This window comes from Mustela putorius, unplaced genomic scaffold (assembly GCF_011764305.1).
Source record: "Mustela putorius furo isolate JIRA1106 unplaced genomic scaffold, ASM1176430v1.1 tig00000596_pilon_pilon_pilon, whole genome shotgun sequence".
NCBI classification, from domain to species: Eukaryota; Metazoa; Chordata; class Mammalia; order Carnivora; family Mustelidae; genus Mustela; species Mustela putorius.
Genome location: NW_025421428.1, coordinates 3,281,826 through 3,803,444, shown reverse-complemented (window position 1 = coordinate 3,803,444; position 521,619 = coordinate 3,281,826). Strand labels below are relative to the sequence as shown.

General features: G+C 42.5%; 9 protein-coding genes, 4 long non-coding RNA genes, 1 other non-coding gene and 1 pseudogene across 35 annotated transcripts; 9 read left to right on the top strand and 6 right to left on the bottom strand.

The window, feature by feature from the left end:
- The first annotated feature begins 9,536 nt into the window (after positions 1 to 9,536).
- On the top strand, positions 9,537 to 25,405 carry LOC101677943 (N-acetyllactosaminide alpha-1,3-galactosyltransferase-like). Its single transcript, XM_004775590.3, has 6 exons — positions 9,537 to 9,852; positions 10,788 to 10,873; positions 12,360 to 12,392; positions 14,949 to 15,002; positions 18,961 to 19,095; positions 24,138 to 25,405. The coding sequence occupies exons 2-6, from the start codon at positions 10,794 to 10,796 to the stop codon at positions 24,829 to 24,831; spliced, it is 996 nt and encodes a 331-aa protein (XP_004775647.1). The 5' UTR covers positions 9,537 to 9,852; positions 10,788 to 10,793; the 3' UTR covers positions 24,832 to 25,405.
- On the bottom strand, positions 24,402 to 83,279 carry LOC106004018. The gene is made up of 3 exons (XR_001176852.2): positions 83,073 to 83,279; positions 78,711 to 78,806; positions 24,402 to 24,487 (listed from the first exon to the last, which is right to left on the bottom strand). It is a non-coding gene; the product is annotated as an uncharacterized LOC106004018 (long non-coding RNA).
- On the top strand, positions 36,557 to 54,511 carry GLT6D1 (glycosyltransferase 6 domain containing 1). The gene is given in 6 exon segments (XM_013047365.2): positions 36,557 to 36,672; positions 39,095 to 39,161; positions 40,786 to 40,821; positions 44,739 to 44,786; positions 53,146 to 53,283; positions 53,699 to 54,511. Coding segments are annotated over 5 exon segments (900 nt in total). The 5' UTR covers positions 36,557 to 36,672; positions 39,095 to 39,111; the 3' UTR covers positions 54,327 to 54,511.
- Positions 83,280 to 83,404: 125 nt separating the features above from the next.
- STOM (stomatin) lies at positions 83,405 to 110,994 on the top strand. The gene is made up of 7 exons (XM_004775591.3): positions 83,405 to 83,552; positions 95,788 to 95,891; positions 96,993 to 97,065; positions 98,135 to 98,217; positions 101,665 to 101,868; positions 102,789 to 102,923; positions 108,971 to 110,994. The coding sequence occupies exons 1-7, from the start codon at positions 83,492 to 83,494 to the stop codon at positions 109,163 to 109,165; spliced, it is 855 nt and encodes a 284-aa protein (XP_004775648.1). The 5' UTR covers positions 83,405 to 83,491; the 3' UTR covers positions 109,166 to 110,994.
- Positions 104,804 to 108,983, bottom strand: LOC123392774. The gene is made up of 3 exons (XR_006607420.1): positions 108,899 to 108,983; positions 107,936 to 107,989; positions 104,804 to 105,045 (listed from the first exon to the last, which is right to left on the bottom strand). It is a non-coding gene; the product is annotated as an uncharacterized LOC123392774 (long non-coding RNA).
- A 2,912-nt stretch (positions 110,995 to 113,906) lies between the features above and the next one.
- GSN (gelsolin) lies at positions 113,907 to 168,406 on the bottom strand. Of its 3 annotated transcripts, XM_013047374.2 has the most exons (18): positions 168,297 to 168,406; positions 157,012 to 157,100; positions 138,321 to 138,525; positions 137,484 to 137,638; positions 131,745 to 131,906; positions 130,001 to 130,150; positions 128,802 to 128,891; positions 126,142 to 126,274; positions 124,800 to 124,888; positions 124,390 to 124,605; positions 122,564 to 122,697; positions 120,358 to 120,448; positions 118,933 to 119,103; positions 118,127 to 118,301; positions 116,906 to 117,030; positions 116,595 to 116,672; positions 114,705 to 114,765; positions 113,907 to 114,293 (listed from the first exon to the last, which is right to left on the bottom strand). In XM_013047374.2, exons 3-18 carry the CDS (start codon positions 138,514 to 138,516, stop codon positions 114,124 to 114,126), a joined length of 2,196 nt encoding a protein of 731 aa, XP_012902828.1. In that variant the 5' UTR covers positions 138,517 to 138,525; positions 157,012 to 157,100; positions 168,297 to 168,406; the 3' UTR covers positions 113,907 to 114,123. The 3 variants fall into 3 exon arrangements, with proteins under 3 accessions (XP_012902828.1, XP_004775654.1, XP_004775656.1); XM_004775597.3 differs by lacking the exons at positions 157,012 to 157,100; positions 168,297 to 168,406 and adding an exon at positions 140,659 to 140,867; XM_004775599.3 differs by lacking the exons at positions 157,012 to 157,100; positions 168,297 to 168,406 and adding an exon at positions 140,538 to 140,576.
- Positions 156,520 to 157,026, top strand: LOC106004015 (annotated as a pseudogene).
- Positions 168,407 to 177,941: 9,535 nt separating the features above from the next.
- LOC101680262 (translation initiation factor IF-2-like) lies at positions 177,942 to 220,322 on the bottom strand. 3 transcript variants are annotated; one of them, XM_045082334.1, is made up of 4 exons: positions 218,986 to 220,322; positions 216,273 to 216,409; positions 201,849 to 201,989; positions 177,942 to 178,381 (listed from the first exon to the last, which is right to left on the bottom strand). In XM_045082334.1, the coding sequence occupies exon 1, from the start codon at positions 220,124 to 220,126 to the stop codon at positions 219,014 to 219,016; it is 1,113 nt and encodes a 370-aa protein (XP_044938269.1). In that variant the 5' UTR covers positions 220,127 to 220,322; the 3' UTR covers positions 177,942 to 178,381; positions 201,849 to 201,989; positions 216,273 to 216,409; positions 218,986 to 219,013. The 3 variants fall into 3 exon arrangements, with proteins under 3 accessions (XP_044938269.1, XP_044938271.1, XP_044938270.1); XM_045082336.1 differs by having other exon boundaries at positions 177,942 to 178,374; XM_045082335.1 differs by lacking the exon at positions 177,942 to 178,381 and adding an exon at positions 182,464 to 183,522.
- Positions 186,529 to 186,666, top strand: LOC123392829. Its single transcript, XR_006607513.1, has one exon. It is a non-coding gene; the product is annotated as a U4 spliceosomal RNA (small nuclear RNA).
- On the top strand, positions 219,514 to 244,687 carry RAB14 (RAB14, member RAS oncogene family). Its single transcript, XM_004775600.3, has 8 exons — positions 219,514 to 219,646; positions 229,230 to 229,288; positions 230,597 to 230,650; positions 231,856 to 232,033; positions 235,823 to 235,889; positions 240,604 to 240,691; positions 241,025 to 241,055; positions 242,051 to 244,687. Exons 2-8 carry the CDS (start codon positions 229,237 to 229,239, stop codon positions 242,226 to 242,228), a joined length of 648 nt encoding a protein of 215 aa, XP_004775657.1. The 5' UTR covers positions 219,514 to 219,646; positions 229,230 to 229,236; the 3' UTR covers positions 242,229 to 244,687.
- A 1,349-nt stretch (positions 244,688 to 246,036) lies between these two features.
- CNTRL (centriolin) lies at positions 246,037 to 336,273 on the bottom strand. 8 transcript variants are annotated; one of them, XM_004775605.3, is made up of 45 exons: positions 336,147 to 336,271; positions 328,833 to 329,074; positions 321,697 to 321,827; positions 318,112 to 318,242; positions 316,586 to 316,727; positions 313,856 to 314,042; positions 309,297 to 309,490; positions 304,070 to 304,126; positions 302,086 to 302,205; positions 301,216 to 301,444; positions 299,585 to 299,694; positions 297,257 to 297,451; positions 292,573 to 292,726; positions 290,641 to 290,861; positions 287,440 to 287,616; positions 284,997 to 285,131; positions 281,237 to 281,382; positions 280,437 to 280,644; positions 279,781 to 279,960; positions 277,749 to 277,928; positions 276,882 to 276,998; positions 276,483 to 276,627; positions 275,849 to 275,997; positions 273,935 to 274,124; positions 272,372 to 272,685; positions 270,500 to 270,705; positions 268,030 to 268,222; positions 264,906 to 265,036; positions 264,641 to 264,781; positions 264,410 to 264,536; positions 263,034 to 263,198; positions 262,145 to 262,304; positions 260,398 to 260,513; positions 260,099 to 260,316; positions 257,507 to 257,664; positions 255,722 to 255,795; positions 254,384 to 254,572; positions 253,736 to 253,961; positions 252,065 to 252,270; positions 250,754 to 250,894; positions 249,917 to 250,189; positions 249,691 to 249,753; positions 248,260 to 248,466; positions 246,910 to 246,993; positions 246,037 to 246,455 (listed from the first exon to the last, which is right to left on the bottom strand). In XM_004775605.3, the coding sequence occupies exons 2-44, from the start codon at positions 329,041 to 329,043 to the stop codon at positions 246,937 to 246,939; spliced, it is 7,074 nt and encodes a 2,357-aa protein (XP_004775662.1). In that variant the 5' UTR covers positions 329,044 to 329,074; positions 336,147 to 336,271; the 3' UTR covers positions 246,037 to 246,455; positions 246,910 to 246,936. The 8 variants fall into 8 exon arrangements, with proteins under 8 accessions (XP_004775662.1, XP_004775663.1, XP_012902816.1 ...); XM_004775606.3 differs by lacking the exon at positions 246,910 to 246,993; XM_013047362.2 differs by lacking the exon at positions 304,070 to 304,126.
- An 84-nt stretch (positions 336,274 to 336,357) lies between these two features.
- LOC123392773 lies at positions 336,358 to 347,340 on the top strand. Its single transcript, XR_006607419.1, has 3 exons — positions 336,358 to 337,452; positions 338,121 to 338,179; positions 347,165 to 347,340. It is a non-coding gene; the product is annotated as an uncharacterized LOC123392773 (long non-coding RNA).
- Positions 347,341 to 354,648: 7,308 nt separating this feature from the next.
- On the top strand, positions 354,649 to 463,358 carry C5 (complement C5). 2 transcript variants are annotated; one of them, XM_045082333.1, is made up of 44 exons: positions 354,649 to 354,714; positions 355,935 to 356,006; positions 358,807 to 358,905; positions 362,614 to 362,748; positions 373,361 to 373,553; positions 379,163 to 379,325; positions 382,843 to 382,913; positions 385,846 to 385,937; positions 387,937 to 388,019; positions 394,167 to 394,257; positions 396,440 to 396,554; positions 398,178 to 398,304; positions 400,646 to 400,761; positions 402,789 to 402,974; positions 405,636 to 405,839; positions 407,279 to 407,488; positions 407,610 to 407,759; positions 408,966 to 409,095; positions 410,488 to 410,550; positions 411,646 to 411,843; positions 413,934 to 414,024; positions 415,456 to 415,529; positions 416,253 to 416,392; positions 419,884 to 420,111; positions 421,526 to 421,586; positions 429,686 to 429,775; positions 431,000 to 431,212; positions 431,964 to 432,039; positions 434,899 to 435,058; positions 436,835 to 436,930; positions 438,252 to 438,423; positions 440,663 to 440,865; positions 442,183 to 442,335; positions 445,225 to 445,287; positions 446,388 to 446,469; positions 447,003 to 447,060; positions 451,911 to 452,013; positions 452,471 to 452,545; positions 452,654 to 452,759; positions 453,452 to 453,535; positions 454,430 to 454,519; positions 457,643 to 457,726; positions 462,115 to 462,253; positions 463,053 to 463,358. In XM_045082333.1, the coding sequence occupies exons 5-44, from the start codon at positions 373,383 to 373,385 to the stop codon at positions 463,189 to 463,191; spliced, it is 4,950 nt and encodes a 1,649-aa protein (XP_044938268.1). In that variant the 5' UTR covers positions 354,649 to 354,714; positions 355,935 to 356,006; positions 358,807 to 358,905; positions 362,614 to 362,748; positions 373,361 to 373,382; the 3' UTR covers positions 463,192 to 463,358. The 2 variants fall into 2 exon arrangements, with proteins under 2 accessions (XP_044938268.1, XP_004775658.1); XM_004775601.2 differs by lacking the exons at positions 354,649 to 354,714; positions 355,935 to 356,006; positions 358,807 to 358,905; positions 362,614 to 362,748 and adding an exon at positions 369,761 to 369,911.
- Positions 463,359 to 485,296: 21,938 nt separating this feature from the next.
- On the top strand, positions 485,297 to 507,097 carry TRAF1 (TNF receptor associated factor 1). Of its 10 annotated transcripts, XM_045082328.1 has the most exons (10): positions 487,264 to 487,399; positions 487,564 to 487,679; positions 488,016 to 488,271; positions 488,374 to 488,770; positions 490,732 to 490,816; positions 499,430 to 499,495; positions 499,954 to 500,364; positions 501,856 to 502,033; positions 503,906 to 504,054; positions 505,916 to 507,097. In XM_045082328.1, the coding sequence occupies exons 4-10, from the start codon at positions 488,631 to 488,633 to the stop codon at positions 506,132 to 506,134; spliced, it is 1,248 nt and encodes a 415-aa protein (XP_044938263.1). In that variant the 5' UTR covers positions 487,264 to 487,399; positions 487,564 to 487,679; positions 488,016 to 488,271; positions 488,374 to 488,630; the 3' UTR covers positions 506,135 to 507,097. The 10 variants fall into 10 exon arrangements, with proteins under 10 accessions (XP_004775679.1, XP_004775674.1, XP_004775670.1 ...); XM_004775622.3 differs by lacking the exons at positions 487,264 to 487,399; positions 487,564 to 487,679 and adding an exon at positions 485,297 to 485,351; XM_004775617.3 differs by lacking the exon at positions 487,564 to 487,679 and having other exon boundaries at positions 487,178 to 487,312.
- On the bottom strand, positions 486,279 to 497,559 carry LOC123392772. The gene is made up of 2 exons (XR_006607418.1): positions 497,208 to 497,559; positions 486,279 to 487,422 (listed from the first exon to the last, which is right to left on the bottom strand). It is a non-coding gene; the product is annotated as an uncharacterized LOC123392772 (long non-coding RNA).
- Positions 507,098 to 521,619: the final 14,522 nt, after the last annotated feature.

The following is a 521,619-nucleotide window of genomic DNA, read 5'->3' as shown; positions in this document are numbered from 1 at the left end:
AAAGAAAAGGCTGCCCCTGAAGCCTAGGGCGGGACAGGGCAGAGGGAGAAAACAATGTCATAATACATCTGGGGGTAGTTAGTCTTGACCTCTGGGAATATATATGGCCAAGGGGCTCTGGGAAAAGGCTAGATTTCCAGCAAAGTCAGGGCTGGTGGATTTGTAATAAATAGAAAGATGAAAAGTGACAAGACTGAGGGAGTGAGGTACACTACATTTACAACAGGGCATTGTTCTGTCATTAGAATTATTTTCATTTTATAGATGAGCAAAGTGATGTTCAGAAAGGTTAGGCACCTGGCTAGGAAATAACCAAGTGGAGGCTCAGACCAGAGAAGCCAACAAGGACGGATGTGTCAACACCATACATCTGAAGGACCGTGTTTCATATCAAGGAAAAGACAGCTTTATAGAAGGATCTCATAAAGGGGTATTTTTGCCATAAGAGTTAATATTTTAAAAACTCGTTATGTCTCCAAGCCTGTTATATTATTTCCCACTTTTTGTACTAAACCTGCCCTAAATGCATTAGTTAAAATGGATCATGTAAAAAAAATAAACAAGAGACTATGATCATTTTTATCCTTTTTTCATGCATGCAGGGCTAATTCAAGTCCTGTGGGCACACACTAGCTGTTGTGCCAAGGCAGGTGCCACGGAGGGTACAATTGGGCAAGGCAGGTGGAAGGGACAGCCACACCTCCACCTTCCACTCCACCTCTGATCTGCGGGTCACATGCAGCTGGAAGGGGACACATTTCTTTAAACCCCGAAGGGCCTTACTTCTCTTGTCCTTCTTGAAATGATGCATCATTGATGTCTCCTAGCCAAAGTCACCTTGTGATTTACCAATAAGGGAATCATAGTTACGGCAATACTTGAAGGTATTTATTAAACGCACTATTTGTTATATGTGCCTTGTGTAAGTGAATAACAGGCACAATAGCATAGTAACGGGTGAAAGGTCATAGAAAGCATGATTGCATCATATATAATGCATAATTTTTAAGGCGAGAAAACAGGGTGTAGTGAGGATCCATTGGCCAAAGCCTCAGATCTTTAAGGGTGCCGACTAGAATTCAGACCCAGGATGATCTGTCTGTACATCCTTTGCTCTTTTCAGAGCTCCTGTCTGCTTTCCTCACTCTTTCACATATGTGCAAGCGTGTACAGATGCGCACACACGCATTTTAACCACCTTGTTTTTGAAATTTGAGGACACCGGAGGAACTACTACCAAAAGCTCTCAATTCCTTTATTAGGAATTAGGAATGTAGTAGACCAAAAACTCTCAGAATGCAGGTCTAAAGCCATCATCTAGTGCCATGTTGGAGAAGTGGACAAATGAAACGTGAGCAATACGGGGTCCAGGGACGCATAGAGGAAGGGGGGAAAAGCTGCCTCAGAGGGGCGGACTCTGAGCTTTGAAAGAAGCAGGTGACTGAGGAGTGGAGCTGGAAGGAGATTTCAGAGGGAGGAGCAGATGTAAAGCACAGAGGGCTGCCTTCCCAGATCGTGCTGGGGCCTTGGTACCGGCTGAAATGAGCCGGCAGAGCCTGCGTGGAAAGCAATAAAGACCATGTGAGCACTTTGGCTGGTTGAGGACTCCACATCTGCCTGGCATTTGTGGCTCTCTTTCTCCCCTCTCAGCAATACCTGGGTGCTTTGGTGGAGTCAACGTGATTTCCATGGAAACTGGTGGCATGGTTGGAGCAAGGGATCCAGACTAAGCAAATCAACACTTTCCATCCCCTTGGTGGCAACAATTGATTTGGGGATGGGCAGGTGACCTAAAGTACTCCACTCAAAGTGAATCTCAGGTCCTTTCAGGAAATGAGGAAGCATGTAGTATTAGGTGCTTGACCACAGGAAGGTCAGCCTTAGGATGGAACTGACAATAGGACAGGAGGAGCAGGGAGGCTGAAGGAAACACAGTCCTTGATGACAAGTCTAAGTTGCTGTCTCCAGCCTTACCTGAAGCCTGCACTGCCTGTGGGCTTTTCAAATGTGTATGTGTTCCATTATTAAGTCAGTTGGACTTAAAACTAAAAAATACCCCATTGAACCCTTCTAGATGTGTTAGCTCCTGAAGGGCAGGTCAACAGTCCTAGCCCCCAACTACATCTCAGAGGTGCTGCTTAACTCATACCTACTTAATGAATGGAGGAAGGAATCATCATATCAACGCCCATCATGCTTAATAAGAAGTGGTTGTTTTTCATTTAAAATTTTAAAGTTTTGGTTGTGGACTCTATGTCCTACCACAAAGTGGATGCTTTCGTATCTGGCACCTGGAACATCTCCCCCTGTGTGTAGTACATAACATGAGGACTTAGGAATTGCAGCCTGGGCTTCAGGCTCGAACCTGGGGCCGTAACCTACTGTGTTGCACAGGACAGCCCCCGCAATAATGATCTGGCTCAAAATGTCAGTAGTGATGAGGTTGAGAAATGGTGGTGTAACGTTCCTTTGAACTTCATTAAGGAAGAAACGCTAGGGAGTCGACATGCAGAATACCCAACTCCTGTCCCCTAGGAACAGTCCCTGATGGCTGTCAAGAGCTTTAAACTCGCCTCTTACACCTGTAACATTCACAGCTAAGACAGAAGTATTTCCCTATCCTGGACACCAGACGGCAGGGATTTCCAAAGATTGCACGTCTCCAAAGCAAGTGCAGTGCTTAAACACATTCCTCTCTGGGTCTGCTAAAGACCACACATTTGTAGAAATAGATGTGAATAAACAAAAATACTATAAATATCTAAAGAATGTGGCTGTAAAAGATCAGCCAAAGTTAGAACATATTTTTAGTGAACTGACTGTAACTGTTCAGAATAAGACGTGGTTATGCCAGCTAGGTATTTTAGTTACAAATATTTTTATTGCTGGGGTGCCACGGTGGCTCAGTTGGTTGGGTGTCTGATTTAGGCTCAGCCATGATCTTAGTGTCTTGGAGTCAAGCCCTGCATCAGGCTCTGTGCTCATCAGGGAGTCTGCTGTCCCTCTCCCTCTGCACCCCTCCCTACCATGCACATGCCTGCCTCTCTCTCAAATAAATAAAATCTTAAAAAAAATATATTTTGATTGCAAGGAACAGGCATCCTCCTTGAGCTGTCTAAATCTGAAAGGGAGATTTTTGGGAATCTCTTTTTTGGGAGGGAAAGTTCAACTAAATAAAAGGGAGATTTGATAACCAGACACTAGTATACTGAAGCTGGTTTATTCCCGGCTCCCTGTGCAGTGAGTGACTTTACTGTGATAGTTTGATATGGGCTATACTGAGAATACTGACACCAGGGGAATCAGTACACGCTGGAAATCAGGGCTTTTCCCCACTTCCTTTCTTTTCCATTTTTCTTTTTTAGGACTTGGTGCATAAAAATTTTCCAGGCCATGAGCAAGAGCCAGGGAAGTTCTATCTAAAGGCTTCAACAGCTAAAAATTGTGAACTTTCCCCAGGGGTCTGTCAATATGGCTCAGCCCCAACTATTTCCAGGCTCAGGGTTTCTTCCTTCAAAACTTTTACATTCCTGGAAAAGAAAATGCAAACAGCACAGCATCCACTCCTGCTCCCAGCTGCTGTGCTATGGGGCAGGCTTAACCGGAGGGTTGACTGCACTGTGGGGCAGTTCTCAGAGAAGGACATATCGTGAGCTGGGTAGATGCCTCTCACAGTATCTACCGCACTGTCTAGTTGTCAATCACTGTCTAGTCGTCAATCACTTCTTCCCATGTACCTAAAATATTCCCTGCTACCATGATCCAAAAACATGCTACACTACTGTAGCACATCCCCCTCTCCTAGAGCAGACCACAGAATCCACAGATAACATCAGAAGGCCAAGCTTCTCAGAGTCTACTGTCTCCTTTGGTTCCTTAGAGAACACATCTGACTATTCAGCAATCTGTACAGTAAATGGTAAGCTTAGCTCACACCCAAAACACACTAGAGTCAGTGGTGAGACACAAGGAAAGAAGAGGGAAAAAATTATAGTAACCCCTATTTAAAAGAAGGAAACAGGAGCGCCTGGGTTGTTCAGGGGGTTAAAGCCTCTGCCTTCGGCCCGGTCGTGATCCCAGGGTTCTGGGATTGAGACCCACATCCGGCTCTCTGCTCGGCGGGGAGCCCGCTTCCTCCTCTCTTTCTGCCTGCTTCTCTGCCTCCTTGTGATCTCTGTCTGTCAGATAATTGGATAAAATCTTAAAAAAAGAAGAAGAAGAAGAAGGAAACAATGGTTATCTGCTCAAGAGGCATTTCCTTGAGTCTGCTATAAGTATCCCATCAGGGCTAGGTGCAGTCTATCCATCATTTCATTCTACTGTGGATTCTCTGAACTATGTAAGATAGGATTGGTCATGTGTCAGGGCAACAGGCCTGCAAGCTGAACCAGCTGGAGAGCTTTCTCTTGTCCAGGATCCCACTGAAGCTTTTATATGATCAGGTAAATGGGATCAACGTGTATGGGGCACTGCCTCCAAAATCCAAAGTAGCCCATAGGACTTATACCTCTCTCTTAGTTGTAGGGGGTATACAGCCCTGGTTCTCAAACTTGGGTGCACCCTAGAACTACCTGAAGAGCTAACATTGATGCCTGGTTCTGACCCCACGGATTCTGATTGAACTGGATGGGCATTAGGTCTTCTAAAAGCTTCCCAGGTAGAGAAGGTTCCAGGAACATTGTGGAATTGGAAGCACCAGGCATTTGTCTCCCTGCCTAGACAATGATTGCACTTGCAGAATCTAACAATTTTGGAACTCCAGAGTCTATCAAAGGTGAGAAACTTCCAAGGGAGGGCTTGGATGGTACATTAAGGTTAACTTTGGTCAATTTCAGCTCTTAGCACAGAAGCAGCCACCCATTCTCCACTCCAGCCATGTGGCAGGCAGTTGTGCACATGTTCCTGGCATCTTGGGGGACCCAGAAAGAGCAAAAGGGACCCTGTCCTCCGCATATCAGGGATCTGTGCTCCAATCACAAACTGTAGCTTAAGATCACAGAGATGAGTCAGAGGCAGGCGGCTGTAGCTGTAGCTCTTCCCAAATTGTTACAAGACCCTCCCCCTTCAGCTGAAGAGACCGCCCAGGGATTTAAAGGACCAGCACTCTTTTTCTCTCTTTTCATTTTTCTCTTTTCCTCTTTTGGGAGCCAGAGTGGAAGATTCCATAATGACTACATAAACGGGAACATTAGTAAGTGATCATGCATGCCCAGGGATAGGCTCAGAAAAGACCTCAAAAGACCTTAAATTTGTATCTTATCCTGATTCTTGGCACAGAGACAGCCTACAACAATCAAAAAAAGCAAAAACAATAAATGAAAACAACAACAAAATACAGTTAACCCTGGAGAAAAAAGATAATTGACTTCCAGAGTTATCACAGTATTAGATTTAAATGTCCAGTTTTCAACAACAACAACAACAACAAATCACAAGGCATACAAAGAAACAGAAAAGTATGGCTCATGCAAAGGAAAAATAAATAAACAGAAAACTATTCCTGAAAAAGTCCTGATGGCAGATGTACTAGATAAAGGCAACTGTCAACAGTGCTCAAAGAACCAAAAGAAGACATGGATAAAGTCAAGAAAATGACGTACGAACAAAGTGGAAATAACAATCAAAGAGAAAAACCAAAAGAGAAACCAAAAAGAGATTCTGGAGCTGCAAGCTACAATAACTGAAATGAAAAATTCATTAGAGGGAGTCAAAGGCAGATTTGAGCAGGTGAAAGGAAGAGTTAGCGACCTGGAAGATATATGACAATAAATATGGAGTTTGAGGAACAGAAAGTAAAAAGACTGAAGAAAAGTGAACAGAGCCTAACAGACATGGCGCACCATCAAATTGAGCACATACACATTTGGGGCATCACAGAAGGGGAAGAGAAGGAGAATATATGAAGAAATAATGCTGAAGACATCCCAAGCTTGACGAGAGAGATGAATGTAAACATCCAAGAAGTTCAACCAGCTCCAGGTAAGAGCAACTGAAGATGCACACTGAGACACATTGTTATCAAACTTCTGAAAAATAAAGATAAAGACAAAGAGAATCTTGAGGACAGCAAGAGAGAAATGACTCATCACATATGAGGGATCCACCATAAGATACTGGCAGATTTCTTGTCAGAAACCTTGGAAGTCAGAAAGGGGTCTTCCAGAGTGAAATGAAAGGACACTAGATAGTAACTCAGAGCAGCATGGAAAAATAAAAGTAAATACATGGGGGCACCTGCATGGCTCAGTGGGTTAAAGCCTCTGCCTTCGGCTCAGGTCATGATCCCAGGGTCCTGGGATCAAGCCCCACATCGGGCTCTCTGCTCAGCAGGGAGCTTGCTTCCTCCTCTCTCTCTGCCTGCCTCTCTGCCTACTTGTGATCTCTCTGTGTCAAATAAATAAATAAAATCTTAAAAAAAAAAAGTAAATACATGGGCAATTACAAAAACTAGTATTGTAACAACGGTTTGTAACTCTAGCTTTTGTTTCCTATGTTACTTAAGAGACTAAAACACTTTTTAATTTACTAGTCTAAAAGCTAGTATTATAACTTCAGTTTGTAACTTCAAATTTTGTTTACTACGTATTTAAAGAGGCTAATGCATTTAAAAGAATTGCTAGTTCATGGTTTTGGGGCATACCATGCAATTTCGTGATATCAGCCACCACAAAGGATGGAGACAGAGGTGTAAAGGAACATAGTTTTGGTATGTTATTGAAGTTAAGATGGTATCAATTCTAATTTAAGTGTTACAATTTCAGTATGTTCACTGTAATCCCCATGATAACCACAAAGAAATGAGCTATAGAATATACACAAAAGGAAATGCAAAAAGAATTTAAGTATTTCGCTACAAAGAATAAACTAAACATAAAAGAAGACAGTAATGCAGAAAATGAAAAGCAACAACAATCAAAAAAGTCCCTAAGGCATATAGAAAACAAAAAGCAAAATGACAGAAGTCTCTCCTTACAGTAATTACATAAAGGTTAGACCTTTATTCTTATGGCTAGGATGTCCAAGGTCATGGAAAACACCTACCTAAGTGACTAAATAAATATTTCTTTCTATTCCCCTTTTTTTTTTTTTAAGATTTTATTTATTTATTTGACAGACAAAGAGATCACAAGCAGGCAGAGAGGCAGGAGAGAGGAGGAAGCAGGCTCCCCGCTGAGCAGAGAGCCCGATGTGGGGCTCGATCCCAGGACCCTGAGATCATGACCTGAGCTGAAGTCAGTAGCTTTAACCCACTGAGCCACCCAGGCGCCCCTCTATTCCCTTTTTTAAAAAAAAAATCCTTGTGTTGTTTCCCTATTTACTGTAACCTTACCTTCTTAATAGTAAGCCATCTCAAATACTTCCTGAGGGTAGATGGGCTTTAAAACAGACTTTCAATATTATTATGCCTGTTCATGCCTCGCCATCTTATTTGTCCAACCACAGGATACTGCACCCCCAGGCTTCCCACTCTTTCCCCTCCTCCGGAATGCCCCCAGCTTGGGGACACTATCATAATGACACAGTGTGGAAACTTCAGCATGTCGGTGGCTAAGGTGGCTTCTGATTGTAGTTTAAATGTAAATGGATTTTCATTTCCTCTCTTTTTCACATAAGATGATTTACATTGATCTATCTTTCATTTCACTGAAATGAAATTTCTTCTATAGTATACAGTCTGTTTATAAGCCCATCCACTAACATCCTTACTTCAAATACAGTACTTTCAAAATTCCAGAATGTCCATTTTTAAACAGTTTTCCTCTGTTCATTTGTTTTGACCAAGTTTTCCATTAAATCCTCAGCCATTTTTATAACAGTTGCTTTAAAGTCCTTGTTGACCACTTTCAGCATCTGACTTACATTGAGGTTTCGCTCTCTTCACTATGGGTCACATATTCCTGTTTCTTTGCATGTCTAGGAACTTTTCCAAAATGTATACCTGACATTATAGATAACAGGTAGAGACTGTGGATTCTGTTAGTTTCTCTAAAGAGTGCTGAGTTTTGTTTGGACAGATAGCTAAGTGGGCTGGACTCAAATTCCAAATTCCATTTATCCTGCAGGGGGCATGGGTGGAAATTGCCCAATTTCAGATGTTGTTATTTCCTAGTTTCCCTAGTTTTCCTATGCATGGGCAATTTAGTTGTCATCCAGGTGTTAAGTCAGAGTTTCTGTGCAGATTTTGGGGCACCCCATTCTGTGTTTTCTTTTCTGGGACTTTCTATATTACTTTTCAACCTCCTTTACATCTAGCAATTTCATCCTCCGACCCCTCAAGCCTTTCTCTGTGAGTTCTAGCCACACAACTCTGTGAATTGGGAGGTAACCTCAGATGAAAAGTTGTGTAAATGTAGATTTTACCATATACACTTACCTCCTTTCAAGGATCAATCTGGCTTTGTCCCATCTCTTTTGTCTTCAAATCATTTTATTTCATTTTTATTTTATTTTCCCTTCCAAGACTTACGATTGTCATCTATGGGAGCATTGGTCTGGTATGATCTATTTTCCTATGACTCAAAACATTCTAATTCTGTATTAATTTAATTTCATTATCCTCCTTCACCACCCCCCATTTTTCTCCTAGGAAGAATGGAGATCAACAGAAAACTTCTAACATTAATATAGATTTTATTTCCTGTATGGATCATATATGATGTGTATTATTTAGGTCACTGTAAACCACTGGTGATCAGTAATCGCTTATTTATACATCTCTTAATGTTGTCTTTTGATGAGCCAAAGTTTTCTAATTATAATAAAGTATAATTTATCATTTTTTAGTTGTTGTTTTCTGTCACCCTCTAAGGGACCTTTACCTATCCCCAGGCTAGAAAGATATCCTCCTACATTTTTCTCTAAAAGTTTGTGGCTTTAGCTTTTATGTTTACATCTATAATTCATTTTGAATTAACTTTTGGTATGTATTAGATACACACAACAACATAAGTAAGTTGCAAAACCTTGAGTGAAAAAAAAAAAAGAACACATGCCATACAATTCTACTTACATGAAGTTCTACAGCCGAAACAACTCCACTATGGTACTGAAAATCAGAACACTGGTTTCCTGGACGGGCGAGGGTAGTGACTCAAAGGGACACAAGAAAAAAGATACTGGGGTCATGGAGATGACCTGTATCTAATTAAGGTGGTTTTACACAGACATGTACCTGTGTAAAAAACCCAATGAGCTATACAGTTAAATTGCTTGTGTTTTACTTCATATAAATTGTACTTTAATTAAAAATGTATTATAGGAGCACCTGGGTGGCTCAGTGGGTTAAGCCTCTGCCTTCAGCTCAGCTCATGATCTCAGGGTCCTGGGGTCGAGCCCTGCATCAGGCTCTCTGCTCAGCAGGGAGCCTGCTTTCCCCTCTCTCTCTGCCTGCCTCTCTGCCCACTTGTGATCTCTGTCTGTCAAATAAACAAATAAATTTTTTTTAAAAATGTATTATAAAACAAAACCAAAGTAAGCAAAAGAACTTCAATGATCCTACTTTTTTTTTCTAAATGAGACAAAATCTACTCCCTTGGTAATGACAAAGAGAAGCTATTGGCATACGAATTATTATGATTGCAAGTATCCAATTCTTCCATCATCAAAAGAGAATCTGATGACATCATCATTCTGAGAAGGTTGAAATCATCAACAGGCAAACTGGGGAGTGCCATAGAACCAATACCAAGTTATCTGATTCATGATTTTTCAAAGGTCTTAGAATGTCCTGCTTGAAAACTGTCTGCCCACGTGAGGTTTTCCACATGTCTTCCCAAACCACCATACCCTAAATGTTAAGTCTCTAAGGAAGAAATTATATAAAAGTCCTATGTGATCTTAGGAAAACAGAAGGTAAGAGTTTGTCCTTAATTTCAATCAGACTGAGCCACCTTCAATTTCATTTCTGCACACAATTTCATAAGTGCATAGCCTGAATATTACAAAGGAGCTTCATAAACTTCCTGGCTAAAATTCCTAGGTCAATGAACAAATAATATAAAAATTATAGGTAAGCCTTTAGTCCATTCTTGGACTCAATTTTATATTCAATTAGTTTTAAGAAAGAGCATCTATTTTATGTTATTGGTTCTATCACCTGTCTTGAAATGACCAACTTCATAATATTAATTCATTAAAAATAAGTTCCTTCATAACTATGTGCTGCTTAGCGTCCAAGTATTTTCACAATTATCTCTTTTCTCTGACATCCTACCCTGCGAGGTAGGCTGGCAAGTGGCATCTGTATTTTATTTTCTGTAGGAAAAGCCCTGTGTACTCTAGAAATAAAAAATGAAGGTTATAAAACCTCTTGCATCGGGGCGCCTGGGTGGCTCAGTGGGTTAAGCCTCTGCCTTCGGCTCGGGTCGTGATCCCAGGGTCCTGGGATCGAGCTCCACATCGGGCTCTCTGCTCAGCAGGAAGCCTGCTTCCTCCCTCTCTCTCTGCCTGCTTCTCTGCCTACTTGTGATCTCTGTCTGTTAAAAATAAGTAAACAAAATCTTAAAAAAAAAAACAAAAAAACAAACAAAAAAAAAACTCTTGCATCAAGGTCAGCTTAGACCAGCTAACGTCCCAAGACTTTGGGCAGCTAGCTCCCACAGAAAGTGTCTCCACAGACTCAACTCTATTTTCCTATAGAGAGACATCCAAGGACTGGATGTGCCTCAAACCCTAGCCAATATCTATGAAATTGGCTGGTTTAAGTCATGGAGAATCACAATTCAATACATCTCATTCTGTATACATTGTTCTGTATTTAACCTACTTCTGTTTCTTTTTCCTCTCAGGAAAGGATGAAGTATGGAAGAAAAATAATTCAGTTGTTATTACTTTTATTGTTTCTATGGGCTTTGCACAGATGGTATCATTTCAGGTAATTTTTTAAAAAAATTAATGAATATTTTGGGCACTTGGGTGTCTCAGTTGTTAAATGTCTGCCTTCAGCTCGGGTCATGATCCCAGGGCCTTGGGATCAAGCCCCGAGTCAGGCTCCCTCCTTGGCGGGAGGCCTGCTTCTCTCTCTCTCACTCCCACTGCTTGTGTTCCCTCTCTCACTGTGTTTCTCTCTCTCAAAAAAATAAACAAAATCTTTAAAAATAAATAAATGAAAATTAATGGATATTTTATTCTGGGGTTTGGTAAGGATCTAGTTTGTCAGAAAGATGATAGGCTAACCCCCTGAATAAATCAGCATCCAAATGTATCAATCCAATATATATACCCCAATATACCCCAAAATATCCAAATGGCATTTAAATATATCATCATAAACACACCCTTCAGCATAAAAATTCTTTGCTTCTAATGTGATCAAAGCTAATATAATTTTTGTAGGCTCATATGTGTGAGGAGAAGCAACGTTAAGCTACCAAGATAGTGACCATGTAATTATTAGTTGGCAAGTGTTAGAGAGACTGTCATTTTTAAATAGGTGGCGCCTTTAAGAAATATCCCTAATATTCGTGACTTCAGGCACTATGTATGGTATCTGCCCTCCATATATTTACACAAGTAGAAAGATTTCATGGGTAATTAGCAAATTCCATTGTTTCAATGACATTAAGTTAGCTCTTCTGTCATTTCTAGCTCAAAGAATTAGGTTTCCTTTCTTTAAGATCCAGCATATGAAGTCCTTAACTGCAGTCACTACTGTTTCTCTACAACCAATAATGTACTTGGCACATAGCATGTGTCTTAGTCCATTTGCATTGCTATAATGGAAATACCACACCCTGGGTGGCTTATCAGCAACAGACATTTATTTCTCACAGTTCTGGAGGCTGAGAGGTCCTCCAAGATCAAGGCACTGGAGGACTTGATGTCCTGGTCCATAGACAGACAGCTGCCTTCTCCCTGTGTCTTCACATGGCGGAAGGGACAAGGGAGTCTTCTGGTATCACTTTTGCAAGGCTACTCATCCCATTCATGGGGGCTCCAACCTCATTACCTAATCATGTCCCAAAGGTCCCTCCTCATAATGCCATCATACTGGGGGTTAGGAATTCAACATACAGATCTGAGGGGACAAAAATATCCAATAATATTAGGTGTTCATTGAATATTTGGCAATATTAGGTAACAAAATGCATGGATTGATGGAATATAACTAGTCATCTTAAATGTGGAAACCCGGGGTGCCTGGGTGGCTCAGTCTGTTAAGCATCTGCTTTTGACTCAAGTCATGATCTCAAGATCCTCCAATCAAGCCCCACATTGGGCTCTCTGCTGAGCTTCTTCTTCTCACTCCTCCTCTGCTCTCTCTCTCTCTCAAATAAATAAATAAAATCTTTTAAAAAATTAAATGTGGAAACACTTTATATAAGTTTAAAAGTAATATAATGCTGTTTGTTTATCCTAAGCACAAAGAAACTACAGCAGATATACCAGTGCTGGTAAGTCTTATTTACAAATGCTCTATGACCTCTTCTTTAAGGATAAAACCTTCGAAGGACAGTGGGGTACCTGCAAGTCCTTGGCTCCTGCAGGCAGGGTAAACCAAAATAACTTTGCAAACATATGTTGGAGATACTCATATAAGGCCAGAGGACTAGGAGTACTAGGAGTGAGAACTGGTTAGGGGAAACGTGTGATGGGAGCCAGAACCCAGCTTCCAGGAATTCTGGGTCTTTTAAAGCTCTGGGAAATATCATCGGAGTAAAGTTTTGGTTAGAAGACTTGGGAGATTGTTATTAACCATAGGCCACCTGCAAAATCATACTATCAGAACATGAGCAGAGAGGAAAACTTCCCTAAGAATTGCACAGGACCCCAAATCATAGTATGTTCTTCAGTTTCTCCCTTGAGTCATGGGAACCCACATAGTGAAGTAAAAGAAACTTCCTTTCTGATACTTGCTGTGTCTAAGAGCTTTATTTCTCTGGTGGTTCTATGGTGCACAAAGCTCTCACCAGGACAGTGACTCCATATCTGGGTGAGCTGCTCTGTGCATGAAAATAATACGGTAAGATGGTTTTCATTGGCAGGGTGTTTCCCCTCTATAGAGCCATGGCTAACAGGGGGCAGTAACTCTCAACCACCTGAAAACAAGAGGAAAACCCCTAGACAAAGGTGGGAACATGCAGAAGAGGCTGGGAGAAAGAATGATTTAACATGTTTTCTGGTAAAATATACACAATGTAACAAATCTAATAATCACTCTATCATTAATATCAGCTCTCCTTAGTATCAGACCTTACACATATGGCCTTAACACACTAATGCTTGGTATCCAAAGGCTTTGCTATCAATGAGGCAGGTGCCTATGTAGAAGGCCTTCTCTCAGTCACACCCTGGATACTGTGGTATTCACTCATGACATACAACTCAGCTCCGCAGCTGCCCAATCCCCTCCTGAACTCAGTCCAGGATCAACTCTCCAACAATAGGCTAGCCAGGGTGCCATTAGAGTGTATAGGATGGAGGAAGTAAGGACTCAGGCCCAAATGTTTGTCTTTCCACCTGCTGTGCATCTGGACAAGATAATAAAAGCTCTTTGTGTCTCAGTTTCCTTATCTTGTAAAATGAGGACAATAAAAATGACAACAATACCTATCTCATAGGGGTGGATTAAATTAGATAATACTTAGGAAAGTATTCCATAAGTATTAGCTATTAATGAAGGAAATCTAACTTTATCTAGCAATATCTAGCAATCTCTTAGGTAGGGATATTTAACACAAGACCTAAAGGCTATGTAGGAATTAGCTGGTTTAAGTTGTGGCATATTTAAGGAAATTTAAAGGGGCAAGTGAGTATGGAAAGTTATCATTGTGGGGCTGGGTAGGAGATGTGTCCGGAACAGTGTGAAGGGTCAGATCACTCCAAATGTCATGGCCATTTAAGGAATGTAGATGTGATCCTTAGGAAAATGGGAAGTCAATGAACCCTATTAAATAGAACTGTGGAGCTTCAGAAACATGACAGTGGAAGTACAGTGGACATATGGAGAATGGGTTGAAAAAGCCAGTGCAAGGACAGGTAGAGAAGGAATCACAGTATTAATTACGGGGGATGGGAATATGGGGGTTCATTATATTCTTCTCTTTCAGTTTGTGGACCTTTGACATTTTTCATACTACAAAGTATTTTGGAAAATGTACAAACAGTGAGACCAATTAGAAGGCTACTAATGTAGCCCCGACAGATGATGGTGATATCAAGTCATGTGGTGACAGAGGATGAAGATAGGGGATGGATTTGAGAGATGTTTTGGAGGTACAGCCAGTAGGGGTTAGTGATGGATTTGAGGTCAGGTTTTAGGGAGTGCTCTGAGTGTAGAACATTGCTCATAACTTCTGCTTTGTCAATCTAAGTGATAAGGCAACATATGAAAGGGACCTACTTTGGGGAAGACAGGATGATATTCACATTAAACATCATCTAGTGGCATCAGTGCAAACTCAAGCAGAAGACTCCAAAACACAATTTGATGTCTGGGTCTTCAGTTCCTGGCAGTGGTCAAGATGCACAAACAAATCTGAAGCCATAGGAAAATGCCTGCACACATGTCAACTGATCAAATAGAAAGCTGAGGAGAAACCCTTCAAACCAAGACTCCTGAGCAGATAGGACATTTAAGGCCAGAAAGTAGGGTTATATTTTTATTGCAGTAAAAGGCGGCAGGAACCAGTGCTCAAGATAAATTTGGAGGCAAGGTGGCAGCAGACTGAGGGAGCTTTTATGTGATGATGGGTATTTCTCTATCAGTGAGAAGGAGAATGAGCATTGTGGAAACACATAAAGGTTTCTGGGCAGCCTAGAGACTCAAGTCAAGATAAATCATGATTTTCCCTGCCACTTCCATCAAAGTTGATCATTGCTTTTTGTACTGCTGCACACTTATCTTGCACTTTACATGGGATTATAACATAGTCCATGATTTGGAAGACATTCATTACCACAAACTCAAATAGATACAGTGTGATTCTTTGCATTATTTCTCCTGATAGGTCTGTGGATACTCAGTCAAAAGAATTAAAGCTATCAGACTGGTTTTCTCCCAGGTAAGAATTCCAAATCAAACACATGTGAGATTGATCCATAGATCGTTCAGAAGTTAACAGATGGCAACAATACTACAAATGGCATTCTAACTGTTAGATGGCAGGTGAATCTTTGATTACGTTTAAAAAAAATAAGCAGTGACCAAGATGCATTGGGAACGGACGTTAGTGCCCACATTCTCCATAAATGAGAATGTAGAATGACAGAAAGCCAAAGGCCTTAAAATTATGTCAGGTCAAAGTGTGAAGAGTGTATCTAAGATCTTTTGGTTGATTCTCCTCATTTCACCAAGGAGGGAACCAAAGCCCGAATCAGATAGGTGGGCCATCTGCGCACTTCTCACTTTAATATGGCAGCTTTCCTCTGGCCTCTCTGACTTCCTCTTCTTACTACACCCTCCTGTTTTTCTCCCTGGTGTTGCAGCATTTCTGGACTTATCCTAAATAAAACTTTGCAAGGAGATGTCCAGTTAAGATCATGATTGGATAATGGTCTGTGACTCTCCTCCCGTGATACCTTAACTTTTTTTCAAATCTAATCAGGACACAGAAAGCACCAGAATTATTTTAACTGGGAATTTAATACAAAGAATTGTTAATGAGTATAAAGTTGTTAACTAGGTAACTTGAGCTTAAACTCTTATGCTCTTATACCACTGATGCTGGTATCTCTCAGCTCTTGATAGGCCTCTTGGGACAGGGAATCAGCCTTCTAGGGAAGGGCACCATGAGGCTGGGTTTTTTGTTTTTTTTTGTTTTTGTTTTTGTTTTAATTTGACAGACAGAGATCACAAGTAGGCAGACAGGCAGGCAGAGAGAGAGAGAGAGGAGGAAGCAGGCTCCCTGCTGAGCAGAGAGCCTGATTCGGGACTTGATCCCAGGACCCTGAGATCATGACCTGAGCCAAAGGCAGTGGCTTAACCCACTGAGCCACCCAGGTGCCCCATGAGGCTGGGTTTTTAAGTGTTGGAAAACCTGAAATCTGGATTCAACTGCTGGTCTGGGAAGGAACTGCAGATGTGGGGGTGTGGGATTTGAGGGAACAGGAGGTAGGCAAGGGCTCACTGGAAACAGGAAAGAGTAAGTTCCTTCTTCCTCCAGGTCTGTAATTTTTCCCCAGTGACCTCTGTTAGCAGAGCCGCCCAGGTGCCCGCTGGCAAAGCAGAAATGTGGTTTGCAGAGTCCCAGCTCAGGACAATAAAGCTAAGTATAGTGTGGTGGATTCAGTTATGAAAGATGCTAGCTTAGTAACTGGCACAGGATCCCATTAACAAGACAAGTAAGGCATATCCTTGTACTCAGGATGATGATTCAAACCAACAATTGAACAAAGGAGAAAACCATATATTCATTTACACAGATTCCAAATAACCTGCTAATAAAATTCAACTCCCTCTGTTTCTTTTTCCCCCCATCGGAGTCTCCTTGCTCAGCGGGGAGCCTGCTTCTCCCTCTATCTGCCTCTCCTTCTGCCTGCTGCTCCCCCTGCTTGGGTGTTCTCTCTCTCTGACAAATAAATAAAATCTTAAAAAAAAAAAAAAGATTTGTCAATTTTGTTGATCTTTTCAAAGAACTAACTTTTGGCTTCATTAATTCTATCATTTTTTTCTCTTTTTCTAGGTCAGTTGTCTCTGCTTCAGTCTTTATTATTTCTTCCTTCTGCTTGTTTTGGGTTTAGTTTGCTGTTTTTTTCTAGTTCCTTAAGGTAGAAGGTTAGGTTATTATAGGATATCTTTCTTCTTTTTTAATACAGATGTTTACAGCCATATATTTCCTTCTGAGTATTGCTTTTCACTGCATGTGAAAAGTATGGTATGTCATATTTTCATTTTTATTCATCTCATTGTATTTTTTAATTCCTTTTTGTGTTTTTTTTTTCCCTTTGGCCCATTGGTTATTTAAGAGTGTGTTCAATTTCCACATACTTGTGAACTTTCCAAATTTTCTTGTTATTGATTTCATTCCATTGTCAATGAAAAAGATAGTTTGCATGTTTCCAGCAATCTTAAATTTATTGAGATTTGCTTTACGACTTACCACATAATCACCCTGAAAATGTTCCAAGTGTATTTGAGAAGAATATGTATTCTGTTATTGGTTAAAATGTTCTATGTGTATCTGATTCTTTCTTCTGCCTGTTCAAATCTGCTGCTGAAATCTTATGACAAGTTTGGTGGTTTGTTTTTGTTTTTGTTTTTGCTTTTTAACTATTATACTTCTCAGCTCCAGAGTTTCTATTTGGTTCCCTTTATCATTTCTATCTCTTTATTCACATTCTCTATTTGTTAAGCTGTTGCTTTCCTGGTTTCCTTTAGTTCTTTGTCCGTAGTTTTCTTTGGTTCTTTCAGCACATTTAAAATAGTTGGTTTAAAGTCTGGTTCTAGTAAGTCCAATGTCTGCGCTTCCCTAGTTTTTGTCAATTCCCGTTTTTGTCAATTTTTCCCCCTATGAATGGGCCATACATTCTTGTTTCTTTGCATGCCTCATAATTTTTAGTTGAAAACTAAGCATTTTGTATATTATAATGTGATCACTTTGGAAGTCAGATTCTCTTACCTCCTAGAGCTGTTCTTGCTTACTGTGAATTATAGTTGTTTGTCTTTTTAGTGACTTTTCCAAACTATTTTTAAAGACTGTATTCTTTGTCTTATTTGGTCTGGGAGGTCTCTGTTCCTTTGGTTTGTGGTCAGCTAGTGGTTTGACAGAGATATTTCTTAAATGACTAGAGCCAGAGTGGTGGTGATGGTGGTGGTTGGAGGGCTCTTAGAGAAGAAGAAGAAGATAAAGAGAAGGAGGAAGAGGAGAAGGAGGAAGAAGAAGAAAAGAAAAGAGGAGAAAAAAGAAAAGAAAAGAAGAAGAAGGAAGAAATGAACCCTCTTACACAGTTCTTGAGGATTGGTTCTGTGTTTGGGTCCTCCTTCAACACAGCCCAGCTATTACCTTAGCCTTACTTCCTGTTTTTACTGAGTCTAAATATCATCCAGAGGTGAAAGCTTAGGATCTTCAGAGATCTTTTCTGAGCATGTAACCTGCTCTGAACATGTGCATGAATTTCCTAATTCCTCATTATACATAGGATCTTGTCAAAGGCTTTACTTTTCAAAGAACTCTCTTCCAAACTTTTCTTCCCAGGCTTTCAGCACATCTAGTGTTTATTTCAACTGTAATTTCTTGCCTCAGGTGGCAGGGGCTTGTTCCTTTTTAAAACATTTTCAAGGATTGCCCTCCACTTACCCATTTTTCCATTTTGAGAGAGTTCTGAGCTAAGCAAAACAAAGGAAAGCACTAGAAGTCCAGTCCTTTGAGGAACCCTCGGGTCAAAATGGACAAACACAATTCCTTTGGAATTAGATCCATTCTTCTCCTCCAGAAGCAGTTATTCCACTGAGGACATGGTTTGGTGTTTTCAGTACCACTGCCATACTGGCAGGGAGTTGGTATAAGGCTAAACAAAAATCCCACAAAGCTCTCCTTCTCCTATTGTGTTGTCATTCTTTTCTTAATTTAACCTTTGCTTGATTGCTCTAAAACTCTATCTTCCAGTGTTTTGACAAAGTTGTTTCTGATAGTATGCAGTAATAGTAGCCTGGCAGCATTTTAGGATTATGAAACTGGAAAGGTCATTTTTCAAAATATGATCTCTGAAAATAATTAATGTCAAAAAGCCTCAGACCAGGAGATTTCATCCAAATACAGGAGATATTCTTACTTTAGACTTTGGGTGACATTTTATCTGTGTCCTCAAAGATCTTGGAATCACAGTATAACTAATCTGTAATTACTTTTGTAATGATCTAGTCATTTATGAGAAGCTGTTTCTCTAGTTTATCATAACAATCAGGCTTTGGATTAGGAGTAAGGAAATGCTGCAACCAGATACAGGCTTTATACTTTAGTAACAACTACTGAAGTTTTATCAAAATATATCTTGTTCATAATTCTTATGTCTTTCTTACAGTGAATCCATGAACCTGACTACCACCAACTGGTCAGCTCCAGTTGTGTGGGATGGCACTTTTGATAAAGAAATATTGGAAAAGTATTATGAAAAACATAAAATTACTGTGGGATTGACTGTATTTGCTGTAGGAAGGTAGGTAATGCCAAATGTCCTTTACATTCAAGTTTTTTATTATAGAAAATGGTAGATAATCAATAATCCCACCACAAGAATCTAAGAAAAGTGGGACAAAATAAAGACAAAGTAAACAGAATTAAGGAAATAGTAAAGATGAAAACAGAAATCCATGAAACTGAAAACAGAGAAGCCATAGAGAAAAATCAAAGAATCAAAAAGCTTTTCTTTGAAAAAAAAAATCAGTAAAGTTCACAATCACCCAGGAAGTATGGCAAAGAAAAAAATTTGACAGAAATTACCAATATTAGGAAAGAAACAGGGTATATCACCTCATACGTGGCAGACATCAAAAGAATAATCAGTATACACACATACATTTGAAAACTTAGGTGAAATAGACCTTGACAACACTATCACAACCCACCCAAAATGAAATCAACTGTTTCAATAGCCCTATATCTACTGAGGAAACAGAATTCATAATTTTAAAAACTCCTAAAGTCTCCAGGCCCAGATGTTTTCACTGGAAAATTCTACCAAATATTTAAAGAATTAACATTAGTTCTATATAATCTTCGAAAAATCAAAGAGAAAGGAACACTTTCCAATTCATTTTATGAAGCAAGTGCTGCCCTCATATCAAAATTATACCCCTAAAGATACAAAAAAGTATTAAGTTGAACAACTTACCTATTACCAATTAAAATTATAAATTTTTATAAAGAAGTTCTCAAACTCAATACCCAAAAAAACCAAATAATCCAGTCAAGAAATGGGCAGAAGACATGAACAAACACTTCTCCAATGAAGACATACAAATGGCTAACAGACACATGAAAAAATGTTCAGCATCACTAGCCGTCAGGGAAATACAAATCAAAACCCCAATGAGATACCACTTTACACCAGTTAGAAGGGCAAAAATTAACAAGATAGGAAACAACAAATGTTGGTGAGGATGTGGAGAAAAGGGAACCCTCTTACACTGTTAGTGGGAATACAAGTTGGTACAGCCATTCTGGAAAACAATATGGAGGCTCCTCAAGATGTTAAGAATAGAGCTACCCTATGACCCAGCAATTGCACTACTGGGCTTTTACCACAAAGATAGAGATGTAGTGACAAGAAGGGACACATGCATCCTAATGTTCATAGCAGCAATGTCCACAATAGCCAAACTGTGGAAGGTGTTGAGATGTCCTTCAACAGATGAATGGATAAAGAAGATGTGGTTCATACATACAATGGAATATTACTCAGCCATCGGAAAGGGTGAATATCTATCATTTACATCCACATGGGTGGAACTGGAGGGTATTATGCCAAGAAAAATAAGTTAAGCAGAGAAAGTCAATTATCATATGGTTTCACTTATATATGGAATATAAGAAATAGTGCCGAGGACCATGGGGAAAGGGAGGGAAAACTGAATGGGAAGAAATCAGAGAGGGAGACAAATCATGAGAAACTGAAGGTTACAGAAGGGAGGGAGATGGGGGATGGGTAATCGGGTGATGGGTATCAAGGAGGGCATGTGTTGTGATGAGCACTTGTGTTATATGCAACTTATGAATCATTGTGTTATATGCAACTTATCAAAAACTAATGATGTTTATTTCAGCTAATTGAACATAATAATAAAATAAATAGAAATAAATAAAATAAAATTTCAAATTTTATCAGCTTTATAGTAACTCATTATTAAATATCGATAGTAACTTATTCTTTTTTTTAAATAGACCTATTTTATAAGTTTTTTGTTTTTGTTTTTGTTTTTGTTTGTAATCTCTACACCCAATGTGAAGCTTGAGCTCACAACCCCAAGATCAAGAGTCGCATGCTCTTCTGACTAAGCCAGCCAGGCACCCCTGATAGTAATTTATATTTAAAAAGAAAATAACACAGGGGTTCCTGGATGACTCAGTTGGTTAAGTGGCTGCCTTTGGCTCAGGTCATGATCCTGAAATCTGGTATCAAGCCCCACATCAGTCTCCTTGCTCAGTGGGGAGTCTGCTTCTCCCCCTCCCTCTACTCCTCCCAAATTGTGAACTCTCTCTCTTACTCACTCTCTCTCTTTCAAATAAATAAATAAAATCTTAAAAAAGAAAACAGAAGGAAAGAAGAAGGAAAGGAGGGAAGGAAGGAAGGAGGGAGAGAGGAATCCTTACAGAAGAAGCTCCTGTGCACCTCCTTCCCAGATCTATTCTGATCTGTCTCCAGTGCTGCCCCAGGATCTGTAAGAGGGCACAATGAGTGACCCCATGCCAGGACAATGCTCCTACTTTCAGGACATAAATGGAGCTTCTTCTTCCTTCCCCCCCTCCTTTGGTAGAACACAATGAGTCTTAAAGAGTCCTATGCAAATGAAGGGCCACTGAAACCAAATCCTCATTAACCTTATCATAAAAACTCTTCTGTGTGTGTTAAAGAACCACTGAGAATCTCAGTTATTAATGGCATCAAGTGCCTCTGAAAATAGGAGTATAGGTGGGACTGAAAACAGGATAGATTGAAAGTATCTATATTTGGGCCACCTGAGTGGCTCAGTCATTGGGCATCTGTCTTCAGCTCAGGTCATGATCCTGGAGTCCTGGGATCGAGTCCTGCATCAGGCTCCCTGCTTGGCAGGAGGCCTGCTTCTCCCTCTCCCACTCCCCCTGCTGTTTCCTCTCTCACTCTGTCTCTCTCCATCAAATAAATAAATAAAATCTTTTAAAAAAAAGTATCTATATGGAGCATTTAGACATGAATATTTGTGACAGGGATGAACAAATAAGCCAATATAATAAAACATACACACCCAGGCAGAAGTGAAAGACTCTGGCTATGGCTATGACATTGTGGATCTGTAGGGAAAGACTTCTACAATGAGGCTGGAGAAAGGTGATGTCAGAACAAGAACACCACAATTGTACCTCTATGGTATGTATGTATGGCAAGTGTATACAAACATAATTCCCAGGGAGCTTGACGTCCAAAAGGGAAAACCATAGTGTAGCTTAGTGAAATCAAGACAAGAAAGGAGTTCTTAATCAAGATACAGAAAATACTAATCATAAAGAAAAGGGTTGATAAATGCGACTGTATTAAAAATGAACTTACCTAAGAAAACATCAGAAAGACCCAAACTGGAGAGAAACTGAGACCGCCTGGAGGAGCCTAAGGAGACATCATGATGAAATACAATATGTATTCTGGATTGGAGCCTAGAAACTAGAAAGGCCATTTAGGGGGAAAACTGGTGAAATCAAAATAAAATCTGTGGTTTAGTTATAGTATTTAACCACTGATAATTTCCTAGGTTTGACAAATGTACCACCGTTATAGTCAACATTAACAGTAGGGGAAGGTGGGTAGAGCACATACGGGTACTCTCTATAATATGTTTGCCCCTGTTTTATAAATCTAAGACCATTCCAAAATATAAAGCTTTTTAAAAATTAAAAAAACAAAGTTTGCCATTATAGTGAGAGTGCCTGACAATAAACTTTTTTTCTTGTAAATGCCTGCCATTAAGCTTTTGATCACTGAGACATCCATGTCAAAGATATCTAACTCAGATAAACCTATTGTCAGTCTTAACATGGTCACTAGCTAGACAACTAGTTAAAGAGCCAAGCCACCCCTCCCATGAAATTCCCCTTTTAAAGAGAGGCCTGGGTAACCTACAAAACCGACCACTTGAGTGACCCTGCATTTTCCTTCCTGTGCTTTCATTCTTGCTATTAGGTTTTAAATTGTGAAACCCCAGGCACCCCACCCCCGACCCCAAAAAAGGTGGAACCTCCAAGGTACCCCCTTCTCTCTCCCTACGTAGGACCTCGCTCTGTGACACTGCACTTACCCTGTACCCTCCAGCGCTTGTGAATAATAAATCTCATTTTTTCAAAGTTCTCTGGTAGTTGTTCCTGAGATGCATCTTGCAAGTGTAATAAGAACCACCAGGACTGGTCCAGCCAACATTGGCTCTGTAGGGGAAATGTCTGTGGGGGGTCTTGCCACAAGTAGCAGGGGGCAAATAGGATTACTATTAAAGGCCGAGAACAACAAAAACAACCCTATAGTATGTCATACACAAAAATTCATTCACATGGATAACCAACTTAATATGAAAGTTAAAACAATAAAGCAACTAGAGGAAAACATAGGAGCATATTTTCACTACTTTAGGCAGGAAACAATTTCTGAAACATAACACCAAAGCATGAACCATAAAAAATGTGGATAAAGTGTGGATAAATTGTATTTCTTTGCACTTGAGTTGTTAGTTTCCAACTCAGTAGACTATTTTAAGTGATATTTTTCATAATTTATCTTGCTTTAATTATTTAGATGTTTTAGATAATCCAAACTAGAAAGTTTTCTCCTGACTCCATCCACTATGTTTCTTAAAACTTAGGTCAATATTCAGAACTTATTTTTAAGGATTATATAAATATTATTTGAGGCTGAGGCGTGTATGATCGCCCATCCTTTTCTTAAGTTACCTCAGATCATGTATTGTTCTGATAATTTTCACTGTTTGGAGGGATGAGAAATGAGAAAGTTTTGTTTTCTAATCCTGCAAACTTAGCATTATATTAAAGAGCATGAGGCAAAACAAGAGAGTGCAGATAGCGGTAGCTGACTAGGCTACCTGTGACCTTTTCTATGTAACTGACTCCTCATAAAGCAAGCCGCAGACATCACTCGCTATTCTTGCAATGCCTCAAGACCTTCTTGCCTACAACCTGAAAAGCAAAGTCCCTCTTCTCTGATCACCCTGAAGGCTCTGGCTGTCATCTTGCCCTGGGCTCGATGCTGTTTCCTGACCTCACCAAGTTTCATTCCCCCTCATGAGGAAGTCCTCTTCTTTCCTATAATTCGCAGAACCCCGTCAGGGAGAGGAAAAGCAGATGACTTCACTTGCTTTTACACCACTTAACTATAACTCAAGAAGTACTTCTAATATTTGGTTTGCTTACTAGTATGTTTGGACAAGCCAGGATAATTAAAGTAGTACGTGTTTCACCAAAATGTAAGATAATGAACTCAGTTATTTCTTATTTGCTTCACAGATACATTGACCACTATTTGAAGAAATTTATGTTCTCTGCAGATAAGTTTTTCATGGTTGGCCATAAAGTCATAATTTATGTCCTGATAGATGACTTCTCCAGAATGCCTTGGATACAGCTGAGTCGCCTCCGTTCGATCAAAGTGTTTAAAATCAAGCGAGAGAAGCGATGGCAAGATATCAGTATGATGCGCATGAAGTCTATCAGTGAACACGTTGAAGACCATATCCAATATGAAGTTGATTTTCTCTTCTGCATGGACGTGGATCAAGTTTTCATCAGGAAGTATGGATTGGAGACTCTGGGGCAGTCAGTAGCTCAGCTACATGCTTACTGGTATAAGGAAGACCCTATAGGAGTGCCATATGAAAGAAGTAAGTTATCAGAAGCATATATACCTTTTGGTATGGGAGATTTTTATTACCATGCTGCTGTATTTGGTGGCACGCCCATTCAAGTTCTCAATATTGCCAGGGAGTGCTTAAAAGGAATCATGAACGACAAGAAAAACAGCATTGAAGCAGTTTGGCATGATGAAAGTCACTTAAACAAGTATTTCTTTCTCCACAAACCCACTAAAGTCTTATCACCGGAATATTGCTGGGCTTTTTCTAAAGCGGATGTTCCTTTTATTCACAACATCAAACTCTACTGGGCTAAAAAGGATTATAAAAATCTTAGGGTCACAGTGTAATTATATAGCACTTCCTTCAGGTTGCTGAAGTTAAGAGCATCATCATGTCTTATTCCTGAGGAAATTAGCACTTGACAAATTTTAGCACTAAAAAAAAAAAATTCACTAACAAAAATGGCAAGGCCACCCACACAGTATACTCATACTTTTCCTCATATTCATTTCGGATTGTATAAAAGCGGACATAGCAGTTGCAGAATGGACATACTGACATTGGAAGGAGATACAGTGACTTTGTATCCTGTGTGAGTGTTGAGGAAATACTATTTGTTGGACCACATTGAACAAAAGAGAATCTCTCACCAGAAAATCAAACCTGAAATATTTTTGTTGATCCATGCGGATACACACTTCTCATATTGCTTAAGAAAGGGGATTGTCTAGAGGTGTGGATAAGAAGTGAATGCAAGAATAGTACATTCTTTAAGTACAACATTAAAGATGTTAAAGTCATCACCAGATGGACAGATCATTACTTAGGAAACTCTAAGTCATTCAAAGATTTTTTGAATTTTTAGTTTTAAAACTACAAAGTTGTTTGTTATAAAAACTAACTGAAAATAAACAAGATACAGAGAAAATTGAAAGCCCCCCCCCTTTATTCTCCCTTTGAAAACCTACCCTTCAATAGTCTTTTCATGGGCATTACATACCTACCACATGAATACACACACACACACACACACACACACTCTCACACACTCACATGTTTACATAGTGACAGATGTTATACATAGTTATACAACTTGATTTATACCACACACATGTGCACATACATGCATACACACAGATTTTATCACTAGTCAGGGTCCAGTTAGGAAAACAGATACTACTATTGTTGGTATTTTAAAAAGTGGGGACTTAGCGCAGAGAACTAGACATATAAAAGAGGTAATAACAAACCTGAGGAGTATGCAAGAGAGTGGAGCAACCCATAATTTTTTCTTTTAAATGAAGGCAGTAACAGTTCTAAGGCTGATGGAAAAATTGTAGAATGTCCAGAAAGAGCTAGAACCTAGTATGAGTTCCCAGGCATGAGTGGGGACAATAAAGAGAGGAGTCCCAGTCACTGTTAAAGATGTCACCTAAAGCCAAGAGAGAAACATACAGACTTTTCTCCTTCTCCTATCCTGTCTGCCTGTTTTCCACTGTCCAGTGCTATCCATTAGTCAGATGCAAGGGCGTCTGGGAGATGTAGGTCGCTGCCATAGTGAGCAAAGCACAGAAAAGATGAGAGGAACCTCACAGGAAACAGACAAATGTCTACCACAGTTTACCCATTTTGTCACAAAGCACCCATACTTCTTCCACCCATGTCTAACTCCCGTAAAACAATTTCATGTTTCTACCTTGCAGAATTTAATCAACTTTTGCATAAACAACCATTTTCTTCCCAAAAGGGTGAAACACAAAGTAACACCCAACATTGTTTCCCTCATCGTGTCCAGGAACCCAAGATGACATGAGATCCTCTCCCTTGGGACTATATGTGGTTCTTCAGTTTGGTGAACTCTGATCTAAATTGTAAAGAAAAGAATAACTAACATTCCTCCTTAAGGGAAAAAAAAAACAGGAGAAGGAAAAATAATTAGTTAACATATAAAAAGATATATATATATATACACACACACATACTTACATTTATAATATAAATATACATGCCTGCTATAGTCCTCATTTCTGTAGCCAGTTTTTTTTTTTTTTAAGATTTTATTTATTCATTTGACAGACAGAGATCACAAGTAGGCAGAGAAGCAGGCAGAGAGAAGAGGAAGCAGGCTCCCTGCTGCGCAGACAGCCTGCTGCAGGGCTTCAATCCCTGGACCCTGGGATCATGACCTGAGCTGAAGGCAGAGGCTTTAACCCACTGAGTCACCCAGGCACCCCACTGTAGCAAATTCTAAGGTCAAGTTCATATTGATCACTTCTTTCTTCCACCACCAATTTTATGTTCCTTACCCTCTGCAACAAGCTCAGCTGAATAGGGTTCTTTACTAGTGAGATGACATAAACCTTTATCCTGTGGGATCTGAGTCCTTAGTGGGTCTTTATTCATTGGATTGCCATGGTTTAAGAGGCTCCCAGGGAACACCTTAAATTCTATCTACAGCCCTTATTCCACTATTGTGTAATAACAACCTGCTGTCATCTTGGTAGCTGTGCTTAGTTCCCTGATCCAGGATAGAGACCCCCTTCTTTGGCTGTTGATTCAGCATGATGAGAAGGCAGAATGGCCAAGGGAAGTCTCAGATCCCAATTCAACGGGACCATCACTTTGTTTCCCTGTGCACTAGAACCTCCAAACTCAAGGAGCCCAAGATTGCAGAGAAGGAACTGAAAACTGTCCCATAGATTATTTGGTGTAAAAGAAAGCCTCACATCTCTACTTCCAAGTTTCAGGATCCATGCATTCTGGCTTTGAGGAAGACAATATGATATAGCAACCACTATTTTAAGATATATCCCAAACCTTTAGGACAGAACTCCCAACTTCACCAAATGTTGCCTTATAGCTGATATTATAACTGATTCTTCTTTAGGCCATTTCTTAAAGTTAGCTGCTTCTAGGATAGGAGTTCCATGGTAAGACCAGTGAATTCCACGGACAGGAATCTATCATTGCACTTAACTGACAATAAAATCTACATCCTGGTAGAGGCAGTGAATAAAACATTCTGTAAGTCCGTAAGTGGTGGTACTCGCAGAGACACTATGGAAAAGGAAGTTATATCTGTACACAGAATATATTTACTCGGGGACAAATTTCTTCTCCTTCCCTGATGGAAAAGATCCAAAATAACCAATATGCCACCAGTGGCCAGACAGTCCCTCAAAGAAAGGAGTCATCTGATATAGTCAGGGTGGCCTCTGCTGTTGGGTGGTTGCACAGTTAGCCACAGAGAAAGCCAGATCATCACTGATGAGAGGAAAGTCTATCTTACTGAATCACTGGGTAGCCTCCATCCCTGCCCCCAAGGCCACTTTGTACATGCGTCATCTAGGAAGCACTGTGGTGACTACAAAAAGAGGTTGGCTAACATCATAGAAGTTTTTCTCTACTTGATGACTGAGACCCCCCTCTACTAAGATTGCTCTGTGGTGAGTATTTTCAGGTGACACTCACATCCTTACCCTTTGTATCCATTTCAGAAGCCCATAAAGGACCTCAGACTTTCTTGTCACCAATTTTTTCAATCTGCCTGAGTCCATCTCATAGAAATGAGTTCCAGTGATGATGGATTACTGCTGTATATATCCACGCTTTTAGTTTGTTGGGTCAGAAAGCATTAAATTCATGGTGGGTAGGAGAGGTCATATTCAAAGTAAATTTAGAATCCCCTTGTGTTCAGTATTCATTGTCTACCTGGCTATGCAAAATGCTCTATTTAATGCCTGTATCTGCCACTTTAACCTGCTAAGGGGCACAGATCCTTGCTCTGCAGACTGTTTTACATAGAGACTTCTCTTGCCCTGGGTCTCTCTCAAAATGGGCAGGGTACTGGTTTCTCAATTTTTACGTCAGAGTGGCACTCAAGTACAATATACGTTGCCTCCTATATCCAAAAGATCCCACTGAACTTTATACACACTCTGATTTGCTGGTAAGTGGTGCAAAGTACAAGAACTTGCCTAGAGCCAATAACCCTACATGTTCCATAGAAATGTAACTGATGTGTTGGGCCCCTGAATTCTTCTTCCACTTCCTGGCATCCATTTGTATTAGCATGACATCTGGGATTCTTGCTTCTTTCTGCTCAAAATGCTCAGCATGGTGCTAACAATGGTAGCCTGTAAGATGTCCAGGTGGTTAGGTGGATTGCATTATGAAAACACTTCATGTAACTCTGAGGTTCACTGATGTCTCTGCCAGGTAAAAGCAAACTGCTTTGGATAATCCATACTAACTGGTATAAGGAAAAACATCTGTCACCTGCAGACCAAATACCAGGGAGTGTTTTCATTTGCCCTTGCAAAGATACACCACCAGGAGAAGTAGCTGTCATTGGGGTCACCACTCGATAAACTTTATGATGATTGCCAGGCATTCTATAAATGTATCTGTCTTTTATGCTGGCCCAACAAGCAAGGATATTAACAAATCTCAGGGAGGTGTACCTGTTTCAGTAACTTCAGAAATTCAGCTCAATCCAATATTATATTCCATTCATCTTAATCTAATATCATTAGATATTAAACAAGAGTGTGATATGAATTGACAACATGCAGTGTTTGTTTTTATTGGTTCCACTAATCTTTACAATCGCCACAGGGAGATGGTATTATTATATAACTTGATTTACCACTTTAGTAGGAGAGATTTTCCCATTGACTTCAGTTTGATCCTTCTTACCATGTTTGCCCTTACACCATTAGTCAAAGACTAATATAAGTACTCTACCAGTTGCTAAATACATATATTCCAACCATGAAGTCAGGAATTCAGGAACCACAGAGTGGCTCTGTTATATGATGGGACCACTGTTAGATAAACTCAGGGATAGAATTTAATTTATCCCCTATCCTCCATACACCTCTGTTTAGTAGATCACAATGCTATTTCTGGCCTCTAGAAATTGTCAACTCAGAGCTAGTGTCAATTCTGCATTTTCCTCCAAGGACACAGTTATTGTACTAAATGAAACAGGTCCTTCCTTGAGGTGACATAGACCCCTCTTTAGTCAAAAGACTCCAGATCTATAAACTGGCTTAGCTATGGAAACATAATAAGGTACCATAACTTGTTACTGTGACAATTCAAGTCATGCTTCTGCTCACTAGGACTAGGGTTTCTCCAATAATGGAAATCCCATAATTCTCATTGAAATCCGGGAGTATATTTCAATATCAGTATCTCCCCACACTGACTCATTTCTCAATGACTTAGTGAAAAAGAGAGTCATCAGAGGCCCCCACCATGTCCAGGAGCATAGCTGGGAGAAGGTGTATGGTGTGAACCCGATAAATTCACTTCAACATTTCTGTCTCCCTAAATGTTTGGATTTCTTCTACATCATGCCAAAAAACTTATGACATCTCAGCCTCATTGGTTGTAGGTTACCACTGAATTCAAATTTTAGTTAATATCCAAGAAAATTCTTAGAACCAATTACAGCTGGCTAGGACCACATTAAATCCAGAATAGCAGGTAAATATACCTGTTTCAACAACTTCAGAACTTCAGCTCAATCCAATATCATTAAAATCCATTCTCAGATGTGTTTCCCTACTAACACAAATTAGCAAGAGCTTTAAATTCTTTTAGTGTACCTATCCCCTACTGGAGCAGACCTTGATTTCTGACTCTAGGTATTAGGTCTTCAGGCAATGAAAATAGGCATCACCTTATAAATCAACTATCTTGGGTGAGATCTTTATGGAGTCTTTAAGCAAGAAAAGACTCGTTTTCTCAGAGAGATTAAAAAGGAGGGGTTGTTTCCACTGACAAGGGAAGCTCAGAAGGAGTAGAATTACAAGTTCTCAGATTCATCTGAATCCACCCAAATGCTCTCATTCCAAGTATAGGGTTTCCAGTCTTTCCAAATCCTCTAATTTTAACATGAGGCTTTTAAAAGTTTTTATTTAAATTCCAATTAGTTAACATACAGAGTAACATTAGTTTTAGGTGTAGAACCTAGTGACTTACGACTTACACATAACACCCACTGCTCATCACAAGTGCCCTCCTTAATGCCCATCCCCCAACCACCTCCCTCCAGTAACCCTGTTTGTTCCCTATTGTCAAGAGTCTGTTTCTGGTTTGCCTCTCTCCCCCACCCTTCTCTCTTTTTATCTCCTAAGTTCATCTGTTTTGTTTCTTAAATGCCACATATGAGTGAAATCAGATGGTATTTGTCTTTCTCTGATTGACTTGTATTGCTTAGCGTTTTACTCTCTAGCTCCATCCACAACATGGTAAGATTTCATTCTTTTTTTTTTTTTAAGATTTTATTTATATATTTGACAGAAAGAGAGACAGCAAGAGAGGGAATACAAGCATAGGGAGTGGGAGAGGGAGAAGCAGGCTTTCTGCTGAGTAGGGAACCTGATGCGGGGCTCCATCCCAGGACCTTAGGATCATGATCTTATGAAGGCAGACACTTAACCGACTGAGCCAGCCAGGCATCCCGGTTTGTAAGGCAGTTTTATTTTTAACTTTTTGAGGAACCTCCATACTGTTTTCCACAGTGGCTGTACCAGTTTGCATTCCCACCAACATAAGAGACTTTTAGAAGTTGTATATAAACTTACATTCTAATTATGTATATCACACAATTTGATTTGGGGCCTTATCCTCAGCCATGTATGCCTTATGACTACAAGTACACATGCATATGCATGCACATACACATACACATACACAAATAAACAGGCTCCAAAGGAACCATCTTGGTCTGTGTCCATGCCTCGACCTGAGATTTCCAATTTTTGGAGTTCTCATTTTATTTCTCTAAGTTCTCCAAAACAGTCAGAAGCAGCAATCCCATCTCAAAGACCTTGTACTTATTATGGCCACAATGGTGAGTACAACACCTATATAGTGTCGTGAAGTCTTCTCTTCAATATACACTTCCTACCAAGCAATAATAGTGATAAAATAATTTAAATAATTGTGATGTCACTACATGACACAGTAGTAGCCCACAGTAGGGCAGGAAACCAGAATCCCACTTTGAGAGATTATTTCTTAGGGCCTTTGGTGGATAGTTGACAACAGTGAATATTAGTATCCCTCTCTGTATCCATGCCCATTTTACATTGTCCCAGTTGATGTTCTCCAACAACCAGATATGTGAATTCAGACCCAACCTACTAACTAACCCAACCTACTAACCAGTTGTGTGCTCTCCCAGCTGACATCAGCTAAGCCTACCCCAGAGCAGCAGCAAATGGCCCTAGACCCATAAGCAAAAGTAACACCTCTTTGTTTTCAGCCCTTAAGGTCTGGGTGGGTTGTTATACAGCAAAAATCAATTGATATCAGAGCTCCTAGTCTTAGGAACTATTATCAATCAGAATCCAATCAGGACAATCAGGGTATTTCAAATGAGGGATTTTAATTTGAGAACTGGTTACACAATGATAGAACTGCTAAGGAGCAGATGGGACAGTGAGGAAACTGAGGAGCTGTGACTATCCCGAGACCCAGAGCAGCCCAGAAGGGAGATGGTGGCACTGAAGACAGAAAGCTGGGGCCCATCAGTGGGGCTGGAACCTGCTACAACCGTGAAGGGCAAGGCTATCTGGTGGGAGCTGGAGTCACAAAACAGACTTTAACTTGGGCCTTATGTTTTTTTCTTTAAGCTCCCTAGTGCTGTTAGATACAGCCCCTTCACCTGCCTGTTGGTCCTTGATTTCTTTATGTCCTTCATTTCATTAAGTAAGTTAGCATGTGTGCATAGTACAGTGTCTGGCGCATAAGTAAGTGTTATAGGAGCCATCATTATCATATACTTTGCCTTTGAAGAGCCCCTCAGTCAATCAGAGACGATGTAACTGTTTACTACTACATTTCACAGGCTGCCAGAAACCTGTCTCTGAAAACTAATGTGGTTTTTAAAAAAAATTGACTTTAGACCCAAATAAGGTTTGCAAACCAATTCTAAATTCTAGATTCCTCCTATTTCCCCGCATGTATGTTGCCTACAAACCCCCTCTCTGGTACCAAAACTTGAATTTGTCATGGCATTGATATTGACTCTGATTCATCTAAACAGGGAAAGAATGTATAAATGGCATGTTGGTTAAGAAAACTGAACCCTCAGACCTCAGCAGCCTAACCCCAAAACAAGTTCTCACTCACAAACAAGCAGTGAGGGTTGGAGCCAGGAAGTCTGCTCCATCTTGTCACTTGGGGACCCAGAACAATGGAGGGTCCATTCTCTGTGATAGTCTGTCACAATGTCGGGCAAGAGACACTGGAGAATGATGTAGGACTCTTCAGTGCCTCAGCCTGGACTTATCACATGACCCTGCCAAGTGCAAAAGGGCTAAAAAGTAGAGCTTTCCTTGGAAAGGAAGGGGAACCAGAGAGTGGTGAGTGACGGTAATGCTTACTGCATAAGAGTAGGAAGCCATTCACAGTCCTTAGCAAGTAACCACTGAAAAAGAAATAGAAAAGGACAAAGGGAGGAAATACATGATACGATCCTGTAACAGGTATAATCTGTTGGAATATCCACTCTGATCCCATCACCTATTATCTCCCAGCTGATCTCCGTACCCTTGAAAACATCTTCCCTAAAATTAGCCCTTGACTCTATTACAGATAATTTCAAATTGAACCCCCTTAATGTTTAAAGTCCTGGGTAGGAGAATCTGATTAGCATGCCAGGTAGTTCAGGTCATGTGCCCACGTTTTAGCTGCAAAGGGCAGGGAGAGGAAATTTTTGCCTATTTCAGCTTCCACACTGGATGGAAGGATGCTGTTGCTTCTTGAGTTTAAGAGTTCCTGTAAATGAAGGGTTTCTGGGCACATAAAACATAAAAATGTGTATTATGTAGTTTGAATGTTTTACATATTTAAGAATTTTATATAAACAGAATCACACAGTATGTGCCCTTTTTTGCCTGGCTTCTTTCATAGTATCATCATTATTATTTTTTTAAGATTTTATTTACTTGACAGAGAAAGACACAGGGATACAGGAAACACAAGCAGGGGGAGTGGGAGAGGGAGAAGCAGGCTTCCTGCTGAGCAGGGAGCCCAATGTGGGGCTCAAAGTGGGGCTCGATGTGGGGCTCAATGTGGAGCTTGATGTGGGGCTTGATCCCAGGACCTTGGGATCACAACCTGGGCGGAAGGCAGACGCTTAACAACTGAGCCACCCAGGAGCCCCACACAGTATTATTATTTTAAGGTTCCTTATGTTGTGGCACAAATCAGTGCTGAGTACTATTCCATTGCAAGGACGAGCCACAGCCTGTTTATCCATTCACTTGTTGATAAACATTTCTTGTTTCCACCTTTTGGCTATGTGGGAGGAAAGCTACTACAAGCAGTCACAGACAGCTCTCTTTATAGACATATGCTTCTATTTCTCTTGGGTAAATATCTAGGGAGTGGAATTGCTGGACTGTATGGTAAGTGTGTGCTTAAATCATTAAGAAACTACCAAATTCTTTTCCAAAGAAGTTGTAACATCTTACATTCCCACCAACCATATGTAACATTTCTACTTCTCCTATTCTCATCAATGCTTGGTATGGTCAGTTTTCTTAATTTCAGCCATTCTAATAGGTGTGTGGAGGTATATTATTGTGGTTTTAATTTGCATTTGCCTAAAGACTAATATGATTTTCTCACATACTTATTTGCCTTTTGTTTGTGTTTTGTTTTATAAAATGTTCAAACATTTTACCCACTTTTGACTGTATTTCTCCCAATCTGCAGTTTTCTTTTTATTGTCTTAACTGTTTCTTCTCCTATCTTCGCTACTACACATTTTATTATTTTAGATTTTACATTTAGGTCAGTCTTTCATTTTGAGTTAATTTTTATACGTGGTGCAAAGTACTGATCAGAGTTTGTTTTGTTTAAGGGTTTTTTGCATTTGGATATCCAATTACCCTAGACCCATTTTTTAAAAAGATTTTATTTATTTATTTGGGAGAAAGAGAGCATGAACGTGAGGGAGAGGGAGAAGCAGGCTCCCCACTGAGCCGGAAACCCCATGTGGGGCTCAATCCCAGAACCCTGGGATCATGACCTGAGCCAAAGGCAGATAGTTAACTGACGGAGCCAGCCAGGTGCCCTGAGACCCAGTTTTTTTTTTAAAGAGTATCCTTTCACTAATGAATTGCCTTCTCTTATTTGTCAAAAATCAATTGTCCATAGAGGTACAGATCTATTTCTGGACTTCTGATTCTGTCCCAAAGATCTGTTTGTCTATATTAAAACCATATGGTCTTTTTTTTTTTTAAACATATAATGCATTATTTGCTTCAGCGGTACAGGTCTGTGAATCATCAGTCTTATACAATTCACAGCACTCACCATAGCACATACCAACATCCATAACCCAGCCACCCTATCCCTCCCCCTGAGCCCCCAGCAACCCACAGTTTCCTGAGATTAAGAGTCTCTTATGAAAACCGTATGGTCTTAATAATGGTATCTTTAAATCTAAAATTATGCCAACATAAAAAGTTGATTTAAAAATGCAGAAAAATAGAAATCTAATAGAAAATGAACAAAAGCTATGGACAGTTTACAGAGAAGGAATTACAATGGCTCTTAAACATTCAAGAACACACTCAACATCAACTATAACGAAATAAGTGTAAATTAAAGCTACGCTAAGACAGAATTCAGACACTCAGATTTTCAAATACCCAACTATTTTAACAACACACTTCATATTGATGAGAATGTAAGAAAATGGGTACTTTTACCCATTGATGGTACTAGTTAAACGGGAACAAACCCTATGGAAAACATTGGTAACATTTACTTAAACAAGAAGTGGATATAACCTTTGACCCAACACTAGTTCAGCATATGCTCATAGAGCAGGTTTGCATGTTCAAGTAGAAATGGAAGTGGAAACATTGTGGCATTTCTTATAATGGCAAAGAGAATAAACAACCAAAATGTCTAGCAATAGAGAACTGGTTACATAAATTATGACACATATAATATATATATATTAAGGTTCACTAGCAAAAGAATTGAGTTAGATACATGAAATGGAATGATCTTCAAAATATACTGATATGTGAGATATTCGAAGTACTGAAGGATGTTTTTAGTATGTGTCATGTGTGTGAAAAGGAGACCTATACACTTAAAAACAGATAAATGTCCTTATATTTGCAGAATAGTTATGGAATAAATCCCAAGAAACTGTGAGTGGCTCACTGGGGATAAGATAATGGAACGAGTTGGTGCTGAAGAAGAAGACAAGCATTATGTAATCTTTTCTCTGTTTGAATTTGTGTGTGTGTGTGTGTGTGTGTGTGTGTGTGTATCTTTCTTTTTCAATAAGGAAAACCATTTTAAACCTTTAACAAAGGTACATGCTATCTTAAAATACGAGTGATCATCTCAGGAGAGGGTGATTACATTTGATTATTTCTTATTTTTAAAAAAATATTTTATTTATTTATTTGACACAGAGAGAGAGAGATCACAAGTAGGTAGAGAGGCAGGCAGGTGGAGGGGGGAGCAGGATTCCCATTGAGCAGAGAGCCTGATGCAGGGCTCGACCCCAGGACCCTGAGATCATGACCCGAGCTGAAGGCAGAGGCTCAACCCACCGAGCCACTCAGGCGCCCCTGATTATCATTTCTTGTTTGTGCTTTTATGCACTTGACAAATTTTGTAACGTGAAAATGTGTTACTTCTATAATCAGAAAAATAAGTACTTGTAAGACATTCTAAGAAAGAGTAAGAAAGGATTAGATTTACCTGGGATAATTGGACAATGCCTAAAAGAGGATGAAGAGAAAGACGGAGCATGTTTTTTGTAATTCATCTACACATACATATACACATAGCACACCATTCAAAATACATTTCTGTAAGTAAAATAAGTCAACAGTAAAGGTAAGAAAGTACAACAAAGGAAACTAAAAGCAAACCATTTTTTAAAATCCTTTTTCAAATATGACAAAATTTTACCATCTGGTAGCAAAGAGAACTTGTGACCACATGTATCATTATGACAGTATCATTGTGACTTTCAAATGCTTTCATCATCAAAAGAGTCTGGTGACATCACCACAAGCAAAGGATTCAAACACCAGGACAGTATTTTATAATATCTGGTATTTTTTTATAGATCCAAAAATATAATGATTGAGAAACATACTAGGAGTTCTTTTACATCACCAAAACTAAAGGTAAGGCTCTCGAGAAACTGTTTGAAAAATGGGGTGATCTGGCAAAATCATAGGTAGGGGTCATTCCCAAGCCTTGGCCTTGAAAGTATATTGTACAAAATAGATGACACTTCAACATTACTGGCCTTTAAAACTAATGTCATTGAGGGCACACTGTCAGAAAATAATCTGACTAGATGGACTCTTACCACATTCATAGGGTATTTCTAATGGTTTTTTTTTTAAGATTATTTATTTATTTATTCAAGAGAATTTATTTATTTATTTATTTATTTGAGAGCATGAGCACATGTGGAGAAAGGGGCAGAGGGAGAGAGAGAATCCCCAACAAGACTGTTGACTGAGCACAGAGCCCGACACTGCACTCTGTCCCAAGACCCTTGAGATCTTGACCTGAGCTGAAATCAAGAGCCAGAAGCTTAACCAGCTGAGGCACCCAGGCGCCTCTCTAATGTTTTTGAATTTAAAAGGTACATTCCTGTGCTGGCGAGGATGCAGAGAAAGGGGAACCCTCCTACACTGTTGGTGGGAATGCAAGCTGGTGCAGCCACTCTGGAAAACAGCATGGAGGTTCCTCAAAATGTTGAAAATAGAACTGCCCTATGACCCACCAATTGCACTATTGGGTATTTACCCTAAAGATACAAATGTAGTGATCCAAAGGGGCACGTGCACCCGAATGTTTATAGCAGCAATGTCCACAATAGCCAAACTATGGAAAGAACCTAGATGTCCATCAACAGATGAATGGATCAAGAAGATGTGGTATATATACACAATGGAATACTATGCAGCCATCAAAAGAAATGAAATCTTGCCATTTGTGACAACATGGATGGAACTAGAGCGTATCATGCTTAGCGAAATAAGTCAAGCAGAGAAAGACAACTATCATATGATCTCCCTGATATGAGGAAGTGGCGATGCAACATGGGGGCTTAAGTGGGTACGAGAAGAATCAATGAAACAAGATGGGATTGGGAGGGAGACAAACCATAAGTGACTCTTAATCTCACAAAACAAACTGAGGGTTGCTGGGGGGAGGGGCTTTGGGAGAAGGGGGTGGGATTATGGACATTGGGGAGGGTATGTGCTTTGGTGAGTGCTGTGAAGTGTGTAAACCTGGTGATTCACAGACCTGTACCCCTGGGGATAAAAATATATGTTTATAAAAAATAAAAAATTTAAAAAAATAAATAAATAAAAGGTACATTCCTGGAACACTAAAATTTTGTCAAATTCAAGCCTTCCCAATCTGGCAGTATCTATAGAAGAACTAACCAACAGAAATACAGTGTAAACCACATTTGTAACTTTAAATATTCTAGGAGCCATACTGAAAAAGGTTAAAAAGAAACAGATAAAATTCATTTAAGTGGTCTATTTTATTTAACTCACCATATCCAAAATTTCATTTCAACATTTCATCAATATATGCAACCATTAATGAGATATCATCCATTATTTTTTCCATAATGAGTCTTCACACTCCACTGTTTGCACTAACAACGTTTCAAGTACTCACTAGTTACTAGTTACTACTCACTAGATACAGATCTAAGCATCTTGATCATTAAATAAGTGTTCAAAAACTAAATATCAGAGATCTCCATTTTACTCCAACACATACCCAAAAGCAGGACCTGTTCCTGGATAATGCCTATTGAAAATCAATTTATACTGGTCAATAGAAACCCTTTTTTCCCCCTTAAACTCTACCCTCAAACTGATGACCCCCAGATCAAGAGTCACTAACTGAGCCAGCAGGGTGCCCCATGGGTAAACAGAAATACTATCTAACACTTGCAACACAAGCTCAGCGCATTGGCTGGAGCCAAATATCCCATTTCAGAGTATAATACCTTCAATTTAGGTTTTTAATCACTGTTTACAAGACTATACTTTTGAGAGAGCTCCTATGTTTTTAGGTTCCTAGTCCTATAGTCTTTGAATAAATTATTAGTCTTAATACCTTCGTGAGGAAGAAAAAAAAACATATATAAAAATCTACTTTGGGGGAAGAACATATTCCAGCACATAAAAACACCTTCATAAGGACCTCATTTTCTTTTCTCAGAAGCACAAGTGAAAATGAGAGAGAGTTTTACTGAACTTCCTTTACGTATGCAGGGGGGACTTTGCTAAAATACAATAGGAATCTCCCAGACACTCTGCAGCAGACCTAAAAATTATTAGTCAGCATTCTGAGACTTTTGTAGGCACTTCATACAAAATAGGTGGTTTCCCTTAGTCGGCCTTCTTCCTAAGCTCAAGCATTCTAGAATCAGAAATCAGACACTTTGGTGGCCAAGTTTCCATACGTTGATTCTGTAATTAATTAGTTATTAGAAGATGGTAAGGAAATTGTTTATTACTTTCCAAAAAACTCCTTTCTCTCCCCTACCTTTTTTTTTTCCCCTAGGGGAGAATGAATTCTAAATGAAAAATGCTTCATTTGCTTTAGTCCTGATGATTATGTATCATTCCCGGTAAATATAAAAGATTGATGAATTACCACCTTTAATGATTGGCAGTTGATCTAAAATGCTGAGTTTTGTGTAAAAAAAAAAAGTTAATTGGAGATTTTCTCCTCTTTGAGGAACAAATTAAATTATAGATACATTCTTTCACTTTTCAACATTCAACTAATATTTATTGAACACTTTTTTTGGTGCCTGTTCTAGGTGTTGGGAAAACAGTAATAACTCAAAGAAAGTGACTGCTCTTAGGTAGATTTATATTCTAGGTAGAGAAGAGGGATGATAAGCAAAGACATATATAATATAATGTCGGGAGCTGTGTATTTTATATAATAGTGCTAGGAAGAAAGAAGTAAGGCAAGATAATAGAGAATGGAGAATGTTAGGGGTTATTTTAGGTGGATTTCAGCTTAAAGCTATGTCAGTGCTCCACCTGATAGGAATGAGACTCAAAATAATGTGCTGTAGAAACATAGCTGCACTTGGAATCTGTCAACCTGCTAGAATTCTCTCATAGAAAAATGTAAATTCTTCCCCCCATCCCTGCCTTCCTCTTTATGGTTTCTTTAAATAAGCAATGCTGTTGGGTTCCCAATGTTGGGTCGCCCAATAATGGGTCCATGGTCAAAGGAGCGAGACTGATAGAAAACGAAGATCAAGAAAAGCTTTATTTCGCGCCAATCATCAAGAATCAAACCAACCATCAAACAGACCCGTCAGGGCCGCCCCTTACAGAGAGGGCGACCACCCTCTGTTTCACAGACTAGCTTTTAAGGGCAATGGCCATGTGGTTCGGCCTCGCCATGCTCAGGTGGCCAATGAAATTGTAACACACAGAGAAAGCTGCACAGTCATGTTAGGTCACACATAAGTGACCAATTGAATTACAATTTACCCTAGTAGATATTTGAACCAGCCTATCACCTTGGTCAGAATTGGTGCCCAAAAGGTGCCCAAAGGGCAGGGCCCATACTCCTTGGTAACTAGGGAGACAGTATGCAGGCTTTACTGACTGGTGTCTCCACCTGACTCATCCCTGCATTCAGCCGTTATCTCCACCTGACCTGACCCACCCTTGTATTTGGGCTTTGTTACTTGGGATTGGTTTTCCGCACTTGCTTTTAAGTAAGTTCCCCTGGGGGGCTGAGGCAGGGTCAATTTAAGTTTTACTGCATAAACAACAAAATGGCAGTTCAACCAGGGTGGGGCCGCTCTGGCTCAATAGGCCCTTACAATGCCATGTTACTGACTGCTGTTGGAAAATCAGCTATATTGTGGGAGCTAATGTCTTTTAAAATTAACCTTATTGGTTTGGTATCATGTTTTACATGTTATTTGCTCTCTTAGGGTGTTGTACTCTTAATAGAAAGGACTCGTTGTCACTTGTAATAGTATTATTATAATCATTTTGAAGATAGGGGGCTTAGTCAAAAGGGAAATAAGAGACCATAAGCTCACTGCAGGTCTGGATTCCAGAACTGTAGCATTATTTTGGCCTATGGCAGGTATTTAGTAACTGTTTGGCTAACAATACCAATGAATGGATTTGAGTTCTAGATTTTTTGTTATTCCAACTGTAATAGGCATTTGTTCAAATTGAACACTAAAATATCTTTTTTTCATATATATTAAGAATAAAGAACCACTTACAGAAGATGAATCTCTGCTGGTAAGAATCTTTGTTCTATAAATATTCTAAACTGAGGGCAAAGTGGTTGGAGTCAAGTGAGTTCTAATGATGATGGCAGTCAGAAGGATCAGAAAACTGGACTGAATTCTCTAGAGCAACCACTGAAAAATTTCTTGGGTATCAGTTCAGAAATATTTGATTACATGTATATATGCCTGTATATGAGTTTGTATGGATATGCATATGTGCACATCTCCAAATTTTGCTCCCTCACCACACACACCTGCTTACACCAGACAGATTTTTCACATTTGCTATAGTTTAAGTATCTCTCTGTAGGATGATATTTTTCTGTAGATTGATAGCCCCTGTAGTCCACCATGTTTTCTACCAATGACCCAGGTAGGACCTGAAAAATTAGTGAAACCAACTCTCAAAAAAATCAACTTCTTTTTTTAAAAGTTCTTCATTTGTCACTATATATTTTTAATTAAGTTAGGCATGGTCAAATTGGATTTTGAAAAAGCACAAGTTTTGAGCAATCCTATATTAAAATATTTTTGGTTAAAAACACCTCTGAAATGTCAAAATGAGGTGCACTTTCAAAGTTATTATTTAATATTTGATTTTGAAATAAAGATTCATAGGAAGTTGCAAAGATAGTAAAGAGGTTACATGTACCCTCCACTGTTACATCTTACATAATTGTCATGCAATATCAAAACAGGAAATTGATGCTGGGACAGTGTATGTATAGAATTATATAACACTTTCTCATGTGTGTAGATTTGTAGACCGCCACGGCAATGGATACAGAAAACTATTCCATCGCCACAAAGATCTCCTCTGAGCTACCATTTATACTCAACCCTAACCTCCTCTCCTCAACCCTTTCTAACTCCTAGTATCCACTAACCTATTTTTATCTTTATAATTTTGCCACTTTGAGAACGCTTTATAAATGGAATCATACAATATAGGATCTATTGAAATGAGCTTTTTTTTCACTTAGGATAATGCTCTTGACATCCAGCCACTTTGTTGTGTATTTCAATAGATCCTCCTTTTTTGTTGCTGTGTAGTATTCCATGAAGTGATGTACCAAAGTTTGTTTAACCATTCACCAACTGGGGGACTTAAAAAAAATGTATTTATTTATTTGAGAGAGAGAGAGAGAGAGAGAGAGTGCGCATGCACAAGTGGGAGCAGTAGAGGGAGAGGGGGAGAGAATCCCAAGTGGACTACTCCCTGCTCAGCACAGAGCCTCAATCTCGCAACCCTGAGACCACCACCCAAAACTAAGTCAAATTTCAGGTGCTAAACCACCTGCTCCATCCAGGCACCCCTACTGGGGGACAGTTTGGATGACAGTTCTTTTCTTAAAGCACCGAAAAATACTGTTCTACTTCCTTTTGTTTCCATAGTTTCTAATAAAAAATCCATTTTCATTCAAGTTATTTTTCCCCTATAAGTGAATCATTTTCTTCAGTCTGTTTTCAAGATTCTTTTCAACTTTAGCTTTCTTTTCATCTTTATGTTTCAGAAATTTGGCTATCATGTGCTTTAGCAAGGTTTCGTTTTCCCTTAGGATTATCCTGTTTTGGGGTCATTCAGCTTCTTGAATCTGTATGTTTATCTTTTGCTAAATTGGGGGGGGGGCGTGTTCAGCCATATTTTTAATACTTTTTCAGTACCCTCCTCTCCCTTTCCATTGGGATTCTAATTACATAAGTATTAGATATTTTGTTTTGGTCCTACATGTCCCTGAAGCTTTTTCTTTCTTTTCTTCTCTTTTCTTTTCTCTTTTTCTCCCCCACCCCCTCAGTTTTTTCTCTCTGTTGTTCAGGTTAAGTGATTTGTTAGTCTGTCTTCAAGTTCACTGACTCTTTCCTCCATTATCTTCATTCTGCTGTTAAGCCTATTTCTTGAGTTTTTATTTCAGTTTTATATATATATATATATTTTAAAGATTTTATTTATTTGACAGAAATCACAAGTAGGCAGAGAGGCAGGCAGAGAGAGAGGGGGAAGCAGGCTCCCTGCTGAGCAGAGAGCCCGATGTGGGGCTTGATCCCAGGACCTGGGATCACGACCTGAGCTGAAGGCAGAGGCTTTAACCCACTGAGCCACCCAGGTGCCCCAGTTTTATATTTTTAAGTTCTAAAATTTCCATTTGGTTCTTTTTTATATCTTCCATATCTTTAAATAAGACTTTTTATTTCTTCTTATTTTTTCTTTTTATTTCTTTATTTCTTTGTGACTTCCTATTTTTTTCATGTTTCAAGCATTTGTAATTGCTCATAGAAGCACTTTATTCCCCCTCTGAAGCACTTTTACAAGGGCTACTTTAAAGTCCTTGTCAAATAATTCTAATATCTGTCATCATGGCATCATGGCACCCTTCCTCATTCAAGTTGAGATCTTCCCAATTCTTGGTATGATGAGTGATTTCTTTTTTAATTAAAACTTGAACAGTTTGGGGTATTACAAGGCTCTGGATCTTATTTAAATCTTATGTTTTCATAGGCATCCTCTAACACTGTTCCAGCTGGGAAATAGGGTGGCACCACCTCATTACTGTCAGTTGAGGGGTGAAATTTTGGTTCTTGACTCTGCCTCACTTAAAATCCAGTGGGGAGGGGCTCCTTATTACTAATGAGCAGGGATGGGAGTTTGGAGTCCCCATGTGGTCTCCACTGACACAACCACAGGAGGACTGCCAAAATTGCTGAGCAACAGTGACAGTTTTAACCCCCATTAACCTCTTCTAACTCCATACCAGTGAGGGAGGGAGGAGATCCTTATTATGGTCTGGTGAGGGTAGAAGTCTAAGCTCTCTACTTTGTCTTTGCTGGAGGGATGGATATGGGGCTACAGTTTTTTGGCGGCATTGGGCACAGTGCTTGGGCACAGTGAGTAGTGTCTACAAGTTCTCTGCCTTGCTGGGTTGCCCTTTTCCTGGTCCTTTAGTTATCAGCCTTTCTCAAGGATCTTTTTTTGCCCCCTGTTTGTGCCCATTGTCATCTCTGGGTTGCTGGTTTCTCTGGCACCCAATCTCGGCTATATATGGCAGAAACCCAGGAAACTGATTGCCACGTCGATCCTTGAGTCCCAGTGCACCTACCTGATCTGCTTTCTTCTCTTCATCTTTCAGAGTCTACTTTTTTTTTTTTTTTAATATAATGTCCTGGGTTTTTAGCTATACTTAGTGTCAGGAATGGGGAAAATGAGCACTTAGTCCATCTTTCTGGAAGTACTAGTCCCTTAAAGTTATTCTTATTTTACAAAATATTCCCAGTTTATGAAAAAGAAGTTCGCTCATAGCCTTGTTAATTAAATAATTAACTTAAAAGTAAAACAAAACCTTAGGTGAACCCCAGCTTTAAACGAAAATCAAAGACAAACATCCAGATCCCTGTTGTAACCCCTTTATTTTAACATGTCATTAAGTATCTGTCAAATAATAAGCTACTAATACTTGATAAGTGAATTAAATAAATCTGTATTTTTGTCTGAATATGCATTATTTTTCCTGCTCTGTTAATTTAAAAAATATGTCCCCCACTCAAGAACCATACTATTCCTTGCTTTCCCACCTTTGGTCATGACCCCTTCACCTTACACCTCTTTCCTGAACTAGCCCTTATCCTTCCAGACCCAGTTTACATATTTCATCTACAAATCATTTCCCTTAACCCCACATTTAGGTTGGATGCCCCATTTAAATGCTCCAATGGAGATCTGTTTTTCCCTATTAGTAGTTAACACTCTGTATTCATATTATCTATTTACTGTTTTCTTTCCAGCTAGTCTATTCGCTTCTGGAAAGCAGGAGCTGATCTAAATGTTCATAGTTGCAGAACAAGCACCAAACAGTGCCTTCATATTACAAGGACAGAATAATTACTTATTGAATAAGTGGATTACTCTTAACTTGACTTTTTCTTTCGTATCAGGGATCATGAAGCAGAAGAACCTCAGCTCTCAGATTGGTTTAATCCTAAGTAAGAAAAAATATTCTGCACGCTCATCATCATCATCATCATCATCGTCGTCTCAATTTAAATGGGGGAGATTTTTTTTTCCCCATCATCAAATTGTACCTATACTGGGAGGCTTCTAGGCCTTGGGGTTTTTACTTTCTTTTAATATTTTTATTTTTTTTTAACTTTTTTTTAAAGATTTTTTTTTTTGTTTATTTGACAGATAGGGATAACAAGTAGGCAGAGAGGCAGGCAGAGAGAGAGGTGAGGAAGCAGGCTCCCGGCTGAGCAGAGAGCCTGATGTGGGGCATGATTCCAGGACCCTGAGATCATGACCTGAGCTAAAGGCAGAGGCTTAACCCTCTGAGCTACCCAGGTGCCCCCCTCTTTTGATATTTTTAAAATATTTTATTTATTTATCTGAGAGAGAGAGAGAGCATGAGAGGAGAGGAGAGGGAGATGGCGGCTCCCCACTGAGCAGGGAGGGAGTCTGACACGTGGCTCTATTCCAGGACACTGGGATTATGACCTGAGCCGAAGGCAGATGTCACCCAGATGCCCCCTTGGAGTTTTTATTTTTAAGGCTTTTATACATAAACCTAGTGTCTGTTTATCAAGAACCAGGCAATTAAAGGTCATAATGAGAAAACTGTTATCTAGTTTAATGCTCCTGGTTTCATAAGGGGAAAGAAAAAAAAATCTTTTTAGTAGCAGCCTGAAAATGCCATTAAGGACTTCTTTTGATTTTGGCATTATTCGGGGAAAAATCTCATTCCTTATAATGGCCACCAAGTGTTCTATTTTATGGCTGTATACCATAATTTATATAGTCAATTCACTGTTGGTTTTGAATCATTTGGAGCTTGAGGACTGTTTTAAGTCATGCTTTGTTGAACATCCTTGTACATATATTTTCAGTCCCTCTTGTGTGAACTTAACCATATGATAAATGCATATTGTAGAGTCATTAGTTTAAGAGATGTAGACATTTTACATTTTTATTCAGGTTGCTAAATTGCCTTTTGATAATTATTCCATTTGTTTTCTAATTCACAGTGGATAAATGTGAATAATATTTTATTTGTTTTATAAATTTACATTTTATTCTAGTAGTATCAAATATTATTGGCAAAAACTGCTAGTTAAAATATCTCAATTCAATTTGCACTTCTGTAATTATTATTGAATTTGGACATCTTTTATATGTGTGTTCTTTATTTGTATTTCCTGATCTGTGAATTCTTTTTTTATATTTATGTCTGTTTGTTTTAAAGATTTTATTTATTTATTTGACAGACAGAGATCACAAGTAGGCAGAGAGAGAGGAACAAAAGCAGGCTCCCTACTGAGCAGAGAGCTGGACACGGGGCTCGATCCCAGGAGCCTGAGCTCATGACCTGAGCCAAAGGCAGAGGCCCTAACCCACTGAGCCACCCAGATGCCCCTCATATTTATGTTTTTAAAATAACCTCGAGTGCACAGGATGAGATAATAGTCTTTGCTTCATGACTCACACTCATCATTAGATTATGCAAGATCCACTGTTTACTTGCTTATTTTTAATGAAACAAGAAAGTCAACATTCAATAACTTCAACACCCAGCTCTGCCTTTTCCAGTACCCCCGTTCTGTCTCTTCACCCTCTGCCTTGAAACCACCTCTGTCCTGAATCCTGTGTCATCATCCCCTTGCTTTCTCTTTTTTTTAATATAAATTAGATCTTCCTTATGTGTCCTGGAAATAGAATATTTTTAAATTTTAGTTTTGGTAACTTTATAAAGAGGATATAATGCTGTGTGTAATCTCCAGGGACTTGGTTCAACCCTTAATATTAGAGTGCTTAGATTCATCCAAACTGCGTATCACTATTATTCATTTTGATGGCTGCGTGATAGTGGACTATAGAAATACACCACAGTTTGTTCATCCATTGGCTTAGTAATGGGCACTTGAACTGTTTCTAGGTTTTTGTTATTATGAACATTAAGAAGTAACACTCTTGTAAGAAGTCTTTTTGAAGAGTCCAAAGTACTTAAAATATGAAAAAAAATTAGAGATAAAATGGCTGCCCAATCTGTCTCTGGCCTTATCTTCAACTATTGTTTCCCTCCCTCCACTCCACTCATGCTGGCTCCTTGCTGTTCTTTGGATGCACCAAACATGCCCTCACCTGGGGATCTTTGCACCTGCTGTTCTTTCTGCATCGACTATCCATCCTCCAAATAGCCAAATGACTCATTCTTTCACTTCCCTCAGGACTCCACTCAAATGTAATCAGTAAAGCCTTCTCTAATCACTCCATATAAACGTCATTCCCTTTCTCCCTTATCCAGATTTATTTTTTTTCATTGCTCTTATCAACATCTGACACACTGTATATTTGCCTGCTTATTCATTTATTATCTGCCTCTCCCATGAGAATGTACCTAGAAAAAAAAAAAAAAAGCCCAGCTGTAGTATTTTCAATATTTGTAGAGTAAGATTCAATATTTGTAGAGTAAGTAAATACATGAGACCTTTTGTCTAATTGAAATGATAGCACCTCCATAATGATGTAATAGTAGTGGTGGGAGGCATTGTGTTTTATTATGAAGCATCATATTGGCTTTTAGTTTAAAATGAAATGACCTCTTCAATACTGAGATATCAGGAAGAAGTTCATTTTCCATTCTTATTAAGTAGAAAAAACTATAAGCTTAAAGTAAATAAATATAAAAAACAAATGTCTCAGAACATCCAAGGAAAGTGTGAAAAATAAGAAAGTTAAGAGGATTTTGCCTCAAATATCTGAACATATTCTAACATCATTATGATCAAGTCAACATGGAATGGATCGGAGGAGGAGTAAATCCAGAATTAGATCACAGTATGTATCAAAGTTGATATATAACAAAAACGGTATTTTAAAAAATCAGTGAGGAATGGAAGAGTTATTTCATAAATTATACTGACACTACTAGCAGACTAAGTATGGGGGGAAATGGTGCCTTACTTCTATGTCATAAAGATAAATTCCTGATAGATTACAGACTTGACTGTAAAAAATAAAGCAGTAAAAAAATTTGTTAGAAAATCAGTATGACAACATGTAAAGTCTAGGTAAGAAGGAAATCTTAATTCATGCTGGGAAGTTCCTAGCTATTTACAAAGGCATATTTTACTATATAAAAAAATTAACATTTATTTGGTTTAAAACCAAAAATTTAGTAGACAGAAAGTCAGAAAAAATTAATAGTAATACAGATAATTACTGAAATACAAGGAACTTTTATAAAAGAGAAAAAATTAACAATTCAGTAGAGAAATATGAAACTTGGGGCACCTGGGTTGCTCAGTTAAGCATCCAAGCCTTAATTTCAGCTTGGGTCAAGATCTCAGGGTCAGCCCCACATTGCACTCTGTGCTGTGTGTGGAGCCTGCTTGAGATTCTCTCTCTTCCCACCCCACCAATCCCCTGTTGCTCATGTGCATGCTCTCTCTAAAATATATATAAATATATATATATATGTATATATATATACATATATATATATAAATTCCTTCACATTAGAGCAAATTGAGCTAGCCAATAAATATACAAAAAGATACTCAAATTCACTAAAAATCACAGAATTGTAAAATGATGTAATAATGAGCTACTATTTATACCTATCAAACTGAAATCTTTTTAAAGCTACAGTCTTAAAGTATAGAGGAAATGCTGGTGGGAAGGTAAAGTATTACAGCCTTTCAAAAAGTAATTGGGTAACAACCCAATTTTTAAAAATATTTATTTATTTGTTTATTTGTTTGTTTATTTGAGAGAGAGCGTAAGCACTCCCTCTCAAAGTGGAGGAAAGGGCAGAGGAAGAGAATCTTCAAGCAGACTCTCCACAGAGCATGGAGCCCTATGCAGGGCTCAATCTCAAGACCCAAGAGATCAGGACCTGACCTAAAACCAAGAGCTGGTTGCTTAACCAACTGTGCCACCCAGGTACCCATGTAACAACTATTAAAAAGGAACATGGGTATACAGGAATCCTACTCCTGGGATTAGCCAGTAAAAATAACAGCAACAATACCTAAGGACATAAGATTAAGGTTGTTGTATCACTTTTTATAAAGACAGCAATCCCAGAAATAAAATGAAAATCTTTTTGTAAGGAAATGGCTAAACAAACTGTGCACACCTTGGAATATTATGCAGCCATTACAAAGAGTGAATAAGAACTAGTCCAGATAACCTGAAAGGATGTCCACAAAGGTGTGTTGAGTAGAAAGGCAAGCTGCAGAAAAGTATGCATTATCTCATTAGTATGAAATAAGCAAGGTTTTAAAGCCTGGATATATGTGTGTATTTAATGTATATGTGCATATTATACACATATTATCAATAGAATTCTATGAATATGGTGGGGGGGAAGAAAAGGGTACCAACTAGGCTGCTAGTATGGTAATCTGGCTGGGAAGAAGGGAGGTGGAAGACTGTATACTGTGGAGCAGGAAACATATACCCCGGAAATTCTCTAGTACTACCATGATTCTGTTTGCTCATGGTATATTTATTTATATCTATGACACCACTTCTGCTTCTTACACTTTTTAGACTCCTATTCAGTTTCCTCAAACTAGATATACCACAATATAGCCTGGACTTACAGGAAGAATCCCCGCCCCCTCTCTCCAGAACTACTTTTTGAACAAATTATACCCTCCCTTATTATTGTCATGATCACATCTCGTCAAATCTTATTAATGCCTTTTAGCATTGAAATAATTTCTAATTCATTTTAGCACCTATTCTCTCTCTATTAGGAATGTGGATATCTTAGGCCATATATATGATTTCCCTCCTTCATTATCATACTTCTATGTCAGACCTATGATAGTCTACAGAACTATGACACTTTAGCATTCTCACCTGTGTACCTTCCTTCTGCAAATTTTCATTGTTAGCGATATACTTCATGAGTAAGTCAATTTGTATACTGCCAAATACCACCTGCTCAGCCCTCCTGAGGTATTTTCTAAGCTCTTCAGATACTGAATCTATCAGGGTATGAGAGAAACAGCTCAACTGAGCTTCATCAACTGAGATGAAGTAACTTTAGTGAAGGGGTGGTTGGCAGATATGTGAACAAGGTGAAGAGACCCAGCAAAGGATACAGAGGCATCAAGAGACTTGCAACAGCAAGAAGCTGTGACCATGCTCAGCCTAAAGGGACAAGAGAAGGGATGGTGTTCTTGGAGATTTCCAGGGATTTCTGGAACCAGGAATGGGCTGCCCAACAGAAGTTGTAGTTGCATAAGGACACAGCCACTGTCAAGATCTCGACAGAGCTGGGAGAGAAAGAAAATAGAGAGAGAAAGAAAATAGACAACCTCCTTTCCTGTCCTCTGATCTTATGCTGGTAGAACTCACAGCAAGCCATACAGCTGGGAACTTTGGGTGATCAGTTTGCTCCCAAGGCAGGCCAGGTAGAGAAGGGCTGAGGATGGATAGCGGAACAGTAAATGGAAAATAACTAACATGGGGCGCCTGGGTGGCTCAGTGGGTTAAGCCGCTGCCTTTGGCTCAGGTCATGATCTCAGGGTCCTGGGATCGAGCCCCGCATCAGGCTCTCTGCTCAGCAGGGAGCCTGCTTCCTCCTCTCTCTCTGCCTGCCTCTCTGCCTTTGTGATCTCTCTCTGTCAAATAAATAAATAAAATCTTTAAAAAAAAAAAAAAAGAAAAGAAAATAACTAACACAATCCAACCTTTTTGTCACTAAGAATCATTTCTCAAATTTGACTTAGATTGAGAAGCTCATGTTCCCCAAACAGGAGAAATAGGAAGTCACATCACCTAAGGGGTATCATCAAGATGAAGGCAATCCAGCCATATTCCCAACCTAAAACATAACCTAAATTGTAACATTTGCCATCTCTAGCACTCTTCATATAAGGCGGCGAGGGGGAGAAAATAATTAACATAGCAAATCATGGCTACTATCTCACTTCTGCAGCTGTACAGGTGGTTGGCAATTAAAGGAGGCAGCTAACAATTACCTCCCCATGATTTCTTTACTGTCTGCTAACCCCTCTGATGGCCAGAGTTTCTATCTGATAGGGTGACTCAAACTGCCATTCCTGAAGAGTCTGGTTCTCTTTGTGGTCTGACCTTATGGAGTTGCCAGAACTTCCCACTGACCATTATTACTGGAAATGAGAGTAGCAGGGGCAACTTGCCAGAATCACTTGCATTCTATATGAAGCCCTCCTTGCCACCACTGTATCACCTCATCTTGATATCTTCTTGGTGAGGAAGATCAGTCATGCCAACCAGACGTTTCTGCCTGTTAGCTCTGGAGCATGAGGAACCACAAGTGACCTGCTATCAGGTTCACAGAACTATGACTTACTTTCTAGAGGAAAGACTCCTCCCTTGGCAACTGAGAACACTACACATACTGAGCACAAGGTCACAACAATGGGAAGTAAACGTTCTGTAAGTGAATTAGGAGATGTAATCGTGAGCAGGAACATCCCCACATCCACCTTGTTTTATGAACTGTATGTTAGCTTTGGAAAAAACAATGTTTCATAGTGTTCACTGATTCAAAGCATGAACGGTACTACTACAGAACAGTTCCTCAACATTTTCAGGGGAATTATCTAGGAACTAGCACTGAAATTGAGACTTTCCCTGGCTATTCCACTTTCTATCAGGCTAGCTGCCTCTAGACTGTGAGGCACTGTCAGACCAGAGAACTTTATGGAAGTGGGCCAACCATTATACTACTTTCACCATGAAATAAGTACCTTGGATAGAGGCAATGTTATGTGTGATACAATGGAAATTAACAAGATATTCTGGAAAAAAAAAAAAAGATATTCTGCAAGTCAACAAAGCTAAACTATTTGTAGACAGGAAAAGCAAATCCCTACCCAGAACATAAAACATTCCCCTTGAAGGAAAATCTTATCCCTTTCTTTTATAAAAGTCTGATCTAATCAACCAACCATCTGGCTGGCTGGTCTCCCTGGGAAATGGTGTCATAGTGTGGGCTCCAATTGTCCCCTGTTGACAAGTTCGGTGCTCAGGACTGGACATAGCTTGGTCTTAGCAAAGAGATATCCCATGACATTGAGCCCATGCATAAACTCCACTGGACTCCAAGCCACTTTACACAGAGACACTAAGCCAGCCATGAAGGAAACTGGGCAAGGTGTCTAGTTGCCATCCAGAGGGTAGATCTTCTTGTCTGCCAGACTGTTAAGCAACTCCTTTGCAGAGAATGCCCTCTGGCCAGTATTTACCTTCCAGAGAAGGAGTTCCATACCTGTAGCAGAAATCTAATGACTCTAAGTCTCTCCTACTTCCTCTTTTGTTTTACCAAACAATTTCTTTCCTTTTTTTTTTTTTTTTAAGATTTTATTTATTTATTTATTTGACAGATGGAGATCACAAGTAGGCAGAGAGGCAGGCAGAGAGAGAGGAGGAAGCAGGCTTCCTGCTGAGCTGAGACCCCAATGTAGGGCTTGATCTCGGGATCCTGAGATCATGACCTGAGCCAAAGGCAGAGGCTTAACCCACTAAGCTACCCAGGCGCCCCTACCAAACAATTTCTAAACACAAGTTTTTAAACTGACTTCTGCTTTCAGAGACCCTTTTTGTTCTGTTAGCAAATCTTTAATCTGACCTAATGAAGGAGGAGGGATAATCTTCAAACCCTTTCATCTTCTCAAGTAGATATTGATTTGCATCTGTGATGTGCCTAATTGATAAGCATCATCACTGTGATAAGGGCACATGTGGCCAGTATTAAGGTGGAGTTTGAGACTTGTGAATCAAATAGAAGGGCATGACTACAGACTTTAAGTAGGATTTTAAAATAAATGTATAATAAATAAGTAAATGTGAAAGTTTAAAAAATCCCTATAATAAAATCTTTTGAAGATCTTGAATCTTGACTCTGCCATTTGTTAGCTGTGGAATAGTAAATAATTGACTCAAGGGGCACCTGAGTGGCTCAGTGGGTTAAGCCTCTGCCTTTGGCTCAGGTCATGATCCCAGATCCTGGAATCGAGCCCCGCATCGGGCTTTCTACTCAGCATGGAGCCTGCTTCCCCCTCTCTCTCTGCCTACTTGTGATCTCTCTCTGTGTCAAATAAATAAAAATAAAATCTTAAAAAAAATAATAATTGACTCAATCTGTGCTCATGTTTCCTCATATGAAAAATAGAGATAATGATAGTACTTCTATTATGGGACATTACAAGGATTAAACAAAACCTGTAAAGCACTTAATCACTGTGCCTAGTACATAGTAAGTACTTTATAATCATTAGCTATTATCACTTGGACCAAAACTTCTGTTGTCATGATAAGGTGGTAACTTAATTCGTGTTTGTTCAACAGGAAACGTCCTGATGTAAAAACAACAACTGATTGGTTTGCACCAATCCTATGGGAAGGAACTTACAATAGACAAGTCCTGGAAAAGTACTATAAAAGGCGGAACATTACTGTAGGCTTGGCTGTGTTTGCTACTGGAAAGTAGGTGCTACTAGCATTTATCCTTTTTTATTTTGGAAGAACATGGATAAGTACCATGAACTCTCTACACAGCCAAAGAATTACTCATAATTAACCCTAATCATGATTTCTGGCTGAACTGCATAATTATTTATAGTGGTTATTTTCTCTAGCTATGGCTGAGTCCTTTACATGACTTAGCAATCTTCTTATTAATATCCACTTAGCTCTCTCCTCCTTTCTTCTCAACCAACTTTAAGGCTCTTCTGAGGCTCCCAAGCTCACTATCTCTTCTTTCATTAACCAACAGAGTTAAGCTCTAGACACAACTTCTCTGCTCCTACCTACTGGTAGGTCTTAGCAATAATAATACGTGTGTTAAGTGACATGTAATCTCCTGATAAGTTTTCAAAAATTTTTTTTTCATGTTTCACAGGTTTGTGGATCAGTACCTGCAACAGTTCATCCAGTCTGCTAATAAATACTTCATGAGTGGCTACAATGTTATCTTTTACATCTTGATGGATGACTTCTCCAAACTACCTCCTATAGAGCTAGGTCCCCTTCGAACATTTAAACTATGTATTGTACTCAGACAACATGTGTGGAAAGACCTGAATTACATATACATGAGGAACTTGAATAATTACATCCTAGAACACATCCAACATGAAGCTGACTTTCTCTTCAGTTTGACTGTAAACCAGATCTTCAAGAATGACCTTGGGGTAGAAGCCCTGGGCAAGTCTGTAGAGCAACTCCATGCATAGTGGTATTTTGGACATGACAAAAATTTCCCTTATGAGAGAAGCCCTAACTCAGCAGCTTTCATCCCTTTTGAAAAGGGAGATTTCTATTACCATAGTGCAATTTTTGGTGGCACGCCCTCTGAGGTTTTAGCCTTCATTGAAGAATATAAAAAAGGAGTTCAAAATGATGCTAAAAGTGGATTTAAGAGTGCATATGAATGTTACCTAAACAAATACTTGTTTATCAATAAACCCACTAAGTTGTTATCACCAGAATACAATTGGGATCCAAATTTTAGACACCCCCCGCCCTGAATTAAACATGTGAAGATAGAATGGCAGTCAAAAAGTATTTGATGGTTATAGCATTAAATTTATGAGTTAATAAGTAAATCATCAAAATAATTCCTCAATTATAAAACTTTCCAGTATTTTAGAAACTTACAAAAATGTGCAATCTTTCAAAACTGTTTTTCTCATGTCAATTTTGAACCATCTAAATCTACCTAAACTGGATTAAGAATAAATAAATGTTAATTTAATATTAATGCACAGTGATGTTATAATCTACTAGTATAAATAATGTAGAAATATTTTTAGAGGCATAAATTCAAGAAACGCATACAAACTCTAGTTCAGAAAATAAAGATGGATAGAGAGATGATAGACAGATGATAGAAGGATGGACAGATAGATAGAAAGACAGATATACATATACATGTACACAATGTCAAAGGGATCTATGTAAGGGAAAAAATATTCATCGGATAAAAACTTCATCAAATACCCTTTTTTAGTGTTGGGAGATGTATACTTTTTGTAATTAATTTCAATTAGTATTTAATCTATTATCTGATTGAACTTAGGTGAATTAGAGTCATTCTACCAAAAACATATCTTACCTCTATTGTTACAAAGATTCATTCTTCATAATATTCTTTTGCACTCATTCTTTTTTCTTTGGCAAGGGGGCAGAGGGAGAGGGAAATACTGGAAATAATTGTAGACAACTATAAGAGGACTCTGAAAGGTAGAATAAGGAAAGCAAATGGGCTAGGGACCCTAGGGATCTTAGGGACCTTAGGACTTGAGGAATGATATGGAGGGAGTTCCCTGGAATTCCTTTAGTCTCCCATATATCCCACACTGGGTGGGCACTGCAGAGGCACACAGCTCAGAACCACCAAAAGGCAAAGCCAGGGGGGAAAAAAAAGGCAAATAAACTCTAGGACCAGCCAGGAAAAAGCCCAGGAAAGAGGCAGCTCATCAGAGACCTAATGGGGAACCCCATCTCAATGCTGTATCTGGCAGCCTGCTCTGCCTACACCGACAGCAACTGCAAAGAGAAGACAGAGAATTCCACCCAGAAGCTCAGTGTCTCTTGGCCCTCACTTAGCAGTAGACAGAGACCCATTCTAGCATCTCTTGGGCCTCTACCCAGTGGCAAGAGATGACCTCCACCGCTACCACCAGAGGCAGAAAGGAGGCCCAGGTATTTGCTTTTCTCCCTCAGGGGCACTGGCAGAGATGGGGAAGAAGGCTTCAACACTAAATGACCCAGAGAGATGGCCCTAGAAAGCACTCCATCCTCCACCCACCGCCTAGAGCCCAGGAAAGCATCTTCCATGGCCTCAGACAATACCAGCAGTGATTAGGTAGACACAGGGTAGCCCAGACAACAGGCTCAAGGAAGCCCTCACTGTCTCATAGCCTAGCATCTTCCACACTTCCCCTAGCAGGATCTGCCTAGGAAAGAGCTCTTCACCCCTGTGGGCAGCATCAGCCAAGCAAACAGGAGCCCAGATGGTGCCAGGTGAGTGAAATGGACCAGAATAGCACTATACAGGCTCTGAATCCTATACTATCACTGGAACCACAGCCCAGAAAAGAAACCCAAGGATGATGCCTCAAACATAAACAGGGTGACCACTGGCTGAAATAAAAAAAGAGGATCCAAGGACTCCAACTCTTACTATTCAAAATTTCCAGGATATAATAAAAAAAAAAAAATCATACCAAGGACAAGAAAAGTCACAACCCAAACAAGAAAAGACAATCAACGGACGCCAATAAAGAGATAAATCAGATGCTAGAATTATCTGACAAAGATTAGAACAACCATCATAAAAAACTGCTTCCATGGGCACCTGGCTGGCTCAGTTGGTGGAGCATGTGTCTCTCGATCTCAGGATTGGGAGTTTGAACCCCACATGGGGCATAGAGACTGCTAAAAACAAAACAAAAAAAACTACTCACTAATTCAACAAGCAACTCCAAATTATCTCAAAACAAATTTAAGAATAGAAAACTTCAGGAAGGGGCATCTGGGTCTCAGTCGTTAAGTGTCTACCTTTGGGGCAGTCATGATCCTAGGGTCCTGGGATGGAGCCCCACATCCGGCTCCCTTCTTGGTGGGAAGCCTGCTTCTCCCTTTCCCACTCCCCCGGCTTATGTTCCCCTCTCTCGCTATCTCTGTCAGAATCTTAAAAAAGAAAAAAAAAAAAAGAAGAAAACTTCAGAAAAAAATGTTTTTAACTGAATAATATTTAGCAACAACTATCTGCGGAAGAACACGTGCCATGTACTATCATTTATATATTACTTTAAGGATGCAAAGTAACAGCACATACTGCTTAAGAATATATATGTACAGGCAAAAATATAGATGTAAACGCAAGGATAATCATATTTGTTATTATGGTCAACCTCTGCGATAGGAAATGTAACCAGAAAGGGATATACAATATATTTCATCTGTACGTGAAATGTTTTATTTTCCAAGATTGGTTACTGGTACTAAATTGTTCATCATAGTGCACTCAGGTCATGGTCCCAGGGTCTTGGGATCGAGCCCCACATTGGGCTCCCTGCTTAGCAGGAAGCCTGTTTCTCCTTCTCCCACTCCCCCTGCTTGTATTCCTGCTCTGTCTCTCTCTGTCAAATGAATAAATAAAATCTTTAAAAATAAATAAATAAAAAATAAAAGAATAAAGTGTTCGCTATAATAGTCTTTACATTTTTATGTCTTAACTATAATAAAAAAGGACTTTATTGAACAACTCTACTGAGTGATCTCTGTCTCTTGTTCAAAAATTTTCACTTAGTGCCTTAAGAGCTTAATTTGCTTTAGAGCTTAATTTGCTAATTTTTACTTTAACCTTTAAAGTTTTTAGGTTACAAAATCTATTGCCCCTACCAAAGACTGTAAAAAATGAATGTATTTCAAAGCAGAACAAATATTTACATGTGAAATCACTATCTACAATAAAATCTATAATATGACCATACCTAACAGGAAAGATGGTCAATGTTATAGTTTTTAAATGAGGTAGTGGTTTCTGTGTAAAAAGAGTAATGAAATTGACTAACTACTCTCAAAATTTAATAAGAAAAAAAGAAAGAAAACACAATATCATAAACAGGAGAGATATTGTTACCAATAGCACAGGTACTTCAAATGCAATAAAAAAAATACTTTAAACAAAAATTTTCAATAAGTTTAAATATAGGAAGAAATGGAAATTTTTAAAGAAAAATATAAAATTGCAAATGACACAGGAAGAAATAGAAAAATAAAATATCTTCAAGAAACTGACTCAGAGGAGGAAAACAAGTCTTCCCTCAAAAATTACTAGGTGAAGGGGATTAAGAGTACACTTATGATAAGCACTGAGTAGTATATAGAATTGCCGAATCACCATATTGTACACGTGAAACTAATATAACATTGCAGGTTAATTATGTTGGAATTAGCATGTGTTCTCCGGCAAATTCAAAGAAGAAATAATGCCAAAATTATACAAATTCAAGGATGACAGGAAAGGAAAGATGCATCAACTCATTTTCAGAGGCTGGTTAAACTCTGATACCAAAACCTGACTGTGTTCTCAGGCATCCTTTAACCAACAAAGGCAATGAAAGTTAGAGGCCAATCTCGTTCACAAACATAAATATAAAAAATAATAAAGAAAATGTTGGAACCCAAATTGAGAAATTTATTAAAAAGATAATCAGTCATGATCAAGATGGATTTATCCTAGGAATTTAAGGTCAGTTTAACATTAGGAAATCAAATAGTGAGATCTACCACATTAAAAAATTAAAGCGGGGGGGAAATCACAGTATTTCTAGATGTAAATTTTAAAAAAATTTTTTTTATAAAATTCAACATCCATTCATGATTTTATTTAAAACTTTCCCCCCCCAAAAATATTGGAATTTTCTTAATCCAATCAAGAATATCTACAGAAAACCAAAGTAAACTTACCATTTGCTCAATGTTGAATATTAGAAGCTTTTCCACTGATAAGAACAATTAAAGATTCGCTGGTATCACTACTTCTGTTCTAGGTTGTGCTAGTGATTCCAACCAGTACATGAAGGTCAGGAAAAGTAAATAAAAGGCATAATTATCTACAGATGGTATATTATGTTCATAGAACCCCCAGGAAAGATAAGCCATTAGAATTAATAAGAGCATTTAGCAAAATTGTTAGATGAAGAATCAAAATACCCAAATTAACTGCGTTTCCAACTACTAGCCAAAAACTGTTAGCAAATATATTATGTAAAGATGTCTTTTTACAATGCATAAAAAATCAAGTATCTAGAAATAAACCTATCAAAAAATATGCAAAAACCTCTAAATCTGGGCGCCTGGGTGGCTCAGTGGGTTAAGCTACTGCCTTCGGCTCAGGTCATGATCTCAGGGTCCTGGGATCGAGTCCCGCATCGGGCTCTCTGCTCAGCAGGGAGCCTGCTTCCTCCTCTCTCTCTCTCTCTCTCTCTCTACCTGCCACTCTGCCTACTTGTGATCTCTCTCTTTCAAATAAATAAATAAAATCTTAAAAAAAAAAAAAACAAAAAAAAAAAACAAAAAAAACCTCTAAATCTATTGAAAGTCACTGAAGACTAAAATAAATGGTGAACTGGAAGATTTCACAGGGCTAAACATGCCAATTCACTCAAAAACTATCAGTTCAATTCATTTCTAATTAAAATTCCCAATAGGTTTAGGTTTTTGCTTTTGTTTTTGTTTGTTTTGTTGTTGTTGTTGTTGTTGTTTGAATTTGATAAATTAAAAGAAATTATTTTAGAGAGAGAGAGAGCACACATGTGCATGAGTGGGGCAGGGGAGTATGGGCAGAGAAAGAGGGAGAGAAGGAATCCCAAGCAGGCTCTACGTTCAGTGCAGAGCCAGACAAAGGGCTCAGCCTACAACCTTGAGATTATGACTGAGCAGAAATCAAGAGTCCATTGCTTAACCAACTGAGCCACCCACATGACCCTAGACAAGCTGATTTAAAACTTTATGGAAATTTTAAGGGCCAAGAATATCCAGAACACTCTTTAAAAAATAAGGTGAGAGTTCTTGCTGTACGAAATATTGACTGATTATAAAGTAAAACAACAACAACAACAAAAAAAAACACTAATACTGTCACAGAAATTGACAAATCAGTGGAACATAACCAAGATATGCAATGACTCATACATAAATGGACACTTCATATATGACAGTAATGGTAATGCATGGTTATAATCTTTTCAGTAAACTCTGCTGGGAAAACAGAATATTCCTATAAAAAATGAAGTTGTATTCTTTCTCATCACACACAGAAATCAAATCCAGGTGAATTAAAAACCTACAAGTGGCCCCTTCCTTCCTTTTCCTTACTTTCCCAAATAATTTAGTCCCAAAGCCTTGAGGTAGGGCAGAGCAAAGTAGGCATTAACAATTTCTTACCACTTTACTCCTCCTTCATTGTCATCCATCTGGCTCATGTTGTAACCTCTCACTTGGATTATTAAAATAGCATCTTACTGCTCTCGCTGCTTCTGACCTTGCCTTTCAGTCTGTTCTCAACACAGCAGCCAGGGTGATCCTATTAAATGGTACACAAGGGGCACTTGTATGCCTCAGTTAGTTAACTGTCTGCTTTCGGCTCAGGTCATGATCCTGGGGTCCTTTTTTTTTTTTTTTTTAAGATTTTACTTATTTATTTGACAGAGAGAGAGATCACAAGTAGGCAGAGAGAGAGAGGGAGAGACAGGGAAACAAGTTCCCCACTGAGCAGAGAGCTCAATGCGGGGCTCGATCCCAGGACCCTGGGACCATGACCTGAGCTGAAGGCAGAGGCTTTAACTCACTGAGCCAACCAGGCGCCCCATGATCCTGGGGTCTTAAGATCAAGCCCCACATCGGGCTCCCTGCTCAGCAGGGTCTGCTTCTCCCTCTCCCTCTACTCCTCCTCCCTATTTGAGTGTGTGCTCTCTCTTTTTCTCTTTCTCTCTAAGAAAAAAATAATAAATACACAAGACCATGTCCCTGATCAAAACTCTGTTAGGATTTTCAACCTCTAAATAAATGTGATAGTCCTCACGGTGATTCCAAAGGCTCTTACCTCCTAATGATCTCCCCCTAGTGCAGCCTTTTCCTCCTCACTGTTCCTTGAACTTGGAAGCTTTTCACTTTGGGGTTTTTGCACTATTACCTCTGCCTGAAATGCTCCCTATCTCATTTTTAATCAGAGGCTTCCCTGACCACCTGATTTAAAATTATAGACCCTCTCCCCACAAAACCTTAAATTTAATCCTTCCTTTCTTGATTTATTTTCCTCCCTTCACATGTATAACTATATAGCATAGGTTTCATTTTACTTATGCATTTATCTTTATCCCCTCAAGAATGTAAACTTCCATAAATTCAGGGGTTTTGTTACGGTTTTAATGTCAATACCTAGAAAACTGATTTGCATATAGAAAGTCTTCAGTCAGTATTTGCTGAATGAGAAAAATAACAAATGACTGATGACTTTGGAAACAACAGATTCTTAATTCATGGAACTAGGACAAAAGAAATACATCAAAGCTAACACTAGGTGGCGCAATACTATAAGGAAAGTATCATAATCAACCCAGCCTTTTCTCCTGTGATACTGCTTCCAGAAAAGCCAGGGTCACCAAATTTCCTCTGGCCTCCCCACTCCCCAGCCTGTTGATGTCATGTTTGCAGTAAGAACTTAAAATTCACCAGTGAATGCCCCACCTGCATGAATGTTATTCTGTCCTGCCAAGCACATCAGTTCTACTATAAGTGCTAGTACAGTACATGCCATTGTATGTTACCAAGTTCCTACTCCCCATCCCTTGCAATACCCCCACCCACCTTCAACTGATGTCACCATTGCACCAAAACCTTCAAGTTTCCAGAGCAGTGGGGTGGTCTGTGGTGAGAAAGAATCTGTCTCCCCTGGGTTACACTCTGATTTTACTTCCAACCTCCTATCTCTCTAGAGCCTACACTGACCCATAGCATCCGTGGGTTAAGAATCGACGTGAATGGCAGCTACCATGGAGGACTAAGAATCATTGTTTCCATGCACCACTAAAGGCTCTCTTACTGAAAGTTTAAGACTTCTTGACTGGCCACTCCCTAAGGACCGGTTATCCCAGGTGACTGGACTCCGTGCTTCTGCCAAGAAGTTGCCGTCACTAATCTACCCCACCAGTTCCTACCCAGCCAGGGTAACCTACTTGTCCCAGTTGCCAGGGCATTTCCAGTTTTAGCATAGGAAGTCTCAGGATCCAGGAAATCCCTCTATCCGGGGCAAACAAGGACAGCTGGCAACCCTACATTAAGCCCAGATCCTTCTGTAGTTCACTTAAACTCAGATCAGAACCGTCACATGGGCGCTACAAATATTACACTGTTCTCTCATTCCACTAGTTATCACCAAGCACGTCATTTCTCTCTCCTTTGTGTCACCTATGTTCATTTTCTCCTCAACATGCTAAAAGTTAGTGGAAAACAGTAACCAAGAAAAGACAGGACGATGGAAGACTCAGAGCCTTCAGGAGAGAGGTTTGGATCGTGTCACCTGGGGTAGGCACTGGCTCAGAGCAAAGGGAAGATGAAATGAGTAGGGGAAGAAGGAAGTTAGAAACGTCAACCACAGGCTTACAACCAGACAGAAAAAAAGATTAATATCTAGGCATTATTTTCTTCTTTGCTTAATGTATGTGCACATGTGTGTCTGTTTATGTGTTTTTGTATATATTAAATAATTTTTTCTTCTCCCTTCCCATGGTGCTTTTAAGAATTAATGGCAGTGGTCAGCTTACAATTTCATCTTTAGATTACAGAATATTCAAGAGGGACTCCAACTGAACATGAGTAATTGACACCATCCAGACATGAATGTAATGACATTTGGAAACTTTCCCTCTTGGGGTTAAAGGTGAGAGTGCCTATTTCTACAAAGGGTAGTTGTATCTTGTTAGAGAAATGGCTAGAATTTGGTATTGCTGCACAGGAAGTTGAAACACATGGAGAAAGTTGTGTATGGACATGGAGTAGGCAACATGAGGAGCTGTCCCTGTCATTAAACCATTGCCTCTCAGTCCAAGCGTACTTTCATGCTCTGCTTTGTGATGCCCAGGCTGGGACTATAGGAACTCTGTATCTGCATTGCCAGTTGACTTCCTGTTGAATTCTACAAGGCAGAGGACAGGAGAAGGGAAGAATTGCTTTCCAGACAAGTAGTTAGCAATGGTAACATTCAACTTATGGGAAGCACTTCTAGAACCAGGCTCATCATGCCTAATCAAAGATATCAGCAACAGTTAAGCTATGGTGCTTGCTCCAAGGTCTGAGGGCCCCTCCTTTGAGCTTCCTGCTGTCACCCCAGGCCTGGAGCGGTAGCTTAATCCGGGAGTTCCCTTCTCTAGGTTAGCTTGGTATTATCTTCTCTGCCTTTTCAGTTCTCCAAAACTGCTTAATCAATTCCCTATATTAAATTCTCTCTGTTGAAATTCTGTGTTTTCTATTGTTCTGAGGTATCCTGACTGATCCAGTCACCCTAAAGGAACGTAACCACCTGCAGTGCTGGCTAGAAACAAAGGAAACATGAAATAAGTGGCAGAGGAGGGAAGTGCTCAATATGGACTGTGACTTTTTACAGCGACAAAGATTGCACCATGAATATGTATTTTTGTTATGTACATATTAACCAATGATTTATACTTTTCCCCCTTCCCCTTTACAGTTTTGTATGGAGTGCGGGTAGACCTTAGTTTACAATTTTGTTCATAGGTCACCAGGCCACAAGTTACCTCTAGACCTGCTAGAGAGGAATGAGGATCACCAGCAGGTCCTGAACTTGAAAAGGATACAATGACTAATGGGACTTTGAGTCTGACTTCCTGTTTGGGGAGAAGGAGTGTCTTTGTTTGTATGATGGGCAGAAGTAGGAAAGTATTAAATGTGAGTAGAAGAGTGAACTGAAATGCTAAGTGGTAAAAGGGATGGGCTCTTTAGACTTGAGCCCACTTGTCCTCAGATTCATGTTTGTCCTTCCACTGCTCTGCAATCTACGGGAGGAGATGCTGGCTGCTTTTAACCGTGGTGCCCAGCCTCACTATCAGCTGGTTTCTGAAAGACTGGAGAACGAGAGTAGGAAGGACAAAGCCAGGACATTTCTCTCCCTCTCCCTTCTACCTCAGGGACTGTAGCTCCATAGGGGCCCCAGTGCTCACTAGACAGGTCGTTAGAGGTCTGAGGCTCCAGAAGATGAGCCCCAGCCCTGGGACTCAGAAACACAACTTTCTTAATTTTGTCTCTCCAGGTTACAGACAGTGGCTCTTCCACTGTTACTTACCTCTGAGTTGCTTTCTCTGTTACGCACTCAGTTCTGTCATCTGGCAGTCATGTCCCTGCATGATATGTTCTCTGTTGTAAATACTAAAGACGATTGCTATTTTCCTCGTTGTCCCTGACTATTAAGACAGATGATAGCTGACTATATTATACACTACAAAGTTACGCCAATATTCTGCAATTTTCCCAGTTCTGGGAATTTATCTAAAAATATATCCATATACCTACAAAATGAGATTTGTATGAGTTTATTCCATTTGCAAAGCCAACGATATATTGAGAAACAAACACAAGTCACTTTTTGTAAGGGAACTGGTTAAATAAATATTAGGACATCAACAAAGCTGTAAAAGAAGAACAAGGAAAACCCTATGAACTAATACAAATTCTTCAATGAAGAGAGCACAGAATGGTTATCTTTTGTGTAAGAAGAAGAAGAATATGTTTGTACTGGCATAAAGAAACCCAAAACTCACATAAAAATACTAAGGAAAGAGGTTACTCACAGTGGGTAAGGCAAAGGAGAGCAAGGCAGAGACAAGAGGGAGTACTCTCAATATTCATGGTGTGCTGTTTGGGCTTTTGAGCCATACAGTCCCATTACCAACAGAAAAAGTAACAAAAACTATAAAAATGCATGGGAAAAAATGCAACCTAGTCACTAAATGATAAACAAAATCAATATCAAAACACTTTATATAAAATTGTAGGAAAATAAAAGAGGAAAAAGCGACTACATACTGTATGATTCTAACTCTAGGGCATTCTGGAAAAGACAAAGCTATCAGTGGTCGTCAGGGGATTGGAGTGGGGACGAATAGGCAGAGTGCAGAGGATTTTTAGGGCAGTGGAAATACTCTGTATGATATTACATGATATTACAACAATATATTATATGATGTTATAATGATATATTATATGATGTTATAATGATAGACATATGCTGTCATACACTTGCCCAAACCCATACGAAGTAGAGCACCAAGAGTGAACCCTGAGGTAAATTATGGACTGTGTGGGTGATTATGATACATCATAAGAGATTCATCCTTGGTAATTAATTTATTTATTAAAATAAAAATGTACCATTCTTGTGAATGGAAGAGGCTATGTCTGTGAGGGGGCAGGGAATATGGGGGAACTCTCTGTACCTTCCTCCCCCTTGTACTGTAAACCTAACAATACTCTAGAAACACGAAAATGAGAGACAAGGGGGAGGAAAAGAAAGGCAGCAAGTAGTCAGAGGGCTCCAGGCCTCATTTATATTACTGGTCAGGAAGCCAGTGTGGAGATTTTAACTCCCCTTCTCTACCCATTCAAGTTTTGGTTGTCTTTGGCAAGCATAAGCCGGGTATGGTTCTTTGCCTGATTAACTACCCCACACTTATTCCTGAGGTATCTGAGTCTGCCTTGTTTTTTGTTAGACTTAATAACTGGTATGTAAAAAGAAGCATTCCCTACCCAGCATAAGCCTGGCTTTATAGCAGTAACCCCAATTTACCTTCGATAATGAGGGCCAATCACACCGACCGACACATCTCTAGCTGTGAACTGAGTTTCTTGACTGAACACAATGTGGTTTTTGTTTTGTTTTGTTTTTTTGGTTTTTGTTTTTTTAGATTTTATTTATTTATTTGACAGAGAGAGAGAGAGAGAGATCACAAGTAGGCAGAGCAGCAGCCAGAGACAGAGGGGAAGCAGGCTCCCTGCTGAGCAGAGAGCCAGATGCGGACTCGATCCCAGGACCCTGAGATCATGACCTGAGCCGAAGGCAGAGGTTTTAACCCACTCAGCCACCCAGGTGCCCCTGAACACAATGTTTTATGAAATACAGCAATGACACCCTCCCCCCCCAAAAAAAGCATTCAGTGATTCCATGGATTACATTAATGGTAGAATTATAACAAACAGAAATGGCAAATTCAAACAGATTAAATGTCAATTTTGATGATTAAAAAATGTTTCCCCCAAGGCTTCCAGATAAAGATGGCAGATTGAACATAATAATTCAATTTCATTTCCTCTGAAATCCCACTAAAACTACCATAAAGGGATCTTTCAAAGCCCATAAAACTATAAATACAAAGACAAGGGAGATAATAGGAACAAAATCTTGCTAGCTGGAATGCAGAAAAGCACTTGGGATATAGTGGGAAAAGCCAAGAACTGAATTGATGCATATCACAGAATCTTCCAAAGGCTCAGGAACTGAGTGGACTTTTAGAAGTGGGGGATAAAGGGGCGCCTGGGTGGCTCAGTGGGTTAAGCATCTGCCCTCGGTCATGGTCTCAGGGTCCTGGGATCGAGCCCCGCATCAGGCTCTCTACTCAGTGGGGAGCCTGCTTCTCCCTCTCTCTCTCTGCCTTCCTCTCTGCTTACTTGTGATCTCTCTCTGTCGAATAAATTAATAAAATCCCTAAAAAAAAAAAAAAAAGGAAGAAGAAGTAGTGGGGGATAAAAAGAGATATTAAATAAGCATTGATAGAATGCAGTTTTGAAATACATTCCCCACCCAGAGTGTGGGCTGGATTTAGTGACTATCTTCTAAAGAATAGCGTAGGGAAAGGGAAACAGTAACTAGAGAACCCTGAGACACCAACCTAGCCGAAGTGCTCAAAGGTTAACATCACCGTCCTTAGTCATGTTGATTCCGGGCACCCCTGACATGATGCAGCTCATCCCTGTGGTATTTTCCCCCCAAAATGCATATTCCCAGTCTAATCACGGCAAACCTAATGGAAGGACAGCCTGCAAAACACCTGACTGTGCCCTTCGAGACTGTCAAGGTCATGAAACAAGGAAAGACCAAACAGTCACAGATTGGAGACCAAGGGAACATGATGACCAAAGGCAATCTGATATCCTGCAACAGGAAAAGGACATCATGGAGAAACTGGTGAGATCCAAATAAAGTCTGTGGTTTTGTGAACAGTGTCATCCTCCTCTTAATCAAAAGAGATGTTACCATAGGAGAAGCTTGGGGGAGAATATACAGCAACTCCATAATACCATCACTTTTTTTTTTTTTTTTGTAAATCTAAAATCATTTCAAAATAAAAGGATTTTTAAAAGACAAAAATGAGAAAAGGAGGTAAGAGTTCTCATTCCCAAACAAGACGAAACCAGAGAGGGAGACAAACTGTAAAAGACCCTTAATCTCAGGAAACAAACTGAGGGTTGCTGGATGGGAGTAGAGTATCAGGGATGGGGAGGCTAGGGAATGGACATGGGGGAGGGTATGTGCTATGGTGAGTGCTGTGAATTGGGTAAGACTGATGATTCACAGACCTGTACCCCTGAAACAAATAATACATTATATGTTAATAAAGAAAATTTAAATATAAAAACAGGGGCGCCTGGGTGGCTCAGCGGGTTAAGCCTCTGCCTTCGGCTCAGGTCATGATCTCAGGGTCCTGGGATCGAGTCCCGCATCGGGCTCTCTGCTCAGCAGGGAGACTGCTTCCTCTTCTCTCTCTCTCTGCCTGCCTCTCTGCCTGCTTGTGATCTCTCTCTGTCAAATAAATAAATAAAATCTTAAAAAAAAATAAAAACAAAATCTTAACCTGGGCGTCGGTGAATGGGGGAGTGACCCCCACAAAAACACTACTGTAGGAGGGACCCCTGCATACAAATGCTAAGACAAATAGACCTGGGCGTCGGGAAAAAAGAGGCCCTACAGTCAAATAGATTGACCATTAGGTACACCCAAGACCCAGCACTCGGTGACAGCACAGTGCAGTCTAGAACCTTAGATGTTTCATTCTGTGACGCTATCTTCATTTAGGCTTCAGGGAGACGCTTCTCCACTTCTCTTGTGCTTGTCTTCCTTTCTCCTTGAAGTAAAAGGTGACTGTCCCTGAACGCTCTGTAAGTGTGTGGGTTGTGCCTCTGTTGTCAGAGACAGACTTTGCTAGAGAGAGGATGTGTGGAGTAGGAGCACTTTGGTAAAAGAAAATACAAATTAACTAGAGTAACAAATCCTTCCTCTCTGAGAGCATGAATGAAATAGATACTTGCATTTTAAAGGCTCTGAGTATCGAAAATCTACTTTTTTTAAACCTCATTTTAGATTCCACTTGGAGAATTCAGTGATATTCACTAATTAGCATACTGTTCGACACTGCTACACAGAGCAGATGAGCAACATTTTGTAGGATTAAATAATTCATATTATTCTTAAATCTGTATGTCTAGAAGTAATATGTGTGAAGCAAGCTATGCATATTTTACACTGACAGATGGATACTAATTCTAGAATTGTAATTACTTTCACTTTTATAAAGCATTGATACAATTTAATTAAATTTTCAAAATATATAGCTAAAAATTCCAGCTTTAAATATTTTATTTAAAATTTTTGTTTTTATTGACTATCATCAGTCTCTTACCTTTTAGTTTTAATAGGTTATCTTGAATGTTTTAAAAGAAAAATACATAAAGCCTACAATGACCCAAGAAAGGTCTAATGTGATGTTATTGTCAATAAATCAAATTTTATGTGACATTTCAGGGTAATATTTTTGCTGAAATTAAGAAAAAGAAAAATCATAGCAAAGAACATAATCATTTATTAGTTTGGCAAGCCTTTAGTTTACTATTCAGCCAAACATCACTAACTCTCAGACATATGCAATTAAAAATAAAATTCAGGTGCCTAATAATTCACAGCCTTTCAGTCATATAAAAACCACAGACTAAGATAATTTTCAGTTTTGTTGTGAAGGTATTTATGTCAACTCAAAGGAAGAAAAGAGAGTTTATTTTATAGCTTGATTTATAACTTTTAAATATTTACACATGTGGTGTGTGGGCCTCCGTCAGCATTTATCCTGGGACACATAAAATTATGCTGAAAAGCAATTTAAATCAGTAACTGGTATAAAGAAAAATAAGAAATTTTTAAATAAGCAATTTTAGGGGCACCTGGGTGGCTCAGTGGGTTAAAGCCTCTGCCTTCGGCTCGGGTCATGGTCTCAAGGTCCTGTGATCGCACCCCATACGGGGCTCTCTGCTCAGCAGGGAGCCTGCTTCCCCGTGCCCCTCTCTGCCTGCCTCTCTGCCTACTTGTGATCTCTGTCTGTGAATGGATAAATAAAACCTTTAAAAATAAATAAATAAGCAATTTTAATCTCAGAAAAAAGCACAAAATAAGAAAAGAGATATGCTTGTAATACATTATATTTGACTATGCATAATATTGGCATAGGTATAGTGTAAATACTGAACATTCACTCAACCAAAAATTATGTTGAGAGGATTGAGTCGGGAAGCAGAGAGGATGGCAGGATGAGAGATAAATCCTCCGCTCTCATAAGGAAAGTCATTATTTAAGATCTAAGATTGCTATTCCCCACTCCCCACAGCAGAAGAGATCCACTGTGACATATGTGTCAACAGAGAACTGGCAAAGAACCTACAGGCACAATGTCAAGTGCAGAACCCAGAACGGCCTACTGTTGCTAGTAAACCGAGCCCTCAGCAATGGCACAGACCAGGGCAGCCTTGAAGACAAGAAGTCCATGTTGCTGAAGCCCATGCATAGCCTCTACCACTGACACCGTGGCTACTGTGTTGACAAGTCCATTCAGCAAGCACCGGGCTGGCTGGAGACAAAAGACAACTGGCATCTACAGAGTAAGCCATCTCGAACATCCTAGTGTCAAGAAGTTCTTCTGCAGAGGAGAATTTCTGCTGAGCATTTCATGAAAGCGAGAGGGATTAGAGGAAAGAAATCTAGGGAGTATTTGCTTTTTATCTATTTTTAAAAGATTTTATTTATTTATTTATCAGAGAAAGAGAGAGCACACAGGCAGGGGGAGCAGTGGGGGGAGGGAGAAGCAGGTTCCCTGCTGAGCAGGGAGCCCGACATGGGGGTCCCATCCTAGGACACTTGGGATCATGACCTGAGCCAAAGGCAGGTGTCTAACCGACTGAGCTACACAGGCATCCCAATTTTTAATCTATTTTTTAAATTCTTACTTTATTTATTCCTATTTTAGAATTCTTTTTATCTGTTTTTTAAAAATTCTTAGTAATAAGAAATAGTCACATATCATTCCTATGACCAAAAATAAATTTTCATGAATTAACTATGGTAAAACCTTCCTGAGATGTGATTATCACATTCACCCTGCTACGTGATGACCATGCCTACTATTTATTCATTTCTGTCAAAAGGCTCTGCCACCCCCACAAAGATTATAGCTCTCACTCCATATGAGGCTCTATCCGTCAGCATTCTCAGCCTAGAAAGGGCAGCCAGTGGAGTGCTTTTTAAAGACTCTCATACTTCCTTCACAAACCCATTCCTTGTGGCAAAACTAAACTGAGGGTCTTTTGGAATCTATCACGGGACCAATGAGGGGCTCACAGGCAGTTTGCATGACAGATGGAACCCCGCCCTTCTATACCTAAAATTTTTTATCCTTTCTTTTAGACCAAATTCTTTCTGGCTCTTCAGTGTTATTTGGGACAGGCCAGCTCAGTGCCTCGTTGGAAGTATGGCTGACTGCCCAAGGAACCACAGTGGCTGCAAGCACAATCTTATTACTTTGGCTTAGTCTGAAAATTCCATTTCCATTTTCCTAGTCAAGAACCCTCAAATGCATTCTGCCAATATTCCTCCCAAACAAGCAAATTCCTATCATTCTTGTAGATGTTAACACTCAACTATGGATGTGCCACAACTGAAAACTGTTTCAGATAAATCTAGGAGTTTGGGGTTCTCTAAGGCTTGGTTTCTGTCATATATCGCTATTCAAGTTGTCAAGACCCCTCTCCTCCCTAATCCAGCTTAACCTACCATTCATGAAAAATATATGGCCAGGTATTTGAATTCAAGTACTCAGGTAATTTACCAAACCACAGAATCAATCTTCAAATTTGGTTTTCAGATACCTCAGTACTATGACTATAAGCTAGAAAAGACTTTTTCCAGACCATCCCATAAAGGCTTGAATGTCATTCTACTAGGGCAATATTTTTGCAATTTGTGCATATCATCTGCTTGCTTTAAATCATCCATGCCATTAAAGGCATCCATCAGGGTTGAATCACTCCTCTTCCCCTTTAAATTGGTCTATGGCAATAGTTATCTGGTTCCCCAGAACTTCCTCTTCAGGGAGCACACAGTCTAATACGACCATACACGATAAGTTGATTAGCTATTTTGCCATTTCATAGTACAGAATGCTACCTTATCATCCCAGAATATGAAAGGAAGTCTCCGCCTTTTGCCTGCTCTCTACATTATTACCATTTCCCTGAAGCTGTGTTACCCTCAATCCTCTCTCTGGAACCACTAGACAGTAAACTCCATGGAGGGACTATGTCTGTCTTATTAATCAGTATATCCCCAGCATCTAGGCTGTATCTGACACATAGTAGGCACCTAGTTAATATTTAACAAACTCATTAATAAAACCAAATGTCAATTCCTCTAAGAAATGTTATTATAGTGCTTATTACATGTTTTTCCTTCTGGGTTGAGTCTCTCAATACAGAAACCTATCTTGATCTTGGGATTATAGATTTGAGCCCTATGTTAGGTATAGAGATTATTTTTTAAAAAGAAACAGAGGGGCCTGGGTGGCTCAGTTGGTTAAGTGTCCAACTCTTGATTTCAGCTCAGGTCATGATCTCAGGGTAGTGGGATCAAGCCCAAGTAGGGCTCTGTGCTAAGTGTGGAGCCTGCTTGGGACTCTCTCTCTCACCCTCTGCCACACTCTCTCTCTCAAATAAATAAATAAATCTTTAAAAAAAAGAAAAAAAATAACAGAAACCTAATAACAAAGACATCTAGTAAACTAGTAACAGAGGTACAGGAAAGACTTCAAACTGCATATAATGAAACCACTGTCTCTACTACCACCATCAAAGGAGATACTGTGAAATAACTGAGAGCTTAAAAACTTACAGGCTCATCTGCATAGGAACACGGAAAAGCTGAAACAGCTTAGGTTGCTAACACCTATAGAACTGGTCTCCTAAGAGATAAACAAATTACTTTCATCCCTACCCAAAAAAAAAAAAAAAAAGCCCTTTTGGAAACAGCCTCTATTTCTTTTTATATCATTATAATAAAAGAAATTCCTTCAAATTTAAACTCATTAGATACGAATGGGTATTCTTTATAAACATAACCATTACATCTGAAAATGTTAAGAGGCTGGCTTTTAATAATCCATGTACTTGTTAGGGCAAATCAATTCAATGAAGTTTCTGTTTTTCTAATATCAGAGATTTTCCAGGAGAGGAGTGTAGGTAATTTTGGTGCAAAGAGAGCTTTGATGGGGGAAAAAAAACCATGCTTGGATTGGGGCAATGTGATAATCAGAGTACATTAGCACCACACAGTATGAAGGAGAGGAAAAGCAGGTAAGAACATCAAAAGGATGCTAAGGACAAAATACCCCAATTTACAAACCACCTCCAGTTGCGTCAAGACTTAGAACAAAAAAATCTTCCTCTTGTTTCTGCACCTCACCACTTCCTTTGTCTCCAGTTAGTGCTGCTGTTTATCTGCTTCTAAATGAGGGGTCACAGGAAGGATTCTGAGAGGCTTCTTTTGAACATGAACTCCACTAAATACGACTACTATGCTGTTCAATTTTCTTACAGTCAGAAAACTGTGCATACCCAAGGCTCCGACTGGTACTACTGAGGCAACAATGAACTTTCTGCCACTTTGGAAGGTCTAGAATTCTCAGAAAAGCCTTGTGATGATTTCAACACCTGAATAAATTACCTGACAGAGAGCTAAGAACAGTTCAGTGAGTGCATATGGAGCATAAAACTAATTAGCCTTGCTCAAGGGGAAAAAAAAGTCACTGACACAACCAAACACTTTAATTAATTATCATATTGCCAATCTATAAAAATACGGTAGCTTTTACACTTAAAAAAATAAAAGTTCCACTACACTGAATTAGAACCAGTTTGTTCAATTTGTGACTACTTTAATTTTATCACTTTTTGAGGAAGTTTGTATAAACTTACTCTTTCGTTTTATGATGGGCAGATTATAACACAGACTATTTGCCATGATTTAGTGTACGCTGTCTTTTTTTTTTTCAATATTTTATTCATTTATTTTTCAGAGAGAGAGATAGCACAAGTGGGGGAGCGTCAGGCAGAGGGAGAAGCAGGCTCCTTGCTGAGCAGAGAGCTTAATGTGGGGCTCGATCCCAGGACCCTGGGATCATGACCTGAGCCAAAGGCAGATGTTTAACTGACTGAGCCGCCCAGGCAACCCATCACGTCCTGTCTTTTCTTTTCTTTTCTTTTTTAAAGATTTTATTTATTTGTCAGAGAGAGGGAGAGAGAGCGAGCACAGGCAGACAGAATGGCAGGCAGGGGCAGAGGGAGAAGCAGGCTCCCTGTCGAGCAAGGAGCCTGATGTGGGACTCGATCCCAGGACGCTGGGATCATGACCTGAGCCGAAGGCAGCTGCTTAACCAACTGAGCCATCCAGGCGTCCCACGTCCTGTCTTTTCATTTTCTTTTTAGTCTATGAACAGTTGGTTAATCATAAAAACAGATCTCAACCCAGAAATCATTCTCAACTTCTTTCCTTCTGATAGAAAAAGTTTGCATTTCTCCATCAAGAAACCAATGTTTGGAGGAAATGTGGAGTAGCTAAAAAAGTCACTTTGTTCTTATATTTTTTAAAAAAAGGCTAAAAGTGAAAGGAAAATGGCAATCACTATTTCCTTAATTCCTCTATATGGTTTGACTAACTTTTAGTAACCACAGCTCCTATGTTCAGTACAGATTAAAGGAAACCTTATATGTATATAGACCACTTTAACTTTTCAGGGGATATAAATTCTATCAGGAATAAAATGTGGATTTAATCTTTACTTGAATCTCTGTGTTTCCCATAAAAAGAAATCACCAGGCACTGCATAGAAGAAGACCGGAAGACATGAACATATATATCATATCTGTGATGAGGAAACTGGGCGGGCAACCATTGTGGGTTTCTAGGTTCCCTCAACGAGCCAACTAGTATCTTTAAAGTTCTCTTTCAACCTGAGCTACCTGCCATCACCTCTATACAGCACTTCAAACTCTAGACATCACTTTCTCCTTTGAGCTTCCTTTGCCTAAATAAGACCCTTTCTTTTTTTTTTTTTTTTTTAAATAAGACCCTTTCTTGGACATTTTCTGTTCTTGGTAAGATAGAGCGCTTTTTCTCAGATTACCGCAGACCAAGGGGAAGGTGGGATCACAGTAAGTCTCCCTACACTATAGGTCTCTGACACTGACTCCGCCTCCACAGGCATATGAAGAGGCAGTTTCTCTGCTGAATGGCTCTGAGTGCCCCAACCGCTGGTTCATGGATGCTCTACAGAAGGAGCTGCCTGGTTACCTGTTTGCCGGAGACATTGTACTCTTCTGCTAACGGTTTTCCCTGGTGCTGCTAATGAACCAAACAGGGGCCAGGCTACCATGCCCATTGATGGCTCTACAGCTACTGGGACCCACCAACAGGGACCAGTGCTGATGGAACTGCCAGCATCTGTGCCATGGATCCTGTCCTTTGACCATTCCAAAGCCTGGCCACTAATGCTGCTCATGTTTCTGCTGTTGATGATACAGCCACTGTAATTTGTACACCATTTTTCTCTTTAGCTACCACGTTTTATCATTGTGAGTTGCAAAGCTGTGCCATAGAACTATATGCGGAAGCCTCCGCTATACTCAAACCATTTTTTTGCTACAATGCGAGTTGACCGTCCTTAAATCAAATATGGGCTCCTGAGAAGTCTTCTTTATTTTAAATAATTACATATTTACTCTGCCTTTTTAGGAAAAACTTAATTCTTCTCCAGTTGATTAAAATTTTAAAAAAGCTCTTCTTTATTGAAGAGTGCTAGATAATGATAATAGATGTAGTAGGAATAATAAAATCAGAAAATCACTGTCTGATAACCCCCACCCCCCAATAAAATAATTGATTCAGACAACAATTACCAGTGGGTGACAAAAAAATTAGCAAATGAAACAAATACAGCAAAATGCTAGCACTTACTGAATTAAGTAGTGGGTCAATCCTTTCAATGTTCCATGTGATTGAAATTTTTTCAGTAAAAAGTTGGGGCAGGGGTAAAAGTCTCCCTTGATTTACAGTGAGGTGGGTCTCTTTCACGAGGATTGGTATTGCCTTAGGTACAAAACCCTGGAGTCAGTTAGGCATGCCCAAGATATACTGACTTCCACAGTAAACACACTTTAAGCCTGAGCTAAGAACCAAGCTAGGCTGACTCATAATTTTGGTCCAGATGCCTCTTTCCCATCCTCTCAGTTCTGTTTCAGAGCTGTTTCCACTTCCCATGTGTTTTAAGAGCAACGCCTGAAAACAAATATGAGTCTACAACCGCAGAGTCACAACAGAGGGCACGCTGGAACCATCTGGGAAGCTTTATCAAAGTACACGCATCCAGAGCCTGACCCTTTGATGTTTCAGTTCACTAGTTCTTGGGTGGGGCCCAGGCATATGATTTTGAAAAAGTCTCCAGATAACTCTGCTATGACTATCTGAAACAGAGAGGTGTTTCTTTGAAACTATATGTAGGCTTTTACCTGAAGAATCTATATACAGGAGAAGGGATAAGGGCAGATTTAGAAATGGAAAAGATAAATATCAAATTAGGAAGCCCAGAAAGTTCAAATTATTGGTGTGGTAGTCATTAATGCTGCTCACTGATGTCTAATTCTCCTCTTTCCTGAACCTCCAAAACTGCACTTTCCCCTTCTTACTTAAAGTTGGACCCCGGGGGGCGCCTTGGTGGCTCAGTGGGTTAAAGCCTCTGCCTTCAGTTCAGGTCATGATCCCAGGGTCCTGGGACAGAGCCCTGCATCAGGCTCTCTGCTCAGCAGGGAGCCTGCTTCCTCCTCTCTCTCTGCTTGCCTCTCTGCCTATTTGTGATCTCTGTCAAATAAATAAAATATTTTTTAAAAAATAATTTAAAAAAATAAAGTTGGACCCGGCCATGTTACTGGCTTTGGCCAATGAAATAGAAACAGTAGTGTCACGTGTCACTTCCAAGCAGATGTCTTCAAGACACAGTACACAAGTCACCACATCCCTTTTTCCTGCCTTGGTGATGGTGGAAGTGTGTCGAGATGGATTAAAGGAGATAACTGGGTAAAACAATATGATTTCTGGCATATAACAGGTATTTAAGACACAGTATCTATTATATTTCAGTAGCTAATATGTCACTCCTTGGCCTCTCCTATAAATGGAGACTAAGCAGTATGGGAAAAGATAACAAAAATAAATACTTGTCATGACCTATGTGAATTCAGTACCGTAAAAAGATAGGTAAGACAAATACAATAATCAATCCTACATTACTATGCTTACATTACTTAATAGCCAGTGTTGACTTCTTAAAATGGGTTTTTGAAAATAAAGATACAGTGTATCAGCAAATGACACTTATAAAATTCCCAAGGATGTAATAACTGCATCCAGGAGCTCCAAGGCCATTATGTCTCAAGGTCCAAGAAAAAAAAAGACTTCAAGGGTAGTGAAAGGTATTTTCTGCTCAACTAGTCACAAATGATACACAGGGATTGATATAGTTCAATAAACTGATGTTCATATATTAGTTGATAAACTATATAAGATAATACCATATTTGATGTGAAAGTCTTTGCTCTGGGTCTTCTATGTGTTTATTTAACTTCCCCTTTTCTTCTGCTTCCTTATGTAATAACATAAGAGTACAAGTACAGATTTTCTACATAGACAATATTCTGCAAATGAAGAGTTCTATTTTCTCCCCAATCTGCACACCTTTGACTTCCTTTTCTTGTCTTATTCCATTAGCTAGGGCTTCTAGTATGATGTTGAAAATGAGGGATGATGAGAGTCATCCTTGCCTTGTTCCTGATCTTAGAAGGAAAGCTTCATGTTCTTCACCATTAAGCATACCGTTCGCCTTAGGCTTTTGTACATCTTCCTTACTAAGTTAAGGAAGTTCGCCTCAATTCCTAGTTTACTGAGAGTTCTTATGATGAATGACTATTGGGTTTTGCCAAATCCTTTTTTTGATCTACTGATATAATTTTGTGATTTTTCTTCTTAAGTCTGTTGATGTAAGAGAGTACATTAACTGATTTCCAAATGTTGAACCATTTTACATATAGCTGTGTGTGTGTGTGTGTGTATCTTTTTTTTTTGAGAGAGAGAGAGAGAGCATACATATGGTGGGGGGGCAGGGCAGAAGGAAAGGGAGAGACAAAATCTTAAGCAGGCTCCATGCTCAGCATGGAGAGCAATGCAGAGTTCAATCCCACAACCCTGAGATCATGACCTGAGCTGAAATCAGGAGTTGGATACTCAACTGACTAAGCCACCCAAGCACCCATTCTTTTTATACCTAGGCCTGGTATTTTAGGTCATGCCTTCTATTTTAGGTCATTTATTATCAGTTCAATTTCTTCAGTGGACATAGGTGTATTGAGATTGTCTATTACATGACATTTTGATAGGAAGAGTTCATTCCATCCCTTTTGTTAAGATCTTTCAGGGACTTCATATTTACCTTCTAAGTTTGGCATGTACCTTTTAGTCTGCTGTCATTTCTTTTAACATTCCAACTTTCTGAATATCTTACTACTCTTACTACTTGCATTTTCTGCAAAATATCAAGCTCTGTCATATGCCTACGTATGCATAAGGACTTTTCTGTGTTCCTAAAGTATCCTTTTCTAATTTGTATTTATCCTACTAAACTCAGCTTTCCATAGAAGCCTTTCCTGATATCTCCCGGTAATTTACCTGCCCCATTCATCTTCTACAATAGAAAAATGAAATTGTCCTTTAAAATTATAAGGAAAAAAACAAGAGTTTAAAGTTATTTTAAATTTTCAATGTAATTCAAGATGTACAATGAAATAAAGTATAAAATACTGACCTGGTTGTAGATTGTTTCCTTTATAAATTCAGTATCAAAAACAGATAGACACATTTTGACACAGCATATCAACAATGATATAAACACCGAACAATAAAATATCATTTCAAGATAAACGTTAAGTCTATATCAAGACTGAAGGCAAACTCTAGTACTCATTTAGGTATACTTAGATGCTTAGATATATCACTTTCTTAGAAGTGTTTGTATATGAAACATTTGAGTCTTTTGTTTATTTTTATTTTTCCGAATGGTTAACAGCTTAAACTCTTGAGTTATACAGACTTGGGGTAGACACCAAATTACATTCTGTGAGACCTTGGGCAAGTGATTAAACCATCTCAATTTCCTTATGGGATAAAAATAAATAGTAACTAGTGGCGATGGTAACATTACTTGAATTATTAAAAATAATGTCATTATATAGGCCTCTCTTTCCCTCATGTACGGTGTTTGAAAAAAATTTTGTTTTACCATGAGTCCTAGTACCCTGCAAATAATAACCCATTGAACCCCTCCTCTAACACCATTTTTCCTTACTTTTTTATAATTGCCAAAACAGTAGAATATGGGCTAGATGGAGCAACATTTCAAGTAGAGTAATCATTCTGAGTCAGAAACTTTCCTTTTAGTCATTTTTAAAAATAAATCATGTCTAGAAAAATAATTGCTCATAATTATAGGTCCCCTAGACACACTTTGTAGGGAAACATAAATGGTTTTGAGTATTTCAGAGATGTGGATGTGAGAAGACAGGTAAGACAAAGATTTGGATCACCATCCTCATATGTGATATTATGTGCTAAAATGTGTTCTCCGAAAGTCCATACATTGAAGTCCTAACTCCCACCCCCAGGACCTCAGAATGTAACTGTATTTGAACAGGGTCTTCCCCCCACCCTTCCTACCCTTTTTTTTTCTTTTTCTTTACCTTTTTTTTTTTTTTTTTTTTTGAGACAGGGTCTTTAAAGAGGTAATTAAGGTAACATGACGTCATTAGGGTGGGTCCTAATCCAACATAACAGGTGTCCTTGTAAGAAGAGGAAATCTGGATACAGATGCATACAGAGAGAAGATAATGTAAAAACACAGGAAGAAGATGGTACTTACAAGTCAAGGAGAGAGGCCTGGAACAGATTCTTCCCTCAGGCTCCTTAGAAGAAACCACCTCTGCTGACTCTTGATCTTGGACTTCTCACCTCCAGACTGTAAGAAAAATAAACTCTGTTATTTATTTATTTATTTATTTATTTATTTATTTATTATTTAAAGATTTTATTTATTTATTTGACAGAGAGAGACACAGGAAATACCTGCAGGGGGAGTGGGAGAGGGAGAAGGAGGCTTCCCACCAGGAAGGGAGCCCAATGTGGGACTCAGTCCCAGGACCCAGGGATCATGACCTGAGCTGAAGCCAGCCAGCTCTACCTAACAACTGAGCCACCCAGGTGCCCCTAAACTTCTTTTACTTAAGCCATCCAGCTTGTGGTACCTTGTTGTGTAAGCCCTAGCAAGCTAATACCTGTAGAAAGGATTACTATAGCATATGCTCTACGAGGCAGGGAATTTTTGCCCTTTTTTGTTCATTGATGTATCCTAAGTACCTAAAGCAATGCCTGGCATATAATAGGTGCTCAGCAAATATTTGCTAAGTGAACTTCTTAATAAATAAAAGCAGATTAATAAAATCCTTCCTATAGATGCTCGGTTAAATACCATCAATGTTTCAGTAATACTTTTTGTTCTCATAATACTTGAGAACCTGAACTCAACTCTATGTTTAATTGGTCTGCTGCCACAGCCCAGATATATAAAATCCTCTGGTGAAACTCTTGGTATGATTCAATTCCAGGAATAATTTCTTATAGACAAGAGCTAATAAGATTAAAAAATGCTGCTGCAATACAATACATGTGAATTAGTCCACATAGAGAAACAGACCAAACTTGTTAGTCCTATCCTGGGGAAAATACCACAGACAGACGGAACTTGCTGGTATTTGCTGTTCCCTGAAAAGGATCTGACTAGCCGATTTCACTAAAGGCATCGAGAACAGCCTGGATTCACAATTTAAAGGAAAAAATAAATAAGGATCCTCCTGTTGTTTTCATTAAAGCATGTCTTGTGTGGATACAGGAAAAAGACAGATTAAATTTCCTCTGACTTATTCAATTATATGACTTCATGGTGGATGTAAGTCTTTAAACCAAATCCATGTCTTAATATCATCACTATCACCATCAATCGATACTTAGTATAGTTCCCTGAATATGCTAGGGAAATAACAGCAAAATAAAACATAAAAGAAATATGGCATCTATATTCTCATTCTAACTTATATGCACATATCCTTTAATAACAACTGAAACAAAAAAGTCACCAAAATTATAATAGTTCTTGATGTGGGGAACAAAGGCAAAAGAAAAAAGTTAAATTTCTTTACAATTTACAGTTCACTGACAAGTCCTTTGGATTGGCAGAGTGACCTTCCTCTAGAAACTCAACTGTTTTTATGTTAATACTCTGCAAAAGGCAAAAAACAACCCTCAATTAAAATTATTCCAACCTAGGGGCACCTGGGTGGCTCAGTTGGTTAAGTGACCGCCTTTGGCTCAGGTCATGATCCTGGAATTATGGGACTGAATCCCACATTGAGTCCCACATCCGGCTCCCAGCTCTGCGGGAATCTGCTTCTCCCTTTGACCTTCTCCCCTCTCATGCTCTCTCACACTCACTCTCTCTCTTAAATAAATAAATAAAATCTTAAAAAACAAAACAAACATTATCCCAACCTCCAGGACCCTATAAGTATACTTCAACATATAAAAATTCCTTTGGGAACTTCCTTTTTTTTTTTTTTTTTTTTAAAGATTTTATTTATTTATTTGACAGAGAGACATCACAAGTAGGCAGAGAGGCAGGCAGAGAGAGAGAGAGAGAGAGGAGGAAGCAGGCTGCTCCCTGCTGAGCAGAGAGCCCGATGCGGGACTCGATCCCAGGACCCTGAGATCATGACCTGAGCCGAAGGCAGCGGCTTAACCCACTGAGCCACCCAGGCACCCCTGGGAACTTCCTTTTATCTTAACTCCCCCAAGATAAATGTTAGCAAGCATCCTCCAAGCATATGGCCCATTGATATACATCTGAAGGGTCTCATGACTAAGATTTTACTAGACAGTAATAAGTGACCTTTTCCTAACAAGAGCTAGCCCCTCGAGGTCCTAGAAACCTTGCTTCCAAAATTCCCTAGAGACTTGTACACACACACTATAGAGACTTACACTATCCCTAACCACCTCCTGACTTGAAAGTATATCATCAGTCCCCCATCAGAACCCTAGTGCAGCTCTTTCTGCCCACTGGGTCCTGTCCCTGTTTTTTAATAACACCATCTTTTTGCACCAAAGACAGCTGAAGAATTCTTTCTTGACCATCAACTTCAAATCTCAACATCTTTCCTACATCACATTTATAAAGAATATGCATGAGAAAGCCAGAACACACGAGTTTCATGGGCAGACAAAATTCAGCATTTTAAAATCAAAATGTGGAAACATCATCCAGAAGATAACTTAAAAATCAAGTCAAAACTTTTTCTTAGTTCTCAGTCAGTGCTTGGGCCAGGAATTAGCTCCCCAACTGATGCAATCTGAAACCAAAGCCAAGAAGTGTTTACCTAAGTCTTTGTCCCAAAGGGAGAGAAGCTTCTTTTCTAAGTCTCTAGGAGTGATGCTGCTGGGATTGCTTTGAGACTTGAGCAAATGTAGCAAGTAGGAGTACAAACATCAAAATCACTTTGAAACACTTCCTTTTCCAGCAAAGTGAAAGCCAGATAGCTTTTCATGATATGCAATGTGTAATCAAGCCCTCCTCTACTGAAGGATTTAATTAGCTGGTGGTGCATTTGCTCCTTTTTCCTGGGAACCACAGCATAAACAGGAAGTACATGCCTCTGGGGCTTATTGGTTGCGGAATGGAAAAAATGAAGCTGTGGATTCTCTCAAAGATGATTTAGAGAGGAAGAATCATTAAATTACTGTACTCCTCTCCTTATCTTCTCCAGGAGGCTTATAAACCAAACGAATGCACAAGCTGTACTCCACAGGCAGGAAAATACAAACAGTTCTTTGCCCTTGTGTGACGGGAAGTCAACTTTACAGCTCTGTGTCAGGTTTTTATCACATACTCGGGTCTGCATCCCAGAGCAAAGATGATCAGCCACTGTCTTAACACCTGTGAGAACCGTGTGTGCTCCAGTTTCCATCCTGACAGCCACAAGGCTCTGGAGCTAAAACCAGAAAGTCGATCATTCCATATTAACCAAACACCACAGTGTTAGGTATTAAACAACCAAACGCTGAGCCTATTAAAAAGAAGAACAATGTATTCCCCACAAGGGAGATCCTTGTGTTAACCGACTAGCTCTGCAGCTTGACTGCAGTGGTAGTTTTTCCCATCTACCCATGTGATACAAGGGCACAGAACTACACACAAACCTTGGGCTGCTGTCCATGTCCAGGCTTTGATAACTTACTAGTGAAGTAAGGTTGAACTATTGGGGGAAAGTGGGTTGAGGGTACCTCTCTGCACACTCTTTGCAACTTCTTGTGATATCTGCACTTATTTCGAAATAAAATGTTTTTAAAAGTGGACCTTCCGGGCACCTGGGTGGCTCAGTGGGCAAAAGCCTCTGCCTTCGGCTCAGGTCATGATCCCAGGGTCCTGGGATCGAGCCCCGCATCGGTCTCTCTGCTCAGCAGGGAGCTTGCTTCCTCCTCTCTCTCTGCCTGCCTCTGCCTACTTGTGATCTCTTGCTCTCTGTCAAATAAATAAATAAAATCTAAAATAAGTAAATAAATAAAAGGTGGACCTTCTTGGGTACATCAACATACTTTGAACACTTCGCACTTGGACAAGTCATGGAGAATACAACATAGCCTGCCTGGTTTCAAGTGTAAGGCTTCCGGCCGCCACCCAACAGAGGGCTTGGGGCTGGGAATACCCTTTTGGATGCTTTGCCTGGGACTCCCTTTCTGACCTGCCCTGTCTCAAATTTAGGTCACACCTCAACGCCCACCTCCTCAGGGAGCCCTTCTCTGCGCCCCCTAACTAAAGTCGGTGCCCTCTGCTCTTCTGGGTACCTCGGTCCCTTCACCGTGTTCTTCGTACGTGTAAAGATCTGGTAGTTTGTCGCCTGTCTCGCCCCTCGCCTATGAGCTCCACGAGGGCTGGCCCCGCGTCTGCCCCCGCGCGCGCCGGAGGCTGGTGGCAGGTGCACGGAGGAGTTTGTTGAATAAACGCCCCTCACTGGGATTCACTCCCTCGGGCTCGAGGGCATCGCGTCGCTTCCTCCCCCTCGCACCCACTGTCCCTCTCAGCCCCTGCGGCCCTCAGCCACACACACGTGCCCCTTCGCCTCCTCGCCTTCCCTCGGACCCCACCAGCCCAGGGAGGGCGCCATTTTCCTCTTACTCGTCTGCCCTGAAGCCTGCTCTCCCTCGCGAGCACCTTCTCCTCAGGTCACCTCCTCAGCCCCCTCCTCAATATCTCCCCGCTCCCGGGTGCCCGCCCCTCCCTTCCGGTGCAGCAGCTGGGCCCGGCCCCCAGCCTGGGGCCTTCCAGCCCTTCGGACCACGCCCCTCAGACCAGCGGGGTCGCGCGGGAGGCGCGCACCCCGCGGCCGCTCCGGAGGGGCGGGGGGTGGGCGGGGAAAGGGGGCGTGTTCCTTATAGTCGTGGGCGTCGATTGGCTGGGCCGCGGGCAGGGGGCGGGACTGCAGCCTGGGTCTCTGCCCTGGATCTCCGCCTGGGATCTCCGCGGCTCATTCTTCGCGGAAGCCGCCTCAGCGTTGTTGGTAAGGACCGGAGAGCGACGCCTCAGGCTCGGGCAGCATGGCTGAGAAGCGGCACACAGGAGACGCCGAAGCCCGGCGGCTCCCCGACTCCTTCAGGGGTGAGCCCCGCGCCGTCACCCACCTCCCCTAACCCTCCCCTCGGGAACTAGCCGCAGCCCGGGTGTCCCAGGCTCGCCTCCGTCGCTTTTAAGCCGTGCGACCGCCGCTTTAAGCTTCGGCGACGCTGAAAATCTTGAATCCTGTTCCGCAGGCTGGGGTCCGTTTGAGGGATGTTAGGGTGCAGAGTGCACAGAGGCTTGCCTGGCACACGGGGGACGCACCCGCTGCAGGGCACGTTTCCAATACCAGAGCCATGGCAGGGGCTCGCGTGCTCCAGCGCTTGCCAGATGCCAGGCCCTGTGCCAGGGCTGTGCGTTCCTTATCTCGTAGCATGCGGGCGGGCAAGATGTGTAAGTGACGCAGACCTGTACCTCACACTCAGGACCCTGGGTCTTCCTGTCGCGCGACTCCCCCCCCCCCCCAAATCCCCTTGAGCCAGACTTTGCCCAGAGCGACTACCCCTTCTCCCGAACTGGAAAGAACTCCTGCCCCCCAGCCCCACCCCTGGCCTGTTTCACATTAAGAAGCAAGACTGACCTGGGAGGTTTTGCCCTCCCCCCCCCCCGCCCCTCACACGTAGTAAGCTGTGTTTGTGCAAGAAAAGAAGAAAGTCTCTTTTCGGTATTCTTCCCTCTCTCTTCCCAGCTTCACCTTCTGCCGTTTTCTGCCCCCTCTTTACTCCCTTTGTCCTAGGGACCTCGCCTCTGGGGCTTTTGTTTCTCACTGGGAATTCTTTTAAGTATTCCCACCTTGAGTGGCTCCGTGTTGTTGCCCTGGGAAGGAGCTAGTACCCTTGAGAAGGCTATCATCTTGAACCTGTATTGGCGAACTCCTTGGGGGGTGAGAGTGGGGTTCCAATAGAGAGAGGTGACAATCCTCCCCCGGGGTGCTGAGTCCCTCCCAGGGGCTCTTAGTGATCCAAAGGAATTATTTCTAAGGATGGAATTTCAGACAGGCTGACATAGAGAATGACATTTGGGGGGGGGGGAAGGGTGAGCTTTTCCAGCACCCCCACAAAGAACATGATATTGGACTTAACTATTCTGACTAGTTGTAAAGCCAGCCTTGTCCAGCCATCCAAGTCCCATTTCCGTTGCCCAGCGATCCTTCCCAGGAGCATTCCAAGCATTATCTGTCACTTTTCTCTGCTAAGCACATTGGAGAGTTACTTTCCCAAATCAGTAGTGTAACGGGAAGGATGTATTTGAAGAAACCGAGGAAAAAGAGGTTGAATTACTTCAGAGTCACAGTTTATAACTAATGGAGCCATACTTTTTATTGGGTTTTAGCTGACCCTAAAGCTTGGAGTCCACCTCTTTTGTAGTTGATTGTCATATCCTAGATGGGAAGGGGGGTGGGATACTTTCCTCTGTGCTCTGTCTGACCTTTTGGTGGGAGACAGAGGGACTATGAGGATAGTTACTAGCAGTTTGGTGAAAGCAGTGGGAAATCTGTTTGTAGATGTTCTTTGGGAATATGCATGATCTTTATTTATACTTAATATCCCTTTAGTTGGTTTTTCATGGTTATAGACCAGTTCTCACTTCTAAGTTCTTTTTCTTGGCTCTATGATTACCTTTTTTTTTTTTTAGACAGAATTTTTTTTCAGACTCTAATGAAAACTGCATCTTCCTCAGAAAATTATATATACAAACAAAATTTTGCTTAGTCTAGGTCACCTTTTTTTTTTTTTTTTAATATAAACTTTTGAGATCCAGCACTGGTGGAAAGCCATTACTAGAATTTGTTAAATAGAATTTATTGAGTGCCTGCTATAGGTCAAACACAGCCTAAGTGCTTTACAAACATGATCTAATTGCAGTCTTCTAACAGCTCCACAAGGAAAACATTATCCACCATTTTACAGCTAGGAAACTGGGGCTTGGAATAGAAAAATCACACATGTGTGCCTCGGAGCCAGGTTTCAAACCTGGGCTATGTGATTTTCCATTTTCCCTACCCTAGAGCTATCTTCAAAATGTGTACCCAAGAGAGGACCTTCTCAGACATTGGTACTTCACTGAAGGTGAGAGACCACGAGGAAAGCCCAAAGGAATCTAACTTCAATCCAGACCTCTTGAATAAGACGTCTCCAGAAGGCTGCTTCTGGGGGAGGCAGTGGAATATAAAAGCCCAAACTCTGTCCTTTTATGATTTTGCTGACAATTAGTCTCAGGAATATAAATAGGACCAAACCTAGAGCAAGAGCCAGTGCATTCACTTTGTAATGAAATAGTGCAGGTGGATTGCAAAGAAATGTATTATTATAATTAAGAGACATGTCAACAGAATGTATCCCTTTGGGACAATGCCTGAAAATAAGCAGAATCAAGGGACTGATTTGTTTATTTCAGTTGTTACAGCTGATCAGATTGGGGAGAGCTTTGTAACTTCTTTAATAATTAATCTGAGTTAAACCATCAATGGTCATAAATTAACTCAAACCAATGACCAAGTCTAGTAAAGCTGGTGTGTGTGTGTGTGTGTGTGTGTGTGTGTATCATGACAATACATTGTTAAGTGTGGAAAGAAAGAGGGTAGAGATTACAGTCAGTGGAGAAAAGGAAGTATGTGTCAATTCTCCTTTCTCCATTCTTATTGAATGTCTGTCTATACTCTGAGACCTGTAAAGAAACGTAAAGCCCAGGCATTTAGCCTGACATTTCAGTAGATTAGTCTCTGAAGATGCTGGCAATAAAGTCTATTGTAAAGTATCAGTGAAAATCATACCAACTTTGTCCAGTTATAAACACACTTTTGATAAGATGGTTTAGTGTAGTGAAACAAGAGTGGAATTTAGAATTCAAGGATCTGAATTGAGATCTCAATACCATCCCTTACTACCTGGGTCACCTTGGGTTAAGTCTCAGCCTCGCAAGCCAATTCCTCATCTCTGTCCTGGGTATAATCTTACCGGCGGTAACTGTCTCCCAAGGTTTTAAGAATCAAATGAGAAAATTTACGTAAATGTACTTTTGAAACATTAAAATGTCAACTATTCAATCGGAGAAAGACAGCTATCATATGATCTCCCTGACATGAAGAAGTGGAGATGCAACATGGGGGGGTTGGAGGGTAGGAAAAGAATAAATGAAACAAGATGGGATTGGGAGGAGGACAAACCATAAGAGACTCTTAATCTCAGAAAACAAACTGAGGGTTGCCAGGGGGAGAGGGTGGGGGAGAGGGTGGTGGGGTTATGGACATTGGGGAGGGTATGTGCTATGGTGAGTATTGTGAAGTGTGTAAACCTGGCGATTCATAGACCTGTATCCCTGGGGCTAATAATACATTATATGTTTATTAAAAAAAATTTCTTTTAATTTAAAAAAAAGTCAACTATTGAGGTAATTCATTAATGGGGAAAACAAAGAATGAAGTTAACAATGACTATTGAGAAAATGTAGTAATTATGCAGGTAGTTTAAATTTATGGGCAAAAAGTTATATGAAAGGGGCGCCTGAGTGGCTCAGTGGGTTAAGCTGCTGCCTTCGGCTCAGGTCATGATCCCGGGTCCTGGGATCGAGCCTCGAATCGGGCTCTCGGCTCAGCGGGGAGCCTGCTTCCTCCTTTCTCTCTGCCTGCCTCTCTGCCTGCTTGTGATCTCTCTCTGTCAAATAAATAAATAAAATCTTTAAAAAAAAAAAAAGTTGTATGAAAGATGGTCCAAGGTGGTTTAGAACTTTATTGTCCTGCTCAGATGTAGTCTGTTTCTCCTCTAGAGATAGAGTCCCCAGGCAGATTGTTAGTCTTGATATTTTCTCAGCAGCGTTTGGGTCCCAGAAGGCAATTCGCTTACTAAAAAGTTTATGCGTATAAACTGTATCAATATGATCTTTGAGTTGTAATAAAAAATAACGCTGCTATTTATTGAACACTTTGCTATTTGTTGCCCTCATTGGTTTTTATATGAGACAAGTATTGTTCTTTTCCCTTATATTACTCCTGAGCAAAGTTAGTGGTAGAAATGGAATCTGACCCCAGAGCCCCGAGCTCTTACCTACTGCTTAGCTTCTTGATGTCAGTTGAAGAACTGTACTTTTATCTGCCCCCCCAACACATACACACACTTTTTGTTTGTTTGTTTTTAAGATTTTATTTATTTTTATTTATTTTGACAGAGAGAGATCACAAGCAGGCAGAGAGGCAGACACAGAGAGAGAGAAACAGGCTTCCTCCTGAGCAGAGAGCCCAATGCGGGACTCGATCCCAGGACCCTGAGATCATGACCTGAGCGGAAGGCAGAGGCTCAACCCACTGAGCCACCGAGGCGCCCCCCCCCCAACACACCTTTTTTTTAAAAGGAAGCTCGATGCCCAATGTGGAGCTTGGATTCATGACCCTGAGATCAAGAGTCCCATGTTCTACCAACCAAGCCAGCCAGGCACCCACAATTTTTAGATAAAGTGATGTTGCCCTCCAAAGACTTTAATGAGAAAAACTCAGTTGTAGATACTTTTAAGACGTCCAAGTAAAGGAGCTGGAGGGAAGAAGAAGAAAAAAAAAACCAACGGAAGAAGTAGGAGGGTTTTGCTCTCTTAATATGTTTCAAGTCTAGTCTAAATTTAATTCACTTAATAGCATTATGAAACTGTTTTTCTCCAGTTTTCTGAATATAACTGTTTCTGTCTTTCTGGCTATGGGCGATAGTCAGCCCATACATACTCATTCTGACAACTGCTTTGGGACAGAGAATGATTCTGAACTGTATTCAACAATTATTTACTTGGCAGATGGTTTTTGAGTACCTGTTATGCTCTAGATGTCTACCGTATTAGCTCATCTACTCTTCACATTTAACCCTCTCAGGAGGTACTCCTATTAGCCCTATTTTTAAATGAATAGATTAAGCATAGAATTAAGAAACTTTCACAAGATCATACAGATAACACATGGCAGAGCCAGCTTTGTAGCCATTATGCCATGTTGTATTAAGAAGATCAAAATCAGGGGCACCTGGCTGGCTCCATTAAGAGTCTGCCTTTGGCTCGGGTCATGATCCCGGGGTCCTGGGATAGAGCCTTGCATTGGGCTTTTTGCTCAGCGGGGAGCCTGCTTCTCCCTCTCCCACTCCTCCTGCTTGTGTTCTGTCTCTTTCGGTCAAATAAATAAATAAGATCTTAAAAAAAATCAAAATCTATGAAGAAGACGGACCTTGAATAGGATAATTATAAGTACGATAAATGTTTTTTAGAAATGGTTAAGTGAAAAAAGAAGGAAAGAAAGAAAGGAAGGAAGAGAAAAAGAAAGAGTGAGTTAAATGCTGTAGGCAATTTGGAGAGGGGGCCTCTTTAAGACTCAGGGGGTTCAAATTTAAAATTACTCCCTCACCTCTTTTTCCTCCTGTTTTATGACTAGAACACTCGAATGAAGAAAAGCTACAGAAAATCCCCAAGATACTTGGGAAAGAAAATATTCACACTTACTTAATTTCCTTATAATCTTTTCAAGCTAGGCAAAGGACTCCCTTTATTTCAATTTGCATTGGAACTCTTTCTTGAATGGGTCTGGCCATGCCCTTTTTCTAATATCTCATGGTAAACACATTTTGTGATTGAGATCTGAAAATGCTTTTCCAGTATCAGTCCTTTTGATCCAGTATTTGTAGGCATAGATGGTTTATAATAGAGAGGAAAAGGTACTCTCTCTGGCCATGGTTTTTAACTTGATACCATCTGGCCTTTAGCCACTCCAGCCCAGAGGCTAATTTCTTCCCTAGAGGTTTAAGGATAAGGGCATTCGAAGAATTAGAAACCATGCCTAATTAAAATAATCATTTGAAAGACGGATTATAGTGTGCACTTGTCTGCTTTGAAAGCCTCCGCACAAACGAATGCAAGTTGTAATTCTCCGATAAATGCCAACATTTTTTTTCAACATACACATATTGAGCCCCTACTGTGTGCTAATCTGAACCCCTCTGTCCCTCCATATGTTTTTCTCTCTGTAGTGTGCTGCTTCATTTTTGTTTCTCTCTTCACATTTTCCTCCATTTTTCTTCTTTTCCTTTTCTTCTATTGTTTCCTTCCCTTCCTTGTCTTATTTATTTATTTATTTATTTATTTTTGAATATTTTACTTATCTTAGTGAGAGAGAGAGAACACGAATGGGGCAGGGAGGAGCAGAGGGAGAAGGAAAAATAATCAGAAATATGATATCCTGGGGGCGCCTGAGTGGCTCAGTGGGTTAAGCCTCTGCCTTCGGCTCAGGTCATGATCCCAGGGGCCTGGGATCGAGTCCCGCATAGGGCTCTCTGCTCAGCAGGGAGCAGGGAGCCTGCTTCTCCTCATCTCTCTCTCTGTCTGTCTCTCTGCCTATTTGTGATCTCTCTCTCTGTCAAATAAATAAATAAAATCTTAAAAAAAAAAAAAAGAAATATGATATCCTGAATATTTATGCCTTTCAGAAAAATTCAAAAATTGCCAAGATCTTTCATTTCAACCTACTGTTGTTGATCCTTAAATGGTGCTGTTAGGACCATGCTGTTAGCATGTTTTTGAGACCAAATTCCCAGCCCTCTTATCTCCACCCCAACAGCACTGTTCTTGGCAGTGCATGAAGACGGAAAGTGCTTCACTTGCGTTCCAGGAAAGGGGAAGGAAAAGCTTGTCCTTAAATGTTGCTGTTCAGGCATTGCAACAATCCTTGGGCTCATCTTTTTCTTTTTGTGTGTATTAATGCAAATGAAACTTGAGTTAGATTTTCAGATATGTAAGACCTTTCTGGCCTTTCCCTGAAGAGGAAATCTAATCTTCTGAACTTTAGAACAAAATCTCAATGATAAATAGAATTTATTATTGCACATGATTTCCAGCAGCGTCAAGTTCAGTAGACCTTTAAGTAAGTCAGCTGATACTGTATCATTAACAATGTAGTGCTCTGAAATTATGCCTGTGCTACTCTCTTGAAAAGATTATTTTACTGCTTTTTTGGAAGCTAACCCAACAGAAATTACCATACTACTTGTTTTGTTTCATTTGTTTCATGGTTTTGTTTGTTTTCTTCTGTCTCAGCTCAGGAAGTCTTTTGCTTTATTACTCGGGGACTCCAGGAGGAATATTTCATACCTACTTTACAGATATTTGTGAATATTAGAAAGATAGTATGTAAGGAATCCACTTGTGGCTGACATGTGATAGACATTCAATAAATGGCTATTATTAGTCATAATTAAAGGCACTGCCAGAGTGTAAGAAATAATGTAAGAATTATACAATTTCATCTTTTCAATCAAAATTAGTTTACACAATAAAAATGGATGGAAATTTTACTAAGCATATATGCAATGCAGCAGAATTTCTATTTAAGAAAATTGGACATAACATAAATGTTCACTAGGTTCATGGAACAGTGGACTATTATTCAACCTTTTTTTATTATTAAATTGATTTATTTATTTTCAGAAAAACAGTATTCATTATTTTTTCACCACACCCAGTGCTCCATGCAATCCGTGCCCTCTATAATACCCACCACCTGGTACCCCGACCTCCCATCCCCCCCGCCACTTCAAACCCCTCAGATTGTTTTTCAGAGTCCATAGTCTCTCATGATTCACCTCCCCTTCCAATTTACCCCAACTCCCTTCTCCTCTCTAACACCCCTTGTCCTCCGTGATATTTGTTATGCTCCACAAATAAGTGAAACCATATAATAACTGACTCTCTCTGCTTGACTTATTTCACTCAGCATAATCTCTTCCAGACCCGTCCTTATTCAACCTTTAATAATAAAGAATATGACGTGAAAAGATGTTCACAGTATAAGGGGAAAGCAGATTCAAAATTATTATATATACTATTATTTCATTTTTTTAAAAAAGGATACAAAAGGTTTAGAGGATACATAGCAAGGCAGAAAAGTCATCGCCATCTAGAGATAAGGGAAGTATAGATAATTTTTCTTCTCTAATTTCTTTAGCTATAATTTCTAATTTTTATAGAAACAAGTTTGCTTTTACAATAAGAGGGAAAAAAGCAGTGTTTTTTTAAAAACATTGTCAGTTCCGGAGTGCCTGGGTGGCTCAGTGGGTTAGGTCTCTGCCTTCGCCTCAGGTCATGATCCCAGAGTCCTGGGATCAAGCCCTACATCGGGCTCTGCGCAGCAGGGAGCCTGCTTCCCCGGCTCTCTCTGCCCGCCTCTCTGTGTACTTGTGATCGCTGTCTGTCAAATAAATAAATAAATAATCTTTAAAAACATTGTCAGTTCCCTGGAGATAAGTCCAGTTTGAATATTGAGTTAAAAAGTGTTGATACATACACTCATACCCATTTTCAAAACTTCGCTTTAGTTAGTTAAAAATTTGATGCAGGGGCGGCTGGGTGGCTCAGTGGGTTAAAGCCTCTGCCTTCGGCTCAGGTCATGATCCCAGGGTCCTGGGATCGAGCCCCACATCAGGCTCTCCGCTCCTTGGGGAGCCTGCTTTCTCCTCTCTCTCTCTGCCCACCTCTCTGCCTACTTGTGATCTCTGTCTGTCAAATAAATAAATAAAATCTTAAAAAAAAAATTTGATGCAGTTTTCAGAAGAGTTGGTAGTAAAAGAAAAAAAAATAACTGCAGCCAAGTAGTTTACAACCCAGTGTCATGGGATCCCTTATCTTTCAGAGTGTTCAACCAGAATATCTCAGGAATGCTGGGTCCTCCTTATTGCCTTTTTATCACATCCAACTGGTAGGGTGGATCCAGTCTTCAAGGTAGTGAATGAGAAACTTGGAGGAAATGAACATGAAATTTGGGGAAGTAACTGAGAATTTCTGAAGGGTTCGCTAATATCCTGGTGAAGCTGAAGCCTCACCTCTCAGAGGAATGTGATTTGTGTACCTTTCAGAGTTCTAACCAGATGGGGAAGAATTTCCAGGCTTGAGAAGGGGCTAGTTTAGGCACTAGAATGGTATGAAGTGGTGCCATCCCCAGTGTATGCACTGATTATTTCTAGCTGAGCATTTGAGATGCGAAAGACCAAGCCCAGTTTTTAGGATCTCCACTTCATTTCTTGTTACTCTTTGTTTGTAATCACATGTAATCATGGTGGAAACTGAGGGCGCGTACACGTATGCACATGCAACCCATGAGAAAAGACTGGGCTGGGATAAAAGAAATAAAAGAAACATCACTGCCCTCAGAGAGTTTATAGTCTAATATGTTCAGGACAGAGAGCTGTGAAATTTGCCTGGGAACACGAGGCTTGGGGCAGTATTTTAGAAGGCACCAAATGCTGTGAGAAAAGTATTTGTGGCCAGTCTGTTCCTTGTTTGGAATCTGCTTCACTTTGGAAGCCTAGACCTGAGCCTGGCCACCAGCCTGAGACTGTTTTGCTATAAATAGGCAGAGCTGGAAATAGGAGGCCTTCCTCCGTAGGAATATCAGATTTCATTCTCCAAACTCCTACCATGTTCTCCCAGTTTGGATACTGTATTGGGAAAGTGCTCCACACACGAAATCTTCTTTCATGAGGATTTTTTTATTTTTTTAAATTCAGAGGCAAAGGACAGAAGGAATGACTTGATTTAGAACGTGGGCTCTGGGGTAGGATGACCTGTGTTTGAATCCCGGGTCCTCCTCCAGCCTGTGGTCTTGGGAAAGCTTTGTTGCTTCAGTTACCTCATTTGTAAAATGGAGTTAAAAATACTTGGGGCACCTGGGTGGCTCAGCTGGTTAAATATCTGTCATTGGCTCAGGTCATGATCCCTGGGTCCTGGGATCGAGCCTCGCATCGGGCTTTCTGCTCAGTGGAGAGTCTGCTTCTCTCTCTCCCTCAGCCTCTCCCCCTGCTAGTGTTCTCTCTCCCTGTCTCACAAATAAAATCTTAAAAAAAAAAAAAAAAAACACAACTTAACTTATAAAGAAAGAGTAAATGAGATAGGCTTCTCGAGTAATTGAACACAGTGCCTACGACATATCGTCTACCAGAGGTGCTGGGATTATCATCAGTTGTAATAATGCCTGAGGGAGCCTTCTGCACAGGCTGCTTCTGCACAGGTCCGTGCTTGGAATATCCTCTCAGTAGATACATCGATGACCCCACAAACTATAGTTTAGAAACCTCCGGGAGATTAACTTACAACACTTTTATTCATTTATGCATAGGACCTTTACCTCCCAATGTGACACAGGACCAGAAAACCATTAAGTCATCTGTAGCATTTCTGGTCTTGCATCCTGCATTTCAGAGCCCTTGATCTGGGTGCCACCTTGTGTCCCTCTTCTCCCAGGCTCTCAGCTTCAACTCTGCTTATTTCTTGGCCTTCCATGGATTCAAAGGCCTGGCTCGCTGCCATCCTTGCCCTTCCAAGCCGTAACCGTTGCCCAGCCTGCCTCCTCCCCTCGAGCCCTTCTCCCTCTCATTACCAAGACCGTTCCTGGAAATACTGCAGAAGCTTTCTGTGATTCATAAGGAAAGTGATAGTATCCCTGGGCGTTCTCCGTCCCTCCGCCCTCCACAGACCGGAGACAGACAGACACTGGGTACAGAAAGTGCAAAACACAACCCGGAAGTGAAGGGGGTTTCTCAGGATTGTAGGGAAAGGCAGTCCCTGGACCAACCGCTCACACCACCTAAGAGAGCAAGTCCAGACACACTCCAAGAGATACTGTCTTCGAAGAGGAAGTTGGTAGAACACCTGACCCTTATGAGAGGAGATTTAGACCACTGATAAGACGTCTGAGGTTGAATCAATGCATGCATTAAAAACTAAGCAAAGGGAAAAAGCAAGACGTTGGAGAAAAAAACAAAAAGTTGCATGGGACAGAAACACGAATCAGACATCCCAACCTGGCTCAGCATTGAATTGCATTTACATATTCATGAAGTGTAAAATTTGATAATGATCTAACCAAAATGATGATATAATTAGAAGGATGGGTATATTTATGAGGTGGGGGAGAAGCTAAATCCTCTTCCATCGTGGAAAGTCAATAAGTAATGCTCAAAATGGAGAAAGCAACAAGTGACAAAACGAGCATATTATTTAGAAACAGAGAAGTATAGACCAAAATACTCAGCCAACAGAGCAGTTGCCTTTGAGGAAAGAAAAATTGGAAGAGGTAAGTGGGGGACTGCTCTCTTTTTGTATTAATCTTGGAGAACTTTGGGACTTTTTAAACTTTGTGCACGTGTAGCTGATAAAAAATTAGAACAGAAAAAGTACAGATGCAGGGCACCTGGGGGACTGTTGGTTAAGCATCTGTCCTCAGCTCAGGTCATGATCTCAGGGTCCTGGGATCGAGTGCAACGGTGGGCTCCCTGCTCCGTGGGGAGTCTGCTTCTCCCTCCCTGTGGCCCATCTTGTTCACTCTCTCTCCTCTGTCTCAAATACACAGATGCATAGCAACAAAGGCTAAAAAAATAAGGTGAGAATAATAGAAGGGAGAGAAATAGTTCACAGAATTTATTTATAAAAATGTGTGTGGTTTGGAAGAATATTCATCATCTCTGGATCGACTAATCCCACTCCCACACCCGTCCCGCTGAAATTCTTGTAGTGGGGGTGTGTATTATTACCTTCCTAGTAAGACAAGAGCTATTTCATGTTGCAGGAAAGGAAGCAATTGGAAAAGCCAGACTATGTGTAAAGATGTTTGTGATACATTTCAGAAACAGTGTGTCTAAGCATCCGGGAAAAGGGTAATAAAGTATGGTTGGTGCACATGCCAGAGGAAATCACTCGCAGTTTGCCTTAGTTCATCTGTGCCCTCAGTTTAAATGCTCTTTGCCTTCCGTCCCCACCCTTTTGGTACCTTCCTTAACCGTTATATCCTTCCAGACATGCGTCTGACAACCGCCACGATCCCCTACCCGCCCTACCCCACTATCACCTCTGTCCCAGCTATGTAAGTTACTCCCATTCTGTGTTTCCAAAATGCTCTACAGTCTGTGCCGACACTTACCACCTAATGTTGTAATGATCTGTCTGTCTTGCCTGAGACAGGCAAGACCTTCCTGAGAGCCGGGATTGGGTCTTACTTTTACGATGTCAGTGCAGAGCACAAGGCATAATCAATATTAGGCACCTAATAAACGTTTGCAGGATAAAAAATAATGTGGGAAATTTTTATCATGTTAAGTAGATGAGAAAAAGTAGCCCCTGTTCTTCAGGGTTGTTACAAGGATTAGATGGGGAAATCCAGGGAACACAGTAGAATTCTAGGCATCTGTGAGCTCTGTGGACAGAGGATGAAGGTGGTGGGAGTCTGCTATTAACAATGACAAGAGATGTGTATTTTTTGTTTTCACAGATAGCCCCAGTACAGGCCTTGGACCTTGTGGCTGGATTTTGGTGGCTGTCTCGTTCTTGTTCACTGTTATAACTTTCCCCATCTCGGTATGGATGTGCATAAAGGTAATAAAGAAGACGTCACTTGCATCTGCCAAGGGGTCAGCCCCTCACTACATAAGCCCCCCGTTGTGTGTATCTGTGTAGAAAAGAGAGAGAGAGAGAGAGACCTGCTGGCCTGAATCCCTTTTCCTTCATCTCTCCCTTGGAAATTTCCCTCTAGTCACCTGTTGTAATGGAATCTGGAGACTTCTTTCAGCCATGGTCCAGGCAGCCCATCTCATAGGTTAGAGGAAGGATCCCTATCGGAAATGTTCCAAAGTCGGGGGTTTGGGGTGGTCCTGTCCAGAGTCAAGACACTGAGGACTGGCTGCTGGCCCCATTGTTCACTGTGTGACCTTTGTCTCATTTCCTCCCTGTAAGATGGGAGGAAATAGCGACCCCACTTCACAGGCCCAGGGCGAGGATTAAAGAATGTCTCCAAACATACTTATCCCAATGCCTGGCATATGGCAAGGGCCCCCCAGTTGCTGGTTATTTTTTCCATAAAGTCATTAATACTTCGATAAATGACTATCATTTACATATTCCTAAGAAGGGAAAATATGCTCCAAGAATTTTCGGATAATTTTATGATTATAATTTAAGGAGTCAGGAGATAAACTGGGAAATTTAGTTGTTTTTATTTCTTGTCTTTATTACCAATGCATGAGTAACTGAGTGAGGACGTTAACAGCTGAGGAGTACAGTTATGGATTTGCTCCTGTATACTACTCTATACTTCCCAAATTTTATACAGTGAAATATCTATTGCTTTTATAATCACTTGAAAAAATAGTAAATACATATCCTGCTTGGTAATTCAGCATCGACCATGTTATTTATAGATAGTTTGGATTTTATTTTACTTAAGTTTTATGTGTTTAAGAAATCCCTTACGCCCAACAGGAGGCTCGAACTCATAACCCTGAGATCAAGGGTCGCATGCCCTAAAGACCAAGCCAGGCAGGCACCCTGATACTGTGCAGACTTTAGAGAAAAAAACAACACAGAGGCATCTAATCTGTTTAGAACAGAATATATATTTAACAAGCTGCCTATAAATACATAGCGTATATAAAGATTTGTACTCCTCATGTTTAATTATTATTTGTGTTTTTCATCTAGATCATAAAAGAATATGAACGAGCCATCATCTTTAGACTGGGTCGCATTTTACAAGGAGGAGCCAAAGGACCTGGTCAGTACTAGAATTCTGGGTCGTTGGCCTGGAGACCGAAGTTCTTCCTCTTGTTGATGTGGATTCCCTTACGTGGGTCCCTTCTCTGTTGACGTAGAAGAGAGTGCCTATAACAGAAGCCGTGTGACAATAGCAGTGGGGCTGGCCAGTCTTGCTACAATTGCCCTTTTCCTTCCCTGGGCTCCCCTCCCCTTCCCATCCCCGCCGATAAGATTGTGTTAAGCCAAGAAGAGCCACAACTGTGGAAGTTTGAGCATAGAATTGCTACTCACTAAAGGCTTTCTAGATCTTACTCTCTATGCCTTAGTTCTGGCAAACTTCGCTTCAGCCCCTACTGTATTCCAGGCTCTGGGAATTCAAGGGAGACTAAAACATAGCTCCTGCCCTCAAGGAGCTTGCCGTCTAGTGGACACCAAAAAGGAAGCAGTTAACAATCCCGTGTGATAAGTACCATGACCAAGTCACTGCAGATAGCTGTGGAAACCCAGAGACAGGTGACGGACCCCACCTAGGAGGATGAGACCAGGCTTTGGAGGTGATGACAGCTTGGCTGAGTCTTGAGGCATGGAGAGGTGTTGGCCAGAGGGGCGGTATTCCCAGTAGAAATGGCAACGTGGGCAGCATGATGTCGAGGGGGGTATGGCGGGCCCAGGGAGGGAAAGGGCCTGCAGGGGGCTCGGCCCAGCATGAGCATGGAGCTCGAGGAGAGGGGGGCGGCCAAAGAAGGGCGCCGGGGCAGGCCGTGCAGGACCTTATGTGGCATATTCAGGGGTTCGTGGGATGAGAAAACGGGACAAAGGAGAGAACACGGAAGATGCAGAAAGACATGGGAGGGATCGTGTTGGTCTAAGTAAAGACCAGATGGCCAGTGGTGGCGGAGTCAGGAGATGACGTCACGGGCCTCAGTGGGAGCATTTAGGAGGCACAAGGGAGCAGGAGGCTGGCGTTCCTGGCATCTGGCTCGTGCACTGAGACGACCTGGCTTCTTTCCGTTGATTCCTTTGATTCTGTTAGGGTGAAGGATAGGCACCAGTGTCTCTCGATAATGTTCTGTGTTTCTTTGTTGCAGGTTTGTTTTTTATTCTCCCCTGCACGGACAGCTTCATCAAGGTGGACATGAGGACCATTTCATTTGACATTCCTCCTCAGGAGGTAAGGTGGCCTTATGCCGTTGATAACAGATGTCATGTGTGAAAGTCGCTGGCCATGAGAGCAGCACAGACTAGGGTGGTGAGAGCATGGGTGTAGAGCCTGTCTGCTTGTCACCATTTTCCAGCTGTGTGCCTTTGAGCAAGTTCCTTAACCTCTCTGTGCCTTAGTTTCATCATCTGTAAATTTAGAGGTTAGAATCGTAGGACCTACTTTTGGGGACGGGGGGGGGAGAGAGAGCACACGTGAGCCTGAGCCAGCAATGGGGACAGGTAGAAGGGTTCGATCCCAGGACCCTGAGATCATGACCTGAGCCGAAGGCAGACACTTCACTGACTGGGCCACGCACGCGTCCCTAGTAGAACCTACTTCAGAAGTTCTTGTGAGGACTACCTGAGACCTTACACGTATAGTGCTTAGGCCAGTGGCTAATAAATTGTTAAGTGCCTACGTGTTTATTATTACCAAGTGTAGCCTAGTGTTAGCATTACTGTATCTGTCATCCTTTTTCCTACTGCACTTCTCTGCTGTAGGTTTCTGATACGAAATCCAGCTTAGCGCAACATTCTTAAGGTTCTTCATTTTATTCTAGATACAGAATTAGGAGCTGCTCATTTGGCTTTTTATTTTTATTTTTTTTTTTTAAAGATTTTATTTATTTATTTGACAGAGAGAAATCACAAGTAGACAGAGAGGCAGGCAGAGAGAGAGAGAGAGGGAAGCAGGCTCCCTGGCAAGCAGAGAGCCCGATGCGGGACTCGATCCCAGGACCCTGAGATCATGACCTGAGCCGAAGGCAGCGGCTTAACCCACTGAGCCACCCAGGCGCCCTCATTTGGCTTTTTAGATAAAGCATATAATGTTTTGGAATAGTCATACTCCATGCTCTTTCAAACTACTTCGTGAGGAATATCACAGTTGAAACTCACAGCAGGATCCTTGAAAAGCACGTAACTGCCATGGGGCAAAGGGCTTCCACCAGACCAGAGTGGCAGAGCCAGGAGCGACGCTCAGCCCCATGGGTTCCTCGCCGAATGCGTGTCCCGCAGCTCCGTGCTAAACGCACCCGACGCTCGCGTTCACTCCCTCGTGGCCTTGGACGGTGAGGGCCACCCTGGGCCACGTGTCCGGGGAGGCGTCGTCACCGAGGCCGATAGATAGCCTGGAAACAGGATGAAGGGAGGGACGGAAGAAGAGTGCCAAGTGTTTCCTGGCTAGAAGCCAGGTGCACCGCAGGCTGGTGGAGTCTGGCTCGGTCGCCTTCTCTTGGCCTCGAACCCAGGAACCGGCGTAGGAACTTCCTTGCTGCTGCCAATCCAGACAGGGGCTGAGTCAGACTTCATCATCCACGTGCATGGAGGGATGCCAGCCGTGACGGTTACCCACGAGAACAGGGCTAAGAGCTGCGCTGTGTTCTCTGCACGTTTTCCCGTCTTTCAGAGAAGACGGACCCTCAGAAGGAGCCCCTCGCAGGGTAGCTGGGAGTCCTGAGGCTCCGTCTGTAAATGCTGCAGACATCCGGCGGGCTTGCTGTAAGCTGCTGCCTTCCAGCGGCTCCCTCCTCTCCTGGGAGCCGCTGAGCCTGCAGCCGACTGGAACGTGGCAAGCCGTCCTTCTTCCGACCCCCTTGAACATAATATGAAGGAAGAGAAGTACCCCGCCGATGATTAACCGTAGGCAGAGAGGCTGCAGCTTTAGAAAGCTCTGGCTGTGGCAGTCGCAGGGGCAAGAGGCTGTTCAGAAATGATATGCGTTTCCCGATCATATCGGGGGAAATCGTTAATTTGCACGCCAACGTGGTAATACACTATTAGAAGTATTTTTAGATTATCAGAAAAAAAGAGGTGACTGCTTTCCTTCCTGACAGGACAGAAGAGCAATGCACACCACTGCCGTTACTACCCACCCGTTACACAGCCCTTTACACTCCCAAAAGAGTCTCGTTCGGCTGGATCTTCAACTTCAAAGCAATTTGCCAGCAGTATGTGCAGAATGGGACTGTGTTATTAGCCCCATCTCACAGATGAGGACTCTGTAGGACTGGCAGGCTAAGAGCCTCACTGGAGATGACCAAGCAGGTCCAGGAGGCACGGCTCAGGTCTCCTGACCCTCCTTCGCACACTCTGCCACAATCACTGTGTTCCTAGGATCACGTTTCAGTTCCTCGCTCCTTGATTCACTACCTGCTCTGTCTCCGGCACTCTGCGAGTGCGAGAGACAGCAGAGACAAGGTGCTCTAGAGAAACACATGGTCCATTAGAGAAGCAATGAGGTCGACGGGCAGCACAGTCGCTGCAGTGAGGTGCAGGGGGATCGTGGCTTGCCCTGCTCGTTAGGGGAGTTTCACAGAGGAAAAGAGCTGTGTCTTGGATGATGTGTCATCATGTGCCAATCTGCTGGTGTGAGGGAGAGGAGAGGACATCCAAGTGGGGTGGGGACACTTGCACGAAGGCCTGGGACACAACACAATGCGTGTGGGACCTCCACCTTCTCCAGTGTGGCAGGTGTGCAGCAGGGAGTGGGAAGGAGTGAGACCAGTGGGACCAGTGGCCCGCTGTCAGAGGACCTGAAAACCAAACTAAGAAGCTGCCCAGAAGGGGCTGGGAAGAAGCCCGGACACATGATGTCCTGGAAAGCATTTTTATGTAGCATGCTGTAAAATTTATTTCTACCCTCACCTCTCCCTGTAACAACAGTCCCCATTCCCTTTGTGTTTGACGTCACTGTGCTGCCTTAGAGAGTTAACCCAGCCTAGGTTCTGTCCCAGCACCGGGCTATGTCGTGCGTGATGCGTCCGCCCTTGCACATGCTCATGCCCCCTCGGGAAATGAGTTCTTCTTGTAAGACGTAGTTCAAGTATTGCCCTGCTACCGACAGCTGTCCCTCCTTCTTTCTGCCATGGCTTCCTTGATTTCCCGCCCTCTCGGAAAGCACCGTGCCTGCTGCTGAGTGGTGTCTCAGAATTTGTTGAATGATTGAATTAGCGAATAAGTGAATGTATTTTACTAAAATTCCAAAGGCATAGTTAGCTATCGGATGCTGCGTTGTCTTAGTCCCTTCACGCGACTCTAACCAAATCCCACACACTGGGTGGCTTATAAACCACTGAAAGGTATTGTTCACCCCATCGGAGGCTGGAGTCCAAGGTCAGGGTGCAAGCGGGCTCAGCGCCTGGACGAGGCACTGCTTCCTTATTCATAGATGGCCATGAGGGCTCAACCCTCATGACTCAAGCATGCCCCAAAGGCCCCACCTCCTAATGTCTGATGCCATCATGTGAGTGGTTAGGTTTCAGTGTCCGAACTTGGAGGGCACACTACACTCTGTCAATAACACTTACTACAGAAAATCGGCTGGTATCTTAAGATGTTCTAGAGAACAACACTGCTTACAGTTCTCGTAAAGAATGAGTCGGTGGGCAGGTGTGAAATGGCATCCATCCTGTTACAGATCCTCACCAAGGACTCGGTGACCATCAGTGTGGACGGCGTAGTCTATTACCGCGTGCAGAATGCCACCCTTGCCGTGGCGAATATTACCAATGCCGACTCAGCGACCCGTTTGTTGGCACAAACAACTCTGAGGAACGTCCTGGGCACCAAGAACCTTTCCCAGATCCTCTCCGACAGAGAAGAAATCGCACACAACATGCAGGTAAGGCCGTGAGTCACCAGAAATACCGAGATGTCGCCAGAGGGTTAGCGGTTGTTTGACAACTTTTGACTCATTCCGATCAGGAGAATCACTGACTGGCCTTTTTCTCTTCACTGAAGCTCGCTGGAAGGAGTATTTTTCACACAAAGATCTCATGGCTTAACAGCTCAGTTGCATAATTTTTTTTTATTCCCTTCCACGTAGGGTTCCCCTCAGAATTAGCATTAACCTTTTTCATTTAGCGTAATAGTTCTGAGGCCATTCTGCAAGAAAGTGCGGGTGTCATTAACGCTTTGTTCTCTGCACGAGACCCATGACTTCCCTTGTAATTCATATGCATCCCAAGCTTTCTAGAGTCATAGATTATGAATTAAACCTGGCTGTCCAAAAAAGATAAAGGACTAAAATCCGAGATCTTGTTATTTATCAATGTCATCGTGTATCAAATCTGTGACCTTAACCTGATGCCCACAACCACCACAGCAAACAGAAAGGAAGGTTTCATTCCTCCCGTTGCAAAGGGACCCTGATGAAGCACAAAGATGTACTGTGGCTTAATGACGTTAGATCAGGAGCCAGCGGGCCACCTGTTTTTATTAGTAAAGTGTTGTCAGGATACAGACATACGCACTGGTTTATATATTATCCACGGCTGGTTTTGACCCACAATGGCACAGTGTAAGAGTTGCAGGGAAGACTGAAAATAGACAACCACTGTCTGGCCCTTTGAGGGAAAGCTTGCCAACCCCTGCATGAGCTTCTTTAAGAGAACCAGGATCAGCTCCCCAGTCCCCACAGAGGAGACCTAACCTCTGCCCCAGATCTCCGCCAGCGCCTCGTCCGCTCCCCAGCCCAGTGGTCTGTCCTCGGCCGCTGGGCAGGGCTGAGCCTTCTTTGCTGGCCTTCTCTCTTCCGAACAGTGTACCCTGGATGACGCCACTGATGACTGGGGAATAAAGGTGGAGCGTGTGGAAATTAAGGACGTGAAGCTGCCCGTGCAGCTCCAGAGAGCCATGGCCGCAGAGGCAGAGGCATCCCGGGAGGCCCGCGCCAAGGTAGACTTGCTGTCTGCTCTGGTCTTGTCTCTTTTTTCTTTTTTCTTTTCTTTCTTTTCTTTTCTTTTCTTTTCTTTTCTCTAGTTTTCTCTTTCTTTCTTTATCTCTTTTCCATACTTTGTTTTTCCTATTGAGTTTTCTTCTTAGTTACAAAACAGCAAAACCACAGTTGTTACAAAAATGGAAATAATCCTAAAGTGTATGTCGAGGTGAAAGCCTTCCTCTTGCTTCTGAGTCACATGCCCCCAGGGGCCACAGCTCCTGGCAGCTTAGTGTGTATACTGGCGCTTTCCCTGATGAGGGTGTTTGACTGCTGGCCTGTTTGTTTTACGAAAGTAGGCTCGTACCATACCTGTTCTCTGCTTTGCTTGCTTCACTGCACAACATCCTGTGAGCCCGGTGGTGTGTGCAGAGCCACTCAGTCTTCTGTGACCACGTCTCCCATACCCTATGTTCCCAGACCCCCACTAAGCACAAATTAACAGTTCTGAGTTCAGAGCAACTGGGTATTCCCGCCAGTGTGCTCACCATCTGTTCCTTCCTATTTTGTTTCTTTCAAAGCTTTTATTTTTTTTTCTAAGTTATCTCTACACCCAGCGTGCGGCTCAAACTCGCAACCCTGAGGTCAAGAGTCGTACGCTCTACTGACTGAGCCAGCCAGGCACCCCTCCTTCCCTATTTTTGTCTTCTCTTTCATTCTCTTTCTCAGGCTTTTCTTCCTTCTTACTGTTCCCTCTTCCTCTCTGTCCTTTTAACTTTTTTTCGCTCCTCTTTCTTTGATGTCTGCCTCCCCCCTCTTCCTTGGTCATCCCCATCCCTGCCCACCTCGGCAGCCTGCATGGTGGGGGCCCCCATGAGCGGTGTCGAGGAAATGTCTATTCATCTAATCTGGGAAAGAGGATTTCTGGAGCTAATATAGAAGGACACAGGGATAGCTTGCCAAACCCAAGGCTGGGAAGCAGACTCAAGTCTCCAGAGTTGGAGCCCAGGACCACATTGCGCTCAAGACCAAAGGGAGCTAATCATTCTACCCCTTGGACCCCACCTCACTGCTGACAGCTTGAGAGCAGGGTGTCTGACTCTCAAGTTTCCATACCTCCCTGGTTGAACACTAAAGGGGACAGAGCAGCCTTGATTCCAGATTCACGGCAGGGAGATCTTTGGTCAAAGTTTAGTCAAAAGGGCAAAGTCAGATGTTCATAAGCTCCCACAGCCCCTTGTGCAGATATGAGTGATGGAGGAAGAGGGTCAGTTGACATAAGAGGGCTTGCTGTGGACTTGACAGATCTCCCAAGATGCAAGGAGCAAACCAGTCTGTTGTTATGTTGGAAAATAGTGGCAGCTGGAGAGAACTGGCTAAGCACAGAACCCTAACCTTCTAGTAGGAAGCCTTTAAGATGTAAGTCAGGTGCTATAATTTCTTAGCCAACACCAAATAGAGTAGTAGCTCCTTTGACAGACTATGCCCAGAATTTTCTACTGACCAGGATTGCTAGGTTTTCCCAACGTGATAACTAATACTTCTGAGGACAGCTGGTAATGCTGCGGAAGCCTCAAGGGCTCGCTCTCACAGTCATCACCCTGAGAAGACTAAGTGGTACTTCCGGTAACATTAAAGATGCCCTACTGTGTGCTAATAAGTATTTTGAAAATTAGGAACTGCTTTTATCTAGAATATGTCATTAACCAACAGCCCTGTTTCCAAGCCACATAGACGACTTAGAATGTCAGAGCCTGAAATGTCCTTAGAGGTTATATCTTCTGGAGGCGACAAATAACCTGGCCCCGATGCTGCTTCTCCCACCTCCTATTCCCCTGCTGGTAATTAACTGCAGCACTGTTTTCCACTGAGCTTAGACTTGACCTCAGACTCCTGCTATTGCCCTCCAGGTAACAAGCCTCAACTACTTGGAATGGGCTCTAAAAATGAAATTTATTTGCCATCCCACGGTTCAGATGAAGAAAATTGAAGCTCAGAAAATTTCTGTGGTTTCCTCAAGGTCACAGTGTTGATGAGTGACCACAGAAATGAGAACTCCCCTGTTTCTCACTGCCTCCTTTGGACTTCCCGTGCTGGGTTTGGTTGTCTGCAGGTGTTCTCACGAGCGAGGAAGGAAGTTCCCTAATAACAATGGAAGAGACAGAGGAAGCCCGTTAGAATGTTGAGTAACTGTGCTCCCACTTAGATGAGACTGTAGGGACCATCTAGACTATTCTAGTGGACCTGGGCTATGCCTGTCTTTAAGATTAGAATCACATAGAATCACAAGGAGTCTCTCCTTTCTGTAAAATAAAATAACCCTGCAACCACCATAAGGCCAAAAATTCAAAATCATATATTCATGTTCTCATAGAAAATAGGGAGTCTGTTTCAATATGTAAATATGTATGTAAACTGGGAAAGAAAAGGGTAGGAGAGCATCTAGACTGAGAGACTTCAGAGAGAAATTCCTCAAGTTAATTAGCCATCAGGGAAATGCAAATTCAGATCCCATGCAGACGCTGTGCTAGATATCCACCAGAATGGTTTAAAAAAGAAAGAAAGAAAGAAAGAAAAGAACCGAGTGTGGGGGAGGGAGGACCTGGTGCTCCGATTTTGTTTTGACTGGAAATTTGGAAATTTGGAAACTTACAGTCTCTTTGGAAGAGAGACTTTGGAAAGGCCTCTGGCAGTGTGTACTGTACTCACGTGTTTACCAAAAGTCATGCGCTGGAGTGTTCACAGCAGCATTTTGTAGTACCCCGAACTGGAAACTGCCCATGTGTCCCTTGCCGTTGAATGGATAGAGTTTGCTTAATTCATGCAGAGGAGCACCAGGCAATGAAGAGAGTGAACAGAACATGTTTTGAGAGAAAGGAGCCCGGCACAAAAGAGGAGAGATTGTCCTGCAAGCTTGGCTGTATCTTAGCCAAACCTCTTTGTCAAGTGTGTAGACTAGCTCTGATTGACTTGAATGTAGTACCTTTCCCGCTTGCACCCTTCCTGATTTCCTTTCTCACGCCTCTGAAAAGAATGCCTGGCACGTGCTTTCAGGCTCATATTCCCAGGGCCTCGTCATCCATTAATTGAGAGGGGGGAGTGCAGGAATGCAGAGTCCCCTTTCTCTGCCCTTCCCCGCCTGGCCCACCCCAGCTCTGGAAGGAGAGACCACAGTACCAGCCTCACAGGCCTGAAAATGCCCAACTCTCACATGATGGATCAAGCGATACGGAGTGTTGATCAGCATGGGGCTGCCCCACGAGCAGCTGGCTCTGCTCTCTGAGGTCCCATTCACAGCATCTATGCCGCCAGTGTTTAGACAATACGGCGTGCCCAGCCTGGTAGGTCCGGCTGCCCCGCCAAGAGACTGTGTGTTGGCCGGTAGTGGGAGATGAGGTAGCTTTACAGTTGGTCCATGTCCAGACTGGGGGGGGGGGTGCCTAACTGGTCATCTGAGATGATATGGAAAAACCCATGTCATCTGTCCTCAGGGCCGAGCTCCGTTTTGCATTCTGTACGTACAGTGCCTGCCTTAGAGCACAGTTACCTGAGGCACTTGGCATGTACCTGGCTTCTGCCCCTTCTCACAGACCCAAGTAAGACCTTCTGATAAGCTGAGATTTTTATCCTCTAAACTGAGTGCCTTCTCTTGGTAATACGACATCTGATATCCCCCATCTAACCCAATGGGACCACCCAGGCACCCAAATCTAGAAACCCAGGGCCCTGCCTCAGTTCCTCTCCCTTCCTGTGCCCAGTCAGCCTCCATGCTGCCGACTGTTCTCCTGAAGAGCCCCCCAGCCCCTTCCTCCCTCCATCCCCGCTACCGGCAAATCACCCTGGTCACTCCGAGGCTGTCCCACTGGCCCCTCACCAAGTCTCCCCATCCGTCCCCAGGCATCTGTCAGCCTGTTCTCTCCAGCTAGACCTGGTAAGGTTCCTGCTGGAAACTTCAGCAGCTTCCCACTGCCTACAGCCTGCAGACCAAGCACCCCCGCCTCCCCTCGGCCTCACACCATATTCAGCCACTTACATTTTTCTGGAATACGCCAGCTTTTTTTAAATATACCACAGTATCTCTTCATGTGTGCTGCCTGAAGTATTCTTCAACTTTGTCCAAAGAGCAAAGCTTTCGCCCTGTCCTGTTCAACTTACTTACCTCACCACCTCACCTGCAAAAACTGCTTTCCCCTGAGCGCTGGCACCGAGCCTCGCACCCACCTCTGTCCACATTTGTCACACCGGAACAAAGCAGCCAATTTCCCTGTCTCTGTCCCCTGCTTGACCAGGTGCTGAAGGAGGCGAGGGCATCCACCCTCTACCCCTAGCTCCTGCCCAGGGCTTAACCCCTAACGTGGCCCCCAACAGTAACGGTGTAAGTAATCATAACTCCACTGGTCCTAAGACCATTGCTTTGGATCCTGATTCTCACGGAAGTATTAAGAACCCTGAATATTTTGAGATCCGTGTGCGAATATCCTAGTGGAACTGCCCATTGAAGCTTGAGGATCCCGGTATCTTCAGCCCTCTTCTCAGAGGATCATGAAGTGAAAGGAACTGCCTTGATTTGGCTTCAGCTTTCTGTCTTCCTCACAGTGGCCCGAGGAGGCAGGTGCTCTCGCATTTTAAGAATAAGAAACCAGAGCTCAGGATGTTAAATTATCCCTGTGAGGACACTCAGCTGGTAAGGCTTTTGGTTCGAGATTGGCGTGAAAGCCCATCTCATTCCCAAGCCTCCCCACTGCCCAGTGATGTTCAAGCTCTTATGCTCATTGAACCTCTCGAAGAATCTGGAAAAACTGTGTGGTCCCATCACACATTTTAAATAGACCTGTAAAAATTTTTATTTGAATTGATACACTTGGCTGAGCATAATTATCCCTGGTTATGTTTTAAATATCGACATTTCACACTAAAACTGTGAACATCATTCTTTTAAAGGTACCCAGTGAAATTCAAATGACGTAATTACTCCACCATCTATCTAAAATACGTAAATAAGGTTTTCGTGGTCAGGCATATTTTACTGTACCTTCTTCTCCTTGAACTTCTGGTTCCACTCCGCCTCCTCCACGGATTTCTTTTCCTAATATGATATATTTTGTAATGAGTCATTTTATTACTGTACCGCAACACATTTAGTATTGAAGTTAAAACTATTATAAAAAATTTCCCATGACTACAAGCAAGGCATTTAAATGTTTCAGAATGTCTTCTCAGTAATTTTTTTTTTTTTTAAACTAGAAATGCTTCTCTTAACAAGACAAAGAATTCAAGTCTTCTTAGCCGGCTGTTACTTATTGCCAAAAGACTAAACATCAATTCCAGTCTTAACTTTTCATTTTTATAGATATAAGGAGTCAGAACTTTTGTTTACATAAATAAGTGGGTAGAAATGGAAGTTTTGTTGCAAGTCACGCATGCAATTCTTTGCACTGCCTCTACATTTACGTGCTAAAAAAAAATCATACACCATCTTCATTAAAATATATATATATATTAAAGATTTATTTGAGACAGAGAGAGCCCGTAAGCAGAGGGAGCTAAAGGGAGAGGGAGAAGCAGACTCCCTGCTGGGCAGGGAGGGGGGGGTCTCCAGGCTCCATCCCAGGACCCTGAGATAGGAAGGCAGATGCTCAACTGACTGAGCCACCCAGGAGCCGCTCAAGAAGTATTTTTAATGGTCATCCACTTTCAGTTCTGTAAGGTTCTCTTCCTTTCTTAGCAATCAAAGAACTGGAAATCCATTTTACTTGCAAAAGGATTCGTATCCAGTCATTGGTCACTCTCCCAACCTCTAAACGGTATTTCGAATTGTCTCTTGTCTGGTCCCCTGAAGCGTGCGAGAAAGGTCACAGTAGAAGAGGATGTCTTGACCTCAGGCACGTACTTGGGCAAATCAGATAGAGGATAAAGGACGTATGCAAACTGGGTAACTAGAAATCGATTTCTTAAAACCATTTTTTCTCAGCCCTGCAAGGTTGAGTATACCTACCCAGGTTTGAAGACTGCTGTTTGAACACTGCCTTTTTCTCCATTTTACCCACTCCCCGGTCCTGTCGCGTAGGTCATTGCTGCCGAAGGAGAAATGAACGCATCCAGGGCTCTGAAAGAAGCTTCCATGGTCATCACCGAGTCTCCAGCAGCCCTCCAGCTGCGGTACCTCCAGACGCTGACCACCATCGCTGCTGAGAAAAACTCCACGATCGTCTTCCCCCTGCCCATAGACATGTTGCAAGGCATCATGGGGGCAAAACAGTAAGCCTCGGAGGCCAATGCAAAGATGTGCCCTTCCTTTCCAGGGTAGAGTGGGGACCAAATCAGCCCTTAACCTGTGAGGAGAGAGGAGGGCGGGATCTCGGCTATCCTTCCGCTCTTTCCCTTTCCATATGTTGACTACAAGGTTCTTAGAATGTGTAGTGATCCTAGCAACAGAGGAAGATTGTTAGCTTGTAAATACTGAGAAAGAGGAGTGCGGGGAGGGGACTGGTGATTTAAAGGAGATAATTTCCTATTCTTTAAAATATTTAAAAGTTCATATATTTAAATCATCATGTAATAGGTTAAATCCCTTGTCTTTTGACTTTTCACTGGGTCATTCTGCACCCTCTATCTGAAGCCAGCCCAAAGGCAAGTAAATAGGTTATAACCACCACTGGCTGGACAAATGCTTTGCAGAAAGCAGAGACCTTAGGCTACGACCAGCTTCTCTGGGCCACACGTGCCTTACTTTCGGGGAATCTTAAGGAAACATTCCTGCCATCCGCTCTCTTTCGAATCCCAGGCGGTGCTTCGAAATAACCCTCTGTCTCAAGGAGGCATTTTCTTGCCTGTACCTTTCAACACTGGAGGAGATGGTCAAGATCAGTGAGAAAGATGATCTTAACCCTTGAAAGACTTTTAAAAATCCACTGTCACAAAGGTCTTTTAAGAATAATATGTTTTTTTTCTTTTTTTTGGCTCGAAGCTTCTTTGAGCCTCTCTATGACCAAATGAGTCCTCTGTGCTCTTTCAAACCAGCTACATACTTGTCACAAAAGTGCTTTTTTCTCACTTTTGCCTATTTTCCTATATCAGGTTCTCAACAGTTTCTGATTTTTTAAACGAGACTTTCTCTAAGTTCTATGGGCAACTGTTTATATACCCATTCGAATAGCTTGAGGACTAATACTTTTTAAAAAAATGTCTTCAGAAAGCCATTCTGTTTTACTGTCTGCATGCTATTAACTCTTGTACACTGTGAAATATGTTGGCTACCAGTCCTGTTCATTAAATACTGTAAGGAATTCACAATATATTGGGCACATAATAGCCAATGAGCTTGGCAAGACACTGTCAAACTTAGGACATATATACAGATCTAGGTCTCTTTTCTATTTGCGGAATCCTTTCTCCGTCACCAAGGTCAATGCTGAAAGAGGAAGTGGTCAGCCCCTCTGGACCACGGTTGCTCATTTTGCAGTAATAGGGAGCACCTTCAGTTTCGCAAATGGGGTGAATCTGAGCAACCTGGCATTCTTCCTGTTGGCCCGAAAACCTGGCTGGTGACATTCCTCCTCGAGGCTCTGAATTCACCTAGAGAAATCTTCCCTGCCCAGAGCTCAGCCTGCATGTCCGTCCTTAGCTAGATCACTGTCAGTCCCACACCAGGAGTGTCCCCTCCTCGATCGCCCATGTCCAAGCTTATTTTAGGAAACCTTGAGCCATGTATCCAGGTTCCAAGCTGAGTTTGATTAAGTGTATATGGAGCATTTTGACTTGGAACTCAAGTTACTCATTTTAAATAATGCTCTTCTCTCTTTGGTGAGCTTGCAACCCATGAGGGCCAGGAAACAACTCCATACCCTGGCTGAGAATCTCTTCTCGGGTTCAGGGTAACCGTGCTTTCTGTTCCTGGAGTTTCCCTATTTGCAGAAACCAGTCTTCACCTCTCTGCCTTGTGGATTCATAGCCCAACGGGGTGGGATTAAATTGCTTGAGAGGGAGGGAGCATAAAAGGGGTCTCTAGGCTGAGTGTCGGTGTGAGAGGTTTTTCCACATGGCCTCCCTTTCCAATGCTGTACATAACAATAAAGTGTGCACTTTTACTCATTTTCTTTGGGTGAAAGAGTCTGCCTGCATTTAGTGTGTTGTGGATTTCATTTTACAGAAGTGGCCCGGGAGATCCTCCTGTCCTGGGCCAGCTGCGTTGGCTTCTTGGTGTGCTTTTCATGAGCCAAAAAAGGAAGAGAGCTTACAATTGTCCATCTGTCTTTCTTGTCTAGGCTCCCTCTGGTGCACCTGCCCCCACACTTTCCCTGGGGAGTTTGAGATCCATGGACACCCTCAACCCATCACTAGTTTAATTTCCCTTTGCTTTAATCCAAACAGGACAGGACCTCCTGTCACCCCGTGGTCTGCCCCATCCCCACTGCCTTGCACACTGTCCAGCCCCAAGTGCACAACCAATACCTCCTGACCAGGCCAAGGCTGGACACGGGATTCAAATCCAGGCCAGCCTCTTCGGCGCCTGTCATGGTCCATCACAACGACACACACATTGTAAGTGACAAGACACAAGGTCACTTTTTTTTTTTTTTAAAGATTTATTTATTTATTTATTTGACAGAGATCACAAGTAGGCAGAGAGGCAGGCAGAGAGAGGGAGAAGCAGGCTCCCCGCTGAGCAGAGAGCCCGATGCAGGACTCGATCCCAGGACCCTGAGACCATGACCCGAGCCGAAGGCAGCAGCCCAACCCACTGAGCCACCCAGGCGCCCACAAGGTCACTTTTTTGAGGGCAAAAATTGTTAGGAAGAGAAACTATGTGGTCGATGCGATTGTGTTCTCAATTCATCATTTTGCCTTTGAGAGAGAAATATGAAGTCCAGATGACTCCATTGCCTTAGGCAACTTCCTTTTTCCGAGCACAGTGGAGCTCTGTCAAAAGACCACAGCCAGCAATAAACTCAAATTGGCCAATAAACCACCTTGAATGGCAGTAGAGGAAGTGAATTCAGGGACAGGTCCACTTGCAATTTGTCTTCCCACAAGTATCCAGGATGTGAGCTGGCTTTTCTAGACAGGCCTCCACCTGCCTCTTAGAGAAGGTTCTAGAAGTTCCAGGTAAAAATGCTGCTTTTGTTCCAGGAATCTGCTTTTGTCAAGTTAATCACTTTGTGAAAGTAACCCTTTGGGGTGAGGCAGGAGTTACAAGATCAGGTCCCAACCCCTTAGCATGGCAGTTGAGGTGCCCTGGGCCCTGCCCACCTCTCAGATAGGAGGCCTAACCCTCCCCAGCTGTTCCAGCCCTACGGGCTGCTGTCTGTTTCTGAGCACGATGTTCTCCCTCATATCTCCCACTGTATCTGCTGCAGTCTGCCTGAGAGGCAAGACTTCCCCGCCTGCCTCACCTGGAAAATTCCTTCTCTACTCCCCTTGTCAGTCTGTGTCTGCAATGAATCACAATCTCTGGAGGTAGGGCCCCCAGGGCATCTGTGATTTTAAAAAGCTCCCTGGGCAATCTGAGTGAGCCCCAGCTCTGGAAATGGTAGCGTAAACACACACACCCTTCCTACCACAGAAACCTTCACACTGGTCTCTGTTCCACAGTCCCAGGCATGGGAGTCTCATTCTGGAGGAGCAGGTGGCACAGAACAAAATGGGGGGGAACGTGAGGAGAAAAGACCAGAAGGATAGAAGGGAGGAAAAGGGATCTGTTTCACAGCAGTTTCTTGCTCTGGTTTGGAACACCCACAGAGAATGAGCTCACGGGAAAGTCTAAAAAGGACTTTGTGACACCTTAAGCGGAAGCAGAGATTCAGAGCCCTGGGGGACAAAGTGGGGCACAGAGCAAGTCCCTCTTCTACAGCTTTGGGAGCCTCAGGGGCACCTTCTGTGACAGTAACTTCAGTAGCTGAGATTTCTCCAAATAGCTTTGGGGCAGCAGAATGACTCAAGGAAGGCAGAAGAAGCCAGGAAGATGCAGGCAGATTAGTTACAGGGTCCAACGGCTGGAAGAACGCACCCTGTCTGGGCTCCTAGGCAGTGAATGCAAATGGCTAAGGCCCCAGCTGCTGGCTTTGAACTCTGTCCCCACATGTGCACCAAAGGCACACCTCCCGATGACAGAGTGGAGTGGGGAGATAAGACACCGGCTGCTCCTGGGGGAGCACAGCTCCTACACTGGCTGGGACTGTGGCTCAGGTACACGCCTGTGTCCACAGTGGTCTTCTTCACAACAGCCGGAACATGGAAATGACCTGAGTGCCCATCATGGACGCATGGATAAACCAAACGTGGTATGTACACACAACGGGTTAGCATTCAGCCACAAAAAGGAATGAAGTTGTGATGTTTGCTACAAAACATATGAATCTTGGAAACATGCTGCTAAGTGCGACATGCCAGACACAGAGGGCAAACTTTGTACGGGAAAAGGCAAATTCATGGAGACTGAAAGTCAAATAAAGGTTACCACTAGAGAGGAGGGGGGAACAGGAGTCACTGTGTAACAGGCACGCCATGTACATTGGGGACATGAAAAAGGTTTGGATACAGATTGTGGTGATGACCTCACAACACTGTAAACGTGTTTGATGTCATTGGATGCCGCTTACGAATGGTCGAAATGAGTATTATATGTAGTTTATACCACAGTAAAAAATAACAAAAATGGGACCATATGATTTTAAAAGTTTTTTTTTTAGGGGGGATGGGGGATTGTTTTGGGGATTTTTGTTGGTTTTCCTTGCATTCAGGCATTCCCTGACAGCTCCGGCAGGCTTCCCCGGACTGCTTGGCCATCTGGGATGGGCCCCTTCCAATTCCCTTCCACGCAGGCCAGTCCCCTGGACCCATCTCCACGCACGTTCCACCTCATCCAGGCGTCGGCTTCTCAAAGGTCCAGGATTCACACCCAGGGCGAAAGAAGCTCATTCACCGGAGCCAAAGCGCCGGTGAGGCCCCCTCCCTGGGCACCCCCAGAGGAATCCCAGAACATAGGCAGCCGTAGAAGGCTCATGTACTTCCGAAAACTTTTATTGAATTTTGAATTCAATTTCCCAAAAGCACAGATACTTGAGACAATTTTGCGAGGACCCTGACTTTTTGCGTGGCTGTTTTTGGCTACAGTAAAAACACACTCACACACACCAGAGCGGCCGTGCTCGCTGTAAGGTCTCCGATGATGGACTGTTAGAAAAGGCACTGACGGGGGAGAGGGGTGGGGCCTGTCTTTCCTCAGGCCGCCAGTTCGGCCATGGCCCTGTCCAAGGGGTCCACAGACCAGTAGTTGTCATCCCAGCCGAGGAACCAGCCCACGAAGGACGGAGGCTCGAAGCCTTGCTTCACGACGGTGATGGGGGTCCGCCTGTCGCGATTGGCTGGGTCCGTCTCGATATAACGCTTAGCTGTAGAGAGACACGTGCAGGGAAAGGAAACCCCAGAAATCCTTAGTGCCCCCACAGGGAGAGGGGCTTCAGGGCAGGAGTTGCCTAACGTGGCTTCTGGTCTTCCTGTCCCTGCACTAGATGCCACCATCCCTTAAGGGCAATGACCCCACGTGGCTCCTCCACCACCGTGCCCGTGAGCCCCGGAAGACACGGGGTGACAGTTCAACTTCCTGCTTCACGAAGTTTATATCATGTCTCAGTCTCGCTCTCCTCTTTGGAGAAATACTAATGAACCAGCTTAAGGGCCCCAACTCCCAAATCAGATGTGGTCAGCTAGCAGGGCTCTGGTCAGGAACTCCCCAGCCCCATGCGGGAAGCTGTTCCCACCGCACCACAGGACACAGACCCACAGGCACACTCGGTCCTCACCAGAGCTCAATGCTTCTGTCTTCTCCTCTTCTTGGGAATCCTTTCCAACCCAGACAAAGACCTAGAGAGAGGTGTGAGATGAGAGGGGGTGTGAGGGTCCCAACCACAGGGAGGGACCGGGGTCCGGACACAGGACACGGGCTGCCTCTAACAGAGTCCACAGAGCAGCACTGGGAGGCTTTGGAACCAGGTCTGCCAACTGACGGCCTACCGGCATGCTTTGCTGGCCACCGCCATCACATGCCGGTCGACAGTGTCTCTTCAGACAAGTTTAATTCCCAGCTTACATTAATGTCTGGGCTTCCCAGTTCTCTTGAAAACCTGGAGGATCTGGCAACCAGGGGGCTTCACCTCCGTATGGATGAAGCTGAGGGGCAGCAGTTCCAGGTTGCCTCAGGCTCCAGCAGCCCGTGCCCCCCTCCCATCCCAGCCCCTCCCTCACCAACACCAACACGGAGCAGGAGCCTCGGGCACGAGTCCGAGATCCCGCTCTACAAGTGCACGAATGGTCCCTCTGTGGGCACCGATTTGCTCGGCAAGGGAGCGGCCAAACACATCTCTCCCAGCAAATACGCCTGAGCCTGCTCTGTGCCGTTTCTGTGTGTCTGAGCCGCACAGATTTGAGGCTTAGAAAAATACCAGGTTTGAGCTTGAGTACAAATTTTCTAATACAAACATTTTTATGCCCATCTAACATATTTTATTTTATTATTATTTTTTAAGATTTTATTTATTTATTTGACAGAGAGAAATCACAAGTAGACGGAGAGGCAGGCAGAGAGAGAGAGAGGGAACAGGCTCCCCGCTGAGCAGAGAGCCCGATGCGGGACTCGATCCCAGGACCCCGAGGATCACGACCCGAGCCGAAGGCAGCGGCTTAACCCACTGAGCCACCCCAGCGCCCCACCCATCTAACATATTTTAAAGAGCACCTGTCATTGACACACGGACATTAGGCAACGAAACATGGGGCTTGACTTCTCTCACTCATCTACAAAGGCGTCCCCTGCTCAACCAGAAGCCCCTTCACGGCAGGGAGTGTGTCTGTTTTGCGCCCACATGGGCTTCCAGCATTGTTCCTGGAAGACGGGCGCGCGCAGGAAAGAGGGACTCAGTGAATGAATGAGCAGAGGAGCGGACAGATTACGGAGCCAGTGGAGCCATCGCTCACCACAGCTGGGGGCTCAAGCTGTGAGCACTCCAGCCCTCGCCTTCTAACTGGGCCATCCAGGAAGCACAGGCAGAGGGGAGACACACCTTTAGGGCCGCCTCCTAGAACTTGGATAGCTCTGATGGGAAGGGTTACTCACTGCCATCTCCCATGAGCATGTAAGCCCCACGGGGCAGGGGAATGCCTGCTTTATGTACTGCTGTATCCCCAGCACCTAGAGTAGTGTCGGGCATGAAGCAGGGCTCAGTTAACACCGGCTGACCGAATGAACGGCACCGTCCCCTGCCAGTCTCACCCAACAGTCTTCCCTAGGAGAAGCAGCAGAGAGCTCAGAGCTCTCTAGAACAGGAGATGCACTCCGAAACTTCGGGGTGTCACTCTGTGGACAGCTGATGCCTGCGTCTGATATGCTAACTTCAAACTTCTTGATCAATAGATTTAAAGTAAGCGTTCACACTCCCCTACGGCCTGGGAGACGATGCTGGTCGTCTGACTTGCATTTATAGGGTGCCCTGGAGTTTGGAGATCTTATCTACACCTCATTTTATTGAATTAAGCAGAGTAGGTACCATCACTCCCATTCTGCAGAGGCAGAAATGGAGGCCCAGAAGGGGGAAGGGTGTTTCCAGAAACACCCGGCAAACTGATCGTCGAGCTGGAAGTGTAGCGCCTCCCACCCCCCCAGCCCAGACAGCCTACACCTTCTGTCCTTCACCCACCTGGTCCCAGGTGTCCAGGAGCATGACGTCATCTGTGGCCAGGTCTTCCTGCATGAGCTCGCCAGGAACCTCTTCGATCTGGGAAGGAACAGAAGGATGTCAGGGACCGCGCACCAGGCCCTGGCATTCCCTCCGCTGGCTCGGCGCACTCGGTCTGCGCTCAGGAGGGAGATCTCCAGCCTAGAGGGGATCCTCCCTCCCTGCTGTGCCCTCAAGGGCTGTCCCACCCCAACCCCGCTGCTGGCGCCACACTCCTGGGAAGCCTGACTCCCGACAGGGAAGCAGAGGCAGAGACCCCTGCGGGGGCTCACCACAAAACGGCCGATCTTGTTGGAGCAGGCAAAGAGACGAGGAGGGTGGGCGTCCATCTTCTTGTCCTTCAGTCTCGGGGACGTGCGGTAGGCGGCCTTCCCACCCAGGGCCTCCCAGAAGCTGTCTGTGAAGGGAGGCCGCGGCAGTTGGCCTTCCGGACACCACCTCCCCCCAGTGCCGCTCATCAGACCCCGCGGTAGAAACCCTGCCCTAGAACGACCCACTGGTCTCAACCCTCCTCCACCCTAAACTCCCAGGGGGCCAGAGAGGGATGGGGCCTGAGGGAACCTGAAGGTGATGAAACAGAGACCGGAGAGCCGACCTGGCCCTACGCACACAGCCAGGACTACCTCTGGCTTCCAAATGACGCCAGCACTGCAGGCTGGGGATAATTATCTTTGCTCAACAGCGGGGTGACAGAGGCTCAGAGAAGGTAAGCAACTCGCCCAGCATCACACAGCGACTAAGTGGTAAAGCCAAGGTACAAATCCTATCTGACTCTATCCACCCCCCACCAACCCCGTTCTTTCCACTACACCTGCTCTGTCCACATTTGGCTACTGAAGTTCATTAAAATTAATTATCATTAAACATTAAGTTCCTCATTCTCATTGATTCCCAGCAGCCACATTTCAAGCGCTCAGTAGCCAATGTGACAAGCGGCCACCATATTGGCCCGGGAAGGGGTGAACATGTCCAGCCTCTCAGAAAGTCCCACTGGGCAGTAACAGTTATAGACGGAGCTGCCCCTCCCCATTTCTACTGAGCATCAGGCGGGAAGGAATGGGCTCAGAGCAAGAGAAGAGAGACTGAGGGCCGGCATAAAGATGTTCCCACCTATGTTCTGGAAACAGAGCAGATTTCTGGTAATTCTGTCCTCGGAGATTCTGAGGATTAGAAGAGACTGCTGTCCTCCTCCCGCCATGAGCTTCTACTCCTGCCTGTCTTTCAAGGCTTCCTAGCAAGTGACCACCTCCTCCAGCAGCCTTCCTTGAATGCCCCAGCCCCCACGGAGCTCTCCTTTCTCTTAGCTCCTAAAGGCCTCCCTCTCACTGACCATAGCCCTCATTTGAATTCAACCTGCTTTTCTTGGACACACCTTCGGGGGCAGGCACTAGAAGAGGCGAGGATCTCGAGGGCCCCCCAGGCAGAAAGAAGGGAGGGAACCTAAGAGCTACAGTCCCCAGAGAACACCAGACCCCTCCACCCCCGACTCCTACCTGGCTCACTGCCTTCTGCCACCTGCACAGGTTGGGCCCGCAGTACCCTGAGCAGCTCCTGGGCCCCCGTCTTCTCCGCCTCGCTGGCTCCTGCACCCACCCACAGGTAGGCGGCCGACGGCGTTTTCAGGACAAAGGCATCGTTGGAGTTCAGCGCACCAGCCTTAGGAATAATCTGGGAAGGCAGCACTCAATTAATCAGAAACCAGACAGAAAGCCCTCAGCCCGCCCCTTACTATCCAGGAGACCCTGCAGCAGGACCAGCTCTTAGCTGGAGACCTGGAAGAGCACCCCCATCACAGCTGAGGGCACAGAGTTTCGACAGTGGGGGGTTTCATTGATTCCCATGATTCACTAATGTGCTGTGGCTCAACATAGTCATTCTAGAATTCTGGGTTGCATTAACAGAAGTTGAGTGCCCAGAACAAAGGAGGGGATAGTCCCATTCTCCTCTAGGTTTCTCTGACCATCCTACAGGATTATGTTCAGGTCTGCACCTTCCATCATAAAAGGGATGGTAGCCATGTGGCATGAAATCAGGAAGTGTCCCCATGGGGAAGAATGGACTACCTCTTAGGCCGTAAGATTCCCATTATGCAAGAAGCCCCAGGCATCCTTGAGACAAGAGGAAGTCTAAGACATACAATTCTGCTTCCCAGGCCAGGGAAGTTACAAAAAAGCTGCCTCTTAACCCCTGACCCCAAAGCCCCTGCCCCCAACCAGCCCCGTGCTCAGACATCTACTCATCAAGCATGGGAGGTTTCAAGCAGGCCAATCCCTCCTGGGGTCCAGGGCCTGGGCCTCACCTCAACGGCTCTGGTGGCTCCAGAGCTGCTGGCCCGGACCTGGAAGAGGCGGGTACTGGCAGGGGCCGTCTGACCGCCCTCGCGGGATGTGCCGCCCTTGTAGATGATCATAGGTTTCCCACCAAACAGGCTCATGAGGTGGGCGGGCTCCTTGCCTTGGACCACACGGCTCTGGCAGGACAACAAGACAGCAAGTCAGGAAGGAGAGCAGGGGCATCCGTGCTTCTGTGTGGCAGCAAGCTCACGCCCCGACCCCAGCAGTGTGGCCTAGGCACTTCCTCCAGACCAGGCCAGCACGCTGGTGTCTGCACGCCCAGCACACAGGAGCTGGGCGGGAACAAGGGGGGTTCCCGGAAAGCTGGAGACAGCACCACTGCCTCATGGCCTCCAGGCACTGCCTTGGCTGCTCTCCCCTCCCATGAGGACCTGCCTTACTGACCCTGAGTCCAGTTCAAGAATGAGAGAACCCATGTTTGCAAATATTCCCTTAAATAGAAACCCCTGGGTTGTTCGTGGACATTTTTTCAGAATGATGACGTCAGCCCAGGGCATGAAAGATGGCAGAGTGGTAAGAATAGAGCTTTCTAGATATGGAGAGACCCCTCTTGCCCAGCCAGAGGAACCTCCTAAACCCATAAGTCCCTTCACATCACATTTACCATGGAACAGTATCCTCTTCTGCTCAGGATTAAGGTCAATCCTCACCATGGCTTCTGGGTGGTCTGGTCCCTCTGAGCACCTCTTGAGACTTCTCTCGTGGCATTCTGTCCCTTGTTCTACTGCTCAATGTCCCCACCCACCTCAGGGCCTTCGCATATACTCTTCCCTCTGCCTATAATGTGCCTGCCCAATTCCTACTTACTTCTTAGGTCCCAGCAGAAAAGGACCTTCCTAAGGAGGTCCTTGTCTAATCCACTTAGATCCTATCTGGGATCTGTATGTCCTTATACTTTACACGTATGTAACAGGGGACTATTATGGGCCAGGCATGGCTCTAAATGTTCTACTGATATTAACTCTTCATCCACATGGCAATGCTGGGCAGAGAGAGGATACTTTGAGACTACACAGGCACAGAGAGGCTAAGTGACTTGTCCATGGTCACCCAGAGGTGAGACAGGATTCAACCTACAGGAGGCTGGCTCCACGTCTGCCCTCTGCCTGCACCACCATGCTGCCTCTCCAGCTCCTCTCTCCGTGTTGCAGTCTGTGATCACACATTTATTTGCCTGAGTGTCTGCTGAACACCTGTCACCCCCCCAGACTGCAAACCGCATTGGCACAGGGGCGCCCCCGGCTGCGGATGGTGTCGGGCACCCCACTGCATGAATGTGTGTGGGACCAGTGGATGGAGAGCCCGATAGAGGAGGGACCCAATGGACGAGGTGCAGGGTGGGGCCCAGTGGGGCATCAGGCTAGTCTCACCTGCACAGGGGATCCTCCAAGCTCCTCATCCAGCTGGGCGGTCAGGATGGCAGACGCAGCGACCTCATCCTGCGTGGACTGGGCACCTTGCCTGGAAGAGGAAGCTATGCTCAGCACCAAGGTTCGCACAGAACCCAAGAGTGTCTTCTTGGCCCTGGGCCAAACCCACAAGTCTGCAGATTATAGGTAGTGAAACTGACAGGGAAGGGGATTCTCTCAAGAGCTGCCAGTGTCAGGAACCAAACCCACATGCCACATCCCCAGCTCAGCCTCTGGCCTTCTTCTGAGATCTGAGCAAAACCAACGGTCTCCCTTATCCTAAATGTGTCCTGCAGACCGGCCCATGGGCTCATCTCAGGCTGGGCAGCCACAAGGGAAGGTGCCCTGAGATGCCAAGGTGGAGAAAGGTGGCCAGGACATTTCTTAGGGGAGAGAAGCAGGTCAGAAGAGCAAGCAGGGCACGAGCCCTTTGCAGGAAAAGACATCAGTACTTAGCCTCCCGTGAACCTGCTCAGAGCAGTCTGCACAGATGTCCACCAAAGGACTTGGCAGGGGCTTGGCCTATACTGTCCAAACTCATAACTAACAGTGTTATCTGTAGAAGCAAACAAAATCTGACAAATCAAGGTGCTGATGTAGCTGCTGTTTTTTTTAAAAAAAAAATGCCGCCTTCTAAATTATGTACATGTATGGATTACCTACTCAAAAAAAAAAATTATTTGAAGCTGCTTTTAAAAGTCTGACTTTGTCACATAGAGAGGCATTCTACAAAATAACCAACTGGCACTCTTTCCAAGTACCAAGGCCTTGAGAAAAAAGACTGAGGAGCTTTCATAGATTAGGACATGGGGATTCGTCTCTAAGGAGGCATGATGACTAAGGACCATGTGGGATCCTGGGTTAGATCCTAGGCCAGAAAGAAGACATGAGTGGGGTGACTGGTGAAATCCAAGTGAGGTCTACAGATTGGTAAATAGTATTGCACGCAATCTTGACTTCCTGGTTTTGATCACTGTACTGTGGTTAGGGAGGGAGATGCATAATGGCTACATGGAAATTGTACCACTTTTGCACCTTTTCAGGAAGCCTCAAGTTATTTCAAAACAAAAAATTTAAAGAGGAAGACATTCAACCATCAGTTTTGAGATGGTACAGCAAGAGAAACACATGCTAAAAATATACTAAGATGCTGTCTTATCTACAGTAAGGTTGACAAAGATCCAAAAGTTTGACAACACAGTCCACCCGCGAGGCTGTGGGGAAACAGACACTCACTTGTGCCGCTGGGAACGTAAAATGCTACAAAGTCCATCTATGGAAACTGGGCACCATCTATCAAAATGACAAGTGCATTTAGTCTCTGACCCAGCAATCTCGCTTCTGGGAACTTACCCTACAGACATTTCTCTACACATTCAAAATGATATTTGTTTAAAGGTCACTAATCATAGCAATGCTTGTAATAGCAAAAGACTGGAATCAATCCAAGTATGCACTAGCAGGGAATCTGTCAAACAAGTGACAGTGTAGCGATACAACATAATAATATGCAGCTGTAAAAGGAGAAAAAAAAAAAAAAGACCAAGGAAGTACCCTAGGTACTGACATGGGTCGATCTCCAGGAAGTACGAAGTGAAAAAAACCAAAGTGCAAGACAATATACACAGGGTGCTGTCCTTTGAAGGACAGGGAAGAGAGGGAGCTAGCAATATAGTCCAGTTGCAGGAAGAATTACCGGGAGCATATAAAACAAAATGAATGAAAGCTGTTACACATGGAGGGGCGGGGACTGGAGAATCGGGTGAAGGGGATGGGGTGGGAACACAATTTCTCAGATACCTTTTTATTTTGTCTCGATTTTTGAATGACGTGAATGCACTGCCCATTTGAATGGAATTCAAATAATTTTTAATTAGAAGACACATGGGAGGAGAATGGCCCTAGGCATAGCACTTGGCGTGGAATTGTGGGAGGAGCTTCTGTTTGCTTCTCCCTGTTCACTGCACCTCCTACAAGGGTCATGTGCTATTTTTGGAAGCATGGTTTAAATGCTGTTTCAAGAAATAAGACAAGTGGTGTCACCCTGTAGATAGGAGGGCCCCCCGCCCCACAGTGTGGTCATTCCACCGCAGGCCTGTCAGCCCCATGACATGCTCGGGGCCCAGGTGGAGCCCCCCGCCCCCACCACATGACCCCACAGCCTCACCAGTTGTAGATGATCTGTCCCTGACGGTTGCCGTGACGGTAGTTGTACAGAATGATGTAACTGTCCCCGCCATAGAACTGCCCATACGTGGAGGGGTCCACGGGCACTTTGTTGGAGCCTTCGATTCTCCAGATCTGCCAAGACAAGGCTGGGCTCAGATGCGGTAGAGTCCCCCCACCCCCCAACTCAGGCCAGCGGGGGAACCGCAGTGCGGTGGGTCGGGGTTATACAACAGGACAAGCTTTTTATACGTGGCTGCACTGGGGCTCAGGCTGAACCCCAAGAATTTGCCCCCATCACAGAGCCACTAGGATTCAAACCCGGGATCCTTACATGATGCCCCCACCCCACCCCCTAGGTCCCCCTCGGAGGGGTCAGCACAGCACAGGGAACTGCACAGTGGTACTGAGAACGTGCTTTCGGGGAGGTAACACAGTGAGTGCCCACCTCCACGTGTCCTGAGATCAAGTGAGTTTACTCAAGGCAGTCTTGCACAGCACCTGGCACAGGGTGGCATCCACTTAGCGGGAAGCTACTCTAATTTTAGAATTATGATTGAGGTGATTACTAATGATAGGGTTATCTGTAACGTTCTTGAGTCATCTGGATTTTACAGATCACCTCCAGAAGCAGAGGCATCCCTAGGTGACCTCTGAATGACCCTGCTGGCAGGTCTCTTCCCAGAGCACCGGTGAGCTTTCCCCAAGCGGTCATGAGGTCCTGCAGCGCCACCTGGTGGTATCACAGAGACACTGCGCCCTCCAAGACCAAGATTCTCTGGACCTTGAAAATTCTGGGTTGAGGGAGTGGGATTAAACCTCATTTTTACAGGTGAGAAGAGTGAGGCTCAGAGAGGGCGCCCAGCCAGGCTGCCAGAGCTCTTTCCACCGGCGCTACCCGGAACATTTTGCACTGCATCCTTCCCTCCCACTGAATTAGTGCATGAGTGAACAAGTGATAATAATACCAGTGACAAAAGCAAGAATAAATAAAAATGAACACTTTTGCTGCTTCTAGCATGTGGAATGGAAACAAACAAACAAACAAGTAGACTCTACTTCATAAACATCTCTGAACCCCAGCCCCCACCTCTCCATCTTCACCATGACCTTCACCGTGACCAGCCCAGGCTGTCATCTCCCGTCTACACTATTACAACAATCTCCTCAGGGGATCTCAACCTTCATTTTCCTGCCTCTAATCCATTTTCACAGCAAGTTTCAAAAGCACAAAACTGAGCTTGTTGCCTGTCTGCTTTTAAAGCAAGAAAACCCTCACTTGCACCTATTGGTTAGGGGAACAAGTCCACAGTCCTAGATGTGGCATTCAAGGCTTTTTCTTGAGGATGCAGCAGCCCTAGGCTCTTGGGACAGTTCCCTGCCTGGAATACCCATCATTCTTCCTTTCTTGCAGCAAACTTCGACCCACCCTCTGGGGCCCAACCGAAGTGTCCCCAGCTCTGTGAAGATTGCCCCAACTACCCCACCCCTTTTGCCCTTTCTCTGTTCCCATAATCTGTGTGCTCGCCTCCAATCTTCCACTGACTGCACAGGTCTGAGCAATCAGCTGTGGCTGTGCTTACACCAGGCACTCCTGCCAGCAGGGGGAGGTCTGAGACACTTGGGCCAGGGCCTGGCAAACAGCAGGTGCTCGGGGTATGTTGGCTGTGAAAATTAACTAAGGCAAAAGAATCCTACCCACCAAGACTGGGGTCAAAACCTCATAGAGGAAGGACCTCAGGGAAGCAGGAGGCAATGCATGAGCCAGAGATGCCTGGGAGGGAGCCTGGGAGGGGCCTGGACACATGCACCCAACCCCCCAGGCACCTGTTTCTGGCCTGTGCCATCGTCATCCATGCCGTGCTGGGCTGCCATGGCCGTGGATGTGTGCAGGGTGGCAGCATCGAAGGGCACACGCTCCACATTGGCGATGTGGCTGGAGAGGTAGGCCAAGCCTGGGCCGTCTGTCTGGTCTGGGTCCCGCCAGTTCTTGAAGAACTGCTTGAACAGTGGCGTCTCGCCACCCTCAGGAAGGACAGAGACCTGGACAAGAGAGGGAAAAGCAGGATGGGGCTGGGCTCAGGTCCCCCTGAGGACAGGGGCCTTCTGGCACAGGTCCTCAGGGCAGACTCAGACACCCAGTCCACACTGAGCAGGGGGAGACACCCACCCCATCCCAGCCCCACCCCAGCTGAACTAGACCCAACTTCACTGTGCCACTTGGCTCTGAGACTCACCTGGGTCTGCCTGGGGTAGTCCATCTTGGAGATGAAGTCAGAGGCCGTTTTGAGGGCAGCCTTCCTCTCCTCTGTGTTGGCCTGCCTGCCTGTGGGGGATGGGGGATGAGGCACCCGGAGTCAGTGCTATGTCCTAACGTCCAATGGTCCAGGAGAAGCAGTAGCCCAACCACCCTCGAGGCTGAAGACAGGCCAGCCCAGACCCCACCCCCAAGATGGCCACTCCAAGAGCCCCTGGGGGGTCCACCTGGGGGTCCTAACTGATGACAGTAACCACACCAACAGTTGTGGTCCATTTACAAAGCATGCACTCTGTGCTCAGAACTGTGCAAAGCTGATTTTATTTAATCCACGCAACGACCCTCTGTGAGAAAGATCATTATCATCCTGTCCCATTGACATAAAAGAAAACCAAGGTCTTAGAGAGGTTAGGTGACTTGAGCAAGGCCATACAGCACGGGGGAAAGCTGTGATAAGATTCTGAAGCCCACACACCACATCCGTGGGCCCCCTTCTTGCCCCAGGCCATCTGTCTGCAGTGGGGGACCTCCTCCCGCTCTCCAGTCTGAAGTTCACCCCGACCCTGAGAGCCTCCCCACGCCTACACAGCTCCTGGACAGCAGGTGCCAGCCCCCAGTCCCCAGCTTTCTTATAGCCAATGCCAAGGGGTCCAAATAATAATAATAATAATAATAATAATAGCAGCTACAAGTGCTCAATCTCTCTCTCCCCCTCTGCCCTCCTCTATGCACCTGCTTCTGTCCTCCTCCCTGGACTAATGGTAGAGCATCCAAGCAGGATGCCGATGGGCCCTCTCAGAAACATCCGGGCCAATGTTTTACAAGAGCCTCTGATAATCAGTCCCACAAGACATTCCCTACAGATTTCCCACGAACCTCTAGCATACCATTTCCCAAATAAAAACTAAATCACTTTCATGAAAAGCCCCAAAATACATTAGCAAGTTTAAGGCTCTTAAAAGTCCTGCAGTCAACAAGCCTATTACCAGTGTTGCCCATGAACTTATCTGACCAAAGACTATACATTTTTTTTTTTCTTCACATGATGCCAATTAGCCTCTGAGAGAACTGGTATTGTAACATACTTGGGAAACACTGGTTTTGGCCCAAATGGGACATCTACCTGGAGAGGGTAAGCCAAGTGCCCAAGATCACAAAGCCAGTCAGTTGCAAAGCCAGGGTTTCAAAACAAGACTCAATTTCTGTTCCAGAGCCTGCCATGCCCCAGGACACCATCAACACCCACTCTAGCCTCCCAGGGCTGCAGGACTCCCACCGAGGGCCTGGAAGCTGGTCAGAGACCTCTCTCCTTTCCCCAGTACCTTTCCAGACAAAGATTTTGCCATCTCTGCCATGGTCCAGGATGAAGCAGTCCTCGGACCTCAAGGCCCCCTGGGCGAAGGGGTTCTCATCAGCCACGAGGGAGACCGACATGGTGCCGGCACCATTGGAGACCTGAGGGGACAAGGGACAGGAACGTGTGTGACCTCCACCACTTTGGCCTGCCCAGGCAGGACCCTCAAGCTGACACGTGGGTGGCCCACATCCCAGCTGCCACCTCAACCAACACGGGAGAGTAGGAGCCAGACCCGCTTCCCCAAGCTCTGAGGCACACTCAGGTTTCCCTTCCCTGTTTCTGTTTGCCGCAGCCATACTTGTGACCCCCATACCCATGTAATGGGGAAACTGCACAGAAAGGGAAGGGGGTGCAGGTAGCATAGATCTGTATAGTTGGCCGAGGAGACAGCCAATCTCATTAGTTAAAAAAAAAAAAAAAAAAAAAAAAGTTGGGACGCCTGGGTGACTCATTCAGTTAAGTGTCTGCCTTCAGCTCAGGTCATAATCCCAGGGTCCAGGGATCAAGTCCTGCATCAGGCTCCTGGCTCAGCAGGGAGCCTGCTTCTCCCTCTCCCGCTGCTCCTCCCACTGCTTGTGTTCTCTCTCTCTTTCTTTGACAAATACATAAAATCTTTAACAAAGAAGAAGAAGAAGAATATAAATGCAGATGCATGTGGTGTCCTGGATTGGAATCGGGAACGAGAAACTGGGGAAACCCAAATCAAGTCTGTCATTTAGTTAATAGTGTTGAACCACTGTCAACTTCCTAGTGTTGACAGATGTCTCTGGTTATGATAAAATGTTAAGGAGAAGCTGGATGAAGGGTATGTGGAACCCTCTGTCCTATCTTTGCAATTTCTCTGCAAACCCTTAGATTATTCCAAAATGAAAAGCTTTCACGAAATTAAAATGAATCTGTGCCACGCTAGTCAAAACCCAAAACACTGACAGTCTCCAGTGTTGACAAGGTTCCCAGCAATCTGGGAGCCCTTCCAGAGTGCAGTTTAATAATGTATCAGAACTTTAAGTAACAAACGTTCTACATTTACTGAGTATTTACTACAGGCCGTTCTGAGCAATTTGTACAACTTAATAACTTATGTCATTACAGAACTCCTTTGATCATTGCAGCAATGCTATGATAATTCTACTTGTATCCCCTTTTTATTCACAAGGAAACCAGGGCACAGAGAGGTGCACAGCGAGAAAGCCAGACCTGGGATTCAAAGCCAGGCAATCTGACTCTGGAACCGGCTTTTTCAATCACTGACTTATTATTCAGGCTTTAACCCAAAAAATCCATGACTGGGAACTTGCTCTAAGGCCATACTCAGCACAGGTGCACCGAGAGGGACTGTGCGCAATCAATAAAGGTGGAAACATTCTAGTGGCCATCAGTGTCTGCTGAGATTCTGACATTCAGAAAACAGAATACAAGAGAGCTACAAAGGACCAGTTAGATCGCTGTGCTAGAAAGATTCCTGGCCACGCTGAGAGGGGAAAAGAAGGTCACAGAAAAGCATGAATACTTTGGATCCATTTCTATCAAACAGAGATGGAAAAGCGTGTAATTAGATACAAAAAGATGTAATCTGGACCTTCTTTCACCAAAATGATAGCCGTGTAACCATGGTAACCCTTAAAAAAGGATGCGGGAAAGGCTGGTGTTTTAAAAATTGAGTTTCATTACTTTTATAATTAAAACATTTAAAAAATAGCACTTGTTATCTTAAACTATTGAAATTGCATTGACATTAATTTTCTTTTTATGTTCTGGAGTATTGCTTACTATTTTCTTCATGAATGTACATTTCTTTCTTTCTTTTTTTTTTTTCTTTTAGATTCTATTTATTTACTTGACAGAGAGAGAGAGAACACCAGTAGGCAGAGAGGCAGGCAGAGAGAGAGGAGGAAGCAGGCTCCCTGCTGAGCAGAGCCCGATGTGGGGCTCGATCCCAGGACTCTGGGATCATGACCTGAGCCGAAGGCAGAGGCTTAACCCACTGAGCCACCCAGGCACCCCATGAATGTACATTTCTTTACAATCAGAATAAAAATCAATGTGGTTTTTCCTTGGAGGTGATGGAAATCTGCACCCCCTTTTGTTGTAACCTTACCACAAAAAAGCCGAGGGCTGGACATGAGCATCATGGGCTAGGCTTTCACCCAGTGCTCAGCCATGAGGCCAGAGTTCCACAGCTCAAGCTCAGCCTGAGTTTTTAAAATCACAAGAAATAAATTATAAATAAAGTAACTACACACACACAGGTATGTGCCCATTTCTGTAGTATTTCCCCAAGTATTTTCCTAAATCAGTCTTCTCTGTGGACTCCTAGAAATCTTCCAAAGTTGACCTTACTCTCCTACCCCCATTTTCCAGTGAGGAAGTTGAGACCTAGAGAAAAACTATGTGCCACCCAAGACCGCACAGATGAGCAGGATGTGACTGTGTCTACAGTTGATCAAATTCTCTTATTCCTGGCGCAGGAAAGCAGAGGAAGTAGACAGATGTCTGCTAGAGACACGTGGGAGCCAAGCCCCCCAGACCAAGGGCACTGCCCAGGGCAGTAGAGCTCAGGAAGACCAAGTCCCCCGCCTCCCTGTCCTGGCCCGACGCCCCGGGAACAGAGCAGTGGAGGCTCACCTTGTAGAGTTTGGCCAGCTTGCGGTTGGCTGCGTCCTCCTTGGCCGTGTCCTCCGTACCTGCAGGCAGAGCTGGCTTGGGGCCCAGCACCTGCAGGAGATGAGGGGTGGAAGAAAGCATGGCGTGATCTCCCGGTGGATCACAGGGGGTGGCCTGGGCTCCTCAGACAGCTCCGTCCCCAGACAGGCGGAGACCCCCGCAGGCGTCCACCATGATCCTCCACTAAGGGCAAGATGCCCTCCAGACATGTCCTACATCTTTTCACGTGCCTCCTGCATGTGGGTCTCATCTAGAGCTACCCGTCAAGTCCTTCCCTCCCTGTTGCCTTCAGATACCCACTCTCCCACTTCTTCCCAGGCTTTCTTAGAGTGACAAACACCTCCCCCCACATGCCTTTACGTGATCCCACTTATAGCTCACACCCATGAAGCGCCGATGACCACTCTCACTTTACCGAGGAGGAACCTAAAGTCCAGAGAGCTCAAGTAACTTGCACCAACAGCTATGGGGGGGCTTAGCCAGAACTTGAACCTGGATCCCTGTGATTTCTCAGCCTATTTTTACTCCTCCATTCTGGGCTACTCCAGAGTCAACAGCTCCAGTTATGGCCCCTTCCAAGCCATGGCTGGTATCCAGCCTCTTCCCCACAACAGCCTTTTGCTCTTCCTAAAAACTGGAACTCAACGACCCCAGACAAGTAGGAGCCAAAGGGCATAGAGCAGTGCTCACAGTCTCCTCCTTTTCCTGGTGAATTCTGCCTCTATTGATATGTCCTCAAAGAACAATGGCTGGCAATGCCATCCTGCATTTGCCTCAATGGGCCATAAATCACTAGGAATGATCCGAAGAGGAAAGCAGGGATTGGGTTAGTTGTCTCTTTCCCATCTGGCTGCAGGACCAGGATTGCTCTCAAGAGATGCCACAACCCTCCTCCTCAGTTCCGTGGAGGACCTGGCCTTCCCAGCTGGAGGGTGCGGCTCACAACCGCAGCAGGCGCCAGGCCCTGGGATTCCAGCCCCACCTCTCAGGGGAGTCTGGGAGTTGCCGGGGGAAGCTGCTCTTCCCCACTCTCTGAGGAGTTCCAGCTTAGTGGAAAAACAACTTCGCCTCCTGATTGCCTAACCCACAGAGGGACAGAAGGAGCAGCCCAGATCTGCGCTAGGCCCCACCCTGCACCCCTCGGGTATGGCTGTGCGTACCTGGAGCATCGCCTCAGGCTCAGCACCCTCCTCCGACACATGCACTCGCGCCCGGCCACTCCGCTCGTTGTCCCGGATGCCCTTGGACACCTGTGTGGCCTTCAGCCTCTCAAATCGGTTGCTGTTGGAGCCGCACCACTGGTAGATGTCCTGTAAGACAGGGACCCTGCATCAGGCAAAGTCCCAGCCTCCCATCAGCCCCACCCAATGACGCGGCAAGGAGGGGACTTCGCACAGTGGGCGTGATCCGTGTGTGCCAGCGTGTGCGAGTACATAGCTTGGAATGTGTTTCACACACAGAATGTGCATAAAAATGCCTGCCGGCTGGTGAGAGCCGAAATTGTCACAACCACGTCGGAAAACCCTTCGGCTGCAGCTCCTAGAGCTCGGCGTACGGCTATGCTGTGACAGCACCCATCGCACAGGCGCACTCCACGTACCCCCTGAGACCCACGGGAGAACACTGGGGGAGCACGCCTGGAGTTGCCTCGAATGAGAAATCGAGTGCCCAGAACAATAAAAGCATAGATAAATAGGGGCACGCCAGCCCAGTTCAAGGTGCCGCAGCAAGGAGAATGGACCATCTGTGAGCAGATGCCGTAGGATAGAGCTCAGAAACAGAATGTTGGTCAGAAGTCGTCAGAAGAATGATTCCGGGGGCACCTGGGTGGCTCAGTGGGTTAAAGCCTCTGCCTTCAGCTCGGGTCATGACCTCAGGGTCCTAGGATCGAGCCCCACATCGGGCTCTCTGCTCAGCAGGGGGCCTGCTTCCCCCCTCTCTCTCTGCCTGTCTCTCTGCCTACTTGTGATCTCTCTCTCTCTGTGTCAAAATAAATAAATAAAATCTAAAAAAAAAAAAAAAAAAAGAATGATTCCGTGCACATCAAGTTCAGAAGCAGGTGAAACCCTGCTATGCGGCTCAGAGTTCGGGAGGATGGATGCCCATAGGCTTGAAGGGACTGGATGGGGACAGGGGAGGACTTCCGTGAGCTCATGACCTTCTGTGTCTTGATCCGGGTGTTGGCTACACCTGAGTGGGAATCCCACTCAGGATTCACACGCTCTTTCGTGGACCCATTATACTTTACTAAAAGCTTATGCTCAATATATTTGCCTCTGTTTGCATGGACATCACAGCACGAACCCAAACGAGGGGGCGGTGGAATGTCTGGCCACGCCCATTTGCCGGGAGGAGTGCACGTGGATGGCAGGAATGGGTACAAAGCATCACACGTCCGTAAGCTGGGCTGGGGTAAGTGCACCGCACACACGTCGCCATACATGAGTGTACACGTCCTTGAACAGCACTCCCGAGTCTGTGTGTGCAGACACTCATCATGGTACGTGTGTCTGCATCTGGTGGGCAAGAGCCGATAGATCTGCCACACGCCTGTGTCTGTGAGCGACCATGTGTAAAAAGGTCAATGAGATGTGCATAGGAATACAAGGTGTTGGGGAATCTAGCCGCCGGTCGGAGTGCGAGTACACTGCGCACAAGGTCTGTGCACCTGAGTGTGACAGGCTTGAGTGTGCCCACGGGGGAGTCTACACAGGCTGGGTGCCTCTGTCCTACGGTCTCTGCAAGTGTGTCAGACTCATGCACAGAATACGTGTCCACACGGGGGCTGCTGTTCCCAGGGCTTGCTGGCCCCCGTCTTTGCGTGTCCCCCTCCCCAGAGTGGGGCCCGGCCAGGCCAGAAGCATCTCAGGGGCCCCTGGGAAAGGGAAAGGAGGGGGGACTCACGTTGCCCAGGTCCAAGATGAAGCAGTCACCATTGTTGAAGCTCTCCCAGGACACGGGCACCTCGGTGGCGCGGACCACACGCCGCCCTTTGACCTGGAAGAGTCTCTGCACCACTACTTCATTGGGCACCACGTGCTTGAATCCTGACGCCACGCCTCCTTTCTGTTGAGTCAAGCAGACAGCGTCAGTCCAGGGCAGCCGGGTCCAGGGAAGCGGATATGGGGCGGGAGGGGCACACTGAAGGAAATTCTGGCTTGCGGACCCGCGGCCTTCCGGCAGATTCCCTGGATGGATTCTACCTGCTGCCAGCCCTCTGAATCTCGTGCTTTAGAAACAAAGACCCTTGGGTCCACTTGCTTGAATTGAAAAGCTACAGACAGTCCTTTCTCAACACCAGCATTTCCCAAGGAATGTTCTAAGAACTTTGGCCCTCCAAGTTATTCTGCAAGGAAAGGGCTGCAGGATGCCTGAAGCAAGGGGAATGCTTCTTACTGGCTCCCAGACTATTCACAACACATGTCAGCCTAAACAGTCTCTGAGAAGCCCTATGGTAAAGCAATGGCTTGCCTTTTGTTTAATACAACATTTTCCGACCTTACGGAATCAAGAACTGCTTTCTCTACCACATCCTGCCTGCAGCTCCCGTGTTCTGCAAAACCATTTTGAGAAATGCTAATCCCAAGCTTTCCCATCCTTCCAGGCTCTCCAGGAAGATGCCTCCAACCCACGCCCCCCCACTCCCTACAACCTACACCACCGGACTGTAGCAAGTCGTGCCCAGCTGGACCTTCAGGGGCAGCTCTGGGTCAAGTACAGAGCACCGACCTCAGGGTCAAGTCCCACCCTGCCACTAGCGTGCTGGGTGACTCTGGGTAAGTCTCTTCCCCTCTCTGAGCCTCTCCTTTCTGTAATGGGGACAGAAATGCCTGCTCTGCCACTCTCTGCAGGGGTCGTAAGTCCTAGGGAAGGGGCCTTCAGCAAGCCTGCCCTGCTCCGATCAAAATTGCCCTGGGCTCAGGAGAAACCAAGTAAAAGGGCCTGGCTTTCTCACCGGTGGTCCCCAGCCCCAGTATGACAAGTCAGAGATGACAAGGTCCTTACAGAGCTTCCCATTTTCCTCGTGGTAAACTGAAGCCCAAAGATGAGAAGGGACTCGCTCAAGGGCAGTCAGCAAGTGCATGGCAAAGCTCAGGCGGAAATGTCACCTCCCATACCCAGGCTGGCTCCACGTACCATGGGGGTGGAGGCGGAAGGGCTCTCGCCACGGCCAGAAATGTGGCCTCCCCATCCAGGCCCCTTTCTGCCACTTCACTTTGCAGAGCAAAGGCGTGAGTTTAAATTGGGCTCTTATTATGCCTATACACGGTAAGCAATATAGAAGCGCCGGTGCAGTGACAATGCCCACGGTGCTGGGCATTCTGCACACATCATCTGTGAGGAAGGTGTCCTTATCCCCATCTTACAGATGAGGAAAGCGGAGTCCAGAAATGAAGGGACTTACCCAAGAGCTCACAGCTAGTGCATGATGGAGCTAGGATTCGAACCCAGGTGTGACTGAATCTATATGGCCCACATTCTTCCCCCAACATCAGGTTTTCTTAGAGCAAAGTTAACTAGGGTCACCCAGGACAGAAGGCAAAAACAAGCCACTGCTCAGAGCAAAGTGGGTCCAGTAGGAGAGTGGTTTCCCCCCGTTATGAGTGAAGCGCCCCCTGGTGTCCTTTCTTGGTAGCAGCACAAGATCTTTCAAGACCATTTCCTTATGCTGAGCCGGGTTGTCCAAGGTGTTCACAGATGCTTTCCCTCCACCCTGTTTCATGGGCCCTCTTGCTGTGGGGCAGGTGAGGAAAGGCAGCTGAGGAAGAAGGTGCAAAGCCCTGCGCTCACCTGGTAATGACCACAGAGGCTGCCATTTAATAAGCCCGTCCCCAGGAAGGGGGCACCTACTTGCACCAGCTTTACACACATGCGACTGGGTCCTCACAACAAGCCCCTAAGGGAGGGACCCTCATTACCCCACTTCACAGACTAGAAAACTGAGATCCAAAGAGGTTATCCAGGTTAGCCCAGGGTCCCAGCTAGTTGGTGGCAGTACTTTCAAGTTCGCTCCTCCAAGGACCCAGCCTTGCCCATCTACCAGCCCAGGAACTCCTTGGTGTCCGTAGACAGCCCTGACCCAAGGACTTTGTTGGGCCGGAGGTAAACAGGCAGCGGATCTGAAAAGCTTTCCCAAAAGATGCTGGAAGGACACACCAACCATTCCCATGGATTCCTCAGAGGTGAGGAAATGAGGCCGTGACAGAAGAGAAAAGCCCTTAACTCTTTTTTACACGCTTCTGAACTATTCCACTTGTTCAAGCATGCTTTTGTTATTTAAAAATAGAAACTGGGGCGCCTGGGTGGCTCAGTGGGTTAAGCCTCTGCCTTCAGCTCAGGTCATGATCTCAGGGTTCTGGGATCGAGCCCCGCATCGGGCTCTCTGCTCGGCGGGGAGCCTGCTTCCTCCTCTCTCTCTGCCTCCCTCTCTGCCTACTTGTGATCTCTGTCAAATAAATAAATAAAATCTTTTAAAAAAAAAAAATAGAAACTTTTTTTTTTTTTAAAAAAAGCAAAAGGGTTGTTTTATGTCATAAATCTCGGTTTCAACAAATCCTCTGTATGTGAATTTATAAAGTGAAAGAATGCCTGATATTCCATGACTGCGGACATGAATCTCCTGATTAACTAACTTCCCAATCTAGGAAATTAGACTTGGAAACACGAACAGAAAGATAAAAGCAAGCTCTTGGAAGACATTAGTAGATCTACAAGTACAGGGGGTGGAAATTTTCACTGTAATCTTTAGAACTGGTTGTTGTTCTGTATGGTCTAATTATTAGGTAGGCGGAGACTGGCCTCGCATTACTTGAACAAAATTCAATAGATGGTCTTAAAAGTCACTTTCCAAATTAAAGTGATGAAATATATATATATGTATCATATATATATATATCATATATATATATGATACATATATATATATTTCATCACTTTAATGCATATGCATATATGATATATATATATAATATATATATATAAAAAATATATATATAGAGAGAGTTCCCTATCTATACATGAATATACATAGTTATATGCTCATAGAGAAACATTACCCATTTGGTGTTGGTCTGGGTCCAGGATATAGATTATATATATACACAGATATATATAATTTTTGTGTATATATATACACATCTGTAAAGTTGAATTGGGTGTCTATCTTTAAAAGTAGAATCATGGAGAGCTTTTACTTTCTTAAACCTGTATTTCTATAATGTTTGACACTTTACGCAAAGCTTGTACTACTCTTGTAGTCAGAGAAAGAAAAAAAAAGCTACAAAGTTTTACATTTCTTAAAATGTTTAACTGTTTATAAAACAAAGAAAAATGTTTTGACTGGGGCTGGTCCCCTCCACCCCCTAAACTCTGGGCTCCTTATCTAAGAGATGGAAGGGAGGCCCGAAAGGGCTCGGTGGGGCCCGGGGCTTGTCTGACTCAGCTCAGCCCAGATTCTGTTTGAACAAAGGGTTTCATATAACGCAGCCACCAGGGGTCCCTAGGGTTCTGTCTGAGAGGGGGAGGAAGGGGAAGAGGAGGAAAGATGGACAGACTCTAGAAAGTGCGGTACTTTTAAGGATTGGGGGGTTGCAGAACTAGAGGGGCCAGGCCCTATGACAGCCCTTTCTAGTGGCTCCTGTCCCCTCCCTGCCCCTTCTCACACCCCGAGGGCAGAATCCGTTCTGAGGAGCAGGCTTTCACAGGAACAAGTCTTGCGTGACAAGCTCCGCTCCTTGGGGATCTATAATTGATGAGGGCGCCAGGCCAAGAACTTTAGGCCTGCCAAGTGCGGGGGCAGCTGGAGGACTTGCAGAAGGTGGAAAACAGAACCAGCTTTGGACCTCCCATTTCCACCAGGAGGAGCCTGGGCCTTTCAGGACTGAAGCCCCAGATCCGGTCCCAGATGCTCCCTGGAGGCTGCCCCAGAGTGTGGCCCAAGAACATCCTGGAGAAAGCACCAGAGGGCAGAGGCGGCTTGCTACCCATGCAGATTCCTAGGCCCTACCTGCACAATGATCAGAGACCAGGGAGGCTCAAAACATCTGCTCAGAGCCCCTCTGTGCTAGCACACTGAATCCCAGCTCCGACTTTCACAAGCTCTGTAAGCTGCTAACCTGGTTCAGAGACGAGCAGCTCTGTCCACACAGCAGCAACAATAAACACGCACAGTTGTGACAGGCACGATAAGCCTGTGAGAGCACTCGGCCACAGGCATCCGGCTGGCCCGAAGCCTCACAGCAGTGAGAAGCGGTAGCCTTGGGTCCTGATCCTCAATCTCCCTGACTCCTTGTCAAGTGCTCTTGCCACTTCCTGCCCTAAGGACTGCAAAAAGGCCTGGTCCTTCTCCAGCTCTGGGGCCTGGGTCCCAACCTTCTCACCTCTTCTTCTTAATATACCAAGGCCTCATAAAGGAAGAAGGCGGAGCTGGACAGCTCAGCAGGAGGCTGCGGGTACGGATCAACTGGCAGACAAGGGGCGCTAGGGAGGCCCCAGGGCATCCAGCCCAGCTTCACCCAGCCCAGGCCCCAAGTCCCTGTTCCCAGAATACACCCTGCTGTTTGCTATCTCCGTCTCCCAGTGCTTTCCCATTATCCAATCCCCTGTGTCTCACATGAGCAGGCCCTGTACACACCCTGTTGGCACAAAGGACCCTAAAGCCCAGAGAGGGACGATGACTTCCCTAAGGTCACACAGCACATCAACAGCACAGATGGGGCTTCACCTCTGTAGGAGAACCCGGCTCATGAGAGGCAGAGTGGTGTACTGGAAAGAATGCTGGGAGTCAGGAGATCTTGGTTCTAGTTCTGGCTCTGGAACTGACTTGCTGTGTGACCCTGCACCAGTTGCTTAACCTCTCTGTGCCTCAGTTTCCCTCCCTACCTGCCAATCAGATTTTTGGACTCTGACATTAAGGCCCATGTGGCGTTCAAAGCTTAGGATCCCCTCCCTATCCTGACCAAAGAGAACCACTGCTTTGGAACCTGCGGCTTTCCCTGAGCCCTTTTATTTCCCAACTACCCTTTATCAAATCCTCTCTCCAGGCCTGAAGGGCAGGTACAACAGGCTCTCCTGTAACCAGAGAGGAAAGGGAGGCTCTCAGAGATGCCAAGTGGCTGCCCTGTCAGAGCATATCACGGCAGAGCTCTCAGGGCTCCTAGCTCGGCTTTGCTTAGCACCACCTGGCTGAGGGTTGCTGGCGAAAAGCTCTGTGCTGACTCAGACTCATCAGGGTTCAAGTTCAAGGGGGATTCTAATGAGGAAGGTGGTCAAGGGTGCCCTTTCAAATGCCTAACGTGTGGCCTTCTGTTGGCAGGGCCTAAGTACTAGTGGGTGCTGGAACAGGTCCTGCTGGGAAAGCAATAGGCTGGGTCCCCACCCCTCGCTTCTGGGGTTAGGAAGACAATCCTGTGAAGTGATGAATTTTCTTCTCCCCATTTTAAGGTAAGAATCAGAAGCTCAAAGAGGCAGTGTGATTTGTCCACGGTCACAGAGCGAGGAAGGTCCAGGATTCAAACCCAGGACAAGCCAGCTCCAAAAGCCAAGCTCCGACCCATCTGCCACCCCGCCCCACGAGGCTGAGAGATGGGTGGACCTAAGCGAGCTCTGCCATTAGTGCCTCTGTCCCTAATACCCAGGACTTACCTTGTACTTGAGGCCAGACTTGAAGTAGCCCAGGAAGGTGGCCGACTCGAAGCCCTGGACCTCACGGTGCTGCACAGCCCGGCCATTCAGGTAGTCATCCAACTGCACGGTGAAGATGGCGGCAGCCCCGCTCTCGTCCTGGCTGCACTCATTGCCTGGGGGGCCCCAGAGCAGTGTGAGCCTGGCTTCCCCAAAAGCGGTCCCAAACTCCCAAGGAAGAAGAGTCCAGAGCCCCCTTCTCTGGCCTGGCTAGAGAAGCTGGGCAAGCCCCTGCCTTCTGTGGGCCTCAGCTGACCCATCTGTATAATGGGGCAGTCAGGGCTGGACTCCACGGTCTGTAAGAGTCCTCTCAGCTCTGACACGTCCCCCATAGTCACCAAGCACTCGCTCCCCCACACTTACTCTCAGACCTCTAGGCGTGAAGTCGGGCCCAGGACCAGTGGTTCAATTCACAGATTAGGAAAGTGAGGCACAGGGGGGCAGGGGGAGGAGACAGGATTTATGTCCCAGCAGAGGCTCCTGACTCTAAAGTGCAAACTGGGGTGTGACTGGAACTGAGCCAGGGAAGTCAGCCTCAGCTCTGAGCACCACGGGAACGTCTCAAATCCTCAGACACTCTCGTGAGGTCATGTGGCGTTGTCACCACGTCCCCTCTACAGAGCTACTGAGTGACCTGCCAGAGGGCAGAGCTGGCGTCTGACCTGGAACAGGCTGGCTCTGGAGTCTCGGGATACCACTAGCCAAGGGGCTGGCACACTTCTGATGCCCGGCGGTCGCTCAGTTCCCGCGGGCGCTTCCTGGGGACCCTGTACTTAATAGGGGAGGGGGCAGCCTCACCAAGCCAGTAGTGGAGGTCATACTGCAGATTCCCATTCCTCAACTGCACCGTCTTCAGGATGACGTAGGCGTCGCCTGTGAAGAAGTCTCCATAGAGGTTGGGGGGCACGGGCACCAGGTCAAACTTCTCCACGCGCCAGATCTGCAGGCCGGGCTCCTTCCCCGCCTTGAGGAACTCGGGGTGTTCTACCACCATGCTGCTGGGCTGGAAGAGATGGGTGGAGCCTGAGTGGGGGCCGGGGCCTGGTGAGGACAGACCCCAGGGCACGAGGGAGGGTGGTTTCCAGCCCCAAGAGGGTCTCACTTGAGCCTCTGACTCTCCCCGCCCCTGAGGCAAGTCTATCCCTGTCTCGGAGAGTGAGCAAACAGGGCAGAGTTTAGGCTCCAGACCCTGTCCCTGACCAGAGTCTGTCTCGCCTCCTCAGCTCACTGGGGATGGAGGGACAGAAGGCTCTACCTTCCTTCTCCCTCCCTTTCTTAGTGCCAATTGGATGGGGCAGCTGAGGCATGGAGAGGTGAAGTGATTCTGCCCCGGACCCCCAGCTAGGAAGTGGTAGCGCAGGAACTGCCCACAAGATCCAAGAGCATAAACTCTGGAGCCATAGGGAGACCACCTCAGATGGCAAAGGTAAATCTGGGGGTTCCCAGGGGTTCAGCATGTTCCCTTCCAGCATCCTCAGCGGCTCTTAGAATTAGAAGGGTCCTCAGAGAGCTCATTATCCAACCCCATGCTGCAGATCTGTTAATTGAGGCCCAAACAGGGGAGGGGACCGGCCCAAGGTCACACAGCCTGTTTGCTTTTTGCTCTTTGGAAGATTTCCCACGTCCCACCCATGTCCCCATCACAGTCCCAAGAAGGGCCTAGACGGAGCCCAAGTGGCCTCCTGCGCTGTTTGCCTCCTCCGTCCTGCCCCCCCGCCGACATCCCACCCCCAATTCCATTTCTTGGAAAAGGTAGAGAGGAGGCAGCCAGGGTCTGTAGGAGCCTGTTGGAGAGGAGGTGGTCAAGGAGGGGGCAAAGGCCATCCGACATGCACAGGGGCTAGAGATGGAGCGGGGCAGGATGGTTAGCCTGGAGCCGGGGCGCAGAAGTCAGCAGGCACAGGTCACCTCGGGCCGGAAGAGGGATCTAAGGGAAACCAGATGGGGAGAACTTGGGCAGAGGGTGGAGAAACACAAAAGGAAAACAGGAGAGAGAAGGAGAAACCAGACAGGGCAGACATATCAGGGAAGGGAGAATACATAGAGTAATGACGATAAGCAGACAGGGGTGAGGTCATACAAAAAAAGCAGTGGGGAGATACTGGAGAGGGAAAAAAGGTATCAGACGAGAAAGAAGAACATGAAATGAAAGAAAAAATCAGAGGAGGGGTCCAAGGACAAGACACATCCTTGTGACTAAACCTCTCTGTTGCCTGGGAGCAGGAGAGCTCTGGTTGGCTTGAGAAATCAGGGTAAGTGACCACCCTGCACACTTCCACTGCGGAGGCTCCTTGGCCGTGGGCCTAACAAATTTGTAATCATAAACCATGCAGTGGTCCCTGACTCTGCTATTTCCAACTTCCTGCTCCCTACTTCAGCCCACTCATGATGGACCCCAGGCCTGGGCCAATGCTGAGATGGGAGTCTAAGCCCTGAGGCTTTATAAATACCAAAGAACTATTTTGTTTCCACTACTGGTTACTGCATGTAGTTTTGTCCGTTTCTATGGGAAGGCAACTCAGTACATTCTCTGCAAGTTATTCACAGACTGTCAGGGCCAGGAGAGATCTTAGAGACAAGCCTCTCGTGGTTCACACTGTTGGGGAAGGGAAGCGACTCATCCATGGTCACTCTGCCGTCTGGTAACAGAGCAGGGACCCCAGCTTCCAATTCCATGCTGGGTGCCGGCCTCCCTCATGTGGCACACTCAGGATCAGCAGTCACTGTCAAAGGCTCAACCCTCAGGCTGTTCAAGATCCTAAAGTGTCTTCTGAAACATCAGAGATTAAATGTTGTTCAAGACCAAAAAAAAAAAAATCAGAAAGGAGAGAGAAATCAGGCAGAGGGAAAAAAAGAAATCAAGAGGCGGCGATGAGTAGGAAATCAAAAGGCAAAGGCTAGGAAACAAGAAACCCGGCCAAGGTGAGGTTAGCCTCTAGGGAGGGAAACAGCCAGGCGCCCTAAGGTTCCCACCCCCAATTCACAGGAGCCCCGGAAGCAGCAAGAGATACTTACAAAGCAACAAAACAGTTTTTCCATTCTAGACCTGAATTACTCCCCTTTTCCTAGCGCTGTATCTGCAAGAACTTACAATAGAGAGTTACTCCGGGAGCCCCCGGGCCCCCCGGGCACTCACCCGCGCCTGGGACACCCGCCCCTGGGTCGCCCGTGCCTGGACCGTCCCACGCGACGCCGTGGCTGCGAGAGCTGGCGACAGCGCGCACAGCGCCAGGACCAGCGCCAGCGCGCAGAGCAGCACGGGCACAGAGTGGTGCCGGGCCATGGCAGCGCCGGAGGCAGAAGACCCCAGTCCGCAGCCTCGGTCTCTCGGTCACCGACCCTATATAGCCGCCGGCCCTTCCCACTCGACCCGGGGACCGCCCCTCAGAGAGGGCGCGGGCCTGGAGGGGCGGGGATCTGGCCTGGAGGTTGGAGACTTTGAGGATCCAACCCGGACCGACCCGACTGGGCGTGGCTGTCCCTTCATCCCAGCTCCGGGGGCGAGACCTAGCAAAGGGCCTGACAACAGCAGGCGCCAACGCAATGCACACTAAAGGGGTGTGTGCAGGTAGGAAAGTTAGAAAGCCCAGCTCAGCCTCCTGTGTGCCCCACACAAGCCCGTTCCCCTCTCTGCACCTAGTATCTCCAGCAAAAATATAAAAAACTGGTTTCGAAGGCTTTCCACAATCATATTAAGGCTGATAGCACCTCACCTCCTTTACAGGTAGGCACTATGGACAGCCCCGTTTTACAAAGGGAAAAACTAAGGGTAGAATGGTCAAGTCAAGCAACTTGCACACAACTAGGAAATGATGCAGCCAAAATCTGAACCCAGGTAGTCCCGGGTGGAACCCGGGCAGCAAGCAGCTGCCCCCAGCCAGGGGCAGGAGTGCAGGGGGCTTGCAATCACTGCTCCAGTGAGCAAGACTCCAGGGGGAGAGGCAGACCTCTGGGCTCTGAGACTGCAGGTGCTAATTTACTCCAGACTGCTTCTTTCCTTCTTTTTAAACAGTTTGTTTTTATTTTTTTAAGACTTTATTCATTTATTTGGGGGAGTGGCTGAGGGACAAACAGACTCCCTGAGCCCGGAGCCCAACACAGGCAGGACCTCAAGATCAAGACTTGAGCCGAAGTCAGACGCTTAACCGACAGCCACCCAGGTGCCCCAACAGTTTTTATTTTATTTATTTATTTTTTAAGATTTTATTTATTTATTTGACAGCCACAGATCACAAGTAGGCAGAGAGGCAGGCAGAGAGAGAGAGAGGAGGAAGCAGGCTCCCTGCTGAGCAGAACCCGATGCGGGGCTTGACCCCAGGACCCTGGGATCATGACCTGAGCCGAAGTCAGAGGCTTTAACCCACTGAGCCACCCAGGCACCCCAACAGTTTTTATTTTAAAAAGGTTTTATTTGGGGGCACCTGGGTGGCTCAGTGGGTTAAGCCTCTTCCTTCGTCTCAGGTCATGATCTCAGGGTCCTGGGATTGAGCCCTACATTGGGCTCTGCTCCACAGGGAGCCTGCTTCCCCCTCTCTCTCTATGCCTGCCTCTCTGCCTACTTGTGATTTCTCTCTCTGTATCGGATAAATAAATAAAATCTTTAAAAAATAAATAAACAAAAAGTTTTATTTTTATCACAACTTAAATTCACCTATTTGTACAAAGTTGTTCCCTCTCTACTCTACTCAGTTCTCCCCAGGAGCAACCTATTCTATCTACGTCCTTTAGCTGATGCTTTTGGACTTACCCTCCTGTCTTAAATACCAAGTGCTTGCTGGTTCTTGCAGTTGTTGGTAGTGGTTCTGTGGGTTTCTGTGGTTCCCCGCCCCCCCAGAGGCAGAGGTCTTTTTTCAGTTCCAGATCTTATCTATTAGGTGCCCTGGGGAAGACAGGGATTGAAGTCTCTTCCCCACTCCAAGGCTCCCTTCCCAACCCTCCACTGTCCCCAGTGTTGTGTTAGAACAAATACTGTTCCAGGTCGAGGACACCTGCCTCCCACCTCCACCAACCCCTCTCTCCTCCCTCTGACCCCTCCGCTGGATCCACTTCTCGTTCCAACTTCTCTTTCCATCCTCTCTCCCAAAAGCCTAGTGCTAAGACAGGAAGCAAACTGAGGAGCTGGAGACTTGGGTTTGACCCCCACCTCCACTGTGCCTCAGTCTCCTCATCTACTAAATGGGTGTAATAGTTGCTGAGGATCAAATCAGTCTGTAGGTATGAAAATGGCCTGGTCTGCAACTCGGTAAATGGGGGTTCCTGTCCCCATTCTCCCCAAGCTGTGGTCACCTCTCCTGGCTCATCCTGGAGACCAGCTTCTATCGAATCAGGCTGAAGTTTGCCCTGCACCACCCCCAACTTCCTCCCACGTGAGAGTGTCTGTCGGTCAGATAAAGAGCTAAGGGAACACACAGAAAGAAGGCAATTCAGACTGTAGGGATTACAAGGAAGCTTCATGATAGAAAGGACTTGTGACCTAGGCCTCAAAGGACGAGGAGGAGGGAGATTGAGAATAAAAGACATTCTAGGAGGGGGGAACCGCATGGGCAAAGGGCAAGCAAACACAGGCCACATCCAGTGGGTAAGGAGGGGTCCAGCCTACAACACAGGGAGCAAGGATTGATGAGAGGGTGGCAGGAGTCACAGCAGCCCGTGTGTCCCGCTGGAGTCTGAACATCATCTCGGTGTCCATGGGGAGTCCCAGGGAGGTGCCCGAGGTCTCGGGGCTGCGTGCCTAGGCCTTCAGAGCTCTTCCCTCTTGCTGGGGATTTGGAGGATTATAAAAACCCCACAGTTCCTATAAGCTCTTGCCGTAAGCATAAACCGGTTTCACCTCTCTGGATAGCAATTTAGCTCCCCGAATTCAAGGAAGACACAATGCAACAAAGTTCCACTTCCTTCAGTATTACTTACAAAAAAACACCAAAATATACGAGCAAGGACATTCACGGAAGCATTGTTTGAAGGAAACTGGAAAGGACCCTAGTGTCCCGGTTCAATAAGTTATGGAGCCTCCATACAATGGACCGCTTTGCAGCTGTGAAGGAAGAATGAGCTGGATCTGACTGTGCCTGCCACACAGTAGGGAGGCAGGAAGCAACGAGAAACCTCTAAGTGCAAAAGGCCAACTGTACGAGGACCAGCGTCTGGCTCCTCTCCTCTTTTTGGTAAGGGTTCCATTTCTGCATACATCCTTAAAAAGTCAAGGAGGGGAAACCCCAAACTGTCCAGGAAGTTTGCTTGAAAGGCACAAAGGGGGAGAGTTTCACCTGCAAATACGGCCGTGGCAGCCTGAGGCTGGAGGGAACGCCCAGATCACGGTCATCGGCCCGCGAGGACACCCAAGGGTGACGAGAACATTCTAACACTGGAAAATGGTGACATATTGCAGACTCAGAAAATCTACCAAAAACCAGAGTACCGAATGCTTACAACGGACGAACTGTTATGATATATGACTTACATCTCAACGTACCTGCCTGGAAATAAAATGAGCTGTAGGGCTTGAAACAATTTACAAGAATGCGTGCATCCATGGTCATTGGGTTTTTTTCTCTTTTTAAGAAGAAATAATACTATTCGAAATAGACTTCAAGTGATGCCTGCTCATTAGACAGCTTGGAAAACACAAACAAAGTAGGAAGAAGAAATTTCCTCACCCTCCCAGTCCCCAGAGTGAAAGTGAGATGGCAGCTGGCCTAGCTGAGCTGTCCTTCTGGAGCAGTGTGGTCCCAACCTGGCCGGCGGGTGACTCACAGAGGGCTGCTGTGGCTTGGCCTTGGCCCCGGGGGTCACTGACCACCAGCCCAGGGTCCCTGCCCCACCCCGGCCCCACCACGTTACTGATTACAAAGACCCTGCAGCTTTGCTTGTCACATAGCTTGGGGATCCTGGGTCCTGAGTCTCTCGGAGACTTGGCGAAAAGACCCTGGCCCTTTCCCCTTGGGGTGCCCAGAGCCTGGAAATTCTTGCTACCAGGCAGTGGCGTGTGTGGGCTGTGATGGGGAACCACGGCTTTACGTGGCTCCCTGCTCAGGGAGGATGCAGGAGTTCGAGACAGCAGGGGGATCGGAGTGCAAAAGAAAGGCCCCTCGGTAAAAAGGAAGAGGCGCAAGTGCTAGGCCTACCTCTGCCACTGATTTCTTGGGTGACTTTGGATAAGTCCCTGTCCCTGTCCACATGCCCCATGCAGTAGGACAGCATGCTGTGACTCTGAGATGCATTCCCAGAGACTGGCTGTGCGACCACATCCAGAAGCTGCATATCTGTGAGCCTCAGGATTCCCATCTGTAAAACAGGTGCACTGGCGGGGGTCACGTCTACGGGACCCTCTGATTCAGACAGGCCAGGGCTCCTGACCTGCAGAAGGAGACACTACCGTCACCAATGCCCCCTCAATTCCGGGTCTAGACATCTCTGGGAGAAGAGAGGGAGGGAAGCGGTGGGGGAGGGGCAACACCAAGTCTCCTCAGCAACCAGGGGAAACAGGCATTCAAGTCCCCATGTTACAGACTCAGGGAGCTTTAGTCACTGGCTCAGGGACACTCAGCTGGAAGGAGGCACTGCTGAGATTCCAACACAAGCCTGGCCGGCTCTAGTCCCCAAGAACTGTCTGGGGGGATCAAGCAGAACCACCTGCCACCATCCGGCCCCAGGCAGGGAGCAACGTTTCCAGATAAAGGGCCCTAAACCAGTCTGTAAACCAGGCAAGCCCAGGCCCAGCCTGGCAGCCAAGAGTCTCTGAGGCAGCCAACCCCTACCCCCACCTCCAACACACACACACCTTCCAGACTGGGGCAGGAAGTCACAGGAAGGCCCTCTGGGCCTCCACATACCTGCGTGAGTACCTGGGACAAAGGCATGTCCTAGGAAGACCCCCCCGCTGTGGCCCCTGAACTAAGGAGAGACTGAGGCACCCGTACTCTGGGCCACTCCCAGGCGCTCAGGTCAGGCGTGGTTTCTTTGAGTGGGGGGTGGGGCGCAGGCTCTGCCACCACCTGTCCTGTGAGCCCTAATCCCTGTTCTCCTCTGGAACTAAGACATCTCCCCGACCCTCGATCTTGGCTGCTCCTGGCTCCCCACCACTGCCCTGTACCCACTGGACAGCTTTTTAGTGTCTGCCACCGGAAGGGGCCCATGTCCCTCCCCTGCAGTTGGACCCCCTCTGGTCAGCTCCGGCCCTACTCCCTCTCCTTCTGTGACCTTAGGCTTGTCTTTGCGTCTCTCTGGGGCGTCGCAAGGCAGCTAGCAGAGACTGGAGGAGGCGACCTCACCCTCCGCCCCCGGCCACCATGTACAAAAGGCCCTTGGCTGGGCCTGGAAGACACCACCCTGTTCTTTTCTCTTCACCAAACACTGCCGTCCCTGACTTCTCTGGCAGCCGGCCACTCATGGGAAGCCCTCTCTCCCAGAGCTTGTTTGCCTTCTGGCTCGGGGCTGTTCTCTGGGTCCTCCTGGGAACCCCCGCCCCTCTAGCCCTGGATTTTGCTAATTGGAACAATAGTCAGTAAACAGAGAAGCCGGTTATGAAACCCAGCGAAACTGGACAGGGCCTCGGTGTGATGTGGGGAGCCTGTGGACTTGAAAGCCCACAGGTTTCAGAACCTGGGAAATTCCGCTCCCGGGATCAGGGCCTCAGTCTCCTTATCTCTAGAATGGGAGAATGATACCAATCTCGAGGAGAAGCGAGGAGGCCCAAAGGCCTGGCACACAGGAGGAGCTCTGCAAAAGTCAGCATCCTGAACTGAAGCCTTGGCTCCGCACGTACACACGCAGAAGAGGAACGTGGCAGGGTGGGAGAGAGGTTACAGATTCCACAGTGAGATTCTTGAGTTGAGGTCAGAGTTGTGTGACCCAGAACAAGTTACCCTCTCTTCGGAGCCTGGGGTCAGCCGTCTGTAAACAGGGATAAGTGGGGCCCATTGAAAGGGTGGCTGGGAGCTCTGGAGCCAGGCTGCTGGCGGGAGTTACCCAGAGGAGGAGTCTTTAGCTGCAAGGTTCACTAGTCCATCCTCTTTGTAGATAATGACACCAAGAATAAGAGTGTCATTTCTCGGAGTCTCATAGCTAGTACCTGGCCGGGCTCCCCTAGAACCCAGGTCTCAGCTCCCAGATCAGAGTTGAGGCCTGAGCCCAGGACAGGACAAGGTCCCCTGGAAGAGCCAGCTGGACCTCCGCCTTGGCCCCATCTACCCCGGGTGTGGACAGCTGCTGGGGAGATGGCCAGTAGAGCTTGGCTGAAGCCACATCCAAGAGGCCAACTATCCCAGGGGCCGAAGCCACTGGCCCTTTCCCAGTTTCCGGAGGTAACCCCACCTAGTGCCGAGAGCCAGCCAGGACAGGACATTGAGAGGGGGCCTGGCCCCACCACTTCCTGACCCTGTGCCCTGGAAGCAGCCAGATTTGGCCATGGCTGCAAGCCCAGCACCCTTCCTGCCAAAGGGTCCACTTTGTAGTCTGTCTCCCCTTCTCTGGGGGAAGAGCTGGCCCTCCAAGGCTTGGCAGGCCAGAGGCTGGGGCTGTAAACAGTGGCAAAAGCTACGTTCCAGCCCTTCGGGCACCCTGCAGCCCACTAATAGGGGACACAGGGCACAAACACAAATTAGCAGCAAGATAAAGAGGCCCAGTTACAAGCATTGTAGCTGCGGCACCAGTAGAAGATGGGGACCCAGTCTCCATCTGCAAACAGCTGGGGAGGCAGTGTCTATGAAGCCAAAACCAGAGCCAGAATGAGCAGAAGCCATGGGAAGCAGCTCTCTGTTCCACAGAGGAAAGGCTTTCCAAGAAGGAGAAAAACAATGGGTATGATTGTGGAAAGAGCTCCTGCCAGGAAAATGTGGGTGTAAATCCCTGACCTAGTGCTTCCTAGCTGTGTGGCTTTCAGTGGGTTTCTTCTGCAATCTGGGCCTCAATCTCCTCATCTGTAAAATGGGGATTATAATACCTTCTTCCTAGGGTTGCTCTGAGAATTTAGTACAGTAAAATATAAGTGGGGCTTCGCCAAAGTGTTTGGCATAGGGTATGCAACTATAAAGAAAGCTTTGGTTACTGTTTGCTGGGAGTTGGGTCAATTATCTCTCTGAGACTAAAGTTCCTTGTGTATAAAACTGGAGTAAAAATACCTTTCTTAGGGCACCTGGGTAGCTCAGTGGGTTGAGCCTCTGCTTTTGGCTCAGGTCATGATCTCAGGGTCCTGGGATCGAGCCCCGCATCGGCTCTCTGCTCAGCAGGGAGCCTGCTTCCTCCTCTCTCTCTCTCTCTGCCTCTCTGCCTCCTTGTGATCTCTCTCTCTCTGTCCAATAAATAAATAAATAAAATATTTTAAAAAAATACATTTCTCAAAGGCAAGTGGAGGGGACTGAATGAGACCATAAATGGGGAAGATCCTAGGACTATGGCTGGTATAAAATAAATGTTCAAAAAATGCCACTTCCTTTCCCCTTTTCTAGAGAGGTAATGAGCTGCCCAGTGGTCACCCAGCCAAGAGGACTCAGGTGACAAAGTGAACCAGCTCATCTCTAAGGACCCTTTGGGCCCTGGGGCTCTAGGATTCTGAGAGAAACAGGAAAGGCAAAACTGTTTGTGCCATTTCTCCAAAGTCCCCTCCTGCCTATCTAGGGAACAAACCTATCCTTCACCAGGACCCACCAAGCATGTTAGAAGCTCCCAAGGCCAACAAACATCATGGTGGGAACAGCGACAACAGGACATCAGAATATAGTGACATGTCCCTCCTGCCACAGGCTCCAAATGAAGCCCTTCTCTGTCCCTGAGCTCTGCACAGCCAACTATGGCCAAGACCCCCGTGCTGGGCTCTGGCAAGAAGATCGAGCCCATCTACCTGGGTATCAGTCTGCACCTTGCAGGCAGAACTCTTGAGAAACGGGGTGGCTGTGGGTCAGAGGAAAAATGACAGAGTCCAGGAGAAGGGACCAAGCCCCCAGGAGCTCAGGATACCAAGAATGACCCACAGGATGAAGGACACACAACCTTCCAACAAAGGGGACACAAGGCAATGTCCTGTGTGAGTGTGAACACAGCCTAAATCCCTACTGCAAGGGGCGCTTAGGCAAGTGGCCTTTGTGCAATGCATTAACTTCCTCTTCTAGAAAATGGGGTGGTGATTCCTACCCTGTGTGGTGTCTGGGGGGATTGAAGGAGCTCCTGGCACTGCGCCTGGCACACAGCAGGTGCTCAATAACCAGAACATCCAAAGATAAGCTCCCAGCATATATGCAGGCCCTAGACACATATAGCTCACTGGCCCCCATATCTACCCTTGAAGACCTTTATCTCTGTGTCCTGGCAAGCAGAACAGGAGAGGGCTGGCGGTGCTCAGCCAAGGCTCAGAGACCCAGAATGGCTGCTGGTACCAAGGATGATGGGGCAGCATCTCAGGAGAGGGCCTCCAGCCAGTACCTAAAGAGTCCACCCTGACTTCCAGCTCCTCCATGAGTCTCTCCTTATGACACCCTGCTTTCTTCTCTGGTCTGTCCCCACCGCAAAGAACTAGGCCTCTGGAGTCACCATCTGATCCCAGTCCTATCACTCAGGACCCGGTGACCCTGAGAAAGTGACTCAACCTCTCTGAGCCTGTGTCCTTGGGTATACAGAGTGGACAGGTGAACTCACGGGCTTGCCAAAACTTGATACGAGTAGAAGTCAGTTATGGAAAAACTGCAAAGCCTATGACGTGATTAGAGATTCTTTGCAAAATACCTCAAACTTTTACCTGCAACAGAACTACCAGAGATTCAAAGATATTTTTTACTATTACTAATCCTTTTAATTTCAATCTCTTTTTTTTTTTTTAAAGTACTTTTCCCTCTTAAACATAAACAGAGGTAGAACAGTGGAATGCTTTTGTTCTCTTCCCGGCTCAGAAAATAATCATGACCAGCTGGAAGAATGAAACAAGATCCAGCACACAAAACCCAGAGCCTAGCCCACAGTAAGGCTCCGAAATGGGGGACCATCTTCTCTCCCCGGGGGTGTTTCCAGCTTCATCTATACCCAGGCACCTGTCCTGTGACCAGCATCCTCCTGCAGGGGTCCGGCCCTCTGGGGGCTTGGGGAACCCTCTGTGACACTGAACCTAACCAGAGTCATCCCACTGAGACGTTTTTTACAGAAGGGTTGAGGCCAGAGGGGAAGTGCTCAACACCCCCCCCCCCCGCCCCGAGCTCCCGGCTTCACATGCACTTCCCTCCCCCACGGCCCAGAACTGTCCTGCTTCAGGGTCTCCATCTTTCCCCTGCCTTCCACACTCCCATGATCCATGGAGTCTAGCCTCTTCTCTGCCTCTGCATGACCGTGGGCAAGCTCCTGCCTCTCTGAGCTTCAGTCTCCTCATCAGGCAACTGGGGCTCGAGTGCAGACCATACAACATAAGACCGTGCACACCAGATGCCAGAGGGCTCAGGAAATACTAGCCTAGAGTCACAGCCTCCTTCGGGCACTCACAGACCCTCCACCCCTCCAGCAGCAGCTGGTGGCTATCTGCTTCTCAGCCGCAGCAGCTGTGTGTGCTCTCGCCCCTAAGCCCCCGGAATGCAGACGTGCCTGCAGCCAGCACCGGCAGGCAGCCCGGGAGGGGAGCAGGGGAGAGGAAGGCTTACAGGAAAATTACCCAGCTCTGGCCCAGCCAATGCCGGCCCTCACAGCTTACCTCCCAGAGAAGGGATCTAGGGGTCTGGCAGGCTCTTTCTGAGTCATGGTCTGTCTTGGCCCCAAGCCTTGACCCCTGTCTGAGCTCGTAGGGTGGTAGAGGGCACCCTGAGCCCCACTTGTCCGGGACACTCCCACTCTTTGGCAGCGAAAGAGTCAGGGAGGAGGAGGCAAAAAAAAAAAAAAAAAACAGACAGGCCTTTGTGAGAGGAGCAAATTGGCTCCTGCTGCTTTGTGCTGAAGCCCCAGGCAGACATGGAAAGGGTCCTTCTGCGACCCGGGAGCCTGTCCCGTTGCTGTATCTCAAGCCCTCTACCCTGGCTGCCATGTCCCAGCATCATACACACCACGTTCTCCATGCCCCACAGCAGCCCTGTGTTCCTCATGCCTTGTCCTGCATGTGTACCCCGATGCGTGGGGTGTGGACTGGGGCCCAGGTCACGTCCACCGTATGTCGTGCTCCATGAACGTCTGTGTTCGATCCTCTGTTGTATGTACCATCTTTTGAAAAACGAGGTTCTGTCCCATGAAAGTGTGTGCCCCAAACTTTGAGCCAGGCCCACGAACAGCCTCCCTCACTCCGTGCTGTGATTTCAGTCCGATTCCCAGCCCTTCCATCCATTACCCGAGCGACCTGAGAGCAGCCGCCTCTGCTCTCGGTGCCTCAGTATCTTTGGCTGTGAAATGGAAATGGTAAGAGTTGTTGTGGGAATTGAAGGAGATCATGCATTTAAACAGCTTAGCCCAGTGCAGTGCACAGAGTCAACACAGTGTTTGCTAACACTGTTACAAGAACACCTGTACTACCTCCTGTATGCTCCCCGCCGGGCTCCCACATCCCTGGCTCATACAAGGCATCAGACCTTCTACCACATTAGGGAAATTCGAACAATAAGGTACAAGAAGGCTATGATTTCCCCCTCTCCTATGGAGGAGAAATCCAAGGCTCAGAGAGGGGCAATAATCTGCCTGAGGTCACACAGCCAGAAGGAGTGAAGCTGGGAGGGGCACACAGAGGTCCAAGCACCCAAAGGGACAGAAAGTAGATTAGTGATGGACCCCAGTGTGTGGTGTGTGTGTGTGTGTGTGTGTGTGTAGACTGCCAGCAAGCAGGCAGAGGCATCATTCAGCAAGATTTGGGGCGATGAAAATATCCTCAAACTGGATAGTGATAATGGTGGCTTAACTCTGTAAAATTCACTAAAAGTCATTGAATTAACTAAAATGGGTAAATTATGTGTATGCAAATTACGTATAAATTTACTTTGACAACTGATGTACATTGGACTTCCAAAAAGCTGTGTTTTTTGTTGTTTCTTTTTTTTAAGCCCATGTACTTCCCGTGCACCATTCTGTCCAAGCATGCAGCAAGAAAAGGGACTCTCCTTGAATTAGGAGGGTGGTCAAGCAAAGGCTTAGCAACCGCTCCGAGGCCCAGCCAGGCAGAGCCTTGCACTGCAAGGTTCCCAAACACCTCTGCAGCCCAGGTGTGCAGCACAGTCACCTGGGGAGCTCCAGGAAACGTGGATTCCCAGGCTCCACGCCCAGCCTCCGAATCGATAGGTTAGGGTGGGGCCCGGGCACCTGGGATTCTGAGGCTCAGCCTGGAATGGGAGCCCTCATCATAGCCCAGCATCTCCTTTCACACTTGGGGAAACAGAGGCCAGGCAGGACTGGGGACTGATCAGACCTAGTGGATCAAGCAGTGGGCAAGCTGGGGCTGGAGCTGGGGGGCCCTTTCTTGTCCTTTCTCTCGTTTCCCTCCTCTTCCCTGGCCCTCTGCCTCCTGGTGACTCAGGGCTCTGAGTCAGACTGTGGCACCACAGAGTAAATTTCTCAGGAAAAACAATCCCCAAACAAAGCCTCCCCTGATCGGGGGAACAAAATAGGCCCAGGAGGCTAAGAGAGGGCGGGGAGAAGGACATAAGCTGGAGGTGGAGGCCAGGACCCCACGACCTGGTCTCTCCTATTGACCACTGACTTGCGTGGGGCCCTAAGACGGCGCTTCCCTGCCCTGAGCCTCCGCTTCCCCACCCGTAAGTAACACCTACTACTGCACATAGAGGCTTATTGCGGACACGCAACACGGTAAGTATTTATAAGCTTTCTCTTGTTGATAACACTTTCCCCAAACCCACGGCTAGCATCATTCCGTTTCACAGGCAGGGAAACTAAGGTGCAGAGGGGTTTATCCAAGGCTGCACAGTTAGGAAGTGCAGAGAGGTGTCTGCATCTAGGCCTGTGTAAGTCGGAGGTCTTCTTCTCCTGCCCACACACCTTGAAAACACACCTACTGCTGCATCAGCACGCAGGTCAGAGCTAATCAAACACAAGGCGGATGGCCACCGTGGCTTCCCCACCACAAATACCTGCCTCCTCGTGCCTTTGCTCCCGGCCCTGCAGGGAGCTCACGTGAACTCGAGAAATCATCCAGTGGCTCTGGGCAGCAGGAGCGCAGGGCAGGCAGCATCCGGGACCCAAAGAGCCTTACAGCAGGACAAGTACAAGAACAAAGGGAGGTTTTTCTCTGGGGAACTGGGAACCGGCAAGTCAGGAGGAGGGAATAGCAAAGGCAGAGGCTCCAAGGCGTGACCCACATAGAGCAATGAGGACACTGGAGAGGTGTGGCTGGGGAAGGGGTCTGACTGCCCTGAGTCCGGGCCGGTCCCAGGCGGTAGGGAGAACAGGATCCCAGCTGATGTCTGCTCTGTAGCCGGCCTGGCTGGTGGAAGTTCTACGGGTCGGGAGTTGGGACTTCCCCTGGATCCCCTTCTTGAAGCAGGCTTCAGGGACCACCTCAGATCCCCTGCTACTCACCCACAGGTCAGACTCGCCCCTCAGGGCCTCTTCCTCGGCCATAGCTGGGCTGGGCAGAGAGCAGACGAGCCTCTCCTTCCCACGTCAACCTAATCACACAGGCCTATAAATAGGACCCTGTGGCTTAGTCCAAAATAGCTATGCCAGGCTCAGCTCCGCAGCCCTCACATGGGCACACACGGTTCCGGAAATGGTCCTTGACACACTGACCCATTAAAAACCAAAACGTCCTCAGGAAACTATTGTTTCATGCTCTAATTCACTTTCTCAAACATGAGGCAGTGGGCTGGGGAGAAAAGCCCACCCAACTACTGCTGATGTTTGGAGATGGCCCCTGTAAGCTCTCTCTGCTTCCTACTCTCTGGGGACCCTGAGCAAGCGACTACTCTCTCTAGGCCTCAGTTTCCCCAAATGTAACTAGGTGTTTGGATGATTTTCTCTGGGCCTGTCTAGCCAGGATACTCCCTGGAAGTGTCTGAGAGAGCTCCTAGCCCCAAAATGCCCATTCCATTATTACCCCTTCCTCCATCGACTTAGGGATTTTTTTTTTTTTTTAATTATCAGCATTTAAAAAGTGAGAACTGCAAGAGGGAGAAATGAACAGGTCTGAGCCCTGCTACTGAAGGGCTAGGTGACCTTAGATGAGTCACTGTCTCTCTCTGGGCCCCAGATTCCTCAGCCATAAGATTAAAGGTGCTAGTGAGATCATTACAGATTTGCGGCCATAGAGGACTCCCCAGGGGGCAGGTTACAACACGGATGGGGCTGTTACCAACCAACAGGGAAATAAACATAAGGTGAGCGATCAGTCTACAACAGGCTTGTGCTTACGGCTTTATTTCCCCATCAGCTATCCGCAGCAGCCCTGTATCACCCCCATTTTCACAGCTGAGTAAACAGAGGCTAAGGGACTCAGGGAAGAGAATAGCAAGTCAGAGCCAGAGTGACGGTTCAGGCTCAGACCTGTTGCCTCTAATGTCCAAGATGTAACCGCCGGGGGCTCAGAAGTGCCGACCCACGGGCACATAACCCAACAAGGGCAGGGGACAGAAAGGGGATAAGAGTATTTTACTGTGTGTGCACAGGTGGGTGGGTGAGTGGGAGTGGCCAGGTTTCACCCAGTGACACTCATTCTCTCCAACCAGTTTACAATGTTGACCCTGCCCCGTGCCCTCCTCTCCACCTCCCACCTGTTCTCACCTCCCACTGTGCAAATCAGTCCTCAGCTCAAAGCCCGTCCATGGCTCCCTGGCACCCAGAGGACTGAGACCCAGCATCTCCAGCCACTCCCCACCTCAGCTCCACACTCCTGCTTTAGCCACACTGCTCACCAGTCTCTAAGCACAGTGGCTCTGGGTGGCCTTTGCACATGTGACTCCCTTGGCTGGAATGTCCCAGTGCCCCCTCAGCCCAGTGCTTGGCGTAGAATAGGAAAAGCCTTCCCTGGCTCCTGGAGACCCTGTCCTCATCCCAGAGCACTCTGGGCCTCAGTCCCCACAAATGAGATGGGATCTAACCCACCTCCCCTCTGAAGTGCAGGAGTTCAGCAAAGGTTTGCGAGGTAAATGAAAAGACACAAAGAGCAGAGAGAATGCTGGAAAGTGCACATTTCCCAGGACTGACCAATACCAAGCCAGGAAGCCTCTACTGAGGCAGTGTTAGGACACCACGCTGTGGAAGAGCCAAAAATTACACCCTCAAGGCAGATCACAGAGTGGGACCTACGCCAGCTCTTTCAAGGGCTCCCCCTAATAATGCGATCTGCGCAGGTCTCTCTCCTGCTTTCAAACATCCAGTGGTGCCCTAGTGGTTTAGGATAAAATCGAAACTCGGACTAAGGCCCCTAAGGGTCTGCGTGCCTGTGGTACTGCTCCATCTCTAGGGCCTTCCACAGTCATGGTCACACTCCTCTCTTCCAGTTCCTCCCGCGGTCACGCTCCTCTGTTCCTGTTCCTCCACGACCACACACAACGTCCCACCTCACAACCACGTGTCCGTGCTGTTCCCTCTGCCTAGGGACTCCCTTCCCTGCTCATACAGCCACCTGCCGTCCCCTCTCCATGCCTGGATTTTCTCAGGGAGGCCTCAGTCCTGTGTCGGGTCCAGATGCCACCACGCCCACCCAACTCCACGTGCTCTCAGAACCCTAGTCATCTCCTGCTCAGCCGAGGAACGGGTGGATCTTTTATGTGTGTCACGACTGACTGCTGTAAGTCGCAACACCGCACGCCCATGAGGGTTGGGAAAATCCTGCTCTTTGCTGATGCTCCAACACTGGTTCCAGGCCCAGGTATCTGGCGACGCACACACGACTGAGTGAATGAGCAAAGGAGCAAATGAACCTATAGGAGTAATGCAAGACCAGAAGGTGGTGAGAATCCTGGTGAATGTCGGAGGCAGGAAGACAGGGCCCTAAGAAAATCAGAGCAGTGGGAGATCAGCTGGGGGGGCAGCCTCCCAGAGCAACAAGGAACGAGCACTTTTGGAAGGAGAAGGTTTTCATGCTCCAGCAGGTAGTACAAGGAGACCTGAGGGTGTGCCATCGGGTTTTGACACGTCGGAGGTCCCTGGGGCCCCCCCGTTGAACCCCAGTTCAGCAGAGGTGGGCATGAGATGGGATGCACTGCAGGGGAACAGCAGTTGAAGGGGGTGGGGTAGCAAAGCTCTCATTAACAGGTACTCAGCTGGGCCCGAGCCAGCCTGGCCCCGGCAGGGTCTGCAGAAGTGGGGAAGACAGAAGACAGGTCCCTGTGTCCTTGCTGCCAAAAGCATCGGCAGAGTGTAACACTCTTTGGTGACAGATCACTTTGAGGCAATTCAGCTCTGGCTGAACTGTCAGGGCTCTGGCCCCAAAGTAGGAGCATTAGAACCAAGACTGGCCCCAGATCCCTTCTTTCTGGGCAGCATTACCCTTAGGGCACAGCTGGAGTGGGCCAAGCACACCTCTACAACTAGCCAGCCTTCTAGGAATCCCTGGGTTTGTAGACAAACCTCTCCCGAGACCATCAAAAGGCTCCTGCTTCTAAGCTCTGGGAAAGAGGAACAGCTCCGAGGAGGGTCACCACCCAAAGCCAGCTGGGCCAAAGCAGATGAGTAAACCCTGGAGTCATTCAGCCCCTTCTCCTTTTGGCCCCCAAGGGTGATGTCATGGGCTGGAGGGGTGTTTTCCAGGTTCTCCATACAGTTGCTGATAGAAATTCACTTCTGCTCCGGGCATTGGAGGCTGGGTTTTTCCCTGGTAGTAATCCTTCCCACTTCACAGCTCACAAAGCTCTTGAGCATCTGTGAGCTCATACAGTCCTCACGACAACCTTGTTAGGTGGGTGGATGGAAGACCAATATACCCATTTTATAGGCGAAGAAACTGAGGCCTAAGCCGGGCCATGAAGTGGGTTCCCTGCTTCCAGCCCAGAACGCCGCACGCCCTCCCCCTGTGTGTCAGCCTCCTACAGCGGGTCACCTGTGAGTCTGATAGTCAGGGGGGCCCCAACCTGCCAGCTGTCCCAGGTGGGTGTGACTCATCCACCTGCCCTGTGACTCACACAGCTCGGCTACTCCTCCAATGGTCAACAAGCCTGGAGACTTGGCAGCCACAGCCCAGCTTTTTCTCATCTCTCCAAAGCCTCTGGGGAGAATTCCTGGACCTCCAAGGAATCCACCCTCTTACAGAAGAGCTAACAAAGTCCTTAAGAGGGAAAGCAACTTCCCTGCAGCCACACAGTGAGAGCACAGCACAGCAAGGAGAGGGGCCCAGGCGCCCTGGCACCCAGCCCACCCTTGCCTCTTCCCCACAGGATCACCCTCTCCCGGTCTCCCTCGCAAGGGAGGGTGAGGAACAAATGAGGCAATGAGCATTAACGGACTCTGGGCTTTACTACAGAAGCCTCAGGGACGCCCTCTGAATCCACAGTGGTGACAAGCAGCTGCTTCCACTGTCTCCTCCAGACTCCTCTGGGAAGCCAGAGCTGGGTTTAGGAGGACTCAGAGGTATCTGCTCTGCTCCACTTACCTTGCAGGGCTGTGAGGGGAAGAGGGCTGCTCCGTGCGGAGGTGCTGGGACCACGGCAGAGGCACAGGAAAGGCGGTTATCTGCACCACCTGTAAATAAAGGGCCAAGAATCTCAACATCAGGTGCTCAAGGTCATTTGGTCAAATCCCCAGGTGATACTTCCACTCGTCCCCAGCAGCCATCACCACAGTCACATGGCCTCTACTTGCACACTCCAAGCAACAGGGCACTCACTTCTTGCCCAGGCTGTAAGACCTTCTGTTGAAGAGTTTAGCTGATTGAAAGAACTGGCCTTAGGATGGGCTAAAATCTCTCTCCCTATGCCTTACACCCACTGGTTCTAGCTCTATCTGCTCAGATCCCCCAGAATAGGTCTGTCATCCTGTTTCTAATGGCTCCTTAGAGAGAAAGACTTGGGGCCCTCAAGTCTTCTACAAGTTGTGCACCCTCTTCCTTCCAACTTTTCCTGAGACCAGGTATCTGGTTCCCTCAACCCCTTCCCTGATCAGCTCCAAATGAATCTTGTCCCTACTGACAGCACAAGACCCAAAATTTGACTTTCAGGCGAACTCTATCCGGGACAGGGCAAGCAAACGCTCACCTCCATCATTCTAGACATCATGCCTTTATTAATCCAACCAAAAATCCCATTTGTATGTAAGGCAACCCCAGCGAACATCTGAATTTAGCTTATGGTCCACTTTAGAGGTATGATTCTGGATTCTGAAGTTAGACAAAATGACCCCTCATTTAACTAAGTGCATAACTTGATCAGGTTACTTCACCCTGAGTCTCCGATTCCTTCTCTGTACAAGAAGGATTATGTCAGAACCTATTCCATAGGTTATTATAAGGATTAAATGAGATAAGATATGTCAGGGATTTTGAATAGCATATATGTTTACTCTATTGTTAATTAAACCCCTAAACCTTTTTTCTAGAAATGGTATTTTTCTCATTCTGTACTTGGGCAATTTGGGGACCCAAGCTGTTTACATGCCTGAGCATTGCCCTACCATTGTTAAGACCCTATTATTATTATCTGGCAGCAGGTCTTTCTCTCATCAGGCTGTGAGCTCTGCCAGTCTGCTCTGCCTCTGAAATCCGGTCCTGGCACATGAGGTGGCAAACAGCAGGACCAGTGGATTTATATGCTAGATGAGTGAACGAAGGACCAGCCACAGTGGCCCCACAGTGGATTGTTCATCCCAGCCCTTTGGCCCCCTGCCTTTCAGGGAGAAACTGGATGTTCACCCTTCCTCACTCCCCAGAGCCCCAGTCATCCACATTCAAGGGTCAGCTAAGCAAGCTGGCTCCTACCTACACTGGAAAATTCTCTGCCCAGACCAGCTTCTCTAAGCCAAGAAGAGAGTCCAAGATCCCAAATGCAGTGTGGCCCTATAGGCTGCGGGGATTAAGACACCAATGAGCCCTGTTCTCAGCTGACAGCCAACGGCCCAGGCATTCCCAGTGCATTTCTGCATTGTGAGTGGCATACACAGCAAAGCAGGGGATCTGAAAAAGAGGCTGGTGTCCACGCCACCTCCGTGGGCCTTCCTCCGAGAGTTCTGCCTGGAATTTCCTGGTTCCACGGGGTAGATCAAAGCAGAGGTGGGTTGTATTGTGTTCCTGCAAGTGACTAATGACCTCTCAGTTTCTGTTAACTGTGTGAGGACAAGCCATTGAAATCCAGCCTGCTTCTCCTGTACACACCTCCAAACCACACCCTCATCCTCACTGGGGGTGCTACATTTCTTCCCGAATGTAATGTGCTCCTCCCCTCGTGTTCCCCATCTCAGCAACAGCAGGATCAACCACCAAACACAGCCCCGGCCAGATCAGACACCAGGACACCACCCTCCTCCACCTCCCCTACTCTGTCACTCATGCCTTTAACACTACCTCCTCTGGCCCTGCTGGTTCTACTCAAGTGCATCCTCTCGTCCCCACCCCACTGCCAACATCCAGGTCCAGGTACCACCACCCATCATCTGGGCTTGGTTCCTAATTGGTCTCCCCCACCCCCTCTCTCCCCTACGGTGCGAGCCCCGACCACATCACTCCTCTGCTCAGACTACCATGATTCCCATGGCAGAACCCCAAAGATAAAGTCCAACGTCCTCAGGGAACTTGTCAATGTCCTTCACAATCTGCCGCTGCCGGTCCCATGAGCTTCAGCCTCTTCAGTTCTTGTCTTCCGCCCACACCCCTCCAAGCCCCAGCCCGACAAAGCTGCACTCTGCCCCCTGAGTCTGCATGTAATCTACACACAGAGTCTTGTCTGTTCTAGAACTCTCTTCCAACCCTATTCTTCATTTCTCCTTCCACTCATGATCAAGCCCAGTTTCCTCCAGGAAGCTTGCTCTAGCCTCCCCTCCCACATAGGGTGAGCTCCTCTGAGCTCCCACAGGCCTCTAGTCTTCCCTCTCACACTGGATTACAGTTCGATTCCCGGTTAGCTTCCCCCATTAGACTAAGATCTGCCCCCATGGATCCCAGCACCTAGCTTAGGGCTGGGGCCACCACAGCTCAAGAGTCATCAAAGGAAGAAACTAGTAAATCACATGCATGCACACATGCATATACACATGTGCATACGTGAGTAAACATATACTCATGCACGTGTGCACATTAAGACAGCTAAAAGTGCAGGTGCTGCCACCTATGGGCAAAAAGAGCATTACACTCTTCCCCCAGCTCTGGAAGGGAGGAGGTCCGGAGATGCAAATTCAGCTGCGTTCTGCATTAACTCCAGCTAACTCCAAGTTGGTCTGTTTTCCATTCTGGACCTTAAGGCTGCAGCAACTTAAAAACAAGGTCCACAAACCACTGACTCTATTCCACCGCCCACATGCTCCAGAGGGAGCCTTCAAGAGAGATGTTTCCTTCCAGCACTCACCATCCTAGTCTGGGGCCCTCAGGGCGCCTGTTTACTGAATTATATCTTAGAGAAGGGGAGAAGGCACAGTCTGTTAGCGCTGTCCACCAGTGTAGAGGCTGGCCTTTGGATACAGCACTCCCTGTTGGTGGTATTGTGCAAGTCACCAGGAACCCCATATGTCTAGGTGGCTGAAGAGGAGCTTTCTGCCCTGGGGGTAGGGGTAGGGGTGGGACGGGGAGGCTGAAGCCCGAAGTGTTTCTCTCCTAAAAGACTGCTCCCTGCATCATGGCAGGACTTTCAGATTTGGTGGGAGAAACACGGTATCAGCCTAGCAATCCCAGAAGGGTTCAAATGGCCGCCCCAACGACAACACTGCTTTTCTGATCACCTACCAGGATTGAACTCTTTACAGACAGCCTGTCTCATACTCATGATACTCTGCCAGGCAGATAGCATGGTTCCTATTTTGTGAAGGGAGGATACAAGCTCAGAGAGGTGAAGTAATGTGCTCAGAGTCACACAGCTAAGATGTCTGCCCAGTTCCCACCAAGGCAGGCTGCCTTCCCGACTTCTTGGTCTCGCTAAATTTTAGGCATTAAGGCTAGATCTCTTGCATAAAGAAGCACACAAAGCTTTGGTTACTCTAGATCGGGGTTAGCAAACTTTTACTGTAAAGGACCAGTTAGTAAATATGTTAGGTTTTGCAGGCCCCATACCGTGTCTGTTGCATAGTCTTCCTTGTTTGGTTTTAGGTTTGGGGTTTTGGGGAGTTTTCTTGTTGGGGTTTCTTGTGTGTGTGTTTTTTTTTTTTTTTTACAACATTGTAAAACAATGTAAAAATGACTCTTAGCTCAGAGGCATGCAATCACAGGCTGTGATACAATATAGCCTCCCCAGAGCTGTAGTTTGCAGCCTACAGACTCGAGTAAAGAATGTCTATAATCTTAAGTATAAAAACTTCTGATGGAAATAGTTAAGATGAATGCAAGTGTTTCTCCTGCTTCAGATGGCTTCCTGCTGAGTTGCTCTCTCCTCAAGAAGGGCTCTACCTCGCTCTGCAATTAGGCAGCAAAATATTTCAAGGGCTGTTCAGATTCTAGAAACTCAGCTGTGGACTAAACAGTTTGACTCTGCACAGAGAACAAAAGCGAGAGGCAAATTCGATGGGTGGAAAGAACCTCTGCCATGAGACATTAAAAGATCTAGACTCTGGTCTGGGCCCTTCACAAGGGATTTATTTATTTATTTATTTATTTTTTTTAATTTTTTTTTTTTTTTTTTAAGATTTTATCTATTTATTTGACAGACAAAGATCAGAGGCAGGCAGAGATGGAGGGGAAAAACAGGCTCCCTGCCGAGTAGAGAGCCCGATGAGAGGCTCCATCCCAGGACCCTGAGATCATGACCTGAGCTGAAGGCAGAGGCTTAACCCACTGAGCCACCCAGGCGCCCCCTTCACAAGGGATTTAGAATCTTACTGTGCAAAGTGTGGTACCTGACCCAGCAACTTCTGCTTTACCTGGGACCTCATCAGAAATGCAGAGCCTCAGGCCCCATTCCAGACCTAGTTAACCAGAACCTGAACTTTCACAAAATGCCCTGGTGATCTGTGTTCACGGTAAGTTTGAGATCTGCCAGAATATCTTGCACGTCCAACTGCAAGAAAGGGTTTAAAGACATCTTTCTTTATGTCATAGTGTTAAGTCTCTGATCTATCATCTGCACTAGGGACTCAAAAAGCACCCCGTTTTGGACCATAGCCTGCAACTGGATCTTTAAATTAAACCTTTGGCTGGCAGAAAAGTAGTAGGAGGAGAACCAAAGAAGGTGCCACGCCCCCATTTCACAGTGGCAGTTGGGAAGAGGGGCAAGTCAGAGGGGGAAATGGCTTTCCCAAGCCATGCTGCCAAGGAAAACAAGAGGTCTGACCACGATCAAGTTGCTTCATCTTCCCAGGCCTTGGGTTTAATAAATGAACTCTCATTTGGGTTTAGATGAGAACTTTTGAAATCTCACCAGTGGTGGACTAGCAACCAGGGGACTCACTATGTGTTTTACAGCAACTGTTGTCTCCGGGCCTGAGTATTCCTGAACATGAAGTAAAGGGTGGGGCCGGGGAATTCCCAAGGTCTACCTGTAATCTAGAAACCATTTCCAGGCAAAAAGGCAGTGAGGAGCAGAGCCTTCTGCTGATGGTCACCACAGTCCCAACCGAGGTCTCGGGGCTGATAACACCAAGTCAAGCCCGACCATCCTAAGCGTGGAGGTAGAGCAGTGACCTGACTCAAGTTCAAGGTCATATAGCAAGTCCCAGGCAGAAACTGGAAATGAGAACAGGCTTCTCTCTGCTTCCTCAGTCTGGAACTCTAATTGTTATCCTTACCGACGTCGTACTGTGCAGATGTATTTCCTAAATAAAAGACTGAAGTACAATGTTCTGAGGAAATGGTCCCTGTGCCTTCTAGTAAAACAGCTAGAACTTTGATAATCAGCCTTTGGTGCTGCATCAAGAAGGCTGCTGCCCTCACGAACGGCTGGTGGGAGTAAGAGTTGCTGTGCCCTCTAGGCTGCAATTTGACAAAATGCTGCAAAAGCTGTAAAATGCATCATTTTGACCCAGTAACTCCATTTCTTGGGCTCTCTTTTGGGAAATAATGAAAGAAGACTAATTTATATATGAGGATGTTCATCACAGCATTGTTTATAAGCTGCCTAAATGCCTGCTAACAGAGGAAAGTGAACCATGGTATATTCCCACTTAGATACAACAGAGGGATGAAAAAGCAGGTTGGCACATATCATTAATAATAAAAAATAAAATTTCTTTTTTTTTCACAACTAAAATGCATTATTTCATTTCTTTAATCCCCTGGACTATAAGAATGAAAGATTTTAAATAGAAATAGACATGTATTTATCTACTTAGGTAGAGAATACTTCTCAAACTCTTCTAAAAGTTAAATGTACAGTCCTTAATAACATGAGAAAATATTTATGTCCTCATGCTGGAAAAAAAGTCAGAATAGAAAAGTTATAAAAGTGATATGACCACAATTATATAGGGGTAAAAAAAAAAAATGTGCTGCAAATGTCAGGAAGGAAATGCCTCCAAATGTTAGCAGGAATTATCTCACATTGGCAGAATTATGGACAGCTCTTATTTTTTTATTTGCTAAATTTCCTTATCTTAAGCATTCGTTATAATTAGAAAAGGAAGGGGGAGGGGGAAAGCCCTTGGAGGAAAGGAGGAAAAAGCACCCCATTTCTCATGAGTATGTCACCCATCCCACTTAGCCACTCCCCCAAAATCAACTAGTATGTATAGTGTGAGGGCCCAGGCTCACCATCTCACTTACAGAAAGGAGATTAAGGGCCAGGCCTCACCCTGAAGGCTCACATATACCGTCTAGCCTTTGCTTGGCAAATAAGCCAGACCCAGATGATATCCTCCTTGAGGCTGGAACATAATAATGCTATTTGTTTAATCAGTGTAGCAAGACAAATGAATCCACTCCCATTGGTGTGGCTCCTTCACTGAGTTCCCTGAGACCCTATGACTGAAACCTTTTCTGGACCCCCCTGGGAAAGAGCAGGTTTCAGGGATCCTATTATCCCTTAGTCTAAGCACTGAATGCAAGAGGAACAAGAGGTTCCTTCTGAGGCAGAACAAGCAAGGCCCCATTAGGGCCTAGGATAGGGAGCCAGGAAGGAACCTAAATGGCCTCGAGGCCCCTGGGAGCTCCCACCTCAACTTGACCTTCCTCATCGACAACTTAGAACCCATCACGACAACCTCAGGGCTATTGTGAGGTCAAAGAAAAGAAGGTAAATCACTAAGTCTCTCTAGGCTGAGCCTCAGTTTCCTTGTCTGTGAAATGGAGTCAGTATCTCTTCCCTCACAGGGCTGGGAAAAGACTAAACAAGACGGTGAACGCACACAGCAAGCTTGCTTCCTACAGTGGCCATGATTCTTACTGCTTGTAAGCGGGGAATAAGACCCATAAATGACTCTCAGCCTTCAACTTCCTTTTCTGCACTGTGGAGCTAACAATTGAGGCCACAGAGACCAAAGTCATGAACAATAGCTGGTGCTGGTGGAGGTTAAACCTAACGACTGCTATGGGCTCACTTTGAGGTCCACATTCATGTGTTGAGCACAAAGCCCTCTGACTCAGAGACCATCAGAGCCAGCAAAGCCTGATATTATCCTGCCCACCCTCTAGTGCAGGGTGGACCCTGGGGCCCAGAGAAAGACATGCATTAGGACAAGTCACCCAGTACTTTGTCAGTGGCAAAACCAGGACCTAAGTCCAGGCCTTCTGCTCCCCAGCCTTACCCACCCCGCCTACTGATTTTCTCTTTTCTGCCCTCAAATTGCTGATGTGGTCCCGGGGCAGGGCAGGGGAGAGCAAGCATATGGTAGGGGAGTGTGGGGTGGGAGGGCCAGGGAGGACAGCAGGAACCCAGCATGCCTGTGGTCTACAAACTCACAAACCACATCAGGCTGAAATACGACACACGCTCACTCAGTTGAAAGGGAGGAGAGAGTTGTATTTAACATACCCGGGCTGCCTAAAAACTGCTCTCTCCCTTTCCCCTCCTGAAAAATGCATACCTCCTGGGACCTGTTTTTCCTTGTTTCTGCCAAAGGGCAGGGAGATGGTCCTGGCTGGGACCCCAACTCACGGAGTGACCTAGGGTGAGGGATCTTGTGTTTTCTCAGCCTTGAAACAGAGGGGAGACAGACGGACCTATTCTCTGGTGTCCTGTTGATAGTAGAGAAAAGGATGAGTTTCCCAACAGTCCTGCTGGGAGGCCCTTCAGACCTCTCTGATGCAGGGCTGAGCTCTGCAGGCTATGCACACAGCCACCATGAACACCCCAGCAGTCTCAGTATACCAGGACTACAAGGAAACTTCAGGGTAAAATTCAGGGATGAAGAGCCAGGCTCTGTAATCAAAACTCCAGAAAGCGGGAGCCATCATCTTATAACGACAAAACCGGAGGCACGTTATTTAGACTCAGGTCCCTCATCTGCAAAAGGGGAAATAGTAATGCCTATCTCAGAAGAACACTTGTGAGGAATCAAGGGAATAATCAATGTCCCCATGATTGGAATACTAAAAGGTAGCTTTTTGTTATAATCATGCCAGCCAACATCACCCCCATTTTACAGATGAGGAAACAGAGGCCCAGAAAGCCAGGACTTGCCAAAGGTCACTTAGAAGAACTAAGGCTGCCAAATCATTCCCAAATCAGTGCTTCTAATTCTTCTAAGGCCTGTGGTTTCTCCTAAGTAAATACACACACTCAGAGGCTGTAAACACAGACTGTAAAGTTTGCTTGAAGAAAACCAGAGACCAAAGCCTCAGCAAAAGACTAAAGATCATGTAGAGAGATCATTGCAATAACCTACCTGGCAACTTATTATTATTATTTTTTTTTAAGAGTCCAACATGGGTCTTGAACTCATAACCCTGAGATCAGGACCAGAGCTGAAATCAAAACCTAGGCTGAGATCAAGAGTTGGACGTTTGGGCGCCTGGGTGGCTCAGTGGGTTGAGCCGCTGCCTTCGGCTCAGGTCATGATCTCAGGGTGCTGGGATCGAGTCCCGCATCGGGCTCTCTGCTCAGCGGGGATCCTGCTTCCTCCTCTCTCTCTGCCTACTTGTTATCTCTCTCTGTCAAATAAATAAATAAAATCTTTAAAAAAAAAAAAGAGTTGGACGTTTAACTGACTGAGCCACCCAGGAGCCCCTGCCTGGCCACTTCTCAAGAAAGACCCAAACCACCCACAGCAGTAGCAGGAAAGTGACCGATGGCACTGGATGGCTAAGAAGCACAACGCATCCAATCAACAGCTCTTGCTCATCCCGGATTGCTGAAGTGCACACGCGGCTACGAACAATGGCTACCTCTGGAGAAAGAAGGAGGTCTGGAGGCATGACGTTTACACAACACTCTTCTTTGTGTTTGAACTTTAACAATATTTTTTCCCACTTCAAAAATAAGAAAAAAGAAAAAACAACAACACTGCAAAAACTCAAAATAATTTAGCAGCCTTATCCAGCAGCTATGAGCCTATTGTTTGCTTTTCAGCGAAATTTATGACAGGTTCTGAGACCTTTGGTTGGGCTTCCAGACTCTGCAACTCTGATCCACGCGGGTGGCCACTGCTCTGGTTCAGACCTGCACTCTCTTTCACTTGGATCATGCAACACCCTCCTCCGGATGCCCCTGCCTCTAGCTTGCCCGCTCCCATGCATTCCCTTTATCAGCCACCAAATTAGTGAGAGTTTTTATCCTTGTTCCGCTCAAAACCTTTCTCTGCTTCTCATTGCCTTCAGGATAAAGTCCAAACCCTTGGTTTACAATCTTTATTTACAGTCCCAATTTTTACAGCTGCACCCTTCCCTCATGGCCATTCTAGCCATGGACTGCTCAAGAAACCACAGTACCTTTGCATAAACTGTTCCTGTTTCTCAGAATGTCTTTTCCCTCAACCCCCTTACCTTCTGAGAACTTCCTACTTATTTCTGTGGTTGGGGTGGCCCAGACATAGTCACCCTTTATGGGTTGAAATAACTCTGTATTGAATGATTGTGTCGATCACTATGGATGGGAAGTATCTTGAGGATAGAGGGCTTTGTCCTCCTTGAGGCTTTTGGGCCCTCACAGAGCAAGGCACAGAACAGAGGCCCAGGCAAGTGTTGAACCAAGAAAGGAGGGAAGGAAGGAAATGCCCTGAGAAGCAAACCCTACAGCCTCCCCACCCACCCCCAGCTGCCTGCTTTCCTATGTTCATGTTAGCCTGTAATAAAAATAAAAAAAATAAAAAAAAATTATGGAAATTTCTGGAGTAAAGTTTCCTTTCCTGATTCACACGGAAACCTTGTTTGCTGCTGTGTAACTCCCCCCGGGTGCCAACCCAAGCTCCCCGGCTGTTTACAATTTCCCTGGCATTTATAAATAGCAAGGCCTCAGAAAGGAAAACGGAATTTCAAAGGAGCTGGATGCTGCCTGACCTCCCATCCAATCCTTTTTCCTCTGCTCTAAGCCCCTTCCCCTTCACATCCCCAAGAAACACCAACCAGCACCCACCAAATGTGTGGGAGGGGAGGGGCGCAGATGTCTTAATGAATGGAACACTCAAGAAAGAACAAAAAGCCCCACCAGCTAGAAGGACTCTGCCAAAGGCAAACTGGAACTGGGTCCCAGCCCTGCCCCTTCGTCACTGTGTGACTGAGCCCATCACAAGCTCTCCAGGCCCTGCCGCTCTCCGAGCTGCAGAATGGTCACTGTAAAATGCGGTGCAGCCAGCGGTCCCAGTGCGTGGGTAAGAAATGTGGTCCTGGGAGAACAGGCCATACAGGATTAAGTCCTTGGAAAGTGTCTAGGAGCGGAGGTAAAGCAGAGGCTCCTCCCCCGAGGCCGAGACTTCCACGAAGCCCGAGTTACCCCCAGGACAGCCCTAAATGCCTTTGGCTCTTCAGAGTTCTGGGTGTCTTAAAGATACCCTCTCCGCTCTGCTTAAGGGCGGGATAAAGGATGAGTGTATGTCTGGGCAGATGAAGGGCTACAATAGAAGCCAATGTCCCCTGTCCTCCCGAAGGCTCCCCCATCTTCCTAAAACTTGGGCTTGCCCCTGGCCACCGCCCAGAGCAGCCGGCCTGCACTGGACCAGGGGGACACTGCTGTGACCAGATTCGCGGGGGGGGGGGGGGGGGGAGGTGATTAGTCCCCAGAAGAGACAGGCGCCCAGGGAGAAAGGGAGAATCCAATCACTGTCGTCAACTCGGAGAGAAGTTTCCGTGTGAGTCAGAGAAAGGCACGTACTCTGCAGGGCCGAGGAGGAGAAGGCACCTTCACGGAACAAATGCAAGCAGATTTCAGAGGAGTACAAGGAAGAAGTTTCTAACAGTTCTGGGCCCCAAAAGAGGAAGGAGGTGGAGGGCTCCTCATCGCCCGGCAGAGCAGGCAAAGGCATTATTACCTTGGAGTCAAGGATCCGCTGAGCAGACTCCCCGACGGAGCCACCGCCCAACCCGCGGACACGCAGCTACCTGCAAGCCCGGGTGGGGTACACCGAGCGCGGGGGTGACCCCGAGCCCAGTTCCCTCACCGGCGGGGGCGGGGTCAAGGTTAGCTCAGGTGCTAGCAACATAGCGGGGCCTGTAGGTGGAGGCCCGACCCCCTTCTTCCCCTGCCCTAGACCCCCAATCCAACCCTTCTTGGTCCCCCAGAAGACTAGCAAGGTGAGGGAGGAAGCCCCTCTCCAGCGATGCCCAGCTGCAGGGACGAGCTCCAGACGCGGGCTGGCTCGCACCGCGGGGCAGGGAGAAGAAGGACCCAGATGCCCGGGATCCCCAAGATGTCCGGGGCTGCGGCCGCCCCCGTCCCCTACCTGCTGCTCAGGCGCTGGCGACGGCGGCTGCTGGGTCCAGCTGCGCTCAGCTGGTTCCGGACCGCGGGGCGGGGGCTCTGCGGTCGCTCCGACGCGGTGGGCAGGGCGCGGGCGGGAGCCGCCCTCGGGGCGGGGCGGGCCGGCCGGGCCGAGGGGGGGCGGGGTGGGGGTGGGGAGGAGCGGCGGCCCCTGCCCGCAGGCTGCTGGGAGGACGACGACTCGGGCTCCCGGCTGGCATTCGTCGAGGGCACCCTGTGTCTCTTTACCAGACGCCTCGCTACCTCCCCGCAAAGAAGGCACCCGGCCCTTCTAGGAATAAACTGAGTCTCGGAGCAAGGAGAGAAGATCTGCAGGAGGGTGGGGGGGCGGGGGAGAGACCCCGGGAGCTCCCGGGCTGGCTGGGCTGAGCTGGGGCCAAAGAGCTCAGTTGGGGTGGGCAGCGTGCCACGCTCAGCTGGGATCCACCGAGGCAGATTTCAGCTTCAGTGAGTTACGACTTCAGGAGGCAAAGCCCCCCTCAGGGGAGCGCGAAAGGGGCTACCCGCAAAAGCAGGGGAGGTGTGCAGGACCCACTGGACCAAATGAAAGAGAAAGTTTCCCAACTTCATTCAGAATGAAAGAACAAGAAATGCCAGGCGCATCCCTGTCCCTAAAACAGAAACTAAAGGGGCTTTGGAGTCAAATGGCCTTGGTGGGAAGTCTTGACACTTAATCAGTCCTGTAACTTGGGGCAAGTGACTTAATATTGGCAAAGTGTCATTTCCTCATTTGTTAAGTGGATATAATAATTGTCTCTTCATGGGGCTGTTGGGAAGACACAAGGACTCTCAGCACAGTGGCTGGTTCTGTGGATTCTCCATAAATGGAAGTTCTTAGCCAGTGTGATGCCAGATATTATTTTAGGTGATGGAAGAAATCCACATTGTCCAGAAGATGAGTGCAAAATCACTTTTAAACAAATGCGGTATTCTCTCCATCTCAACAGCATCTCACATGTGTTGGAGAAACAGCCACGTGTGATGGCAGGCACAGGACGGCCTCCAGTAGTCCTGCTGCAAAGATGGGTTTTCCCAGGCCTCTCTCAGCGGCTCTGTGGCTCCAGGTGGGGAGGACTCCCAGAGCAGGAAACTGGACCAGATGACCACGATGTCTGTTCCCAGCCTGGTGCTAGCAGCAGCCCCATGTTCAGCTGGGAATACCTCCTTCTCACACAAGGTAAAATATACGAAGTCAGTAATTGCCAGGTTCTGGGGATTGGAGCAGGAAAAGGTAGCATTCAAGGAGCAGAGGAGCCAGGAGCACCATACTCACTTCCTGGTCTTTCCTTCTTTTTTTCTTTTGGTTTTTCCATTGAGTAGCAGCCAGGGAAGCCACACAGCCAGGGGAATCCCAGCTCAGCTCTTCCACTCACTCCCGCCTCCCTTTCTAAAACCCAAGTAATTACAGGAACCATTCTCTGGACACCTCTGGGTGTCTGGGTGTCTGTCTGGACATGCTCATGGGCTACCAACATTTATCCTCACCTCCCCACCCATACCCCAACCCCCAGGTAGATGTTACCAGGTCCAGTTTTCAGATGAGGGGGCCAAGGCACCTTTGGTTAAGAGATATGGTTAAGTAGCTCTCCCAAGTTCACACAAGTAACAACAAACACACCTGAGTCCTTGGTCTTTCTCCTTTGAATATGTCCAATGTCATTCGCTGACACCTTTCCTGGCTTGGGAAACTCTACTCAGTCCTACTTTCCCTAAGAACTGAAGCAGGGCACTCACCCCAAAGAAAGGCTACACTCTCCCTCTGACATTCTCTGATTTTTCCAGAGGCTGCCTATGGTCCTGAGGAGAAAGGCAAAAACACACGATTCGGCTCTGAGCTCTTTGATTATAAAACCTGGCGCACACATGCCCCAGATTTGCCTAGTGTATCATTTTCAACTCCAGCAGCTTCTTTCTGGCCAAGAAGGGTAAACCTCTGAATCTGTGTCTCCACTGAACTGGAGAATATCAGATTGAGATGAAGGGTATTATAGAGAACATCTGGTCCAAGCCCCCACTAAAGAAATGGGGAAACTGAGGCCAACGGAGCACAGGTTAACAGAGCACATATAATCCTCTTAATTGCTCTACTTGGTACTGGAGAAGCACGTGAGCACAAGCTGCCTCCAGAAATAAAGAGATATTATGAGCATGATGCCAGTGATGACAAGTAATACTTCAACTGGAGGGCCACGCAAATGCCTAGTGCTTTGCCTGGCAGACATTCACAGCTGGTCAGGATAGATCTTGGCCTGACCTTTTAGTCAAGGTCAAGTTGCAAAGGATGCTAAGAAGTCTCCTCTGCCTTGGTATCTTCTTTCTTTAAAAAAAAAGATTATTTATTTGAGAAAGAGAGTGTGAGAGAGAGACAGCAGGAGAGGGGGTAGCGTCAGAGGGAGAAGCAGACTCCCCACTGAGTGGGGAGCCTGATGCAGGACTCAATCCTGGGACTCCAGAATCATGATCTGAGCAAAAGGCACACGCTTAAGCGACTGAGCCACCCAGGTGCCCCTCTGCCTTGGTATCTTATTCTCATTTCTTTCTAGACTCCTATTTGTACTCCTGTCTCCACTGGCTGTGGGCATTAGTGAGGCCTTTTTTGCTCTAGATCCTCACCTTCAGAGTGAAGACCTTCTTGTTTTGGATAATATGATCTCCTCTCATGGAAGAACTTTGATGTACCCTTTTGCCAGAAGACTGCCTCCCCCATCCTCCAGGAGTGGGGATGGGGGAAACAAAGGCCACCACTTGGGCTGTACAGTGGATAATTTGGGGTTGTTGATCCCCCTTGGATGCCTCTCCCCATCCACAGGAGTGGCCCTCACTTGGCATCTATGTTTATAGACTATCCACCCCACACCAAATACAGTTGATAGTATTAGTAGACACCAGAAGCAAGCAGGACTATCAGAATTTGGAAATAAAGTTTGGGATAGGGTGATTATGGTCAATTAACTGGGCCTGTGAGGGCTAGCCATCTCTGAAGGCTAAGACCGCCATTTTGAGGTGATCACCTTCCACAGAGAAAGCCAGTGAGGCCCACACGAAAAGGCAGGATGGATGTGAGTAAATCAGTGTGGAGAAACTCAGAGAGGAGAAGGTTGGATTGTCCAGGGAAGATTTTGGGATCCACTAGGGTTCTTTTGCAGACCTCTCCTGATGCTAGCCTCAGAAAAGTAAGTTATTAGGACAAGCATTTATTGAGCACTGAATGCTTTCTAGCAGATTCCTAGAAGCAGAGCACAAGATCAGGACTTTGTGCAAGCAAATGACTGAAGAGTGCTCTTGGGGATCCTGCAGTATCCCAAAGAGACCTTAGGGCACGATGTAGCTGGGCCTTGGGGTCAGCCGGATGTTGGCCTGAGCACACAGAGTACCTGGAAAGTGCTTCGACTCCATCGCCCGTCTGCTCATCTGCTTCATTGTTCGGCTTCCAATCGGACAAGCATCTCTGCTTTCCACAAAATGGCTTTTACCAGCAGGGAGCTGGAATCTTTGTCTGTGGCCCACAGGCTAACTTGGGTCACATGCCTACCCTTTATCCAGTGACTCCAGCCAGAGAGAAAGGCTCATATTGCACAAACCTGGCTGCTCCCACTGTAACCTGCAGATGGAGAGAAAGGGGGAGGGAGAGCCAGGCAGAGAAGATAGGATCACTAGACAGAGGACTCAGCTGGGCTTGAAAGGCTGGGAAGAGTTAAGACAAGAGGTAAGGAATGGGATGGAATCTTCTGCTCTGGGCACAGAATAAGCAAAGGTATGGAGGACGGAGGAAGACAAGCCTGGAAGAAGGGAAGAAGCCTGGGTCCCTCCAGTAATGTGCTAGAGCTAGCTTCAATCAGCTCCCCTAGCTAGCTGTTAAGTCTCCAGGAATTTTAACAACTGGTTGTTAAACGCAACCTGTCCGCAGCTGCACACAGCTGGCCCGGTGACGGTGTCATAACAAAATTAAAACTATAACTACCAGGTTTGGGGTGCTTACTGGTCACATTATGCCAATTTATTATGTCAATTAAGCCTATAGCTACCTCCTGCAAGTTAGGTATAATCTCCAATTTTTCAAATACATTAAACAGGCTCAGAAAAGATAAGCAACTTGCTTATGTTTCTTCAGTTGGGTGAGTAGGTCTGGAATCCAAGTCCAGGTGTGTCTCCAAATCCCAGGTTCTTTCTATAGCCAAATAGAAGAAGGTCAAGAGGAAGGTGAGGCTTCCTCCAGGCTTCCCATTCAGGATCAGGAATTATTTAATTTCATCTTGATCAGATGCGGGCCTGATGTTGGGCCCCTCCCTATAACACTTCATATAATGCTTTATGACAACGCGCTATTTCTATGGACGGTATCTGGAGTTGTTTAAGAAATGTAGATCTAGAAGAAGGATTATAAACTGCTGTGCTTCAGAAATAAGAAGTAATTCATAAAACCCCGTACACACATACACACACCCATACAAAAAAAAAAATCTTTGAGGCAGTGCTATTTTTGTATTCTTTCATGTACCCACAGAAGAAGTTCATGTTCTGTGTTTTTTCCTTACTTATTATTTACTTACTGCTTTTTTGAGTACGAGTTATGTGCCAAGCCCTGCGTTTAGGGCTAAGGGCATAGAGATGAATCAGCCATAGACTCAACCCTTACAGGGCCTGTGGCCAAGGAAACAGACAATTACAATAGGGTGTTATAGGAACTATGATAAAGGAAGCTCAGGTAGGGTTGGAAGGAGGCTGGGGGTTGCAGACAGGGTCCAAGAAGACTGCAAATAAGGAGATGGGCCAGGCCTTGTAGGACACCTCCCAGGGCTTCAGCTTCTTCGTCTGATAACTGAGTCCACATCCAGGAGTTGTAGAAAAATGAAATTATCCATGTCCACCATTTGCTGCATAAAAAGGGCTCTGTAAACAGTAACTGGTATCATTACAGGAACCCCATAGGAAAGGCACAGAGATGCTTAGGATGAGAGAGCATGCGCTAGCATGTCTGGAACACAGGGTACTTGTTCTGATTTCGAGAAGATGGAACCAGGCAGCAAGAGGCCAGCAGCACTCACAGGAGCCTGCCCCAGGCATTCCCTCCCTGGACACTAACCGCAAATTCCTCAGATTGAAACTATTCTCATTCCCAGTTCTGAGAGGGAGAGATGGAGGCTCAGAGAGGTGAAGTCACTTGTTTACGTTGCACAGCTGGGAAACGGCAGAGGTGGGATGAGAACTGAGATTTCACTCCAAAGCCAATCTCCCGTGTGGGACTGAGAGCGTGCCAGGCAGAAGGGATGGGGCACTGGGAAGCTGTCCGAGGCTCTCATGCAGGAGACGGACACTGTTGGGGCCAGCTCAAGAAGAAGTTTCCATGGAAGGGGACAGGGGCCCACTGGCCCCACAGCCCGGGCTGGCCAGGGATTTAGCAGAAGAGCTGGCTTTTGTTCTAGATGAATCAGCCCAGCTGTTTCTGAAAGCCCAGCCCCACTCTTCTGGGCTCAACGGACCAGAAGGCATTCAGCTGTCCCCGCAGGTCACCAGTGGGGTGGGAGGGGGCAGTACTCTGTCCACTGGACTGCACCATTTACAGAGAGTTATATTATCACAACACGAAACAATGGGCTTTTTTTTTTTTTTTTTTTTAATCTTGTGCTGCATCTCCAGCCACAAGTTGTAATGGAAACACAATCAGGCCAGCAAAGCATTACCTTCTTTGGAACACGGAGAAGCTAAAAAAGAAAAAAAGAAAAAAGAAAACCACCCATAATAGCTGATTGGATTATTGGATTAAGGTTTTAGTCAAAAGCTGGCCTGGGTGCTCCACTCTGTGCCTCCTCCTTTCCCTTCTCCCTATTCTGTTGTGTTTCTCTTCTTCTCCCCGGGGCCCCTTCCTCCCTCTCCTCTTCTTTCTCACCACGATTACTGCACTGGCAGCACTTCGCTAGAATCCAAAGAGCATTGCCTGGGGAATTCAGACACCTGAGTTCACTCCCTGTCCTACCTTCTTCTTACAGAATGGTCCAGGGCAAGTCACTCACTCCTCTGGGCCTCCATGATCCCATCTGCAAACTGGGATCTTGGAAGTAACAACCCCCACCCCAGGAGGGGTTAGACCTGGCTCACAAAACCAGGGATTTTTCAGCCCCTCCTTCTGCTGCACTGGCCCCAGGGAGAGCGGGAGGGCATCTGCCTCCTAAGATCTAGTAAACTGTCCTTCACAACATTAGACTTTAGGTCCAATCACTCTACCTTGTCTCATTTCACATCTGCCATTTCTAGACATTCACATCTGACATTCAGACACTCACAGTGCAAATGTAATCATTTCATTTCTTTGTTTTCCAAATCAAAGTCACAGACTTGAGAAACCCAAGTTTCTCAAGTGTTTCCCTGATGGAGCTTTTCGCTCCTCCTGAATGTTCCCAAACTCCAAGACGGAAGCGCCCCAGCAGGGACAGGGTCAGCCCACATCCACAGCAAGCAGTAGTCTGGAGTTCTGCTTGCTCCCTGGTGCACCGTCTTGCTATTTTACCCCAACCCAGACAAATGACCCTGCAGATCCAGGTCCCTGGGCAGGTGCCAGGGACCTCCATGAGCTGTCCCACTGCCTCACTGCTTAGCCCACAAACACACTCAAGTTTCTCCTACAAGTTACTCCTACAGCCATCCTATGAGGTCCAGGCCTGCCAGTCTCCATACCACAATCTGTCTGCAGGCTCGCCCTTAGAGAATTCCAACGTCCCTCTTTTTTTTCCTCCAAATGCCCTGTGTGTCCCCCTTCAAGGACGAGGGAGCAACCTTCAGGCAACTAAAGGTGAATTACCCCAAGAGGACTTTTAAGTTCCTTTTTCTCTAGAAATGAAAAAAGAAAAACAGTTACATCTTCAGCAAGCAATTTATGAACCTCTTTAAAAGTATACAATGGAATCATGGCATGAATACAATAGGTTTGGTTTTCTGGAACCCATGGAAAGCTACAGGAATCTTATGTGGCAAGGGCCATGGTTTGGAGAGCTTTACATTTTGTCCCCATCCCGACAAATACCAGCTTCTGGCACTGGCGGCCACATAGACCTGGCCTTGCTTTGTCTCTCCGGCTTCGTCTCATCTCCTCCCCTCTCTGCCACTGAATCACGGGCTGCTCTCCCAGTCTGAGTGGATCCTACCTTCTGTCAGCGAAATCTCAGTTCTCTCTCTCGGGACAGCCCATCTCCACGATCCCCCCCTTTGACTCTTTCCTACATGTACAGAGTCGGTTTGGAGGGACCCTCCTTGGCAAAGCCTTCCCTGACTGCTCTGGGCTGTATCATCTTAGCTGACCCTCCTGGCTCCCACAGTCCCCTGTGATGTGTCCATCAGAGCACCATCTGGAAAATCTGTCCTGTTATTCTTCATCCCAGAGCACTGCTTAATCCCCTTATAAATGATGGCTATTTTTAATTGTTTAATTACCAGATTGCTTACTGTCTCCCCCATTAGACTGTGAGCTCCTTGAGGACAGGGCAGACAGCTCATTCTCTTCTTGCCTGTGAAAGTGCCCAGCACAGCAGCCTGGACAGAGCAAACCCTCACTGCACACGCACCGGATTGAAGTGAAATGGCACTCGTGACACTGTGTTATAATTTCTAGTCCTACCAACAAACCCCTCATGGGCAGGGACCAGGTGTGGCTGGCCCTTTTCTCTTTGTGTCCAGCACAGAACTTGGCACATGACAGGTTAGTAAATGTGGCATGAATGAATGAATGAATGAGTGAAATTAGTTAAAAAGACTAACATAAAGGCAGGGTGAACAAATGATCAAATGAAGGAATTCCAAATAACTTTTCTGAAACAACCAATTGATAGCTGTTACTTTCACTGTTGGAAATAAATATACGTTTCCTCTCTTGATTCTGTTCACTAGTACTGTTGGAAAAAAAAATCATAATGGAGTCGGTCAAGGCTAACCTTTAAAAAACAATCACCACAGAAATCCAATGACTGGAGCAGCCTCTTAATGAATAGACAAGACACTGATATCAATTTACATTAATTAGTAAGGCTAAGATGCCCTCTTAAAATGTCTGCTTCCTTAACCTTCTAGATTTGTATCAAATGTCACCCCTTAGCTTTTCCAAGTTTCATATTTAAAAGAAAAAAACTATTCCCTATAACAACACTGATGTGTATGTGTGTGGAAGAGGGGGGGACCTACTGTTTCTTCTCTACTATTCCCACAGACCTTCACTTCTGAAACCAAATGTGAGGGGTTTTCCCCACACTGACCAATTCTGTGATGCCAGGTGGGTGTCCTACAATCCAGTTCAGGTCTGACACTGTCTGGAGATAGCATTAGAGCCCACCCGCAGGTTAGGGTTCGTTTCCACATAACTGTCCCCACCCCATTTCGGATGCCAATTGCTAGCATAGGTCTCCAGGCTGTAAACTCAAGGTTCCTACCACCCCATTCTCAGGTTCGATAACTTACTGGACCGGCTCACAGAACTCAGGAAAACAGTTGACTTACTAGGTTACCAGTTCCTTAGAAAGGAGACAACTCAGGAGCACCCAGATAAAGGCTTGCATAGAGCCAAGTGTGGAGGAAGGATAAGGAGCGTCCATGCCCTCCCGAAGCACTAAGCTCTCAGCACCTCCGTGTATTCAGCAAACTGTAAGCACCCCGAACCCCACAGTGCAGGGATTTTAATGGAGACCTTATCATGTGAACACGATCAATTATTAACTCAGTCTCTAGTCCTTCTCCGCCCTTCAGGGGCTGGTGGGGTGGGGATGAAAGTTCCAAGTTTCTACTCATGCCTTGGTCTTTCTGGTGACCAGCCCCCACCTGAGGCTCTCTAGGAGCCCACCGAGAATCTCCTCCTTAGAACAATAGATGCTCCTATGGACTGGGAAATTCCAAGGGACTTAGGAGCCCTGCATCAGAAACTAGGGTCAAAGAACAAATATTAGAACAAAAGATGTTCTTAGCACCTCTATCACTTAGGAAATTACAAAGGTTTTTAGATTCCTGGCCAGAAGCCAGGAACAAAGACCAAAATATATATTACTTGTTATGTCCCCATATCACAGTGTTTGTTCCATAACCGATGTATATTTAAATGCTCATGATATTAAAAATACAGCAATGACTTAAAATGTCTTCAATATAGTCTTTAGTTTGGGGGCATCTGGGTGGCTCCGTCGGTGAAGTGGCCTGCCCATGATTTTGGCTCAGGTCATGATCTCAGGGTGGTGGGATCAGAATCTGAACTCAGCACGGAGTCTGTTTGTCCCTCTCCCTCCCCCTCTGCTCCCCACTGCGGCCCCCGCCCCCCACCCCTGGCATGCACACACTCTCTCTCCTTTCTAAAATAGATAAATAGGGGCACCTGGGTGGCTCAGGTGGCTCAGTTGGTTAAGCATCTGCCTTAGGCTTGGGTCATGATCCCAGGGTCCTGGAATTGAGCCCCATGTTGGGCTCCTTGCTCAGCAGGGAGCCTGCTTCTCCTTCTGCCCCTCCCCTCCACTTTCTCTCTCTCTCTCTCTCAAATAAACAAAAAAAAATCTTTAAAAATAAATAAATAAATGAAATCTTAAAATATACATATAGTCTTCAGTTTTAAGTAAAGTAGCCATATTTCCTCAGCTTTCCTAAAGTCAGAACACGGCAACTGATACAGGAATGACAATAATCAGAAACTTAAGCTCAGGATGTTCTAGAACTTTCTAGATGGGAAGTCCGCACACCCACAGTTATTTCTCTTTTTACATAGCTGTGACCACCATTTCTAAATGATCATACGTACAGCTTTCTTCCACCTGATTAGATTATTTAGCAACTGTTTTCCCCTATTGTGATATATTCTTTATTTTCTCCTCACCCTCACCTGTAATCAGCTGTAATCACTTCCTCTCTTACCACACCTCGCCAGGGCTCTGGAGAGTTCAGTGGATGGGAGGAGGCTTTCTGGCAGGTGAGAGGGAACACTCTGGAGTCACATACCTTCATGGAACCCTGGTTCTGCCATTTGCTTGTTGTGCCACCTTGGGCAGCCTCCTTGTCATCTGGACCCTCAGTGTTCCCATCTGTAAACTGGAAATAATAGTGCCTTATGCAGAGGTGGCATAAGGATTCACTGGGTTTTAAAAAATGCACGTGTGATTAGTCATCCAGTGCCTGGCACACAGTGGCTCTTAATAAGCAAGAGCTGCTGTCATTATTGCTATCACCCTTTCTCTACTTTGCTTTTCCATGGCATTCATCCACCATCATTACATAACTGTCACCAAATGGTTTCCTGTTCTTTTCTCTTAGAGGTAAGGCTATCAGTACATCCTCAGGAAGACCACCTCTCCGCCCCCGCCCCCCGCCCCCCAGCAATGATCTCTTCAGATTACAGTGCCAGGAAGAGCCAGCATGGCCGCCAAGCTGCTTCCTCTCGCTGCCCGGTGAGCTCCTGATTCTGTTCAAGCCTCACCTTCACGAGGCCTTCTCTGACCCCCGGAGGGTGAATCTCCCTGGCCCCATTTCACCTCGAACATACCACTCCTTCACAAGGCCTCTCCCTCCAACCCAATTTCCACCCGGCCCCAGAAGACTTTCCTAGGAAGACATGCCCAGCACTGCGTAGGAAAACAGTGGCTAGCGAGAGTGGTAACTGGCACAAGCCCACAGATGGGCAAGTGGAATAGTTATCATTCTCTTTGAGCCAGTGTTTCCACAGCTAGGAATTTCTTTTAACAGGTGTGCTCCGAAAATGTGCAAAATGGTATGTGGACAGGGTTATCAGGGCAGTGTTCCCTACAGTAGCAAAAAAGCTTGAAATCAGCTACCCATCTGCCAGTCGAGGATTATGTAAATAAATTATGTAATATGCAGTCACTGGAATATCATTCCCAAACTATACCTTTAAGTGAAAAAAAAAAAATGGTGCAAATCAACACGTATGGAATGCCAGCACGTATGTGTGAAGAATAATAAGGAAGAGAAAGAACAGACAGAAGTGTTTGCTTGAACTTAAATAAAATACTTTATAAGTATACATAAGAAACTGGTGACGTGGGTTGCCTCTGGGGAGACTGATGGATGATGGATGGCACTTAGAGGAGATTTTCTGTATATACCTATTGTGGCCTTTGAATTTCTTTCTTTTTCTTTTTTTTAAGATTTTATTTATTTATTTACAGACAGAGATCACAAGTAGGCAGAGAGGCAGGCAGAGAGAGAGGAAAGGAAGCAGGCTCCCTGCTGAGCAGAGAGCCTGATTTGGGACTCGATCCCAGGACCCTGGGATCATGACCTGAGCTGAAGGCAGAGGCTTTAACCCACTGAGCCACCCAGGTGCCCCTGGCCTTTGAATTTCTAAACCATGTAAATCATCATCTATTCAAAGTAATAACAGTAACAAAGAAAACACAGGTTGTGAGACACAAAAATATTGCTAGATGAGCTTGTTACTAAAGAGATAGTAGAAGAATTCACCTCCTGCAGAAAATTGCTCTTAGGTTGAGGAAAAACCCTTATAAGGGCCTTCCTGTTGTGCCCAGAGCCCAGTCTGGAGGGGAAAGGTTAAAATCATTAGATAGTAAAGGATGACCTCTTCAGGTGAAGAGGTAGTTCTGATTTGAAGCAAATCTTGACCCAAGGAAACTGGGAACACTGGGAGAGAAAAGGAAAGAAAAAGGTCTAAATAAGAATAAGAAATAAGAATGGACGACCCTCAGGGCTGAGATGGCTCCCCCTCCTGGTGTGAGGTTGAAAGCCTTTAGGGCCAGTGACTTGTTTTAGGGGGAGCCAAATCTTTCTCTTGTATGAGTGGCAGGGTGGGAAAGCTCAGGCTGGCTTAGAACCAAGCCAGGATGTAGCTGCCTCCCTTTCTTTGTCTCTAACTATTTTCTCTCCTGTTATGCAGCTTCTATGTTGAGTCCTCCCCACCCTTAAGAATAGAGAAATCTTTTCCCTTTTGGGTCTGTTTGTATCAATTGCTGATGACCTAGGCTGTAGACTTAATAGATCATCCACTCTTCTGTTAAAGAACTAGACAGCAGGAACTAGAACAGAGAAAGAAGGAAGTACTATGGAGGAGACCAAAGGGAGAATGCAAGATTTAGTGATCAGAGGATTGGAGGAAGGGAAGAAAGTGACGGGGGAGTTTGCCACAAGTTCCCCACTGGTCTGGTTGCTGATCCGGGCCAGTTTACTAAAAAGGAGGAAGACCCAAAGATCAGTTGAGGCAGGTGAATGGAACCAGCAAAGAAGGTTTCAAGGGACATTGTTTGAGCATCAAGGAGCAAGGCAAGCGCAGAGGCGTTATCACAGATCACTCAGCTATGACCAGAGAGAGGACCTCCTGTTGCCCACACCAAACTGGCCTATGCATGTTGTTTCCGTGTGGGCAGCCAGTGGAAGGAGCACTCCATTAGCATCAGTAACTCACTGGATGCTTGCCTACCCATACCGTATGATTTCAACATGAACCTGCTCACTTACTCCGGGTGACAGATACCTACATCATGCCCCAGGACAAAATCTATAAGCCCAAAGCAAGTAATGAGACCCTGGACTCAGTGGTGTGGTAACAAGAAAGCTCTGGACATCTGCCCTAGGTGGTTGAAGGAGAAAAAGAAAAGTGGGAGCTGAACTGAATGAGCTCAAACCTTTCTGAGATGGGACAGTGGTTAATGACACTGTGGGCTCTACATGAAGGGGACGATCTGGACAGCACTCTGGCAGATCTCACAATGCTACTCACCAGCCTATCAACTTTTAAGGGCTACCCTCTACCTCTAGGGTAAATTCCAAATTTCTCAGCCTGGTGTATCAGGATAGGCGAACTTCTGCTGCAGGAACAAAAAAACCCCCAAATCCTAATGGCTTCACACAACAAAAGTTTATTTCTTGGTCATGGTACTTATCCCTTGCATGTGCCCCCCACAATCCCTCAAGAAGCTAGACTGATTGAGAAGCCACCATCCTACAGCTGCACCACTTGGAACAAATGACCTCCCAGTCACTGTGGCAAGGCAGGAAGGCTAAGGGAGAACGTGCCCTTTTTTTTTTTTTAAGATTTTATTATTTTTTTAAGATTTTATGTATTTATTTGACAGAGAGTGAGATCACAAGTAGGCAGAGAGGCAGGCAGACAGAGGGGAAGGAGACTCCCTGGAGCCCAATGCGGGGTTCTATCCAAGGACCCTGAGATCATGACCTGAGCCAAATGCAGACACTTAACTGACTGAACCACCCAGGCACCCCAAGATTATTTTTATTCACAAGTAGACAGAGCAGCAGCCAGAGGGAGAAGAAGAAGCAGGTTCCCCGCTGAGCAAGGAGCCCGATGTGGGGCTTGATACCAGGACCCTGGGATCATGACCCAAACCCAAGGCAGCTGCTTAACTGAGTGAGACACCCAGGCACCCCAGAACTTGCTTTTTTAAATACTTTAGTCCAGAACTGCCATGTGTGACTTCCATTTACAGCCCACTGGTAAACCTAGTCACGTGGTTCTCTTCAAGTGCAAGAAGACCTGGAGATGTTGGGGTGGAATTTTCTCTCAGCTTCCCAGCACGTCCTTGAAGCATGCAGCCCCATACCTTTGCTTAGTATGAAGGTTCCTGAATATAAAATGCCGCTTTCCCTGCTTCCCCATCTGCCAACATTCTACTTCTCCTTTTCAGCCCAGCTCAAATGCTACCTTCTCCATTCCTGATCCCTCAGGAATACAGTTAATTGACCCTTCTCAGTTCTGCCACATCTATTTTTATATACTTCCCTTAGCACTTAGGGTCCGTGGGACGGACTTCCTGGCATGTTTTGCAGCGCCTGGTACATTATGGGCACAAGACAAATATTGGTTGAATAAATGCTTTTTATTTAGAACTTTTCAGACAATAATTTAATTGTATGTCTTTCTCCACACCCATCCACCCACTCACAATAGGCTGTGAACTCTAGTTGATACAGACTAAACTTAACTTTTTAAAATTTTTTATATGTTTTTTAAAGATTTTATTTATTTCAGAGAGAGAGAGAGAGTGAACACTAGAGAGAAAGAGCAAACATGAGGGGGCAGGGAGAGGGAGAGGGAGAAGCAGGCTCCCCCCCTGAGCAGGGAGCCCATTGTGGGGCTCTGTCCCAGGACTCTGGGATTGTGACCTAGAGGCAGACATTTAACCGACTGAGCCACCCAGGCGCCACAGAGACTAAACTTAATTTATCTCCACTCCCCCGTTACCTACCAACACTGGGAATGTTTCCAGCAAATTTTTTGGAGAGAATTGACCAATTTGTCCTATACTTAATTTTGAATAATGAATTTAAAAATAATTGCAAATAGGTCTTTTAAAAAATGAGCATCTGCTATGTGTATGCTATCCTTCAATTTAAAAAGTTACTCTAAAAAACGAACACTGGGGTTGCCTAGGTGGCTCAGTCTGTTGGGGGTCTGAATGACTCTTGGTTTCAACTCAGGTCATAATCTCATCATGGTTGTGGGATGAGCCCTGAGTCCGGCTCTGAGCTCAGTATAGAGTCAACTTCAGATTCTTTCTCCCTCTGCCTCCCCTCTGATCTCCCCGTGATCTCTCTTTCTCTCTATAAAAGAAATAAACAAAATCTTTAAAAAATAAAAAACAAACAACAGTGATGAGCAAAAAAAGGAAGTATTCAGAGAGTAAATTGCACAAACACTTCCAGATAGACACTTCCAGAAGGTTCGATCATTGTAACAGCATCTGTAGACAACAGCACTGAAGTCCCTTTGGGATCAGTAACATTGCCTGGAGCCAGCTAAGGCAAAAGGGAACCCAAGTGTAGAAACATGCTTGTCTCAGGATCAGGTGCAATCAGGTACCTGAGTGCTGGGGGAGCATGCACATCCCTCTTTCCTTCTTTCGTCTCTGCTTCTCTTTGAGCATATACTTCATTATTCTCACTCCCTAAAAATCAGCTTTTTCTCCTTCTCAGCCACTGGAACCATCAAGCAACAGCTAGCTATCTACTGGCCAACTCCTTTCCAGAAGGCAGGGGCTCCATCCAATTTCAAGACCCTGGGGAAGGGCTCTGATTGGCCCAGCGTGATCACGTGCCCAGCTGGCCCAATCGCGACTGCAGCAGGGTGGAGAGTTTCCCCCACCATCCCCCCATCCCGGGGCTATATCTCACCCTGACCTTCTACATAGACTTACCAAACACCCGAAAACCGGGCCTGGGAAGAAAAAGCTGTTGCTGCCCACCTAAAATCAGGAAAAGGGAGAAGCATTCTTGAGAAATTTGTTTCACGGAGAGATAACATAATAAATATAAATGTATAGTCTGAAAAGAATGAGTGAAAAGGACACATGATTGAGGAAGGAACTACAATGGTAGGAACCACTTAGAGTTGCTGTTATCCCCCAAATCTCTTGTGAAATACCTCTCTGGCCCCCCAGTTCCGTTGCTTCAGGTCTTAACTTACCATCTTAGGTCTGAACTGTTGCAACAGCTTAACTGTGCTCAGTGCCTCCTGATCATTCACCACACCAGCTTCCAAATGCTCTTTCTTTAAATGACTTGGGATCCTGTCATTTCCCTGCTTAAAACCCTTCGGTGGCCCCCATCACCTTCCAGACCTCCTAGCACAGACTTCAAGGCCTTCCCTGGTCTAGCACCAGCTTCATCCCACTCCCCTTCCCTAGACACCATCACTCCTCCCAGCTCAGTGCGTTCCTATCTTCTCAAGCATTTACTCTCTCTCTCTGGTCCCTCTGCTCAGGGTGCCCTTCTCCTCCCATTACTTCTGCCTGGTGATGCTACTTACCCTCAGGGTCCAGTTAAATGTCTTCCCTCCCTCTGTGATGGCTCCACGTTGTGTCTCTTTTTTAGCTCTGGAGACATCTGTCTCCTCCACTCTGTACTTTCAAAGCGCTAACCATGTCTCATTTATCTTCAAATCCCCAGTTCCAAGCCTAGAGCCTGAGTCATAGTAGAAATCAACCCATGCACATAGAAAGATGTAAGGAGAGAAGGAGGGAGAAGGGAAGGGAAGAGAAGGAAGGGAAGAGAAAGGGCTAGAGGAAGGACAGCGGGAAGGAGAGTGGAATGGAAGGAGGAAGGGAGGAGGGAAGGATTCGGGTCTTGTTTTCTCCTCTATGACCTTGTTTTCTCCTCTGTGACCAGATCAGCCATTCTGCACACTTGGACAGGTTAGGGCCCTTCTCTGAGACTCCATTTCCTCCTTTATAAAATCACATCTATTCTACCTAACTCATGGGCTTATTGGAGATCAAGTAAGAAAAGAATGGAGAGGCACTTCATTTCTATGCAAACGTTCATTCATTATTATTAATTGGCTGTCGTGTAGTATTTATTCTCCTAACTACCTAAAGACTGCAGTGTTAGTGGACCAACTTTGTTGGTCAAGGCTCCCTTGCAGGGGTAGGAGTCAGGGTTAGTGAGGTAGATTTGGTTATGTTTATCAGTGACTTATTGCCAGAATCTTGTGAATCAAGCGGTTCTGACACTGTGAGTCACTAGGATCACAATGTAACAAGTGAGTTAATTTGATGCCAGTATTCTATTTAGGATCACGTTCATACTTATTAAATCTTGGGTCCTGATTTTAATGAAAAACAAGGAATAGCCATAGCCACTGACCATTACTAATGATTTAACTCGAACAAATCTCTACCTACTTCTCACTCAAGATTCTGGATCAGTTTAGTTGGAAAGTGGCTTGAGCTGGATGCTGCAATGAGAGATGATGAAAAACTGCTTCGGTTTGCAACTACTTATCCATGGGAATCAGGATTTTCTCAATACTGTGCAACCAGAATAGAAGGCAGGAGGAAATTAGAAGCTGCACAGATGGAAGGCTCCAGCTGTCATGCTGCAGTTGTCTAGTAGACCAGGTGGGGCCCGATGGTGTGGTAGGAAATAGAACAATGTGGGACAAATGTTGGATGGTAGTGTGGCAAGGGTTCTCTTAGGTGGGAGTGAAGAGATACTTGAGTGCTAGTACAGTCCCTTCCCGCCCCTGCTACCCCAAAGCCATGGCTTGAGCACCTGTGGCCTGGCTGGTTCCTAACTCCCTGGGGACTATACTGGCCATTGAACTTGAGCTTGCCTCTGTGAGTACCCAGGAGCAGCAGAAAGCCAAGTCTTCTCACTTGTATCCTTGTCACATGCTGTCTTCTGCATTGCTAATTTGCTGTAGTCAACCGAAGTAAAGCCTGTCCAAGTCATCATTCTCACCCATCTCTATACTCCCTCTAAACTTCACGATCTGGCCTGACTCCACCAGATACCTTTTGTCTGTCTTCCCAGATACTTCCCACCCCACACCTCTGGGAATTGTTCTTGCCACCCCCTCCATTCATGGGAACACCATGGAAAAAACAGGATCAGCCATTCTGCACACACCTTGGACTCTGGCCATGATTAACCTAGAATTAGGCCCTTCCTCTTGGATAGGACAACCTCAGCTTCTGGACCAATCAAACCCTTCCTCCAGAATTTTTGGAACAGGGTCTGGCCTCTATCTGGATAACTGAACTTGGGTGTGTAAAACCAGAAACTATGAATGTGCACGTGTTCTATGGTGTTGACTGGAAAATGAAGAAAGCTGGTCTGTGACGTGATAGAGCAGTGAGATTCGAGATGAAGACAGAATACTGCCAGAACTTTAGATTCTGAACTATGTTTCTCCTGCATCTCAGTGGCATTTCTGTGCTAGAATTCCATGAGATTGCCCTGAATGCCCAAAATAAATCTCCAAATCTTGCTAAGCTAAGCCAAGTTTTCTATTAGTTGCAGACAAAGAAGTCTCATGTATATACATTGAGAAACTCCAATTTCAGTTTTCTTCCCTCAAAACTTCCTCATTTCCTCACTAACTAGCTTTATAATTAGCCAGTTTAACAAATTTGAATTTATGCAAATGAAATATCTATCAGTCAATTTGGATGCTTCTGACTTCAGGCTTGCATGCTTATGGTCACACGATGGTCCTTTTTTAGTATGAAAAAAATTTTTTAAATCACTTAAAAATAGAAAGAGTAGTATAATGACTCCAACCTACTCATCACCCAGCACTCACAGCTATCACTACATAGTCACTCTGAATCATCTACACATTCACATGTATTTCCCCTCCCCTCAGATTATCCTGAGGCAAGTCCTCGACAAGGCATTATTTCTTCTGTAAAATATTTCCGCACATATCTTTAAAAGATACAAACTCTTTTTTAAAAAAGTAGTCTCCTAGCTTTGCACAGTGGCAGTATTGTAGCCAATGAGGTTTATCCGAGGTGCAATTATTGCTAATTGATTATTGCTAATAAAAAAGTATTCTCCACACTATCACAATCACAGCTGAAAATATTGACAGTCATTTCCTAGTGCCACCAAATTTGCAAAAAAGGTCCTTTTCCTGATTGTCTTGAAAATGTGTCATTTTGCTAATTTATATTATTTTTAGTGATTATAGCAAGGAAATGTATATTATTCTCTAAAGATAAAAGGCATAACATATTCATACTGATAATTTCAATTGAAGTGGAGAACTGTAGTTTTCATTCAACCTCACCAATCCTAATCTGTATTCATATGTCAAATTTCTCAGTTCTCAAGGATACCAACATACTTATTTTTAATCCCATAACATGTATATCTTTCCATCTTTGGATATATCCTTCTAGGGGATATATCTCTTTAGGGATACAGAGTCAACTGATAGTGATTTATAGTCACTCAAAGTCATTCTGTGTGGTTATGTCATCCACTGAATGCACAAGTAGGATCATTTTTGTTTCATTTTACTTTAAATTTCTAAGGATTTTTAATTTAATTTTGTTATAATTATATAAAAACTTACATGGCTCCTGAGTTAGATCTACAAAACAATGTATATTTTTTTAAAGATTTTTTTTTTAAATTTGACACAGAGAGAGAGAGATCACAAGCAGGCAGAGGCAGGCAGAGAGAGGAGGGGGAAGCAGGCTCCCCCCCGAGCAGAGAGACCGATGCGGGGCTCGATCCCAGGACCCCGAGATCATGACCCGAGCCGAAGGCAGCAGCCCAACCCACTGAGCCACCCAGGTGCCCTTGTATATTTTTTTAAAGTCTGGGTTCTACCTTATCCTTTCCTCTCTAATCACTCTCTCTGCCATAATAGTGTCATATTAAATTTTTATAGCTTCTTCTTTTATTTGTAGTTAAATGATTACATACTCTATACTTTATTTTCTTAAATTTCTTTTTACTTAAAAATATATCCTGGACATCACACCATAGTCATAGAGAATTTTTTTATTCCTTGGTACAGCTCCATAACACTCCATTTGGGGATTGTACTATAGTTCATTCTATTAGTCTTTTATTTCTTTCTTTAAAATATATATATATATATATATATATATATATATACTTTTTAATTCTTTTTAATTCTTAAGTTATCTCTACACCCAACTTGGGGCTCAAACTCACAACCCTGAGATCAAGAGTCTAATGTTCCTCCAACTAAGCCAGCCAGGTGCCCTCAATTAGTCTCCTATTGATGGACATTTGGGTTGTTTCCAGTCTCTTGCAACTATAAACAGAGCTGCATGGATAGCCTAGTACAAACATCTTTTTGCATTTTTTGTCAGGGTATCTCTGTGATAGATTTCTAGAAGTGGGATTGCTATATTGCAGCTCACCTATCAGAATGACTAAAATTAAGAGAGAAAAAATGTCATACTGAATGCTGATGAGAATGGGAAGCAACTGGAACTTTTCTACATTACTAACGGGAGTACGAAATGGTAAGGCCACCTTGAAAAACAGTTTGGTAGTCCCTTTGGAAATTCAGTATACATTTACAATACAACCTAGCAATCCCTTTCTTATATATTGACTCAAGAGAAATGAAAACTTATATTCACACAGAACTTGTCAGTACCTGAACATTTATAGGGGCTTTATTCATAATTGCCAAGGACTGGTAGCAACTCAAGTGTCTTTCACCTCGTGGGTAAGTTGGGATACATCTCTACAGTCCAATGCCACCCAGCAATAAAAGGAATAGACTACTGGTTCACCACAACATCGACGAATTTCAAATGTATTAATTTAAGACAAAGGAGCCAGATCTAAAAAGCTACAAACCCCATGATTCTATTTATATGACAGTCTCTAAAAGGCCATACTAGAGGGGCAGAAAATAGATCAGCAATTGCCAGGGGCTGAGGTGAGGGGATAGTTCGACCACTACGGGGCACCACAAAGGAATTTCTGAGGTTGAAGGAACTGCTGCGCATCTTGTCTGTGGTGGTAGTCATACAACTGTATGTGTCTGACAAAACTCACATAATTGTACACTATAAAGAGTTAATTTTATATGTAAATTAGACCTCAATAAACTGAGGTTAAAAAATGAATACATGCACAGGTAATTTTGCTAATTGGTGCCAAAATCCCCTCTATGGTAGAATGACTAATGGCTCCCACACATATTTCGGTCCTAATTCCAGTAATCTGTGGATGTTACCTTATAAGGCAAACAGGATTTCGCAGACATATTAAGAATCTTGAGATAAAGAGAGTATCCTGGCTTATGCAGGTAAACCCTAAATGCAATCCTAAGTGTCCTCACAAAAAAAAAAAAAAAAAAAAAAAAAAAAAACAGGCAGAGGGACGTTTCACCATGGCGAAGGCCGTGTGAAGACAGAGCAGAGATTTGCTAGATTGCTGGCCTTAACGATGGAGGAAGGAGCGATGTGCCAAGGAATTCAAGGAATGAAACTCTGGAAGGTGGAAAAGACACGGAAACAGAATCTCCGCTGGACCCTCCAGAGGGAGTGGAGCTCTGTCAACACCTTGGTTTCAGCCCAGTGAGATGTCTGACCCCCAGAACTTTAAAAGGATAGTCTGTGTTGTTATAAGTCACCACGTTTGTGATTATTTGTTACCATGACAGCTAAAGACTAATACCCTCCATGGTGATTATACTATTTGTAGTCCCACCAATAGTGCAGGGATGGGGGTGCCTGTGTGGCTCAGTGGGTTAAGCCTCTGCCTTCGGCACAGGTCATGATCTCAGGGTCCTGGGATTGAGCCCCACATCGAGCTCTCTGCTCCAGGGGGAGCCTGCTTCCTCCTCTCTCTCTGCCTACTTCTGATCTCTGTCAAATAAATAAATAAATAAATATTTTTTTAAAAAGGGCAGGGATGTCCTTTATTTAACAATGAGGAAAATTTTCCCAGAGGCCCCAGAGCAGCCATGCCAGGACATCTCATTGTCCAGAATTGTGTCACATGGTCTTTCCTAAACCAATCACTGGCAAGAATGATCGAACTTCCTCCTACCCCTTGGCATAAGGCTGCAGCATTCTCTCCTGAGCCACACAGTTGCCTACTTCTGACCAACACCAGGGTTCTGCCCTCAAGGAAGGAGAGGGCTATAGCTTTGGGTTGGCCAACCAATGGTACCTACCTCAAAAATCATTTGCAGAAGGGCAGCTGGTTGGTTCAGTCAGTAGTGAATATGACTCTTGAGATTAGGGTTGTGAGTTCCAGCCTAATGTTGGGTGTAGAGACTACTTAAAAATAAAATCTTAAAAAAAAATTTTTTTTTAAGATTTTATTTATTTATTTGACAGAGAGAAATCACAAGTAGGCAGAGAGGCAGGCAGAGAGAGAGAGAGGAGGAAGCAGGCTCCCTGCTGAGCAGAGAGCCCGATGCAGGGCTCGATGCAGGGCTCGATCCCAGGACCCTGAGATCACAACCTGAAAGCCGAAACCAAGAGTTGGATGCTTAACCAACTGAGCCACCCAAGCGCCCCCATTTTGTAAGAATTTAAAAATCTAACTGGAGTAGATTCTCTGAGAGGCCATTAGCTGCACCTGATGCCCTGGCCCAACCAGGGTTTTCCTCTTTTTGACACCAAATGGCTTTGCCTTCCTCTCTCCTCTTTTTTCAGAAGGGGCAGGGCCCAGCTGAACTCCGGTTGTGAGTCACCAAGGTTATATAAGGCCCTGTGAACAGAGCCTGTCTTCCAGAAAAATGTCCTACGTGCAATACGAACTCAAGTCCTATTAAGGGAATCTTCTGTTTTCTTCCTGTTTTAGCTTTTCTCTGATATAGTATCCTAGACTTTCAGAGCTGCAAATGCCCTTAGAGGTAGTAGTAGTAGTAGTAATAATAATAACAATAAGAAGAAGAAGAATTGCAATTACAACAGCTACCAGTTATCAAGCATTTATTATGTTTTAAGCACTTTGTATTTATGATCACATTTAATCCTCAGGTCTTCTTGGTGAATTATCATCCCCATCTGATAGATTTTGAAACCCAGGAAAAGAAAGGGTGAATTATTCGAAGCTAATGCTGGCACCAGGGTTCAAACTGAGATCTGTAAAGACTCCAAAGTTTTTTCTCTCAAACTCACAAAGTCCAAAGCTGTCTGAGTGTTCATTTAGAGTCAAAGGGTGGAGAAAAGGGAGGCACTGGGAGGCACAGGCATCTTGTTCAGTTAATATGACCCAGGCTCACATTAACTTTTCTCACACTACCACAGGAACCAGTATTTACCAATCATCATGTAACGGAGTTTAATAAGAGAAACGGTGTTTGGGTTTTTTTTTTTTTTTTTTTTTTTTTTCAAAATGAGAGTAACTATGATTGTCACATTGATCCAACATCATTGGAGGGTAAAAAAAAAGTGCCTTACAGTTTATAAAACACTTTCAAATACTTTGTCTCATATGATCCTTGCTACAGATCTCTGGAGGAGGAAAATATGATTATTCTACTTCACAGAGGAGGAAATTAAGAGCCCCCAAAGGTTATATTACTTGCCTGAAGTCTCCAAGATCATTCAGTGTTAGAGCCAGAATCAAAATTTGGGGCTTGTTCCTTGGGAGGGAACTTGCTGGCAATGAGGGTCTGACATTTTCCTATGAATTTTAGGCTCTTCTTTTCAAGTATAAAAACATTAAGATTTTGATTGGCTGAGGTGATTATTTTTTTTAGCTGAGATTTTTACACTGCATAAATCAACTTGATGAGAAATGACATCTTTAAAATCTCAAGTCTTCCCATCCTTCATTTTTTTATGCCTCTGAGTAGAATCTAATGTTTTTTTGTTTTTGTTTTTGTTTTTTTCTTAATAGAGACCATTTGCACTTTTGCTGAGTTTTTCCTTTACAAACTGCCTTGGTAGCTGATTTGAATAGCATCTTCAATTCTGTTACACTTTTTTTTATTAATTATTTTTATTGACATATAATGTATTATTTGCCCCAGGGGTACAGGTCTGAGAATCTTCAGGCTTATACACTTCACAACACTCACCATTTCACATACCCTCCCCAGTGTCCATAACCCAACCACCCTCTCCATACCCCCCTCCCCCCAGCAACCCTCAATTTGTTTTGTGAGATTAAGAGTGTCTTATGGTTTGTCTCCCTCCCGATCCCTTCTTGTTTCATTTTTTCCTTCCCGGCTCTCCAAACCCCAGACTCTGCCTCTCAAATTCCTCATATCAGGGAGATCATATGATAATTGTCTTTCTCCGACTGACTTATTTCACTCAGCATAATGCCCTCTAGTTTCAGGGCACCTGGATGGCTCAGTGGGTTAAAGCCTCTGCTTTCAGCTTGGGTCATGATCCCAGGACCCTGGGATCGAGCCCGGAATCCAACTCTCTGCTCAGTGGGGAGCCTGCTTTAATCCTCTCTCTCTGCCTGCCTCTCTGCCTACTTGTGAACTCTGTCTGTCAAATAAATAAATAAAATCTTTAAAAAAATACCCTCTAGTTTCATCCATGTCATTGCAAATGGCAAGATTTCATTTCTTTTGATGGCTGCATAGTATTCCTATCTATCTATCTATATCTATCTATCTATCTATCTATCTACCACATCTTCTTATCCATTCATCTTTTGATAGACATCTAGGTTCTTTCCATAGTTTGGCTACTGTGGACAGTGCTGCTATAAACATTCAGGTGCATGTGCCCCTTCGGATCACCACATTTGTATCTTTAAGGTAAATACCCAGTAGTGTGATTGCTGGGTTGTAGAGTAGCTCTATTCTCAACTTTTTGAGGAACCTCCATGCTGTTTTCCGGAGTGGTTGCACCAGCTTGCATTCCCACCAACAGTGTAGGAGGGTTCCCCTTTCTCCACATCCTTGCCAGCATCTGTCATTTCCTGACTTGTTAATTTTAGCCATTCTGACTGGAGTGAAGTGGTATCTCATTGTGGTTTTGATTTGTATTTCCCTGATGCTGAGTGATGTGGAGCACTTTTTCACATGTCTATTGGCCATCTGGATGTCTTCTTTGCAGAAATGTCTGTTCATGTTCTCTGTCCATTTCTTGATTGGATTATTTGTTCTTTGGGTGTTGAGTTTGATCAGTTCTTTATAGATTTTGGATACTAGCCCTTTATCTGATATGTCATTTGCAAATATCTTCTCCCATTCTGTCAGTTGTCTTTTGGTTTTGTTGACTCTTTCCTTTGCTGTGTAAAAACCTTTGATCTTGATGAAGTCCCAATAGTTGATTTTTGACCTTTCTTCCATTGTCTTCGGTGATGTTTCTAGGAAGAACTTGCTACAGCTGAGGATGAAGAGATTATTGCCTGTATTCTAAAGGATTTTGATTGATTCCTGTCTCACATTGAGGTCTTTCATCCATTATTAGTCTAGTTTTGTGTGTGGTGTAAGGAAATGGTTCAGTTTCATTTTTTTGCATGTAGCTGTCCAATTTTCCCAACAGCATTTGTTGAAGAGACTGTCTTTTTTCCATTGGACATTCTTTCCTGCTTTGTTGAAGATTAGTTGACCAGAGAGTTGAGAGTCTGTTTCTGGGCGCTCTATTCTGTTCCATTGATCTATATGTTTCTGTGTCATATTATGCTTTCTTCTAGTTGATTTTTATTACATGATTTTTATTTCCATTTAGTAACTTGATACTTGGTTGAACATGCTTGTTTATTTTTTTTTAAAGATTTTATTTATTTATTTGACAGAGAGAGATCACAAGTAGGCAGAGAGGCAGGCAGAGAGAGAGAGAGGAGGAAGCAGGCTCCCTGCTGAGCAGAGAGCCTGATGCAGGACTCGATCCCCGGACGCGAGATCATGACCTGAGCCGAAGGCAGCGGCTTAACCCACCGAGCCACCCAGGTGCCCCAACATTCTTGTTTCTAAGAGCTTTTCTTGATCTCTACTTCTAAGGATAGAATTATTCCAAATGCAAATTATTAAAAAACCAAAAAACAAAAAACCCAAAACCTGTTCTCCTGATTCCACCATGAACACTCCTTTTATCACATGACACTGCATTTTTCCAGAGCCCTGCATTTTCCAGATGACTAAATGGCTCCTTTAAGTGCCAAAATATTTAGAAATATAACTGCCTGAGCTGAAAAATCTTTCTCAAATGAATTACAATGTGTAGCAAACAGCTGTGTTTTTGCCTGCACAACACATCATTTCCCCCATTTTTTAGAAGCTACTCCTCTCTTTCTTTTGGGGAACAGTCCCTCCTGCAATCCGTGAGGTCCTGCCAAGACTGTCCATCACCCAATCTAATTCACATGGCCCTAAAGAGGCCCTGCTTCCACCACAGGCTGACCCAACTGACTCGTCTAAGAATTGGTATCTTGAGAGAAGGAACACCTGGCATGAAGGCCATTGGAATAAAGTCATTGAGAAGGCAGGCCCTAAAGAGATATTCATGAATTTTTCCCTGGAGTTGTCCAGATTTCTATCCTTCCCAAAGCCTGTTTGTTCAAGTTCTCCTTTGGTTCTAGGAGCTACCCAATATCCTTCCTGTACATTCTCTTTATTTGCTTAAGTTTGCTTCTATTACAAATGGTACAGGTATTGGTGCCCAAGAATCTGTTACAGACAATCATCCTGCTGTGGGTTGAATTGTGTCTCCTGCCCACGCCCACCAGAAATAAAGAAAGAAAGAAAAAAAGAAAGAAAGACAGGAAGGACATTTTAACAACAGCGTCTCCAAACATGATCTTATTTGGAAATAGGGTCTCTCCAGAGGCAATCAAGCTCAAAATAAGTTCAGAGGGTAGACCCCAATCCAACATGGCTGGTGTCCCTAATAAGAGAAGATTGGAACACAGAGATAGGCACATGTAAAAGGAAGACAATATGGAGACACACAGGGAGAAGGCCATATCAAGACAGAGAATTAGAGTGATGTATCTCTAAGGCAAAACAAACAAACAAACAAACAAAAACAACCCTCCCGGCAATGACCAGATGCTAGGAAAGAGATATAAAGAATAGCTCCTTCCTAGCACCTTTAGAGGGAGTATGGCCCTTCCAAACGGGTTGACTTCAGAGTTCTGGCCTCCAGAATGTGAGACAATGTATTTCTCAAGTTTCTGGTACTTTGTCCTGGCAGACCTAGAAAACATATACTGATCCTCAAGGAAATATAGACCATTTCTAATGATGTATGGCAGATTGCTAGGTGCTCACCAAAACGCTTCTCCCCTTTTTTGCCTACAAGTATCCTGCTAGCCAGGCACATCACTGCCTCACTGGATCATCTTTGCCAGTTTTCTCTGCGGCCAGAGTGTCCTTGTATCTAACTTCTCCCCAGTGGGATGTAAGTGACAGTGATATGTGGCATTGCTGGGTCTGAGCTCTAAGATATCTACCAAGACTCCCTCAATCTTTTTTTTTTTTTTTTTAAGATCTTATTTATTTATTTGAGAGGGAGAGAGCGTGTGCAAGCAGGAGCAGAGCGGGAGGAAAAGGGAGAGGGAAAGAATCTCAAGCAGACCCTGAACTGAGCCCAGAGCCCGACTTGGGGCTTCATCTCACAACCCTGAGATCATGACCTGAGCCAAAACCAAGAGTTGGATGCTAAACCAATTGAGCCACCCAGACAGCCCAAGTCACCTCCACTCTTTCCTTTCTTTCCAATTAGAACCAAGATGCATGGGGCGCCTGGATGGCTCAGTGGGTTAAAGCCTCTGCCTTCAGCTCAGTTCATGATCCCAGGTTCCTGGGATTGAGCCCCACATTGGGCTCTCTGCTCAGCAGGGAGCCTGCTTTCCCCCTTTCTTTCTCTGCCTGCCTCTCTGCCTACCTGTGATCTCTCATTCTCTCTCTCTCTTTCTGCCAAATAAATAAATAAAATCTAAAAAAGAAAGAAAGAAAGAAAGAAAAGAACCCAGATGCAAGGGCTTCATCTGTGCAAAAGAAAACCCTGCCAACATGGAAGAGTGCATGGCAAAAAGGGAAGACTCCCAGTTGCTCTGGACCACTCACGTCAAGGGGAAATAGGCCTGCTCTACTTTTTCTTTTTATTGGGAGCTTAGCTTTAGCTCTGATGGATCCATGGTTATGGAGCTGAGCTGACATGCAACCCAGTGGGAATCCTGCTCGTATTCCAGAATGGGAACTAGTGGTAGCTCATGGAACAGTGGTCTCTTGGGGATTTCTTTTTTTTTAAGTGTGAGTCCATTTATATAAAATATCCAGACTTTTTTCTCTTGGGACTTTTTACAAGCTGAAGCCAAACTCTCAGCAACCTAAAAGGGAGATGCATGATACTAAAACCGGCAAGGAGTCTGCTTCCAAAGGCATTAGGTATCTTCAACTGAGAGAATGACAAGCTCAAGTCTTAAGATGTATGCCACATGGCACAGCCTGACATTCGGAGCATTTCTGCAGCCAAGTGAAAAATCTTTCATCAGAGTCATGGGCTTAAGACAGCTGGAAGCCAAACTCAGATTCTGGGAGTTGCTGAGTGTCAATGTCAGATGACCACGTGATTTTGCCAGGTTTCTTTCATGAAAAGATGCAGTTATCTGGAGGTCTCAGAGGACCCAGAGAATCTGAACCCACTAACTGTCTTCTGTCTGCAGTCTTTCCTATGTACTCCTCTTCTCTTGGAGAAGGAAGCTAACACTGTCCCTTATGCCTGATGCCTGCCTGTTGCTCAGCCAATAATTAAATCCATCTGGAGTAAGTGAATTGTTCTTACAGGAATATTTTACATTTATTTTTTATTTGGATTTGCTTTCCCAGTACTTTTTGGCTCTGCCATCACCATAGCCAATGGGCTTCTGGAAAGCTTTTCACCCAGTCATGGCATGACACTACCTCTTATTAAGGAATTCACTTCACAGCAAAAGTGGGAATGGCCTAATGCCCACAGGATTCATTGTCTTCCTAACAGATCCTGCCCATGACCCAGGACAGCTGACCTTAAACAACACTAGGATGGCTCACAGGATCCACTGGGAGATAACTGCTTGCCCTCCTGTGGAAGTGATCCATACTCCAAGTCCTTATTCCATATGCGATGCTGTTTCCCTGTGTCTCTCTCTTTCCAGGACACAGAGGGTGGGCAGGCACTGTTAACAGTATCCCAGTAGCCTTTATCTAATGTAGTACAGCTGATACCTGGCTGCATGACCACCCAAAGTTAAGAAATCTGCCAGCCTTTTTGATCACTTTCCCTCCCTCCATCAAGCTCTCAACTGAATTGACTGGAAGTCTGATACCCACTGAAGTTATGGGTTTGGGTTTTGGGTTTTGGCAAATGCCAGTCTTCTTCCCTCTTAGAAACAGTCAAAATAAAAAGCTTCTGCATAGTGGAGGAAACAGTCAACAAAACTAAAAGAATGGGAAAAGATATTTACAAATGACCTATCTGATAAAGGATTAGTAGCTATAATAGATAAAGAATTTATATAACTCAACACCAAAAAGCCTAAATAATCCAGTTAACAGATGGGCAGAAGACTTGAACAGATACTTCTCCAAGGAAGACATACAGATGGACAACAGACACATGAAAAGATGCTCAGCAGCACTCATCATCAGGGAAATGCAAATTAAAACCACAGTGAGATACCCCCTCACACCTGTCAGAATGGCTAATATCAAAAACACAAGAAACAATGTCAGTAAGGATGTAAAGAAAAAGCGACCCTCTTGCACCATGGGTGGGAATGAAAACTGGGGCAGCCACTGTGGAAAACAGTATGGAGGTCCTCAAAAAATTAAAAAGAGAACTCCTACAATCCAGTAATTGCACTATGGGTCATTTACCCAAAGAATACAAAATCACTAATTCCAAAGGATATATGCACCCCTTATGTTTATTGAAGCATTATTTATAATAGCCAAACTATGGAAGCAGCCCAAGTGACCATCAAGAGATGGATGGATAAAGAAGATATGGTGTATATATACACAATGGAATATTACTTGGCCAGAAAAAGAATGAAATCTTGCCATTTGCAACAATATAAATGGAGCTAGAGAGTATAATGCTAAGTGAAATACGACAGTCAGAGAAAGACAAATCCCATGATTTCATTTGTGTGGAATTTAAGAAACAAAACAAAGAAAGGGGAGAGAAGAGAGAGGGAGAGATAACCCAAGAAACAGACACTTAATTATAGAGAACAAACTGATGGTTGCCAGAGGGAAGGTGGATGGGCTGACTGGTGAACGAGGTGAAGGGGATAAGAGTACACTGATCATGACGAGCACTGAGCAATGTACGGAATTGTTGAATCACCACATTGGACACCTGAAATTAATATAACACTGTATGTTAACTACATTGGAATTAAAACAAAAAACTTAATAACATTCTGAAAAATAATAAAATAAATAACCCCCCAAAACAGTGTCTCAGATAGCCTGCAGTTTCAAAGAGCTTATCTTATCGGCATTCTCAGTTGAGGTATTTGATTTTGGGCTGGCTTGGATCTTGGTTACCTTCACCTAGTTATTGTTTCAAGTATAGAAGTCTATGGTAGATAATGTCAGCCTAATACTCACAAATTATCTTGAGGATAGAAAAAAAGGCAAAAAAAACAAAACAAAAAACCCAAAGCTTCCTGCTCTCCTCCCAATGACCTTCTCCATGGAAGGAATGTTATTATGCTGTTGATCATGTTCTTTTCCTTTCATAGGGTCCTGTAGCTTTGCAGAATACTGTCATATTCTCACTTGCTCTTCTAAAAATCTATGACCTAAAGGAAAGAGGACAGGCCCGAACGTCTGGCAGAGCTGGATGGAATCCCTGATTTGCTGCTCAGTGGCTCTGAACTGCCAATTAATCATGTGTTAAAGGAGGGGTACAATAACGTTTACCCTTTGCTTTTTTTTTTTTTTTTAAAGATTTTATTTATTTATTTGACAGACGGAGATCACAGGTAGGCAGAGAGGCAGGCAGAGAGAGAAGAGGAAGCAGGCTCCCTGCAAAGCAGAGAGCCTGATGCGGGGCTCGAGCCCAGGACCCTGGGATCACGACCTGATGCCAATGACAGCATTGTTGGTGAAGCTAGCTTTCATGTATTTAACATAGATGTGTCAGACACTAGACTAAGCTGTCCTTATGAATAAACCTATTTTACAGATGGAAGAGTCTGGGATTCAACAAGGTGAAGTAACTTGCCTAAAGACAAACACAAGGGCAGAATCTGCCTGGGTCTTAAAGGAAAACTTTGTTCTTTCTGACTCCAAAATCTATGCTCTTATTCCCCAAATTATAACTTCCTCAATAAATAAAATACCCTTGGAATGTGTTGCTAAGTGTCTAAGTTCAAAGGTATGATGCAAATGTTTTCATCTCATTAGGCAAGCTCTGCATGAAGTCTGCTAAAGATTTAACTGGCTTTGGGATCATTTACATGTCTTGATAAAGTCTTTTCTGTGTTATAGCAATGTCTGGCCTATCAGGTAACTACTTTCCTAGAAATTTGGAATTGAAAGTCCTGAACTTGATTAGGATTTCACAAAAACTGTGAGGTGGCAAGCCACTTCACCTCTCTGGGCCTTCTTTTTTACCTATTTAAAAAAGGGTAGGGGCGCCCGGGTGGCTCAGTGGGTTAGGCCTCTGCCTTCGGCTCAGGTCACCAGAGTTTTGGGATCAAGCCTCGTATCAGGCTCCCTGCTCTGTGGAGAGCCTGCCTCTCTGCCTGCTTGTGGTCTCTCTCTGTCAAATAAATAAATAAAATTAAAAATTTTTTAAAAAAATAAATAAATAAAAATTTAAAAAGGTAAAGCAGACCGAGAATATCTTCTTGTGCCACAAAGCAAAGCAAGTGCTAAAAGCTATTGGGACCTATCACAGCACACAGGAGCTGCCTCCATGCAGTTCCCACTGGTCAAATCTGGGACAATTTGAACATCAAAATGAATAATGGTGATAAAGGACTGCTACACATTAAATAAAAAAGTAATCCATAAGTGCATAACAACACTCTAATAAAAAAAAAGACAAAATAAGCTCTCTCCATTTGAATGGAGAGAGTTCTACTATATAGAAGATTGTCAGCTAATAAGTGTAAAAGAAATTAGGAAATCATCATTTTGTAATCACCATAGTAATAATCGATCCAGGTAAGATCATGCATGGATGTGAAAAACCATTGGTGAAAAATTGTTGGGGAATGGAGGAGTAGTCACATAGTTTTAAAGTATCTCCCCAGAAATCACTTATTAATTCCAGAAAGAAAATGCACCTTTACAATGAAAACCATCTCGTGGACACCACATTAACCAAGTTGTGTAAGAAAAACTCCGCTGAGTCCCGTGTGTCTCCTTTAGGACTCACACTGAACACTTCTCACATTTCTGGCCACCAAATGGTGGGATGGGGGTGGGGGTGGGGGGTGGTTTCACACCAGAAATACTCTGTAACACTGGTTGGGTATTCTACAGTTTAACTAGGATGAACTTTTGTCTGGGATGTGAAAATTGGAATTCTCGAGCTGAGAATGCCTTGCCCAGGCTTCAGTCACATTGGCCTTCCTTTGGTTTCTCTAGGTAACTTTGGTCCACTTTGTTCAGGCCGCTCCAGAGTTTTCCTCAGCTCCAACCAATCTACTTTCCCCCTATCCCTCAGGTCCCTTCCCCAGAGGCCTTTCCTGAACATCCCCAAGGCTCCTGCTGCATTCTGGGGTTCTTTTCTCCAAAGCTCTGCTTCTGCCATAAAGTATTCATTTTTGCAAAATTATCTGTTCCATGTCCAGTGTCACCGTTAGACTATAAACTCCAAGAGGAAGAGAACTGCTTCTCTCACATTCACACTGGTTTTCCCGGCACCTGCACGGTGTCCAGCATGCACAGGGATGAAATAAACACTGTTGAATGAATGAATTGATGAGTCCAGGAAATCTCTGTCGGTTCTCAGAGAAGGAAATGGGAAGGGAACACACACATTTTTTTTTTTAATTGTCTAATAAGTGCCAGGCTCTGTGCCAGGTCGTCCACATCTATCATCTTATTGATTCCTCAGAGACACTCGGAGATGTGGTTATCACTAGCCCCATTTTAGAAATGAAGAGATAAGGGATGTCGCACATCCTGCCAATGGACTGACAAATGCCAGTAGAGACAGGATTCAAATCTAGTGTGGTTTTTTGCAAAGATGCCCCCATAGCGCCCTTCATGCCTATACCCTTGTCTGATGCTTTTCCACAGATTTTGAACGTATCACTGGAAATCAGAAAGAGCAAGAAGGCAGTCCTAACAACCATGCCTGCATTGAGGAAAAATGCCTTTGTCCAAGCCACATTCACAGGCATTGTCTTTTTCCGTCTTATAACGGGTCTAACAGTTGGTAAGTGCCTAAGTGATTTCTGATGTGCATTCTTTGTTTAAAAAAGTGGGATCTCGTGTACATTCTCCTTTTGTCTTTCAAACTCATTTGTGGTGGTTTGTTGTTGATTTTGCTAAGCAGATGTTTTAAAGCATTTAGTAGTTAAGTTTGTTACACCTTTCTTTAGGATTTGTTTTTATAAATCATAGAACTAAAAAAAAGTAAGTCATAGAACTAATTCATTCATATTTTTCTTATAGTGTACTTATTGATTTTACCTTTTTCTTAAAAGATTTTATTCATTTATTTGAGAGACAGAGTGCACACACGAGCCAGAGGGAGGGGTAGAGGGAAAAGGAGAAGCAGGGAGCTAGACTTAGGGTTCAATGTCAAGACTTGGATCATGACTTGAGCCAAAGGCAAAGGCTTAACCAACTGAGCTGCTCAGGCACCCCAGCTTCTTTTTTTTTCTACATTTAAGTGTTTGGTCCATTTGTAGTAAGGTAGGAATTCAGGTTTTTTGTGTTTTTTTTTTTGTTTTGTTTTTTGTTTTTTTTTTCCAAATGGCCTACCGAATTATATCATCTCCATTGACTGACTAACCCAAAGGACGTACTTCTGATGCGTCCCTGTCACCCTCTCTGGCATTCAGACGAAAACCAACACTGGTGTCAGGGAGGTTCATAAGAGAGGCTGTATTTATTTCTGAAAGAAATCAGAAATCCTGAGGAGAGTCCCAGGACCACTCCTGACTCACAGGATGGCCTTGGACAGGTCCTTTCCTCACTCTGCGTTCAAAACTGTATGCTAAGGGTCAAAGAGACAGAGAGTGCAAAGTGATCTCTGACACTGATCATTGTCCATCTAAAAGAGTCCTGAAGGATTCTTGCCTTAAAAAGAAGTGTCAATTAAAATAAGATTAAGAAACTTTTTTTCCTCTTTTTGTTTTTTTTAACATCTATCAGACAGGCAAATACTGAAAAGATTGATGTACTTACTCATTGTTGGCAAAGATGTAGGAAAATACACTCTCCCAAGTTGGCTGCTAATGGGAGTGTAAATTGATTCCCCTTTTTGGAGGGCAATTTGGCCACAAAATGCACATATTCTTGAACCCAGCTATTCCACTTGGAGGAATTCTGAAAAGTAGAAAATGAGATAAAGATATTCACTGAAATATTCATCATTGAGAAGAAAAAAAAAAACAACAACTGGAAACAACTCAAGTGTCCATCAATCAGAAGTTGGATAAATGATAATATACTGTCATAGTTAAGGGTGTTAAAAAGAAAACTGCATGCCCAAAACAGTCAGTGATGCTCGGACATGTCACCAATCTGGAGCTTAGTACCTAAGCTCAAAGCGGCCTTGACCTCCCCCAGAGATAGTCCTAACTGGTCAGTCAAGAATCGTATGGTTGGGGTGCCTGGGTGGCTCAGTGGTTTAAGCCTCTGCCTTTGGCTCAGGTCATGATCCCAGGGTCCTGGGATCAAGCCCCACATTGGGCTCTCTGCTCAGCAGGGAGCCTGCTTCCTCCTCTCTCTCTGCCTGCCTCTCTGTCTGCTTGTGATCTCTCTCTGTCAAATAAATAAATAAAATCTTAAAAAAAAAAAAAAAAAGAATCGTATGGTCAGCACCAATAAGGTAATCTGTCACATGGGCCCTCTCCATCCCCCAAAACAAGATGAAGTAATCCACCTAATAAGACCCTTTTGTTCTCAAAGGAAGGTGACCTCACCCAAAATAATCCTTTCCTCTGTTTATGACTTCCTTGCCCTGCATTTAACAACCTTTCCCTTTCTGTCTTCCTTTGGAGAGCCCTTCTACTTGCTAGATGTGAAGCTGCCCAATTCATGAATCAACTCATAAAGCTAATTCAGTCTTTAAAATTTACTTGAACTTTTGTTCTTTTTTTTTTTTTAAAGATTATTTATTTATTTATTTGACAGAGAGATCACAAGTAGGCAGAGAGGCAGGTAGAGAGAGGGGGAGGCAGGCTCACCACTGAGCAGAGAGCCTAATGCGGGGCTCGATGCGGGACTCAATGCCAGGCTCAAACCTAGGACCCTGAGATTATGACCTGAGCCGAAGGCAGAGGCTTTAACCACCCACTGAGCCACCCAGGCGCCCCTGAACTTTTGTTCTTTAACAGGGGTTTGAATTCTGGCTTCCCCACTTCCTAGCTGTGTGACATTGTGACTTAACATGTCTGTATCTGAGTTTTCTCATTAGTAAAAATGATGTGACAATAGAGTCTACCTCATAGTCTTGTTGTGAGGGTTAAATGAGGTAATACTATAAAAGCACTTAAAACAGTGTCTGGCACATAGTGAGCACCCCCAACATATAAGCTATTATAACCATAATATATGTTTAGGTGAAAATTTTGTAAGTTTTTTGAGTGTTGTTTCCATGACATGTTGGGTGTTATCTTTGGGGGTTACCTGACTTTACAGAGGTCTGAATCTTTCATTGTCTTTAATCAGACTATTTCACAACCCTGTAAGTTACAGAAAAGTGACGGTAATACAAATTATTCTTGCTTGCAGAAACGCAAATTGATCTTGTCCTATAAATGTACAGTTTAAGAGACAATTCCACATACCACTTTATTGCCCTAAAGACAATAACTTTATTGCCCTAAAGATAATAACTAATGCAAAGTTATTATCCAGATCTATATGTAGATCCAGATCTCGATATATATGATTCTCCTTTGAAATGGTTTTAGTTTACTACTGGTTCTTTTATTAATTTTGAGTTAAATAAAATCTTTGACAAGTGTTCCTTTTATATTTGTATGAGTCATAATATTGCCTTTAAAAAAATTGTAACAGTATTTCTAGTCTGATCCTCTCCTCATTATACAGATACATGTCTTTTTATTTTTAGAGAAAGCCTGGAAGGATGAACACAAAAATGTTTATGAAGAATATCTCAGGGAGGGGGGCACCTGGCTGGCTCAGTAGGTGGAGTGTACAACTCTTGAACTCAGGGTTGTGAGTTTGAGTCTCACATTGGTTGTCGAGGTTATTTAAAAATAAAATCTTGGAAAAAAAAAAAAAAGAATGTCTCAGACAGGGGTAAATAAATAATATTTCAGTTGACTCTGAGTCTCTTCTTTATACATTTCTATAATGTCCAAACATTTCTATATTGTCCAAACATTTTCATGCAGAACATCCATTTTATAAAGACTAAACAGAAAATTCTCCTGCTGGAACCAGTCATTTGGGAAGGGAGGAGAGTTATAAGAGGTCAAGTGAGAACAGCTTCCTCACTGTAGGAGCAGGTATTGAGGGGCGCCTGGGTGGCTCAGTGGGTTAAAGCCTCTGCCTTCAGCTCAGGTCATGATCCCAGAGTCCTGGGATCGAGCCCCGCATCAGGCTCTGCTCCGCGGAAAGTCTGCTTCCTCCTCTCTCTCTGCCTGCCTCCCTGCCTACTTGTGATCTCTGTCTTCAAATAAATAAATAAATAAATCTTTAAAAAAATAAAATAAAATAGGAGTAGTTATTGAGGTAAGGAAACCCCTTGGCAAGTGAAGAGACCAGCTTGGTCCCCAGCAGACCGGTTTTTCCTGAGATAGAACACACGGGCCACAAACCATCTGAAGTGGCAAAGTCTCAAAGTTTTCTTCGTGGCTGGCCTGCGGGTGGTCAAGTCTGAGGCTTGGACCTCACTGCTGGCTCTTTCAGGCTCTTTGATCTTGAGCTGGTCAATTAATTCAGCCTCAAGCCACAGCCAAAAGAAAATCAGCCCTGGAAGAGACTCTGACCCCTTCTTAACACTGATAGGAAAACAAGCCTGGGGAGGGGAGGGAAACAGCAAAGGTCACAAAGCAAATTAAGGATCATTCTAGTACTAGGACCCCAGCATCCCAAGTCCTGGCCCAATGAGCTTCTCCCTCACCAGACTGGACTGATGGTCCAGAAGCCAAGAAGACTGGCCCATAAAGAGTGGGCATGTTGAACAGAACAAGCCAGGGCCAAGGTCACTGCAAGAGCTGGGCTTTAGGAGGAGTATTTATTTACAATTGGGGTTGGGGGTGGGGTAGGGTGTTAGCATACCCCTCCCCATCTGGGGGCTGGGTCAGGCACGGGAGGCTATTCTTGTGATCTAAGACTTTACAGACCTTTAATAAATTGCCATTGCAAAGCTGCCTGCCATTTAAATTGCAGTCAAGGGGAAAATTGGCTGCACTTTTTTTTTTGAGGAAAAACAGTGTTAGGAGATATTTGTTATGTGAAGAGAGATGGAGATTCCTCTTGAAATGGAGCCCTTTAGGATAAGGCAGCATAAAGGAAGGGCTAGGCTCCTGGTGGGTCTGGAGTATTGTGATGTCAAGGGGCTTTTCTTGGAGCTGGAGCTGGACTGGGGTGAGGGGCCTCTCCTCATGGTCCCTGCCAAGAACTGGGGAGAGAGCCGTCACCCCCCTGCCCGCCCCACCATCTCTGGGACCAAGGAGGCCAGGCCAGGCAGTGGACTCTGGCATCCAATCTTAAGTTCCTCATTATTATGTGCAGTGTTCCCCAGCCTTGAGGCCCAAAATTGCACAATTTTGCCATTTCAGTGAACTACTTACACTACTATTTACTTGGTATTTTTCTGTAAGTCTATTCACTTTTAATAACAAGGACATTTATATGGCAACGTGGATGGGAAATCAACATCATTTCCATAAAAATGAATAGAAGGAAAACAAAACAGTGTGATTAAATTCTAGCTAGATACTCTTGCCTGCTTTCTCTTTGTTAAAAAGGGAGATTGGCACATGTTAGAGAAGTTTTACAAGGAAATCAGATACGATGAGAGCTTTCCTGAATTTAATCAGAGGGAATGGAAAATAACGGAAAATAGAGTAACTGCCTTACAATGTGGTTGTTATTTTTTTCAAAGATTTCCTTATTTATTTGAGAGAGAAGGAGAGAGATCGCGCGCGAGCACGCGCACACATGTGTGTGTGGGTGGCGCGCGTGTGCGCGGGCATGTTGGGGGTGGAGGGGCAGAGAGAGAGGGAGAGAGAATTTCCAGCAGAGTCCCTACTGAGCACAGAGCCCAATGTGGGGCTCAATGCCACCACCCTGAGATCATGTATGGTTCAGTTACTTAATGCCTTTGTGTAAAACAGCTTCAGTGAGGTGTGGTTCCTCCACTATACAAGCCCTACTTTAGAAAATGCTGTGGACAGGACCCTGTTCTCCCACCAACTAGCTGAGTGACCTTGGGAAAGCTCCTCTACCTCTCTGAACCCCCAATTCCTCACCCACAAAAGGGGTATGTTTGTAGAAATGAATCCAGAAGTTTCTGTAAGAGATAGTAGTGGTGATAATGATGAGGATGGTAAGGATGCTATCAGGGAGGCATTCATAAAACTCCTTAAGCTAGTGTTTGATGTGTTTTGGGGAACTGAGTTAGTAGTCTGGGTCTCTGCTTGAGCAAAGAAGAGCAAAGAGAAGAGCTGCAGGCCACTGGGTCTGCAGAAACGATCTACCCAGCAGGATGGATTTGTGGAAAATGGAAGTGCTCCCTGGGTTCTCAGAAATGTCAAGGAAGTGAAACTGAATAAGGATATTGGACTTCTCGTGGTCATGCGGGATGGATGTTCGGACAGCACCAGCAGAGTACTAAGGCGAAGGATAACTGCTTAATGCCAACCAGTGAGGAGCTAAGTATTATGATTACTGTCCTCCACTTGACATAAAGGAAAATGAGACTCTATAACATTAGGCGACTGCCAGAAAATTCACAGCAGACCTATGCTCCAGGCCTTCATTCTTTTCAATATTTCAACAAATGTTCTGAACATGCTTAATCCCTGGGTCAGGGCAGAGATGGGATAGATACACACATTAAAAAATAAAAGGAAGGGGCGCCTGGGTGGCTCAGTCGTTAAGCGTCTGCCTTCGGCTCAGCTTGGGATCCCAGGGTCCTGGGATCCAGCCTTGTATCGGGCTCCCTATTTGGCAGGAAGCCTGCTTCTCCCTCTCCCCCACCCCCTGCTTGTGTTTCCTCTTGTGCGCTCGCTCTCTCTCTCTCTGTCAAATAAATAAATAAATAAATAAATAAATAAAATCTTTTTAAAAATGAGGATTTGCAAAACAAAGCAGAAAATATGATCTTATTTATGTAAAATTAAAAGCAGTGAAGCTATATCTTCATGAATATGCACCCACATATAAAGGCTTAGAAATAGATCTGGTAGGGACACCTGGGTGGCTCAGTTGGTTGAGCATCTGCCTTTGGCTTGGGTCATGATCCGGGGGTCCTGAGATCGAGCCCCACATCAGGTTCCTTGTTCAGTGGGAAGTCTGCTTCTCCCTCTGCCTGTCTCTCTCTTTCTCTCTCCCTCTCTGACAAGTAAATAAAGTCTTCAAACAAAACAAAACAAATAGGAAATAGATCTGGTAGCAGTGTTAACCATTGGGTGGAGGCAGGTAGGGAAACAGGGAGTTTAGCTTTACCTGGATTGTTTGAGGTACTAGTAGTAGTAATAATAATAAATTTCTATATTATTTGGGCTACTAAAAATTTTTTTTAAACAACAGTCATGGGCTGAATTGCGTCCTAGCCCCAATCATATGTTGGAAGTCCTAACATCAGTACCTCAGAATGTGGCTGGTTTTGGAGATAAGATGTTTAAGAGGTAATTAAGCTAAAATGAGGTTATTGGGAAGGGCTCTAATCCAACATGACTAGTGTTCTTACAGGCAGAGGAAATCTGGGACACAGACACACACAGGGAAGAACACGTGAAGACACAGGGAGAAAATGGGCATCTATGAACCAAGGAAAGAGGCCTCAGAAGAAACCAACGCCCTCAAACCTTGACCTTGAACTTCCAGTCCCCAGAATTGTGAGAAATAAATCTCTGATGTTTAAGCCACCCAGTCTGGGATGTTTGTTATGGCATATGCTAATGAAAAAAAATATTCAATGACACCTGTTCACAATGGTAAGGCCGGTTTTATTCTGGACTATAGCGTTAGGTATAGGGGCTGTGATGGGAGTGGGAAAGAGAGATGGGCTCAACTCCAAGCATAGCATTGGCTACTAGGAATTTGTTGCCAGGGAGTAGCGGGGGTCAGGGGATGGAAAATTACTAAGAGGAAACATCAGGGATGGGGTTGGGGGTAGGTACTGGCTAAATTGACCTAAGAGAATTTTAACTGAAGACAGACCTGGTGTTTGGACATGACTTGATGCATGGTGGAGGACAAGGAATCTGGTCAGACAGTGAGGGTGATCAGGTCTCAAGAGATGGGGGTTCTTGCTAAAATCATTAAGCAGGGTTCTTGCAAAAACTGGATTCTGTAAGGGAATGCACAGGTGGGTCTAGGAGAAGGTTCGAGAGGCTAACTAAAGTTTGCTCAAGCAAAGAATTTTTGTCACTGCTCCAGCGAACTAATACAACTACCAAGGTAAGTTCCTGACTTCCAGGAGCTCCTAGCCTTGTGGTAGAAGCAGCTAGTAGTACAACCCCACTATGATACCAGAAAGCTGGGGAAGGTGCTACAAATGCAGAAGTAAGGTAGCACAGAACCCCAGGGTGGGAGGACCCTACTGGGTCTGCAGGTTTCATGGAGGAAGTGGCTTTTAAGCTGGGCCTTGAATGATGAGTAGCAGAGAGAACCCAGGGGTGGGTTGTTGTGGGTGGGGAATGGGAAAGATGGGGACTGTTTCTGGAGGAAACACGTAAGCGAAGACCTAGTAGGGAAGGTTTGTTCTGGGTCTGGTTAAGATGGGGGAGTTACACCTGAGCACAGGTTTTCCAAGAAGACCAGGAGGATGTAGCTGGAAGTATTCTCTGGAAGGTGCCATCGTCCGCTGTTGGCCTTCATGGAGGGAGTAATATCATCATATTTGCTTTGTAGGAAGACCACCCTGACAATCCATGAACCAGGGATTGAAAAGTGATGGTCCGAGCACCTTCTGTGGAGCACTTTCAGTCAGGTCCACAGAAAAGTTTTGTTTGACTTAAACTGTTCTAACAGTCAACAGATTATAAATAATTAATTTGAACAAGTCAATCAATAATTTATTAATATAATTTGAATGTATATATTTAAAATAATAATATTACATTAATTGTATATGAACAAATGAAATAAAATCTTATAATCACGTTAATATATTGATATGTAAATTATAGATGTCAGTAAGTTGGAAGAGCTCATAAAATTTCAAATTTTTTGAAAATCTTTTAATAAATCGTGGGTTGAACCATGTTTGCACACAAGGTATGTTGCAGTTCTAACCTTTGGTTACCTGTGAATTTGACCTAATCTGGAAATACAGTCTTTGCAGATGCCATTAAGATGAGGTCATGCCGGAGCAGGAGAGCCCTTTAATCCAGAATGAACTATCTTTATAAAAGAATAAGGGACATGGACACATCAGAGGGAGAATGCCATGTAGATGATGACAGAGGCAGAGATCAGAATGATGTAGCTTCAAGCCAAGGAAGAGGAAGGATTCATGGCCACCACCAGAAGCTGGAAGAGGCGAAGAAGGATTCAGCCCACTATCAGGGGGTGCAAGGCCCTGCCAACATCTTGATTTCAGATTCCTAACGTCCAGAACTGTGGAAGAACACATTTCTGCTGTTTTAAACTCCCTAGTGTGTGGTAGTTTGTGACAGTCGCTGTAGGAAACATACAATAAGGAACCCGTGTGCTCTCCTAGCAACAGTTGGCCAGAATCCCCTCCAAGGTGTCATCACCCATTCCTCCTAAGGTGCAGAGTAGCAACAGCTCAGGAGAGAGAGGAGGCCTCAACTGATGTACTAGCAATGGGGGGTGAAAAGGTTTGTTCTTAGAAATGGCCATTCTTAGGCACCTGGGTGGCTCAGTGGGTTAAAGCCTCTGCTTTGGCTCAGGTCATGGTCTCAGGGTCTTGGGATCAAGCCCCACATTGGGCTCTCTGCTCAGCAGGGAGCCTGCTTCCTCCTCTCTCCCTGCCTGCCACTCTGCCTACTTATAATCTCTGTCTATCAAATAAATAAATAAAATCTTAAAAAAAATGGCCATTCTTTACTTTGTGGAAGGGGATAAAGTAATATTTATTATTATTACATACAATAGATTCTCTTTTATATCATTACCATGAGTCAGGTACTATGCTGAGGACTTTATTTTTATTTTTATTTTTTTTTAGATTTTATTTATTTGAGAGGGTGAGCATGACCAGGTGGGGAGGGGCAGAGGGAGAGGGGGAGAGAGAAGCAGGCTTCCCACCAAGCAGGGAGCCCAGTGCAGGGTTCCATCCTAGGACCTTGGGATCATGACCTGAGCTGAAGGCAGACACTTAACTGACTGAGACCCCAGGTGCCCTGCTGAGGGCTTTTATATGTTGTACCACTTCATCCTCCCCACAATATTAAATAAAATCCCCACTCTACAAATGAGAACACAAGGTTTGGAAAGGTTACACAGCTAGAACTAATATTGCCTACTAGGTGCTAGACCCTGAACGAAGCCTTTTATGTGGGAGCTCACTGAATCCTCCCAACACCCTTGGAGGTAGATACCATTAGTAACTCCAACTATTCCCCTCTACCCTGTTGAGATGAGGAAAGTGAGGCACAACAGGTTGAGTAACTTGCCCCAGTTAGTCACCACTGCAGCTGGATGATGGAGATGGCACTCCGTGTTTCTCTCTGATCCACAGCTCTTGCTCTATAAAGGTGCGGACTTCCTGGTTGTCTTTCATTCATTTGCTCATTGATTAATGCTTTTGCGTCTTACTCGTATTTGAAGGGGGCAGCTGGGTGTAGCCGAGAGAGCACAGGCTCAAGTGCTCAGAGACCTGGGTCCCCGTCTAGCCTGGGCTTCAGGTTCCCCATCTGTGAGATATGGGGATTCTACTGGTCAGTCTTGAAGGTCCTTCTTGCACCAAGAGTCTATATTTCTGTGATTCCCCACCTTTGGGAAGAAGTTACCCATCATTAGTACAACGGCTGAGGATGGGAACTCATTTGCCAATGTCTCAGCAAAATGGCAGAGCCGGGATTTTAATCCAAGGGCACCTGTCTCCAAAAGCCTCTCCACTTCCTCCTGGGTTCCGAAAAGAAAGGAACTAAAACAGAGAGAGAGGACATACTGCTGCCAAACCAGATCCACGTGAGCACCAGAACTGGGACAGATATCCAAAGCCCAGGAGTTCTGATGGGGGAGCTGGCCTGGCACGGGCCTGTTACACCCTCTTGTGGAGCTCATCTGCAATGCTCTGGCCTGCCAGCTTTTTCCTTTTGATACCAGAATAGACGTAGGAAACCAGGAAGCAGGAAGTAGTCGTCCCAAGAGATCTGAGAACCAGTGACCCCAGCTATTCTAAAACAAAGACTGAAGGATCTGTCATTTAGTGAAGCCCAGCTGCCCTATGTTCATTTATTGATGAAGCAGATTATTGGCTGCTTCTGTTTTTACGTCTTGTACATACTTGTATCAGGTACAAACAGTAATCCAATAGAAATGGTACCTTTTGTCCTTAGCTCGGGGTGATGGGTGATTTAATGAGGGTGATTAAACCTATCAAACCCAGAATACATATGAAAGCAAGAAAGAATTCTTCCTTCATACACCCTTTTCTCTGCCTTCTCTCTAATATCTGCATGGGAAAAGAATGTTGGGCAAGATTGGAGAATGAGATAAAGACTTTTAAGTATAATCATTAAAATTATGTCTGTCTGCCCTCAACAGTTTCACATGCGTCACAGATATTGTGTTCTGGGGATTATTATTATTTTTTAAGATTTTATTTATTTATTTGACTGACAAAGATCACAAGTGGGCAGAGAGGCAGACAGAGAGAGAGAGAGAGAGAGGAGGAGGAAGCAGGCTCCCCTGAAGTGGGGCTTGATCCCAGAGCCCTGAGATCATGACCTGAGTCGAAGGCAGAGGCTTTAACCACTAAGCCACCCAGGCACCCCTGTTCTGGGGATTCTAAAATAAGTAAATCCTCACGTATGCTGAGGTGCAGTGAGGGAATAGTACCTCTCCCCCCAGTGAAGCCACAGGCAGTGTCCAGAATCAGGCTTGAAGGCTGCAGGGATGTCCTCCAGGAGCGATCGGACACCCTGGCCACCCAAGAAGGGCGAGAAGGAGGGGGGCAGGTTATGGTGGAGAGGAACTTTAGATATATTTCTAAGCTTCTCAACAATCCAATAAACTAGGGGCTACCATACCTATCATCCAGATGAGGAAACTAAGGCCCAGAGAGATTAAGAAGCTTGCCTAAATCTGAGAGCTAATAGGCTGTGGAGTTGGGATCTAAATCTTGGCACAGCGATAGATTAGCAATCCAGAGTCTGGTTTCTAGTCCAGGTCTGAACCTGCTTGCTGAGTGACTGTTGTGCAAGTCAGTTAACATCTCAGGTCTCTGTTTTCTCCTCTGCTTAATGGAGGTTTGGCTAAAAAGGTGTCCATAGACCCCCCTCCTGGTCTGCCAATATAAGAGTCCGAGCAGAAAAACAGGAAGGGGGCCCCAAGGGGCTCTGATGGATGGGAGGAGAGAGCAGCTCAAGTCCAAGTGCAAGTTTTCCTCACTGTATTTAGTATTAGTCATTGAAGAGTGAATCACTGGTGAGTGAATGCCTTGTTAATTGTGATGTGGGATCACTTCTGAATGGATCTCACAGCTTTCTCAGTAAGAGGAACTTCTGGGACCTCAGATTCCCTTATGCAGCAGATTTTAAAGTTTTAAACAGAAGTACCATCCAGAAAAACCTTCCAAAAACTAATTTGACAGACAGAGATCACAAGTAGGCAGAGAGGCAAGCAGAGAGAGATAGGGAAGCAGGCTCCCTGCTGAGCAGGCAGCCTGATGTGAGTTTTTTTGGGAGGAGGGGTTACTTAAAGAGGGGATTGTCAGGGGATAGAGCCTACCTCCTTGGACCTCAGAGTATGCCAGGGAGGCTCAAATAGGTGGGCTCCACCCTCCCTCGATCCCCTCCCAAAATGTGTGTGTTTGGGGTGGTACAGCAGGTATAGCAAAGGGAAGGCCCAACCCATTTTGCCCTGGGCCCTACTTCAGTCAGTCTTTCAGACCACCTGAGCCAGCAGCTGCCTGGTTCCCATTCTTCCTCTCTTCTTTCTCTCTCCCAATTATTTCTTATTATTCAGCAGAAACCCTTCTGATCTCCATTGAATGCCATGAGAGCAGATAAAGGTTCTTCCTTGCCCAGTTTACATGGAGAAGCTGTTCCAGGAGCTCTTCATTGGCCCTCAGACATCATACTGGCAGCTACAGTTTCCCGTGGGTTTATTCATTACCAAGCACTTGGCAAAGAGCTTTGCATGCTTTACCTCATTTTCTCTTCACAACTATCAGCGGAATTAGACACTCCTGTTTCCTCCTTTTGGAGGCAAGGAAATGAAGAATTAGAGACTTTACGGAACCTGTCCAAAGACACAGAGCTCCTCAGAAGCCAGGCTGGGGCTCAAATCCAATTACAGTGTTGGATAATTTCCGACCTGTCAGTGTGGGTCCTTCTTATGTTTTTTTGGCTGTGTTATGGTTGTTTCCTCCGTTATTTCTAAGCCCTGCTCTGTGTTCACCGTGGATGGTAGAGGGGAACCCCTTCTCCAGTCTTGGTTTCAATGGGGAAGGTTTTTCTAAGCACATTTCCTGCTTTCTCTCCCTGCTTCATGCATTCCTGGGTAGATGAGGAACTGCTCCCTTTGGTAAATCTGAGAACACCTGGTTGTGCTCAACTCAGCATTAATTCATTGTCATCCTTATTGGGAGGGAGTTGTTCCTGGGGCTCTGCCCCCTGTCAGCTGTGGGAGCTGTCCTGGTACTTGCAGCCAGGTTCTAGGATTCACGATTCGTGGTGACCTTCAGCTACCAGCCCTGGAAGTTTCTTCTCCAACCTAGTTTACTGTCACTATTAAAGGTGATCTTTATTGGCTCCCCTCTGCTTTTTTTTTTTTTTTTTTTTTTTTTTTTTTTTTTTTTTTTTTTTTTTTAGATTTTACTTATTTATTTGACAGACAGAGATCACAAGTAGGCAGAGAGGCAGGCAGAGAGAGACAGGGAAGCAGGCTCCCTGCTGAGCAGGCAGCCTGATGTGAGGCTCTATCCCAGGACCCTGGGATCATGACCTGAGCTGAAGGCAGAGGCTTTAACCCACTGAGCCACTCAGGCACCCTTCCCCTCTGCTTTTGTTTAATGTCCTAACTTGGTTCAGAATGCAGGCAAAGCAAATGGAATGCCATTTGCTCAGTGTCCTTCAGAGAGCCCAAAAGGGGCATCCTGGAGGCATTAAACTGATGGGAAAATTTTGTGGTCTGCTGCCGGTTCCAATCCTTACCTTGGTTGACTTCAGAGTGTAACTCCAACTTCCCCAGGCTTCGAGCTCTCATGGCTGCCCCCTCCTAAGCAAAAGGTGGTGTGGCCGAAATGGCTAGTTGTTTCTCTGTATCTGTTTTTTTCTCCCTCTATTAATTCTAATTAATTCTCTCCAGTATCTCTTGCAGGCTAGGGGTGGCCATGTGACTCATCAATGCAATGTGAAGAGAAGTGATGAGAAAAACTTCTGGGTCATATATTAAAGGGAAGTCCCTTACTAATCACTTCTTTTCTTCCCTTCCACTGGCTGGAATGGAACATGATAGTGGCAGCTGAAGGAAGTATTTTGAACCATGAGATAGAAGCTATGATTTTGGGGTGGCAGTGCAACAACCAAGGAAGAGCTTAAAAACTGCCACCTTCAAGCTGCCACATCTGCCCTTGACTACCTCTCCAGACTTCTTTGTGAGAGAGCAGTAAACCTCTAGCTTGTGAAAGCCTCTGTCATCTGAACCCACATATCCTAACTAACACAGGCAGGAACCCAAGAATTTGCTTCCCAATTTTGGGAAGGGGTGGAGGGATCTGGCACCTGGTTCCCACATATGAGGGAATCAATGAATGTGGGGGAGGATGGAAAGACTGGACATTTGTTGCGTGCTTAGTATATTTCAGATACCGTGCCTGACACTTTCAGCCACACTTTCTCAGTCGATCTGAAAGACAATTCTGTTGGGTTACATTTAGCATTCCATTATGTAGTTGAGGCTCAGAGAAATGAAGTAACTTGACTACGATCACATAGCTGAAGGCAGAGGCTTTAACACACTGAGCCACCCAGGCACCCCAAAATCCCAGTTCTTGACAGGACCTGCCAAAATCTGTGGCATGGTGACAGTCACCATCACTTTGATACACTTGGGTCACATCACACATGCTTTTAACTTACGTTATTTCAACTAAATGTGAAGGTCAACAAAGCAACAAAGAAAATTTAAATACTACTCTGTATGTGATAAAAGAGCTGAATCTGTTAATTTCTTAGTAGATCTCAGTTTTCATGTAGACCTCATGGTGTGCTCATTTGGCCACAATGATTCTAAAGTCTGAAGATGCACATTTTTTTCATGTAACATGGTCTCTAATTCCAAACCACCCACTTCTTCTGGCCACCAGTCGAAGAGATGGCTATCAGATCTGACACTAGGGGAAAACTAAGAGATGATCAATCAGTCTCTGGTGTGGAACTTTCTTGAGAAATTTTAAGTACACTTTTCATCTTATATAATTTTGCTGTTGTTAACTTTAGAAGTCATGTCCTAATAAGCTGTAATGCCAGAGGATTATATTTTGGGGGGGCTGGTACAAAGTGGATGGGTATGTCAGAAGGGAGACAATTTAAACGGTCACAATGTGTCTTCTACAACTAAGTAGAACACATACTGGATCCTTATATTTATGCATCATTCTTCTTTTGTATCATGGATTTGCATCTAATCCTTTCTTCTACCCAGAGACTAAAGTCTTATGCACTTGATTTTTACTTCTTTGTCAATCTGCTATATCTTGAAGTTCATCAATTGCTATTTTTTTGGGGGGGGGGTGATGCAGTAATATTTTTTGATTGCTAGTTTTTACTTAATTGAATTATGTATCATTGGAGAGTAACCAAACTTAAAAATACATTAGACTTTTAAATTAGGTAGCACATGTACACAGTAATAAAATTCAGAGTATAAATTGTGCTGTTTTTGCTGTATCTCCAATATTACCCAGGAATTGGAATATCAGTATTTTAATATCTGGTTCTGGAATGGTGGCAACTCCAAAACCACTAGATAAAAGGGGGTAAATGTACGGGGGGGGGGGAATCTATAATCCAAGATATGACTATGAATGAAAAATCTAAAATAAAGGAGTAAAATTAATGAATGAAATTAAGTCTTTAATACCAATAAGGAGATTAACTTTTGGTTTAAATAAACACCACAGATAGGTCTGAAAATAACTTCAAATTTCTAGCCTTTGGAAAAGGCTAACGATAGGAAAACATCCATTTTTTACAAAAGAAATTATAAATATATAAACAGGAAAAAATGTAACAAGAATGAGTAGATACGACAAAGCATCAGTACCTGGAGTGATCTCTTTTATCTCCCTAGTAATGGATGACCTCTCATACATTTGCTTTATCTTCCAGCTGACTGCCAGCTTGTGTCATTTATGCCAGATCCCGAGGATGAACGTCTCTTTGCTGCACTCCAATCTAGGACTGAGAAATCAAGGTATGTGTGGGTTGGTGTGACAGTTTCAGGCCTTCCCCTTCTAGAGCCCTCCATCATGCCATCCAAAGCCCCCTGCCATGTGGTATCTCTCGTGTTTTCCTTTGCCAAGGATACAATGGGGCAGAGCATATCAGTTAGTCCAATGCCCAAACAGATATGGGGGTGGTGGTGGTGGTGTCAGTCTCCTCTTTCTATAGGCACACCCAATCTTCACTAGTGATTCTCCTGGAGTCTTCTCCCTTGCCTCTAGGAAGTGATACAATCCCCCATGGAGAGAGAGGAAGGGACGAGTCTTTCTATGACATTGTTCTTTCCTGAAGCCTGACTTCCCTCTCAACTATCCATTCTTTCCACTGATCAGTGGTGATGGTTTGTCTGTGGGGAGAGGGGATGGGAATGGTGAAGTGGAGGTAGAGGTTGGTGGAAGGGCTGGTTTCTCGAACAATGACTCCTCAAATGTTCTCCTGGAAGATAGCTAGTTCCAGTCACTGGCAGTGGGTTCCTTATGGACTTAAAGAGTTTCAGAGTTGGGCCTCAGCAGCAGTTTCAGGACAGTAGGAAAAATCCCCCTCAATGTCCGTTTCCACAAATATATATATCCTACCCCCCCACCTTCTTTCATAGTTTAACAGATGTTGACATACTATTTACTTTCCTTTTTCTTGTTGTTTTCACTTGAAGTATTTCTTAGAGATTGTTCCATACCAAAACACACTCACATGCCTTGGTCTTTAATTGCTGCACATTTCCTACAGTATGGATGTATTAAAATGTATTACAATAGCTCTCTAGTGATAGTTTGTGTCTAGTCTTCTACAAACAGTGCTGCACTCAATATTTTGTGTATCCATCTCTTTTCATATAAGTAGTCTTAAAAAAAAGTTAACTAGAACCCTGATAGGCATCCAATGGACAGTTCTAATTATGCTGCAATTGGTCACACACAATCTCTCCTTCAAAAATTGTGTGACTTATTATAAGAAGTGACAATTTCTATAGTCTTCAACTGTATTGCTTAGCATGAATAGGCACATCTCATGCACAACAATGTTTCTCTTCAACATTGCATTCCAGGGTAATGTCTTCCACATAGACTTAAGTAACAATCAGGGATCTACACCTAAACTGCTACAAGTGGAAATAATTTGCATCTAATCTTTTAGATTAGAATGGTGTTTATGAATGCGTACTCTAAAGTCACATGTGCCTGAATTCGAGTCCCAGCACTGCCAATTTTTATGTCTTTTATAAAGTCTTTGACCTATATGACATATTTTTCTTATTCATAAAATGGGGCAAATACAGCATTGACTTCATGGGGGATGATATAGAGATAAAACAAGAAAGTATTCATCATTCTTAGGCCAGTTCCTGTTTCACAGTAGGTGTTCAATAAGCATTAGCTAGGTTTCAATTCAGGTGACAACTGAATATACAGAAACTTCCTAGTCAGACCTAAACTCACAGCTGGGCAAATAATGCCAATTGGTTCACAGCTTTCTTCCTTATTTGGCATAGGCAAATTTCTTGATTTCAGAGATGTTAAATTATGACCATAAACAAACTATACTTATTGGAATTAAAGGATATAGGAATAGAAGTATAGACCTATAGGGCTGGAAGGGATTTCAATTTAACCTTATATTGGATTATTATGTAATAGCCATCCCTATGTATTAAAAACTTATATGTCAAGCATTTTGTGTATATAATAAAATAATGAGATATCATTATCCTCATTTTGCAGAAAAGACTGTGGATCTGAGAAATCAAGTGACATGCCCAATGGTGAATCATTAGTAAGTTGAAGATCAAGGATTCACACCCAATTCTTTCTGAAAATAAGAGACTTGTAAACTACCATACACTTTTCAAGGAAATCTCACTTACTTAAGGCAAAGCTAGCTTATGAAAGCTCTTCAGTGCCGAGAGAGAGAGTCTGAACTTCATTTTGGTGGACTGAGGGAGGGCAGTCCTATTCATTAGACACAACAAACACAGTCCCTGGGGCCCTGCAATAGTTTTAGGGACTCACAAAAATGTTTTAAGTGCTTTTAAAGTCGGAAAAGAAAGATGAACTTATGGGTTAAAGAAAATGTTTTGCTGTAGAACATTAATATATTCATCTCTATGCCAATTTAGTTGTAAAATATGAACTATATGTGCATCAATATAAATATTAGATATATATATATTCTCCACAAACACAAGGCCAAAGTGTCAAGGTTCCACGAAAGTCAAAGCTGCCTTGTGCTGCGGTGCTCTTAACTTTCTGGGAGAATGCAACAGCAGACTGAGTTGGAAGAGCAGAGGACTGGTGGGAGGTGGTTAAATTGTGAAAAATGCCTTCACGATTTTTTGCCTCCCATCAAAGAGAGGTTATAAAGGACAGAAATGAAACACTGTAAGTGCCACGTTCTAGCTGCATGATCGTGGACCCGTGACTGGATCAACATAAGCCTCAGTATCGCCATTGATAAAATGGGGATAAGCCCCTCCTGGGATTGTTGGACAGGGACAGCGAGCCTCGTTCACCTCTGTGTACGAATCGCTCAAAACGTACCTGTTGAGTGAACGCAGTAAATGTGTGCTTAGCATTGCGGCCAGTGTAGCACAAGCGTCCAGTAAGCAGTATTTGCGGGCATTAAAAATAGTAAAAAGTCCACAAAGCAACAACCCCAACCCTTTGAGACCCAGTCGTACTTCAGCAAGCTCCACGCAAACCTGCGCAGTAACTTCCCTCGGCGGCGAGCACGCGACGGCGCTTGCGCAGAGGCGCTCTCCTCCGCCCCTACAGGCGCCACCGCCAGTGGGGCGGGCCTCGGCGGCGGCGCGACGAGTCCAGAGGGAAGGGCTGAGGAAGGGGCGTGACTAGTGGGCCGGGGCCCGGCCACCCTCTTCCGGGCTCCGCCAGCTGCGCGCGCATTCTCCTCCCCCCTCGCTTCTTTTGTGGTCCGGCCCATTGCGAGGGTGACAGGAAACCCTGTGCAGGGAGCGCCGCCATCTTGGACCTGCCCGAGGAAGATCCTGAGGGAGCCGCAGGAGCAGTCGCTGCTGCCACCGCTACTACCGCCAGTGCGTCTGCACCTCTTCCGCCAGCCCGCTACCTGCCGGGGCCTCGGCCGACCGCCCCCGCCCTTCTCCCGCTGCGCCTGCACTCCTCTTCCTCGTCCTGACGCCCCCCTCCCGCCCGGAAAGCTGCCCAGCCACCAGCAACCCCCCAGGTAAGCCGGGCCCTCCGCAGTGTCCGTCCGGCCGAGACCTCCTCGTCCGGCTCTCCGGGGGCCGGCGTGCGGACGACGGCGAGCTGGGCGGCGGGCGGGTGGCGCCGCAGGACAGGCCCTGCCAGGCCGCGGCGAGCCGCGGGTCGGCGGTGGGCGCCGCGGCGCCGGGCCTGACGGGACTCCCGTGCGGGGGCGGGGGTGTCCCCGCGCTGCGTTCGCCCAGCGGAGAGCTCCGGGGCGTGCGGGGAAGGGTGTGTTCTGCCTCGCCTTCCCCGCCTCCTCGGCCGGGCTGGGCTGACAGACACCTTCCGCAGGCCCCTCTCGTCCCTGCGGTTCTGGCGGCTGCAGACCACCCCCGCGGTATTTATCCACGCGAGGCACGGCGCCCCGCAGCCCACGAGCCCAGACGTGGCACTCCCCGTCCCGTAGGCCGCGTCTGCCCGGAGTACAAAAGACAGCCTCTCGCTGCCTCGCCGGCATCTTGGAGGAGCTCCGGTGTCCTTGTCGCTGTGGGTAGACTGTGGACTTGGGCTGGCGAAAGGGTCCGTGCTGGCGAGGTTCTGCTTTGGGTGAGGCCCGGCGAGGCCTGTGACATCCTATAAGGCGTCGAGCTTAGGTGGCATGGAGAAGCAGTGAAGAAGACGGAAAGTTTTTTTTTTTTTTTTTTTTTTTGCATTTCTAGAATTTAAGGAAAGAAGGCAAAGCAGGCGTTTGTTTTGATGGGTTGCGCCTTGCCGTGAGCCAGGCGCGGATTCGGCTGTCCTCACCGCGGTGCTACCTGCTAAGCCGAGCCCTTGGTGATAAGTCAAGTCACCTGCACTTTACAAGTGAGGAAACTGAGGCTGGAAGTTGCGATGTGACTGGCTAATGATGGTCCGGACACGCCGGCCTCTCCCACACTTGCCTCGTGTTTCTCGGTTGCACTCAAGTTAGGCCAGTGTCCCAGGCGTGACCACTCAAACTGTACTTCCAGCTTAATTCCTCTTTCCCTGTGTTTCCGTGGGATGACAACTGACGACTCCTTTGTAACTCAAAGTCTGTAGTGTCAGCTGCTCCACTGCCGGTCCTCATTCTCCCAGCCCCAGAGGAGAGGTGGCAAGATTTTCATTTCCCATTGGAAGAAGAAACGGGGGTTCCCAGAAGGCAAGTGCTTTTCTGGTGGTCCCACAAAAGTGTTAGAGCCCACTTGAACCCTTGCAAAGTTTACTGTCACGAATGTCTTTTCTTATATGTGGTAATTGAACACAGACTTGACCCTGCAGATATCTAGCTCCCATTCCCTCTTCCCCCAGCACTTTCCGAAATTTGTCTTCAGAGTTCTGCTTGGGCCCTTTTATTTGTTCATGCCTTAAGTCATGTGTAGTTAAGAGTTCTGGAGGGTTCCTACTCCAATACTGCCACTTTCTAGTTTGAATGACCTTAAAGCAAGTTACCTAGCCTCTCCGAGTCGGTGTCCTTATCTATACAGGGAATAATTGTACCTACATTTTAGAATTGTTTTGAGGATTAAATAGGATTAAAAAACCCTTAGCACGTTGCTTGGCATTTAGTTAAGTACCCCATTGTCTGTAACAGTGCCAGGCATGTAGTGAATGTTTAATTTTTGTTGAACAAAGAGGAGCATGGCTTCAGAGAGTTGGACAGTTAGACCTGGGCCTTAGTCTTTTTTCCCTTGGTAGTGTATGACTGCGGATATCTCAAGTCTCTGAGTTGGTTTTCTTACCTGTATAATGAGTTTTTACTATTAAAGATTGTTTATAAAATAGGTGGCATGTATTAGGCACTCAATAAATGTTAATTGTTGTAAAGATGGAAGACCCTTTTAGATTCCAATAACCTAAAAAATTCCTTGAAATTAAAGCTACATTTTAAAAAGTTTTTGCTTTTTATATTTCATGTTAAACTTTATTGTGTCGTACTTCAACTGTGCAACAGAGTTTGGAGTGTTTTAAAGCTAATCTTTATCAGTATTAAATATCTTTGCATAATCTTATTAAGATTTTGTACTGTTGGAGTAAACTTTTGATTAAGGCAAATATGTTAAAATAGGACTACTGAGAGATGTTTGTTTCTTTCTTTTAAAGCTTGAAACAGTTTTGTGTGGTTAAAAGTAACAGACATGGTTGGAGACAGCAGGGTACAAATAGAGGTATGGAAGATAGGGTACTTTTAAAACATTTTATGTTCTAGATAGTTTTAAACATATACAAAATAGAGTGGTAGAATGAGGCTTCATATACTCATCAGCCAGTATCAACAGTGATCAGTCCTGTTCATCAATATACACCTTAACCCTTTCCACCAAATTATTTTAAAGCAAATTTCAGACATGATACTTCATCAGGAAAATTTTTGATATTACTAACCTTTCAACTCTAGGAGTAAGTACAGGGTTCTGTTTTTTTTCCTTTAAGTACTTTCATTCTGTGAACAGAGGTGAAGTATTGGAGTACTACTTTTTCATAGCACAGTCATCATAACAAGGAAATTTTGTGATTTTCTTAACATAGTAAGGAATCCAGTTCTTTTTCTTACATTAATTTATGTAAAAGTATGACATTGAATGTCTTGTCAAAAGTGAGTTTTTTAGAAGTGGGTGTCAGAAATGGATGGGTTATTTTCAGAGGTTGCATTACTGTTGAGGAAATTGACCATTCATTCAGATTAGATTAGATTATTAGAATAACTAATAAAGTTTTGTGTCCACTGACTGACAAATCAAGTAGCAATCCACGTTAGAGAGTTTGTAAGCAAATCTTTGTTTAAACTCTTTCTGTTCTTAAGTTTCATGAAGACAGGAATAATGTGTTTTTTTATTATTATTTTTGATCATTACTATATTGTGAAAGCCTAACCCAAGAGTTTGCGCTTAATAAATGCTCAACAAATATTTTTGTATTGGAATCGCAAGAGCAGTCTATCTTGATTCTGGTGTTTATTACAAAATGTCTTACATGTAACAAAAACAAAAAACCAAGCTTACTAATTTTAACCATGAAGATCAGATTTTAAATCACCTGGAATATTTTGTGGGTTGTTTTTGTCTTGTGTTGTCTTGAATAAGTTATGTAAAAATTACATGGACATGTCATATGTCCTAAGGAGAAGAATAAAATAGCTGTAAAACAGTTGTGAAAGGATTAGTCAGACATAGTGCATAAGTTAACACAGTAAAAAGCCAAGCTCTAAAAGAAAAGGAAAAAATACTGTCAATTATTGGAGTGGTTTCTTTTTTGTTTTTTGGGTTTTTTTGTGTGTGTTTTTTTTTGAGGCTGATCATATGATTAACTTCATATGTTGTTCCCTGTTATTGTAAATGTGGAAGTTATGTTGAAAGTATTATGAATGGGAGTTTTTTGGATTTTTTTTAAATTCTTTTTTTCTTTGAGATTTATTTATTGTAGAGAGCGTGCACAAATGCGAGATGGGGAAGGGCGAGAGGGAGAGAATTCTCAAGCAGATTCCCTGTTGAGTGTGGAGCCCCACTCAGGGCTCGATCCCAAGACCCTGAGATAACCTGAGCCAAAATCCAGAGTGGACTGCTTAACTGACTGAGCCCCCCAGGCACTGCTTGTTTTTGTTTTTCTTAAATTTGTTTTGTATTAGAATTATATATAAAAATGCTTTAAAAATATTTAAGTTTTTTTCTCGGGGCACCTGGGTGGTTCAGTGGGTTAAGCCACTGCCTTCAGCTCAGGTCATGATCTCAGGGTCCTGGGATCGAGCCCCACATCAGGCTCTTTGCTCAGTGGGGAGCCTGCTTCCTCCTCTCTCTCTGCCTGCCTCTCTGCCTGCTTGTGATCTCTCTCTGTCAAATAAATAAATAAAATCTTAAAAAAAAAATTTAAGTTATTTTCTCTACTTTGACTACTTTAGAAAATTAGCAGTGAATATAGTATATGCTTATCCTGTTAGTGCAGTGTTATAAAGAAAGTTAATAATTCCTTCCTATCCTTTTTCTGCTCACAGTCCATGTATTCATTTTTCACAGTTTGGTGTGTCTCCTTCCATATTACCTATATACAAGATTGAGAGAGAGACTGGGTGTGTGTGTGTGTGTAATTAAAAATGAGAGAAGCTATTGCATAAAATTCTGTCAACTTTTTTTTCACTTAAAATCATGGATATATTTTCAGGTTAATACATCTATATCTAAATGGTTTTGAACTAAATGCATATTATTTCATCATAATAATAACCACTCAGATGCCCCTGTTTCTTCAGTTTTTATATGGACTTAGTGATAGTAACTCTGCAGAGTTGTGAGAATTAAGTAAGAATTGTATGTAGGGAAAAGTAGTGCTGATCATTTCAGTTATTAGTATTGAAACCTCAATTTCTTCAGTCATTTCCCTGTTAGATTGTAGATTGATTGTTTTCCAGTTTTTGTTTTTTGTTTTTTTGGTGGGTTTTTTGTTTTGTTTGTAAAAATGCTGTATTAGATCCACTTGGACCTATAACGTTATGGATTGAAGATTTTGTATCTGTGGGCTACTTTTTCATCAGAGGGTGATTTGGATTATCTTTAAGATTTTAAAATACATTGTTTACCTCCTAAAAATGTGGCAGTTCATAAGCAGATTGTATGAAAGTTCTTTAGCCTTCACCTCTGTCTGCACATTTCAAATCCAGTCATTTATATGTCTGTATCTGTTTAACTGTGTGGAGACCATGCAATTTTATTTTGGGGGCAACAGTGATTAGTATTTAATGTGCATTTAGTAACCATGTAGAGCTCTGTGTATGGGTCTGCAAATAGGTCCATCATTTTGTTCAGTGTAAAACACACTGCAGAGTTGTATATAGTAGCATACCCCATTTTTAAATTTATTCCTAACCTCGATGGTGGTGTGTTTCTTGTGTTCAAGAGTTAATGCTAATCTCGAAAAATCCTTTGTTAAGGCAGTATTAGGCATAGTTAATATTTAAAGGGGCCACACAACAATCATGAGTGTTCAGTGTGCATTTAGTAATCATTTCTCTTGACAGCCAGAAAGTTTAGAGCTAAGTTTTACACATGCACATGTAAAACTATAATTGTAAATATTTAGTGTAATTATTCTCCATTTTCCTTCGATTTTGATTTTTTGGTCCTATCGGTCCACGTGTGTGTGTGTCATTCTACATATATATGCCTTTAATAAGCTACCTTAGATAGAGAAAATCATGTTCTTTGGAATCGGACCTGGGTTCAAGTTCCAGCTCTGCCATTTACTATTTTGTAACACAGGCCAAATTAGTTAATTTCTCCAAACCTCAACTTCTTCAGGTTTTTTGGGGGCTTTTTAAAAGATTTATTTATTTATTTGTTTATTCATTCATTCATTCATTCATTCAAGAGAGAACAAGTGGGAGAACCAAGCAGAGGGAGAAGCAGGCTCCCCACTGAGCAGGAAGCCCAGTGTGGGGTTTGATCCCAGGATCCTAGGATCATGACCTGAGCTGAAAGCGAATGCTTAACCAACTGAACCACCCAGGTGCCCCTGTTTCTTCAGTTTTTTACATGGACTTAATGATAATAACTCTGCAGAGTTGTGAGAATTAAGTAAGAATTGTATGTAGGGAAAAGTAGTGCTGATCAGCTCATGGTTTACTCTCAACAAGTGTTACCTTCAAAAACTTTTTTGTAAGTAGATATAATTTGGATTAATGTAATTATTTATCCATATCTGTAAATCCTGATTACAACATATCACCTGAATATAATTTTTTTAATACTACTTAGAGTATTAAATTAGAACAAGGTGAGTGAACTGAGAAAGGTTTGTGTCCCTAAGTACCATGAAAGGACTTCATGGTGCATCTTATAATTATGGGGGAGGCTGGATGGTATAGTGGATAAGAGGGATTCTCTGTAGTTAAAAAAGTCTTAGGTCCATTATAGACTTGACCACTTAGCTCTGTGACCTGGGCATGGTTACTTACCTGTTGAGTCTTCATCTGTAAAATGAGGATTATACTCACTGTTTTATAAGGCTGTAGTAGTAAGAATTAATTGAAATTGCATGTGAAGTGTTTATTAGTACATTGCTTGGAGAATATTAAGTGCCCAATAAATGGTAACTGTAACAATTGTTACTAGTTTACAGGTTGTTCATTTTGTATTTAACGAAGCTTACTGTCTGAAAGTGGTACTCATAAGGAAATCAGAGGCATTGAATCTTAGCTGCCTATGAATTTTATTCTCATGCTTTTGTAACACATGGAGAATACATTTTAATCACACCAGCAGTTGTGCACAAGTTACAGAATATTATTAAGGTTTTTTAATTAGTGGAGATGGTACTGTTAGAATGGACTCATGTTTTCAGAGTGTTTGAACTATACCAATGGTTTTTGCCCCTGTTCACCCCTTTTTTTACTTTTGATTAAAGCAGAAGCATCCTTAAGTAATAGTGGGCAAACTTTTTTCCCCTTCCAAAGCTAGTTAAAAAGTACATTCTTCACTTCAACAGTGGTGTGTTTCATTCATGTTCAAGAAATGATGTTGAGAAATTCTTTTTTAGAACAATATTAAGCCTAGTTAATATTTAAAAGGGGCAACTTGAGGGACGCCTTTGTGGCTCAGTTGGTTAAGCGATTGCCTTCGCCTCGGGTCATGATCCTGGAATCCTAGAACTGAGTCCCGCATCAGGCTCCCTGCTCAATGGAGTCTGCTTCTCCCTCTAACTCTACCCCCTCTCATGCTCGCTCTCTTTCTCTCTCTCAAATAAACAGAATCTTTAAAAAAAAATTAAATGGGCCACTTGAATATAGTTTTACTGCAAATACCTAATTATGAGTGAATGTAACCAATAAAGTCTGGGAGTATATTTAAACCTAGTTTGTATCTAAGCTTATATAAGAGAGGGAGGGCCTGTTGTGTTAGTGCCTACAGTGCTGGACGCTTCTGCCTTCATTGTCTACTGAAATTAAGTTTGAGTAGCTTTCCTTTTTTTTTTTTTTTTTTCTTAATTTAAAGATTGTATTTATTAGAGAGTGAGCAGGCACACGCATGAGAAGGGGGGAGGGGAGAGGGAGAAGCAGGTTCCCTGCTGAGCAAGAAGCCAGACCTGGGACTCAGGGCTTGATCCCACAGACTCCGGGATCATGACCTGAGCGGAAGGCAGATGCTTAACCAATTGAGCCACCTAGGCATCCCAGTAGCTTTCTTTTTTAACTTTGCTTTTAGGGTTCATTTTTAAGAAACTTGAACCAGAAAATTGTGTGGTGAGGTGAAGACAGGGCACTGTATTTATTCTGTGAAAGTGATCATTCTCTTTTATTTGGGAATAGTTTATGCTAATTAATGCTTGGTAATTTAAAAAAATGTTTTAAAATTAGTCATCTTGTAGATATTTAATGAATGCTGTGTTATAATTAGCAAGTACACAAATTAATACAACTGGAATTGGCTTTTAATTTCATGATTAGCCTTTAGAGCATTTCAGTGAGAAATTAGGGTTGTAGAGGCCTTGTTTTTGTTTTGTTTTTTTGTTTGTTTTTTTTTGAAGATTTTATTTTAGAGAGAAAGAGCAAGATAGAGTGAGCACGAGTAAGGGGGAGGCACAAAGGGAGAGGGAGAAGCAAGCTCCCTACTGAGCAGAGAGCCTGAGGTGGGTTTCCATCCTAGGACCCTGGGATCAGGACCTGAGCCAAAGCAGACATTTAACCAACTAAGCCACCCAGGTGCCCCGTGGTTTTGGTTTTAACAATAAAATGGAAGGGAGCAAAGTGTATATAGCTACAACTTTGAGTAAGAAGAGAGAGAGGAATGGGAAAGTCAAAGGGGAAGAGCATGAAAGCAACAGTAATTTCAAGGTGAATAAACGATTACTTTTCCCCAAGTTTGAGTGGGAAAAGATGAGCTTAAAAAAGGAGCTAAAAATTAATTACAGGGTTCTGGAAGAATGCAGGAAGAATCCTTAAAAAAGGAGCTAAAAATTAATTACAGGATTCTGGAAGAATGCAGGAAGAATGAAAAAAATATTTTTATTGTGAAAGATTATTCTTTTCCTTGTGTTTAGGATCTGGTTTAGAGATTTGGTGAATAGTCTACACCAATTTTAGCCTCAGGACCACGTTTATTCTTAATAAGCTTTGAGTCCCCAGTGTCTGCAAAAAGGGAAACAAGTTATTATGTTGTTCAGAATCAGTTAACTAGAAAAACTCCCTTCCTGAACGAACTGGTTAAGGGAGTTCAGTGATGATGAAGATGGATTATCAGAGTGCTAGAACATTTCAAGCTGGAATGGGTAGTAGGGCATCCACTTCGGTTAAATGTAATCCTTACAGTTAAGTGACTATATTATGTTAAGACTATATTGTGTGAACAACTTTCTTTTCCCTGATAACAAGAATTCACTTATTTTAAATACATACTTTTTCTATAGGTTAAATTTTATTATATGGTAATTTTGTCTTAGAAAAAAAATTTCCGCCATCGTTACCATATCTGGCTTGTATAATGTGACAATTGCCCATAACAGTAAAAATCATATTTTAAAAATTGAAAACCAATTTTTTAAAAAAATGGGGTCAGATCTTTGTGTGTGGACATGTGCACATGCATAATTTTTATCTTTTCCTTAAACTGAAAGCTGGTTTGACTAGAATAAATGTTACTTGAAGTTACTACCATTACTACATTTTACCTCTTGTTTCTCTAGCACCTAGCACAGTGTCTGACACATTCACGGCATTCATTTGAATAAATTGGAGAGTTTTGTTTTTTTTTTTTTAAGTTGTTAAAAGTAGAAATAAGAATTATTTAGGTTAAGTATACCCGAGGGCAAAGAATAGGCTGGGATCTTTCTAAATATTGTCTAATATATAAACTTGCAGATTTGACAACCATAAGTAGTATTTTATGCCATTATTTTAGCTTTTAGAATAGTATATAGTAGGCATTTGATACATTGTTAATCTTCAGATCCTGTATTAGGTTGAACCTAATTGAAATTGCAAATAATTGACTTTTTAAAAAGTCAGTAGGAACAACAGTTTCATGTGGTTTTTTATCTAATTCTGACTGTAATTTGGTTTGGAAATAGTTGGACTGGTCTTTTTTTGGATGTTGTGCTAACCATGATTTAAAGTGGAGTAAAAAAGTTACTTTTTATAACTCTTAAGAGTTTTATGTGTTTGTAAGTTAGTGGTTACTTTTTATAACATTCTTTTGTAAAATCAGAGTTCTGAACAAGTTGGCTATCAGTAATTTACTGGATCAGTTAACAGGAGTGGGGACTTCAAAGGAGGAAGACTTTATAATGATATTTAACTCAAATATATAAAGATTTAATTGTTTGAAATTTTCCATAGTAACTTTTCTTACTGGATATTCCCTAAAGAGAAATAATGGAATTGTTCTGATATAATGGTTTCTGATATTTCTATGGATAACACACGAGAATGTTAATGTTCATCCAGGAGAATTTGTGCATTTGATCAGTTTGGAAAATGCAGTTTTACTCTGGCTTATTGTAATCAACATTTTGTTTATAATCAGTATGCTGTATTTTATATATCTTTTAAAAACTGGCAGTGACCAACTGGAGAACTTGTGTATATCCTTCTGAAGTAACACAGTTTTCTTTGTTTTTAGTGCCACCATGGCAACTGCACCATACAACTACTCTTACATCTTTAAATATATTATTATTGGTAAGTTTATTTAATTTATGCTCTTGCTCTACAAAGAAAGTTAATATACAAAATATTTATATACTAATGCTTAACATACCACTCCAGAAGAGTGAGTGTTTTTTGTTGTTGTTATTTTTTTAACTGCAAAATTAAAGCTCCTTTATTTTTGTGGTAGTGATGTACTTTTTGTATTGTGGCCCTGGATACTTCTGTAGTACACTGATGGGTACTTTTTGAAGTGATATTGATTGTTCTTGAGGGCTGCCTGAAAGCTTGTTAATCCTGGAAGTGGTACTAATTTCCTAGGAGCACTGATAACTTTTCAAAAATACCATGAAAACCCTTGGAGCCACCTGGATTCCAAAAATTGATAGAGAACATTGAGTCAGAGTAGTTGTGTAATATACATAAAATATAATACTGGTGGTTTTTCTGCTAAGTTTCAAGATGTTGCTCAAATTAAAAGATAAGATTGTTTACCCAGGTGTAGTTGTAAGAGTTTGGTTGGAAGTACACATACTTTTCAGTTAATTCTTCATATTAGAACAGTTTGATGTAATGGTGGGCTCAATACTTCCTTCATGAAGGGTTATATGCCTATGTAGTACAGTTAGAGATAACATCTGTTACGGATTTCATATAATGCACATGCTTATCTTTTGTGGAATTTTTTTTTTTTTTAAGATTTTATTTATTTGACAGAGATCGCAAGTAGGCAGAGAGGCAGGCAGAGAGAGAGAGAGAGAGAGGGAAGCAGGCTCCCTGCTGAGCAGAGAGCCTGGTGCGGGGCTGATCCCAGGACCCTGAGATCATGACCTGAGGCAGAGGATTAACCCACTGAGCCACCCAGGCTATAAGAAATACAGGGAATATAAGAATATAAGAAGAGATAGATGGGATCTAGTCAATCAGACTTCCAAAACTTACTATTTTTGCTTGTTACATGCTGCCCTGTTTGTTGTGTCCTTATGTCTTTTGCTTTTATGCATGAATTAAGGGGGAAAAAACAATATAAAACTTTGAAACAGTTCAAAGTAAAAAATGCTTCTCTTAACAACAGTTTCTTTGTTAAAAAGCACTTCCCAGCTGATAGTTACTTGCTAACATAATTTATAATTTAATTCTGATACTGCTGAAGATTGGGAATAATCAGTTTGTACATCACAGTGAAAAGTGACATGTAGGATTTTTCGAACTCATCTTTTCAAGTGTCCCAGAAATTTGTGATGTGATATAGTAGGGGGTATAACAATCATTACATTTAATTATGAGTATAAAATTGAGAAATGTAATTGCCAATTGAAACTTTTCTTTCTTTTTAAACAGGAGATATGGGAGTAGGAAAATCTTGCTTACTTCATCAATTTACAGAAAAAAAATGTAAGTTCACAATAAGGTTAAGTAATAAATTTATACTCCCTTTCCTACCTTTTAAAAAGTGTCATTTTCATTACGCTCCATGCATTTGATAATAACTTTTCTGCATATATACATTTTTGTCTTTAGGGAGGGAATTTTTTTTAAATAGAAGCATATAAAATGAAATACACCTGCATGTATAGAGTGTTAATTTATATACCATATATAATTTGAGTTACTTGTTTAGGTTTTTTTGGTGGTAGAAAATTTTTAAAAATTATAATGTCAAATTTAAATAATATTTTCTCTGACTCTCCATTTTGGAAATTTTGCTGCATATATCACTTATTAACTAAATAATAATAGATTGGAAATATTTAAATGAAATTCTTTTTATATCAAGACTGGTTGATTAATATTTGAACTATAACTCTGTCTTAGGGGAGTAGACCATGTTATTTTATGTAACTAATAGGCTAAATATAGTTGAAACTAATTTTATGGCTTTTTTTTCTCTTAATGTAAATTTTATGACATCTCCAACAGTCTGTGTATTCTTGTACCAGAGAATAATAGGTTTAGGTTTTCAATGGCCTAATTATAAGGAAAGGACTAATAAACTTGTCCTGTTGGATTGGAATTATGTAACTTGCCAGTATGTTTAAGTATATATTAAATGTGTTTTTCTTTGAGATACTGATAATATTTTTCAGGAGAAAAATTTGACAACTTCTAAAGTCTTAAAGCCATTGATTGTTTTGTTATATGTTAAATAGCATAATGTTGGTGTTACGAAGAACTTACTAAAAATCTTGAATTAGCAGATTCTTTTAGTCCAGGGATCAGTAAATAATAGCGTGTGGGTCAAATCCAGTTACTGCCTGTTTTTGTAAATAAAGTTTTATTACAATACAACTATGTTCATTTTACTTAGAGTCTTTGGCTGCTTTTGTGCTTCAGCAGTAGAGTTCAGTAGTTGTGGTTTTGGCTACAAAACTTAACTATTAATTATTTGGTCCTTTACAGAAGTGTGCTGACCCCTGTTCTAGTGCAGTCAGATTCGACTTCTGTGTTTTTGCTAATATTTTTTCAGTGCTAGCTTCGTCCACATACAGCCTACAAGCATTAATATGTTATTTAATAATCCAGTGGCTCTTCTCCCTGCTGGTCTTAATCTGAAGCTTTCTGGAAGTTAGATTATTATATTTCTTTTTTCTCTCTAACAGTTATGGCTGATTGTCCTCACACAATTGGTGTTGAATTTGGTACAAGAATAATTGAAGTTAGTGGCCAAAAAATCAAACTGCAGATTTGGGATACAGCAGGACAGGAGAGGTTTAGGGCTGTTACACGAAGCTACTACAGAGGAGCTGCGGGAGCACTTATGGTGTATGATATCACTAGGTAAGAGATTAATACTTTTCCAAACTTCATACTTGAGAAAAATCTGCTTTAGGCACTGTGGTTTGGTGTGTGTGTGTGTGTGTGTGTGTGTGTTTATTGATTTAGACATTCTTAGTTTGTGATTGTGTGATTTTAAATGAGCTTATTTGGATCTTACGGTTATTTCTCTACACTGTTGTGTAAGACTTGATGTAACATGTTGATTTCCTTTTCTGAAAGTGAATATGACTGAAAAAAAGCTTTGGGAGATGCTGGTGGAGCTAATAGAAGAATACTATTCTGAAAAGCAGCATCAGTTCAATTATATGAGGTGAAATAATATTTTATACCAAAGTTTGTTCTTTTCACTTCAGTAGAAAGCAAACAAGTCTTGAGGAGTTAACTCTATTCAGTCTCTGGTGTTAAAGTTGACACCTTTTCAAAATAAGGTCAGGGAAGGAATTAAGTAGTTTTGCTAATGCAACATGGTAGATTATAAAAAGTTCTTATGCTTGCATCTGAAGGTGTTTGAGGTATTTGTTCATTTACTTAAATTCTTTTTTGTTCTAAAATGAATTAAAATGGTTTATAGTACTTCATGCAGCAGCATTAAATTTATTTCAGCTTGGCTATTTTGGGAAACTGAAAGCACTTGATAAAAAGTAAAAAAACTGGACCGTAAATATTTGGCTTCAGAAAACATAGAAAATTGTGCCACTTCATTAAACTGTGCTAAGCTGGAAAATGAACTGGATCACCTTTCATATTAATGCAAATGCCAGCTTAAAGCAGTGTGCCTCTTGTCTTGCTTTTTTGGGTGAGGTAGGGATGGGTGAGTAGGACCAAAGGGACTTTCAAGCATATTTCCTTTTGAGAAATGGTTTATACTGTTTTCTCTTGAAGAGTCATGATACAGTGTACATTAACATATTAGCATCCTGAGAAGTTCTGCATTAATGAAATTCTTTAACTTAGTTAGTGTTTCTTAAGCTTATTTTATTAACACACTTTGGGAAATGTGGACTTAGAATGAAGACAGTGGCAGATTATAATTATAGTGCTTGAAGTTCATTGAGTTCCAGAATTGGTTAATCTCACAGCAAAACAGAGCAAAATAGCCTTAATGCTCTTCTGAATAGGCAAGCAACTGGTCACATGATTTCTTGTAAATAGTTTTGTGGGAAGATTATTAAAGACCTGGCCTTCTGTGCAGGACATCCTAATAAGGGATGCATTCCTGAAGACTTTGCATAATTAAAAACTCCATTGCTGATAAATTTAAATGTGGTGATGTGTCTTTAAGAGTGTAACAGTCTAAAGTGTTGTAGTTTGTTTTGCTTTGTGCAAGTGTGTGCTTGTGCCCCCCCCTCCATGTTTACTGATAATACAGTTGACATATAAGATTGTGTAAGTTTAAGGTCCAGGGTGATGATTTGATACATGTGTATGGTTTGCTTTTAAACATAACCTTTTAAGCGTAATAAATACTTCTGGTAAAAGTTGTGTCTCTCTGAATCTTCAAAAGTACTTCTGGTGGGAGCACCCCAAATGTCCATTAACTAAGGGATAGATAAACAAATGGGTATACTCATACAGTGAAGTATAATCTGACCATTAAAAGGAAAGACTCTCTGATACATGCTATACAGTGGATGAATCTTGAAGACATTTTGCTAAGTGAAGGAAGCCACATGTTGTATGACTGCATTTATATGAAATAGCCAGAATAGGCCAATTCAGAGACAGAAAATGGATTGCTGTGGTGTGGAGATTGAGTGCTGATGGGTGCAGTGTTTCTTTTGGGGTTGATAAAAATGTTCTAGAATTAGATACGAGTGATCACTACACAACTTTGGTATATATACCAAAAACCACTACATTGTATACTTTAAAAGGATGAGCTTTGTGGTAAATTCATTATATCCCAATAAAATTTTACTGAAAAAAAAGTACTGCATACTTTAGACAGGTGCTTTATTAATATTTCATAGTGACACTGATGTTGTATCCATAACATTGATTTTTTTTCTTTTTTTTCTATTCTTCTTCACATTTTAAAAACTTGAAAGTTCTACTTTAATAATACCTTTATTCCTGGCATTAACTGTAATTGTTACAGGATACTTCCTAAATTGACAACATAGCTTATCATGGCAGTTTGTTTGGCTCTATCAGTTGTTTGATAAGTCATTTTACATGGCAAAGTTAGGGATATTTTTTACTTTTTTTTTAAAGCACTCTTGCCACTAATTAATGAGTATTGGCATGCTGCTATAGTTAAATAGATTTGAAATTATGGTGAATTTTAAGTAAATAACAATTACCTAAGAAATTAGTAGCAGAGGTTATGGGCATATCTAAATAATAACAGTTTATATGGTCTTGATACTTAAAAAGGATATATAGATTTTTCTGTTTACCAAAGTGGTGGCAGTTTGTAATTCATTCTTGCTGCCAGCTTTGACATTTTAAAATTTATCAAAATAAATATTAATGTTTTGGGATTTGTCCTGTGTAAGTTTTTGTGCACAAAGTAGGATAAATCTGTTGTGTTAAAGCAAGGTATGCCAGTAACTACAGATTTGGAACAGTAAAATGATAAGACTTGTGCTTTTAAAAAATATTTGAGTATTAGAAGATTTTACCTAGAAAATTTTAAAACATTGGGAAAATGTTTTTATTTGACCCCCTTTTTTTTAAACGGTTAGGTGGTGTTTTGTGTGTAACATAAGTTAGCACAGTGAAAAGAAAACCGTACAACTTCTTTTACTGGGAAAGGATTAAATGTTTGGAAAATCCAACTTTATATTGGTACTGGCAGCTGGAGTTCATGGAATATATTCACAAGACTAAATTTGAAACACTTTGAGGACACTATGTGCATAAAGAAAGAGTTCAAGGCCTGGCTCTGAAATGCATTTAAATCTTTGCGAGCTTCTGTTTTCTCACCTGTGAAATGAATAAGATGGATTAATGTTTTGTGAATGTATATAAATCAAACATTTTTAACTTTCAAAATTTTATTTGACCCCTTTGGTAAAGTCTGACAAATACTTATATTCTATGTACTGTATATAATATTACAAATTATTTGGATTTGCTTGTCCTCTTTGGGCCTATTTGGCTAGTGCAAATGAGCCTACGAGTTTCTAAACTCTTGCTTGGAGAAATAGGGCAGTCTGAATCTCAGAATGATTTAGGTACTAGTAAATAAGAATAAAAAGTTAGAATAAACTTATTTTGTTATCTGGGGGCTTGGATTTCCAGTCAAATACATTAAGTGCCATTTTAAAGCTGGTTTTTATGTTGTCATAGTTAACTTTCTCTTGGAAGAAAGGTGAGTTTTATATCAGTGTATAGTAGTGTGAACATCTTGGTTTCTAATACTGGCCAGATGCAAATATGTTTGTCAGTGAACATATTCGCTAGACATTTTGATATTATTTCTCCCATTTTGTGATTGAAAATATGGATGATTTTTAAAAATCCTAGTTTTTACTTCAGATTAGAAATTCTTAATTCAGAATTGTTTCCATTAATTTTCTGTGTTTTTCCTTGCCCACTGTTTATGAATGTGCCTTTAAATGTAAACAGTTTACTTCTGTATATAATTAGCAAAGTTGTTAGATACTGATTTATTTATTTAAAATAATAGATTTGGCTAGACTTCTGGAAAGTGTGGGTTTACATTCCACAGTCAGTTTTTGATGAAAGGGAATATTATAAATATTTATTTGAAATTCCTTTTTAAAAAAAATTGAAATGACAATTGTATGTGGAAGTCACAAATGTAAACTTTAATTTTTGCAGAAGAAGTACATATAATCACTTAAGCAGCTGGTTGACAGATGCAAGGAATCTCACCAATCCAAATACTGTAAGTTGAATAACATCTATTATATAGAAAATGTAAGATCTATGCTAACCCCAGAAGAAGAGTGGTTTGCTAGTAGAATTTTTGTATATAAGTACCAAGAATGAGAGTGTATTTTTAAATTAATTGAGAAGATAGCATTTTTTTTTAGTACTAATTACCCCAGGTTTTGCATCTTACATGTGATGTTTGTTCATGTTTGTGGTTAAAAAAAAAAAGTTATGAATGGGGTGGTGTTCTCATGTCAGGTGAAGACAATGAAATCTGAAACAATCAGTTTAAAAGGGATCTGCATTTATTTCATTAAATGTTACCGTTGGAAGAAACTGGGCAAATTATAAGTGGTCTCTGTTATTTCTTAACAACTGCTTGTGTATTTACAATTATCTCAGTAAAATTTCAGTTAAAAACAAAGAGTTCTGCATGCTTTAAAAAAATTAGTTTAAAATTTTTTTTACAAAAACATTTCAACTATTGTAATAGTTTATTACAATAAAATTGTAATAAATCTTAAAAAATTAAAAAGCCATTGTGCTATATTTTCAAATTGAAAATTTAAAAAATTTGTTTCTAAATGAAAATACAGATTAGTTTCTTCGCCAGACTGAGAAGATATTTATTGAGATTTTATTTATTTATTTTTTAAAGAATTTATTTATTTGACAGACAGAGATCACAACTAGGCTGAGAGAGAGAGGGAAGCAGGCTCCCTGCTGAGCAGAGAGCCCGATGTGGGGCTCAATCCCAAGACCCTGGGATTCATGACCTGAGCTTAACCCACTGAGCCACCCAGGTGCCCCAATTTATTGAGATTTTAAAGGCCAACCAACATGCTAGACTTTATAGTATTCAAAGATAAATGTGGTCCTTCAAAGATAAATGTATTCAAAGATAAACTGTAACACAAAATGTTACAGTTTAGTAAGGGGATAGCTGTGTGTATACAAATAACTGCTGAAAAGCAGAGTGAGATATGAGGTAGAAATAGAGCAGCTGGTATGTGCATTGCTGGAAGTACCCAGGATAAGCAGTGCCGTCTGGAGAAACCAGCTTTACAGAGAAAGGTATGTTTGCATTGGGACTGTAGAGGTGAGTAAGGTTTTAATAAATGCTTAAGGGGGCATTCCAGGAACAAGCAAGGGAAGGTACTTAGGTGTGACTGACTGAGCTTCTTCAGAGCAAGGCCTGTGTCTCACTTAGCTTTGTACTCCACCATTGAGCAGAGGTCTGATTCAATAAGTAGGTAATCAGTGGTAAGATTGGCTTTTATCAGGGAACAGCAATAAATTGTACTGAAAGTTAACATGATGTGCCTTTTTTTTTTTTTAAAGATTTATTTATTTTAGAGAGAGAGCCTGAGCAGGGATGGGGGAGAGGGATAGAGAGTCCTAAAGCAAGCTCCCAGCTGAGTGTGGAGCCTGACTCCGGGGTCTCTATCCCATGACCCCAAGATCATGACCTGAGCCGAAATCCAGATCCAGCCACTTAGCAGACTGAGCCAACCAGGTGCCCCAGAGTGGTTTGCCATTTATGATAGGGACTGTGCCTGGAAATTTCATATCCATTATCCCCTTAAACCCACTGTACGTATATGTACAGACCTATAGATGAACATTCATAGTAGCTTTATTTACAATAGCCCAAAATTGGAAAAAACCTAGATGATCATCAGGAGGTGAATTGTTAAAACAATCTGGTACATTTGTACTGTAAGATACTCCTCAGCTACAAAAATCGGAAACAACCCAGATGGTCATTAGGAGGTGAATTGTTAAACAGTCAGTGGTACATTCATACTGTAAAATACTCCTCAGCTACACAAAGAAATGAACTATTGATACATACAGCAATTTAGATGGATGTCAGGGGCATTTCACTCATTACACATGAGTGAAAAAAGTTAATCTCAAAAAATTACGTACTGTATGATTCCATTTATGAAACATTCTCAAAAAGACAAAATTGTGGAAGAGAACAGATGTGTTGTTGCCAGAGGTTAGCAAATGGGGGTGAAGGATATGAGTGCTGTGCCTCAACTAGAAAGGGCACAAAGCAGTTCCTTTCTAGTGATGGAACAGTTCTGTATACTAATTGTGGTGACATAAATCTATATCTGCAGTAAGTTTGCATAGAACCACACACACACACACACACACACACACACACACACACACGTGTGTACATCTGGTAAAATCTGACTAAGGAACATAGATTGCACCAATGTCAGTTTTCTGGTTTTGAGTCTGTAAGATGCTACTATTAAGGAAGCTTAGTGAAAGGTATATAGTAAAGCTCTATTCTATAGATATTTCAAAAAAAAATGTTAAGAAGCAAACAAAACTCATTGTAGAAGGCCCTTAGAGGAGCATAATGACAAATTAGCCATGTCTTTCCTGCCTCATTTATGCCTCTTCAAATTTTACCAGATCTTCAAAAGAAAGTGTTAGGGAGGAAGATCTTTACCCTTCAAGATTCTTCTGGCTTGTCTAAGAAATTAATTGACAGAGTTGTTACAGGTTTCTGGAGATTGAGTCCACCCCTCTTCCTCATACTGAGAGGGAAACACCCTTACAAATGGAGATTTTTCTTACAGATGTAAAGGTCTCTTAAAGGGTAACTTCTGGGTTTTCAGAGCTTTACTTGTGTCTTCTGTTTAAAAATAAGCCAGCTTAAGATAAATATTCCAAAGAGAATATTTTGGGATGGCAAAATTTGCTCCCCTACAGAAGAAAATCTCTTAACATCCAGCTCGAATGTTACGATTTCTGTAACATTGCCTTCAGTTTCTATGTAGAAATTGCATACTTTCCCATTTTGTTGGTGGTGTATTTTGTACCTCTGTCTAGTTAGTATGCCACTTTTATGTCTCCTTTCAGGCTGACGGGAAGCACAGCTTGGAAGTTCTTAAGAAATTGGGAGAGAAGGCAGTGTTTCCATTCGGCAAATGTCTAAAAATTTTTTAAATTATCTTTTAAAAACTGCTTTATTGAGATAATTAACATAATTTACCCATTTAAAGTGTGCAGTTCAGTATTGTTGATTTTCTTTTTGAATTTATTATTGAAGTATAGTTGACATTTGTTTTGAGTACCTGCCATCTAATGGCCCTGGAGTAGGTCATTGTGATTTTACCAGCCTTGATTTAAAAAAACAAAATTGGGGGCGCCTGGGTGGCTCAGTGGGTTAAAGCCTCTGCCTTTGGCTCAGGTCATGATCCCAGGGTCCTGGGATCGAGCCCCGTGTCCGCTTCCTCCCCCCTCTCTCTCTCTGCCTGCCTCTCTGCCTACTTGTGATTTCTCTCTCTCTGTCAAATAAATAAAATCTTTGGAAAAAAAAAATGGATTCCCTTTTTCATGTGTTCTTACCTTATCCTTTAAAGGACTAGCAGACTTCATGTGAAAGTGCCTTTCCCTCCTCATTGGGCCTTTGTCCTCACTGATTGAAGAATGCTCACGTTTGTTATGCTGCATAAGTGTTCTTGTTCAAGGTTTACATTCAGATTACAATGGTTCTTCAGCTCTTTGGACATCATTTTTAAGGAGTAGGAGAGTTAGGGGCTACAGTTTCACATGAGGAAAAGTTAATGGTAGAAATCACTTTTGGTTGAAACCATCCATTCCTACAGTATCAACATCTGGATTACCACATCTGTTGGGAAGGGAAAGGAGGGGGAAATCACGAATTGGTATCAGATAAGCTTATATGTAGACAGAGACAGTTTATCCATAATGCCCTACCCGCAGTCCCCAGAAACCACCATAAAGATCAAAAAGCTCTATTTCCCTAAGGCTGCAAACTTTTTTCTTAGAGCTTTGTAGAGCTGCCTTTAACTTTGGCCTAACTTCACTTACATAAATGATTCCAGAGTAGGTGTATGTATATGTGATATTTTGCCTTGGATTTGAACTTGTTTTGCATGTGGGTCCCCCCACCCCTTCCTCCCCCACCACTGTTCCCCATGGAACGCAGACCTTTGTTTTCAGTTGCTACAAACTTAGTCCTTCTCCAGGGCTAGTGTAAAGACAGTGTTTGAAGGTCATAGTTTGGTTCTAAAGTCCTTCTAAACCACTGACTCCCTGAGTGACCTTTGACAAGTCCCATTGCCTGATTTGATCACTAATTTTTTTACCAGTAGCCCGAAGGAGTTGAACTGGTAGTTTAACTTTTTGAGGGTCCCAGAGACACTCAAAAATCAGATGAAAACCATGAGCCTTTTCTTCCAGCGAAATGTTCTTGTTTATAGCATTCTGTGCTTAATTTCAGTGTATTCACAGATTTCCTGGAGCTTGTGCATGGACCTTTTAGTAATCTTACTCAGATAAATCATAACCTTTGGCCTAGACCAGGGTGTTCCTCATGGGCTGTATTGTTTTTGAATGGCTTGCAAGCTAAGAATGGATTTTACATTTTTAGAAGGCTATTTAAAAGAAAAAGTTAAGAAGTATGTGCAAAGAGACCATTTGAGCTCCACAGACGTGAAATATATACTCTTTGCCTATATAGAAAGTTTGTCAGCCCATAGCCTAGGTAATTGCTGACCTCACTCCTAATAGTACTGATTTCGTGATTCTCCTTATCTATGTGCTGGATGATTGCTGGTGCTTGGTTTCCTTCTTAGGCCTATATGTTTTTTTCTATCAAAATTTTTGGATTTCAGAATTTCCATGGTTGATGGTTGCTTTTGTATTAATATGTCTTTCTTTTGGTCACAAATTAGGTAATAATTCTCATAGGAAATAAAGCAGATTTGGAGGCACAAAGAGATGTTACATATGAAGAAGCCAAACAGTTTGCTGAAGAAAATGGTGGGTTTAAGACTTTTAATGGCTTTTTGGGGGTCATTCATGGGAGGGGTGGCATTTTGATACTGCGGACTATTTGACACTTTTCTTTTAATGCCAACTACTTAAATCTCAAGAATGAAGAAGTAAAATATGGGGGTAGTGCATATGACAAATGTTAATGTTAAGACAAATGTTAAGACTCCCCTCATCTCAAACCTAACATACTGTTTCATAAAAGACTATGGTAGGAGTACTGATAGCTGATAGGAAACCCTAATTCAAATGTTATTGGAGAAAATGTCCTTTTGAGTTCATTTGAAATGTCTTAATTATAGTCTGAATTTTAATTTTTAGGCTTATTGTTCCTTGAAGCAAGTGCAAAAACGTAAGTATGACTAAAATTAATCATTTTCAGTTACATTCAGTTACATTCAAACTTCTCAAAGTAGAACTATACATGTCGAAAATGTATAATGTATTTGCTTACATATAATAATACATGTATGTGTGATGTTTATTGTGGGAAGACAGTTAAGCAGGCATCCCTTTGCTTCCTGTTTCACATTTCAAAGATAATAGTTTTTGCTACTTTATCTAAAAGATTGTACTGTGATTATTCCCCTGGTAAACCAGGTTAATAAATGAAACTTTGTTAGCATTCCAGAAGTGCTTGACTTTCACAATGGAGGTTGAATTTGGCATCTTGGACTCAAGCTTGGGTATTCTATGCATTTAGTACTTCGATTACAAAGCATGGCTTAAGGAAACAATGTCTAAGAATAATCAGAAACATAATTGATGTTTTCTAATCGTTACTCCATGTCCATTATCGAACCCCAGGACTTAAGTCAGAGTTCTTCATTTATTAAGTCAGAAATTCCTTGCTGGGTAAGAAGCTAGCCCCTTTTGGTTTAGCTTCATCCATGTTATTGGTACTAAGAGAACTGAAGTGAGACCATGGTCGAGCACAAATATGTCACCGTCACAAAATTAAAAAATATAGTTAATGCTTAGCTAATTAGACCATACAAATCCTGGAATCTCACTTGTTTGGAATACCTTCTTGCTATTACAAAAATGGCCTGTCCTCACTTTTCCTTATATATTAATATATGACATTTTAATGATTAGAACACATTCAGTTATCCAAATAGGGTTTATAGAAATAGCTGTTAGTATCTTGTTTATATGCTTTCCACAGAAAATATTTCCCCATGTTGTTCTCTTAGCTCAGTCTTTTGGTAATCTTTTATTAGATGACAGTGGCTAAGTTGAAGACATCATGGCAGTTGACTAAAGGTTAGCAAAAGGTCAGTGTATAATGCCTTATCCTTTGTAGAAAGCTGTGATTCTCCAATAAAGTTGTCATTTGCCTCTTAGGGGAGAGAATGTAGAAGATGCTTTCCTTGAGGCTGCCAAGAAAATCTATCAGAACATTCAGGATGGAAGCCTGGATCTGAATGCTGCCGAGTCTGGTGTACAGCACAAACCTTCAGCCCCACAGGGAGGCCGGCTAACCAGTGAACCCCAACCCCAGAGAGAAGGCTGTGGCTGCTAGTGACCTCTTTGCTGTCGCTCCCATTTGACCTTTCACCTCTGTCTGTTGGAAGCAGTACTTTTTACTGCCTCATTGTCTTCTGTACATCTTACTGGGTTTAATTAAAAAAAAAAAAAAAGAAAAAACAACTCTGTTGTAAAAACAGTTTAACACAATACTAAACTGCTAAAACAACTAGATGTAATCAGGTTATCAAAAGGCAAGTAGAGTAATAAATCTCTCCTGCATGGTAAATCTAGACTTTTTTTTCCCCTTGATTGTCCTCGTGATAGATATGTCACCAGTACATGATTTAAACTGAGCACTGATGCTGGACTTAAATGATTTTTATCCTTCCTTTTTTTTTTTTTTGGGCAAGGCTTTGTCTTACTGTATGGTTTAATTTGAGGATATCTTAAGCCTTTCTCCCCATCTTTAACTGTTCAAGTATGTCTGTTGTAACCAATAAGTTTATTGCTGTGAAATGACTTCTGATAGAGAATGGGTTCTATAACTGCTTTTGTTTTTGTTGGATAAATTTCCTGTTGCGTGGGTGGCAGTTTTCTCGTGGAGGTTTGCTTCTGTCTTAGCCTTGCACAGGGAAAATATCCATTTATCTTTTCTCTTGTGCTTAATTAATAGCTTTATCTTTTTTTTATGCCATTTTATCCTTTTCTCTTTAGCAGAAAGTAAATATGTATAAAATTTGAAGGAACCGAACTAACAATACATTCTGTGTATATTATTTTAATGAAGAAAATAAATTGATTACTGGCATTGGAACAGTATAAAATACCAGTTTGTACAGTATGACCTATATGTGACCATGTTACTCCCTTCCATTTCACACAAGGAAATACACAACTGCAGTTCACAAGTAATACTGGCTCCACCCTCTGGTGCTGGCAGCGTTTGGGGACATTATGCTGGAAAGAGCTCCTGTAGCGTGAGAGGATTAACACTAGCAGATTCTGTTCCATCTTTGCACTGTGGCTTACCTGCTGATTTTCTTAACTGTTCTTGTGCAATCGACAATGTGCTAACCTGCTTTTCTCTTTGTAAACATTTTGCATTACAGGCTGCATTTCTTGCCTTACTGTATAGAAAAAGAAAAAAGGCTGGGTTTATTATTGCACATTTTAAGCTTTTATACCTTTATCTTCTTGGAATGGTGAGATTGTGTACCGGACAGTCAGAACCACAGGTCTGCTGTTAAGGGATTTTAAATTGTGCATTTTTAACACTACAGTGAAGTAATTTAGGATACCCTTGTGTTCTTAGTATGAGGGGCTATTTTATGTCCTGTTGGCATAAGTTGTTTTGTAAAAGGGAAAGTGTTTCTAACGGTGTTTGTGCTGATACAAAGTAAGTTATTACTTTGCACTAGGTGGTTTGGCCACTGAAAGAATACTGTATTGCAAGGGAAACAATCTCTTTAGACAACAGACTTATGTTTTACGAAGTTCTTTACTTCTTTCCATTGATTTCTGATTCAGTTTATGGTCCAGATGGAGAATTGAAGCTATTTGAAGTAGGATAGGTGGTAAACCTTACTATATTCTATAAAATCATTCAGCTCAACTGCTGTGTTTAAAATACACATTTTAAATCCCTCTTTACAGACACTAAAGTGAAAATAAAAAATAAAAAATACAGCTTTCTGGGTTGTAAACATGTGGTAGTACTGGAGTATTGTATAGTCAATGTTAAATAAAAGCCAAAACTGGAATGTGCAGAAAATAGGATTTGGTTAATTTGTGGACTCATCTTTATTTTTGTCTTTGTTTAACTTTTTAAAAAACAAGATTCCTGGAGTAGATTGGTACGTTCTGTTAAAGACTTACAGTGACCCATTTTGCTTACCCTGTTGCTTCACAAGGGACTCGCCCAGGGACCATGACCTGCTGGTGTGTGTATATATTTACAAAAAAACAAACCAACCACCCATTGGGATATAAGGTAGCAATCACAAACTAAAGACTGTGGCTTGTTTAGGTGCAATACCCTGATTCCCAAAGTTAGTTACAGTGGGTCTTAATTGTTTTTGTGACAGGATTTATTCAGACTGCTGTACTCTTCATTTGATGTAACAAAATGCTATTAATCTAAATATTTGTAAATAAAGTACCTGTATCTAGATTAAATTAAAATGGTTTGCATTATTTTCTGAACTACAATAGGATTTCATATTTTTTTCAGGCAAACAATTATTTGGCAGAAGTTGCCAGTTTTTATTGGCGAATTGTCCTTACTGTATGAAGAGAAGTCTACATATATAGCATATAACTCCACATGACTCAGTAGTTGACTTAGTTTTGTCCTTGTATTTGGATCACCCTTGCAGTGTTTTCAGTCAACCTTTTTCAGTGTGATATCAGCACACTTGGTGCCTGATAGTGTTCTCCCTTGACTGTACTTTGGGCCAAATTCTGTTGTTTGCATGTGTACTCCCCTGTAATAAACTTGGGTGCTCAAAAATAGAAGAGCAAATTGTCCTATTGTAACATGCATGTGCCAGACACTGGGAAGTACACTTTGGAGAGAATGTGAAGTTCTTTTAATCTTTCATCAATGAGAGTTTACTACATGTGGGGTCACCTGCTTCTGTGGGTTACTTGTTAACCTTGCACCTGTGTGGAGGCCCTCTTGATTAGTAAATTGGTGCTCAGACATTCCAGTGCAATGTTCAAGTGTTTCATGGATAATAAAATGTTCGATACAGTAAACTTGATTAAAAAAAATTTTTTTTGGTGGTAATGTTCACATAATACTGGATATAGTAAAGTTTCTTTGGAAAGAGGTCTTTTGGAACCAGGTGTTTGGTTTCACATATTAATTACCTCCCCAATTCCAAACTATAGTTTTGAGAACTTTTTTGCTCACATATCCGTTGTTTCAGGTGTGATCTTTCTATATAGATGTGTGTGGTTCAGGTCACTCCCCCTTACACAGAAGATCAAATGATTACCTTCCATTCCTGTCCACAGGGGAATAGGGTTCATGTGGCAGTTTAGAAAGAAGATATTTTACCCTTACTCAGCACATGGACAGAATGGGGAAAAGTGTCCCTAAGGGATTTCAGTAATTGTGCAGAGGCCTGACTTTTCAGCATTTTGCTAAGGCCTGTGAAAATGAAATAAGAGAATGTTAAATACAAAAGATACACACCAAATCCAATTTTTATTTGGAAGTAGATACTTCTAGAACTTACTGTGTGTTAAATTTTATGCCACTTCCATTGCCTTTAGTGTAATTCTGTTTATCCCATATCTTAATTAATGGTCCAGGTCTGACCAAATTCTTGGGTATATAACCCTCCTTGGGGTAGAGAGGGATGGTTGCACCACAGCATACTGTATGGTTATGGTTCATAAGCTGTCTGCGGGCCTAAAAACAGGCCTTGGGAGTATTTTAAAACCTGTAACATGTAGTTTCATACTTCCCCTTACTCATGAGAAGAAGTCTGCTGCCACACAGTCTTTGTGACAGTTGCTATTGTTTTTAGAGAAATAATGTATTTGTAGATCATGAAGCAGAGCCATTAATTACAGTAGTTCAAAGATTTAAAAGTCAAACACAATTTGAATTTACCACTGGGTCAGATTCTGCTAATTTTACATCAAAGAATATTTTGGTTGAGGAAAAGCACCTCAGGTATAGTAGTTTTATAAACGATATTTCCATGTGGTGTACGTTCATTGACAGGTACAACAAACTTCAATCTCTGGGCCAAAGATGGAGAGCCATTTGGAAATTGCTGTTCTCTTGGAACGCAGGTAAACGTTTGATGGCTTTACTGTAGATCTATGAAATGAAAAGTCAGATGACAGACTATTTTATCTTTTATTTTCATATGAAAATAGATTTTAAACAAAATCCAAAAATAAAATTTGACACTATAAATGAAGGGCTTGAGTACATTCTTTTTCTTTGTAGCTATAGATTTAAACCAGTTTGTAGCCTCAAATTTACAATTATAATCACTGGTTTTATGGCAATACATTTCAAAGCTAAAAAAAAAAAAAAAAACCCAGCCATCCAGGTTTAAACTGTATACAACTCTTCCCATATGTACATGTGATTTACAGAAGCCCCAGCGTTCACAGCATGTGAGCTAAGCTATAGTGGAGGTGCAGTGCTGGAGGTCCCCGCATCTGGAGCAAAACCAAGCGGCCTTCCAGTTCACGGTGAGGTAGTAGAGAAGGGATTTCCTCCAAGATTTCCTCACCCGGCTGAGCAGTTCTCTTCCTGCAGAAACAAAGAGGATGCCTTCGTGGAACAGTAAAAACAAGTCTTCAATGAACAGAAATAAGTGACAGCTCACGATGGCTAACAGGTAAAATACGTATTTGAGTACCTCTTTGGAAAAATACTTGGGAGATGAGCCACTGTACAAAATTATTCAAGAGTAAAATTAAGGGGCGTCTAGGTGGCTCAGTGAGTTAAAGCCTCTGCCTTTAGCTCAGGTCATGATCCCAAGGTTCTGGGATCGAGCCCTGCATCAGGCTCTCTGCTCAGCAGGGAGCCTGCTGCCTCCTCCCTCTTGTGCCTGTCTCTCTGCCTACTTGTGACCTCTTGTCAAATAAATAAAATCTTTAAAAAAAAACAAAGTAAAATTAAAAATCTACTGGACTGTAAGATAAGCTAGAATTCAGGATATTCCAACTGAAAGTGGTAGTTAAGAGAACTCTGTAACATGTACCCTGCAAGCAGGAAGCTGGGGATGGCATCAGTGTCGGTAACTGTCTAGTAATTGTGATGGATCTTGTAGAACTTGGAAGGAGCTCTGAAAAGAAGGGAGATGAAAACACAGCTCAGAAGCCAGCCCCTAACTCCAGCCTAGTTTAAGCTTTCATCTCTTAAACCTGGATTATGACCCCAGACTCCAAAAGAATTCTAGCAGACCTCCCCCTACCTGCTGCGTCTCTAACAACACCATTACTCTCCTGCATCCCGAGCGCCTGAACTCTTCAGGCTGTCACCCCAAGCTGATAGCTAAACCTGGCACCCAAATCCCCATGTACTCCTCTTCCACGACTCTGGGCTGTCTCATCTCTAAACCCACCTTTGCAATACTCAGTGCCTCCTGATACTCTTAAGACCTGCCCTGAGGTTCATGATGGTTTTGGCCTGTGCCTGATTTGGTCCCACCATAGAAGGTTTTAAGGTAATCACATTCAAATCTTGGATCTGCTGCTGCTGAGCTGTGTGCCTACAAAAGAGGCAGCTCTTTCTCAACATTCCTTGTGGCTCAGCTATATGCTATCCTGCTCTGTGGTAGTGACAGATGAGCCCTGAAGTCCTGGTTTCATCTTCTGCTGTGACATTTTTCATTTTACACAATTTCTTCATCTAGTAAAGGCATACTTCCTACCTCCTAGGATACAAAGACTACATGAGATAATACATGTAAAGTGCTTATTAATACAGACACTCAAAAATGGTAGCTATTATCTATCTCTGGGTCACTACTGACCGATTCCCTGAGTCTATTTCATGTGCCTCCTAAACGTTAACCTTCTCAAGGTCTCACACAGAAAGGCTCTGTGAACTTTAGGGGTTGTAGACACCCTGTGCTAAGAGGTTTGACTTCAAACTTTTGCTGAGGAAGAACAGAAGGCACAGCCAGGCATCCTTTCCTGAGATGCAGGGAGATGGACAAACTAAACTAAGAGACTAAACTGTAACTAAACTAAACTAAACTAACAGACTAAACTACAGACTAAACTGTAAACTAAGCATTTGCAGCCTAAATGCTCTACAGCTGGAGTAGAGAACAAGGAAATCCAGCAATGGAGCTCAGCAGGAGAATTCCCTGTATCCCTGACGGCTCATCCAGCCTCCAATTTCAGGCCATTCCCTAAGCCATCACCTTGTCCTCCTCCTAGATCCACCAACCACTCCATTCCATTTTCCTAGGGACCAGTTTTGAAAGCAAATCTGTCTTCAGTTTTCCAGAGACCTGAAGGTGGCATTTGTGGCATTCTGAGTCTCCACTAGATAGATTAGGGACCCTAAAGCTTCTTATGTTTACAACAGCACGTACTCTTACCTGGCTTGGTCCAGGTTGAGAGTCCTCAGCCAGGGAAGATTCCAACTGAGACAGACCAGGTGACGATGTGGAGTCTCTAGAAGTGCTGGTGACCAATTCCCCTAAAGCATCCACTTGTCTTCTCAAGCTGTGTAACGTGCCCTCTGTCTGCCGCTTCCCCTTAATTAGCACTTCTGCTTGCTTGGACATACAGTGTCGAAGCTGGGCCTGAAAGCATTACGGTAAAATTTAGGGTTTTACACAGAAGAAATGTACTCCATAGCTTCCTCATGCTTAACACTGATGGGCCGATCTGATTATCATAAAGTAAGAATGGCTGCTGAAAATGCCTTTGTCCTAAAAAATATATAAACGTAGAAGGTGCTGGTGGCTTCTCTCTGTGCGTAGAACTTGTACCATGCTGTGCTGTCATTAACTGGGCCTTCTGCTCAGTTCTCTCCCTTACAACAATACTTAGGATTTCTGCATCCCTGGCCTCCTCGTTAAATGATGATTCCTTCTCTCCCTTTCCTGCCCAGACTTCGCAGAAGACTGGTTTATACTTGATATCTTCAGTGCCTCTCACAGTGCATTCCAGTCTTCAACCCCACGCTACTTTCTGGCTTGCCCCCCTGCTGTTTCTTTCAAAGGATTCTCTCCAAGTCTACAGCAGTTCTGTCCAACAGAACTTTCTGTGATGATGGGAATGTTCTTTATCTGTGCTGTCAAATATAGCAGCCACTCAATAGTGGCTGTCGAGTCCCTAAAACTGTGGCAACTGAAGAACTTTTAACCTAATAGAATTCATTTACATTTAAGTAGCCACATGTGGCTGGAAGCTGTTGGATGTCAAGGACCTCCACTCCCTCAACACAGTGCATGGCTCCCTCCCAGTTCATGCTGTGTATGAAGCCTTTCTCCAAACACATTCTGCCCTCTCATTCTATCTTCCTTTCATTTTTCCAATTCCCACCTGTACTGTTAACCCCCAAATCCTTAGGTCAATGCTGATCGCTAAATCCTAGACTCTTTGAAAGCTGCCTATGGAGAGATTGGCCCTGGATGTCTCACAGGCCTCAAGACTCCACATGTTCTGAGCCAAACAACTTTCTGTCTGACACCCAAAGCCTATCTTTCCCCCAACCACTGGTCTATGAGCCTCTTGTTTATCACTGTATCTCTATTTTCTGTCCCAGGTCCTTAGGTTCTGTCAGTTTTAGCTGAGGCAAAGAAGCATTACCCAGAACACTGGGCTTAACTCCACAATTCATGGTTTGAATGCTAACCCCTGCCACTTACTGTGTGATGCCAACTTCTCTAAACTTCCGCCATGTAATCTAGAAAGCTGCTCATGCCGAAACAGAGGGAATGGCAGCAGTATATCGTGATAAGCAATTTCCCACTGTTCTCAACATGCCAACCATCTCATACTGTACTGTTTTAAAGGGCAACCTTGAGTCGATCTTCACGGTGACGCAGTCTCTCTCGGAGTGCTTCTCCACGCCAGTGTTCATCCTTTTTCAGAGGGAAAGGGAAACATCAGAGTCCCCAAACGTTGCTAGCCTTTCCCTCCTCCCACCTTCCCCAAGTTCCACATGTATTTTTCAGCTTATCTGGGGGGAGGTGGGAACAAATTATCTTCTAGCAAAGCCCAAAGAGCAGCAGGATATATACTTACCATTATGTGAGTCTGGGAAAAATTCAATTTTTCTTCAAAAGGTGATGGTCTCTCACTCACAGTGAATGGAAAGTTCTCTTTCAAGCTTTCTAACCCTCCTTCTAGGTTTTCATTCCTTTCCAAAATAGCCTCCAGATCTGCTGGTAGTTCTGGGAGAAACTGGTTGAGATTCCTCAGGCTTGTTCTGATTTCATCTTTCACCTCACATTTAAGTGTTCGCATTGCGTCACTGATTTCCATCTGTCTTCTTTCCAGATCTTTTTGGTTTGTCATCTGAAGAGTGAGAGTCAGATTCGAGTGGGTAATATTTGGGAGCTACTTGGAATTGAACTGCTTAATGTGTCATGTACTTATGGAACTTTCCACGTAGGATTAGACTCTCCCAGTCTAAGTGTGAACTGCTCTGAGCCTGGTTACACCACAGGGTATCAGAGGTTTCTGCTGGGTCATTTCTTCCTTCCTAGGCATTTGGGTCTTCTAGACTTGTTTCTGACATAAAATCTAACATTTCAACACAGCTCTTTGGAACATGATAAAATTTCATGCTGAAGAACTGCTATTTTTCTTTCAAAAACATAAGATGCTGAACTTAAGGGGATTTTAAAAGTACATTTTGAACAAATGCTTTTCTCTTATAGAGGTGCATTTCTAAATTTTAAGACTAAAAAAACAGATTTGATTTAAAGGACATTCTTATAATCAGCTTTCATAATTTCTAAAAAGAAATACTCCTATTAAAAGAGCTACTTAAGAAACAAAAACTGCCCAATGGGGAGTGAGCATGTCTACCGGGCCTTCTCTGTTTCGGGCGGCCAGCAGGGGCTCCTGGGCACGCACCTGTTTCTTGAGCTCCGTGTACTCATGCTGCATCTGGTTGAGCTCCTTCATCAGGCGCCTGGCCCGCTCGTGGTTGTCCTGGGCCACCTGTTCGATTGTCGCCATCTCTTTCTGCATGCAGCTGTTCTCCTGCTTTTGCTCCTAGTGCAGGAGGAAGGACACGGCTGGGCTCTGGCACATGGAGCTGTGCACTGCTGCCTTACACACTCACTAGCTCTGTAAGTCCGTTTCCCATTGGGGTTCTAGCTGTAACGTGGGGATAACACTACCGGCCTTGAGAGGCTGTGGTAGAGCTATAGTACATAGGTGGTCAGAGTCTGTTATCTGTTAGCCCAAAGTCTGAATCATAGCTCTGCAACATTACCTTTGATAATATGTTCCTTTCCTTTCCTGAGCCTCCATTACTGCAACAGGAACAACAGTCATCCTCACAGAGTTACCCGGAGGATGAAAATCTAGACCCCTCCATGTTATCTTTACAGTCATGCTGCTGATCACTAGTGGTAAGCGTGTCACCCTCTGGGAAACACCCATTTCCCACTGTCTGGGAAACACACACCCATTCACATACATCAGCTCCTCCAGAGGGTGTCAGAAAATCCACTCCTGTGACAGTCTCTACCACTGCCCAACTGCCTCCACCCAAAATAAATCTCTGTGGACTTAGAGTATCCCCTCCCCCCCATTTTTTAAAAAGGACTTTTATTTGACAGAGAAAAACAGTGAGAGAAGGAACACAAGCAGGGGGAGTAGGGGAGGGAGAAGCAGGCCTCCCACCAAGTAAGGAGCTCAATGCGGGGCTCAGTCCCAGAACCCTGAGATCATGACCTGAGCTGAAGGCAGCCGCCTAACGACTGAGCCATTCGGGCACCCCTCACCTCCCCAAATTTTATCCCAAATAGATTTCAGGGATAAAAGCATGGCAGACTGAGCTCCTTGGTTTAAGGAAAATTAAAGCTAATCTGACTAAAAAGGGCAGGATGAGAAAAATCTGTGAGCAGTGACTGCAGATGGGCAAACATGTTAAGCCCCCCCCCCCCCCCCCCCGAATGCTGCAGCCCCTGTCAGTGGAGGTGTGAGCTGAGGCTCCTTGCTGAGAGTGCTCTCTGCTTCATGTTGACACTGTCTGTTCGGCTTCTCGAGGGCTACAGCCCACTATCAGCTTCAAGATCACACTGTGCATCAATACACACAAAACAGTTGAGTTAGGAACTGGGCTGCCAGGTAATTTGTTTTCTCCAAAGCAGCGTTTTAGTCTAAAAATGTAAATGTGGTGCTTCCTCATGAGCTGTCAGGGCAGTGGGTACCCACCAGAAGGTTCTTCTCCAGCTGGCTCCGCTGGATCTTCAGTGCTTCCTTTAGGCTGGCAACCTGCTTCTCGGCTTTCTTTCTTTCTGTCAAGAACTGGTTCCGTAAGAGGCTGAAGTCTGCCCTCATAGAGTCTGTCTCTTTCTGGAGAGCCTGCAGCTCACTTGACTTTTCCAGTAACTGCTGCTCCCGTTCTGAAAGCTGCCGTTCTGAAATGAGCATTTTTAGTAGTTTGGGTGGAGGCCCTGGTCCCGCTATGGGCAGGTAGGGAAATGCCACTCGGGAATCACTGGATCTTCCGAATCCCCCCGACCCACATCCGAGGCCCAGGTAAAAGCCCTCACAAAGGTGCCTCCTGACAAAACTGGGCCCTAGAGGGTTGGATCCCAAAGTGACGGACAGCTATTGTCTTCCCTTTATCAGGGACCAGTGAGAGCAAACAGCAATCCTGAGGGGCAGGAGACATGGAAATAGATGGCTGAAGTACTTCTTATAAACCCGGGTTTTAATAAAGGGAGTGCACACATACTTCTCCTTCACGGGAGGCAGCGTGGTGTAAACAACACGGGATCTGGAGTGGCATAAGCCCTATTTTATACAAGAGGAGCCTACTTCTGCTGTTCCATGGGAATCTTATATGCAAATGCATAGTGCACATTAAGTACTCAATAAATGATGCTTACAAAGAACAACGACAGTTAAAATAGATTTTTCTACCCACACTCTGGAGTAACACCCTGTCCAAGATTTCACTTTCACATGTCAGGTGTGGTCAGACTCAACACATATGTTAGTTAAGTTTCATTTTCACAACGAAATGGCTGGTCTAGGGCACCTGGGTGGCTCATTCGGTTAAGCGTCTGCCTTCAGTTCAGGTCATGATCCCAGAGTCCTGGGGTGGAGTCCTGTATGGGGCTACCTGCTCAGCAGGGAGCCTGCTTCTCCCTCTGCTTGTGCTGTGTCTCTCTCAAATAAATAAAATCTTTAAAAGAAAAAAGAAAATAAAGAAGCTGCTGGTCTGGATGTAATCAAGAGTTGGGGAGGAAGGAGTAATAACCCTTCCACCAAGTTCACCAGAGAACATTTTCTGACCATTGTTAAACCCTGAAGCCTAAGAAAGAAAAAAATCACTTATTGCTGTGGGAACTATCATTTATCCTGGATTTCCATGTCATTGTCATTGATACATGGCTCAAGAGAGCGCAAACAGACCCAAAAGCAAATACCTGTATTTTGGTACCATTCACTATGACAAATTTGGACACAAGTAGAACTGTTGATAATTGTTTTTTGATTGGGCGAGATGAAATGGATCATCATTTCCAAAGCTCAAAACAGCGTTCTTCACAGAAAGCCTTCAGAGTGCCTTCTAGAACTTCTTTGCCTTAACATCTCTCTGCCTTGAGGCACCATTCTTGAAGTAGGCAGTATGGTCGGATAAAAAGACCACACAGTCTCAGGATCAACTCCCATCTCCATAAAGACAAATGCCTTGTGTCTCTGAACCTGTTGTCACCTCTCCTGGGGCTAGCAGGATCCAACGGGGCATCTCCTTGCCACTCTGCACCTTCTGACCCCTTCTGGGCCGTGGCCGGGCTCAGGGTTTCCTCTACACACCTGGCAAGACAACCAGTGCCGCCCCCCTCCCAAAGAGCCGTATTTGGGAACACATACTGGTCTGGGAGAGCGTTTTCTCCAGGGTCTCGCTGCTCCTCTCCTCTTCCTGCAAAGTCCTCACACGCTCCTCAGCCAAGAGCAGCTTTGAGAGCACCTGGTCCAGCTTGCCTTTCTGCTCGCCCAACTCCCTTTCCAGCTGCTGCTGCTGCTCCTTCAGAGCCACTTTACTGGCTTCTAACTTTTTTTCTTCACATTCTCGCTCTTTCTGGAGTCTCTGAAACATCTTAATAGAGAACAAACAGTCATAATATAACAAATACACTATATCCCAAATGAGGGAACCTTCGCGGACGCTAGCCAGGTTCCAGCTCCAGAGAAAGCAGGAAACAGCCCAGTGAGAGACAGTGAGTTCCCTTTACAGAGGTGATCGTGCTGGGACTGAAAAACTATCTGGCCACCGCGCGAGGAAAAGATTCATGCGGCCGGTGGCATGGGGCCAGCAAGATTCTTTACAGGACCCGTGTTCTGTGGTCTTAATGGTCCCAATATTAATACCGAGAGAGCAAAACGCTGGTGTAAAATCCTCCTGGTTACACAGGGCGGTTAAGGGAACTAGTCCTATGGGCGATCCTTCACAGCTTCAGCCGGGAGAAGCTCACCCAAGTGACAAAGTGTTTTTTCTGTAAAATCATAAATGTGTGGTACCATTTCTTGCTGGGCTAGCTTAGCCTTGTTTTCTTCAATCTCGTTCCAAAGCTCTTGAAGCTGTTGCTGCTTTGTCTCCCCTTCTTTGCGGCAGTCTTCAGTCTTCTTCATCCACTCACCGATACCCTTCTCGAGCCTGGTCTGTTCACTGAGCAGCATGTCCTTACGCTGGGTGGTGTGAAGCACATCCTTTACGTGAAAGAACAAATGAAAACTATTAACAAAGCCATCTGCCCTAGGGCTGGCAAATGCCCCTCCTGAGATCCAGCAAGTCTGACAAAATAAACATGAAAGTCCCACATCATTTATTCTCTCAACAAACTTATTTAAAGCACCCAGGATGCAATTTAATCATCAGCTTTCCTCTTTTTAGTGTCTAAGAAGAGGACAGAAGATGTCCCAACCTAAGAGACCCAGTTCGTCTGAACTTCAGCTGCTTCATCACTGAGGTGGGAATAAACAACACCCACCTCACAAGATTGCTAAGAAGATTAAGGAGCGCTGTGACTAAGGCTTAATTCTCATTGAAAATAAACCTAAAGTCATGGTTTTGTTACTATTTGAAATATTTATGTGGGTTGAAAAGCTCAGAAAATAATTTCTTATTTATGCAAGGAATCCAAATTAAACTTTTTGGAGAAATTTATTATATATATATATTTTTTTAGAAATTTACTGTATTTTCAACAACACAGAAAATACTCATTAGAGCCTACTGTGTAAGAATTTTTTAAAGATGGAATACTTCAAGTTTTACATCTTAGATTACTAAAGACAGATGGAAGAAATCAGATGTCCAATCCAACCCCTGGTTTACATAGTGGAAACTGAGGCCCAGAACTTGCTTGAGGTTCTCTGAAACCGAAATTACTGCACTATTCTCATAGGATGACAATTATCTTTAAGACTATCCAAAGTAAAGGGTCAAGAATCAGCTTTACTGAACATCTGACAAGATGGAGGCCCAGGTACTCTGAAATTGGCAGTTACCCTGCTGCTCAGAGTAACCAAATCTGAGCTAAGCTGTGCAGGCCTTATCTTTGCCAAGAGTAAGAGATGGTCCATCTGGTGCCCGAAGCCCCTAAAGGGGCTGGTTGAGCATTTTAGGCTCTGTTCTAGCTACCATCTTCCTTATTATCTTTGAGTAAAACTTTGAAAATAAATGAGAAAACCACTGCTCTGCATCAAAAGTTTCGTGTGTATGTTTGTGTCTTAAAAATGGCCCTATGGAACCTGCTGGTATGAAAAGGAACCAACCTACTTGATTTGACTTTTATTTTAGCCAATTGTCTGCATACCTTCAGGATACTACTAGAAGATTACATTTGTTAAACTTACCTGTTTTGCTAGGTTCAAATGGTCTTGGACATCCGCTAGTTCCTTCTGTAGTGAGTTTACGGCTTCTCGTTTTTCTACAGAAATAACATTTACATAATATAAATACACTTGTATGCATTTCCCCAATTCCCATCAGTCCCCAAAAAAGTAGAGTGGAAGTGAATATAAACTCATTTCTGTTAAGTGTATGGCTATCCATTTACTTATCAAAAGGTCAAAAGAATGAGTTAATACGTACAACCTATATCTGGGCTTGGAGCTCAGGTTTTTAGATTTACATGTTCAAAACCTCATCATAAAAAAATGTATAGTTAATACCTAGTGTTGACAACGTGCATGGTTTAAAAATGAACACCTTCTACATTGCTGGGAGAAATGTAAATTGGTACAATCTTAAAGGGAGATAATTTGGGAATAGATTTTATATGTGTGCTGGCTTTGTCACTTGCTACCTCTATGACCTTGAGGAAATCACAGAAAACTAAGCTTACATTTTCTCCTCTGTAAATGGGTGAAAGAGTTTCTATCATAAAAATGTTATAAGGATTAAATGAAATGCACATAAAATACTTGAATCGTGTCTGAGACACAGTAAGTGCTTAACAAGTATAAATACGTTGTTAGCTAGACTTATTTAGTAATTTCTAATCATGGATGTTTAACAAAGTTTTGATAATAAAGGTATTATCTGCATCTTTCTTTTTTGTTTTAAAACTACACACACACACACATACACACACACACACACACACCCCAAGGAAAAATCTGGAAGGATATTCACCACACTGTTAATAGGAATTACCTCTGAGGGGTGAGGTCAATAGTAATTTTTATTTCATCTTTTTGCGTGTTTTTAAATTGTTCTTTAAGGAACATGAACTATTTTTTTTAAAAACAGCATTACTGAGATATAATTCACATACCAAGCATTTCACCCATTTTAAAGTGTGTAATTCATTGGCTTTAAGTATATTCACAAAGTCATGCAAACATCACTACAATCTAATTTTAGAACATTTCTGTCACTTCTAAAAATAAATCCCATGCCCATTAGCATGAATTATTTCTATAATAAGAAAAGGAAACAAAAGAAGAACCCTTGAGGTGGGACCAAGGGGCAAAGATGGTTTCCATCTCGAATGGACAAGTGTTGGACAGCCAGGGTCAGTCCCCATGGAGATGATCTTTGGTAACAGATTCCTTCTGAGGAATAGCTGAGTTCTGGTTTTGTTTTTCAAGACTGCTTCAGCAAGAGGTGAAAAAGAGAAGAGGCTATGGACACCCCTCTGCTTCCAGACACGCTGAAGAGAGCCAGCAGGAAAGCCTCCCAGAAGAATGGGCCTCGTCCTCCCCCAATGGCTGGTGGATGAGGAAGGTCACTGTCTGCTCTAAGAAGCAAACAACTGAACAGACACATTCATGGCAGAGGGCTGACCATGCCGGACTGACTGTGTACGCCTCAACAAGGACAGCTCTGTGTCCTCACAGATGAGTGAGGGCACGCTGGGAGTTCCCCACCCAGGGATCCGGCGTGGCTGACGTGCAGCTCCATACATGCACATATGTGTGTCCCTATCTTCTCTGCATAGTTTGCAAAAGTATTAATATAGTTTTAATAAGGAAATATTTTTAGGTTACAAAACCTGACTTCTCTTTGTATAATTAAACTCCAAATCTGGAAGAAAATAAAAGGTTGTATATTCAGAGAAAAGAAAAGAAAAGAAAACCTAACCAAAGGAAGGACACCCTCCCCTCCCCGGCCACCGCGGAGGGGCAGCTTCATACCTTGTAGCTGCTGCTGCACTGCTCCCAAGTCTTTATGCAGTGAGAGCTTCTCTCTGTTAAGTTGGTCTAGCTCCTGCTGCAGCTTTCTGACATCCAATTCCAATCTTTCTAAGTTTGCCTGCTCCATTCTGCTATTGTCTTCTGCAGCTGCTAAAACCCTACCGCGCAAGCAGAGTAAGTGAGACTATCGAACATAAAAGGTCCAACTGCGCACAAGACACAGCCAAGGAACATTGTTATCCTTTCACTGGATGGTTATAGACTATGAATGATTATAAACCTTAACACTCTTCTGGGGCGCCTGGGTGGCTCAGTGTGTTAAATCGCTGCCTTCAGCTCGGGTCATGATCTTGGGGTCCTGGGATGGAGCCCCGCGTTGGGCTCTCCCCTCAGTGGGGAGCCTGCTTCCCTTCCTCTCTCTCTGCCTGCCTTTCTGCCTACTTGTGATCTGTCAAATAAATAAATAAATAATCTTAATAATCTTAATCTTAATCAACTCATTTCCAAAAGACATCTTATTTTCAGCTTTCTAAAACACGAGGTTTTTTGAAAAGTGACTCACTAAAGTTTTATAAAAATCAGAATAACAACAAGGACAACACTCAGAATTCCCCAAATCTCACAATTAAAATAGATGGCTAGCTTCTGATAAGTGAGAAAACAGGAAACACAACTGTGCGATAGGATTTGTCCAAAAAACAGATGTACACGAGCCGGCTTTCTTTTACACCACCAGAGTCCTATAGTGTAGGCTGGTTTCTGTCTGGCTTCTGTCACTGAGAGGAGTCACTGTGAGGTGCACCCATGCTGCTGTGTGTGTCAGTACTGCATTCCCTTCTTCTCTCTCTCTTTTTTAAAAGATATTTATTTATTGGAGAGAGAGAGAAAGAATGAGAGGGGAGAAGGTCAGAGGGAGAAGCAAACTCCCCATGGAGCTGGGGCCCCCCGATGCGGGACTCGATCCCAGGACTCCAGGATCATGACCTGAACCGAAGGCAGTTGTTTAACCAACTGAGCCACCCAGGCGACCCCTGCATTCCCTTCTTATTGCCAAATAGTACTCCAGGATATGTTTACACAGTCATTTGTCTAGCCATTCACCAGCTGATGGACATTTAGGTTGGTTCCAGGTTTTGGCTGTTTTAAATAAAGCTGCTATGAACATTAAAGTACATCATTCTTTGTATGTACACACACTTTCACTTCTCATGAATAAATATCGAGGAGTAGAATGGTAGCTCTTCTGGCCAATATATGTAAGAGTTTTTAAGTAACTGCCAAATTATTCTCCAAAGTGGTCTAACATTTTTACACTTCCACCAACTGTGTATGAAAGTTCCATGTCATTTGGTATGATCAGTCTTTAATTTTAGCCTTTCTAATAGGTACATAGTGTTATCTCATCGTGGTTTTAATTTGCATCTTCCTAATGGTTAATGATGAGGAACATCTTTTTTATGTATTTATTTGCCATCCATTCATCTTCTTAAGTGAAATGTCTGCTCAAATCTTTTGCCCATTTAAAAAACTGGATTGTTTGTTTTCTCATTATTGAGTTAAGAGTTCTTTGTATATACATGCTCTGGGTACAAGTCCTTTTTTGAAAATACATGGTTGCAAAGATTCTTCTCCCAGTCTGTGACATGTCTTTTCATTATCTTGACAGTGAGGATAAGTTTTGATTTTGATGATGTTCAATTTTACCAATTTATTCTTTTATGGACCATGCTTTGGATGTCCTATCTAGGAAATTCTGCCTAACCCAAGGTCACAAAGGTTTTTTTCCTATGTTTTCTCCTAGAAGTTTTAAATATTTAGGTTTCACATTTATGTTTATGGTCCATTTTGAGGTAATGAATATGGGTGGTGGGCTGAAGTTCATTTTTGAGGTTTTGAATATGCAATCATTTCAGCAATATTTTTTGAAAAGACCATCTCTCCTCTACTGAAAAAGATGCCTTTGCATCTTTATCAAAACCATTTGTCCACACATCTGTGCACTTACTTTTGGCTTTCTATTCTGTTCTACTGATTGCTTTTTCTGTCTTTATACCAGTATCATAGTGTTTTGATCACCATGGCTGTATACTGAGTTTTGAAGTCAGGTAGTATTAGCCCTAAACTTTTGTTCTTCACGGTTGTTTTGGTGTCATAGCTAAAGTTTTAGATCCTATTCCATGTCCATCCTGTGTATTTCCACATGAATTTCAGAACCTGATTGTCAATTTCTATTTTGAAAGCCTGTTGGGATTTTGACTGGGATTGTTCTGAATCTATAGATCGGTCTGAGGAGAACCGAATCTTAACAATATTGCCTTTCCACCCACAAACAGGTATCTCTCCACTCAGCTACATCTTCTAGCATTTGTTATTTTACCTAAAAAAATCCACAACAAGTTATTTTAAAATGTGCTTTGGAAAAAGAAAAGCCCAAAAGGAAATCCACCCAGAAATGCTGTTGGTGAGCTGTACTGTGATACTGAGTTCGTGGAGTACTTTCTTTTCTCCATTTCCATTCCCTTCTTATAGTGTGTTTATTATGCTTTAGTCTTCAGGAAGGGATCTGGCAAGCTTATTGGGTTTTGCTCTCACCGTTTAGTCTGTGCCAACTTCTTTTCCCAGCTATCCTGTTTTTCTTCAAGATCTTCCCTTTCTTTGCACAGAGACTCAATACACGACTGTAATGCTCGGGTCTCGGCAGTCATCCGCTCTACTTCCCGTCTGTCCCTCTCGAGGAGCTGCTTCTGCCACTCTATCTCCCCTTTCTGTTGCACGGCTGTCTGCTGCAGATTCTCTAACACCAGTCTCTCCTAAAACAGATAAAAGCGGACTCACACATGCTCAAGAGAAAGACTGCAATTGGCTAAGGGTAAAACGGCTTTGTTTATTACCTCTAGCACTTCAACCCGAATTTTCTCTAACTCAGACACCTTTTGGTCATGCTGTAGCTTCAAACCTTGCAGCTCATTGTTTTCAAGTTGCAACATGTCCAGAATATTCTTTAGTTCTAAGAGAAACAGAGCATGATCCATGCTATTAAATGTAGTTGAAAACATTTACAAAATAAAACAGAAAATAATGCTGTTGATACAAGAAACAATAGGTCATCAAAACATATCTATTACGCTGAATTAACGGAGTTAATTGTGTTTTTAAAAAGATTTTATTTACCTGAAAGAGAAAAGGCGAAAGAGAGAGAGAGAGAGAGGCGTGCGCACAAAAGGGGATAGGAGCAGAGGGAGAAACAGACTCCTCATTGAGCAGGGAGTCTAGAAGCACAGCTCGATCTCAGGACCCTGAGACTATGACCTGAGCCAAAGTCAGAGGCTTATCCAACTGAGCCACTGAGGCACGCTGGAGCTAACTGTTTTAATGGAAAAAAAAAAAAAAATCCTTTTAAATATTGCTAAACATTAACTTGTTAAATTTTGTTTAAAACATTTTAACAAAAACATTAACAAAGTTCTAGTTTCCAGAGCAATTACCTCATCTAAATGAATTTTAGTCAAAATAAATGGGTAAAATGTTAAAATACATAAGCTGAGATTCGAATAACAATTTTTTACCTTTTTTAAAAAAATATTTATTTATTTGACAGAAAAAGATCACAAGTAGGCAGAGTGGCAGGCAGAGAGAGAGGAAGGGAAGCAGGCTCCCTGCTGAGCAGAGAGCCTGATGCGGGGCTTGATCCCAGAACCTTGGGATCATGACCTGAGACGAAGGCAGAGTCTTTAACCCACTGAGCCACCCAGGCGCCCCCAACAATTTTTTATCTTTTAAAATAAAGATTTTCAAAAAAATATATAGATTTTCAAGTATTAACTCTCTTCTCTGATTATACAGATATTTGCTCACTGTGGAAAATTTCAAGAAAAAAAGAAACAAATGAAAACCCATTATTATCCAACCATCCAAAGATGATCACTACAGCAATAGCAATTTGATTTATTTCCTTCCAGGAGTGTGTGCACACACATGCACATATCTTCCAAATAAATTGGAATTATACTCTATATCCAGTTTTACATCTATTTTTTCAGTCTTCATTCCGTAAATTGGAATTATGCTCTATATTCAGTTTTACATCTATTCTTTCAGTCTTCCCATCAGCATTTTTTGCATGCCATTAAATGTTGAAAATATGGCTTTTAGATTGGCCAAATTTCCAAATTTCATTATAAATTTTGCTGCAAGTAACCAACTCAGGTAGCTTAATTTGTGAAACAAGGAAATCAAGTGTTACTAAGTAAATACAATACTGCTGCAAGGTATATAAATGCTTCCTTTCTCTCAGTAACTAGAAATGGGCTACATGGTTCAATAGGCATGAATTTTCAGATTTGAAACATTGCAGGATTGGCCCAATTTTCTCTGTCAAATAGCCTGTTAAGTGTTCTTCCTTCTCCACACCCTGGTCAGTAATTATAATGACTACTGAGCTCTTAAATAAACTTTATCAGTAAGCTTTGAATGGCAGAAAATACTGTATTCCTTTTACAATACTGCTTTTCTTTGCTCATCTAAAACAAAGCTGAAGTTTAAAAGAAGTTTATTCCACCATTTGTATTTTTTTCTGTGATCTCGAATAGAGATATTTCCAAACTCCAACTTTATATGATTGCTTTCCTTTAAACTTACCAGTTTTATGTTTAGACATTTGTCCTAAAACTACCTGAAGATTTTCTTCCTCTTTTTCAATTTCCTGCTTTATGAATGCAAGTTGAGTTTTTTTTTCACTAATCTGGACATTCAGTTCTCCTTTCTGAAAACTGAGTTCTTCCAGAAGAGATTTTACTTCCTGTGCCAAAAGAAAAAAAAAAGTCAACTCCACTTTACAAAATTATGAATAGAAATTACCCTGAAATCAATTTTTTTATTAACTATCTCATTTCATAAAAATTCTAATCTGGAAACAAGTTCAGTTTTGCTTTTTGTGTCAAGAAGAGCACTGTATTCTATTTTACACCAACATATTTCTGTATAATAGAAGAAAGTAAGTCACACATTACCTTCATTTAAAATGCATAAGCAGTATTGACTCTGTGTAAGGCAATTTGTCATAGAAAGAAAAGGCTGAATCTGGTACGTCTCCTGCCCTCAGGAGTCTGAACACCTTGAGGAGATTTAGGCAAGGAGTACAAACATGATCATGAAAGCCTAAGATGCCCTAGGAAATGTGCAGAGTGCCCCCAAACTCAGGAGACAGAGAAAACTCCTTCCAAGGTAAAGGAAAAGTCAGGGAAGTCTTCTTAGAGGCATATCAAGCTGAACCATGAAAATGGGTAGGATCTGAACATTCACAAAAAAATTCCTGGAGAAGAAATGGTATGAGAAAAGGCACAGTGGCAGAGGGAGCTACCCACACAGCCAGAGCCCAGATACGTAACACCACATCAAACTGATGCTACAGAAGGGTCCAGATTCAGCAATTTATATTTGCATTTGGAGGGGAAACCAATGAAAATATCTCAGAATAAATCTCTAACATCATCCTAGGACTCTTAAGAAAATCTAGTGAAAAACACACCCGAATGTGATTGCACTTCTCAGTTACTTCGGATTCTCCCAGTCTCAGAGCTTCCTGGAGGTCAGCTTTGGCCTGGACCAGGCTATCCTGGAGGAGATGCAGCTCTTCCTTTTTATGCCCTACCTGCCTGTCCAAGATGGCCATCTCCTGCTGCTGACCCGACACCTGCATTAAAAAAAAGGGAAGAATGCAAAGCTTGTCAAAGGCCATGCAACCTTCAGGGCTTGCTATGATGGAGAATATCCAGTCCAGCTAACGGTTGTGGGGGAAATTAGGAACTAGCCTAATTGTAATTATCCCAGCTACATGAGTCAGGAGGGCCAGGCCAGGGGTTCATGCACAAAATGCCTGATAAAGATCCTGAGCTCATCTACATAAAAGCACTCAAAGCACAGCAAAAATAACAATATAATAATAATAATGATTATCCCTCAGCTTATGGTTTTCAAAACACATGTCTATACCTTATTCCATTTAACAACTACCTTGGCAATGGAAGTCAGGCAGGGATTTTAAAAACTCATTTTGTAAATTAAGAAAAAATTATTTACAATTTTAAGGATAGTACACACGTATTTATTTAAAAAGCAGAAAATGCAGACATGTGAAAGGAAGAAAACAGAAGATATTCATCATGCCTCCTTATCAGATGACTGATTTGTACTTTGATATAGACTAAAAATACAAGCACAAGTGTTCATAAGCACATTTAGCATAAGTGATCTCAGGGTGCATCCTGCTTTGGGGCTTGCTTCCTTCACTCAATAACATATTCTATTGATTTGGGATCCAAATGTGGATTGGACTCGACTTTTTTTTTTTTTTTTCAAGATTTTATTTATTTATTTGAAAGACAGAGATCACAAGCAGTCAGAGAGAGAGGGAAGCAGGCTCCCCGCTGAGCATAGAGCCCGACGTGGGGCTCGATTCCTGGACCTTGAGATTATAACCTGAGCTGAAGGCAGAGGCTTACCTCACTGAGCCACCCAGGTGCCCATGGACTCTACTCTTTTTTTTTTTTTTTTAAAGATTTTATTTATTTATTTGACAGAGAGCACAAGTAGGCAGAGAGGCGGGCACAGAGAGAAGGGGAAGCAGGCTCCTGGCTGAGCAGCGAGCCCGATGTGGGGCTCGATCCCAGGACCCTGAGATCATGACCTAAGCCAAAGGCAGAGGTTTAACCCACTGAGCCACCCAGGTACCCCTGGACTCCACTCTTAATCACTAAAAGATACAGCCTCATTTGTGCTTTATATTTTCTTTTGTATTTTCCAGTCTTTTCTACCATCGAACAGGCATTACTTTTTACAATCATACATTATGATGTGGATTTCAAAGCAGCACAAGCTGGTTTTTCAAGGCATCTGTTTCCCTACCTGCCTCCTCAGCTTTTCCAGCTCAGCCTTCTTGGCCTGCAGGAGGCTCTCGGACTCTTGAAGGACCTGCAGGTGGTGATCCTCACTGTGCTGCGCGGTCTCTATGTCCTTCTGCAGCTTCTGCAGCCTGCAAACACCGGCAGCAGCACTAGAGCGGGGCCGAAGGGAGGCTGGACCCCCAGCGCCGTCTTCCGGCTCAAGCCCCGTGTGCCCAACAGGGGCTGTACTTACTCTCCCGTCAGGACCTCCTTCTTCTTGTTGAGACACTGGAAATCTGAATCTTTTGCTGCCACAACTTCATTTATTTCTTTCAAGATTTCCTCCTGCTCCATTTTGTGCTGCTCCAAATCCTTTGTGTCAGCCTGGAGCAACCTAAAACACACTGCCTTATTCTCCAAGGCCCCTTAGACTTAACCAGCCAGTTACCATAAGGCGATTATTAGCCTGTCAGAACCAAACTTCTCATCTCACTGAACAGCTGAGGGACTCCACCTACCTGAGCTGCTGGTCGGCTTTGACAAGGTTAACAGCGGTTTCCTGGGCTCTCTTTTCTAACTCCTCAGCATCTTTCTCAGTTTGCAATAAATTTTTCTTGGCATCGGCGAATTTCTCAATGGCATTTTTTGTCTAAAAAAGACACGGTCATTGAAAGCAATTCAGTCACCATTCTCCCTCACAGCTATTGTGGTATAATCTGGTACAACTCTTTCAGAAAACAAGGCAAGACAAGAAGACCGGTAAAGATGTTCATTCACGCTTCTCCAATTCTCAGAAAGAATTCAGGAGTCAAAACTACTGCACAAAAATACTCACTGTAGATTGGTATATGACCTGACAAAAATGGATTTAGTAAATGACAACACATCAACACAACAGAGTACTGTGTAGCCTTTAAAATGACAACATAGCAACAAATGTTGATATTATTATGTTGGCTGAAAAAAATTCTTTTAAAAGGTACACTACTCTAAGAGCAGCTATGTAAAATTATATCTGTGCCCACAAAGACAAAAGGGCTACCCAAAAGAGAAACAGTCCCTTGAGGGTAGGGAGGCAGTGAATCTTTTTACTTAAAAATAGTCTGTATAGGGACGCCTGGATGGCTCAGTTGGTTGAGCGTCTGCCATCGGATCAGGTCATGCATGATCCCAGGGTCCCAGGATTGAGCCCCACATCGGGCTCCCTGCTCGGTGGGGAGTCTGCTTCTCTCTCTGTTTGCCGCTCTCCCCATGCTTGTGCTCACTCTCTCTCTTTGACAAATAAATAAAATCTTAAAAAAAAATAACCTATTATTAGGCTATTTTTTTACTTAAAAATATCTCCCAATTAAGTGACAACAAACGGATTTTATCAATATTCCCTCCTCTTAGAGATTATTGCTGTACTGTATTATCATGCTAAATAAAACCTCACTGACTTAAAGACAAACACAAATACTAAATATTTTTATTGAAGTATTTAAAGTCTTCCTATAAAAGATTTGGCAAAAACAGATTTTTTAAAAAAAAATCAACTTGGTTTCCTTTCTCTGTCTAAAATAAGAGGCTTAAAACAATGTCACCACAGGTCCAAAAATAGTGTTTGGTTTGCACTTGGCTGAGCAGTGACTCACCTTCAGGCAGAAAGCTCCAGTTCTGCAGTTGCATTAAACTCATAGGCGTATGTTAAACTAGTCTACTAAATATCCCGTGTGGATGAAAAGGGTTGGCAAGCTCCTAAACAGCTAGATATATATATTTTTTCATTTAAAACCAAACAACATATAGTGCACTATTAGGTTCATCAGTTGCACACAGCCCCCTGCTCATCCTGAACGCCCGTCACCCAGTTTCCCCATCCCTGTCCTCCTCTCCCCTCCAGCAACCCTCAGTTTGTTTCTTAGAGCTAAGAGTCTCTCGTGGTTTGTCTCCCTCTTTGATTTCATCTTATTTGATTTTTACCCCCTTTGCCTTTGTTCACCTGTTTTGTTTCTTAAATTCCATATGAGTGAAATCATCTGATATTTGTCTTTTTCTGACTGACTTATTTCACTTAGGATAACACCCTCTAGTTCTAACCACGTCATTGCAAATGGTTAAAAGACCTCATTTTTGATGGCTGAGTAATATTCCACAGTATCAGACAGCACATCTTTCCCCATTCATAACAGCCAGATATTTCACTGTCCTTCCTTCCACGCCAGAGCTGGTTCCTATCAGTTTCATCAGCAAAGCACTGGACAAAATGCACTACATGCTCCAGAAAGTCACATTTCTAAGTAGTTTTTGGTCTGTTTCTAGGTTAAGTTTTAACACACCTGGCATCTTTACAAAACACATCACCTTCTCCCACCCTCCTCCCCCTTAAGAAGCTGCCTCCCTGAGTCATTTTGGGAGGCTGAAGGGGAAAGAGCTCACCAGCCTCGGTTCACTTACTACCTGTCAACTACCAATAGCTTTAACATTCTTTTATATACCAGTGGTAAATTCTTCTCTAATCCTGCTCACGCCCATGTTCTCTCACGATCATGTAACATGTGACAGAAGAAGGAACTGGTCATCTGAAAAGACACCAGGATGTTTTCCCATTCTTATTAAAGCCATCACTCACAGAATTTCTTTAATAAATCCTTCATTACAGTTCCCAGGTATTAGATTTCTATTCATTTAAATCTGTCCATGTTGAAATAACAACATACAAATGGTAGTTCCTGAAATGCTCCATGTGGGTCTGGGACTTCTACACTCTGGAATTCTCCTCAGACTAAGAAAGGTCTCTTGGTGAAGCAGAACTTCAGCTGTGTGCCCCTGGGCTGGCTACCAGCCTCCCTGCGCCGCCTTGCTGAACTGAGCTAACCACCACCTTGCAAGATGCCAGGGAAGTTAAAGGAAGTGGCATTCATCAAACAGCCAGTGTGTGGCCGGGACAGAGCCCCAGTGACGGGGAGCTCCCTTCCCCCCTTGATTCCCCCTGTGCTGTAGTCTCAAGAACACGACCTCAGACCAAAACATACTTGACTTTGCAATGTCCACTTGGAGAACAAAGTAATAGTAGGAAGAAGTCTTCTGAGATAACACTGCTATTTTAGAATATAAGACTGACCTATTTAATACACAGAGCTAGCTGAGCCCAAACAATTTTAAAAGACACACACAGGATAAGGAAGTAGGGTGTGTCAGGAACTCAAGGACTTGAGCAGCATTCAATATGCTACTTCACTTAGGGGTGCCTGGATGGCTCAGTCAGTTAAGCTGCCTTTGGCTGAAGTCACAACCCCAGGATCCTGGGATCTAGCCCCACATCTGGCTCCCTGCTCAGTGGGGAATCTGCTTCTTTCTCCCGCTCGCTCTGTTGCCCCCCCAACACTCTTGCTTCTTCTCTCCCATTCTAAAATAAATAAAAATCTTTTAAAAAACATGCTACTTCATTTAACCCTTACTGAACAGCTTTCCTATTCTCGGCCTGACAGATGAGGAGTGCAAAGCTGGGGACTTAGGGGGCTGACGCAAACTCTCACAGCTTTAATAGTGGCCTGAAACCCAGCCGTCTGCCTCAGGGGACCGTGTTCTGGTCTGTTTTCTTCCTAGTCCTTCATGCCGCCAACAGTAAGCTGCCTCACCCCAGACCACAACAGAACATACTTTCTCTCTCGTGCACGAAAGTTCCGTTTCGGCCTCCGCCAGCAGCCGGTCGGCTTCCCTGAGCTCTGCGCGGCGCTTCAGAAGGGTCCTCTCGAGGCACTCAATTTCATCGACAATATCTTCATGGTGTTTGAGTGACTTCTCTGTTTCTAGTTCATTCACAAGACTTTCAACATTTCCATCAATGAAGTCTCTAAAAAATCATACGCCCACACATTAAGACACTTTAAATGCGGACGATATAGACCCTTGTAGCCTGATAAGAAGACGTATGATGATTTTCTAATTTCATATGAGAAGCAGTGGGAGAGACAGCTGCATTTGACTACGTTCAAGGCCTATGTTTACACTTTCATTCAACATGGTATGCTGTTGGGGGCGCCTGGGTGGCCCAGTCGGGTAAGTGTCAGACACCTGATTTTGGCTCTGGTTGTGATCTCAGGGTGGTGAGATCAAGCCCCGTGTCGGGCTTCGTCCTCAGTGTGGAGTCTCCATGAGAGTCTCACTCTCCCTCATCCTCCCTCATCCTCTGCCCCTCCCCCTGCTCTTGCATGCATTCACAATCTTTCTAAAAAGTATCTTTAAAAAAAAAAAAACCCATGGTTACACTGTTCACTGTTGATAGTAAGTACACAATATGTATGAAATATGATGTAGTTGTTTCATCTTTTTTGATTCGTCTTTATTTTGGTCAGCACTTCTCAAGACAATGTTGATATTTCTATTCTTCTGTGGTATAAAAATAAAACTATTATCATACTAGTCATCCATTCCCTTCAAACTGTCTGTCAAGTCATAGCTCATCAGCTGCCTCAAAGACGACCTAATTTTGTGATTTACTCTGTTCTGCTAGAGTAAAATTATAGTGACAGTATTTGACAAATCAGAAAGCAAGACACAGGACTCACTAACTCAAGGCTAATATGTCAAAATTATTTGCAAATGGAAACCGTGACAGAAAAACATGCAAATGAATTCATCAACATTAACAAATTCTTTCTCTTTAAATGAAGACACACAGATGATCTTTATAGTCTTCTTTGGACATTTTTGTGTTATCCAAATCCTTTAAAATGATCATTTAATATACTTTTAAAACTAGGAGAAAGGGTAGTTATCCCGCTGTCTTATTCCCTTCCTCAAAAAACCTCACAATAAATACCCTCTCCCCTATCACATACCTACAAAAGTAACAGCATAATCATCTTTGAAAACTTCAGACATCTAGTCCCCATCTTTTCTTGGTGTGACCCCTGCTTTTCCCTGCCAGGTCTATTAGCTAGTCACATGTGAGCTCCTAGAAGGCAGAGATCACAGCTCTCTCACCTCGGCGACCTCCACAGATCTCTCCCCAACGTTGGTGCCTGGGCCAGTCTGGCTTACACGACAAAAAACTGGGGAACAATCATAACTCACGGACTACTGCAGAAGATGGGCTTCTACCTATCTGATGCACTCAGCAGATACTGCATCTGTTAACGGGCCCTGTGCCAGATGCCAGGGCACAAGGAGGGAAGCCCAGCCATTACCCTCCTGGGCTCCTCACAGCATGGCATCAACAGTACTACGCCCAACGTCGCCAGCCCCAAACTGCGGGAGTCGGAGATGAGAAAGGCTTTGTGTGAGATGGAATCCCTGACCTTCACCTGGAAAGACAGGGTGGGGTTAGGTGCAGGTAGAGAAAGCATTTTAGGCAAGGACATATGGGAGGCAGGAGAAGATGTGGTATCTGGGGAACCCACAGAAAAGCAGACAGGGTGTGTGGGAGAGAAGGTAAGAGACAGACAGGGTTCAGATCTGGAGGGTGGGGTGCATTGTGTTGGGACTGCATCACATGGAAGAGTGGCATGCTCAGATCTAAGCTACGTCGAGGGTAGAATGGAGAGGCTCGACACAGAAGGCCAATGTGGAAGCTATTACAACAACCAAGGATGACATGATTAAAGGCCAAGGCAGCAGTGATTAAAGAAGGGGACTGGCTTGACAGCTCTTTGTGTATATTTGTAGGACCTGGACACCATCTGGTGGCTTGGGAAAGTGCAGAAAGAGGAGCTGAGGACACCGGGCATGTTTTTAGCCAGAGTAACTGGGGAGGGTGGATGGCCGTGCCATTCCCCAAGAGGGCCTACAGGAAGAGCTGATTGGGATTACTGGCCAAGAGAACTCAGACTTGCACTGCACCCCCTGGGAGTCGCCTCGAGGCTACTACTTTAATTGAAATTCAACTCTATTCCTCACTTCCATTAGCCACATTTCAAGGGCTCAACAGGCACATGTTGCTAGTGACCACTGTTCCAGACAGCATAGATCTGCAGCATTTCCACGATCACAGAAAGTTCTACTGGACAACACTGATTTAGGTTATCTTAATGAGCCAATATCACAGTTGGAATATACATAAAAATTGGAATCATAAAATAAATCATAAAAAATAAGATGGAATCATAAAAATAAAATGGCTAATAATTACTTTCGCTGTTGATGTTGCTGGATAGTTCTATGTAATTCTTCTACTTCATACTCTAAGTCTTTCTTCTCTTGCAAAAGACCATCAATATTACGGTGCAGTTCTTCCAGTTCTTTCTCCGAGTGCCGCTTAGATGCTCTCATGCACGGTTCCTGTTTCTCAGATTTTAAATGCTGCATTATGTCTTCTAATCTAGAAACTTCATTCTCCTGAACAAAGAAAAAAAAGCAGTACTGAGAACATCAGTTGATGTTTCTCTTCTTTCCTGCCAAAATCTGCAATTAACTGTGCTCAAGATGCTACCTACAACAGGAAAATGGTGGTAGCTTCTAGGACTTTAATGTGAGAAGAAACATTAAGTCAGGCCAATTTTCCACATACCACAGAAGAAACTGATGCAGAGAGCTTTTAACTTCCCCATCGGCCCAACTATGGTTGATACACATTCCCCAAGCACCTCTTACACATAATCTCTATCTCCAGAGGACAGCAAGTAGCAGAAGAGAGAGACACAGGTCTCTCCCTCCTCTGGGCCCGGGGAGGGGAGCTGTCTGGAAGGCTGCCCAGAGGGTGAGGTTTTTTGCCTGTGTTTTGAAGAATAAAGGACATGGGGAAGACCTAAGCTGAAGAAAGAACACGCAAATGCAAAGAGGTCTAGGAGGGCACGTGAGAAACTACAGGACATCTGGGTACTGCTCGCGGGTAACAGAACCAGCTTAAGAGGGGATCAATCACATGCCAAGCTGACTGCACTGCTGTAAACACATAAACACATGTGCACTGAGACTCTGCAGGCCTACGTGGGTGACTAATGTTTGAACCACGTGAGCACCTGCAGGCCCCCGGCAACCAGCCTGACTGATTGTTTGTTCTGGTCCTTGTCTTCCTCTCAATCTCCTGGGAGGAAAAGGAAAATCTAAAGAGCTCTAAGTTTCTTGAGTTTGAAGGAGGAGTTTGTAGTGCATTTTACTTCTTTAGAACCATAGAGTTAACAAAGCAAGCTAGGGATTAGCAAGTAATCTAGCCTTAGAATTACTAGTAATCTAGCCTAACAAAATGAAGTACACTAAAAATTTAGGCAGTTAGGTCAACTAGACTATCTACAAATGTTAAGAAATGTTATGCAGTCATAAAAATGCTGCTTAAAAACATTTGTAAAACCATGGGAAGGGAGAGCGCCTGGGTGGCTCGGTCCTTAAGCATCTGCCTTCGGTTCAGGTCATGATCCCAGGGTCCTGGGATGGAGCCCTACATCGGACTCCCTACTCAGCGGGAAGCCTGCTTTTCCCTCTCCCACTCCCCATGCTTGTGTTCCCTCTCTTGCTAGGTCTCTCTGTCAAATAAAATCTTTTAAAAACCATGGGGAAATGCCTGTAATGTTAAGTGGGAAAAACAAAAAGCTAAGAATTATGGAAAAAAAAAAATCATGAATCTCACCACCCAGAGATAATCCCCACCACAACCTTGCTGCTCATACGTGTGAATACACAAGCACATACATGTGGATGCGTGTCTAGGTGCAGGGACATGTGTGTACAAGCACAGGCACTACTATGTGAATATATTTCCATGTACACATCAGTACTTGTCCTAGAAAATATAAAATAAGCTCTCCAAAAATGGTTAATTTCTGGACTGAAAGTATTTTTTGTTATAAGATGACTAAACAAAGCATTTGCAGACTGGCCTGGTATCCTAACTCTTGTCCACAAGAGTAGGTTAATAAGAGAATGCTTACTCCATTCTAAACACAAATCTTATGAACACATTTGGGACATAATCTGTTCATAAATAGGTCAAATCATTACATATATACCCTTATTCAGTCTCCTGTGGAAGCAGTGTGGACAGGGGATCCTGTGTCTTTCCACTTACCAAGTTATGGTGTTCCAGGACGTTGCAATGCAGCACCCCCATGGGGATGAGAGGTACAGAGAAGTGGGGAGGTGGAGGCCCATACACGATGGGAGCCCCAGCGGGAGGTGGGCCATAAACAACAGTGCCGGGGCTGAGAGGTTGGCTACTGCTGGGCAAGGGAGGAGGGGGCGCATATAGGGCCGTGCCCTGCGGTACAGGCGAACCGTCGGGAAACACAGTGTATATCATGTATCCATGAGGAGGTACAAATGGGTGGTCCTCTCGGTCCTCTAGCTCGCTCTCTTCCTGGCTATCTCCTCCGCTGTCTGCATCTTGAAAGAAATAAACGGAAGAGTGTTTTACCCCATGGCTTATTAGACAAACAAATTTAGCAGAGAATGGCAGCATTTAGGCCCAAATCCCCAAGATGCGAGAATGAAATTTTGCAAAAAAGGTCAAAGCGGTTTTGAAAAGTTGATCAAAACAGGGATTCATATATTTTCAGTGGCTGATAATTGAGTTTTTTTTATGTCTATCTGTTCATTTCCTTTTTGGGGGGGGGTTCTTCATTCATTCATCTATTCTGCAACCATTCGGGTGCCTGCTTCAGGCTACAGAAGAGACCAACAGAGATACAGAAAGGAGCAGTGAGACCCACAGCTCTCAGCACTCACCACGATCATGATGCACGGCCCTCTAAGCTGCTGGCTCTCCTGGTTAGCTCCTTGACAGGCAAGATCTACATTTATCACTGCTGACACACAGCCTAGCACACAGCAGGCACTCGATAAATAGCTCCTGAATAAACACATTCTCCGAAGGTGGCATTCCCCTTTTACACTCAACAGTCTCAGAGGAGCAGAACACTCTGCCTAGGATCACGCAGCTAGCCACTGCAAGAGCGAGGAATGACTCCCAAGTCTGACTCTTCCTCTCGGAGCTTCAGAAGATGGACCTGTAACCCTTCATTTTAGCCGAGCTAACCACCACCATGACACAAGAATGGCGGCACCTGCCATGGCCCAGGAGTGCAGGCGAGGCAGCATGGAGGAAGGCTCCATAGAGGAGTGTTGTTTGTGGGCCTGAATCTTGTTGAAGGTTGAGCAGGAATAGATTAGGAGAGGAAGGAAGGACATTCTTTATTTTTTCTTTTTTTAAGATTTTATTTATTTATTTGACAGAGATAACAAGCATGCAGAGAAGCAGGGAGAGAGAGGGGGGGAAGCAGGCTCCCTGCTTAGCAGAGAGCCCGATGTGGGGCTCGATCCCAGGACTCAAGAGGAAATGATCCGAGCCTAAGGCAGAGGCTTACCCTACTGAGCCACCCAGGCGCCCCAAGGAAGGACCTTCTACTAAACAAGTTTAAAACAGGGAGGTGAGCGGCACACGGCATGCTGTGGGGATCTTAGGCAGCTGGGATGGCTGATTTCGGGACTGTAATGGGAAGTGAGACAAGAGGTCACTGGCCAAGGCCAGCACAGAAGGTCATGCAGAATAAGCTAAGGAGTCTGGCTTGTGTCTTATGGATTTCAGGGAACCAATACAAGAGACACGCAACTTCCCTTCTGTGATTTAACTTACCTCTATTTGAAAACGATTTATGTAACCCACTCCTGATGGGAGAATACACCCAGTATCCCGAAACAGGTGGAGGCCCACTGTCCTCTTTTCCATCCTGCTGTCCATGACGTGCTTTTCCAACAGGAGTTGAGGCTGTACACTTTAGGCCGACACCAGAGTCCTTGGTGGCCTGGGAACTGTGGCTGGAAACCTAAAATAGATGATAGAAGAGCCCATTATATATCAGAAATGAAAAGGCTGAGTTGGAGAAATGCCTAAGTCTAGAACGAAGTTGAGATGTGGCAAAGTTGAGAAAGAACTGGTTTCTTTTCATAGATTCTGATTCTCATTTTTCAGACAGAAGACAGACATGATTACCCAGGCAAGTCAGATAAATGGCCTGAGTGTGGCCTCTCTGCGCCAGTACTCATCTTTCCTGGGGCTTCTCCCCTTTTGCCTTGTTCTTGACGGCCCACCAACAAAGACCAAGGAAACCAGTGAATTTTCAAGGCCATCTGGGATATTAGTCTCCTGCTGTCTTGACAGCCCACCAACGAAGGCCAAGGAAACCAGTGAATTTTCAAGGCCATCTGGGATATTAATCTCCTGCTGTCCTGGGAGCCTGGCGTGGGCCAAGAGGCTCTACTCCGCCACCCTCCCTCCTTTCCAGTCATAAACAGGTCTCTGCTTCCCAAACCCTCGGCCAGCTCAGCCTTACCACGTTACATCTAACCTACACAGATTCCACCTCCAACCATGGTTGTCAAGGCTGTCTGGATTCTGGTTAAGTCGACACAGCCCTGGGATCCTAGCATGTCAGCCCCTTCCCCCTGACTGTTGCCTGCCAGCTGATCCTAGCAGGGTGTCACCCAGCCCCTCTGCTCTGGATGTGGGCCACTTACTGTCCTCTCCTCACTTTCAAGCCCCAAACCTTGGCTTTTTGTCTCCTGAACATCCCTCAGTGCCATCTCTTCTCCAGCTCCACTGCTCTAGCTCTGGCTTCTGTCCCTCACGGAATGAGTTCACATAGCGCCCCTGCACCGCCCTGCCCTGCCCCAAGTTCACCCACCGCAATTCGGGCTCCCACACTCAGCCCAATTACTCCTCCTAAACTACGCCTCTGATCACAGTACACACAGCCTCAGTCCCCAAGGTCTCCATAAGTCAGTGCAAGAGATTTTGAGGCCCTTTTCAAAAGCATGAGCCCAATCTACTTTTCCAGACTCACCTTTCACTGTTCCCATCCAACCGTCCAGCCCCACAAGGCTACTCACCACAGCTAAACCAACTCCCCCCTCCATACCTTCCTCCCTCCTAAAAGGCCACCCCTTGAAGGTTAAGTGCCGACATCGTGACTGTGTGTGATGCCTTCTTTCCTAAACTTCCCCACTGAGGGATCCCTAACACTTCTCTATACCAGAGCACACAGGTCAAGTCTGTTGTCACGTGCATGCCACTGTGGTAATCACACAGGTGTACCTGTCTCCCCACCAGTGCATGAACTCTTGGAGAGAAAGGGCTAGACCATTCCTCACGGCACACCCTCCCCACCCCACACAGCGCCTGACTTAGATTTCAGTGAACACAGAATGAAACGTCAGCTAAAATCAAATGAAATCCAGGCACCCAGTTTTCTATCAGATTCTGCACAATTTTATACCCATTTCCAACAGGGCGTCCGGGCTCATCACCTTATCCCCTTGCAGTATCTTCTATCAGGCACCCACAACATGCTACCTGAGCAGGAATGGGCAATGGCAATACTCTTGAGAAGGCCCTATTTTCACCTCAAATATTAAGGACCCTTAAGAACCTCAATGCATTAGCTTAGACATATTATTCTTGACACCTTCTTCACAAATTGGGAGAAGAGAGCATTGTCACATTTCCTTCAAGAAAATTCAGTATACACTCCCAGCATCACAGACGTCCTACTTTTGATGATGATGGTGGTGGCATAAAGTACCAGTAGCCTCGTCTTTTGAAAGGATCTGTCATGCTGCTGATGTAATCATTCTGATGAGAAACCTCACGTCGAAGTTCGGCAATTTCTTCCAAAACATTTTCAAAGCTTCCTTTGTTATCTGCGAAGGAATGCCAGTCTGTGAAATTGGGCATGAAGTCATCTATTTCATGTACACGAGTGATGCCATGGCAGCCAATGACTTTGATCAGCTCCTCAAAGCTGACTTTTCAGCCTGTCCCATGGTAGTTTAAGTATTTGCTAACACTTAAAGAGGACAAATAAACCCCTCTGTTGTTCATTTATAAACTGAACCAGAGAAAGAAAACAGATCTGTAAACATTGTTTCTTTTGAAAATTCAAAAAATCTCTTGTCTCATTGTAATCAAGTTTCTTAAAACTCCACTTACATAAAGTGTGTTTTAAATTCTTTGCTTTTATTCATTAAGCTAATTATCACAGCTTGTAAAGCAAGCATGGACTTGATCTATCCCAGTTAAAATAACTTTGCTATGGTGAAAAACAAACAGGATGATCTTTTTTTTTTTTTAACGTGATTTGACTTGATTTTAGAACAACTACCCAAATCAAAGCCTGATACTTTACCAGCCCCGGTGAGGTCCAACAAATTCCGCAGCCTTGCTATCTCTGTCCTTTGTTTCTCCATTGTCTCATTGAGCTTCTCCATCTCCGCCACCTGTGAGTGCGCTCCTCCAGTGCCAACATCTATTTTCTCCATCTGATTTTGATACTGTTAAAATATCACATACACAAAGTTGTCCACAAATACTCTATCCCAGATGCATTTATCCTTGCAACTCGATTTAATACTTCTAGAACTTTTACCCATGCTTTCCTCATGAGGATGCCACGTCACTCCATGTATTGAAATCGCACTCTGCCTGGCACACTTCCAAATTCTCTGAGCGGTCACCTCCGCTACTTTTGTCTTTTAGGAACCGACACAGGCCCATACAGAGGAGATCTCAGAGACTTGGCACTGACCTGCTCCTCTTTATCTCTGAGAAGGTTCTGCAGGAGTTCAATCTCTGCTTCCGCTCGGGTCAGATCCCTGGCCGCTTGCGCTGCCTTTCTGCTGAACCTTTCGGTCTCCTGCAGCTCCTACTGGGACAGAGGTAGGGGAAAGGCAGCACTGCTGTCATTCGCTGTCTTCTTCAAGTCTCCCCTCCTCTCAGATCGACTTCTTTGTTCTCGCCCAATTGCCAGGCTGGCAACCCCATGAGTGTGTGGCACTGGGTCCCACCCTGTCCTGCGCTGTTCCCATCACTTGGCAGCCTGCTCCACCCCTCCACGGGGCCAGGTGGCCGGGGGGGCTGCATCAGAAAGAGCCAGAGCTAACTTCTTCTTCACTAATCTCCAGTCTTCCATGACTGGGGTCTCTCTGGACTCCCATTATTAACTTGTCTCTCCTATGAACTATCATCTTCATCTCAGGAGCATCTGTACCCTTCAAACTGCTGGAGACAGCATTTCAGTCAGAAGGCAGAATAGCCCGAGAGGTCACTATTATCTGAGTGCACAAGATGAAAAGTCTGGGGTTCAGAAGGATGACAAGGCCAGCCTTTGAAACCTTGGTTCAGGTGTGTACGCACACCCATCTCCTGAGGCAGAGCTCTACACTCTGAGGTGGGGAGAGTATGCTTCATTTGATGGTTCCTGTCAGGGCTCAGGAAAGGGCAGGACCCAAGGCAGGGCTGTGATGAAATACAATCCATAGGTCTGACGGGAGAGAGACAACTTTCCAGTGGTTTCTAAGATAACCAAAGTCTATAACAAAAGAGCAATAATACAAGTGGCTAGGTTTTGGGGCAGCAGTGCCTGTGGAAGCTTGTTTTAGACACGTGGACTCACCTCTGCTCGTTCCTGGTTAATTTTCATCACAGTTCCATGAAGGGACTTGAGCTGGTCTTTGGCAACGGTGAGCTCAGCCGTGGCTAGCTTATCCGAGGCGGCCACGGCTTTCTTTAGTTTCTTCAATTCTCTGTCTAAACCAAGAAACCGTTCCTGAGACTTGGCATCTTCAAGTTTCTTCTAAAATAAAAGAAACATTAAACTCATGAACTCATTAGACTCATGAACAGTGAGTCATTCGGCAGCAGTGAATGAAGACACAAGTTCCATGAGGGCAGGGATTCTGGTCACTACTACCCAGCCCACACCTAGAATGATAATATCTGGCACGAAGGAGGTACTCCATAAATAGTCATTGACTGAATGAATAAATAAAATCAACTAAAAATTGTGTGGTAAACTTAGAATGAAATCAGTCTTCTTAGTCAAGAACCATAAGCGATCAATCACAGATTCATTTACTCATTGGAAAACCATTTCCCGGTACCATCACCAAGTGATGGACCAGACCCTTGTGACTGCTGAGTCAGGCCCTGGGAGATGGCGGTAAGTAAAGCAGACTGGGCTACTGCCCTCAAGGAGCTTATGAGAGACAGATAATAAACAAACGCTCAGACAAATATATAACAAAATGGTGGCTACTAACTATCAAGGGACAGAGCAGGGTACTTTTTGAGAGAACAGCAAGAAAGACGGAGATGGTGGGGAGGGGGCAGTCAGAGAGAAGGGTGGGGAAACGTGGTCCAGGAGAGGAAATGGCATGTGGGAAGGCTAGGAGAACTTGGCATTTTTGAGGAACTGAAAGAAGGAGCCTGGTGAAAACAGGAGGGAACAGATAGAGGTAAATCATGTCAGGCCTCATAGGCTTAAGAATTTAGGTATTTTTCATAAAAACTACAGAAGTTCCTGAGAGGAGGGAAATGGCTGGGTAGGGCACAGGGGACTAACAAGAGTCAATGCCTGTTTCTGAAAGAGCACGGTGGTGGCTCTGTGGAGCAGGCTCATTGGTGGGAGCGGGAGCTCGGTCAGGTGGCCGTACCAGTTGTTCAGAAGAGAGATGATGGCTAGACTGGGGTGGTGGTGGCATCGGAGAAGGAAAAAAGGAACTATATTCCAGATATATTTTGGGGGCAGATACAATAGGACTCGGGAACTGAAAGGTTCTTGGTCAAGTATGAAGCAAGTCACTCGCTGGGGCTAGGAGAAGGGAGTGACAAGGTATGAAACGGTGGAGCACAGGAGAGTGAACTGACCAGAGAGAAGGGTAATGCTGCCCATTTGAGGTTGATGACCAAGAGATTATAATGATACCGTATGCCTGGGTGGGTGACATTTTTCTGCAGAAATGCTCAGCATGGGTATCAGCGCAAAGAAAGCATATAGCTGCAGTTCTGTCAGGCAAGTGAGACAGGAAAAAAGGACAACGGATTTGAGGATATTTGCAAAATTGGCTATAGTGGGGGGCCACGGAATTTAGGTCGGGCGATGATGAGGAAGGTGGACAGGAAAGCCTAATAGACAGAAAAGGTGGGGCTCATGCCCTGGAGTTGTCCATGACGTTGAAAAATTGTCAGTGTGGGGTCAGTGGATAGACTTACGAGCAGCATGGGATTTCAGAGGTGGCGGGCGCAGTTTCTGAACTGGCCAAGGGGGAGGATGTGACGATGGGAGAAGACGGTTGAGGTGGGATGGAGAAGCAAAAAGAGGCCAGCGTGTCAGAAAGGAAGCTGAAGAGTTAAAAAGTAATTTCCCATGGATGTGTCCAGTTGGGCAAGGGGTTTTAGAAGAGGCAAACTCAAGCCATCAGCACTCATGCTCTAAGGTCACTCCTCACATGCCAGCTCGCTCCTTTTCATCAACCACATCACCTGTTTCAGGCCCTTGATTTGACCACATGCATCCCGGTCTCCCCTGGGTCCAGTCGGCCTCTGGGCCAGCAACCTCTGGACCAGGCCCTGCACAGAAGGCCTGCTCGTGGGGGGCAAGACCGAGGCGTGGGGACAGAGGTGTAACGTTTTCCGAGTCTTCCTACCTTTTTCTCTAACTCCCGGAGTTGGGCCAGAATTCTCTCCTTCTCTTCATCAGCTTCCTGAAGTTGGAGATCTGTAAGGCCTTGGATTTCCTCCATACTTTTTAGATTTTCTTGCAAATAGTGAATTTCATTCTCCAACTGCTGGATTCTTGCTTCGTGCTGCCTCTTATCAAAACTAATCTGTGAGGAAATCAAGTTTCAAAGAGGATTTTTAAGCAAAATAAAATCTTTTTAGAGAATCACATTTCATTTTACTAAAAGAGGGTAATGAAATGTTGTACTAATGAGTTACAGGGCATGGTTTTATCTTGAATGTTCTCTAGAATCCACTTTAATGGATGTATCATTGTTAAAAGAATGACAGCCAAAAAATCAGATTCTGGCACGATACCACACCCCAGCAATGTAGTGTTGTTTGCCTGCATGCTCAGAAATATTTCTTTCTCACCTGCTTCCAAAACAAGGAAAACACAGCCACAAAGAAGCCTGACTGATATCAGTAACCACATTCACAGCTGACTTTCAGTCACAGGCAGTTTGACTGGTTAAGAGTGAAAATAACATGTATTTACTTGAGAAGGAAGCATTGCAATTTGTTGAAAAACAGGAATATTGGCCAAACACTTCCCTCCAGCTGCCTCTCACCCGCTCCTTACCCGTGCTTCCAGGGCCCTCTCGCAGGCGTGCCTGAACTCTTCTTGCCCGCTCGCCAGCTTCTCTTGCTGCAGGGCCATTTCTTCCTGGAGTTTTCTCTCCCTTACTTGTGCTTCCTGTCTTTCCCACTGGGAGCGTGCAAGGATTTCACTGAATTGTTTTTGCAAATCAGCAAGACTTTTCCCTAAGACATCTGAGGAAGTATGGATTCTGGTAAGGGGAAAGAAAAGATGGTGTGAATTTTATGACTGGTGTCAGATGCCGGGTGCAAACATGCTGGTAACAGTGCAGGAGGAGAGAGAGCTGTCTGGAAGCCTGGAACAGGATCATCAGTCACAGCAACTCAGTGCCTCATAAGTGTAAATCATTGTTTTAGCTGAGGACTGCTGTCACTCTGAAATCACAGGCTCCTAGGGGGCCACCAATGTTTGCTCAAAGAATAAATGTCTGTTTCATGTATTTAAATGAGTCTTGCTTTTGATATTTATTTTCTACTTAAAATACATAATGTGGCTCTACTTCCTGACCATATGCAATGAACTTCCAAAAAAGAGTTACTCTTAAAACTTCCTGCTTTTTAAATTAAATAATACCAAAAAGTATGAAAGATTTAAAATGTAGAAAAAAGATCAGTTATAGGCAGTTTGAACGAAGCAATCTTGTGTCTCAATCACGGACACAGGACACAGGAACGCTTACAAAAGAATTCGGCCATTAACAGAACTTGGGAAGGTGAGTCTCTATGCACCTCTTGTTCCTCACTCAGCAACCTCAACACCTGGAGGTCCTGATTTTTCATTACCTCGTTTCCCCAGCTCCTGACTTCAGTTTTTTCCTTAGCTCATCTACGCGAGCGGCCACTTCTTCTGGACGAATCAAACCATCAACCACATGGTTCAGGTGACTCTGGAAATCTTTAAGTTGCTGTTTTAATAGGTCATTGTCATCCTAGGGTCAGTGGTGAAACGGGGAGGTAAAAGTTACCAAAACAAAATTTAAAATACACACATATATCCATACACAGTCTATAGTACTTGTCATATGATAGTTCTATTCAGTTCTTTAAAAAATGCTTTCTATTTGGGCTGACAATATCCAAATCTACCCACCAATGTAGTCACAAAAGACAGAACCAGGCATTACAATGTTTCCTGATGTGATACAAAAATAACTACCTATAAACACTACCTATGAATGTCTTCTTGCTGAGAAGTAATTAACTTGAATGTAAATAAACCTCCATATGTAACATAAGGACATATGAATCAATACCAGAAAAGACACAACCGGTAAGATCTAGAATATAGGAAACTATAAGGACAAAGACCTGGTTTTCTTTAAAATATTACAAAGGGGGAAAGAAGGAAGAAACCTATAGACTAGAACAGACTGAACAATCAAGTTAACCAAATGCAACGTGTGCACTTCATTTGGATCTTGATTCTGCACAACACTTGTAAAAACTGAGAGAGAGAAGGGTCATGGGACTGGGTCCCGCGCTGGGCTCCACACTGAGTGGAGTGTCCCCCATCATCACACTCAGGCTCTCTCTCTCTCTGGAATGAAACAAAACCAAAGTGTGTGGGACACCTGGGTGGCTCAGTTGGTTGGGCGGCTGCCTTCGGCTCAGGTCATGATCCCAGTGTCCTGGGATCGAGTCCCACATTGGGTTCCTTGCTCGGCAGGGAGCCTGCTTCTCCCTCTGCTTCTGCCTGCCATTCTGTCTGCCTGTGCTCTCTCTCTCTCTCTCTCTCTCTGACAAATAAATAAATAAAATCTTAAAAAACCAAACTGTGTGAGATAATCTGAAAATCTGCATAGGATAATGCATTTGATATTAGGGAATTACTATAATTTCAAGATATAACGTGGTGTCAGTTCATGCTTTCTTAAAAAGCCTCTGTATAGTATTTACAGATAAAATAAGATTTTCAAATTTCATTTATTATGAGAGAGAGAGAGAGCATGAGTTGGGGTAGGAGCAGAGGGAGAGGGAGAAGCAGACTCCCCACTGGGCAGGGAGACCAATACAATGCAGAGCTCAATTCCAGGACCCCAGGATTATGACCTGAGCCACTCAGGCTCCCCAAGATTTTCAGAGATTTATTTCACAATAATTCAGTGTGTGAACAGGTGTGAGGCAAGTGTTATGGCCAGCATTACAGAGGAGATAGGGCTGTCCGTGCACTGATAACTGTTGAAGATAGGTAATACGTGCATGAGGATACATTTTCGTATTCTACTTTTGTAGGTCTTTGAAATGCCTGTAATTCAAAGTTTAAAAAAAAAAAAACCACTTTGCCATGAGACTCTGTCTGCCAAGCAACTAAAAATGAAACATCTAATACTGAAACTTCTCTAATAGCTTATAATTCTCTGTGGGAATATTTGTTACATGCCAGCATATTTTTATTATTAACAAACACAAATATCCCAAGAATTAAATTCACACAACACCTCTTTCAAGTAAAAAGAAATGGTTAAAAATCACCTAAAATTGTAAAGTAAAATAGTTCTGCACCCTAAGGTGCTGACTGTATTCTCCAGAATACCTACACTCTATCTGAGTGATTAATTTACTTCAAACTAGTGAATTTCTCTTAACTATGGTGGAGAATTCAGAATTGCAATGAGCAGGTTAACTACCTCTCCCATGAGGAGCCTGTTATCTGTAAACTGTCCTGCCCACTGTCCTGAGGGGCCCAGATTTGTACCGCTGTCTAATCTTGGCCACAGGTGATCTGACCCAAGGCCAGACAATCCGCTGACTAGTCAGAAAACAAGTTCTCACGCTCTCCAAAAATTGGACCTAGATCCAGGATCCAGGACATCAAGTCCATGAGAGCAGGCCTTGTAAAGATAAGTCAGCTCAGGGCTGGAGTCCACCGGGCACATTCAATGCCCACAGAGATAAAGCAGAGAAATGAGAGAGCCACGTAGCTCCTGAAAGACAGAGCAGCTCTGTCTCCTTTCTGGAGCTCGTGTCAGTACGTTTTGGTTCATTGCAGCTAAATGATTTTCTGACAAAGATAAATGCAGAGTGAGTTTAACCTGAACTCTGTATCAGGAGGTTAGCCGGCTAAGGACCTAGTTCCAAATAAGGTAATCTCACAGCATGGGCTAAGTGTTCTGGAAAGCTGATTTCAGTTCCTAACTTGGAGGAGAAGTCTCCAGAAGACATTTTAGTCCCTTCCTTAAGAGATGTATACTAAAGTATTTATGGGTGGGTATGATGTATGAGATTTTCTTTTGAGGTATTCCAGCAGAAAAAAAACAAGTGGACTGACTGAACCAAGAATGGCAGCATGATGACTGGTCAAGCAGAGAAAACAAAAGGACATAAGACTATTCTGTTTTTGTGATGATTTGAAAATTTCCATAGTGTTCTACTGAACACCTGACACACAAGTCAAATAAGAATGGAAAATCTACACACACTTTATGATATTCACTTCAAATATTCAGCTGATAGCATTAAAAATTAAATTCTAGGTTATTACATTTCCTTAAACTTTGAAAAAAAAATATTCGAGGTATTGAAAGGAGAGAATTTGGATGAGCTTATTAGTCTTTATTTATCACAAACCAGCCCTGCATGGAAACCTTCCCTAAAACCATAGCCACTCTGCCCCTTTATTTCTGATGAAGTATGACACATGCCACCGCAGTCAGCCAAGTGGCCCTTGGCCTCACAGACCGAGACCTGAGTGCTGATCCAGGTACTTGTTTGCCCAGACATCTGTGCCCTCTGAGAGTTTAATTATCTGGAAAATCCTGTCCACCTGCTTCTCTGGCAGTTTGTTAGGCAGATTACTGTGACACTGTCAGTAAAAATACTCGGCCAAAGCAAACTCCCATAGATGTAAAGTGACTGCATTTTATTTTAGAAAGACTCATTTCATTTTAGAGAGAAAGAGAAAGAGAAAGGCACAGAATGCACGTGCCTGGGCACACACAAGCAGGGGAGGGGGAAGCAGACTTCCCACTAAGCGGGGAGCCTGACAGGACCCAGGGCTTGATCCCATACCCCCAGGGCTCAATCCCATGACCCTGGGATCATGACCTGAGCCGAAACCAAGAGCTGGACGCTCAACCAACTTAGCCCCTCAGGCGTCCCATGACTGCCTTTTTAATAGCATCCTTTCTGAGGAGAGGATTATGAAAACTGTTTACAGTTAAGAAGTTCTGCAACCCACTTTAGTTAAATTCCTGGATAATTACAAAGCTATTTCAGCAGAAGAAGAATGCATCAATCTGATCCTTTGAGCTCAGCCTGGTGACAAATCTGCTTCTCAGAGAAATGTCAGGTAATGCTTTCTCCTGTGAGTTTGCACAGTCCTCACTGTGTACACCCGACTGGCTCCATCTCTTCACACCCCCAAAACAAGCCGAAGGACATGTGTGTCAATAATCTTACAGCGATGGGCTCACAAGGGACACAGTACCGTCTCACCCAGAATCTTTCTTTTCTAATAATTCAAGTTGCTCACTATAGGTTGGAGCAGGTTAAGTGTCTGAGGGTGTCCTACGTAAGAATATATCCTGAACAGACATGTCTCTACCTGCAGCTGTTTGAGTTGTGTGCGGAGCTCACTATTTTCTTGGTCCTTTCCTTCTGAGAGCTGGGCTTTTCTGACTGCATTCTTGAGGGCTTGCTTTTCCTTCTCAAGTTCCTCTTGAAGGGCCGATTGTTCTAACTATCGCCATGGGAAGCAACAATATGAAAACAAACATAAACACAAAACATAACATTTTAATCTATAAAGGCATAAATATATTTATATACACACACAATCCCTTGATAGCTATGGTTTTATAATAATGCGGTTTTATGTTTATATGTTCAAATTTCAAAGCCCAGGTTAAATCTTTTCCACATGCCTTCCTCAGCCATTAATAAGAAAGAGTAGACATCAGAATCGGCTCAGCTCAGATATACCAAATAGAATCTCAGGGGTGGGCCCAAGTACCTACTGTATTTAGAAGTTCTGTGAGTGATTCAATAGTTACTGCTCTTCCTTCCCTTAGAACATTATTTCTCAAACTGTGGTCCTCACATACCTGTATCAAAATCACCTGGTGTGCTTGTTAGTCATGCAGATGCCCAGATGACATCTCAGTCTCAATGGACCAGAAGCTTGGGGGGAGGGAGCAGGGATCTGCATTTAATAAGCTTCCCCCTCCAAAAAACAATAGTAAGTTTCCCAAGTGATTTCATACAGCTAAAGTAAACCAATCAGAGATCTGCAGATCAGAGAGATATCTGTTATGCTCCGTAACTCTCAATATATGTCTTGAAGACCAGGTCTGGTAGTGTTCCTACCAAGAAGGGGAATATCCCTCTTAATACCAAGTAAATCTGTAAAAAGGCTAGGCTATTATAATATTTTTGTCATGACTTATGAGAAAAAAAAGGACAATAGAAATACAAAGGACACCAGAAGTCAAGCTAATAAAGGCTGGCTTGAAAACTTAAGAGAATTTAAAAAAAAAAGAAAAGAATTTATTTGACATGAGATGCCATCTAGAAAATTTATTATTATTTAGAAATCTGTATTTCCTGTTACTTCATTTCCCCCCAACTTCCCTTTTTTTTTTTTTTTTTGGTACTCTGATCTTGTCAACTCTAGTTTTATAAAACTTGATACTCTTGAGAAATATAATCCTGACAATTGTCAGATGGTCATTTGATATCTCATAAGGGATACAAATTAACATAATTACTATAATAAGCATGACCTATTTTTATTTCCTTTCTAATCACATGAATGCTATTTTACATACATTCCTGGGATTCAAACGATCTTATTTTATTTCACTTTCATCCAATAAGTGCACGTTGACCCCTTTTTGTGCCAGGCCCTGAGAGAACAGAAACAGGCATACACAGTCTGGGTAGTCACTGTGCCCTGAGCCTAGTGGGAGAGATGGGCAATCTAAGCTTATCTTAAATTTTTAGATTTAAAAATCTAAAATGCTTTGAGCACAGGCTACAAGAATACTAAAGTAAGATCCTGAACCCAGATTTCCAGCAGGCACTAGAGGTGGGTCACAGTGGGCTTCCTGGAGAAAGATGCAGACTGTGTGAACAAGAGCTAAACAAAATTAACATTATTAATTTGATAAAGAATATGCCATAACTGGCTTCCATCTGCCTCTCTCTCTCTCTCTTCCCTACCCTTCTTGCTACTGGCATCCAAGAGGCACACTTTCCACACTTCAGATGCGCTATGCCCCTTCTTTCGTCAACCTAGAACACCCATTCCTTACCCCTACCCTTTTCACGCCCCCTCCCTCTGCGCAGCGAAGTCCAACTCATCTGAAGTCCAACTCATCCTTTGAGTCTCGGCTGTGAGAGCTTCTGCTAAGGCAGTCTTCCCTAACCACCCCTCCCCTGCGACAGAATGCGATCCCATTCTTTCTCCCACAGCTGTTTCACTACTGGACTGTCAGCTCCCCAAGGACAGTGACCACATCTGTGCTGTTCACTGCAGCATCCACAGGACCTGCCGTCACTGGCCAGTCAGTAAGTGGTCACTGAATGAATAATTATTCCTGATTTGCCGGTACAATTTAAACAAGTGGATACTTCATCCAACCAAAACAGAAAGTAGCAAAATGAAATATAACACTAACTTAAAAGAGGTCTCTCTTTTAAGAGGTCTCTCTTTTAAAAGAGGTCTCTCTTTTAAGAGGTCTCTCTAGAATTTATTGAATACCAACTGCTAGAGGTGCTTTCGAGCCCAATATTTCCCTTATCCTCACAAGGATCCATTTTATAGACAAGGAGGCATTTTTCAGAGGCTCAAGAGCTGGGAAGGGATTTGCATGCTCACGCAGGGACACACGGGTACACAGGGGTACTGTCTGAACTCAGAACATCTGACTCCAAAAATGTACTCTTCCCATCATTCCGCACACATTATGTTAAAAAATGTTTCCTCTTACATTAAAGAAAGGCTGATACGTTAACTGCATTCTAGATAGCTTTATGCCCCTACTTACCTGGCTGAACCTTTTAAGTTCTTCCAACTCCTCCTTGAGCCGGCTGGCTTCAGCATCCCGTATTTTCAGCTGAGCCTCTAGTTCAGCCTCATAGGCACTGAGATCTCCCTGGGCCTGCTGCAGGGTCACATTCACCTCATGCTGCTCCTGGAGGGCACTTTCTAGTTCTGCGAGCTCCTGTAAGGATTCAGTACATTTATGGAACCCTCCCTGTGCTGCATAAGCACCTGCAAGTCATTATAAGTAACTGGAACACCGTGAAACAAATTGGCCAGCCAATGCTGGCCTGGCCCACATAGTTTTCATTAGCAATACAATGAAACTGCAGGCTGTGCATATCCAGGTTGGAAAACAAAATCCTGACTAAATGTAATCAGAAAAAGCAGTAGGCCACCAACATGTTTTCCAAAGTAATCAGCTGTGTGACACTTTCAATGTGACTGAATACATTGGGATAAAATGTAAGGCCTATTTTCCATCAGACCCTGGAACAAAAGTTTTCACTTTTACTCTTTCATCGTATCTTCACAGCAACTGTGTAAGGCACAGTCGTATCTCCATTTTACAGAAGAGGAACTAGAGAATAAATATCTAAGTAAATTGCACACGGCAGTGTAGCTAAGAAAAGATAGGCTATGAACCCAGATGTCTGACTGCAAAAAACCACACCCTTTCAATTAAACCACAGCATGTTCATTTATTAGAAGAACAAAATGGGATTAGCACTCTCTAATCTAATTAAGGATGATAGAGTAACTTGAATGAGTGCTGACAAGAATATAAGTACATATTGATTAGTGTACTGTAGTTCTAATTCATTTTAGTCTATCTGTTTTGTTTTTTTTTTAATTATCTCAGCTTTTATCTATTTATTTGGGATCTTGAAGAACTAGATCAAACTATCCTAACTTAAAGAGGAGGATCTTGTGATGGGAACTTCTATAGGATTTCTCAGGGGTGGTCCAAAAACCATTTGGCTTCTCAATTATTTGGGTTGCTTGTACAAAATGCAAATTCTACTTATAACCAACAAAAGTCCAGAGTATATAAAGAATTCCTGCAAGTCATTAAGAAAAAGACAATCCAATAGAAAAATGGGCACAAAGTATGAAAGGGAATTCACTGAAGAGGAAGTCTGAATAGCAAATAAACAAAGGGAAGGTGCCCAATCTTTCAGAAATCAAAGGAAAATCCAGTTATAACAAGATATGAGTTTACATGGAGCACAGAGGAACAAGTTAAACCATAGAAAACAACAGACCAATTCAGCATGTGGGACACTCTACAGGACCACTAGCCTGGCTTCTACACACACATCTGCATGCACAGCTACCAAAGACATTCTTGGCACAACTGGGAAAACTTGAATACAGTTCAGATATTAGATGACATTAGGGAATTATTATTTTTTCTATGTATAAAAATGGCACTTTAGTGATGTAGGAAAATGTCCTAATTTTTGAGAGATGATGTCTTGATATTTGCAATTTTCAAATAACTCAAGGGCAAAAAAAAAAAAAACCCAGCAAAATATTTTTTGAATCTAGAAGAACACACAGATATTCACTGAACTATTCTTTTAAATTCTTATAAATTTAAATTCTTATAAATTCTTTTAAATTCCTTAAAAATTCTTATAAATGTAAAATTTTCATCAAAAAGATACCATTTCAAACTCAGCAGACTAGCAAACACTAAGACTGACAAAAAGTTAAATTTCCTGAATGTGATAATTATTCTGTGTTAGATACTCTATGTTAGAAAATGTCCCTGTTCCTAGGAAACACATGATGAAATATTTTGAAGCTAAGGAGGGTGATATCCACAACTAATTCTCAAATGGTGAGAAAAATTTGTATATAAAAACATGTAAAAATTATATATGAAAGAGAAAATAAGTGTAGCAAAAATATTAATTGATGACTCTGAATGCATGGTACAGTGTTATCTTTCTTATTCTTCTAATTCTCCTAAAATTTAAAGTTATTTCAAAATAAAAGCTTAACAAATAAAAGTCAGATAACACTAAGGCGTTGGCAAGGATGTGATATAGGGGTAGCGCTGGCATTGCTGGAGTAGAAACTGACTGAATCCCTATGAATGGATTATTTGACAACGTCTAGTGAAATTGAGGAGGGCACATACCCTCTGACTTATGCTCCAATCTTGAACATAGTCCCCTACGCTCAAGATGTGTGCAAGGATGTTACATTCAACATTATAATAGCAAAGACCAGAAACCACCTAAATATTCTCCAAGAGGAGAATGAATAAGCAATAAATTTGTGGTAGTACCTATAATGGAATGCTATATACACAAATAAAAATACACACAAACTAGAGCTACATGCATCAATGTGTATAATTCCCCAAAACATAAACAGGAAGGAAGGAAAAAAGTGGCCAAAGAATATCATATAAATATATATTATATATATATATATATATATATAAAGAATATCTTTTATATAAATCTTAAAATTATGCAAAACAATGCCACATATTGCTTATGGATGGCTACATATATAATAAAAGAGATGCAGGGAAATAAGTATATTCAAGATTTTGTTACCTCTGTATGGAGGTATGCAGAAGGTTTCATATCTGCAATGTTTTATTTCTTAAGCTGAGTTTAGAGTACATGGTGTTAAATATAATTTTTGACACTTTTATCTGCCTGAGAATTTTTGTAGTATTAAATATATGAATTCAAACTTCCAGAGCAAGTCCTACTAGGGATGAAATCTGGGAATCTGGGTTCTCATGCATGATAACAGTGTGTTACACAACTGAAACAGATCATGTGAGATCTCTAAATGAGTGGCAATAAACCAGGTACGGAAGGATAGAGTTTAGAACACTGTGTCTTGTTTTGTAAAATAAAGTTAAAATTATGAATAACAATAAGAATCAGAAAATTATGTTGTGCTTAATATGAACATTTGATATAGCAACTGTAATAGCTATAATTTCCTATTTGTTATAGTTCTTTGATAACAACACGTTTCAGGGGGAGCGACTCAGCTGGAATAATCTTCTCTTTCTTAGTAAAGGAAAATAATGATTCCAAGTGTGTCACTAAAGGGATAAACCCCATTAAATAGTCATTAATACTTTTTGTCACTTCAAATTACACAGTTGCTAACTTCCAATCACCTACTTCTAAGGCTGAGGAAACAGGCAAGAAGAAACAAATCATACCTTCCTCATATTTTCTGCATCTATGGCCACTATTTCCAGTTGGTCCCTCTCCTGCTCGACCTCACTCAGTCTCTGCAGCAATGTCTCCTTCTCATCCTGTAGCTTTCTGCACTCGTTCTGGGCCTGAGCGGCCTGGCCTTTGACAGTCTCCAGGTATTCTTGCAACCCACTGATGACACTTTCTAAATCCTTCTTCAGGGCTTCGTTTGCTGCTATTTGTCCTACACAAAATGGAAAAAAGCAAGGTGATAATGTACATAAGAAAATCCTTTCAAGATACAGAATTACTGCACTTCGTCTCCTTAGTTGTTACTGGCTAAGAAAGAAATTCTAAGCTTTCAATGATTTTGCACCATCTTGTTTTTCTTTTTCTTTCTTTCTTTTTTTTTTTTTTTAAAGATTGAGCCCGATGCGGGGCTCGATCCCAGGACCCTGAGATCATGACCTGGGCCGAAGGCAGAGGCTTTAACCCACTGAGCCACCCAGGCACCCCACTTGTTTTTCTTTTTCAAGATAAAATGATCATTTTCCCTCTATTATCCAAAGTGCAGGAGTATTAACTAGTTATAGAATAAAAGCAAGATAGTCAATGGGCATTGCTTACAAAATGCTCAATTCAGGCTGTAAGAAGTTTAAAATAAAATAATGAAGGGGTGCCTTGCTGGCTCAGTGGGTTAAGCCTCTGCCTTTGGCTCATGTCATGATCTCAGGGTCCTGGAATCAAACCCCACATCGGGCTCTCTGCTCAGTGGGGAGCCTGCTTCCCCCTCTCTCTCTGTCTGCCTCTCTGCCTACTTGTGATCTCTCCCTCTCTCTCTCTTGCTCGCTCGCTCTCTGTTAAATAAATAAATAAAGTCTTAAAACAAAAAACAAAAAAGGTTCCCAATAATTCAATTTAAAAAAAAAAGAAAAATAATGAGAATAAACTTTTCCTGGGGTGCCTGATGGTTCTGTCATTAAGCGCCTGCCTTCAGCTCAGATCATGATCCCAGGGTCCTGATCAAACCCTGCATCAGGTTCCCTGCTCAGCGGGGAGTCTGCTTCTCCCTCTGCCACTCCTTCTGCTTGTGTTCCCTCTCTCCCTATCTCTCTCTCCCTATCTCTCTCGGTCAAAAAAGTTAAAAATATTAAATAAAATTTCCCAAGTAAACAATGAAAAACGTTCAACAAAACTGTGAGTGCTTGCTGCTAGATACACAAAACAAAACCACTCAACATACAAGACTAATCCAAGATGGGCAGCATAAACATGTAACTTGGAGACTTAAAAAAAACCGCAAACCACATATTGGGAACCATGTATTGGGAACCTACTGTGTGCCAGGTACTTTATGAACACGACCTCATTTAATCTTCCCAACAGTGATCAAGACAGAAATAACTTGTCCCAGGTCCCACACCTGATAATGGCAAAATGGGAACTGGGCTCTTTTTACCCCATCCTGGGCCCTCACTACTACAACCTGTATTATCTTCCTCCTTCATGGATATGGCAATGTCACAATCTAAATCTGCATTGCAAATGTAGATCCTAAAATTCCTTCCACACTCTCCTTAGAACTAGGCACTGAATGCCCTGGTGTCAACAGGCTCTTTGTTCCTGAAAGGATTATAGGCTTTGGACAAAGACAATGACATGCCAGAGCTTATCGTGATCTTGTACTGACTTCTTGCCTACTGAATGCAATGACCTGACTCACTAGGAAATAGATGCAACAGAACTGAAACCGAAAAGATGTTTTACTTATAGTAAACATTTTTGGGTACTCTGTAAATATTTCCCTATCAAACACTGGTATGAACAGCTGAAGCATATTCAGCTCACATCTGGATTAATGCCTGCCACAGTGTCATCTATCTTTTGTTAATACTGAAGCATCTTAAAGTTTTAAATTAAATACTGACTTCTATAAATTATACTTCAATTCTCACCTTCCGTAAGCTGTTGTTCAAGGTCCTTAATCTCTTCAGTTTCTTTGGCAATTCTGGAAAGTATCTCATCCAAACGGCTTTCAAGTTGTTTGTACTGCTTACTCATAATGTCAAGTTGTTGTTCTTTACCTCTTTTCTGAGCCTTCATATGGCACTGAATTGAAAAGAAATCAGCAAAATCCTGAGTCCCTTAAATTCTTTTAAAAATAATAATGCTTAACATTTCTAAAGGAAGAATGGAAAATAAAATGTAACAATTTGAGTCTGTGCCAGGCCCTCTGTTGTCTTCACACAGTTTTCATTTAAACCTCAGGATAACTTGATCTGGAAATCATCTCCATTACACAGATATGACAACTGAAAATCAAGAAGGTTAAATTTAAACGAGTTTTCCAAGGGCATACCTACTAGGTAATTGTAGCCAAGTTCAATATTCCTGGAACTGCACGCATCTTTTAACCAACTGAGCCACCCAGGCGTCCCTGCACGCATCTTTTAATGCGGTTTCAAAAAAGTTAATTATATATACACATATATCCATAGAAAATTACTATATTCCAAAATGTTAACAAGAATATATATGGGGAATGCTTGGGTGGCTCAGTCAGTTAAGCGTCTGCCTTTAGCTCAGGTCATGATCCCAGGGTCCTGGGCTGGAGCCTACTTCTCCCTCTCTCCTTGCCTGATGCTTCCCCACTTGCGCTTCCTCTGTCAAATAAATAAATAAAATCTTTAAAAACATTTTTTTTAAAAGAATGATATCTAGGGGGAGGAATAACAGGAGTTTTGTTTTTTCTTTTTTAGGAGTATGTTTTAAAATATTAAAAATTTTATAATAGTCATATCTTTTTAATCAAAAAAGCACATTAAATGTACTTTAAAAAATGGTTTCTTAAGGAAAAATAGAGACATGGAAGAAATACTTACTTGGGATTGAGGTTTATTCTCAATTCCTTATACAAAGAAATGCTTTATTTTTCAGTTTGATAAACAAGGGGCTGAGAGAAACCTCCAAGACCATTCAGCCCAGAGAGTCTCAAGATGAAGGGCCTCCAGAGGCACACTCCTCTATTTCAACATATACCCCCGGTAGAAAACAGAGCTTTCTTGTACTCACACAACTATTCGCACCATGACAGTCATGCATTCAGGAGCTAGAGTAAACTGAAAAGACTAGATTATATTTCCAGGTGTGCTCAGGGGAAAAAACCTGAGAACCAAATGGTCTAGTTTAACCCTTCCTTTTACATGTGAAAAAACTGATTCTCAGATCTACCAGTGACCTGCCCAGGTCTGCTCTGAGGCAACTGTTCCTGTGGAGACAAAACAGTTCCCTCACACTCACACCCTCATGCCTCAGGTTTGCCCCTACAGGATCAGAGGAACAGAACAATAGAACAAGAGAAAGTTATCAGGAGAAACAACTCCATCACAGTCAGAACCAACTCCAAGCTCTCAAGTCTAGTACTCATTTGATTATAAAAGAATTTTTTAGATGTTCTGCTGCCTCCAAAGACAAGAAAGAAAAGTCCCTTCATTTTCAAGGAACAATGAATGGCAGGCTGCTCAGAACGTTTCTGTTACACTATTGTAAAACTTGATGGGATTTTCAAAACTCTTCTTTGCCTGCCTTCCCGGAATACGCATCTGAAATCTTTCTGAGAAGGTAACTACAGATACCTCTTCAAATTCTAAGTAAATTTAGGGTTTTAATGGCTCACGAAAGAATTTTAAAGAAACAAAAAACAACACTGCCTTCATATCTCCATCATTAAATCTTTAAAATTCACCATTAAAAATTCCACTGAAATCTCTTTACACGCAGGACCCAAAAAAGGCTCAATATGCCAATGATCTGCATTAAGCACATGGGATCAAAAGTACATTCTGCGATTTTTCATGACCGTGGAGTTCACAAACGAGTTATAGAAACAGGAACTTACATCTCTGACTCCTCCTCCTTTCAAGTCTTTTGCACAAAGAGAGAGAAAATCGTCATACCTTAACTTAAAATTTGTCCTGTTAAAACTGAGCCGTTCAGAACAGGGAAACTGTGGGCGGAGAGCTTTCTAAAGCTGTTTTCAAATTCACGTGCACTTCCCTCTCTGACAGCCACATTTTTGTAAGCGCCTTCGAGCCTCACTTCCCAGAGCTTCAAACCACATTCCAGGCGGAGAGTGAGCGGCAGCCCAGCCTGTCCAATCACGAGCAGCCTCTGCAGGCAGGCCCCACCCTCCACGCTTTAAATCACAACACAGGAAGCTCCCAAGGGCCAATCACACACAACCTTTGCAACAGATTACTACAGGCTGATTGCACACAGAGAACAGTTAGTTACCTTTCGCTTCCACAGGGCATTGCCAGGTAGGGAAGAACAACACAAATCTTCCTTTATTGTTTGCTGCTGTGGTGTTTGTGCCTCTAGCTATGTACATTTTTTATAGCTAAAATGGGATTTGATTTTTAAATAGTACTTTTTCCTTTTGAAACCTAGTTAGATGCTTCTGTTTTTTGAAAACTTGACTGGTTTGTCTCTGAGCTAATTTTAAAAATAATTAATCTCTGGAGTCCTGTAATTCCCTTGTGGGGAAAGGGTCGCTGCAGTATCACAGCATGGGCTCAGCCTTTTCCTAAAAGATGAATTTAGGAAATCACTTAATCTTTTAAAATCACATTTTCACCTTCTGCAAATTAAAAACAACAACAACAACAAAAAGTCACCAATGCTGCATATGCTGTGATGAAGTTCCTCACCAGTGTATGCAAAACCCCCAACATCATGGAACACTTTATTGGCACCTAATGTGTTTGTTCTCTATCCTATCTCAGAGTCACATAATGTTTTCTCATCTCTCAAGCCTTTACTTTTAAATTCTATTTGCTATTCAGAGAGGCACTTTATCTGATTAGATAATAAAAGTTAACTGAATAAAAGTCTGTCTCCATCCATAGAAAAATATGAAGGGACCCCACACTTGATTTTCTCTTTTGCTAAAATAAAATGTTCACATTCTGTCGAATGGGGTGCCTAACAGGAGCCTAACACCAGCCAAGAAGGTAACTTTGTGCAACCTAGAAAAAGATGCTCCCTCTGGGTGAACAAATTAAAGAGACACCCTCTGGTGCTTTGACTAAAGCTGTAACCTTAAAAACAAACAGTTAGTCATTTTAACAATACCAAAAAGCAACCTCAAATCAGGTTTGTATGTTTCATCCCCACCAACAGAAACTGACTACATTCAAAATGTGGATGTCATTCCTGTTTCTCATTTAACTCCTTTCTGTATGTAATTCTTTATAGATATCCAGGATGATTAGATGCCCTTTCTGCCAAGAATGTCAAAGTCACTTTTTAAAAGCAAACATACAATCTAGGTTCTAAGTAGACTCATAGATCAATGTAAATGTAAGCCATTAGTAAGAACTGGAGGAAGCAGCAAAGGAGCTTCAGGTAGTGCCTACAGGGTGGGTTCCTTCCTACCTTCCCAGATGCAAACACTCACTAGACACAGGGCTGGCCTCTGGGAATTCAGATAAATAGTAGGATATAGTTCCTGTCCTTAGGAGCCTTAGATAGTGTGGCAGACTTCCAAACAAATTAATGCAAGAAAGCAAGATATTACTGACCATATTAGACATTACTTAAAATCTAATTTTTCATATAACAAAATTCTTTAAAATGATCAAGTCCTCTTTTAGTTTCAATTTTAATACTTAGTCTTAAGCTTTTGTTAGAAAAGAATGTATTTCTGTGAATGATAAGGTTACCTTTTGTCAGAATTAGCTAACCTGCAAAAAAAAAATTTACCTATGATATTTTATTGAAATATTTAAAGGGATAATCAAATAACTTGACAACTATTTAAAGTAATGATAGTGTGTTGTCCTTACCACATTAAATTCTCTTAAATCAGAGATTTTAAAGTTCTTTGTAAAATAACCTTATTATTCAAAGTATAGCAGTGAAATATGCAGGAAGTATTTTTACTAATATTTTTACAAATACTAGGTAAAATGTAAGCCATTAGTAAGACTTCTTAGAGACAGAGACAAGAACCTACTCCATCAGGCAGGCACTGGACCACCTCTGCCCATATATTAGGAAGACACACTCTAGAGAAGTGTTTCCTTATTAAGGACAAAACAAAACAATATGAAACAACAAATAGGTTTAATGTAATATTTGCATAAAGGATTAAAAAAGAGGAGAGAAAGGAGTTTAAATCCCTTTCAGCTCTCCCATATCACCACCTTGCTCTTAAGAAAACAAAGCAATAAAAGAGAAAGGGTAAGAGGTTTGGACAGCACCATGGAGCAGGCTTCTCTTGCTTTCAAATATAATAATATTCAGCCACTTAAAATATAAGTGTACCATGCATCTACCATTCTACTGAAAGCTATCTCTTTCAAGTCTTAGGTTTTGTTTTCAACACAGAGATATATATATACTTCTATATATAAGTATAAATGCACATATGTTATGTATATATAGACATATGGATATATAACACACATACAGATATATATGACATACATGCATACATAAACATATCACTCAAATTTGTGCATTAAACTGAAAGACTTTCAGAAAGAATTCTGAGGCTAAAAATGAGGAGACATAATTTCTAGATGGAATGATATTCTAGTCCCTAGAGAATAAGCCAAAATCTCTTAATTTACTTACATGTTTTGGGTCTCTGGAATCCAGGCTATCTATAGCTGTTTGCAGGTCCTTGATCTCATTCTGCTTTTCAGCAATTTCTTGCCTCTGCTTTTCCATCTGGGTTTCTAGATCCACAGCTTCTTGGCGTAATTTATTGAGAAGCTGTATTCTACCACTCAACTGCTTGAGAAGAAGGTCTTTCTCCGATTCTGAAACCTAATCCCCCGATACCCCAACATACAATTAACAGAGGATAGCAACAGTGATTAACAACCTTAAAGAAAACTTCTGAAATTTAAAAAGGTATTCTGTGCTCTGCCAGTTTTTTTAATAAAAGTAAAATGTAGAAGTCCTCTAGGCATTCCATTCATATCTTATACTTTTATCCTTATTACGTGCAGAAAATCTTTATTTATGTATTTCATAAGAACAGGTAAAAATGAAGTTGTCATTCTAGTATAAGCAACTTGTAAATTATTAATAGTAATAGTAACTATAATATTAATGGTAGTTGACTTTATATAGCACTTGCCCTTGTTATAAGCATGTCAAGCAAATCAATAGTGTAATGAAAAATTGAGGTTTATATGTACTCATTTAAAATAACTTTTTTCAGCCCTCTAGCTCAGAGGTTAGAGCACTGGTCTTATAAAATAACCTTTTCAAGCGCATTTTGTAAGCATCCATTTATTTAAAAATTATGTACATTATTTACAAAAACATTTTTTAAATTATTAAAATCATTCTTGATGGCTCCTTGTGCCTCACCTCCCACTTTCAATCCGTTTTCTTTTAAGCTTTTATTTACTGAAGTAATCTCTATACCCCATGTGGGGCTTGAACTCATGACCCCAAGATTAAGAGTCCAGTGCTCCTCCAACTGAACCAGGCAGGCACCCCTTAATCCATTTGTAAGTCTGATCAGTTCACCTGCCAAATTTTGCTGACAGTTTATTTCCATCCACATCCATTGCCCCCCTAGCCTAGGCCACTACCATCTCTTGCCTGTACTGAAGAACAGCCCCACAGAAGATTCACCTGTCTCCCTCACCCCACCTCACTCTCGGGCAGTAGCTAGAGTGACCTTATACCAATACAAACAAGATCAGCCATTCTACTACCTCGTGTCCTTCAAAAGCTTCCCATTACCTTCAGACTAAAATTCAAATGCCTTACTCTCTAACATAGGACAGCCTATGAAGCCTGGCATAATCTTGGACCTCATCTTCCACACACTCTCCCCGCCGCAGCAGAGAAATCTTTTGTGTAAAGGTCTTTGCACCCACTGTCACCTCTGTTTGGAATACTCTATCCCCTAATGCTGCGTCACTGGCTCCTTCACCTCCTTTGGGTTTCAGCCTAAATGTTACCTCCTCAGAGAGGCCTTTGTGGCTCCACAATCTAAATTATATTCCTTTATTGTGTCTCCTTTCTTTTTCCTACAACACATATGTTGTTTAACTATATTTCCTATTTCTTTTTTTTTTTTTAATACTTGTTCATTGCCTATTTCCTATCCATGTGGGAGGGAAATAGACCTGTTTTATTCATCACTCAGGGCCCAGCCCAGTCAGGGACTAGAATATAGTAAAATTCCAATAAATTTGAATCAATTTCTAGTTACTATATAATTTTAAAATCACAATATAGTTTATCTTTTGAAAAAAATCTACATTTTGGACTTCACATTCTTGTTTTACCTACTATGGTGTGTGAATGCAGTTATGAACATAATTTTGAAATACTGATTTTAAAAGTTGCAAATAACTAAAACCTTTTACACACTTAAAAACTGTCAAGATACTTCCTTTTTAAATACTTCCTGTGCAATTACATCATGGGTTTGAGCCGCTAATTTCTTCGTGACATACTTTGGTAATTTCTGAGAGTAACATCTCCATCTTTTTGTTCACCATATTTTATATCACTTACACTTTTGCTGCTTGTGTTTGATAATGTTCATGTATCGTAAAGATGTCTTCTGACTCTTAATCTAGGTCTCAGGATCTTAATGGTGGGTAGTGCTTAATTAAATTAGAACAGATATAATAGGACACATCAACCTCCCTGGGTAAAATAGACACTTTCATAATAGAGTAGACTGAATATCTCTTTTTATATAAGTTAAAAGTAATTTATTTCCGTATGCTTTATAAAAAATAGAATGTCATCATGAATGGAAGGAAAATGTAACTGGAAAATACTAGAACCATAACTGAGGCTGAAAATTGTTACTCTGTAGTTAATTAGGCAGCACTGATTTAAAATTTGCATAACATGGTTATGAAGGGAGAAAACACATTCCATTTTTTTCATTTCTTCCTGCATTGCTACTTGGTATTTACGTACTTTTTTAAGTTGTATAGCTTCTTCCAGCTGTTTAAATTCTTCAGTAGCTTTTAAAATTTGTTGTTCCGCCTTTTCTATTTCATCATGTAGTTCTGATAGTCGAGTTTGTGCTGCAAATTTAAAAATCATGAACACAGACACACACGAGAAAAATTCGGCATTCTCAAATTTCTACCAGACTTTTTTCCTTCACAATAACATCTCCCTCCCAATTAAATTGTCATTACAGATTACAGAAATTCTTTAAAAATTAATTTATGATAGTTTTCCACTCAGTTAATCTCTAGAATAGTTTTATGATATGCTAGAGAACTATAACTGATCATTTTATTCGTAAAAGTCTTAACATAAAAAGAGTTTTACTTGATACATCCAATACTAAAGAGCTCTTCTGAGAGAATAAGGATTTATTCATAAATATGCATTTACATGTCACTAAGTTATAGTTAAGATTCAAGCTATTACAAAAACTCTGTGGTTAGAGGTTATTTCTTTATATGGGGCTTCATATCAAGAAATTCACCACTGAACGTGTATTCATGCTGGTGGTGATCTCAAATCAATTACTCTCTATCTCAAATTTCCAATTTCTCTCCTTCCCTCCCTCTCTGCCTCCTATAAAACTAGGAGCTAGTCTACACATATATCTGATTTATTTCTGCTTTCCTCTTCCAGAGCTTTGTATAGGGTGTATGAGATGGACAACTCAGTCTCTTTTCTCAACCCCTCTCCAAGTCAACCTCTCTCCTGGCCTTCCATGTTTTCCATTTAGCTACCAACCAAGGGAAGATGAACTGCTTCACTGGATTGGTGAGAGCCCCACAATGTGCCACAATTACTAGGGGGATACATAAACTCAGATCTGCTTTCTCCTTCCATATCCATGCAGCTCACTGGGTAAATGGATTTAGAATATGCCACTGGCAGGGTATCTAAGTGCCCTCTTGGATTGACTTCTTTATGACTTGCCAGGATATGATTAGATGTTTTGGGACAGGTTGGAAAGAGTCAGAAGCTGGTCTTGGGCCAAAGTCTAAGGAGGATGCACTGATCCAACTTATCCAAAGTGCTGTTTTAGGTTTTGGCTACATGCATAGTAATCAGTAAAGTGGTACTTGCTACAATTATGACCAATTATATCTTTGAATGTGCAGCTCTGACAGTGGGTAGGACTTGCTGGCAGGTCAAGATTTAAGCATTCTTGGATCCCCTGCACCTGCTGCCACCAAATTACTGTCAAGACCCATTCTCAACCATAACAGAAATCATTAAAAAATCATTTTCTCAGGATGTCTGGGTGGCTCAGTGGGTTAAGGCCTCTGCCTTCAGTTCGGGTCATGATCCCAGGGTCCTGGGATCGAACCCCGCATCGGGCTCTCTGCTCCATGGGGAGCCTGCTTCCTCCTCTCTGCCCGCCTCTCCGCCTACTTATGATCTCTGTCAAATAAATAAATAAAATCTTAAAAAAAAAAAAAATTTGCTCAATGAATCACTACTTTTTCAAGGCTTTTTATGTAAATAACATAATAAATACCTTTAGCATGTTTAATGAAAAGAATTATAAAACAAAATTTGCCTATATATTCAATCTTTTTATATTTTTAAAAGAATTTAAAATAACTTTTGTTAACCTGCACTTATTTTTTTTTCTTTGTCTTCCAGTTGTATGTCCAGTGATGTGTGGGCTCTTAAGTTCACATGCTCATTTCTGAGTTGTGCCCCTTCATCTGGCTCCATCTTCTCGATCTTTACCGTCTGGGCATTTGCAATAATATAACTCTCTGTAGCAAACATATTTCTCTTGTATCTGGATTTGCCAATGTAAGGGCTTTCATCTGGGGTTTTATCAATTTCGACACACTAAAAACAAAATAAGTAAATATTTATGGTTCAATAAATAATTTCTAAGCAGCCAAGTGACATTATTCATTTTATTAGTGAAGAATATATCACAGAATTGCCTAAACATTAATCCTACATGCCTAGAAGTCGAAAAATATATACCATTTATCTCACTCTTAACATGCCAAAAAAGAACTGAAACAAAAAATGGCCTCTAAGAATTCCTCCTCCTAGCCCCCAAAGTGGGTTTAGGTTGGTTGATTAAAGAACTGCCTATAGTTATGTGATTAATAGCATTGTTTAATCTCTCAAATCAGAAATTTAGGTGTTTGATTTTGGTTTCTTAGCTGATATGTAAGTAAAATCTCAGTCTAATAAATTTTAGTAATTGAATTTTTTATGAGATAATATGGTATCAGTTGGAATCACAGATTCCCTTGCAGCTTTTTACCTCTTCTGGACAATGCTTTAACTTACTGAACCAAAAATTAGTAACCAATTCAACCAAAATTTGTTTAAGAAAGTGGAGTGGTTATTGATAAAAGTCTCTTAAACATTTTCACCATCCGCCTTCCCCCACTCTACTCTCTGTTGGCTTTAACTTTGGATTACTAAAACGTTAAACTCTAAGTAAATAAAATAATAAAAGTTAAACTTACCTCTGATGGGTAATAATTTAGTGGTTCAAATTTGGCATCAATTTTATAAAAGGCCAATTCCTGTTCCATCTCATACTGTTTCTGACAGGCCCGTATTAGTTCCACAGTCTTCTGTTTTAGCTATAGGCCCAATTTGATATGAAACAACATACAGTGTCAGTAAGTTAGTATAATGGTACAATGGCATAGAAAGTTCTAATCATAACTAATAATTAGATTGTTTTAAAACCCCACAGCAAATAGCAGAACATTTACAGTATTTTATCTTCATTCTAAAGTATTGTAAAGAACGCAATATAAAATTATCACTTCATAAAAGATCACATAAAAGACCTTTGAAGTTTATATGCTGTCTCAGGATACAATAAATAAATATTTTAAAAAATCATTTAAATTCGCTTTACCCAAATATGAAAATAATTCTGTACCAATTATTTTTAAGTACTGTATTAAGTATTTGCTTCCTGATTTTTCAATACTGAACACTAATTTAACTTACTCTGCAAGTTAATGACAGCTTCAAATTATGGATAGAGATGATATATGAGATTAATCACAAAGGAATCACAAGAAGGATTAAGAAGGGTGGAAAAAAGAAATTGGCTTTAATTGTACTGTTCTTCCTGCAGTATCTCAGTGTTCTGAACATTATTCTTTGTATTAGAGGATAAAGGATGTGAATAAGGTCAATCAGATCCCAATATATAGCCTTAAATTTTTAATAAGTTAACTCTATAACAATTACAACTTTTTATTTATTCTTAAAATTTTTGGAGCTAGAAGAAAATAGATCATCTGATTTAATTATTTGAATTACAAATAAAGAAACTGAGTCCTATTGGTAATTGTTTCATCAAAAGCTACATATTAGACTAGTGGCAGAAGCTAAATATTTTATTAACTACCACTATCAGCCCCCTTCCTACTAATCTAATCCTGTGAGTTCATTTCAAAGGTCCACTAAGTGATTTTTGCCTTTTCTAAACTACAGCATCAGATAGTAGATACCAGACAAAAAACATGCAGAAATATTTCATCAATATGAAAATGCAAGCTGAAGAGAATAAAAAAATAAATAAACATGAACATTTTACAAGGCCCGGGAACTCAAAGTCGTGCATGATTTAGCTTACAGTCATCTCCTGATTATCCACCCAAGTAGAAATAATGCTAAGCTGGATGACAGGCAGTCTTGATCTCTTATCTCACTGAATCTTTACAACTACCCTATGAAATTATAAGAGCTGCACCAGGAGGTTAAATGACTTGGCCAATTTCACAGCTCATAGTGAAGAGGCAGAGTTCAATTACAAGTCTCCTGATTTCAAAATTAATACTCCATCTAATATACGATGCTGCCTTTGATGTCTTGCTGCAGGGTGTCCAGCACATTACCCATTTTGATGCTTTTACTGACTGCTTTTAAGTCCCTGAATCTCAAGAAAGCAACTCATAACCAACAGCATAAACTCATCTCAGGCTTTTCTTCCCAAAAATCATTGGCCCAAGTAGGGCCAAACAAAGGCAAATGTGACTGGAACCATGGATGATGTATGGACTGGCCTCTGAGGGTGAATAATATATACTCTGTGCATTTTAAAATTACCTTTGTGTCTTTTATAGTGCTAGACTTAGCATTTAGTAAGCATTTAATAAATGTCTGCTGAAGAAATCATAAATGAGAGCACATTAGGAGTCAAAGGACCTGGAAAGTAGGCTAGTTGCAGTATTAGCTGTGGATGATCAAGAGTTGACTGCAGTTAACACATTTACCAATAAGAAAAATGATACAAATTCTTTCCCTCACATTCAAATCCACTGTCCTATGTACACATCCATTAAAAAAATTACACATACACACACAAGCACATTTTTTGAGAAGGCAAGCCAGTTTCCAAACTTAAGATGTATGTAAACATATTAATACAAGTTATCATGCAAACTATGAAAAACATAGTGTGCAATTCAGCCCTGAAGGGACTACCTTTAAGGAAGAATAAAGAATCGGCAGAAAATGCTCTGCAAGAAACCAAGACAAGAGCTAAAAGGAGAAAAAAGCAAACAGAGACCATCACCTGGAGAACTTTGGAGAGTTAAGCTGTAGTAATAGAAGCTGTTCTTGATTCACAACTTACCTTAGAAAGATAATGTTATTAGAACCTGTATCATTTTTATATGGACACACATTTTATCATCATTCTATGTTACAGATTTACCACCTTCCATTACTTTGCTTAATTCAATTCAAATTATTTTCATATTCATTACCTTATTTAGTCCTCACAACTCTGTGAGGCTGGCAGGACAGGTAAATCATCCTCATATTAAAAATAAGGAAACTGAAGAATAGGAGGTAAATAATTTGCAAAAGGACAAAGTAATATTAACATTGAAGTTAATTAATATTTGTTGGGGCAGGAAAGGGGGACTATAATAGTTTAAATGGCACCAGAAGTTTTACTTTAAGGTTACTACATTTCTTTTATAGGTAAATGACCTACGATGTGAAGCGTTACTTTATGAAACCAGAAAGCATTACATAACTGGGGATGATATCACCAAATATTCTGCAGAAGATAATGGAAAATATTTTTCAAATGCAGACTCTTAGAATAAGATCCAGAATTCTTTTTGAAACAAAGAATAGTCTTTTGGAATACTGAAAAAGCAGGTAAAACAACATGAATTTTAAAAAAATGAGGGGAGGGGATTGGGGTGATGGGGTAACTGGGTGATGGACATTAAGGATGAGCATTGGGTGTTATATAAGACTGGTGAATCCTTGAACTCTACCTCTGAAACTAATAATATACTATATGTTAATAGTATTTAAAATAAAAAATAGCCTGTTGATTAAAAAAAGAAAAAAGAAATTTAAAGAAGAAATACAAAATAGCTAGTAAACACATATGCGATACTCAAATAGCTAGTAAATACATATGGAATATTCAACTCTCCAGCAAATTTTTTAAAAAGTGAAATTAGGGGCGCCTGGGTGGCTCAGTGGGTTAAGCCGCTGCCTTCGGCTCAGGTCATGATCTCAGGGTCCTGGGATCGAGTCCCACATCGGGCTCTCTGCTCAGCGGGGAGCCTGCTTCCTCCTCTCTCTCTCTCTGCCTGCCTCTCTGCCTGCTTGTGATTTCTCTCTGTCAAATAAATAAATAAAATCTTAAAAAAAAATAAATAAATAAATAAAAAGTGAAATTAAAGCAATGAGATTCCACTTTTTTCCTATCCTATTTGTAAGTTCAAAATAATAATTTTCAGTGAGGAATTGGGCTCTTTCACTCACTGCTGTAGAAGTATAAAGCAGGCAAACACTTTTAATATTTGCCAAAATTTAAAATGCAAATTACCCAGTAATTCTATTTGGAGTGATTTCTTTAAAATTGTTATTTTTTAATAACCTCTACCCTCAACGTGGGGCCTGAACTCATGAACCTGAGACTGAGAGTCACATACTCTACTCACTAAGCCAGTGAAGCACCTCAAATTGTAGTGATTTAAACCAGGGAATTACTGTTATGAATGCATAAATACTTATTTACAAAGATTTTCTCTGTAGTATTGTTTCTAATAAAAAAAAGTGGAGGCAACCTAAATATTCATCAATAAGAATGGGTTAAATAAATTATTGCATATCCATATAATGGAACACAATATAGACTTTGAAAGACATAAAAAAGGTGTGTGTGTGTATGTGTGTGTGTGTGTGTGTACATGTGTGGGCATGTTTTTTTAACTTGGAGAGGTATGGTACATATACCGTTTTGTAAAAAAATAAGATGCAGCATTAAAAAATATAGTAAGGTTCCTTTTCATCACAAAATATTTAAAGGTATATATATTTAATTACATATACATTATATAACTACAAGCATATATTTAAGCATAGAAAACAAAAAGGATATATATCAACATCCAGGGAAGAGGAAAAGGGAAGAGTGAAACCTTTATTTTCTACTGTATACATTTGTGCTGTCTAAATTTGTTATGATAAATATATATTAACTTTGTATGTCAATAATGTTTTTAAATAGTTAATGATAAAAACAACAATGACATAAAGAAGAGCAGTGTCTTCTAACCAAAAATAGTTACTGAAAATAAACCCAGCAAAAACAATTGACAATTTATAAAACATTTATTCACAACAAAAACATAACAACATTATAAGTAGAAAAAAGAAAATTAGCAGCTATAATAATTTATAATTTGGGGATAGTGCAAAGTCAAAAGATGTGACATTTTGTCCAGGTTTTCTTTTCTTCTTTTTCTTTCTCTTTTTAGGATTTTTTTATTTGACAGAGAGAGAAAGAGCACAAGCAGGGGGAGCAGGAGAGGGAGAAGCAGGCTCCCCGCTGAGCAGAGAGCCCCATGTAGGGCTCAATCTTAGGACCCTGTGATCACGACCTGAGCTGAAGGCACTCACTCAATGGACTGAGCCACCCAGGCATCCCGTGCTCAGGTTTTCAAGGAGTTAACTAACATATACCAGGGAGTCCGCACATAAAAAATATTACTTTATCTTAGTAATAAAAGATAGATTTTATATTATAAAAAAAGATCAGTAACTCAGGAAAATTTATTAAATGTTCACAAATATCAAGTAATACCATAGCAAGTATGTTTTTTATATTTGTATTTTATTCTTTCATTTTTTTAAAGTTTTACTTATGATTTATTTTTAAGTAGGCACCACACCCAACACAGGTCTTGAACTCAAGAACAAGAGTTGTACACTCTACCAACTGAGTCAGCCAGGTGCCCCTATACTTGTATTTTACATACAAATGTTAAGTGGTGGCCCAGAGTTCACTGCTAAGATAAAACTGATTGTCACAGGCGCCTGGGTGGCTCAGTGGGTTAAGCCACTGCCTTCGGCTCAGGTCATGATCTCAGGGTCCTGGGATCGAGTCCCGCATCGGGCTCTCTGCTCAGCAGGGAGCCTGCTTCCTCCTCTCTCTCTCTCTGCCTGCCTCTCTGCCTACTTGTAATCTCTGTCAAATAAATAAATAAATCTTTAAAAAAAAAAACAAAACTGATTGTCACATAAGTTTCCAGTGATTTTAAGTAATCATCAATCCACTCTATTATGGAACAGAGAACAACAGATGTATAATATAAAGCTATTGATAATTATCAGATTATTAATATCATATATAATATGCCTTCAGTATATGGCTGACATATTTGAAAACTACCTTCAAGTAAGAGAGATATGAAGAAAGCCACAAATGCTCTGAACAGTTAACTGACAGAGCTGCGAAAGCTGCCCTTTCATCATGTCCTCCTGATATAAGTCACCTTTTTTCTCAGGCAAAGAAGAACTCAAGAAAGAGGCAGTCAAATACTCAGATTTCAAGTAACAATTTCCATCTCTACAAAGAGAAGGAAACACTTTTCTCTTGCTAGGAAACAGAAATGCTTAAGCAGAATTCTTGTCAACAAAGCAAGTCATTCAAACCAGAATGCCCATCTTGAAAGGAGGATGCAAAAAAGAAAGAGCACTATCTAGGATTTCATTAGTCATATGAGAAATCAAATTCTCTAAGTTATGCACAGATCAGAAAAAGAATTATTATAAGAAAAAAAAGAGGAGAGTAGCAACAGCTATTTTTTCCTCCAAGGAAAGTAACCTAATTATTTAACAAAATCAGATTCTCTGGGTTGAAAAGGCCTTTTATTCATTTAATCCATCTGCCTAGCAAATGCCTTTTATCTTTTCTCTAAGCCCTGGTCATATATGCCTGTTTCAGTGACAGCAATCCCATTCCAGAGTTATTACATTTTGTCTCAGGACAGTTATTAGAAATCTCTCTCTCTCTTATTTTTTTAAGAGAGAGAGAGTGCCCGTGTGCGAGCTTGTGGAGAGGTGGGTTCCTTAGGGAGGAGGGGTCAGAGAGAGAATCCTAAGCAGGCCCCATGCTCGGCCTGGAGCTCCATCTCATGACCTTGAAATCGTGACCTGAGCCAAAATCAAGAGTCAGATGCTCAACTAACAGCCACCCAGGTGTCCCTAGAAATTCCTCATTGCTAAATGAAAAATTGCTTTGTTATAATTCTATTTGCCATTTCTTAATTTTATCTCAGGAACTTTGGTCCCTCCTCCACGAAACAGACCTTTGACTCTCTGAAGATAACTGTCAGAGCTCACTAGATCCTCTCTTCTCCAGCTTGAGCACCCCTGTTGCTTTAGCCACTCCTCACAGGGCATGGTCTCAAGGCCTCTGAAGTCTCTCGGGCTGGCCGAGATATATATATATGTATGTATGTGTGTGTGTATATATATATATATATATATATATAAAAAACACATGTACACATATATGTATGTGTATGCATGTACATATACTTATGTATGTATGTGTATTATATGTATATTATATACATGTACATACATATATATGTGTGTGTATTATATATACTACTATTATATAGACTACCTTATAGCATCATACTTGATACAGGGTTGTACAGCTTGCTTTTCTTACATAGCAATATGGAGCGGACATACCTCCATATTAGGACATACAGCTCTATCTCATTTTAATAGCAACACAATTATTCTATCAGATGGATATCCACTGAGGGACATTTCAGCTATTTTTCATTATTTTACTAATATAAAAAATACTGTAGTGAATGACCATTGTATGTATGTGTATATATACAGATATATGTGTATATATGTAGATATATACAGTCTTGCTACAATTTCTATAAAATGCATTAGAAATGTATATCATATATAACTATTGTATATTAAATAAGTATATATATATATCTAATATATAGAACATAGGATATATCCCTTTAATAAAATGTATAAAATAAAATTTGGACAATTTTGCCAATTTGCCTTCTAAAAGTTTTTGCCAATGTACAGTCTCACCAACAATGTTGTTAAAAATAAAATATAAACATCTAGGGGCAGTCTGACCAACTCTTCAGTCAGGGGGCTCCACTGTCCTCCTTTATTTTGGATACCGTATTTCACAATTTACTGCAGGCCAGGAGAGTATTCATCCTTTGGGGACCCATGTCACACAGTGCATGGTAAACTACAATTTGTAGAAACTTCTGCACAAATTTCTGTTAAACCACATCTTCCCCATTCTATGATCAAGAAGTTTTATTTTTAGACCCAAGAAGAAAGAATTCTCTATTTCAAGAGAATATAGTCAAAGCAATGTAAAACACAGGCTTACCAATTCATTTTTTGTGTTTAGGTTACTCTCCATCTCCTCATAGCTCTGTTTTTGTAGCTTGGCCTCCTCTTTCAGTGATTTGTTCAATTTATCTTGACTTTTAATTTCCTCAAGGAATCTTGTCTGTTCGCTCCTCAGCTCTTCAATTTCCATTATCTTCTTCTCCAGATCTCTTTCCAGTCTTTCTATCTCATCTGCCAACACAAATTTAAAAATTTATTAATCGTTATATTTTTTTACTTGAAGAAAGGTAAGAATACTTCTCAAATAATTGTCTTAGAATAATAAAAGAACAATTCTACTTTGAAAATTATTCGGTATGGTTTTGGAGAAAAAAAGACAATCTTGACCTAGCAAGTGATTTATATCAAAAAGTAAGAAGGCATTATCATCCGGATAACAATTTTAAAAGATAACGCATTAGAGGGCACCTGGGTGGCTCAGTCGATTAAACATCTTGGTTTCAGCTTAGGTCGTGATTTCAGGGTTGTGAGATCTGGCCCAGTACCTGGCTCCACATTCAGTGAGGAGTCTACTTGAAGATTCTCTCCCTCTACATCCACCCCCCACCACCACCACTCTCTAGCTCTCTCAAATAAATAAATAAATAAATAATTTTTTTAAAAAAAGATAACACTTTACTTCCAAGTATTTCATTCAATTAGGATGTTGGTAAATGAGGTTTTTCCCCAGGTCTCCTATTTAAAAACTTGCAATATTTTATCTTATCTGATAGTAATAATTACACTTAAAGGATGCTGCAAGGAGGTTTGCAAAATACTATGATTTTAAAAATCCTTCAGAGGCTCCCTACTATGGACAGGATAGCTTCCAAAACTTACATGAAGAACTTAACAAAGATATTCATGATTTATGGGACACCTGGGTGGCTCAGTGGGTTAAGCCGCTGCCTTCAGCTCAGGTCATGATCTCGGGGTCCTGGGATCGAGTCCCGCATCGGGCTTTCTGCTCAGCGGGGAGCCTGCTTCCCTCTCTCTCTCTCTCTCTGCCTGCCTCTCTGTCTACTTGTGATTTCCCTCTGTCAAATAAATAAATAAATCTTTAAAAAAAAAAAAAAAAGATATTCATGATTTGGTCCCAAACTCCCTTTCCGGCCTTATTTTTAAGTACACCCAAATGTAGCCTTTCTGAAGTGACTCCACTTCTTGAGATTTGTGATGTCTCTCCTCTTACCTGAAAGCTTTTTTTTTTTTTTTAAGGTTTTATTTATTTTAGAGAGAGAGAGGGAAGGGCAGAGGGGAAGGGAAAAGGACTGGCAGACTCCCCGCTGAGCACAGAGCTAGTCCCGCGGCTCGATCTCACAACCTTAGATCACTACCCAAGCCAAATTCAAGAGTCGGATGCAGCCTTTTTTTTCAAACCTCTGTCTGGAACTTTCTTCCTCTATCTCCTACTGGCCTATTTTGTACTATTCTGGTCTTAGTTTTGAAAAATATTTTGAGAGGCCTGCCCTGACTTTATGCTCTCCACAGGTGAGATGCTTCCCAGAAATGCTCTCAGGTTACCCTGTACTTCTTCTTTTTTATTTTTTTAAAAAGATTTTTATTAGATTTTTTTTTTTTAATTTATTTGACAGAGAGAGATCACAAGCAGGCAGAGAGGCAAGCAGAGAGAGAGAGAAGGAAGCAGGCTCCCGGCTGAGCAGACAGCCCAATGCGGGGCTCGATCCCAGGACCCTGGGATCATGACCTGAGCCGAAGGCAGCGGCTTAACCCACTGAGCCACCCAGGCGCCCCTTTTAAAAAGATTTTATTTATTTATTTGACAGACTGAGATCACAAGTAGGCAGAGAGGTAGGCAGAGAGAGAGGAGGAGCAGTCTCCCCGCCGAGCAGAGCCCGATGAGGGGCTCAATCCCAGGACCCTGGGATCATGACCTGAGCTGAAGGCAGAGGCTTTAACCACTGAGCCACCCAGGTCCCTCACCCTCTCCTTCTGCTGTGCCCTTCATCACACAATGAGTTATAAAATGTGATCAAATGGCTAGGCATCTGCCTTTCCCACTAAAGCTTTGTAAAAGCAGAAACTGCATCTGTCTAGCTCACTGCTGGATGCCAAGAGCCTTAAAGGCTTCTAATAAATATTCAGAGTCATAAATAATCCTAAGTAAATGAAACATTTCCCCCAAAAGTGTATTTATGAGGACTTTCCTTTGCATTATTTATATTTTTAAAGATTCCAAACATAAACTTTAGGGTAACAAATACTGAGTTGGGGGGATCCAAACTAATAAAAATTTACCATATTTCTCAAGGATTGTATCAAACTGTTTTTGTAAACCAAAGTGGACTAACATCAATTTCAAATGGCTGGACCTACAGACACATTTCCCAATGCTCTAAAATAGCTATTTCATACTTTCTTCTTTCTCTTCAAATCTCCCATAGTCCTTCCATTTTCTTTCTCAGCTGACGACCTCATTTTTCACCGAGAAAAGAGACCCCACCCATAGGAACTTTCTCATTTTCGCACCACCAAAGCAACAAAACTTTGCATCTTTGCAGAGATGCACACATCTTTGCTCCCTCCTGAATTAGAGTCCCTCTTATCAAGAGACAATCTTTCCTCTTTTTCTCTGATGTCATCTTGTCTTTTCAAGGACCATAAGAATTGAGCCATACTGGTCTCTCCACTCCACCCTCAAATATGCTCTTCCTTTCTCTGGTTACTAGCTTTGAGGTTTACTACATTTGCTTCTGTCCATTTCCTGGTTTGGAAGCTACTGGTGAATTTTTTTATTTTAACTTAAACTCTTTTTTTTTTTTTTTAAGATTTTATTTATTTGTCAGAGAGAGAGAGGGCAAGAGAGCGAGTACAGGCAGACAGAATGGCAGGCAGAGGCAGAGGGAGAAGCAGGCTCCCTGCTGAGCAAGGAGCCCGATGTGGGACTCGATCCCAGGATGCTGGGATCATGACCTGAGCATGGGCAGCTGCCCAACCAACTGAGCCACCCAGGCGTCCCTAACTTAAACTCTTTTTAAAAATCCATTTATTAGGTACTAGGAGAGAGAAATTGTGGGAGGAAATTTCAAACCTTCACCCAAATGTGTCCCTTCCATTCACTCTTGGATCATTTGTTCGAACCACTCCTTAACTGCATTGGTTAAGATAATTATGTATTGCCTATCTAAAGCACTTCTCTGTCCTCATCTTACTTTTTCTTTATTCTCTGCAACATTCAACCTAGCTGACCACTTCCTCTCATGAAATCTTCTTGGGGCTTTTACAACCCACTGTTTCCTGGGTTTCTGCTTACTCAGCCTCTCTTTCTCAGTCTCCTTAAATGGCTCACCTTGCTCTTCTCAACCCGACTGAGAAAGCCAATCAATTCCAGTGGGATTAAAAATCCCTGTTAGGCTGACAACCATCACATTTATAACTCTTTGAAATCCAGGCTCACATTTCTAACCCTCTTCTAGGTTGTCTCACAGACATTCAAACTCACCACTCTAAAGTCTCCCTTTTGTATACATAATATCACCAATCCAACCACTTACTCAAGCCAGAAGCCTGGGAATTACCCAATTCATTAGAAAGTATTGCTGGGCACCTGGGTGGCTCAGTGGGTTAAGCCGCTGCCTTCGGCTGATTCTACCTCCAAAACTGATCTATTCCACATCCACCATCTAAATTCAGGCCACCAACACTTCTAGCCTAGATTCCTGCAATAGCCTCTGGACAGGTCCCCTTATCTCCATTTGTCCTGCTCCAAATCATTCTCCATTCTGCACTAAAAAATAATCTTTAAAAAAACATTTTAATTCCAGTATACTTGACATGCAGTGTTCTATTAGTTTCAGGTGTACAATATAGTGATTGAATTCTATGCATTACTCAGTGCTCATCAGGCTAAGTTATGTACTCAAGATAATCTTCTTAATAAGAGATCACGTCCCACTGCTGCCTAAAAATTCCTAATAGTTTCCTACCTCACCTGAAATAAAACCCAAGCTACAAGTCCCTGTGTCATCTCTCCCTTCCCCCAGCTCTCTCAACTTTTTCTTGAGCTATCATCCAGTCATACTGAACCTTTACTTCCTTCATTTACCAGCAGCTTTCCAACCTCAAAGTGCAAGCTGGTTGTCTCTCTGAATGTCTTTCTTTACATGGCTAATCTTCTCCTACCTATGTCGTCAGCTTATATGTCACTTCTCAGAGAGTCATTTCTTTACACCACCTTTGCCCAAAGGGGGGTTTTCTCCTCTGCTACTTTATCTGGATTTGCGTGCTTTTTGTCTTTCTTTTCCATTAAAATACAATCTACATTGAGGCCCATACCATATGTCTTGTTCACCATTGTGCCCTTAGTGCCAGATATAATGCCTGGTTCACAGTACATGCTCAATAAATATTTAATCCTTAATGATATTAATGTATAATTGTTGTATAATGATGCTTATGCTAATTTATTTATGGGGGTATTTTCCAAAAAAATTTTAATAGCATTATAAAGCTCAAACTTCAATATATTTTTCTAGATAACTTCTCAACATAAATTCCTCCCCCGCCCAAATTTAGTTTTTTTAAATGTCACTTTACCTAAACTGAATCTCTCAAAAGCTTCTTGTCTGTCCTGAGTAGTCACCGGCTGACCTTCCAAACTTTCTAATGAGCGAAGGTGAAAAATAGTAAACTGCATGTAATGAGGAAGGGTCACAATTGGATTTTCAAGAAGGATCAGAGATGTCAAATCTTGAAGTGGTTTCAGTTTGCTTACATCTTGGAGCTGAAATGATATATAACATTAGTATTAGTGTAATTTAGTTTTAAAATAATAAAACATACCTAAAGAAAATAATAATCAAGAAAATTGCTACCAACACGGCAAGGAACCTATTCATAGAACCTATTATCCAAAACTAGTGGTGTGAGGGGAGGAATGGAAAGTATTTGAGTATCTATAGTGTATCAGGGCAGTATTAGGCATTTTCCATATGCCATTTCATTTATGACTCCTCATAACAATCTATGATAGAAACAACATCTTAATTTTGTAGACAAAGATATTACGGTTAGAAGAAGTTAAATAACTTCCCCAAAGCTCAGTGCTTACAAATGAACAAAACAGGATTTGAATTCGTCCATGTAACTTTAAACCTATTATTTATGCATTATACTGACTGAACACATCAAAAATATAAATGGCTATAAGAAAGATTTTGGAGAATCTTCAGATAACAGTTATAATTGATAGTTAAAAGAAATTAGTAAGGATACAGGATACTCACATTTTTTTTAAAAGATTTTATTTACTTCTTTGTCAGACAGCAATCACAAGTAGGCAAAGAGGCAGGCAGAGGTGGGGGCGGGGGAAGCAGGCTCCCCGCTGAGCAGAGAGCCCGATGCAGGGCTCTATCCCAGGACCCTGAGATCATAAGCTGAGCTGAAGGCAGAGGCTTAACCCACTGAGCCACCCAGGTGTCCCCAGGATACTCACATTTCTAGAAGATTTTTATGTTTATACAAAGAGGAACTTTAAAAGGTTAAGAAATAGGGATGCCTGGGTGGCTCAGTCATTAAGCGTCTGACCTCAGCTCAGGTTATGATCCTAGGGTCCTGGGACGGAGCTCCATATCAGGATCCCTGCTCAGTGGGGAATCTGCCTCTCCCTCTCCCACTCCCCCTATTTGCATTCCCTCTCTCGCTATCAAATAAATAAAATCTTTTAAGAAATAATTAAGTAAAAATAAAAGGTTGAGAAATACTACTCCTAATACCCCGTATAAATAAATCTTTCACAAGTGAATGCATATCACTCTTACTGATGCCAATGTCAAATATAAATTGGGATGAGAAAGTCATGAAAAATTAGAAATGATTAATAAATATTTTTGAATGATTTTCCTGTTAAATAAATTAGTTGACACTGAGTACTATCTAACAATCGACTACTTGGAAGAATATTTACAGTAAATTTTAGATTCACGGCTACCTCTTTGCATCACAGCATACACCTCAAGAGCTCCAAGGTCATGCTATGCCACATGGTAGAGGGTTTGGCTCTGAGGCTCTTGGACTGTTGCAGTGAAATGGTACAGAATCACCTTACCAGACCTTTATAAAGATGAAATAAGAAAGCATAGACATTGCAACCTGCACAGTAATTAAACAAATGTTGTTCATCATTATTGGTTTCCACTGGTGAAGGTTTAAGGAGATATTTAGTGTTTTAAAGTTTTTATAACATTTTCACATCTATCATTTTATCTGAGCCCCATAACACCCTCGCAAAGAAGGCAGGGTAGGGTTTGTTTTCTCCAATTTAAACAATGTGTTTTGGAGAGATAAAGGGCTTTTCCAAGGTCACAGAAGGCAGGTCTAGACCCATATTAGAAAGCACATCTTTTACTGTCTTCTCTATGACTGATGTTCTTTAAGTATGTTTTCTTCAATTTTAATATAGATTAAGTAAATTAATGTTTTTATTCACCAAATACTTATTAAACACCTAATATATAAATAGAAGAAAATAATAAATTATACTCCAAAGGAAAGCATACACGATTACTAGATTATGCAAGCCATGATAACAAAGTTGCTCCATAATAAAGAGCTAGGGATTAAACCTGACACTGACAATAACTCTTAAAACACCTGACACTATAATTAAGCTTAATTCATAAGTTTGAAAAAATAAAAAAATAAAAAAAGAGCTCGGTTTCTGGCATTCAGTGACCTGGACTCTGGCACAAGTTGTGTGACTTGGGTAAGAGACCTAACCTGAAAATGGGCAAAAGACGGTACTACCTAACTGATAGTATTAAAAAAATAATCCCTTTACTGCCTCTCTAAGTAAAGTTTTCTGAGGCTCAAATGAAATGATAGATGCAAAAATCCTAAGAGATCAACTCTCAGTTACCATGGAACCAGGCAAAAACAGAAATCCCTACATTTAATTACCCTAGAGTCCTAGGTTATGCCTAAATTTGATGTCTGGTCAAAGGACCAAGAAACTTCAAAGAAGAAATCTCTCTTGGAAAAAAAAAAAAAGATTTTATTTATTTATTTGACAGAGAGAGAGAGAGAGAGAGAAAGCATAAGCAGGGTGAGCAGCAGAGGGAGAGGAAGATAGTGGCTCCCCACTGAGCAGAGAACTCAATGTGGGGCTTGATCCTAGGATCAAGACCTGGGCCGAAGACAGATGCTTAACTGACCAAGCCAACCAAGTGTCCCAAGAAATCTCATTTTTCAAAAACTTATATTTTAATATTTTTTCAACAAGTCTAAAAATTTGGAAAAAAAAAATTCTTGCTACTTTGAATAACTTACCGATGATATCTTGTTGCCTTTCAGATTGAGGACTCGCAAAGATTTTAACTTCTTCCCTAACCATACTGGGATACGTTCAATTTCATTTCCTGCAAGGTTTAGCTTTTGCAGATTATACATATTTTCTATGCCTTCAATTTTGCTGGAAACCAAAGGATAAAATCAAATTTAGTAAATACAATGGTAGAGTTCCTCAACTGTTTGCTTAAGAATGATAGCCACATAGTTTTTATGTGGGGTTACTTTCGTAATTATAATTTGTTAACCTTTTTTATAAATGAGAACCAAACAAAAGTGGCTAAACAGAAATTGACCAGAACAGCTAAGCTGCCAACTTTTCATTACTGGGTCTAGGAATCCTACCTATCTTACTATCAGACTTTAGGATCCCACAACACAGAAAAGGAGAGTCTATCCATGGCATTACCACTACGCACAAGGAGCAGTACTAGCGGACAGCCAGGGGAGAACTGAACCACTCAACAGTACATTTTCCTATGGTGTACACAGCCCTGTACAAGAGATATCCTTATTACCCTAAGTCATCACCAAAAGATTAGCTATGACACAGTAGGGTATGTCTGCCATTTTGAACTGATGGACTCTCTAGAACACTATATTTATGAACATAAATATTTTAGTTAGAATATTTAAATCAATAAAACATTTATCATTCATATTGATGAATTTTCACTGATAAGATATTTTCCCAATTTAATTGATTACAATTTAATTGTCATTTTAAGTCCCTGGTAAATTTTCTATGGACAAATATTTCCAAACTTCTTTATTTTTATTTTACTGAAATTATTTTTATCAGGATTAATTTTTTATACAAATTTCACATTAAGGATTTGATTTCGTTTTTTCCCCTCTTTCATTTTCTGCCATATTAGAGCTTCTGCCACTGTTAGCAGTTTTGTTTTGTTGGCTACAATATCTTCCAAGTCTAAGGTGGGGGAAGTATACAGGTATAAAGATTTTTAATATTTGATAATTGCATCATTTTGTTTTTAATAAGTGTTCTATGTGTGGTTTTTGCTACTGTCAGTTTTATTATGTTTATTTCTCAAGTAATACATATTATGAAATGGAAGCATAACTGAGTATATTATAGCAATAAACAAAGAACATCAGGATAAACACATAGGATCAAAATACATTGAAATATCTTTAAGATCAAAATGACAGGGTTAAAACACTGCTTCATGTCAACTTTCTTAATGGAATAAGGCAGTGAGTGGATCAAAGACTCTGTGAAAAGTTCCTGTCAAAATGGAATTAAAGTAAAATTTGGTGTTCGTGTATCTCCTTCTTTGATAATGCTAGAAAGATATTATATTGTACTTCAGCAGTGCCAAAACATGAAAGCAGTTATCACATGTGAAGGGCTAGACTAGCACTGAATGAGGATCCAAGTGCCTGCTGTTTCAAAGAACTCTTGCAATTCAGTAATGTGGGCAACATCGACCTACCTCTTCAACAAAGACACCACTGCAATGCTACCTAAAGAAGCACTTACTTACCAGATTTTGTTATACGATAAGTTGAGTTCACGTAATTTTGACAGCTTGTCCAATTTCTCAATCTTCCCTATTAGATTATAGCTGAGATTCAGTACTTCAAGTTTAACGCATTTTTCCAAATTTTCGATATACTAATTGGAAACAAATGAATAAATACTTTATATGACAGGCACCTTAACATAAAGTACGTGTATTTATGTGCATCAGGGGCTGTTTTGATCAGTCACCAGAGAATAATAAATGCTTCCTGCTCTCCTGAACAATCCCTTGCTACAGCTTCCTTCACCCAGGAATAGAAGCTCTCCTTGCCCCTCAGTGGACAACACTTCCTATGTATCAATAAAATCAAGATGATCCAACAAGTCCACGTCAACTTTTCTAAGCCTCTCCCACCTCTCCTTGAAGTTGAGCTAGGTACTATCCTCTTATACAACCTCATCTACCTTCTCCCTCCACGGTCTTGCATCTTTAATCTCTTTCACTCCTGGATCTTCCCCCTCAAGTATAAAACATCACTATTTCATGGATACCCGTCATACTTAGTACATACCACATGTACCACTGGGCAATGGATACCAGTGAGCTAGACCACGTTCTCACAAGAATTGTGTACATTTGCTCCTTCTGCCTTCCATTTATTCTATTGGGAAGGCAAAATATCTTATGCTTTTACCATGTATTCAAATAGCTCTCCCCAAGATGGTCATCCACACACCCATTCCACAAATATTTATCAAACATGAATTATGCGCCAGGGCTGTTCTAGGTACTAGAAATACACTGGTGAGTAAGGAGACCAAGGTTCTTGCTTTCATTCACAGAGAAAGCCCCTATATAAACAACATTTCAACTGAAGTGTACTAACAAGAAAATAAAGATAACGTGATGGGGCAGCATGCAAGGCACCAAGGTGGCAGATCTGTCTGCTATGTTCACTGCATAGGCATAAATGCCTGGCACGCAGTGGGCACTGAAGAAATATTTGTTGTTGAAAAGAATGAGTCATGGAGAAGGTAGCTAATGGCAACTGGGTGGTAAAAGAAGGCCTCACAGAGGAAGTACACTGAACTGAGACCTTAATAACAAGAAACCAGCTGTGTGAATATCTCGGGGCAGAGATTAACAGGCAGAGTAGAAAAATACAAAGGCCCTAAAAGACGGAATTTGGTTGGTTTGAGAAATAGAAGGGCTTTTTAACTGCCAAATCCAAAAGGCTTTTTTTTTTCTGAATCATGTCTTTAAAAAAAATTTTTTTTTAATTATCATGTTCATTTAGTCAGCATTGAGTACATCAGTAGTTTTTGATGTAGTATTCAAGTGACTTCTAAGTATTCATCCTATTTAATGATTCTGTGACATTTTATATCATCCATTCCTGCTTGAAATTCTCCCTCCTTTGGCCTCCATTAATCATACTCCTAGATCTTCTGTTCTAATAGCCCCTTCAGACTTCTTCACTGGGTATGCCTCTCCTGTGGGTGCTTTCTCTCTCTCTCTGCCTCCCCTTCACTATTTCTCCTCTTAATCCCAGGCATTCCTCTAGGAAGCTCTAAGTTCCCAGAGATCAGAAACTAAGCTTATTTACCTGTATACTTATTCCCACAGCCTAACATAATGCCTGGCATATAATAACCATTCAGTAAATATTTACTACTCTAATTTCATTTTTGCAACTTGTAAACTCCAGAATGTCTCCTTTTTCCTTTTTAATTACACAAGACATAAATATACTCTAATAAAAATTTCAAACGAAACGTAAGAAGCCCTCTTTATGAAGAACCCAGGCCCCTAAAAAAAATCCCACTGATCAAAGGTAACCATTGTTAAGAGGCTGACATATAAACATCTGTATCTTTCTATTCATTTACATTCATATAAACACATATAGAAAAACAGAATTTTTAGAACTTACTATACAAAATGTTTTAGAATTTTTTTCATTAAGTGCACTGCAGACATTGTCCCACATTAATACATAGAGCTCTAACTTATTTTTTAAAGAAACTTAATAGTACCTCATCGTCTACAGAACCATAATTTATTTAACCAGTTCCCTATTGATAGAAATTTGGTTATTTCCAATTTATTCTATTTTAAATAATGCTTAATAAACATGACTACATAGGGGCGCCTGGGTGGCTCAGTGGGTTAAACCTCTGCCTTTGGCTCAGGTCATGATCTCAGAGTCCTGGGATCGAGCCCTGCATCGGGCTCTCTGCTCAGTGGGGAGACTGCTTCCCCCTCTCTCTGTGCCTACCTCTCTGCCTACTTGTGATCTCTCACTCTCCTTGTCAAATAAAATAAAAATCTTTTAAAAAAATGACTATATAGATACTTCTGGATACTGTGCATGTGATATTGGTAGAATAGACATCAAGGAGTAGAACTGCTGGGTTAGTAAATATAAATTCAGTAAGTATAAACTCAATTGCTGAATCAAATAAGCAGACTTGATATTTGGATAAATTCTATCAAACTGTCTTTCTAAAATGCAGGAGCTTTGTGTAGTCCCACTAAGACAATATGATAATACTCACTTCCCACATCTTTCTGAACACGGAAATAATCCTTTTAATTCTTGTCCATTGACATACAAGAATGAAAATCTTATCAAACAATTGTTTTCCTATTATTTGATATTAATAAAGTTAAACATATTTTCATATTATTATTAGCCATTTATAATACTTTTGTGAATGCCTTGTTCATATCCTCTGCACATTTTCCATTGAGTTGTCTCTCTTACTGAATTGTATAATTGTATAAGCTCTCTATATTATATGGATATTGTTATATATGTTGAAAACACTCCCTGAGAGTTTAACTTTTTAAAAGATATCTTTCATTAAACACTTTAATCTTTATGAACACTAAATCTGCCAATATTTTTCTTTGTGGCATTAAGGTTGGTGCTTGCTTAAAGGGCTTTCCCAACTCTAAGATTTAAAATATACCCTCCTATATTCCTTCCTAATACTTCCTAATACTTCTATAAGCATTTTTGTGGGTTTTGTTCTGGTTTCTGGAATTAATTTTTGTGACTAATGTAGTAGACATCTAAGTTTATATGTTTTCCAATTAAAAAGTTTAAGTTGTCTTTTACAATGTGTTCATGTGTACAGTTTACAAATAAAGTAATAAACACTCCAGAGCAGAGATCAGCAAATTTTTTATCGAAAAAGCCACATAGTAAATATTTTTGGTTTTATGGGCCATAAGGTCTTTTTGACAACTATTTACCCCTGCTACTGTACTGCAAAAACAGCCACAGACAATGTGTATACAAATGAGTGTGACTGTGTTCTAATAAAGTTTTATTTACAAAAATAGGTGGCAGGCCTGATTTGGCCTATAAGTTATAGTTTGCCAACCCATCTCTAGAAAGAATACAGTAATGTATAGAATAATAAGAGCTTATGAATGTGAAGATGTCATACTTATGATACAGAACTTTCACTGGAAACAATACAAGGTCTTCTACAAATTAGGTGACATTAGGATGAGATGATACTATAAATCTAATAAAATCTTTTAATTTTTAGTTTTAAAACAGAGAAAACTTTTTAAAAAATGCTGGTAACCTACCCTAAATTTCTTGCCACCATCTTTAGCAAGTGAAAGGTTCAGAGACTTCACCAAAGCCAAATTGTCCTGTTTAGTAAGTTTTTTAACAAGGGCCTCTGTAATATATCGAACTCCTGCATGTGAATCAGCTTCTGAAATGACAGAAACAGATCATCATCAGTAGAACAGGACATCTCTGAAAAACAAATTATTTTGATGTTATATAACCAAAAAATATTTTTTAAGCCATACAAATATAAAAAGAGCTGGTTAGTTCTAATAACTGCAATGTTTTAATAATATTTTACTTTATTTAGCTTTACAATAATTGCATACATCTACAGTAATGTCAGTAAGTTATGCTTCACAAATATTAGTTCTGTGCCAAGCTTGTACTATATACTTTACACTTACAATTTAATTTGTACATTTAAAATAAAAATTACTCAAAAAACTACTGGACCACGAGGGGAGAATTTGAGAGATAACTGAAACCATAAGATGAAATAATATTAGAATAGCTGGGATCCCAGAAGAAGAAGAAAGCGAGAAGAGGGAAGAAGGTATATTGGAGCAAATTATAATAGAGAATTTCCCTAATATATCAAAGAGAACAAGCATTAAAATCCAGGAGGCACAGAGAACCCACCTCAAAATCAATAAAAATAGGTCCACACCCCATCATCCAATAGCAAAACTTACAAGTCTTAGTGACAAAGAGAAAATCCTAAAAGCAGCTCGGGAAAAGAAGTCTGTAACATACAATGGTAAAAATATTATTTTGGCAGCAGATTTATCCACAGAGACCTGGAAGGCTAGAAATAACTGGCATGATATATTCAGAGAACTAAATGAGAAAAACATGCAGCCAAGAATACTATATCTAGCTAGGCTATCATTGAAAACAGAAGGAGAGATAAAAACCTTCCAGGACAAACAAAAACTAAAAGAATTTGTAAACACCAAACCAGCCTACAGTAAATACTGAAAATACCTTCAGGAAATCTCTCTCTCTAAGCAGAGAGAGAGCCTAAAAGTAGTAGACCAGAAAGGAACAGAGACAATATACAGTAACAGTCACCTTACGGGCAATAAAGTGGCACTAAATTCATATCTTTCAATAGTTACTCTGAATGTAAATGGGCTAAATGCCCCAAACAAAAGATAAAGGGTATCAGAATGGATAAAAAACCAAAATCCATCAATATGCTGTCTATAAGAAACTCATTTTAGACCCAAAGACACCTCCAGATTTAAAGTGAGGGGGTGGAAAACAATTTACCATGCTAATAGATGTCAAAAGAAAGCTGGGCTGGCAATCCTTATATCAGATAAATTAGATTTTAAGCTAAAGACCATACATAATAAGAGATGAGGGGGGACACTGTATCATATGCAAAGGGTCTGTCCAACAAGAATATCTAACAATTTTAAATATCTATGCCCCTAACATGGGAGCATCCAACTATATAAATCAATTAATAACAAAATCAAAGAAACACATCGACAATAATATAATAATAGTAGAGAACTTTAACACCCCCCTCACTGAAATGGACAGATCATCCAAGCAAAAGATCAATAAGGAAATAAAGGCCTTCAATGACACACTGGACCAGATGGACAGCACAGATATATTCAGAACATCCCATCCCAAAGCAACAGAATACACATTCTTCTCTAGTGCAAATGGAACATTCTCCAGAATAGATCACATCCTGGGTCACAAATCAGGTCTCAACAGGTACCAAAAGATTGGGATCATTCCCTGCATATTTTCAGACCATAACACTCTGAAGCTAGAACTCAATCACAAGAGGAAAGTTGGAAAGAAGTCAAATACATAGAGGCTAAAGAGCATCCTACTAAAGAATGAATGGGTCAGTCCAAGAAATTAAAGAAGAATTGAAAAAATTCATGGAAACAAATGATAATGAAAACACAACTGTTCAAAATCTGTGGGACACAGCAAAGGCAGTCCTGAGAGAAAAGTATATAACGATACAAACCTTTCATAAGAAATAAGAAAGGTCTCAAATACACAAACCTAACTCTACACCTAAAGGAGCTGGAGAAAGAACAGCAAAGAAAGCCTAAACCCAGCAGCAGAGAGAAATAATAAAGATCAGAGCAGAAATCAATGAAATAGAACCAAAAGAACAGAAGAACAGAACAACGAAACCAGGAGCTGGTGTTTTAAAGAATTAATAAGGTTGATAAGTCCCTGGCCAGACTTATCAAAAGGAAAAGAGAAAGGACCCAAATAAATAAAATCATAAATGAAAGAGGAGAGATCACAACCAACACCAAAGAAATACAAACAATTTTAAGAGCATATTATGAGCAACTCTATGCCAGCAAATTTGACAATCTGCAAGAAATGGATGTATTCCTAGAGATGTATAAACTACCACAACTGAACCAGGAAGAAACAGAAAACCTGAATAGACCAGTAACTAGTAAGGAGATTGAAACAGTCATCAAAAATCTCCCAGAAAACAAGAGCCCAGGGCCAGACGGCTTCCCAGGGGAATTCTACCAAACAGTTAAAGAACAATTAATATCTTATATCCTGAAATTGTTCCAAAAAATAGAAATGGAAGGAAAATTTCCAAACCCATTTTATGAGGCCAGTATTACCTTGATCCCCAAAACAGACAAAAACACCATCAAAAAAGAGAATTACAGACCAATAACCTTGATGAACACAGTTGCAAAAATTTTCACCAAAATACTAGCCAATAGGATCCAACAGTACATTAAAAGGATTATTCACCAAGACCAAGTGGGATTTATTCCAGGGCTGCAAGGTTGGTTCAACATCCACAAATCAATCCATGTAATACATACATTAATAAAAGAAAGAACAAGAACCATATGATACTCTCAGTAGATGCTGAAAAAGCATTTGACAAAGTACAGAATCCTTTCTTGATGAAAACTCTTCAAAGTGTAGGGATAGAGGGTACCTACCTCAATATCATCAAAGCTATCTATGAAAAACCCACAGTGAATATCATTCTCAATGTAGAGAAACTGAGAGCTCTTCCACTAAGGTCAGGAACATGGCAGGGATGTCCATTATCACCACTGCTATTCAACATAGTACTAGAAGTCCTAGCCTCAGCAATCAGACAACAAAAAGAAATTAAAGGCATCCAAATTGGCAAAGAAGAGGTTAAACTATCACTCTTTGCAGATGATATGATACTTTATGTGGAAAACCCCAAAGACTCCACTCCAAATCTGCTAGAACTTGTACAGGAATTCAGTAAAGTGTCAGGATATAAAATCAATGCACAGAAATCAGTTGCGTTTCTATACACCCACAAAAAGACAGAAGAGAAATTAAGGAGTAAATCCCATTTACAATTGCACCCAAAATCTTAAGATACCTAGGAATAAACCTAACCAAAGAGGCAAAGAATCTGCACTCCGAAAACTATAAAGTACTCATGAAAGAAATTGAGGAAGACAAAAAGAAATGGAAAAACATTCCATGCTCGTGGATTGGAAGGACAAATACTGTGAAAATGTCTATGCTACCTAAAGCAATCTACATGTTTAATGCAATCCCTATCAAAATACCATCGCTTTTTTTTTTTTTCAAAGAAATGGAACAAATAATCTTAAAATTTATATGGAACCAGAAAAGACCTTGAAAATCCAGAGGAATTTTGAAAAAGAAAGCCAAGGTTGGTGGCATCACAATTCCAGACTGCAAGCTCTATTACAAAGCTGTCATTCTTAAGACAGTATGGTACTGGCACAAAAACAGACACATAGATCAATGGAACAGAATACAGAGCCCAGAAAATAGTCCCTCAACTCTATGGTCAACTAATCTTTGACAAAGCAGGAAATAATGTCCAATGGAAAAAAGACAGTCTCTTCACCAAATGGTGTTGGGAAAACTGGACAGCCACATGCAGAAAAATGAAACTGGACCATTTCCTTACACCACACACAAAAATAGACTCAACATGGAAAAGACCTCAATGTGAGACAGGAATCCATCAAAATCTTTGAGGAGAACACAGGTAGCAATCTCTTCAACCTCAGCCAGAGCAACTTCTTCCTAGAAACATCGCCAAAGGCAAGGGAAGCAAGGGCAAAAATGAAATATTGGGACTTCATCAGGATCAAAAGCTTTTGTACAGCAAAGGAAATAGTCAACAAAACCAAAAGACCACTGACAGGATGGAGAAGATATTTGCAAATGACATATCAGATAAATGGCTAGTTCCAAAACCTATAAAGAACTTATCAAACTCAACACCCAAAGAACAAATAATCCAATCAAGAAATGGGCAGAGGATATGAACAGACATTTCGGCAAAGAAGACATCCAGACGGCCAACAGACACATGAAAAAAGTGCTCCACATCACTCAGCATCAGGAAAATACAAAATCAAAACCACAATGAGATACCACCTCACACTAGTCAGAATGGCTAAAATTAACAAGTCAGGGAATGACAGATGCTGGAGAGAATGTGGAGAAACGGGAACCCTCCTACACTGTTGGTGGGAATGTAAGCTGGTGCAGCCACTCTGGAAAACAGCATGGAGGTTCCTCAAAAAGTTGAAACCCAGCAATCGAACTACTGGCTATTTACCCTAAAGATACAAATGTAGTGATCCGAAGGGGTGCATGCACCCAAATGTTTATAGCAGCAATTTCCACAATAGCCAAACTATGGAAAAAGCCTAATTGTCCATTGACAGATGAATGGATAAAGAAGATGTGGTATATTTATATAATGAAATATTATGCAGCCATCAAAAGAAATGAAATCTTGCCATTTACAATGACGTGGATAAAACTAGAGGGTATTATGCTGAGTGAAATAAGTCAATCAGAGAAAGACAATTATCATATGATCTCCCCGATATAAGGAATTTGAGAGGCAAAGTGGGGGGTTTGGGGAGTAGGGAAGGAAAAAATAAAACAAGATGGGATCAGGAGGGAGAAAAACCATTAGAGACTCTTAATCTCACAAAACAAACTGAGGGTTGCTGGGGGGAGGGGAGTATGGAGAGGGTGGTTGGGTTACGGACATTGGGGAGGGTATATGCTATGGTGAGTGCTGTGAAGTGTGTAAACCTGACAATTCACATACGTGTACCCCCGGGGCAAATAATACATTTTATGTTAATAAAAAATAAATAAATAAATAACCATGTATTGAGCATATATTTGTTTAAAAATAAAAAAATAAAAATTATTATTTCCATTTTTTTTAAAGATTTTATTTATTCATTTGACAGAGATCACAAGTAGGCAGAGAGAGAGAGAGGTGGAAGCAGGCTCCCTCCCGAGCAGAGAGCCCAATGTGGGGCTCGATCCCAGGACCCTGGGATCGTGACCTGAGCCAAAGGCGAAGGCTTTAACCCAGTGAGCCACCCAGGTGCCTCTATTTCCATTTATTTTTAAAAAGATCTTGTGTCTAATGATGTGGAAGTCCAGGACTTGAACCCAGGCAGAAGAATCCAAAATTTATACTTTTAATCATATGCAGCATTGAAGTTTTAGCGATATATTTTTTTTTTCCTTAGAGAAGGAGAGAGAGAGAGAGGTAGGAGAGAGAAGGGGTGCAGAAGGAAAGGGACAGAGAGAATCTTAAGCAAACTCCACACCCAGAGCAGAGCCCAAAACAGGGCTGGATCTCAGAGCCCTGAGATCATGACCTAAGCCAAAATCAAGAGTGGGATGCTTAACCAACGAAGTCACCCAGGTGCCCCTAGTGTTTTGCTTTTGCTGTTTTTTAAAATAGTTATCCATTTTTTACAGTGCTAAATTACCTAGTTTTTTTGTTTTATTTTGTTTTAATAAACTGTCACTAATCTGCTTCTTTGGTTTTTTTTTTTTTTAATTCCAATCTAAACTTCAGAAACACCAGAATTCTTAAAAATCCTTTTTTTTTTTTTAAATGGTGATAATCTCAAATTTGTTGCTCTTTTAAACAGAGAATAACCCAAAGTAGTAACTTCATGGACAGCACACCCTATCCTAAGCCTGGACGTTGCTGTCAAATCTTCCTAAAGCCGTCTCACATTTTCAAAAGCAGCTTTAAAAAGAAAATTCTTTCTTTAGAAGTCAGAATAAATTAATGCTGCATTCAGATCCAGGCTGTATGACAAAGTTTCCCTATGATTATTTACAATAAGTTAACATTACATTTATTTTGGTTCAAAATTATATGCTTTTTTCCCTTAATTTGGGCTGTTCTAGGAAAGAAAATGACTAATATTCTAAAATATTAATCAAATTAGAGTCAACTGTGTACCAACTGACAGCAAGGGTATAGTTTAAACTCAATCGCTGATCAAGTTTAGTAATCAAAACTGAGCAGAGAGATAGCTGTGATTTCATTAGCAAAGAAATCACATAGTTTTCATTCACATTCAGTTACTTTAAATAGTCTTTTAGAAAAAAATAATGTATTTCTGAAAACAGATTCCCACAAGAATAGACTGCTTTTATGAAACAAATAAAAACAAAACCTTGGAGAAACATATACATGTCCCTTATGAGGACATGATAAACAGTTTGCCAATAAGCAGACTGGAACAACCCAAGGGTAGATCACGTTTTTGTACTGAATTAATGCACTTCACTCTGAAGTCAACAGATATGCTTTTCTTCTAACCAAGGATGATGGCTAATTTGGCATACGAGCTTTAAGATACTCTCCCACCACAGGAAATAAAGCTTCCTCTTTCGGGAAACTTCCCTCTCCTAACCCTTTTAGACAGCTTCACCCTCACCCAGAGGCCTCCATCCTCCACTGTCCCTATACACTTTCTGTCGGTACAGGTATATGACAATAGGTCATGTTAGTACAAAGATATATATTTCACTTGGACCAAAAATGTAAGTTCAGTAATTTTCCATCTCTACTCTATAATATGTGTTCAAATTCTTAGATTAAAAAACCTTACCTTTGGGACACCTGGATGGCTCAGTTTGTTAAGCAACAAACTGAGGCTCAGGTCATGATCCTGGAGTCCCAAGATCGAGTCCCACATTGGGCTCCCTGCTCGGTGGGAAGTCTGTTTCTCCCTTGGACCTGTCTCCTCTCATGCTCTCTCTCTCTCTCAAATAAATAAATAAATGAATAAATCTTTAAAAAATCAAAAAAGAAAAACATTACCTTTATGGTCTTGGTAGTCTGAAAGCACCGTGTTTTCATCTGTAATCTCAACTTGCTCATTCCATTGTCCTCCAAAATGAAGAGTCTCAGATCCACTTAAAGGTGAAAGTGACCTAGATCTCATACTGGACATAAGGGATGGTGTACTAGGAGAGTGAGGTGATGGTGGCATCTTTGCATTGGAAAACTTTCGCTGAGAACCTTTCTTCATGGCAAGAATAAAGCCAGGTGTCCATCAAAACCTGTAAGAGTTTTCAGCATATTTAACAAGGTCAATTTTTTAGAGCTCTCAAAACTATTATCTACTTCTAGAATTTTTTTTACATTCTTCACCCAAAGTGGGACTTGAACTCATGACCCCGAGATGAAGAGTCACACATTCTACCAATTAAGCCAGTCAAGTACCCTTATTTCTTGAGTTCTGAAGATGACAAACTTCTAAACTCAGAGGCTACAGATGCTAGGACCCATACTACTCCCAAGCTGATGGAAGCAGACACTGCTTCAAACACTGCTGATCACATTGCCAGAGGGAAAGAAACCTCCAGAGGCTCTTGTACTGACACATGCTCCAGCCAGAAGTCTTCCCTATCTTTCTCTTCTCTACTGGACCAAACTAATCACAGTATCCCTCATACCCAAAATGGGTCCTAGAATGTAGGCAGCTGGAAATGTTTGACAACCAGCAGTATTTAATACTGACAACTACTCTCTCCTTCCTGTTAAGAGTTTCTTCTTTCATTTCTGGGACACCACATTCTCCTGGTATCCCCTTACCTTTGTGGCCACTCCTCAGCTTCATTTGCTCACTCATAGTCCTGTATCCAATCTTCAAATATCCGAACTCCTTAAGTCTCTTTGACTCTCTCTGCAATCTCACTTTAGATGATCTAATACACACCCATGGCTCCCAATGTCACCTGTATATTGATGTTTATATCTGCAATCCAACCTCTCTCTGAGTTCCAGACTCCTGTTCCCAGCTGTCTACTTGATATTTCATTGCCATCCTACACTTAACACATCCAAACTGAATTTATCACTCCACCCATTCCTTCCATATAGAACAACACATGAATGGTAAGTGCACAGCTCCATGAACTGTCATACAGTGAACCACCAGTATCCAGATCAAGAAACAGAATATTACCAGAACCCCAGAAGCCACTTTGTACCCCGTTCCAATCATTAGCCAACATACATGGGTAATTACTAACCTGATTTCCAATACGAGAGATTTTTTTTGAACTATTTAAGATTTTTATTTTTAAGTATTTCTACATCCAACATGGGGCAACTCACAACTCTGAGATCAAGAGTCACATGCTCTTCTGATTGAGCCAGCCAGGTATTCTATAATCTATTTTTGAACTATATGTAAATGAAATCATAGAATAGTTTTTATATATGCCTCCTCTGTTAAATATTGGGTTTCCGATATTCATTCACATTTGTCTCATGCTATTAGAAGAACATCTGATTGCTTCAAACCCATGTGCCTACTATTGCTTGTCCACAAAATCAATTTTGTTGAAGTTCAGGTCTTCCAGAAGGAATGAAAGCACTTATTAGGAAAGGGATCTTAGTCAAATCCCTTTACTTTTCAAAAGAAAATTAAAGCCCAGAATGGTAAATGACAAGGCGAGACACTATAGTAATGGTGAGAATCAGTTCTCCTCTCAAACTAATTTGTAAGCCAAATCATGTGACTAATCTAGTAGAATGTAAGTTCTATGAAAGTAGGCATATTGTTCACTGATTTATTCCAGGCCTAGGGCAGAACTTAGCAGAAAGTAGATAATTAATTTTATCTAATGGAGTACTCTGAAGAACTGATAAAAGGCACTTATTTAGTACCTCAACAAAAGGATATCTTCTTGTGCTGTATTAGTCCTCAACACCAAGAGTCCTAATGCACAAGGTCAGGTTTATGCAAAAAAGATTTTCATGATGTAAAATTACTTTTGTGAGTATAACCATTGCAAAAATCATAAGTTTGACAAAATTTAGACAAAAAAATCTTATAAAATGGGATAGGTCTTCAGCAAGGCTGTACTAACAATGATCTTATTTTTGTTCAATATCTATAATCTCCCCAACTCTCCTGTCTTAAAATGTGAAGACAAAACACAAATTAAGTTTTAGAAAAGTTGGGGCACCCAGATGGCTCAGTCAGTTGACTGTCTACCTTTGGCTCAGGTCATGATCCCAGGATCCTAGGATTAAGTACCGCATTGAGCTCCCTGCTCAGCAGGAGTCTGCTTCTCCCCTTCCCTCTGCCTCTTACCCCCACTCGTGCTCTCTCTTGTGCTTACTCTCCCTCTCTCTCAAATGAATAAATAAAATCTTCAACTTTTTAAAAAGATTTTTATTTATTTGACAGAAATCATGAGTAGGCAGAGAGGCAGGCGGTGGGGGGGGGGGCAGGAGCAGATTCCCCAATGTGGGGCTCGATCCCGGGACTCCAAGTTCATGATCCAAGCCGAAGGCAAAGGCCCAACCCACTGAGCCACCCAGGCGCCCCCCAAAATCTTTAACTTTCAGAGAAGTTTTCAGTTCAAAGATTTTGGGCAGCTCCAATGTCAATGCTATATAAATTGGAATTAGAATGAGATATTATAATGGTTTGATGTGTGAACACCTTCACAAGTACATAGGTATTGTTATACAGGCTGGGATTATGAAGAAACTTATTTGTTACATGGTTGGAACATATATAATATATAGAAAAGAGAGGTGCCATTAATATAGTCAGTCAATTAACCAATAATTAAGAGATATAATATCTTTCCTTGATGATACAGTCATTCTAGGAATGCTGATCTTACCCAAAACATGTCTGGAATTCCTCTCTGGGTCTTGCTTTGAGAATTATTAATACATCTCACCAGAAAATCAGACCCATTTCTTCAGCTACACTTTGTTTTAATTTTCCCGGGTTGAACATTAACTTTACCATCTGTCAAATATTGAGATAAGCTCTTACACGTATCATCACATTAGGAGGATTAAGTATAACAATTGTACAGAATAGGTATTATCATCTCTAAAAAGCTTAAGTAATTTGTTCAAAGTCCCATAACTAATTGGCTAATCCACGGCTTGAATCCTGATCTGATTTCAAAGCCCACGTCTTCATTACCATGCCATATTGCTGAGTTTTCAGGAGTCCAGATCATGTTTGATTTGCTCTCTAAAGCTTAGCATGGTGCCTCACACAAACTAGATCAGAATAAATAACACTAAATGACCTTGATCAACGGATAGCACATAAGGCAATTCCTGAAGGAAAAACAAAAAAATTAATATAATAGCATCACTGAATTCATGATCTAGCAGCTTCTTACGGTGATGAGTTTGAAGAGAAAAAAATCTGCTAAATTTGTTTTTAAAAAGTGATTATTACTTCACGTATACATTATTTCACTTAAACATTACAGTATGGCCAACTGCCCTGTGCCAAAAGTCCAGTTTACTTTAAACTACAAACTTCTATGTGTCCTTACTTTCTCTCATTTTTTCATGATAAACTATCCATATAGATCAGAAAAGCCACCTCCAATTCACGTAACTGCTCTTTATGCCAGTGACAAAGCTTTTGGTCCTAATTTCCCAAGTGTGGCAAAAACTTCTATCGCTACTATCACACCACTCTGCCATGGAAACAAATCTCTTAGTAATACTGATTCTGTACTGACTTGTAAGGGTGTCTCTTTCTAAATAAGAATAATATACTCAGGGTGCCTGGGTAGCTCAGTGGGTTAAAGCTTCTGCCTTTGGCTCAGGTCATGATCCCAGGGTCCTGGGATTGACCTCCGCATCGGGCTCTCTGCTCAGCAGGGACCCTGCTTCCCCCTCTCTCTCTGCCTGCCTCTCTGCCTACTTGTGATCTCTGTCTGTCAAATAAATAAATAAATAAAATCTTTTAAAAAAAAAATATATATACTCAAACTTGAGGATAGCTAAGAGGCATGTGTTTTAAAAATAAAATTGTGTAAATAAATAAACAAATAAAATTAAATATATTTATTCCTGAGTTAAATGTAGGTTTCATGAAGGCAGGAGATAATAAAAATAAAAGAGGGGAGTGACAGGGACCAACTCTCACTTCTGTGTATATATCTTTTTCTACCCTGTAACAGGATAGAAAATTATATAACTAGAATAGGATGTTGCCACATACTACAAAGACATGCTTTATATATACACATTTTTTTAGTTTCTTGGCTAAAAAAAAAAGCTCATCTTATATTTTTAGGCAATGCAATTATTCTGTATCCCACATCTTAGTCCTCTCTCTAAATTCTTACAATACTAAACCATCCTGAATTCTCTTCATAACATCGTAATGACTAAGACCTTTCAGGCTTCACTAGACTATTATGAGGAACTCTGTTACCTCTCTTGATCAGAAAATATCTGCTTTAGATTTATAGATTAAAAAAACATATTAGAATGGATTTCTGAAATCTAGGTCAGTTCCTTTCTTTTATACATTTTAACATGAAAGATTAAGTGATAGTGTCAAAGTCACAATGTATTCCCAGATCCCGTCCCTGGGTTGCCATAGTTCCTGTAAGGCCTGGACAGTGAAACATATCACAATCTCATAAAATATCTAACTCAGTAATAGCGAACTGGACTGTGTTTGAGAATGGCTAGCATTATTTCAGAGACTAGCACCTAGATGTAGTAAATGGTCAACTACAATTTTAAGGGAGAGATGGGGAGATTATCTGACGCTAGATGTCATTTGTAATCACATTAAGACCAAGCAATAAAAAAAGAAGATGATGATGATGATGACAGTTGAGAGGTACAGCTAGAGTGTAGGAAGGGGTAGAATAAAGAGAAAACAAAACAAGCAAAAAAGTCCGGAGCTGGAGACATATTCTGAAGGCCCAGAAGGGGGTCTGCAGTATAAGAGAAAGTTACTGGAATAATGGGATTACCAGAGTCATATGACTGACAGAAACAAGCAATAGCCACATTGTTGCAGAAATGATTATATAATTATTTATATAATTATTACTTCACGTATACATTACGTGAAGAAACACCATCCATCCTGTCACTCCCCTGCCCTGACACATAGCTTCTCAGAGACTATACCTCCCCCTCTATTAGGCCTTTCCTTACACTTCTAATTGTCCATCTTCTTTGATCTTTTCCAAATAAGACAGACCACCATTATCCCCAAACCCTCCCTCTCTCTTCCCAGTCCACTCCAACATGCAAAAATCTATCCCAATTTCTTGACCTCCATATCCTTCTATCCTTCTTTCCATCCTGTAGCTTTTTTTTTTTTTAAGAATTTATTTATTTATTTGACAGAGAGAGATCACAAGTAGGCAGAGAGGCAGGCAGAGAGAGAAAGGAGGAAGCAGGCTCCCCGCTGAGCAGAGAGCCCAATGCGGGACTTGATCCCAGGACCCTGGGATCATGACCCGAGCCACCCAGGCGCCCCTCCATCCTGTAGCCTTTTAATCACATCTCAGTATTTTCCCTACAATTCTACTTCATCCCATACCCTCTGACCCATTTAAATACCTTACTCTTTAACTTTCTCTAGCCCTTTCAAATAGGATGTTTCCCATTCCTCACCAAAGGCAATCCTCCCATCCTGCGCTTGTCAACCTCTGCCTCCTATCCTTCATCTCATTCTCATTGCCAAGTTTCCCCACAAATTCTGTTCCAATTTCCCAACATTGTATTAGCCTCCATTTATCTGTAGTTCTTTCCAGTACCCTACCTCAACACTTCTATATTCATCCTGATTCCCCAAACTACTCATCTTAGCAAATATCTTGACATCCTAATCCATTCCAATACTCTTGCTTCAAATTATTCTCCTCCTCCAACAAAACAGCCAAACCTCGACACATTCCTCTTTATCCCAATATGATTGCTTAACTACTAACCTTTCCCTTCTAATACCCCGACCTCCCTCTACATTCTATTAACATCCTGGGTTCTCCTCTCATGTCTCTCCATTCTACTCAGGTATCCTAAAAGCCCATGTTGCCCATCTCTTCCCATTAATTTATTTATTCAGTAATTCAATTTTATTGAGTAACTTTTATGCACTGAGAACTGTGTGAGGCTTTAAAAACAGAACTGAGAAAGTAATGTTTCTACACTCAAGATGCACAAAAGGATTATATCTCCCTCTTACACATGGTCTTTGCACCAAGTAATCTCCTTTATAACATCTTACAATTATAATTATATAATCATTTCTGCAACAACGTGGCTATCGCTTGTTTCTAAGCTACAAGAAAGCAGAGATTCTATTGTTTGGTGTACACTAAATATTTGTTGAATGAATGAAAAGAGGACTGTACTAAGCACTCTAAAGACATTAGCAAATTTAAATTCTCACAGATGATGTATAAGGTCAGAATTAGTAACCTCTTTTACAAGCGGCAGTGTTTCACAGAGAATTAAGAGCTTGGATTCTAGGACTAAACAGCCCGAGTTCAGATCCTGCTTCTCCATTTACTGTGTGACATTAGGCAAATTACTTAACCTCTCTGATCCTCAGTTTCATCACTTTTAAACTGAAGATGGCTACCTCATGCAAGTTATTTTAAATTCTGAATTAGTTAGTACCTGAAGGGCTTAGAATTGAATTTGAGACATAGTGTAGACTCAAAGGTAACCAGAAGTTATTTTTACAAAAGAGAAAAGGTGCACAGGAAGATTAAGGAACATGCCCAAAGTCAAGAGCAGGTTAAGTAACACACAAGGTGGCAGAATCAAGACTTGAACCCAAGTTTTGACATGAAAATTCACCCATCCTTTAATCATTATACAACAAAATATTTGCTTTTCCGTTTAACATTTTTTCCCAACACCCTAACTCATCATTGTCCATGTAGTGTATGTACTCCGTACGATACCACGACACGACACTCAAACCGTCCTTTATCCCTGTCATTCCCCACAGACACCTGGCACACCCCAGTCCCTCCCCCCTCCTCTGGGTGGCGGGACCCCCACCCTTCTCGGCGCCGCACCCCGACGTCCACACTTCCCCACACTCCGGTTCTCTATGCCCACGCGCCCCCGCCATCCCCACGCGTGACCTTCTCGGTATCATCCGAACCTCCCTCTTTCATCCTCCTCTCCACGCCCGTTCCGGGCCCTCCCCTCCTTCTCATCCAATCCCAATTCCCAGGAACACGCCCCCGCGCCCAAATCCATCCCCAGCCGGCCCACCCCACGCTTGGTCCAGGCCTTCCCGCCTTCGCCACCGGCCCCCACGGCTCCGCCGGGTGCCGGACAACGGCCTCGACCTGGCCTGGCACTCACCGCCAAGGAGCCGAGCGGAGCAGGCCGGCGAGACGAGGCGGAGCTGGGGACGCGCAGCTTCTTCCCTCTAGGCGTCCAGCGACGCAGCGGCCATTTTATTGTGTTATGCCGGTTGCCCAGGGGCTGGCGCGCGGCGTAGGCGGGGCCTGCTGCGGCCACGCCCCTCCCTGAGCCGTTGGGAAGGCGGGGCCCAGCTTCCCGCTGTCTTTGCCGCCTCTGCCTCGGGTACTCAGGGTCGCGAGGCTTCCTAAAGGTGTGCAGCCTGTGCGGGGTGAGGGGGAGAGGTCTCCTGCTGCAGCCGCCGACCTGCTCATCTCCCTTCCTTGAGGCGAAGCCGCCGCTGCCTCACGCCGAGGCTCGAACACGCTTCTATTCTACGGGGCGGCTGGGCCAGAGGCGGACGTGAGGGACAGATTTCGCGCTGCCGCCAAGCTCCCGCCCTTCCGATGCTGGCAGCAGCTTCTCCTTGCGCGGCCTCCTTCTGAGGCGAATCGTCGCCTTCAGGGACCAGTGACGCCAGACGTGGATGAAACGCCGGGCTTGGACTCTGGCTGCCACCTGAGGTTAAGGGCGCGAGACCAGCCTGGGAATCTGGACAGCGAATGTTCCCGTGGGCTGTGGAGAATGTTCCTCTGGGGACAGAAGCAAAAGCGAGAAGCCTCTGAGGAAACTTCAGTTAGGGCTTGCCTGAAAATACTGCATTTCACCGCATCCATCCAGCAGTTAAAGAGAATTTACCAGAAACTCTGCGTTTAAGGGGAAAAAAAATTATCGTCAGGGCGCCCAGGTGGCTCTGTCGGTTGAGCTCAGACTCTTGATTGCGGTTGAGGTCATGAGCTTGGGGTGGTGAGATCGAGCCCCAGGTGGGGCTCCTTGCTCAGCGGGGAGTCTGCTTGGGATTCTCTCGATTTCGGTTCTTCTGCCTCCCACACTTGCTTCTAAATAAGCAGAGCATCTTTAAGAAAAACCAAAAACATCGTCAAGGACACCCTCCTCCACTCCAGCCTCCCATTTCCCAGCTTGTAGCTTGAACTGTGTCCCCACCAAAGGCTGCACCATCTCCAGAAATGTCCAATGCAGTTACTACCTCTCTTTTACCATAATCTTCGAATCTTAAGTCCTTTGTTCAAAAGACGCCCATCCCAGCACAATGTTTAACCTCATTAGGATACCCCAATCCCTCATTCTTAACCATTTGCTCTCCATCAGTTTCTAAATTCATCCGAGAGTTCATGGTCCCATCTTTGTAACAATGTTTTGGAAATTCCTTCTATCTGTGCCTCAGTTTCCTCATCCATGAAATGGGGTAATCATACCTACTTCCTACAGTTTTCCTGATAATTGTGAAAGAACTTAGAGAAGTGCCTGCCCCATAGTAAATTCTCAGTATGTTTTAGTTATTAGGCAAAGTTTTCCATTGTGATATTTCATCCTAGGCCTAAAAGAGGAAAAGAATTTAGTCAAGGTGTAGGACAGTGGGGGGAGAATTTGCTTGGCAAAGGGAACAACTTGTACAAACCTCAGGAAAAGGGGAAGAAAGAACATGACAATCAGCTGGTTGTTGAGTAGATCATTATAGTTGGTGCAAAAATCTGGAAGGAAATTAAAAAGAAGGTGGGAAGAGGGGCCATGTGTAAGCCACATTGGGCACTTGTAGTTTCTTCTCAAGTCAGAAGTGGATTCACCTCAATAGAAAGTTTGGGTGATTCCAACAGGGGGCACTATTCACATTCACATGAATGAAGCTCCCCACCTGTCTCTTACTATTTATGCAACACAGAAGGAAGCTGTTGGAGTTGTAGAAGAGCCAAAATTCCTAAAAAGCTCCAGATTTTAAATTTTAAAAGGAATATTTATTCATTTTTTATTGCATTTAAATGGATATTTGTTAGTTTAGAATGTGTACATCTCTGAAATTCAGTTCTCTCATTTTTTGTTTGTTTTGACATTCATTTCTTTTCTCTTTTTCACCAGAGAACTGGATTTATTGCATAACCTCAGTGCTCTGCCTCGCAGTCTGTAATGATATTCAGGTGGGTTCTGTTATCAAATCATGGTGTGTTGGTTCATTGTAATGTTATAAAAATATACACAAAATATACAAAATACAAAACATATAAAAATGTTAAAATCCATCAAAAATACACACAAAATCCAGAGGATAGTGGAAAATACTTTTCCTGTGGCTAGTCCATATCCAGTTAACCTTGATGGATACTCTCTAGTCCCTTATTGCCAAATTTTCCTCCTTCATCCAGATACAGTACCCTCTACTAGTGTCTACAATGAGGGTGTTGGACAGACCTCGGGCCTTAGAGATGTCAGAGGGGAGACCTTTCTCTAGGTAACTAGAATATTTACTGCCTCTTTTTGCATGCTAAAAGAACCTCCCTCCCCAAAGCAAGAATGAGGATAGGAAAGGAGTGAGGGTACCTCATTCATTCCATGCTAATTTGTATTTAACTCAAAATACGAAGTTGTTTCTCTTCTGTTGCATTTATTATACAAATATTAGCTATAGTAGAGTTGCTTAGCTGTTCCTTAGTTCTTTCCTAATGATAGCAAAGTTACTTTGTTTGTTTGAACTTGCCTCATTTCGAAACTCAGTTTAAAGATTTTGCAAATTTGCTTTAGAGGATTCTAGGGAAGAAGCTTCTGTTATTGTCATTTCCTTCTGTGACTTTAAATTTTAACTAAATTACAGATGTATTTTACATTAAATTCTTGTGAAATCTTACATTTACATTGACATGGATGGAATTGGAAGGTATTGTGCTAAGTGAGATATGTCAATCATAGAAAAAATTATCATATGGTTTGGCTCATATGTGGAATTTAAGAAACAGAACAGAGGACCATAGAGAAAGGGAGGGAAAATAAGATGAAATCAGAGAGGGAAACAAACCTTAAGAGACTCTTAACTATAGGAAACAAACTGAGTGTTGTGGAAAGGGAAGGGGGTTGGGAGATGGGGTAACTGGGTGATAGGCAATAAGGAGGGCATGGGATATAATGAGCACTGGGTGTTATATGCAATGAATTAATAACTGAAATCTACATTAGAAACTAATGATACATGATATGTTAACTAATTGAATTTAAATAAAATAAGTAAGAAAATAAAATAAATGCTTTTTTATGTCACATAGTAAGGTAATTTGCAATATAAAATCATGTGCTATGTCTAGATGCAAATTTTACATTAGATACTTATGAATATTGATGTGTGAAAATAACCTAACTTCATATAATAACATAGCATGACCTGTCTGCAAAATACCAAATACCTAGGACTTGGTTTGCAAAACCACTGATAATCTCTTCTCAGTATACTGGGTTCTTTTGTTTTTATTGTTGTTCATCTCTGCTTGCTTGCCTCTCTATGTGTTTTGTCTATATGTATTAAAACTCTTATTACGTACCAGATTTGTGGGAATGCAGGGGTGAGTGAGATAGACACAGTTTTAACCCTGAAAGAGATTGCAATCGAGTGGGAAATACAGAAATGTAAGATGCTCTGATAATGAAATAGAATTTTAGACTTGATGGTGTTCCATGTGAATCCATGTGTGGGTTGGGTCCAGATAGGAAGGCCTACAATTTCCAGTGATTTACAACAATCCTATCCACGTTAACCTTGGGCTATTTCCAGTGCCAATGTTTGTAATGACACTGAGACTTGAAGAATTTGAGGCCTGCCCTATGAGTTCAGATCTAAAGGCATAGACAGGCCTCTGTGCTCAGGTCCAAACCAGACCCCACTCAGGCAAACCTTGAACCCCTCTGTCTCTGAACCATACCACCTGAATCAAGGCTGTTATCTATTATTCAACTCTTTAGGGTTGGAGTGGCTCTCCCATGTGACCAGAGAATATTTAAGTCCAGAACAGCCTCCAAATGCTACTGGCTTATATGTAGCTTTGAAATATTTTAATCTTAGGAGATGGTCTCCTAGAAGAGAATCTACTTCTAGTACAGTGGTTTAGCCTTAGCTGTATATTTAATTATCAGAGGAGCTTAAAAATTCTCATGCCTGCCCACCCCACCTGCTCAGAAGAGGTCTTGGTTTAATTGGTCCACGATATGGCCTAGAACTTTTAATGTGCACATAAGACTCAGAACCATTACCCTAGTTCATGGTGGAAACAAAAGAAAGAAGCATCATTTGACAAAATCAGCATGTGAGTTCTTCAATTTGTTCAGTTCCTTTGTTCAGTAAATATGGCAAATATGATTCGGCCCTGCCTGCCAGACATGACTACATTTCATTAAGGGAATCCAGACAAATAGAATATAAAAAGGGATGGATAGAGCTGTGTAGGAAGTGTTGAAACTCAGTTAAGAATATGGTCTTCAGGGCGCCTGGGTGGCTCAGTGGGTTAAGCCGCTGCCTTCGGCTCAGGTCATGATCTCAGGGTCCTGAGATCGAGTCCCGCATCGGGCTCTCTGCTCAGCAGGGAGCCTGTTTCCTCCTCTCTCTCTCTGCCTGCCTCTCTGCCTACTTGTGATCTCTCTCTGTCAAATAAATAAATAAAAAATCTTTAAAAAAAAAAAAAAGAATATGGTCTTCAAGGCACACACAGAAAGAGGCATTTATCCTCTTCAAAGTAGATCAAGGAAGATATCTTAGGGGAAAAAAGGGATTGTAAGCTGAGACCTGAAGACAACCAATGGGAATTACTCACATAAGGAAGCTGGGAAGAGCATCTAAGGCAAAGGGAATAAACAGCCTGTCAAAAACCAAAGATACTTGAGAAAGTCACTTCAGGAAACCAGAAAATCAGCAAGACTAGAGCACAGTTGGAACAATAAAACCATAAATTAAGTGCCACAGCCAAAGGGGCTAGATGAACCATATTAGGTGTTACATCTGTAGATCAGTTTGGGATATATTGCAATATTAACAATATTAAGTCTTCTGACTCGTAAACTTGGAATGTCTTTCTATTTAAGTTTTCTTTAAATTCTTCCCACATGTTTTATAGTTTTCAGAATAAAACTTTTATATTTCTTTTGAATTTTTTCCAAATATTTTCTTTCATGCTATTATAAATGGAAGTGTTTTCTTTTTTTTAATTAAAAAAAATTTTTTTTTAAGATTTTTATTTATTTGACAGAGAGAGATCACAAGTAGGCAGAGAAGCAGGCAGAGAGAGAGAGGGGAGGAAAAAGGCTCCCTGCGGAGCAGAGAGCCCAACAGGGAGCTCGATCCCAGGACCCTGGGATCATGACCTGAGCTGAAGGCAGAGGCTTTAACCCACTGAGCCACCCAGGTGCCCCAGGAAGTGTTTTCTTAATTTCATTTCAGTTTAATCATTACTGCTGTATAGAAATACAATTGAATTTTGTATATAGATCCAGTATCCTGCAACCTGACTAGACATATTTCTTAATGTTAATTTTTTTTTTTTTAGTGAATTCCTTTACATTTTCTATATACAAGATTACATCATTTACAAATAGAGATAGTGTCACTTCTTCCTTTCCTTCCTTTTATGTATTTTTCTCACCTAACTGTCCTGGCTAGAACTTCCAGTATAATGTTGACTAGAAGTGGGTAGAGTAGGCATCCTTGTTTTTTCCTGATCTTAGGAGGAAAGCATGCAATCTTTTACCATTTAAGTATGATGTTAACTGTGGATTTTTCGTAGATGCTCTTATCAGGTTGAAGAAGTTCTACTTCTAGCACATCGAGTATTTGTTGTTTTGTTTTGTCTTAAATCAGGAAAGCATATTGAATTTGTTTGGTAAAATGCTTTTTCTGAATCTATTGAGATGACCATGCGGGTTTTGTCCTTCATTCTGTTATTACAGTATTTTACATTAATTAATTTTGGGGTGTTAAACCAACCTTACATTCCTGTGGGATTTATCGCACTTCCTCATGGTGTATAATCTTTTTATATCCTGGATTTGCTTTGGTGGTACATTGTTGAGGATTTTTGCATGTATTTTCATAAGTGATATTGGTCTGTAAGACACCTTATGATGTCTTTGGTTTCGGTATCAGGGTAATACTGATCTGATAGAATGAACTGGAAAGTGTTCCCTCTTCTATTTTTTGTAAGTTTGAAAAGAACTGGCATTAATTCTTCTTTATATGTTCAATCTAAATTCACCAGTGAAGCCATTGGACTTGGGTTTCTTTTTGTGGGTTGTTTTTAAATTGCTAATCGAATGTCTTTACTTATTAGAGGTCTTTTCTGATTGTCTCTTCTTTAGTCAATTTTAATAGTTTATGTATTTCTAGGAATTTTTCTATTTCATCTTTTTTTTTAAATTTCATCTGTTGGCATACAATTTTTCATAGCATTCCCTTATATTCCTTTCCATTTGTGGAATATTAGGAATAATGTTTTCTCTTTCATTCATTATGTTAGTAATTTGAGTCTTTTCTCTTGGCGAGCTTAGCTAAAGATTTGCTAATTTTGTTGATCTTTTTAAAGAACCAACTTTTGGTTAGGTTGATTTTCTCTATTGTTTTTCTATCATTATTTCCTTTCTCCTGCTTGCTTTGTATTTAGTTTCCTCTTCTCTTCCTACTGTCTTAAGGTGGAGGTTAGGTTGTGATTTGAGACCTTTCTTTTTCTTCTTTTTTAAGATTTTATTTATTTGAGAGAAAGAGTGTGTGTTGCAGGCACACAAGCAGGGGGAGGGGCAGAGGAAGAAGCAGGATCTCTGTTGAGCAGGAAGCCTGACAGGCTGGATTCCAGCACCCTGGGATCTTGACCTGAGCCCAAGGCAGATGCTTAACCGACTGAGTCAGCCAGGTGCCCCGAGATCTTTCTTCCTTTTTAATGTAGGGGTTTATAGCTACAGAGTTTCCTCTAAGTACTGCTTTCATTTCATCGCATATATTTTGGTGTGTTGTGTCTTCATTTTCACTCACCTCAAAGTATTTTCCAATTTCCTTTGTGATTTTTTTCTTTGACCCATTGATTAGGTATTAAGTTTAAGATGCAAATTGCATATCCAAGTGGAGATAATGAATAAGGCAGTTAGATATACAACTCTAAGGCTTAGAAGAATGGTCCAGGGAATGAAATTTAGGTGTATTGGTGTATATAGGCAATATTCAAATTGATGTGATTGCATGAGTGAATTGCTTAGTGAATGAATGTACATTAAAAAATAGAAAAAAGCTGGAACCTTGGGGCACTCCCAACATTCAGATATCAATTGGAGATCTAAATTTAGAAGTCATCAGTAGAGAGATGGTCTTTGAAATAATGACTTTCTTGTTTGTGAACTAAGGGAATTACAGTTAGCCATGGTAATTTAAAGTAGCCAAATTGCTCAAGTGAAGAGCCTGCTGAATTCTGTAACTTTGATAGGAACACAAGTACATACTTTCCTCATTCTCCCTTTGAATATTAAACCATGCAGCAATGATTCTCAACCAGGGACCATTTTGCCCTGCTCCCTGCCAGGGTACATTTGGTGGTGTCAGGGACATTTTGTTGTCATGGCTGGAAACATTCTGCTAACATCTAGTGGGTGGAGGCCAGCCATACTGCTAAACAGCTTATAATGTACAGGGCAGCTGCCTATTGCAGTCATTCTGCCCAAAATGTCAATAGTGCTGTGGTTGAGAGACCTTGAGATAACCCCACTTGTATAATTTTTCTTCCCATTTGTCTGTCACAAAGTTGAGAGGAAAAACTCTAAAAATTTCAGTATTAGGGAATATCAAATGTTTGTGGCCTGTTTGAGAAGTACTGATAGAGTGTAAAATTTGAGCAGACACCTTTTTTGGCTCCAAATCTTTGTCACTGTGTTTGTTTCTTCTTGGTGATAATGTGAGTCTGTGCATGGGACTGAGCACAAAACGAGGAACATTGTTCTTTTGTGGCCTAAATATTGACGCCTATGTGAAAAAAAAGGCATATGTTAAGTATGCCCTTGAAATAAAGTGTTGTTTTTTTTTTTTTTCTTTTGGATGGCTTCAGTTACTGAAACAGTTGGCCAAAAATTAAAACAGAATTAAAATCATTCTCATTTCTTTTTTTTTTTTTTTTTAATTCTCATTTCTGATGAGAGTATTTCTGATACTATTTTTCTGAAAATGTGCTGGACTGGATCTATGCAGCTGCAATCTTAAGGTCCTTTTACATTAAATCATTCTTTTCAGTACATTGTTGCTTCCTAATTTTCCTATCATTGCTCCTGCTTGAAATGGTTCAAGATTCAGTCAATGGTTTAAATATTAGCTCACTGGTGCTTTTCAGAAGAATATGTTGCAATAGTGCATGTGTCAGCAACATTACTTTCATGAGAATGTTCATGAACTACCCACACAAGTCCATCAGTCCCAACACAATTATAAAGTCAAGCATTACAGTTGTAAAGCTCCTGCTTAACACACTATCAAAATCTAAAACTTTTGTGGTATATCTGTTTTTAAAGTTGCTATTATGAATGTATGTTTAACATTTCAGGATTTCATGTATTTCTGCTTGCATTTTACCTTAGAGAACAATTTCATTAATGCTTTGCATTAAATGTACTACCTCTATTCTTTTCATGGAACAAAGAACATTAGTAGGTCATAAAGAGATGGCCAACATCCCCAGAGTCAGAGCAGTAAGGTCAAAATATCCTTGTTTGTTGCCCATTGCGTACAATATGAAGTCCAGACTCATTAACATGGCATTCGGGACCATATACAATCTCACTTAACCTCCCTTCAATATTATCTTTCTTGGCCCACCTGCAAATTCATTCATTTCATTTGGCAGCAACTTTTGGAGTGTCTAACTGCTCTTGGGTACTGTAATAAGCTCTGGGGTGTGTCCCCATTGTATATGTTAGACCCTTTAACTGTCCTCATTGGAACTTATAGCCTAGACAGAAGAACAGTCAAGTGAAGAGGCAATTACAAAACACGATAATCTAACCCCTAGGCATCCCAGCTATACCTAGAGACTTGCAGTTCAGGATGGGACTAGGCATGCCATTGAACGCAAGTTTGAGAAAGCCTAAGAAAACAATAACTTCATATCTCCCTTGGCCATGTCCTAGTCATTGACATTGGTGAATCATTTCTAGTCCTAGAGTTCCTGGGAACATCTCAGCATTTGGGAAGCTGCCTTGGGATTTCAGACCTGCACTAAAGTGGATCAGTACAGGCCTTATGGTCCCCATTCCAGGGAAGCTTCAGAACTACTTCTATATCTTAGACATTCTGCATGAGGTACAGGATGATAGTCCCTTCCCATGCTCCATAAATTTAGAACGTAGAGCCCGAGATGAGGAGGCAATCTCATGCAAGTGGCTTCATTGCAAGACTTCTCTTGAGAAAAACCTGTGAGCTGTGAAGGAAGCTACACAGAGCATGGAAGGAGTTAAGCAAAGATGTGGTGTCAACTGAGGTCTAGTTTTAGCCTTTTCCCACGGGGGCTCTCTAGCATGCATGGTACCACCAAGTTGTCCCACCTTGAAGCAAGGGTGCTAGGCAATGCCCCTGAATCGGTTACTGACTATGGGCCAATCCTTGAGAGAGGATGTAACTTCCCAAGCATTTCTGGGAAATTGATGAGGGAAATTACCTGGAGAAGGGGAAAATTTTAGCAGCCAACACTCACATCTGTAGGGTGGGTGCACCAAGCCCAGGAAAGGTTATCTGGTCATGGGATCAACTGCATCTTCTATATCTACACCCAGAAAATGGGCCAGAACAGCTTCCAAGTGTTTGTCTGTCTCCAGCTTTGAAACATCTTTCTAGATGCTCCCATTTGGGAGTCTTTTTCTGGTTTACTTGTTACAATCTGCTTTATACTTCGAATTCCAAAATTATGGACATTAAAAGCTTGTGATTTAAATTCTTAGGTTTTCGGGGCACCTGGGTGGCTCAGTGGGTTAAAGCCTCTGCCTTTGGCTCAGGGCATGATCTCAGGATCCTGGGATGGAGCCCCGTGTCAGGCTCTCTGCTCAGTGGAGCCTGCTTCCTCCTCTCTCTCTCTCTGCCTGACTCTCTGCCTACTTGTCATCTCTGTCAAATAAATAAAATTTTAAAATATTTTTAAAAAAATAAATTCTTAGGTTTCCTTCTCAGTGATCCCACTACCTAATGTTAATAATTAACCTGAAGACAAATTCAACCAAATTCTTCAAGCTGAGTTTAGGAAAAGGAGGGCAAGTTCAGGAAGGGTCCTGTCAACAGTTTAATTCTACCCCAGCCATGAACATTTTTAGTCTATATTTTTTTCTACTTGGGAAAAAGTTGGGCACTGGAGCAAACGTACGTGAAAGATCCCATTTTCATTTGCAATGTATTTTGGTTATAACTTTAGAGAAAACAGAACTCAATCACTGCCACATGAAATTTTCTATTTCTGAAAACTGCAGTTGAATTTCTTCTTTTATCTATTGTCCTATGCCAGTACTCTGTTTTCTACATGAGTACTTTGTGAGCAATGTATGACTTGTATTCTAAAACGTTGTGTTTTTCCCAAGCCATTAGCCTTGCCCCAGGGAAGAGTAACTTATTGATATTTTGATTAAAAATGGATTCTTTGAGGGGTACCTGGGTGGCTCAGTGGGTTAAGCCTCTGCCTTTGGCTCAGGTCATGATCCCAGGGTCAAGGGATCAAGCCCCACATCGGACTCTGCTCAGCAGGGAGCCTGCTTCCTCCTTCTCTCTCCCTGCCCCTCTGCCTGCTTGTGCGTTCTCTTTCTCTCTCTCGCTCTCTGTCAAATAAATAAAATCTTTTTTAAAAAATGGAGTCTTTGAAAGACTGATGCATAATCCCTATTTGCATTTCTTATAGAGGACTCTATTAAACATATCCAGGCTGCAACTGATCAAAACTACTTCTGTGGGCACCCTTGAAATCTCATTTTTGGGATGCTATCAGGAAGCTATCCTGGCCTTATCATAGATAATAAAATTTTGAGAAATAAAAAATGTGTTTTTTGGTATAAGAAACATTGCTAATTTCAATTAATTCTCCTAAGTGAAAAATGTTTTAAAAATTATGTTTTATTAACAGATTGACTATATTTTATTGTTTCAACAGGTATGTTGTCTCAGCACCTATTGTATTCTATGTTAGAACCCCTGAAAATGTAGTAATTCAAGTTCATGAATACACAAACTCATCTGCTGTGACCATGGCTATTAAAAGTTATCCTGATAATAGTTTTACATATTCTTTTGGCCAAAGTAACTTAGCTCCAGAAAATAAACTCCAAAGTTCTGCAAACTTAACTGTATGTATTCTTTTTTTAAAAAATTAATTAATTTTTTATTTTTTATAAACATATATTTTTATCCCCAGGGGTACAGGTCTGTGAATCACCAGGTATGTATTCTTATAATAGTTTCTTTTATATGTCAAATGTTTCTTTATATAACACATATTGATCATTTTTACATATGTGGGTGTAAAAATGTGTTACGTCATACTATTAAGTGAATTTACTAGTTGATAAGAGATAAATGCCATATGTTTATAAAGGTAAGTAAGTGGGAAATGTTAAATAGGGAATCCACTTTTGATTTAAGGACAAGGTAAAGAAATGTAAAATGAAATAAATATGAAGCAGATAAAGGTTATTAAGGTAAAAGGATTTGATGACATGACATATGTGACCAACACATATACCTGTTTAAAAATTGCAAGATGAATACAGTAGTCTGCTCTTATCAGCTGTTTCACTCTCCAGGGTTTCAGTTAACTGTGGTCAGCTGTGGCCCAGAAGCAGATGATCCTCCTCCTGATGTATCATCAGAAAGTCAGTCGTAGCCTCACACTATGTCACAACACTTGCGTCATTCACCTTACATCCTCTTATCACATAGGCATTTTATCATCTCACATCATCACAAGAAGAGTCAATACAGTAAAGATACTTGAGAGAAAAAAACAGACCACAAGCACCTAACTTTTATTATGACATATTGTTATAAATTGTTTATTTTATTATTAGTTATTGTTAATTTCTTGCTGTGCCTTATTTATAAATTAACCTTTATCATAGATACTATGTATAGGAAAAAACTGTATTTATACATAAGGTTTGGTACTATTCCTGGTTTCAGGCATTCAATGGGGCTCTTGGAAGTTACCCCTCTTTCATAAAGGGGGACTGATATACTAGAAAAAGATTATTTATATGCTTAAATTTTATATATTCAGAGGAAAAATAGAGGAAGAGAAAGACATAGACGTAGGTTTGATTCTGTTGATGTAAAAACTTCCAAGAGGTGAATGGAGAAAAATTTGAAGATTAGTCTTCCTAAATTATGTATAACATTCTAACCTCTTTGTTTCCTACAAAAATTAGTTTTTTCCTAAAGTATGTACTTATATTTTTTATAGGCTTTAATTATTTTCTTATTATAGGCTTTTATTATTTTGAATCAAACAAATTTTCTTTCAAATGAATTTGTGAACAATGTTCAAGGAAAATTAGAGACATGTCCTTAATTACTATATGTAACATAAAATATGTTACTATATGTAACATAAAATATATATATTTTATATACTAATTATATAATGACCAATGGACATTGAATGGACATGAAAAACATTAGCAAAAGAAAGGTCTCAAAGTATAAGTCCATACAGAACTATAAATATAAGATATTTTGTTCATTTATACTACCATGTGGTAAGTCATTTAATCCGCCCATTCTCTCACCCCTCTATTACTGATAAGCTGTTGATCTTTCTTAATGACTTGATTATTTTATCTTTTAAAAATTGAATTTTTTAGTGATTGTCATTTTTAATAGACATTAAATTGGGATCAATTTTTGAAGTAATTATTCCAAACTAAATTTGATAAGAAAAATATATTTACTGTTTTATTTTACAAAATTTTCACATTTGTTGTGTATAAATCAGATCACTTTCATAGCTCACTAAAAGACAAATGCTTTTGCTATTTTAAGATTATCATATATTTTCTCTGTTAACATTTTTTTTTTTAACAGATACAACTAAGATTTATCTGGAGTACCCAATGCAATTTTTTATACGTATATTTAGAACTTGTATCTGATCGTTTTTCAAAAGCAACAAAAATTCCACCATGCTATGACAATGGATTTCTTTTCATTCAGACAGACAGATGTGTTTACAATTCAGACAAGTCAGGTATAATAAAAAGGGAATTTTAATTTCTAGGAAAAAGGAGGATGACCACTTAATGATATTGAGACCAGTGGTTTATCTTTGGGGGGGAATGAAGTTAATTCCCAACTTTATATCATCAGCAAAAATAGAAGAGTTGACGAACTAAAGGTTAAATTGTACATTATAAAAACAAAGAATCAGCAAAATATAAGCATAATTTAGAGGTAGAGGGAACTTCATTTTAGAATGATGCCAAGTTTTCTATCAAAATGGTTTTTAAAAAAACTTGAAGTGAACTTAAAATTAATACAAGAAGATGAATTTTAACATGAAAAAATCCCACTTATTCTCAATATCATATTTTATAAATAATATTTCAATTTCATATTAACATAGAAAATTATGAACGGGATTGCAAAGTCCACCTAGTAATGTTTTTCTCCCATGTTTCCATTGGAAACGGTTTCAGTCTTCTTCCAGTAAATTTTCTCTTACAAATTATCTCAAGGGAAGGAAGGCAGATTAGGTTCTAATGGGTATACCGAATGCAGCAGCACTTTACAAATTGCCATTAAAGATGATGGCAATGGTGATGATGTTAATAAGGTGACCAAAGATAGAGGTCGCCTCCATAATTTTAGCAATGGGACAAGTTCCCTGCCTGTACACATTAACTGCTCCTTAGACACTCAGAACTGTTTCTTGGATGCCTGATCAGAAAATCACTATCTACCTAAGGAGAGATGCCGTGGCCTGTGAGACTCTCACCTTCTATGCTTCAAGTACTTAATGATTTTTGCCTGCATCTTATCTGTTAGAGAATGCTTCATTGAATCTGTTGACACAATTTACTGCTTCCTTTTTTCTTACTCTACTCTGTAATAATTTCAGATACCAGGGAACTGCAGTCTTTCTTATCTATCAGTGGTTTAAAAATATAAAGGGCCTAATGAAAATAATGAGTTGAATCATATTTTAAATGCATAAAGTGAAATATTTAAAAGAACCCATTCAGGAAATTTTTGGTGAAAAGAACATTTTTTTTTTCATTTTAATATAAAGTTCACATCCATGAATTCTAATTCATCTTGTCTATTTTTTTTTTCTTTTTTAAAAGTAAGCTTTATTATATCCAATGTGGGGCTTGAACTCATGACCACAAGATCAAGAGCCACATGCTTTACCAACTGAGCCAGCCAGGAGTCCCTAATTCATATTCCCCTTTAAACTTGGACTTTACATTTGGACTTTTTCAATGTTTATTTTTTTATTTTAAATTGCATGACCCTCATGTTATAAGGTTATTAATAATATTGTCAGATCATTTAGAGTTGAACAGAGTTTCTAATAATTACAATTTTTTCATATAGTGGAAGTTTGAATTTTTCATTGGATAAGGAACTAAAACTATCACAAAGGAAAGTTACCTTAGTTTGCCTTTAACTTAAATCAAAGCTTAACCTTGGCATTTTCATTATATGAACAGTTTTCATCAACATAACACAACTCAAAAGTGACATTAATTTATTCAATTTTAAATAATAGCAGACATTTATTTAGCATGTATTATGGGAAACTTGGTAATTTTATACTTATTTTATCCCAGTTGATAATTTTTGTGTGTAAATTTAATGTTAGTTAAAAAATATATTCATATGGCTCCATTAAAGAACACCCTTTAGGGGCACCGGGGTGGCTCAGTGGGTTAAGCCTCTGTCTTCAGCTCAGGTCATGATCCCAGGGTCCTGGGATTGAGTCCCGCATCGGGCTCTCTGCTCATCGGGGGGCCTGCTTCCCCCCCCCCTCTGCCTGCCTCTCTGCCTACTTGTGATCTCTCTCTGTCAAATAAATAAATTCTAAAAAAATTTAAAAACACCCTTTATTTATTGTTTTAAATAAATATAAATCATTATCTATATATTTATTTTTATAAGTAATTATTTTTTATTATTAACATACCATGTATTATTTGTTTCAGGAGTATAGGCCTGTGATTCATCAGTCTTACACAATACACTGTGCTCCCCACTACACATACCCTCCCCAATGTCCATCACCCAGCCACTCCATCCCTCCCATCCCCCCTCCTCTCCAGCAACCCTCAGTTTGCTTCCTGAGATTCACTGTCTCTTACAGTTTGTCTTCCTTGCTGGTTTTGTCTTGTTTCTTTTTTTCCTCTCTTCCCCTATGACCCTCTACCTTGTTTCTCAAATTCCACATATCAGTGAGATCATATGATAATTTTCTTTCTCTAATTGACTTATTTCGCTTAGCTTAATACCCTCTAGTTCCACCCATGTTGTTGCAAATGGCAAGATTTCATTTTTTGACGGCTGCATAATATTCTGGGGTGTGTGTGTGTGTGTGTGTGTGTACACACGCGCGGGCACCACATCTTCTTTATTCATTCATTTGTCAGTGGACATCCGGGCTTTTTCCACAGTTTGGCTATTTTGATCATTGCTGCTATGAATATTGAGGTGCAGGTGCCCATTTGGTTTACTACATTTGTACCCTTAGGGTAAATACCCAGTAGTGCAATTGCTGGGTCATAGGGTAGCTCCTTTTTCAACTTTCTGAGGAACCTCCATACTGTTTTCCAGAGTGGCTGCACCAGCTTGTATTCCCACCAAGAAGATAGAGGATCATATGGGAAGGGAGGGCAAAATGAAACAAGAGGAAGCCAGAGAGGGAGACAAACCATAAGAGACTCATAATCTTGGCAAACAAACTGAGGATTGCTAGAGGGGAGTGGGAAGGGAAGAATGGGGTGGCTGGGTGTTAGACATTGGGGAAGGTATGTGCTATGGTGAGTGCTGTGAATTGTGTAAGACTGATGAATCACAGATCTGTACCCCCGAAACAAATAATACATTATATGTTAATTTTAAAAAAGATTTTATAATTTGGGGCTTAACATTAAAAAAGTTAAAAAAGAAAGAAAGAAAAGAAATGCAACTGATTTCTGTGCATTGATTTTATATCCTGCCATTTTACTGAATTCCTGTATGAGTTCTAGCAGTTTTGGAGTGAAGTCTTTTGGGTTTTCCACATAAAGTATAATATCTGCAAAGAGTGAGAGTTTGACTTCTTTTTCTGACTGACAGACTGACAGAAGACTGACTTCTCCTAAAAGATATTCTAAGATTTATTTTTCTTTTCCTTGGGATTTTTAAAGAATATCCAGATATGATAAATATGTGGTCTGTCACTCTTCCCAGGGTTTCTTTGATTATTAAAGGTAGCACTGACATTTGATCAAGGTTAATTTGGTTGGCTGTTGGATTGATTTTTCCCTTAGGAGGAGGACTAACTGCAGCACTGATGATCTTTGTAGAAGAATGCCATTTCACTTACGTTGGACTTACACTGAACGTGTAGTTTGGGGTGATATCTGGCTTTATACCTCTATATAATTATTTCAGTCTTTATTTTTTTTTTAAGATTTTATTTATTTGACAGAGAGAGACATCACAAGTAGGCAGAGAGGCAGGGAGAGAGAGAGGGGGAAGCAGGCTCCCCATCGAGCAGAGAGCCTGATGTGGGGCTCGATCCCAGGACTCCGAGACCATGACCTGAGCCGAAGGCAGAGGCTTAACCCTCTGAGCCACCCAGGTGCCCCTATTTCAGTCTTTCTAAACAAAGCTTTGTAACAAACACACCAACAACCTATGTCATCCATTTAGATAAGTATTTCCAATGTTATTTATCTATATAACAAATAAAAGAAGGCAATATTTTCCTCACATAATGAACACACACAGCAAATAACTGATGACCCATAAGATTTGAGAACTGATCAGTTGTTGTTCAGCTATCATGACTTGACTGATGCCCAACAGCCTCCTTTACTCTCTCTGATTCCCGCTTTTCCACTTCTCTAATTCACTCTCCAAGCTCTGCTGCTCACGTGATTATGTTAAAATCCAAATCTGATCATGCCACTTCACCACCTAAAACCACTTCTCCATAAGCTATCAGGCAAAATCTGTGTAGATTAAAACACTCGCACCCACTGTCCTTGCCAACAGCTCCAGCTCACCTCCCAGCTGCCTCGCCACTACCCTCTCAGCTCCAGCACTACTTGCTCTTTGCAGTTTTCTTACCTTTTCCTGGAAATTCTCTTGTAAAAAACTTTTTCTTTAAATCCAATTTAGTTGGCATATACTGTATTACTAGTTTCAGAGGTAGAATTTAGTGATTCATCCATTGCATACAACATCCAGCGCTCATTACATCAAGTGCCCTGCTTAATGCCCATCATCTCTTCTTGATCCCCCATGCCTGACTAAAGGTATTTCACATTGGACAATCCAGCTCAGATGCTGGGTTCTCCAAAAAGTGTCCCCAAGGAATTAAATACTTCTTTGTATTCTTACTGTAGTTTGTACACACTTTTATTGAAGGGACTTATATCTTCTGTGATCATCTATTTGTTTATATCTTTCTCTCCTCTTCTAGAATGAATTCTTTGAAGGCAGACAATTTGTTATTTATCCCCATATTTATTCTTAGGACTGTGCCATGCACATGATAGACACTTAGAAAATAGACAGTTTGGACTAATAGGTTTTAGTATTCTGGAAATTCCTTATGTTTGAACGTTTTTAAAATTACTTTTCTTAGGAGGGTTCAATGAGTATCATATAATTTTTATTTGACAACTTATCACAGCCCTTTAAGTTTATATAAAGGCAATGAAAACAAAACATGGGAGTATATATTAGGTTGAACTATGTCTTTGTCTGTTCAGGCTTCTAAAGCAGAATAACATAGACTTGGTGGCTCATAAACAACAAGCATTTATTTCCCACAGTTCTGGAGGCCAAGAAGTCCAAGATCAATGCACTGGCAGATTTAGTGTTTAGGGAGAGCCCATTTTCTGGTTCACAGATAGCTCTTTCACTGTAACCCCTCATGGCAGAAGGGATGAGGGAATTCCCTGGGGCCTCTTTTGTAACGACACTAATTCCATTCACGAGGGCTCCATCCTCCTGACCTAAGCACCTCTCAAAGTTCTCACCTCTAAATGCCATCTCATTGAGGATTAGATTTCAGTGTATGAATTGTGGGGGGGAGGGACACAAACATTCAATGGATAGCAAATCATATGGATGCGCCTATATCCAAATATTTTTGACCTACACAAACCGCTATTTCATATTGTTCAAACTTAATCGATGTATAACCATTGTTCTGAGAATGGAGGAGTCCCTTGTTATCCTTTGCTCTTTTCTTAACCTTCTCCTCACCCTAGGCCACTGATTTAATTTTGTTTTCTTTCAATTTGCTTCAAGAACTTAAATGGGAAAACCGTAAATGTTTCTGATGAATAGATCATGTTATATTGGTTCCAGGTTAATTAAGGCTCACCTGTGTATGACAGCTATGGAATATTTCATTTTCCAGGCATCAGCTGGAGTGGACGCTAACTGATTCTCTGGCTACCTGGGAAATTCAAGGTGTTGGCACTTCAGATAAAGGTAAACAACTAGTATGTTATACAGAATTAGGGAATAGTTTTCTTTGTAATATTTTTATCTTTTTATTGACAGTTTCCCCCAGAACTTTGGCAATGGCATATTTTAGACTCTAATTGTAACCTAGTATATAAAAAGAAACATCTATGTCTTTGAACATATTTTGTTCACTTAATGTTTTTATAAGCCATCGTTTGGTGAGCAACATTTCAAGTTCCTACTTTCCTAAAAACTTTCTGATTTGCTGGGAGGTTCAAGTGAGGGATAAGAACAGGATTCATTACTGAGTTCTCCCTTAAATTATGGGTAACCATGCAAATCAGTACAATTCGTAAATTATTTTTAAGAATCTTTGATTTTTTTACAGCTCAATATTTCATCCATTAAATGGTTTCCATAATTAATTAGTGACCCTTCTGCTACACTGAAAAATAAGAGGGAGACAGACTGCTAAAAAAAAAAAAATCATGCAACATTGTAACCAGAGCACTAACAATAGCAAGGAAAGAACAGCAATCTGATAAAGTTACAAAGATACTCAATTCTAGCAAAAAACATTATAATGCCTATAGTACTTTATCTTAAAAATAACAACTTTGACAGAAAGCTGTGTGAAGGAGGGCTGTGGCAACTGAGTTATGGAAACAGTGAAATGTGTGGACTTCTGGGGAGGCTGATGGCCACATGGAGCCAAGATGGAAGTATGTGGGTTGAATGGACGTTATGTCATAATACTCTGTTACTCATTTGCTGTGTGCATTCAGCGGAGTAATGTACTTTGTGTTAGGCTCCTATTAACATGGTGGCAAAAAATACCAAAGTGTTGGAAGAAAAAACTGCATATGAATCAGCAGGATGCCTTGCTATCATTCTCTTACTTTGCAGTCATTATGAGCTAAGTAATATGCAGGCTTCTATCTGTAGCAGAACAGATGATAGCTAAAAAACAGTTGTGTATATGTACTTAATACTTTTATCCAGGGCCCTAATTGGAATTATTCCAGGGCCATTGGAAGTTATTGATGTTTTGTTGTGGTGGTGGTGGTGGTGGTAGTTGAAATTCATGAACTCCTAGTGGAAATGTGAACACTGACTAGATATTTGATGATATTAAGAAAGAGTATGAGGTTTAAAAAAAGGAAGTTATTTTCTTTGGGAGATACATACTGAAATATTTACAGGTTGAATAAAGTGATGCTGGGATTTGCTTCAAAATATTCCAGGGAGTGCAGGAGAGATGCGCACAGAGGGAAGAGCACTGGCCAGAAGCAGACTAAATGACCCTTCCTACTGCGGTGAGTTGATGGCAGACCTACAACGGGGACTTTGGTCTTTTGACTTCTAGGCCTGTGTTCTTTTTACTTTAGAAAAAATTGGTTCCATATGCTTCAGATCAATAAAATTGGTCTGGAATAAATTGTGCTAATAAATAATAATAATAATAAAATAATATAATAATAATAAAATAATATAATAATAATAAATGAGTATGTAATCCAGGAATTAAAGCCCCTCATCCCAGTCTGGAGTGCCCATATGGTTAATACTATTTTATCTTTCAACGTTTAGGTTAGAGCCATTTTCTTGAGGAAACTTCCTTTAGCCCCAAGCCTAAGCTCTGATAGAACTGTTACTTTCCAGTTTATTATAGTTAATATCTGTCTCTCCTACTAAAAATAACATTTACTGAAGACTTACTCAAGGTCAGATTTTGTCCTAAGCTTTTTCCAAGAATTAATGTGCCTAATTCTCACCACAACCCTATGAACTACATATTTTACTTGTTCTCCCTTTACAGATAGGAAAACTGAGGCACAGAGCGATTAAGTAATTTGTGCAAGGTCCAACAGTGAGTAGCAGAGGCAGGGCCCAAGCCCAACAGTCTGATTCACAAGTCCACACACTGGAGCTCCCTGAGAACAGCAGCTGTCTCTGTTTGCATCCTTTGTGCTCACCCGGCAAGAGTGTGTACACACAACATAACTGTGAAATAAATGCCCAGTCTGACTGCCAGGTCAGGAATGGCTCCTATTTGACTGTGCAGCCTTGAGCAAGTCACTTGACCTCTCTGAATTCAGCATTTACCCTCACCACCATGCTTAGAGTTGTAAAGCCCAATAAGATCATGGAGGTGAAAATGACTTGGATAAGAATGAATGCTTAGATAAAGGATGACACAGTTAGGATGCTTCATAAATTGTGTTCTTCTAAGTACTTTAATATTTGAGAGAATCATAGATTTGGATTCAGTTTTGATTTAAAAAGCATTTTAAGAAAGGTTAAGATAGAAGTCTTTTTCCTCAACATTATTTGCTGTGGTCAAACACATTATTTGGTAACCATTCTCACTGTCTTGAGTAACTTGCCAGTGATGATAGCTAGTTGCCTTTTAAATAGAGGCCTCACATAGATCTTAAATTCTTCCTTAATCTTTTAGAGTATGCTCTATTTCATTTCTTCCAAGGTGCAGCTTTCACAAGATTTATGTATATTATTTAAGCCTTAAATTAAGGCCTCAAGTAGAATAAAAGCACACTCAACATTACTTGGGAATTGATTTCCATTTTTAAAAAAAAGATTTTATTTATTTATTTGACAGAGAGATCACAAGTAGGCACAAAGGGAACAGAGAGAGAGGGGTGGAAGCAGGCTCCCCACCAAGCAGAGAGCCCGATACGGGGCTCAATTCCAGGACCCTGGGATCATGACCTGAACCAAAGGCAGAGGCTTAATCCACTGAGCCACCCAGGTGCCCCTGATTTCCATTTTTTAATATTCTTTTTTTTTAAGATTTTATTTATTTATTTGACAGAGAGAGAGAGAGATCACAAGTAGGCAGAGAGGCAGGCAGAGAGAGAGAGAGAGAGAGAGGGCGAAGCAGACTCCCCACCCAGCAGAGAGCCTGATGTGGGGCTGGATTCCAGGACCCTGAGATCATGACCTGAGCCGAAGGCAGAGGCTTAACCCACTGAGCCACCCAGGCACCCCTCCATTTTTAAATGTAATGGGGTCACTCACTTTTGATTGGCTGTCCTAATTATAAACCCATTCAATAAATGGTTACCTAAAAAAAGAAAGGTTGTGAAACAGACAGTCAGAAGCAGTGAAATGCACTTACTTCTTGTGCCCTCATGCTTTCATTTGCAGCGAGGGCCCTGAAGTAAGCCCTGTACTAGATAGAGGTCCAATCCCAGGCTCCAAATTCTGGCATTGTAACCAAACCTTCAGGTTTCAGCTCCTTAACTCCTCTAAATACTATAGCAACTTGAAGTTATGGATTCCAAGTCATTCTATATTAAAAGCAAGTAAAAAGAGGGAATCTTTGAGAGACAAATTCACTGGCAGTGTTCGTTCCACCCACATTTATTATCATTGACTCAGGTGTAAGGCACTGAGACGGGGATATTCAGAAGTGATTCCTGAAACACAAAAGCTACAGAAATATTCCCAAATACTCTCTAACTTTGTTATCAATATGTAAATTTCATTTTTGCTGCAACTGGGGTCATTTTGTAATAGCAAGATCTGCTTGACCAAACTTGACCTGATGCCCTGATTCGTGTTGGCTGGCCCCTGGTCCTTGCTCTTACCTTGCCTATCTTCATGGTGGTCTGTTCAGCAGTGGCTACTGATGGCCAGAGAAAAGGTCTCCTTAGCTGAACACATGCTGGCAGAAAAATTCACCTTTTCCCCTCTAAGAACAACATTTTAAAATGAAATATTTAAAAAGTTTTTTTTTTAAATTCTGTCTTCTATTACAAGAGAATACTCTATATTGCCAAAAATAATAATCTTTGATAGTTCTACTAGAATTCAATATCACATTTCAATATCCATGAATATGGAATGCAAAAGGTGAAATACTTATGTCAGAGAGACTGCTAACTAACACAGAATTAGTTCTTTCTTTCTTATTTATTATCAAAACCTGAATTCCAGCTGGCCATATTGCTGCTCAGTTTCCCTGGAAGTTGGGTACAGCCTATTCCCAAGTTTCCTGATGAAATGTATTTATGGGACTTCAAGGAAGACTGTTCAAAGAAAGTTGATTCAACAGGAGGTGTCTCTTTTCTGCCTTTTTTTTTTTTTTTTCAGCCCTCGACTCAGAAACAATGGTTGGAGCTCCAACAGCCATCTCAGACCATAAGATAACACTGAAGATGAAAGCTAGATGATAGCATGGTGGATGAAAAGGTAATGACCCTTGCCTCTGATGACATTTGGAAATACCATCACAGTCTTGGACTTCTTTTATGTGAGAAAGAAATAAACATTTATCTCATTTAGCCAACAGTTATTCTGGTTGTCTGCTATATGCAGCAGAAACTAATTCTAATTATTGTAAACTCTTTTTCTTTCCCTGGCCCTATGTAGCTCTCCCATCATAATGCTGATCACTGTTTGGTCTGTTTGTTTGGTGGTCTGTTTTCAACACTAGACCTCAAGCTCCTTGAGCGTCCTGTCTAGTTCCCCACTGCCGCCCCAGCACTAGCTCAGTATCTGGCACATTTTAGATGCCCACCCAAAATTTGTTGAATGACTGACTGACTGCAGGCACACCTAAATCTCAATTCTCCCTCTTCTTTTCCTCTCCCCTATCCTTTATATATAATCCCGACTGCCAAACTTCTCCAACTGATTAAGCCATCCTTCATGTCTTTATATCCCCAGTGATAACCCAGCCATCTGTCATTCTCATCCCAGCACCTCAGCCCTCTCTACCACATTCTTCATTCCCAAGTCAAGGATGCCTTGGAGGCACGACATCAATTTCCAGAAGGGTCAAGGACCTGACATTTAACAGGGAGAGCTAGGATGCTAGTATGGATGTTCTCTCCAAGTTCGCTTGAAGCTGGATCCCACATGGCACCTGGAGCTGAGGTTCCAGGGACCCTGAGGGAACTCTGGGAGGTAATTCCAAACCTAAACCATGGTCTTAACAGTTCTCAAGGTCCCTTAGTCATGGCTGGGTCAGGACTTGATGCAAGGCCCCCTCTCTTATAAGAGAAAATTAGTGCTCCCTCTTTCCCAAATCCCTGTGGTCTCAGGCCCAGGGTCTGTGCCCAAGGCCTGGCACAGTAGCTGCTCAGATGAGGAAACCTGCTCATGCAAGTGAAGTGGTTGCCAGTGATGTCCACATGGAGCTGCTTTGTTTGTTCCTCCCACAAAGGAGGAGAAAAGCCTTTAAGAGGCCCCACCCTCAGACCAGCCAGATCGAATTAGTCATTCCTCAAGATTTTATTTTCCTAAGGGAAAAATGCAGAGCTCCCAGAAGTGATTCTGTGTGGTCTAGAGGCAGTATGTTATTAAGATGCTGAGTACATATGGTCTGGGATTTAGCATCTACTTCTTCCTAGTATCACTAATCTTCGAGCATCTACCTACTCCCTAATCCAGTAAACCTAATACCTAGTCTATTTCTTTCTTTCTTTTTTCTTTAAAAAATTATAGTTTTATGGCTTTAAAAAATTATAGTAAAATATATATAACATAATGTTTGTTATTTTAACCATTCAGAAGTATAAAACTCAGTGGCATTAAATACATTCACAATGTCATGTAACCACTAACATCATTTATAGCCAAAACTTTTTCATCATTTACTACAAAAACTCTGTACACATTAAATGATGATTGCTCCTCTTGGTCTCTTTCTTGATCAGGGACCCTGCCTCCATCCTGGCCATCCCCTGGGCTCAGCCATATAGTTAGGTAGGTCCTACCTATTTGCCAACAATCCTCCTTAATGTGATTTTCTGCCTGGCCTCTTGAGGAATACACCAGGATGACCTATCTGTTATGATATCACTTTGCTGGACCACAATACTGTCTGTCTTTCTGGTCTTGTCCCTTTTTGAAAGTGCCCTATAGGCACACTGGCTGTTGAAATGAATGATCTCTAAGCATCTACAGACTAGGACACAGTCTGTCCTACCATTGAGAAACTGGCTTATTTTTATTTATTTTTTTAAATTTAATTTTATTTTTTCAGTGTTCCAAGATTCATTGTTTATACGCCACACCCAGTGCTCCATGCAGTATGTGCTTTCCTTAATACCTACCACCAGCTCCTCCCAACCCCCCAACCCCCTCCCCTCCAAAACCCTCAGTTTGTTTCTCAGAGTCCACAGTCTCTCATGGTTTGTTTCCACCTCCGATTTCCCCCAACTCACTTCTCCTCTCCATCTACCCATGTCCTCCGTGTTATTCCCTATGCTTCACAAGTAAGTGAAACCATAGGATAATTGACTCTCTCTGCTTGACTTATTCCACTCAGCATAATCTCCTCCAGTCCCATTCATATTGATACAGAAGTTGGGTATTCATTCTTTCTGATGGAGGCATAATACTTCATTGTAAGTATGGACCATATCTTCTTTATCCATTCATCTGTTGAAGGGCATCTCGGCTCTTTCCACAGTTTAGCGACTGTGGCCACTGATGCTATGAACATTGGGGTACAGATGGTCCTTCTGTTCACTATGTCTGTGTTGTTGGGGTAAATATCCAGTAAAGCAATTGCAGAGTCATAGGGTAGCTCTATTTTTAATTTTTTGAGGAATCTTCACACTGTTTTCCAAAGTGGCTGTACCAACTTGCATTCCCACCAACAGTGTAAGAGAGTTCCCCTTTCTCCACATCCTCTCTAATACTTGTTTACTGTCTTGTTGATTTCAGCCATTCTAACTGATGTAAGCTGGTATCTCAGTGTGGTTTTGATTTGAATCTCCCTAATGGCTAATGATGATGAACATTTTTTCATGTATCTGTTAGCCATTTGTATGTCTTCTTTGGAGAAGTGTCTGTTCATGTCTTCTGCCCATTTTTTGAAATGATTATCTGTTTTGTGTGTGTTGAGTTTGAGGAGTTCATTATAGATCTTGGATATCAGCCCTTTGTCTGTCATTTGCAAATATCTTCTCCCATTCCATGGGTTGCCTCTTTGTTTTGTTGACTATTCTCTTTGCTGTGCAGAAGCTTTTGATCTTGATGAAGTCCCAAAAGTTCACTTTCGCTTTTGTTTCCTTTGCCTTTGGAGACATTTCTTGAAAGAAGTTGCTGTGGCTGATATTGAAGAGGTTACTGCCTATGTTCTCCTAGGAATTTGATCAATTCCTTCATCATGTTGAGGTCTTTTATCCATTTTGAGTTTATCTTTGTGTATGGTATAAAAGAATGGTCAAGTTTCATTCTTCTATACATAGCTGTCCAATTTTCCTTGCACCATTTATTGAAGAGAATGTCTTTTTTCCACTGGATATTTTTTTCTGCTTTGTTGAAGATTAGTTGACCATAGAGTTGTGGGTCCATATCTGGGCTCTCTACTCTGTTCCACTGGTCTATGTGGCTGTTTTTGTGCCAGTACCATGCTGTCTTGGTGATCACAGATTTGTAGTAAGGCTTGAAATCAGGCAATGTGATGGCTTACTTTTAGATCTTAAGTCCTAACTCATGCCAGTCTGTGAGTCTGCTAAAAGTGACTGGGCTATCTCCTTCAGCCTCCTGTCATTCTCCCAGATTGCAATCCCTTTGCCACTTCTCATTTGCCTAGTCCCCTGTCCTTCTATAGCTTCAGTAACTTCTAGAAGTATCCTAGAGCCAAGGTCAGCAGTTTGATGTTGTCTCTTACAGCCTCTTAAAAAGTTTCTCATCTCCTTGACATTCTTTGATCACTCTGCCAATGCCCTGCCCTGAGTTATTTGAAGAGACTCCACGAGACGTGTTAAGAGAATCACCTTTGGAGGGAGATGTGAGTCCCCTCCTGGCTTAGCTACTCCAGAGCTGGCTTTGTGGGCATGCAATTTGTGCAGTCACATGGGGCCCAGCATTCAGAAGGGCCCTACTTGCTGCTGAAATTATTAATAACTTTGTCTTTGAATTCATGTCTTGTATGTCTGACAGGGAAATGGAGCATGCGTGTGAACAGAGGATATAAGTGTATTCCTCACTGCCTCATTCACACAGAAAATTCACAATACCACATGAACACAGAATTCCAGTAAGCCCACAGTGTGCAGAAGTTTAGTGAGACTCAAGGTGAGTACAAATATGCATGCCATGTCTATGACTGAGCAAGCAGGAGTGCTGATAGCCCCTGGAGGCCACATATTCCTTTGGGACCAGGACTTGGTTTGAAGGCAGAAAATCACTGGCATTCTAAGAAACATGAGTGATGGAGGAACCTCATCATATTCTTTCTTGTTCATGTTATTAGCCAACAACTTGCTCTAAATATGACACAGAAGGAAGGGGAAGGACAGAGTAACCCATAACTCCTTTTCCTTCCAGACCTTCCTGTTCTTTAATAAGCAAAGGTGGAGAGTGTTGGTAGAATACAAACACTGAAAAGTAAAATAACAGTTGAGTCTGTTTTGTGCTGCATTTCAAATGTTGTGGTAAGGTCAAAGGATATATACATGTATGGAGTATGAAAAATGAACTAATTCTGATGATTCTACATATGAATTAATTGCATTAAAAGCTGACATTACACAAAATAAATATGAATGGTAAAAATCATGCCATTAATTTAAACTTCTAAGTTATCTTGACTTAGAATGACCTTAAATAGCAACTTTTTAAAAAACACCATGGCAAGTTGAGGGAGAGACCACAGAAGAAAGGAAAAGTCTTTTTATGTTTTAATACCTTTAGCAGCACTTTTTTTTTTTACTTTTTGAACAAGCACATCTACATTTTCACCTTGCAGTGGGACCCTCATATTGTACAGGTGGCCTTGACTATTTCTTTCTATGTGATTCTGGGTTTCTTTCCTTCTTTTAAACCCTTTCTGATCATATTTCTTTGTCTGTAAAATGGGAATAATGCCTAATCATGTCAACCAACATCAAGTGGCCTTTGCTGCTGCGAAATCATTTTATTCATTTCATATTTTCTTTCTATCTAACTTCCATGAAGATATGTATGAGGCATTCTGATGAGGGGAATTGATGGATAAGTGAAGGAAAAGAAAATTACATAAAATAGAAGCGGGAGCAGACTAAGCTTTTGAGAGTTTTAGCAGTGATTTTTAGAGAAAAATCCATTAAAAGGTTCTGTGACACTTGGCTCCCACCCAATTAGTGGAGACTTTTGCATGTTTGCAGGCAGAAAGAAAGGAGTTGATAAAGCAGGAGAAATAAGATGCTTAAAAAATAATTGGAAGAACTCCTTATATGTTTATATGATTTTCAATGCTCAGAGACTTCATATTTCAGCATTCTTATAAGAATGCAAGGTAGGTATTGCTCTCTCCAGGAACCGAAGAAGCTAGTTCTCAGAAGAGACATGAAATGAGAAGCTGGAGTCTACCCTGGAAAGGCATTATATGTTAGCCGCAGCCATCAACCCTAATTATTCCAGCCCGCTTTGGGACCCTGTCAAGTTACTACCAGCAGGTGGCGCTTTCAGGTAGGCCTCTGTGCCCTGCTGTTCTTCAGAACTTAAAGTACACTTGTAAATTAGAGTACTGGGGGTTGATAAGCAAGGGCCCATTACTGGTGGTAGCGAGTGCAAGGAGCTTTTAGAGCATCTTTAGAAAAACAGCTATTCTAGTGTACAAATTTACTATTGCTACGTAATAATTTACCCCCAACTACATGGCTTAATGTAACAACAAACATTAACCGTCTTCAGTTTTTATGGGCAGGGGATTCAGAAGTGGCTTAGCTGGGTCATTTTGGTTTGGGTTCTCTCAAGAACCTAAAATACAAGATCATCCACTGTTGGATTTGAATCACCGTGTTCCCTTGGGTGTGAAAGTTATTCTCTGGCTGGTTATTCTCTGGCTCTTCCCACTTGTAGCCTTGTCAGGTAATCTTCCCAATCTACCATCTGCTTGGTCGTCTCATTAGCTAGTCCTACCTCAGCACTCTATGAGGAAGGGAGAACCAGACATAAGTCAGACTAGTCCTCCACTTAATGTCATACGTATTCCCATGTTATACCCTTCAGCCTAGAATATACAATGGCATATAAATAAGAATCAAGATGGGTGGATCAGGCTCTATAAAGTATTATAGAGTTTATGAAGTGGAGTATCAGTTACAAATAGCTGTAGAAGATATCAAAGAGAAGGTAAGACTTCAGCCTAGTTTGGTATGTCTCTTTTCTTTTTCTTCCTACCCCAACACAATCAAATCCCCATCTCTGCAAGTTACTAGATGAGTTTCCTGAGGCAAACCCCTATATTTCTCTAAGCCTCAGTTTCTTTGTTGGTAATCTGAGCATTATAGCACCCTTCAGAATGGTTGCTTATATTAGAGACAATTTATGTAAGTTCATTATTGCAATAATTGATACATGTTAAGAGCTAGTAACTGGTAGCTATTGTGTTGTCATTATTTGGATAAGCTCTTTACAAGCTAGGAACATGTTCTCTATGCCTGACTCTCATAAAGCACCTATCAAAAGATGCTGGAGTTTAATAGGCCTTGTTGAGATGGTGAATTAACATTCTTGACTTTCCTTCTTTTTTTAAACAAAAGATTTTATTTATTTATTTGACAGACAGAGATCATAAGTAGGCAGAGAGGTAGATGGTGGGGGGAAGGGAGCAGGCTCCCCGGCTCGATCCCAGGACCCTGGGATCATGACCTGAGCCGAAGGCAGAGGCTTTAACCCACTGAGCCACCCAGGCACCCCTTGACTTTCCTTCTTAATTACTAGACCTACTCCTAGGAAGTAAGAAAATGCTTCAAACAGTATCTTTCATTAGGGCCAGAATGAGGATGATCTTTTTGAAGAAAGACCTCTTACAGCTGATGAGGTAAAGTGGTAGGGTGCACATAATCTGCTAGTGGAAATCAGTGTCATAAACAAGAGAAAAATTTATTTAAATACCTCCTGAAAAGTTTCTGGTCTGTGGGGACCTTTTTGTGCTCTTTGCTAAGTTAGAATATCAGACTCTCTAGATGTAGCAATTAGATGGAATCGTAAGAGGTCAGTCACCTAATCCCATACCTTTAGTTGACAGTAAACAAACCAAAGAAGTAGAAGCAAAGTTCTCCTGGGTGTTCGATGATAAAGATACTCTTTCATCCTGAGATTCATGTGACCATCAGTGTGGTGTTCTACCTGGCAGCAGCCAGGAAAATAAAACGATATCAAATACAGATTGCTACAATGCTGTGCACATATTTCCAAAAAGAGTGGAAGATCACAAATCTGTCTTAGCCAAAAATAATAATTTTTAGGTAATAATTTTCAGATGGTCCATTTTCAGACAACCATTTTTCATGCTGTTTGTCAAGAACTATATATACATGTCTCATTTCATTTTCCCATATGCTCGATGAGGCATTATCATTTGATCTCATAGACAATGAAAGTGAGGCTCTAAGCGTTCATTAATTTGCCCGAAGTCACATACCGACTTAGGTAGAGACAGGATTTGAATTCAAGCCTGCTTCACTTCAAATTCTCTTTTTCCCCCCAATGAAATATTCCAAACTTTTAGGCAAGTACAGCAACTGATCTATCAAATGCCACTATAACCCTCACTAAATTTCACTGAATTGTTTGTAAAATATTGTCATGCTGACTTCAGATCTTCCTTTAAAACAGAAGATAATGTAGACTGTAGAAGCACTCTATAAATCCTTTTCCTACCCCTTCCCCTTTTCTCCTTCTCTTTCCTTCTCTTCTCCTTTTCTCCTTCTCCTCCTCTTTCCAGGATATATAGCTAATATCCTGATGTAGTATTTATCTTTCACAATCATATGTTTATGTTATTACTACTGATGCAAATGTCTAGAGACAATAGCAATGCTTTGATTTTTTTAAACTTTCTCTTTATTGTATTATGTTAATCTCCCTACAGTACATCATTAATTTTTGATGTAGTGTTCCATGGTTCATTGTTTGTGTAGAACACCCAGTGCTCCATGCAATATGTGCCCTCCTTAACACTCATCACCAGGCTCACTCATTCTTCCCATCCTCCTTCCTTCTAAAATGCCCTATTTATCTCCTGGAGCTCATAGCCTCTCATGGATCATCTCCCACTCCAATTTTTCCCCCTTCATTTTTCCCTTCCTTCTCCTAATGTCCTCCATGCTATTCCTTATGTTCCACAAATAAGTGAAACCATATGGTAATTGAGATTCTCTGTTTGACTTACTTCACTTAGCATAATTTCCTCCAGTTCCATCCAAGTTGATGCAAAAGTTGGGTAATCATCCTTTCTGATGGCTGAGTAATATTCCATTGTGTATATGGACCATACCTTATTTATCCATTCGTCTGTTTAAGGGCACCTGGGCTTTTTATACAGTTTGGCTATTGTGGACATTGCTGCTATGAACATTAGGGTACATATAGCTCTTCTTTTCACTACATCTCTATCTTTGGGATATATACCCAGTAGTGAAATTGCTGGGTCATAGGGTAGCTCTATTTTTAATTTTTTGAGGAACTTCCACACTCTTTTCCAAAGTGGTTGTACCGACTTGCATTCCTGAACTGGTCTCTTTAGCCAGATGTGTGAAAGTTTTCTGAAGTAAACATCTAGCGTTTTCACTTTTCCATTAAACTCTCCCAGGCCTCTTGCAGTCTGTGGTGAATTCTGAGCAATGTTGGGATACCAGAGTCTCAGATGTGGTATACAAGTACAAGATTGTGAAGGAACAAGGGACTTAAAGAGGATTTGGTGTTGACAACCCAAATCATGTGGGAGAAAAGTTTAATTTGCAGCTAAAGCAGTGGCTCTTGGGCATAAGGAGAAATGAGATTGTTTTCTCCTCCTATAACCTGTATAAATAGGTTAATAATCATCATCATCATCATAGTATTTGACTGTCTAGTCCCCTGCTAGGAACACCTTTGTGCCATTGTGACTTTGGGGAATAATAAATAATTAAGCTACTTGGCTGGAGAACCAAGTAGGACCCAGATCAGGAAGGGCCTTATGAAACTAAGTGAAGTCATTTGGGCTCTGTCCTGAGGGCAGAACTGATGTGGCATTTAATAATGCCACAGAAAGATTGGTTGACCACCAAAGTTTGTGCTAGACTGGATTCTCTTCTTTTAAAGATTTTTATTTGTATACAAGCCAAAGACTCCCTAAAAAATTTTAAAATGTGAAGAATCCACCTCTGAGTCATGTTTAAAAGACAGATGAGTTTAAACACACTTGAAAATCTGTGAATTGAATTTTGGTTTTATTGAAGACCTTTGAGATCCATTATTTTATTTTTATTTTTATTTTTTTAGAGAGACACAGCACATGGGTTGGGGAGAGAAAGGCAGAGGGAGAGGGAGGGAAAGAACCCTAAGCAGGCACCACACTCAGTGCAGGCCCCAGGTGGGGGGGGCTCTAACTCATGACCCTGAGATCATGATCTAAGCCAAAGGTCAGAAGCTTAACTGACTGAGCCACCCAAGATCCTTTATTTTAAAAAAACATTTTCTACAAGGAAAGCATGCCAATGGTTTTCAAATATCATTTATCAGTATTGACTCTATAATACAAACAAACTTCCTTGCACTTAAAATGCAAATATTATTCATGATGATTTGAGTATTCTTGCTTTCTCCAAAGTATCTTTTCCCGAAAATGATGACAGAAGGACTTTGTTTGTTTTAACTTGGTCCATCTTTCGCAACCCAGTTTAATCATTATACAGATTCCCTTTTGAAACAAATGGGCTAGATTGCCAGACAGTTGTGGCAGATTTTTATCATTTCAATAACATTTGCGAGAAATATCACTAGTGAAATTTGTGTATCAAATTTTCCTTTGTGGGACTTTTTTTCTAATAAGTTTAATACTGAAGTGTTGGTAAAGTAAAATCTTATTAATTCAAAGCAAGGAATGCCATGTAACCATAAAACATCTGACTTATAGAAAAATGTTTAGAGAATCTGTTTTGTTACTTTTAAAATACTTTTAAATTTTATTATTTTTAAGATTTTATTTATTTATTTGACAGAGAGATCACAAGTAGGCAGAGAGAGAGGAGGATGCAGGCTTCCCACTGAGCAGAGAGCCCGATGTGGGGCTCGATCCCAGGACCCTGGGATCACGACCCGAGCAGAAGGCAGAGGCCTTAACCCACTGAGCCACCCAGGTGCCTCCATAAGAGACTCTTAATCTCAGGAAACAAACTGAGGGTTGCTGGGTGGTAGGACGGTAGGGATAGAGATAGGGTGGGGGGTTATGGACATTGGGGAGGGTATGTGCTATGGTGAGTGCTGTGAAATGTGTAAGCCTGATGATTCACAGACCTGTATCCCTGGGGGCAAGTAATACATTATATGTTAATTTAAAAAAATTTTATTTCATCCTGTAGTTACTAGATTCATTTGTTATAGGAAGCTTTTTCTTTGTTTCTTATATTACAATTATTAAAATCTTCACTGAAAGTATAAATGCGAATTTATTTTTTTAAATGATATTCTGCATCAGAATGAATACAAACTTCAAATTTGTGTAATATAAATTAAGAGATATTAGAGACTATCCACTCCCTACCAAATATTAAAGTATTTGCTTGGCTATCTCCTAGGGAATGATGTCAGGTCCTCAGCATAGCATTTTCATTGCCTGTCACAATCTTTCCTCTCCCTAAAGTTCAGCTTCTTCTCTAGACTGGGACAGGCCAAGGAACCATTCTACAGAGCTTCTTTGCAGATCCATCTTATCCTTAGGCCATTTCCAATGCCACTGATACTACTACTCAGGATTTCTCTAGAAAGACTACCTCATGAGCCTTGTCCAAACCAGACCCATCCCCAAATCACCTCATTTTGAAACTGAATCCAAGTGGGTCTTTGTCAGTATCAGAGTGGATCTACCAAAGGTGTGCTCACAGATGATACATCAGAATGATTGTCCTAATCAAGAGCAGAAAGGCTAAAGGCAATGAGACTTATTAGCTTCTGGCTTTGAGCCATTCATTGAAGTGCCAAATTCCCCTGTTAGAGTACCCTTATTTGTATTAATCAAAATAAATCTCTCCTTGTAAATACCTTTGCATCTGGGCACGAAAGGGTGTTTCAGTTCTGATTAGTTTCTCTTTCTGACATTAATAATTAACCAGTAAACTAATTTACCCAAATTCTTCAAGCTCAGTTTACTTAAAAGGAGAGTAACTTCAAGAAGGTTATATCCATGGTTTACTGCTAACTCCAGCCATGGGCCTTTGGGGCATACTTTGTTTTTTAATCTTCCTGGGTAAAAGTTGGGGACAGGAACAAACGTAAGTAAACGAACCCATCTTCATTTTTCAATGCATCTTAGTTGCAGTGAGTGCCAAATTTAACAGTGTTAATTTGAAAATAAGTTTCTACTTCCTAGAATACCAAGTGAATAGTCTCATCTCTGAATGAGAATGTCATGGAAGCATCTTGATGTGATGAATGGCTAACAATACGTCAGCTTTATGGGATTGTTATTTATAAAAGTTTACATAAGTGATTGTTTGACTTCCTCTTCTAAAAAGCACAAAATAAACTCAAGATGATAAGGTTTCTTGCCATTGATTGATTATTTGTATTTGGTACATAGTTTTCTTTGTGTGTTCCAGTTACTATACATAGTAAAGCAAGTGTTATTTTGGGTTCCATTCTAATACTGTGGTTTGAAAAAAGGTTATAATTATTTCTAAATTTGTGAGTTCTTCACAAATTTTAGTGTTATGATTGAAATATTGTACATTTTAAGGTATGCCTTAAAAATACTCATTTTGTATCTAGAAATAACATTTTAGTACTGAGAAGGAACTGGAGAGTATCTAATTGAATCTACTCATTTCACAAATAAGGATAAATCCAGACAGAGGGGAAAGTGACATGCAAAGATCATGCTGCTGGAAGGAGACAAAAGCAAAGCTTTTATTAAGGTCTCTTTCATACCAATTCAATTTTTTTTTCATTTTGTCATAAATATATATACACAAATATGTAAAATATAAATGTATACCCAGGCTATCATAAATGTATAACCTCTCCCACCCCAATCTGATCTTTTCACACAGCTACAATCACCTCATTTCCCAAGTAGTTCTTGTATATCCCTTTTTAAAAGACAAGTGGCAGAAGCTCAAAAAATATTGAGATTAGTGGGTTCAAATCAGTGGTAGAACTAGGACTAGGACCCGGGTCCCATGACTCTGAATTCTTTCCACTACACTGTACTGGCCTTTAATGAGCATCTCTTCTCTTCTCTTTGAAAAAGTGAGAGTGTACCATTTGTGGCACGGCAACCAGTTTAATTAATTTGATTAACTGATTGATTCAACAAAAATTCATTGAGCACCTACCATGTGATAGGCATTGGTATATAGAAGATGGTATAAAGCTTGCTCTCTAGTGGGAGGAGCAAATCATGGATGGATGAATGAACCAATAATGAAGGAATAAATAAAGTCAGGTGGTTATTATGCAAGGAAGAAAAAAATAAAGGAGAATCCGAGGATAAGGAAATAATGGAACATTACCAAAAAATGTAGAAAGGAAAGGTTTCTCTAAGGAGGTGACCCTCAAACAGAGCTTGAAGGAAATGAGGGGGGAGCAAACTATGTAAATATCTGGGGAAAGAACATTCTAAGTAGAAGCCAAAATGATATTGTTGCCTCCCTGCAAGCTCAGTAGCCTGATCTTCTTAAAAGAAAATAAGAAAAGTGTGATATATTTTTTCAGTATGATTTTTTTTATGTGATTGTGATACTGATAAACCAGTAAGGACCAATATCTGTATGAAGGGTGATTCCAAAGCCATCTTTCAGGTACTTCTAAATACTGAATATTTTATGTTTTGTCACTGCCACCACCACATAGACAATTCAAAATTAAAACAATATTAAACTGGAAAAGATAAAACTTCTCAGAATGCTGAAACTGAAATAGCTTCCCCGCCCCCTAGATTTTTCAGATTACAAAACTCTTTCTAAATCCAGTTTAGTATAGCAATTGAAATTGTTAATTCAGGAAAAAGGCTGCTTGGGCTCAGTTCCTAATTCTATAACTTAATTGCTTGACCTTGGGCAAGTAAATTATCACTTTTCTTCATCTGTGAAATGAGAGTAATAATAAGACCTTTCTCAAAGAGTGACAGAGTGGTTGTAACAACACAGTGAAAATATGTATATAGATATTCCTTAAAACAGCGCCTAGCACAGGGTAAGATTTCAGGAAATGTACATTATTACCACCGGAGCTTAACTTTTCTCATTTTCTGCTGTTCCATAAGTGTATGAGGAATTCAGATGATGACTGGAACTCTGGAGAATCTTTCACTTCTTTTATAATTTGTCTATAAGTGGTTCCAAATTAGTTGTCATGTAGGAGACTGCCAGATGTTTTAAAAGGATGGAATTGTTTTCAAGCTAATTTCATTGTTACTAAAGACTTGCTGACTTTTTTTTTTTTTATAAATGTCCTAATGTTGACAGTTCTGCAAGGTGGAGTAGCAGGTGGCCTCCAGGCCTGTTCTGTCACTTGAATTAGTATCTATGACCTTTTGGGTTGAAGCACACTTCTCTCTTCCTCTATATTAGCACATGTAGCTCTCACTATTCAAATGAGAAAATTTCATGATATTTAATTAATAACCTAGTTTGTATTTTTAAGTTTTCTTTTTAAAAACAATGAAAATACACACATTTAAAAATGTTACTTTAAAAACTTGTATAGATTCATTACTATTCTTGTATAAACCACATGAAAAATAAAACTGGAAGTAATAGCCTGTGGTTGTGAACATAGCTTGTAACCTTGACCTCAATTATACACTTTTAACTACTGAAAGACCTGAATATAAAGTTCTGCCTCATTCACTTGTAAGCGATGTGACCTTGGTCAAATTATCCTCTTTTCACTTGCAAAATAGGAATAATATTAGTATCTACACTATTGGCCTGTTGTAAAATTAAGAGAGTGTATATAGAGTGCTAATGCAGCCTCTCCTCTCCTCTGGTAACTATTCACTTAATAATATCATCATTGTTGTATGATTGTTACTATTTTCAAAGACCTCCATCACTCCTTCTGTTTCTAAATGCCTTCTCCCAGCTCACCTTTACTATATCGTTTTCTTTATCCACTCATGGTGTAACACAATACTTCTAAAATCACTTCCTTTTAACTAATTTAGTGAAATTAATGAATCTTAACATTTATTGAGTACAAATCATATATGTAAAGCATACATACCTACAAAGTATCTCATTTCCTCCTTACTGCAAGCTGGTCAGGAAGGTGGGATTTTCACAGGTAAATTATTTTGGTCTTAAAAGTGTTGGTGGTTTTACCGTGGTCATTCAGCCAGTAGATGACAGAGCTGCAATTCAAGCACTGGCATCTTTATTGCTTTTTTCTTCATTGAGCAAAAATACTGACTCCATTTACATGTTCCAGACAACAGCATTTAAAGTCTTTCTCTGCTGCAGTAGCTCAGGGAAGGTGTTATTACTTCTAAATGTTAACTGAATCTCCAGTTCTATTTCTCAAGTTTTATTTCTAAGCTACTACTTCTGGGAAACCATGCCGAGATTATCATGGATCACTGAGAAATTTTGATTTTAAAATAATCACTTTTAAGTTAAGAAAATATGCCTATTTGAATCTCTCAAGTGAGATGAAAAAATTAGAAACATAACAGAATAAATCACCTCAAGATATGGGTCCTACTCTTTTCCTATTTCAACAGGTATGTCATTTCGGCACCAAAAATGTTTCGTGTTGGAGCATCTGAAAATATTGTAATTCAAGTTTATGGATATACCGAAGAATTTGATGCAACAATCTCTATTAAAAGTTATCCTGATAAAAAATTTAGTTACTCTTCAGGCCATGTTACTTTATCCTCAGAAAATAGATTCCAGAACTCTGCAAGCTTAACAGTATGTATTTATTCTTCATTTTCTTTAAACAGAATATTCTCAGTAAAATGTGTACCAAGTTTGAATGTTGATAACATAGAGATTTGGCCATTTATGTCACTTACCACTATGTGAATACTAAGTGATGTCAGTCACCAGTGATAATATGGATGAAACAGAAAACTTTTTTGTGTCTGCTTTTTTAGCAATACATGTAAATTATGAAGTTTGTATTAGAAAATAAAATTGCACCAATGTAAAAATATTTGGAAATAAATTGAAAATGTATGTTTACTATGAAAACTATCATTACAAAGAAATAGAAAAATATGAATATGCATCTTGATCTGTAATGCATTGCCTGCAAAAACCCAAGGCTGCTATCTGGTATTTGTCAATTATAGCTTCCAAAACTAATGAAATTACTGATTACTAAACTGAATAGCTCTCATTGACAACCTGTAGTTAATATAAAGAACAATATGGATCAAATAACTTTTCCTTTTATTTTGATACTATCGTGTACCTTGGTTAGAGAAGAGCTTGCAACTCATTTCTTATTTAAAATTCTAACTAAAAATTACTTTTATACTCAAAATATTGTTTTAAAGTCTGATAAAAATTCAAAAATAAAAAACCAGAAAATCAAAGACTACTAGACTTGAAAGGGGCTCTGATGTTCATTTAGACCAGTATTTCTTTATTTTTATTATTTTTAAAATATTTTACTATTTACTTGACAGAGAGATAAAGAGCACAAGTAGGCAGAGCAGCAGGCAAGGGAGAGGGTGAGGGAGGAGGAGAGAGAGAAGCAGGCTCTCCACAGAGCAGGAAGCCTGACGTGGGGCTCAGTCCCAGGACCCTGGGATCATGACCTGAGCTGAAGGAGGCACTTAACCAACCGAGCCACCCAGGCAACCCTAGACCAGTGTTTCTTTAAAGTGAACTACTTAAAAAGAATTTGAAATTTGAAGTTTGAAAACAGTTTAAGATTAGAATTATATTGATATTTAGTACTTCAAATTTATTTTGTAAATTTGTTTTGATTTCATAATTATGTAAACCTTGTAAGCATAAGATTACACCTAGTCTTAGGCTGTACATATTTAAGTATCATTTTAATAAAAATAAATTTTTATTATATTATAAATAATTAAAAGTCAGCACTGAGAGTCCTTCAGAACATTTTATCCATTAAAATGTTCTGAAGGACTCTCAGTGCTGACTTTTAATTATTGGTGAGTGCTGTGAAGTGTGTAAACCTGGTGATTCACAGACCTGTACCACTGGGGATAAAAATACATGTTTATAAAAAATAAAAAATTATATTAAAATAAATAAATAAATAAATAAATAAAGAGGTCTGTATATTACTCTGTATATTATTCAATATATAGACTCAAGTCTGTATATTCTAACCAAATGTAAGAATTTTTTATTAATGTTCTTGATTATAAATGTTTGAATTTCTTAAATACTTCCCCTTACTATATTTATTAAGAATTAAAATTAATTTCCCAATTAATTTCAGTGGACACTTTTTTTAAAAAAGATTTTATTTATTTATTTATTTATTTGACAGCGAGACACAGCACAAGTACGCAGAACAGCAGGCAGAGGGAGAGGGAGAAGCAGGCTCTCTACTGAGCAGGGAGCCCAATGCAGGGCTCCATTCTAGTACCCTGGGACATGACCTGAGCCCAGGGCAGCCTCTCAACTGACTGAGCCACCCAGGCACCCTCAGTGGACACTCTTACCTGATGTCACTAAGATATTTAGTGTGGCTATTACTTTTAAATGTAAATCAATCAAATTTATCTAAAATTAAAAAAAATTCAGTTTATGAGTCACAATAAGAGGTAGGTACCATGCTGGACAACATAGATATCGAATATTTTCATCATCACAGAAAGTTCTCATGACTCATGTGGACTCAAATAGTTAATTGAAAGATTAAGTTGAGAATCATAAAACTTGACACATATCTTCAGCATTTAATTTTATCCTAACATTATAATGTATCTTTGTTTGCCAGTTGTTTGATGTTATGCCAAGGTCTTTTCTTTAAACATGGGTCCCCTGGTTGGAGTGTCAAATCTTATTTATTACGTGTCACACCTTTAACGAACCAACTTTGTTGACAGTTTCTGTTCCTTTCAAGTGGGCAGAGAAGGGCAGGCTTAGAGAGACACTTGGAAAGGCAGTCTGAGAGCAGAGAGCTTTATGGGGGACTCGTTCCCAGCCTGAGATCAAACCTTGACGAAGGCGCAGCTCCACGTTTGATTCAGGCGCCCCTAGCAGTTGATTTATTAGTGTCATTAACGAACCAACTTTGTTCCCAGTTTCCCAAGAGAAGGAACTTGAAGTTTTTGCATAGGCAGTCTGAGAGCAGAACTTTATGGGCTTTCTTTCCAAAGTTATTACTCACGTTTGATTCCATAGCATATTTGCATTAACATGCCAGGTGCCCAGAGCCTGAGTTTTCATAGAAACACTTACGATTATTACTCTTTACATTAAACAAGAAAGCATGCAGCTCAACAGGTGGGAGCAGAGGGATGGAGATATAGTACAATATATCCCGAACATCAGTCAGGATGCCGAACTGAGGGAGTGGACTACGTTCTAATCCAGTGCTGGCCAAGTGAGAGTTTGTTAAGAAGCTTCTGTAGTAGTAGTTTTACTAAATGTATACCAAATCTAGGAAACATGCAAACCAAAAGATTTTTTTTTTGTTTGGTTTTTTTTTGTTTTTTTTTTTTAATTTTTTATTTTTTATAAACATATATTTTTATCCCCAGGGGTACAGGTCTGTGAATCACCAGGTTTACACACTTCTTAAAGCTAAATTTTATCTATGATATTTGACCCTGACAGGGTTTGGATAAAATTTATTCACTATTCTGTCTCTACTACTTTTTTTTAATTTTTAATTTTTTATAAACATATTTTTTTATCCCCAGGGGTACAAGTCTGTGAATCGCCAGGTTTACACACTTCACAGCACTCACCAAAGCACATACCCTCCCCAATGTCCATAACCCCACCCCTCTTCTCCCAACCCCCCTCCCCCCAGCAACCCTCAGTTTGTTTTGTGAGATTAAGAGTCTCTTATGGTTTGTCTCCCTCCCGATCCCATCTTATTTCATTTATTCTTCTCCTACCCACTTAAGCCCCCATGTTGCATCACCACGTCCTCATATCAGGGAGATCATATGATAGTTGTTTTTCTCCGCTTGACTTATTTCGCTAAGCATGATACGCTCTAGTTCCATCCACGTTGTCGCAAATGGCAAGATTTCATTTCTTTTGATGGCTGCATAGTATTGCATTGTTTTTATATACCACATCTTCTTGATCCATTCATCTGTTGATGGACATCTAGGTTCTTTCCATAGTTTGGCTATTGTGGACATTGCTGCTATAAACATTCGGGTGCACGTGCCCCTTCGGATCACTACGTTTGTACCTTTAGGGTAAATAGCCAGTAGTGCAATTGCTGGGTCATAGGGCAGTTCTATTTTCAACATTTTGAGGAACCTCCATTCTGTTTTCCAGAGTGGCTGCACCAGCTTGCATTCCCACCAACAGTGTAGGAGGGTTCCCCTTTCTCCGCATCCTCGCCAGCATCTGTCATTTCCTGACTTGTTGATTTTAGCCATTCTGACTGGTGTGAGGTGATATCTCATTGTGGTTTTGATTTGTATTTCCCTGATGCCGAGTGATATGGAGCACTTTTTCATGTGTCTGTTGGCCATCTGGATGTCTTCTTTGCAGAAATGTCTGTTCATGTCCTCTGCCCATTTCTTGATTGGATTATTTGTTCTTTGGGTGTTGAGTTTGCTAAGTTCTTTATAGATTTTGGACACTAGTCCTTTATCTGATATGTCGTTTGCAAATATCTTCTCCCATTCTGTCAGTTGTCTTTTTTTTTTTTAATTTTTTTTATTTTTTTATAAACATATATTTTTATCCCCAGGGGTACAGGTCTGTGAATCACCAGGTTTACACAGTTGTCTTTTGATTTTGTTAACTGTTTCCTTTGCTGTGCAAAAGCTTTTGATCTTGATGAAATCTCAATAGTTCATTTTTGCCCTTGCTTTCCTTGCCTTTGGCGATGTTCCTAGGAAGATATTGCTGCCTGTGTTCTCCTCAAGGATTTTGATGGATTCCTTTCTCACATTGAGGTCCTTCATCCATTTTGAGTCTATTTTTGTGTGTGGTGTAAGGAAATGGTCCAATTTCATTTTTATGCATGTGGCTGTCCAATTTTCCCAACACCCATTTATTAAAGAGGCTGTCTTTTTTCCATTGGACATTCTTTCCTGCTTTGTCGAAGATTAGTTGACCATAGAGTTGAGGGTCTATTTCTGGGCTCTCTATGCTGTTCCATCGATCTATGTGTCTGTTTTTGTGCCAGTACCATGCTGTCTTGATGATGACAGCTTTGTAATAGAACTTGAAGTCCGGAATTTTGATGCCACCAAGTTTGGCTTTCTTTTTCAATATTCCTTTGGCTATTCGAGGTCTTCTCTGGTTTTGTATAAATTTTAGGATTATTTGTTCCATTTCTTTGAAAAAGATGGATGGTATTTTGATAGGAATTGCATTAAATGTGTAGATTGCTTTAGGTAGCATAGACATTTTCACAATATTTATTCTTCCAATCCAGGAGCATGGAATATTTTTCCATTTCTTTGTGTCTTCCTCAATTTCTTTCATGAGTACTTTATAGTTTTCTGAGTATAGATTCTGTGCCTCTTTGGTTAGGTTTATTCCTAAGTATCTTATGGTTTTGGGTGCAATTGTAAATGGAATTGACTCCTTAATTTCTCTTTCTTCTGTCTTGTTGTTGGTGTAGAGAAATGCAACTGATTTCTGTGCATTGATTTTATATCCTGACACTTTACTGAATTCCTGTACAAGTTCTAGCAGTTTTGGAGTGGAGCCTTTTGGCTTTTCCACATATAGTATCATGTCATCTGTGAAGAGTGATAGTTTGACTTCTTCTTTGCCAATTTGGATGCCTTTAATTTCCTTTTGTTGTCTGATTGCTGAGGCTAGGACTTCTAGTATTATGTTGAATAGCAGTGGTGATAATGGACATCCCTGCCGTGTTCCTGACCTTAGCGGAAAAGCTTTCAGTTTTTCTCCATTGAGAATGATATTTGTGGTGGGTTTTTCATAAATGGCTTTGATAATATTGAGGTATGTGCCCTCTATCCGTACACTTTGAAGAGTTTTGATCAGGAAGGGATGCTGTACTTTGTCAAATGCTTTTTCAGCATCTATTGAGAGTATCATATGGTTCTTGTTCTTTCTTTTATTGATGTGTTGTATCACATTGATTGATTTGCGGATGTTGAACCAACCTTGCAGCCCTGGAATAAATCCCACTTGGTCGTGATGAATAGTCCTTTTAATGTACTGTTGAATCCTATTGGCTAGTATTTTGGTGAGGATTTTCACATCTTTGTTCATCAAGGATATGTCTCTACTACTTTTTAAATGGTTAAATACATACACTCATTTTTGTGTGTGTTCTAATGAGATGACAGTGGTATTTAGAAAATCAACATGTTTTATAACCTAAAAATTATACTCCATTCCATCAATTTTTTCTTTTACAGATACAACCCAAACATTTGTCTGGAGGACAAAAGCCAGTTTCATATGTGTATTTGGAAGTTGTATCGAAGCATTTTTCAAGATCAAAAAAAGTGCCAATAACTGATGAGAATGGATATCTCTTCATTCATACAGACAAACCTGTTTACACTCCAGAACAGTCAGGTAGGGTATAAGATGATGCTTTCTCTGGTGCAGAGCAGGCGATTGACATATTGTAGAGATCTTTTAACATTTGAAATTAAGTGTAAACAGGTTTCCAACTTGCTTGAGTCTCAACTCCCAATGACTTTTACACTTATAAATACATTTTAATTTAAAATTTATATGGAGATTGCTAAATATGTAATTTAAACTTAAATATAAATTTTAAGTTCATATGGAACCTATAAAATCAATAATTATATTATCTGCCCCATTAGTTATTTCCATGAAGAGGAAAGCTTTTTAAAATGGTGAAATGTTGTGTTATATCTTATTAATTAAACAAGTGTAAGATGTAATTGCAGATATACTTTTGGCAATGGTAAAATAATTTATTATAGAACCAGGCTCATAAAAACAACTTCCTTTGACTTTAGAGCTATTCTTCAAATTCCAAAAATAAATCCAACCCTAGGGGATCAGATGTTTCAGCAAAGAATAAACTAAATCACAGATATAGATGAATATTAACTTTCTGAGGGGAAACTACCTAAGAAAATTTCTAATAGAACATGGCTCTGTATTCATGGTTCCTTTGTTAGTGGGAGAAAGGGCAGAATAGAGAGAATAAAATTTACCTCACAGAATTGTTGTGAGAGGTAGGTGAATTCATATGAGTAAAGCACTTAAAACAGCGTCCAGAACAGAGTAAACACTAGGAAAGTGTTTTCCATTACTATCTGACCTGTGGAATAGCACAAACCCTTATTTACACAGAAGAAAAAAATTACTTAAAAGTGGTCTCTTAGTTAGAGACTTAATCTCACAAAAACCTAGGGTTGCTGTGGAGGGGGTGGTATGGAGAGCGTGGTTGGGTTATGGACACTGGGGAGGGTGTGTGCTATGGTGAGTGCTGTGAAATGTGTAAGCCTGATGATTCACAGATCTGTACCCCTGGGGTAAATAATACATTATATGTTAATAAAAATAATTAATTAAAAAATTTTTTAAAAAAAATTTGAAAAAGTTGTCCCTTAGAAATTGATTAAATCTTCCTATTTATAGCTCTAATGTCCTAAACCACACATTTAATCTGAATATCCTGGAGGGATTTTTAGTATAAGCAACTTTAGAATAAAGGTTTAAATCTTCAAGGCTTTGTAGGATAAGAACTTTATTGACCAAAATCCCTCGATTCCATGCAACCTGTGTCATGCCTTCCTCTCCAGCTTTCTCAGTCACCATGCGCCCCCTCATCTGTGTAAACCAGCCAAACGGACCCCTTTCTGTTTGCATTCTCAGACTCTTTCCCCCTCCTCCCCTCATGTGAAGGTCTGTATATCTCTGCCTGGTACATTCATTCCCCTCAAGCCCCACCCCCACCCCCATTCCCACTTTGCCTGATTAACATCTACGCAACTCTTACATGGCATCCTTAGAGGGTAGCCTTCTCTGACCTCTCTGACCACTTCAGATCTCCCTCTTCTGTGTTCTCAGGAAGCCGGGCAGTGCTCTTTGTCATGCTTCCCACCCCGAATTGTACATACTCTTGTGTAGTCATATGTTCACTCTCTGCTCCACTCCACTGGAAGATATCCATGTCTGATTTGTCTCACCACCATATCTTCAAGTACAGCATAGGTTCCTGCACATAGAAGGCATCAATACATTCTTTTAAAAAGATTTTATTTATTTGACAGAGAGAAAGAGAGAGAGGGAACACAAGAAGGTGGAGTGGGAGAGGGAGAAGCAGGCTTCCTGCTAAGTGGGGAGCCTGATACGGGACTTGATCCCAGGACAGCAGGATCATGACCTGAGCTGAAGGCAGCCGCTTAACCAACTGAACCACCCAAGCACATGCATCAGTACATTTTTTAAAAACCTAACAAGCCATATTTTTGGTACTAAAAAATTATATTGATCTTGCCTCTGATACACTGTTGCTATGAAGACAAGATTAATTTTCTAATCTAAATACAAACTGGGTTAGAAAGCAGATAAACAGTAGACATAGAAATAATAATACTAAAAAAAATAAGCATTTATTGAGTAGTTATTATCCACCAGGCTATGTAAAAGCTTTGTCTCATTTAGTTCTTATAATATTATAAAGCAGATTCTAACAGTTCTATTTTAAAAAGAGAGAACTAAGATTTAGAGGGATTAAGTGTCCTACTCCAGGGCCGCTAGGAAGTGGTAGTCATGGGAGTGAAATCAAAGTTTTGAACTCCAGGGCATGAGCTCTTACTTTTTTCTGACATTCTGCCTCTGCCAGCATCCCAGTGATGCTCAGGGATGAGCTGGGTATGTCCATAATATAAGAGGGAGGGCACAAGATGAGAGAAGAATATAGGAGGGAGGACACAAGGAGGGAGAAAGGGAACAGCAGACAGCGTGTGTGTGTGTTGGGGGGGGGGGTATTTACTGAACAGTTTGCTTTGACCTTATGGTTTTAGTGAAACCAATTTTGGAGAGCTTAATGTGACTTCTTATGTAGAGCTTTACATAATACTGACTCTTTAAAGGGCCTCTGGTTCCAGTTCAGTTTTATTTAGAGAGTAAAGTTTTGGCCATGAAATGATCTGAGTATCAGTAAATGAACATGAGAGAAATCATAATATGTCATGTTGAAAGGAACTAGAATATCATGTCCCAAGCAGCTAAGGGTTCACTTCTAAGCAGATACAATTGTCTAAAAGGCAGGAATCTTTTAATGGGCAGAAACAAATGAAGAGAATAATTGTTCTCGAGTTCTTGCCATTACTCATTTAACAATTTAATAATTATAGGATCTGGCTTAATGAATCTAACAAAACCATACAATTTAAAGCTGCCTTTAGCAACAATAAGGGATACTTTGGGGGCCTTGTTGGTTTTTATATGTGTAAGAGTGTATAATATCAAAATCAAACTGTCTAATTTTCCATTAAAATCTATGACTCTAATGTAAGACTATATAGGATACTCTCATATAACCATAAAGGAGAGATTACTATTTTGCTACTATGAAATTCTCAATAAACAATGGCCTAATGTGTGTTCCCAAAAAGTTGTAAGAAAATATATTTTGGGGGAGCCTGGGTGGCTCAGTGGGTTAAAGCCTCTGCCTTCAGCTCGGGTTGTGATCCCAGGGTCCTGGGATCGAGCCCCACATCAGGCTCTCTGCTCAGCAGGGAGCCTGCTTCCTCCTCTCTCTGACTGCCTCTCTGTCTACTTGTAATCTCTGTCTGTCAAATAAATAAATAAAATCTTTAAAAAAAAAGAAAATATATTTTGATAAAGTGGACTGTACTTTAAATTCACTAGGAAAAGTATCTCTTTAAAGGAATCCAAGAGGATTATCTTCAAAGGAAAATAATCTTTAGTAACATATGTGTCTTGTAAAGTAACTTTTTCTTTCCTTTAAGTATGAATTTTTGTGATGCAATTTTTGTGATTTTTAAAAATTATACTCATCTCTTTTAAGGATGATTATTGCAAAAAATCAAAATACCCTTATGTTTAGCAGAGGTTTTGATGATATCAATTGTTCTTACAGTAAAGGTCAGAGTTTACTCACTGAATGATGACTTGAAGCCAGCCAAAAGAGAAACTGTCTTAACGTACATAGTGAGTATTTTTTTATTTAAAAAATAATTTAACTCATCTTTAGCATAAGATACATTGTTCCATAACCCTGCCCTAATACCACACTAACTCATTCAATGTTGGATAAATCGTTACCTGACATCTTCTGTAAGTAAAACATTGTAAGTCTATACCTCTACAATAGATAAATGTAAAGCACTCATGAAAATTCACTTGTAGCAAGTTGATTTTGAACTAAATCCTTTAAATATATCCTTCATGGCTTCTTTCTTAAAGGGCATCAATCAATCACAATGAATTGATTGATTATTATTGAATATTACATATGATATTTTTTATTTGTACAATTTTAAAGAATTACAATCTGGGCACTTACACTTAAGAAACTTTAGTTTAGTAACATATTGGCACATGTGAAAAATAGTGTTAAACCTGAGATAAGGATCAGCAGTTATCAACCCTTTTTCAGCAATGACATAATGACATGTGTAACACATGACATGCCCAAGGGCAACAAGCACCCATGGTCTTACCCAGTTTGTGTCACAATCCTACAAAATTTTTGTAGGGAAATAACTGTTCACCTATTAACACTAGGTATATTACCCATGGCCCTTCCCTGCAGACTGCAGCAATTTTTCTCCTACTAACCACCCTAGAAGATGAAAACCTTACCAGAACACAAGTAAAGAAGAGGAATGTATAGGGATAACTTTGAATGCTTTATAGCCCTACACAAATCACAAACCTTTCACAAACTCTAACGTCTAACTATTTTATAATGAATTACCTGTGAAACATCAGAGTGGGTCAAGACTGTGGTTGATAACTATCAATACAGACCATAAAATCCCATAGTCCAGAAAAAAGATTAGGGAGGCCAAAGGACCCATCAAGGAAAAGGAAAGATTTGGACTTGGCCTGGAACAATGAGTAGAATTGAGAGTGGTAGAGAAGACATGAGTGGGTTGCTGGAAAGGAGCACAGACAGCAGAGTCAGAGGTAAAAGGGATTGGACAGGAAGAAAGCAACCTGATTCCAGGGCAGAGGCATCCCTAGCAACAGAGAGGTAAGTAAGATTTGAAGGTTAGACTAGGGCCAGACACTTGAATCACCAGATCTGGAAGTGAAGACTTCACATAGCAGGTGGTGGGGCGTTCCTGCAGACTTACTGAAGTGACAGGACCAAGGATGGAAGGGACATGTGCAGCCGTGAGCACCACTGCGGGGGGAAGTAAAGGAATGTGCAGTGTGGGAACCCTGGGCTGGGCTGCCGCAGAAGTCCCGATGCAGGCAGAGGCGTGCTACCAGCAGCAGGAGAAACACAGAGGGTGGCCTCCCAGACTGCCTGAATGAGGGTGGGAAGAGGAAGCTGGTGAGAGTAGCACTGACAGCTGCAGGGAAGTGGATGGGAATTCACCAGTCCACAGCAACCGTCTGAGTGTGCTGGCTTGTCCTAAAGCTGTGAGTCTCTCCCTCTGAAACCCAAGATTTGCGTGTAGGAATAGATGTACACACTGAGTAGATACCACAGAACAAAAGCACACTGGAGTATAAACTACAAACGATACAGTGGGGCAAATGACCCATGGGCTCTGAGGGCAGACCAAATAGAGTTAAGAGTCATGGCTGACAGCAATCCTTTTCTGGAATAGAATAGGTTTCAGTTAAAAGAATAGATGTGGATTTTTACAAAATAGAACTAAGAACTAGCACAAGTTTTCCGATGGCAGCAGGGAGGACTAAGAAGTGAGATACTAAGAAGTGAGATAACCAATAAACCGGCTGAGTGCTGTAGGGAGTCTGGAAAGGATTGAAGGAAACTGTCCAGCTCACATGTCCTTTTTCTGTCAGAAAATACTAGAGGATGTGGACAGATGCTTTTTATTTTATTCCTCCTGGTTGAGCTTAAGTGATAAATATATATATATATATATATATATATATATATATATATATATATGGGCACCACACAAGGAAGAGTGGGTGCCAGTCGTGCCATGTAGGAGCTGCCCCAGGAAGAGAGGATTGAGGAAGCTGATTCCAGAGTCACAGAGATGCAGTGTACAAGAAGTGTCCTGAAAATAGTGCTCAAGAGATACCATCTTACAAGCACTGTGCGTGATCAGCTGCAGGGAAAAAGAACAGCCCCGCCGATATTTAGATGGTAATCCTGATCCTTGGCAGAATAGACCTTTGTAACTTCAGGGAAAAATACCTTAAAATTCCAGCCATGAATTCCACAGTCATGACCCATGGTGGTAAATTTCTGTGTTACGGTCAAAATGAACCTCTACACAAAGTCCAAAGAAAGTAAAATACCTTGTTTTGATAATTTTCAAACCCACATACAAAGGGGAGTTTGTGGGGAAGCTTTATGAAAAATTTCCGGTTTGCTTAACCATTTTGAGTGTTTTACCACGTTCAAAATACCCATAGTGCACAGTTATAAAATGTCTAGCTAGCTAAAGCATTTTATAGTATATTTGCTCTGGAAAACTTCAAATGAACAGATATGAAATTCAGATTCTGGTATCTATAAAGCCTATAAGTTCATGTTTGGTTAGTTGTAACATCTATTATTATTATATTTCTAATTTTAGTCATGCAATAGAAAGTTGAGTCTCTTCTGGATAATTGTGGCAAGGATATCCTGGATACCAATATACACCTTCTCTTTCTCCTTTCCTCTCTCCATCTCTGTGTGTGTGTGTGCGTGTGTGTGCATGCACACACGTGTAGCAGGAGATGGAGAACAGTTTCAAAGAGGGAGGGAAGTAGCTTAAACGAACCCTATTTGCCTTCAACAACATTTAAGTTATCTTCCTCCTTCGTATTTAATTTGAAGACATAGATCTTTGTTAGTAAATACTCCCATAGGTCAAAGATACTATAATCAGTTGATTTTTTAATGTGGTTTTTATGCTTTGAGGTTGTTTGTTTTTATTCAAAGGATCCCGAAGGATCAGAAGTGGACATTGTAGAAGAAAACGATTATACTGGAATCATCTCTTTTCCTGACTTCAAGATTCCAACTAATCCTAAGTATTTTAAAGTGTTTGTTAATACAGTTTTCTCTAGAAAACACATCTGGAACTTTGGATTGTGAGAGAGATAACCAGTCAAATGAAGCTGCGTGTTGTTAAGAAGGGTGTAAGCGTGAAGGGGATGAGAATATACAAAGGAGTCCACTTGGGATAAGCATGGGCTGGTATACGGAATTGTTGCATCACTATAGCGTATGCTGAAACTAATATAATACTGTATGTTAACTCACTGGCATTAAAATAAAATAAAACAAATAATCCATCAACCCTCTACCCTTCAAGGAATCTAGTAGATTTTTAGTCGAAAGGGCTAGAGCGGTCCCATGCCTTGTTCTGAGAGTTATAAAAATATTGGTGCTCCATAGTCTTTGTCTGCATAGATTACCAGAAGGCAGATTTCGAGAAGGAGAGGGTTCTCAGAGCCATTTCTTTTTAGGGGGCCTCATTTTAAAGGATTTAAGAACAAGTTCTAACAGAATACAATGTAATAAAGATTTGGTGAACACATTCCTGGTATGTGCAAGGCACATAGAGAGTGAGATACACAAAATAGAAGTGAGTAATCCACGGTCCCTGCCTTCAAGGAACTTATAATACAGTAGGACAAATAACTGTACTCATAAATGGTTAAATATAATTTTAAAACAAAACCTTCTTGTGGTTATTTTTTTGCCCTCTGGAAGGGAGCTCACGGTTAATTTGTTGTTTGTAGTTAATTCACTGAAGATTTTCTAGAAATGTGAGTGAAATTGAGAATTTAATTTTTAAATTACATACTTCCTTGAAAATACTACCTGCTCTATATCATAGAATTGATCTTATTATTTTATAACTATTATTATTTATCCAACTATTATCCAACTGTATTTTGTGCCATTTGTTCCTTGACAGATTATGTGTCAGGCATGGTGGCCTCTCATGAGCCCTACCTTCCTGCCCCAGTACCTTTGCACATGTTGTTCCCTCTGCTTAGAATGTGCTTCAGCTTGCTCTTCAGAAGGCTGACTTCGTATTCCTTAGGACACAGAGTAAATGCTCCCTTTTCAAAGAGGCTATCCCTGGATACATAATTTAATATAGTCCCTCTCCTTTTCTAACTCTCTTATTTATTTACTTCATGGCTACATATCTCAGTGTTACACTTATTTACTGGTTTGTTTGTTTATTTGCCTTCTTATTTTGTCTGTTTTGCTCACTGTTGTATCTTCAGAACTTTAACATAACGGGCACTTGACACATATTCATTGAATTAATGATGGTGGTAGTCATAGTATTAAGTGTATTGATTGCATAACCAATGTGCAAAATAAATGTGATCTTTTTCACTGCACAGATGAAGTTAAGCAACTTGCCCAAATCTAATCTGTCAGTAAATGGAGAATTGGAAATTGGAATTGGAAGTCTCAAGGACTGTTAGCTCTATAAATGCAGAAATTCTTCTATTTTTTTCACTTTTACCTCTAGTTCTTACCCCAGTGCTCAGTAAATATTTTTAAATGAAGATTGTTAATTAAATTCAGGTCATTTTCCTCTTTAAATAAACCATATTTTGTCTCTAACCATAACTTCTTTTATGTGAGGTGTGAGTTTTATCATCTGGAAAAGCTTGACCTGTTATATGTTTCTAGAGACATTAATATGGATGTCCTACTATAGTGTGATTTTGGTATTATGTTAGTGTAACTATGTTCCAGGATTAAATTAATCTTCAAAGATTTCATAAGCTCTTCAAATCAAAGCTATTGACTATATTAAGACAAAAACACTTGAAAAAAATGACAGAATATGAAAAACTCATTACTTAAACATTTTTATTATCCTGAAAACATTCAGTTATTTCTGTTTATTACTTAAAGTTCTGCACAAATAAAATATATTACTTAGGCTAAATACATCTCTACTTTCTCCTCCCTAAAACAGGAATCAATTAGATTTCCTCTGGATAAATTAAAAATATTTGATGACTTCTATAATTTTTAATATTTTGTCTCCCCCAGATATGGTGTATGGACAATCCGAGCTAAATATAAAGAGGACTTTTCAACAACTGGAGTGGCGTATTTTGAAATCAAAGAATATGGTAATTTGTGACAAAAGTTTATTCGTAAAAAGTTAGTGTTTCTGCAGTTATGTTTTTCATTAGTGAACTTAATGCAGAATCACTCCCAGATAAAGATGAGGCAGCCTGGCTGGGATGATTACAAGAACTCGTGGAGCTTGAACAAGTCCATCAAACTTTCTGGACTTGTGCTCCTCATCACAGAGCCAGAAGAACCTAGTGACCCAGGAAGCTTGACAAGTTTAAGGCAAAAATTGTGATTTTTGGAGAAACTTAAATAGGCAGAGATGAGGTAAGCAGAACCCAGTAGAACTAAGATTTACTCAAATCATTGCAACCATTTAGTGATGGAAAAGAAACAACTGGATTTCTTTTGGGTTTTCCACATATAGTATCATATCATCTGCGAAGAGTGATAATTTGACTTCTTCTTTGCCGATTTGGATGCCTTTAATTTCCTTTTGTTGTCTGATTGCTGAGGCTAGGACCTCTAGTACGATGTTGAATAGCAGTGGTGATAATGGACATCCCTGCCGTGTTCCTGACCTTAGCGGAAAAGCTTTCAGTTTTTCTCCATTGAGAATGATATTTGCGGTGGGTTTTTCATAAATGGCTTTGATAATATTGAGGTATGTGCCCTCTATCCCTACACTTTGAAGAGTTTTGATCAGGAAGGGATGTTGTACTTTGTCAAATGCTTTTTCAGCATCTATTGAGAGTATCATATGGTTCTTGTTCTTTCTTTTATTGATGTGTTGTATCACATTGACTGATTGGCGGATGTTGAACCAACCTTGCAGCCCTGGAATAAATCCCACTTGGTCGTGGTGAATAATCTTTTTAATGTACTGTTGAATCCTATTGGCTAGTATTTTGTTGAATATTTTCGCATCTGTGTTCATCAAGGATATCGGTCTATAGCTCTCTTTTTTGGTGGGATCCTTGTCTGGTTTTGGGATCAAGGTGATGCTGGCCTCATAAAATGAGTTTGGAAGTTTTCCTTCCATTTCTATTTTTTGGAACAGTTTCAGGAGAATAGGAATTAGTTCTTCTTTAAATGTTTGGTAGAATTCCCCCGGGAAGCCGTCTGGCCCTGGGCTTTTGTTTGTTTGGAGATTTTTAATGACTGTTTCAATCTCCTTACTGGTTATGGGTCTGTTCAGGCTTTCTATTTCTTCCTGGTTCAGTTGTGGTAGTTTATATGTTTCTAGGAATGCATCCATTTCTTCCAGATTGTCAAATTTATTGCCGTAGAGTTGCTCATAGTATGTTCTTATAATAGTTTGTATTTCTTTGGTGTTAGTTGTGATCTCTCCTCTTTCATTCATGATTTTATTTATTTGGGTCCTTTCTCTTTTCTTTTTGATAAGTCTGGCCAGGGGTTTATCAATTTTATTAATTCTTTCAAAGAACCAGCTCCTAGTTTCATTGATTTGTTCTATTGTTTTTTTTTTGGTTTCTATTTCATTGATTTCTGCTCTGATCTTTATGATTTCTCTTCTTCTGCTGGGCTTAGGGTTTCTTTCTTGTTCTTTCTCCAGCTCCTTTAGGTGTAGGGTTAGGTTGTGTACCTGAGACCTTTCTTGTTTCTTGAGAAAGGCTTGTACCGCTATATATTTTCCTCTCAGGACTGCCTTTGTTGTGTCCCACAGATTTTGAACCGTTGTATTTTCATTATCATTTGTTTCCATGATTTTTTTCAATTCTTCTTTAATTTCCCGGTTGACCCATTCATTCTTTAGAAGGATACTGTTTAGTCTCCATGTATTTGGGTTCTTTCCAAACTTCCTTTTGTGGTTGAGTTCTAGCTTTAGAGCATTGTGGTCTGAAAATATGCAGGGAATGATCCCAATCTTTTGATACCGGTTGAGTCCTGATTTAGGACCGAGGATGTGATCTATTCTGGAGAATGTTCCATGTGCACTAGAGAAGAATGTGTATTCTGTTGCTTTGGGATGAAATATTCTGAATATATCTGTGATGTCCATCTGGTCCAGTGTGTCGTTTAAGGCCTTTATTTCCTTGCTGATCTTTTGCTTGGATGACCTGTCCATTTCAGTGAGGGGAGTGTTAAAGTCCCCTACTATTATTGTATTATTGTTGATGTGTTTCTTTGATTTTGTTATTAATTGGTTTATATAGTTGGCTGCTCCCACGTTGGGGGCATAGATATTTAAAATTGTTAAATCTTCTTGTTGAACAGACCCTTTGAGTATGATATAGTGTCCTTCCTCATCTCTTTTTTTTTTTTTTTTTTTTTTTAAAGATTTTATTTATTTATCAGAGGGAGAGAGGGGGAGAGAGCGAGCACAGGCAGACAGAATGGCAGGCAGAGGCAGAGGGAGGAGCAGGCTCCCCGCCGAGCAAGGAGCCGGATGCAGGACTCGATCCCAGGACTCCGGGATCATGACCTGAGCTGAAGGCAGCTGCTTAACCAACTGAGCCACCCAGGCGTCCATTCCTCATCTCTTATTATAGTCTTTGGCTTAAAATCTAATTGATCTGATATAAGGATTGCCACTCCTGCTTTCTTCTGATGTCCATTAGCATGGTAAATTCTTTTCCACCCCCTCACTTTAAATCTGGAGGTGTCTTCAGGCTTAAAATGTGTTTCTTGGAGGCAACATATAGATGGGTTTTGTTTTTTTATCCATTCTGATACCCTGTGTCTTTTGACAGGGGCATTTAGCCCATTCACATTCAGGGTAACTATTGAGAGATATGAATTTAGTGCCATTGTATTGCCTGTAAGGTGACTGTTACTGTATATGGTCTCTGTTCCTTTCTGATCTACCACTTGTAGGCTCTCTCTTTGCTTAGAGGACCCCTTTCAATATTTCCTGTAGAGCTGGTTTGGTATTTGCAAATTCTTTCAGTTGTTGTTTGTCCTGGAAGCTTTTAATCTCTCCTTCTATTTTCAATGATAGCCTAGCTGGATATAGTATTCTTGGCTGCATGTTTTTCTCGTTTAGTGCTCTGAAAATATCATGCCAGCTCTTTCTGGCCTGCCAGGTCTCTGTGGATAAGTCAGCTGCCAATCTAATATTTTTACCATTGTATGTTACAGACTTCTTTTCCCGGGCTGCTTTCAGGATTTTCTCTTTGTCATTGAGACTTGTAAATTTTACTATTAGGTGACAGGGTGTGGGCCTATTCTTATTGATTTTGAGGGGCATTCTCTGAACCTCCTGAATCAACAGATGAATGGATCAAGAAGATGTGGTATATATACACAATGGAATACTATGCAGCCATCAAAAGAAATGAAATCTTGCCATTTGCAACAACATGGATGGAACTAGAGCGTATCATGCTTAGCGAAATAAGTCAAGCAGAGAAAGACAACTATCATATGATCTCCCTGATATGAGGAAGTGGTGATGCAACATGGAGGCTTAAGTGGGTAGAAGAAGAATAAATGAAACAAGATGGGATTGGGAGGGAGACAAACCATAAGTGACTCTTAATCTCACAAAACAAACTGAGGGTTGCCGGGGGGAGGGGGTTTGGGAGAAGGGGGTGGGATTATGGACATTGGGGAGGGTATGTGATTTGGTGAGTGCTGTGAAGTGTGTAAACCTGGTGATTCACAGACCTGTACCCCTGGGGATAAAAATATATGTTTATAAAAAATAAAAAAATTAAAAAAAAAAAAAAAGAAAAAGAAACAACTGGATTTCTATCCCCCGAGTTCAGTACTATTTTCCTTCTGGCTCACAAATCCCTAATATATTTATCTGGAAATCTAAGACATCCTTATTTTGAAATCAATCATATTGATGGACTAATAATTAACATATAAAAAGCTTATCTTTCCATTTCTTTTTTTTTTTTAAGATTTTATTTATTCGTTTGACTGAGAAAGAGAGAGCACAGCAAAGGGAACGGGGCTCAATCTCAGGACACCAGGATCGTGACCTGAGCTGAAGGCAGTCAGCCATCCACCTGAGCAACCCAGACTCCCATCTTTCCATTTCTTGTAGTTGTTTTAAAGCATTTGTGTGTTCTGATATCGAATTTAACTTTCTTTTGTTTGAAATCATTTTTTATTCCTCCAGGAGACTTATAATGATACAGAGAATAAATACACAAATTTTAACAATGAGCAAAAAAACAAAACAAAACAAAAAACAGTGACCAAAAAAATTTGTTACACTGAAACAATTTTAAAAGATAATGGGTTCTCAATAACCTATAATCCTAACTGAGCTTCCTTCCTCCGAGTATTTTTACTGCTTCCTGTGTACATCTAGAATTCCTCCATCTCCTACTGTCTGAGGCCACCCTCATCAATTCATCACCAGGCCCCTGCCTGGACTACTGCAAAAGCCTCCTAACTGCTATCTCTTCTTCCAAGCTATTCTCATTTGGTATTGGCCAAAATCTTTAAATGCAAATCTCATCATGTTATTTCACTTTTGAAAGGTCCCCAGTAGCTCCTCATTCCTTTGCTAATGAAAATAAAAATCCTTATTTTGAGCTGGCCCCGCCTTCCTCCTCTTGGGCCTCATTTTATACTGTGCATCCCCTTACTTCCCTCCAGCAGTGGGGACTTTGGATATGATGTTCCATCTGCCTAAAATACTTCTCCCCTCCCTGATTACTTAGCCAACTCCTACTCATCTTTCAAGTCTCAGCCAAAAAACAGTTTATTCAGCAAATCTTTTCCTAACTTCTCTTTCTTAGGAAGAATGAATTCCCTATACTTATATATTCGTTTTCATAACTATGGTTATGTTTATCTGTGTATAAACTCTCTTCGCTGTTTGACTGTGAGCTCAGTAAGGACAGGGTTTGTGTCTTTCTGTTCACTGTGATATACCCATTAATAAGAGTGTGCCTGCTCTACAGTAAGTAGGTACTAGATGTAAGGATGAAGTGTTTTCCTCCACCTCATACATACACCTGTCTTCATCTTTGGTAACACAGGAATGCAGCCTAGAGCAACAAAGTGCATTCTTCTTTTAGACTTCTCTGTCTAGGAAATATGACCCATATCTGACGCCAACTTATGTTAAACTTATGTGTCAATCTTTGTCCACAATATCAGGGCCACTTAGTTACGCAATTCTCTATTAATGGTTGTGCTGGCTAATAGAATTAGAATCCATAAGCCCTGGTACATGGTCTTAGTTAGTCTAAAGAGAAGGCAGTGCCACTTTGACAGGTGAAATTGTTTTCTCTTGGGCAATCAATGTGAGAGAGAGAGAGAGAGAGAGAGAGAGAAAGAGAGAGAGAAAACTCCTTCCTTTCTACCCTAATTTTAAATTTTGTATGGGTGTTCTTTCTTTTAGCTAATTGTAAGCTTTCTCTCTCTTTAAAAAGGTTTTATTTATTCACTTGAGAGAGAGCATGAGCAGGGGAGAGAGGCAGAGGCAGAGGGAGAAGCAGACTTCCAGCTGAGCTGAGAGCCCAACATGGGGCTCAATCCCAGGACCCTGGAATCACAACCTGAGCTGAAGGCAAATACTTAAGCATATGAACCTCCCAGGCTCCCCAAGCTTTCTCTTCTTGACTAAAGTCAGAGTTTTATGTTGGAATTTGGAAACCAGATCGGTTTCTGGCTGGGTAACCGGATGAGTTATGTCCATAAACCATAGGTTTATGGGTTATGACATAAAAGGGAACTGTTAAATAAGCAAGAGTTTTCATTTTCCATTTTCAGTTTAATAAACCCTCATTGAGTGTATACTATATTTAAGACTCATGAAAAGGGTGGTGGGGAGAGACATTCAAAGATACATAGAGTACAGTCTTTTCTGTTTTCAAGGACCCCATACTCTAGTGAAGGAAATAATCAATTGACTATACTAAATGTTGTAATCAAAGTAGAAGCAAAGTACTTCTGGTACATAAAGCTGGAGAGAACTCTCACTGGTAGAGTGAGAGGTCCCCCACAGATATTGTTGGCAATAATGATGGTCTTGATGATGACAAGGTCAATGGTGTGTTGATGTTACAGCTTGTCCAACTATACCAGAAAGAAGGCTACTCTCTCCCTGCTGATCAGGGAGCCTCCTTCCCCCTCTCCCTCTGCTGCTCCCCCTGCCTGTGCTCTCTCTCCTTCTCTCACTCTCTGTCAAACAAATAAATTCTTTAAAAAAGAAAGAAAGAAAGAAGACTACTCTAACTTAAATGCTAAAATTGCCTCTTTGTTTTTATTTTCAGTGATGCCACATTTTTCAGTCTCAATAGAACCAGAAAAGAATTTCATTAGCTATAAGGACTTTAATGATTTTGAAATTACAATAAAAGCGAGGTAAGAATTTTTTTTTCAGCTTATCTAGCTAAATTGAGTGCCAAGTCTGGTTGGTGATTGTTGATTAAGTGAGAAGTGTGATTCCTCCCCCTGCCCACACTTTACTGTGATATCATTGACATGTAACATTGTACACGTTTAAAGTGTACAATGTGTTGACTTAATACACACATATATTGCTGTGATCTGTGATTTACTATGACTTTGGGAATTGACTGATTGAGGAGCTATCAGGTCTACAGTTTATTTACTCGTTTCAATTTTCTCTGATTCTGATTTTAGCTTTTTTGGTTACTCAACAGCAAAAAAACAAACAAACAAACAAAAACTTAAGGTTTTAAGTCCAATGTGTATGTTTAGGAATCAGCATGACTTAGGATACTGGGACTGAGATATGAAGCCTTATTTCTTGTCATTTTTTTTAAAAGAATTTATTTATTTATTTGACAGAGAGAGATCACAAGTAGGCAGAGAGGCAGCCAGAGAGAGAGGAGGAAGCAGGCTCCCCGCTGAGCAGAGAGCCCGATACAAGACTCGATCCCAGGACCCTGGGATCATGACCTGAGCCGAAGGCAGTGGCTTAACCCACTGAGCCACCCAGGCTCCCCACTTCTTGTCCTTTTTTAATGGCTTAAAAAAGCTACATGACTACTTCAAGACCCAACACTTTAAAACAACAACCATTTACGAGGCAGCTGGGCAGTTCTACTGATCTGGGCCAGGCTGAATGTCAGCTGGGCTCACCTGTGTGCCTGCCATCAGTTGGCAGGTCACCTGGGATCTGGCTGGTCTAGGGAGGTCTTACTCACATGTCTGACAGTTGACTAAAGTGACAGAGACAGCTGGACTCTGTGTATCTCTCATCATCCAGGAGATTAGCCTGTAGTAGCAGCAATGCCCACAGAATATGAAGCATGAAAGTCCTCTTGAGGTCTAAGCTTAGGACTGGCTCACCATCACTTCTACCACATTCATTTGTCCAAATCAAGTTAGAAGACCAGCCCAAAGGAAATAGATTCCTTTCATATCTTTCATCGGCAAGGAACTACAAAAGTGGTAGATTTAAGGGGCAGTGGAGAACTGGAGTTAGTTTTGCAAGCAATCTTCTGCGAAAACACAGGTCATTTAAAAATGACAATATAGGGCACCTGGGTGGATCAGTCAGTTAAGCAACTGCTTAGGTCATGATCTTGGAGTCCCAGGATGGAGTCCTGCATTGAGCTCCCTGCTTCTCCCTCTGACCTTCCCGCCTCTCGTGCTCTCTCTCTCTCTCTCTCAAATAAATAAATAAGGTCTTTTTAAAAATAAAAATAAAAATGACCATATAATGTAGTTATTAGTAACAATAACCAATTTATATAATGGAATGTGTTGGGCATTTTTCTAAGTACTCTGTATATATGAGCTCACTTAATCTTTATGAAATCTCTGTGAGTCAGATACTATTTCTGTCTCCATATGACAAATACAAAAACAGAGGTACATAAATATTAACTTATTTTCCCAAGATCACACAGCTAGTAAGTTATGTGGCCTGTCTGGTTTCAGAATTCAAGCCCTCAGTACTACCCTATACTGCCTTTCTTACTAGCATTTATTCCTAAGATGGAGTGTTACTTAGTCTAAACCAACACAAAGGCTCATTTAACAGAGAATTCTAGAAACTGACTTCTTTTAAGGGAAACACTTACTTTATTTGTTCAGACTATGGACAAGGAAGATTAGCTCTTGCTACAGTGTTTTTTGTTATGCAGGAAATTTCCTTTAGTCTCACTTTAATTCCAAACTAAAAAAGAAATATGCAGTTATAATGTTTAAAAAGGAGCTTATATTACAATGAGATTGGGTATGCTGCTTTTAAAGATGTAAAAGAAAATAGAGAACTGAGCCCCACTGATACCAAATCATTAAGGAAGCAGTGTATCCTGATTCTGGACCTGAGAGGTCTTTTGATCTCCCCAAGATCTGTTTTTTTTTTTTTTTTTTTCATTTAGCAGAGAGTAATAAATATCTGCACTTTGGTTTTATTTTTATAGCTTTAAGAGGATGAAATGCAATAGTGGATGGAAGACACTTGAAAGTGTATCAAATGCTTTATGTAATTTTAAATTGTTACATTAGATCTGAATTTTATTGTTTTAACCATGTTAGCAAAATAATTTTATGTATTATTGTTTGGCAGATATTTTTATAATAAAGTTGTCACCGAAGCTGATGTTTTTATCACTTTTGGAATAAGAGACAACTTAATAGATGATCAAAAAGAAATGATGCAAAAAGCATTGCAAAACAAAATGGTAAGATGTTAAGATGGGTTCACTTGTACCTAAAGACACATCAGGAAGGCTGGAGAAAAGTCACTTCCAAATCATCTAGTCCAACCCCTCATTTTACATAGGTGTGGAAATCAAAACTAAGATGCTCCCTTGGCTTCTTCTGGTCCTCAGGATAAAGTCCACTGTCCATGACATCAGCCTCCCTTGCCAGCCTATCTCATGCCCTGTTTCCTCTCCCTGGCACTGGTCACTCCAGTTCCTGGAACTTACCCTAGTCTCACTTGCCTCCAGGTGCTTGCAATGCCTCTGCTTCTACTTGGGAATGCTCTTTCCCTTGGTCCCTTCTGCCTCTTTGTTCCCTGGCTAATTCCTTCTCAAAGTCTCAGTGTTAGCTCCCTATCTCTGGGAAGTCTCCCTGACTCCTGTAAACTAGGTTGGCTGCCCCTGCCAGGTACTCCCTTAGGCCTTGAGCCTCCCTTGGTGGAGTATGTTTCATGTTTTATTACAATGGTTCCCAACCAGAGACATTGTTTACCCCCAAGGGGACATTTAGCAATGTTCAGGAACATTTGTGGTTGTTACAACAGGGAAGGGGGGGGTGCCACTAGCATTTAGTAAAAGAGGCCAGGATGCTGCCAAACTTCTGCAATGCACTGAGCAACTCCCAGCAGCAAACAATTCCCCTGTCCAAATGTCAATAGTGCTGACATTGAGAAACCCTTTTTTATTGCAATTATCATTCTCTACACCAACCTCTCTGTGGATCTTAATTTTTCCCATTATATGCCCAGAGCCAACCTGAGTCCAGGCAAAGAGTAGGCGCTCTATAAATATTTGTGAGTGAATGAATTCACTGGGAAGTTATTTGTCTACAGTTAAGGGTTAGTGGTTGCCGGAGCTCATATTTGAGCCCTGATCCCCTTTTCCTTGTTCAGTGTTCTTGACATTATGCCTCAGGTGATAAGGACTCCTGCCATTCTGCTCCCTCTTGCATATTTGTGTGGTTTGTATCATCAGTTATTCAGCCTAAGCTTTTCCAAAGAGTTTTATTTATCCAAGATATAAAGCAGACACCTCTTTTTACTGTAAGATTCTATGCTGGACACTGGGATATGAAGGTAAATAAGTCAAAAATCCCTGGCCCCAAGCTACTCAATTTTAGAAGAAAAATAAGGCAAAATCTATTTTACTGTTGTGGTTAATAATTAAATATTGTAATATGACTTAACTCCATCTCCCTCTCTCCATTGTGTGTTTTTAAATAAGTGGTTCAGTATGTAAGCAGTGAGGTACAAATTAAGTATCATAAACCCCAACAAACTCCCAGGATCAAAAGTAAGCTGGAGAGCAGGCCCCGAAGTTGGAAGACGACTCAGAGATCGGGGAAAGGAACGTTGGTCAGCTAGTGCAAAAAAGACCCGTTGAACCACATAATGTTTACAACTCTTCCTATACATCTAGACCCATAAGTTAGAAAACAACACTTTGGGCTTATTTGTAGACTTAATCATTCACTCTCCTGGTGACACTAGATCATTCCTCTCATAGTTGCTTTCTACTTAGAAAGCTAGTAAATCCATATTTTGTTAATTTTTCTCTGTTAACTTCCCTGAAATACCTCTTTCATTTTCCGTTTTTAAAAAGTTGATAAATGGAGTTGCTCAGTTCACATTTAACTCTGAAACGGCGATCAAAGAACTGTCCTATGGCAGTCTGGAAGATTTAAACAACAAGTACCTTTACATTGGTGTAACAGTCATAGAGTCAGCAGGTAAGGTTTTTTGTTGTTTAATTTCTCTTGAATACTATCTAGACAGCATACTAAAAGTGTAAATAATTTCTGTAATTCTTTTGTATTTTATTTTCTTTCTTACTTAAATTTTACTTTTCATACCATTAGAAGCTGAGATTAGAGTAGAACTCTCCCACACTCTAGTCACTGGGTCTCTATCACCCCTAGTGCAAAATGGGGTAGCATCTGCTCAATCGATATTGATATCCTGATATCTGGCTTCAACCACTAGAACCCCAGTGTTCTTACCTGGTAAGAATAAAAATCTAAATGATATATATATGTAGAAATGTTTGACAAAGTACTATGCAAATGAAAGATACTGCATTATCATTTAGTCTCCTTATCTGTACAATGATAAAAGCCCCTTTTAGCTGTAATATTCAGGAATTCTATCTAAAATTGGAGGTAATGTTTCTAAAATGGGTGCAGTAATTACGTATACCTCATAGGGCTGTGGTGAGGATTGGAGAGTCAATATATGCAAAATACTCACAACAGTATACGTCTCACATAGAGTGAGAACTATATACGTGTTAGCCCCTCTCCTCCCCCTTCCCCTCTACCTCCTTTTTTCTTTCTTCTTCTTCCTATCCACCTTCCTCTGCCTCTTCCTTCTTCTTCCTCTTCTCCTTCCTCCTCCCCTTCTTCCTCATCCTCCTCATCTTCCTCCCCCCTTCTCCTCCTCCTCCCCCTATTCTCCTCCTCCTACTCCTCCTTCTTCTCCTTCTCCTCCTCCTTCTTTTCTTCTTCCTACCTACTACTTTCTTAGCATCCTTAAATTTTTATCTCATTCTCTCAACACAACTCCAGTGGTTTTTAATAATTATTAATTATTACTCCAAATTAGGTCAATTTGTCTTACTTCTGGTGTCTTGATTAGTAATATTCTTTATATTTTCAGGTTTACAGTGAACCCTTAAACTAACTTGAACAATTTAACCACACTAGCCTTTTTTTTTTTTTAAATAAAATGAGAATTAGACAAGATGATTCTTAATGTTCCTTCCTCTTCTTTAAATTTTTCTTCAAGGGTCATACAATGAAGTATTGAGATAATTATTCAATTATTGAGTATATATAAGATGATCAATAGGTATTAGAGAATGATGCTTCTTGCCCAGAATATTATTTTTTACATTATTTTAACATATCTTTTTTTAAAAAAGATTTTATTTATTTGCTTGACAGACAGAGATCACAAGGAAGCAAAGAGGCAGGCAGAGACAGAGGGGAAAGCGGGCTCCCTGCTGAGCAGAGAGCCCGATGTGGGGCTCGATTCCAGGACCCTGAGATCATGACTCGAGCTGAAGGCAGAGGCCCTAACCCACTGAGCCACCCAGGAGCCCCCATATCTTTTTTACTTTTACTTTTTCTCAATTAATTTCAAATAAATTCCATTTAATCAATATTTGTGAGATATTCAAATAGTATTGCTAAACATATAGACTTACAAATATGGATGACATATAATCCCAGCACTCAAGTGGGTTACAAACTAGCATCAGCTGTAAGACAGGTAAAGGATTTTGTTAAAAGCAGGAATTCTCTTTGTGCTCTAATAAGCAAAGTACTTGATGTTACTGATCTCCAGAGGAAGGTGAGTTCCCAGGTGACTGTATCCTGAAGACAGCCCTGGAGGATGAGTAGGGTTTTGAGGCAAGGATGGTAGATGGGGGAGAAATGGGACGCCCTCCATAGAGGGCATGTACCAAAGGTAGAAGGCAAGACTTGATCTTTGAGATTATCCAGTTGATTATCCAGTTGGCTAAAGTATAGGATATATATAGAGAGAGAAGTGTTAGGGATGAATACTGGAAAGGAGTTTAGGGATACTGGAGCTTTGTGCGTTACTGGGCTCCTGCTAGTGAACTCTCAGGGCTCCCGTTACCTCAAGCACTCTTCTTCTGTCTTATCCAGTTCTGTCTGTATCATGTGCTCTATAGGTGAAACTGTAAAGCTTAGTTGTCTAGTCCTTTCCTTCTCTCCATAACCCCTTGTACATATTCAACTGAAACTCAGGTCACTAACAAAAAGTGGTGTCCCTTCCATACACTCCTCCTCAGTCCAATCCTAAAGTCTCCTTCCACAAGGGGTGACTCTACACACAGGCCTTGGATGTAAGGCTTTGGAAATTCCCGAGGTCTAAAATTTTCTCTGCACTGTTCCTTTGAACCAAGACCCAGGTCCTACTTACTCCTGATGAATGAATGCAGGAATGGGGCCCGTGAATGAATAAGTCTATGGAGACAGGCACAGTTAAACTAGATCCCCATACCGAGTGGTATAATCCTCAATGTGATGCATGTCATTTCTTTAGGTGGATTTTCTGAAGAGGCTGAAATTCCTGGCATCAAATATGTCCTCTCTCCCTACAAACTGAATTTGGTTGCTACTCCTCTTTTCTTGAAGCCTGGGATTCCATATTCTATCAAGGTAAATGAAAGAATATTGCTAAATATAGTTATCTTTTTCTGTTTACAAAAACCCTTAGGGTGTCAAACAGGGAAGGGATGCTGGAAGAGGGAATCATAGAGAAAACTCACCTGTGAGCGGGGATTGGTTGTGAATGTAGAGGGGAGGTAGGAAAATGCAGGCCAGCTTCAGCCTCAGGAGTGATTTCAATGCTTAGAGCAACCTTTAGGCATTCCCTTAAAAAGCATTGCATTAAATTATATGTAAATAAAACACCGTAAGTCTGTAGTTTTAAAAAAGCATTAACATTTAAAATTATTTGGTGACATATTCTTCAGAAGTCTTAAAACAGGAATATCATTCCTTGAAAATAAAACCCCTTTCTCTCACCATTTTTTTACTTCCGGTGTCATCTTTGTTTGCCTTCCTGTGCTTTTCAGTCTGCCTCTGTGGTCCTTGGCAGTAACTCTGTCTCATGTCCTCTATCCGTACCATTCTCCATTCTTTCCATTTTGGCTCCCTGGGTCCTTGCCTGTCTGTTCTCTCTGTTCTCTGTCTTTTTTTTCTTCTTCATCCTCCTTCCCTTTTAATATTTTCTCACCTCCCTCCCCTTTTCCTTTTATAAAATGCTCACAGTATAGTGTAATACATTCATTTGACTTTCTAATTATATTTTATTTACTGCCATATATTTTGTTATATGTAATACATGTTATATTATATTTTTAAGATGGAAATTTTTGTTCCCTACTTTAACTTAGGAAGCTAGAACAGAGTGTTTTATTTTTTTATTCTTTAAAAATGTGTTGCTTTTAACAACTATTATATATCTTTAGAGTAAAATGTGTTTTATTAACTTTAAATTGATGTCTGCTTTTTTATGATGAATTTTAGGAGACTAATGAGTGAGGTTAAAAGTACATTTTATGATAAGGGCATTCTCCACGTGATGTCTAATGATAAAGATGTAAATATTACTTTATTTGTACTTTTAGCCTCAGACTCTCTCTTTATGATGGCAAATTATCTGATCTATTTAATAAAATAAATTAATTTTTAAAATGTTTTGCTTTTGAAAATCAACTTTGGTGTAATTAAAATGTACTTAATACTTACTGTCTTAAGAGAGTGACTTAAATGGCCACTGGCTTTTTTTTTTTTTTTAAGATTTTATTTATTTATTTATTTGACAGAGAGAGAGATCACAAGTAGGCAAAGAGGCAGGCAGAGAGAGAGAGAGGGAAGCAGGCTCCCTGCTGAGCAGAGAGCCCGATGTGGCACTTGATCCCAGGACCCTGAGGTCATGACCTGAGCTGAAGGCAGCAGCTTAACCCACTGAGCCACCCAGGCACCCTGGCCACTGGCTTTTAAGAAGAAAAGATTTGCCAAGCTAAGGCAAGCTTTGGACATGCTTGTAGCTTCTTTCATTAGTATAAATATGTTACAATATATGTTATTATAGGGGACATATGATAATACATAATAATATATAATAAAATGCCACAAATATAATAGTATTATATTGAATATATCTATATTATTTTAAAATATTTTCTATATTTTCTATCACATATAAAAAATAAAATAACATAAAGCATATCTTTGTTGAAATTATGTGTGGCCATATGGATGGCAATGAGAGGTAGAGAGAGGTTAGGAGAAAAAAAAAGATGAATTTATTGTTTGTCGTGTCTAAGAAAATGATTCCCAAATGTGATTGCCTTGTTTTTCTCCTTTATCCGGTTCTAAACACACTGAAGAGTCACAGAAGTTAGGTAGCGGAAGATCTTATCACATCTACTTAATAGATTTAGTAGAAAGATATTTATGTCCTGAGTCTGCTTGACATACAGGGAATCCATTAGAAAATGACGTAACTAAATAGAACCAAACCTTCCTCCAAGCTAAGAATATGCTTCTCTTTACTAAAGTAAACATGAATGATTCATACTTTTGTGGGGAAGAATAAAAATTATTTCAGAATTGTTCTGCTTTTTTAAAAAGTAGTGATGAGCGCTGAAATGGATTTGGACTATTCTGACAAACAGGTGCAGGTTAAGGATTCGCTGGACCAGGTGGTAGGAGGGGTCCCGGTGACTCTGAGTGCACACACCTTTGATGTAAACCAAGAGATGTCTGACTTGGAGCCAAAGAAAGAAGTAACACGTTCCAGTAATGGAGTAGCATCATTTGTGCTTAATCTTCCATCTGGAGCAACGGTGCTCGAGTTTAACGTAAGCTGAATTCTCCTGTTGAATTTCTAGGACAGCGTGTGCTTTTGACTATGTGTTTTGGCTAGAGTGCCCAACAGATGTGGCAGATTTTAAATGTGAGTCCAGAGAACAGATTCACAATTTTGCATGCAAAAACATAAGAACCAGAGACAATATGATAATCCATTGAATGGTCCTTGAGGAAGATTGATCTATCGCTTTTCAGTGGGGAATTATTTTCTCTTATGTTAGTAAGTCTTCATTAGAATCTAGAAGCTTCAGAATAGGTACATCAGTGGAAGCCAGTGGTAGAAATATTCTCCCCTTCACCTGGACTTTTTATCTTTTTTCGGGGACACAAAAGGGTCAAACAGAGAAATCTCCTTTTTTTTTTTTTTTTTTCAGCATAACAGTATTCATTGTTTTTGCACCACACCCAGTGCTCCATGCCACCCATGCCCTCTCTAATACCCACCACCTGGTTCCCCCAGTGTCCCACCCCTCTTCCCTTCAAAACCCTCAGATTGTTTTTCAGAGTCCATAGTCTCTCATGGTTCACCTCCCCTTCCAATTTCCCTCAACTCCCTTCTCCTCTCCATCTCCCCTTGTCCTCCATGCTATTTCTTATGCTCCACAAATAAGTGAAATCATATGATAATTGATTCTCTCTCTGCTGACTTATTTCACTCAGCATAATCTCTTCCAGTCCTGTCCATGTTGCTACAAAAGTTGGGTATTCATCCTTTCTGATGGAGGCATAATACTCCATAGTGTATATGGACCACATCTTCCTTATCCATTTGCCCGTTGAAGGGCATCTTGGTTCTTTCCACAGTTTGGCAATCGTGGCCATTGCTGCTATAAACGCTGGGGTACAGATGGCCCTTCTTTTCACTCCATCTGTATCTTTGGGGTAAATACCCCGTAGTGCAATTGCAGAGTCATAGGGAAGCTCTATTTTTAATTTCTTGAGGAATTTCCACACTGTTTTCCAAAGTGGCTGCACCAACTTGCATTCCCACCAACAGTGTAAGAGGGTTCCCCTTTCTCCACATCTCCTCCAACACATGTTGTTTCCTGTCTTGCTAATTTTGGCCATTCTAACTGGTATAAGGTGGTATCTCAATGTGGTTTTAATTTGAATCTCCCTGATGGCTAGTGATGAAGAACATTTTTTCATGTGTCTGATAGCCATTTGTATGTCTTCATTGGAGAAGTATCTGTTCATATCTTCTGCCCATTTTTTAATATGATTGTCTGTTTTGTGTGTGTTGAGTTTGAGGAGTTCTTTATAGATCCTGGATATCAACCTTTTGTCTGCACTGTCCTTTGCAAATTTCTTCTCCCATTCAGTGGGTTGCCTCTTTGTTTTGTTGACTGTTTCCTTTGCTGTGCAGAAGCTTTTGATCTTGATGAAGTCCCAAAAGTTCATCTTCGCTTTTCTTTCCTTTGCCTTTGGAGACATATCTTGAAAGAAGTTGCTGTGGCTGATATCGAAGAGGTTACTGCCTATGTTCTCCTCTAGGATTCTGATGGATTCCTGTCTCACGTTGAGGTCTTTTATCCATTTTGAGTTTATCTTTGTGTATGGTGTAAGAGAATGGTCAAGTTTCATTCTTCTACATATAGCTGTCCAGTTTTCCCAGCACCATTTATTGAAGAGAGTGTCTTTTTTCCACTGTATATTTTTTCCTGTTTTGTCGAAGATTATTTGACCATAGAGTTGCGGGTACATATCTGGGCTCTCTACTCTGTTCCTCTGGTCTATGTGTCTGTTTTTATGCCCAGAAGCCTCCTTTTTTCCTAGCTGCATAAACCACTCTAACTTCGAGCTCAGTTAATAGGCTTCTCTCCCAGCAAATTCCCAGCTTAAGTTCCCAATCCCAAATAAAAAATGAGTAAGTTGATAATGCACATCAATGACTGCAGCACGCACGCATTCACTGTCATCTGCTGAGCACTTATGGAATATTGAGAGATTTGTGTAGAACACATTTACCACCCAGTTAGCTCCATGAGTTAGAGAACATACTCTGTTATTTTGCATCTGGGGAAAGAGAGGGGACTAGTAACCTCTCTTGTGATTAAATAACTTCTCCAGAGTTAACAAATGGAGGCCCTGGGAGGCAAATCAATGCCTATCTCACTCCAGAGCATGAGCTAGTACCACTTTTGTTGTCAAAAGTAGACACTGCTGCCAAGATATCATTCCTGCCCTATTCCATATTTATAAATACACCTCTGTGCCACCACTTCACATTAAAACTGGACCAGAGAGTCTGTGTGATGTTCATTTACAACTCTTGTCCCCAGTCCTCAAGGTCTTCCTACAACTACCCTTCTCTTACCCTGCCAACCCATAAGAAGAGGAGTCCCCAGATTGCCATGACGTTTCAGGAAGGGTGCTAATATTTTTTCTGGGAGCATCTCTCCCTCTTCACTTCACCAGACGTTCCTACTATAGCTCATAATCCCAGATTATTCCAATTATTGTCCGGAGTCTGGTAAAGTTACTTGATACCACAGCTGTACAAACAGTGAAGTAATGGAGTCTTTTTTTCCTTTAGCATTGGTGTTGTGAAATGTAGAAATTTATAAGGCAAAGAAAGAAATTTAAAAGGTATTTTTCATAGAAAATATTTCGTTACAGTCCACATATCTTCTTGAAATTTTCCTTTTCAGGTCAGGACTGATGACCCAGACCTTCCAGAAGAAAATCAGGCCAGCAGAGATTATCAAGCAGTAACATATTCATCTCTTAGCCAAAGTTACCTTTATATTGACTGGATTGACAACTATAAAGCTTTGCAAGTGGGAGGATATCTGAATATTATTGTTACCCCCAGAAGTCCATACATTGACAAAATAGCTCACTATAATTACTTGGTAAGTACAGTAATGATAGATTTACATCTGTCTATGCCCCTACCTGAATATCTCTCTTTGTTAACAGAGGAACATGAGAATGATCCCTCACATTTGTTTTTACAAAGCACTTCCAGGAACATAATCAAATTTGATAATCAGTTTTTCAAAAACCTCTGAGATGAGCCATGATTTCATGACCATTTCCTAGATGATGAAACTGAGGAACAGACGGGTTAAGAGGTTTACTGTGGTCACTCAGCTTGGAAAAGGAAGATTTCGATTTGAACTGGGCACCTCTGACTCCTTGTCTGATATGCCTTTCACTAAGGAGAGACTAATTACTCTGTAGAGAGAGCCTGGTTAAGTTCTCACGTTACTTCTGCCCTAGTTCATGGCCACAAAGATACATGCCTAGACCTATTTCTAATATGTACTTTTCATTGGCATACAAGGGGGCCCCAAATCCTGCTCTTAAGAGTTGAGTCATATGATTCCTACTCCAATTCTATAGTTCAGCAGCATCCCTATTACTTTGCTTATATTAAACAACAGTAACAAATCAAGGCTGAAGGTAGGAAGGTAGGACAGAAGGTAAGAAAAAGGTTAAGGGCTTCCTAACAATTGTCAAAGAAATGGGATGTGTTATTCTGATGGCCAGGTCAAACAGATGGTGAAGGCTTTTTCAACATTTTTGAGGAAGAAATTAAAAAATAAATGAGGAGCACAGATGTCATAGTGACTGATGAAGAGTTATGGGACCTGTATAGGGACTGTGTAACAAAACCATGTATGAAGTCCTGCTGTCCAAGGACAATTTAAGCGACCTTTGAGGACATTTTGGCTTCAATTGTAACCTTTTTTTTTTTTTTAAACCATATGCCTCCAGTTTAGAACCTAATCTCTGGCTTTAAAACTTAATTCCTAAATAATATGTACTCCTCTTACTCATCAATTTTTTTTTTTATCAATAAAATGAAAGAGATTTTAGCAACAGTGTGCTGACTTTACATAGATTTGGGGTTAAATATTAGCTCTCTGATTTCCTAGTTATGTGATTTTGAGCAAAATCAGTATGACATTTAGTTAATTTCTGAGCTCCAGTCTCTTTATCTCTCTGCACAATTGGGGTAATATTCATGCCCTGATATAGTGCCACTCACTTAATTATATATATCCTTAATTATATATAAGGAAATATAATTTCCCTTATATTGGTCTGAAGAAGCTGGTGAAAGAATCACCTCCTCTTATCAGGCCTCTTCCCCATGCAGAACTGATCATTCCCTCCTCCTTTCACAGAAAGAAAGGAATTAAGTAAACATAAAAGGTCCTGACACATAATGGGCTTATGCTTGTTAACTTTCTTTTTCTTTAATGTAATTTCTGCTCCAGTTCCAAGCTCCATCCTGAAGCAAATACTTTGTTTTTAATAGTTACTACTGCTGTTTTATTTTTAGATTTTATCCAGGGGCAAAATTGTTCACTTTGGCACAAGGGAGAAACTTCTAGATTCAACTTACCAAAACATAAACATTCCAGTGACACAAGACATGGTTCCTTCTGCTCGTCTCCTGGTCTATTACATTGTCACAGGAGAGCAGACAGCAGAGTTAGTGTCCGACTCCGTCTGGTTGAATATTGAAGAAAAGTGTGGCAACCAACTGCAGGTGAGTCACAAATTGTGAGTCACTATCAAATTTTCTTCTGTGTAAAGGAGACTGTAAATGTAACTACTTGTGAAGGTTTGTCTCACGCAAATGAACTTTTCTTTTTCAAATGATCTTTTAGGTTCATCTCTCTCCAAAAGCAGGTGCATATTCTCCAGGCCAACATGTATCTCTTGATATGGCAACAGAGTCAAATTCCTGGGTGGCTCTATCAGCAGTGGACCGTGCTATATATGGAGTCCAAAGGAGAGCCAAGAAGCCTCTGGAAAGAGTTAAGTAGTGCTTGGCCTTGGTTGCTGGTGCATGGGTGACTATGCAATGCTTCACAAAGTATGGCCCTAGGGTAGGTTGTGGGGAAAAATTACGGAAAGACCAGGCCTGCTTTTCTGTAATATACTCAAAACAGTGGTTCTTAGAAAGTTAAGCCATCTCCTTGTCAGTTCCTAAAGCATAGATTTATCCTTTTTTGTTTTTCCAAACATAGAGTTAAGCACTTTAAAAACATATGACCATGATGGCAATTATATTCATGGGACAAAAGTGCCATCGATTGGGAGAATTTTGACATAGAAGAGCTGGGGACTTTATAGTAGCAGTGCAAGAGAAGCCTGGATAGGCAGCCTACTTTTTTTTTTCTAACATTTTATTTACTTATTTGACAGAGAGATAGAGAAAGAGCACAAGTAGGTAGAGCGGCAGGCAGAGGGAGAGGGAGAAGCAGGTTCCCCCCACTGAGGAGGGAGCCCGATGCGGGCTTAATCCCAGGACCCTGAGATCATGACCTGAGCCTAAGGCAGACACTTAATGACTGAGCAACCCAGGCGCCCCTGGCAGCCTACTTTTTTTTTTTTTTTACTCCCTTTAAAATCTGTGGCACAAAAGAATGTAAAAATTATTCAATTTCCTTAAATTCCCATGTATCTCCCTTAGGCCCTGCTACTATTATCTAGGCTTGAATCTCTTTGAATTAGAAAGAAAAAACTGTACAGTTAAAAACAGAAAAGAAAAAAATTGGGGATCAAAATTAAAACTGGAATAAGCTTCTCTGAACAAGTTGTCACCCATGTAGAACCCAGAGTCTCTCTCCCCAAAACATAAGAGGTCGTGCTCCTTTTTTTTCTTTAGCAACTGAAGAATTATTTTGTCTGGTAATTCACTAATCCATGTACTTATTTATTTATGTATTATTTATGTTATATTGAAACTCTGCATTCTATGCACAAAACAACTCTCACCAAAACTTAGACCTTAGTTCTTGTTTTAATTTTCAGTAAGTATGTGTTGACAAATATGAAAGATCAAACTAAAGTAATGAAGTTGGGAACTTTGGTCTTTGACCATTTGACAAATGAGTGATCTGATTTGTTATAACCATGTGACAACTTCAGAGGAATGATTTATACATCTAAATAGACTTAGCATGTTGCCTTTAGTGAATTCCTAAGAATTATTAAATTAGCTCATAACCTTTGGACAGGTGTTTCAAACCTTAGAGGCAAGTGACCTGGGCTGTGGAGCAGGTGGTGGCCAGAACAATGCAGATGTTTTCCATTTAGCTGGACTCACCTTCCTCACCAACGCAAATGCAGATGACACCCAAGAAAATGGTAAAATGTTTAGCATTTTTTGTTTGCTCTTCAAATTGATTACTGAAATTTACATTTTCTTCCTGGACATCGTTTATGTAATTCTCTTCCATAATATTCCCTACGAGGATCTTAGAGAGACATGACTACATAACTTCCCAGTACAAAATGTTTTACTGACCATTAAGATAAAGTACAGTTTCCAGTGTAGTTCTCAGAGTCTTCCATGATCTTTTCCCCAGCTCTCTCCAGCTATCTTTCATCTTGATCTATCCTACCTTGCATTTAAGCTGTCCAGAACCAAGTATGGTGGTACTATGCTTGGTGGCCTTTTGGGTGGCACTATACTTTTGTATATCTTTAGGCCTTTCCCCATCAGGAAATAGTGATATCCTACTGTGGAAAACCTTCCTGAGGGGAAAGGCCTAAAGGAGTACCATAGTATAGTGCCACTCACTTAATTATATATATCCTTAATTATATATAAGGAAATATAATTTCCCTTATATTGGTCTGAAGAAGCTGGCGAAAGAATCACCTCCTCTTATCAGGCCTCTTCCCCACGCAGAACTGATCATTCCCTCCTTCTTTCACAGGAGAATACTGTAGGGACCAGCTCTGTTTACAAGCAACACAGCAGCAGTACGTAACGCATCATGGCACATTCTTGCGTGCGGTTATGTATCTTGTCTCAGCCACTGCACTGTGAGCCCTTTAAGGACAAGGACTGCGTCTTAATCATGGTCTTTCTGTGGCTTTAGAATTGCTCATAATTATATTTGACCTATTATCCATAATATTATAGCACAAAGAACAAATAATAAAAATAGCGTACCCAACAAAAACTTTGCTTACTTTAAATGCTTGGATATTTCTCTGTAATCAGTGGATCAAAAACATTGCAGGATTTAAAACCAAACTCAAATCAAACAAGTCAAACTCTATAGATGACCCTTGATTGTGAGCTCCTCCAAGATAAAACAATACATATTAAGATGTGTGGTACATCTAGGTTCTTTCCATAGTTTGGCTATTGTGAAACAAGATGGGATTGGGAGGGAGACAAACCATAAGTGACTCTTAATCTCACAAAACAAACTGAGGGTTGCCGGGGGCAGGGGGTTTGGGAGAAGGGGGTGGGATTATGGACATTGGGGAGGGTATGTGATTTGGTGAGTGCTGTGAAGTGTGTAAACCTGGTGATTCACAGACCTGTACCCCTGGGGATAAAAATATATGTTTATATAAAAAAATTAAAAAAAAAAAAAGATGTGTGGTACACCGTACCTAGTTGAAAACAGGCTCTCATGAATAAAATGAATGACTTGTGAATGTTTTATGTACTTGAATAACTTCATGGAATTTTCTTGAGATTTTATCTCCTTCCCCCCTCCCTTTTTTTTTTTTTAACAGATAAGCCTTGTGAAGATATTATCAGGCCAAAACGAATGCTGCAAAAGAAAATAGAAGAGGAAGGTACTCTAAAATTTCATGTGATTGTGAAAAGGTTATGATCCTATTATTCAAAAGCTATAAAGAACTAATTATTATGTAATTTTCCTTAATCTAAATAGAATAGATGAAAATAAAGTTATGTACAGATGTCTAGCTTACCTCTTCAGAAAGATTAAACCAAATAAATCTAATACTTCATTTGCTATAGTTTCAATAGGAAGAAAATAAGTATTATTTCTGTTTCTAAAATCTAAAAGATTAACTTTTATATGTTACAAACATTTCCTTTCTACAGACTTCATTCAACAACTAGAATTATATTCTTCCATTTTATTCTGACAAAATCCATGATTTGATTATCTTTGGAATGTACCTGGAAACCTATTTCTTATATTCTAGATTTAACAGCGAGTAGTATTTTGGATTGTTCTTTGGGAAATTAGTCTAATAGAAATTATTTGTAAACAAATATTTAAATAGAAATATGATCATTGGCAATGTTAAAATAGGAAGAACGTTGAACTGGAAGTCAGTCACCCGAGTTCAACTAATAATCATGCTTCAAGTAATAATAATTCCTTCCCCCATTCATATGTGAGTTATTTTAATTTTAACCTTTGTTCTAAGTTCTAATGATATTAAAAGGAAGACACTGAGTAATTAGAGCACTTCTCATAAACGATGATGCCACTAGTGATGGTCTACAAATCACATCACATAAGAAAAAGTTTTTAAAATAGGATCTGTAACTTCAAGAAGGAAACACTTGTATAGCACTGATAGCTATCTTGAAATATTTGAAGGCTTCTCAGTTAACTTATTTTGCTCAAAGTGTACTGAACCCAAGGTGCCTGTTTCAACAGTTAGTATTAAGCGTAGTCGCCAGAAGCTCTCTAACCATTTAGTGTGAATGAGAATGATCTACCTGCTGGGGCCACATTCTCCCCATTCCTAGAGCAGCCATCCCAGAACACCTGGTCATTCACCTAGCCATGCCTCTTGTGGGGCAGGGGGATCCTGTGGCAGTAGAACCAAGTACCTCTCAAGGTCCCTCCTGAGCCAGAGGTGTTATGACTCCATGCATAATCAAGGACGTTTGCATCATTACCATTGCAGCTGCTAAACATAAACATGCCATACTGAGGAAATGTTGCTATGACGGAGCCCATCTTAACTATGATGAGACCTGTGAGCGGCGCGCTGCCCGGATTAAGATAGGCCCCAGATGCATCAAGATTTTCAAGGATTGTTGCATCATCGCCAGTCAGATCCGTGACAAAGAGTCTCACAAAGACATCCAGTTGGGAAGAATGCGTAAGTTTGACATTTTTAAAATCAGAATTCAGCCCCAGTTGGGGCATCTTGTGTAATTCTGTGCTGATAAAAAAAAAAAAAAGGGCCATTGTGTATACTATGCAGCCATCAAAAGAAATGAAATCTTGCCATTTGCGACAGCATGGATGGAACTAGAGCGTATCATGCTTAGTGAAATAAGTCAAGCAGAGAAAGACAACTATCATATGCTCTCCCTGATATGAGGAAGTGGTGATGCAACATGGGGGCTTAAGGGGGTAGGAGAAGAATAAATGAAACAGGATGGGATTGGGAGGGAGACAAACCATAGGTGACTCTTGATCTCACAAAGCAAGCTGAGGGTTGCTGGGGGGAAGGGAGTTGGGAGAAGGGGGGTGGGGTTATGGACATTGGGGAGGGTATGTGCTTTGGTGAGTGCTATGAAGTGTGTAAACCTGGCGATTCACAGACCTGTACCCCTGGGGATAAAAATATATGTTTATAAAAACATAAAAAAAATTTTTTTAAAAGGGCAGTTTTTAATGCTTTATTTACAGTGGAAATTAGAAAGGATGACTTGTAAATGCCCATCAGAAGGAAATCAGTTATTGTTTTTGGCTGTCGAAAGAGGTACATATAGTATAGAGCAGAGCTCACAAACCCATGTCAAGAGTCAAGATGAGTTTAAACCCAGCTCATTCTATAAACTTGAATGACTATATGTCCTCTCTGAGCCTCAATCTCCTCATTTTTCAAGAAAGAAACTTGAGCTACATGATCTCCAGTATGCCTTTGAGTTCTAGAATTGACGTTTCTGTGATAGTACAACCAATAAAAATGTTGTTCGTGCCTATACTGGTCAAAACCAACCAAAGATTTCTAAACCTAGCACAAGGTTAGGCGTACTTATATAGAGGATGAAATCTTTTTCTGTTTCAACCATAAAATATGCCTTCAGAATTTATAGACCTCTCACTAATAGGTTTTTAGAACTTTCAGAACTTCCATTCATTTATGTATAGTCAAAACAAAATGAACAAAAGCAGACTGACATCTCCTGTTTCAGAATCTGATTGTCTCTCTTAACGGCATGTCTTAAATATCATCCATTCAAGTAGATATATTTCTGTAAACATAAATTCTTATGGCCATTTGTCAAAACTGTGTTATTAGATATATTTAAGTTGTTTTCAGCTTTTTGCTTATTACAACAAACACTTTCACAAACACTCTAGTACATAGGATGTACTAGAATGTTACTCATTCTAGTACATAGGATGTACTAGAATGTTACTAAGAATGTTTTCCTTGTTCTATTTTTCATCTGGTTTGCTTCTACTGCACAGAACCAAATCTCTGCTACTCCCTTCCACCTCTGGTACTCTGCTCTGTCCCTTGTTCTAGATGATTTGACCTCCCAAAACTCCCACAGGTGTTGCAACTCTGCAAGGATCTGCATGAGTTTCTCTCCCTGCTCTGCAGCCTGCAAACTGCCTCCAGACAGTAAACCTGGACAATTCTAGGGTTCACCTAGCCTGTCTCCATTCTCTCAGGAATCATAGCCCTGGGCCACTTATGCTGTAATGTCTGAAAATTATTGCCTTATATGGTGTGATTCGTTTTTAGGGATTTTGGCTTGGTTTGGCTTTTGTTTGTTCGTTTGTTTGCTTTTAGTGTGTATGTGTGTTTTAAGGCAGAAGAGTAACTCCTATAAGTGATCTTGGACAGAAGCAAAAATTCTGTCTATTTTTATTAAGGGAAATATAAATAAATTTCCCTCAGGTAAACCTCCCTTATTTTATAATATAAATACAATTATTGTAATCATAAAAATGCAAATAGCTTTATGGATTGATCAGTGTCTTTTATAATCTCAGGAACACTAAGCATTTAGCAATTTAAGAAACAAATCATTAAAGATATTTTTATGCTTTATTTGTTTTGTCAGTACCAAGGTCTTTAAAGTTCTATTTTGAAATCACTAAACAAAATATTTCATTGACCTTTCAGAAACTACTCAAGTTATAGTTTAATGTTCATGCTTTAAAATTTGGTCCTAAGTAAAATTCATGTTGTTTTTTTCTATAATCACACATACTTTTCCCTCCCAGATATAAAGACCCTGTTACCAGTAACCAAGACAGAAATAAGGAGCTATTTTCCAGAAAGCTGGTTATGGGAAGTTCATCAAGTCTCCAAAAGGTATTATACTTTAACATTCCTCTGGAAAATGTGGGAAAATACAAATGTTATGGCCAAAAATCTGGAAGCTATCTATTTCCCAATGTTTAAGGATTAAGATGCTATTACCATTTGGTCAAATTTTGTTTTATTTGTTTCACTTTTTTTTTTTCTTTTTTAAATGTGTGCTTGCTCTAGTAGCTAGCTCCAGCACAAGATTAATGAACTCTTGGTGAGGAAGGGTGCTATTCCATTTAATTTCTTTCTACTTCAGTAAGCCTTTACTGAGAACAATATACTTATACTGATCAAATATAGTAAGCAGACATTTTTATCTTGAAATACCTATAATACGAAATAAATATTGATTAATAAGAAGAAAGGTTCTTTTCCTATTATTCAATACATTTTTATGGAATGCCTACTCTGTCCCAGGCACTGAAAACAGGGCTGAATAGTGCTGAGTCCCTGAGCATCACCCTTTCCTGGGGATTCAAAACATTTATTTCCAGGTGCAGCATAAGCCCCGAGGCCCAAGCCGGGCATCAGTCTTCAAATGGGTCTCCTCATCCCTACCCTTGTCCCCTCTAGTCCTTCCTCCATTTCAACTGGCATTGTTTCTTGGCTAGAACTTCCTCTGGTAAGCCTTCCCACCACTCTCCCAACCCTGCCAGTGACTGGATTAATTACCTCTCCCAATTAACCATGTTGCATGTAACATATGGTATTATAATGGCCTATTTACCTGCTTCTCTTCCATATTAAAATGATACTTCCAGGATGAAGACTAAATTCAGATAAATTTTATATTCAGGACCTGGCATAATGTCCAGCTTGTAGAGGCACTCAAATAAATGTGTTGAATCAATGCACACTGCCTCTGAACCTTTTAAATGCTTCATTGGTACAACTATTACAGTGAATTGCAATTTATTTACTTAACTGCTTCTTCTACTAGACTATAAACTACTTGAGAACAGCATTTTATCTTGTAAGTGCTATATACTTTGTTGCTATGCCTGACACAAAGCTGGTGGACAATAGCAGTTTGTTGAATGAAATAAATAAATAGATTAGCTTAATCTTAATCAGAAATTTTTAGTTACATTGATTTTGTTAGGAGCAATGTTAAGATGCATGACTTTGCTTCCCTATTTTAGAACATACCACACAATAAATTTTTTTTTTTATGTTTTGAATTTGTAGTGTTTCAAAGGTATCTTTCTGAATTTGAATTCTCATCATAAAAGTGAAATATTTAAAAACATTCAACACATAAGAGAGTTAATGAGTATATTTTTCTTGCTTGATTTTTCCTTAATTCCTGGTATATCTTTATTTTGTTCTGCTTTTTTTCTTTCTTCTAAAGTAGTGTGAAGCAAAAATTCTATTAGTGAATGGCAGTAAATTGGGCTAATCTCTATATTTGAATATTAACATTTTAACTTTCAGAAGCCAACTGCAATTGGTGTTACCTGATTCTCTAACTACCTGGGAAATTCAAGGTGTTGGCATTTCAGATAGTGGTAAGAAAGCTTAAGTTATATACTCATTTAAGGAATGATTTGATTAGCAAAATGTAGTTAGTTTTTTTGTTGTTGTTATAATCTATATAGTTCACCCAGGACTTAAGTGGTGTCATTTGTTAAATATCCTTTTTAATGTATTACAAAAAGACTTGGATATGCACATATTTTTGACCATATTAATTTTTTCTCCTGTTCTTCTATTAGCTATCATTTTTTTAATGCTGATGTAAAGTCCCCATTATCCTTTCTTTTTCTCCATGACTTGGAGTTTGAGTAGAGTTAGAAGCAAATGTATGACTTCTCTCCTGGGTGAATGCCCTTTTGTGGCAATTTAGTACAGATATTTTATTAATAACATTTGAGTTGGTTTTGTTTGTTTTTTACTTAAATTCTTTGTTCCCACAATCAAAATTTTATACCCATTAAATAGAGTCAATAATGAGTATCTAAAAAGAAATTTGGTACTTAAGGTAATAAACATTCTCATGCCTTAGGTAGAATTAAATCTTTGTTAGACAAATGAAGCTTTCTATTAATACCAATAATTACTGAAATAGACATTAATGAGTAGAAAATTCAAGGACATGACAGTACAGAGAAGAACATGATATAATATTCCTTCTTCCTTGAAGCAAAGCAAATGTGAGGTATAGTAGTACTAATTAAGGCATTGTAGAATTCCCTAATATGCCTCCATTTTGCTTTCACTTTGGACTAAAGGTATATGTGTTGCTGATACTTTCAAGGCACGGGTGTTCAAAGACGTCTTCCTGGAAATGAATATACCATATTCTGTTGTACGAGGGGAGCAGATCCAATTGAAAGGAACTGTTTACAACTATAGAATGTTTGATATACGGGTAAGTAGGTATTTATTATAAGTTTGAATAAATGGGGAGAAAAGAATTCTCTGATTTTTTAAGAATTCTATTAATGGAATTATCACATACACAAAAAACAAAAATTTTACTCAATGAAGGGATAAAGAAAGGAGGAAGACTTAAGACAAATTTTTTTTTTTTTTTTTAAATATTTTATTTATTTATTTGACAGAGAGAGATCACAAGCAGGCAGAGAGGCAGGCAGAGAGAGAGGAGGAAGCAGGCTCCCCACTGAGCAGAGAGCCCGATGCAGGACTCGATCCCAGGACCCTGAGATCATGACCTGAGCCGAAAGCAGAGGCTTAACCCACTGAGCCACCCAGGCGCCCCAAGACAAATTTTCTTATAACTCCAATTTAAAGAAGAATACAAGGGCCACCTGGGTGGCTCAGTCAGTTAAGCATCAAAATTCTAACCATGGTTGGACAACTTGTCTTCTTTTTGTTAGCACACAGCTAAAGGGTATTATACAATAGGGTGACTGATTTCCCTTGAAAACTTTATATGGGAGCTCACTATAGTCTGAAAATCTAACTATATTTTTTAAAAAGCTCTAATTTCGTTCTTAAGAGATGAGTATTTTAGTGGTTTCCAAAAGTTTTGCTTACCTACGCTCTAAATATTGGGGGGTGAACTATGTACCCCATTGACACATTTTTAATTAGGATCTAAAGCTTTTCACCATAAAATGTTAATATTTAAATATTGGTTATAACAAACTTTAAATGTATACAGCAAAATCTAAATACCATAACATTCTATTTTAAAATGCCCAAATAAACTGTTATTAACAACAGATTAGATATCAATTCTTCTTCTCTGTGAACACATATTCCCATTTCTCTTTCCTAATGTTATGTATTTTATGCTTGAATATTTTCTATTTTGTTGCATAATTCGATGCAACAAAAATATATAGATATGTTGAAATTGAAATTTTTTGAATTCTTTTTTAAATTTAATTTTAAAAATTTATTTATTTGACAGACAGAGATCACAAGTAGGCAGAGAGGCAGGCAGGGGTGGGGGGAGCAGGCTCCCTGCCAAGCAGAGAGCCTGATGTGGGGCTTGATCCCAGGACCCTGAAATCATGACCTGAGCCGAAGGCAGAGGCTTTACCCCACAGAGCCTCCCAGGCGCCCCTGTTTTTGAATTCTCTAAGACTCTTAAGTGTCTAGTAATTGCTTGTGGATTTAGTTAAAATTATGAGAGGATTTTGATACATATTGTCCTCAAGTTATATATTAATGTAAGGGAAATCGACAATGCTGAATCTTTCACATCTCCTTGTCCTTTTGCTTTATTCATTAGATCAGTGGCCAGCTATTGGCCATGGACCCAAACTGACTTGCTGCCTCCTTATGGCCTTTAATCTAAGAATGGTTTTTACATTTTTTTTTTTTAAGGATTGAAAGAAAAAAATTTTCATGGCACATGAAAATTATATGAAATTCAAATTTCAGTGTCCATAAATAAAGTGTGCTGCCACACTTATCTGTATAGGTATCATCCGTGGCAAAGTTGAGTAGTTGTGACACAGACCACTAATGTGGTGCTTTCATTGCCTTGTGCTGCTGCTCAAGGCGCTGCCAATTGCAAAGACACAATTGTAACTCAACAGGCTTTTAATGTCCATACGTCTCACTGCACTGCCATATTTTGTTTAATTTTTAAATTATCAATCATTTTATCTTATCAAAATAAACAAGAACATCTGTGATATCTCAGAATTAATCCCTCTTAATTAGCTTTCCTTGAGTGTAGGTCACATTTACCTATTTCTTTTTACCCAGTAATTTTGGATTAGACCATGAACCTTATTAGTGAAATGTTATAGTGACTCTGGAGTCAATCAAGTTCCTGTGGAGATCTTCTATTCTTCTTTTTTGTTTTTCAGCAGGCAGTTGTCTGAGTTCAAGCCCAAACCCTGAAATTTCTGTTCTGTTCTGTTCTATTAGCCTTGGTTTGGATGCATGGAATCTGTGCTGGGTGTTGTTCAAGGGTTGGCCAGGTTTAAGTAAATTTTATATGCTGAACTTGGAATGCCTTCACTTTTCAGCTCTGGTGGCTGTTTAATATTCTGTCTCCTGGTTCTTCAAGCCCATAGATGGCAGTTTCTGCCAGGGCCTTAGGCACTCATCAGGGCACTACTGGGGCCTTCCCTCAGGTAAAAACTGTAGTCAACAGGAATCTCACCCAGTATCATTCCTTCCTTCCAGCTGCTCCCTTCTCTTCCACTTTCTAGTACCTTTAGGTTGTGTGTGTGTGTGTGTGTGTGTGTGTGTGTGTGTGTAGTCAAGAGCTTATAGTTGTGTTTGCAGAATGGTGTCCAACAGGATCTACTTGGCCATCACTGAAAACAGAACTGCTGCGGTAGGCTTATTTAATTGATATTCTATTTTTGAAAACTGACGATATTCAGTTTTAAACATTCCTTTCTATTCCCAACTTATTAGGAATTTTTGTAATGAATTTATGTGGAATTCTGTCAAGCCACTCTTCTCCTGGGGGAATGGGCAACCCAGTAGGCTTCTTTGACTCCTGCCCCATCCACCCAGGTTGTTGTATTTCCCAAAGAGATAATTAAGAGGGAAATGGAGCACTTTGTTTTTGAGAAATTCCTCAAATTAGTCCTTGAATGTTGGCACTCTTTCTTGTTTACCTGCTTGATTTATTCTGTATCCTATGATTTTATGCTTTGGGATATAGTTCTTAATTCTGCCGGTTCACTAGATTTGGGAGTGAAGATGAAAAATATTCATTTTTAACCAAAAGTAGGTAGGTACTATTATTATTATCTGCATTACAAAGATGAGAAAATGAGTAGTTAAAGAGGTCATGTGACCTGATTTTATCATACAGTAAGAGGCAGAGCCAAGATTTGAACCAAGATCTTCCTAGAGCCAAAGTCTGGCTGTAAAATGGAGTACAAGTGGGGAATTAATAAGCGACAAGATTGGAAAAGTAAGGTGGGGACATATTGGGCAGGGCCTTGAACACCAAGAGATGGAGTTCTCAGTCTTTCCTAAAATCATTATTTGTTAAATACCAAAGGCTAAGCTAAAAGATACAAAGAGGAATAAGACACATAAAGTGCCCAAGCCTGGGGTTCCCACCGCCTAAGGTACAAGCATGTAAAGAGACCATGTAACAGATGATACATGACAACATGAACAAAGAACCTGAGAAACTTCACACCTGATTTAGAAGGTAATGATCCAAAGAAGATAAGACATTTCAGAGCCAGGGCTAAGCTTGGCAGACATCCCTTCACGTTGCTAAACTCTACAGTAGCTTGTATGTGTATGTCTGAAAATCTAACATGAGCTTGCTCCTCTGCCTTAGAATCTAAGGGATTATTTAACCCTGTAAAAACTCAGGGACAGTTTTGTATCCAGACGAACGACGTCAGGGCACACTTTCCTTATCATAAAGTGTTTTAATATAATGGTTCACTGGTTATATTTCAGTTCTGTGTTAAAATGTCTGCTGTGGAGGAAATCTGTACATCAGGAAGCCCAGCTATCAACCACCAGGGCAGCAGTCCCTCCAGATGTGTGTCCCAGAGAGTAGAAGCTTCCTCCAGTCATCCAGTGTCCTTCACCGTGCTTCCTCTGGAAGCTGGCCTCCACAACATCAACTTTTCACTGGAGACTTCACTTGGAAAAGAAATCTTAGTAAAAACATTACGAGTGGTGGTAAGAAAAATGTGCTTTTTTTTTCTGTTTCTTTTTAATAACACTTTTTTCATGGGTGGAAGGGATTAAGAGTATACTTATCGTGGTGAGCACTGAGTAGTGTATGGAATTGTTGAATCACTATTGTACACCTGACTGTGTATCGATTATAATGGAATTAAAATTTTAAAAAAGAAAGAAAAAGAATGGTAACAAACACTATTTTCAGTCTGGAAAAAAAGTTGTCAGCAGCTTATCATTAAGTGGATCAGAAAAAGAACACAGAAAAACAATATAAATATGAATATAACAGAATGCTAACATTTGGGGGAAACAAAGTAGAGGATATCTCAGGTTTTTGGTATGATTCTTATAACTTTTCTTTCAGTCTGACATTATGTTTTAAAAATTTAAATAAAACAATGGTACTTCATGATTGTAGAACATATGGAAGAATGAAAAGCTACAGAGAATAAAATTAAAATCACTGATAACTCCCACACCCAAAGATAGGCAACTTTGACAGTTTGATATATAGCCTTCCAAGGTTTTCCCCCAACACATTCAAAAGGCATGTCTTGAAATCTATGTGCCAGACATTGTGCCAGGTATTGGAGATCCAGCAATAGATAAGACACAGTCCAGGCATTTATAGTTTAGAATTTATAGTCTAAAAAATGTTTCATTTACAAATAAGAGACTAAAAAAGGAAGAATATTATCATTTATTAAGTACTATTTACCCACATAGTCTATTGAGTGTTTTCGTGTTATCCTAGTAAGATTAAGGTTCTTGCCAAGAGTCACATGATTAGTTAATAACAGAACTGGGTCTTCTTACGTCTTCATTCTCTGACTTATGTTTTTAGCCACGCAATCACTTCGGTAGACATATACTGACTTATTTTGTACAAGGCATGTCCTATGTATCCTTGCATGGTAGTTCCATGCACAGACTAAGGAGACAGGCTGCCTGGGTTTGAATCCTGGCTCCACCACTTGCTAGCAGTGTGACATTGGATAAGTTTCTTGATTTCTCTATGTGCCATTTTCTTCATCTACCAAATGGGAGTAATAATAATTTCTACTTCATGAAGTATTTTTTTTAGGTTAAACAAGATATACATACAAAGCATTTAGGTCAATTTCCTGGCTTATGATAACTTCTATTTAAGTATTTGGTCTGGTTATTATGCAAGTGGCCAGAAACTCTTATTCTTGCATTTGTGAATATAAATATTTAAACATATTTTTGCCTTTAAATTTTTTTTCAATTGGAAAGTGTCCAAGTTGATCCAAGAATTCAGGTCATATAAATTTAATTTTATTTTTTCATCATTTGAAGGGGGCAGCTGAAATTCAGGGAACAAATTAAGGCTTCACTGAGGGAGTTAAATTTAATTGTATTCTTTACTGAGTGTTTTCTGCCTTTTTAGCCAGAAGGTATCAAAAAGGAAAGTTATGCTGGTGTTACTCTGGACCCAAGGGGTATTTATGGTAGGTATTTTATATGTTGTCTTTTGCTCTAGAAATTAAAGTGTCTAGGTAAACTGAAACATTGTTTTTCAAAATGTTAATTGTCTGGAATAAGAAATATTCATTTCTTAGTTCATTGACATTCTTGATAGCACGTGTTGTATATAATCTGGATGGGTTTAGAACAAAGAAAAAGAATTCCATTATTTTTAAGTGCAAAGCATTGAAATTGTGATAATTGCATGGGTTCTCTTTGATGTTAGTCATTTTGTATCCATCACAATGATAATTTATACTATTTTCTTATAGAACCATCAATCCCAAGGAATACCTAAGAAAAAGTCATTTCCATACTTCTTTAACACACAGTATTTGAAAACACAATAATGCTGATTAATCACTTAACTAACTCATTCCTTGTTGTTCCTACTATCCTACCTTTTACCCTTCAATAAAGATATTCTGAACCTTCTCACGGTTAGAATTTTGCAAATATCCAAGCACTTAGTCAAGGCTCATACACTTAAATATACACGAAATTTAGAATGGGTTAACAATTCTGTTCAACAAAAAAAGATAGCCTGTCATAGTTCTTATTAAATGGGTTAAATTTACCATATTATTGCCTTGAATCATGTTTCTTTGCTTTCAGTCATATAGCAATGAGGGAAAAAAGCTTACCTATAAATCAAGACCCTTATACCCAGAGAGCCATTTCTGAGAATTGCAAAGTAAAGCAAAGCAAAGAATTCAGATCTTTACCTTTAAATCAGCTGAGTATCATAAGCTAAGGATGATTTCAACAGAGTAACAGGAAGAAAAATCCATCCCTTTTTTATTTAATTTTATCTTCACATAGACCTTCTTCCAGCATGTCCATTGTGAAGGATCTGTGGGTAGAGATATTACAAATTCTGAGATTTGGAGTCTCATGAAGTTACTTATATCAAGCCGCAGAGCCAGTGTGTCTTTATTTTCTTCCTGTTTACCCTGTGCCTCCCATACTGACATTACTGCAAACAGATTTGCAAAATGGCCCTGTCTGGTACATCCCAGGTGTGGACATCAGGGCCACACAATGGGAATGATCTTTTATCTGGGAATAAATCTCTCCGTCAAAAATCTTGGTAAAAAATTTGTATAATAAAACCTATGCCTCTTTCCAATCTTGCCATATAACCGTTTCCCTTATTGTTTTAGACAACTTAGATTTAGGCAGCTTTATAACTTTCTAGAGAGCTAAATAGGGTAAAGATGACAATTAACTTCATCCAGTGAGTTTGGAGAGTTTATTAAATACTTCCAATATTTATGTGTCAGAAATGCTATATACTTTATAGAATTCCTTTTTTTTTTTTTAAGGCTAACGTATATTTGGAAAAGTAGATGGACAATAACATCACTGGAAATTTGGGGGAAAAAATCAGTGAGGGAGAAGAAGGTATCAGAACAAATTATAAAGTGATAGGAATGAAAATAGTGTGGCATCAGCTTAAAATGAGGACTAAATGTAGAAACTCAATCCAAGGAGCCCGCATCTTTCGTTCTTACTTTCTCTCCCCCACAAGCCTTTGCCTCCAAATCTTCTTTGGGTTGCAGGGAGTTCAGCTCCTCACCACCCCCCACTTCTTGGCACACCACATCACTGGTCTGGGCAGGCCCCCTGTGTTTTCTTTCCTCCCTTCATTCCTTTCTCTTTTTTTAAATGTTATGTTAGTCACCATACAGTACGTCATTAGTTTTTGATGTAGTGTTCCATGATTCATTGTTTGCCTAAAACACCCAGTGTTCCATGTAATATGTGCCCTGTTTAATACCCATCACAGGGCTCACCCATCCCTTCACCCCCTCCCCTCTAAAACCTTCAGTTTGAGTCCCAGAGTCCATAGTCTCTCATGGTTTGTCTCCCTTCTCTAATTTCCACCCACCTTCATTTTTCCCTTCCTTCTCCTAATGTCCTCTGTGCTATTCCTTATGTTCCCACAAATAAGCGAAACCATACGATAATTGTCTTTCTCTGTTTGATTTATTTCACTTAGCATAATCTCCTCCAGTCCCAGCCATGTTGATGCAAAAGTTGGGTATTCATCCTTTCTGATGGCTGAGTAATATTCCATTATATATGGATCACATCTTCTTTATCCATTCGTCTGTGGAAGGACATCTCGACTCCTTCCATTGTTTGGCTTTTGTGGACATTGCTGCTATGACCGCTGGGTGCATATAGCCCTTCTTTTCACTATATCTGTATCTTTGGGGTAAATACTCAGTAGTGCAATTGCTGGGTCATAGGGTAACTCTATCTTTAATTTTTTGATGAACTTCCATACTGTTTTCCATAGTGGCTGTACCAGCTTGCATTCCCACCAAAAGTGTAAGAGGGTTCCCCTTTCTCACAACTCCTCCAGTATTTGTTTCTTGTCTTGTCAATTTTTGCCAGTCTAACTGGTGTGAGGTGGTATCTCAGTGTGGTTTTGATTTGAATTCCCTGATGGCTAATGATGTTGAACATTTTTTCATGTGGCTACTTGAATAGACCAATAACCAGTAACGAGATTAAAGCAGTGATCAACAACCCCCCCCCCAAAAAAAACAAGAGTCCAGGACCTGATGAATTCCCTGGGGAATTCTACCAAACATTCAAAGAAGAAATAATACCTATTCTTCTGAAGCTGCTTCAAAAAATAGAAAAAAGGAAAACTTCCAAACTCATTCTATGAGGCCAGCATTACCTTGATCCCCAAACAGGCAAAGACCTCATCAAAAAGGAGAATTGCAAATCAATATTGCTGATGAATATGGCTGCCAAAATTCTCAACAAGATTCTCCCTACTAGGATCCAATAGTATATTAAAAAGATTATCTGTCATGACTGGGTGGGATTATCCCTGGGATGCAAGTGTGGTTCAATATTTGCAAATCCATCAATGTGATAGAACATGCTAATAAGGGGGAAGAGAAGAACTATATGGTCCTCTCAATTGATACAGAAAAAGCATTTGACAAAATACAGCATCTTTTTCTGATTAAAACTCTTCAGAGTATAGGGATAGAGGGAATATTCCTCAATTTCATAAAAACCATCTAAGAAAAGCCCATTCTCAAATTCAAAAAGCAAGTTCGAAAAGCAAATATCATTCTCAATGGGGAAAAGCTGAGAGCATTTTCCTTAAGATCAGGAACACAATTAGGATGTCCAGTCTCACCGCTGTTGTTCGACATAGTACTGGAAATCCTAGCAACAGCAATCAGACAACAAAAAGAAATAAAATGTATCCAAACTGGCAAAGAAGAAGTCAAACTCTCTCTCTTCCCAGGTGACATGATACTTTATGTGGAAAACCCAGAAGACTCCACCCCCAAATTACTAGAAATCATACAGCAATTCAGTAATGTGGCAGGATACAAAATCAATCCATAGAAATCAGTTGCTTTCTTATACACTAACAATGTAACTGTAGAAAGAGAAATTAAAGAATCGATTCCATTTACAATAGCACCAAAACCTTACCCTGTAATAACCTAAAGAGGTAAAGGATCTATACTCTAGAAACTACAGAACACTTGTGAAGGAAATTGAAGAAGACATGAAAAGATGGAAAAATATTCCATGCTCATGGATCGGAAGAATAAACATTGTTAGGATGTCTATGCCACCCAGAGCAATCTATACTTTCAACACCGTCCCGATCAAAATACCAATGGCATTTTTCAAAGTGCTGGAATAAACAATCCTAAAATTTGTATGGAACCAGAAAAGACCCCAAATCACCAAGGAAATTTTGAAAAAGAAAAACAAAGCTGGGAGCATCATGTTGCCTGATTTCAAGATATATTACAAGGCATGATCACCAAGACATCATGGTACTGGCACAAAAACAGACACATGGATCAATGGAACAGAGTAGAGACCCCAGATATGGACGTTCAACTCTATGGTCAGGAAAAAATATCCAGTGGGAAAAATATCCAGTAGAAAAAAGACAGTCTCTTCAATAAATAGTGCTGAGAAACTTAGACAGCTATATACAGAAGAATGAAACTCAACCATTCTCTTACACCATACACAAGAATAAACTCTAAATGGATGAAAGACCTGAATGTGAGACAGGAATCCATCAAAATTCTAGAGGGGAACATATGTAGTAACCTTTTGGACATTCTCCCTTTATTCCTGACCCCTGATCCCATTTCCCTTCCTTTAAATGCACCCACTCAGATCCTATTCTCTATCCTACTCTATTTCTTAAGTTTTTAAACTCAACATTCTGTTTTAAAGGAATACTCTCTGCTTCTTACAGTGTTTCAGAGTATATTCCACCACAATTTTACTTATCTGTCCTATAGGGACAGATTCCCCACCATTGTGAGCAATACTGCAGTGAACATTATACATCTCCCTTTACAGATCTGTCAGCATTAATCCGGACTGTATATCCAGGAGTGTGACTGCTGGGTCAGAGGGCATACATATGTTGAATATTATTTACTGCTGTCCTGTTGGTCTTCAGAATGACTGTGCTATTTACACATCTGCCAGCACCGCGTGAACATTGTCATCTCTCTGCATCCTCACCAGCACTTGTATTATTGCTGGGGTATTGTTACTCTAAAATGTGCCATTTATGAGAGGCATAGGATGCTGTCTCATTGTTTTAGTTTGGATCCTTCTGAGTACAAAATATTTATTGGCCATTTGGTCTTCCCATCTTTGAATTTCCTATTCTTACCTTTTGTACCTTGTTCTATTTTCCTTTTGGGTTTTTTTTTGGGGGGGGGTCTATTTCTAATTGATTTTTGTCTCTGGTGTACTTTTTTTGAAAAAAGATTTTTTATTTATTTGAGAGAGAGCGAGCAAGCATGTGTGAGCGAGAGGGAGAAGGGGCAGTGGGAGAGGGAGAGAGACTCTCCAGCAGACTCCCTGCTAAGCACTAAACTGCATGTGGGGCTCTATCTCATGACCATGAGATCATGACGTGAGCAGAAATCAAGAGTCAGACCCTTAACTGACTGAGCCATCCAGGCAGTCCTCTGGTATACTTTTTTGAGCAATAGTGAACCCAAGTGGGTTTTGAATAGGAATCCTTTATTCTGAGATAGCCAATTCATTATAATTTTACTTTACAGCTATTATATATTTTGGGGGTAATCTTTAAGAAGTCTTTCACTGCTCTTAGTCCACAAAGATGTTATATATTTTCCCCTGTTGGTTTTACAGATTTGACTTTTAAATGTTTTAATCTCTCTCATATCTATCTTTATATGTAATGTCTTGATGGGCCTTTTTTTTAAAGATTTTATTTATTTGTCATAAAGAAAGAAAAAACACAAGCAGGGGGAATGGCAGGCAGCAGAAGAAGCAGGCTCCCCGCTCAGCAGGGAGCCCAATGCAGGTCTCCATCCCAGGACCCTGGGATCATGACCTGAGCGGAAGGCAGACAGATGCTTAACTGACTGAGCCACCCAGGTATCCCTTCATGAGTCTTTTATCATGATTCCTGACAAAGAGTAATATTGACTTCTGTTAGTTTTAGTTTTCACTTCTGTACCTTTTCAATCCGCTAGCAGAATTGCTAATAAGAATTGAAATAGCCAAGGGCAGATATCAATAGAAAAACTAATGGAGCATTAAATTTAGATAATTTCAGACAACCGACTATCATTAAGTACAATGTATTGTTTTCCAGAATCTTTGTCTATATTATTCTCACCCTTATTAAAATCCTTTGAGGAAAATATTATTACCTCTATGGAACTGATGAGCACATCAAGGCACAGAAAGGTCAAGTGTCTTGCCCAGTGTCACATATAGAGGACTCCTTCTGAGTTCCATGCTCTTTCAACCACACTGCAAACTTCTTAAATGTCTTCACTGAGTTTTATTTTAATATTATATCCTCAGGGGCACCTGGGGGCCCTGGTTAAGCATCTGCCTTCTTTTCCAGTTATGATCCTGTGGTCCTGAGATCAAGCCCCGCTTCAGGCTCCCTGCCCAGCAGGAAGCCTGCTTCTCTCCCTCTCCCACTCTTTCTGTTTGTATTCCCTCTCTTGCTGACTCTCTCTCTGTCAAATAAATAGATAAAATCTTTTTTTAAAAATTGCATCCTCCGTATTTATTAAAAGTTAATTAAGAAAGAAGTTACCTGAGGAACATTCCTGTCTCTTCCACAAAGCCATGTACTTGCCCCATTAAGTGGCAAAATGTCACTATTTTCTTTCAGCATCTGCCCTGTGCCAGGGACAGTGGTAAATGCTGGGACCACAGCTTTCAATAAGAGACGGTTCCTGCCCTCAGAGCTTTCCCGGCAGGACAATGAGAGGTGGGGGTCTCTGTGGTGACTGCTGTTGGTCCACAGTAAAACTTCTGAGATCAGATCCAAGCTTCATCTCTGCCCGCTCTGTGGTCTGGAGCAATTTGCTTTCTAAACCTCAGTTTTCTCATCTATAAAATAAAAACAATAACAATAGACCTAGCAAACAGGGTTGTCGTAAGATCCAGTATAACAATGCATTTAGAAGATTAGCAGAGTGCTTGGTGTTCTATCAGTAGAATGATAAATACCATTTTTATGAAATAAACCAAAGATTAAAGTAGAAAAATGCTCAGATAACAAGTATGCTAAAACTCTGTTATTGCACATAGAGAAAAAGTGTCTAAGTTAAATTGAGAGAAAGTGGAAAGAATTTCAGGGCATGCATCCCAATGGAGCTAATCTTCAAATATCCTTGACTGAGCAATTACATTAGTTATTTTTAACTTTTAGTTTCGAGAATAATTTTCTCTCTTTGGACAAAATGGCATGCTCCCTTTTTCTGGTGGAATAAATTTATATAACCTATTTATTTCCTATCTTGTAATGACCAGGAAGCTTACAGTTAAATTTAATGCTCTAAGGAGATTATATAGGCCTAGGGTTTGATAAAAATCCTTGATTATTTTTAACTTACTTTTAAAATTTTAGTATAGTTATTATAGGAGGGACTTTTATTTTCTTTTTTTTTTTTTTTTTTTTTAGATTTTATTTATTTATTTGATGGAGGCAAAACAAGAGAGGGAACACAAACAGGGAGAGTGGGAGAGGGAGAAGCAGGCTTCCCGCTGAGCAGGGAGCCTGACTTGGGGCTCTATTCCAGGACCCTGGGATCATGACCTGAGCCGAAGGCAGACGCTTAACAACTGAACCAGCCAGGTGCCCCAAAGGGCCTTTTATTTTAATACAATTCTTTGGAAGCTAGTATATTATAAGTAACCTGCAACTGGGATTCCTTCAAGAATTCTGGGTAAACTTATGAGATTCTACCTCACACCAGTCAGAATGGCTAAAATTAACAAGGCAGGAAATGACAGATTGTGGTGAGGATGCCAATAAAGGGGAACCCTCCTACACTGTTGGTAGGAATGCAAGTTGGTGCAGCCACTCTGGAAAACAGTATGGAAATTCCTCAAGATGTTAAAAATAGAACTATCCTATCACCCAGCAATTGCACTACTCGGGATTTACCCCAAAGATATAAATGTAGTGATCTGAAGGGGCACCTGCACCTTAATATTTATAGCAGCAATGTCCACAATAGCTAAACTATGGAAAGAGCCCAGATATCCATTGACTAATGAATGGATAAAGAAGATGTGGAATTTATATGCAATGGAATATCGCTCGGCCATTAAAAAAAAAAAATGAAATCCTGCCATTTGCAGCATGGATGGAACCATAACTTACTATGCTAAGCAAAATAACTTAATCAAAGAAAGACAATTATCATGTGATCTCATTCATCTGTGGAATTTAAGAAACGAAACAGAGGAGCACAGGGAAAGGGAGGGAGAAATAAAACAAGATGAAATCGGAGAGGGAGAAAAACCATAAGAGACCCTTCCCCCACCCCATAAGAGACTCTTAATAATAGGAAACAAACTGAATGTTCCTGGAGGAGAGGGAGGTAGGGGAATGGGGTAACTGGATGATGGATATTAAGGAAGGCACTGGGTATTATATAAGATTGATGAACCACTGACCTCTACCTCTGAAACTGATAATACAGTATGTGTTAATTAATAGAATTTCAATTTTTTAAAAAAGAATTCTGTGTAACTCTAATAATTTTTTTTTAAACTTCAGGTGTCATTAGTCGACGAAAGGAGTTCCCATACAGGGTGCCATTAGATTTGGTCCCCAAAACAAAAGTCCAAAGGATTGTGAGTATAAAAGGTAAAGTGACAAATGCCATTTTTATTTTTCATTTCAGTTTATGCTTTAAATAACAAATATCCTCATGATTATTTTGTTTCTCCTCTTCTCTACTCAGAAGCATGTACAAATCCACCTCTGGGGAAACCCTGCTCTTTCTACCACCTTCAAATCCCCAACCGCTTTTCTGACTGTTTTCTCCCATTGGCCTAATTTAAATGGAGAGTCTCCCATGATGAAGGGTGGGGGTTATCACTGACCCAAAGACTTCTCTCAAACTTTCCATTTCCATTTCCAGCCACTCTTGCTCCAGAGAGGGCTTTGTGGCCTATAAATGGTGCCACCAGAGTTGCGCTGTTCTGCTGAAATATCAGTCCCCAAGTGGTTCTTTCCCCTCAGGTACATTTGCAGAAGTGGCAGCTTCAGTGAGTTTCCTCTGGTCTCTAACCTTTATAATTCAGTCATATGTCATCAAAACAATAGAATGTCCTGACTAACTTTATCTCAGATAAAGCCCTGGGCTCAGAATGTTAGTACTGTGAGAGACTTTTTAAATCATGTGCAATCCTGGTGTTGGTTATGTGAAAATTTGTTTGCCTAGTATCACACGGTGGCTTTTGGACAGAGTCCCAACAGCACTCACAGAACACTCACAGCCCAGGCGTTTTGCTTTGCTTTGTGGGAGCAATTGATTCATAGAGTTTACAATGTCTAAAGCTGTCAGGTTGGACGAGAGCAAATTTGCCATATCTATGCCATATCTATGCGGTAATCTGCCTGCTACGTTATACCATCTTAGCACCATATTCCAGGGGCATTTTTAAACCTGTTCTTGGTGTTTCTTTTAAATCCATATTCCTCACTAGATCTTTTCTGTCTCTCCCCAGCTAAGAAGTTAATTCAACTGCCTAGATAAAAAGAAAAGAACAAGGGGGCGCCTGGGTGGCTCAGTCAATTAAGTGTCCGACTCCTGATTTCAGCTCAGTGTTGTGAGATCGAGCCCTGAGTCGGGCTCTGCACTGGGCATGGAACCTGCTTAAGACTTTCTCTCTTCCTCACCCTCTATCTCTTCCCCACCCTCCCACTGCCCCACTGCTTGCTCTCGTTTTCTCTTTCTCTCTCTCAAAAAAAGGTAAGAACAGGGATAGTTGCTCTTCTCTCTATTTAAAATATATCATTACTCAGAAGTTGTTAGAAACTGATTGTGCCTTTACCTTGATTTGTTTGTTTGTTTATTTGTTACAGGACTACTTATAGGTGAGGTCATATCTGCTGTTCTGAGTCAGGAAGGCATTAATATTCTTACCCACCTCCCCAAGGGGAATGCAGAAGCAGAACTGATGAGTGTTGTCCCTGTATTCTATGTTTTTCACTACCTGGAAGCAGGGAACAATTGGGACATTTTTCCTACTAATTCATTAGTTAAAAGATGGAACCTGGAGAGAAAACTTAAAGAAGGTAAAAAAAAAATCTATTTTACATATTGTACATAAAAATGTTGTGACTTTTAAACTAATGGTGTAATTAAACTAATATTTAAGGTTTTATGAATTACACAGAGCATAATCATAAAAGCATTTCTGTAAAAAGAAAATTGTGAGATAGACACAACGATATAAATAAATACTATTTTCTGTTTCATTTATTCTTTCTCTGCTTGACTTATTTCGCTAAGCATGATACGCTCTAGTTCCATCCATGTTGTTGCAAATGGCAAGATTTCATTTCTTTTGATGGCTGCATAGTATTCCATTGTGTATATATACCACATCTTCTTGATCCATTCATCTGTTGATGGACATCTAGGTTCTTTCCATAGTTTGGCTATTGTGGACATTGCTGCTATAAACATTCGGGTGTTTGGCTTAATTTAACAAAATGCCTGGATGAGAGACAAGACACCTGCATTCCAACCCCTACAGAGCACTTCCTTCTTGAATGAGCTCAGAATGTTCTCCTTGATAATTCCCAATTCAAACGATTCATGATTCAGATACTTCTTTCGAGAAGTTTAACACTGGCCACAGAGCACGTGCTTGCTGCCCAACACCAAAGGAACTTTACCATTCCAGGAGCTAATAAACACTCTTTGTGTAGAAGTAAAAACATGTAAATATTAAAAAGTTTGCATTATCTGAGAAATAAAAAAAAAAAAAAAAAAGAAATGAAGGTCAGTGAAGCACTATGTTCTTTTTCTGGTGCCTCTTAGGATTGGTGAGCATCATGTCCTACAGAAATTCTGACTACTCTTACAGCATGTGGAAGGGTGGAAGTGCTAGCACCTGGTGAGTAGAAGGTTTTGATTTGCATTTTCATAAAATAGTTGATTACTTAACTAGAGAATCTTAATGGAAATTCCATTTATCCATTTGCTCAGGCTGGAAGTGTAGTTCTCCTTCATTGCCTTTTTTCTCTTGCCAGTCACGTCAGATCCAGCAAATACTTCTGGTTGTACCTTCAAAATGTATCCTAAGCTTGACTACTCCCTACAAACCCCACCATGCTGTCCTGGTCCAAGTCACTCCCATTTCTTACCTGGACTATTGTACTAGCCTCCTCTGCTCTTTTGTCTTCCGCCTTTCCCCTCTTTATCTATACTGAACATAGCAACTGGAGTGACCCTGTTAAAACATAAGTTAGATCACATCACTCAGAACCATTTGGGAGCTTCCCATCTTACCCAGGGTAAATAAACCAAACTTACTGTAAACCCCAAGGCCCTACATGGTGTAGCTTCATCTCACCTCTCCAACTACATCCCCTACTATTCTCTTTCCTTCCATTCAAGCCCTACTGGCCTCTTCGATGTTCCTTGAACATATGAGGCATTCCACTTCAGCGTCTTTGCAACCACTGTTACCTCTGTCAGAAATGTTCTTCAGGTATCAGTGTCTAGTTCCCTTACCTCCCTCAGGTCTTTACCAAAAGTTGCCTTCTCAGTGAGGCCTCTACTAATCATTCTATCAAAGTTGCATTCCATTCCCATCCCAACATTTCATATCCTGCTCCTCAACTTTCCCTTTCTCCTTAAAATTTATCATTAACATTCTTTCTTATCTCACCTGTTACCTGTCTTGCCACTAGAATGTAAGCTCCACGTGGGCAGTCTCAAGAATTCCGAGTGTCTGGTACACACCTGACATGTAGCAGGTGCTCAGTAAGTACTTATCAGTGAAACATAATAACTTCCTTATTTCTGATGACTTGAAGGCAAGACTGTCTGAATTAACTGAAAGTACACATTGCAATCGATTTTCAGAAAAAATATTATCATGCACTGACAAAGTATGTAATGAAAATATAGTGTTCCAAGGGCTTTATAAATTCTACTATATGAAACACTTTTAAGGTTTTTACAATCTGGAATAACTGACTTTTAGATTATGCCCTGTAACTATTGAGAGTCTCCCGGATTTCATCCTTCACCTCTTATTTTCTGTAATCTCTCCTTGTGCAATTTCATCTTTGCCCATGATTTCCATAATTTTCCTTGTGCAATCTTATCTTTGCCCATGATTTCCATAATTTCTACACAGATGATTCCCTAATCAATGTTTCGAGGCCTAACTTCTTACTTAAGCTCCAAATCCACATTTCTAGGGATCTGAGAGCCAAAGACCCTTCCAACATAATCCATGCCAAATTCAGTTTTTTGTTTTGGTTTCCTTAATCTGTGGGAGGCAATACTCTATACAAGTTTGAATCATCCTTTTCCTTTTGGCTCTATATCCAACCAGTTATCAAGTCCTTACCTTAGAAGAGGGTCTAACCATATGCGGGCGGCATGTTTTAAAAGACATGTAGACCTCTAGAGCATGCCTTCTAGAGGATACCCACCAGGTTGCAAGGGTTAGGGCTTAGAAACCAGCACAGCAACAGCTGGGAACTAAATGCTTAGAGGATGAAATGCCCCTCTCCCCAAGAAGATGCAGTAGCCTTTCAGTAAATATCTGGGGCCTCTGGAGAGCTCTCGGCAAGACTGAGTGGAGGTTGTTCAGCCAAAAATGCAGAAATATTTGGGTACTGTCCTAGACTGAGCTCCACAAGTTCCTTGACAGAAACATACACAGAATAAAATGGCCAGTATCTGAATACCTTCAAAATATTTTTTGAGGAATACAAAATATAATACATCATTCATTTTATTTTATTTTTAAATATTTTATTCATTTATTTGTGAGAGAGTATGAGCGAGCACAAGCAGGGGGGAGGGCCAGAGAGAAAGGGAGAAACAGGTCCTCTGCTGAGCAGGGAGCCCCATGTGGGGCTTAATCCCTGGACCCTGGGATCATGACCTGAGCCGAAGTCAAACACTTAACTGACTGAGCCACCCAGGTGGCCCAATATATTGTTCATTTTAGAAAGAAAAACGAAAATAAAACATTTTAAGTGAGAGGGAAAGTCAAGTGGTCTTACTCTCAGAAGGGAAGGGCTGAAGGTCAGGTGGCTCTGGGTGCTCAGAGAGTGAGGGAACGGGAGCAGAAGAGTGGGGGTGAGATAAAGAGGTATTGCGGGGTTATGAATTAGATACATTCTTTAAGAGATATTAGTAGCAACTGAAATTGCTTCAAAAAGCAAAAAACAAAAACAAGAAAACCTCAGTAATCATGAGAGTTAAAGCTTCCTTGTGAGGTAGTGAGTTCTGTGTCAATGGCGTGGCTCAAGAGGAAATGGGGTAAACACTCCTGTGAATGTTGGGGAAGGAAATTCAGGCCTCAGACAAGACTTCAGATTAACCAGCTTGTACACATTGTACAATCTAGAATTTTAAGATCTTTCTCTTCTAGGTCTCGCGTTCATACGTCAGTGCCCTGACTCAAAACGATTTGCTTCACCACTATTGTCTTTAACTTTAGAGTAATTTTGTTTTTAATCATCAGTCATCAATTTTTTAGTTTGTGTGCTGGTTAGCAATGTTGAAATCGCAAAAGATGTATTGTTCACATTTGTTGACTGAACGTTTTTGGAGATTTTCCTAAAATCTTCTCTTCCCTTGTAAAATGGTGACAACATACTTTAGAATTGTATGATTTAAAATGCTATTTTCTTTTAAAGAATAAATATCATTTTAACTAAAACACACATAAGTTGAAAGCCAAAGGGATTGAACATCTAAATATTAGTTATTTGATTTTGTCTTTAAGGTTAACAGCTTTTGTTTTAAGAGTACTTGGACAAATAAGTAAATACGTAAATCAGAATCAGAATTCAATTTGTAATGGTTTATTGTGGCTGGTGGAGAATGCTCAACTAGAAAATGGATCTTTCAAGGAAAATTCTGATTATCAGCCAATAAAATTACGGGTAAGGAAACCAAATATATAGATTAGCAACAGTTTTATTTACAAGTCTGAGTTTTGTTCTCATCCTATTTTAGAAGCTTGAAGAAGGGAAAAAATATATATGCCTTTAAGAAAGTCCTGTTGTGTACAGGCAAAGAATATGAAAGTTCTTCTTGCACTCCTCTTCACACAATTCAGTATAGGTCAGATGAGAGATGCCTTTGACATCTCATATGTCACAGGCACTGGTGGTCCACAGGGTGTAAGTACTAGAGATCTTAGAACAGATAAAATGTATTCACCTGTCTACATACCCTTGGTATAGACTCCATACTTAAAACTCAGAGCCTTCTTACATATCAGGGCTGTAAGGTGTTGTCATGAAAGATGGGACCCTATTTATATCCTGTTAGTAAGAGGGATTAGGGTCAGGTTTATTAATCTGTGCAACAAAGTGTTGTATGATGTTAGAATCTACTTATAAACTTGAATTACAAAGTAATTATAGTATCTCTCCAAGATACCAGTACAGTATCTTTTACTCCCTTCTACTCCTTAGAATGTTTCTTTAAAACTCAACGGTGTTTTTAGTTTGGTTGATTGGTTTTGTTTGTTTTGTTTCATTTTTGTTTTGTTTTGTTTTGGGTTTTTGTTTTTGTTTTTGTTTTTGCCTGCCCTAATCTAACTCCCTTCTGGCATGATATCAGGCATAAATGGGTAACAGGAAACTCCTGTCCTTCTGTTGCACCAATAGCAGACTAGGACTCCCACAAGAAACAGAGGGCAACTGACATCATCCAGGTGCTACCTGAAGAATAAAATACTACATTAAATTTTTTCTAAAGATGCCCAGGTATCCATCCACCCATCTGTCTATATTTATTGAACGACCATTCACTGAGCACCTAATACATGCAAGGGTCTATTTTAGAACACAATCAGGGAGAAAGTGTGGGAAGGATAGACGGCCACAAAGCTCACACACTGGTAGGGAAAGTAGGTTATACCTACTAGCAACTCTAATCTACATATAACTGTGTGTGTTCCTTTACATATACAAGAAATACTTACTGAATGTGTACTAAGTGGTAGATGGTAGAGACACAAGAGTGAACAAAACAATTGTGATCAGTGAGGCCATAGAGCTTATGATCTAGCAGAGAAGCCAGATGTCAGTAAGTAATTTCAAGTGTTCCATACATGTTAGGAAAAGGGAAATACAGTTTCGTTGAAAGCAACGGCTCCAATCTCATATGGGAGAACTGGAAAAAATTGGTTGACCCGGATCCTGGGAGCTAGGTAGGAGGAAGGCAGGAAGAGTGTTCCAAGCGATGCAAACAGTGTGCCTGGCATTTTGAAGTGGAGAGAGAGGGTGGTTCATGCAAATAACTGGGGCCAAAAGAGCGAGGGGGTGAGTGGCATGAAATAAATCTGGAGAGTTAAATAGAGGACACTTTGGAAGATCGTATAAACATTGCATTGGAATGTGACTGCTCTAAGAGGAAATAATATGGGAGAACAAAGTCTGAATAGTGCTTCAGAGAGGGAGTTGTTTTTTTAACAGAGTTTTGAAGGAGGGGGAGAAATTTGTGGTGAAGAGGTATGAAGTGGAACTTCAGTGGGAAGGGGAGGGAGAGAAAGGCATGTGAAGGTATGCAAGTGAGGAAGATCCGGATCTTCCTGAGAAATGGCAAGCAGTCCAGCTGGAATGCATGAAGGGAGAAGGGGAGCTTAGAACCAGGTCGTTTCATTTAAGGACTCCGTTTCACTCTCCATTTAAAACATTGCTTATTTTTAGGGTACCGTGCCTATTGAAGCCCGAGAGAATGCCTTATATCTTACAGCCTTTACAGTGATTGGATTTAGAAAGGCTTTTGATATATGCCCCACAATGGTAAGTGTTTCCTTCCTCTAACACTGATTATCTGTTTCTATACCATTTAGTGGGAGGGGCCGCCTTGAAAATAAAGTTAGCTCCAAAATCAAAAGATTGCAGAATTATGATAGGTATTAGAGACCCTCTGGCCCAACCTACTTGTTGACAGTTGCAAAAACTAAGACCTATGGGTAAGGTGGCTTTAATTGTCCAGTATCATGGCCTATTAAATTATGGAGTGGACAGTAGAACCAAGAACTTGTGCTAAGGAGAAAATGACGTGGTATCCCTAGCTTCCTTCCAGTGTCTCTGGTAATATTACAACATACATATGACTGTTATCCTACAGTGGAGGCGTTTTATATCATGGAACTACCAAGACCACACGATAGTATATTTGTTTCTTTGGGGTGTGCCATTTCATTTGCTTAGAAGCTGAGGGGAAGAGGAGAAGATTCACCTGAGTGAGTCAACGTGGAGGACTCCAAGGGGTAACAGAGATATTTCTCTGATCTGGGAAGAGACAGTCCCTGCCCTGAGGTCAAACACACCTGCCTGCAAATCAGAAGCAAATTAGACAATGTCCTTCAAACGAGCCTACAGAACAGACATGGAGGAACCCAAAGATGGTTTGCAGGACTTCATCCCCAAAACAAAATAATGTTTTTAGTTTGTTTCAATATAATTGTTATTTAAACTTAATAAGACAAAATAATCAACAAGGGACAAGTTCCCAGGGCCCTAGAGGGCCAGTCGACACCTAGTGGTACCTGAGCGAGAAACAGTGGAGCTGGAGAAGAGCTGGGCAAGTTGATTTTGTCCTCATGCACGTATCCAAAATAAATACTTCAGTTGTCTCAAGATAAAGTAATAGAGACAATTTCCCCAGAAACTCTTAGGATCAAAAAGCATTCTGGCAGCTTGGTTCTTTTCCTTCTATTTATGCTTTTATTTACTAAAATTCCTTTTGAAAATATCAGTCTGTCCCAGCTATGCCAAGGCAGGGACATGAGGAAAGCTGTGTCTGTGCTCTGCTTCTTCTTCCCAGAGACTACATCTGATATGGGAAGGAGAAACTAAAGGGAAAAATCTCAACAGAGATGAGAACTGAGGGGCAAAAACTGGACCCAGTAGACAAGCACATTTTCCCTCTGAGATTGTACTCTGCTCCTTCTCCTAGAGAGATTGGCTTCAGGGAGATACCATCCACTTCCATTAAGTCATGTCTCACTCTACCCTTCATCTTGCCTGCCTGGGGATGGTGCCACCTGGGGGTAGTTCTCATCAGTTGACAGGTTGAGGCTTGACAAACCTAGATATCTTTTGCTCTTGTTTCCAGAAAATCAACACGGCTCTCACTAAAGCTGATTCCTTTCTGCTTGAAAATGCCCTCTCAGCCCAGAGCACCTTTACACTGGCCATTTCTGCTTATGCTCTTTCCCTGGGAGACAAAAGTCACCCACGGTTTCAACCAATTGTTGCAGCCCTGAAGAGGAAGGCTTTTGTTAAAGGTATGACTTGTTTCGTATGTTTATTTGACAAGTGTTTACTAAGCATATAGAGTCTGCTAGTTCTGGGAAGGAGGTTAGGGTTTGCAAAGTTGAATAAGACACCATCTCTGTCCTAAAGGAACAAATCATCATAATACAATATAGTTAAGTGCTGTTATTCACTTATTCAGCATATGCATTGAGCACCTCCTATATACCAGACACTGTTCTAGGTTCTAGGGATAAAGCAACAGACCAAAAGAAAAAAAAAGTCCAGATCCTCATGGAACTTACATTCCAGTTATGGAGAGACAGACAAACATGGTAAGTAAAATATTTCAAAAAGTGAATAGGTTAGTGATGACTGATATGAAGAAAAGTGAAGCAGGGGAGGGAGTAGGTTGTAATTTAAACCTCCCTGAGAAGCTAGTACTTGAGTTGAGACCTGATGGAGGTAAGAAAGCAAGCTGGGGCTATCCGAATGATGTTCCTGCTGGAGAAGCAGCATGTGAATATGCCTGAGGCAGGAGGGCACCTGGAGCTCCAAGAATGGCAAGGAGGCCAGTATTGCTGGAGAGGAGTGAGATGATGGGGACACCAGGGAAGGAAAAGGGGAGGGAGTCAGGGAGGATCATAGACGGCCTTGGAAGTGATCACAGGAGCTCCACAAGACCGCTGTACAATGTGCATGGCTCCCAACCAGGCCAGTGAACTGAGGCTGAAATTCAGCTTGTGAATTCCCCTAGCCGGGCACGCTGGGTTGGGTCTGCTTCTGCTCAGACCAAGGGGTGCCTGTGTCTCATTCACATCCAGGTGCTGTGGGGCCCAGTGGAAGCCCAAACCTTTAACTTCCACTTCAAGTAAAAAAAGAAGGCACTGGAGGACTTTTAGCAGAGAGATGTGTGCTCATTGCCAGTTTATTGCACTTTCCACTCTGGCTTATCCTGTATTGAGTTGGCTATATGTGTATTTCATTTTGAAAAATAAAGATACCACTTCCTATGGGTCAGGAGTAAAGAGATAGAAACAGGCTAACAGTGATCGCTGGCCAGTGTTCCTATCGCAACACAGGCATAGTTGGACACTTTTGAGCCCTCTCCTGGCTGAGGTTTTCTAAAAGCTTGATAAATGTAACATGAAGTGTACTACTAGGTACAAGATTTGATTTTTGTCATAATTTTAAAATGACTGAATCTTAAAAAGATAAAATAAAAGAAAAAGAAAAATGACTGAACCTCAAAACCACTTGTATAGTGCTTTTAAAATAATGCAAAAGAATAGCTTAGGTCTTAGAAGATAGGGATCATAAAATCATAGAATTTAAGAAGAGGTCTTAATAATTCAAATAATGTTTGCGCTGAAAGCATCTTCAAAAACCAAAATTTTCATTCTAACTACAACAAATCTGAGTTTTTGAGAAGGAGGGGAAACATTGTCCAAAGTCATGCAAATAACATAATTGTGAATTATAAACTGATACATCAAAATCTTGACTAACCTTCAAAAATGATTTCCAAATATGCCTTATTGGTTTTTTAGAGATAATCTATTTTTAAAGGATGTAAAGTGACAAGTCTAAATTACTAGAGCAATAACAAATATAATTTAGAACCTAGCTTTTGAAAAGTATTGCATATATGAAATTATCTTTAGTGCTTTACATTGGGAAGAGATCATAAAAGACTGAATTAAGGCTTTGGTCATGATCTCATAATTTCTAGGACACAGAATTTTTTTTTCCAATCAGGGAGTAATGTTTCAAATTTATCTCATAGTGTCAATAACAACAGTAAGCCTTGCTCTGTGGATGGTGCTTTCTGGTGGACTAAGAGTTACATTTGGTATCTCACCTGAGTTTCGCTGCGAGGAAAAAAGTACCATATACACTTTGGGTATTAGAAAATTAGTCCCACAGGACTAAAAGAATCTGTCCAAATCGACATGGTCAGTTCCTAGAAGGGTAGAGAGTAGAACCTAGGCGTACTAGTTACCAGTTTATTGCACTTCTCACTTCACGACACTGTTCTTCCCAAGTACACGTGGGCTCTCCACGATGACACTTTCAAGTCAAAACAAACAGCACTGTATTAAGAGAACTTATTTTGTATTGGTCCCTTTGAGGAAGTTCTTCCTACAAATGAGTAAGAAATTTCCAGAACTCAAAAGGCCACTACCAGAAGAAACTTCGAGAAACCTGCTAGAATTAATGTCAAATTCGCATTTTTAATTATACTAATGAATGTGATTTGCTGATATTCAGGTGAGCCAGTCGTTTATCGTTTTTGGAAAGATGATCTTCAACAAGATAGATCTGCACCTAACTCTGGTACAGCACATATGGTAGAAACCACTGCCTATGCTTTGCTCACCTTTCTGAGCTTGAAGGATATAAATTACGTTAACCCGATCATCAAATGGCTATCTGAAGAGCAGAGGTATGGAGGTGGCTTTTATTCAACCCAGGTAACATTTCTTTATCTTGTTTTATCCTCCTGGAGACATTTGTCCTGCCACCCACATCTCACCTATTATATGTTCCCACCCATTCTGACCTCCATGCTTTTGTCCACCAAATGAGCATACCTTAGATATGAATCAGTCACTAGAACCAGAGGGCCCTTAGAGATTATATGCCCTGATAGCCTTCTTAGGGAAGAAAGTCATCCCTAGGAAGTTCATTCATGGAGTTAGGGGCAAAGCCAAAATCAAAACTCACATCTCCTAATTCTAAATCCCATACAATCTTTACGATTCTTAATGATCATGAAGGGCTAACAAGGCTATCAACATCCATCACATCCTGTATAATGACCATGTGGACAAATGTACTGATATTCCCTCCCCCCAACATAAATAAAAAGTGAGAGAGATACTGATTGTTATAATTTATTTACCAATGTAAACTCATTTATGTATGTATTTTCTATGTTAGAACTATTAGGTAGTTGAAGAAATGCATCTGCATTCAAAGTTTAGCTCAAATACTGGCATCTTCTCTGTTCCTTGGATGTTTGGATGATGACAGAATGTGTTTTATATGTTTGTGTATTACAAAATTTAGAGTTAGAGGGGTCCTTCAGGATTACTTTAATCATTATCTAATCTGGGGAGGCAAATGGGTTTTCATCTTAGAGACAGGTGTAAGCTTAGCAAGGAAGAGTGTCCCATTGGTGAGCGCAACATCAATACAAGCAGACAGGGTAGCCACGTATTTGACATCTCTGAGCTAGTCACATTTCCCAACTTTATAGACGAGGAAGATGAGACCTAGAAAAGTAAAGTTCATTCTTTTATTCCTTCAACAAATACTTGTTCAATAGCTACAATGTGTACCTACTAAAATGTAATGGATGCCAAGAAAAACTTGCCTCCAGAAATCTTACATTACAGTGGGCAGAAAGAGAAAATTAAAACAGAATTATGGGGAGGGAGAGCTCATTTCTGGCCTCCCTGTGGATTTATTTAAGGTGAGACTTAAAAGATAAAATGGAGGCATTCTGCAAAGAGTGACCTGCCTGAGGTCATGCACTCGGGATGCATGGAGAGCCTGGACCTGAGGCCACACTTCTTCCTCTCCCTGCCAACAGCAGCATCCTTACCCTGGAGGGAGACACCTTCCTCTTACCTCCACCTGGGGGCCCTTCACCAATTCCACTCAGTCAGTTGGAGTTTCCGCACAGCTTAGCATACCCCCACCGTCTCCCAAGAAAGGGTGTTTGTAAACACAGGGGATATGTAAATGAGCTAAACCTATTTTTGTGCCTTGCTAATTGTTGATAGGATACAATCAATGCCATCGAGGGCCTGACAGAATATTCACTCATGATTAAACAACTTCGCTTGGACATGGATATCAACCTTTCTTATAAGCGTAAAGGTGACATCCACCATTATAAGATGACAGAGAACAGTTTCCTTGGAAGGCCAATAGAGGTAAATGAAGGACTTTTGATAATATCCCATAACTGGATGGGGCCTTTGAAATCATGTGTTCCACTCTTATTTTACAAATATATCTATTTACTACTAAAAAAGTCACTGATACCTGCTATGTCCTGGGCACTGGGGAGTCAAAGGCAAAGTATATGAAGAAACTGTGTGCTCAGGGAGACAGTTATTTTAACAGACAGTGAAAAATAAGAGCCTTGACAGGGACACGGAAGGACAGAGCAGGGCCTCCTGACCCAAGGTGAGCGGTAGGGATTTGTCAAATGCATCCAGGGGTGCAGGTTAAATCTGGAAGAATCAGAACAACTTAGCCAGGTGAAGAAAAGGGAATAACATTCCAGACAGAGAGAACAGTATACAAAAGGGACAATGATAGAGGGAGAGAAAACACATCTGGGCATCCACCAATGGTTCCACCTGGCCCTGTGACACATGCAAACTGTGGCATAGCTGGAACTGGCCTTTAGGTCCTCAGACAACTTACCCCAGGTACCCTGCTGGATTTTTTTTTTTTAAGTGGGCTCCATGCCCAGTGCAGAGCCCAACATGGGGCTTGAATTCACAACCCGAGATCAAAACCTAGGCTGAGATCAAAAGTCGGACACTTGGGGCGCCTGGGTGGCTCAGTGGGTTAAGCTTCTGCCTTCGGCTCAGGTCATGATCTCAGGGTCCTGGGATCAAGCCCCGCATCAGCTCTCTGCTCAGCAGGGAGCCTGCTTCTGTCCCCACCTTCGCCTGCCTCTCTACCTCCTTGTGATCTCTCTCCATAAATAAATAAATAAAATCTAAAAAAAAAAAAAAAAAAAAAAAAGTCGGACACTTAACCAACTGAGCCAACCAGGCTCCCCTAGATTTTATTTTATGAAAACATTGATGGCCTATGAAAATTCCCCCCCCCAAAAGAACACATTAGAAAAACTAGTCTCTGCATCAGTTAGAGTAGCTGCCAGTAAACAGCTGCTAACACACATTTTTCTAATTACTACATTTTAGATGTTTTTAAGTCGTATTTAAATATGTGAATAATTGGAAATAGTTTTTGACTGTCTGTATCCTCTACAAATCTATGTTTGGAAAAAGTGAATAGACATGAGAAATAAAATTTAATGCAAAAATTACAAACTAATGGCCCATAGTAAAAAAAAAAAAAAAAGATAGGTATAGATATATAGATAGAGATATAGACATATTCCAATACTTAGATGTCCATAGACTTCAGGGTACCTGGGTGGCCCAGTAGGTTAAGTATCTGCCTTCAGCTCAGGTCATGATCCCAGAGTCCCAGGATCAAGTCCCGCATCAGCCTCCTTGCTCAGCAGGGCGTCTGCTTCTTCCTCTGACCTTCCCCCTCTCATGGTCACTCTCTCTCATTCTCTCTCTCTCTCTCAAATAAATAAATAAAATATTTAATTAAAAAAATCCATAGACTTCAAATAGCAATCTGCTTCCAAACTCCTTTGAAAATCCATAGGATCTGGCACAAGGTGCTGGCAGCAGCAAGCATTCTTCAATCTGTCCCAGTTCCTGCCAGTCAAGGGACATGTGTGTATGCACTTTGTCTGTACTTTGTGCTTGGGCTTCTGCAGGCCCCTGGGTTGGTAATGTGTCTTCTTTCTCTGGGAACCTGTAGAGTTCCAGAGACTGACATTCTGAGCCAGTGGTCTAAGCTCTCATGAGGAGGTCTTGACCTGAACAGCACGGTAGACCCACTGGACTTGGCTGGAATTAATTCTTCTCTGCAGGGGTAATGCTGTAAGGGGCCCCTTGCTATTTTTAAATAATTTAAACCTCAGCCCATGATGATAGTGTCTTTATGGAAAACCCAGGCTAGTAATACCAAGTTTTGAACTCTCTACGCCAGCATTTCCTGAAACATGTTACCTAAAATAAGTTTGGTGATCAAGAAAGTGTGGGAAACTGTAGCTTAAATGAAGTTAAACAAGTTCTTTCATAGAAGATACCCCATCTTTAATACATATGTGACTAAATGTGGTGACTCTGGGTAAGAATGGGCAACGGAGGGGCATGGGGACAAGGGCAGGGCAACAGTGACTTATATGTCACTTAGGTTCATAGAACTCATTCCTCATGCAGCATCTCGATATGCTGGCTTTTCGATAAATGATACTATATTCCATCAGGGAAAAAAGGAAGTTGGCCTTTTTATGTGCATTTACTAAAATTTAGAAAAAGGGCTGATAACTTTTCATGGACACCAAATCCCTTTTGCACCAGTGTGCTAAGTAAGGGAATGGCAGGCTACAGATTTAGTGAGAGCAAAGAACCAACCCTTTGGGCCTCTTGCACAAAATGATCTCCCTCATGCTTTCCACAAATCAAGGGGCATTTATATAATTGAGTTCCTTTAAAGAAGAGAATTCCTTAATTCAGTTTGTTCCTTCACTCTCCTTCTAGAAAGATGGGAAGAAGACCATCAGCACCTAAGGATTTGGCAGGTTTAAGTGAGGTGCTAGGGGTCTGGGTGGGGTGCCAAGTCTTTTGTTAAACAGAGACCAGTGGGAAGTGGAGGAGACAGCCATCATGAGGCACTGAAAGGCATTTACAAAGAGATGAAGATCCAGTTTTATCATAACCATATATAAGTGAAGGTGTAACCAAAAATAACTTCTGATATGTTGGTATCACTGGCTTACTCAGGAGATCTCAGACATCATATTTACATGTAAAGGGGAAAGGGGAATTTCCAGTACTTTTTGTGTCTGTGTGCACAGGATTTTCACTGTCCTTATCCATTTAATCTCACAACAGCTCTGAGAGAGGAACCTGGCAGGTGTCCATGAACTCTTTTCATTGTTCTGTCCTCCCTCATCATTGAATAAGAAAAGAAAGCATGGTTTCTCATCCCCTTTTCAGGTGTCTCTCAATGATGACCTCGTAGTCAGTACTGGATATGGCAATGGGCTGGCCACAGTGCATGTAAGTATTTCACTGAGAGTCAGTTTCATGCACAATGATGTGTCTGCTTGGACCAAGTAACATAAAAGAAAGTTAGGGACTTTGCCACAAAGTTACAGAAATCTAGGCTTGGGTAACCATGACTAAAGTAGGATTCATTTATTTAATTCTTTTTGCTATCTTGGTAGCTGTACTCACAATTGCTTTTTGCAAATGGTTATGTTAATCCTTGTATGCATATAGTCTTTGTATTTGTGGAAATTATATATAATTATACATATAGATACATAGTTTTATGGTTCTAGACGTAAAGGTACATATGGTGCATGTGTGTGGACACATACACGTATGTATCCATGTTTTCTGTGATTTGTAGCATAGTCACACCTTGTTTACCCAGTTTCATTTAAGATGGATGTATATATATAAGGGCTTAAGTTTCTTTTATTTTAGCCATAGACTGTGTGCACTTGTGTAGACAACTTAGAAAACTTGTACTGCCAAATGGCTAAAATAAGATCAACTACATATTCTAAGCATAATTTAATATTCTACTGATGATTTTAATTACGCTCTTATCTTTTCCACATTTATCCCTTCAAAGACTTTATAAGATTGCATGGTTGGGTTGGTAGGGAGGTGGTTATCCACTTTTCTGTCACTTCTAGTTGCTCTCAACATACCTACCTCGGGTAGCACCCCTGTCCTATGCACACCTATAATTTGTTGTTTACCGTGGGTGGTGTGGGAGCTGAGAGAAAACCACACTTCCTAGCCTTGTAGTGTTATGCATAAAACTTATTGTACAGGTTCAAAGGTGAGAGGCTTAGGAACTTTTCTGTACAGTCAGGTGCTCAGATTTGACTGCATGGGATTTGGCAAGATTCTGCCAGGCTAGATATCATTTTTTTTCCCCTACTTGGACTAGTCAGCTATGTTTCAAATTGTGGGGTTTGCTGGAAGTCCGGCTATTGTGAAATGAGTCTTCACTGCACCCAATTTGCACTGGATTGTGGAAATGATACTTCAAGCATCCCATCTGCAGGAAAACAGTACTGCCACAATGCCTTCCCACTGTCCCGTTATAAATAGAATATTCTTGCTCACTCATCCCGATGCAGGTAACAACTGTGGTTCAAAAAACTGGCACCTCTGATGAAATTTGCAGCTTTCACTTGAAAATTGAAATCCAAGACATGGAAGGTAAAACAGCATGATTTACACTGTAATTTTGTGCCCCTCCCTTTTTTCCTTCCTGTGGTCTTCATCTCCCTCTTCTGGCGGGTTGGTTCTCCCCTCCATTTCAAAAGCAAGTCCTTTTGATCCCTGTAGTCCTTCTCTAACCATGGCCCCAGGATCAGAGGGTGTGCTTTCTTCTGCCCTGAGAACTTTGATGTGTGGCTCAAAGACCTATCCCTACAAGGGATAGGGGATTTCTAGCAACCAGTGAATCCAGGCATCAGCTCTTTCTCCCTACAACCTTCTCCAAACATGCTACCTTAAATAACTCCTTCCTTAAATTATAAGTTCTTTGAGAGCAAAGAACTGTTATAATTATTAATATTGTCAGTAGCCATGAATTTCCATTAAAATAACCAGAAGTGTCAATTTCCGAGTGATAAATCATTTTTAACTGTGCTCAGAGACCTTTTCACTAATTATTCTGTTCTAACGGGTGCAAAACAGCTAAAAATGGTTTACCGTCATTTTGTTTGCTTGTTTGTCCTGTGTGCTAGCATCCAGCTACAGAGGCTATGGTGACTCGGATTATAAGCGAATCATAGCCTGTGCCAGGTAAGCCTGTTTTCACAAAGGGGAGCGAAGACTTCAGGGTCTGGGTTGTGCCATTCTATTATGTCTTTACACCTTCTTGAATTTTAAGATGGCTGGAAGACGCAAAATTGTGCACTTTTTAAAAAAATTATTTATTTATTTGACAGATGGAGATCACAAGTAAGCAGACAGAAAGGCAGAGAGAGAGAGAGGAGGAAGCAGGCTCCCTGCTGAGCAGAGAGCTGGATGAGGGACTTGATCCCAGGACCCTGGGATCATAACCTGAGCTGAAGGCAGAGGCTTTAACCCACTGAGCCACCCAGGCGCCCCAATTGTGTGCTTTTTAAAGTGCAAGATGTAATGGGTGTTCTTAGATAGCTACTTTGTAAAACTACTTTGTTTTTACTCATAGTTTTTGGCCTCCCATTTTTGGCCTTTTTATTCAAACACTATAATATTATCTTCTTTCTATCTTCCAGAAAGGTAGAGAGGAGATTGAAGTATTAGGAAAAGAAAAAGAAAAAGACTTTCTTATAAGCAGCTTCTACTCTCCTACTTAGAAAAATCATATTCACTCAGCAAAATCCCTAGCCCTTATTAGCCAGTGGTGAATTGAGATTCAGAGTGAATTGAGATTCAGGCTGCACATGGAAGTCAGCTGGAGGGCTTTTAGAACTATCTAAAACTCAGGCCTTACCCCTAGAGGTTATTCTGATGGTAGCCAGCCTTGAGAACCAGGGTCTGGGGATCAAACCCCACGTTGGGCTCCCTGCTCAGCGAGGTGTCTGCTTCTCCCTCTGCCTCTGCTCGCCTTCCCCTTTCCCCTTCTCCTCCTTTTGCCCCTCCTCCCCCTGCTAGTGCTCCCCCCCTCAAATAAATCTTTTTTTTTTTTTTAAAGCATAGGTTTTTGAAATTATGTACACATACCTTAGTGATCACACAGAGTAAAGCAGTGGTGGACCCATGATTAGAACACAGACCTCTTCCCTCTTCTTTTCATAACCCCTCAGTACCTCCTGTTGTGCTGTTTCCTTAACTCTTCACAGAAATCTCAACAACTGATTTCTGTGGTTGGTATTCTGCTGATTTTGCATATAATCACAGATGATGTCAAAGCACTTAGAAATTCCGCAGAGCTGTATAATAGATTAGAGCAGAAAAGGATTTGGGGGGATGACACAATGAACCCAGAAGCTGAAACACAAAGAGGTGAGGTGACCTGCTGAGTTCTCACGGAGTTGGAGGTAGAGGCAGGGCCTCGAGCCCCAGACCTTGACACTCAGGTCAGGATCTAAACCACCTCTTTAGTCAGTATAACCTAAGACCACTGACCTCAATGAACAGCACACTGCTTCTCACCACCTCCTTCCCAGCCATTTCCCATCCTTGTCCAGTCTCTCCTTTTTCAGGATTCCCGCACTGGCCAGCCTGCTCACAATACCTCCTTCCGTCCTTGGCCAGTCTCTGCCCTCTGTTCGCTCTCAAGCACCCTTCCTCATTCCTTCATGTCTTCCCGCTAAGGTTTCCCTTTCCCACCCTCCTAACTGCCATTTCTGCACTTGGGTACCTCTCTTCTGGAGGAGGAGGCATGATCACAGTTGTGTTTAAATTCCAACTGGTCACAGGGAGATGTGAGCAGACTTGTTGAAGGCGGGGCCTGCATAGGACCCTATAGTGGGCACAAAGCAGGGCTCTGATGGATCAGTGGGACCCCTGGGGGGTAGCCTCTACCATGAAGTACTCAAGTGACCTGTAACAAATCGGCTTGCTTCTCTGGGCCTCTTCTGTAATGCAGGGATACTAAACTATCTGTTCTCCAAGTGTCTTTCAGTTCTTATGTCCTACAACTCTGCGATACATAAAAAGGCTCTTATCAAAAACTCATTCATTTAAATTCATTGACAGGAGGCCTAATTCAAGATTGTTAATATACAAAAGAAAGCAAATAGAGATGTAATATTGAATTTTCTAATTTTTTTGGCTTTTACCAGTTGGGAACAGAATGCTCAAAAAAGCCAGGTAGAATATGCTTTGGCTCTGTGAAGTTAAAGTAGGTTGGATAAAGTCCAAAAGTAACTGTGTAGTACTTATTCATGTGAAAAAATCTTTGCCTTCAAATATTCTCTCTCCTGACTTAAAAAAAAAAATGCCTGCATACAGTTTCTGTATTCAGGGGGTCTCTTTCCTGTAGTTAGCTTTTTACAACCTCTCTGTTGTATCCGTAAGAAAAGAAAAAAGGATTTCATTTCTCTCCTTCTCTCTGAACAAAATGCCTTTGGGGAAGATTGCTGTCTTTGGCAGCAGGCAAAGGGCTTCTCGAAAGGAACATTTCTGTTCCATGGTTGAAACAGTCACCATGGCAACCAGTCATCAAGGCTCCAGCAACTTTTCATAGACATTCTCCACTCAGGAGGCCTTTTTCCATTCTGTTGACAGAGTATTTGCATCTGTGAGCAAGAGTTCTCTGCTCCTGGTGATACTCACCCATTCAATTAGGGAGATGTCCAGATGTCATTTTACAGTTCCAGTTTGTCTTATAGTCTGTTGTTAATTGTTAATTTTGTGAAGAATGGGACTAAATTTTTGTAAACCAGAGATTTTATGATATCTTTAATTATTACAGTAACTAGTACAAACAAAACATCTAATAGGGTCTGCCCCAATAGGTATGATTGGGAAAAAGAGATCCCCTGCCACCTCAATAACTCACATAAAAGCTCCCATTTAACTAATTCTCATTCCTTCAGGTGAAATCAGTTTATCTTCCCACTATGAAGCTGTCTCCCCAGTTTCTTCCTTTAATCCTAACATCTTCCAGGCTCCACTCTCAAATGTCCAGCCTTCTCTCAAGCATCTTGAGATGAAGCTGGAACCTGAAACTCAAGCTTTGCAGAACCGCCCTCGCTCTGCCCCCATCTCTGGTCTTCAGCCCCTGACCTGCCAGCTTACCCCTTTTAAATCTTCTAATTCCACTTAATGGCAGCACTAACCTCTGTCTCTTAAAACAAAGCCTCAGAATTATAAAGGTAGACTTGAAACACAAGTTTATACTTCTTCACAGTTTATTTTACCAAGAAAATGAACTCCAGAAAGGGAAAACAATAGGTAGAAATGTCTCAGCAGAACTGGGGTAAAACTCAATTTTCCTGATTCCCCTGTTCACTGGCTTTTTTTTTTTTTCTGCTCTTATCAGAAAAAAACAAAAACAAAAACACACCAAATCTCTCATTTTACCGCCTTTGCCTTTTTCCTTAGCTTCCTCCTGAGCACTATTCCTAGATGGAGGATAGTCCTTAAAACATTTTTTTTTAATAAAGTATCTATTGTGGAAAATTTAGAAAGTATAGAAAAGCATGGAAAAGAAAAGAGATAAATCACTTACGAAGAGAGTAGCTGCTAACATTTTCGGGTATTTCCTTCAAGCTTTTTCCTAAACATGCTTATTGAGTCGCTTTTGAATATAGAACAAATTTTCTTTTTCAAGTGTGCTGCATTAGAAAAAGAACTGGAGGGAGACAAACCATAAGTGACTCTTAACCTCACAAAACAAACTGAGGGTTGCCGGGGGGAGGGGGTTTGGGAGAAGGGGGTGGGATTATGGACATTGGGGAGGGTATGTGATTTGGTGAGTGCTGTGAAGTGTGTAAACCTGGTGATTCACAGACCTGTACCCCTGGGGATAAAAATATATGTTTATAAAAAATAAAAAATTTAAAAAAAAAAAAAAGGAACTGGAATGAGAATCAAGAGATTTATGCAGCTCTGAGGTGAACTAGTCATGTGACCTTGACAAGTACCTTACTGTCATCCTCAGTTTCCTCAACTACTTTGTTAAAAGCTTGGGCTGAATAACCTCTACAGGTCCATTTAAAGTATTGGTCAAGGGACACCTGGGTGGCTCAGTTAAGTGTACACCTTCAGCTCTGGTCATGATCTCAGCATTCTGGGATCAAGCCTCACGTCTGTCTCCCTGCTTGGTGGGAAGACTGCTTTCCCTCTCTCACTTCCCCTGCTTGGGTTCCTGACCTTGCTTTCTCTCTCTCTGTCAAATAAATAAATAAAGTCTTAAAAAAAAAATAGAGATTAAGAGTCACTTATGGTTTGTCTCCCTCCCAATCCCATCTTGTTTCATTTATTCTTCTCCTACCCACTTAAGCCCCCATGTTGCATCACCACTTCCTCATATCAGGGAGATCATATGATAGTTGTCTTTCTCTGCTTGAAGGGGGTGGGATTATGGACATTGGGGAGGGTATGTGCTTTGGTGAGTGCTGTGAAGTGTGTAAACCTGGTGATTCACAGACCTGTACCCCTGGGGATAAAAATATATGTTCATAAAAAATAAAAAATTAATTAAAAAAATTTAAAAAAAATAAATCTTAAAAAAAAATAAAATAAAATGTACTGGGGACTCAAATAAATAAATAAATAAATAAATAAAGTATCAGTCAAGAGGTGCCTGGGTGGCACATTTGGTTAAGGGTCTGACTCTTGGTTTTGGCTCAGGTCATGATCTCAGGGTCATGACCTTAGGGTAGTGAGATAGAGCCCCGCATTGGCCTCCATACTCAGTGCAGAGTATGCTTGGGGTTCTCTCACTCCTTCGCCCTCTGCTCACGCTCACTCTCTAAATAAAGTATTGGTCAAGTGAGCAAAAAGTTAGAATAGATAACTCTAAGATCTCTTACAACACTAACATTTAGAGGTTGCAATGCCTGTATTATAGTGAGGCAAGTAAGGGCAGACACAAATTAAAAATTAAAACCTAATAAAAATATATGTTTATAAAAAATAAAAAATTTTAAAAAAATTAAAACCTAAAGAATCTTGTCCACTTATTAATTCCATTTCCGATCTCTCATTTATTTTAGCTACAAGCCCAGCAAAGAAGAATCATCATCTGGGTCTTCCCATGCAGTGATGGATATCTCTTTGCCTACCGGAATCAATGCAAACGCAGAAGATTTAAGAGTTGTAAATGTTCTCTTTTACATATTATTATGGATGCTTGGTTTTCTTTATTACACTCTTTTACAGATAAAGCTATTTCCTTTCATTTTAACATATTTTATAATTTATTAAATTATATATACAACTCTGTGTATAATATATATAATAAAATATAATGTATTTTAATATATCACTTTCATAGAATCACCTAGAATATTCTTTCCAAATCAATAATCTACCTAAGTTTTAATTTTCCAAAGTAAAGTGGGTGCATATACTTGCATGGTCTGAACAAAATGTAAATGCATAGGATTACATGTTCAGACTTTTTCAAGAGGAGGAGCTGCTCTTCAACTTTTTTGAATAGTGGATTACTTCCCCACGTCTAACATCCCAATATGGGGTGAATGCATTTAAACAAAATGATCAACTTAAAAAAAAATCGTGAAATTAAATCCAAACTTTCTCTTTCCTCTCCCAGCTTGTGGAAGGGGTAGATCAGCTACTAACTGATTATCAAATCAAAGATGAACATATTATTCTGCAACTGAATTCGGTAAGTTCCACCTCCCATCAATCCCCATTTCCAATCACTATTCAAAATTTTCAGGCCAAAATGTTGAGTTTCTTCTCCCATAATTTGCTCAAACCTTGTAATTGTCAGATTCCTTCTGATGAGTTCCTTTGTGTTCGATTCCGGATATTTGAACTTTTTCAAGTTGGGTTTCTGAGTCCTGCTACTTTCACGGTGTATGAATACCACAGACCAGGTAATCAACTATACTCTAAAATTTCTTCGGAGAACTACTTTGCCTTCATTACAGTATCCATTGCATCTCTCCTTTTTTGAGAAGCTCATGTACCCCCTATTTCTTTAATCCTCCCAGAATCAACACAGTGTTGGGTATATGACTTGTTTAATAAATGTTGAATCAATGATCCTACATTTGATCACTGAGCTTTTTCTGCGAATACTAAGTAATCAGAGAGCTCTTTGGTTCACAAGACAGACAACTCCATTTTAGGCAGTTCTACTTGTTTAAAAAATTCTAAGAATGAACCAAAGTCTCACACCCATTCATTCTAGTTTTATCTTCCAAAATCACATGGAACATACTTGGCCCCTCTTCTTCTATTCTCCTAAACAATTACAGCTCTTTCTGCAGACTCTTGTGTAACAAAATTTACTTCCTCTCATTCATGGAAGTGTCAAATATTTTAATTCTAAGAAATAATATTGAACAGTAAAATTTCAAGCACAGAAGGGGAAATCATTTTGAAGGAGAGTAAAGGGACATGCGTCAGGAGAGACAATGCATAGTTTAATCTCCTTGCATCTAAGTTACAAAAAGAAATTTTGGAATAAGTCATCTCCAAAACCCCATGGGAGAGGCTCACTGATCCATAAATGTGTTGTGTGTTAATCAAGTCACCTCTCCTAACTATGCTTTCATTGCCACAGATAAACAATGCACCATGTTTTATAGTCCATCCCATGCCAATCTTCAGCAAGTCTGTGAAGGAGTAACGTGCAAATGCGTAGAAGGTAAACTTCACTTAACATGTTCAGACTGCATGCTTGTTTAAAGCAGGACTCATAATTCAGGACTAATCTGGCAGAAGCTATTTGACAAACTTGTACCTCAGAAGAAGACATCTCAGCTGACTGAAAGCTGGTTGATTGAATACTGTAAAACTACTTTTCAACAACTTCTGAACACCCTGGTAGTTTCTACTGTACAGATATGGAGAAACACCTGCTAGACAATTTGTTGGATATCAGAGGAATAACAGGATGTGAAATTCTTGCTTTTCACCTTGTCTTTTTAATGAAATAGGACCACAGCTTAAGAGAACAGAGGCTCAGGACTGAGCCACTAGCCCTATTCTTTTTCTTTTTCCTTAACACTCAGTGACATCTCTGTTTATTGTCCAGTTCCCTTCAGTCTTCTGTAAATCCTTTCCCTTGGTCAAGGAAAGGACCCAAAACTCAATAATCATCAACTGACTCCATGAGGGTCTGGGTTGGTTTGGGATTTATTTTGTTTTTCAAAAAATTTAATATCTATAAGAGGTACTTATTGTACCATTTTATAGCTCTAAATCAGTCCAGTTATCATTTTGGTTCCTTCAAGAGACTTTTAATTATACTCAAAATGGGAAAATTTCCTCCTTTCTTTAATGAAAGCATATACATTTCAAAAGAACTGAATTGAATTTGGAGTGACTACCCATTCTAAGCCTCATGTCCCAGATTTTGTTTTTGTTTATTTCATTTTGGTTTTGCTTTATATAATGTCTCACTTTATGGAAAAGGGAAAAAATGGTATTTATAAGATCATACTGGATTGCCAGGGCTTGTGAAAACTGTGTTTACTGCCAAAGGGAGTGCCTGCCTCTTTACGTTAACCTAACTTTTACCATTTTTCACAAAATCCAGCTGACTGTGGACAAATGCAGGCAGAATTGGATCTGACAATCTCTCCAGATACTAGAAAAGAAGCAGCATGTAAACCAGACATTGCCTATGGTAAGTTCAAAGTTTTGTATAGAGTTCCGTTAAACAAAGTTTTATGAATATATGATCCATTAGAGAGCAACAACTTTTTATAGTGACTATTTGGATACTACATTCTATGTTCCCTTGAAGGAAAATGTCAATTTTCAGCATTAACAAGCAAAATTATCTATCCTTCAGTAAAGAAATGTAACTTTCATTTAAAACGACAGGAGTGACGTACACACCCAGCCAGGATACTTTGCGCTATTAGATCCCATCAAATTAAACAGAGAGAACTTTTGAGAAGCCCTGAAGGTATAAGATTTCACTATTCTTCCAGTCAGAGGCAGACACAAAGATGGTTTGGGGGCTTAGAATTTTTTTTTTCAAACTCCCTTCAAAGACAAGGTAAAAATATCAATACTAAATCATTTAAAATATATACAGAATTGCAGTGTTCTGCTTCAAAAGGAGCATCTCCTTCTGGATGTCCAGAGCTCAGAGCTATGTCAAATGCCCAGGACAGTTGTGGTCTTCTCTTACGTTCAGAGAATTAGCTCCTTTATTTCTGTGTGTGTGTGTGTGTGTGTGTGTGTGTGTGTAAGTTCCATATATATATATATATATATATATATATATATAATTTTAAATTCAATTAGCCAACTTATAGTACATCATTGGTTTCAGATGTAATGCTCAATAATTCATCAGTTTCATATACAACACCCAGTGCTCATCACATCATGTGCCCTCCTTAATGCCCATCACCCAGTGACCCCATGCCCCCAGCCACCACCCCTCCAGCAACCCTCAGTTTTTTTCCTAGAGTTAAGAGTCCCTCATGGTTTTTCCTCCTTCTCTGATGACTTCCCATTCTATTTTCCCCCCCTTTCCCTACGATCCTCTGCCCTACTTTTTATGTTCCACATATGAGAGAAACCATATCAAAATTGGTTTCTAATGTTTATTTCTGGCTTCTTTTTTTTTTTTTGAAAGAGAGAAAGAGAGCATATTGTACACTATCTCAAACGTGTGGGGGGGGATATTATCTCAGTACAGTTAATTCAGCACTGTGTGTTTACTGACTGCTTTCTTATATCGTTTCTCATTGGAATCCCATAAGACCTGTTTGAGGTAACAGAGAATTATCTGTATTTTGCCAGTGAATAAACTAAGTTTCAGGGAGATTGAATAATTTGTTCAAAGTCATGTAGGAATTAAGTAGTAAAACTAGGATGCATCCTGCTCTTCAGTATTATTTCCATTATATTACACTGATCTCGCTTACTGGAAATACAGCCATCAGAATAAATTGGGGATGATTTATAGTCTTTCTTTCCATAGAATTCATCTTGATTTTTTTGTGTATTTTTTTAAATTTATTTTTTATTTATTTTCAGCATAACAGTATTCATTGTTTTTGTACCACACCCAGTGCTCCATGCAATCTGTGCCCTCTCTAATACCCACCACCTTGTTCCCCTAACCTCCCACCCCCACCACCACTTAAAACCCCTCAGATTGTTTATCAGAGTCCATAGTCTCATGGTTCACCTCCCCTTCCAATTCCCCCCAACTCCCTTCTCTCTAACTCCCCATGTCCACCATGCTATTTGTTATGCTCCACAAATAAGTGAAACCATATGATAATTGACTCTCTCTGCTTGACTTATTTCACTCAACATAATCTCCTCCAGTCCTGTCCATGTTGCTACAAAAGTTGGGTATTCATCCTTTCTGATGGAGGCATAATACTCCATAGTGTATATGGACCACATCTTCCTTATCCATTCGTCTGTTGAAGGACATCTTGGTTCTTTCCACAGTTTGGCAACCGTGGCCATTGCTGCTATAAACATTGGAGTACAGATGGCCCTTCTTCATCTTGATTTTTTAAAAAAAGATTTTACTGGGGTGCCTGGGTGGCTCAGTGGGTTGAGCCTCTGCCTTCAGCTCAGGTCATGGTCTCAGAGTCCTGGGATTGAGCCCCACATTCGGCTTTCTGCTCAGTGGGGAGCCTTCTTCACCCTCTCTCTCTCTCTCTCTCTCTGCCTGCCTCTCTACCTACTTGTGATCTTTCTTTCTGTCAAATAAATAAATAAAATCTTTTAAAAAAGATTTTACTTATGCATTTGAGAGAGTGAGCAAAAGAGAGAGCATGGGTAGGGGTGGGGTATTGTTGTTGGAGTAGCAGAGGCAGAGGGAGAAGCTGACTCCCTGCTGAGCAGGGAACCCAGTGTGGGGCTTGATTCCACAACCCTGAGATCATGACCTTAGCCAGAGGCAGATGCTTATCCGATGAAGCCATTCAGGCATCCCAAATTCAGGATATTTCAAAATTTGTTTTAAGCTACTAATTCAGTTGGCCTTTGGTTCTGGCACAGTGAGCTCCTTCATTCATCTAGCTAGCTGGAATCTCAAAAACGGGCAAACCTTTTGGGTCATTCACTTCAACTCTACCAAAGCAAAAATGAAAGGATCTTTTCTCAGATACATAGAAGGGATCGGTCCCTTCAAGCTGCTCATTCCAAACCTGAGATCAAATACCATGGGTTAAAAATTGATGCCTGAATGAAGAGAAAACAGGATAAAGAATGTCTCGTGTCAGATAGCTACCAATCCCAGCAAAGATGAGTCAGAAAACCAAATCCTATCAAAATCCAAAGATCAGAGCCATTGGAGGTATCCAAACAATCCAGGCAAGGGAACAGGAGGCCCACAGGACAGGCCTGAATGATAGATAAAGGCCCCTCTGTGGACAAATGGAAAAGGAAGGGGCCCTTCCACATTCCCCATGGGCATGACTCCACTAATCTTAAAGGATCAAAATCTGAACTTTACATTTAACAAAGACATATCTTGTTTGTTTAGTGTGCTTCTCTCTTTTAATTTAATGCTGCTCTTATCCTAATCCTCCTGTTCTACAACAGTGGCTAGGGCTAATGATTCTTAGCAGAATAAACCATTAGTCATGATCAGTAGAATCAGATTGGGAGTACTTAGGAAGGCTTTTTGGAAGAAATGAGATTTACCTCAGGGAGCTCATAAGAGTTTGCTATGCCTCATTTCTCATTTGTTTGACAAACTCTGGCTTCTACTGGACATGGCATTAGCGATATTAAGCATGAATTCTTGTGTTGTTTCTCCTACCAGTTTATAAAGTTCGTCTCACTTCTATCACTGAAGAAAATGTCTTCATTAAGTACACTGCAACCCTCCTGGATATCTACAAAGCTGGTGAGCATTCTTTCATTCATTCTTTCACTCAACAAATATTTAGTACTTACTATGTGCCATTAATGAGGCGTTATATTGATAGACTAGGCATTGTATTAGACACAGAGGATACAACTCGTATAACACAGCCAGAGTTCTTGCCTTATTAACATTTATAGTCTGTTCAAGGAGACATGTTCAGAAAGAAAGAGAGACAGAAAGAAAGAAAGAAAGACAGACAATGAACAAATAATTCTAAATCATAACAAGTACTATATCTGAGACATGTAATTAATGTGGGAAACTCCTTCAGTGTGATAACAGATGGCGTCTTTTGGGAGTGATATTAGGAGTTAGCCATTCTTAAAGGGGTGTAGTGAAGAGCGAAACAAATATACAACCGCCCTGAGATAGCAAGTAACCTGGCACCATCAGGGAGCTGAAGAACCCCAGCAGGGGTCAGAGGCAGGAAGACACTAGTGTGAGGTGAAGCTGAGAGGTAGGCAGGAGCTGGGTCATACAAGCATTTATAACACATGACAAGATATTTAGATTTAGATATTCTAGAAGTCCAAAGGGAAGCTAACAAAAGGTTTGAGGTAGGCAAACAAGATGATTTGATTTATGGTTTTAAAAGATCATTCTGGCTTCTTTTGTGGGAGTGATCGAGAGTAGAAACAGGGAAACCAGTTAAGAGTGTCAATGAAGTACAAAGCTGTGGGTTAGATGCCATGTGAGGATAAATGAGACATTTAATAACTAATACAATAAAATGAATTCACATGTAAAAAAAATATAAAACATTTTAAAATTGTTCCCTTTTATTCTCTAATTAAACTAAGTTATAAATATTATAAAACTTCTTGTAAAATTATATAGTCACACAAATGGTTCATTAAATAATTCTAATAATTCCAAATAAGTTTTAGTTTTAGACATTGTCAGTCTTATTTTGCTTGACTCACTACAGGATTGCCCCTGTCTGAGCTCTGATTTGACAATAAGGAACCACATCAAACCTCCAACTATATCTTTATCGAATTGATAGTCTTTACAAAACCTATAATCTCAATAAGTAATACCTCCTAATAGCAAAGGTACTATCTGTGGCCCTGAAGTCTCTCTCAGCTTCTATTCAATTGGTAGTAATTGCATTCAAAATGTTTCTAGTCCTCCGGAACTCTATGACATTTTTATGTATTCAGTGTATCTCTATTTATCAGCTAAGTCATGACAACAATTTATTGAATTTTTGAAATTTGAAAATTTATTGAATATTTGGTTTTCCTTTCTTATTTTTATTCCCCTTTAACCCTGAGAGTTTTACAAACATCATAGACAAAGTTTTAGGATTCACAATTTTTTTAAAAAACTTAAAAGTTCATCCTATTTTTTACTTTTGCCATTAAAACAAAAATATTTTCATATAACCCTTAAGTGGTTTGATTTTGTTTTATATCAAATTTATAATCATTTTTTATCTTGCTAAAAGCTTGTTCCACTTTCATAGTTTCCTTTATTTTTATACAACTTCACTATTTATTCTCTAATCTGTGAGCTTATTAAAGTTGATATATATTTTATTGAACATCTGAAGACTGTATTGACATAATTGCTAGACTATCATGAGCAAGTCACCAAAAAGCATATCTATCCACTTTGTAAATATTTGCCTCTATACCACAATATCTATCAAAGTGAACCAATCAGGCTTGACATGATTTCCAAACTGTCTTTGTGATTCTAGCACTACCAGCTGCCTGTCCAAATTCCAATATTTTTCCAATTTTCATTATTGCAATTTTTTCATTATTGAAATTTTTAAAGCTTTTCCTATTATTACTTAATTCTGCCTAGATACACAGAACACTAAACTTACAAAGAAGTAGTTACAGTGAAATGATCTGGCTTGGCTCCTATCTTTGTGGTATCCAGAGACACTTGATACCTGCTTGATAGGTAATTCAGTCAACGCCTAATTGAACAGCTGGGAACTTCAGAACTTTTGCTGAAACTGGACTCTTCCCTGGCAATCTGTTTGTACCAATACAGTGTTCACATAAGTATTCCTCATTGACTCCTTTTCTCTCCAACAGCTTGATATGTTGTTCAGTTGTTCTTTCCAGTACCTTGAAATCAGCAAAACCCATTAAATGGTCTTCAAAGTCCCCAATTTTTTATTTTACATTATTTTAAACACTTTTTATATTCATTGATTTTTTTCAATAATGGTTGAACTTTTAGCACCTTATTTATATTTTCCAAAAAGTTGTGTTCTCAGTGCTCGCTTCAGCAGCTCATATACCAAAAAGTTGTATTCTCATTTCACTAGGTATAAATTTTGCAATAAGTAGGAGTGTAAACCTAAATTGCAACTTTATGTTTATATTAATTTTCTTCTCTTTTGAAATTCTATCAAGTCTTTCAAGTATGAAAATGCTTCATCATTTTTAGCCATAGACTAATAATACTTTCCAAATCTTGATTGGCTTGATCGATACTCTCATAAAAATGTGTTTCTGGTTTTTATTATTTTCAAATGTTTTACTGTTTGAAATTGATTTGTGGTGTTAACCTGTTTTTTTCTCATTGATGATCACAAATTTTCTGAATCATAGTTGTCATTCTGATGAAAATATGTGTTTAGCACTCTGATCTTTTTGCCATCTAACTTTGAATGCCATTTGCACCCAGCTTTCACATTATAAGTAAGAATAAACCATTCCTATTTTTACTGAAATAATCAAGTATTCTTCATTCCAGAAATACAAGTTATTTGTCTTATTTTCTCCTAATTCTTACATAGTATCAGAAGACATCCCAGGCTGTTCTGAATGTTGGGCAGCATGAGATGATTCCTAAGCTGTAGTTCTTTATCAATATCACTTCTTCTTTGTTCTCCTGTCCATTCAGATTTATGACATTTAAAAGGAAATGTTAGAAATGTTTGTATACTTTATTACCTCTTCATTCCAGGTGTTCCTTTTTTAATTGTATACATTTCAAATTTATATAACTATCAGAACACCACACATTTACCACTTACCCAAAAATTGCTGCACATGAACAATAAGCCAAGCTAAAAGCTAAGCTATTTAGAATAGAGGGCAAATAGGCAGTTCAAGGATAATGATAAACTGGTGTTTCCCTTAAAATACAGGGTGTTCTGAGTGACAATATAAATGGGGAAAAAAAAAGATCAATGATTGTGACAGCTGAGGTTAATTAATTATTCCCTCTTCTGGATATACTTGAGACATTTTTTTAAGATTATTTATTTATTTATTTGACAGAGAGAGATCACAAGTAGGCAGAGAGGCAGGCAGAGAGAGAGGAGGAAGCAGGACTCGATCCCAGGACCCTGAGATCACGACCCAAGCTGAAGGCAGCAGCATAACCCACTGAGCCACCCAGGCGCCCCTACTTGAGACATTTTATAACAAAACGTTTTTTAAAATAATGATAAGGCCTGGGCAGCCACACTTCTTACCATGACAGGGGCTGAACTGGTAAACAGTGCTGGGAATGCTGCTTAGATATTGCTGCCAGGGGAAGTCATGTCCTGAAGGTCATCAGGAGAGTGTAAGAAAACCAGCTGCAACTGATGTGTGCATGCTTATTAAATATCACTAATTAAAGCTTACCATATATGCAGTTACTATGAAGCATATGTCCAGAACTTTTTCAGGATTCAATAATTAGGATCACTCTGTCCGAGTCAAATAACTGATCATCAGTCCTGAATCTATAGCAACGAGTCAGACCCAGTCCCTGCCTCAAGAAGTTTCCTGCCTAGCTGAAGACAGATAAATGGAATAAAACATTGTGATAGAAATTCAAGTATAAGGGGAGTGGAGGAGACAGAGAGATATTTATGACAAAGAACACCCAGGAGTATATACTGGATACCTCGAGAATTGAAGATGTGTTTCCAGATGGGTAGAAATGCAACAGGACAGCATGGGAAGGAATGCATTCCATGTAAGGGAGCCACCTTTTTGACTACCCTGAGTTCTTTGAGAATCGCAAAGTTATCCTCTTTCAAACCCTCCAGAGTCTTTCACATGTCTTGTACTTCTCTACAAAACTATCCATTGCCAGCTGCCAAATACTTTTTGATTTTACTATATAACAAGTGGACATTAATGTTGTTCAACCATAGAGAAGTTCTTTTCATTCCTGGTTCTAAAGAAGGATGGGTCTGAGCCTCATTTGTCCAGGGCCACACAGCTGGCAAATGACCGAGAGCCTGATTCCAGAGCCTTAACCATATGGACATTGTCACTCTCCAATAGCCACTTATATTACATTTATACTCAGTAATTAGCCACGAGGAACTGGAATTGTTAAGAGTTTATGCTCGTGACACCGTAACATGAATGTGATAATCTTACCTGTGTGCCTCTCAGGTGAAGCTGTTGCAGAGAAGGACTCTGAAGTCACCTTCATTAAAAAGGCCACGTGTACCAACGCTGATCTGGAGAAAGGAAGACAGTATTTAATTATGGGTAAAGAAGCCCTCCAGATAAAATACAATTTCAGTTTCAGGTAAGTCATTTTGGAGTTCCTGATCTTTCCTTCAAAACTAGGTGTCTTTTATTCTTAACTACACGTTTCTTATGTGTCAGGCTATTAACCAACAAACCATTAGAAGCCTAAACGCAATAATGTCAATTTACACTTGATCTTAGCCATAAGGCCAAGAATCAGTGAAACAATGGGAATTTAAAACAAAGAGCCACGTAAAAACCATGAGGGCAACTGATCCCTCACTGACCGATAAACCAAGTGAGGACCCAGGTCTGAGGGTGCCTCTGAAGGTGCTCACCCAATAATAAGGGGGGTTACTTACTGCCCCTCAGTAAGTTCTCAGACTGTTCTCTTTGTAAAGAGAGAAATGTTTAAATACTCATTTTATTGTCTCTTTTTAAAAAATAGATCTTGAGGGGCACCTGGGTGCTCAGTTGGTTGGTCCCAGGTCCTTAGGGTTGGGCCTGCTTCAGGCTCCCTGCTGGGTGGGGAGACTGCTTCTCCCTCTCCCTCTGCTGCTCTGCCTGCTTGTATTCTCTTGCTCTCTGTCAAATAAATAAATAAATATTTTTAAAAATAAATAATAGTTCTTGAAATAGATACTATTCCTGCCTTTAATCGTGGGAGCCCTCAAGTGGCTTCCTGAGATTTGGGGGTTTGTGGTCCTTCCCAGGGGGAGGCCCGTGCAGCAGAGCCTGGCTGACAGCATGGCCTCCTGGGGCCTGGACAGCCTGAGCAGGCTGAGCTCTGTGGAATTCAGCTCTTCTCTGTCTGTGGCCATCACCACAGCCATTTCACTGTCGTTTTTTCTTGGCAGGTACATCTACCCTTTAGATTCCTCAACCTGGATTGAATATTGGCCTACAAACACCACATGCCCCTTGTGCTCAGAATTCGTGGAGAAATTGGATAAGTTTGCTGAAGACATCTTTTTAAATGAATGTGAAAACGCCTGAAGAGGTTTAACCATGCACAGTTTTCACTGTGGACTCCTGTTGTTGAAGTGTCTTCCTTTCCTTTCTTTCTTTTTTTAAACATTCACAGCTGGTCTTATTTGGAAAGCTCGCTTTACTTAGGATTAGTGGCACTTGCTTTTATTAAAGAACGATTTTAAGAACTGTAACTTTCTGAAATACTGTGGCCTTGGGGGGCATGGACACAAGTACTCCTGCCAAGGTTATCAGACACCAGAAGCAATAAAAATTGGAGCGCCTCCCAAAACCTGCCACTCAGGAATGTTTGCTGGGGACGAAAGAATAGCCCCATTGAAACGTAGTATCTTACAATAACAATGGCCTTTGCTTGAAAGAAAATACCAAGGAACAGAATATTGATCGTTAAACCCTGACTTTGCTTTCAAAATGTGCAAAAAACAAAAAAGCATGTTGTTTTATGCTAGGGCTGCTTCAAACGCACAGTCAGGCAAATTGAAAGGTGGATAGAAGCAGCGACGGAGACCTGGGAAGACCTAATGTCAGAGCCTTCAGCAAACTGGGAAGGTAGGAGCCTCTGCACTGGTTATCTCCCCTCCCAGTGTCCATTCCTTGCCTTCATGGGGATCCCACTCCTCCCTGCCCCTCCCTCCCAGCACTCAGTCCTTTCCCCCAGCGACGTGCTCTTGCCAGGAGTTGCTCCCCTGGAAGGCAAACCTTAATGCTTGCAACCCAGGGAAGAGAAACCGAGTGGGAATCAAGAGACCTTTCCTCTAGCCCTCACCAGGTCTCTGAGCCCATCTGAACTTTGGAAAAGAAGATTTGCAATAGGACGTTCATTTTTAAATGACATTTTGTAAGCACTTTAGACCTCATGAATTTTCACCTAGATTCCCATTTAATGTCTCAAGGACCTCACAAGGTGCAGGGATTCTTATGAACCTCACTTTAAGGATGAGGACATTGAAACTTGGAAGAGTCAAGCCATTTTTCCAGCCTAGTAAAGGGCAGAGTTGGAGACCAAACCCCACTTCCTCTCAGTCCACACACATCCTTCGTCCACATCATTACACCAGTACGTTGCTTGTGAGGTTTAATTTTCTAAGACCAATGTGGGATGCGGCTGGAGTTTCTTAGGTAGAGTTTAACAAGGTGCACCGAAATCTCACAAGAAAACATGAAGATAAACTCTGGATATAGTACTGATGGTGACTAAAATGCATTCCCGTCTTGAAAAAGCTGCATTTTACCACTTGGGTGAAATGACATAAGGTTTACAATGTGCCTTGTAGGTAATAATATTTTCCACTTCCAGGAGCTAAGAATTTATTTTTGTTAATGACCGAGCTCACATTGTAGGGACTCCCTTGGCAAAAACAACCCATGTGTCAAATATGCCTTAATTGTGCCAGCAAGGGTGAGGTGCCCCTCCAGAGCAGACCTGAAGCATCTCCTGTCACCTTCTAGCTGAATGCAGGGCTGGGAGGCACCAAAGTCTCTGAGCTGTGGAGCTTTCCAACATCAAACCAAGTCTTTCTGAGTTAGCCTGGTACCATTTACAAATCCACCAGATCCTCTTCCGCTCACTCTTGTGCATTTTAACGTGCTTCTTTAGCGAGGCTTTCACAACCCTCCAAACAGTCTGGGGTCCCCCCTGAACCCTGCATTTCCCTTCCAAGTCACTTGCAACTACTTCTTTAAGCACGTACAAGTGTTTATTTAGTGTGCAGCTTCCTAGCACCCCTATAAGCTCTGCATGGGCAAGTCCGGATCTGTTCTGTTCACCACAATCTCCGCTGTGGTGAGCAATGCTGGGCACATGGCAGGGACTCATTAAGTGTTTGTGGATTCCACTGAGAATGGGGCATCAGAAGGTCCAAGTCCAGTCTTGACTTTGCCCCCGCAGGGGCTTGGGGCAAGCCTCTTCATCTCTTTGGTGGCTTGTCAAACAAGAAGTTGAATAGTCAAAGGCCTTTCTATAGCTCTTAAGAAGATATTTTATAATCTTACATTGCGAAACAGAAAACAGAACCACATGGCATTGAAGAAGGGCGTGTGTTTTTTTCCTATGAGTATGAGGGGAGCTCGGCGAAGGGCATGAGTGCAAGAATGGGGCGGGGGGCTTCCTGAGGCCCTCCTGAAGAAGGGAGTGCAGGATTCACGTAGGTAGAGGGAGGCAGGAGGATCTTTGTGGTTGAAGGGAAAAGCATAGGCAGGTTTCCACTGGGGTAGTAAGAAGATTTAGGAGCTACAAAGGAAGCCTACTCATTGAATAGACATACATTTAATTTTTTAAGTTTTTATTTTAATTCCAGTGAGTTAACATACAGTGTTGTATTAGTTTCAGCTGTATGATAGAGTGATTCAGCTATAGGTTTAACGTGTATTGGGGAAAAAAATACAACTAGCACCTCAAAGCTGTGATATACAATTTTCTTTGAAAATAAATGTATTTATCAAAAAGTCTATTTAAGGAAAAGTTTTAAGTAAACAAAAGTATAGGTTGTTCTTAGGTCAAAAAATCATGAGCTTGGCATGTACAAGACTGATGTTTAGGAAACTCTGTCTTCAGAAAATATGTGGAATTGACAATGAATTAAGCTTAAGGCAGGCGACCTCACTCCATATTTCTCAGTGAGGGATTCTGAGCCAAAGTCATGTTCAGTCTTACTTTCCATCCTCCGTGATGCTAGTTTATTCAGCAACATCCAACAAATATGTCTTGATTTAGTAACTGTAGGCCAAGGCTAATTCTAGGCACTTGGTACCCAGATTCCCACCCTTATGGAACTTAGATTCCAGCTGGGGAGACACACCATGAACAATAAAGACAGTAATTATGTATCTGACCCTGACTGTTAGAAGGTGATAGAGCTTGGGGAAAAGAAGAGGAAAGCAGAGTAAGGGTGCTGGGGAGTGATCAAGGGAGGGGTTGCAGGGTTTTGTTTGTTTTGTTTTTTTTTTTTTTAACTTTAAAAACCTTATTATATTTTATTTTTTTATTATGTTCCGTTAGCCACCATACAGTCCATTATGAGATCACGACCCATACCCTTCACCAGTTTTAAATAGAGTGATCTGGTCAGAGTAGGTTTCAAAGTGATACCTGAGCAGAGACTTGGAGGTGGCGAAAGAAGGAGCCATGTGGTCACCTATGGGATGAGTGTTCCAGGCAGAGGGAGCTCCAAATCCCCACACCTGAAGCAGGAGCAAGCCTGGTGTCTTATGGGAAGAGCCAGGAGGCTGGTGTAATAGAGGTAGAATGAGTAACCAGGGAGGGAGGTGGAGAGAGGAAGCCAGGGAGGGCATAGGGAAAAGATCCCGCAGATCATGGAAGTGTAATAGCTTTATTCAGAGGGAAGGGGGAGCCGTTGCAAGGTTTTGAGCAGAGGGGTGACAGCAGGAGTAAATTTACAGTGCAGTAAATTTACTGCAGTAAATAAGGCAAGAGATGTGGCGAGTGAACAAAGCAGAGCTTATTGGCTCTTCAGTGAAAGAGAACGAATCCCAAGGGAACCACAGAGCTTCTCAAGAAAGGATGAGAGAGAGGAATTCTTACAGGATTTGGGCTTGTGATGGATTCCTTTAGGGAAGGTTTAAGGAAGCAGGGCTTTGCTGTGGATTGGAGGCTCTCAGGAAGTAGGAGTCATCCTATGAATGAGTATCTGAATTCTTACCTAACTTGAAGGAAAAGAAGTTACAGTCACTCACATTAGCCAGGAAAGGGGGCGTGTTTGATCGTTTTTGTGGTTTGGATAATGTTCTTATTTTCTACTCAAACATGATTATGGAAAAGTCTCTTTTTTTTCTCATCCTGCACCATTGTGTCTGATGTGATGTCTTTGTGTTCCATGATGTCACCACAGCCTGACTCTGAATACCAACCAGGTCAACTCCTAGGGTCACCAAGCCTGGCTCCCAGACTAACACCCAGTTATCTTCTCTCTCACAGGCCCTTTTTTCCTAGAACACGTACATACACAAGCAAGGCACAGATTTACATCCAATTTCAGAAGCCCTGTGAAAGTCTTCGTGTGGGCCTGAGGACAGCCTCAGGAGCTGGGCCGCCACATTGGAGAGATTCCCACAGACACGAGGCAGCTCTGCGTCACGTGTCCACAGCTTTCCCTATTCCTGAAACAAATTGATTCTGCACGCTCAGTGCAATGTGAGGCCCGTGTCACCAGGGACATGATCTTTCACTTTGATTGGGAGGTTGAAATATCCCTTCACGGTTCTGAATCAGAAAGGAATTGCGAAGGAAGAGAAGAACGAATAGAGGAGAGAGGGTGAGGGAGAGGAGGGAGGGAGGGGCTGGTTTTAAGACCAGATGAGAACTCCATTTCTAAGAACCTTCTGGATTCTTCTCAGCTGGCAGGGTCCCCACCCTGACAGACATGTTGGCAGAAGCAGATCTGTTCCTTGGAACACAGTGTCTGCTCCTTCACTGTTTCCATCATTATAATCAGATATGTGTGCATGACACACACAATCATGAATTATATGATCCCGAAATGTCCAAACCTAGCGTTCCTCTCATCCAATTCTTTTCTTTTCACCTGGGAAAACGGGCCCAGAGGAGCAGCCAGCCGGTGGTCAGAACCCCATTAAGTGGAAGGGCTGGGCCATGAGCCCGAGGCATCTGACTCTTAGCCCAGCGTTCTTTCCATCGCGCAAATGAGAGGAGGTTACAGAGAAATCGATTTTGGCTCCGTCCAAAGAAGCATTTTCTTAGAGCCAGAGCTGTTCAAAGACAGAGGAGGCCGTGTGGGAGGGACCAAGTGCCTGATCCCTAGCCCCTTCCAGGAGTGGTACAGGAGACTCTCAGTGTGGGAGGTTTGCCCCGATGATGTCCAATGTGCCTTCAGGTCTGAGAGGACAGTAAGAGAAACAAAAATGTCCTCTTTACTTCCTTAAGCCCCGTCTTCACATTTGAAAAGTGGGGAGGGCTAATAATTCCCACTTTAGAGGATTTCTGTGAGACTTAAGTGAGATAATACAGATCTTGCATATTAACTGATGGGCATGGTGCCTGGCATGGCAAATGTTACCTGGTTAATAATACAGCCTTGGCACACAACGGATGATGAACTTAACACATTTCTTCCCTGGCATCATGCAGACTGCATCACGTGGCGTACCTGTCGACCTTTCACAACCCTGTGGTGATGGTCATCATTCTCACGTTCAAGAAGGAAACAGCTGAGGATCTGGACAGTTAACTTGCCCTAGGTCACACGCCTTCACAAGTGGAAGGGCATCTTTTGGACCTGGGGGCCCAGGCTCCTAGCCTCTGAGCAGGGTGTCCTCCTCACATACTGGAAGGGCAATACATTGCCACTGTGTAATCTTGGCAAACTTCTGCCTCCCTGGGCTTCAGTGCCGCCCTCACCCAGAGTGTGTTCTGTTAGATGCTCTCTAAGGTCCCCCCGGCCCCGCCACGGTAGGAGACAGGTGGGGCGGAGTGCGGCCAACGAGGGCTCTGCGTACAGGGCACGGGGGCAGTGGAAACACAGGATGTGCCAAAGTGAAGCGAGGCAGCACCAGAGAAAAATTCCGCATAATGCGTCCTGAGATCATTTTCCACATGGACACAACACAATTTGAAGAACTTTCAATCGGCAGGTGCCCCCACCTCCCCTCAAAGGACTCGAATTCTTCAGTAGAGTTGACGTGAACCTCCTATGTAGAATCATAATATACAGAAGTTTAAAGACCTCCTGGAGGGGTGGCGAGGTGGTTCAGTCTTGATCTCGTTTCCTAGAGATCATCTAATCAACCTCTCCCAATTTCACGGATGAGGACACAGGCCAGGAAGGAGCAGGGCCTCGTCAGATCTCCCACAGGGGAATCAAGGCCAGAACCTTGTATTAGCACCCGGTGCCTCCTCCCACCAGCTGGGCCTAACAGGCAAACAGAGACCAGAGCCCCAGGTGGGGTCCAGGGCTACCATTTTCAGCAGGTGAGATGGGAGAAGTCAGAACTATCCTAGAAAGAGGGTTTTCCATTTGGCTAACATTCGGGTTGTTGGGTGCATGTGTGTTTTATGCATTTTGTGTTGGTGTTTTAGGGGTGGGAGATGGAAAGGGGGATTGGTTGAAGCTGACCGGGGCCAGAGAGATCAGAGCTGAGGAAAGAATTATTTGGTCTAATAATTTTTTTTTCCAAATAGAGAATCTTTCAGAAATTAGATCCAGGACTGAACTTGAATTCTCTCTGAGAACAGAGGAAGAGAAAGGAGCTATGCCCAGAGTAGGAGGAGAAAGTAGAAAGGAAGGTTCCTGGATCCGCTGGGGCCTTGGGGCAGGGTCATCATCCAACCCTCATCCTGCCATCTCCTTCACGGCTAAAGGCGAAAGGCCAAAGTGTGGCCTGCTCCTTAATTTAATGCTGAGTGTGGAAATCAAAAACGGCTCTTTGGTTTGGCTGCAGAGTGTGTGTGTGTGTGTGTGTGTGTGTGTGTGTGTGTGTGTAAGAGACAGGATTTATTACTATGGGGAAGTGATATGGTGAAGAAGTAATTGTTTGTGACCTTGGGAATATTCTTGAACCTCAGCAAGCCTCTCAGTTGGCCCCTCTATGAAGACAGAGTAGCATCATCCCCCTTGGAGGGTGGCAAGGGTTAGAAGTTAGAAATAGTAGCCAAATTTCAGCCCAGGGCGCACAGTCTGTGGTGGCCAATGGCAACCAGGCTGGCTGTGGGATTTCTACCTCTCAGACCTCTCTGTGCCTCAGTTCTCTCTTTTGGAAATGAGGTGAGACTCTCCGAGCTCAATTTACAGGGTTGTTGCAGGATGAAATAAGATCAAACACATGAAAGGACTTTTAAGCTGTAGAATTCTGGACAGATATGGAAAATAGCATTCATAACTGAAAGCTTTTTTGTGCTCAGATACCACCGGCAGAGACTGCCTAATAAGCTTTTATAAGACTGGCAAGGGGTCCACTATCTTTAAAAGCGGTCTGCCTCGGATTTTCCCATATTCCTATGAGGCTTCCTTCCTTTGATCCTGGAGACTGTCAGTCTCAGAGCCATGCTTCACCAAGTGCAGTCCCCTGAACAGCAGCTTCCCCGTCTAACATCACCCGTTAGAAGTGCAAATTCTCGGGCCGCACCTGGACCTACTGAACAGAAACTCTGAGTGGAGCCCAGAAACCTGTATTTTAAAAAGCTCTCCAGGAAAAGCATGGACACATCAAAGTTGAAGAAGTATTGTTTTGGAGCTTGGGGAAGTAGAGATTCCGATTCTTTAGGTCTGGAGGGCTTGAGAGTCTGCATCTCCCAGACGATGCCCTGAGTGTGGGTTCTCAGACATAACAAGGTTCAAGAGTGTCCTACAAAGTCAGGATTTTTGCATGAATGGAAGTAACGCCTTAATAACCAACATCTTAGTTAAGAGTAATTGTGCACAGGTCTTGGGTTGTGGGAATGGGTTGCAGAAAAGGCTGAGGGATTCTGGGAGCAAGAAAAACGTGAGGTGGCAATGAGAGAGAGAAAGAGAAAAAGAGAAAGTAGGAGATCACCGAAGGAGAAGTAGGCAGCCCTTGGAGGATGTGCTCAGGGCAGATCTGGGCATTTATTAAATCCATTCACTCACTAAGTGTTGTCTCTGTGTTGGGCACGCTCTGTATTTTTCACACTCATCAGCTCACTGAATCCACTAACAACCCAGTGAGGCTGGTACTATTTCCATTTTACAGCGGAGTAAACTGAGGAACAGAGAGGTTAAGTAATTTGCCCAAGATCACTCAGCTAGTAAGTGCTGGAGCCAGGATTTAGAACGGAGGCAGCGGGACTCATTAGCAGTAGACTATTCTACCTCAGATATGGTTTCCGCCACCAGGAAGCTTACAGTCCCCTGAGGATTACAGGCTACGACTAATAATGGCCAACCCTATTGCGTGCCAGGCACCCTTCCGAGCCCCTTACTCGCAGCTGCTGTTTTAGCGCTCATAGCGATGCGAGCAGATGGGGCAGGGCGCTGCTGAATGGGCCTGGCCGAGCGCAGAGCTGCATGAAACAGGTCTCTCTGCTCCTGGAGGTTTGTGCATAAAGGTGCGCAAACACCTAAAGTCCCAGACTCCCTGTTCCAAGCAGAGAAGCTCCCATCCAGACATAACCTTTGCAAAAAGGGCCTCCAATACCAGGTCCAAGCCCCCACTTTGTGTCCTCGGCCTCTGCCCCCTCACGGCTTCCCGACCTGGCCTCTGAACTAGGCCTCCCTGTGCTGAAGAGCAGGTGTACTTGTCAGCTCTTGGGCTCACCCTGGCTCCCACCACCTCAGCCAAGTTCATACAGCAGGTGAGTCCCCCTGTGTGTGCGGCCCCACACAGGCCTGCGAGGCCGGGCTGTGGCCCCTCTTGAAGGGCACCAGAATGAGGGGCCTGTTGGACATTTGGTCCCTGCTGCTGCTGCTGCTGCCACGGAGACCTCAGTCCACCAGGGGCAGCAGCTCTACCCTGCCCTCCCTCCCTCGCCCACATACCAAAAATCACTACCTCGGAACCTGGGATTCAGGAAGTTGCCCAAGAAATAAAAACTGACCTCACATCTTTGCAAACCACTTTGACAACACATTTCAAGAGCCAAAATATGTGTCTATCCCTCCTTGATCCAGTGATCCTCCTCCTGTTGGATTATTTACAATAAGTTTTCAAAAGTGGGGGGGACGGTTCTACATAAAGATCGTCCGTGCAGGATTAATTATTCATTTAATAAATATTTATTGAGTTCCTCCTGTGTGCCAGACACAGTTCTAGATGGTGTAACCGAGACAGCAAGGTCCCTGCTCTCCTAGGAATTACATTATAACGGTGGGGAAGGACTTTCAATACCTACATAGATGAGAAAAATAATCTATTTACAAAATCCCCTGCAGAGAATTAAAATAAGAGTCTGTGATAGAGAATAACTGAGTTTGAGTGGGGGGGGGGGGTGTCAGGGACAGAGGTCTCTTAAATGTTGGTAAATAAGATGACCTTCAAGCTGAGATTCTCATGAGGAGAAAGAGCAGCCATATGAAGGTTCCAGAAAAGGAGGCTGGTGGCCCAGGGAACTGCAAGAAGGCTGATCAAAGGATCCAAGTGATCAGAAATGAATTTAAAGGTGAGGGAGGGGCCAGATCACTAGGATTTTGTAAGTACGGGTGGAACGTTTGAGCTTCATTCGATTGCTAGCCCTGAGCAAGGGCACGAGACTGAATCATAGATAAGAAAGGGGCAGGGAGACCAGCTAGAGCTATTGCAGTGATTTTGGTGAATAGTGGTAGGAGCTTGAACTAGAACGGTAGACATGGAGATTAAGAGAAATGGGTAGAGTCAGGATATTTGTAGAGGCAGCTAAAAGAGTTTGCTGAAGGAATTGGGATGGGGGTGGGTGATGGAGGCAGAGAAATCAAGAATTATTCATGGTTTCTCAACTGAGCTACCACAGGGGCCAATTATTCAGTTGGGGAAGGCAGGAGAAGATGAACATTTGACAAGTGAGAAGGGCAGACGTAATGGGTTGAACTGTGTCCCCCTGAAAAAGATAGGTTGAATTCCTAACCCCCAGCACCACAGAATGTGACCTTTTCTAGAAATAGAGTCATTGCAGATATCATCAGTCAAGGTGAGATGAGGCCATACTGGAGTGGGGCAGGCCCTTACTCCAACGTGACTGGTGTCTTAGGAGAAGGGAGACATTTGGACACAGAGACAGAGACACACATGGAAGACAGCACGTGAAGACACGGACATTTGAGGAGTGCCAGCCACATGAGGACGGGACAGAGATTGGACAGATGCTCTACAAGGGGAGGGATGCCAAGAATTGCCAGCTTGTCATCAGAAGCTGGGGTGACACGGAGCAAAGATTCTCCTGCAGAGGCCTCAGAGGGAACCGACACCTGGAGTTCAGAGCTCTAATCTCCAGAACTGTGGGGGAATACATTTTTGTTGTGTTAAGCCATCTAGTGTGTGACACTTTGTTCTGGCAGCCCTAGGAAGCCCTGCAGAAGAGAATGAAGGTTCCACAGGGAACTTGTTATGTTTCCATGAGAAGCTGTGTAGATGCCCACATGGAGATACCAAGCAGCCATCAGATCCACGAGTCTAAGCTTATGTTGTACAAAGCAATTCACTGGACCTTAGTGACATGCTTTGCATGATACGTTAAATACGACATATGAAGTATGGCCTGAAGAGGTAGACATGATGACACAGATGATGGTACACACATTCTATGAAATATTATGCTGCCTCTGAAGGGAATCATTATAAAGACTAGATATAAAGACTAGACTACATAGACCTGGAAAAATGCTTATGACAATGTTACACACAAAGGACCCCGTGATTGCCATTCTGTAGTGACCGTGGGTGAGAAGCAGGTGTCAAACAGTCTGATTCTGATCCTAGTTCCAGCTCCTGGGAACAGTCTGGGATAAGTTGCATGTCACTGCCTCCCGCAGGTTATGTTTGTTCAATATACTTAAAGCTGCAAGTTAAGTGAACACGAGGCTAAATTGCAAAGTGCTGAGTTGGCAAAGTAAAGAAGCAATTGGTGTGGAAGTTGAGTTAATCCAGGAAGACTTCCTGGAAGAGCTGGCCTTTGCAAAGTAAGTGCATGGCCTGGGTCAGAGTGCCTCCCATAGGCCAAGCATTGCCACAGCATCAAGGGATGGACTCAGTAAAACCTCCAATAAGTCATTCTCTGTGAACACACTTGTGCTGGAACTCTTACCATACACAGAGTGTCCTGATGGCTTATCCCTGTCCCTTCATTCCTATGAGAGTGAGTTCCTGGAGGACTGGTGCTGTGTCTTGTTCCTCTCTGTATTCTTAAGCACAAGCACCTGGCAAAGGGGAGATAAAAATTAAGGTCTGTTACATTTACTAGAACATCAAAATCAGAATTTGATTGTTATACAGGAATGTACAACAAAGGACCATTGATAGACGGTCCCTTGACCTGTGGACATGAGGCTCCTTAAAATCCCCTCAAGGTAAGGATCTGAAGCCTGAAGTAGAGCTAACTTTCAGTGCCTGCTCAACGACTTTAACTAAGGTGGGTACAGGGACTTACTTCGTTGCTTTGGAAGACAGAAGCAAACACCATGAGCTAGAATAATATAACCAAAGAAGTCAACCTATTTTACAATAACAAAGAGAATCAATACATTGAGTAAGTAATATTCACAGTGTATAATCATAAGTCAACTTAATTTCATTTCCCAGCCCCACAACAGAGAGATGCCCTTTCTCTGCCCTTTAATGACAAGTTGGCATCCTACAACTTTTCTGATCACTCTCAGGAGGTAAAAAAGTCCTGTGATCACTTCCGTCACCAAACAAACTCTGTTCATAAGTTAAATACTCAGTCCCATACAAAAGCAAAATTCCTAACTTGATTTAAGATTCAATCTTTTCTTTCAACTGGGGCTTGTTGCAGGTGGGACCCCTATAGCTGGGGATAAGGGCATGGGCAGCTGCTGTTCCCCCCCACCCCAGACTTCCCTCCCCAGTTCACGAAATGTGACTTCTGACTTCTCCAGGGCTAGAGGAGTCGGGGTTTGGGGAGGTGAGGAGAGGCAGAACAAAGGAGAGCAGAAGAGGTCTTACCTGACCAACGCTGTCATACAATGGCTTTAAAGCTGACTCTAGGGTAAACACATCCCTTGATTTTTCAGACACTCCCCCCACAAGCCCTGAGGACCTTCCCTTTACGTGGGCATGGCACTGCCTTGAATCCCATTGTTCATGCCTTCTGCAGTCCTAAAAGTCCAGCAATACCTTCAGTTAGTCCCCCGGTTAGACACATCTGAGAGGCCTTCACATCAGGGCACGGCTCACTTATAGTCCATGGGAAGAGCATCCTTTGCACAAACCATCTTGAGGCGTTTAGGCTGAGCTGAGCGGTGCCACCACTCCTTTGTTTGCCCAGGGGCACCCATCTCTCATTCTTTAAACTCTCTGGGGGCTGTCAGGGGTCAGTCCACTTGTCTCCCCATCTCAGATTACCCCAGACACACATTAAGCTCTCTAAGTAGATTCCATGGAGCATTTCTCTCTCTCTCTCTCTCTCTCTCTCTCTCTGGGTGTGTGTGTAATTAACAATGTGACATTAGTTCCAAGTGTAAAGGAGCCCCCCTTTCTTGACTCAAGAAAGGGAGACACACAACTGTTCACTCTAACACAATCTTTTTCAGCTCAATGGCAGCACCGAGGGTAATAGAGGGCATATACCTTTGTGTGTGTGTGTGTGTGTGTGTGTGTGTGTACACGCACGCACACACAAGTACACCCACACATACACACGCGCTCACATAGGGGAATCCAGCACTGTTTCTCAAGAGTTTCATCTATTAGGAGAACTAGAACATGAATGCATAAGGTTAGCGCAAGGCAGAAGAGTTCCTGTTGGACACCATACAGAAGGCTCCATGGAGAAAGCAGCCCTGAGCTGGGTCTTGAAGAATGACTAAGATATGCATAAACTGAAATGAAATCTTTTCAGAGAGAGGGAATTATATGACTAAATGTCCAGTGGAGGAATCAAGGAGGTGTACAGATGCCATTAAGTAGTTTGTTTAAATGAGACAAGTGAAAGATAAAGCCAAGCCAGACCCAAAACAAACAAAATAAGGGGTTTGGATTTTTGCCTACAGGAAGTGAGTTTTGAAGGTTTTAAACAGGATAGCAAAACGGACGATGGGTTGAGACGGGCAGTGACTAATTCTTGGTGAAATGTGGTCTTCATTTTCTTGAGTCATTAACCAGGGTCCCGTTAAGAAGAAAAACAAAACAAAAACCTTCCAGGACTTGCTTTCTTTTCCAGGAAAACCCTTGTCCTTTGGAACTTCTCATGAATTTCGTTTATAAAGACATCCAATCCTGTTTTCACTCTTAGATAAGGGGCCTTGGCACAGCTGCCAGTCCCTGTGCCCTCCTTCCAGCTCTGAGGCCCTCGACCTCAGGCTTTGTGGGGCTGCTCAACCCTCTCCCCATGGCCCCTAAACTGCCCTCCAGAAGAGGCCAGCGTGAGAGGTGTCGCTTTCTGACAGGAAACCTTGCCTCAATGAGCCCACCTACAAAGGCTTCACCCTGGGCCCTTTGAAGCCCAATGGGAAAAATCCAGGAGGCTGCAAAGCCAAGAAATAAACAAGTTTGGATTCAAATCCCAGCTTTCCCCTTACCTGATCTCGAGACCTTCCTCAGCCTCTATGTGTTAATCTGTAAAATGGAAACAAAACCACTTCCTTAGCCAACAATGTTGCCCATGAAGATGAAGCAAGAGGGAATTTGTGAGCATAACTTGCACATAGCAGACGCCCAAGGAGTATTCCTCCTTCTCCGTCTCCCAACATCTCTGTGTCTTGGTTTCCTTGCCAATTAAATGTGATAGGGATTTAAGGATAAAGCTGAATCTGATGAATTTCCCAAACCTCCGCTACCTGCTTCACCAAGGAGAGCAGAGGGCCTTTCTCTGCCTTGTCTGAGCTCTGGAAACTTTTCTTCTTTTATGATATTCAACAATTTTTTTTTTTAAAAAATCACAAACCACTTAGTAGTAGTACTCATTGACACAAACTTAGAATGAGCCAACCTTCCCCAACCTCTCCCCATTAACACCGTCTGACTCAGTTTCCCCTTCTTTAAAGTGATTGTGTCTGAGACAGGCCCCTTCTTTTGCTCTCTGCAACTGCCCCCTAAGTTGGGAGGATGGGTCCCGACAGAGGACATGCTGAGTATAACCTCTTGGCCATGGCCCTGGGGAAAGGCACCCAGCCAAGGAAAATACTAGTGGAAAAAAACGAAGAAAAGATTCCAGGTTTATGAGTCCCAGACCTTGAAAAACAAAAACTGCTGAGCTGTCTCCTGAATTAGGGAAAAAGAACACCACAGCCGCCTTGAGATTTCCAGGAAACAATTTGTGAAGCCTTTGGGCAAGACTGGCAGGGGGACTCAGGGAGGCCCAGCTGGGTTGGATCCGCTGGGACGTAGGGGGTGGGGGTGGGTGGTGTCCCTGTGGAACTCTGAGTGTTCAGGTGTTCCCGGGCACAGTGGAGTTACATGACTGTATGCGGTTTATATGTGCCTGTGTGTGCACACTTCTTTATTTGCCTGTGGGCAACCCCCCAAGCATTTAATGAGCACTCTCTATGTTCCACTGGGCACAGCACAAGGGGACGGGTGTGCAACAACAGAGAAAATACAGTCCCTGAGCACAGGCAGCTGAGTTTAGCAAAGGATGCAAATTAGCAGGCATTTCAGTTCAGAGTACAAGCATCTGGGAGGCAGTTTGTACGGCCATTCAGAACACTAGCTCCACGACTTTGGAGATCTCTGACACTCAGTCTCCTTAGCTGGAAAGTGACCATATTAAAATGACATCCTGGGAGATAGCATGCATGTGTAAATGTGTGATGTGTGATGACCCGTCTCCATTTTGTGCTTTTTCCATTTTCTGCCTCTGGATAAGCACATACAGTGTGCAAAGTCTGGGTAAGCTGGGTGCAGGGTGTTAGCACATCTGCTTATGTCATGCATGTGGGGTGCCAGGCTTTAATCAGAGGTCACAAATAGTGGCCCACAGACACAGTTTTGGGGGACACTCACCCCGTTGGGGTCTGGTTTCTGGCTCACAGAGTATTCTAAAAATCAAGACATTCCACATACAAATCCCGATTTCCAGTTTCTCCTCAAACCTTGGGCAAGCTGGCCATCCTGCCAGCATTTGCATGTGTGTGCCTGTATGCCACGGGTTCTGCTTCCCATGGATGTGTCCTTCCCAGGAGCACCTCCCTCCCGGCCGGTCTCCAGGTCTGTCCTTGGAGGGGCTCCAAGGTGGTTCGGAAGGCCTCGTGTGCAGACATGTTCTCTATGGAAGGAGAGGCAGGACTGGGAAGAAACTGGTGCCAGGATCCCAGCTTCTCCGGGCAGCTCCAGTTTCGGTCATCAGAGAGGCAGAGAGAACTGAGGACTCTACCCAAGGCTCCAGCTGTATGGCTGGACACTGGTTACCGAAGACAGTAACCAAGGGTGGCAGCTGGAACAATGGCTTTTCTTATCTATTTGATGTTGCATTTCAAAAATGCCTGAATTATAGCTCCAAAATGATTAAGACAATGACCTTCTCAGGAAGTGTTGCTGAATGTATATACTCTTATTCTTTTTTAAATGAGTAAATAGGGGGTACCTGCCTGGCTTAGTCAGTAGAGCATGCAATCCTTGATCTAGGGGTGTGAGTTCAAGTCCCACGCTGTGCGTAGAACCTACTTTAAAAAATAAATTAATGATAAAATAAAATGAGCATATAGGCTCAGGGTATAAGCTAAAAATGTATTTGTTAAAATACATTTTGGGAACCTATTGCAGATGTGAAAGGTAGGACTATCATTTTCCTACTATCCCTGGATCCTCTGAAGATGGCAAATCAGTCCCTCATAATAGGTATTTACTGGACGCCCACTGTGTACAACATGCAGTCTGGACAGAAGGGAGCCACCCAGATGAATATGCCCTGCTCCCAGGCCTTCGGGAAACTCAGTCTTATGGAGAGACGCCCACAGAGAAATGAATGCAGAAACAACAAAGGACAAGGTATTACCGAGAAATCTTCAGACCTAAGAACACCAGAACACAGAGGAAGACCCGTGATTTACTGTGCAAGCTTGTCCCCCTCTCTGGTCCCCTTTTTCCTTCTGTAAGATCAGAAGGTCAGAAGATATGAGAGAATACCGACCCCACATGCACAGCCCTGCCCAGCCCCCAGCTGTGGCTTTTTTTTTTTTTTTTTTTTTTGGAGAGAGGACATGCTGTAGCCCCAGCTTCTCATTCTCCGCCCCACATTCTTGTTTCCAAGTCTTGGCTTGTGCTGGGAATCCATCTGGCTTGAGCTCTGAAATTCATCAGAGGAGGTTTTTCACATTGCTTTCTCTTAAAAAAAAAAAAAAGTCTGGAGTCTCCAAAGATGAGCCATCTGGCGGAACCTCCATCACAGGGGTTCCTGGTCCAGGTGGGGAGAGCAGCCCCCAGACAGGTGGGAGAGTTTACCCCTTCTGTAGCACCAGGACTTGCCATGAAGGATTCCTCTGAGCTAGTTCTCCCACTTCACAGATGGGAAAAAGGAGGCCTGAGGAGAGGAGGGACTTGCCTCAATGTTCTGATTCCTAAGCAAATCTCTCCTCGTGCCGTGGTTTTTCCCTCAGACTGAGTCCTCAGGACAGAGGGGGATGAAGACCACCAGGTCACGTCCCTCCTCAGCCTGATGTTGACTCCTGTTGAGCTCAAACATTGAGTTATTCTTGTTCTGCACTGACCAAAGGCCCGAGAAACCCAGTCTCACACAAGCATGTGTAAAGAAAGAGCGGTAATTCTGTAGCCTAGAAAACTGTCTTGGAGACCTGGGATATCCACTTGTAGGAGGGTCTTTGTTGCCAGCGTCCACAAAAGAAGGAATTTCATACATATAGTACCAATCTGTTAGAGCAGCGTGCACAGATGACAAGAGATAGCGAAGAGAAGAAGTAGGTGGTCTAGTATTTAATCCAAAGATGTTTGCCTTCCTCCTTTGGCATCTTGGGGGCTTGTCCTTATCGAAGTGTCCATCAGCCAAGCTCTTTGCCTCAAACACATCACTATTCTCATGAATGTCGTGGGCACTTTTATCATAAATGGAAACTCCCACCGTGGTTTCAAAGTGGCCAGTCCTGCAAATCACTGGAAAAACCCAGGGACACCTCTGATGACTACGATTCAAAGAATGTCAGAAGCACTCTGTCCCTCACCTTAAAATCTGGAGAACTGTCAAGAAAGTGAAAATCACCCAACATAGAAACTCCCTTCAGCAAACAACCCCAGATTTCTTTTTGAACTTTTGTTAGAATGCCATCTCTCTTTTCATAATACCCTAAAAAAAGGCCAAGTTGAAGATACTTAATTTTTTTTTTTGATGATGGTAAAGTCATCATCTACGATATTCCCCTTAACTAAAACTGTTTGTGGATAGTGTCTTGCCTGTTAGTCTCCTACTGAACAAATGTTTATTGGATGCCTCCTAGGGACTAAAGCCAGGGGAAACAATAATGAAGAAATCAAATATAGCTCTACCTTAATGGACTAAATTAATTTAATTTCTTATATTCCCTGTTACTCATATATTCTAGTGGGGCAGAAAGAAAAAAAAAACTTATAAACAGGCACATTTTGTAAATTGCCAGTTATTTTAAGTATATGAAGAACCAAGAAACGTGGGATGTTTTTAAGCATCACAGCAAGGGAAAGGGGGCTATGCTACGGGCTATCGTTTTCACAGGATCATTTGGTGCGTATCTTTGTTTTGTCATCGATATCCCTCGTGCCCTGCAGAAGTACTGACTCTGGATTGAAGAACCCAGTATAATTTGGTCTCCTTCTCTCCTAGGTGACTGCTAACCTGTAGTCATCCATTTCATTAAATTTCTTGGCTCAGGGAGTGCCTGCGTGGCTCAGCAGGTTAAAGCCTCTGCCTTCAGCTCAGGTCATGATCCCAGGGTCCTGGGATCAAGCCCCGCATCAGGCTCTCAGCTCAGCAGGGAAACTGCTTCCCTTCCTCTCTCTCTGCCTGCCTTTCTGTCTACTTGTGATCTCTGTCTTTCAAATAAATAAATAAAATCTTTAAAAAAAATTTCTTGGCTCAGGAATTGACAGTCATCAGAGGAGATTAAGATAATGCTAACAGGAAAGCTGTTCACTTTTTTTTTTTTTTCCTTAAGACTTATTTATTTGAGAAAGAGAATGCAAGCAGGGGGAGTGGGAGAGGGAGAGAGGATCCTCAGGCAGACTCCCCACTGAGCACAGAGCCTGACAGGGGCCTCGATCCCAGGATCCCCAGATCAAGACCAGAGCAGAAATCCAGAGTCAGACCAACAGAGCCACCCAGACGCCCCACCACCGGTTTTTACTGGACACGAGCTGTGACAGACAAAGCGTGTTGCTGGCAATGAAAAGAAGGCATTTGAGGGCAAAACTGGGAGCACTCAGTGTTTGTAAGGAGAGGGGGTATAGCCCATTCTGGGTTCCGCATTTTAAGCACTGATTGTAAAGACCTATTTAGCCAGAGCGACTCCATCTTGTTTAAAAGCCATTTTGTTGTTTGTGCAGTAAAACTTAAACTGACCCTGTCCCCCTCCCCCCAGAGAAACTTACTTAGAAGCAAGTCTGGGAAACCAGTAAAATGAGGGTCACCTAGTTCCTAATAACAGAGCCCAGAATACAAGGACGAGTCGGGCCATGTGGAGACATCCAATCAGTAAGAAACACACATACTTTTTCCCTAACCACCAAAGAATGTAAACCCCGTTTGGACGCCAACCTTGAGCACCAATTCTGACCAGAGTAATAGGTTGGGTCAAACAGCTACTATAGGGTAAATTGTAATTCAATTGACCACCTGCATATGACCTAACATGACTACAATCTCATTGGCCACCCATGTGTGGTCAGACTTTTGCTCTATAAAAGGTAGTCTGTAAGACGGGGAGGGGTTGCCCTCTTCGGAGGCAGCCCTGACCGATCAGTCAGTCAATTCTTGAGCCTGTAAGCTGGGGGTGGGGGGGTCGCTCTCTTCAGAGACCCCTGGCCGGTCAGTCTGACTTCTTCTAATGCTTGGCATAGAACAGAGCTTTGCCTAACTTTCACCTTGTCTCAGTCTCGTTCCCCTGACCGATCAGTCTAACTTCTAATACTTACCATAAAATAAAGCTTTAAATAACTTTCACGTTGTCTCAGTCTCGTTTCATTTAATAACGGACCTAACACCGATGACAAATAGGACCCTGGCCAAACGACTGTCATCCGCTGACGGTCCTGGCGGCTGGTCCGGGCACATCTAGGAGGCAGCGGTGACCGGGCCAGAAGCCGTGCCTGCTCCGCTCACAGGTGCAGCGCGGGGCCTGGCTTACGGCCTCACCCAGTGTAAGGGTTCAAGCGAAATCAATAAAAATGTCCTCAACGACTGGGACCCGCCCTCGACCCCTCCCCCGCCCCCTGCCTCCCCCAGGACAGACTCTGATTTCCTTCTCCTCTTCCTTCCCCTAAATGGAGCCAATGACTAACTCTCCTCTCACTGAAGAAGACATCAACTTGCCTCTTGCTGAGGAAATGTCGGGCCGGAGAGGGGCCGCCATTCTGAGCCGTAGTGATGCGCCAGGTGGCCCCACTTCACCCACCTGCTCCCGAGGCCTGGATTTTGTGAAGTGGAAGTGATGGTGTGCAAAGGGTCCAAGGGCATCTGTCCCGCTCTTCTTCTCATCTTTGCTGTGACCACAGACCCCAATCCTCCAGAGGCTTCCTTAGGCTGCAGTCTGATCCTGCCTTCTCCCAGAAGGCAAATAACCCTGCCAGCCTAATGTCTCCCTCCTCTCGTGCCCTGGCTCACCAGCAGCCAGAACCACAGCACGGGCAAAGGCACACTTGTCAGTGTACGGGCTGAACAGACTGAAACAGCAGAGGCAGGTCAGACCAGGAGAGAATCCCTGTTTCCACATTCGGAACCTGAACACAACTCATTAGGCCCATGATTTTTAAACCATGTCCCTGGGACCCAGAGGTCAGGATGGGGAAGACAGAAGCCCAGGGCAAAGGTTCTGGGCCACCTGCTCTGCTTAACAGAGCATCTCTGCCTCTAGCGGGTTTGTATATTTGGATTCCATACCGAAAGCATTCAAAGACACAGTCCTACAGCTAATACAAAGTTTGAAAAACCCAACACATTCTATGAACTGTAAGGTCATTTGCCTCTATCAAAAAAATCTATGAACTGTTATTTTTTGAGCCATTATCTAAGCACTCGTTTATTCATCTTCCAACTCCTCCTGGTTTAGAGGCAAGGAAAAAAACGCACAGAACACAAGTCTGACTCCTAGTCCAGTGCTCATTCCGATATATAAATAGATGCTCCAATATATCACTACAGATTTCCAAGTGGGGGGCAGAGAGAGGAAGATACAGCTCCTTTTCCTCCCAGCACCAAACTCTCAGAGCTTTGTCAGTTTTTGCCAGTTTTCTAGACTCCAGAAGCCAGGCTGCGGACATGATGGGATCGCAAAGGCAGCGAGGCTAGGCAGGCAGCTTCAGTTTCAAGACCCTGGTAGCTGAAAGATAGGGACGAAACTGGAGAATGGAGCCTTTTGGTGCCTCCCTCCTAGGACCAACACAGCAGACAGGGATGTGAAAGGGGCCGCCGAGGCTCAGATGTTCCCCACTTCCCCGATTTGCTTTCTGGTTCCTCAGTCACGGCCTCACACTCAGACCACCAGATCTTACGGCGTAGCCAGATGGACTACATTTCTTTTTAAACTTATTTTTAGAGAGAAAAATTTTCTCTCCTGGGTAGAGATGAGTGGTCTCCGAAAGGTCTCATTTCCTCTCTGAGTCAGGTTCAGCCTCCTGAGGCTTGGCTTTTAATTTCTTCAGCCGTGCTATTCCCTGAGCACTCGGAGATCCTCTGGTGATGCCCCCTCCATTTCAAGAGCCCCCCAAAATAAGCCAAATGACTACAGATAAGTTTTTGGTACTTTCCAAAATTAAACTATTTCCCTTGGTAAATTTCCACCAAATGAGCTCATTAATTTGAAAACAGGAAGTGACACATGAGGAGTGTGAGGTCAGGTTGCTTGTTCACTTACATTGCTCTATTTTGAGGGCAGAGAGGACAGGGTGGTTGGGACAGAGGTGGGACCAGAGAATGGCTTTTACGGGTCCCACATCCTTCGTGGACTGGACCAAACTTCAGTGAATTTTTAAATCAGAGACTCAAAACTCAATCCTTTCCTCTTAGAATGGAAAGCCCCTACAGAGACCACCAAGGGTCAGCTTCCCACAGACGGCCTCTGTGGGAGGCCCTGGAGAGCCTCTGCTTGTTTGCAGGCAGGTGTCTCTTCTCCAAATAGGACCGGAAGGCTCTCCTTTCACCAGCAGGGCTCTCTGTCCTGCAGCACCAGCTGCTCCCTCAGAAGCCAGAAGCTCTGCTCTGGATGGATAGGAGGCTTAACTACCTCTCATGAAACACACACACACACACACACACACACACACACACAGAGAGACCAGGGATGCCTGGGTGGCTCAGTCAGTTAAGTGCCTGCCTTCGGATCAGGTCATGATCCCAGACCTGATCCCAGGGTCCCAGGATCCAGTCCCACATGGGATTTGCTCAGTGGGGAGTCCGCTTCTCCCTCTGCCTGGCGCTGCCCCTCCTGGTAGTCAGTCTCTCTCTCTCTCTCTCTGACAAATAAATAAAATCTTAAAAGAAACAAACAAACAAACAAAACAAAACAAAGAAATAAAACACAGTTCCCAACTCCAGTTGGGTATCAAGACAAAAAAAAAAAAAAAAGAGAGAGAGAGCGAGAGAGCGAGCCCCTGGTACATAAAGAGAACGTAATGGATGCCTCTGAGTAACTGAAACAAAACCAAATCAACAAAGTGGACAGCCTCACTCCTCCCTCAGCTACCCGTACCGAAGATTTTAGAGGTCTGATGCAGGAGTCTTTGACAAACTGATGGAAAAATAAAGATTGTTTGTATCTTTTAAACAAAAACTCCACCCCAGCACTAAGTTCCATAACTATTTACTGATATACACAAGTTCATAAAGAATAAGTGCCCGTGAGCGTGCGTGCGTGCGTGCGTGTGTAGATGCAACCCGACAGGGTTCCATCGAGTTCGGTGAAGGCCGAGCGCCTCTGGAGCCGCTTTGCACCGACCGCCCCCAACCAGGAAGCTTGCGCGAGCCCCGCACTGCGCCGGGCGCTTTGCAGGAATCCAGGAGAGCCAGGACCGGGGCTTTTGCAACTGCTTCACCCCATCCCCACGCAGGATTTCAGGCAAGCGGGAGACGGGGTCAAGTCCCAGGTCTGTTTTCGTTTACTCTGCAAATGCTTTGCTGAGCTCTGCCTCGGCGCCGGGGCCACGGCGGGAGAGAAGGACAAGGGCAGCAGTCAGTACCCAACGCTGCAGACGCGGCCCCCAGCCTCAGTTTCCCCCGGGGGGGCGGGGCAGGGACGCGCTCGCCCCGCCCCCGGGGCGGCCCCGGGAGCCGGAGGAGGCTGCGAGGACCCGCCCCCGCCCTCCCCGGCTTCCGCCTCCCGGGCCACGTCCCCGGCGCCCCACCGGAAGCTCCCGGCGGGCCTTGGGGAGGCGGTGGCGGCGGCGGCGCAGAGGTTGGTGGGGCTGCACCCCGCCCCGGCTCTGCCCGAGGCTCTGTGGCCCCCGCCCCCACGCTCCCCGGCCCGGGACGCCCCAGCTCCCGCTTGCTCGGGAGGGGGCTCCCCCAGTGCAGGCCTCCCCGCGCGGCCCGTGACCAGGACGCCACCGCTGCAGAGCCCGCCCCCGGACTCCCTACCGCAGCGCTTCCTGCGGGCAGCCGGGGCAGCCCAGGGGTTTGCCCATCCTTGACTAGTCGCCCGCGCTGCCCCGCCCTCAGCACGGGGCACGCACCTGGATCTGTGGCAGTAGCGAGGGGACAGTCACTCGTCCCGGGGCGGGGGATGCACGAACGGGGCTGGGCGGGGGGGGGCGCTGGCGGTCACAGACAAGCAACCCAGCGTCGTTGAGCCGGGCAACCGGGGTGGGGGTAGGGGGAACAGGGGGCTGTGCTCAGGTTGGGGATGCGTCGGGATCGTAAAGCTGGGCGCCCAGCCCCATTCTGGGGGCAGACCACCGAGACTCCCAGGAGTCTGGTCCAAGTGCACCCCAGAGGTCAAGTGGAAGGCTGGTGGGGGGAGGCGGCACCGAGAGACTCCAACCTTGCGGATCCCTGCGGTGTAGTCGGGGAGATGGGACCAATGGAGGTTCAGAGTAGAAGAGAAAAGGGGTGGAGGAGAAGATGAAGAGCAGCCAGTGGGTGCAGAAGCGGGGGGCTGGGGGGGGGAAGGAAGGGGATTTGAAAGGAGGGGCCAAGAATGGTGTCAGGTGCTGGCCAGAGGACTGTTAGATAGAAACTGGGACGGCCCATGCGCACCGGTGACCCCAACAATGAGAACCTTGGGGAGATGGTTTCAGAGACTCAAGGGAGGAATTCTCTGCATAGACAGTCTTTCCTACAAGTTCTGTTTAAGTGTGGAGAGAGTGTAGATGTGGGAGAGGACTTTGGGGAAAGGGTAGAATGTGTGGTTAGAGCACAGGCTGAGTTCAGGAATCCCCACGCACCATCTGTGGGACCCTGGGCAAGGCACTTAACTGGTTTGTAAAATGGGATGATGAAGACAGTCCCTGCCTCAAAGGGGTCATAGGATTAGGTGAGGTGGTTAGAAGTACTTAACACAGCACTGAAGTGCTGCACCTAGTATTTCTCCCTTTTATTATTGGAACAGCTTGGGGACATCTTGATGCTGATAGGGAAGATCTGGTAGAGAGGGAGGCATTGAGGACAGAGGAGAAAGAAAGGAGACCAGGGAGAAAGGGACTCAGAACCTGGTTGTGGAGATAGGTGCCAGTCTATGCCACAGGAAGGGGAAGAAGGAATGCAGGGAGCTTTACAGGTTTGGGGTATGTGGTTAAGGGTACGCCTTTCTGATAGGCCTCCTCTGAAGTAGGCCTCAAGGTCATCTGCTGAGAGGCTCAGGCCACAGCTGGCCCAGGTGGGGGTGGGCATCCCAGTTTATACCTGTAGCAGTAGGTGGCTATGTCCTCTTTGCCAGCTGCCCAAGTATCACTCCAGGGAATGGGGGCAGTTGAATTTTTTTAGGGGCAGAGGACATCCGGCCTGCCTTGCCCACTTACAAGGCTCAAGTGAAGCTGGTGGATGTGGAAACACTTTGGGAGCATAATGTACCATCTTAATTCTTTTCTTTGATCTTGAGGAGCTGGAAGGGCTTTGGCCATTATTGGGATACAATGTCAGAGCCTTCCAAGCACTTGGCTTGGGCCGTGCACCATGTGAGGCTTCCGCCCACCCCCCCCCCTCACTTGGTCACCACAACAGTCAGGTAAAGTAGACCTTATTATTCTCCCCCCACTTTACAGATGCAAAGACTGAGGTTCAGAGAAGTTAAAGACCATGTCCCAGGACCTACAGCTCGTACGTGGAAGACTTAGGATCCCAGCTCAGATCTGTCAGACTTCAAAGCCCAGGATTTGAAACCAGCATGAAAACTTGCAAAATGCAGCAGGACAGGAAGAGGTGGAGGGAGTCATCTCTTGCATTTGGTAGATGAGAAAACAGGCTGCATGCTCTGGCGCCCAGTCCCGGCTCTGTCAGCCCCACCAGGTCACCTTGCTTTCATCTCTCTTCTGTGGGTAGAAAACACAGATCTTAGGGTTCTCAGACCTTGTGCCCCGGCCATTTCCCAACCAGGGGCTTGTGACTTTGGACGAGGCCTCTTGTTTCTCTGTGCCTATGTGTTAAATTCTTGCTATTAAATTCCCCAGCAGGTCACTTTGAGGAACAGGAAGGAAAATGTTGCCCGGCCCACAGTAGACATTGCCAGAAGCCACACAGCCGTGGATCTCCCTCCCACTCAGCCATGAGGCCAGCTCCCTGTGACCTAGTATTTATGGAGAGCTTTGTTCTCAGGGCTGGGGAAGTGGTGGCGCCTGACCCAAGTGTGTGGCCACTTATGATTTCCTGAGTGGGGAAATGGGGGGAGGGCCTGAGCAGTTCATGGTCCCGAGGCTTTGCTTCAAAGGAGCGGGGAGGGCCCAGTATCATCAACATGACTGATGAGGAATGCCATGGGCAAGGTCGGAACATCAGAAGCCTCCCAGCTGCCTCGGGTTGCCTTGGCCATCGGGGTCCCAGAATCTTAGAGCCCAAAAGGGCTTGGAGACTGCCTGTTACAAGTCTTTTTCTTTTCTTTTCTTTTCTTCTTTTTTTAAATAAACAGATGGGGTTATCAAGACCCACTGTGAGGAAGTGACTTTCACCTCGGAGAAGCTCTGGCCAGGACACAGCTAAAGCGTCTGGAACTTGTGTTTTTGGACCTGCGTCCAGAACCCTGGGGATTTCCACCAGGGCAGCGAGCACCCCCACCGAGAATTCTAGGCTCTCTCAAAGTCCCAGGGAACACAGAGGAGCCCCCAGCTGTGACTCTCTGCCGATGTCCCCAGGGAGGAGGAGGAGGAAGCCAGCAGCTGCCCAAGGTGCTCAGACAGGGAAACTCTGATGGCAGGCAGTTCCTGAAAATCTGGGGCCCACTTCTTTTTTCTCTCTGACTTGTTTTCTTTTTCTCTCTCACTTTAAAGAATGACTGGACACTCCTAAAGCCTTCTGTCACCATCCAGGGGATTTTTTGCACCACAAAGGGTAATTCCTGCCCCATCCCTGTTGTGACTCAGCTGTGACGTTGAACCACACAAGCCTACGAAGAGATAAAGTCATCAGACTCCTGCTCGCCAGACAGATCTCACCTCTCCCCTCCGCAGCTTCCACAGCTTCCACAGCTGGTCTCCTCCCCACAGTCGCGTAGACCGGGAGCCCCTGGCCAGCCTGGGACCCCAGGATGGCCTCTGGCCCAGCCAGCAGCCCCCGCCCGGCCCCCGATGAGAACGAGTTTCCCTTTGGGTGCCCCCCCACCGCCTGCCAGGACCCACCAGAGCCCAGGGCCCCCTGCTGCGCCGCCTGTCTCTCTGGGAACGTGAGGTGAGGGCCTGGAGGAGCAGGGCTGGGTGTGGAAAAGGTGTCAGGGAGGGGCCCCCAACGGGAGGCAAGGGTGAGAGGAGCTGGTGGCTTTCGGCAGGTGACTTCACCTCACTGGGCCTGTTTCACACCCTTTCCTTGTCGTCCCTGGCCCCAGCTGGAGTGACGGCGGGAGCAGCAGCCACGGGAAGGTGTGTTCGCTCCCACAGCAGAGGCCGGCTGGGGTGGAGGGAGGGAGAGAAGCTCTGCCCTCAGTGGGGCCACTGGCTGACTGGGGGGCCTGGTGCTGTGGGTCCAGCACCCTGAAGCCTCAGCTTTTTTGTCTGTAAGAGCCCTCCAGAGCTGGTTGCTACCTCCCGGGGTTGATACAAGGCCCAGCCAACAGTATGTGGGAAAGTTCTTAGAAGAATGAGTAGACGCTCCCTTGGTAAATGCTGCTGTAAAGTCCATCTCCTTCCACGATAGCACGCATCACCTTGTGCTGTCTGCTGGCAACCCTTTCAAAGGGGACACACAGCTAGATTTATCCATATAGTATATGAAATTGCATGTCTCTATATAAATACGTGCTTATGTAGAGTACACATTTTATATGTGTACAGAATATATATAATCATACATTTTGTATAGAATATGTAAAAATATGTATGTTTATATGTACAGTATGAATATCTCAGGTGTGACATTAATATGATCGCCAGCATCCCATTTTAAGCAACTATTACGCACCTACTGTAGGCTAAGCACTGTTTCCTTGGATTGTGGGAGGTGCCTGGCAAGGTGGCTACTGTTACTCACCTATTTTACAGATGGGGACAAGGAGGCCCAATAGAGAGACTAAGTCAGCTTGGCCCAGGTCAGATTCCTGGCAGAGATGCTCCTAGTGTCTGCCATGCGCCCCCAGTGTGACCTTTGTTTGGGGTTTTACAGCATCAGAAGGTGGGAAAACTGAATCAGGCAGACTTGTGAATTTCAAAGGCTCTGACAAGGGCTGCTAGAGGAGGGGAGAGGATGTGGCTGTGGACGAGCCAGGTGGGGCGTTGGTGGGGGGCGGGGAGCAAAGCTTGACTGCTTGTACCATCGAGCTGTTGTTTCTGGGTTCATCTCAGGCTCTTGCCATGCGTCTCTTGGCTTTCCTCCCCATTCCTCCAAAACGTGCCAGAGCCTGGGATGGAGCTCTCTGGGTGTCGGAGGGACCCAGGCCTGAGGCCAAAAGAGCTCTGCCCGGCTCCTGACTCTGTGCTCTTGGCCGACAGGCATGTCCTCGTGGCCTCAGGGCCTTGTTTTCCTCCTGGGTAGGATGGGCCTGTAGGTAGGAGCCAATGGCTCTCGCTGTGGGTGGGCAACACTTGGGAGCTTTCTGAAAGCACATAGGGGCGTGGGTCACTCTGCTCAGGGTCTGACACCCACTCCTGGTTAAGAAGCTGGGTTAGTTCTCCGAGCCCCCTTCTTTGGATTGACTATGGTCATCTGTCATTCCTGAAAATCAGAGACCCGAAGCCAAGAAGAGCACATTTAGCCACATATGGGCCATCCCTTATCTGAGTGCCCCGGGTCAGATGTATTTTGAAATTCAGAATCCTTCAGATTTTAGAAAAGTGAGGCAGTACATTGCTACATCATTCTCCCAGCAGAAACTGGGGCAGTTCCTTATAATCCAGCATAATTGATGTTTCCGCAGCGAGACAGAAATAGACCCTTCAGTGGGTAAGTATGGGTGACGACAGCCTCTGCCCCAGGTCAGTTGGCTGCCAAGTAGGCTCACAGCAGACTCCCAGGAGATATCGGAGACACCCAGTACTTCCGAGGCTTGGGAGTAGTGGGTCTGGGATTGGGGAGAGCCGGCTTACTGACATCAGCTGCCACCCCAAGCAAGGCCCAGGCTTTTAGAGCCATCAGGATGGAAGGTGGCCCCAGGAAGTCATGGATGCTTCACTCAGCAGGCTTTGTTCATGTGTCCCCAGGACCAGCGAGGACCAGATCTGTCCAAAATGCAGAGGGGACGGCCCCCAGTCTGTAAGCCCGGGAAGCCTTCAGTCTCAGGACAAGGTACGTGGCACAGCCAAGAAAGGGGATTTAATTAATTTCTCCTCTTGTCGAGGTTGAAGCCATTAGGCAGCTGCCCACAAAGGCCCAGGCAGACACCTAGCTGCCCGTCGTCCAGGGTCGAGATTAAATTCAGGTTGTAAGCAGTGAGGAGCCCGCTGTTCACCATGGCAGAGTGGCTTGTCAAAGGCACCTCGCTGATGTGCAGCAGATTCAGGGTGAGAACACCAGTCTAGACCCCGGCCTGTGGGCCAAAGCCAGCTTGCCACCTGGTTGTATCTGACCCGCAAGCTAAGAATGGTTTTTATATTTTAAATGGTTTGAGAAAGTCAGAAGAGTGGCATTTTGTGACACATGGAAATTTTTATGATATTCAAACTTCTGTGTCCACAAATAAAGTTTTATTGGTACACAGCCCCAAACACTCATTGATGCATGGTGTATGGCTGCTTTGGCCCTGCAACGGCGGAGGTCAGTAGTTGCAACAGAAGATGCGGCTCCCGGTGTGTGCTCTCTGGTCCTTCACGGCGAAGTCTGTCCTCTTGATCTAGACAGTTCTTTCTGCTCCGTGTGCCCTCAGAGAGGGAGAAATCCTTCTCAGCTCACCTGTGGAGCTCAGCCAAGCTGTGCTTCTAGGAATAAGAAACGGCTTTGGCAGTGTGATGGGCCAAAGAGACATCCTTACGTGCCACAGTCTAGAACTCTAGCCCTTCTGAGTTGGAAGAGCCCTCACAGGTCTGTCTGTCCAGGGCAGAGGCTCCCACAGGCCAACCACACCTGGTCCGTTCCTGCCAGGACGTGAAAAAGTGATAAAAGTAAGGATATTGTAGTGAGTTTTTAAAAACTGAAACCTTTTCGTTCATAGAATCAGCCTTTGTTCTGGGGTTATATCCTCCCTGTACATGTCTTTGTACAAATGAAATGATGGTGGTAGTCGATGATAGGATTTTTGATAACGTCTTTACTTGGTAAAATAAAAAACAAAAAAATGGCAATCTTCATGTTTATCCAACAACTTAAAAAAAAAAAAAGTATTGGCCCAAAGCTGTAAGAACTGCTGCTCGAAATCTAGTCCCCGGTCTTAGACCTCAGGCCCCCAGCACCCACTGGGGAGTCTCAGCACAAAACTCCCTAGTGTGTCTCACCATTTGGCCTTCCTCCCTCTCAGGGACTGCTTTCAGCCAGAGCTCCCTCCTTGCCCTAAAACCACAGCCCAGCGCCCAGGAGCCTGGTGTCCAGGGACGGCATTGTACGTTCTGTACGAGGCCATGATCGTGCTCATGCCTGTTTCTCCATCTGTGAAATGAAGAAGCCCAGGTGGTCCTACAAGGCCAGTCCAGGACCTGTGATGTCCGGCTGACCTGTCCGTGGCTGGCTGCGAGGCCAGAGGCGGACAAGTCTTCACACCTTCTCTTTTCTCTGTCCTGGGCCGCCCCCCCCCCCCCCCCCAGCTGCCTTCAGAGAGCTGGAGGAATTTCCTGCCCCCAGGAGAGCTGGCCTTGAGGGCTCTCCCTTCCTCTTCTCAGCCCACCAGGGAGGGGCCCTCAAAGGAATAACATAAGGACCCGATGCATTTTCCCGGAACTCTGCACTCGGCCGCATGGTTAAGAGCTAACTGGTCAAACTGACCCGTGGAATGGCTTCCCAGGACTCTACGTCTGCACGTCTCAGGGAGCTCACTCGAGAGCCAGCCGGCCGTACGCAGCTCTCGGTCTGGGCCGCCGTGCTCCCCTGCAAAAGGGAGCCCGTGTGCTTCCGGCCTTCTGAGGCTCCTGCCCGCTCGAGTGCACCAGGAAGATGGTTTCCAATTTGTCTTATTTTTCCCTCTTAACAAAATTAATGCACTTTCTTTGTACAAATCTCAGGTAATAGAGGGAAGAGCTCTTTTCCATCTCGTAATCCAGTGGTTTTAATTTTTCATCTTGGTGAACGAGACATCCGATGAGAGTACAGGTGCTCGGATTAAGGGGGAGCCTGGCACCCGCTCCTTTTCTGCTGTCCCCGCCCCTGAGGGGCTCTGGCAGCTCCTGGAGCCCTGCAGAGTACAGTGGGAAGCTTGTTGCCTGAAATCAAATGAAGTGATTCCGATGGTAGACTCACAGATGCTCTGACAGCCTTCAGGGTGGGAGTGGGTGCTGCCTCCAGGGGGGCAAAGGCGCAGCAGGCCTCTCGCCCCGGCTTCCCCACCTGGTGTGATCTTTATGCTCCCCCCCCTCCCCGTGCCCAGGGAAAAGCCGGGGTGGGGGTGGGAGTGCCGTGTGAGCCAGTGGTCTCACACCCGCTCAGAGCCACAGACCAGAAAGACCAGAGACTCCTCCGGCTCCAGACCCCAGTGGGAACTTTGGGGGACTTTTGAGCAAAGGAAAGCAGCTGATTAGAAGTCAGTCCTCTGCATATGTGGTCATTCTGAAGTTTGTGCCTGCAGGACAACCTGGGGGATGGGGGTGCGGGGTGGTCAGAGGCCGGCCCAGTCAACCCCGGAGGCTCCCAGCCTTGTGACCTTTTCCCGTGCCATCTGCTTATCAGCCTGTCCTCGGCCTCTGAGTTCATTAGAGGACTATTTCTTTCAGAAATGCTCACAGCCGTGGACTTGGGAGCTACTCTAAGACCCAGATATTAAAGGATCACTGCTGACCTAGTTAGAGGCCAGGTTCTCGCCTGGAATGACCTTCCTCTAGAAGTGACAGTGGAATAAGGAGCAACCAGTGTCTGGAAAATAACATTCAATTCTGTGTGCCTGTGACCCTGCGAGGGGGATTGTTTCCTTCACTCTCTTGCCTCAGAGATCACTCGAGGAGGCCAGAAGCAAGCTGGCCTCTGATGCCAGTGGCTTCCAGTAAGCCACAGGCTTGTGACCCCGTGAGACAAGTTCTTTGACCAAAGGGGACTCTGATGCTTGCGCTGTGTTCCTCTTTGTTTGTACTGAGCCGGAGTCTGTTTCTCTTGGGGCCACGAGAGGCAAGTCGGTCAGACCTTCCTGAAGCAGGCCCGCATCTGTAGGAGGACACTGAGCGTGTCCCTCGTGAGTCTGTCCCCAGTCTCTGTGCATCCCTTTATTGGCGTCCCTTGAAGTGTGTCGATCCTGTGACATCCTGGGTCATGAGTGGCGGTAGTATCCCTGTTTTGCCTAGACTTTAGGTAATACATTGAGGCTTAATGAGAGGGTGTGCCTGGATCCACGTCCTACCACGGCGGGAAGGCAGACCCTGCGCTCCTCGGCCGTTCCTTGGCCGTTCTCGGGGCTCCTCGGCAGTTCCAGACCCTGCCTCCTTGGCCGGTGGCACCTTCTCTTGGTGGGTCACCCCAAGTGTTGTATGCAGGTTTAAGTAATACTGTCAGCCCTGAGATCTGGAGTCCACCAGGTGCTTCGGAAAAACGGGAATGGGTAAGAGTGCTTTCACCTAGGACGCTGAGGCAGGGCTTCCTGGGGGAGGTGGCCACTGAGCTGAGCAGAAGTTGCCAGAGAGGAAACAGGCGATGGCACAGAAGAGGGCAGGAGCTGGCAGGCAGACCCAGACTGACCAGGTCCCCCTTGTCATGATGAAGGACTCCCTCAGCCCCAGGTGATCCCCGAGCAGGACCCGAGCCAGCCTCCATGTCCAGGGTGGCAGAGGGGTCACTGGGGTCAGTCTCTTCGTGCTCACATTCTCAGAAGTACACAGGTCCCCTAGTGGAGGGTGGGGGACCTCTTGATGGGACCCCCTGCTGACCCCATCACAAAGGGCCTGGTGAGCGCGGTGGCCAGGAATAGCACACACCCCCAGACTTCTCGGACACAGAAGGACAAGTGTTCCCCCAGGGCTAGGATTTTGTTTTCTGTTTCTGTTTCCTCCTCAGAGAAAATTCCTCTGTGGATTTTATTTTTAGCAGTTTGCAAGCCCTGAGGCCGCTCGCAGGGGTCACTTACAGCACCAGACAGACCAGGCTGGGCCCAGGACAGATGCCCCATTCTTCCTCTGCGGCCCTGGCCTGATTCCCTCTCCCGACCCCTCCGTCCCCACCCTTCGGGTAAGGCAAGGACTCCCCGGTTGGGAGGAAGGACCCCGGTCATGGACTGTAGGTCTCCGGCCGCTCCTTCGCCTTTGCCCTGAACTGGCATCACCCCCTGCAAAGCGCTGGCCGTCCCTGAGCTTCGCATTCCCACTTTGACGAGAAGCAGAGCCTCTGAGCTCCAGCCTCCTCCTTACGGCGCTGTGGGAGCCGCCGGGACGAGCTCTCCCAGCTGCTGAGAAAGCGGCAGACCCTTGTAAGGTCTCGTAACTTGACCGGCAGACCCGGATCCAGGTGGGTCCTCAGGGGTCACGCTTCCTGTGACCACAGCCCGGCCCCTCCTCAGTTCTCCACCTGTACTGGGAGGAAGCTAATCTCAGCCTGCCCGCCTCCAGAGTCACTGCAGGGATCTTGTGAAAAAACACACAAGAATGCTTTGGTCCAGTTTAAATACAAATAGGTTTAAGATGTTCCTCATCTCCCCAAGGAAATCCAGTGGCGAAATAGGGTTTTATAGGATTAGTTATTAAGAGTTCAAAGATGTGGGGCCCCTGGGTGGCTCTGGGTTAAGTCTCTGTCTTTGGCTCAGGTCATGAATTCAGGGTCCTGGGATCGAGTCCCACATCGGGCTCTCTGCTCCACAGGGAACCTGCTTCCCCCTCTCTCTCTCTCTGCCTGCCTCTCTGTCTACTTGTGATCTCTCTCTATCAAATAAATAAATAAAAATCTTTAAAAAAAAAAAAAAAGTTCAAGATGTGAGAGGGGTGCCTAGTGGCCGTCGCCCACTGACTCCGGCTCAGTCAGTTAAGCATCTAACGCTTGATTTTGGCTCCGGGCATGATCTCAGGGTCCTGGGATCAAGCCCTGCATCAGGCTGTACACTCAGCGGGGTGTGTGCTTGAAGATTCTCTCCCTTTTCCTCTCCTCCTGCCTCTCTCGCTGCTCAACCTCTCCCTCTCTCGCAGATAAATAATTCTTTAAAAAAAAAAAAAATTCAAGTGGGGAAAATTAAATGAGAAGCATATATATGAGAAGAAAAAAAAAAGATACCCCAAGGGCAGTGTTTAATCCATGGAATAAAAATACGAATAATATACTCCCATAGCTACTGCTTGTGGCTAACATTGAGTGCTGTGGCAGGCAGAACGGTGTTCCCCAAAGCTGTCCACATCCCAACCCCCAGAACCTGTGACTATGTTACCTTCCATGGCGGGATTCATCTGCTCTGGCTGCCATCATAAAACACCTCAGACTGGGCAGCAGGAACAAAGAGAGATGTCTTTCTCACAGGTCTGAAGGCAAGAAGCCACAGGCAAGGGTAGGTTTTGTCCGAGGCCTTTCTCCCAGCGTGGAGATGCTGCCTTCCGTATCATGTAGTGTTCTCCCTGGGTGTTCTCTTGTTCGCCAGGACACCAGTCCTGTCGGAGCAGGGCCGTGCTGCTGCCCTCGTTTTCACTCCGTCTCCTCTGTAAAGACCCTGTCTCCAAATCTCCAAATGTAATCCTGTTCTTGGGGGGGGTGGTTCCCAACAGATGAGCTGGGGGATACAACTCTGCCCATAACAATGGCAGAAGGGACTTTGCGGAGGTGATTAAATCAAGGATTAAATTGAGATGGAGAGATGATCCTGGATTATCTAGGGGGGTCCCAGATCATCACAAAGCTCCTCCTAAGAGGGAGGCAAGAAAGAGCCGGAGAGATTGGAAGATGCTGTCCTGCAGGCTGTGCAGATGGAGGAAGGGGCCGTGAGCTAAGGGATGCAGGTGACCTCCACCTGGAGAAAGCAAGGAAATGGAGTCTCCCCTAGAGCCTCCAGAAGGAACACGATCCCATCGACACCTTGACGTGAAGGCTTTGCCTTCCTGACCTATGAGATAATAAATTGGTGTTGTTCGAAGCTGTTAAGTTTGTGGTATTTTGTTACAGTAGCAGTAAGTAATGCCAGCGCTTAAGAATATTGTCCTACGTGATCCCTGCAACTTCATGGGGGTGGGGGGTCCTATTATCCCTATTTTGCATATAAGGAAACTGAGGCAGGGAGAGGTTAACAGGTCTCCTAGGACCAAACAGCTAGCGTGTGAAGTGACTGAAATGGGCTTTGCACTCCTCCAAGCTGACTCCAGGGCTGGCTGCCTTGACCTCTCAGGTCCTCCTGAGTCACCCTGCCCATCCTCCGTCAGCCACTGGAGGCCGGCCGTCGCCCACACCCCCATCCATGCATCGTTATACATCCAGACTGCACTTTCCAGGCCGCAGTGGGCTTTCAGGACACCAGCAGGGCTCTGCAGCCAAAGGAACATGGGCCCCTCCACCTGCGGGGATCTCTCCAGTTCTGCCCTCAGTTTTCTCACTTGCACCACCTTACCCGCTGGGACTCCCTTTAAGCTTAGAGCCCAGAACTTACCCTGGTCCGCTCACCCAGGAACCGGGTCCACAGCCAAGCCTCAGCTGGCCATTGGTCCTCCCCGTTCTGCATCAGAGGCTGCATCACGGCTGCTCCCCGAAGCCAGCACGGTCTCTGCCAAGGCTGCCCTCTGCCCCCGCCCCAGTGAAACATCTGTGTTCTATTCCTTGTCAGGAACAAGTTGTGCTGGAAGCCCAGGGCAGGGGATGAAGGGGAGGGCAGCCGTTTGCTGAGCTCTGCTCTGTCCCCCAAACCAGCGGTACTCATTAAACCCACAGCTCTTGCTTATTTTACTTTTAAAAAATAATAACTAGGGTGGCTTTATACTTGCTCAGCCCGAAAGATCTCTCTACCCACTCCTTGCATCCAAATCTGCCACCTTTTTGCCCCCATGAAAGCATTAAAAAAGAAAAAAAAAAAAGCCCTTGGAAAATCAAGATTTTATTGCTATTATATTGCTATGCAATAAAATCCACTGCTCTTTAAGCGTACCGTTGGATGGATGCCAGGAAATGTATACAGTTGTGGGATTGCTACAGCACAGGGGGTGAATGTTTCCACGCTGGATAAAACCTCCTTGTGCCCCTGGCTAGGCCATCTCCCCAGCGGCAGCCCCAGGAAGCCACGGATCTACTTTCTGTCACTCGACTTTCTTTCCTAGAATCTCGTAAAAACAGAGTCCTAGCGTGTAGTCTTTGACTTCTTGTAGTGCTTGACTTCTTTGATTTAGCAATAATGCTTTTGGCATTCCTCCATGTTACCGCATTTATTCATATTTTCCTCCGTCTGATGGCCAGGGAGCGTTGCACAGCACGGACAGAGCACACACTCGTTTCCATTCACCGTTTGGTGAATATCTGGATTGCTTCCGGTTTGGGGCTGTTATGAATAAAGCTACCGTGAACGTCACATACACACACAGGTGTGTGTTTCAGCTTCTCTCAGGTCGATTCCTAGAGACAGAATGTGTGGGTGGTACGCGCCATATGAGCATGGTTTGTAAGAAAGTTGCTTTTTAAGTATGATTTAACTTTATGATATACTTGCATTAATTTTTCCAAAGTGGCTGTTCCATTTTGTGTTCTCAAGTTCCTCTGTATCCTCACCAAAACTTGATGTTATCATTCGATTTTGCATTTTTGCTCATCTCTTGAGTCGATAGCGTATTTCCCTGTGGTATTTCATTGTAATTTGCACTTCTGGGATGACTAGTGATGTTGAGTATCTTTTCATGGGCTTATTTGTCATTTAAATAGTTCCTTTTGGGAAGTATCTGTTCATTGTTTTGGCCATTCTAATAGGTGGCTTGTCTTATTTGTTGAATTGTAAGAGTTCTTTATATATTCCGGATACAAGCCCTTTCTAAATAATGCGTTTTGGAAAAAATTTTCTAGCGATCTCCCATGGGCTTATCCTTGGTAAGAGACAGTGCTCTGGTGTGGGACAGTGAGTGCCCTGTGGCCAGCTCCCTCGCTCTTCCTTCTTGGGCACATTTCTTCCCCTTTGTCAGCCTTGCTTCTTCATCAGTAAAATGGGAACAAAAAAAAAAACCTCTATGGCCATCCTCATGGTGTCTTTGGGGGCCCGGGAAATAGTGTGATCATGAAAGCATTTTGTGAGCTCCTCAGACCTATGAACAGGTTAACAGTATTGTCTAGTTGCTGCTGAATACTGAATCCTGTCTGCATTGCTGCCCTCAGGCTGTCCTTTTTCTGGAAGGGACGGCAGTGCAGAGCAGATGTGCCTCGGTCAGTCACGGGTAGATGGCTGAGGAGGGAAGCAGATGGGAATTGTGAGGAGAGCCCTCCTGGGCTTCAGGCGGTGCGAGGTGCCCTGTCATGCCGCCAGCATATCCCAAGTGTTTCCTCTGTAATAGACACTGCCCCATACTGAGAACACAGCTGTGACCCTCAAAGATCCCCCAGCCCAGTGGGGGCAACCAGTGAATGATGGTTGGAAAGCCAGGTGGGATATATCCTGACAGAAGACACAGCAACCCAGGATCACAGCAGAGGTCTTGATCCTGTGTTAAAGGAGGGGTCCCAGAAGGGCTGATGGCTTGAAAGGTGGAAAGGAGTCAGCCAGGCAGAGAAGGAACAGCATGTGCTAAGTCACGTGGGCCAGCCCAACTCCTGCCCTGGGGGAGCCTCATGCTTGGCAGAGAGCCCCAGTGGTGGCCACTGGGGACCCCTGTAACATCTGGTGACGATTATTGTTTCTAGGACCACCCTGAGGCGGCTGAGGCTGAAGCTGGGTGCCCCTTTGCTAGTGTTGGCTGCTCCTACAAGGTAAGCATCTGGGTGTGAGAAAGGAGAGGGGGCCACTGCAGTCCCAGAGCTCTGGATGTCCCTTACATTAATGGCTCTTCAGAGCAACAAATCCCACTATAAGTCATCTCCATACTTAGGGAAGTTCTTCTGAATGTCTCACCTGACCACTGTAGCATCACTAAAATACGCGCTCCCCCAACCCCTATGCCCCTCTCCGTGGTCCTGAATAAACGCCGCTCTCATGGGCAGGGCAGAATTGTTGCTCCAGAGACTGTGACGCACTTGGCTCACCCTGGGCATGTCTGATGCCAGGGTGCTGGTCCAGACCCCTCTTGTGACACACAAAGCATCTTCCCGTTTGCTGGGTAAATGGACCTGACTTTCCTTGGCAGCATTTGGGTAGCTGAACTCTCCCCCATTCCCTAGTTCTCCTCAACCTCCTCCGTTTTCACTGATCAGCCCCACTCTCTTGGTAGGGGAGCCCAAAGCTCCTGCAGGAGCATGAGGTCACCTCCCAGACTGCCCACCTGAACCTGCTGTTGGGGTTCCTGAAGCAGCGGAAGGCCCAGCAGGGCGTGGGCCTGGAGTCCGGGCCCATGGCCCTGGAGCAGAATCTGTCAGACCTCCAGCTGCAGGCAGCCGTGGAGGTGGCGGGGGACCTGGAAGTGGACTGCTACCGGGCGCCCCATGCCGAAAGCCAGGACGAGCAGGCCCTGAAGCACTTCATGAAGGAGAAGCTCCTGGCTGAGCTGGAGGAGAAGCTGCGTGTGTTCGAGAACATCGTTGCCGTCCTCAACAAGGAGGTGGAGGCCTCCCACCTGGCTTTAGCCGCCTCCATCCACCAGAGCCAGCTCGACCGCGAGCACATCCTGAGCTTGGAACAACGGGTGAGCGTGGGAGGCAAGTTCCCTTCAAGGTGGGCTCCGGGGGTCCCTGGGCCCCGTCTTGGCTCTAAAGCAGTGGACTGGCAGCCTTCCTTCTGAACATTCTCCCTGCTCAGAGTGTATGCCTCCCCCCTGCCCACCCCCCAAATGGTATCGTGTGTTCCAAGACCCTCGAGGAAGAGCACTGAATCCCAGGTGACAGCCAAGGTCAATCTCCCCCGCCCGGTGTGCTTCATTTGCTTTGCTTGAACTTCCTGTGTGATAGGGTCCTCACTTCCCAAGCATTGCGTTCCACCGAAGGGCGTTTTTCACAATGAGAAGGTGCTTCCTCACACTGAACCAAAATCAGCCTCTCTGTGTCTTCCCAGCATTGTTCCTGGCCCTGTGTTTCAGGGCCTACTGAAAACTTCTGCCTTCCAGTCCTTGTGGAAGCCCTTCAGAGAGAAGTAGTCCCTGCATATTTCCTTCTTGAAGCTCCACACCCCCAGTGCCTTCACCCCTTCCTCAGAGCAGCCGTCTTCATGCTGTCCTCATGGGCTATGACTCTGTCTCTGAAGGATTCCACACGCTCAGAGTGATGGTCCCAGACCAACTCCAGAAAATCCATCTACCTGACAGTTCTTGATTGAGCAGGACAATGTCCTCCCTTATTCTGGAGCTTATACTTTTCCTAATTTAGCCAGTCATCATGTTAATATTGTTTTCTTTTCTTTTCTTTTCTTTTTTTCCTCTGTCCAGCAACATTCTGTCACTGTCTCATGTTGTGCTGGGCTTGGATTTTAGTTCCAGCTCCACCGTTAACTTGCTGTATGGGTCTGGGCAAGTCACTTCCCCCCTCAGAACTTCAGCTTTCCCATCGGGAAAATCAGGGATTCAGTTTCCTGTAAGGACGCTCACTGCTATGCCTGCCCTCCCGACCTAAGCACACCCAAGAATAAGTCTGTGTTTTCTCAAATGTCAGTGGGGAGTGTACCAGTTACGTATGTAACGCTTGCCCCAGCGAGGAGGGCTCCCCAAGGCCAGCAGCCATGCCTTCAGTGCGTCAAGAACCTTCCTGACTCTGGTCTCACATGCACCGTGCAAGGCCTGAAGACAGAGAGGAGATGAGCATGGGCGCAGCCTCTGTTAGGGGAACCTGCCTCTCCGGTAGGAAGGGCAGAAAGCCGTATCTTAAGAAACTTCAGGAAGTGCCCTGCAGAACACCGCTGAGAGACCAGCGGAGCTGGGGCGGTAGTGGGAGGCTTCCCAGAAAAGGGCTCCATGAGCCAGGTTCCTGATGGATGAAGAGGAACTGGCCAGGGGACTAGAGAGGGGCCATAGAGGTCCAGGCGGGAGGGACGGCACAGACACAGGCAGATCCATGTGCCTGAGGGAGGTGTAGTCAGGAAGGCATACTGGGGGCAGAGCTGACTCTGTCACCTCCATAACCTCCATAACCCCACCCCGTCCCCACGCTGTGCTCTGGTGTCCCCCACTGAATGGGCTTCCCCACAGGTGCTGGAGCTGCAGCAGACGCTGGCTCAGAAAGACCAGGCCCTGGGCAAGCTGGAGCAGGGCCTCCGCCTCATGGAGGAGGCCTCCTTCGATGGCACCTTCCTCTGGAAGATCACCAATGTCACCAGGCGCTGCCACGAGTCAGCCTGTGGCAGGACCGTCAGCCTCTTCTCCCCAGGTACCAGCACCCCAGGGGCGCAGCCCGGCACGGGGAGGCAGACTTCCCTGGGCCCAGGAAAGCCGCAGGGACAGCAGCCAGCTCTGTGGCATCCTGGCCACCTACTATGCCAGGGCTGTGGAGGTGACAGGCTCGCCGCTCAGCCCCATGGAGCATGGGCGGCTTGGATCGGGCAGGCCTTCTGCCTCCCTGACGTCAGTCATATTCTGCAAATAGGAATACGGTTGTTGTCTTCTTCTGCGGATCTCGGTGTGGCAGAGGGAGTGTTCTGATGGAAATGAGAGGGTCACAGAGGATGCCCCCCACGGGCACTCCCCGGAGGACCCCCGTCCTCAGAGCACCAAGGGTCTACAGTAAGGCCAGAGGAGAATGAAGTGACCGACACACACACTTGTAGGTCGTGAGTCGTGTGTGAGCGAGCGCCGAGAAAATCCGTGTGGTTCGTCTCTGGGGCCCCCCAGGGGCCTGGCACTCTGTCGTGAAAGGAGTAGTCACTCGGATTTTTCTTTTGTTTCTTGGGTTTTTTAAAAGATTTGATGGATGTATTTGAGAGAGAAAGAGAAAGAGAGCACACGAGCCGGGGCAGAGGGAGAGAGTGAGTGAGTCTCCCCACCAAGTAGGGAGCCCACTGCGGGTCTTGATCCCAGGACCCCGGGATCATGATCTCAGCCAAAGGCAGACACCTGACTGACTGAGCCACCCAGGCACCCCAGTCCATGTGTCTCTTAGTTCCTTGGTCTCCACTGATGTAACGATGTGTGTATCTATTCATAAAATTCTCAGACCTGCGTGTTTTTCCTCTCGTCTCACGTGTACGCATCTAAGTAAGTTAGGAGGATTTCTGTGGATGACGATTTCCAGAGCCTGGCACGTTTCTCCAGGCTTCACACCCGTCCTGTCCCTCGGCCCCTCTGACACACCCTCCACCAGCAGGGCTGGGATCCAGGCAGGCCCGGGCCTTTGCCCCAAGCCACAGAGCAGGGCTGCCTCCCGCTGCCAGGCCCCTGCCCTCGGGAGCAGCCCCCTTCCTGGGGTGGCCTTGCCTCCCCCACAGTGCCCTCCCCACCCCGCCCTTCTTTCCAGAGAGGAAAAAAAAGCAGCAGTGTCTCTGACTTCCTGTTCCACCAAAATGTAAGGGGACAGATGAGTCAGACTGTCAACCCATCCTTCCTCCCCCTCTTCCTGCCTGCTCCCCCAGCCTGGCCCCCGCAGCCCTTTCCAGAGGGGCCCTTGTGGTGACAGCCACTGGCACCCACACTTGCATGGCCCTTTCAGTTGCCCGCAGGCCACTCTGCATAATTGGGGGGGGGGTGGGTATGTGATTCATCCCCTGGGGGCCTTCGCCAAGGCAGCTGGTAGGCATGGGAGCTGCGCCGGGCTCCCCCAGCTTGCAGTGGTTGGGGTCACTTGGCCTAGGGCAGCAGAAAGAAGTCAGCACTGTGAGGTCAGAGTCCTAATTCTAGCTCTGCCTTCAGCACATTGAGCCCGGGCCCAGCCACTTCCCCTCACTGGGCTTGGTTTCCCCGCAGCGAAAAGCAGGTGGGTTACAGGTGTGGGGCAGGGCCAGCAGCAGCACCGCCCCATTAGAGATGCCTGTTCCCGGGCTTCTCCCGCAGCACTCGGCGTCAAACTCTGGGCCCGGCACTCTGTGATTTGGACGGCTGGTTGACAGCCCCTGGGCTAGATGATCTCCAAGAGCCTGGCAGGGCCTCCTTGCCACTCTGTTGAGAAGAGAGGCCACGCTCCAGCCCCAGATTTCTTAGTTTTGAGCCACTGACTTTGGGCATGCCTAACCATAGGTCCTGGTTCCCTGGTCTGTGAGAGCGACACCATCCAGCTCTGTCGGTGTTGACTCTGCCTTCCATATTTCAGCTTTCTACACGGCCAAGTACGGCTACAAGCTGTGTCTGCGCCTCTACCTGAATGGGGACGGGACGGGGAAGAGGACCCACCTGTCGCTCTTCATCGTGATCATGAGAGGGGAGTACGATGCTCTGCTGCCCTGGCCTTTCCGGAACAAGGTACGGGCTGGGCAGGGGAGGGGAGAGCCCGGGTCCTGGTCCTCTCTGCATTCTCGGTTTCACCTTTTACAAAACAAGATCCTGAGTCCATATCTAGTATCGATGGGCATCATGAGTCCAGGGGCTAACAGGCCTGGAGCAGTGCCCCCAGGAAGGCGTGTAGCAGTGAAATTCACCTGGAGGAGGTGCTGTAGGCCAGCCTGAACTGGCAGCGTTTCCAGAGAAAGGGAAGGAGGCCGGTGCCACAACAGCTCTGTGAGAATGGCCGGAACCCTGACAACGCAAGACGCTGGTGAGGCTGTGGAACAGCCAGAACTCCCAGTCATGGCCCGCCGGAACACAAGACGGTTTGGCAGTTTCTGACAAAACGAAACATACTCTCCCCTTCTGACCTCAAAGCCACCCTTCTTGGCCTATACCCAGATCAGCTGAAAACTTTGGTTCTCAAGAACCTGCCCACCAGTGCTTACAGCAGCTTTGCTGATAATTGCCAGAACGAGGAAGGAGCCAGACTCCCCTTCACTGGGTGCCTGGAGGCATGACTTGCAGGCATGGAGACAGAATCTTGGCAGTGCTAAGAACACAGGAGCCGTCAGGCTGAGCAGAGACCCACAGGACCCGGAGAGGCCTCTCCCTTCGTGAAAGGAACCAGTCCAGAAGGGCATGCACAGACTGCGTGATCCCAGCTCTGGGACGGTCTGGGAACAGCACTGCCGTGGAGACCGGAGAGATCAGTAGTTGCCAGGGGCTGGGGGAAGGCAGAGAGTGGCGTATTTTCCAGGCAGTGAAGCTCTTCCGTGTGCTAGAATTCTGGGTACAGAGCATAAGACCCAGAGTGAACTGTGGACTTCAGGTGACTCTGACCTGTTCATTGCTAGTAGCAAATGCTAGCACCAGGGGCCCGGGGGGGGGGGGGTGTGTGGGAGGGGAGGCCGTGTGGGAGCAGAGGGCGGGTGGGCAGTCTCTAGAGTTCCCATTCACTTGGACTGGGCACCAAACACTGCTCAAATAACAAAATCTATTTAAAATATTTAGGAGGACAGTAGTGGGGAGGCCCTCCCTGCTCGTGAACCAGCAAGCGGGGGAGGGGAAGGAAAGGGCGGGGCCAAGAACACTGGCCTCTGCTAGGATGGAGGGAGATAAGGGCCAGCAGGTGGGCCAGGGTGGGGATGCCACAGTGGTCTGGATATGAGTCACTCGGGTCAGGGGTTCCCAGCCCTGCCAGGGAGGGTTTTAACATACCCAACGGCTGGGTCTCCAGTGTGTGGTGAGGCCTGAGCATCAGCGGTTTTGAAACCAGGACCTGCAAAAGTGCAGCCCAACCTGAGAACCAGCGTGGTCGCCATGGGTGTTTTCAGGGACATGCGGCAGAGAAAGGGGTCTGTGTCGCTTTGAGATCCTTGGCGTCTCCGGGTACGCATGCATGTTTTAGGACATAGGTTGACAGACCCCCCCACCCCGCCCCGCAGAGAAGGCCTTCCTGTTCTTGTCCCTCCACCTTATCCTGGGAGATCCTAGCTGTAGCTGATGGGTCAGACGTTCCAGAGCCGAAAGGGGCATCGTAGGTTATGGAGTCTGGCCTCCTTGGCAGTGCCTGGTCCCGCCTTCAGTCCCCAGCAGCCAACCAGAATGGAACGTAGCTCTAAACTCCCTCTTTCCTGGTGGATAGAAAAATCTGATTCCTACTCTTAGGGCATCCCTGGAAGACGTCCATCCCCGGGGGCCTTGCCACACGCCAAACACAGGCATTATATTGTTTCTTTGGCTCCTGATCAGCCTAAGCTGGGGTCAGAGGGGCTGTACGGGGGTCCCTTGTTGCTGCTGCCCAGAGCCTGACCGTCCCCTGCCCCCGGCCACACAGGTCACCTTCATGCTGCTGGACCAGAACAACCGCGAGCACGCCATCGATGCCTTCCGGCCCGACCTGAGCTCCGCGTCCTTCCAGCGGCCCCAGAGTGAGACCAACGTGGCCAGCGGCTGCCCGCTCTTCTTCCCCCTCAACAGGCTGCAGTCACCCAAGCATGCCTACGTGAAGGACGACACCATGTTCCTCAAGTGCATCGTGGAGACAAGTACTTAGGGCAGGGAGGGCCGTGCCAGCCACCCCCGACCCCCGAGGGAGCACCAGAGTACACTGCGGGGTTGGTAAGCTGACTGAGGGCCTGTCCGTGGCCCCCAAGATCCCAGGCACCATGCTGGGCTGGGCCGGCATGGACAGGCAGAGGGACCGTGGCTCGCCGTCAGCTTTGGTGGTGGCGGGGCCCTGGGCTGGGCCACAGAGGTCCGGAAGGAGGCAGGAGATTGTTGTCTTCTGCACCGACCACAGTGATGCTTGAAGCCTGGAAACCACTCCAGCCCTGCACGTTGAAGCAGCCCGTGACCGAGACTGGGAGGGAAGAGGGACCGGGGCTGGGGCAGGGATGGTGAGCATGGGGAGGAGGAGAGAAGCTCTCTGAGCGGAGCACCTCTCTGGACGGCAAGGTCCCTGTGCTGGGGTGGGGAGGGGAGGGTGGGGCAGCATCAGGTTGGGACCTGGGTTCGAAGACCTTGAGGTTCCTTCCTGCCCAGAAAGTCTCCAGATCTGGGCCTCCTGGTACAGGAGGGGCCTAGGGCTGCAGGGGAGCTAGAAACATTCAGGAGCCTCAGGCTTCCAGGTTCCTCCATCCCCTTCCCTGCCCCCACGTGGCCAAGCTGGCCCGCCCCACACCTGCCACCCCGCATCTGGCAGCTCCGCTCCCCAGCGTGCAGGGGCCTGTGTGGGCCCCTGGCCTGTGCCTCCACTGGCAGGACCCCCCTTCGCCTCTTGTAGGTGAAACCAGGTCCCTCAGCTCCCAGGAGCAGCCAGAAGAGAGGGGGAGAAGGAGGGGGTCAGAAACCCTCTGCTCGCCTTCCCTTGAAGGCCCCAGCTTCAGCGCTTTCCTGAATCACATGTCACCTAATTAACTGGGGTATTTCTTTCAGTCGACTGTTTGGGGCCTCTGAGGCACTGAGCAGAGGTTGTCCTTTTAAATATGTATTAAACCAAAGAAAGAGATTGTTTTGATTTCTGTTGAAGTTTTCATGCAGTGCCTGGTTGTGGGAGTTGGTTTGAGCAGCGCCAGATCTGAAAAGCCCACTGCCGAGTCCTGGGCGGTGCCCTCAGTCTCACAGAGGACACCCCTCCTCCGGCAGGAGTACCCGTTCCGGGCCATGGGCTCCTCTTCTCTGTGCTGCGGGAGCCTCCTCAGCCTGCCTCCTGTGCTGGGTCCTGACAACCTCAAAGGGGCTGCCACACCGAAACGTCTGCCAGGAGCCCCAGCATTGCTGTCCGCCTGGCCTGGCCCGGCCCACACTTGTCTTCCCACGGCGCAGGCCTCACCCAGCCGGTCCGTGCAGGGACCCTCCCTCCCACTTCACAGAGACTCTGAGCCTTCGTGTGGCCCCGCGGGGCTCCGGCTCTGGGCCTCGCCCCTCTGCCCACCAGCCTTCCTACAGCTTACTTGCCCTCTGCTCACAAGGCTGCAGTAGACGTCACTCCTCGGACCTTCAGGGTTCATATCTGTAAAATGGGTCAGCAGCCCTGCCTGTTCTCCCTAGTGTAACACCCGTAACATATCAGAAAACCCAGGTCCAGCCTGGGCCCAAACCTGATATCCCGTTGTGCCGGAGCCTCTTTATTTGAACGTGGGGGGCAGCCCCTCCCCGGCCCCGGCCAGCTCACGGGCTTTTCACAAGGCCCGAATACAACAAGGGAACACACTAGTGCTTTGTATGTGCCGTGGTACCTTGCCACACGTGACAGGCTCCGGAAGTGTCAGGGCTTCTCACCCTCATCAGGGTGCTGATGGCCAGTCCGCAACAGAGACGGACCTGCTTTCCCTTGACAAGTGGGGGTAACAAGCAAAGGTCCAGCCCAGCAAGTTCTGGTACCTTCTGCCTCAGCACCGGTGTCCTAGCAAATACATCTCCACCCCTGCTCACTGAGTGCAGAGCTAATGGGATTGAGGACAGGCTGCGACTAAACCATTACTTGGGCCTTTGCACACCTGTTTCTGAGGGGAAGACACACGTGGTTGCTCCTAACAGTGTGGGTCGCAGCCACTGTTTCAACAAAGGCTTTCTGAGACCCACCTGTCCCCCACTGGCTAGACACTGGGGAGGACAGGTAAGACGTGCACCCCTCAGGAGCCTCTCAGTCCAGTGCGGAAGCAGGTCTGTAAGTAGATCATCGAGACTGATACGGAAGAGTCGCTCCGAGAGAGCACTGGGTCCTGGATCCACTGGGTGAAGCAGGGAGGGAAGGCTTCACTGAAGAGGTGACATTTGAACTCTGCTTTAAAATATTTTGAGATCCAGAGGATCCCTGCGCCGGGGAGAGGAAAGTCCTCTCCGCTGCGGGTGAGGGGTGGGGTGGGTGAGGCAGAAGCATGGGGGGGCGGCGAGCATGGGCTGCATGCAGAAGTCATGGGGGGGTCTCAGCTGCCTGAAAATAGGGGGCGTGGGGGAGGGGGGAGGGGCTCAGATCACGGGCCGGTGGTCCTTTGCGCTGTTCACAGTAGGACCAGACGGTGAGTTCCAACATATCCACGGCGAAGCCCTGAGTTTAGTGCCTTGAGCGCCTGACCTCGAAGAGTTCCTTGGGGAGGAAGGGCCGGTGGGGGGGGACCAGATGGAGGCCACAGTTTCACGGGACCCTCACTACTGCCCTGTGAGAGGCGTGGGAGCCCCATTGGAAACACCGGGAAGCTGCGGCGGAGGAAGCCGGGTGCACGGCCCGGGGTCAGGTGGGAGCTGGGGAGGCAGCTGGAGTCAGGAGTCGGGTCTTTCGTGGCTTGTTATTTTCCTTCCCCTTCAAGCTTCATTTTGGCTGAAGTCTGGCTGCTGCTGCGATGAGGTCCGGGCCTCACGGAGGCCTCGGGAGGCTGCGGGTCCCTGCGCGGCTAACAGGGCCAGCCCCGCGCCCCTGGGAGAGGAGGGTGAGCACGGCCAGCGCCCAGCACGTCCGCACGCGGCCGGGGCTCGCGATTCTCTGACAACCCTGAGCGGCTCCCACGGCTGCTTTTGCGCCTCGCATTGCTGATTGCTTATCATGAGAGACACTCACTAGAAGTAGATTAGGGAAAAGAAAGTACAAAGGTACTACACAGGAGGGAATAAGTCACCCATGAGCCGTGTCCAGAGGGAGTAGGAGTCTTAGTAAATTTTCTTTGTCTTTTTGAAACAGTGCGTACAAACACACACACAAACTTTTATTTTTTTATTTTTTTTATTTTTTTGAGCGCGTGAGCGGAGATGTGCAGAGGGACAGGCCAAGAGAGAACCCTCAAGCAGGGTCCATGCCCAGCACAGAGCCCAACACGGGGCTCCATCCCACGACCCGAGATCATACCTGAGCCAAGATCAAGGGTTGGTTGCTTATCGGATTGAGCCATCCAGGGGCTCCCACACGCACGGACTTCCTAAAATGCAATGAAAATCATACTAATTACAGCTTTATGCTCTCCTGTTTTAAAGAACATCCCGCTGCTACATTGTGCCTCTTTTTGTAGGCAAAGGCACAACAACTAAGCAAAGGGAAGTAACTCACTCAAGGCCGTTTCAGATAAGTGGTGGGACAGGGATTCGCTTTTTTGATGTGATTCACACTCAGATGGGAAAAGTGAGGCACAGGCAGGGGAGGCGACCCACATGAGGTTGCATTCCTCCTGAGGGCTGAGCCCCCACCAAAGGCCTAGACTCTTCTCTGTCCAGCATCCAGTGCCCAGCAGTGCTTGGGGAGATCCCAGGAAAGGATTCTCTTTGTGGGTGTGGAAGAGACAACAGGTCCGGAACCTGGAGGACAGGACACCATGCCCACAGCCTGGGCCTGAGGAGAGTGAACCGTCTTCAGCCTTCAGCAGCTGAACCTCAGCAGAGCACATAGGACATGCTGTCCCCTCCTGACCCCTGCTTCCCTGCTGAGCTCGAGAGCAGAGACTGGCCAAGCCTCAGTTTCCACTTCTGCCACGTGGGCGAAAATTCTAATGCCCCAGTATTGCGGTGGGGGTGTCAGGGTTGCTGAAATTACTGGCTTTGGGCACTGTGGGGTCCCAGTCGAGTAGTAACAGAAACAAGGGTCCCCAACAGCCATGGAGTGCCTGGGTTCTGGTAGCCCTCCAGGACCTCGTGGAAACCCCATGAGGAAGCATGGTGGTTATCCTCCCCGTGTGATGGACGAGGAAACCCAAGCTCTGAGAAGTAAAAAAATCACACCCGCATGGTCACACACGGCCCAGGAGCCAGAACTTGAACCCAGATCAGTCTGTGCCAGGTCCAAACCCTTCAGGCCGGTGACTGGATCAGCATAACGTGGTGGAAATGGCACAGCAAGCTGAGACCCCCTGCGCCCTCCTCCCCCACTCCCCTCTGCCCCGGGGTGAGCCCCGCTTCTGGGCCAGTCCCCCGACAGGCCGGACGTGACTTCTATTTTTAGCAGCTGTACTTGCTGCCTCCACACAGCTGGCTCTCATGCTTGCTGGGTGTCGGCCAGCCCCACGACCGCCATCTCTCTGCCAACAGGGGTCTAGGGAGAACGCGACTCCACGGTTTGGGGCTTTTCAGGACTTGTAACCAAAGCTTTTGACATCCCATGGCAAGGAAACATTATCATCTGCACGTTTCCTAGGACGAGGCCAAGGCTAAGGGGTCTCTACAAGCAAGGAGGGCCTGAGCTGCCCAAGGCCTGATCCTGCCTCCTGAGTGGGGGGCGCTTGCCCAGTTTTGGACAGCCTTTCTTCAGGGGATATTTTAAACCTTGCAAAGTATTCTAACCAAGAGAAAAGGACAGAAGCAGTTTGGAAGGAGGGGGTAAGTGGGGGAAGCTTAGCCGTGCAGAGCTAAGGGGTCAGAGTAATAAAACTGGGTCAGAGTAATAAAAAAAAAATCCACACAAGCATAAACGTGAAACGATGCTCAGAGATCACTGCAATTAACATGGTCCTATATTTCCTTCCAGACAGAGATATGGGTATCAGTATAGAAATTACACACACACACACACCCACACACATGCATACAAACTTTAATATTGACATATGTATATATCATTATCTTGTCTTTCTTTTTAACAGTTTTCTGTATCATTAAAAAAAATCTATGTAAAATGTTTATTTGTGGCAATGTTGTATTCCATTATATGGAGGGGACAGAAGTCATTTTGTCTTCTTACTGCTGGCTAGTTCAGCTTCACCCCACTTTTTTTTTTTTAAGATTTTATTTATTTATTTATTTGACAGAAATCACAAGTAGGCAGAGAGTCAGGCAGAGAGAGAGGAGGAAGCAGGCTCCCTGCTGAGCCGAGAGCCCGATGCGGGGCCCCATCCCAGGACCCCAGGACCACGACCTGAGCCGAAGGCAGAGGCTCAACCCACTGAGCCACCCAGGTGCCCCAAGCATCTACATTTTGTTCTACGTTATATAGGAAGTTGTCATTGGGGACAGGTAGGTGATGGGGGACACAAATATTCCGGACTCTGTTTACATCTTCACCTGAGTCCTAAATTACTCTAAAATCAAAGGGTAAAATGTAAAAACAAAGTGGAGAAGACATCACTTGGATTTTCTTTTAATTTTTATGGATTGTTTCCTCCATCAGAAATTTATTTTATATGCAGCGAGAGGCAAAGGCTCTCACTTAAAGTTTTTAGATGGATGACTAATTGTCCTAGCCTTCCCCTTGAACCATTCCTTCTTTTTTTTTTTTTAATATTTTATTTATTTATTTGACTGACAGAGATCACAAGTAGGCAGAGAGGTGGACAGAGAGAGAGAGGAGGAAGCAGGCTCCCCGCCGAGCAGAGAGCCCAATGTGGGGCTCGATCCCAGGACTCTGGGATCATGACCTGAGCCAAAGGCAGAGGCTTAGCCACTGAGCCACCCAGGCGCCCCTGAACCATCCCTTCTTGACCTCCTGATCTCAGTTGCCATTTTTATTATCATACACTGAAGCCTATAGATGATAAGGACTGTTTCTGGGCTCATTGTGCTTTTCTGGTCCTTTTGCCATTTCTTACAGTCTTACCACTCTATTTTTATTTTTATAGCTTTATAGTATGTTCTAAAATGTGCCATAACAGGTGATATTTCCCGTCACCCATTTAATTATTCTTTTTTTAAAAAATTACTCTGATATTTAAACACACTTTGATTTTCTTATTCTTTCAGATACAATAAATATGATTGAATATTTCAAAGATCTCCTGTGGGAATCTCACTAAACTTGCAATGTCACTTGAGAAAAGTTGACGTCTGTACAATATCGTTTTCCCACACAAGGCTATCCATATGAAGGGACCTCCTTTCATTGATCTTTGTGTTTCTCAGTAAGGATTTGTAGTTTTCTTCCTATAGGTTTGTCATATTTCTTGTTCATTTCCATCATAGGTATTTCATAGCAGAAATCTTTTAGAATTATATTTTCTAGTTGGTTCTGTGGCTATGTAAGTGGTACAGATATACAGGGCTCTCACCACCTTCCATATCCAGTTTCTTAACTGAATCTCTTCTTAATTCTAGTAGCTTTTTCAATGAATTCTCTTGGATTTCAAGAGTGATAAACAGATCCTCCTGAACCCAGCATAATTTTGTCTCTTTTCCAACAGCAATAACACTTGGGAGCCAAGAGGACCGTTCGGTGGATAAACACAAGCAGGTGACTTATGATCTATGAATTTTCATTCCTTTATAAGTAAAAAACAAAAATAATACTAATACATAAAATAATTACCTAGCCTGTTGTGGGGCTATGAGAATCAGATAAAGTGTTTGATGTAAACTCCAGTTCCAGAGCCCTTAAGAAACGGTGGTGTCTTAAAAAAAATTTTTTTAAATAATAAAATAAATTTAAAAAGAAAAAAAGAAACGGTGGTGTCTTTCTCTCACCACCTTCTTGCTCCACATCGTCTGTGGTGGCTTGCATTTGCAAAACAACGTCAAATAATAGTAGTGGCAGACATCCTTTTGGATTCCTAATTTTCGCTGGAAGGCTTCTACCCAAAGAGCCTGTTAATCAAGCCATCATGCTCTTACAGCCGTAACATAAACACAGCATGAAAATCACAGGTTCCTCTTTAAGGCAATCATGCTCCCTTAAATTTGAAAGCTCAAAAGCCTCTGATAATTTCATGTGTCAACTGTACATCAATGAAGCTGGAAGAAAAAAAAAATGTTTTTGAAAAGCTTGCTGGAAGTTTCTATGCTTTGTTTTCTTAAGGAGTCAGTTCCTTGATGAGTTTCAGTAACTCTGGAATCCAAGCGAGAAAAGACCCAGGAGGCCAAGGTAAAGGTTTCTGCAGGGCCTGTCTCCCTCTGGGGTGCAGACAGAAAGAGCATTGGACCTGGAATCCTCTGACCTGGTTTCAGGCCCTGCTAGGTCCTTGTCCAAAGTCCCATCACCAGCTCTGTGCCCGGCTGCCTTGGAGTGTGGAGCTGAATAACCAAGTCCCTGACCAGTGGGAGTTCGAGGGGGCTGGGATCACACATATAAGGTCCTGACTCGAGAAAGTTTCAGTGTGATCAGTAGGAGGGAAATGAGCGCTCTGGGGACTGTTTATTTAAGGGGGGAGAATTTCTAAAGCCTTCGCCCAATACATTGTTCATTAAGTGTTTATTCATCCCATCTACTATGTTCCTGGCACCGGGCTAGTCTCAGTAATCAGTGGTCAGTGTCTCTGCCCACAGAGCAGTTAGGGAGACAGACAACAAATGAGCACAAATAAATCGGCCTTCCACAGGGAGGGCCAGGCATGGGCCTCACCGGGAAGCGCAGGGCTGCCTGCCAGAGTGGGCCCCTCCTCTGGTCCCCTCGGGTCCAGCCGGCACCGCCCAGCACCCGTGGCCATAAGGAATGCATTGAGCAGCGCCTGCATTCCAAGCACGGGGTTCTGCTCCCGCTGGAGCCTGTTCCAGGCCCTTGCCAGGCCCTCCCCAGGCGGCTTCTCCTGGCCTGGAGGTCTGATAAGGGAGCCCCGCCCCCGGGGAGGAGGGTGGGCGGGGGCGCGGGGTGGGGGGGCGCGGCGGGAGGGAGTGTGGTAGCAGATCTCCATTGCCCCTGCTAAGGGCAGGAGAGGGGAAAGCTGGGCCTGAGACTGCACCAGCCTACAGGGAACAGGCCAGGTGGCCCCAGGGCTTCTGGAATCACAAGGATTCTGTTGCTCTGTTGTAGAAAACTAACAGAAACATTTCAAATAGAAACTCCTAATGCTGGCATTTAGGGCCCAACCAACTTTCTAATCCGGTTTCCCAGAACTTCCCTGTTGGAGCCCTAGCCTCAGGGTCTGTGGCTGGTTCCCAGCCCACCCCAGAACAGCAGCAGGCGCAAGTGGAGGGAACCGCTCAGCACCAGCACCATGTCAGGCACGATTCGATTCGCACGCTCATCCCATTTCCTGCAGACACCCACAGGAAAAGGCACAGCCCTCTTCACAGGTGAGGTGACAGGCTCAGAGCTAGACCCCAGGCTTTGCCCTTCCTGCTACCCCACTGGTCTACAAACTGTGCCTCCAGATCACCCCGAGGGCTTCTCAGAACAGGGTGCTGGGCCCACACCCAAATTTTGTGACTCAGTAGTTCTGGGGAGCGGTTGGATAATTTGCATTTATCCCACATTCCCAGCTGATGGTAATGCATTCTGTAGCGGACCACACTCCGGGAACCTCTGCCCTACATGCCAACGAGAGTGCCCCCCTCTAGATCAATTTTCTGCGTCTAGGCAGACTTTACATTCCTCATAGGCAAGGATCTATGAGGAATTGCATTACTCGTAACGATAGTACAAGGTTACACTCCTGACTGTCCACCTGATGTCCCAACCTCAGAGGAATGTCCCCCAGGTGCTACCTTCAGTCCTTTGCAAGCGCTCCCCCTGAACACCACAGGACACAAACCTCCTACAGTAGGGGTGCAGCCAGCAAGCCATGAGAGCAAATGATGGTTCATGGTGAATTTGCTCCTACATGATCACCAGGAGAGGGGCCGGCCAGCTGGGAGGCAGGGAAGGAGCTGGAAAGCTTGGGGGAAACAGTGAAGTGAGAAGCTTCCAGAAAGGGGGGTGTTCCAGACTAGGGCTGCGTAGCTGAGTGATGAAAGGAGCAGCACAGAGTCTTCAGCAGCAGAGCATGCTGGAAAGAGAGTGTTGGGGCAGCAGCAGACTCTAGACTGGGACAGGAAGCCACTTGCTGTCGGCACTGGAATCAGGGCTCCCTGGACCAGGTAAGCAGAGACCAGGGACACAGAGCTGAGGAAATGCAGGGCTTCCCAGAACTCATTTCCATTTTATTCCCCAGCAGGTGCATGTGACTTCATCAGACTCAAGCCAGCTTGAGCAGAGTGAGAGTTTCTCACTCACACTGCACCTTCTTCATTAGGCTCTTAAATAGTGACATCATAGACAAGGGCATTTCTTAAGCACCTGTTGTGTACCAGGCTATTTACATGCAGGATCTCATTCAGTCCTCCAACAGCTCTGGTGAGCTGAGTGCTGAGATTATCCCCATTTTACAGGTGCGGAAATGGAAGCTAAGAGAGGCTAAATAATTCAGCGAAGGTCCCGGGGGTTAGGAAATGACAGGCCTATTTGTCTCCCCCTCTCTAAACTGTTGCTTTCCACCCCATCATCCTGCTCTCATTTCCTGAACACCTGCTCTGGGCAGGGCTCTGGGTGCGACTCAAGATGAAACATCCGAGTAGTCACTTATTTAACAAGTCTTTTTTTTTTCTTTTTCTGAGCACTTACTACTTCGTATGGGCTTATGTAATTAGAGCATGCCTTATTCCAGAAAACAGAAACTAAAGGTGCAGGTGTGGTCACGTGACGAGCGACAACTAGAAAACCAAAGCTGAGATGGTCAGAAGAACCCAGGAGTGAAACAGGCACGCAAAAGGCAGGACCTCAAGGCCATGTTCCAGAGACAGGCCCCAGAGCTCAGGTCCCCTGAGCTTTCTCAGCCATCAAAACCCAAGCCCACACAGTTCAGAGTTCATGAACCTGTTGCAGAGGAGAAATGCGACTCTCTTAGGCCCCTGGGCCAGAGAGGCTTTCTCCTGCTGAGCGGGCGAGAAGCAAGGGAGTGCCATCGAATGTAAGGAACACTGTCCCCAACCATGTGCTTCCGTGCTCATCCCAGGGGCTCTTTCCTGGATGCTTCTCAATGCTGGCCCTAGTCCCACAACTGCTGTGCAGAGGAGAGAGGGTGACAGCACAGGGCAAGCCTGCCTCCCTGGCTTAATCTGCACACAGAGTTTATAGGAAACATTTAGGGCAAACTGTCAGTCCATTAGCTGAATGCAGGCCTCAGGGGGAGCTTTGTTTGGTCTGAGAAGGTGTATTTAAATTGATTGAATTACAAAGGGACACACAGCATCCTGATGTTTAGAGCAGGTTTATCCACAAGAGCCAAATTATGGAAACAGCCCAAGTGTCCCCTGATGAACGGAAAAGAAGCAGGGCTACGTATACACAATGGAAGATTACTAAACCGTCAAAAGGAATGAAATCCTGCCTTTTGCCGTGACAGGGATGGAGCTGGAGAATATTATGCTAAGCGAAACAAATCACCCAGAGAAAGACGAATGCCATATGGTTTCACTCCTAGATAGAATTTAAAAAACAAATAAACAAGCAAAGGGAGAAAAAGAGAGAAAAACCAAGAAGTAGACTCTTAACTCTAGAGAACAAACGGATGATTACGAGAGGGGAGGTAGCCGGCAGAGGAGGGGACAGGTGATGGGGATTAGGGGTACTTAGGTGAGCACCGGGTGTTGTAGGGAAGTGTGGAATCACTGTAGTGTGCACCTGAAACTAATACATATGTTAACTGACTCGAATTTAAATAAAAACTTTAAAAAGTTGTATTGAATTAGTTGTCAAGTTTAAATAGTTAAGAGTTCACAGAAAAATCCATATTTTTTTTATTAAGAAAGGGGGGGTGGATTTGACAACATGGGGCCCACATTTCCAAAGGACAAGAACTGGCTGGGGCTGAGTAGTTTCCCAATCCCACCCCCAACCCCCGCATGGTTCCCTCAAGGCCCTGTATGCTTTTCACTTCCTTGCCTGGCTTTGCAAGCCCTGGGAAGCTGACAGTCCTGAGCGGCTGAGCCGTGGCACACAGTTGTGACCTCAGGATCCCTGGTAATTTCTTCCCACTGCGGTCCGGGTCCTCGATGTGCTCCTTGGATTTGGGGTGGTGTTCAGACTGTCATCTTTCTCCCAGGTACTATGAAGCAGGTGCTCCCTCCTCATTGGCCTGGCAGGCTGGGGGGGGGGGGGGGCGCGGGGGGGGGCGCAGAACAGCTCAGCTCCACTGATCCAGGTAAGAGGAGGAATAGTGCTTCTTGCAACACAACTTGCGGCAAGCATGGTGAGGCTGGGAGTTCAAGCTTATCCCGGCCAGAGGTGCCCCGAGTGCAACTCCTCTGAGTTGCTGGAGAAATCCTGAGTCAAGTGCTATAGATCACAGAGCCGTTCCACCATGGCTGCACATTAGAACCATCTGGGGGACATTTTCAACCCACCAGTTAGAACCCCTGAGAATGAGAACACAGGTGTCTGCATTTTAAAGCTCCAGAGGTGATCCCAGCAGGCTCCAAGGAGGGGGGAGCAGGACACAAAACTGAGCACCTTCTCTCAGCCAAATCAGTATGGACTGTAGAGACACAGAGGCGAGGAAATCTCCTGGAAAGGCCGTCACAGCAAGTGCGGTGAGTGCTCTGGGGGAAGCCACAGGGGAGCACCTAACCCAGCCTGGGAGGCTCAAACCGTGTCCCCCATCCTCTGCAGGAGAGGCCTGGCTAAGTCTGGGGAGTAAATACCATCCAGCCGCATAAAGAAGGGGAAGGAAAATCCTAGCCAAAGCAAGGGTACAGTCCAAGACTCTGAGGCCCGAATGGAGGGGGGCAGAGGTGGAGCTGAAGGTTGCCTGGCACAGCAGGATCAAGGTTGGGGGTGGGGAGCGTAAGAATCCACGGTGTGGGAGGGGCAAATCACAAGGCCATTGAACTTGACCCTGAAGCTAAGAGGCACCTCTAGAGGGTTTTAAGGCTAGGAGTCATAGAGCCAGAAATAACCCATGATGAGCTTGAGTTACCAAGGAGGGCTTCCTGGAGGAGGTCAAACTTGAGTTGGGTATGGGGAGTAGAATTTGGAAAGTTGGCAGGGAGGGAGAGGTGGGGGCATTTTGATAACAGCCACTGCAGTTAAAACTCTTGAAAACCCTTCCCTTCCCCACACCCTTGGAAACTCTTTGAATCACACAGCCTGCCTGTGTTAAAGATGTGTTCGTCTGTTATTTGAAAATTGTGGTTTCTCTTTAAGAGATTCTGGGCCCCATCCTTGACTGGGAACCAGGAAGGAATGAAGAATGCATCCTCTTGCCCAGAGAGCTAATTACTGAAATACTGTGGGCCTCACAGGGTTTATGGCGTCACTGATCTCTTCCCCCATAACAGCCCCTCATTTCTAACTGGTCAGTTTTCAGTATGTTTTTATGGGCTGCCCCACAGCCAGTTAGAAGCTTTCTTCCCATAAACTCTCCCTGAATCAAGTAGCCAGGTTTCACATATTAAAATGAAAATGTCAAAGGGATTGTTTAAAATATATGTATTTAATATACATATGCATATTTCCATATATATACACATACCTCTATCTATCTATTCTCATTTGTGAAGCATCAGCTTATGAAACCCACATCAGAGTCCAATTACATCTGCTTTTTTTTTTTTTTTTTTTTTTTGCAAAGATGCTGGTCAGGTTAGGATGTGGATAAAATCACTGGATGGCTTGTTTATCCATTCACTCAACAAACACTTACTGGGCATTTACTAGGTGCCAAGCTGTGAACTGGGCACCAAGATGAAAAGATGTCTCAGGCATGATTGCTCCATCCCCACAGCCCTCTAGGACTCAAAATATTTTATAAATATGTTTACACATGCAACTTTGTGAGCTGTTCCTGCTGTTATTCTCTCTACTTTTCGGAGGAGGAAATCGAGCCTCTTGGAGGTTAGATAACTTGCCCAGCATCGTGATGCTGATCAGTGCTATAACGTGCTCTTCCGTCATCCAAGTTCACATCTAAGTTCTATCCATTCTCCCTTGTTGATTTTCAAGCAACACCATCTAACCATTACTGGCTTAAGTAAGAAAATAGCTCCAAAGGTTTAGCTGTTACTTGTAATCTGTCCAGTGTCCACCCCCACCTAGAACCCGGGTTCAATTCTCCATTGTAAAGAAGGAAAAACAAAACAAAACTAGCACTCATTCCCCATAGCCACCATTACTATGAAAACATAGTGAAGCCAAATTCTTTGCCAGCATCATCTCCTGCCTGGATAGAGAATAGGCATGTGTGAAATACAGCCTCAGCCGGTTAGGTCCTTTTTCCTTAAGCCGACTCTTGAGTGAGTGGTGAGGGGACCCTTGCAACTAAAATTCACTCTCAGTAGAAGCCCCTGGGTCAGACTGTGCCTGCAGGATCCCATTGGCTGGGATTCCCATGGCTCCCTTGGCTCTGCCCTTTGTTCAAGCCTGTTCTCCAGCCTCTTGTTGGTTTTGTGAGCCCTCACTGTCTTCCCACAAGTCCCTCCTCACTGAAGATGGCCCGAGACAGTCCTGGTGACCTGTAACCAAGAATCCCGACTGATACGAGGTCACAGGTCCTCCTCCCGTTCACTGATCTAGCTGGAAATAGCCACCTTTCATGGTGCTGTGGGCACTGACCCAGGAGATCCTTACCAGGAAAACCATTTTTGAAATGGAGGTGCTCTGAAAATGTTGACACAGCCTCTGTTGCCAATACCAAAGACATATCCTAGCTGACAGACCCGGTTGTCCAGGCTCCTGCCTGTGTTCCGATCAGCCAGAAATAGTCCCCTGTTTGGTCTCACCACAGGGTTCCAGGCCTCTCCCTCTTCCAGGGGCCACCAAGCTTGATCTTCTAGGACCCCATTCTTGTCTGGGTCCTTCTGGCCCCTTTACAGTCATGAGTGTGGAGAAGCAGTCTGAAGTAAACCCTGGGGGTATGGTCTGCAGAAGGAGGGATGGGCTGGGGGATACGGACAGATGGACAGAGTGCCAAAGGGTAAGGAATTGGGGAGAGACCTACATATCGTCAGGGGCTGATCAGTAATCTGTAATCATATATAATATATGATTACATATACATATATATAGGTATGATATATATATGATATATAATCAATATATTATATATATATATGAAGCATTTCTTCTTCCCCAGGAAACCCCAGGTTTTGCTCTTAAGGCCTCTAACTGATCAGATAAGGCCCACCCACGCTACCAGGGGTAATGCTCACTTAAATCAGCTTACTGCAATTGGTAACCACATCGACCGCATACCTTCTCAGCCACACCTAAATCAGTGTTGGATCAAACACCTGCGAGCTCTGGCCCAGCCAAATGGGTGCATAAAATTAACCACCCCAGAAGGGCCAGGTCAGAGGGGTGCCTCCGGCTAAGTCCCATAAGTGCCTGCTTCCCCACCGCTCTGGACCCTCTCTCATCTTCTCTTCTAACCGCCCCCACCTACCTTGGGCCTGTCCAAGCCTCACAGGTGACAGCCACATCTGGGAGCTCTTGAACTCACAGCCTCCTACTCAGGGTTGCTCCCGCACAAGCTAGGCTGCCTCCACATCTGGCCCCAGATGTCTCTTCTTCTCCGTGGCGGGAGGCCTATGGGACTTTGAATTGTAATCTTGGAAAAAGCCTCTGTAAGACACAGAGCTGAGGGGTCCTAGCTAACCTTGTTGGAACTACTGCCCTCCTTTAGGCCCAGAGATCAGGGAACAGGACAAACCAAAGACAGAGATCAGACTTGAGCGTTTCTTCTGAGGGCAGCAAAAGACTGAGGGTTATCTTGAAATAGCTGTAGAATTCTGGTGGCGGAATCCAGGCTCTCTGGGCTGAAAAGTCACGTCGATGTTCCCCCCATCCAGGCAGAGACTCCCTCTGACATTCATGAGAATGTCACCTAGCACAGAACATTCTTACCACAAGGGTTTTTAAACAAGTTCTGGCAATAGAGAAACTCAAGGACTGCTGGAGATCTGACAAAAACGATGTGACATAAATCTCTGGGCAAGGAGGCAGAAGTCTTGATCACGGCATGGCTCATCTGCTGATTGATTGCTTGACCTTGAACAAATCTTTTCTTGATGACCTTGAGCAAGCCTTACCTGCTCTCCAGGCACCAGTTTCCCCAGATGAGGAGTTGGACAACCTGACTTGGAAGGTCTTCTCCAGCTATCATGACTCCCTGCTCCCTGAGGCTGGTATCTAGCATGTCCTAGTTATATGGCTGAGGGCACATCACTTCACCTCAACCTCAGATTCATCACTGCAACATGGGAGAATCATAATGCCACCTTGCTCTTCTTGTATAGTGGCCTTGGGGATGGAGTGAGTGATGTGAGGGTCCCCTGGGTAAACTACAAAGCACAATTCATCTATAAAGTATTATCATAAGATGAAATATTGTATGAGGTATTTAAAGTGTCTTAAACGGCACAAGCCCCTATGACAGACCCAGT

Coding starts and splice junctions, on each gene's coding strand:
- STOM (XM_004775591.3), top strand. CDS start 83,492: ATGGCTGAGAAGCGGCACACAGGAGACGCCGAAGCCCGGCGGCTCCCC. Junction 97,066..98,134: donor AGGAGGAGCCAAAGGACCTG/GTCAGTACTAGA, acceptor TCTTTGTTGCAG/GTTTGTTTTTTATTCTCCCC. Junction 102,924..108,970: donor CCCGGGAGGCCCGCGCCAAG/GTAGACTTGCTG, acceptor CCTGTCGCGTAG/GTCATTGCTGCCGAAGGAGA.
- CNTRL (XM_004775605.3), bottom strand. CDS start 329,043: ATGAAGAAAGGTTCTCAGCGAAAGTTTTCCAATGCAAAGATGCCACCA. Junction 268,223..270,499: donor CAGCAACATCAACAGCGAAA/GTAATTATTAGC, acceptor ATGATTTTTTAG/AGACTTCATTGATGGAAATG. Junction 257,665..260,098: donor AAGTTGGCACAGACTAAACG/GTGAGAGCAAAA, acceptor CTTGCGCGGTAG/GGTTTTAGCAGCTGCAGAAG.
- RAB14 (XM_004775600.3), top strand. CDS start 229,237: ATGGCAACTGCACCATACAACTACTCTTACATCTTTAAATATATTATT. Junction 229,289..230,596: donor CTTTAAATATATTATTATTG/GTAAGTTTATTT, acceptor CTTTTTAAACAG/GAGATATGGGAGTAGGAAAA. Junction 232,034..235,822: donor ATGGTGTATGATATCACTAG/GTAAGAGATTAA, acceptor TAATTTTTGCAG/AAGAAGTACATATAATCACT.
- GSN (XM_004775597.3), bottom strand. CDS start 140,805: ATGGCCCGGCACCACTCTGTGCCCGTGCTGCTCTGCGCGCTGGCGCTG. Junction 137,639..138,320: donor TGACCTCCACTACTGGCTTG/GTGAGGCTGCCC, acceptor GGGGCCCCCCAG/GCAATGAGTGCAGCCAGGAC. Junction 120,449..122,563: donor GGACAGATCATCTACAACTG/GTGAGGCTGTGG, acceptor TTCCTCTTCCAG/GCAAGGTGCCCAGTCCACGC.
- C5 (XM_004775601.2), top strand. CDS start 369,847: ATGGGCCTTTGGGGCATACTTTGTTTTTTAATCTTCCTGGGTAAAAGT. Junction 400,762..402,788: donor GGATTCCATATTCTATCAAG/GTAAATGAAAGA, acceptor TCTGACAAACAG/GTGCAGGTTAAGGATTCGCT. Junction 442,336..445,224: donor TCCTTGGAAGGCCAATAGAG/GTAAATGAAGGA, acceptor TCCCCTTTTCAG/GTGTCTCTCAATGATGACCT.
- TRAF1 (XM_004775622.3), top strand. CDS start 488,631: ATGGCCTCTGGCCCAGCCAGCAGCCCCCGCCCGGCCCCCGATGAGAAC. Junction 490,817..499,429: donor GCCTTCAGTCTCAGGACAAG/GTACGTGGCACA, acceptor TATTGTTTCTAG/GACCACCCTGAGGCGGCTGA. Junction 502,034..503,905: donor CGTCAGCCTCTTCTCCCCAG/GTACCAGCACCC, acceptor TCCATATTTCAG/CTTTCTACACGGCCAAGTAC.
- LOC101680262 (XM_045082334.1), bottom strand. CDS start 220,126: ATGCCGGCGAGGCAGCGAGAGGCTGTCTTTTGTACTCCGGGCAGACGC.
- LOC101677943 (XM_004775590.3), top strand. CDS start 10,794: ATGAAGTATGGAAGAAAAATAATTCAGTTGTTATTACTTTTATTGTTT. Junction 12,393..14,948: donor CAGCAGATATACCAGTGCTG/GTAAGTCTTATT, acceptor TTCTCCTGATAG/GTCTGTGGATACTCAGTCAA. Junction 19,096..24,137: donor ACTGTATTTGCTGTAGGAAG/GTAGGTAATGCC, acceptor TTTGCTTCACAG/ATACATTGACCACTATTTGA.